Raw genomic sequence first — 576,716 nt, 5'->3', positions numbered from 1 at the left:
AGGATAACCTATATGCGAAACTGCATGAGCAGCATGTGATAGACAGAGCTATGTGTGCCCACAAACAATGGACTGTATCTAAGGTCTGCGGTCCTGCCACATCCAGTTGTGAATGGTGGTGAACAATTAAACAACTCACTGGAGGAGGAGGTGCCACATATATCCACATCCGCAATGATGGAAGAGGCCAGCACATCAGTGCAAAAGATAAGGCTGAAGCATTTGCAGCAGGCTTCAGCCAAACTGCTGAGTGGGTGATCCATCATGGCCTCCTCCAGTGGTCCCCAGCATCACAGATACCAGTCTTCAGCCAAGTCATTTCATTCCATGTGATCTCAAGAACGGTTGGAGATGCAGCAAAGGCTGTGGGCCATGACAACATTCCAGCACAAGTACTGAAGACTTGTGCTCCCTAACTTGCCCACATCCTGAGCCAAGCTGTTCCAGTACAGTTACAACACTGGCATACGCTCAACAATATAGAAAGCTGCCCAAGTATGTTCTGTATATAAAAAGCAGGATGAATCCAATGTAGCCAATTTATGCCCCATCAGTCTACTCTCAATCACTAGTAAGGAAATGGAAGGTGACATTAACAGTGCTACCAAGCAGCACCTGCTCAGCAATAACCTGCTCAGTGATGCTCAGTATGTGTTCCGCCAGGGCCATCCAGCTCGTGACATCATCTCAGCCCCGGTTTAAACATGGACAAAAGAGCTGATTTCCAGCGATGAGGTGAGAGTGACAGCCCTTGACATCAAGGCTACATTTCACTGAATGTGGCATCAAGGAGCCCTGGCAAAACTGGAATTATCAGTTATCAGGGGGCAAACTCTCTATTAGTTTGAATTGTACCTGACACATAGGAAAATGGTTGTGGTAGTTCGAGGTGAGTCACCTCAGGGTAATATCCTAGGCCCAACCATCTTCAGCTGTTTCATCAATGACCTTCCCTTCATCATAAGGTCAGAAATGGGGATGTTCACTGAAGATTGCACAATGTTCAGCACCATTCGCAACTCCACAGATACTGAAGCAGCATATATCCAAATGGAACAAGATCTAGACAGTATCCATGTTTGGGCTGACAAGTGACAAACAACATTCACACCACACAAATGCCAAGCTATGACAATCACCAATAAGAGACAATCTAACCACCATCCCTTGATATTCAATGGTATTACCATCATTGAATCCCCCATTATCAACATCCTGGCCACAAAAATACAGCGGGTGGAAGGGTAGGCCAGAGGCTAAGAATATTCTGGTGGCTAATTCACCTCCTGACTTCCCAAAGCTTGTCCATTATCTACACGGAACAAGTCAGGAGTGTGGAATATTTTCCACTTGCATGGATGGGTGCAGCTTATACAATACGGAAAAAGATTGACATTATCCAGGATTAAGCAGTTTACTTGATAGGTACCACATCCACAAGCATCTACTCCTTCCACCACCAATCTACAAAATACACTGCAGAAATTCATCAAAGATCCTCAGCCAGTACCTTCCAAAATCATGATCACTTCCATTGAGAAGGACAAGGGCAGCAGATACATGGGAACCCCATCACCTTCAGGTGCCCCTCCAAGCCATTCACCATCCTGACATGGAAATATATCGGTGTTCCTTTCCTGTCGCTTGGTCAAAATCCTTACATGGATTGGCTCAGCATGTGGTCACGCATCATCTTGACATTGAGAGAGTGTATTGTCTTCTGGTTTTAGTATATTTTCAAGTTAGCATGTAGCACAAATAAAATAACGTTTGCGAACTTAATTGTACCCGAAACAACGAGGAAGCATTAATCATCATAAAATCGTGTCTTTGCTTATTTTCCATTCAAAGCTTCAATAACCTCTCTTATTTTCCATAGAAAGCTTCAAAAACCTCTCTTACCCAACAGTTCGTGCTGAATTGAGCAATGTTGCAAGTGTTACCTCTTCTAGCCTGGAAGAAACCAAGTGCATAAAAGTTCACAGACACAGTTACCTTCAGAGTGACTGACAATGCCATCATCAGCTTTCCCTGAATTAGCACTTGTAGCTGTGACATGGGGTAAATTTCATTGTGGGTATCCGTCATGATGCAGACACATCTGACATACCAATGCTTGATGACGTTTCAGTAGAATTGCTCCCTGAACTGCCCAGGCTGAGGTACATGGCCCTCTGTTTACACCAGTTCTCCCCATTTCTCTTCTAACAGTTTATCTTCCTCTGTGTTGCCCATGCTGACTCTCACTGCCATGTTCATCAAAATGCAATCCACCGATTAGCAACAATAGTATGCAAAAAGCATATATTTACCCCTGATACCTTCCATAAATAAACACAGCATTTATTGCACCTGTAAAATGGATGCTTATACAACAACTTTGCAAAATTTCCCAAATATAGAGTAATGTTTGTGTATATTTGCATATTAGGAATTACGTGCATGCCCACTTGTTTTATATTTTTACATATCCGTTAAGTTAAACATTCCATTTTGTGGAATAGAATAGGGCTTGGTTCAAAGAAGTATTTTGTTGGTTCAGGTTTTTAATTAATATGTTTCCTACTGATTATCGTTGCAGAATTTAACTTCTGCTTCTTGAAAATGAAGCTTGAGCCAAATATGTGAAAATGTCACACAAGGATTTGCATATATCCACATAACAGCAACAGTAGGAAGGCTGAACATTGTTGGATATAATGTACACCAAACACAGTACTATTATAATCTAATTAGCACACCTCTCTCACTGTCTCTCCAACTCAGATGCACTCAGCTTTAAATATGCTGCTATCCAATTTAGCTGTCAACCACAGCTCTCCCCTCCAATTTTCACACTCTCACCAGCAAAATGGAACCATTTTCCAGGCTGGCAATTCAGATTTGAGGGAGTACTGTTCGGTCATAAATGTCACCCTTTAGTTGGGACATTAAACCAAGATCTTGTCTGACTTCTCAAGAGGTTATAAAACACCTTCCAGGACTATTTCAAAGTAAGTAGTTACTCTCAGTGTCCTATCAATATTTACTCCTCAATCAACATCGCAAAAAAAAGATTACCCAAAACCAGTTACTTGATTATTGTTTGTGTGATATTTCTGTGTGCAAGTTGGCTCCCACATTTCCTGCATTATATCGGTAACTTTTTTTTCACAAGTACACAATTGGCTGTGAAAACATTTGACTCATCTGGGGTCATGTTAGCTGTTCAAGTTCTTTTGCTGCCATTTTAAAATTAAGTGCTACTGGAATTCCTGCGATAACACTCATAGGAAGCTGACAACACAGTTCTATACCACCTATTGCATAAAATATTATTTTACTTGTAAGGTGCAACTGTAGCATTAAATAATATAGCATAGAAGTAGGCCATTCGACTCATCACACTTATGATACGTCCTTGAAAATTCATTCCAAATTTCCAAGTGCACTGTAAATGTTTCACCATTGGGTATATATCCATTTAAAAGTTACAACTAAGTCCCTCTTCTCCCACTGTTTCTGGGAGTACATTCCATATCATAATAAATAAGCCACATAAAGGTTAACTCCTCAGCTCTCCTCTGGTTCTTTTGCTAACTACATTAAATCAGTGTCGTCTGTTGATGAACCTTTAACCACTGGAAACAGTTTCCCCTTTCTTAATTTCCAAAAAGCTTCACAATTATGAACGGTTCTATTAAACCTTCACTTAATCGTTTCTTCACTAAGGACCATCAGATTCTCTAGATTCCCCACATAACTGAGATGAAGTCTTCCATCCCTTTAACATTATAAAATCTTACAAAACAAAGAGATGGTTAGGCCATGCGGATTTTAATTGTTATTTGGTCAGGGCACTTTGAAAATTGGAATATGCTTATCAGTTTTAATTTCTGCACGGAATGTATTTTTAAAAACACCTGTAATAAAGTCTGTAGTTTGTATTACATCGGCCTTACATCTGTTGTTAGGTGAGCAAGGAGCTCTGATAAGGTGTTGCTCATGGAATGTCAGAGGGGATATTGTTTTGTCCACCTATCCAGAATTTATGGTATTAAACCTTCTTCCTTTTAATTTTATTTTGTACAAGCAATCTGTGATGTTCTAATCCTCTGTTAGCAAGTTTTGAGAAGATCTATCAACAAACACATTGAGTTAGACCCCATCTACCACCCCCTGAGAAAAGGAACCGGAAATGACATCGCCACAGGAAATAATGTCACCACAGGAAATGGCATCGCCAGCCCAAAGAAACCCAAACATATAAATAGAAAGCAGGAATTATCAGCAGTGCTTCGCACGGAGGCCCACTGAAGATGTTACCTAGTATGGTGACGAATCATCTGGAAATGAACCTTCCAGCTCAGCGAGCAAATCTACATCTAATCCTCTGTTCTGGTTTCTCCTAAACCATTTGTATGTGAGTGGATTGGTCACAGGCTAAGAGTGTGCAGGAAATACTGAGCACTAGCAGGAGGAAACTATACTGCCAGTAACTTTCACAAATATGAGTGGGGCAACTAATGAAGAGTAGCTGGTGAATCCACAAGAAGTAGGCATCTTCAATGGGAGGATATACAGCACAGAACAAAAATAATGCATGGACCCAAATGATGGGAGAGAATTGAATCATGTAACCAGATCCAGAAAATTAACAACATAAATTAGGCAGCGCCTCCCAAGCCCTACCCAGTTTGAAGATTCAAGAGGAGGAGTACATCCCACAATTTATATCCGCCTTTGTATCCAATGCTAAAATTCAAGGATAACAATAAAGGTATGATGGAGATAGACCACACACCATAGAGCAACAAAGCAATCTCATCACAGACGAAGTGTAAGAAATAGGAAGTGTTAAATCAGCACAAAATTTCTGAATATATTAAAAGTGAAATGATGGATATATAGATAGATAATTACAGTTCTTGATTCCGGAGAGGTTTTTGGCCTTGTAGCGCTTGCAGATATTATAGACGTTTTCTTCTGATTAGACTCCATGGCTGCAAAACATAGCAATAAGGAAAAAATTAAAAGGAATTCCTTCTGCTCTCAACGTTTTTTTTTGTTGTCACAAGTGCTTGTAACGAATATGAATGTTCCATAAATGTCACAAGTTGTTCAAAATAAAAACAAAATTGGCAGCTGAACGTTAATGTCTTTGGTTCAATTCTCTCAAACACACATTTATTCACTCAGCTGAATGCATGCACTCACTGTCTACATTACACAATGTAAATTAAATGTACTTGTTCAGAATAATATTTAGACAGCATAAAACAATGCAACATATAAGCTAGTTTGACACAACCTTTAAAATATATATACAAGTTTTCCACTGACAGTGACACATGTACAATGTTGCAATGCTGGAGGTTTGAAGTTTGATCCCAACACTGTGGCAAATTAGGTGGTTCTCTCCAAGTAGAGACTACAAATGGACTCAGCAGGTTCAAATGAATCAAAGAATCAGAGAAAAGGAAGAAGCCATTCAGTTCCTGCAATCTATGCCAGTCACACCTCAGTTTATCCTCCATATTCATGCAACTTAATTCTCTTCAAACACATCCAATTTCTTTTTCATAATCTTCATGGAATCTTCTTCTACCACCCTTTCAGGCAGTGCTCTCCCCATCTGAACAGCATTTTTTCAAAAAAAATCTCCTATGTTCCTTCTAAATCTTCTGCCTATTGTTTTAAAACTAACACATCTGTATAACGAGAGATTTAAACACATGGATGCCCTAAGGAACATGAAGCATGACGTCTTTGCTCCACTGACATTAGATTTTAACAAATATGAAGGGAAATTACACTTGAATTAGTAAAGCAAATTATTTACATGGAATTAAATCTGCACTTCACATCGAGCTGATAAAATCCTTTGTTTTCAACTCCTTCTTTCTAAGAAGTCCCATTCTGACAAAAATAGCAATAAAGCTATTTGATTGCTCAAACTCTCTTGCTTAATGCTCTCCTGCACTGCCATCACCTACCATTTGAGACCCCACAATATACTTCCTTACTTGAGACTTGCCATCCTGACAATTACACATAACACAAAGTGACCACATACTAAGCAGTTGTATAATCCACAGAGAGAAAATGCTGGAAAATCTCAGCAGGTCTGGCAGCATCTGTAAGGACAGAAAAGAGCTGACATTTCAAGTCTAACTGACCCTTTGTCAAAGCTCAGGTTTGATTCTGATATGGATCCAGAACAGTGAGCTTCACACTATCCCATTGACGGAAGTTGAGCTAACTAACCTACAGTTACCAGTTTTCTGTCTCTCTCTTTTTCTTGAATGAGCGAGTTACAACGGCAGTTTCTCAATCCCACACAAGTAACACCACACGCTGGTCAGCACAACCATCTTTTCTGTCATTTGGTGGATCAGGAACAACACTTGAGATTGTTGGGAAGAATGGGTTGCTTCACATCTCTCTGACTGTCATAAACCAGCCAATACACAACTCCAGTCTCCTCCTCAATCCTCATCCCCCACACCAAATCAGCTTTCATACCTCTTTTATACCTCATTAGCTGATAATGGGTTGGTGGAAGCTCAGCCTTTCAATAGTGGTGCAATCTATTGTATTCAAATTAATCAGTTGTGGCCGTGTGACATTCTGAGATAGGTAACAAAGGTTAAACTACATCTGGCTCTGCCTGTCTGGAACTGATATGGACCTCATGTATAAGTGAAACACTGACACTTCACTAAAGCTTAGTCCAAATGTCAAAGGGAATCAGGGTCAAATGACGTGGGACATGGCACTATATCAGCCACAGCTCTAACCAGACAGTGGTGGGATCCCTCCCATGGTCAATCTAAGGGGACTGGTATTTGCATTACTGTTCCCTGATCCCTGTGCTGGGTATTGAGGCATTGTTCACATGTTCAGCTGCCTATTGGGTTATTGTTGCTCCAGACTTGGCAGTCATTTGAAAGTAGCTGACTGTGTTGTTGTCTGTAAACACTTCAAAGTCTGCATGGATCAATTTTCTGAGCTTTCAGAGAATAGCTCAGTTCAAAGTTAGCCATTTGAGTTTCATTCTCGAACAATTCTACACGTTTCTCTGGCTCAATCACCTTGTTCCCATAAAGGTGAAGGTTGGGATCAATAACTCCACAGAACCCTGGATGTCAAGGTACGTGCACGATTTGATAAAGAAAAAATGGGATGGGGTTATGGCAGATCCCAGGGGGTCAGAATAATGGATGACCCACAGGAGGATAGAACGTTTAAGAGTTTCCTTTAAAAAAATGGAGTGAAGAGGGGACATGAAAAACACTGGCAGGTAATATTAAGCAAAATCCAAAGGTGTTTTATGTGTATATTAGAAGTGAGGGAATAACCAGGGAAAAGAATACAGTCCATTTTGGATCAAAGTGGCGATGTGAGTGTGTAGAGCCAGAAGACATCGCTGAGGTTTTAAATCAGTAATTTGCATATGTGTTCACAATATAGGATGTACAGGACATTGTAGGTATAGAAATCAGGAAGGGGGGGACTGTTATATACTTGAACAAGTTAGCCATGAAAGGGAGGAGGTATTAATGGTATTAGTAGGCTTGAAAGCCGATTAATCCTCAGGCCAAGATGAATTGTGTCCCTGTCTCCTCTGGGAGACAAGGAAGGAGATTGCAGGGGCTCTGATATTAATTTTCAAATCCTCTCTGGTCACAGGAGGGCAGATAATGTAGCACCATTATTCAAGAGTGTAGAAACCAGAGGACTACATGCCAGTTAGTAGTCAGAAAACTATTGGGAAAAATTCTGAGGGACAGAATTAATCCCCACTTGGAGAGGCAAGGGGAAGGTGACTAGCTGTTTAGGTGAAGCTAGTGCAGTTGATATAGACAACATGAATTTCAGTAAGGCTTTTGACACGATTGTGTATGGCTCACTGTTTAAGAAGCTGAAAGCACATGGGATCAAGGGCAATTTCACCAATCGGTTCCATGGCAGAAAACAGGAGGAGACAATCAAAAGGTGATTTTTGTGACTGGAGGCTTTTGTTTAGTGGCATATCGCAAGGTTCGGTGCTGGGTCCCTTATTGTTTTGAGGGGAATTAAGGAAATTTATTTTCACTCAGAGGGTGATATGTATCTGGAACTCACTGCCTAAAAGGTGGTAAACCTGGGAACCCCTAAGACAAGTAGTATTCAGATGTGCACTTGAAATAACAGAGCATTTATGGCTACCAGCCAAGTGCTGTAAATGGAATTAGGACAGACTGATGCTTGATTATCTGCACGGACACATTAGGCCAAAGAGCCTTTTTCCATGTGAAGGTTCGCTTCTGGGCAATGGCCTCAAAAAGTGTCCTTGACACCAACACAGCTTGGTGATCTACCATGACAAGCACATTCAAAGCCTGGGCACTGTTCTTTCCCTGTTCGCTATATTAAATGCTCAGAACATGATTTGGTTTTCCCATGACATCGCCCTATCTATCGCTGTATTAAATACACTCAATTACTTCCCTTGCAATGAATTCCACAGATTCCTCACCCTCTGAAGAAATCCCTCTGCATCTCAGTTCTAAAGACTTATCCCTTCACTCTCAGGAGGTGTGCCCTTGGGTCCTAATCAGAGAATCATTGAGATGTACAGCATCAAAACAGAACCTTCGGTCCAATTTGTCCATGCTTAACAGATATCACAAAATAATCTTGTTCCATTTGCCAGCACCTGGCCCATATCCCTCCAACCCTTCCTATTCATATACCCATCATATGCCTTTAAATGCTGTAATTGCACCAGCCTCCACCACCTCCTCTGGCAGCTTATTCCATACACGTACCACCCTCTGTGTGAAAAGTTGCTCTTTAGGTTCCTTTTATATCTTTCCTGTCTTATCCCCAACCTATGCTCTCTAATTCTGGACACCCCCCACTCCAGGGAAAAGACCTTGTCTATTTACCCTATCCATACCCTTCATGATTTTGCAAACCCCTATAAGGTCACCCCTCATAGCTGTCTCTTGTACTAATGGAAACATCTTCTCCACGTCCAGTCCTCTCAGTATTCTGCAAGTTTCAATGAGATCCCCATTGCTTATTCTAAATTCCATCACACACAGACCCAAAGTCCTCAACTGCTCCTCATATAACATGCCCTTCAGCCCAGGATCACTCTTGTAAACCTACTTTGGACCTCATCTGACACCAGCATAAACTTCCTTAGATACAGGGCCCAAATCTATGGTCTGACCACAGCCCTATATAGCCTCAGAAGTACATTCTCTGCTCTTGTATTTTAGCTCTCTTGAAATGAATGCTAACATTGCATTTGCCTTTCTTACTGTCAACTAAACCAGCATGTCAACTTTAAGAAAATCCTAAACTACAACACTAAGCTCCTTTTCAGATTTCCAAAGACTTTTCCCTTTTAGAAAATGTTCTTTTCTTCAATTCTCCCCATAAAAATGCATAACCTTATAGTTTCCAACATTGTATTCCATCTGCCACTTCTTTGCCTATTCTTCTGGCTTGTCCAGCTCCTGTAGCCTCTCTGCTTCCCCAACACTACCTGTCCCTCCACCTATCTTTATGTCACCTGCAAACTTTGCAAAAATGCCCTCAATCCTTCATCCAGATTGTTAATGTATAATCTGAATAGCTGCGATCCCAATACAGAGTCCTGTGGAACTCCACCACTCACCAGCTGCCATCCTGAAAAAGACCCCTATATTCCCATTCTCTGCCATTTGCCAGATAGCCAATCCTCAATCCATGCCAGTATCATGCCCCTAACACCATGGTCTCGGAAGTCATTTAACAGCCTCCCATGGGGCACCTTGTCAAAAGCCTGCTTGAAATCCAAATAGATCACATCCACTGGATCACTTTTGTGTAACTTGCTCATTACATCCTCAAAAAATTCTATCAGATTTGTCAGGAATGACCTCCCCTTGATAAACTCAGCCCTGCTTTACCATGAACTTCCACATCTCATCCTTCATAACTGATTCTAAAATTTGACCAATGACCAAGGTCAGGCTAACCAGTCTATAATATCCTGTTTTCTCCTTGCTCCATTCTTAATCAGGGGGTGTTACATTTTCCAGTTCTGTGGGATCCTCCCTAACTCCAGTGATTCCGGAAAGATCACCACTATTGCCTCCATTAATCTCCTCAGCTATTTCCTTCAGAACTCTGGGATGTAGTCCATCAGGTCCAGGTGATTTATCCACCTTGAATCTTTTCAATTTCTGCAGCATTTATTCCTTAGTGATGTACCACAGCACTCACCTCTGCCTCCGACCTGCTTGAAGTTCTGGGATGTTGCTGGTGTCTTCTACTTTGAAGACCGAAGCAAAGTACCTGTTTCATTCCCCCACCATTTCTTCCTTCCCCATTGCTACTTCTCCAGCCTTATTTTCCAGTAGCCCAATGTCCAGTCTTGCCTCTCTTTTAGATATCTTTAAAAAAAACTCTTGCAATCTTCATTTACATTACAAGCTAGCTTACCTTAGTATTTCATCATCTCCCGCCTTATTGCATTTTTAGTTATCCTCTGCTGTTTTTTAAAAGCTTCTCAAACTTCTGGCTTCTCACTAATCTTCACCACATCGTATGTATTTCTTCCTTTTGCTTTTATATTGTCTTTGACTTCCCTCATCCTCCCCTTAGTATGTTTTATGTTCCTTGGGATGAATTTCTGCTGTGGATTCCAAATTAACCCCAGAAGATCCTGCCATTGTTGCACCACCATCTTCCCTGTTTGGCTCCCCTGCCAAATAACTCTGGCCAGCTCCTCCCTCATGTCTTTGCAGTTACCTTTTCTCAATTTAAACACCGTTATATCTGATTCCAGCCTCTTCCACTTAAACTACAAAGTAAATTCGAACATATCATGGTCACTACCCCCCTCTGGATTCGTTCATTTTAATCTCCCTAATCAAGTCTGCTTCTTCAGAACAGCAAATCCAGAACTGCCTGTTCACTAGTGGGCTCTACCACAAAAAACACTCATGTAGGCATTTCATAAATTCCTTTCTTGGGATCCGCTAACAACCTGATTTTCCCAGTCCATCTGCATTGTGAAGTTGACCGCAATTTTTCTAATGGTGCCTTTCTTACAGCCTTTTCTATCCCCTAACTTATTTTCTGTCCCATATCCCGACTATTGCTAGGAGGCCTGTATATAACTCTGCCCTCTGTTTAACCTAGCTCTAGGATTGGTCAGAATTTATAAGAGTGGAGAAGGAATATGATGGAATGCTGAGGATAATGAGGATGCCAAGGAAGCCAGGACAGGTCTGAGAGGAGGAAGACTTGGTTAAAGGTATCCTGATAGCTGCTAGATTGGAGAGTAAATGACTCTGTCGTGAAATATATGGACAATCAGAAATATAAGCACATTTTGCCCGAAAGGTGTTCCAGTTTGAAAGGAATACTTGCCTGATACCTTTAAAATGTTAAGATACTTTGTTTGCCATTCATTGCAAGTTAACTTGCTCCCTTTGCATCAATAAAATTCTGTTCGGTTTCCTGGCCAGAGCATTGCTATGAAATTATGCAGGATTTGCGCTTATATTGCTCAAATGTCAATTTGCAAGAGGCAGTCATCTATTACAGGGGGTAAGCTATCTGACTGATTCTGGAAACACAAGTGTCTAGCTTAGATTCCACTTTTCCTCCCACAAGGCAAGAGATAATGACAACTTCAATGCTCTTTACATACGAAAGTGTGCAGTGATCACCGTCCATCTTGGCAATCAGCAAGGAAAACCTATACCATCAGAAGTTTTAACAGATTGAAAAAGATATCACCAGTAATCATACAAAGATCTATATCCAAGATGGCAGAGGAGTAGAAGCTGCTTCCCTCCAGTCGGCTTTCTTTCTTTTTATCTTTTAATCTTTTTCTATTTTTCATTTTGCTTTGTTTTCTTTTCTTTTAAGACTGTAGAGTGGCAGGTGAAGGAGGAGGACCCAGATAGCAGCTGCAGCAACACCAGGACAAACTGAACATGGCTCTATGCTAGCCCAGGGCCTCCCGACAAGTGAGAACCAGGTCCTGGACTGAACCCCCAGGCCCGAGCACACAGACTAGGCCAAGATTCCAGGTCTGCGGTTAGGCCTGGGCGCCTGGAGGAGAAGTGGGGGGTCTTAGCACAGCATGCCAGTCTCCTGGTGAGACAGTCTTGTCCCAGTGTAACGTCTTGTCTTCGTGTGGAGGTCCTCTTTGTCTTCTGCTTCCAGGTGTCCCAGTGGCTTGGTATGCGGCCTCATCCAGGAGTGACAGTCTCAGCCCTGCATGGCACTCTTCTTCAGTGGAGGTTCCCCGGCTGGGTCTTCAGAGTGTTCTATTGTTCCATAATCAGCTCTTCCTGAGCCCAGGGCCATTTATTGAACTATGATGAACGTTGTCCTAATTTTACTTCTTTATTATTATGCATGATTTCTAGCATCGGTGTGGTGCTGTGGGTGGGCAGGAGGCAGCTTATAAAACTTTTCACTGTATTTTTCAAGTAAAACTACATGTGGCAATAAATTTCTATTCTATTCCATATTTGTATGAAGTGGTAGGTTGTACAGAAGATTGATCATCATGCACCTTAAGTGACTTGAATGTTAGTTAGTCTTTCTTTTCCTGCAACTACACCTCGGCAATGACCTTGGCTGACACAGCCAAACTTGAGGAAGCCTGCTGAACACTTTGATGCCTTGCCTCAAAAGACTTTGGTGACCATACTCTGGCATTCTAGGGCCGAAAGGACTCTGGCCTATTGAGGATTCCTGTACGAGTGCAAGTGGAGTCTCTTTGGTCTGACCTGATTGTAACATTTGGGTCCCTGGCAGAGGAAGATGATGTGAAAGGACAACTCTGGAGTGTCCTGAGTCAGCAATCTTGGATAGAGGTTCAGCACTCCTCTTTGATGCTGGTGCAGAATTATAAGTCCCTTATTCCTTGAGGGAATAAGGAACCTGGAAAGAGGTTCCTTGGGCCCCTCTTGTCTAGCCAATGAATGAAAATACCCATGGCTTCAGTGCTGGTCTCCATGAAGAGCTGGCAGATGCGGATTGTTTTGGCAGACCTAGCTCTCAGACAGACCCTGGGCAAACGCTTCAGCCCTATATTCAAATCTGTGCATGATTTCTGCAGATGTTCCACTGCTCATCTATGCATCTCTGTCATTTTAAGATGGCCTAGTCCAGACACTTATCGTCTGTAATGGACTCAACAGGGACCTGTACTTCAGATGTCCTTGTCTAGCTGTGAGCCTGTGTCATGTCCCCAGGTCTAGCACAGATAGTGGTACATACCCTGGAAGGTTACAGCTGATCTTAATCCTCTTGCAGCACTTGAAGTCACGTTCTCTTGAGCCCCCCCATGGATTTTGACCGATGTAGTCACCTCTATCTAGGCTGCCTTTGTTAGTTGGGATAGTCGTCTGCTGCCCTCCCTGGAGAAAATAACTTCCCTTCTTTCCTGGACAGAGTTCATGAGAACATCTTGGGAGGCACTGCTTTTTGCTTAGCGTCTGACATCTCCAGAAGTGATTTGGTTATTGAGAAGAAGTTGAGTGCTGCTTCTGGGTTGCAAACTGAAGTCCCAGATGCCTTTATACATGGCCCAAAATTTGGATCACAGAAGGTCCCAACAGGAGGTCAGAACAGGGCGAAAGTGAGGACTGCAGATGCTGGAGATCAGAGTCTAGATTAGAGTGGTGCTGGAAAAGCACAGCAGGTCAGGCAACATCTGAGGAGCAGGAAAATTTATGTTTCGGGCAAAAGCCCTTCATCAGGAATCATCAGGAGGTCAGAACATCCTACCCAACCATAAACTTAGCATATTTTACATGCATGCATTGAACTAAGAAGAATGCAATACTAAAAGTAGTTCTTGCCTTTAGGCTAGCATCCACACAAGATGGTCTAAACTGGTCTAAAATAAAGATTCTCCCTTTGTCGACTTAAAATAAAACTTCCTCATCTCTAGCAAGGTCACAATATAACTTTGGCAGTCTGGTCTGGAATTATAAGAGGTTGAATGCTAGAATCTGTTCTAAAGGATATGTTAAGTGGGCACTTCGATAGCAATAATTTCACTAGGTAAAGTCAGCATTGGAAACGGACTCTTCAGTCTAACCAGTCCATGCTGACTGTAATCCCAAACTAAACTCCACCCACCTGCCTGCTCCTGGCTCATATCCCTCCAAATCTTTCCTGTTCATGTACCTATCCAAATATCTTTTAAACATTGTAATTGTACCCACATCCACCACTTCCTCAGGAAGTTCATTCCACAAACCACCATGTGTGTAAAAAAATTTGCCCCAATGTGTTTTTTAAATCTCTCTCCTTTCATCTTTACAATGTGCCCCTCAGTATTGAAATCCCCCATCCTAGGTCCCCCATCCTAGGGAAAAGCCAAGTCCCATTAACCCTATTATATCCCTCATTATCTTATAAAGTTCTATCAAGTCACCTCTCAGCCTGTTCCCAGCCTATCCAGCCTTCCTTTGTAACACAAACCTTCCATACCCAGCAACATCCTGGTAAATCTCTTCTGAACCCTCTCCAGCTTAATAACATTCTTCCTACAACTGGGTGCTTTGTGACTGGGAAATCATGTTTGACAAACATGTTAGAAGTTTTTTGATGATATTTCTAACAGATGTGATAAAGAGGAGATGGTGGACATAATTTTGGATTTGGATTGAATTTTCAGAAGGCTTTTAAATAAAATTTATTAGCAAAATTAAAGCATGTTGGGATAGAAGGCACGGATTAAAGATTGGTTTACAAGCAGAATGAATAAATTGGTCATTTTCTCGTTGGCAGGCTGGGATGAGTGGAGTACGACAAGGATCAGAACTTGTGACCCAGCTGTTCATAATATATTCAGTGATTCGAATGTGTGGATCCAATATAACATTGCCACGTTTGCGAATGACACCAAGCTACATTGAAATGTGTGCCATGTAGAAGATACTAACAGAACTGAACAAACCCACTGAGTGGGAAATAACATAGCAGGTACAATGTAATGTGGAAAATGTGAGGTTAGCTATTTTATAGGAAGGTCAGATGTACAATGCATTTTTTAAAAGGTAAGAGATAAGACCATCTCAGTGTACAAAAGGACCTGGGCATCCTCTTCAATAAGTCACTGAAAGATAACATGCAGGTGCAGTAAGCAATTAGGGTAGCTAAAGAAATACCAGCCTTTATCACAAGAGGATTTGAGTACAGAAGTAATGACGTTTTCCTTCAATTATCCAGAACCTCGGTTAGACCACACCTGGAATACACTTAATAGTTTTGGTCTCCTTCCATTAGGAGGGACATTACTGCCATAGAGGAAATGCAATGGAGCTTCACCTGACCTATCCCTGGGATGGTGGGACTGGCCTATGAGGAAGGAAAACTGGGCCTGGGCTCTCCAGAGTTTTGGAGAAAGAGAGACAATCACACTGTAATCTACACAATTCTTAAAGGGAGAGACATAACAGAGGCAGACAAGATGTTTTAGCTTGGTAAAAACAATGACTGCAGATGCTGGAAACCAGATTCTGGATTACAGTGGTGCTGGAAAAGCACAGCAGTTCAGGCAGCATCTGAGGAGCAGGGAAATTGACGTTTCGGGCAAAAGCCCTTCATCAGGAATACAGCCTGTATTCCTGATGAAGGGCTTTTGCCTGAAACGTTGATTTTACTGCTCCTCGGATGCTGCCTGAACTGCTGTGCTTTTCCAGCACCACTAATCCAGAAGATGTTTTAGCTGGTTGGAAAATCTAGAAAAGGGAACACAATTTCAAAATAAGCGTGAAGCCACTTAAGACCAAGAGGAGGAAATTGTCTCTTTACTCAGAGGGCTCTGAGTCTTTGAAATTCTCTCCCGGAGGGCAGTGGGAGCTTAATCTTCGAATATGCTTGAAGTGTAGATTGATTAGATTAGATTAGATTACTTACAGTGTGGAAACAGGCCCTTCGGCCCAACAAGTCCACACAACCCCGCCGAAGCGCAACCCACCCATACCCCTACATTTTACCCCTTACCTAACACTATAGGCAATTTAATATGGCCAATTCACCTGACCTGCAGATCTTTGGACTGTGGGAGGAAACCGGAGCACCCGGAGGAAACCCACGCAGACACGGGGAGAACGTACAAACTCCACACAGTCAGTCAGTCACCTGAGGCGGGAATTGAACCCGGGTCTCTGGCGCTGTGAGGCAGCAGTGCTAACCACTGTGCCACCATGCCGCCCAACCAAAAATGGAATGGGGCTAAGGGGATAGTGTGAGAACAAGGCACTGAAATGGACGGTCAGCCATGACTGTATTGAACAATAGAGCAGGCTGGATAGCTTGGGTGATATTCTCCTGGCCCTCTGTTTCCAGGTTAAGTGGATTCTTAAAAGCAGCAATTGGCCTGTCGGTGAGAAGGCCACTTGAAGTCTTCTCAGCGTGTTCTAGATTGAAGAAAGGGGTAAGACAGTGGGTCCTAGCTGTTCAGGGAGAGATGGGCACCGCAGGGAGTGGTGTGTATTATTTCCCCCTCCAACTCTATCTTGATTTAATCCCTGCCCTGCCCTTCACTGTTTGATCGTACAGCATTGCCCTTTGACGAGAAGGGCACTGCTTGTCACTGGCCACTCAGGTGTTTCCTTTCTTTCTGGTGGTGGAATGTAAATAAAGATTTACACACTTGTTGTTCTTCACTGTGTTGGACCCCTACACACACATGACATGGGTGCTGGGGAAAAATAAGCAAAAAAAACACAGGAGTACCAGAGGTTCTTTTAACCCTGAGAGCTGGCTCTGAGGGAGCCGAGTCAGTGTCTAGGTCTCTCCCTGTGTAAATAAAGTGTGACGGTGACAGGACACAGGTATCTGTGAAGTTAAATATAAAGAAATGACAGTGGGTCCTCCTTCCCACCTGGTGACACAACTCTCCCCCTTCCATCCACCAAAGCCTTCAAACCTGCTTCCAAGTGGTTGGAGATGCAGATCAAATTCCACCCTCCATTTTTTAAAAAGGTGTGGAACTTGTAAATGTTGATGTTCAGAAAGACTTGGGTGCGCTCACAGAAGGAAGACAAAATGTTAGTACACAGATACAGCAAGCAATTGGAAAGGTAAAACAGCCTTCTTTACAAGGAAATTTGAATGCAGGAATAAAATCTTGGTGGAAAAGTACAGGGTACTGGTAAGAACACATATGGAATACTATGTGCACACTTAATCTCCGTATTTAAGGAAGGAAATACATGCACAGCAGGGGGTACAACGTAGGTCCACTAGACTGCTCCCTGGGATGACAGGCTGAGTAAGCCGAGTCTCTCTGAAATTTGGAAGATTCAGAGGTGATCTCATTGAAGCTGTGTATTGTGAATGCTTCAATGCATTTAAGGCTGAAACAGGCAAATAATTGGGACTCTCACATAATCAAAAGATATTAAAATGAGCAGAAAAGTCGAGTTGAAGCCTGAGATTGGTCATGATGGTGATACTCTACATGCTAAATTGATCAGTTCTGCTCCTATTCCCTGAGTTTTTGTAAGTGCCTTTGAATGAGAGATCAGGAGGGAGCCCACCCCCCCCAAAAAAAAACCCTGCACAGGCTTGTTGTGTTTCCTACAATGAGCCCCTGCCAGCCACCAGTTGGGGAGAATGCGACCCTTAAATGGGGATTGATTAGGGCCGGTTTCGGACCCCGATCGGGGGCACTGCCATAAGCCTTTCCTGTTGCAGACCTAACCAGGGTGGAAACAGGAAGGTGGCGCAGTCTACACCCGCCCCCTGCCACCCCTGATTAATGTCCTCCCACTAGCAAACCCACCACAGGGTTCACACACTGCCACATTAACAATGTGTTCCTGATCAAGATACAGGAGGAGCCATATCTTCCTTGTATCGCAGCACACCAAGAGTCAGCACCAAATAAGGAGCAACGACATTCAAAGGAAAAGCAAAATGACATTTGGGCTCTCAAGGCACCAAGAAAATACTTGTTGTTTTGAGTATCACTGATAAAATGATACATTTTGCCAAGACTTTTTGTACTGCACGCTTCGGGACATATGGCAAGAATATTAATTCAAGGGGAGAACTAATATTTACATTGCATGAGGAGATGGCGCTGACTGGTTGGCAGATGAACTCTTCACTGCCATACAGAATGCATTCATTAACAGTGAATGAAAGTCCACAGCCAGGCTTTATGTAAATTTTAAACCAAACAGGTTGAATTTGAATGCTCAGGGAATTGCCCTGAGAAATTAATGAGCAAGTGTCTTTCACTATTTTGTTGCAGCGAAAGTGTGTGTACATGTCTGTCTGCAAAGGGGTCGTGTGTAGAAATATAGGGAGTTTCCAGGAGGCCACTCTGGAGGTCCAACAATGATTAAATACAGAAGCTAATTTGCTCAGATATTTTGGCCTGGATTAAGTTTACAGTTTTTTTCAGAGAATTAAAGGTTGTGATGAAATTTAGATAATTATTCAGGAGAAGTCAGACGATTAAATACATAGACTAACTTCTGGGTAATGATCCTGGGTAATGATCCCGGGTAACAATCCAACAGACCTATTACCACCCAGAATTTTCTTCCTGTCTAAACCTTTCCAGACCTGACACCACCTTTTTGTGTATACAAGACCTTCATTACTTAACTTAAAACATAGAGCAAAGACTCTGATTCCTTCACTGAAAAGAAACATTGAAAAGCAGAGTATGTCTAGAATTAATTTATTCAGTTATATCTTCAAAAAATGTGAAGTAATAAAAAAACCGATACAATGCTTCCATTTGGTGAAAGTTTATAAATTACTGGTTAACTGAAGTGCCTTTTTCAAATTATTTAATATCACCTTGGAAAGTAATTTTCAAATGTATTAGTGTCGTGCAAAATGTTCTAAGAGTGATAAATGAAGTATTCAGCGCTGCTTCCCGTTCCATATAAAAGTGTGGCAAAAATGTATTTGAAGTTATTTGCACCCAAATTTCACAAAACCAGCTGATCTGTTTTATCCAAAATGTATGCATGATTTTATTCTTCTGCTCTCGTAACTGCATGATGACCCAAATGCTGTGAGGGGCAAATTTGGACATCCTATTTTCTAATATAGGCTAAGCTAGTAAATCCGTGGAATCTTGAACCAGAAAACTGCCACACTCAAAAGCTGTACACTGGGAAAGATGGAGGAATTGACCACCAGCACAGCAAATGAAAAACCTGAAAATTTAAACCATACTTACTGAAAGAAAACTATTTGCTCCAACCATATTATGGGTGGCACGGCGGCACAGTGGTTAGCACTGTTACCTCACAGCGCCAGAGACCTGGGTTCAATTCCCACCTCAGGCGACTGACTGTGTGGAGTTTGCACATTCTCCCCGTGTCTGCATGGGTTTCCTCCCACAGTCCAAAAATGTGCAGATTAGGTGAATTGGCCATGCTAAATTGCCCGTAACGTTAGGTGAAGGGGTAAAACGTAGGGGGGTGGGTTGCGGGTCGGTGTGGACTTGTTGGGCCGAAGGGCCTGTTTCCACACTGTAAATAATCTAAACTAATCATTTCTATTTGTGAAATGCAAAGTACTAGCATAACCATATCAGCCATGGATTTTAGAAAGTAAAATAAGTTGTGTTATTACTCTTTGTAATTATACTTACTTCATTAGTCTATTTGACATGACATTAAAATGAAAATCTTCACATATATCACATTTAACAATAGGGATCATTGTTTTCAGAAGATTAAAAGATGGAGATAATAGTGAAAAAGGAATTGGCCTCTCAAAAATTTGAAAAGCCTATGAGGTTCACTTTAGTGAACTGATGCGGGTTGGACACTAAGTTACTGGTTTTAACTGAATGAAAAATATTTATATCAGAAAACAGAAGGAAGCAACTGAACTTGGAAAAGGATTGTGTTATTGTTTACTGACATGGAAAATTGTAATTTGTCCTCAGCAGATTTATATCACTCATGCACATGAGAAAGAAAGATAGGTTGGCACGGGCAGGACTAGGAGGAGATAATAATGTTTTAATAAGGAAACCTGATGTGATCATAATCACCAGTTATCAGAAATATGATTGAAGTTCATTTTAAGACAAGACTATTAATCTGAACCAATATGTCTCTTCTACAGAACTAATTGTGGACAGCTTCATCCCCTTCCCTGTTAATGCCAGTATCTTCTACTGAAAGAAGGATGTTTTACCCACATAAGTGATATAGAAGAAAAATGCTTATAATATGTACTCACATTTCTTTGCAGTAATTACAGAACAGTCTGCATTTTCATCAGTACAAATATGATCAGAAGTCTGTATCCTGTTAACTTCTCCAACTGCACTTGTATGGTCAGTTGCCCCACTCTTTAAAATGACAGGAACAACAATTATCAACAAATCTTTCTTGCATGTGTGGAGGCAGAGAACAAAACATGGATTGGTCGGGCTCAGAATAAAATTAAAATCACATCTATTATTTTAAGCAATTTTTCATGAAAACCTCATGGGGAAATAAATCATATCTTACAACATAAGGCCATAAGACATCAGAGCAGAAGTAAGCCATTTAGCCCATTGAGTCTGGTCCCACCATTCATCAAAGTCATGGCTGATTTGATAATCTTCAACTCTACCTCCTCTACCTCCCACAATCCTCGATTCTCTAACTGATTAAAAAAACTATCTATCTCAGCCTTTAACATAATTAACAATCCTGCCTCTATTGCCCTCTGCAGTGAAGAATTCCAGTGAAGAATTATCTTCTGAGAGAAAAAAAATCCTTCTTACCCTCATTCTCATTAGATGACTCCCTACACTGAGATTATGTATTCCAGATACAACACATATAGCACCTCATATACTTTTAGTACTCTAAACAACTATATCCTCCATTTTTTTAAAATAAAAACCTACATTCCAATTGCCTTCCTTAGTACCTTTGGAACTTGCAGTTCTCACTCATAGTCTGCTTTCTTTAATTGTGGGTGGGGAATTGGTGGCCGTGGGTGGTGGTTAAAATTGTGTCTGCTAAATTAATGGAATTTTCCTGACAAAGGGATTTTGCCCGAAATGTCGATTTCGAAGGTCCTTGGATGCTGCCTGAACTGCTGTGCTCTTCCAGCAACACTAATCCAGATAATGGAATTTTAGGCAATCTTTTCCAAAAAAATTGTTAAATCTTTTAAGTTTTAACCTTTAACCTTTCCTGAAAAATTGAAAACCTGTTTGATTTTCAAATTCAAATTTTTGATCTTCATAATATCACTCAACATATATGATGGGCCGTTATTAAAGAGATCAGTTTCCAAGTCTAATTGAGTCATACAGCTCAGAAACAGACCCTTCAGTCCAATTTTATGTTTGAGAAACTTGACAAGAGCTTTTGAAGGAATGGCCAATTGGAGAGATAATGTGTATGTAGTTTATTGAGTTATTTGTGGAAGTTCAGCAGACATTCAATAACGCGAGACACAAAGAAGTGTTAGACAATTGAAGGCCATGGTACAAGAGGGAATGTAACAACATGAGCAAAAACATTGAAAGAAAAACAGCAGATAAATTCCAATATTTTAGGGCTTATGAAAAGTTACATGCTTAACGAACTCAACATTGACTTGCACAAATCCATTCCATACATAATCTTCGAGCACAATGTGTGATATGACCCACTTCAATATAGAAATAAGACAACATATGACATTAATAACAGAGAACTAATGTTGCAAGCCTTTGTGCTTAAAGGACTATTCCCATTAGTGAATAAAAGGCTCGACCAAGGGAGGAAGTGAAAGGGCAGGTGGACCAGCCATGGGTAGGCAGCACAGGTCATCGGCAAGTAAGTCACCTCCTGATTCCTCAAATCTGTCTAGCATCCACAAACCACAAGTAAGAGGTGTGATGAAATATTCTTCACCTGCTTGGATATATCCGCTCTAAAAATTCTTTAGAAGCTTAACATGATCCAAGGCAAAACAGCCTACGTGATCAGTATCCAATCTACTCACCTTAAACAGTGAGTCCTTACACCACTGATGCTCAGTGTGTGCCATTAACATGAGACACTGCAACAACTCATTAAATTTCTTATGACTGCACTGCCCACGCCCATGATATCTACCAGCTAGAAGGACAAGGCCAGCAAATATATGTGACACCACCACTTGCAAGTTACATCCAAGCCACATACCGTCTTGATTTGAAACAATATGAATGTGCCTTCACTGTTACTGGGTGAAACTCCTTAGACCCCCTCCATTATCCACTAACAATGCATTGCAGTGGATCAAGACAATGACCAACCACCACGTTCTCAAAGGCAGTTATGGATGGCCAATCAATGCTGGCCCAAGTTATTGACACCCACATTGATGGAATGAATAAGAAAAATTGGAGCTGTCAAACTGACTGAAGCCAGCATTGATAAAGGAATAGTCTCTTCAGAATGTTGGCAAGGGCAACACAGGAAACATGCTTAGCGGCTGTATTACACTGGAGGTTGCAGAAATGGTGGAGGACAATCCTTAGACTGTTGTAGCCAGGGGGAGGGTAGATGACAACAATGGTTCAGGGGTGGAAAAGAAATTGATAACACAGGTGCAGTAGATGAAACAGACAACATGGAACTTGTCAAACTTGCTAAGGGGAATCCCATGCTAAAGAGAAAGGACTATGTATTGAAAGCACTGCTATGGAACCTGATTGCAGTAAAGGAGCAAAAGGGAGAATGAAGTGAAGTCATTCCAGAAAGTGGGAGGGAAGAAGTGTAGTAAAGATATCGATGGGAGTCATTGGGCCTGGGTTTTGCTTAATGTCCTATTTAGAGTCATAGAGTCATAGAGATGTACAGCATGAAAACAGACCCTTTGGTCCAACCCGTCCATGCCAACCAGATATCCCAACCCAATCTAGTCCCACCTGCCAGCACCTGGTCCATATTCCTCCAAACCCTTCCTATTCATTTACCAATCCAAATGCCTCTTAAATGTTGCAATTGTACCAGCCTCCACCACTTCCTCTGGCAGTTCATTTCATACCCGTACCACCCTCTGTGTGAAAAGGTTGCCTCTTAAGTCTCTTTTATATCTTTCCCCTCTCACCCTAAACCTATGCCCTCTAGTTCTGGACTCCCCGAACCCAGGGAAAAGACTTTGTCTATTTATCTTATCCATGCCACTCATAATTATGTAAACCTCCAAAAGGTCTCCCCTCAGCCTCCGACACTCCAGGGAAAACAGCCCCAGCCTGTTCAGCCAATCTCTGTATCTCAGATCCTCCAACCCTGGCAACATCCTTGTCAATCTTTTCTGAACCCTTTCAAGTTTCACAACTTCTTTCCAATAGGGAGGAGACCAGAATTGCATGCAATATTCCAACAGTGGCCTAACCAATGTCCTGTATAGCCGCAACATGACGTCCCAACTCCTGTACTCAATACTATGACCAATAAAGGAAAGCATACCAAACACCTTCTTCACTATCCTATCTACCTGCAACTCCACTTTCAAGGAGCTATGAACCTGCACTCCAAGGTCTCTTTGTTCATCAATACTCCCTAGGGCCTAACCATTAAGTGTATAAGTCCTTCTAAGATTTGCTTTTCCAAAATGCAGCACCTCACATTTATCTGAATTAAACTCCATCTGCCACTTCTCAGCCCATTGGCCCATCTGGTCCAGATCCTGTTGTCACTGTCCACTACACCTCCAATTTTGGTGTCATCTGCAAACTTACTAACTGTACCTCTTATGCTCACATCCAAATCATTTATGTAAATGACAAAAAGTACAGGGCCCAGCACCGATCCTTGTGGCACTCTACTGGTCACAGGCTTCCAGTCTGAAAAACAACCCTCCACCACCACCCTCTGTCTTCTACCTTTGAGCAAGTTCTGTACCCAAATGGCTAGTTCTCCCATGAGATCTAACCTTGCTAATCAGTCTCCCATGGGGAATCTTGTTGAATGCCTTACTGAAGTCCCTATAGATCACATTTACTGCTCTGCCCTCATGAATCTTCTTTGTTACTTCTTCAAAACACTCAATCAAGTTTGTGAGACATAATTTCCCACGCACAACGCCATGTTCAATATCCCGAATCAGTCCTTGCCTTTCCAAATACATGTATATTCTGTCCCTCAGGATTCCCTCCAACACCTTGCCCACCACCGAGGTCAGGCTCACCGGTCTATAGTTCCCTGGCTTGTCCTTACCACCCTTCTTAAACAGTGACACCACATTTGCCAACCTCCAATCTTCTGGCACCTCACCTGTGACTATCAATGATACAAATATCTCAGCAAGAGGCCCAGCAATCACTTCTCTAGCTTCCCACAGAGTTCTTAGGAACACCTGATCAGGTCCTGGGGATTTATCCACCTTTAACCATTTCAAAACATCCAGCACTTCCTCCTCTGTAATCTGGACATTTTGCAAAATGTCACCATCTATTTTCCTACAGTCTATATCTTCCATATCCTTTTCCACAGTAAATACTGATGCAAAATATTCATTTAGTATCTCCCCCATTTTCTGTGGCTCCACACAAAGGCTGCCTTGCTGATCTTTGAGGGGCCCTATTCTCTCCCTAATTACCCTTTGTCCTTAATATATTTGTAAAAACCCTTTGGATCCTTCTTAATTCTACTTGCCAAAGCTATCTCATGTCCCCTTTTTGCCATCCTGATTTCCCTCTTAAGTATACTCCTACTGCCTTTATACTCTTCTAAGGATTCACTCGATCTATACTGTCTATACCTGACATATGCTTCCTTCTTTTTCTTAACCAAACCCTCAATTTCTTTAGTCATCCAGCATTCCCTGTACCTACCAGCCTTCCCTTTCACCCTGACAGGAATATACTTTCTCTGGATTTTTGTTTTCTCATTTCTGAAGGATTCCCATTTTCCAGCCATCCCTTTACCTGCGAACATCTGTCTCCAATCAGCTTTTGAAAGTTCTTGCCTAATACCGTCAAAATAGGCCTTTCTCCAAATAAGAACTTCAACTTTTAGACCTGGTCTATCCTTTTCCATCACTATTTTAAAACTAATAGAATTATGGTCACTGGCCCCAAAGTTCTCCCCCACTGACACCTTAATCACCTGCCCTGTCTTATTTCCCAAGAGTGGGTCAAGTTTTGCACCTTCTCTACATCCACATACTGAATCAGAAAATTGTCTTGTACACACTTAAGAAATTCCTCTCCATCTAAACCCTTAACACGATGGCAGTCCCAGTTGATGTTTGGAAAGTTAAAATCCCCTACCATAACTACCCTATTATTCTTACAGAGAGCTGAGATCTCCTTACAAGTTTGTTTCTCAATTTCCCTCTATTAGATGGTCTATAATACAATCCCAATAAGGTGATCATCCCTTTTTATTTCTCAGTTCCACCCAAATAACTTCCTTGGATGTATTTCTGGTAATATCCTCCCTCAGCACAGCTGTAATGCTATCCCTTATCAAAAATGCCACTCCCCCTCCTCTTTTACCTCCCTTTCTATCCTTCCTGTAGCATTTGTATCCTGGAATATTAAGCTGCCAGTCCTGCCCATCCTTGAGCCATGTTTCTGTAATTGCTATGTTATCCCAGTCGCATGTTCCTAACTATGTGCTGAGTTCATCTGCCTTCCCTGTTAGGCCCCTTGCATTGAAATAAATGCAGTTTAATTTATTAGTCCTACTTCTCAGAAATAGAGGCCGAGAAGTTTAAGAAGAGAGAGAAAGCATCAAAGAAGGTTCATGTGAAAATGAGAGAAAGAGAGATATTAGAAACAAAAGGATGTCAGCTATAGACTCTGCTCCTGTTATGTTTTAAAATCCCTCCTTGACAAGCCCATCAATGTTACCATTTCACTTAAGGTGTCATCATTTCTTCACCACCTCCCTAGATAATAGTCTGACATGATCTTCCATACCACCAGCTATGATAGTCAAAGGACCTCCTTCCACCATTTCTGCAATCTCCAGTGTTATGCTACTGCTAAAGATATTGTTTAAAAATTATTCTATAACCTCGCCTGGCAGCATATTACAGGCACCTACACACTCTGGATAGAAAAAACTTGCCTCGCACATCTCCTTTAAACTAGGAACCCCTCATCTAAAAACTGAGGTCCCATAGTATTTGACATTTCCATCCTGGGCAAAAGATTCTGACTATCCATCCTATCCATGCCTCTCATAATTTTGTACACTTTTAACAGGTTACCCCTCAGCTTCCAGTAAAAATAATCCAAGTTTGTCCAACCTCTCCTTTTCGCCAATACTCTCCACTCCAGGTAATATATCCTGGTAAACCTCCTTTGCACCCTCTCCAAAGTCTCCACATCCTTCCTATAATGGGGGGACCAAAACTGCACATAATACTCCAAAGGTTGCCTCATTAAAGTTTTATACATGATTGCCAACTTCCATTGCAAAGTCCTGACCAATGAAGTTAAGCATGCCATACACCTTCTTTACCACTTTATCCACTTGTATTGCCGCTTTCAGGGAGCTATGGACTTACACCCTCTGTACATCAATGTTCCGAATCATCCTGCCATTTACTGTATACTCTCCTCTTATATTTGACCACCCAAAATGCATCACCTCCAAGCTGGCCGGATTAAACTCCATCTGTCGTTGCTCTGTTCAGCTTTCCAACTGATCCATATCATGATGTATTTGACCACCTTCCTCACTATCCACAACTCCACCAATCTTCATGCCATCTGCAAACTTACTAATCACACAGAACACCTATATTTTCATCCAACTCATCTATATATATTACAAACAATGGAGATCACTCACACTGATCCTTGTGGAACACCACTGGACATAGATCTCCATTTAGAAAAATACCTGCCCGCAAGTACCTTCTGTGCTCTATGACCAAGCCTATTTTGTATCCAACACCAACTCACTGTGGATTGCATGTGACTTCTGGACTAACCTACCATGAGGGACTTTGTCAAATGCTTTAGTAAAGTCTATGTAAACAAAATCCACTGCCCTATCCTCATCAATCATCTTCATCACTTCCTCAAAAAACTCAATCAAACTTGTGAGATAAGACCTCCCCCACACAAAGCCATGTTGACTATTCCCAAATAAATCTATTCTTCTCCAAACGAGAGTAAATCTTGTTCCTAAGAATCTCCAATCATTTCCCTGCCACTGATGTAAGTCTCACCCGCCTATAATTTCCTGGATTAGCCCTGTTGCCCTTCTTAAACAAAAGAATAAGTTTGGATATTCTACGGTCTTCTGGGATCTCATCAGTGTCTAAAGAGGATACAAAGATCTCTGTCAAGATCCCAGAAATGTCCTCCCTTGCTTCCCTTATATCCTGGGATAGTTCCCATCAGGCCCTGAGGACCTATCTCCCTTAATGTTTTTCAAGACACCCAACACCTCCTCCTTCTTAATATCGACATGCCCCAGATTATCAACATACCCTTCCCTAATCTCACTAACAGCCTTGTCGTTCCCCTTGGTGATTACTGATGTAAAGTAATGAAGGGCCCCACCCACTTCCACTAGCTCCAGGGATAAATTCCATCCTTTGTCTTTGAGTGGATCTAACCTAATATACGTATAAAATGTCAAATGATTCTCATTAATCCTGCTTGCCATAGACATTTCATGGCCTTCAACTTTCTTGTTTTGGTTCTTTCTGCTTCATTTATATTCCTTAAGGACCTTGTTTCATATCGGTTCCATAAAGTTCCTTCTTCTCTTTGACTAAACTTTCAATGTTTCTTGTCATCCAGGGTTCCTGAATTTTGCCATCTTTCTTTTACCTTCTCACAGGAGCATGTGTTGGTCCTGAATTCTGATTAACTGGCCTTTAAAAGATTCTCACATGTCAGATGTGGATTTACCCTCAAACTGCCCTATCTAATTTCTCCAGTTTTAGCCTTCCTCCAATTTAAAACATCCCTCCAAAATGTCCTCTCTTAATGCAGTTGTGACATTCTCCTTGATGAGTAATGTAACAACCCTCCCCTTTTACATCCCTCTCGATCACGGCTGCGACATCCAAACCCTGGAACATTGAGCTGACGGTCCAGCCCTTCTCTCAACCAAGTTTCTGTGAAGGCTACAACATCATAGCCCCATGTACTAATCCAGGCTCCAAGCTCGGCTGTCTTGCCTGTTATACTGCTTGCAAAATACATTTCAGATCACCAGTCCCACCATTATCAATTCAGACCACCAATCCCACCATTATCAATCACCTTGACCTGCCTATTCTTCCTATAGACTGACGAATTAACCTCCATCATCTCCTCAATCACTCCACATGCTAATCTATTGCCTCACTTTTGAAACCTTCCTGAGGGAGACAAGCAAACTTCCCTGCAAGGATATCAGAACCATTAAGTTGAAAAGAAAGGTCAGGCTGGAATATGACAGGAAGCAAGGAATGCCTGTTGTATTAAATTGCATTTATTTCAACTCAAGAGGGCAGACAGGTAAGACTGATGAACTCAGGGCATAGATAGGTACATGGGACTGGGATACTATAGCCATTCCAGAAAAGTAGCTAAGGGAGGGACAGGGCTGGCAGCTTAATGTGCCAGGGTACAGGTGCTTTAGGTTGGACAGAGGTGGTGGAAGGAGGGGAGGGGAGTTGCATTTATGTTTAAAGCAAGTATCACAGCAGTAGTCAGAGGTGAAATAACTGAAGGATCATCCAGTGAGGCTTTGGTGGAGCTAAGAAATAGGAAGGAGATGGTGACATTATTTGGTTATACTATAGACCCCCAAATAGTCAATGGGAATTAGAGAAACAAATGTGCCGGGAGATTGGAGAGACTTGCAGGAGCAATAGAGTTGCCATAGTAGGGGATTTTAATTTTAGCTGGGAGCCCCAGAGCATTAAGGGCTGAGATGGGGTGGAATTTGTTAAGCGCGTTCAGGAAGGTTTCCTCAAGCAGTATACAGAGGGTCTGATCAAGAAGGGGCAAAACATGACATCTCTTGGGAAATAGGGCAGGACAGGTGACAGAGGTGACAGTGGGGAGCACTTTGGGACCAGTGACCATTGTTTTATTAATTTTGGAGAGGGACTAAAGTGGCCCCCAGGTTCAAGTTCCAAATTGGGGCAAGGCAAACTTTGAGGGAATGAGATGGAGTTTGCAGGGTTTGATTGGAGTAGTTTGTTTCCAGCCCTCTGGAAAGGGGGATGCCTTTAAAAGTGAAATAGCTAGAGTTAAAGGTCTATATATTCCTGTGAGGGTGAAGGGCAAGGTTAGCAGGAATAGGGAACCCTGAATGACAAGAGACTTTGAGGCTTTGAGGTGTTAGATGTATTAGAATGTATGAAGGTGAATAAATCTCCTGGTCCTGACCAGGTATATCCAAGAGGCTAGAGAGGAAATTGCGTGGGCCCTGGCTGATATTTTTGCATCATCGTTCGCCACAGGTTAGATCCCGGAAGACTGGAGTGTAGCAAATTTTATGCTATTATTGAAGAACGGCTGCAAAGAAAATCCTGGAAACTATAGACCAGTAAGCCTAACATCTGTGATGGGTAAGTTACTTAAGGAGATTCTAAGGGGTAAGATATACAGACATTTGGAAATAAAGTGTTTGACTAGGAATCGTCAGCATGGCATGGTGAGTGGGAGATCATGCCTCAGAAATTTGTTAGAGTTCTTTGATGAAGTGACCAGGAAGTTTGATGAAGGCAGGGAGGTAGATGTAGTCTATATGGATATCAGTAAGGCCTTTGATAAGGTTCCACATGGTGGGCTGCTCCGGAAGGTTAGATTGCATGGAATCCAGGGTGAGTGAGCAAAATGGATACACAGTTGGCGTGATGGTAGGAAGCAGAGGGTAATAGTGGAAGGATGCTTGTCGGACTGGAGGTCTGTGACTAGTGGTGTGCCTCAGGGGTCGGTGCTGGGCCCATTGCTGTTTGTTATCTACATCAATGATTTGGATAAGAACGTGCAAGACATGTTAGCAAGTTTGCTGATTACACTAAAATAGGCAGTACCGTGGACAGTGAGGACAGTTATCAGAAATTGCACCAGGATCTTGATCAGCTCAGGAAGTGGGCCGAGAAATGACAAATGGACTTTAATATAGATAAGTATGAGGTCTTGTATTTTGGAAAGTCAAATCAATGTAGGAGTTTCATGGTGAATGGTAGGGCCTTAAGGAGTGTAGTGGAACAGAGGGATCTTGGAGTTCAGGTTCACAGTTCTCTGAAAGTGGAGTCCCAGGTCGACAGGGCAGTGAAGAAGGCTTTTGGCCTACTGGCCTTCATCAGTCAGGAGACTGAGTTTAGAAGTTGGGAAGTTATGTTGCAGTTATACAGGACATTGGTAAGCTGCACTTGGAGTACTGTGTTCAGTTTTGGTCACCTTGTTATCGGAAGGATGCTATGAAACTGGAAACAGTGCAGAAGAAATTTACAAGGTTGTTATGAGGACTCAATGGTCTGAGTTATAGGGAGAGCTTGGACAAGCTAGGACCTTTATTTTTAAGAGCTCAGGAGCCTGAGGGGGGTACCTTATGGAGATGTATGAGATCTTGAGAGGTATGAATAGGGTGAATGCACTCAGTCTGTTTCCCAGGGTTGGGGAATCGAGGATGAGGGGGCATCAGTTTAAGTTTAGAGGGGAAAGAATAAAAGGGAACCTGAGGGGCAACATCTTTACACAGAGGGTGGTATGCATATGGAATGAGCTGCCAGTGGAAGTTTAAGGCGGGTACATTAACAGCATTTAAAAGGCATTTGGACAAATACATGGGTAGGAAAAATTTAGAAGGATATGGGGCAAGTGCAGGGAAATGGATTTAGCGTGGATGGACATTTTGGTTGGCATGGACCAGTTTGGGCCATAGGGCCTGTCTCCCTGCTGTAGGATGCTATGATTCTATGATAATCGTGACTCTCCAGTTTAGTTGCAACCTGTCCTTCTTATACAGATCCCTCCAGACCTGGAAGAAATCCCAACAATTCAGATATCCCTCCTTCTTAGCCAGCATTTTAGCCAGACATTCAATGGCAGACCAAGGAAGACTGCTGAAACATTAGGTCAAAAGTAGGCAGTTGTTGTTGGGACGATGAGGTGGCTTCAATCCAGGACCCTGTTGATCAAGCTCCAATCCTGAAGTTGGGTTGGTTGCCACTAGGTTATATCCATGACTGAGGTAAGTGGGTTGATGGATTGGGTGCATATGGTCTAATCTACATGAAGGAATGGGATGGGTGGAAGACACAATTTTAAGGTGGAGACAAGATTGGAGAAATCACTTCCCCCCACCGCCCGTCCACAAGCAATGTAGTAAGACCTTTTACCCAAAGCCGTTCTGAGCTGCTCAGCTTCCCCAGGCTGAAACCAGAGGTGTCAGGGGTTTAGAAATATGAGCTGAAAATGTGTTGCTGGAAAAGCACAGCAGGTCAGGCAGCATCCAAGGAGCAGGAGAATCGACGTTTCGGGCATGAGCCCTTCTTCAGGCATTCTCCTGCTCCTTGGATGCTGCCTGACCTGCTGCGCTTTTCCAGCAACACATTTTCAGCTCTGATCTCCAGCATCTGCAGTCCTCACTTTCTCCCAGTTTAGAAATATGAGACAGGTTAACTGAGAGGTTATTGGCCTCTTTAGATGGTTAACTTGACTCTTGAGTTGGCCACTCATCCTCTTTCTTACTTGTATTAAATCCAGAGGTGGAGGGGTTTAGACAAAGATTCTGACCATGTTTGAGATTTTACAAATTTTAAGAACACATCAAACTATTTGGTTTTCAGGCGCTGTTTAAAAATTCATTCACGGGATATGGGTGTCAATGGCGGGATTGGCATTTAGTGACCATCTTTGTTGCCCTTGAGGGGATATTGGTAAGTTTGCTTCTGGAACCACTGCAGTCTATTTGCTATAGACATACATTTCCCTGGTTAGGAATCAGTGGTTAGGTTAGTGAAAAAGAGAGACCATCCATTTAAAACTGTCACTGAGAACATAAGGAGGTGACATAAAAGAAACCTCTTTAAGCAACTGTTCAATAGTACGTAATTTAAACATTACTAAAATAAAATAATGGGGCAAAGTTTTTTATCTTGCACTCATCAGGACTACCATGCAAAATACAGATCTGAAAAAAAGTAGACAACGATTTGTACAGACTGTGAAAAGGTGCTGCTTGATATTGGGCCATTGTTGGCATAGAGATACAGCAGGGACAGTTCACTGTCATTCTTAGCTCACGATATGAAAGTGAGGACTGCAGATGCTGGAGGTCAGAGTCAATATTTGAGTGGTGCTGGAAAAGCACAGCAGGTCAGGCAGCATCCGAGGAGCAGGAGAATCGACGTTTCATGCAAAAGCCTTTCATGAGGAAGTTTCCTGATGAAGGGTTTTTGCCCAGAACGTCGATTCTCCTGTTCCTCAGATGCTGCCTGACCTGCTGTGCTTTTCCAGCACCACTCTAATCTAGACTCTTAGTTCACAGACCAGGCAAGTAAACTCTGACTGGGAATGCAGCAGACCTTTTTCATTTAAGAAAAAAACAGATCACTATGTATGTACATATAGGCTGTATAATTTTTTTCTGTTTTGTTTCCAGTGTCTTGTCCTGACAAATGCAAGACAAAATGCTTTAACCTCTTGCCTCGTTTTAGAAATCCCTTTATATAGAAATTTGGTGCATGGAATGCAATGCCATGTGCTAATTTAGCAACCATTACATTAACTGTGAGAGAACTTCACAAATATTTGATTCAGATTCAGATAATGAAAAGAGGATCGAACACTGGGATTAATCTTGGATTGTTCTATCAATGAGCCTGCACAGATGGCATGTGAGGACAAGGAACTTCACAAAGAAAAGTAACAAATCTGTGAAGGAAAAGTGTCTACGTGATGGAAGAAATATCTTTGTGAGCAGAGGGAATCTGTTCGTCTTTAGATTGTCATGCCGACATTTCATTATATTTATGGGAAAAAGCAAGTAGCAATATTTATCAAGTCTATTTGCTATTTATCTACTACTCACCTTTAGATCAACTTCATCTGATTCTTGCCCTATGTTTATAACTTCAGATAACTGAGTAACAGAATCATCCTGGGTGACTTCACTGTTCTGTAAAACAAAAATGCAAGAGATTAGTAGAATTTTATTTAAAATGTCTGAGAAATGGGATAATAATGTACCATTAATGTAAGTAATAAATCAACTAAATTCCAGATCAAAATATGCACAGAGCATTATTTTGTGGCACAGAATGCAATGGGAGAGTTTGACATATGTTAAATTCTTATCTTGAATATGTAAACAAGCCATTTGATCCACAAAACAATCTGCTCAGAGAAGCTACAATCATTCTCCAATCTTTGATTCAGCTTGAAGTTGAAAGGGACTCAAACCTAGTTTATTGAGTTTTTCAAATCATAACTACGTACGCCCAGAGTTTGGATGAAGGTGCTAGCTAGGTTTTCAACTTGGACTCCTCTCGTCATTTAAAAAGGTTTCCTGCACATGGGAACTGTAGAGAGCATGACTTCAGGGTTGATGGTCTTTATGGGTGTTGCTAACTCAAAAGCAGGTTCACGGGATTGTTCCTTGCAAGAGTTTGAATGGTGGTCCAAACTTGGATATCTATAGCGAGATCTTGATTAGAAAATTATTCCTCTTCAAGACTGAAGGTCAGTTTCTTCTGAAACTAGAGACACAACCTGCGTGGAAAAACTGATCGAGTGAATCTGCAGGACCCTCAGTGCAACTCAGGTCTCAGAGGAGAGGAAAGAAAGGAAAAGATCCACCAGCAGAAGTACAAAGTTAAGTGTACCTTAATACACATCACCACTCACACAAGATAAGGCTCTTATGCAACTGAAAATTTGCAAACTTTATACAAGACAATTGTTTGAGCTTAGCTGGAGTTCTGTGTGCAGTTCTGGGTGGCACATTATAGAAAGGATGTGAAGGTATTCAAGACAGTGTAGAAGAGATTTACAGGGATCACAAACTTCAGTGATGTGGATAGATTCGAGAACTTGGACAGAAGAAGGCTAAGAGGATACCTGATAGAAATCATCAAAATCATGAGAGACCTGGATACGCTACATGGAGAGAAACTGTTCCGACTTGAAAAAAAAATTAAGAACAACACAGCACAAGTTTAAAGTTATTTGCAAATTTGGCAAACATGATACAAGAAAATGCTTTTTCACGCAAGTAATTTGGATCTAGAATATACCTTCTATAAATGTGGCAGAGTCAACTGAGGCACTTAAGAGGGCATAGAATGGTAACTCAAATCGAATAATGTGCAAGGGTATGAGGAAGGCAGAGCAAGTGGCACAGAGTGATAGTGCTCATCAAAGACTCATTACAGACAAATGGTCTCCTTTAGCACCATGACAATTCTAAGACTTTGGAAACTCTCATTATAATAGACAGCAAAAATATTTGACACAGAGCACAAAATAATGAGCTTGCTTGTCTTGGCTATACGGCATGCAATAGTATTCCAGAATATTCCACACAGCAGAAATGCTGCTGGTTATGCCTATTGTACACTCAACAAGGTGACTGATTCAAGTTTCCTAATTAATATTACGAACCAAAAATAAGTCTGGTCGCTAAAATCCAATAATTGATTCTGCAGGACCTCTGGGCTGTGACTGATTTCCAAGGAACAGCTATTGATAGTAGATTATATTTTAACAGTCACAGTTAGAAAAGTGATTGTCACGTGAATTCCACCAATAATGCCTTGCACTCACAGTAAAACTGCCAAACAAAAGAAAGATATGGACTTTCTCGGCGCACCTGGTTCATTCAATTTAAAATCAGGTGACTTTTTTCCTCTGGAAAACATGTTATTTAATTTTTGCATCTGAGTGCAGCTGTTGCTGTCTGCAGAGGTATATCTAATTCCATCTTGAAAACATATGTTTTGGTCTCAACTGCTTTCAGTAGCAGAGAGTTTCTACAGGCTGACCACTGCCCAGGTGAAAACATTTTTCTTCATCTCAGTTCTAAATGGCCTGCCCAGATCCTTAACCTTGACCCTAGTTCTGGACTCTCTGGTCATCGGGAACATCCTTCTGACATTAAACCTGTCCAGTCCTGTTAAAATTTAACAGGTTTCTAAGAGATAGCTCCTCATTATTCTATACTACAGTGAGTACAGACCTAACTGATCCCATCTACCTTCATACATCAGTCCAGTAAAACCTTCATTGCACTCCTTCAGCAATCAGAACTGCCCGAGATAAGGAGTCCAAAACTGTACACAATGTCCTGTGCATAGTATCAGTAAGGCCTGTAGAACCGCAGCCAAGGCATCTCTGTTCCTGATCTCAAATCCTCTCCCAAAGAAGGCCGACATACCATTTTGCATTCTTCAGTGCCTGCTGCACCTGTATGCTTACTTTCAGTGACTGGAGTATAAGGAAAGCTAGGGCTTATTACACCTTCTCCTTTCCCAATCCATCGCCCTTTAGATAATGATCTGCCTCCCTGTTTTTGTTCCCAAAGTGGATAACAAAATATTTACCTACATTATACTTCATTCAATTTGTCCAAATCACACTGGATCATCTCTGCACTCTCCTCACAGTTCACTCTTCTACCCAGCTTTGTGTTGTCTACAACCTTGGAGATATCATTACATGTAGTGCCCTCGTCTAAATCATTAATATATATTGTGAATAGCTAGGGTCCAAGAACTAGTCACTGGCTGCCAGTTCAGAGAATGACCCATTTATTCCTACTCTTTGTTTACTGCCTGCCAACTAGTTCTCTATCCACATCAGGACTTTAGCACCAACTACATGCACTTTAACTTTACATGTTAATCTTTATATGGGAATATATGGAAAGCCTTCTGAAAGTTCAAGTAAACCACATAACTTAAAAATTTGCATTCCATCTATTCTGTTTAAAGTCTATCTACAACATCCAGTGGCAGGACAAAGTTCCTATTAGCAACATTCTTGTGATGTGCTCTACGTCTGGTATCTACAGCCAGGGCCAGGAACAGAAGTCACAGGTCCCCTGCTGTGTCTCGCCTAGGAATCCAGCCCCAACCCCCAGAGTGCTGACTTTATTTGGGCCCTGTCCCAAACCCTCTCCAGAGTTTAAAAAGTGGTGCTAGAAAAGCGTAGCAGGTCAGGCAGCATCCAAGGAACAGGAGAATCGATGTTTCGGGCATCAGCCCTTCTTCAGGAATGAGGAAAGTGTGTCCAGCAGGCTAAGATAAAAGGTAGGGAGGAGGGACTTGGGGGAGGGGCGTTGGGAACGCGATAGGTGGAGGGAGGTCAAGGTGAGGGTGATAGGCCGGAGTGGGGTGGGGGCGGAGAGGTCAGGAAGAAGATTGCAGGTTAGGAAGGCAGTGCTGAGTTCGAGAGATTTGACTGAGACAAGGTGGGGGGAGGGGAAATGAGGAAACTGGAGAAATCTGAGTTCATTGAAGCTTAGCTTCACTAATTCAGCTATGTGGCTCACATGTTGGTTTCCTGCATACCAAATGTGTTATTCTATAGTTAGGGAGCACAGGGCTCACACAACAACTCAAATTTACATACAAAGCCAATCTCAGAGCCTGTAATTTAGATCCCAACATACATGGAAATAAAAAGTTTTGGCAAGTTCCAAATAGAGAATAGTCTGTTAGCAAGCAAACTTAACATTTGAGGACAAGAGAGTCCTCCATGCTGAAATACTGACTCATTACTTTATCAACTAGCAGCTGAACTTCACCAAGGCCCACCTCACTAAATTGTAGCTTTTACCATTCACAATCATCCAGAATGTTGTTGCAAGTGTCCTCACTTATAGATTAGATTACTTACTTACAGTGTGGAAACAGGGCCTGTGGCCCAACAAGTCCACACCGGCCCACCAAAGCACACCCCGCCGCAGACCCATTCCCCTACATTAACCCCTTCACCTAACACTACGGGCAATTTAGCATGGCTAATTCACCTAACCTGCACATTTTTTGGACTGTGGGAGGAAAATGGAGCACCCGGAGGAAACCCACACAGACACTGGGAGAATGTGCAAACCCCACACAGTCAGTTGCCTGAGGCGGGAATTGAACCCAGGTCTCTGGCGCTGTGAGGCAGCAGTGCTAACCACTGTGCCACCGTGCCACCCACTATACTAAAGGGTGTATCTCTACTATTCTTACAGGGTTCTTGTAATGCAATGCAAGTGTCTGTCGCTCTAAGCTAGAAGATCCAGGTACAAGGCACACCTGCCTGAGACATATGGCATAATGGACCTGAACAGATTGATTAAAAATCTCTATCACCTTTATCCTTATCCTGGTAAAGCTCCACTGGCTCCTTGTTCCTCTGAGAAGAGAATTTAGCTTTTTGTGGTTTCATTTTCAAACCTTTCCATCACCTCATCCCTCTCCATGTCAACAACCATCCTCAAACTTATTTTGACACATATTCTCACTCATTCTCCATCACTGGATTGCTTCATGCTCCCATTCCTTCTATTCCACCAAAAGGTGCCACTTTTTTAATCATCTTACTCGTTTTATTTTTCAAAAATACACTTAATTCGTAATATTTACCAAAGTATGTCACACAATATTTCATATCACTTCATACAATTCAATTTCGGTCAATACAGTATGTGGCATTCTCTGGTGCCTCACTAAAATTACAAAAACAGCTTACATTTACAGTATTAATTTCATGTCAAACTTTACAGTTTCTAAACTCTTCAGTTTAGTACAGATGGGAACCTTAAAAAGTCATCTTTCTGCCAAGGCAACAGCTTATTCATGTTATACTCAGCTGTGACTCTAATCAACACTCTACAGCCTTCTTTCTTGACTTAATAAAAGTTGGTAAAGTCTGCTTCTTCAACCGCACTATGATCCCTAAACATTTACATTCTTTCCCCATTCTCTGCTTGTTCAACGTCCATTGACTATGGGCAATACGATTATAGGCTCCGTGTTTTGCAAGTATGTTCAAACTGTGAGCAAAACATTGTTGTCCGTTGGTTCTGTAGCTAGTGAGGAGTCTGAGTCAGTGGATGAACCTACAGGCTGTGCTGCTTTGATAACCGAAGGAACATTTGCAGTTTCACAACCTCCGACTTGCCTCTAGGCACAATGAACCTTGTGAGGTTGGTGTTAATGGTCCTGAAAGCATTCCAAACCAAATTTTGGTGCTTGCCAGTCAGCTGCACTGAGCTCCCAAGAGAGGTGGTCTGTAATGCAGAGATTTGCAAGGCTCTTCATTAGGGTGTACTTAATCATTTGTATTCAATTCCTTGACTTCATTTGCCCTGATAAAGTTCTCCATCAAAGATATTCTTGGATATTCTGTAATCGCCCACACAGAAAATATGGCTTGCCCACCTTAAGTTGAATTTTCTGCTGCTGTGGAGCCCTGCACAGTAAAGGAATTCACTGGCAAGACAGAGCAAACATCAAATTGTCATGATGGCTTCAGATATCTATTGCAAGTGCTCCAAAGCTTTGATATGGTCCCTCTCACAGACCTGTGGAAAACAATAAAACGTTATGAGGGTCTCTCGACCCGAGACATTAACTCTGATTTCTCTCCATAGATGCTGTCAGACCTGCTGAGCTTTTTCTGATTTTGCTTCTGATTTACAGCAGTTCTTTCAGTTTTTATTTAGTAAAATGCAAAGCTCATTCCAAGGCCTGGTGGAGTTGGTTTTAGTCTTCAGCTTAATCACATCAGAACAGGAAGGTGGAGTCATCTGAAGGCAGAACTTGATCTGGACACAAGCACTAACATCTTCTGCCAATAATGAAATTCCTGGAAGGCATGCTACTAAGGTATGAGAATGTTTGTACAATGTTGCTACCAACAATTAAATCTAGTACTTCATCGGATATGCCCAGTGCTGGCTGAAACATAATCTAGGTCTTGGCCACGCTGATTTGGGGATGAAAGTGTTTTGCAACAAATTGACTATTTGGTTACCAAAGTCTGAGTGTGGACAACTAGGGCACAGTCATTTACATCCTGAAGCTCACAGATTATTGCTTTTATGACCTTGTTAAAGCCACAGCTTGGTGAGAGCAAAGAGTTTCCCTGAACAGAACCTCATGACAATGCCTACTGAAGAAGGGTCCCAGCCCATAATGTCGACTTTCCACCACCATAAAAGACTATGAGATGTGTCAGCAGTATAGATAAGGAAGGCTGGTTGTTATTTGAACATCCAGTTACTGCTGCCACATAGTAAAATCATAGAATCCCTACAGTGCAAAAAGGGGCTGTTCAGCCCATCAAGCCTGCACCGACCCTCCGAATAGCATCCCACTCAGACTAAACACCCCACTTTATCCCCAATACCTCAGATTTCCCATGGCTAATCCACTTAACCTGCACACCCCTGAATACTATGCGGCAATTTCAGCACAACCAATTCACCTACTCTGCACATCAATGATGTGGGAGGAAACCAGAGCACCCAACAGAAACCCTCGCAGACTGGGGAGAACGTGCAAACTCCACACAGTCACCCGAGACTGGAATCGCACCCAGGTCCCTACCCGTGTGGAGCAGCAGTGCCATCCTCTGAGCCATCATGTCACCTTACTTAGTGAAGCTTATTTCCACCACTCTTCCTTTTCTCCCTGTTTCTTAGGCAGTCCCTTGAAACCAAGGGTGATTTTCCTCCACGTTGGAAAGGTAGCTTCTGAGGTTACAAAACAATCTAAATCTGGATCAACACCATCTGCCAGAGGTGGATCAGGTGGTGTTTCAAGAGACAGGTGGATGGGAGATGCTCGAGAATGATGGTACTTCTGCAGGGATACTTCATCTTCAATTTTGGTTGTTGAGAGCAAGAGCTACCTATGAACTTTTGAGGAGGTTGCATTTTCTCCTGGATATCCATGAACGATTTTCTCTGCCCTCATGACAACTGCTTGCTGTAACAAAGCTCAGAGTAGACAACTTATTTTGGAAGTCTTCAGCTCATGAAGCTTCCGACTGGAGTGCAGTTTCTCTATCAGACAACTCAACAGCGTCCAACTCACACTGCTCCTAGGCCAGCACCAAGATTGCCCCAACCTCTGTCATTGAGCTCTAGTATGCAGACAACATTTACTTGTGTGCACACTCAGAGTCTCCAAATCACTGTCAACGCATTCACAGAGGCATTTGAGAAAATGGTCCTAAGGTTACACATCCAGTAGACAATGATCCTCTACTAGCCTGTTCCTACTGCACAATGTGCACAATACTGTCCCTCAACTATCAAGATCAACAATGAGTTATTGTACAACATGGATCAATTTTCATACTTTGGAAGACTCCTATCAGAGAGGACAATATCAAGTTATGAGATTTAACATTGCCTCTAGTCCACCAGCACAGCCATTGGAGAGTAAGGAACAAATAGGTTGATGGCATAGGCCTCAAACACAGCACTGAACTCAGGTCCTAGAGTCATAGAGATGTACAGCATGGAAACAGACCCTTCGGTCCAATCCGTCCATGCCGACCAGATATTCCAACCTAATCTAGTCCCACTAGCCAGGACCTGGCCCATGTCCCTCCAAACCCTTCCTATTCCTATATCCATTCAAATGCCTTTTAAATGTTGCAATTGTACCAGCCTCCACCACTTCCTCTGGCAGCTTATTCCATACATGTACCACCCTCTGTGTGAAAAGGTTGCCCCTTAGGTCTCTTTTATATCTTTCCCCTCTCACCCTAAACCTATGCCCTCTAGTTCTGGACTCTCCGACCCCAGGTAAAAGACTTTGCCTATTTACCCTATCCATGCCCCTCATAATTTTGTAAACCTCTATAAGCTCACCCCTCAGCCTCCGACGCTCCAGGGAAAACAGCCCCAGCCTGTTCAGCCTCTCCCTACAGCTGAAATCCTCCAACCTTAGCAAGATCCTTGTAAATCTTTTCTGAACACTCCCTAGGACCTCCAGGGCAGTAGCACTACTTGACTTTCTATATGTGTCAGACATCAGAACATTGTACATTGCACAACTTAAACCATGAGGGTGAAAGTGAGGACTGCAGATGCTGGAGATTAGAGTCAAGATTAGAGTGGTGCTGGAAAAACACAGGTCAGGAGCATCCAAGGAGCAGGAAAATCAACGTTTCGGGCAGGAGACCTTCATCAGGAATGAGCTCATTCCTGATGAAGGGCTCCTGCCCGAAATGTTGATTTTCCTGGTCCTCGGATGCTCCTGACCTGCTGTGCTTTTCCAGCACCACTCTAAACCTGAATTTGAATCACGAGGCAAGTATCACCTGTGATGCTTCCACAAAATCCTGCAAATCCACTGGCAGGATAAGGGCTCTATCATTATCCTCGCTCAAGTTTCTGAGGCACAACCATTTGCAGCTGCATCATAAATTGACTTCTCTCCATCGTGAGACAAGATGTTTGTTCATAAGGCACAATGTTCAGCACCATTTGTGACTCCTCAGAGCCCAAAGCAGCAAATCTCCAGATGTAGCAACTCCTTGAGAACATCCAAGCTTGGGCGGATCATTGCAAGAAACAGCTATGCCACACAAGTGTCAGGAAATGACCACCTCTAATGAGAGAAGATGTAACCATCACCCTTGACGTTCAAGAACATTACCATTCCTGAATCTCCCACTGCAATATCCTGTGAGTTACTCTTAGCCAGAAACTGAAATGGACCAGCCACAGATGTGCTGATTAGTTGGACTGGCCATACTAAATTGCTCATAATGTCCAGGAACGTGCAGGCTAGGTAGATTAGCCATGGGAAATGCTGGGTTACAGGAACAGGGTTGAGAGACTGGTCTGGGTGGGATGTTCCTCAGTGATTCGGTGAGGACTCGATCAGCTGAATGGCATGCTTCCACACTGTATGCATTCTATGATTCTATATAAATATTGCAGCTGCAAGTACATGTCAGAGGCTAGTAAATTCTGTGGCTAGCAACTCACTTTCTAGCTTTAAAATGCTAAAACTACCTCCTTAACAGCACTGCGAGTGATCCTATACCTCAAGGTCAGCAACAGTTCATTAGCACACAATAATCTTCTTCAGGATAAAATGGCAGATTATGCTCACATCTCTGAAGAAAAGTATTGAGTTAAAAATCGCACAACACCAGGCTACAGTCCAACAGGTTTATTTGGAAGCACGAGCTTTCAGAGCGCCGTTCCTTCACCAGGTGGTTGTCCATGTATTAAGGCAGTAGTATCTACCAATCAGCTCCCCTGGACTGGCCACAACATCCAAATGCCTGAAATAGGTCAGACCAATACAGTCATAAGAAGACCTGAAACTAGATTCTTCAATAAACTACAGGATTTCAAGAATGCACAATAGTGTGTAGAATTAAGCATACATTAGAAGTGTTGGCAGTGGGTAAAAGATATAAATAAAGCTTCATTTTACTTTGAGACTACTGCTCATGACCAAAGAGGCGCTCAGTCACATTAGCACAATCTAATCAAGGTGTGATCCTTTACTTAGCAAATCCCGCATTAGCTTTCACACCATGTGCTGACAGCATCAAGCTGCTGATTTGACCTTTTAATTCCACAAATGAAAAGAATTCTCATTTAAAAAACACAGACAACTTTCTGAGGTGTATCGACATGAAATCAAATGTGCATATAAAATCGCAGAAGACAAATTCTATTAGCAAAATCCGAAATGCTGAATTAGAAAGGAGCCCACTGAAAATTTGTTCCAAGGTTTCTAAAGCAGCTGTCGAATTCTGATTAGATTTTAGAAAATAAAACTACCTGCAAAGTTGTTTCTTTTCTAAAAGACCAAATACCCCACTCTCTCCAAAAAAAGTAGCAATTATTTTCAAAATTTATCAACAGCTCTATGTTCCATAAATTCTGAAAAAAGCAGGATTAATGCAATTCAAAACTTGCAACAAATACAGGACATATTTACTCATGGCCTTAAAGAGAGTATACAGAAATATTTTTGGCATTTGTTTGCAGGTTTTGGGCATCATTGGCTAGGCAAGCATTTGTTTCCCATTCTTAACTGCCCTTGAGTTGGCAGCAGTGAGCCACATTGTTAAACCATCACAGTCCACGTGATGTAGGTAGGTACACCATCAGCATCTGACCCAATGACAGTAAAGGAATAACAATGTATTTCCACGTCAGGACTGTGAGTGATTTATATAGAACCATGCAGCAAGTGATGTTCCCACGTGTCTGCCAATCTTGTCAACAATGCCAGAGATTTGGAAAGTGCTGTCAAGGATCCTTGATGAGCTGTTGCAGTGCATCTTTCAGACTATACAAAATGCCCTCACTATTTGTTGATAGTGGAGTAATTGAGTATTAAATGTGGTGGATGGTGTTCCAATCAAACAGGTTGCTTTGTCTTTGATGGTGTTAAACTGCTTGAGTGGTGTTGGAGCTGGCATGTGGAAAATGTTCCATGAAGTCCTGACTTGTGCACTGAAGCAGGTGAACAGGCTACAGGGAGCCAGGAGGTGAGATATTCACTTCAGTCTTTGACCTTTCCTTGAAGCCACCATAGTTATATTTGGCTGGCCCACTAAAGTTTCTGACCAATGAGAACCACCAGGATGTTGATTAAACAATAACAATACTATCAAATGTCATGGGCAGATTCTCAGGTTGTCTCTGTTAGAGATGGTCCTTGTCTGACACCCATGTGATATAAATATCTTTTGACACATCCATTAAAATGCTGAAAGTTTTTGGACTCTTACTGGATGTGCGTACAGACTGCTTCGGTATCTGAAGAGCTGCAAATTGTACTAAGCAACATCTGACCTTATGGTAGAGGGATAGTCATGGATGAAACACTATCAAAAGAAACTCCTACTTTTATGCCAGGGGAATGGGATGAATGGCCTCCAACAACTGCAACAATCTTCCTTTGTGACAGGTATGACTCAACCAGTGAGAGAGGGTTTTCACCCTGATTTCCATTGGCTGGAACCCAACTCAGGCTTCTCGATGCCACATTCAATCAAAGGGTATCTTTATGTCAATGCCAACACTCCCACCTCAACACTGGAATTCAGACCTTTTTACATGTTTGGACAAAGGATGTAATGAGACCTGGATCTGACTGGCTCTGGCAGAGTCCAAACTGAGCACTCAGCAGGAAGCCTCCGCGTGAGTGCCACAAATGCCCACTAGTTTGCTGATGATTCAACTAATAGAGATAATTGATTGGATTAGATTAGCCCTATTCTTTTGCGGACAGTAAAATCTGTCGTATCTGAAGAAGAGTTACACTAGACTTGAAAAGTTAATTTTGATTCTCTCTCTATAGATGCTGCCATATCTGCTGAGTTCTCCAACATTTTCCATGTTTGTTTCAATTTTATACATTGTCGGACAGTTACCTATTCTAGCTATACTGAATTAAGCTTGGCTAAACCAGTTCTGAGGCACAAGTCTCCAATGCTATTGCTGGAACGTTGTCAGAATCCATAGCCTTGGCTGTACCCAGTGCCTTCAATTGTGTTTTGATGTCACAAGGGGAGAGTTGAATTGACTGAATACTGCCAACTAGGGCAAGGAGGAGGACAAGATAAATCATCCATCAGATGACTGCAAATGTTTCAGCCTTGTTTTACATATGCTGGACTCACCCGCTTTGAGGATGAAGAAGGGTTTGCAGCCTCCTCCGCGTTTCAGTTATTTAATGATGCACTGTCATTCCTTCATGACAGGATGTGGCAGGTCATTGCAATGATCTGTTGTTTATGGGATCGTTTAACTCTGTTATATACTGCCAAGATCAGAGTGGTGCTGGAAAAGCACAGCAGGTCAGGCAGCATCCGAGGAACAGGGAAATTGACGTTTCGGGCAGGTGCCTGATGAAGGATTCCTGATGAAGGGCTGTTGCCTGAAATGTCAATTTTCCTGCTCTTTGGATGCTGCCTGACCTGCTGTGCTTTTCCAGCACCACTCTAATCTAGACTCTGATCTCCAGCATCTGCAGTCCTCACTTTCGCCTCTATTATATGCTGTGTCTACTGTCCCGCATGCCTGTCATCCATCTTCGTAGCTTTAGACATGTGTAGCATGTTCTCCTCCATTCCAGATAGATGGTTAAGATGGAGTAAAGGATATACCAGAGGTTACAGGTTTCGGCTGAATGCAGTTTTGCTGCTACTTATAGCTCACAGCATTTCATGGGCACCTTGGGTTGAGATTATCTATTTATTTGGAGTTTATCCCATTCAACATGATGGCAGTCCCACATAAATAAATGGACAGTATTCTCAGTATGAAGTTAGGCTATTGTCTCTCTAACAATTGTCTGGTAGTCTCCTCAATTGGACTGTCATGGATAGCTGCATTAAAGCAGGCAGGTTTGAGAGGATGAAGTCATGCAGATTGTTCTTGTTTTGGTTCTGTCATCACCTACTGCAGGGCCAATCTGGACTCAGTGAGCTCAGTCAGATGTAGTCCTATCAATTCACAAATGGAAATGAACATTGAAATCCTCCAGAGTGCATTCAGTTTTCACTATTGACTGGTGCATAATATGCATTTGTTGTTTCTGTTCTGATGTCAATGCCAGATGATCAGTCTGGTTATATTCTTCCCTAACATTTCCTCTGCAGTTTTGATACAACCATGGGTTTTACTAGTCCACCTCAGAGGACCATTAAAAGTCAATTATATTGCCGAGATACAAGTTTTCCAGACCAGGTATGGACAGCAGATTTTCTTCCCTTAAGATTACTGAATCTGATGAGATTTTAACATCATCCAGTGGTTTGATATTCATTATTAATGAGAGAAAAGATCTTTTTGGCGTTTTGTTTATTAATTGCACTGATATTTTGCCTGCTGCCATAGAGGGATTTGAACTCATGTCCACATAGGATTAGTCCAGACATCTGGATGATCAGTTGAGTAACATTACCAAGTGTACAACCATTCCAGATAGTCAAAGACAGTATGTAGCAAAAAATAGAAGAAAACAAATTGGAAAAAATACTAAACCAACACAGTGGCGCATTTGTTGTGTGTAAAGTAAAAATATATAATGACTGAGACTGACAGAGATTGACCTGTTGCAAGGGATTTTACTGAAGCTTACAGTGGTCCTAATGTCATCTTAAATGGTTCAGTGTCAAATTTTGTTTGTAAATACTCCTGTAATGTGCCCTGTAGGGTTTTATTATATTGAAGGTGCTACAGTATAAAGATCCTGAAATGTTAAACTACAACTGTTATTTTTGTATTCCCATTTTCTAGTTTCCATACATATCAATTGCCAAGTTGTTTATTTTGCTTACTGTATTTTACAAAAATGACCAGATGCACATGACCAAATCTTAATTGGGAACAGGGAGCTTGGATAACCTACAGGTGCAGAAGGCAGAAGGCGTGAAGGCCCTGTTGATATTAACAAAGTGATGGCTCATGAAGTTTAGTGAGGGATCTTACAGAAATGAGGCTGAAAGAAGGGAGTAGCCAGTTCAAAACAAATTGCCCATGACTTCTGTCTGAGGCCCACAGGGATATGGTGGCCCCAAGAAATCCGAAACGACAAATTCAAAACTCAACTTCTAGGCATTTTCTGAACTAGGATCTCACTTTTGTAACGCTTTGCCTGGTGGAGAAGGTAAAATTGTGTCCCCAACCTCATTCACTTCAAGGTGTCAGGCAGAAATTGCAGATGGCACTCTGATGACATCACAGGCCTAAAGCTGCATATTTAAAGTAGCACCTTGCTTCCCTCATGTGTTGTCTGATGGCTACCAAAAGTTTGACCTAACCACAGTATTAAACACAAATGCTTCAGCTTGATCGAATGCTTTTCACAGGTCACATGATTTACTGCAGACTGATACTTTTGAGTTTGATCTAAAGACTGTAGATCAGCAGTGAGTAATGTAGCATTCTGGATACCTATATTTACACAAATGTACTTCACCTAAGGAAGAGGATATGCTTCAAAAGATTGTGATTTCAAATAAACCTGTTGTACTATAATCTGGTATCGTATGATTTCTGACTTTTCACAAGTATGAGCATACAGTTCCTAAGTCATTCATCTCTTGTAAATCATTGTTATATTGGAATAATATACCAATAATTGTTGTATTTTATGGCACAGACTCCAAATCAGATAGGCCTGTATGTTTAAAACTTTTATATTACATCATGATATATGACATTGCAATATAAAGGTACCTATCTTGACTTCAGTCACTCTGAGAGAGTAATGTGTGTATTATACAGTAACTTCAGCAAATAAAGCCAGTGTCTTTGTGTAAGTCTGTGATATTGTAGCCTTATAATTATTTAATTACGGAAATATATTTCAGACAGCTGACTTCAGAGCTATCTGTCAATGTGCTATTTGATCTGACATATAGACAACCACAAAGTAGCAATCATGGTGGTAGCATGTAGGTGCTAGAACAGTGACAATAAGTATATACTAAAAGCTGATGGCAGCATGTGGGTACAAAAATCTTGTCACAACTAGTTAGTGGCCTTGTGTCGTTCCAGCTCAATGATTTTATTGTCTAGCTCTGTGTTTTTTTATCTTGTAGTGCTGTAAATTGTGGACAATCTTCTTCTCTGGTTGTCTGAACTTTCTGAATTAGCTCTCTTTCCTTCCTTGTGTATTTCAATAATGGGCTTGAGTATTTCTATTCTGGATTAGTGGTGCTGGAAGAGCACAGCAGTTCAGACAGCATCCAAGGAGCTTCGAAATCGACGTTTCGGGCAAAAGCCCTTCATCAGGAATAAAGGGCTTTTGCCCGAAACATCGATTTCGAAGCTTCTTGGGTGCTGCCTGAACTGCCGTGCTCTTCCAGCACCACTAATCCAGAATCTGGTTTCCAGCATCTGCAGTCATTGTTTTTACCTTGAGTATTTCTATGTTTGGCTTCATACAACTTACTTGATTTTGCAGATTATCTCTCACAACAAAATAATTTACCCAGTCTGTAGGCTCAGGAATTCTGGGAATCATTTTCTTGATTCTGATTGGAGGCTGCTTTTTAACACGTATACTTCAGTGATGCCTCCTTCAACCCAATCTGCATTGAGGTAAGTTCTAACTGTTCAGCCCCCTGGACAGAAGAACAACCTGCTTCAGTTGTCTGTTTGTCCGTCTGAGGTGGGTTGTTCATATTTGTTGAATCTCAGTTCTACCATATGCTGTCAGCATCACAGCACTGTCTTTAGACATCTATTTTGCTTGAAATTTTCAGAAAATAACTTCTGGCATTGTCTGAGCAGGATGATATTACACTGTTCTACAATAACAAGTGTCAGCCTTATATTTTCAGAATTATTTCTCACTCTTTCTTCCCAAACTGAATAATTATGAATTTCTTTTCTCTGAGAACTTTTACATCCAGACACTTCACACAAGTGTATGGTTCCTGTTTATTACATCCTCAAACACACTGTCATCTCCCAAAAAATTGATGTTTTGGATTCTTTCTTTTCTTATTTGTCATGTAGTTCTGGCAACTCAGTGATCTTTAACTCTCCTTGTTATGCAAATCCTGTCCCAGTAATTCGGCTTTTCACGGGCTCTGCAGATTGATCCTTATGCAGGACATTTCATTCGGTCTGTGAACTAATGTGGTCAGCCATAGCCATTACATATCTTTCTCCATGCCTGGTGTGCATTATTTTGTTGCTATGCATTGCACCGACCCAGTTATCTTTTGCCGACTTAACCAAGACTAATCATTTGGGTCACTAGCATTTTCATCTACCTGTTCATGTGCTCGGCCAGTTACTACTGGCAAATACTTTGAGAGTGTCTTTTTCCAAGTTCAACATTTTCCACATATCTGGGTGAGCAAAATGTGAAATAAGTTCATCTATCAGACTTGCATTTCTTCAAATTTACACTTCTTCACTTGGTTTCTCAACCTCATTAAGGAATTGTTAACAGCCTCATTGGTTTCTGCCTGATTGTCCCTGAAACGCACAATTGTGTAACCAATAGCTTGACTTTGACTAGAATTTCTGAATTTCTCAATAATTTCATTTTGGTTCCACTGTCATTCTTACTCCTACCCCAGCCATAAAACAAAACTGAACATTTTTTTTCTCCTGCCTCCAAAAGGATGTAGGGGAAGAGAGAAAGAGAGTGAGAAAGAAAGGGACAGGGAGAAAGAGAGAGGGAGAAAGATGTGTGAGTCCAAGTACATCAGAGCCAACTACTCAGCCTGGCCAAGTTTAACTGCACAGCTAGTACTCAGAGCCCATCTAGTAGCCAGTAGTAGTTTAGATAAGGATTACAACAAAGATTTAATGCTGCAGTTAGGACAGTAATCAACGTAAGAATTGAGGTTTTATTGCAAAGGAGCAGGATTTTAGGTAATTTGGCCTTTAAGCCTCTTCGGTGTCTTAAGCATATTTTGTGAATAAAATTGCACTGAATTGCAGGTCGCCTCTGATCCTTTTGTCTATCTCACTAATACATGAGTAAAATGAGTTTATGCAGAAATTAGTCAAAGTATCCAAAACATGGACAACATAGAGATAGAAGTTTTGTTAGTTCATTCCACAGTCTGTGGTGCAGTAGTGAGAAATGTAGCACCCTGGATTCCTATTAATACAGAGGATGCACATAGCTCCTCAATCATATGGGAACAGTATAAGACCTGCCTATCTGCTCAAAGATCAGATTAACTTTGTGATACAATGGAAAGGAAGCAGGATCAGAAGGTCTAAGGGACTCCTGACATTTTAACTAATCCTTCCTAGTTAGTGCTGCTGTGTTACATGTTTTTCAGCAGTAAATTGTCACAGCTCCTTTCAACGTGTCAGATAAAATAATGATGCTGATGGAATGTTGAGTTGCACCAGTTATTCCTCTAATTTACTTCCCGTGTGCACAGGCCTCAAGGTCCATGTGTGGCTGCAACCTCTGGAAACAAGCCAATGCTGTGATCAATGTACTGACGGCAAACTCAATGTGCAGAACCTGGGTGCAGCTTTGCACACAGCAGTTTAGAGACAATGCCGAGTGCTATCTAACCTGATGATGTCACACAGACACTGGGAAGAGGGAATTGAGTTCTGCACCAGTACACAAAAGAAGCAGAATAATTCCGTACAGCACTTGAACATCCTTTGTAATTGTGCCTAGCGTGTGAACGTAGCGTCACTTATTGCTGTCATGCAATAAACTACTTTGTTGGAAAAGCCAGTTGCCTCTTATGTTTTGTCTTGCCAGTGTTATATCCCCGACCATTGCTAATTAGGTAGTTGATAGATGGAACTTTGGTGGCAGCAAATGACCCAGACCTGAATTCCACATGCTGGCGACGGTGTTATCTGATAATATAAACAAACTGTTTCTCAACCTTCATCTCAGTCATGCTTAAAAGACAAATGCCATGACCACAACAGTTACTCAGCCAAATGCTGAAAACAGAATCACCTCCCCCACCCCCCACCCACCCCCCAATCCATGGCAACCAGTAAACAACTCCAAAGGACATGTCAGGTTTAAAAGATGGCTGATATACTTAAAGCAGTTAAATAAATAACAATTGTAAAAATAGTATAATAGAGGACCTGCAGCAACTAATTTTGTCAGAAACAATTTATCGCTCTGACTATTTTAAAACAGATGATATCCAAGTACTGAGAAAAAATACAGGATGAAAATCTGTCATGGTTCTAAAATTCAACCTCATCTGAGATTAGAAAGATATGAAAAAAAATGCTTAATAGGTTTGGATTGCAGCATCTTCCTCCGCATTTCAACATTTGCAGGAAAAAAAAGTACTTTTCTTGCACACTTCCAGCCACTATAGAGAAGTGTAGAAATGTCCTTTACAATAGCACAGATTTATTCGTGTAGATTATGCTTTTAGAGAAAAGAACTTCAAAAAGATGTGAAAGATTACCCATTTGTAACAGCAGTTCATACTTTTCCTTTCTAACCTACAAGCACCATCCCCAATAATTCTCAACACACATTTCAGTCTCCAATGCATCCACCCCTCAAGATATCACTCTAAGAGCACATTTCAATAGGCCCCATCAACAGATTTACAGGTAGGGATAGGCTACCAGGCAAATTTTAGCCCCTAGTGTCACCTAGCCACTCCTAGAGAAAACTTAATGACATTAGCAAAGTGAAGAACAACTTATCTACCCCTGACTTTACCCCTGCCCCTGACCCTGCTCCTGCACCTGACCTTACTCCTGCCCCTGCTCCATTTGAGGTCCTCAAGAACCAGTCACCATTTTGAGACTGGCGGGGAGAGTTTAGGGATGGAGGAAATGCTTTGTTGGTAGGTTTGCTCAGGCCCCAGTCAGCAGTGGAAGAAAGACATCTCAATCACATGCCCTTTTTTTGAATTGGGCATCACTCCCAAACCCCCAACCCCCAGTCTGTCCCCCCTTTGCTGCTTCCTACCTCCACAACCCCACTGGCCTTTCTAACACATGTTCCAACCCCACTTTCCCTCTCATGACATACCTTCCTATCTCCACCACAAGCCCCCTGTGCCCTGAGCAAGTGCAGTGCAAACAGAAGCCACTGACTCTACGGCACTGCTGAGACCAGAGAGCTAATGGTCAATCTGACTGGCTGTTAGGTCTCTGGCCAGGATGTCATACTAACTGAGGGGAAAACCCCTACCTCTACTCCACAACGTGTTAAATGACTGTGGGACAGCTAGTATCATCAAAATCATATTCCCTACCAATTTTATCGATTCAGAGTTTCCAAGAGAAATCATCCCACCATCTTCAAACCTGTCATTCACCGAGATGTGAGGCTGGGTAGAAACTAAATTCAGTCAACCAGGATACAAATTTGATTGAAGGGTGAGTATTGTGATGAAGGCACCACATTTTATTGCAGTTCTTAAACCTGTCCATTTTAAGACAACTTTCTGCACTTTTTTTTAAATCACTTTTTGATTAAGATAGGCAGATGAACAAAGACTGTCTCTCTCTCTCATCAATCAAAATGGTAGGATGGACTGATCTCTGTGAGGAACTGCAACCACAGAGGGAGACTAGCTGCAGGTTCGAGTGTTTTAGAAATTGTAAAGGGTTGATTCACACGATGAGTGAATCTGTGGATTCATAGACCCATAGAAACCCTACAGTGCAGAAAGAGGTCAGTCAGCCCATCGGGTATGCACAGACCCTCTGAAAAGCAAACCACACAGATCTAGCCCCCGATCCTATTCCCGTAATCCCACATTTACCATTGTCAATCGACCCAGTTTGTACATCTTTGCACTGTGGGAGGAAACTGGAGCACCCAGAGGAAACCCACGCAGACACAGAGAGAACATGCAAACTCCACACAGACAGACACCTAAAGATGGATTCAAACCAGGGTTCCTGATGCTGGTGAGGCAACAGGGCAAACCACTGAGCCACCATACTGCCCATTAATAGGAATTATGTGGAGGTGCCAGTGTTGAACTGGGGTGGACAAAGTCAAAAATCACACAACAGTGGGTTATAATCAACTAGGAAACAGTGAAGACTGCAGATCTGGAGATCAGAGCAGACAGCGTGTTGCTGGAAAAGCACAGAAGGTCAGGCAGCATCCGAGGAGCAGGAAAATCAATGTTTTGGACCGGAGCCCTTCATCGGGAATGATCCTGCTGAAGGGCTTATGCTCGAAACTTCGATTCTCATGCTCCTTGGATGCTGCCTGACCTGCTGTGCTTTTCCAGCACCACACTCTCAACACCAGGTTATACTCCAACAGGTTTATTTGCGGTTTCCATAACTCAACATTATTCGATAAAGTTTGAGTGAATTCAGGAGTAACGGAAGTCAGCTTATGCAGCTGGTTGGAAAGATTTATTGTATGTGATAGAGAGAAGATAAGATCAGGGTGGTTTAGTCACTTACTTACCCATTGGATATTGACATGGAAAATGGGTAAACTGCTGCTTTTGATATGCTAATGGCTGTGCAAAGAAGCAAAGTTACTGCTGTGATGATAAAAAAGGATAGTCTGTGTCAGGAAGCACCAAATATCAATTTTATCTACATAACACCAGTCACTCCCCCTGAAAATGACCCAAAGAATGTACAATTTAACACTTGAGCAGTACATTTAATGCAATAGCGTACCCAAGAACATAGGAATATTTTAACCAAAAATATGACACTGAAACACATAATAAGTTGACCAAAAGGCCAGAAGTGGGAAACAGACTGGTTGAATCATGGACTAGACAGAAGCGTGGAACCAGTAGCTAGACAACAGAGTTTAAACAATAAATAAGAGAGGGTCTAGGATAGATCCTTGAGATGCAAGATGTAATGGCACAAGATCAGGAAGTCAATCCATTGTAAGTGATTTTTTTGGTTATAATAAAATAGATAAGAGTAGAACCAGGTGGCAGTAGTCTCAGCTGGCTTGATGACAATGGAGAGGATTTGGAAGAAGGATAGTGTGTTCAACTATAGCAAAGACTGCAGACAGATCATAAAGGGGAAAGGAGAAGGATTCAACTTTGACACAGTGACATCGGTGGTTTGAGAAAAACAAGGCATTCCATCAGTGCTGGTCCTGTCCTAATTGGTTGTATCACATTTACATTTTAAGCCTCTGTATCAGTTTATAACATGATAATGCTCAACCTTTCGCTCAATGATTCCCAAAACTGAAGATGGGGAGTAGACATTGCGAAACAAAATGCTTTTTGTTTTAATTTGTTATTTCATGGGATGTAGAGATTGCTGGGAAGGCTAGCATTTGTTGTCACATGTAGGCCAGGTCAGATGATGGTGGCAAATTTCTTACCACAAAGGAATGTAATGAACCACATTTTCTAATGATGATAACGTTAATTCTATATTTACTACTGCAAACTTTAAATTATAGATTTTTTTTATTAATTGAGTGAACTTGCACTGTGGTGGGATTTGAACTGTGATATCTGAGCATTAGCCTGGGTCTCTGGATTTATAGTCCATTGACATCATGATTACACCACAATCTCTCTCCTGAACTCTTTTAAAAGTAAACAGAATAAAAGTTTAGAGTTGCCGAATGCCGCAATTTTGAAACTGTCATCCTGGTTCACAAATCACTTCAGTCTTATCCTTCCCTAGATCTGTAACCTCCTCCAGGGCTACAGTGCTCCTCAAATTCTGGCCTCTTGATTCAGATGTTTTCTCCCCAGTTTTGGCAACATTGCATTCAGCTTCCAGGACCTAAAACTCAAGAATTACCAATTTATACCTTTCTGCCTCTCTCTCTCTTTGCCTCTCTCAATCTCTCTCTCCCTCCCCGTCTCTCTCTCTCTGTCACATCCTGACATCTTGCATAGCTCTGCATCAAATCTTGTTTGACAATCAGTCCCAAAAAGTGCCTTGGGAATTGTAGTACATTAGGGTCATTAGAGAAATTCATGGTATTATAACTTATTCAGGTGGGATCAATACACAATCTTTCCTCAGATCGATTGAATTTTACAACACCGAAATAATCCATTGAATTCCTCACACCAACTGCAAACTTTCAAAGCATTATCCCTTCACTTCCCATCTATTTTAAGTATTTATATATCTGAAGCATAACAGCAGGATGTTCATTCCCACAGTGTTGCTTCTACATAAGAAATTAGTGAGTGGTAAATAGTGAGGAAGACAGGCTTAGGTTACAGGGAGATATAGATGGGCTGGTCGGATGGACTGACCAATAGCAAATTGAATTCAATCCAGATAAGTGTGTGGTGATGCACTTTGGCAGGACAAATAAGGCAAGGGAGTACAGGATAAGCAATAGGACTCTGGGATGAATAGAGATTCAGTAGGACCTTGATGCCTGTCCACTAATCCCTTAAGGTAGTGGGACAGGTAGTAAAATTGGTTAAGAAGGCATATGGATTACTTGCCTTTATTAGCCAAGGCATCGAGGTAAAGAGCAAGGAGGTGATGCTGGGACTATACGAGAAGTTGGTTAGGCCACAACTAGAGTATAGTGTGCAGTTCCGAATCATGCACTTTAGGAGGAATATGATTTCACTGGAGATGATTCAGAGGAGATTTAACAGGATGGTGCCTGTGATGGACAGTCTTCCTTCTGATCAGAGATTGGATTGACTTGGGCTGTTTTCCTTGGAGAAGGGGAAACTGAGAGGGAATGTGTTTGTGATGTATAAAATTGTGAGGGGCATAGACAGTGTAGACAGAAACGAGCATAGCCCCAGTGCTATGATGCATGCTGTGTATTAAAACCTTAGAAGTAGACAACAGCACAAGCCACTAGCTGTGCAGCCTACATGCCATGTTTAAGCAGCTGTGCGTGCCCATCATATGGAAAAGGCAATATCGTGAGGTTAGACGAATTATCAAGCTGTGTATCAGGATAACATTGCAGGAGCTGACCAGGCCTGCAATGTCCACTCTTGAAGCGAAAGGGCCATAAGCAGTACTATTTATCGGGTCAGATACCTTGACTGTAGGTATAACAATTATGGAAAATGCTTCTGCTGGAAAATGTCAGGAGTACTTTAGGAAGTTTTTTGACATATATGCCCAAGAGTATTACTGCAACCTCACAGATTTAGCAGAGTAGGTCTAACAGGCATGGAGGTACAATCTTCCCCCTCAGCGTCCACTGCCTCCAGCTCTCCTTGTCACTGCCTGCCATATAAAAGCTCTGGTTAGGCCCCATTTAGAATACTGTGTCCAAGTTTGGGCCCCACAGCTCATGAAGGACATTCTGGCATTGGAGCATGTCCACACGGATGATCCCTGGAATGGTAGGCCTTACACACGATGAATGACTGAGGATCCTGAGATTGTATTCATTCGAGTTTAGAAGGTTGAGGAGAGATCTAATAGAAACTTACAAGATAATGCATGGCTTAGAAAGGGTGGACACTGGGAATTTGATTCCGTCAGGCGGGGATACCAGGACCCATGGGCACAGTCTTAGAGGGGTCCATTTAGAATGGAAATAAGGAGACATTTCTTCAGCCAGAGAGTGGTGGGCCTGGGGAATACATTGCCACGGAGTGCAGTGGAGACTGGGACGTTAAGTGTCTTCAAGGTAGAGAATGATAAATTCTTTATCTCTCAAGGAATTAAGGAATACGGGGAGAGTGCGGTAAGTGACATTGAAATGCCCATCAACCATGATTGAATGGTAGAGTGGACTCAATGGGCCAAATGGCTTTACTTCCACTCCTATGTCTTATGGTCTTATAACATCATTTTTAATTTTCTTCTTGCTGGTACTGCTTCCAGATCAAGGGGCATCAAATAACATGAAGCAGTATTTCCTATTAGTCAAGAAAAATATAATTGAGCCCTGTACAACTGATATAAACTGTTAAAAGATAGTCTAAATATCCTTAAAAATGATTACAGATTCTTCAACCTTTTCAAGGAATAATTAGTTCTGCATCACAGAATGAAGCTGTTAATTATTTCTCACTGGGAGAGTAGACTTTTTTTTCCTTCTGTAAATATAATGGATCCCTTCAAAGTTACTGCTACTGCAATTCTTGCTTCTTGCCATCCAACTCATACTGTCCCATTGTTCAATTGTTAAGAGGAGATGTGCTCCAAATATTAATTATTAGATGATTATAAAGAGTCACATAAATAAATCTTGTACACAACGAACACAGCGGCATGGTGGTTCAGTGGTTAGCACTGCTACCACACAGTGCCAGGAACTTGGGTTTGATTCCAGCCTCAGGCCACTGTCTATGTGAAGTTTGCACGTTCTCTCTGTGTCTGTGTGGGTTTCCTCTGGGTGCTCTGGTTTCCTCCCATAGTCACAAAAGATGTGCAGGCCAGATGAATTGGCCATGCTAAATTGCCCATAATGTTAGTTGCATTAGTCAGAGGGAAATGGGTCTGGGTGGGTTACTCTTCAGAGGGTTGGTGTGCACTGGTTGGGCCTGTTTCCACACTGTAGGGTAATCTAAATACTTTGCTTAAAAAAAGGCACAGGTATAACAGAAAACATATTGCACCCACCAGGAGCAGGGAGTGTGGATAGAGTCAGTCTGGAGAATTTTCACAGAGGTCACTCAGTTTGTGAGTGGGATACAGGCACTATCCCTTTTAATTCAAAGTTGGAATTTGATGCGCCTGTGAGAGCTGAAAACCCACTAAAAGACATCTTTACTGTAAGTTTGCTCGCTGAGCTGGCAAGTTCACTTGTATGAAACTGTGTTCCAGCTCAGAGAGCAAACTTACATAGAGAACCTCAACCTGAGCTACAAATCACCTCAAAACTCACTAGGCATCTTTACACTTGGGAAGAGTTCCCGAAAGAGTATTTTCTCGGAACGTACCTCAGCCTCTAAAGCAATAAGAATTTATAGAGACATAGAAAATAAGAATAGCACAAGGCCATTCAGCGCTGTGAGCCTATTCCATCATTCAATATGATCACGGCTGATTATCTAACTCAGTACCCTGTACCTGCTTTCCCCCTATACTCATCGATCCTTCTAGCCTTAAGAACAGTATCTAGTGCCTTCTCAAAAACATTCAGTGTTTTAGCCTCAGCCACTCTCTGTAGAGAGTTGCATTGGTAATCCTGACAAGTACAAATGTAGCAGGAAGACACTTAAGTGCCAGCATCATGTGTGTGTGTGGGAATAACTTTGGAAGCAGACACCATTGGGACAATCTGTGTCTTAGCTTTCACTTAAACAAGTTTAACTATTGTTTTGCCAAAGTATTTAAAGATTACACACCGCAGAGTTTATTTTTTATTTCTCCTCAGACAGCGTGTGCTTTTTTTTTAGAAAAGGGTAGATGATTATAAACACACATGCATAACCAAATCTTTGTCAATAATATTTGTTTGATCAAGTTTGTTTTTGGTAATAAACCAGTTATCTGTTGACTGAAGAAACCTGGCTAACTTGTTTTTAATAATGAACCGGACACAGTCTGAAATGTGTATAATTGGCCATATTACTAAGTTGATTAAAATTGAAATTTGTTGTGACCAGTGGAGGAGTGGGACTAATGAAGGAAGCAGTACATCTCTCTAACCTCAGTTGTAACACAATAAAATTTGGCTCCGAAATTCTTAACGTTGACAGAAGTAACTTATGGACATTAGATTACAAAAAAGTTCATAGATACAATGCTTTGTGTTGCAAAACATAACTGTGTACCCATTTAGTTAATTGGTATATATGCAGATTGTTTTGACAGAGAAATCCAAGAGAAAATGCACACAACAAATGCAATTTGATTCATTTGCAGTGGTTCCACAAGGTTTCCTTGGTTAAGTAATGCCAACAAATCATTACTAACACAATACAACTGCAGCTGTTAGGGGTGGAGACAGCAAGCAAGAAAAGCAGCAGTTTTTGCAAATGTCCAACTTCAACATGATTACCAAATTCAGGCAGTAAAAAAATGGAATCAAAGATTCACAGCTAAAACTGTAACAGATTAACAGCGTGCCATTAAAGACACGATGATTCTGATAGAGTCTAGTTACATTTACAGAAGAGAAAAGATAGGGCAGCCAAAGCCAAAGATCCTTAGACAAAGAGAGAAATAAGATGAAGCAGAAAATGGGGCAAATGACATATATTAGGTCTTAATACAAGTCAGAACCAGATGGAACACTGAATGCACAGACTTTAACTGAAAAATGAACTAAGAGGAGCAAAAACAAATCTGAGTAGATACTAGAAACTAACATAAAAGGGAATCTAATAAACCTTTAAATGCATATGAATAGCATGCAAATTGTAAGAAAAAGAGTGGGATGATTAGGGACCAAAAAACATATTTACACATGCAAGGGAGAAGACATGATAGAGATAATAAATAAATATTTAAGACCATAAGAAATAGGAATGGGAGGAAGGCCATTCAGCCCATTGAGTCCACTCCACCATTCAAACATGGCTGATGGGCATTTCAACGCCACTTACCCACACTCTCCCTGTTTTACATCTTTCATCTGTCTTCATTAAAGGAAGAAATGCTGCCAAAATCATAGTGAACGAGTAATTAGTTGAGTACTGGATGGGCCAAAAATTGATAAAAAGGAAACGTTGGGAAACTGTATATTACCAAGATGGGACTATACAAATTGGAGAATCTAAGGGAGCACGTTTGGAAATTGTCACAGGCACTGGCCATAATCTTCCAACTGTCTTTAGATACAGGTGGTCTTGGCTGAAGGCTGGAGAACTGCAAACGTTGCACTTTTGTTCAAAAAGAGGGCAAAGATAAAGCCTAGGCCACTCAGTTTAACATCAGTGGTGGGAGCGCTTTTAGAAATGAGAATCTGGGAGAAAATGGATAGGTATTTGAACAGGCGCAGATTAACTATGGATACCAAAAAGAATGTTAAAATTTCTTAATTAACTTGATTGGATTTTTTGATGAGGTAACAGGGAAAGTTGATGAGATAATGTGGATGATAATGTACATGGACTTGCAAAACATATTAGAAGAAGTGCCAAACAATAGGCTTCATGTCAACAATGTTGAAGCCTGTGGGATAACAGGAACACCGTCAATATGGACTTGAAGTTGGTTCAGTGACGGGACAAAGAATAGTGATGAACATTTGCTTTTCAGAATGAGGAGGTATACTGCTCAGTCTCCCAGCTGTCAGTACTCAGACCATGAGGATAGTGATAAACTTCAAGATGATAGAAACAGTCCAGGGTATTGGACAGACAAGCAGCTGATAGTACTTAATGTTGAGAAATGTAAAGTGATACATTTTGGAAGGAAGAATCCAGATAGAGAAAATATTTACAAGAATGTTTCAAGGATGAGAGACTTCAGTTACCCGGACAGATTGGTAAGGTGAGGCTGGTTCCTTTACATGACAGAAGCCTAATAAGCAACTTGTTAGAGCTGTTTGAAATTATAAGCAATCAAAATGAATTAGACAGAGAGAAACTATTGTATGGGAGGAAGGGTCAAAACCATGAATTTAAGAGTGTTTGGCAAAAGGAAACTTTTTTTTTGATGAAGTCAGTGGTTCAGATCTGGAATACCTAACAGCCTTTGAAGGTGGTGCAGGCATTTCACTGAATGCTTTCAAAAGGAAATTGGACAAGCACTCAAACAGAGAACATTTTGAGTGTTATGGGAAAGGGGTTGATATATAATACACACTAATTTACAGATGGAGAGTTAGCACAGTCACAATGGAACAAATGGCCTCACTGTTGCTAAAGCTCATCACATCTTTCTAAAGGGTGATGCCCAGAATGAAAGATCATTCCAATTGAGGCCAAACAGGTATACTATAAAGTTTCAGCATAATTTGAGGGTGGCACGGTGGCAGCAGTGGTACAATTCCTGCCTTGGGTGACTGTCTGTGTGGAGTTTACACATTCTCCCCATGTCTGTGTGGATTTCCTCCCACAATCCAAATGATGTGCAGGTCAGGTGGATTGGCCATGGGAAATTGCCCATAGTGTTGGGTGCATTAGTCAGAGAGAAATGGGTCTGGATGAGTTACTCTTCGGAGGGTTGGTGTGCACTTGTTGGGCCATAGGGCCTATTTCCATACTGTAGGGAATCTATTTTTTCTTACTTTTACGTTTTACCTATGAAGTCCAGGCCCCTAAATGCTTTAACCATGTTCTCATTCTAGCTTGTGCCGTCTACAATTGTGATTATTCCTTTGTTTGCACATCTTCTCTTGAGTTCACATCTTTTACTTCATATTGCCTTTCTTCATCCTTCAATCAAAATAAATCACTTCATGCTTCCTGCATCAAATTTCATTTGCCACCTATCCTATGTCTATACTTTCTTCAAATCTAATCACAGTGCATAATAGTCCAAGTTTTACATTACCTGCAAATTTTGAAATTGTGCCCTGCCAATCCAAGTCCAGATCATTATTCTAGGTAAAGAAAAGCAGTGTCCCTAATATTTCCTCCTGGGAAACCCTATTATATACCTCCCTCCAGTTCAGAGCGCAACTAATCACTAATACTTTTTACCCTGTTAATTAGTGAACTTTGTATCCCAATTTTGTGTCTGTCTTTTATTCCACCAGATGTAACTTTGCCAGAAAGCTCATTACCTGACACCTAATCTCATGCCCTTTGGAAGTCTACTTGCACCAAATCAATCATCTATGTTACATCATTAAAAACTAAATTAAATTAGTTGCCTTTAGCTACTCCATGCTGGTTGTCTTTCAACATTCCACATTTGTCCACATCACTGTTAATTATTCCCTAACTCATCATTTTCAATAACTTTCCCATTGCTACTGGGCACTGAACTAATCTTTGCATACACCCATGGAACATGAGTAATCCTTCAGTTCTCTGAAATGTACCCTGTACCTAAGGAACTTTGGAAAATTATGGCAATTGCATCAAATTACTTACCTGAGTGTCTTGAGATCAGGGACAAGATGGGAATGAGGAGAGGGGAAATTGTGGTGAAGAGGGAGTGAGGTTTGTGAAGGGGGGGAGTCAGTGGACAGAGGGAGTCAGTGGAGAGAGAGGGAAGTTTGTGAAGAGAGGGGAAGATGGAGAAGGGCTTTGCCGAAAGGGGGACAGAATGAGATTAGTAAAGGGAAGGGGAAATGCTTACTATAGGAATAACGACTTTTTTTTTTGACTGCATCTGATTTAGTCCTAGTGATGATCAACAGGTACATTTCAGAAGCTGATAAATAAGGGCTTTACAATTTACTCCAGCAACCCTAAACAAGAACTGGGTGAGGGGTGAGGTTGAGTAGATGAGACCTCAGCCAGTGCCAAAATTGAGCCCACCCTGTTGGCGTCTCTCTGCATCACAAACCAGCTGTCCAGCCAAGCAAGCTTCTTGACCCTGCCCGTTTCTGAAATAGTGACGATAACACAGTCAGACTCATACAAGACCTCCCCACAGTAAAGCTGGGCTTCTCAAACGGTGGGTCACAACAGACAAGAGAGCCTGTGTGGAAAGGTACATGTTAGTTTTCAGCACCTTTTCATCCACTGCCCCACACGGGAAATGGGAAGAAGATGGAAGGAGGTGTAAGGCAGGAGGAGGGAGAAGATGGGAGTCAGGGGAGGAGTCAGGGAGGACTATGCTAGTGAAGCGGGAAGGAGGTTTGTGAAGTGGGAGGGTTGGTGGGAGGTAGGGAAGGGTTTAGTGAAGAGAGGTGGAAACATGGAGGGAGATTGGTGAAGGAAAGGGGAAACTCTTAAACAGTGGTATTATTAACAATCTCTTTTAGAGCACTGGCTTACCAAGAATAAACTACATTCCATTTATTTTTCATAATGGTGTTCTATCATCTTTTTGAACTCAGATCTTATGATTTTTTAGTGAAAATCCATTCTGCCAAATAAACTGTAGCTGAAGCAAAATTTACATGACTAAACCCAACTCTGAATTGAGTTTACTGATCCCCATCTTCTTGCTAGTGGAACTTTGAACAATTAAAGGATATGTTTTGTAATGAGATTCAATCAGATATGCTACAACACATTTCCAAAGCAAGTGGCATTTGACCCTCGACCTCTGACTCAGGAGTAGACACACAACCACTATGCCACAAAAAGCTTAAGTAGCCACAGTCAGATGTCAATGGGGCCATTTATATATTCAATTCTTCCAGAAATTCCTTGGGAGAGATTCACAACACATTTATTCAACGCCGAAAGAAAGACCACTTAATCCTGGGAGGCTAATATTCAGGGTGGAATGAAGTTTCAAAACTTCATAGCTTTTGCAACACCGTTTCCTGAAAGAAATGATTTTGGTTAATGGACCTCAGTTTGTGAATGAGGAATTCAGAAAGTTCACTTCACAGACAGGTATCAACTAGGTGACAAGTTTAGATTAGATTCTCTACAGTGTGGAAACAGGCCCTTTGGCCCAACAAGTCCACACTGCCCCTCCGAAGAAAAACCCACCCAAACCTATTCCCCTACCCTATATTTACCCCTGAATAACGCACCTAACACTGTGGGCAATTTAGCATGGCCAATTCACCTGACCTGCACATCTTTGGATTGTGGGAGGAAACCAAAGCACCCGGAGGAAACCTGCACAGACACAGGGAGAGTGTGCAAACTCCACACAGACAGGAGGGAATCAAACCCAGGTCCCTGGCGCTGTGAGGCAGCAGTGCTAACCACTGAGCCACCGTGCTGCTCCAGTTCTCTACCTCAGTCAAGTGGAGAAGCCAGAAAGGTGGTTAAAACCACAAAGCTGGTCACGTCCGATAACACAGGATGACATTAGCATTCCCGAGCTACAGATCAGTACTCATAAACAATAGATATGTTCAGGGGAAAAAAGACTAAAAACAGAAACAGTGATATTAAGGTGCAATCTAAGACCGAACATAACATCTCAGGACCACGGGAGTCAAAGAGATGGAAAAGCACCACAGAAGAAAACAAGTGGCCTAATTCAAGACACAGGGCAAAAACATTGTCAACTTTATCACCAGGTTTGAAAATAGGAACATAGGAAAAGGAGTAGGCCATTCAGCCCCTCGAGCCTGTTCCGTCACTTAATAAGATCTGGCTGGACGAACTCCACATCCTTTAATACATTTGCTGAACAAAAAAAATCTCACATTTAAAATTAACAACTGTTAATTAGCAAAGAACAGGCAATCGGGGGCAACAATCCTTATGGAACAGCTTCACCAAATGTTATATATCGTCAGTACACCTGTGTACTGACATTTAGGAACATTTAGGAGAAACAGGAAGACGCTGATCTTATTCAAGCCACAAGTGAGACCAAGTACCAAAGGACATAAATAATGAAAGAATATCAAATACCCTACAGACCATCAGAGCACTTCCTAACATGGTAGAGAAGAATAAATCTACTGTGGAAAATAAGCAAACCAAATTGGGACATCCAATCTGAATTCGAAATCATCTCAAAATCACAGGTTTGGACTTTGGGACAGGGAAGAAATGGTGATAATTATCCGAGTGACAATAGTATCAAAGCCCCATCTTTTCGTTTTAGACCGTGGATTAAAAATAGAGAAATGGAGCCTCCCTTTAAAAATAAATGCAAGGAATGTCCATGTAAGATAACGTAACTTCTTTGGGAACAGTGAGTCAACGTGTGTCCAGACAAACTGGCACCACCTGTTACTTGTTCAGAAGCAGACTTTTGATTGACTTTTCAACTGGCAAACTTCACAAATATACGAGACTATGAACAGACTCCTCCAAAAGCTCACAGAGGAAACATCTGAGTGTCCTACTCTTATACAAAAGAGCTGAAAAGAGAGAGATACCGAAAGGAAGAATTTCAAAACAAAGCAAAAGGAATGATCCTGGTTCGAATCAATCAGCCTGTGAATTAAAACAATAATTAAAATATGAATCAAGAGGATTGTAAAAACAACTCATTCTACCTCCATGGTCTAGACTTGTGATAAAGAACTGTGTTTGCCGTGACTATTCATTCATTTAAGGTGCGTCTGGACAGATACAAGAGTAGGTGGAGAGCTGAGGAATACAGATGTTTAGGAATTGGGCAACAGCTTTAGACAGTGAATTTGGGTTGGCTCAGGTTTGGAGGGCTGAAGGGTCTGTTCCTGGGCTGTAAATTTTCTTTGTTCTTTGTGTATGTTTTCCAGCATAATATTTGTAATAAACTGTATGTCCTTTGTGATAGCTTAGTTTAACAGTGGTCATTTAATAATCAATAATCTATCTTTTGTCATTTTCATTAAAGAATATATATTTATAACCAATAGTAACTTCTGTGCATGATAAATCATGGTGTGTCTTTTGTTTCTAAATTGCATCCAGACAGGTAAGTTGATGTTTGTGGTTTAAGTCGAGTCATACATATTTGTTATGGCTTGTGGAATGGTAGAGTTCAACTATTAGCACCAAATGAGCCATGACAAAAGGAGGCTCTTTGCCATGATAATTTGAACAAGGACAACATAGGATTGGTGGTTCAGCAAAGATTAATCAATCAATCGGTCACGAATCAAAACAAGCTTCTTCTCATTCTGTAAAATAAGATGGTAACTATTAACATCGTCCTGAAGAATTATTCATAATAGATTTACATGATCTGACAAAAACTAATTGATAGAAGTGCCAAAAAAATTAGGTGGATTTGTCACGTCAAAGCTAAGAAGGCACAGACAATTAAAATATTGGTGTGGTATCTGGAATTAGTGGAAATACAGAGTGTAAGTCACTTAAGTTAGCAATGATTCAATTATAGTTGAGGCAGCTTGAGATAGAAAAGGAATTCACAAAGCAAGAGGTAGAGATGAAAAGGCTTGAATTTGAGGAAAAATTGAGAAATATAATAGTTAAGGGCTGGAACTAGAGATTTAGTTGAGAAAAGGATAAAGAAAGGGAAAAAATAGGAGAAAGTCAGAGAATGCTAGCTCAAAATGATACAGCTAAAAAAAAAGACATTTCAGACACAGAGAAAGGAATTAGCAGTGATACAGGAACAGGGGAAGTAGTCAGGTGTCCTCAGTGAAAGAATAGAAATAGCAGAGGCAAGAAAGATGCAATTCTGAATCATAATCCATGAGCCTTGTTGGAAGATGGGATGTGTACAGTGGCAGGGTGAGTGATGGTCCTATGAATGTGAGGTAGCAGACAGAAGATGGTGGCACCTCTTCTTGCTGAGCCCAGAAGATCATTTACCTTCTTCCTGCACAGCTGGATGTCCTGTTTCACCTGATCTGATCTGTAAATTGGATCCAGGCTGGGGTGGTCTGGTGGCATGGCCTCCTGTGGTAGTCTGCAGGAAAAAGGACTGCCCCCTTTTCTCCACTGCTATGCTGCTCAGGAGCACTAAGTCCTTACCCGCAAAGCGAGGAGCGAACTTTCATTCCCTCTGGACCATGTCCATATTGATAACAGTTGAGCATTACAGTTTGAGGGCCAGTTCCCGGCTTGCAGCTTTGGAAGTGGGGATGCAGTTGGGCTTTAAATGTTGTGGGAATGGCATGAACACCGGAAGGTCCTGGCAGTAGCGAACAACTCTGCCTCTCCCCCTGTGATTCCCTGAAAAAGATACCCAAGAGTCCAACTGCATAAATAATCAAGATGTGGAGGTACTGGCATTGGACTGGGTGGGCAAAGTTAAAAATCACACAATACCAGGTTATCATCCAACAGGTTTATTTGGAAGCACTAGCTTTCAGAGCGCTGCTCCTTCATCAGGTAGCTGCGGAGCAGGATCATAAGACACAGAATTTATAGCAAACGATTACAGTGTCATGCAACTGAAACAATATATTGAACAAAGCTAGATTTCTGTTAAGTCTTTCATCTTTTAGAATGGGTTGCAGGTTTCACTTCATTAATATGTTAATGAACATATTTCTCACGTTTTCCTCAAATTCAAGCCTTTCATCTCTATCTCTTGCTTTTAAAATTCCTTTTGTATCTCAAGCTGTTAATGAACAAAGATGTCTACATTTCTTATGCCTCATGAAAAAGATGATGTTCTCCCTCACAGTAACATCCGCAACAGAGCCTACTACCTCCAAGCACGATGGGAATATTGAAGATGATGGTTCTTGCCTATTCTCCTATTGAACTCAGAGCTTAGCCTGATTCTATTATCTGACATAAATCACTGATGGTGTAACCGTGGACCTTGTCTTTTTTAACTCTTCCTTCAAAGCAATCCTCTCCTGATTTCAGCCATCCAAAAACTACCAAGTGTCCACCAGAGGACCCAAGAAAGAGCAAAGACAGCAACTGCACAGCACTAGTGACAGCACAGTATAGCCCCATTGCTTGATCCCACACTGGAGCTGCCTGCTCAGTCACTGGCACTGTATTTACCTTGGAGGCCAGTTTGGAGATCATCACAACTGGACATGAATGGGTTGCAACAGGTCACAGTAAAGATGGTTGTTTTGCCAACTTAATGTACAGCAGGATGTAGAAAACATTTGCAAGGATGTTGTCGGGACTGGAGGGTTTAAGCTATAGAGAAAGACCGAAAAGGCTGGGGTTTTTTTCCCCTGGAGCATTGGAGACTATGGGGTGACTCAAAGAAGTCATGAGGCGTATGGATAGGGTGTATAGCCAAGGTCTTTTTTCCCAGAGTTAGAGAGATCAAAACTAGACAGCATAGGTTTTAAGGTGAGGGGGAAAAGACTTAAAAAGGACCTGAGGTGTAACCTTTTCATGCAGGGGGTGGTGCACGTAGGGAATGAGCTGCCAGAGGAAGTGGTGGAAGCAGGTACAACACAACATTTAAAAGGCATCTGGATGGGTATATGAATAGGAAAGGTTGAGAGCGGTGTGGACCAAATGCTGGTAAATGGGACTCGGTGAGATTGGGATGTATGGTCAGCACAGATGAGTTGCACCAAAGGCTCTGTTGCCGTGCTGTATGACTTTATGAGTCTATATTATTGCTGCAAAGGATTCACATGAGAATGCCTATGTGGAGAATGCTGTCATGATTTGGAGATGCCGGTGTTGGACTGGGGTGGACAAAGTTAAAATTCACACAACACCAGGTTATAGTCCAACAGGTTTATTTGGAAGCACTAGCTTTCGGAGTGCTGCTCCTTCGTCAGGTGGTTGTCAACAATCACCTGATGAAGGAGCAGCACTCCGAAAGCCTGAGCTTCCAAATAAACCTATTGAACAATAACCTGGTGTTGTGTGATTTTTAACTTTGGAGAATGCTGAACAGTCATGCACAACAAGGTGACAAGTTCATTAGCTGATCTGCCAGACAAGCTGCCATTCTTCTCAATGCTCCAATTTTGCAGAGATTATGGAGTGCTTGCCAATTCACCAATCTCTGCTCCATCTCTCTCTGTCCTCCTGCAGCTCAGGGCGTTCGCTTCTCCGCAAGCTAGTGAGCCCTGCCGACACATGCAAATGCTCGTCAGAAAACTGACCCAAGAAAATCAGTCATTTATTGTGATTTTCCCTATGGCCAATGGTAGGGTCACTGTCCAATTAAAGAGACAGGCAGACTCGTGAAGCTGAATGGTCAATCAGAGGCATCGCAGTTTGAAAGGAGCAGCAGCTGCAAAGAAGGTAAATAAGGGAGAATGCTTAAACCGCAGACACCCTCTTTCCAACATCTTAAGATTGAAACTAAAAATTGATCTTTGTCATCACTGTGAGATGGGGAAACTCAGCAGAGGACAACGTATGGCTTTTGCAGAACCAGTGATGCTCTGGAAGCTGACTGGAACGTTAATGCTGTTCTCCCTCCCTACTCAAAATTCACCCTCCAGAGGCACTATCATTGCTGCCTCTTCATCTGCTGCACACGTCAGCTACTGCCTTCTGCCATCCCTGTTAGAAAAATACAGCAGCTCGTCAAGATAACTCCAAAAATACCCCACAGTAATATTAGACTACATTGGAAAAGTTTCAGAAATTCAACTCATTTGTAATCAGCGCTCATCCAGCTACAACATGCTTGGTTTTGCTTAGCTGAGTTAATAACCCAGGTATTGTCAGGTTTGACTAAATTTGGGATCTTTGCATCATATCAGCTATTGAGCCATGTGTTGTCATGTAGGTGCTGAATCAAAGTATTCCAAAGCACACAGGGAACTCCCCTGCCCCCATATCCTTGTGGGATCCCTAAAGGGGATCTGGTGATGTTACTGATGGTGCAATTATATAGAATTGTGGGGGGGTCTGTTGCATCACTTACCTTTCTGGCTTCTTTCCCCCCCAGTACAGATTATCCCTCCCAGCTATATCTCCTTCACCAGGAACCATTAATGCTGCACCCAAGGATGTATGAGCTCTCTGCACCAGCTCCTGAGCCATCCTCAAGCATAGCTCAGTGGAACATCACAGCTTCAGTGGAAATGCTGTGTGACGACTATACCATTTCATAAAAACTGTCCCTAATCCGTACTTTAATATTAAACATGCAAGTCTGAATTTAAGTGTTTAAATCACAACGATCATCAATTAATCCCACAATTGCAGATTCTCAAGCAGCAGATTCTTACTGGCACAGCAGCACTTGTTCTCACCCTTTCCCCAAAATAACCTCTCTAAATTCTTATTCTATGCCCTCCTGTTAATGCAGCTCAACTTGAAAACACTGTGCAAAGGACTGTGAATTACTCTCCATAGAGAAGCACAGAACCTCATTACACTAACTCTCTGTGACAGCTTGAATTGTACAGTATTGAATGTACTGGAGTTGAGTTTTGGAATCACGTCCAAACCCGAGTCTAAATTAACTTGGAATTTATTTCATTGCGTGTGTGTGCAATAACTGCTATTTTTGGCTCTTGTGAGAAAGGAACAGCACTGCCACCAAGCTGAACTTAAGAGTCAGTATGCACAAAGTTCAGAAGAGATGTTTTATGTTGTAAACCGCGTAGTAAGTTTAATATTGAAAGGATTAATCAAAATAATATACATCATTTAAATAAAGTGTTGTGGCTGATGTTGCAAATTACATGGATTTTATGACATGGTGTACACAGGTAGATGTATATAACTTTCTGGCACATAGCACATATCTTTAATAACTTGTTGGAAGCACTGTGGCTAGACTGTTATGTGGCGGAAATCAGGAAGGGGGTAATAATTACTCCCTGTGATTTGAGGGCATTCCTGATTCCCTGGCATTCAGGCAATAGATGGCAGGTGTAAGGGGGAAGGGGGGGGGGGGGTGGGGTGAAGTGATGATTATGCACCATCATTTCAAATAACCAGTGGCCTTAGCCTCATTCCCTATATTTGGCAGACATTTAGTTAATTACTGCAGAAGTTAAGTCTGAAACCCATTGCACATATTGCTAGTGCCTTTATGCTTATCAGCAAAAATGGAATATCCAAGGTGCCTTGCTGCGCATCTTTAAGAATAAAGTGTTAACAATCAAATTGCCTTGATTCGTGGAACAATAGGCTTTCCAAAATAAAAGGAAAGTAGCACTGTTCTACAAACGTATGCTGTGATCAAAGTACCTGATTATTATTTACACAGGAGTTTAAATTATTCATACAAATGAAGACGTGTAATGGACAAGAGCTGCTGTGGCCAGTGGTAGTGTCCCTACTTCTAAGCCAGACAGTTTGGATTAAAGTCTCACCTGCACTGGATGTATTACATTATAAGTCTCACGTGTATTAACAGGTTAATTAAAATAACTGCATGGTCTATATGTTTAGAAAATGATTCAAGATTTAAACATCACCTCTTTGCCTCGCATTTTAATTTTTTTCAACTCCTTCCTGTACTTTCAATAAACCTTTTCCTTATTAATTGAAAGCCCTTCCAAATAGTCATAAGCCTCCTTTTATTGTTTTATCTTAACTTTTATTTCCATTTTCATCCAGGACACATTATCATTATTTGCAACTTTTCCCTTCATGCCTAGTTTGCCTAAGGAATGAAGCAAATGAACATGGGATCATAGTGATCTCCCCTTCGGCCCAGCAAGTCCACACAGGTCAAAAACAACCACCTAAATATTCTAATCTCACTCTCCATTTCTTGGCCCATAGCCTTGTATGCCTTGGCATCACAAGGGCAGATAAAAAACGTCATAAAAGTTACCAGAGTTTCTACGTCTACTATCCTTAGAGACAATGAGTTTCACATTCCCACAATCCTCTGGGTGAAAAAGATTTTCCTCACTTTCCTCTAAAACTTCTTCTTCCTTTAGCTATCTCTTCCTTGAATGTGTTCTGTTGCTCTGTCTCTGATGTAATTTGCAACCACCTTGTACAAACTATCTGTACTGGGTTCCTTCTGAAGTCATTGAAATTTGTTTTTACAAGTAGATTATTTTTGCCTTAAATATTTTAGGTCTTCTTCGATGATAACACTCAGGAACACTAAAATCAGAGTAGTGAAAGGCTTTTCAGCCCATTAAGCTACTGAGACAGCAGCACTATGGTCTGGGACTATGGTGACTGAAGTTTACTAATATATCCCTTAACTCAAATTTCCAGGTCGAGCTGTCTTCCTGCACTTATAATCAACCTCAATTAAATATGAAACATTCATCTTGGATCCATTCTTTTCGTCCAAACTGAAAGGGATATTAAAACATTATCATCACTGATGTGGGCACCTTCATTATAAGGTCATTAATGAATCTTGGTTTACTGCACATCCGAGGATAGTCTGTTCTGTGATTGGTTCCAGATTGCGCTGTCCTAAAAACTATCCTAAAAATATTCCATGAACTCATTATCCAATTGATCTTTATCAATCTGATTTGCCCAATATACCTGTAGACCAAAACCACCCATGATTATTGCCATGTATTTCTCACAAGACCCCAGTGCTTTGTCCCACAACATAGTTACTGTTGGTGGAGGGGGCTATAAATCATACCACAAGCAACATTTTACTTTTATGATTTCTCAACTCCACTAAAACTGATTCTAATTCTTGATCTCCAGAACTAAGGGAATGTCTCTCCATTGTACAAATGTCATTCTCAGTAATAGAGCTAACTTTCCATATTTTCTGAGTTTCCTTTCCTTTCTATATGTCATGAACATGGCCACAAGACCATAAGATACAGGTGCAGAATTAGGCTATTCGGCCCATCAAGTTTTCTCTGCCTTTCGATCATGGCCAATTAATGTTTCTCAACCCCATTCTCCTGCCTTCTCCCCTAACCTTTAATCCCCTTTGATTTTTGTCATATTGCAACAATGTCTCTGTCAAGGCTACCATATCTTACCATTTGTGCTGTCAATGATTGCTGCTTGTATTCAAATAGTGTTAGTTCTGCCTTTTTTAAACTGTGTTTGTAATTTCTGGCCTTGTTTGTTGAATTCTTAGGTTTGTATACTCCTTCGCTTCCTGCCCATGCTCAGATCATTACTTGCCTTATTATTATCTTGCTCTTTTGCCTTGACTCTTCAATTTAGTTTATCACATCTTCCCAAACTTTATCTCTCACTCCCATTACTTAGTTCAATATCCTCTCTACTACCCAGTTATTCAACTCATCAATATGGTTCACGTGATGACTGTCCCAACCCAGCCCCTCATTTGTCCCAGTACTGGTGTCAGTGCCCAAAACCTACTTCTCCCACATCATATCTTTCAGCAACACATTTACCTTTTGTTTAAACACATTTTTACTGAAATAAAGGAGTTTTTTGGATATTACAAAAAATACAAAACAACACAATTCAAAACAATACAAAGAAACCCACTAACTACATAAATAAATAATGATTAGATTAGATTCCCTACAGTGCGGAAACAGGCCCTTCGGCCCAACAAGTCCACACCGACCCGCCGAAGAGTAACCCACCCAGACCCATTTCCCTCTGACTAATGCACCTAACACTACGGGCAATTTGGCATGGCCAATTCACCTGACCTGCACATCTTTGGACTGTGGGAGGAAATTGGAGCACCTGGAGGAAACCCACGCAGACACGGGGAGAATGTGCAAATGCCACACACAGTCGCCAGAGGTTGGAATCGAACCTGGATCCCTGGTGCTGTGAGGCAGCAGTGCTAACCACTGAGCCACCGTGTCACCCCAAAAATGTAACAGCCCTCCCTGGCAGGGAATTGAACCCCAGTCTCCCACATGACAAGCAGGGATACTAACCACTAAACTACCAAGGCACTCACTTGGTAGAATACTAACTAATAACTAACAACTAACTATTAAATCATGACAGTAACAATATTAATGCAGCTCAATGAAACAAAGAAACAAGCATCGAGAGCATAAATTTACACATATTCATGTGTTCGTAGTTCTTCCTCTCCGGATGCCAGACTCGTGAAACAGAATTGTCATGACTATATAAAGGCCCTGATTAGTATGGCAGACAAATCTGTACCCAAGTAGTCCAAAAAGGGCTGCCATGTCTTATAAATATTCACAGTTTAATGGTGCACCATACCTGGGAGAAAGTCCAAAGGGATCTGTTCCATGACTAGCTTATGCCAGTCCGCAGCAAAAACAAAGGTAAATGAGATTTTCAGGTTCTGTAGCTCTTTTACTCTTTTTTTACTCACAGTAACATAGATGGAACGGGTTCTAGCTCTGTGCTGCCAATGTTGTGGCACGGAGCCCAGCAACACGATCCTCTGAGGTCGTCGCCATCTTGGATCCCCCACATTTAACTCTTTAATGTCATTTATCTTTGGACAATTTACTTGTGAGTGGGTTATAACCCAGATATTACTATCTTTGAAATTCTGCTTTTTAACTTGGCTGTTCATGCAGCCTCAGCAGAACCTCTTTCCTAATTGTGGCTATGTTGTTAGCACTTATATAAGCCACAACTATCGAATCATCCCTCTCCCAGTGGAAGTTCCTCTCCAATCCAGAACAAATGTCCTGAACCTTGGCTTCAGGCAGGTAACACTGCCTTCTGAATTCTCACTGTTGGCTACAGGGAACTGTATTTAACTCTTTGACTGTACTGTCCCCTACCATCAGTATATTTCTGATGACTTCCTCCATTTGAATGGCTTCCTGTGCCATGCAGTACCAATTCCATCCATACAGGCTGTAAGGACCTCAAACCTGTTCAACAATTGCCAAATCCAAGGGAAGCACTTCTAACGTCCACAAAACTGCCTCACTTCCAATTACATTCCCTGGCCCTTGCCCATGTACATGAATGCACTATCTCTTGAAGAGATAACAGCTCAGTAAAGCTTGTGGAGTAATAGAACAACCATGCTGAATGCTTCGACTTCCACATTTAAATGCAAATGTCTACATTCAGTGCAGTTAATCAAAATGTTCAACACTGCTAGGATCCCCATTATTCCTCCCACAATTTCTCAATTATTATTTTTCTTATCGAGATTCAAGCATTGAAAATCATTTTGAGAAAAATCAAGCTACTAAATTCACCAAAAACTTTAAAATATACTATCCATCTCATTTATTCAGTTTTATAAACATGCTGCTAGTTACATTATTGGAAGACGTAACAAGAGACTGATTACAAAAAAGTCTCAATTTAAATTACCTGAAAATACTTCAGCAATAGTGTAAAAACAATGTGATTACTATTGAATATTCAAGCAAGATAAATAGGTGCAAATGTATGTAGTATTGTCAGGCTGGTCCTAGCTCACCAGCATGAAGCCATTTTAAGTCCAGAATCTTTCCTCCACCATATCTGCTCCCAGGAGGACCAGTTCCACCACAGAACACACCAGATGGCCTCCTTCTTTAGAGACCGCAATTTCCCTTCCCACATGGTTAAAGATGCCCTCCAATGCATCTCGTTCACATCCCGCACCTCCGCCCTCAGACTCCACCCCTCCAACCGTAACAAGGACAGATCGCCCCTGGTGCTCACCTTCCACCCTACCAACCTTCGCATAAACCAAATCATTCGCCGACATTTCCGCCACCTCCAAAAGGACCCCACCATTAGGGATTTATTTCCCTCTCCACCCTTTCTGCCTTCCGCAAAGACTGTTCCCTCCGTGACTACCTGGTCAGGTCCACGCCCCCCTATAACCCACCCTCCCATCCAGGCACCTTCCCCTGCCACCGCAGGAATTGCAAAACCTGCACCCACACCTCCTCCCTCACCTCCAGCCAAGGCCCTAAAGGAGCCTTCCACATCCATCAAAATTTTACCTACACAACCACTAATGTCATTTATTGTATCCATTGCTCCCGATGCGGTCTCCTCTACATTGGGGAGACTGGACGCCTCCTAGCAGAGCGCTTTAGGGAACATCTCTGGGACACCCGCACCAATCAACCACACCGCCCCGTGGCCCAACATTTCAACTCCCCCTCCCACTCCCACTCTGCCGAGGACATGGAGGTCCTGGGCTCCTTCACCGCCGCTCCCTCACCACCAGACGCCTGGAGGAAGAACGCCTCATCTTCCGCCTTGGAACACTTCAACCCCAGGGCATCAATGTGGACTTCAACAGTTTCCTCATTTCCCCTTCCCCCACCTCACCCCAGCACTGTCCCCATGACTTGTCCTACCTGCCTATCTCCTTTTCCACCTATCCACTCCATCCTCCCCCCCCCGACCTATCACCTTCATCCCCTCCCCCACTCACCCATTGTACTCTATGCTACTTTCTCCCCACCCCCACCCTCCTCTCATTTCTCTCTCCACCCTTCAGGCTCTCTGCCTGTATTCCTGATGAAGGGCTTTTGCCCGAAACGTCAATTTTATTGCTCCTCGGATGCTGCCTGACCTGCTGTGTTTTTCCAGCACCACCTCTAATCTAGAATCTGGTTTCCAGCATCTGCAGTCATTGTTTTTACCTAATCTTTTTAAATTGCCTGACCCTCTTGAAATTCATATCAATGATGTCAGGCTAGTCAGGGATCACAGCAGGGGATTGATAGGGCTTTGGATGATGTTGTCAAACAGAGAGACCTAGGGGTTGAGGTACATAGTTCTTTGAAAGTTGCGTCAGAGGTAGACAGGATGGTTAAGAAGATGTTCAGCATGTTCGCCTTCATTGCTCAGATCATTCAGTGTCTGAGTTGGGATGTCATGTTTAAGGTTGTACATGACATTGGTGTGGCCATTTCTTTGAGTCCTTATAGCCCTGCTATAAGAAGGATACTATTAAATTAGAGAGGGTTCAGAAAAGATTGACCAGCATGTTGCCAGAACTGGAGGGTCCGAGTTATAAGGATAGGCTGGGATTGGTTTTCACTAAAGCATAGGAGGTTGATATAGATGTTTATAGATGTTTATAAAATCATTAGGGGCATAGATAAGGTGAATAGCAAAGATTGTTTCCCCGAGGGTGGGGAGTTCAAAACTGGGGGGCATATTTTTAAGGTGAGAGGAGAAAGATTTAAAAGTAGCAGCCGGGAAACATGGAAACATTGGAACACTGTTAAATTTAACAACTGGACCTTATTTGGATTTTTCTATTCAGTTTCCCATCTGGCAGCTGAACAGGTTTCGTGACTATGAGACTGTCAAAGGGAAAGCCTGATGCTTAACGCCACAACTGGGGGTCAGAGAGAAGGATGGGATTTGGCACCTGTCTTGAAGGGTCTGCACATTACATGGAATGAAGCAGGTCATTGCAGGTTAGCTGAGAAGGATAGTGAAAGCACTCCTTGCTTGGCTCAAGGGCACTGCTACAAAGGCGCTCTACAGTATAGCAACAGACACTTCAGACCAACTCATCCATGCCGATCAGGAGGAACCCTTTCGCACACAGCGTGGTTACATGTGGAATGAGCTGTCAGAGGAACTAGCAGCTACAGTTAGAACATTTAAAAGACATTTAGATAGGGACATGAATAGGAAAGATTTAGAGGGATATGGACCAAACACAGGCAAGTGGGACTAGTTTAGTTTGGGAAACCTGATTGACATGGATGAGCTGGACCAAAGGGTCTGTTTCCATCCCGCAGGACTCTATGAATAACCTCTGCCATTTTTAGACCATCATACTTGGACTTAGAAAGAACTTTTAACATTACTGAATCATCTCATGATGTTATGAGCAATTAAATACTTTTAGAGCCTTTGCAATTTAGAAAAAAATAACAAAAATAGACTAGTAGAGGAATTGCCTGTACTTCTTATCATTATTCTTGCTTTGGTCTAACTTTAAGATTCTTGTAAAAGAATATTTAGAAGCAATTATTCACAACACAGATTAGCGTATCAAGCAAAGGACTTAGCTTGTGGGATGCCTTGAAAATTATATATAAACGATAATCATCATTTTCTAAAGTCACTTACTGTAAGCTTCAATTTAACTTGATTCAGGTGATACCATTCCAGCACCTTTTCAAACAGTTTGGGTTGTTCATAAGGATCATTCCTATCGGAGAAAGTAGATGATTAAAATAAACAAACAAATAGATTTCATAATTAAATTAAACTTCTTATTAAGAAAAACATTACTTTTACAGCAGGAAAGTTAACCATTTCATATTGCCCCAACACAATTTATTGTCGGCAAAAGTGAGGACTGCAGATGCTGGAGATCAGAGTCTAGACTAGAATGGTGCTGGAAAAGCACAGCAGGTCAGGCAGCATCCAAGGAGCAGGAGAATCAACGGTTCAGGCAAAAGCCCTTCATCAGGAATGAAGGCAGGGAGCCCCCAGGGTGGAGAGATAAATGGGAGGGTGTGGGGCTGAGGAGAAGGTAGCAAAGAGTACAACAGGTGGATGGAGGTGGGAATGGAGGTGATAGGTCAGAGAGGAGGATGGACCGGATAGATGGGAAGGGAGATTGGCAGGTAGGACAGGTCATGGGGACGGTGCTGAGCTGGAAGGTAGGAACTGAGGTAAGGTGGGGGAAGGGGAAATGAGAAAACTGGTGAAGTATGTAATTTATTGTTTGTATGTCAAGGAAATGAACATAAATATGTGAAATAAGATTTATGGGATCATTAATTCTTCAATAGATATCTTATTCTCAAAACTCAAACCTCTTATTGCAATGGCTTTAACTCCCTCTTTTCTCTTTTGCCTTAAAATTTTTAGATGCATTGCAGAAATTATAACTCTAATAAATGGATGGATGTTAAATTCTAAAATATGAGAAATTTGACTCTGACTGATTGCAAATCTAATTTGTATTCTGATTTAAGTGAGGCAAATAAATAATCTGCTCTTAAAAGGCAAGTCAGCAATTATATCATGTCAATGTATCTCTGATTTTATCACCCATTTAGCTTTACCAGCTGTAGATAGGCGTTCTCAAAAGTTTGGAAATCCAGCCGTTAAAAGGAACCAAGAGTTGCCACTTCCTCCAGTTAATTTGGAGGCTGAGGGATGACCTTATAGAGGTTTATAATATCATGAGGGCCTTAGATAAGGTGAATAGTCAAGCTCTTTTCCCCAGGGTAGGGGAGTCCAAAACTGGAGGGCATAGACTTAAGTTGAGAGGGAAAAGATTTAAAAGGAAGCCCAGGGGCAATGTTTTCACACACCTTTTCATCACAACCCATGGTTGCCAGAGAAAATGGTGGAGGCGGGTACAATGACTACATTTTTGAACAAAATCACATTTGGACAGTTACATGGATAGAAAAGGTTTAGAGGGATATGGGGCAAACACAGGCAAATGGCACTAGTTCAGAAAGCCTGGTCGGCATTGGTCCGAAGTGTCTGTTGCTATACTGTAGAGCGCCTTTGTAGCAGTGCTCTTGAGCCAAGCAAGGAGGAGTGCTTTCACTATCCTTCTCAGCTAACCTGCAATGATCTGCTTCATTCCATGTAATCTGCAGACGCTTCAAGACAGGTGCCAAATCCCATCCTTGCTAGAGTTACTTCTCTCCCTTCTCTCTGACGTTCAGTTGTGGCCTTAAGCATCAGGCTTTCCCTTAGATGATCTCATAGTCACGAAACCTGTTCAGCTGCCAGATGGGAAACTGAATCGAAAAATCCAAATCAGGTCCAGTTGTCAGATTTAACAGGTCCTTCAGCGTTCCAACGTTTCCATGTTTGCCAGTTGCTAACGGTCACCACTGCCAACCTCTCCATATTTGGCCAAGCCTTAACCTAATTGATTGAGTTTGAGATCCTTAGGGGCTGGAGTCAACTGTGCTTCTATTATTAAACCTGAATATTTCCACAGGATAGCTGGGCCAAGGCATGAACAGATAATCCGGAAAGAGAACTTCAGGAAACAGCAGCTCCAAAAGATCTGATATGCTGGGTCGATCAGCAGATAAGCCTTTGGAGATGATTGGGATGGGAGGAGGTCTCAGCAAGACTCATTCCCCACACTGAATCAGATGATCACATTGGGAAGATTTTGCAGATGTTTAAAAATGGCAGATGGACAGATGACACCCGTTCAACTCAAGAATAGCATTGTGTGCCCCTCTTTTACACTTCTTGTTGACATACTTCAGGAATTAAATTGTTTTAAAGGTCCCAAGGTCACTTTGGACCCTATCAGCCATGGGGTGGGGGGGGGGGGGGGGCGGCGAGGGGGGGTGGTGGTGGGTGGGGGGTGTCCTCGGGTGAGGAAAGAGGAGGACACGTCAGAGTTATCTGGAAGGCAGCAATATCAGAACGCAAAGGAACGCAGAGGCAAAGGAACTAAAAGAATGAAATGGGATCCATGCAAGAAACACACTGTGAGGAATTCTGGTCAAGGGAATTGTGGACATTGCTGGGTCTATAGTGGACATCTCTTCCCCGAAATTGAAAACAGTGCAGTAAAGGGAAGGGAAGGGAAGAGTCAGACTGGACCAGTAAGAGGAGGATGAAAATTGACAAAACAAACTGACTAAACTTTAAATTCCAAACAAGAATAGGAAGAAGCACTGACATCCATCTGCTGAGTTACTCCTGTATTTTCTTGTTGTCAGAGCAACAATCTTTCTTTCCAAGCATATTCCCAATGGAACAAGTTGCCAAAGGAAATAGTTGCAGCCCCATCACTTGGAATCTTCCAGATCCATCTTTAAATCATGCCCACTTTTTCATTTTTCATTAATATAACTACCATATCAGCAGGTCATGTGTGCTTTAGCCGGCATCAAACGTATTCATAAATGTTGATCGAACATCAACCCACCACCTAATATTTCTGTCAGGCGCCACCAAAATTCTATCCAACCCTCCTCCCCCATTGTGCCTATAACAGGCTTCTGTCCTATGATAGGGACAAACGGCCTCTCTTTTCCTGTGCATTTTTCTGACAATTTACACCTAAACTAATAAAACAGCATGAACGTTTTTAAAAGTTTCACTCAGTTCCTTGTCCCTCAGGCAAGATATCCCGGATACAGCCAAACAAATGTTGCAACAAAATGATACAGGTCTAGAAATCTGAAACACAATGATGTTATGAATAAACAGCATCTGTGAATAGAAACAGAGACAATGGAAAGATGCTCCCTTCCTTGGTGTTGTGTGTATAATGGAGAGGAAGCTGGGGTAATTCAGAGAATGAAACCATTTCTCAACATCAAGAAAGCGTTTCCATTCAAGCCATAAATGACAACCACAGAATCTCGCCACTAAGCAGCAGCTACCTTGGTCCCATAAATTTGCACCTCATTTAAACCCAACTCATTGAAACACAAGATTCTTTGGGGAATTGACAAGGTAGATACAAAAAAAGATGTTTTCCCCTGTGGGAGAGTCTAGGACCACAGGGCATAATCTCAGAGTAAGGAGTCGTCCATTGAAAACAGAGATGAGGAGGATTATTTCTTCTCAAGAGGATAGTCAATCTGTGGAGTTATTTGCAACATGGGGTCATTGAGGTTGGGTCATTAAGTATATTCAAAATGACAGATTCCTAATCATTAACAAAATCAAAGGTCATGGGAGGAAAGCAGGATAATGGAGTTGAAGATGATCTTGTCAGTCATGATGTCACCGAATGGCTGGGCAGACTCAATGGGCCAGCATTCTTATGGTCGTTAGATTTACAATTTATTGTCATGTGCACTTTTACAAGAAAAATTCAAACAAAAGGATTAAACATCGCTCTACCATGGCGCCCTTATTAATGACAGAGGTCATAAGTAAATTCATAACTGACAACAAAATTTAAATTTAAAACAAAAGTTCATCCAAGTGCATTTAAAGGCTCCTGGTCTTGGAGGAAACAAAGCAAGAAATGAAATAGGTGAAAATGAGGACTGCAGATGCTGGAGATCAGAGTCTAGATCAGAGTGGTGCTGGAAATGTATAGCAGGTCAGGCAGTATCCGATGAGCAAGAAAATCGACATTTCAGGCAAAAGCCCCTCATCAGGAATAAGGCTGAGAGCCTCGGGGGTGGAGAGATAAATGGGAGGGGGTGGGGTTGGGGAGAGGGCAGCTAAGAGTGCAATAGATGGATGGAGGTGGGGATAAAGGTGAAAGGTCAGAGAGGAGGATGGAGCGGATAGGTGGGAAGGAAGATTGACAGGTGGGACAGGTCATGAGAATGGTGCTGAATTGGAAGGATGGAACTGGGGTGAGGTGGGGGGAGGGGAAACAAGGAAACTGGTGAAGTCGACATTGATGCCCTGGGGTTGAAGTGTTTTGAGGCGGAAGATGAGGTGTTCTTCCTCCAGGTGTCAGGTGGTGAGGGAGTGGCTGTGGAGGAGGCCCAAGACCTGCATGTCCTCAGCAGAGTGGCAGGGGGAGTTGAAATGTTGGGCCACAGGGTGGTGTGGTTGATTGGTGCGGGTGTCCCAGAGATGTTCCCTTAAGCACTCTACGAGAAGGGGTCCAGTCTCCCCAGTGAAGAGGAGACCGCATTGGGAGCAACGGATACAATAAATGATATTGGTGGATGTGCAGATGAAACTTTGATGGATGTGGAAGGCTCCTTTGGGGCCTTGGATGGAGGTGAGGGCGGAGGTGTGGGCGCAGGTTTTGCAATTCCTGCGGTGGCAGGGGAAGGTGCCAGGATGGGAGGGTGGGTTGTTGGGGGGGCATGGACCTGACCAGGTAGACATGGAGGGAACTGTCTTTGCGGAAATCGGATGGGGTGGGGAGGGAAATATATCCCTGGTGGTGGGGTCCATTTGTCAGTGGTCGAAATGGTGGAGGAAGATGTGATTTATATGGAGGTTGGTGGGGTGGAAGGTGAGGATGGGGGAGGGTTCTGTCCTTGTTGCGATTGGCGAGGTGGGGTTTGAGGGCAGAGGTGCAGGATGTGGATGCGATGCATTGGAGGGCATCTTCAACCATGTGGGAGGGGAAATTACGATCTTTAAAGAAGGAGGCCATCTGGTGTGTTCTATGGTGGAACTGGTCCTCCTGGGAGCAGATACAGCTGAGGCGGAGGAATTGGGAATATGGAATTGCATTTTTGCAGGAGGTAGGGTGGGAGGAGATGTATATCCAGGTAGCTGTGGGAGTTAGTTGGTTTGTAAAAAAAGTCAGTGTTGAGTCAGTCCTCATGGATGGAAATGGATGGTCCGGGGAGGGAGGTGTCAGAGGTGGTCCAGGTGAATTTAAGGTCGGGGTGGAATGTGTTGGTTAAATTATGAACTGCTCACAGGAGCACGTTGTGGCGCCGATGCGGTCATCAATGTAGTGGAGGAAGAGGTGGGGAGTGTGCCAGTGTAACTACGGAAGATGGACTGTTCTACGTAGCCAACAAAGACACAGACAGCCAGAATTAAACTACCAATCCATGACAAGAACACTATGTCGAGATGAAAACAAAATGCCATTTCCAATGATTCTCTCTTTTACTAAGAAGCTAGGGGACACAGAGAAATCAGCATGGGGCTCTCAAGGCTGGAGCTGATCAAACAGTTGTCCAGGAAAACTGATTGTTCACAACAACATCCCTGCATGCTCCTGGAGAAGGAGAGAAAAATCACCTTCACTTTAGGAGCACACCTAATTGTACTGTTGGGAAGACCACTGAACTACATAGATTCGGTGCAGGGAGGAATCGGTAAGAAATCAAGAGCATTGGATGGCTCTATGTTATTAGAACAAACTCATGAAGATGTTCTAGGAATTCGTAGGCAGCTGACAGTAAATGAAGCACTGGGCAGTTGAGAAAATTGAAAGGTTACTTGTTCAGTGTTGGGGATATTATGGGATTTGTAATCCACAGACAAATACGAGTGCTATGTCTTTCTGAGGTTAAATCCGTTAAGATTTTCACCATCAATTATACTAAGCCGATTTAAAATGAAATAGATTTGTTAGTCACTATGACTTTTCTGGTGAGGGATAATCTATTTTTGAGTGACATGCAAACAGTGAACAAGACTAGGTTAATATTATCAGCAAGGTAAAAAGTTAAAAGCTTTTGCCCGAAACGTCGATTTCGCTGCTCGTTGGATGCTGCCTGAACTGCTGTGCTCTTCCAGCACCACTAATCTAATATTATCAGCAGAAAAGTTGAAGCTAGAATTAAAAGCAATGGCAAAAATAAGCAGATACTGTTGTGCAGACATAATAGCAGAGCATCAGGGATAGGTTAAAGATAGGTCAAGGTGAAACACAGTTTGAACAGACTAGAGTTCAGGTGAAAGAGGCAAATATTTGAACTTGAACTTGAAAAGGGACAAGAAATGAGCAAGTATGAACATAAAGGTGACAGGTATCGAGAAAGTCTGGTAGATTGAATAAGGAAGGAAATCCCTTTTGGAAATTAGATTTATCCTAAGGTTTTCCTTTTCTTCCTAAACTTACCAAAGTGAGATATTTCCTCTCTAATTTTAGAAAATTGCTGAAAATTTGAAAAAGCCAAGGAACTTACTAACTCTTTCATTAAAGAGTGTCCTGACTGGTAAAACAATGGGGATGTTTATTCGAGTCATTTGGAAGGACAAACCTCAGCTTACAAAACAGTTAAAACCATAGCATTAAATGTCTGAGTTTATCTCTTAAGTTTATCAATTTAGATTTAGGACAGTAAAGGCAGATTCCAGTCAGACATTGTGGAATTCACTAGATACACAAAATAGTCTCGGATGAGGGGTTTGATTATTTGAAGTTAGAAAAAACTTGAAAATGTGAGGGAAATGACTGTGGTAATATCGGATATCGAGAAATAAAGTGATTTTCGGAACTCAGTCATGTGTTCACTGCACAAGATAGTGCATAAAAAGTGAAATGATGAAAGCATTGGGAACATTTAAGGTATCTTCAGAAAACTGTCCCAGTAATGAATGTGGATGTTAGACCAGTGGCACTGGTGCACGTGACTGGAATTTCCTGGGAGAGGGAAGTTGCATCAGAAAGTGAAGCATGGAAGAATGATTTTAAATGCGAATAAGCAGCGATTCCAATGGCTTAAAGGGTTTATAATTAAATTGGAAGTCCGTTATCCAAAAGCCTAAAAAGATTACCATAATTGGAAATACTGGTTCATCTCAAAGCTTAGTTAATAAAGTATCTGGATCCTTCTTCAGAGAGTTCACTGAATCAATATGCGGTAATATATGATGTTAATGGGATGTGAGGGCCTTTCTCATTACAGTGCGTTCTGGCCTAATGCGTTTCTCTGCAACCTCACACTATAGAAAATGGTGCTATGGGGAACTACTACAGAAAATCACACTATAGAAGATCGCTAGTGAAAATTGCTACACTTGTTCAGTAGAAAGTTCGCATTATCCAAACAGGATCTGCAATTCATCAATCACATTATAGCCAATTTGAGTTGACAAAACATGCATTATACCAGAACAACACGTATCATACAATAAATTTAAGCTGTGCTCTGATAAAGCAGTCTTGCGTATATGGAATTTTCCCTGAACACTTATTGAAATTTCTAAATATAGATATGACTTTACATTAGGAAATTATGGAGCAGGCAGGATAGTTTCACCACTAACTGAAATGGATTGCCACAATTCCAAAGTCGTTTCTGTGAGTGGAACGGTTTGTTTATTTCCAATACAGTTCAGCAAAGGATTGGTTCAAGCAACTGATGTGTCCACATCAGTAATGGACAGCACAGAGGTCCTGAAGGGACCTGCAGGATTGTCAAATAAGGCCTTTCAATGGAAGGAACTGAGACCACAACGTGAACTTGAAGAGTAAACAACATTTATTTCTGAAGCAGGAATATTTGTAGAGATACAGGATACAGCAATAGTAATACAAGCAAGGTGGCAATTTCCAGTGTGGCTTATGTCCTGCATAAGACTCAAAAGAATGTTGGAAAGAAAAATCAAAGTCCAGATGTGGAAGTGATAGAAATCACTCAGAAAGAATTAAACATGGCATGTTTGGAATGGGATTACGAGAAAGTGAAAAATCTCAAAGTGTGCACAGATCAAATCTGGCAGGAATAGTATGTATTTGTAGTGAAACGCAAGAAATATCCCAATAACTTTCTCAAAAAAGCCAAAAGAGATGTTGATGAGAAAAAGGTGAGCACTTAAAAAGCCATTTGGCCTTACGGTCTCAAAATGAGAAGCTTATTCTAGCTGAGTACAGGAAATGAACTTAAAAATAAAATGACACCTACAACTGATGAAAAGAGTTACATTTGGGCTGTGAACTTAACTGAATCACTCTTTGCAAAGTTAAAACAAGGACATAAGAAAAATGTTGGGACATAAACTTATATTAATGCTGTGATGTTTAAATCCTACTTGTTACATGTATTTGCTTTTGTCTGAGGTAAGCTGTTCTTGGTTTCTAAATATGAAATATCTAAATTTGTAATGCAAGGGTCACCTGTATAATTCATAGTAAGCTATTTGTTAGAAGTTTATGATAAGGACTTGCTACATTTTCAATGCCAATTGAAAGAAATCTTCACTACAGTGGCATATGATACATGTCTATGACATGAAAAGAAAATACCCAAAGAACCTTTGAACAAGTCAATGTTGTTAGTCACTTGTTTCCAGGTGCAATTATTCACTAAAATTCAGGGAAAACACAGTATTAAGCATTATATCCCTTTGGTGAGCAGTTTTCACCAGGTTAGCTCCTCTTGGACATAGCACAGGAATTGGTTTGCTTATTATGCAAAATTTATTTTAAAGTTGACAGCTGTGGTCTCCCTCAAAATTTACCAGCTTCAAATTAGTGCCAAACAGGATAGATACAACACAAGATGTGGTTATTCAGCCTATCCTACCTGTGACAGCTCTTTAAAACAAAATCATCGAAATAATCTCACTCCCTTTGGCCTTTTTTAAATTTTTTTCTTCCAGTTGGAGGATACCAGCAAAGTTCCTAACAACTATGATCAATTTATGGCCAATTACAGATATTAAAAATGAAAATTCTTGACCTCAAGAAGATACCACGCCGAGAGATCAGTTTGCAACAGCTGCCTGTGAGAAACAAGGCAGCATCAATTTGATTCGAACCATAACAAATATTGAAGTCAACACAATAACTGATTAAAAAAACATGCGGCATACCCAGAAACAAATAAATCTGTTTCATTTTAGATCTAGTATTCACCCCTTGAATAATTTGTACAACAAAAATAAACTGGTTAACAACTAGAAAGCAGTAGAGTAAAACTATAAGGAAAATAAGTAACAGAAGAGCTGACTAATATAAAAGTACTTACTACACAAACTTAGTCCAAGTTGACTTATCCACAGAAGAATTAAAATATTGCATGTCCAAATAATGTAACAACCAGCCTTTAAAAGAGACTTAAGTGCTTAAGTACAAAACAGAGTCAATCCCTCAGGATTAACTGTTCAGCCCTCATCTTTTCAACAAAAAAAAAGTATTTAAAAGGATAGCCTTTATTTTAAATTATCTGCTGCTTAACCTTTCTGTGAAAGGTGACGAAATGGATTGCTTGCTTGCCCCAACTCAGAAAGCAGTGAGTGGGAACAAAGGGGAGATATTCAAACAGAGGATGATGGGTGCTGATGTCAACAAGGACCAGCACTTAGATCACTCTTGTTCACTGTATATCCAACAACCTGGAACTGGAGTCCAAAACACCATGTCTAAAATTGCAGAGGACACAAAATTGGAAGGAGTGGGGCTAGTTAATAATAGTAAAGGGAGCTGAAACAAATTATAGGAGGGCATGAATAAACATACAGAGAAGTCAACTAATTGGCAAATACACTACAGATAATTGTGAGGTTGTACATTTAGTAGTAAGAACACTTGTTACTCAGGAATATCAGAGTCTAGATGTGAAAAAGAAACAAAGGGATCTCAGAATACAAACACACCAATCACAAATAGAAATTTGGAGATTGAAAATGCTATGAGTTGTCCTGAACTGAACCTATGCTCCTATGTCCAAGGCTTTGAGTGCATGCATACAACAGCAGAGCTCAAAAGTTAACAGAAGGAAGTGAACAGCACTGGAGTCTCTGTGACAACAAAGCAGCTGATAAGGCACATTTTGCATCCCACCAGTCATCATGAAAAGATCATAACATCAAGATCATCTTGTTAAGGCAGCCATATCTGTATAGTATTTTCGACAGGCCTCGCAATTTACTGTCTTGAAGGCCTTGGTCAAGTTAACAAATACTTTTGAAAAGCTATACAGAATCATTTACACAGTTAATGTTAAGGATTTAGATAGAGAGGAATTTATTAAGTGTGTACATACTGATTCAGTACCTACAAGAGAAGGTGCAAAACTTGACCTACTCTTGGGAAATAAGGCAGGGCAGGTGACTGAGGTGTCAGTAGGGGAGCATTTTGGGGCCAGCGACCATAATTCTATTAGATTTAAAATAGCGATGGAAAAGGATAGACCAGATCTAAAAGTTAAAGTCCTAAATTGGAGAAAGGCCAATTTTGAAGATATTAGGCAAGAGCTTTCAAAAGCTGATTGGGGGCAGATGTTCGCAGGTAAAGGGACGGCTGGAAAATGGGAAGCCTTCAGAAATGAGATAACGAGAATCCAGAGAAAGTATATTCCTTTCAGGGTGAAAGGGATGGCTGGTAGGTATAGGGAATGCTGGATGACTAAAGAAACTGAGGGTTTGGTGAAGAAAAAGAAGGAAGCATAGGTCAGGTACAGACAGGATAGATCAAGTGAATCCTTAGAAGAGTATAAAGGAAATAGGAGTATACTTGAGGGGGAAATCAGGAGGGCAAAAAGGGGACATGAGATAGCTTTGGCAAATAGAATTAATGAGAATTCAAACGGTCTTTACAAATATATTAAGGACAAAAGGGTAACTAGGGAGAGAATAGGGCTCCTCAAAGATCAGCAAGGTGATCTTTGTATAGAGCCGCAGAAAATGGGGGGAGATACTAAACAAGTATTTTGCATCAGTATTCACTGTGGAAAAGGATATGGAAGATATAGACTATAGGGAAATAGATGGTGACATCTTGCAAAATGTCCAGATTACAGAGGAGGAAGTGCTGGATGTCTTGAATGCGTAAAGGTAGATAAATCCCCTGGACTCGATCAGGTGTAACCTAGAACTCTGTGGGAAGCTAGGGAAGTGATTGCTGGGCCTCTTGCTGAGATATTTGTATCATCGATAGTCACAGGTGAGGTGCTGGAAGACTGGAGATTGGCTAACGTGGTGCCACTGTTCAAGAAGGGTGGTAAGGACAAGCCAGTGAGCCTGACATCGGTGGTGGGCAGGTTGTTGGAGGGAATCCTGAGGGAGGGGAAAGACAAGGACTGATTAGGGATAGTCAACATGGCTTTGTGCGTGGAAAATCATGTCTCACAAATTTGACGGAGTTTTTTGAAGAAGGAACAAAGAAGATTGATGAGGGCAGAGTGGTAGATATGATCCATATAGACTTCAGTAAGGCGTTCGACAAGGTTCCCCATGGGAGACTGATTAGCAAGGTTAGATCTCATGGAATACAGGGAGAACTAGCCATTTGGATACAGAACTGGCTCAAAGGTAGAAGACAGAGGGTGGTGGTGAAGGGTTGTTTTTCAGACTGGAGGCCTGTGACCAGTGGAGTGCCACAAGGATCGGTGCTGGGTCCTCTACTTTTTGTCATTTACATAAATGATTTGAATGCGAGCATAAGAGGTACAGTTAGTAAGTTTGCAGATGACACCAAAATTGGAGGTGTAGTGGACAGCGAAGAGGGTTACCTCAGATTACAACAGGATCTGGACCAGATGGGCCAATGGGCTGAGAAGTGGCAGATGGAGGTTAATTCAGATAAATGCAATTTATTTTGGGAAAGCAATTCAGAGCAGGACTTATACACTTAATGGTAAGGTCCTGGGAGTGTTGCTGAACAAAGAGACCTTGGAGTGCAGGTTCATAGCTCCTTGAAAGTGGAGTCGCAGGTAGATAGGATAGTGAAGAGGCATTTGGTATGCTTTCTTTTATTGGTCAGAGTATTGAGTACAGGAGTTGGGAGGTCTTGTTGTGGCTGTACAGGACATTGGTTAGGCCACTGTTGGAATATTGCATGCATATCGGAAAGGTGTTGTGAAACTTGAAAGGGTTCAGAAAAGTTTCATAAGGATGTTGCCAGGATTGGAGGATTTGAGCTACAGGGAGAGGCTGAACAAGTTAGGACAGTTTTCCCTGGAGCATCAGTGGCTGAGGGGTGACCTTATAGAGGTTTACAAAATTATGAGAGGTAGGATAAATAGACAAAGTTTTTTCCCTGGGGTGGGGGAGTCCAGAACTAGAGGGCATAGGTTTAGGGTGAGAGGGGAAAGATATAAAAGAGACCTAAGGGGCAACTTTTTCACACAGAGGGTGCTACGTGTATGAAATGAGCTGCCAGAGGAAGTAGTGGAGACTGGTACAATTGCAACATTTAAAAGGCATTTGGATGGGTATATGAATAGGAAGGGTTTGGAGGGACATTGGCCAGGTGCTGGCAGGTGGGACTAGACTGAGTTGGGATATCTGGTCAGCATGGACGGGTTGGACCGAAGGGTCTGTTTCCATGCTGTACATCTCTCTGACTCTAATTGATGTACACTAGCCAGTTTCCAAGCAAAGAAGTAGCTTGCGAATATTGAAAGCTAATTGAAACATTTGTGTCTTTACAAATTCAATTTGAAGACAGTCTGTGGACAGGAACAAAATACACAATTGGCAGGAAGTTATGTTTATTATTTAATTTAGGGGTAAGCTAGGGACAGCTTTCAGTACGATGTTTCTAAAACCAGCAAAAACAAACATCATAGCAATTCACTTCATCTAGGGTGGTACTTGCAAATTAAACTTCTTGATTTTTTACACCGGTTCGAGTAACTTGGACAAAATTGCACAAAGTGTGTAACCCAGCAGAAACCCAATCAGTGATGTTAATTTCTTAAAAGGGCATGAGTCCCAAGACAATGACAAATAATTAAGTACAATGTTCTTGAGCAGAATGTGTAACACAAGGAACAAAGGAATGCAATGCCAGAACAAAACTATATGGAATATCATGGTCTAGGTCACAAATTTCAAGAGAGTTTGAGAATGAACCATATCATCCATAACTTTAACTTTTGCCTAGGTATTGGTTATTATGGCAGCCACTGTATAAAAACAGAGTGCAGTCACGTGTGTAAATAACCAGGAACGTGAATTTCAGATGCAAACCTGAATCCTATTAATTTTATTTCTGGGATTTTGCTCATGAGAAATCATTTCTCTCTATGTATACATAAAACACATATCTATTGGGTCAGAAAATGTTAATTTCTCTTTTTATTTTCCAGCTTAGAACTGAAATTCTGAGATTACCTACCAGAAAAAAAGTGTTCATTTCAAATCCAAACTTGAAAGAGAGATTTCCCAATATATTGGCTTCCCTTTCTATTAAAAATAGGGCAGAGCCTGTATTTCACAATATGCTATGTTAATTTTAGTATACCACCAAGAACATAATGTTTCAATTTTTGAAATAATTATACTTTCTCACTGCGATCATGGATGGCATACTGGCTCAGTGATTAGCACTGCTACCTTACAGCATCAGGTTTGATTCTACCCAGGTGACTGTGTGGAGTTTGCACATTTTCACCCTGTCTGTGTGGATTTCTTCCAGATGCTCCCGTTTCTTGCCGCAGTCCAAGGATGTGCAGGTGGTTTGGCCACGCTAAATTGCCCAGGAATGTATAGGATAGGTAGATTAGCCATGAGAAATGCAGGGTTACAGGAATAGGGTATTGGGGATTGGTCTGGGTGGGATGTTCTTCAAAGGTCAGGGTGGACTCGATGGGCCAAATGGCCTACATCCACACTGCAAAGATTCTCTGATTCTATGACTGAATAAATCACTACTGAACCATCGGCTCTCAGTTTATAGCAGTACAGCTCAATTGCCAGGATGTAATTGAGATGGTCTCAGATTACTCAATATAGAATGAGACATTTGGGAGAAATTGTGTCATAGATGGCATCTGAAATAGATAACTGCTGATGGAAAAAAAACAAATTCCACAGTCAATAACATCGAGTTGAAGTTTCAATTTTACCAGCAAAAATCCAATATTAATGCTTCAGGGAATAACAAATTTTATTATCTTGGTAGACTGCACTATAAAGAAGCTGTTTGGTAAGTGAAAATATTCAACTTTGAATTTTATTGCCAGGCCACAATTTAATTACTATAAAATAAATTAATGACAGTTCACAAACATAAAATGATTTGCCTGGTAATAAACATCTATTGGTCTGTAACAACAAACATTTATTAGCATGGATTCCTCCACTTAATAAGAATACTGTGACATGTATTTCATCTTGTAAATATCTACAAGTTTATTTTACAGATCTGGCACCTGATTACACAGAGAACAGCAGCCACGTTTTGGCTCAAAACATCAAATAAGCAAATTACAGTGTTCATAGGTTACAAATACGCAACTGACATTTTTATTGTCTTACTGTTGAACAACATCCCAAGGCACAAACACAAGAGACACAGACAATGAATGAGTAAAGGAATCATTAAGGGAGGTGTGATCAACATTTTATTCAAAGATGACAGTAAACATTGGAAACCACAGGCAAGTCCAATATTGTGGAGAGAACAAGCATATTTATCTTTCAGGTGTGATCCTTCTTCAGAACCAGAAATAAAAGGTAAGCAGAAAATGAGTAGATGGAAATAAAACAAAGACAAGTGTATCATGTTCTACCTACAGAGTATGAACTGCAGCAGTTCAAGAAGGCATCTCACTACCACCTTGTCAAGGGCAACTAAAAATAGGCAATAAATACTGATCCAAATAGTGATGCTCACATCCCATAAAAGCATTGAAAACTCAGTAAATTAAGACATTAAGGAAACAAAGGAGTCAGTTTTCTTGTGAGCTGGGTTGATAGTGTCTGCATACCTGATATCAAGGGTGAGAGATCCAGATAACTTTGATGACAAGCCTTTTTTGCATCTCTAATCAATCTCTAGAAGAGTGTAAGTAGCTCTAGAAGTTTAGAAGACTGAGAGGGGATCTGATTGAAACGTATAGGATTATGAAAGGATTGGACACTCTGGCAGGAGGAAACATATTTCCGCTGATGGGGGAGTGCCGAACCAGAGGACACAACTTAAAAATACGGGGTAGACCATTTAGGACAGAGATGAGGAGAAACTACTTCACCCAGAGAGTGGTGGCTGTGTGGAATGCTCTGCCCCAGAGGGCAGTGGAGGCCCAGTCTCTGGATTCATTTAAGAAAGAATTGGATAGAGCTCTTAAAGATAGTGGAGTCAAGGGTTATGGAGATAAGGCTGGAACAGGATACTGATTGGGAATGATCAGCCATGATCATATTGAATGGCGGTGCAGGCTCAAAGGGCTGAATGGCCTACTCCTGCATCTATTGTCTATTGTCTATTGTCTAATTGGCAACTGCTTTGCAGAGCTACTTTTTTCACTGGGTCTTCCTGTTTTAAAACAGTCTTGTATCTCTTAAACAAAACTAATTTAACTTGAAATAAAAATTGGGATGATTCGGGATTAACTGCAATGGTAAGAAATGGTCCTGGGTTCAAAGATGTAAGGCTGAAAGATCTTTCGAAGCCAAGAAAGAGCAGAAAACAGGTCTTCTTCCCTACAATGGAACTGAGAATGGCAATTTCAGAAGCATTCCAAAGACATGTGTATTGCGCTAACATTTCTATGACTTTGCCCAAACAACAAGTCCAAGAACTATATAAAAACATAAGGTATCATGGAAACTTAGCAGGTCTGACAGCATCAGTGGAGACAAAAATCATTTTTGGATTGAAACATCAACTCTGTTTCTCTCTCCATAGATGCTGTCAGATCTGCTGAGATTTTCTAGTACTTTGTTTTTATTTCAGATATCCAACATCTAAAATACTTTTTTTTTATTTAAGGTGAGAATGATGTCATTCTGTTTCCATTTCTCAGGATGAGACCTTGTCACAACACTGCTAATGAGCTCCACAAATATCCTTCCCAAGCTTCATTTCACATCCACTTACAATAACACATTGTACCTACACATTTACATATTTTAACTTTATCTGATGCTAGAGTCATTTCACTATAGAATATCATCTCTCTGGGCTGATTTTTCTTTCACTACGGATTCCAGAAAGAGGAATCTCGATTGATTTCAATTCTGAACCCTGCCTCTATTAGGATATTAATTAAAGTTGAGGTTTGCTCTGGGATGAACCCTTTACTCAATGGAAGAACTTGTTCCTTGTTGAATTAAAGTTACTGGAGTTGGGAACGAAGGAGGTGTACAACTCTTTTAGACATCCCACAAAATCCATACGATGGATTCTCTAAGAGAGGAATCTGTGGGAAGCATTCAATGGTCTTGCATGCTATCACAAGACAGATGGAGCCCTAACACACAAAGAGCAAGCCTGTCCCTTATTTCCTCAGTGTAGACCTGGCCATGAAGGAGAGAAGAATCTTTCTGAAGAATGACAGAAAGATGTCACCTCTCGTTCAGTTTCATCATTCTCTTTTTTTTTTGCTTCCCCCCCCCTTTTACTCCCTGATCTTCCACTAAGAGCTGGTTCTTCTAGAAGCTCAATATCCTTATACCTGGATGTAGGTTTGCTCAGAGCTGGGAGGTTCATTTCCAGATGTTTCGTCACCATACCAGGTAACATCTTCAGTGAGCCTCAGGTGAAGTCTTTATACCTCTCTGGAGGACCATGTATTGAAAACAGACCACATGAATAACCAAAACACTTCCAGGAAAGTATCACCAGACTACTGCAGGCAGCAAAGGTGCATCTTCAGAAACTCAATGATTCCCTTCTTTAGAGATGGCATTAGTTCTATTGCTTCTGTGCTTTTAACTGTTGCTTCCATATGGGAGTTGAATGGAGTTGCATTTAAGGAATAGGCCATGATTCATCAATGCATTGGAGTCAGAATGAAGACCTGAGGGAACCTGAGCTGGCAGAGGATGCAGACGCACAGATGGAGGGCATTCTTGTTGTTATAACAAAGCAGCTGGATATTGAAGAAGTAGATGGATCTCACTGACCAGTCAATGCATGTCTTGATGGACACATGGGTGCAATGGATGGCTCGCTGCATCTGGGGGAAAATCCAGCGATGGTACTTAAATTCAATGTGCTCTGCCCCTTAAAACATCAGCTGCCATGAGATGACTTTATGTCCAGCTCCAGCAAAGACAGGAAGTACCGTTTGTGCTGCCACTTGCTATGAAGGACTGCAGTAGCTTTTTGGAAGGAACCAGAAGTAAGGAAATAGAAAGTCACAATAACATGGACAGTAACTGGCAGGCTATTGCAGGCTATTGCAGGCTATTGCAGGCTATTGCAGGCTATTGCATTCAGTGTTACTAAGTGCAAGATTTTCATTGACAAACACACAGATGTTCAGTGTTATCTGCCTGGAGAGACTCTTGTAGCACTATGTCAAAACCATCTCTAGGTAATTCTTTGGTATTAGATCCTGCAGTGAAGGCATGATCTCTATTACTCTTCTACCCCTCCTTCCTCTCCCATGCCCTCCTACTGCTTGGAATTCTGCTTTTCCTGGGATTGGGGGGATACAAAATTTCAACCCAATATACACAAAATGTCAGGATTGGTCTTGTGATGTCTTCTTGAGAACAATGTCAAAACTGTAACATTTGAATGCCTGTATAATTAGTTAATTGAATGTCAACAAGAGATTGAGTATTTTAAAAAAACTGAACATTCATCCACATCGACTCTAAAAAGGCATAGATCAAAGTATTCCCTAAATGATGAGAAATTAGAGACAAAAGGATTTAGCAGCCAGGCTTCATCATTCAGAAATCATGAGTGATGTCGACAAATACTAATAATAATGAAAGCGAGACGTGGAATGGTGGCCTTTATCTCAAAATGTTGAATACAAAGGGTTGGGGTGGAGGGATATGAATTATGCTACAGTTACATAAATTACCAGCTAGACCACAGCATGATTCCTGTTGGGGGCAATGTACCTTACAAATTATAAATTGGTCTTGGAAGGGGTGCAATGGAGATTCATCAGTATGGTGCCATATTATTGCAAAGATTATACTTATAGATTTCCTTCAGTGTAGAAGCTCAAAGTGTAATCTAATTGAAAGTTAAGATAAGAATGACTGCTCATGACACCATGACAGCTTTTGACAGAGTGTAACACCAAGCAAAACTGGCAAAACTGAAATCAGTAGAAATCATGGGAAAATCGGTTAGAGTCATGCCCAGCATCAAGGAAGGTTGTTGTGGTCATTTACAGGCCAATCATTTCAACCCTTGGGCATTGCTGCATGGATTCCTCAGACTATTGTTCCCAAACTGTCTTCAACTGCTTTAATCACCTTCCCTCTGTCACAAAAATACCATAACAAGATGCGCGCTGATGATTGCAAATGTTCAGTACCATGCATGACCTCTCAGGTCCTGAAGCAGTAGGTATCCATATGTGGAGGAACGTATACAACATTCAGACTTGGCCTGTAAAGTGGAAAATTACATTTGTGTCACATAAAAGCTATGCAACGACCATTCGCAACAAGAGAGAATTTGAACATCTCCACCTGACATTCAATGGCAACTGTGTCACTGAATTCCTCATCATTAATATCCTTAGGGTTACCAGAAACCAGATGTTACCAGAAACTTAACTGGACCAACCATATAAATAGTGTAGTTACAACAGCAGGTCAGTGGTTTGGAATTCTCAGTTAGTGAGTCATATTCTAACCTGCCAAAGCCTGCCCTCCATCTACTCCGCACGTTACATGTGTGATAGAATACTCTCCACTTTCCAGGTTGAGTTCAACCTGCTTTGGAAATAAACCAGTCTGACAGGTACAAACATTCTTGAAACATAGTCTCACACCTAAAATACATCATCTGACCATAAGAAACCTTTATTCCAGGAGGTCCAGGAAGGGGAGAGAGGTGTCAGATGAATTTAATGTTGGGCTGGAATGTGTTGGTGAAGTCGAAGAACTGTTCAACCTCCTCACAGGAGCACGAGGTGGTGCTGATGCAGTCATCAATGTAGTGGAGGAAGAGGTGGGGAGTGGTGCCGGTGTAACTGCGGAAGACAGACTGTTCTTTGTAGCCGACAGAGACAAGCATAGCCTGGGGCCCATCTCCATCTCCATGAATGATGACCAGCTCAACACTGACATTTTCTACAAACACACCGACTCCCACAGCTACCTGGATTGCACCTCCTCCCACCCTGCCTCCTGCAAAAATGCTATTCCCAATTCCTCCACCTCTGCCGTATCTGCTCCCGGGAGGATCAGTTCCACCACAGAACACACCAGATGGCCTCTTTCTTTAAAGACTGAAATTTCCCCTCACACGTTGTTGAAGATGCCCTCCAAACATCTCATCCACATCCCGCACCTCCGCCCTCAAACCCCACCCCTCCAACCGCAACAAGGACGGAACTCCCCCAGTCCTCACCTTCCACCCCACCAACCTCTGTTTACATCGCATCATCCTCCACCATTTCCACCACCTCCAAACGGATCCCACCAGCAGGGATATATTTCCCTCCCCACCCCTATCCACTCTCTGCAAAGACCGTTCCTTCCATGACAACCCACACCTCCTCCTTCACCTCCATCCAAGGCCCCAAAGGAGCCTTCCATATCCATCAAAGTTTCACCTACACTCCCACACACGTCATTTATTGTATCTGTTGCTCCCAATGCAGTCTCCTCTACGCTGGGGAGACTGGATGCCTCCAAGCAGAGTGCTTTAGGGAACATCTCTGGGACACCGCACCAATCAACCCCACTGCCCCACGGCCCAACATTTCAACTCTGCCAAGGACATACAGGTCCTGGGCCTCCTCCATCGCCACTCCCTCACCACCTGACGCCTGGAGGAAGAATGTCTCTTCTTCGGCCTCGGGACCCTCCAACCCCAGGGGATCAATGTGGATTTCACAGTATCCTCATTTCCCCTCTCCCCACCTTACCCCAGTTCCAACCTTCCAGCTCATGACCTGTCCTACCCATCCATCTTCCTTCCCACCTATCCGGTCCACCCTCCTCTCTGACCTATCACCTTTACCCCCACCTCCATCCACCTATTGTACTCTCAGCTACCTTCCCCCCAGCCCCACCCCCTCCCATTTATCTCTCCATCCCTGAGGCTCTCAGCCTCATTCTTGATGAAGGGCTTTTGCCCGAAATGTCGATTTTCCTGCTCCCCGGATGCTGCCTGACCTGCTGTGCTTTTCCAGCACCACTCTCGTAGCCCTTGCAGGTAATGAGCTGTGCCTTGGAGATTTTTTTTTAGAACAGTTTTCAAATGTGCCTTGGCAGTAATTGTGAGTTAGTCATGCCATCCACACTGCTGCTAGTGTTGACAGGGAATAATTTTCAAAATGCAAAGCTGTTTTGACACTCAAAATTCCAAATTAAAAATATTTATTTCAGAAAGTAATTTTGGAATGCAGTATTTGAACAAAAACATATCCTGCCATTCACTCATTACTAACTCCCCAACAACATCTAGCCAAGATTTGTGAGAGTTTCCAAATCTCCCATTGGCATCAAAGCACTATTTTCAATTTGCATTTCCAGCAATTTGTGGCTTAAATTTGGAAAGGAGTTATAACCTCAAAAATGGTGTTTATAAAATAATGAGAGGTTTGCATAGACTTAATGTTAGTTGTCTTTTCCCTCAGCTAGGGGATTTCAAGACAGGGGGACACATTTTTAGGGTGAGAGGAGAGAGATTTTAAAAAGACACGAGGGGCAAATATTTTACACAGAAGACAGTTTATGTGTGGAATGAAATTCCGAAGGAAGTGATGCATGCTGGCACAGTTGCAATGTTTAAAAGACATTTGCATAAATACATGAACAGGAAAGCTTTGACGAGATATGGACAGGAACAGGCAGGTGGGACGAGTTTAGTTTGGGATTACATTCGGCATGGACCGGTTGGACCGAAGGATGTGTTTTTGTGCCGTATTACTCTATGACTGTGATTCTATGAATCAGCAGAGACGGGGGGGGGGGGGGGGGGGGGGGGGGGGGTGGAGGGTTTAGAGTCTTAAAAACAGAATCCTGACCAAACCCAACTCCAACCCATTGACTAACAGGTAAAGCAAACAGACAACAAACATGCTGACAAGCCTACTCCAAAGAGACAAATTGGCATTTCAAATAGTGTGATAAACATCAGAAAACAAAGGTGAGATGAAAAGTAAAGAGCTAGATTTGTTCTGAATATCTGGGATCTGATCAGCAGTAGGGACACCTGGAGTTTCTGTTTGCAGGGGCAGAATCAACTTGAGTCAATGATTGCAACATTCGGTTAATGTTCAGGAGGAATAAACTGCATGAGTCCGTGGTGAGTTGGGGAATGAGTTTGTCAGTGAAGAACATAATCTCTACTTATAAATTCTCACTTAGGTACTTCGGCATTTTAAATTCATCCCTAGAAAATACAACAAGAACAGAAACTGCTGGTGAGACTGAGCGGGTCTGGCAGCATCTGTGGGAAGAAAAGCAGAGTTAATGCTTTGATTATCATGACCCTTCATCAGGTTCTGATGAATTTTGCCAGCAATTTCTGTTTTTGTTTCAGATCCCCACCTTTGTTTTATCCAAAAAAAATGGAAGCTTGATGCTGAGGCAAATCAGAGCAGGACTCATACACTTAATGGTAAGGTCCTAGGGAGTGTTGCTGAACAAAGAGATCTTGGAGTACAGGTTCATAGCTCCTGGAAAGTGGAGTCGCAGGTAGATAGGATAGTGAAGAAGGCATTTGGTATGCTTTCCTTTATTGGTCAGAGTATTGAGTACAACAGTTGGGAGGTCATGTTGTGGCTATACAGGACATTGGTTAGGGCACTTTTGGAATGTTGCGTGCAATTCTGGTCTCCCTCCTATCAGAAAGATGTTGTGAAACTTGAAAGGGTTCAGAAAAGATTTACAAAGATGTTAGCAGGGTCTGAGGATTTGAGCTATAGGGAGAGGCTGAACAGGTTGGGGCTGTTTTCCCTGGAGCGTCAGAGGCTGAGGGGTGACTTTATAGAAGCTTATAAAATCATGACAGGCATAGATATGGTAAATAGACAGGGTCTTTACCCTGGGTTGGGGGAGTCCAGAACTAGAGGGCACAGGTTTAAGGTGAGAGATGAAAGATTTAAAGAGGGACATAAGGGATAACTTTTTCACACAAACAGTGGTGCGAATATGAAATTAGAGGAAGTGATAGAGGCCGGTACAATTACAAAATTTAAAGGCATCTGGATGGGTATATGAATAGGGATGGTTTAGAGGGATACGGGCCAAGTGCTGGCAAAATGGGACTAGATCTGGTCGGCATGGATGAGTTGGACCAAAGGATCTGTACATCTCTCTGATTCTAATGCCAGGCATTCAAATAACACTGGTAGGTTTGCCACCCTAAATCATACTTAGATTTCTTGAAACAATTCCAGAGCAGAGATATTCGTTTGCAATGGCAGTGTGTCAGAGTTCTTAATTTCCACATCAGAGGTATGGTTTTCATTGCTGAAGTTAGATAGCTCATGAGCAGATAATCACTGAAACATGTCACTAGACCGGTTTCCGAACAGGAGACCAGATTCGAGGATGGGTCAGCAAATGGGGAAGAGACACCACTCAAAGTAGTCACTGAAGGCCACTACTGAGTTTGTTACCAGTTCGGGTCAGGGGTCAAAATTGAATTTTATTTCCATGGATCAGGTTCAATTTGACTTCAGAACCAGGGCATGGAGGACTTGCATGGCATAGCAGGGAGCAGTCACCTTAATGCAGGCAATGGTGAATGGGCCTCACAGTCCTGGTAACAGAAAGTATGCAGAGTTCTCAGCATCAGCAGAAATCTAACTGGTACATACTGCACAGAGAGGACTCAATACAGACCAAACTAAAAGAAGAAAATGCTGCCCCTCCATTAGCATGAGAGAGAAAAAGTACAGGATACCATTTAAAATGCCGGCACACATTTTACAGCAACAATTTCTAACTTTCCAATCCTTTTGCTTAGTGTTTAATCACTCTGAAGGCTCCGTTTAGAAGATTTTCTACATTCAAGATGTTATAGAAATGAAAGTTGTTACTGTTAGAATTAATCAGCTCTGAACCTAAGATATCAATCTCTTTTTATTCTCTTTGGGAAAGTTTCTGGGCCTAACTCAGAACACAATTCATAAGAGAAAGCATTAAGATAAAAATGTTCCAATAAGTGTTTTATATCTTAATTAGACAATCACTGTCAATAATGATTTTTCTGTAACTTCCGAAATCCACAACTTGTTATTGCTCTGCCATTGCAAACTAAAATACAGGAGTTTCAAAGTCAGGCTTAACACAGAAGCACTTTCAAAGCTTAACTAAATCGTAAACATTGAATATCAGGTATAGTTCAGTAAACTGAAACACTTCTACAGTTCTGCCACACAAAGTCCATGTAAGATTAACAGATGACTCCAAGCGGTTCAAAAAATTTGTGTAAGCAATACAGTGTTAACAAAATATCTAAACTCTCTCAACATATTCATTTCTTTTTTTCTTCTTTCGTGGTTTGTGGGTTTCACAGGTCAGGTCAGCATTTATTGCCCATTCTTAATTGCCCGTGAGAATGTGATGCTGCATTGAACCATTGCAGCCCTTGGGGTGCAGGTACATACATCTTGCTTTAGAAAGGAAATCCCAGGATTCTGACCCAGCACAAGTAAGAAACGACAATATAGCTCCAGGTCAGAAAGGTGAATGGCTTGGAAGGGAACTTAGCGGTGGTGATATTTCCAGATATTTACTACCTTACTCCTTCCAGAGATGAGATGTTTGGAAGGTGTTGTATCAGGAGTCTTGATGATTTGTTGCAGAGCATCTTGTAGACAGTATATTCTTCAGCCACAATGCATCATTGGTAGAGGGAGTGAAAATTGAATGTGGCAAAATCAAGCGTCGATCAAGTCGGCTGCTGTGTCTTAGCTGGTATTTTGGGTGTTTTTAGAACCGCAGTCATTCAGTTAAGTGGAGAGTACTTCATCTTAATCCTGACTTGTGCCTTGCAGATAATGGACAGGCTTTGGGGAGTCAAGTAGTGAATTTTAAATTCACAGCCTCTCCCTTGATCTTGTAGCCACAGTAGTTATCTCACACATCCGGTTTCTGGTCAATAGTAACTCCCAGAGATTGACAGATGAGCATTCAGCAAAGCTACTGAATATCATGAGGTGATGGTTAAATTCTGTCTTGTTGGAGATTGTCATTGTCTGGTATTTGTGGGGCTCAAGTATTATTTACACTGATTTGACCATGCATGAACGTTGCTGCATTTGGACCAGGACTGGATCAGGATCTGAGGAGTTGTGAATTGTACTGATCATTTCCCAATCATCAGGGAACATCCCCATCTCTGACCTCATGATGGAGAGAGGACGACTGATGAAACAACTGAAAACAGTTGATACAGCCTGAGGAACACCTGTGGTCAAGTTCGTGCCTGAGATGACTGACCAACAACCATGACCCTCTCCCTTTGACAGGTATGATTCCAACCAAGAAAGAGTACCCCCTAATTCCCAATTACTCCAATATTCCTAGTGCTCCCGAAGCCAAACATAGGTAAATATTACCTTGCTCTCAAAGACAGTCACCCTCCTTCCTCTGGTTGTGTTCAGACTGTTTGATAATGTTTAGACCAAGGCTGTAATGAGGTGGGGAGTTGAATTGGTCTTGCAGAACCCAAACCCAGCAGCAGCGATCAGGGAAGGGCCAGTGTTGTAGAAGCATTAGCCTTCAATAGTACTGCACAATGTTGTCAGAGTCCATAGCCTTTGTAGTTTCAGTGCCTTCTGCTGCTTCCTGATATCAGATAGCTGAAGAGCACTGCCTTTTGCACTGATGTACTGGGCTCTGCCATCATTGAAGATGGTCATGTTTGTAGAGCCTCCTTCATCAGTGAGTTGTTTAACTGTCCACCACCATTCATTATTGGATGTGGCAGAACTGCAGATATCAGATCCGATATGAGAGTTTTGGGATTGCTTAGCTTTACCAAACAATTTTGTACTGTAACTTCACCAGGTTAATGCCTTATTTTTAGGCATATTTACTCTGCTGCTTTGGCATGCGATCCTGCACTCTCCATTGAACATCTGACTTGGAGATAATGGTAGGATGGGAGGACATGCTAGGCCATGAAGTTACAGATTACGGTTGAGTACAATTCTGCTGCTCTAACCTCCGGGACCTCATGGTCGCCCAATCTCGAATTGTTGAGTCGGTTCTTAATCTATCCCATTTAGCACAGAGATGGTGCCATACAACATAACGATGGGTATCTTCAACGTGAAGGTGGGACTTTACTTTGACAAGGACTAGGGTGTGGTAATTACTCCTAATTATACCATCGTGAAGAAGTGCATTTGTAGATTGGTGAAGATGAACAGTCAAGCGTGCTTTTCTCCCTTGTTACTTCTGTCATTACGTGTGACATGCCCAGTCAGCAGATAATCTCTTTTAGAACTCCTCCAGCTCACTCAGTAGTCGTGCTACCAAGTCACTTTTGGTGATGTACTGCTTATTGAAATATCACTTGTACTAAAGAGTTTAAAGCACTTGTAAGTCTACATATTTCTGAAGGTATTCCATTTCTTTCTGCAACTATTGGAACTCGGGAATTAGCAGATATACTCAACAGGTTAGGCAGACAAGTTAACATTTCAGGTCTGTACCCCTCACTTAAGTGCAAGGTGTCACTGATGAACAGCAATTAGAAAATAATTAAACGAGGTGAAGGGACATTTTACAAAAACACGCACAATCTATGAAGTGTTCATGGAAAACAGGAACTGACTAAATGAGTGACAAGGTATTCTTTTACAACCAGAAATGGTTGTATGCACCACTAAATCACCTGTGCTTCTGAATCAACTACCAATTTGCAGGCAAAGTCTTTTCTGGGAAAAAGACAGAATTTCTTTTTATATTTTCTCTGTTGACCACTGGAGCAGGTGGGACTTGAACCCAAGGTTCCTGTCTCAAAAGCAGGAATACAACCACTGCACCATAAGAGCTCTAAAAGATGGGAGAGTTGATATTTTCTCGCCAACCGGTCTAGAGATGTTATGACACACCCCTGCAGTGGGTGGGACTTGAACTCAAGCCAAGAGTATGGTGCTGGAACAGCACAACAAGTCAGGCAGCATCCAAGGAGCAGGTGAATCGACATTTTGGGCAAAACACAAACCTCCAGGCTCAGAGGAAGAGACACTACCAAGAAGAGCTCCAAAAGGCAGGAGTTTTGATGAACGGTTCACAACTGAAGTATTAATTTTTTTCTACTCTGTGCTGAACATCACTGTGTACTTAAAGGTTCCGAGCATTTTTATGTGGGTTACTCTGACCTCAAGCAAAATGTACCACAGAAATTGGTGCAACCGTATGGAATCTCCAAGGTAACATACTGCAGAGACTGCTTGACTGTCAGATTTTTCACAATTTCCAGTTTTGTTCCAGATTTCCAGCATCTGCAGTGTATTGACTTGAAATTCCCACTCGGTAACTCCAGTTTCCGTGGCACATTCTCTTTCGAGGCCAGTGTAAGCCACATGGAAACGTCGGGAATCTTTAAGCACAGTAACAATCAGCACTAATCAATACTTTGCAATTTTCTGTGCTGCTTTAAAAGCATTGTGCTCCAAACTGGCCCTTCCCACCCCAGAGTCCATTATTCACCACCCAGCGTTTGCACTAATTACGTTCATTTGGAGCTTTCAAGCAGACTATATTAAACGGTTTTCTTTGGGTGCAAGATCATCATCAGGTACATTTTCAAAGGTTTTGTTTTTATGAAGAATTCACAGCTCATTAACCAGCCAATATGAACAAGAATTCCTCGGGTTAATCCAAACGTCAGATGAAAGACAATTATAAAGCCACCCATGGAGGGGTAACATGAGATAAAGAAAGAATGAAGCATAGACTGATTTAATCAAGCACAGAAGGAACATGTGAAAGCTCATGAGGTTAATGGCAGGTGGATAATATTAAAGGAAAGTTCTCATCCCTGGGTTTAGATTAAAAAAAACTATGGATTTGGTAGAAGGATTAAAAGGAGAGATGAAGAAACAAATTTTTATCTTGAAGGTGGAAACAGCCTGGAAAACACTAACTGAAACACTGATGGTGACAGAAACTCTTACCATTAACTCTCATTAAAAAAATATTCCAGTGTCTGAAGAGCCAGCATCATTACTGGAAATTGGATTAGGATGGGTTAATCTTGTCAACTAGCATGGACTCAATTGGCTGAAAGGCCCCTCCTCTATGTCATAGACTTTCTTCATCCACTTTGAAATTATGGAAAGAAGAATAACACAAGCTTTTCGCAAACGTCAGTCAACCTGCCCAAACCACATCGATACTCAATCTGTGTGATATATGGTTTTTATGTATCCCTGATATGCCCCAAACTATATCGATACTCAATCTGTGTGATATATGGTTTTTATGTATCCGATATGCCCCAAACTACATCGATACTCAATCTGTGTGATATATGGTTTTTATGTATCCCTGATATGCCCCAAACTACATCGATACTCAATCTGTGTGATATATGGTTTTTATGATGTGCCTCCAAACTATAACGATACTCAATCTGTGTGATATATGGTTTTTATGTATCCGATATGCCCCAAACTATATTGATACTCAATCTGTGTGATATATGGTTTTTACGTATCCCTGATATGCCCCAAACTACATCGATACTCAATCTGTGTGATATATGGTTTTTATGTATCCGATATGCCCCAAACTATATTGATACTCAATCTGTGTGATATATGGTTTTTATGTATCCCTGATATGCCCCAAACTACATCGATACTCAATCTGTGTGATATATGCTTTTTATGTATCCGATATGCCCCAAACTATATTGATACTCAATCTGTGTGATATATGGTTTTTATGTATCCGATATGCCCCAAACTACATCGATACTCAATCTGTGTGATATATGGTTTTTATGTATCCTTGATATGCTATCACTTACTTTAAATTCTGAGTAATCTGAACATATCCATTCTACAAAGTCAACCCTGATTGTTACTAATTTGCAAATCAATCAACAAATTGGTAAGATTAGAATCACTACAAACCTGCGTACAAAATTTCATCAACGTTAATGATTTGTAAAACTGCATTTAAGGCATTCATACATGAAGATGGCAATAAAGGCTTTGTTTTTGTACGAGTTAACTCCTGATCCTCAAAACAGTTAATACTCACTTGTGCACTTCATAAAGTAGCTCCAATAAGATGCTGTAGAAGTCAAATTTGTGATCAAGGACATTTACTTCTCTATGGAGAGAAAATAGAAGCAGCATTAAAATTATTCAAAAAGCAGGGTTTCCAAGGAGAGAATCAATGTCATCAAGAATTAATGGGTACCCAGTGCTTCAAACTAGTCAACTTGTAATACAGAGGCTGAGAAGAACATTTCTGATACAATACTTTGTCAGGAGATCCAAGTTGTCAACCCCAGAACTGGAAGTGAGTGAGCAATACTCCCACGTTTGGATCAGCAACCAGGAGGAAGCAGTATCAAGCTAACTGGCCAATTAACTGATACTTTGAAATGCCTTGCTTCTTTTTGCCACTTCATTTTCAACTATTATTTCACCTCAATTAATATCAATGTTGTTATAGTTCAATGCTGAGGTTACGAAACCACATCAGGGCTTAATTGGACACAGTATAAATAGGTGTGATGTCACTACAGGTAGATCTTTCAGGCATACGTTCAATATTGAGGGCACTGGTCTGACTTGGATGGCCACAGACATCATTTCTATTCTAATAGGGACTGCAAGATTTCAACTAGGAGAAAGTGAGGACTGCAGAGGCTGGAGAACAGAGTCTAGATTAGAGTGGTGCTGAAAAAGCACAGCAGGTCAGGCAGCATCCGAGGAGCAGGAAAATCAACGTTTCAGGCAAAAGCCCTTCATCAGGAATAGCTTTTGCCTGAAACATTATTTTCCTGCTCCTCGGATGCTGCCTGACCTGCTGTGCTTTTCTAGCACCACTCCAATCTATGCTTTGTTTCCTGTCAGGCTGTGATCCTTTGAGAATGTTTTGCCTGCAGACATGAAGAGGTTTAGTACCTATTAGCAGAGGAAGCTATTGAAACTCCTTTGTTCTCAACATCTCCAAATAAAATCTTGATTAATTCCTGGAGATGAATATTTTCCACATGTAGCTGCTCATGCACCATGGTGAACAGCCATATACCGCTGTTGGACAGACCAGGTTAAGTGAAGCAGTGCTAACCGTATTGGATCTGTTGCATCCAATTGGATTAGCAGTTTCCATGAGATACATTTGTGTCTTGAAATTGGCTTCAGATTACTAAAGCCATTGCCTGTAGGCCAATGCGCACTCAAGAATAATACCAATGTATTTTGGTATTGAGTCATGGGAGAATGGTTGGCCACTGAACTGGACATGAAGTTCTTCCTTGGCCTCCTTTTTGCCCAAATGGAAAACTGAAATAAGAGATTTAGTAGTGTTTGGTTGGAGGATGGACCCTTCAGCAAGTGTTTCCTCAATTCACTAATGTTCTTTCACCTGGAAGCACAGGGCCAATATGCCAACATATGCGAAGAGCTATAACATTGTGAGAGGAAATCACTGGAATTAGGTTGAAGAGAGCTAACATGAGAGCTGAATCCTGTGGGAGTCCAATGTGTGCTAAAGGTGGGTGGTTGATTTGATCGCCAACATTCTACTCCCCCAATAGGCAGTTTGTCTTACAGAGGGCAACTGCTCCAAGTTGTCCTGACACAAATCTCACATTTGTTTTGAGAAAGGCATGGAGCCAGCTCTCCTGATTATGCTTTTGACATCGTGTGGTACACAGATATACAGCTATAGTTCTTGCAAATTCTCAGCTGTCTGAAAACTACACAATTGAAGTAATTCATGATCGGCTGTTATAGCTTTTCTATCTTCTACCACAAAGGCAGATACAAGCACTTGTTTAAAGCCTTTGCCACTTCCTAGTTGCCCATTAGTTATAGAGATTCATTCACTAAGGGATTTATGTTTATTTTAGATGTTTTTGCATATTGTACAAAGTTCTAATTGTCACTTTACTTATTGCTTCTGCTTTTCTAAATTCATGCTTTGCAACTTCTAAAATATTCCCTACCTTCTGGCCAATGACTTGCCATTAATTTAAAACGTCTCGCTCGTCTTTTCTTTCAATTTCATACCAGCCTTTACTTCCCTAGTTCAGCACGGATAGTGTATACAGAACAATCTCGATTATCCAAACGAGATGGGCAGGGAGTATTTTGTTTGGATAACTGATTGTTTGGATAACTGATCTGTTTGTTAACAAAGGAAGCTATATGGGACCTTGAGACCTTGTTCGGACAATCGAAAATCAGATAATCGATGTTCAGATAACCGAGGTTGATCTGTACATCTCACAGGCTTTCTTGATCAATAAACTATCTTGGTCAAAAGTTATGAATTATGTCCTTAAAGGTCTTCCAATCTTTATCATATTACCTTTTACCATACTCCCTCAATCAGTCCTGTCTTTGTACCTCTCTAGTTTTTAAAAATATACTTTTATTGAAAAAAGATTTTTTAATATTACAATAAATACAAAACAATACAATTAAAAACAGTACAAAAAAAACAAGAAAAAGTTAAAAAATCCAACCCTCTCTCATGTACAAATGTATAAATATATATACAAAAATATATAATAACAAACCCAACTAACCATTTAACTGAATAAATAATAACCAACAACAAACTAATAAATAGTAATAACTCAACTCAGTCAAACAAGACACTCATATGTTCACAGTTCCACCTTCCTGGATATTAGACTTGTATAACACAATCGTTACAGCTATATAAAAGCCCTTATTAGTGTGGCAGATAAATCTGTGCCCAGGTATTCCAAAGCCTCTGTAATTTACCTTATTCAACTTTAAGACAGTACGTTTAAGCATGAATTTCCCATGCTCAAGATGAACGTGGAATTCTGTCATACTGTGCTTACTCTTCTCTGAAGGATTCTTCACTATGAGCTCATTAACTAAGAGCACCTGATTACCTGCTACCGTGTGTAGGATAACGTTTTGTCCTGCTTGGTTCCAAAGCATATTGTTGCTGGTCGAGAGAACAAGATGTCTGTATCGCCCGTGAAGTCCTTCGAATCTCAGATGAGCTAGGAGGTGCAAGTGTGAACTTCTAAAGCGTTATTAGTTATAACGCAATTCCAGCCCCATTAATTCAAATGGTGCTGCTATTACAGGTGGCATGGTGGCTCAGTGGTTAGCATTGCTGCCTCACAGCACCAGGGACCCAGGTTTGATTCCAGCCTCAGGTGACTGTCTGTGTGGAGTTTGCACATTCTCACTGTGTCTGTGTGGGTTTTCTCCAGTTTCATGCCACAGTCCAAATTTGTGCAGGTTGAATGGATTGGCCATGTTAAATTGCCCATAGAGTTCAGGGATGTGTAGGCTAGGTGCATTGGTTAAGGGAAATGGAGAATAACAGGGTAGGGGAATGGGTCTGGGTGGGATACTCTTCCGAGGGTCAGTGTGGCCTTGTTGGGCCAAGTGGCCTGTTTCCACACTACAGGGATTCTATGATTTCTATTACGGGATTGCACAAGAATGGAACTACCGTGTTACAGCAGAACCAACTGTAGCTTTGTTCTGCATCAATGCTTGGCATCCTCACAGGAGTAAGTAACAATTTCTTAACGAGTTGCAATGTCCCAGTCTCAATTACTAGGGTCCACTGCCTTTCGTCATTTGTATAAATGATTTGGTTGTGAACATAGGTGGTATGGCTAGTAAATTTGCAGATGACACAAAATTGGAGGTGTAGCAGATAGTGAAGAAGGTTACCTCAGATTACAATGGGATCTTGATCAGATGGGCCAATGGACTGAGGAGTGGCAGATGAAGTTCAATTTAGATAAATGCAAGGTGCTGCATTTTGGAAAGGCAAATCAGGGCAGATTGACACGCTTAATGGTGAGGTACTGGGGAGTGTTGCTGAACAAAGAGACCTCAGAGTGCAGGTTCATAGCTCTTTGAAAGTGGAGTTGCAGGTAGACAGGATAGTGGTAGAGGCATTTTGTGGGTTTGCCTTTATTGGTCAGCGCATTGAGTTTGGCAGTTGGGAAGTCGTGTTGCAGCTGTACAGGACATTGGTGAGGCTATTTTTGGAATATCACATGCAATTCTGGTCTCACTGCTACAGGAAGGATATTGTGAAACTTGAAAGGGTTCAGAAAAGATTTATAAGGACGTTGCCAAGGTTAGACGGTTTGAACTATAGGGAGACTGAATAGGGACTGTTTTACCTGGAGCATTGGAAGCTGAGGGGTGACCTTATAGAGGTTTATAAATCATGAGGAGCATGAATAAACAAAGTCTATTCCCTGGGGTGGGGGAGTCCAAAACTAGAGGACATTGGATTAAGGTGAGAGGGGAAAGATATAAAAGGGACCTAAGGGACAACCTTTTCATGCAGAAGGTGATACATGTTTGGAATGAGCTGCCAGAGGATGTGGTGGAGGCTGGTACAAATACAACATTTAAAAGGCATCTGGATGGGTTATGAATAGGAAGGGTTTGGAGGGATATGGGCCAAATTCTGGCAGGTGGGACTAGATTGGGTTGGGATATCTGTTTGGCATCTGTTGGACAAAAGGATCTGTTTCCATGCTGGACAGCTCTATGACTCTATATTGATAGGAAGGGGTAGGTGTTGGCTGGCCCTCTGAAAGAGGATGCCCATCACCAATTTGATGCATGACGCCCTGCATTCTTGAAGACCTCACAAAAATCTCCTGTAGGTCACTGGAATGAACCAGGGACTCTGACGTTTAACAGGATGATCTACTACTATCAGGCTCAGCTCATCCACTATCACAGCACAGAAACCTGTGACAGGTGATGTTGCCCCTCAGGCACCTGAATATGGTTCATTCTATGGGCCTACCTGCAGGAGGTTGCTCTCAGTCCCATCTGCATCGTTTCCCTTTTTCCTCATCCCTGGGTTTTTGTTGTTCTGCTGAAGCTTTCCCCACTTTATTGCTCCTCCCCACCAGAGATTACTCTTTCTGAGTGTACAATGCCAATATCAGATGGGAACTCTGAATAGACAGATCCTCTTACACAGACTCCCCCTCCAGCCATCCCACACCACCTTCCTTTCCACTTATTTGGAGCACACAACTGCTAAAGTCCCACTCCTGGTAGTACCATCAGTAGGCACACTGCTCAATCCACTAAATTAAATCAGTCATCACCTCCCACGTACTGCCAAGGTTCTGATGGTTGTTGAATCCCATGAAATTTAAACTTTTTCTAAGACGTTATAGTCAGTGTCAATTAAAGGGACTGCCTCAATTCCCAGTTTGAAGAACTGAGCTGCACTGTCCTCCCACCATGCTGTGCCTCCCCTTTAAAGTCAGAAGTAAACTCATCAGGCTTCCTTTTAAACGTTTTCCATCACAATATGGTATATCTACTTCATGCTCTACCATTGGGCGCCCCTCCCCCCACCCCACCCCACAGTGTAGAAAGCTTCCAGCCCATGTATTCAATTTCCACAACGATAGTTTAAGGATTTGAATTCAGTTAAAAAAAGACTGTTGACAATTACCAGAGCTTTGAAGTGATAATTAAACTGGCAGTAACTTACATCAGCCAAAAAGGAAAAGCCATTTTCATTAATATTAATTTCAGAGCTGTCAGATGCAGCATGTTAAACGCTCTAGGCAATAGTGAGGACTGCAGATGCTGGAAACCAGAGTTTAGATCAGAGTGGTGCTGGAAAAGCGCAGCAGGTCAGGCAGCATCCGAGGAGCAGGAAAATTGACGTTTCGGGCAAAAGCCCTTCCTCAGGACTGAAGACAGAGAGCCTCCTCCAGGGTGGAGAGATAAATGGGGGTGGGGGTGGGCACAAAGAGTACAATAGGTTGGTGGGGATGGAGGTGATAGGTGGGGATGAAGGTCCTTCACCTCCATCCCCACCCCCTTTCACCTATTGTACTCTTTGCTACCTTCTCCCCGCCCCCCACCCCTCCTATTTATCTCTCTATCCTGGGGGCTCCCTGACTTCATTCCTGATGAAGGGCTTTTGCCCGAAACGTTGATTCTCCTGTTCCTTGGATGCTGCCTGACCTGCTGTGCTTTTGCAGCACCACTCTAATCTAGACTCTTAAATGCTCTGTTCAGTTAGGAAGTGTGTGAGCACAACTGACCAAAGTAAAAAGGTTTGGTGGAAGGAGGTGAGGATCCCAAAGTTTCTCAGGACCTTTTTTTGGGGAGAACTGGGAAAATTTCACAGGGCACCAGTGAAATGTTTTAGCAGGAGTTTTATATTGGTAAAGAAACCTCCTACAGTTACCCACTGAGCACAGCGATTTCAATGTAAGTGTGGATGAGAATTAATGCTAGGTGTCTTTCCCTAGGATGGGGGATTTCAAGACTAGGGGACATATTATTAAGGTGAGCGGAGAGAGATTTTAAAAAGGCATGAGGAGCAATTTTCTTATACAGACAGTGGTTCGTATGTGGAATGAGGTTGCAGGGGAAATGGGAATGCAGATGCAGATACAATGTTTAAAAGCAGCTTAGATAAGTACATGATTAGGAAAGGATACCATCATTTAAGATGTATCTAGACAGATACATGAACGGGCAGGAAGCAAAGGGATACAAATCCTTAGAAAATAGCCAACAGGTTTAGACAGAGGATCTGGATCGGCGCAGGCTTGGAGGGCCAAAGGGCCTGTTCTTGTGCTGTAATTTTCTTTGCTCTTTGATATGGGCTAGGAGCAGGCAGATGGGACTAGTTTAGTTTGAGATTATGTTCTACATGGACTGGTTGGACTCGAGGGTCTGTTTCTGTACTGTATGACTCTGTGAGTCTATGGCAAGTGGCCAGAATTTCAGGATCATGCTGTGGACTAAAACCTCACGCTGAGGTGTTCAGCTGGGATAACCCATTCTGGGTGTCACACCTCAACTCAGTCCACAAACAGAACCCTCAGTTTCTGCGTATTACTTTTTAAATTCTCCAGCCCATTCCAAATCTGGCCTCTCTGATTTCCCACGCAGCTTTAATAAAAGTCAACAGAAGCTCAAGAAACAAAACCCCATCTTTTGATGAGACATTTAATAATCTTTGAGACCTGAATAATTCCAAATCAAAGCCATTTTTTTCAGACAGCAAATCTTGATAATATATCTTGCTGTTGGCCTTTACAGCTCATCTAGACTCATCGTTTAATCTTTACTTGTTTTATTACCACTCAATTTTGTCTTTCATTATCATCCTTATTGACATATAATTGTTCTTACGTTTCAAACCACCAGATGCTGTACCTTTATTTGTGTTCTTTAACTACTTCTGCTCTTGCTCAAAAAATGAATTCTAATTCTGAAACTTGAGGGTTTCTCTTCACGGATGCTGTCTTGACTATTTCAAGCATTTTTTTTCTGATCAAACTTTGACTGCTTTTTGAAATGGCCTGGTAAGATGTGCAGTTGTGCTAACCATCGGCTTCTCAGCACAATTAAAAACGGATAACAAAGTCAACCATGCATAAATTAACTTTATTTTAGAATTTTGCTGTGACAGCTTTTAGACAAACTGTACGGTGAATGACAGTGCTTTTCTGTTCTCATTTTTGAAGCAAGGTCGCCCTCACATGGCTAAATGCAAAACTGTACTAAATACATGACCAAAGGCATGAACTAACTACTTTTGAAGTACAAAGTTAAAGACCACACAACACCAGGTTATAGTCCAACAGGTTTAATTGGAAGCTCACTAGGTTTCGGAGCATCGCTCCTTCATCAGGTGGGAGTGGAGGGCTCAATCCTAACACAAAATTTATAGCAAAAAATTTACAGTGTGATGCAACTGAAATTACACATTGAAAAATTGATTGTCTGTTAAATCTTATCTGCTTTAATACCATGATAGTTTCACTTCTTTCACGTGTAAATCACAAAACCTTTTTTAAAAAGAAGTTGCATTCTCGGGTTAGCTGTTAACAATGGTGATAGCTAGACAATATGTTGAAGGTGTGAGCCCCCTGTGTTCTCTGTCTATACCGTGATGTTTAGATTGATTCTAATCTAAAATGTGAGAATCAATCTAAACATCTTGGTATAGACAGAGAACACAGGGGGCCAACACCTTCAACATATTGTCTAGCTATCACCATTGTTAACAGCTAACCCGAGAATGCAACTTCTTTTTAAAAAAGGTTTTGTGATTTACACGTGAAAAAAGTGAAACTATCATGGTATTAAAACAGATGAAAGATTTAACACCAGATGGCCTCCTTCTTTAGAGATCGCAATTTCCCTTCCCACGTGGGTAAAGATGCCCTCCAACGCATCTCGTCTACATCCCACACCTCCGCCCTCAGACCCCACCCCTCCAACCGTAACAGGGACAGAACGCCCCTGGTGCTCACCTTCCACCCTACCAATCTTCGCATAAACCAAATCATCCGCCTACATTTCCGCCACCTCCAAAAGACCCCACCACCAGGGATATATTTCCTTCCCCACCCCTTTCCGCCTTCTGCGAAGACCGTGCCCTACGTGACTACCTGGTCAGGTCCACGCCCCCCTACAACCCACCCTCCAATCCTGGCACTTTCCCCTGCCACCGCAGGAACTGTAAAACCTGTGCCCACACCTCCTCCCTCACCTCTATCCAAGGCCCTAAAGGAGCCTTCCACATCCATCAAAGTTTTACTTGCACATCCACTAATATCATTTATTGTATCCGTTGCTCCCGATGCGGTCTCCTCTACATTGGGGAGACTGGGCGCCTCCTAGCAGAGCGCTTTAGGGAACATCTCCGGGACACCCGCACCAATCAACCACACCGCCCCGTGGCCCAACATTTCAACTCCCCCTCCCACTCTGCCGAGGACATGGAGGTCCTGGGCCTCCTTCACCGCCGCTCCCTCACCACCAGACGCCTGGAGGAAGAACGCCTCATCTTCCGCCTCGGAACACTTCAACCCCAGGACATCAATGTGGACTTCAACAGTTTCCTCATTTCCCCTTCCCCCACCTCACCCAAGTTCCAAACTTCCAGCTCAGCACTGTCCCCATGACTTGTCCAGACTTGTCCTACCTGCCTATCTCCTTTTCCACCTATCCACTCCATCTTCTCCTCCTTGACCTATCACCTTCATCCCCTCCCCCACTCACCCATTGTACTCTATGCTACTTTCTCCCCACCCCCACCCTCCTCTCGCTTATCTCTCCACGCTTCAGGCTCACTGCCTTTATTCCTGATGAAGGGCTTTTGCCCAAAACGTCGATTTTGAAGCTACTTGGATGCTGCCTGAACTGCTGTGCTCTTCCAGCACCACTAATCCAGAATCTGGTTTCCAGCATCTGCAGTCATTGTTTTTACCTATCTGAAAGATTTAACAGACAATCAATTTTTCAATGTATAATTTCAGTTACATCACACTGTAAATTTTGCTATAAATTCTGCGTGTTAGGATTGAGTCCTCCACTACCACCTGATGAAGGATAAAGCTAGTGTGCTTCCAATTAAACCTGTTGGACTATAACCTGGTGTTGTGTGATTTTTAACTTTGTACACCCCAGTCCAACACTGGCATCTCCAAATCATGACTACTTTTGAAGTAAATGCATTGAAAATAATGCTTTCACAATATAAATTAGGCCACTCAGTCCTGTCAGTTAATCGGCCAATCAGAAATATCATGGCTAAACTTATTACGCTACATTTCCACGTACCCCTGATAAGCTTTCATCCTGCACATCCAGAATCTATCACTGCCTTAAAAATACTCAAAGGCCTGTATTCCACTTGCTTTTGATGAAAAATGTTCTAGAGACACATGCCATCTGAGAGACACATTTTCTCCTTATTTCCTGCTTAAATGGGTGACTGCTTATTTTCAAGGAACACAACCTAGTTAGAGACTCTCCTACAAAACGAAACATTTCTAGATCCACCTTGTCAAGACCTAACAAGATTTTATACGTTTCATCAAGTCACTGCTTCCTCTTCCAAATTCCAGTGCATACAAGCCTAATTTGGCCAATCTCAGAGAACCCAACCATTCCAGGAATTCGTCCTCTAAACCTTCGCTGAAGTGCTTCCAATGTGATTAAATCCTCCTTAAATACGGAGATCACACTGCTCCAGGTTTAGTCTTGCCAACATGCAACTGAAGCATAAACTTTCCTACAATAACTCTGTATTAGCTTTCTTAATTACTTGCTGTCCCTGCATTTCAACATCTTGTAATTTATACACTAGAATACCCAGAACTATCTGCATCTCAGAGCTCTGCAATCATTCATTTTTAATCTTCCTTCCAGGAGCAGAGATAGCCGGACCTGACAGAAACACCTCTATTTGGGGCTGAGTATGAAACAAAAAGATTCCAAGAGTGACATCACAGGAATCTGTAATTTATTGACTGGTGAAACACTGCTATTAGGGAGTATATATAAACAAAGAACAAGAGTCGACCACTCGGCCCTTCCAGCCTGTTCCACCTTCAATTAGGTTAGGACTGATCTGATTTTAACCTCAGATCTACATTGCTACATCCAATAACTGAACATGCTGTTCAAAAGAGCTACAACATACTGCAGCACTCCTGATCTACGAAGGGAAGAAGAACACTTCCACAGAGTATTCGACAAGAACAGATATCCCCCAACGTCATCTGCAGATGCCTAACAGACAAACAACGTGACGAGGATATGCCATGACCTAACTCACTAGCAACACTACCTTATATAAAAAATGTCTTGGAACTGACAGCCAGATGCGTCCACTCACTGGGATCCATGACAGCCCATAAACTGACAGTCACGCTCAGACAACAACTCACCAGAACAAAAGGAACCTTATACCCATCATGTGAAAGACTAACGTAATTTACAGGATTCCATCCAAAGACTACATGGAGCACTATACAGGACAAACAAGCAGACAACTAGCAATCCACATCCACAAAAACCAACTAGCCATGACCAGCTGTCCCTAGTAGCCACACACACAGGTAACAAGGACCACAGATTCGACTGGGACAACACTACGATCATAGGACAAGCTCAACAGAGAATTTCTAGATACATGGCACTCAGCCACGGATTCTATCAACAAACACATAGACTGAGACCCAATATACCGGCCACTACACCGAACAATCAGAAACAGCAGAAACTGAATCAAATAAACTCCAGAAGACTCAATACAGCAGCGCTTCACAGGAGGCTCCAAAGCACTGAAGATGTCACCTAGACAGAGGACAAAACAACTGCAAATCAACTTCCCAGCTCGGCGAACATACCCACAAAACCACGACAAGCTTTCATCCCCTCAGTAATCATTTCTCCCACCTTCTTTCTACTACTGCCTTCAAACATTTAAGGATTCTGTATCCTCTACCTTTTGAGGAAGGTATTCCAAAGACTCTCAACACTCAAAGAAAAATCTTTTCCTCATCTCAGTTTAAAATTGAGGGGGGGGGGGGTCACCCATTTCAATCACCCCAAGATCGTTCCAAAAGAGCACATCCACCCAATCAAGTCCCCTCAAGGGTCTGTATGCTTCATTAAGTCACCTCTGCCTCTTTTAAACTTCACAGGATACAGGCCAGGCCTGTCCAGTCTTTCCTTGCAAGGCAATCCACTCATTCCAGAGCGAGTCTACATAGTTTAAAACGAGAAAAATGTATCATTTATAAAGGAGGGGTAGATACTAAGGTTTTCATTAAGGAACATTAACAAAAGAAAGTAAAATGAAATGAAAATCAAATGAAAACCAGGCAGGTAGTGCAGGAGTCCTCTGGGTCTACAGTATTAGGCTCACTAATCAGTATTCCAGTAGAAAGGCAATGGCTCCTTAGGGGTCTGCAGTCAGCAACCAGTTCATCGCACCATGGGTGTCTTAACTCTATAAGATGGGAAGGGGGTGGGTGAAGGAGCAAGGGCAATAGTGATAGGGGATTCCATAGTCAGGAGATCACGTTGTGATTTCTGTGGTAAACTTGTGACTGCAGGACGATGTGTTGCTTCCCTGGTGCCAGCATATCACAGACTGGCGACAGATATATCCTTCCAGTGGAGAGACAACAGCTCGAGTCAGAAAGAGGAATGATGCCGTGAGAGCAGGTATCAGGGAATTAGGAAGGAAATTTAAAAGCACAATTTCAAGAGCAGTAATCTCAGGATTACTCCCTGTACAACATGAGCATAAACACAAAAGGATTAATTGATTGAACACATGGCTGGAAAACTGACGTAGGAGGGAAGGCATCAGATTTCAAAGGTACTGTATTTGGACTGTTTCTGGGGCAGGAGCTGTACAAGCTGTGTGGCTTACACTTTATAGAAGTGGGACTGATATCCTCACAAGGAGATTTGCTAGTACTGTTAAATGGGTTTAAACTTCCTTTGTGTGGGAGGGAGGGGGGTGGGGAATAGGAACCTGAGGACTAACCCAAACTCAAAGAAAGTAAAATTGCTAACAGCGAGTCAAAAAGCTGCTAGGGAGACTGGAAGATCTGAGAAACAAAACTCAGCATCAAACCTGCTTTGAAAACAGTTAAGGGCACATAGCACTCACATGATCAAAGGTACATGACCTCGAGGCACAGAGGTACCTGGCAACATACCTGGCTTTTCCAGCACCACCCTCTTGACTCTAATTTACAGCATCTGCAGTACTCACATTCACCTATAATCCAACAGAGATATTTAGCCTCTGATCTTCAGTCAAGCATCCTCCAAGGCAGCCTTCAAGATGCACAGCAACCTAGAATCACTGAGCAGAAATTGAAAGCCAAGTTCCTGACCCATTAAAACAGCTTCAACCATGATCTTGGGTTCATGTCACACTACATGTAACACCACCACACTGTTCTGTGTAAAATCTTCCTTACTGTTCTGTTTTGACACCATCACCATGTGACGATGCTGCTCCTTTAACAAGGTTATGCTGTCCTTGGTTTATTTTGCAGAGAAATCATAAAAGCAGTGATTCCGAAAAGTCTAGGTTTGAAGGGGTTTAGGGCCAGTTTGATTGTAGCTAACAGATACCTCCTCAGCAAAAAGGCTTTCAAGTTATAAAAAAATTGTGCAATGAAAGAGGAGTGGCCAGTTCTCCCAGCTCAGCTTTTCTCTGGTTTCATTTAGTTTTTAGCAGTCTGGCTGTTCACTAAAAGCATTCAGTCGTTATGAAGACCCAAGGAAGCAGATCCATGCTGATCCTCCAGCTCTCTGGCATCTCTGCTGTAAGAGCCTGTGACTGGTTTTACCTTTTGTGCCAAGGGGTATTTACGGGGATTGTTGCAAACATTTGGAACAGCATCATTAAATCGGGATAATCTGTTGGGTTTTCAGATAGGTTAGGTCATTCTATATTCTGCTCTCTTTTGTTTGTGTTTCATTCTTGTAAATAAATTCTGTTTTGCTTAAAACGAAGTGGTTTGACCAACTGCATCACTCTGGAATAACCAGACTACACCTGCTCAAAACAACTTGCAAAAATTAAGGTCTGGGCTACTTGCTTGAAATGTCTTGAGGGGGTCTAGCCTGGTCCATAACAACTTTGATAACTTGTTATTATCCTTCTACCTTAATTAGTCTGTACAGTTTTGGATTACTTGTTACTTTAGTTAGACCCTCATCATGTGACTCTTATACTTCTCATGTTATTCCAGCCATGTGGTTTGTCTCTGGCACCATCCTATTTTTGATGTTTTGTAATTATTAATCAGATCATAGGTCATCCTTTCATTTGTTATTCAGCTGTTGATACTTTACTCAACACTTTTGGTCACCTGCAAAGCCTTGTCATTCAGTCTGTCAACACTTCACTCACAACATCTTTTAACACCCTTAATTACCTCGAATTATCTTACCATTAGCCTTCTGCCTATAAATTCTGTACCTGTGTGCTTCCCTTCACATCACCTGATGAAGGAGCAGTGCTTTCAAATAAACCTGTTGGATTCTATCCTGGTGTCCTGTGACTTCTGACTTTGTCTCCTCAGTCCAACACCTCCACATCACCTCCAACAAGACAGAATCTAACCATCATTCGTTGACAGTCAATAATGTTAGCATTACTGAATTCCCCATGATCAACATCCTGGGGGTTACTATTGACCAAAAACTGATCTGAACTAGCCTTATAAATTGTGTGAATACAAGAGTAGATCAAACGCGAGGAATTCTACAAGTGACTCACCTCCTGCCTCCCTGGTGTCTGTCTATTACCTATAAGGCACAAGTTCTGAGCATGATGGAATATTCTTCAATTGCCCAGATAAGAGCAGTTCGTACAAAATGCAAGCAGTTTAACACCATCCAAGATAAAGCCATCTGCTTGACTGGCACTGCATCCACCATCTTCAGTCCCAACCACAGTTGCAAAAGGGGCCACTAGTGGACTCCCAAAGAAAACAACCTTTTGGCCAAATTCAAGGGAAGAGAAAGGATGGTAAACAGGGTCTTGTGTTCACACTAATCGGTCCCGATAGCAGCAGCCAAATCCACCACCCGCAACTAGGCCTGAAAATGAATAGTGCTGGATCAATGGGTTCATACCTAGCCGTCGTTGGTAACGCACAGACTGAGGGGCCAACGCTGCGATGAGTAGGAGAATCAGTGCAGTGAGCATGGAAACCTAGGATGCAGGCCCAGGTGGAGCCACCAGGGTACAGATCTTGATAGAAGCAGCAAATATTCAAATGAAAACTTTGAAGACCGAAGGGGAGAAGGGTTCGATGCGAATGGCTGTTGAACGTGGGTCAGTCAGGCCTAAGAGATAGGTGAGTGCCATTCCAAAGGATGGGCGATGGCCTCCATTGTCCTGAGCCGATCAACCAAACTGGTCAAAGAGCAGAACATATGATTTTAGTGTGGACCCAATTCCTGAGTTTAGGGGGCCATACATAAATGGGATTGCAGGAAGATGGAACAGAACCAGATGTGATTCGCAGAAAGGATCACCAAGTTCACCAGCTGTCTCCTGTCAGACCAGAAGCAATGTTGTTGTGAAATCAGTTAAAGAACTAGTGGGGACAGAGTTCTGCAAGGGATAGTTTCCACAACTAATTTAACTCTTGCCACTTTCAGTATTCCTCCAAGTTCAACATGGACAAATACCTCTTCATTGGCCAGGGAGTATGGAATACGGTGATCGGTGAGAAGTTTCCGTGCCAAATTTAACCTGAAGCAATGAGACTTCATGGACTCTGTAATGTGAATCAAGGACTCCCAAGGTAAGCCCCTTCCAACTGGTTACCCCATGCCACCACCACTGTGGATCTGTCCGCCAGTGAGATATGACATATCCACGGATAGAGACAGTGGTGCCTGGGACATTGTCTATAAAGTACCACTCTGTGAGTTTGACTATGTCAGGCTGTTCCTTGACTAGTTCTCGAGTCACAAAGTCATAGTACAACATGGAAACATAGTCTGTGAGATAGCTCTCACAAGTTTAGCACTAGTCCCCAGATGTTTGAACAATAGACTTTGCAGGGTCAACAAAGTTGTTTTAGCTGCTTGAATCCTGCTATAGCAGGTTGTGAAATTTGAATTCAACAAAACAATTGTGGCTTAAAGAATCTACTGACGACCATGAGACCATTGTCAATTGCCAGAAAAACCATCTGGCTCACTATGTCCTTCGGGGAAGTAAATCTGCTATCCTTACCTGGTCTGGCCTAAAGACTCCAGATTCTCAGCAATGTCATTGACTCTCATTGCCCTCTGAAGTTGCCTCACAAACTGCTGCTGTTTCTGCTGTTGTCTTTACCAGTGCCTAGGTTGATGCCAGATGGACTGTCCAGTTTCATTCTTTGTTAAGATTAGACAGTGATTGTTACAAATGAGTAGTTTGCTCGGCCATTTCAGAGGGTAGTTGAGAATCCATAACTTTCTGTAGCAGGATTCAAACCCAGGTCCCCAGAACATTTAGCGGAGTTTCTGGATTAATATTCCAGTGAAAATCCATTAAACCATCACTTCTCCATTCCATCAGGTGCGAGATGGGATCATTGTAACAGTGAACCTGTTTTCCTCTGAAGACATGTCCTGCAGTATGTAGGTCATGTCCTGATAGTATCTCGCACATTGAAGAACATTAGCAATAGAGGCAAGAGAAGGTAGGATTGTAAATTAATCCTAAGACGACACCATTTGGACAATTTTTGGACACACTGCTATCTGAGGGCATTGGTCTATTTCAGACAATGAACATGCCCTAATCACAAGCATGTCCCGACTGTGAATGGCAGGAGTCAGGAAAGTTTAGGGACTTTACAGTTTGTCAGTACTCTATCCCTAAATCCACATCTTTGGCAGAGATCAGACAGCATCTGGTGAAGGAACAAGTCATGCCCTTAGAATTAGTATAAGGTAGAGGATCATGAAATGGCATATACAGAGAGTAAGGAGATACCAGCCAGCATTTCAATCTTAAGATTGCTAAATGTGGGCAGACTGTTCCATTTGTAGCGTGGTAATAATGGAGGTGCCACTCACCCATCCTCTTTAAAACCTTTCCAAAAATTACCCAAATACAGCAGCTAATGTCATAGGATGTGTCCTCTGTTCACCCAGTTTATCTGTGTTCATCTGTCTTTCCTTTGAAAACTAGTGTTGATCCGTCACTTCTACGGCCATGGTAAGAGGTCACAGGTGAAAAGGTAAATGGAGTGTACAAATCTTCATGGACAGCAGCAATGTGCTGAGAATTGACACTGACCAGACGATCTCAGTAAATGCTTCCAATAGAAATTAAAGAGCTCCTCAAGGATTGCCTGTGCTGGAAAATTCGGAATGACATCATGTGGGTGGTCACGGTCAGTGAGTTAATCTTCAGAGGACATGATTTGGAGATGCCGGTGTTGGACTGGGGTGTACAAAGTTAAAAATCACACAACACCAGGTTATAGTCCAACAGGTTGATTTGGAAGCACTAGTTTTTGGAGTGCTGCTCCTTCATCAAGTGGTTGTGGAGTACACAGTTGTAAGACACAGAATTTATAGCAAAAGTTTAGTGTGATGTAACTGAAATTATACAGTGAAGAATACCTTGATGGTTTGTCAAGTCTCTCATCTGTTCGAATACGATAATAGTTTCACTCCTTTCATATGTAAATCACAAAACATTTTTTAAGAGTTACATTCTCAGGTTAGCTGTAACAATGTGTGTCAGCTAGATAATATGTTGAAGGTGTTAGCCCTCTGTGTTCTCTGTCTGTGCCATAATGTTTAGACTGATTCTAATCTAAAAAATGAATTAACAGTGTCTTACATGAATTCATGCAGTTTTTGAGCAAAGTACAATATAACTCTGCAAGTACAAATGTGTATGTGTACATGTGGGTTTGTGTGTGTGGGGAGCGGGGACGGGGAGATTGTGAATGCCTGTGAGAGAAGGAGAGTGTGCCTGTGGGTGTAGGAGTGTTGTGTGTGTATAGTGCAATGGTAGTCACCTGTAATGTGACATGAACCCAAGGTCCCAGTTGAGGCCCTCCCCATGGGTACCAAACTTAGCTATCAGCCTCTGCTCGACCACTTTTCGCTGCTGCCTGTCCCAAAATCCACCTTGGAGGATGGTCACCCAAAAATCCGAGGTTGAATGTCCTGGACGACTGAAGTGTTCCCCAACTGCGAGGGAACCCTCCTGTCTGTTGATTGTTGTGCGGTGCCCATTCATCCGTTGTCGTAGCCTCTACTCTGTCTCATCAATGTACCATGCCTCAGGGCATCCTTTCCTGCAGCGTATGAGATAGACAACATTGACTGAGTCACAAGTACCTGCCACGTACATGGTGGGAGGTGTCCCCACATGTAATGGGGCGGCACGGTGGCACAGTGGTTAGCGCTGCTGCCTCACAGCACCAGAGACCTGGGTTCAATTCCAGACTCAGGCAACTGATTGTGTGGAGTTTGTACATTCTCCCTGTGTCTGTGTGGGTTTCCTCCAGGTGCTCCGGTTTCCTCCCACAGTCCAAAGATGTGCAGGTTAGGTGAACTGGCCATGCTAAATTGCCCATAGTGTTAGGTGAAGGGGTAAATGTAGGGGAATGGGCGGGTGGCGGATCGGTGTGGACTTGTTGGGCCGAACAGCCTGCTTCCACACTGTAAGTAACCTAATCTCATATAATCTAATCTAATAATGGTATCCATGTCCACACTCTGACACGTCTTGCAGCCTACCGTGACAGGAGTGTATGGAGTTGTTCTGAGAGCCGGGCAGCTTGCTACGAACAATGATCTGTTTGAGGTTTGGCGGTTGTTTAAAGGCAAGCAGTGGAGGTGTGGGGAAGGTCTTGGTGAGGTGCTCATCCTCATTGATAATGTGGTGCAGGTCACAAAGAAACTGGTGTAGTTTTTCAGCTTCTGGGAAGTACTGAACAACGAAGGGTACCCTGTCAGTTGCAGCACGTGTCTGTCTCCTGAGGAGGTCATTACGGTTCCTTGCTGTGGCACGCCGGAACTGGCAGTCGATGAGTTGAGCAGCATACCCCATTCTTATGAGGGCATCTCTGAGCACTTGCAGGTGCCCGTCACGTTCCTCCTCATCTGAACAGAGCCAGAGTATTGAGTGTTGAGTACAGGCACTCCTACAAACACACACACACGTTTGTGGGGTAAATTTGTACTTGCAGAGTTACATTGTACTTTGCTCAAAAACTGCATGAACCCATGAAAGATTCTGTTAGTTCATTTTTTAGATTAGAATCAGTCTAAACATTATGGCACAGACAGCAGCACACAAGGGTGCTAACATCTTCAATACATTATCTGGGCTGACACCAATTGTCAAAATTAACCTGAGAATGTAACTTTTACAAAAAGTATTATGATTTACTTATGAAAGAAGTGAAGCTAACATGATCATTCTAACAAATGAGAGACTTAACAAACAATCAAGGTATTTTACAATGTATAATTTCAGTTACATCACACTGTAAACTTTTGCTATAAATTCTGTGTCTTACAGATGTGTACTCCACAACCACCTGGTGAAGGAGCGGCGCTCTGAAAGCTAGTGCTTCCAATTAAACCTGTTGGACTATAACCTGGTGTTGTGTGAGTTTTAACTTCAGAGGACACATTATACTTACTGCACCAACAGCTTCCCACTCTGCTCATTCTATGCCATGACCATTGTCTCATTATTAGGCCAAGACTCATCAGCAATCCCAAGTACTCAGAAAACTTGCTTAACAAAAAACTTCACTCTCTCACCTTCCCACAATGGAAAATTCACACTACTTTCTGCCTCCATATATATTGACTATGGCAGACACAATTTAATATGATTTATTGCTGTTGTTGCATGTACCAAGATACAGTGGGAAGTGTTGTTTTGTGTGCTCTACTGGCTGATTGTAACACACAAAGTGCATCAGGGTAACTGAACAGCATGCAGAATACAATGTTACAACTGCAGAGGAAAGTGCAGAGAAAGAGAGAGGGAGATCAGAATTAACATTTGAGATGTCCATTCAACACAAGGAAGAAGCTGCTCTTGAATCTGTTCATACGTATATTGCAAACGTTTATATCTTCTGCCCAACGGAAGAGGATGGAAGAAAGTATACCCGTGGTGGGAGGGGTCTTTAATGATGTGGTTGCTTTCTGGAGGAAGCAAGTAGTACAGATGGAGTAATGAATGGAAGGCTGGTTGGCATGGCGTACTAGGCTTTGTTCAAGACTCTGTAGTTTCTTGCAGTCTTGGGAACAGCAGTTGCCATACCAAGCCGTGATGCCTCCAATTCAGATGCTTTCAATGGTACATCTATAGAAAATTGGTCAGTGTTTTTGTGGACATGCCAAATTTCTGTAGCCTCCTGAGGAAGTTGAGATGTTGATGTACTTTCTTAAGTACAACCATGTGGGTGGACCAGGCCAAATTGTTGGTGATTATCACCCCCAGGAACTTGATGCTCTGGACAATCCCCAGCACAGCACTGTTAATGCAGTCAGGGGCATGCCCTCTCCTTCGTTCCCTGAAGTCAATGACCAGCCCCTTCGTTTTGCTGACATTGATGTAGAGATTGTTGTCATTACACCATGCTGCTGACCACTCTACCTCTTTTCTGTTTTTTGTTTTTGACATCATTGTTTGAGATCCAACCTGCAGTTGTGGTATTGTCAGCAAACTTGTAAATGGAATTGGGGTGGAATTTGGCCACACAGTCACGTGTGTAGTCAGGAGCTGATTCCACAGCCTCGCAGGGTACAGGTGTTAAGGACTTTAGTGGAGGTGGTGATGTAGTCTGTTCTTACATATTGTGGTGTATGGGTAAGGAAGTCAAGGATTCAGTTGCAGAGAGGGGAGCCAAAACTTTAGTCTTGGAGTTTAGAGAAGAGTTTCTTTGGAATTATGATGCTCAAGGTGGAGCTATATTCAATAAGTGGGAGCCTCACATAGGTATGCTGGTTATCCAAATGTTCCAGAGATGAGAGTAGGGCCAGGGAGATGGTGTATGCTGCGGACCTGTGGTCTCTAAACTGCAAGACTAAAGTATTGGCTTCCTCCTCTGTAACCGAATCCTCAACTTCCTTACCCATAGACATCAATCTGTAAGAACAGACTATATCACCACCTCCACTAAAGTCTTTAACACCTGTGCCCCGCAAGGCTGTGGAATCAGGCGAAGTAGGCGAATTGCAAAGGTTCAGGCAATCTGGTAGGCTGGAGGTGATGCAGGCCAGAAATAGTCCTTCGAAGCACTTCATAATTACAGAGGTCAGCACCACCAGGTGGTAGAAATTGAGGCACACTGCATGATTTTTGTTTTGTGGTCTTCTTGAAGCAGGTGGAATCTTCAGATCGTAGTAAGGAGAGGTTAAAGATGTCCACAAATACTCTAACCAGCTGGTCCACACAGGAGCTGAGTGCATGGCCAGGGACTCTATCTGGGCCAGTCACTTTCCATTCATTCATTCTCAGGGAGGCCGATCTAACGTCAGCAGGTGGCGACCATGGGTACAGGTACATCCAGACTGTTAGCATAGATTATATTGTTTCACTGACTTTTTGTTCAAAGCAAGCATTGTTGCCTGTGTTTGACTTCACTTTGCAGCCCATCATGACGTGTAAACCTTGTCACAAGCATCGGGGGTCCGTGTGGTTAGTCTGGCCTCAAACTTAGCTTGGTAGTGCCTAATGGCATCTCTGATGGCCTCACAGGGATTTCCTGTACAGGATAGGACTGACCAAGTGGAACACCTCAGACCTGGATTTCAGTAGGAAGTGGATCTCACAGTTCATCCATGATTTCCGGTAGGGGAGCATTCGGATTAACTTCTTGGGTATGCAATCTTCTACACACTAACTAATGAAGACTGTAATGGGAGTGGCATACTCATTTAGGTTGGCCGCTGAGTTCTTGTGTATGGATGGACCAATCCACCAACTCTTAAAACAAAAACCCAAAGCCCTTCACAATTGCTTCAGACCAACACTGCACTAATTTCTGTCCTGGGTCCTCACACTTCAATTTCTGTTTGGAAGCTGGGAGGTGGAGCACAGTGTTGTGATCCGATTCTCCAAAATGCAAATGGAGGACAGAATAGTAGACGTCTTTGATGGTTGTGTTGCAATGGTCAAGGATGTTTGAACCTCTGGTGGGACTGGACAATATTCCAAAACAAATATCCTTCCCTCTCTCTTGCAAACAATGTTTCTTTACAAGAGAATGGTGCAGAGCTGATAAAGCAGATGGTTGGGACATCTTCATCCTTTGATCCAGGGTAGATTGTTCCAATATCATGGGATCATAGCACATAGCATTAATCAACAGTGTACAGGAGAGCTCTATGTTTTGGTCTTCTTCCTCTTCAATGCATACTCTTAATTCCAACACAAAAACACAACAATGATTCTACAGAGGTGATATCTTGAGAAGGGTTGTTATAGATCAGGCCAGACCCCGTCAGACTGTTTTAAGAAGGTAGTCTAGAATCTAAATTTTTCTTATTTTAAAGGCAGATATGAAGTGGGTGTTCGAGGTGTGATGCAACTGTCAAACCACTCAGCTTTAAGTAAATCAGAAGTTATTTAAACATCACGCCTGAAATATGAACAAAAGAAAGCAGAATTTAGAATAACTTAAGTAGTAAACTTAACTGACCCAATACAGCAATTTAACTAGTTAACTGACCCAATAGAGTACCATCCCATAAACATACCTCTTGGCAGAAAGGTAAATTCAATCAGATTTTTATAAGCAAAATCCAGACAGTTATTTCAGAAGAAAGTCAGAGGAATTCTTTACTGAAGCTTGCAACAGCCCTGGACTCTCACATATTCTGACTACTATAACTAAAACAAATGAGAAAAAAAAACTGCACAGGGCGAGCTGGCCACTCTGCTTCCATTATTAAACTAGGTTAAAAATCACAACGCCAGGTTATAATCCAACAGGTTTATTTGGAAGTACAAGCCTTCAAATCGTCGCTCCTTTGTCAGGTATCTAGCTAGTGCACTGAAAGCTAATGCTCTCAAACAAACCTGCTGGCCTATAACCTGGCATTGTGAGATTTTTAACCTTGTCTACACCAGTCCAACACTGGCACCTCCACATCATTGTTAAACTAGACTCATCAGCCCCTCTGCTTTTACAATCTCTCATCAAAAAAAAAAGAACAAAATAACTTTTTTAAAGTGACAGTATCATCACCAGATAACACAACCCTTATTAGCTAAAGGTATAAAAATAAAGGATTTGACTAATTCTCACAGTCCATTGGGTTCCTTATTGACAGAATTCAACTGCTGATAGCTCATTTCAATAAAACTACTCTTTAGATGAAAATCCAGTTGGATCAAAATCTTTGTAAAATGGCCACAGTCAGTTTTTCAGGACTTACAAGGCAAATACTGAAATCTGAAAAGTTTATCAGACTCCCAATTATTTCAACCAAGAGAGAAACTTGCAGTTATATAGCAACCTTTGCAAATTGTGTTTTTATCCTCTGACTCGTTGGTTTCTATTTCAAAACCCTAAAACCAGAAAAAATTGCTAGGCAACCATCAGCACAGGGGACCTTATGGTCGCTTCTATATCCGGGTTCTCCAACATTTAAGGACCATAACTCACCACTGAGCTTCCTAAATGCATTGATTGACTGTTTTTATTATCAAAGTCACTTGACATTCTGTAATTAGGAGATGGATTACAGGTCATATTTAACTGTTGACCTAATTTCCAAGAAGCCACAAATTCTCTTCTCTATTGGTGAAAACTTTAATGCAGAATGCGTCTAAAGAGTTCAGTACAGTATTTTATAGTTTTATGCATAGCCCTATATACAAATATATAGTCCCAATGCACCTCAACCCTTGTAACTTTAAATGCTATTTCCAAATGTATTTCATAAAAACACAAAAATTTGAGACTTACCTTTATTCATCCTCATTCACTCATTATATAGTATTTAGACAAATTTTCTTTAATTTCCAAACAATTCCAACATCATTACATTCCTGATAATACCATCAACAATGTTAGTGCCCTCCCCAGCAATATGAACACACCGTTAGAAGACTGAAACCGCAAACTCCATCAAAACAGTTTGGTATTTTCATTCTTAAACTTTTCGACAATAGCCATGGGGCTATGGCCAGGGTACACTTGGGATTGTGACGTGTATGAATTTTGAACAGTTCAATATTTCTCAGTTTTTCAAAAATGATATGTATAGCTATAGAATCCTAACAATGTTTATACCTGCTGAATCTTCTCTTCATTAGTTCCCGCAGTTTGTGATCATTGAAAAAGTGGTCTACTTTGGTAACAAGGGTGCGAAATTCTAGCCATTTCATCATCTAAGAGATGAAGATGGTTATCAAATATCATCATACTACTCTGCTTACACTACATTCTGCTCACAATATATCTTGCCAAATATTATGCTGCATTTTCAATGGTCTATTTGGTATGGATCTTCAACTTAATAAATATAAATAGTGATGCTTATTAAAATAATTTTTAAAAATACATTCACAAGATGTGGGCATCTCTGGCTACACTAACACTTATTGCCGATCCTTAATTGTCCACAGGGCAGCTAAGAGTAAATCACTTTGCTATAGGTCTAGAGTCACGTAAGCCAGACCAGGTAAGGATGGAAGAATTTCTTTCCAAAAGGACATTAATGAACCAAATAGATTCTTATGACAATCAACAATGGTTTCATGATTGCCATTCTTTTATTTGAACTCAAATTTCACCCTCTGTCATGGTTGGATTTGGACCAGTGTCTCCAGAACGTTGACCCGGAGCTCTGACTTTCTAGTGTACTGACATTACCACTGCACCACCCTGTTAATACGACACAATATTGTTTCACATTATATGATACATGATCATTCCTGGTGGCATTGCTCATAGAAGTGTTTTGGACTAGACCAGACTACCTTAAAATATTTTAAGAAGGTACGAGACCCTAACTTTGTCTTATTTTAAAGGCAAGTGAAACGTTCTAGATATAATTCGATTTGTCAAACTACACGGTGTTCATCCAAACACAAGTTATTTAAACATTGTAGTTAACATGCAACAAAATAAATAAGTTAGAATAACTTAACTATTTGAAAACTTAACTGAATAATAGATACAGTAAATATTACTAATTAATTGTTCCAATCTAGTAACATCCCATCAACACACCCCTTGACAAAAAGGCAAATTCAGACAAAATAGATTTGTTGAACAGATAAGCCAGCAGCAGAGAGAAACCCCATCTTTAACTTCTTCCAAACTCCAGCAGGTCCTGCCCTGTTGAGACTCGAACAGCAACAGCTTAAAGCAGGGTAGCACGGTGGCTCCGTGGTTAGCACTGCTGCCTCACAGCACTAGGGACCTGCGTTCAATTCCTGCCTTGGGCGACTGTCTGTGTGGCGTTTCCTCCAACAATCCGAAGATGTCCAGGTCAGGTGAACTGGCCATTCTAAATTGCCCATAGTGATAGGTGCATTAGTCAGGGGTAAATGTGGGGTAGGGGAATGGGTCTGGGTGGGTTATTCTTTGGAGGGTTGGCATGGACTTGTTGGGCCAAATGGCCGGTTTCCATACTGTAGGAAATCAAATCTAAACATTAAAACCACAAAGCAACTAAAACTCCTGGTGTGTGACAGCTGGCCCCACCCACCCTGGCTGCTTCTATCGTTCCAACTTTCTAAAAAAAAACGCAAACCTCACCAGCAATTTACTAGTTTTTTTGAAGCAGACAGTTCCACGCCTCTATTTCAAAACCTCGCTTTAAAAAAAAAGGCCAAGTAACCTGTTAAAGCCAAAGTATTATCGTAGAAGTTTGTGACTTGGACTGTGTCTTGTCAGTTGTTACAGAAACATTTCAGTTTAAATGTTACTGCTATTCCTCCATCATTCTGCCAAAGCAAATGTCTGTTCATTCATAATGAATACATTAGAAGGGGATGATCTAAGTTCAAAAAACAAGGATGTGGAATCAATTTGGTTAGAGATGAGAAATGATAAAGACAAGGAGCGGTTTTTTTGGGACATGTGTGCAGGGCTCCTCAAAGTAAGCAATGATTTCATGTTAAATTTGGTTGAGATCATTATTTTTGTGGCTTTTACTTTTTTATCTGTGGCCAAACCAGCATTTATGATCAATGACAAAGATTTAGGACTGTTGGTCATTGCAGGTTTGGTTACTGGTAACGCATTTGAAAGAGTCCTCCATGGACAGCCCAAGGAAAAAGGATCAAACTAAGTTGCTTCCTAATATCCTCTTCATGCCTTTTAGCCATTCACAGTAAACTGGCAGACAGCTATTGCCCAGTCATGCTGGTAATGTTGTACATGCAGCAAACTAGCAAGACCACGGTACCTGCTTTGTTCCTCTGAAGTCATCCAGGCAGTAAAGCATTGTTTCAGTGTAATAACGATCTGCTCAATCACATCTTGCATGGCAATATGGCTTTTACTGTGCATATGCTGCATATTTGAACACCAGAGTTGTCAGCTAGGTGGTCCAGTTTGGTCGGTCTGGAAACTCAAATCCAGTTGGCACAGAGTACTCCTGGATGTGGGTATTATGACTGCTGCCACAGTATTGAGTTTTGATGTGCATAGTCCACTGCTTGTGGACACACATCAGTTGGACAATGTATGCAAGCAATCACTTTCCATTTGATACAGGGCAGAGTTGACAATGTGTGTGTAAGCAGTGGTACCTTGTATCATAGGACAACGTGAAGGTACATGCACCCTCTACCTGCTCATCTCTGGCAAGAAGAAATGAATTGTAGTATTTTTCTCATTGGTTAGAGCATATCTATGACCTCTTTATCACAACAGCAGACAGCAGAATGAGAGATCCTGCAAACATCTCCACTCCAAAGCGAAAGAAAGCAGAACCATTGAAGTTCATTGCTGTGGTTGCCTTAATGGCCAGTGGGAAGGCAGACATTGCCCTGTTCTGGGTGAGTTAAATGGAAGATTTCAATTAGAATCTCCTTACTGAAGTACAGCGATCTCACTCATTGTTCATTGCAGAGTTCCAGAATGAACTGCTTCTTCATTGACCTGGTTATGGCCCCATTCTGAAAGCCTTTCATTTCTTTCCTCCTTCCTCTTCCATTTGCTTGACCTGCACTGCTCATTCATTAAGTCATGCTGCGTTTCCAGGCGACTGAATACTAGTGAACCTCAGGTCGAGAAGAAAGTAGTGTGTGCAGCAAAACATCGTTCAACATAAGCAAGAACAGAAAACTTTGACCTGAGGAATCATTATCATGGAAATTCAGTTGTCCACGACCACATTGGAGCACCGAGCTTCCAAATAGCAGTACTCACAACAAATCAATGACTAATATTGTTGTCTGCTTGCTCTGCTTGTTGCGAACAGACATGGGCTCCAACAGCTCTAGCAATACAGCCTTTGGCACAATTCACTGCAGAAAAACACTCATTTTGATCCCCAAAAGACACCTGTTGCACCCAAATCATAAACATGCCTAAGCACAATCTCATGACCCCAATCCACCAGCACAGTGTATGGAAATGTCAATCCTCATTTTGTTCACTTGAAGCTACCAGAAATAAGGAGATTGCTAGTGACTGGAGAAGCACGAACAAGCCATTGTTCACTCTTGCAATTTATTTCTGCATAACTCTGGACTGCTATTTATCCAAAGAACTTCACACTGCCCATTATTACAAAATACCATATTAACTTTACCGGAGTATAACTTCTAAAACTGGCTTTTACTTAAATAAGTTGGAAAATCAATTCTGCAGCAGCTGCTAGAAGCTGGAGAAGTTTGTTCCAATAATTTAATTATCGAATGACACTGAGGCATGCGGGCAAACTGAAGACAGTCTTCATGTCCAGACTCTGCAGTACACAATTCATCTGACAGAGTCACAGTTCAGATCGAAACAGATTCAAATCCAAAGCCAGGCTTGTGGAGATGTCAAGGCCTTCAATACACGGAAGAGGTTGTTGTGATGATGGAGAGACAAATTAAACCTGTGGTTCACTTCAGCAAGTTGAGCAAATCTTTTGTCTCTCCCTTTCTTCATGAGGCCTCTTCCTGAAAAACATTTCTCCAGAGACAGTCTACTCAACAACTCAACCTCCCCTGCTCATTCCCTTCCTCGCTGCCACCACCCGCTGCAGAAGGTTCCATTATGTTTCCTTGCCTAAGACTCACCATCCCAGCGATTCCACATAGTGCAGTGACTACTTACTAAGCGGTTGCATTATCAATAAGTTAGATTGCATCACACGGCTACAATGTTCAGGTCATATTAATGGCACATTCTCTTCTTACATCATTGATCCGAACAAATGGAAAGAGCTGGGATCAAGCCCAGCATTTGTACTGGTAATTTCTATGGGAACCAGGTTCTGTGCCAGATTAGCCACACTGGATCTGGGTCAGTCACTTCTCGAAGAGTCACAGGATTAGCAGCACTTGTCAGTTCAGCTGCCGTTACCCAGCAGACCATCTCTTTGCTGTCATCCAAGGCAGGAGGAAGCCTCCCACAACGGTGTACCCCCTGGATTCACAACACACAGGACATTCCAGGACTCGACTTCACATGAATCACCACAATGCTATATTTCAGGTTTGGCAATACCACTGTGTAAACTGCTTACCACCATCAGGCACATATCCTCAAGCAACTCCCCTCTCTGAACCATTTTTTGAGGCTGCCTTCCAGCTATTGTTCAACATACATAAAAACTAGGAGCAGGCCGCCTGGCCCTTCGAGCCTGTTCTGCGCCTCAATAAGATCTTGGCTAATCTTTTCATGGGCTCAGATCCATTTACCCGCGTTTTCACCATATCCCTTAATTCCTTTATTTTTCCAAGAAGCTTTAAAAGTGATTACTGAAGTAGCATCAAGTACTTCCCTGGGCAAGGAATTCCATGGATTAACGACTCTCTGGGTGAAGAAGTTCCTTCTCAGTTCAGGTCTAAACCTGCTTCCTCTAATCTTGAGGCCACGCCCTCTTGTCCTAGTCTTACCCACCAGTGAAACATCCTATCTATTTCTATTGTATCGATTCCCTTCCCATCACGATTCTCTCTCCCCCCCCCCCCCCCCACCCCCGCCACCATTCTTCTGAAGTCCAATGAATACAATCCCGATCTACTCAACATCTCCCCATACGATAAGGTGTGGCCACCTGTTTTCAACCATTTGATGACTGTGGGATTCAAGATTCCAGACATCCTGTATTCTACTCCAACACAACATTCTAATTTCAGATGTATATCCTTGTCCTATCTGGAAGATCAGTGCTGTCAGTCTTGCAATTTTTCAATATTTCTCTTCTCAGTGCTTCTATATCAGTCCTCTTGAATGCCACCTTGAACACCTGGCTTAGCACTGTATGACGCTTGGCTATCCCAGTCATTGATGGAGCCATCTCCATCAGAAGGTGCATTGAGCTGAACAAGATGGTCCAAAGGAAAGACTAGGTCTCTTTGAAAGGAGAGAATATGGAGAATACCCTGTGGTCTCTGATCTCAGACCAATTGCGTATTTCCTAGACTGAGGGAGTGACTGCCCTCTTGCAACAAAGTGTCCAGGTAACTTGAAACCAAATTTCCAACAGCATAGTCAATGACTCACTCAGCCTTCACCTCAATCTGCTGCAGTCCCACAGATAAATCCTTCAATGGCTGATAATCAGCAGGTATAAACTGAAAGATCAGCAGCAACATGCAGAAGCTTTTATTTTATTGTCACAAGTAATTTACCGAATTAGACATGGACAAGGAATACAGGAGTAAGGCTAACTTTAACAGATTAGTGGATAGAATGACCTCTCTATTGTACTCTGTTGTTCTATAAAGGCAATTGCCTGACAACAAAAACATTTGACACCCTTTGAACTGGAACAGGAAGGCAATAATTTTTTACCTGTGATCTTAGGAGAGCTCTTATTTTTCTGTCTGTTGCATTCAATTTTCCACTCATGCTGAAAGAAACAAATAAACCTTAAATACTACTTACGTGCATTACATTACATTTTATTCAGTACAGTAGATTTTTTACCCCTGTGTAGTGACATTTGTAAAGGAACAATTAATAAATGCTGAATTATGAGTGTTTTCTCATTTCTAGAACTAACATGGCACAATGTTAATCAATGATTTTTATTGTTGAAATGCAATATGCTATGTCAAACTTTTCCAGAGTATGTTTATAGATTTATATAATACTCATATAATTAGAGTCATAGAGATGTACAGCACGGAAACAGACCCTTCGGTCCAACCCATCCATGCCGACCAGATATCCCAACCCAATCTAGTCCCACCTGCCAGCACCCGGCCCATATCCCTCTTAACCCTTCCTATTCATATACCCATCCAAATGCCTCTTAAATGTTGCAATTGTACCAGCCTCCACCACTTCCTCTGGCAGCTCATTCCATCCCAGATGCACTCCAATGTCCAGCGATACATGTGTTCAACAGCAAAGGCAGTAACTGCTAAACTCTGTCAGTTAGCAATGTGGGGTTCTCTCTCTCTCTCTCCCCCCCCCCCCCCCCCCCCGCACTGACCTCACCATGTGCTTCCTTTGTCTGTTCTTCTCCCTTTTAAAACTACTGCTGTTTTGACTTTTTTTTTCTCCAAAGTTCCAAAACGATGCAACAGCATATAAAACAGTAATTGCTGCTCCTGGGAAATCACCTCCAGTACCTAATTTACCACAAGAAGGAGCAGCCTGTTACGGCCAGAAAGTTTTCCCATCCTCCATCTTGGATTACCCAGAACCCTCCCTATGATAAATCTTGGAAGAGAGGAATGTCGGCTCTGTACGTAGAATGGACAGAATTGGTAAAGAGCTGCTACTCCGATCACAGGGTGGTTCCCTCTCACATTGAGATGATCTACAGTAAACGCGGAGAGATCGAGCCTGTGATTGGAAGGGTAGCAAGAAGTTGGTGAAGTATGAGCGAGGTACACAGCATGCCAGCCGCCAAAGGCTGGAACCTAAAAGGCCAGTGGCATTGGGACCCCAAGATCAGGGCACCTTTGAAGGGCAAGGAGAGTAGAGGAGGGGAAGGAAGCTCCGAGAGTGCAGGTATCTCTTAAGTGGAGTGGAGTGACGAGGAGTAACTGCAATGGATGAGGGAGAAGGCGGTTGCAAAGGGAGGTAGGAGAGGGCAGGGTGTGTGCAAGCAGTGAGGTGAAGGTGTGGAAGGAGGTTGTACATGCAGTTGGGAGGTGAAGCAGCTGCAAGAGGGATGAGAGGGAGGCAGCTCCAACTGTGGGGGCGGGGGTGGGGGTGGGGGGTCGTGATGGTGTGGAGTATGAAGGAGGTTGAAGGTGTCAGAGAATCCTCCAAGAGACCAAACAGACATGGGAGCAGAAGGCCGCAAAAAGGGGCATGACAGTGGAAAAGAGAGTGAAGGGGGCAACAAAAATAAGTTGAGAGAGCTTTCATAGGAGTGAGAACAGTTTTAAGCTTATTAACAAAGGAATATAGAGCCAACTAGCAACCAGGAACAGCTGAAATCACCAAATTATGAAATCCTTACAAATGAACACAGAATCCCTTGATTAAGGCTGTATATGTGCAGGAAATATTATGTGGGGAAAATGTAGCAGCCACTACTGTAACAATTGCAGTCTATTGTTAAAATTAAATCTGTTATTGAGATAGAATATGCAGGAAAAATAGCGTGATCGAATCATTCAGAATGGAAATAGACCCTTTAGTCCAAACTAGTTCCACGCTGACCATGTTCCCAAACCAAATTAGACCCATGCCTACATTTGGCATATCCCTCTAAAACTTTACTATTCACTAACTTATCCAAATGTCTTTTAAATGTTGTAACTGTACCTGTATCTACCACTTTCTCTGGCAGTTCATCCCACATATGAACCACTCTCTGTGCAAAAGGCTGCTTTCCAAGTCCTTCTAAATCTTTCTCCCCTCACCTTAAAATATGCTCCTTTGCTTTGAACTCCCTCACCCTAGAAAAAAAGACCCTTGTTATTCACCTTATCCATGCCCCTCATGATTTTATAAATCTCTGTAAGGTCAGCCCTCAACTTCCTACACTCTAGTGAAAAAGTCCCAGCCTTTCCAATCTATTTTTATGACTCAAAAACCTCTATTTCCAACAACATTCTGGTAAATATTTTCTGAAGCCTCAAACTTTAAAAAAATCCTTCCTATAGCAGAGTGATCAAAACTGTATACAGCACTCCAAAAGTGGCCTCACCAACATCCTGAACAACCTCAACATGTCATCCCAACTTCTATACTCAAAGGTCTAAACAATGAAGAAGTGTGCTAAACGCCTTCTTAACCATGTGTCTACACGTGATACAAATTTCAAAGAATTATGTACATGAACTCTAATGACTGCCTTGTTAAAACCTCCCAGCTTTGTATGTATACAATGAAAATATGTTGGCAGTAACCTCGAGAACGTGGTGGACTTTTGTGTGTACAGGTGTGAGTCATTTTGAAGAAAACATTTGTTGATAATTATGTCTGTTGCCCTGCGTCCAAGTCAATATTACGATGTCAAAGAAATGAATGTTTTTGTTGTGTTGTGGCTTTAAGTTTAAAGTAGGATTGATAATCATTGAGGATACATCAGCATAAATACAGAAGGTACTACTACGACTTTACTGAGAAATGAATTTGTGAAAATGCAGCCCAGAAAATCTTTACGTACTTTTTGTACTTTACAAACTTACAGTTTAAGTTTATAGTTTAAATATATCTGGGAGTTTTATACAGTTTGTGTTCAACAGAATGTTACAATTATAAACTTTATTGCATTTTGAGACGATAGCTTTAAATTCAGGATGTATTATGAGAGCCATATGATCTGTTCAGCATTATGTTTGAAATGTTTGATTGTTAGAAATCAAAGAGGACTTATATTGTTTTATTGGAAGTGCAGGACGTTTACACTTGGAGACAATGGCAGCAGCCTCAGACTTTGCAATGAGTCTCAAGTCTCCCAAAGTTCCAAAACTATGTACCGATATTGGGTTGTAAACGTTGTGCTGTAAATTATTTATTTGCTTATAAGGTGAAAGGGGATCAAAGATAGCTAATTAGTATCTCTACCTAAATGCAAGGTTAATGTGCTTCACACTGCCATGCAGAAGCCAGCAGAGGAAACCTTTTTGAGATCAGACTACAGGCTTCCCTAAATGAATATCACAAACAGGTTTCAGAAGTTCTGCGCAGCCGTAGAGAAGAGGTTTAACTTCCCAGATGCAAGAGGGAGACGGTCTCTAGCTCAAGAGATGCATCCTGTATCCTACAATGGATTCCAGATTTCCTGAGGTATGGTCAGGGCAGGAAGAGTCCTCATGACAAGCTTTATTGTCAGTGGATTTAAGAAAATCTCTGAAAACAGAGATGCTAGAGTCGGTCACTTCAAGTTACTCCTTAGCAAAGCAGGAATACAGGAATCCATTGGTCTAGAGCAACTATAGCTAAAAATACAGTAATTCCATGGAGAGTGCAAGTATACAAAGTATACAAAATGAATGTCTCTTTCTGCTGCTAAAATATACATTGCATTTTTTAATCATTCATAGGGCGTGGATATCACTGGCAAGTCCAGTATTTAATGCCCATCCCTAATTGTCCAGAGGGCAGTTACGAGTCAGTAAACCTGCTGAGGGGTTTGGATTCACATATAGGGCTGACCATGTAAGAATAGTCATTTCTTCCCTAAAGTGCATCCATGAACCAGATTTTTTTTTCAATATTGGACAATGGTTGAGGTTATTGTAACAGAGTTTTATTGAACTCAGTTCTACCATCTGCCTTGGCAGTATTTAAACCTGGGTCCCCAGAACATTAGTCTCTGGTCTCTGGATGAATACCACTCAGCTATCACCTCCTCCTGCTGTTGAAGACCAAAAGTGCTGAGTCAATGGTGGCCTTTTGCCACAGACGTTTTTAGCCAATAAATTTAAAACTATTTCAAAACATAGCAACATTTAAAAAAAGCATCAACATACCAGTCAGCTCTTTGATCCTGCTCCATTATACAATGACAGCCTAGATGACATTATTGTAAATTTAACCCCACTTTCCTGCCTAATCTCCCTCAATTATCCTCAACTCTGTTGTTAAGTAAAAATCTGTTCAACATAACCTTGAGTATATTTAATGATCCAGTCTCAACTGTGCTCTGGAGTAGAGCATTCCAAATATTAATGACTTTGAGAGAAGAAATTCTTCCATAACTCCATCTTAACTGGAATAAACCCGACTTTGAAATTATTTTGCCTGGTTCTAAATGTTACATCATTTCCCCCATCCCATCACCACCACCACCCACAACCCCCAACCACCCCAAGAGAATGTATTTTCAACACCTATACTATCAAGCCCCCTCAAAATCTTATATGTTTCAATAAGATCTCTATCCATTCTTCTAAATGCCAAAGAGCATTGACCCAGCTCACAACCTTTGCTCATAACACAATGCCCTGCATCACAGGGATCAGGCGAGTGAACATTTTTTCTAAACTGCTTCCAATTCAACTATGTCCCTTATAAATAAGGTGACCAATACTGAATACAGCACTCCACATGTGGTTTCACCAATTCCCTCTATGGTTGTAGCTACTTTTATACTATAAGACCAAAGGAAACAGGAGCAGAAGCCAGCCATTTAGCCCAACACATCTACCCCACCATTCAATGAGATTATGGCTGATGTGATATTCCTGAACTTCACTTTCCTGCCTTTCCCTCATCATTCTCAATTCTCTGACAGGTTAAAAAAATCTGTCTATCCCAGCCTTGAATATACTTAAAGACTCAGTTCCCTTCGAGGAATTTCACAGATTCAAAACCCTCACAAAAGAAATTATGATTTATGTGCAAAACACTCAGATCCCCAAGTGCATTCTGTAGTCTCTCTCCATTTAAACAATATTCCAGTCTCCTATTTTCCTGCCAAAGTGTTTCAATGTTATCACTCACTATGGAGGTAAAAAGGGACCAGAACTGGCATTTGTTTTTCAATTTTCCTTTCTCTGATGTTTGTTGTGACATATGTCATTTAATTTTATTGAATTAGAATTAACTTGATGCAGAGAACAAAAGATGTTATGAGAGCTAATTGTCATTTAACTTTAGCTACATATGACAACTACTGAAGTATTCACCTTTAAAAAGGAATATCACCACTTTCAAGATAAACCACAAAGGGAGAAATAATTTAATAATGTATTTGTTTGACTCCATGCCTTTAGAATATTTAAGGTATACATTAATTAGTTTTTTTTTAATTTGAGGAAATTACCAAACCTAATGTGAAAAAGGAACACTTTGGCAATTGAGAACAAAGCTTCAGTCTGAGTGTCTATCACTGCAGCTTTCCAATGCAAACCCTAAATATGAACAGGACTCCAAAGAAAAATGATGTTTTCAGAAAAGATGTGTTTTTTTTACAATTTTTTGTTTTTACAGAGCAAGATAGAAGAGTCTGAATAGTAACACTCACTTCGACATACAACTTAAACTTGGAAACTAGGGACACCTGAGGTATTTGTATCAACTTTTACGTCAGAATGGTTATGGCAAGTACAGAAAGCTGGATAAGTCAAATATATCAGAATTTACTGTATCTCCTGCAATGTTGCATCTCTTCTTTCCACAGTCTCTCACCTGGGACGGTGTGAGATTTTGGAATCCAGCCTGCAGAGTGCGATTTCAGTTTGATTACATCTGTTCTGTTTCCAGCTTCATTGCCATCCCAGGATCTGTTGAGGAAGAGATGTCCTGATCTGGGAGTCCATCACTTTGGCAGCGTGCAGAAGGGCAAGCTGGCAGTGGGAGTTGCCAGGGTTCTTGGGAGATCCCATACAACTTCCTGGACCTTCTCTATACATATACTGCACCAATGCGTGAAGTTCTGGCATAAAGTAGGAGATAGTTAGGAGCTCAGCTCTGACTCAGCCAGTCTCAAATTTTCATTTGAGTTCAAATGCTTAGCTCACACCCCAAGCTCATTGCTTGCAGTCTGACCAGACCTTTAACAACCGTATTCATCCTCCTCGGTTCTGCACTTGATAAACTTTTAAGGTCACAGCTTAACTTGGTAGCCCTCTCATCTAAGAGCCAGAAGACATGGGTCCATGTCCCACTCCACAGTCACTAACCTAACACTTCAGCCCTTTATGTGGTACTGAGCTAGTGCTGAACTGTTGGTAAAACACTAAACAGAGATCCCACCCCGGATCTTTACAGAGACTTATGTAAAGCTGACCTATTTATTTTTGTATCTTCTGAAATGCACACCTTAGCCATACAGTATGTGACTTTATTCCAAATGTCTACCTTTTCATGAGTGGTGGGGGAGGGGTTAGGAAGAATACAATGGTAATAGAAGAAAGTATAGTGAGGGGGATTGCTACTGTTCCCTACAGCAAACAGCAGCGATCTAAAGAGCTGTATAACTCAGGAAGTACAGAGCGTTTTAGCTAAATAGTGCAGGCTAGGGATCAAATTTGGGTAAATGTCATAAATCAAAAAGGTAGAGACAAGGCAAGAGAGAAAGGGATTAGCATAGGAAATTATAAACAGAATGTGACAATGAATAGAAAACATAAATTTAAATGTAAATCAATAGATAAGGCTAGAGGCTAAACAGAGAATAAAAGAACAAAACTAAAGGCTAAATGTCTGAATGCACATAGCATTCAAAACATAGCAGAGAACTGGGAGTGCAAATAACCATAATAAAACTCTGATCTAATACCCAATACAAAGTCCGGGCTACAGGGTGGCATGAACTGGGACCTGAATACTGCGCAGTACAGAACATTTAGGAACAGGAAGCAAGCAAAATGTCAAGGTGGGGTTCTGTTAATGAATGATGTACTAGCAAAACAGAGAGAGATGACCGAAGATCGGGAAACCCCAATGTGGAAACAGTTTGGGTCGAGCTCAGAAACGACAAAGTAGTCACTTGCAGGAGTGGCATACTGCCCTGTTCCAGTCACAAAGCTATAGGATGGAGTATAAAGGAAGAAATAATGGGAATGTGTTACAAAGAGAGAGTGAGAGGATTTTACTCAATGTATAGAGTAGAGAAATCAGCTGGGCAAAGGTAGATTAGAAGAGGAATTCTTGGAATGATATAGGATAATCATTTAGAATAGCACATTCTGGAGTCAACGAAAGAGCAGTCTATACTAGATCTAGTATTACGCAACAAGAATAAGTTAGTTAATTACCTTAAAAGTGAAAGTACCCTTAGGTAGCAGCAACCATAAAAGGTTTGAATTTTACATTCTGATTGAAGGAGAACAGAGACGGGCCAAGACTAATGCTTTAATATTTAAAATAAAGGGCAATTGTGGGGCTAACTGAACAAGTGATACGGAAATATTGTTTGATTGACAAGTGCCAATGGCATTAAAAATCATTCTATAGATGGCCCCTTACAGGATTGGCAGAGAATTTTGCAGAGATCAGAATTTCTACCTGATTTACTTCTCACCCACCTTGGGAGAATTTCTCTCCCAGCATTCCCTTCTCTGATCTAGGTTTAGCAAACTATTTTTTTGAACCAGCCGAGTAAAAGCAATGTAGAATAATTTAGTACCAAGGCAGAGAAATCGAGCTTCTGTATTCTGAAGGAAGTAAACAATTTTTAATAAACATTCATATCAACTTCAGGAGCTGGAGTCAGAATGTCATATCGGCTGAAACAATTGTCTTTCTGCAAAAATACTGGCCATCACAAGGCAATGATGTCTACTAGATTCATACTGCACAGACAGGAATACATGCATGCAATAAGGTTGCCCAATTAGGAAAACACTACAAATAGAAATTTCGTGGCATCAAGATAGCAAAATCTAGCTTCTAATTGGGAAATAAGCGAGACTACCGAAGAAGATCACAGGTGTTAAACTTTCAATATTACCGAGGGAAAACATTGCAACTTCTGTCACTGATCCACGTTTCCAACAATGTGTTTACCTGACAGGAATTTCGTGGATCTAGAGTGTCAGAAACTGTAGAAGTCCCAGACTTGAAACCAAACTGGTTATCCATAAGCAGTCAGTTCAATTGTGCAATATTATAGCTATCATGCACACAATGGTGAGTTGGACAGGATTGTGACATACATCTTAAAAAGACCCCACACCAGGGGGACAGGAGCTTATATTTTAAATTTATAGTGTGCCAGGCCAACGTTTTGTTCCAATGTCAGCTTCAATGGCCCAAAGAATAAAAAATAGCTCAATGTTCTGGTGTTCCGTGAAGGTGAATAAAAACATAAGGAACAGAAATAGGTCTCTGGAGCCTGCGTAACCTTCAATAAGATCATCACTGAAACAATTCTGGCCTCAACTCCATTTTTCTACCAGCTCCCATTGAATGACCTTCAGAGGAAATTCCTCCTCATCCCCTTCTTAAACAAGAGCCCCTTATTTTTAACCTGTACTCTCCAAGTTCTCAACTCCCTATGACAGGCAATATTATCCCTGCATCTAATTTGTCAATTACTTCAGAATCAAGTCTACCCTCATGGAATAACTTGAGGATAGAGCCAGGTTTTCATCACAAGCAAATGCAATTAAAAATATTATAACGTCACCAAGTTTACATAACATAGATCTAAAAGGAGTAAGGAAATGAACTTTTTGAACCACATGGCTGTGCCATAGTTGTTCTGCTTTAACACGACAGCTGTGTTCCCCTGCAACCTCATGCTATAGAAATTCGCATTGTGGAAAGCTGCTTTAGAAAATCACACTGTAAAAGATTGCTAATAGAAAGCTGCTATAACCATTCAATAGGAAGCTTGTGTTATCCAAACAGTGTTCACAATTTGTCAATTACATTATAGCCAATGTGCACTGACGAAACTCGCATTACAGCAGAGTGACATGTAGATCAAAAGCCTTCATCCTTTGAGGATAATCATGTTTGTCTATAGCAAGTACTGAATAGCCCACAAATAGGTCATAGTTTTCTAGCCTTCTGCTTATGCAATAATCCAAGTTACCCTAGACATCTCCTACTGACTTTTGCACCCAACATACACTCTTGGGAAATAAACCCATGAACTTCCTTTGACCTGGTTCCATCACTGACCCATGGACTATCCCATGGGCAATGGTGTCCCATGTTGGGTATCCTAACTTTGGCACCCAGTACTTAGCAAAGTCTTTTTGCCGGAATATATTTCCCGTTATCTGTCCTGCTAAAACCACCACTGACAGTATGTTACAGCTATTCTCAATGTGTCATACCTTGGTTTCTTCCCACTGTTCCTGCAAGGATCTTCTTCAAACACCTCAACACCTTTAGAATTCTCATTGTTTACCACAGACTGAAAGCTAGTCCACCAGTTTCAACTCAAAATTCACTCCCTCTTTGTCCCCTCAGTCCTGGAAATTTCTCAACCTCAATTTCAATTCCACTTCTGCCTCACCTCCTCTGAATTCTGTGCAATCCTATATTAATAAAACCTCACTTTTCATGTGCATTTAACTAGCCAGATTTATGGACTGTCTCCACCTTATCACTTCCCATTTCTGTTCATGTAACTTAAAATCAAAGAAACAATGCTATATGCAACTATTTCCTTGTGAATGCATCACCATCCATATTACTGTAAACCCCTTCCCAAGCACAGTTGATAGTACTCTTGCCTCTGAGCCAGATGGTTGTGGTTCAATTCCTGCTCCAGGACTGGAACACAAAAGCCAAGACTTACACTCTAGCATTTAGGGAGTGTTGCACTATCAGACGCACTGTCTCTTGAATGAGATATTAAAATCAAACCCAGGCTGCACTCTCAGATATACATAAGTGATGTAAAGGTCCTTACAATAGTTATCTAATTATCATATTGATGATTATGGACTTTGCTATGTTCAAATTGATTGCAATGTTCTCCACATTTAAGAGGTACTTCATTGGCTGTAAAGCATTTTGGGACATCAAAGTCATTAAAAGTGCTCTATAAATACAATTGGTTTGACTTTTCCCTCCCAGTTAATCTCTCCCTCAAATTTCATACAAGCATATTTTGAAACTTCAACTGCAAATGTTGACATACAATTCATTGCAATACATCTGCCATTATTAACCTGCTCCACCAAGCTCCCACCTTCATCCTTGATTCCAACAATACCTTCACCATGCCCATACCTAGTATTCTCAGTGTCAATTTAAGAATTTAATCTTTACAGTATTGATATAAAACAGTCATAGCCATCAGATCCAGTTAGAGTATACCAACCCAAGTTCTCCTGGACTCCACTCTCCTTCTGAAAATTACTCACTGCTCTAGGGTAATCTGGAGTACAAAGATAAACACTGACTTCTTAGCTCCAGTCGTGAACATCTGCTTAAACTCCTCTCTCATGCTCTCATCTCTAATAGCTTAGGGACGTTTTATTCATTGAGAAAAAGAGATGACTGATGCAGCTGCTGCCACATTTCTCAAGCCCTTTTCCTTTCCCCACATTTAAGAGGTACTTCATTGGCTGTAAAGCATTTTGGGACATCAAGGTCATGAAAAGTGCTCTGTAAATACAATTGATTTGATCTTTCCCTCCCAGGTAGTATCTCCCTCAAACTTCTTATAACCATACTTTGAAACTTCAACTGCAAACGCTTTGCATACAATTCATTGCAATATACCTGCCATTATTAACCTGCTCCACCAAGCCCTTTTCCTTTCCCAATCAAACCAACACTACTCAAAGCCCTGAACCTCTGATTCTCTCTGGTTTATCTCCCTAAACCTGCACAACTTCCAAATGTAACTCAACCCCTTCCAAATAAACGAATGAACACCTAATTTTTCACTCCCCAGCATGATGTAGATTTTGGTTTACTCTGTTGAAGCCTGTCCTCTTTCAACCCTTTCCAAAAAGTCACTCTTGACCAGGTCTTGGCAAGTTACCTGTTGATCTCAAAACTTTTCTCCTGTCCAATAAGTTATATCACTTATCCACATTCATCCCATCAAAATAAATCATTTCAAAGTTCTCTGCATTAACCTTAATCTACCCCTTTCACCAATCAGTTTATGCCCTTTTGAAGTTCTGCATTATTGATCTTACAGTTCAGAATACTTGTAACTTTCATCTTATCTGCAAATTTGGAACTTAACCAAGGTAGAGGTCACACATAAGCCATGGAGAAGTCCACAAAAAACTTCCTCTGGACTGAAAAACATACTGACCAACATTCATTGTTTCCTATCATTTAGCTGATTTCAGATCTGTATTGCTGTGGGAAAATTAATACTTGTCCTCTATAATCTCCACTCACTTCTCTTATGTTCCCTCGTAAGAATTATGAAGTGTTTTAGACATACACTCACAATGCCAAGACATCTAAGGCTATGGGCCAAGTGGTGGAAAATAGGATTAGAATAGTTAGGTTTTGGACCAGCACAGACGTTTTGTTTTGTTTTGTAAATCTCTGGGACTTAAATTAGGATATTGACATATCCCACATTGTCTCCTCAACTCTATGTACAAAACAACTATCCATGACCATCTTCTCATCAGTTTTAAGTCCATCTAATGTCTTTCACCACAGTCTGGGCAGCTTTGTGTTCTTTGGCAAAGGCAAATGCAAAATATTAATTCAACAGCACAACTAATTCAATCAGCTTTACCACCTCCATGGCTAAATCCACCTTTTGGTCCCTAATTAACCCCACTCATCTTTTTGCAATTGTTTTACTATTTATATGCCTTTGGAAGACTTTTGGATTCCATTTCATAATAGCTTCAAGTCTCTTTTCATACTTCCATTTTGTTCCTTTATGTGCATTATCATTTACTCTCAGCCTAGTTTTTGGCTGTATTTGCCACAGTTTTGTTTCATCTTCATTTCTAACCCTTTTGACAGGTTTAGAACTGTTTCCCTGCTTTTCTCCTTCATGAGACTACACCTTGACTGAACCTGAATGTTCTCTTCTCTAAAGGTATCTCATTGTTCAGATAGCATTTTGCCCACCAACCCTTGATTCCAATTCATCTGAGCCAGATCCACTCTCAATCCAGTGAAGTAGGATTTCCCCAATTAGTTACTCTTGCTCTGAATAGCTCCTTGATCTTTTCCATAACCAATCTAAGTCTTGCAACACAATGATCAGTGTCTCCAAATATCCCTCTACTAACACTTAATCTTCTTGGTCCATCTAACTCCTACAAACCAGGTCAGGCAATGACTCCTTGCTCATTAAGCTGGAAGCACACTACTGTAGTAAGTTTTCCTGAATATACAGAAGAGGGACTCACTGCTCTCCATATATTACTTTGTATTTGGATAAAACCCTTATTATAACTAAACTAGAATGTTGCACCTCCTATTTCCTTGCAAATTTATTCATCTACATCCTTCGAACTTGGTAGCCAGTGGACTACACTGGGAAATTTCTCAGTCCTTAGCTCCAGCCAAATAGACTTTGTCCCTTAGCTCTTTGGCACATTCACTCTTTCAATATCACCCTTAAACCAACAGCGTCACCCCATCCATTTTTTGCCTTTTCTCCACACATTTAAGAACATGCATAGTCACCCTAATTTAGACTTTATTACCTTCTTCTGTACACTAATAACTTACTAATTTGGAACGATTCCACCTGAAACATTGCCTCGTATTGTAGGAAATGCCTTTCCATCTCTGGGACCATGAATCTCCTATAACAACTACATTTCTATTCTTACCGTTTCCTACTGTACAGTCCATTGGTGCCGTGGTCTGGCTTGTACTCCCGAGCAGGGTTTGAGAGTGACAGCCACCTCGAAGACCTGGAAGCTTCCTGGTTTATTCTCAATGGCCACTCACCTTGAACCCTGATTTCTTATTTGCCTGAGGGGTGACGGGTAATGGTTTCCTCCTAAAATGTACTGTCCAGAAAAGCGCCTCCCTGACGCTGCACTGAAACCTGCTCCTCATCCTGAGCGTGAGTTCAAGCAAATGAAGAGAAAACACTCAGGTGAAAGTGGACCTGCAACTAAACCAACAAATCTCGGTGATTTTTTTTTTCCCCCTTTCTTCCTTCACGCTTCTGTATCCATGATGTGGAGGTGTCGGTGCTGGGCGGGGGTGGACAAAGTTAAAAATCACACAACATCAGATTCTAGTCCAACCTAAACCGATAGCCTGGGGTTGGGTGATTTCTAACTTCTGTATCAGTCCCACACTTGGGTTTCGTCCTGGTGCATCACAAAGCTTCCTTTTCTGTCCTGCGAAGTTGCTCAATTCTTCTATTCCAGTCCAGCCCATGGATCTGAGAGATTAGCTTGCTCTCTCTCTCTCTCTCTCTTTCACAGACCTGACCCAATTAACATGCCCAGGAGTTGCCACACTTAGAAACAGAAAGAATAAGTTCAGGCGCAACTAAAGCACGTTTTGGAAAAGAAGTACGCCGAGGTTACAAGTTTAGAGTTTGAGACGGGGACTGTGGTTACCTGTTAGTTTGCAGTGTATTCGGTTGGAGAGTGAGTCTGGTAGAGATGATGCAGTGATTAGGAGTGTCTCTCTGAGGGATTGAGGGAGAGACTGTGCTGTCCTCTCCAGGGCAGAGCGCGCCACCGCCAGCATCTCCCACGCAGACCATTGTGCGCTCACAGCATCGCATAGCAACCGACAGGGTAGCTACAAATGTACCCTTCCCCCTCTGACCCTCCAACCTTACCCCCCTTCATCATCACCCCTTCCCCCTCTGACCCTCCAACCTTACCCCCCTTCATCATCACCCCTTCCCCCTCTGACCCTCCAACCTTACCCCCCTTCATCATCACCCCTTCCCCCTCTGACCCTCCAACCTTACCCCCCTTCATCATCACCCCTTCCCCCTCTGACCCTCCAACCTTACCCCCCTTCATCATCACCCCTTCCCCCTCTGACCCTCCAACCTTACCCCCCTTCATCATCACCCCAACCCCTCTGACCCTGCAACCATACATCCCCCCTTCATCCTCACCCCAACCCCTCTGACCCTCCAACATTACCCCCCTTCATCCTCACCCCTTCCCCCTCTGACCCTCCAACCTTACCCCCCTTCATCATCACCCCTTCCCCCTCTGACCCTCCAACCTTACCCCCTTCATCATCACCCCAACCCCTCTGACCCTGCAACCATACTCCCCCCTCAACCTCACCCCTTCCCCCTCTGACCCTGCAACCATAAGCCCCCCTCAACCTCACCCCTTCCCCCTCTGACTCTGCAAACTTACCCCACTTTCCTCTTCACCCCCCTCTGACCTTCCAACCATACCCCCCTTGCATCTTCACCCCCCCGACCCTTCAACCTTACCCCTACCCTTCATCCTCACCCACCTCCGACTCTCCAATCCTACCCCCTTCATCCTCACCCACCTCTGACCCTCCAACCTTACCCCACTTTCCTCTTCACCCCCCTCTGACCCTCCAACCTTACCCCTTTCCTCCTCACCCCTAACCCATCTGACCCTCCAACCTTACCCCACCTTTCATCATCACCCCCTCTGATCCTGCATCCTTACCCCTGCTTCATCCTCACCCCTCTCTGACCCTCCAACCTTACCCCTTCATCCTCACCCCCCTCTGACCCTTCAACCTCACCCTCTTCATCCTCATCCCCCAACCCTCCAACCTTACCCCCCTATCCTTACCCCTTCCCCCCGACCCTGCAAACATACTCCCCTTCATCCTCACCCCTTCCCCTTCTGACCCTGCAAACATACCCCACTTCATCCTCACCCCCTCCCCCCGACTCTGCAACCTTACCTCCTTCATCCTCACCCCCCCGACCCTGCAACCAAACCCCCCTTCATCTTCACCTCTTCCCCCTGACCCTGCAACCATACCCCCCTTCATCCTCACTCCCTTCTGACCCTCCACCTTACCCCTTCATCCTCACCCACCGTCCGACCCTCCAACCTTACCCCCTTCATCCTCACCCCTAACCCCCTGACCCTGCAACCTTACCCCTTCATCCTCACCCCTAACCCTCCGACCCACCAACCTTACCCCTACCCTTCATCCTCACCCCCCTCTGACCCTCCAACCTTACCCCTTCATCCTCACCCCCCTCTGTCCCTCCAACTTTACCCCCTTCATCCTCACCCCCTCTGTCCCTCCAAACTTACCCCCTTCGTCCTCACGCCCCATCCCTCCAACCTTACCCCCTTCATCCTCACCCCCCCATCCCTCTAACCTTACCCCCTTCATCCTCACCCCCCTGTCCCTCCAACCTTACCCTTCCCCTTCATCCTCACCCCCCACTCTGTCCCTCCAACCTTACCCCCCCTTCATCCCCACACCCCCTGACCTTCCAACCTTACCCCTACCCTTCAACCACATCCCCCTTTGTTCCTCCAACCTTACCCCCCTTCATCCTCACCCCTTGTCCCCTGACCCTCCAGTTATAACCCCTTCATCCTCACCCCTACCCCCTCTGAACCTCCAGCCTCACCCCATCCCCTCTGAACCTCCAGCCTCACCCCCTTCATCCTCACCCCTACACCCTCTGAACCTCCAGCCTCACCGCCCTTCATCCTCACCCCTACCCCCTCTGACCCTTCAGCCTTACCCCCTTCATCCTTACTCTACCCGCTTTGACACTCCAACCTTACCCCTTCATCCTCACCCCCCTCTGTCCCTCCAACTTTACCCCCTTCATCCTCACCCCCCTCTGTCCCTCCAAACTTACCCCCTTTGTCCTCACGCCCCATCCCTCCAACCTTATCCCCTTCATCCTCACCCCCCCATCCCTCTAACCTTACCCCCTTCATCCTCACCCCCCTGTCCCTCCAACCTTACCCCTCCCCTTCATCCTCACCCCCCCACTCTGTCCCTCCAACCTTACCCCCCCTTCATCCCCACACCCCCTGACCTTTCAACCTTACCCCTACCCTTCAACCACATCCCCCTTTGTTCCTCCAACCTTACCCCCCTTCATCCTCACCCCTTGCCCCCTGACCCTCCAGTTATAACCCCTTCATCCTCACCCCTACCCCCTCTGAACCTCCAGCCTCACCGCCTTCATCCTCACCCCTACACCCTCTGAACCTCCAGCCTCACTGCCCTTCATCCTCACCCCTACCCCCTCTGACACTTCAGCCTTACCCCCTTCATCCTTACTCTACCCGCTTTGACACTCCAACCTTACCCCTTCATCCTCACCCCTTCCCACTCTGTCCCTCCAGCCTTACCCACCTTCATCCTCACCCTTCCTCCTCTGTCCCTCCAACCTTACCCCCACCCTGTCCACATTTTTATCCTCAAGCCCTCCTCCTTCATCCTCACCCTTCCCCCTCTCTTCTTCCAGCACCTTCTTCATCAACCTCTCTCCTCTTCTATCCTCACCCTATCCCCCTCTCTCCATCCAACATTACCCCTACCCCTCTCCTTTATTCTCAACCCCTCTCCTCCTTCATCCTCCTGTTCGATGAATTACTGCAGTGTATTTTGTAAATAGTACATGTTGCTGCTACTGAGTGTTAGTGGTTGAGGGAGTGGATACCTGTGGATGTGATGCCATTCAAGCAGGCTGCTTTGTCTCAATGGTGTCAAGCTGCTTTAGTGTTGTTGGAGCTGCTCCATCCAGGTAAGTGAGAGTATTCCACCACACTCCCGACTTGTGCCTTGTAGATGGTGGAGTCACACTTAGCAAAAGGAAGATAGGTGGCATTTGTTAGAGGTCATGTCAGCCATAAGACATTGCTGCGAGAGTTGCTCAGGGTAGTGACCTTGCCTCAGCTATCTTCAACTGCTTCATAAATGACTGTCCCTTAATCACAAAGTCAGAGGGGGCGATGTTCACTGATTGCTTAATTTTCAGCACTGTTCTTAGGTACTGATGTGGTTGATGTCTAAAGTCAAAAAGTACTGGACAACGTTGAGCTGCTAAAAGCAAATGTCATGATCCCAGTATAATATTCCCTCGAAGCTGTGTGTGCCCATACAGCCCCATAACTGTTCCAAGGACCAATTAGCGTGCTGATAGGTTGGCTTCCACATGCAGAGATTACTCCCACAAATAAGTCTCAGATGTCCATGAAAGAGAAATATAGCCCAGCTAATGGTAATACTGAACAAGTCAGATTGCATGATGAAATCTGGCTTGATAGATCATATATTTAATGTTTTTGGTGGGTTAATGTGGTGTTTAGTCATTCGGACATATTCATATGAGATTGCAGATGTTCTTTGCCAAGGGTACCTAAATTTATGACACAAAAGATTAAATAAACAAATCATAACATGTAGAAGTCAATGCTTACACAGAGGTTTGTGATCCTGATTACCTGTAACACAGGGCCGATGGATCATGAGGCTCAGATTCTTCGAGTTATGTCCCTTCCATTAGAAACAGAAACAAAGGTTTAACCTGATTCTCAACACTAATCTATTACAAAGGCTCAGTCTGAAAGAAATATCAGTCCTTTCTTAGTTTTTAAAACATCTTTATTTAACCACTGCTTTCACATTCGCTCTTCTTGAACTGTAGTACCAAATTTTCCTGATGCCTTCCTGATTCCACTGAGATGAACCTTTCACAATTCAGATGGCCTAAGCTTCTGCAGTTCCAGCAACTTGAAGAATTGTATCCAAACCCTCCTAGCTTGGATGCTGTACTGACTAGAAACAACTTCTGCTAAGGTGCATGATTCCCATGAAGTCAAGGGGAAAACACCAAGATCTCCCACTAAGAGAAAAACATTTTCTCTTCTGAACTAAGCTCCAAGTTCTTTTCAATTAAAACTTTGAATCTTTTATTCTGACATCAAATTAATATTTTAATGTTTTTACTCTGCAGTCATAAACACAACAATATAATAATTTTATCCATTAACACTACAGGGGTTCTCCCAAGCACTCTACTGCAATCACATGCTTTCTGAGAACTGATGGATTAAGTCACTGTTCCAAACTGACTTTCTGATCTTTGAAAAGAAAACCTTCATCTGCCTTTTTTTTAAAATCCAAATCCCAAACTATAAAAATTAGTACATAAGAACAGGATTAGGCTATTCAACCCAGTGACCCCAACCTGCCATTCAACACAATCATGGCTGATCAAACACTTCAATTATCTTATCCATCCCAGCCCCATAATCCTGTATCGATGATGGGCAAGTTGTTGGAGGGAATCCTGAGGGACAGGATGTACATGTATTTGGAAAGGCAAGGACTGATTAGGGATAGTCAACATGGCTTTGTGCATGGGAAATCATGTCTCACAAATGGGTGGCACGGTGGAACAGTGGTTAGCACTGCTGCCTCACAGCGCCAGAGACCCCGGTTCAATTCCCACCTCAGGTGACTGACTGTGTGGAGTTTGCACATTCTCCCAGTGTTTGTGTGCGTTTCCTCCGGGTGCTCCAGTTTCCTCCCCCAGTCCAAAAATGTGCAGGTTAGGTGAATTGGCCATGTTAAATTGCCCGTAGTGTTAGGTGTATGGGAATGGGTCTGGGTGGGTGCACTCCAGTGGGTCGGTGTGGATTTGTTGTGTCGAAGAGCCTGTTTCCACACTAAGTAATCTAATCAAACTTGGTTAATTTTGTATTTGAAGAAGTAACAGAGGATTGATGAGGGCAGAGCAGTAGATGTGATCTATATGGACTTCAGTAAGGCGTTCGACAAAGTTCCCCTTAGGAGACTGGTTAGCAAGGTTAGATCTCATGGAATACAGGGAGCACTCACCATTAGGGTACAGAACTGGCTCAAAGGTAGAAGACAGAGGGTGGTGGTGGAGGGTTGTTTTTCAGACTGGAGGCCTGTGACCAGTGGAGTGTCACAAGGATCGGTGCTGGGTCCACTACTTTTCATCATATATATAAATGATTTGGATGTGAGCATACGAGGTATAATTAGTAAGTTTGCAGATGACACCAAAATTGGAGATGTAGTGGACAGCGAAGAAGGTTACCTCAGATTACAATGGGATCTTGATCAGATGGGCTAATTGACTGAGAAGTGCCAGATGGAGTTTAATTTAGATAAATGTGAGGTGCTGTATTTTGGGAAAGCAAATCTTAGCAGGACTTATACATTTAATGGTAAGGTCCTAAGGAGTGTTGCTGAACAAAGAGAATTTGGAGTGCAGCTTCATAGCTCCTTGAAAGTGGAGTTGCAGGTAGATAGGATAATGAAGAAGGCATTTGGTATGCTTTTCTTTATTGGTCAGAGTATTGAGTATAGGAATTGGGAGGTCATTTTGCAGCTGTACAGGACTTTGTTTAGGCCACTTTTGGAATATTGTGTGCAATTCTGGTCTCCATCCTAATGGAGAGATGTTGTGAAACTTGAAAGAGTTCAGAAAAGATTGACAAGGATTTTGCCAGGGTTAGAGGACCTGAGCTATAGGGAGAGGTTGAATACGCTAGGGTTGTTTTCCTTGGAGCATCAGAGGCTGAGGGGTGACCTTATACAGGTTTATAAAATCATGAGGGGCATGGATAGGGTAAATAGACAAAGTATTTTTCCTGGGGTCGGAGAGTCCAGAGCTAGAGAGTGAGAGGGGAGAGGGGAAAGATATAAAAGAGACCTAAGGGGCAACTTTTTCACGCAGAGAGTGGTACGGGTATGGAATGATCTGCCAGAGGAAGTTGCAGAGGCTACAATTGCAACATTTAAAAGGCATCTGGATGGGTATATGAATCAGAAGGGTTTAGAGGGATATGGGCCGGGTGCTGGCAGGTGGGACTAGATTGGGTTGGGATATCTGGTTGGCATGGACGAGTTGGACCGAAGGGTCTGTTTCCGTGCTGTACATCTGTATGACTCTATGACTGTATGACATGTAATCCATCACGATTTATCGAAAACATACTGAAAGATTGAACTTCGACAGACCCCTGTCGCAGCGAATTCCAAGGTTTCAGAAACCTCTGTGTGAAAATGTTTCTCCTCATTTTGGATCTATGTGGAACCCCTATTCGTAAATTGATCTCCTTCATTCTAAACTCCCCATCCAGTGAAAACATCTTAACCTGCATCCACCCTATCCATCCTCTTAAGTATTTTGTAAATTTAAAAGATAACCTTTCATTCTTTCAAACAAGAGAATACAAACCCAGTTTGCCCATCTCTCTCCAAGTTTTACATTCACACCAACAGCAAATCACACAGAGGATATCAGACCTACTCTGTTGAAGTGTAACCAGTCCAGATTGTACAGGTCCTACATGCTGCAAGGTTGATCCCAATTCCATGGAAATCTGATTCCACTGATCCTATGTCAGTTATCCATCTATGTATTCAACTGGGGCAAACTTCCAGTTCTGATGTTCACCAGCACATGGCACAGGGAGTAATCCAGCGATTACTGCTCTTGAGGTCCTACTTTTTAAATTTTATTTCCCTAACTCCCAAAAATCTGCCTTTAGTATCTCATTCCTCTTCCCACCTGTATCATTGGTACCAATGTGGGACACAACTTTTGGCTCATCCACTTTCCCCTGAAGAATGTCCTGCTGCTTCTCTCTGATATCCTTGACACTAGCAGCAGGGAGGTAACACACCATCCTGGAGTCACATTTCATGCCACAGAAACACCTGTCTGACTCCCTGGCTATGGAATCACTTATAACTATTGCTCTTCCATTCCTCTTCCTCCTTCCCTGTACAACTGAGTAAACCAAATGTCATGGGCTTGACTCTCACTGCATTCCCCTGATGAGCCATCAACTTCACCAGTTTCTGAAACCATTAGCAAGCAAAGTTAAACATTACAAGTGTGCTTTCAATTAAACCTGTTGGACTATAACCTGGTGTTGTGTGATTTTTAACTTTGTACACCCCAGTCCAACAACCGGCATCTCCAAATCATGTTTAACAAGCAAGATAGATTCAGGCGATTCTTCCACTACATACCTTGTTTTCTTCGGCTGCCAGATAGTCACCCATTCCCTCTCTGCTTGTACATTTCTGATCTGAAGTGTGACCTCCTCTCTGTGAGTGCTACAATGTAGTTCTCAGTCTTGTGGATGGAAAAGTCACTCTAGGAAAGGGAGTATAGATTATGAATGTATTTCCAGCAAAAGAAACATATAAACTGACTGCAAAAGCTGGTCACACTTCCTACAGATGTATTTGTCTGGGACATATGATATGTCCATGACTTCATAAATATTGCAGGATGTACACCCCATGTGACCCATCCAACCAGCCATCCCACAACTCTAAAAAAAATTGTTATCCTTAGTGTAAGTTTTGACTTACCATCGAAACATAACAAGCTACTTTTCAGAAAAAAAAGAGAGAAAAATGTCTACCTAAACTCAAACTAAATTTCCAACTTCCACTTTAAAGATTAGAAATACTGACCAATGCTACTCACCAATCACTCCACGCTTGTGATATCATGTCACCAATGGTCTCAGTGCAGGTCAGCCTTTAAATCTACAACAGCATTATCTCCCACTGACCTCTCACTCTGAGACTTTATTTCTTGCAGTGTCGTAATTAAAGCCCCCTTTGCACTGAATGCCCATTTGACCCAAATTCACAGTTATTCCATTTGTTACTGTCACCCTTGCTCCCTCCCTCTAACTGTTATGGCTTACTCTGACTGAATGGATTGAACAAAATCCTTTCATATTGAGAGCCCTGATGGGTCACATATTTTTCTTCATTTACTGCTACAGTTCTGGATGTAGGATTGCTACTAGGTAACATCTGCAGTGGATCTCTGGGTGAAGCACTACTGATGATTTCAGCTTTCTATTTCTGCTTTGGGTAGGTGATGTCATTTCCGGTTCTTTTTCTCTGGGGATGCTGGGTGGGGTCTAACTCGATCTGTTTGTTGATGGAGTTCCGGTTGGAATGTCATGCATCTAGGAATTCTCGTGCGTGTCTCTGTTTGGCTTGTCCTAAGAGTTAGACCCCATCTACCACCCCCTGAGAAAAAGAACAGGAAATGACATCACCATCCCAAAGAAACCCACTGCAGATGTTACCTAGTAGGGTGACGAATCGTCTGGAAATGAATCTTCCAGCTCAGTGAGCAACCCTACATCCAGGTCTATTCTCTGCTTGTTGTTTGTATGTTAACATTCAATGGCATTACCATTGCTGAATCCTCACACTATCAGCATCATGGGGGTTACCATTTACCGGAAACTAAAGTAGACCAGCCATTAACATATAAGAGCCTCAAGAATAGGGCAAATGCTAAAATTTGGCAGTGACCACCTCCCATTTTCATTCATCAAAGTCTGTCCACTGACAAGACATACGTCAAGAGTATGATGGAATACATTCCACTTGCCTGGATGACCACAGCTCTACAAATATGCCAAAAACCCAACACCAACTGAAACAAAGCAGCACCATCTTTGATTAGCATCCAATCACCATTTTCACCATGCACTCTCTTTACCATAACATATAATTGCAGCAATGTGTACCACCTATAAGCTACTCTGCAGCAACTCTCACCTAGGGTTAGGCCTATACCCCAATGTTTCAAAATGGCAGCTCACCACTGTGTTTTCAAAGGTATTTAGGCTTGGGCAATACATGCTATCTCAGCCAGTGGCCCTAAAAACAAACACAGATGTAGATGAAATAAGTTTTATTTTAGGTTAATGTTTTGAAGGGGAAAGTATTGGTGAAGGCCAGTAAGAACAGGGATAGCATTAAAAAAAAATTAATGCTGTAAATGATGTCTGTGGATGAACAGGTTGGATTTTGCGATGCTGGGAATAAAACAATTGAGAAAACTGAATTTGGAAAAGATGACAGATTGGATGAGAATTTCTGCTAATTTGGGCATGTAGAGAGATGATATTATTCAAATGGAATTCCAACCTCTTAGTGATGGACAGAATGAGGAGTTTGCAAAAAAAAAAATTCGATGCTTTCAATCTCAATTTGCTTTTGGAATCAGTGACAAATGTAGGAATGCATTACAATTTGCAGGAAGAATGTGAACCAAATTGAAATGCTTATTTACTAACTAGTTATTCCTGGATACTCCCTGTGGGTGAAGTTCTTCTTCTTTCTTTGCATTTGAACTTTTAAGCAATAATCTATTTTGTTATCCAAATCCATCTTAAACTCATGACTTTCCCATGTGCTAATTGGTGACAAATCTTCTGTTTCACTTCATTGCTGTTGAGCTTGCCAAGTTTCTGTCAAGTCTAGCAATCCTGCCAGATTGATTGGACAGTCCACAAAGTAACTAAAAGCAGACAGAAACTTGTGAATGTGGTTTGTAAGCACAGCAGGAACGACTTATTCATGCTCTAGGGGGAGCCATGGTATCTAAAATTTACATCTTTTGACTCACTTCACTGTCCTAGTTTCCTAAAATTTGGGTCAGCATATTCGAATATTTCTGGAGGAATTATTCAAGTGTATGCAACTTACACCATCCAGTAAAATTTTCTGATACAGATTTATGTTTGAATAATAATTTAAATTATAACCATGAACAAATGCATATTTAAATTACTACAAATCTGAAGAATAAAATTGATGTATTGCATTACTTTAATGTTGCATTAGCAATGCAATAGAAACATCAACATGACATAAATAACACTTGCAATATATTTTTCTCAAGTGTTGATTTTTACCTGGTCTTTCTACTTAAACTTAAACAATGTTACTTAGGTCATTAGTAATGATGAAACAAAGGAAAATTATGTCTAAGCTGTGAGAAATGTTTCCGCACTAACTGGGGGAAATAGGAATATTTTAGCTTCCATCTGCGCAGTTGAGAATATTTTATTTTCTCTGTAATGGAAAGGCACTGGGAATTTTGGTAAATTAAATGCAGTCTATGTTTTGAGTTTAAATTGTTCAGATGAAATGCTTCTCTGTCAATTTTAAACGTTCTGTGTAAAATTAATTTAGACACACCAAGCCAGTTCTTCTTAGACTTTGGCTCAAAGTACAAACCACACCTAATTTGCTGATGTACTGTCTAAAAGAATATATGATGTGGGAAAGAGCAAAATACCACAGTACAGTACTGCAATAAAGGGTTCCTTCCAGCCTTTGAGACAGAGGCACATTTCTGGAGCATGTAGGGCGAGGAAGGAAATTTTACCCTGTGTCACAGGCTAGACTTGTAACTTTGACTTGTGGAAGAAAAAGAGAATTTTTACCTTGCATCTTTTACTTTGAAAAACCTTTAATTCACACAAAAAAGTAAGTGTTCTATTCGCTGTTATGAATATGGGTCACTTGTTAAATGCACTATATGGATGCAGATTTTTTTCATTCTTTCATGGGATGTGTGCATCACTGGTAAGGAAAGTACTTTGTAGAATAAATTACAATCCTGTGGATTTGGAATCTCATGTTAGGACAGACCAAGTAAAAATGATGTATACCCACTGTAAAGGGCATAAGTGAACCAGCTGGGTATTTCCAACAATATTATTGTCACCTTTACAGAGCATAGCTTGAACTGTAGATTTGTTTTTAATTAACTTGAATTTAAACTCTGCCAGACACCATAGTAGACATTTAACCAAGTCCCAAAGACATTAGCCTGGACCTTCCACTGTTTCATTATAACTCTCCTGAAATTGCCATTTCCAACTCAACCGAATCCAAAATGAGCTTGTACTTTACTTCAACAGTTGCCTTCCAAGGACTATCGTCTTTCCTATCAGTAAAAATTGTACTCAAAATAATTCTCTGAAATGAATATTATCAGATGTTTTAAACTCTAGGATGCTATATAAATGCAAGTAAATTTATCATTCTCAGATTGTCTGTTTCAAATAATAAAGGTGAAAAGGCCATGGATTTTTTTTTCATGATTTCAACATGAATGTCATGGCTTAAAACTATTGCCAGCCTGTCAGTCCAATTTAACAATGTCTCCATACAAGTGACAGCTCCAGTGGACCATAAAACATAATCTGATTGGAATACATGCTCAATGAGCTGCATATATGCACACAAGGGACTTCCTACTCAGACATTTTTCTTACCTTCAAAGATTTCCTACAAGTACAAGTAAAGGTCATTTGAGATAATGTTGCTGGATCAGTATTTTGAAGACCAAAGGCATTTGTTAGCTGCACTTCTGAAAAGGTAGTCTGGAATGTCATTTTATGACTAGCTGACTGGAAACATGTGTACAAAGGAAGATAGAGTCACTATGTCCTCTCCTAGGCATAAACTGATTAAACTCATTAAATAGGGCAAATAAAAAAATAATGTTAAGATTATTTTGATACACATAGTTACTAGATAAAATACCTCTAAATTATCATTGTTAATTTATAATTACGTGTGATTATTATCTGTAGCCTGTGAATATTTTTTAAATGTTCTATATATTAATTCTGCAAATAATTATAAGCTTTTATTTTAAAAAGGGTTACATTTCTTTTATAATTATAAAGGATATGAGAAGAATATAGAATAATAACTTGCAGAGGAGAATTGGATATGTATTTGAAAAGAAAAAAAATGCAGGAATAAAAATGCAGAACAAATAGATGGCACTTTAATAGCTGGCATGGCCACAATGGGCTCCTCCTGTTCTATATAATTGCATGTCCCAACTTTGTTCTTCCAGTTACCTTATTAGAGTTTAGAGACAAGATAGAGCAAGTGTTATGGAATGACTGCTGAGCTCTTGCTTTGGATTTCTCATTCCAGTATTGTCAGTTTCAGAGTTCCATATCATTATTCCTCCAATTATATGTTGGGAAGGTTCTGCCATTTGGTTTCAGACCATACTGTGAACGTACCAGTTACCAACTCCATTTTTGTGGTCATAGCTAAGATTTAATGAGTCTGTTTGCAATGTCGGTTTCATGTTTTATCCCACGATGAGGTTTTAACCTAATATCTGTTACTATCACTTACACCATCTATTTCCTTTCCCATAACTTTGCTCAATTTCACATCTGCCTCAGCTCTTCCACTGTTGAAATTCTCATCTGTACCTTTACTTCATCTAAACTTAACCAGCTCAATGGTTGGTCTCCCACATTCTACGCCCCAATAATGGGAGGTTATGTAAAGTTTTGCAGCCCCTGTCATAACTTGTAATAACTCTTGTTCCCCTATCACCCTGTCTCAGGCTTCCAGAGACAATTCATTTTTAAACTTGCATTCTTGTTTTTCAAATCCTGCCAAACATCTTACTCCTCCCTGTCACTGTCATCTTCTCCAGTCCCACAACCTTCCAAACTATCTGTGCTTGTATTTGTGGTATCTTATGCATTCTCAACTATAATTGTGCCACCATTGGAAACAGTATCTTCAATTGACTAGGCTTCAAGGTCTGGAATTTGTTCCATACATTTCTACCTGCTTACTTTCTTTAATCTGGAGGTGCCAGTGTTTGACTGGGGTGGGCAAAGTAAAAAAATCACACAACACCAGGTTATAATCCAACAGGTTTATTTGGAAGCATTAAGTTTTTAGTCATCTAACTTAATAGCCCAAATGTTCTGGTCAATGGATGTAAGTTTGCTTTCTGAGCTGGAAGGTTAATTTCCAGACGTTTTGTCACCATACTAGGTAACATCTTCAGTGAGACTCAGGATGAAGCACTGGTGGTATAGCCCGCTTTCTATTTATGTGTTTGGGTTTGTGATGTCATTTCCCATGGTGACGTCATTTCCTATCATAATGTCATTTCCTGTTCTTTTTCTCAGGGAGTGGTAAATGGGATCCAAGTCAATGTGTTTGTTGATAGAGTTCCCGTTGGAATGTCATGCTTTTAGGAATTCTCGTGTGTACCTCTGTTTGGCTTGTCCTAGGATGGATGTGTTGTCCCAGTTGAAGTGGTGTCCTTCCTCATCCATATGTAAGGATACTAGTGAGAGAGGGTCATGTCTTTTTGTGGCTAATCGATGTTCATGTATCCTAGAGGCTAGTTCTCTGCATGACCCACTCTCACTAGTAACCTTACATACAGATGAGGAAAGACACCACTTCGACTGGGACAACACATCCATCCTAAGACAAGCCAAACAGAGAAACACATGAGAATTCCTGGAAGCATGGCATTCCAACCAGAACATTGACTTGGATCCCATTTATCACCCACTGAGAAAAAGAACAGGAAATGACACCACCATAGGAAATGACATCACCATAGCAAATGACATCACCAACCCAAGGAAACCCACACATAAATAGAAAATGGGTGACACCACCAGTGCTTCATCTGGAGGCTCACTGAAGATGTTCCCTAGTATGGTGATTAAATGTCTAAAAACAAACCTTCTAGCTCGGTAAGCAAACCTACATCCAGAACCTCAAACTGAGCTACAAATCCTTTCAAAACTAGTTCTGGTCAATGGCACTGTGGTGCACATGTTTCTGCCTTCTAAGGTTTTTCCAGCCAATGCTACTGCTTATTTTATCTAGAGTCTTACTGTCCCTGCTGACAGAGAAATGAACAGTGTAACATCTCCTGTCTAACGTTACTGAGAAGAGTTGGATTAAGAAAATCCCTTTTTATACCCAATATAGGAAGTATTCAAGGTCCTGTTTTTACTTATTGAATACAGGTTAGTGAACGAATGAGTGAATGGTTGAGTGTATGAATGAATTGGTCTCTCCCATCTTCTCATGCTCTCTATCCTGCTCTCCTTCGTTCTTATGCTCTCTCACACTCTTCCCCCATCTCTCCCACTCTCTCATGCATGAATTAGGTGGATGAGGTGAGTAGGTGGCTGAAGTGGGTTAATGAGTCATAGGATCAGGGATAGTTAGGTAGTCAGAAGGGTATTGGGAAGGTTTTATTGTTGAGACTCAGTTGCCAAGTTATCCAAATATTAAACATAATATTTCCTGGTTAACCATTAAAGTAAGTCATATCTTTCCAGCCCAGGTCCCCATCCTAAGCTCAGGGTCGAAGGTGTTTATACAGGGTTCCAGGTAGCAAGGAATTCCCCAACAGAAGTTTAGATTCACAAATATGTCCATGCATTATGACTGCTGCAGAGTTCAACGTATGTCCGGTCTCAATGATTTGGCGACCAAAGGATTTAGGCCAATATGTAACTCTATGTTCTGTTACCTCCATACATGTAGCTCAGTATCATGCTTTGTCCCTAATATTCCAATGAAGCAGTCTGGGACAGTTCAGTGTGTTAAATGGGCAATATAAATATAAGTTGATTCTATTGTATTTTAAAATTGTGGAAAGTTTGTGTTTAGGCCTTCTTATTTTTCATGGAATCCTTCCCAAACATTAAAAAATGGCAAGTGCTAGTTCATCTGTTTAAACAATTGGAGATTAAGAATACTGCTTGGGACCCAGGCTGTTGGCTTCGGCTCATATTAGTGGCATAATTTATGTGCAGGAATAGTTTATTTTAATCAGAACATAATATGTTTATCCAATCATATGAATATTTCTTCATGTTCTTTATACTCCAGAAATGAGGGAGTTGTCTTATGAAGAGAGATTGTGAGCCGTTTAGACCTCTACCTTCTGGAGTTTAGAAAAATGAGATAAGCTCCAATTGAGATGAACAAGATGCTAAAAGGGATTGACAAAATAGGCATAGAGGGGATGTTCTCTCAAGTGGGGGAATCTAGAATGAGAGGTTACCGTTTGAGAACAAGGGTAATAGATTCTTTCAAAAGGCTGTGAATCTGTGGAATTCACGAGCGAGCATGTGGTGGATATTGGGACATTCAATACACTTAAGGAGGAGATAGACAGATTTTTAAATTAGTAATTGGTTGAAGGGTGATGGAGAGCAGGCAGGAAAATGAAATTGAGGCCAAGCTGAGACCAGCATGATCATATCAAATGGCAGAGGAAGCTCAAGGGGCTGAATTGCCGACACATCCAGTTCTTATGTTCTTATACTTTTTTTAATTGAGTAACTTTGGTTATTTTTGTCTTCAATCAGGAGTTGATGGAATCCACTCAATACTGTCATTGTCAAAAATAGATATGGCTTTGTAACATAATTAACCACTTGGATTCACCTTTTTTTTATAATACGTCATGCTGCAAATCCTTGAATTTTTGAAAGCATTGTGTTTTTGGATTTGTAGCTTTTGGAATTTAATTCCTCTAACTGTATTACCACATCATGCCTCAGTGTGGTGCTGATGAACTATTAGAATTCTCCACTGATTTTATTTAAAAGCTACAAACACTGGAATAGTGAATTAAAATGTCAAATGCTGCAAATATTCTGCAGTTTATTAAAATGTAAGGTAAGATTAATGTGGGGAGCACCTGATGGCTTTTGATAAATGAATTCCTTTTCAAGATTTATGGTTCATCTGTAGATAGATATTGAAGTCAACATGTTCAGAAATGTTGTAACATACCTTTCGAGCAGGTGGGAGTTGAACTCTGGCCTCCTGGCCCAGAGTTGGGGACACTGTCACAGGCCCTGTCGCAAATTCTGTTCCATTCTACCAACAAACAGGAATGACTGACCTTGCCCTCATACCAGGTACTGAAGTAGTATTGATGTTCCTACTTGGTTTCAAACCAGGGACCTTTCGCGTGTTAGGTTAACATGATAACCATGACAGAAACACCATGATTCAGTTGTATATTTCTATATTTTGTTTTGCTATATAATTATATAATTCCAGCAATGTAAATAAGTAATGTTTATTTAATTTCCTCATTCATACATTAATTTCCTTTTGGACTGAGATAAATTTTGAAATTATTTCATAATTATGCAATTCAAATAATTTTGACTGCAACAAACTTCTTTTTTTCTCTCACGCTAAGGTCCAATCCCACAGGCATCAAGTGCTCATTCCAGTGACCATCATGTGTGCTCGTTGCTGGATGGTAGACCATCAGATTCTTGTCCAAACCCATCTTTGTCTAATTTGCATACTTCACAACTATAGCTATCAATGATGATAAGTAACCTAGTTGAGTTTTCACTGTTTAGCCAAAGGCTGGCAAAGTAAATTAGAGAACTCCAATCACATTCTTTGTTGAGATTAAATAAGGGATTTTACAATCAGAGACCGAGGATATTATAATAAGGTACTTGTAAATGTCAGAAGAACTGAACACATATCAGAAATGTTAGAGATCCTAGAGTCTGTTGAGAGGACAGAACAGCATTAAAACAGCATTAATGAGAAAATAATGCTGGGGAAATTAATAGAGTTAAAGGCTGACAAATCACCAGGGCCTGATCATCTACATTCCAGAGCATTTAATGAAGTGGGCCTGGAAATATTGGACGCATTGGTATGCATTTTCCACAATTCTTTAGACACTGCAGTGGTTCCAAAAATTGGACTGTGGTAAATGAAACCCCACTATTTAAATGGGAGGGAGAAAAAGAAACAGAATTACAGACCATAAATTGAAATTGCTAGAAAAGCTCAGCAGGTCTGGCAGCCTCTGTGTAGGGAAAACAGAGTTAACATTTTGGATCGAGTGACCATTCCTCAGAACTGCCTCAGTTATACACTTCAGTGTGGAAAACCAGGAAGAATATTATTTCAATGATCATTTCTTGGGAAATGTAGGTGTACAAAGTGATGTTGATATCTTTGTACCTTAGTCAGTGAAAGTAGATTGGCTGAAGAAGGGGCAAGAGTGTGGTGCTGGAAAAGCACAGTAGGTCAGGCTGCATCTGAGGAGCAGGGAAATCGACATTTCGGGCAGAAGCCCTTCATCAGGAACCTTAAAGAAGGGTTACACCTGAAACATTGACTTCTCCACATCCTGACGCTACCTGGCTTGCTGTGTTCTTCCAGCCTCCTGCTTGTCTGGCTGCTACAGCAAGCAATCTAGAAGGTAAATGGTGTGTTGGTCTTCATTGTAAGATACATATTCCTCTCTTTCTCCTCCCTCTCTCTCTCTTTCTCTCTCTCTCTTTCTCTCCCTCACACATGCATGCGTGCACGCGTCCGCACACATATACACACACACACACTTATAAATCTATGCGGTGAATTTGCATTTGCAGAGTTGTGTTTGGAGATACATTCTACTTTGTTCAAAAGGCACACAATCTGTAGACAGTCCTACTTTGGAAATAAAGCTGTCTGACTCCAGGTTAAGACACAGTCAGACTCAAAACAGGGTCTCACACTTAAAATGCATTGTCCGACCTGAGATGTCACCTTTTATGCTGATAAAATGTTCAGTTATCTAAGGGCAGTGACTTAAAAGAAATTCTGGGATTTATATATTAATGAATCCAAATCTGTGTCTCCCTTCTAACTGATTAAAGATTTAACAACCATCTAGGTTTATTCATTACATTTGCATCAGTTGGGTGACCCTTTGATCTCTTCCTTTTTAATTCTGTATCTGATGTATTCTCTCTCACTAGCTACCTGATGAGGGAGCAATGCTCCCAAAGCTCGTGGTTTCTGTTAGACTATAACCTGGCATCATGTGATTTTTGACTTCATAGTAAGAAGATTTGAGTTTAGAAGTAGGGATATCTTACTGCAGTTATACAGAGTGGTTAAGGTTCAATTTGGTGGGATGTTACATAAACACTCTACAAGTTAAGTAATCCAAATGAATATATTTATTAGCTGTATTATTTATATTAAGTGAATATTAATCAGTAACTATATTAAGCAGTAAATTGATATATAAAGCAGTAAGTGTATATTTATCTCATGCCCTTCTGCCCATCATTGACGCTGTTTCTCGATGGCCGGTTTGGAGAACTTGAAGATTCTGGCACTGTTATTGAATCTTGTCTGAGGTGATGTCCAACAGAAATGACACATACATTAAAATAACAACAAGTCTAAGGTTCAGTGCTAGGTCCACTGCTTTTCATCATTTATACAAATGATTTGGATGTGAACATAGGAGGAATGAGTAGTAAGTTTGCAGATGACACTAAAATTGGAGGTGTAGTGGAGAGCAATGAAGGGTACCTTGGGTGGGCCAATAGACCACGGAGTGGCTGATGGATCTTAATTTAGATAAATGTGAGGCGCTTACATTTTGGAAAGGCAAATCTGGGCGGAAATTATATACATGTAATGGCGAAGTCATAACTAGGGAGTTATGCTGGATAAAGAGACCTTGGAGTAGAGGTTCATAGTTCCTTGTGTGATGGTGCTGTTCCTTTAACAAGGTTATGCTGTCCTTGGGTTTTTTTCAGAGGTCGGAAAAGCAGCAATTTCAAAAAGTCTGGCTTTGGAAGAGTTTTAGAGCCAGTTTGATTAAAGCGAACAGGCACTGCCTCAGGCAAAAGGCTTTCAAGTTTAAAAAAACACTTGTACAATGAAAGGGGAGTGGCCAGTTCTCCCAGCTCAGCTTTTCTCTGGTTTTGTTTGGTTTGGTTTTGGCAGTCTGGCTGTTCACTGAAAGCAGTCAGGCAGTTTGAGGCTGCTGATCCAGGGAACAGAACCATGGAAGAGGGTGTTCCATGCTGCCATCTCTCTCTCTCCTGTAAAACCCTGTATTTGATTTTACCTTTAGTGCCAAGGGGTGTTTATGGGGATTGTTGCAAACATTGGGAACAGCATCGTTAAGTTGGAATCAGCTGTCCAGTTTTCAGATAGCTTAAGTTATTCTGTATTCTGTTCTCTTTTGTTTGTGTTTCATTTGGTAATATTGCAAATAAATTCTGATTTGTTTAAAACTAAGTGTATCCCTCCTGGAATATCTTAAAACAACGAGCAAAGTTATGGTCTGGGCTACTTTCTTGAAATGTTTTGAGGGGGTCTGGCCTGGTCCATAAACACTTGCAAGTGGAGTCACAGGTCGATAGGATAGCGAAGAAGGTGTTTGGTATGCTTGCCTTTATTGGTCAGTGCATTGAGTATAGGAATTTAGAGGTCATGTTGCAGCTGTACAGGACATTGGGTAAATCACCATTGAAATACTGCATGCAATTCTGGTCTCCCTGCTATAGGAAAAATGTTGTGAAACATGAAAGGGTTCAGAAAATATTTACAAGGGTGTTGCCAGGATTGGAGGGTTTGAGCTTTAGAGAAAGGTTGGGGCTATTTTCCCTGGACCGTCGGAGGCTGACAGGTGACCTTATCGAGGTTCATAAAATCATGGCAGGCATGGATAGGGTAAATACACATGGTCTTTTCCATGGGGTGGTCGAGTCTTCAATGAGAGGGCATAAGTTTAAGATGAGAATAGAAAAAAGGATCTAAGGGGAATCCTTAAAAGAGATCTAAGGGGCAACTTTTTCACAGAGGGCGGTGCATGTATGGAATGAACTGCTGGGGAAGTGGTGGAGGCTGGTAAATTACAATATTTCAAAGGCATTTGGATGGGTATATGAATAGGAAGGGTTTAAAGGAATATGGGTTAAGTGCTGGCAAATGGACTAGATTTACTTAGGATGTCTGGTCAGTCTGGTTGGACTGAAGGGTCTATTCCATGCCAGATATCTCAATTACCCTATAACTGTCTTCTTACAGTCACAAATCCCAGCCTGAGGTGAAGTATAACGAATGGGGCAAAGTTCCTGACATTAGTACTCTTCTGAATTTAAGATTACATGCTGTTTATTATGGTATTTTCAGTACTTTCCCAGACATTCCATCATACAGAAAAATATATCCAGGTGGCTCTGTATGATGGCCCAACAGGTCAGCTCTCATAGACAATTTGATGTCACCTGATTACCTCTCAGGCAAAACAGGCTGTTTTCGCATTAGCCCTGTTTTCCATGTATTTCTCTACTTTATTTCAATTGCTTGTGCTCATGTCCAATTAACTGTTAATGATTAATCCTTAATGGTCAGTTTTGAAGATATCATCTTAATCCTTCCACTACAAGGGTATTGGTGAGACCACACTTGGGTCTCCCTACATAAGGGAAGATAGACTTGCTGCAGAAGTAGTGTAGTGGAGGTTCACTAGCCTGGTACCAGGGGTGGCAGGATTGTTCTGTGGGGAGAGATTGGTTCAACTAAGTATTCACTAAAAGCATGGAAGAATGAGAGGGGGATCTGATGGAAATGTATAAAATTCTCAAAGCTTTGGAAATACTAGATGCAGGCAGGATATTTTCCCTGGTTAGAAGTCTCAAATCAGGGTGCACAGTCTCAGGGTATGGGGTAAACCGTTTAAAACTAAGATGAGGAGAAAATATCCACCCAACTGTTCATTAACTCGTGGAATTTTCTACTACAGAAGGCCAAGGAAACCAAAATACTGACCGTATTTAAGAAAGGGACAGATTTTGTTTTTAGATTTTAAAGGTAACAACGGGTATGATGAGCAAGTGGGAAAATGGTAGAGAATCAGCCATGATCATATGGAATGGCAAATACAGGTTCAAAAGGTGGCATGGTGACTCAGTGGTTAGCACTGCTGCCTCACAGCATCAGGGACCTGGGTTCAATTCCAGCCTCGGGAGACTGTCTGTGTGGAGTTTGCACATTCTCCCTGTGTCTGTGTGGGTTTCCTCCACATGCTCTGGTTTCCTCCCACAATCCAAAGATGTGCAGGTTGGATGAATTGGCCATTCTAAACTGCCCATAGTGTTCAGAGATGTGTAGGTTAGAGGCGTTTGTCAGGTGAAATGTAGAGTAATAGGGTGGGTCTCAGTGGGCTACTCTTCAGAGGGTCGGTGTGGAGTTGCTGGGCTGAATGGCTTGATTCCACACTGTAGAGATTCAAATTGAAGAGCTAAATGGCCTACTTCTAGTTTCTGCAGTTCTGCAGTTATATTTTAAATCAAACAAACTTGTGATAAGGACCACTCCTTCATCTCTTTGACAGTTTATATCTTGGCCACCTAGCAACCCTTTCCTATCTACCTTTGTTGTTATGTGAGATGCCAATGAATCATGGTCATTAAAATCAGCCAAGGCCTCCTATCACTGTTTCCCAAAGGACTGGCCAATTAAGCCATGGTCCTGCCCAGGAAGAAAAATCTCAATAGGACACTAGTAGATGTGAGGCAGTTGACCTCCACACCATATCAGGAAGTGGAAAGTAGACCAGATTTGAATTGAATTGAATTTATTGTCACCTGTACCGAGACATAGTGAAAATCTTTGTCTTGCGAGCAATACAGGCAGATCACAGAATTAAGTAGCATAGATAAGTAGATAATAGGTAAACAGCAGCAACACAAAAACACAGGTACAGGCGAATGCTAAGAGTTTGTGAGTCTATTCAGTATTCTAATGACAGTAGGGTAGAAACTGTTACGAAACCAGCTGGTATGTGTGTGTGTGTTCAGGCTTCTGTACCTTCTCCCGGATGGTAGAGGTTGTAGAAAAACATTGCCAGGGTGGGCTGGATCCTTGAGAATGCTGGCGGCCTTTCCTTCATAGTGGGCCTGGTAGATGGATTCTACAGATGGGAGGTTGGCCTTTGTGATTGTCCGGGCCGAGTTGACCCCTCTCTGTAACCATCTCCGATCTCGAATGGTATATACCAGGTAGTGATACATCCAGACAGAATGCTTTCGATGGCGCACCTATAAAAGTTGGCAAGGGTATTCACTGTCATGCTAAATATCCTCAATTGCCTGAGGAAGAAGAGACGTTGTTGGGCCTTTGTAACCAGTGCGTCCATATGAAGAGTCCAAGAAAGCTTGTTGTGGATGACCACTCCCAGGAGCTTGACACTCTCCACTCGTTCCACCTCTGTGCTGTTAATGTGTAGGAGGCCATGAGGAAAATCCCACAAAATGACCCCTGTTTTCCATGTGAATGTATGGTTATCTGCTGAACACTAGACTAGAGTTAACTAGAATGCCTCCTAAAGGTGAATAGCCTTGCCAACATCAACTTCCAGGACTCATACATGAAAAAGAGGACCCCCACAAATTCATACTCCAGAGCAGGGAGCAGTTTGAGTAGATAGGGGAAAGAAAGGAAATTGCTGGGCCCAGTAGCAAAAATTGCGTGAAGTTAAAAGTGGTTTGGATTACAATCAGTTGTGTTGGGTACAATTAGGGTATAAAAAATTATAAGTTAAAAGAACACCAAATCGAGGTTTCCTGTGAAATGGCAGTCAGTTTCAATTGGAGCATTATGGGCATGAGTGCTTAGACATTGGGAGCAACATCTCCATGGAAGGAAGAAAGTAAATTCCTGGTAAGGTTTTCCATGCTGCAACGAGGTGGATTAATGAGATGATGGTTCAATGTAACTCTGCAGAGTGGCACTATCATCACTGACCCATACCATCAACCTCCTGGAGATTGCCATTGATCCGAAAGTTAACTGGGCCAATCATGTGAATACTGTGACTACAAAGGCAAGTCAGAAGCTGCGAGCTTTGTGACGAGTACCTCTTTTTTTTTAACTAAACCCCGTTCTCCTCCTTGCCATCCAGACATGGAACTGTATTGTGTTCCTTCACAGTGTGTCAAAAATATTGGAAATCCCTCCTTAACTCCACTCCTGTTCCTCACCACAGGAAGCAGCTCAACATTGTAGATCACTGATATTTTGTGAAGTACAATAGAGATGGGCAAAATAATGCTAGCCTTTCCAACAATGCTCATATACTATGAACAATAAAGCTGCTGATGTCCATGACAATATGTATAGAACACTTCTGCTGTAACAACATTCAAATGTAATTAGCAAATCAGTTTTGAATAACACACCTGGTAAAAGTGATGGAGATTGTTCCACAATATAAAAAGAAATCAATAGCATTCTAATCTGAGAAGGTTTCAAAGGATTGGAGCTTGTTTTTCCAGATCATCTGTTTGTTACATCTACTGGGATAATAAACAGTTTTCACATTTCATGAACCATAATATTCTGAAATATTTCTGATAACTTGTGTCTTCGTTAACTTAATTACATGTGGGAGGCAAGTTTGGCTCAGAATCAGGTGGACATTTAAAATTAGAATATTTGACTTTTCTAAGTAGGAAAACTCCAAATCCAGATTTTTGGCAAAATGACAGCTAATTTCATTTGGAACATTACAAACACAGGTACTTGAGCACCGAAAGCAATATTTCCAGAGAAGTTAAGAAAACTAGAAAGAAATGTAAATCCCTAATTGAGGAAATTCTGGGAACATTTGAGATATTAAGAGATACTTAACAACTCAATGCAAGCAAGCCAGAAAAATAAAACAAGCTGATAAAAGATCAAAGAGTTCTTTGATAAAAAGATCAAAGAGACAGACACAGTTCTGATGTCGTTGGTAGGGAAACTATTGGTAAAATTTCTGAGGGACAGAATAAATATCCATTTGAAAAGGCAAGGATTAATCAAGTACAGTCAACATGGCTTAGTAAAAGTGCGATTGCGTCTAACAAATTTACTTGAATTTTTCAAGGAAATAACTAGATATGGAGTTAGGAAGAAGGATCAATGGACTCAATATATTAACTCTGTTTTCCTTCTACAGATGCTGCCAGATCTGCAGAGTTTCTCCAGTATTTTCTGATTTTGGTTAATTAAGATTCAGGAAAAGTAGGATTATTTATGAAAATAGAATAGAGGAACACATAGTAAAGGCTTTGGATTCAAAGACTCATGATTTTATATATGATGACTGGAGATGGAGAGTCCCAAAAGGACTTTATAAAAACACACCAGGAGAAACAATCAGTGGACCATTGGAATAAAATAAATTGTGACAAAAATATTATATATTTTGCAGGGTATTTTTAATTTATGTTCTGTGAAACGGAGAAGAGCAAGGGAGGGTGAAACAAGTCACACAGAATTAAGTCACTGCTAGTTATTCTCTGAAAATGAAGACAGTTTATTGTTACAGATAAGAAATTCCAGATGGTGCCTCAAAGCAATTCAAGAAATTATTGTCGTAATTTGAATGCCTGGTTCATATTGCTGCAAATTTTAGATTGGTAGGATTTAAAACAAATTGAACAATTATTTTACTCAGTGTTTTTCTGCTTATTTGCTCTCTGCTGGCAGTCACTAACTTAAAGTCATAGAGATGTACAGCACGGAAACAGATCCTTCAGTCCAACCCATCCATGCCGACCAGATATCCCAACCCAATCTAGTCCCACCTGCCAGCACCCGGCCCATATCCCTCCAAACCCTTCCTATTCATATACCCACCCAAATGCCTTTTAAATGCTGCAATTGTACCAGCCTCCACTACTTCCTCTGGCAGCTCATTCCATATACGCACCACCCTCTGCGTGAAAAGGTTGCCCCTTTGGTCTCTTTTATATCTTTCCCCTCTCACCCTATACCTATGTCCTCTAGTTCTGGACTCCCCCACTCCAGGGAAAAGACCTTGTTTGTTTATCCTATCCAATGCCCCTCATGACTTTATAAACCTCTATAAGGTCATCCCTCAGCCTCCAACGCTCCAGGGAAAATAGCCCCAGCCAATTAAACCTCTTCCTATGGCACAACTCCTCCAACCTTGCAACATCCTTGTAAAGTGTGTGGTGCTTGAAAAGCACAGCAGGTCAGCCAGCATCCGAGGAACAGGAAAATCGATGTTTTGGGCAAAAGCCCTTCATCAGGGATGAAGGGATTTTGCCCAAAACACGATTTTCCTGCTCCTCAGATGCTGCCTGACCTGCTGTGCTTTTCTAGCAACATACTCTTGTCTCTAATCTCTAGTATCTGCAGTCCTCACTTTTGCCTAACATCCTTGTAAATCTCTTCTGAACCCTTTCAGGTTTCACGACATCTTTCCGATAGGAAGGAGATCAGAATTGCAAGCAGTATTCTAAAAGTGGCCTAACCAATGTCCTGTACAATCGCAACATGACCTCCCAACTCCTGTACTCAATACTCTGACCAATAAAGGAAAGCATACCAAACGCCTTCTTCACTATCCTATCTACCTGCGACTCTACTTTCAAGGAGCTATGAACCTGCAATTAATTGACTTTTTTAAATCATTTGAGTTCTGTGATTTGCATGTTTAACTAATAATTTAAGAAGTAAATCTTCATTTCAACACATTGTTAATTTTGTACTTGGTGGTGTGACATTTGGAGGTGTGATGTCTTTGAGAGTGTAATGAGATGAACGAGAGCTGGACACAGACTTTAATTGTGTAGACAGGTTAGCTTAGCCAAAATGAAGAACCTATCTCTTAAGTTGAATAATAAATCACAAAATTATTAAAACATTGTGAATTAAAGAACTTTCTATGGACTTTTGAAATTATAATATTCTTCTTTATAAAGATTGACTAAATAAAATTCAATGCGTTGTGCAATTATGAAAGGTCACTGCTAAAAGAGGATTATGATGATAACCACTTTGATGGCTTTTCGGGCTAAAAGAGATCATAATCACGGGGGTCTCTAAATAAAGAACAATTACAGGCCATTCTGATGTAACACGACAGCTGTGTTCCTCTTCAAACTCACACTATAGAAAATTGCACTAGGGAAGGTCGCTATGGAAAACCACACTGTGGAAGATCACTAATACAAAATTGCTATATCTGTTCAGTAGAAAATTTAACTTATCCACACAAGATCCACAATTCGTCAATCGTGTTCTAGCCAACTCGCGCTAACGAAACGTGTTATAGCAGAATGACGTGTAATTCTACATTTATTGGGAATATTCTGAAATTTACCACCGAAGTAAAATTTTTGTTCCAAATCCTGTGTAATAAGACAGAAGCATCTGATTACAAACAGTCCACTTAGGCTCATGAGAAATAGATATCTGCTATTTGCCTTTCTCAATAAAAAGTGCACAGTATTAAGTCTTAATTACTTTGGAGTCATGGATGTGTCTTTCACTGGGTATAAATAGCACAGTCTGGGCAGTGTTAGGAAGATTGGAACAAACAAATATATGCAGAGAAGCAGGTGGAGTGAGCCAATGATCAATAGACATGACAGTTCACACAAAAGGCTTTCAATAATTTCTGTCTTTCAGACTTATTTGTCTTTGTTTTAACTTTAATTCTATCTCATGTTCTCTCTCCTCTGAACTACTTGACAGGACCCCCGCCAATCTAGTTTAAATCGGTGCCAATACCACAGCAAACCTCCCACCAAGGGTATTGGGTCCTTTCTTAATCAGAAACCTATCCAATTTATACAGGTCCCCAGCTACCCCAGTAACATTCCCAATGTCTTGGAAATGTAAAGCCTTCCCTCTGTACCATCACTTCAGCCACAAGTTAATTAGTTGTAGGTTTTTATTCCCACTTTCCATGGTCTGTTAGGTTAACTCTGGGTATCCTTCCCAACCCTCTCTGCCTTCCGCAAGGATCATTCCCTTTGATAATTCTTGATTTGTGTCACTCTTCCCACCAACACCCCCGAACCCCCGGTACCTTCCCCTGCAACCCGTAAAAGATGCAAAACCTGCTGTCAGATCCCCCCCTCCCACCTCCATCCAGGACCCCATACAGCCCTTCCAGGTGAGACAGAGGTTCACCTGCCTCCAAACTAGTTTACTGTATCTGGTGCTCCCAATGTGGTCTTCTCTACCTCGGGGAGGCCAAACATAACCTAAGGGAATGTTTCACCGAGCATCCTGACCTCCCAGTCACCGCCCATTTTAATTCCCCCTCCCACTCCCTTTCCAACATGACCTCGGCCTCCTCCATTGTCACAGCGAATCAGACCACAAATTGGAGGAACAACACCTCATCTTCTGCCTGGGCAGCCTACAGCCCGGAGGACTCAACATTGATATCTCTATTTTTAAATAACCTCGCTTCCCATCTACCGACTCCCTTTCCAGCCCCTCCCCCTCCCTTCCAGTCCTCTGACCAACCCTTCCTTCCAGCTACCAAACGGATTCATTCCTCCCATCGACCAACCAGGTCGTACCCTCTACCTGTCTTCACCTATCCCTACCTCACTGCTCCACTCCCTCCCCATCCAAAACGCTGCCCCACCCCCCTCCCTCACCCCTTTACCTGCAGCTCCCTCTTACACCCATCCCCAATCCACCCAAAACAGTGACTTCTCCTGATTGCTAGGTAGAAGTGGGTACTGCAGATGCTAGAGATTTGAGTCAAGATTAGAGTAATGCTGGAAAAGCACAGCAGGTCAGGCAGCATCCGAGGAGCAGGAAAATTGATGTTTCAGGCAAAAGGCTTTCTCCTGATTGCTGCCTGGCTTTGTGTTCTCCCAGTCACCTGCTTGTCTACCTATCAATCCCCAGGCAGTTCTAACAATGTTCTTCATTAAAGTACGCTTCAAAAATACTGGAAGAAAATGTACCCTTGCATTGTTTACAATCAACGACGCATGGTTCATGTGAACTTGTCTAAGGATGACACAAAACAGGTAATCAACCTGCCCACCCCACCACCAGGGATATATTTCCCTCCCCACCCCTATCAGCGTTCCGGAGAGACCACTCCCTCCGCGACTCCCTCGTCAGGTCCACACCCCCCACCAACCCAACCTCCACTCCCGGCACCTTCCCCTGCAACCGCAAGAAATGCAAAACTTGCACCCATACCTCCTCCCTCACCTCCCTCCAAGGCCCCAATGGATCCTTCCATATCCATTGCAAATTCACCTGCACCTCCAAACACATCATTTACTGTATCCGCTGCACCCGATGTGGTCTCCTCTACATTGGGGAGACAGGCCACCTACTTGCGGAACGTTTCAGGGAACACCTCTGAGACACCCGCACTAACCAACCCAACCACCCCGTGGCTGAACACTTTAACTCCCCCTCCCACTCTGCCAATGACATGCAGGTCCTTGGCCTCCTCCATTGCCAGACCCTGGCCACATGACGCCTGGAGGAAGAGCGCCTCATCTTCTGCCTAGGAACCCTCCAACCACACGGGATGAATGTAGATTTCTCCAGCTTCCTCATTTCCCCTCCCCCCCCACCTTCTCTCAGTCCCAACCACCAGATTCAGCACCGCCCTCTTGACCTGCAATCTTCTTCCCAACCTCTCCCCCCCACACCTCCTCTCCAGCCTATCACCCTCACCCTGACCTCCTTCCACCTATCATATTCCCAGCGCCCCTCCCCCAAAGTCCCCCCTTCCACCTTTTATCTCAGCCCACTTGGCACACCAGCCTCATTCCCAAAGAAGGGCTTATGCCCGAAACATCGATTCTCCTGCTCCTCAGATGCTGCCTGGCCTGCTGTGCTTTTCCAGCACCACACTTTTCAACTTCCAACTCCTATACTCAATACTCTAACCAATAAAAGAAAGCATACTAAATGCCTTCTTCATTACCCAACTATCTGTGACTTTACTTTCAAGGAGCTATGAACCTGTACTCCAAGGTCTCTTTGTTCAGCAACACTCCCTAGGACCTTACCATTAAGTGCATAAGTCCTTCTAAGATTTGTTTTCCCAAAATGTAGTACCTCGCATTTATCTAAATTAAACCCCATCTGCCACTTCTCAGCCCATTGGCCCATCTGGTCAAGATCCTGTTGTAATGAGGTAACCCTCTTCACTGTCCACTACACCTCCAATTTTGGTGTCATCTGCAAACTTGCTAACTGTACCTCTTATGCTCGCATCCAAATCATTTATGTAAGTGACAAAAAGTAGAGGGCCCAGCACTGATCCTTGTGGCACTCCACTGGTCACAGGCCTCCAGTCTGAAAAACAACCCTCCACCACTACCCTCTATCTTCTACCTTTGAGCCAGTTCTGTATCCAAATGGCTAGTTCTCCCTGTATTCCATGAGATCTAACCTTGCTAATCAGTCTCCCATGGGGAACCTTGTTGAATGCCTTACTGAAGTCCATATAGATCACATCTACCACTCTGCCCTCATCAATCCTCTTTGTTACTTCTTCAAAAAACTCAATTAAGTTTGTGAGACATGATTTCCCACACACAAAGCCATGTTGACTATCCCAAATCAGTCTTTGCCTTTCCAAATACATGTACATCGTGTCCCTCAGGATTCCCTCCAACAACTTGCCCACCACCGAGGTCAGGCTCACTGGTCTATAGTTCCCTGGCTTGTCCTTACCACCCTTCGTAAACAGTGACACCACGTTTGCCAACCTCCAGTCTTCCGGTACCTCACCTGTGACACTCGATGATACAAATATCTCAGCAAGAGGCCCAGCAATCACTTCTCTAGCTTCCCACAGAGTTCTCCGGTACACCTGATCAGGTCCTGGTGATTTATCCACCTTTACGTGTTTCAAGACATCCAGCACTTCCTCCTCGGTAATCTGGACATTTTGCAAGATGTCACCATCTATTTCACTACAGTCTATATCTTCCATATCCTTTTCCACAGTAAATACTGATGCAAAATATTCATTTAGTATCTCCCCCATTTTCTGTGGCTCCACACAAAGGCCGCCTTGCTGATCTTTGAGGGACCCTATTCCCTCCCTAGTTACCCTTATGACCTTCATGAATTTGTAAAAACTCTTTGGATTCTCCTTAATTCTATTTGCCAAAGCTATCTCATGTCCCCTTTTTGCTCTCCTGATTTTCCTCTTAAGTATACTCCTACTTCCTTTATACTCTTCTAAGGATTCACTCGATCAATCCTGTCTATACCTTACATATGCTTCCTTCTTTTTCTTAACCAAACCCTCAATTTCTTTAGTCATCCAGCATTCCCTATACCTACCAGCCTTCCCTTTCACCCTGACAGGAATATACTTTCTCTGGATTCTCGTTATCTCTTTCTGAAGGCTTCCCATTTTCCAGCCATCCCTTTACCTGCAAACATCTGCCTCCAATCAGCTTTCGAAAGTTCTTACCTAATACAGTCAAAATTGGCATTTCTCCAATTTAGAACTTCAACTTTTAGATCTGGTCTATCCTTTTCCATCACTATTTTAAATCTAATAGAATTATGGTCGCTGGCCCCAAAGTGCTCCCCCACTGACACCTCAGTCACCTTCTGGGATCTCTCTGTTCTCACTGTGCCTTTAAGCCTTGTTGCTGCCACTCCTGTGTCCCACACAGGTTTGCTACCAATGTATGTGCCGTTCAGACAGCTCTGCTCTTGCTGTTCTTTTTAACCTTGTTTCCATGCTCCCAAGCCCCACACATCCCTGTCACTAATCTCTTGCTGTTTTTTTTTATCCTCATTGCCATTACTCCTGTATGTCACACATGTTTGCTGCCAGATTGTCTGGCATATACTCCAAAATAACAATATACTCCAAATGCAGCCCAGCTGAAGTTGTATACAGTGCAACATGACTTGGCAACTTTTATACTCAATGCACTGACCAATGAGGATGAGTATGCCATAAGCGTTCTTTAACTCATTATTCATTTGTGTTGCCACCATGGATTTGGACCCCAGAATCCCACAGTATATCAATGCTCCTAAGCTCCTGCCATTAACTGTATACTTTCCTCAGACATTTGACCTCCCAAATGTAACACCTCCCACTTTAAATTCCATTTGCCATTTCTCCACCATCTTTCCTACTGGTCTAAATCCTGCTATATCCTTTGTTCACCTTCCTCAATAATCACAACTTCACCGATGTTCAGAAAGAGGTCCCAACACTGACCCTTGTGGAACATCACTGGTCACAGACCTCCAGTGAGGAAAACATTGCTCCTCAACTACTCTCCGTCTTCTATGACCAAGCAAATTGTGTATTCAATTTGCCAATTTACCTTGAGCCCATGTGACTTACTCTCTGGACCAGCTTACCGTGAGTGACCTTGTCAAATGCTTTGGTAAATTCTATGTAGACAGCATTCCCCCCCCCCCCCCCCCCCCCCCCACATTGTCATAGGTCAACTTCATCACTTCCTCAAAAAACTCAACCAAATTTGTGAGACACCTCTACCACATAGACCTGGCTGAATTTCCTTAATAAGTCCATTCTTTTGTAAATATGAATAAATCCTGTCTGTAAGAATCTTCTCCAAATATTTTCCTGCCACTGACTTTAAGCTCAGTGATGTTTCCTGGATTATTCTTGCCTTTCTTAAACAAAGGAACAGCATTAACTGTGTTCAGTCTTTCGTGACCTCACCTGTAGGTAAAGAAGATACAAAGATCTCTGTCAAAACCTCCTTCATTTCCTGGAATAGATCCCTTCAGACCCTGGGAACTTATCTTCCTTAATGCTTTTCAAGACACACAACACTTCCTTCTTCTTAATGTTAATATGCCCCAGAATATCAACATATACTTCCCGAGCCCTACCATCATCCATGTCCTTCTCCTTTGTGAATACCATTGCAAAGAACTCATGAAGGAGCTCATCAACTTCCTCAGGTTCCACGTATAAATTCCTTGCTTTGTTTTTGAATGGACCTATCCTTTCTCTAGCTACCCTCTTGCTCCTAATATGCGTAAAATGCCTTGGAATTCTCCGTAATCTTACTTGCTAAGGACATTCCATGGCCCCGTCTAACCTCCCCTAATTTCTTATTTAAATTCTGTTCTGCTTTCTTTATATTCCATAAGGTTTTTGTTTGATTTCAGTTTTCCTGAATCTTATATATGCTTCCTTTCTCTTTTTGACTAAACTTTCAATATCTCTTGTCATCCAAAGTTCATGAATATTGCCATTCTTATCTTTTACCTTCACAGGAACACGTTGTTCCTGAATTCTGATCACCTGGCCTTTCAAAGATACCCATTGGTCAAGTGGGGATTTACACTCAATCACCCACTCTAATTTCTCCAGGTCCTGCCTAATACTGTTGCAATTAGCCTTTCCCCAATTTAACACTTCTACCTGAAAACCAGTCTTATTCTTATCCACAACTATCTTAAAACTTACTAAATTATGATCAGTGTTCCCAAAATGCATCCCCACTGAAAGTTCAATCATCTGGCCAGGCTCATTCCCCAATACAAAGTCTAGTATGGCCCCCCCTTCCCTGGATGGACAATCCACTTGCTGGACAATCTACCATTGTTTTAAGAAACCCTCCTGGATGCGCCTAAAAGAATTATGCCCCATCTAAGCTCCTGGCCCCACTCAAACTGGGCAAGTTAAAATTACCCACTATGACAACCCTGCTGATTTTACATTCTTTCCTGATCTACTTACATATCTGTTCCTCTATCTCCCACGGGCTATTGGAAGACCATTAGAATAATCCCACCATAGTGATTGCACCTTCCATATTCTGAAATTCAACCGATATGACCTCGTTGGATGAGGTCTACAAGATGACCTCTGTCAATACAGTTGTGACATTCTCCTTAAACAGTAATGCAACTCCCCCACCCTTTTCACCCATCCCTCTCTATCACACCTAAAACCTCTAAACCCCGGGACTTTGAGCTGCTGGTCCAGCCCTTCTCCCAGCCAAGTTTCTGTGATGGCTACAATGTCGTAGTCCCATGAACTAATCCAGACTCTAATCCCATCTGCTTTACTTGGTTTGCTCTGTACATTAAAATGAATAGAGTTTAGACAGTCAGACCCATTGAATTCATTAACCTGGCCCTGCCTGTTCTTCTTGTTAGACTTAGTTGCCTTAAAGCCAACCTTCTCCTCAATCACTTCACATGCTGACCTACTGCTCTGTTTCTCAATCCCTGCCATACTAGTTTAAAGCCTCCTGAGTGGCCCTAGTAAACCTCCTTGAGAGGATATCGCTGCCCCTCCAGTTTAGGTGGAACCCGTCCTTCTTGTACAAATCCCACCTGCCCTGGAGGAGATCCCAAAGATCCAGATATCTGAAGCCTTCCTTCTAGGCCACACATTCATCTGTATTACCTTCCTATTTCTGGCCTCACTAGCACGTGGCCCAGGGAATAATCCTGCTTTTCAACTTCTTACCTAACTCCCTAAATTCCCTTGGAAGGACCTCATCTCTCTTCCTATGTCATTGGTACCAATATGGACCATGACCTCCCTTTCAGAATGTGCCGTGCCATTCAGAGACATCCTTAAGCCTGGCACCAGGTAGGCAATACACCATGCTGGGGTCTCACTCATAGCAACAAAAATGCCTACCTGTGCCTTGAATCTAGGGACCCCTATCTCTCCTGGTTGCCCACACTTCAACCACCCTGCTGTGTAATAGAGACTGTCATGGTGCCACTGATCAGGCTGCTGATGGTTTCCCCTGAGAGACCATGCCCCCCAACAGTATCCAACACGGTGTATCTGTTTGAGAGGGGAATGACCACAGGGGATTCCTGCACTACCTGCCACGCTTTCTCGTCTTCCTGGTGGTCACTCAACTCTTCTCTGTCTGTGTAGCCCTTACTGTGGTGTGACCAGCTCACTAAACATGCTATCTATGACATCCTCAGTGTCATGGATGTTCCATATTGAATCCATCCACGGCTCCAGCCATTCCATATGGTCAATCAGGAACTGCGGCTGAACACACTTCCTGCATACATGGTTACTGGTAGTGTCCCTGATTTCCCACAGATTGCAGGAGGAGCATTCCCTGGAACTGGGTCCTACTGCCATTGTGAACTTTATCAACTACAAACAATAAATGAGGAACCAGTAACAAACCTTGCCCCCTCCTTCCCTCTCTCTCCCTATGTATCTAACAAACTACAAATCATAAGAATAAGTACTTTACAATGTATCTCCCTGCAAACACTAAACACTCAGTGTCTAGACCTGGTACCTGAGCAGACAATCCTCCGTCACTTTTTAACTTGTGACATCACCCCAGAGATCTGCCCCTGGAATCCGCTCTGCTCCCAAAGATCACTACCCAGCCTCAGGCTCACTCCACTCGGCTCCCATAGCCATTACCCAGCCTCAGGCTCACTCTGCTCTGCTCCCACAGCCATTACCCACCCTCAGGCTCACTCTGCTCTGCTCCCACAGCCATTACCCACCCTCAGGCTCACTCTGCTCTGCTCCCACAGCCATTACCCACCCTCAGGCTCACTCTGCTCTGCTCCCACAGCCATTACCCACCCTCAGGCTCACTATGCTCTGCTCTTACTGCCACTGCATCTCCAACTGATCCAGGCTGCATCTTCTTTTACTTATTATGTTTAATTACAGTGAAATTCAAATTATTTTATTAAATATTTGCCAATTATGTCATTGCTATTTCCTCCTAGATACCCACTGACCCATTCAAAGAGGAGGGTCCAAAGCAATCACCCCAGATCTCCTGATGCTAGGATTGGTTCTGACAAGGGAATTCCTTAATCCAATTATGACAATGTTCTTGACCAATGTGCTCTAATTATAACATTTCAAGTTTGATACCATCCCTTTAATGCTCCTTTATGTTTCTGGATGATAAACTGAAAAGGTTATGTTTTCATTCCTAAACCCTTCATTAATTCTTGGCATTTTTTTAGATTCCCTATGTGTGTGGAAACAGGCCCTTCGGCCCAACGAGTTCACACAGACCCTCCGAAGAGCAACCCATCCCCCTACATTTACCCCTGACTAATGCACCTAACACTACAGGCATTTTAGCATGGCCAATTCACCTGACCTGAACATCTTTGTCACTGTCTACCTGCCTATCTTCCTTTCTAGCTATCCACTCCACCCTCCCCTCTGACCTATCACCTTCATCCCCACCACCATTCACCCATTATACTCTTTGCTACCTTTCCCCACCCTTCTCCCTGACCTATCACCTCTATTCCCACCCCCCATTCATCTATTGTACTCTATGCTATTTTCTCCCCACCCCTGCCCTCCTCCCATTTATCTCTCCACTCTGCAAGCACTCAGCCTCTATTCCTGATGATGGGCTTTTGCCCGAAACATCGATTTTCCTGCTCCTCGGATGCTGCCTGACCAGCTGTGCTTTTCCAGCACCACTCTAATGCAGAATCTGGTTTCCAGCATCTGCAGCCCTTGTTTTTACCTAGGAGCAAGCAGGAGCAGATAATGGGTCAGGCTTGTGGATCTTGGGAAGGAGATAGAATCGGGTGGTGCAGGGTTTCCGGGCTAGGAGGTTGGAAGCTGTGGGTGGGAGATCTCCTGAGGTGATGAGGTTCTGTATGGTCTGGGAGATGATAGGTGGGGTCATGGTTTAGGGGGCAGTAGGAGGAGGTGTCTTCGAGTTAACATCTGGCTTTAGTGGTGTAGAGGTCAGTGCGCCAGACTACCACTGCGCCCCCTTTGTCTGCTGGTTTGATGGTGAGGTTGGGATTGGAGCAGAGGGAGTGAAGGGCTGTGCTTTGTGAGGGTGAGAAGTTGGAGTGGGGGAGGGGGGTAGACAGGTTGAGGCGGTCAATGTCTCAGCAGCAGTTGGAAATAAAGAGGTCGAGAGTGGGTGATAGGCCAGCACGGGGTGTCCAGGTGGATGCAGTGTATTGGAGGCGGGTGAATGGGTCCTCGGAAGGTGGGCGGGAGTCCTGATTGTGAAAGTAAGCTCGGAGGTGGAGGCGGCGGAAGAAGTGTTCGACATCACTGCGTGTATTAAATTCATTGATGCGTGGATAGAGAGGGATGAAGGTGAGGCCTTTGCTGAGGACTGATCGTTCGTCCTCAGTGAGGGGGAAGTCAGGGGGGACGATGAAAACTCAACAGGGTTGGGAGCTAGGACCTGGTGTGGGTGTGGAACTGGGACTGGGGGAAGAGCCTGTAGTGAACATGGTAGTGGGTGGGACCAGGAGTGACGTGATTTGCAGAAAGGATGCTCACCATGGGGTTCTGGGTAGGCAGAGGTGGTGATAGTGGGATCCACTGTTTCTTCCTCTCCCAACATCCCCACCAGCACCCTTCCACTGACGCTCTTATTCGTTTGGCTGAACTGATCCTCACCCTCAACAATTTCTCCTTCAAATCCTCCCACTTCCTCCAGACGAAAGGGGTAGCCATGGGCACCCACGTGGACCCCAGCTATGCCTGTCTCTTTGTCGGCTATGTAGAACAGTCCATCTTCCACAGTTACACCGGCATCACTCCCCACCTTTTTCTTCACTACTTTGATGACTGCATCGGCGCTACCTCGTGCTCCCGCGAGGAGGTTGAGCAATTCATCAACTTCACCAACACATTCCACCCCAACCTTAAATTCACATGGACCATCTCTGAGACCTCCCTCCCCTTTCTGGACCTCTCCATCTCCATCCACGGTGACTGACTCAACACTGACATTTTCTACAAACCCACTGACTCCCACAGCTACCTGGCTGATACCTCCTCCCACCCTACCTCCTGCAAAAGTGCCATCCCATATTCCCAATTCCTCCACCTTTGCCGTATCTGCTGCCAGGAGGACCAGTTCCCCCACAGAACACACCAGATGACCTCCTTCTTTAAAGATGGTAATTTCCCCTCCCAAGTGGTTGAAGATGCCCTCCAGCGCATCTCATGGTCCTCACCTTCCACCCCACCAACCTCCGTATACATCACATCAAACTCCACCATTTCCACCACCTCCAAACGGACCCCACCACCAGGGATATATTTCCCTCCCCACCCCTATCCGCTTTCCTAAAGACCGTTCCCTCCGTGACTACCTGATCAGGTCCACACCTCCCCAACAACCCACCCTCCCATCCTGGCACCTTCCCCTGCCAGCGCAGGAATTGCAAAACCTGTGCCCACACCTCCTCCCTCATCTCCGACCAAGGCCCTAAAGGAGCCTTCCACATCCATCAAAGTTTTACCTGCACATCCACTAATATCATTTATTGTATCCGTTGCTCCTGATGTGGTCTCCTCTACATTGGGGAGACTGGACCCCTTCTCGCAGAGCACTTCAGGGAACATCTCCGGGGAGACCCTCACCAACCAACCCCACCACCCCGTGGTCAAACACTTCAACATCCCCTCCCACTCTACCAAAGACATGCAGGTCCTGGGCCTCCTCCACCGCCACCCCCTCACCACCCAATGCCTCATCTTGCACCTCGGGACCCTCCAACCCCAGAGCATCAATGTGGATTCCTCATTTCCCCTCCCCTTACCTTACCCCAGTTCCAACCTTCCAGCTCAGCACCATCCCCATGACCTGTCCCACCTGTCAATCTCCCTTCCCACCTATCCACTCCACCCTCCCCTTCACCCTCCTCTCTGACCTATCACCTTTACCCCCACCTCCATCCACTTATTGCACCCTCAGCTACCTTCCCCCCAGCCCCACCCCCTCCCATTTATTTCTCCACCCCTGAGTCTCCCAGCCTCATTCCTGATGAAGGGCTTTCGCATGAAACATCAATTTTCCGTTCCTGCTGTGCTTTTCCAGCACCCCACTTTTGAGCTCCACAAGTATCTCAATCCTCAGTGATGGGAAGCTCCCAGCACTTCAGTGCAAAAGATCAAGTTCCAAGTGGATGAGACAATTTGGCTTGGCTTGGCTTCCTCCTGTGGTCCCCAGCATCATAGATGTTTGTCTTCAGGCAATTCGATTCACTCTACACTGGAGGCAGTGGATATTGTAAAAGCAATGGGCCCAGACAACATTCTGGCAATATACTGTCTGGTGCTGCAGAACATAGCACTCCCCTAGCTATGCTGTTCCAGTACAGTTACAACACTGGCATCTACTCGATGATATGGAAAATTGCCCAGGTACGTTAGGTACATAAGAAGCAGAACAAATCCAAACCGTCCAATTACCGCTCCATGAGTTTACTTTCTACCATCAATAAAGTGATGGAGGTTGTCATCCACAGTGCTATCAAGCAGCATCTGCTCAGCAATAACCTGCTCAGTGATGCCCAGTTTGGGTTCTGTCAGGGTCACTCAGGTCCTGACCTTGTTACAGCCCTGATCCAAACATGGACAGAACAAGGCGAGGTGAGAATTACTGCAGTTGACATCAAGGCAGCATTTGACTGATTGTGGCATCAGGGAGTGTCCTGGGCCCTACCATCTTCAGCTGGTTCATCAATGACCTTCTGACCATTCTGAAGTTCAGAAGAAGGAATTTTCACTGATGTCCACATATTGTCAGTACCAATCACAAGTTGGAGAAAGTGAGGACTGCAGATGCTGGAGATCAGAGTCGAGAGTGTGGTGCTGGAAAAGCACAGCAGGCCAGGCAGTATTCGATGAAAGGCATGATTCCTGATGAAGGGCTTATGTCCGAAACGTCGATTCTCCTGCTCCTCGGATGCTGCCTGACCTGCTGTGCTTTTCCAGCACCACACTCTTGAGCCCCATTCACAAGTTCTCAGAGATTGAAGCAATCTAGGTTCAAGTGCAACAAGACTTGTACCGTTTCCAGATTTGGGCTGACAAGTAATAAATAATATTTTAATGACCAAATGCTAGGCAATGACCATCTCTAACAAGATATAATCAAACAAGGGCCCTTTGATAATCAATGACATTCCCTGAATAATAAGACAAGACCGAAAGATATATGAGCAGAATTATGTCATTTGGCCCATCAAGTCTTCTTTGTCATTCAATCATGGCTAATATGTTTCTCAAACCAATTGTCTTGCCTTCTCCTTGTAACCCTTGATCCACTTTCCTGGAGAACCTAGCTATCTCTGCCTTAAACACACTCAATGTCTTGGCCTCCACAGCTTTCTGAGGCAATGAGTTCCACAGATTCACCACCCTCTGGCTGAAGAAATGCCTCCACATCTCAGTTCTAAAGGGTTGTCCCTTCAATTGTACAGCTGTGACCTCAGGTCCTTGACCCTCCAACTAGTGGAAACATCTTCTCCATGCCTACTCTATCCAGGCCTCTCAGTATCGTGTAAGTTTCAATGAATTCCCACTATCAACAACCTGAGGGTTGTCATTGACCAGAACCTCAAGAAGACCCATCATATAAATATAATAGTCAGAGGCTAAGAAGCAGTCAGTGAGGAAGTCATGTCCTAACACCCCAAACCTGTCCACCATCCACAAGGCACATGTCAGGAGTGTGATGTAATACTCCCACTTGCTTGGATGGGGGCAGCTCTAACAACACTCAAGAAGCTTGGCACCATCCAGGACAAAGTTGCCCACTTGATTGGCACCACATCCACAAACATACTCTCGCACTACAACCAATGTTTTACAGCAGCAGTGTGTACCATCTACGAGATGCACTGCAGAAATTCACCACAGCGCCTAAGACAATACCTTCCAAACCCACAACCACTTCCATCTAGAACGACAAGGGCGGCAGACAAATGGCAACACTACCATCTTCAGGTTTCCACCAAGCCACTGGTAACTATCTTGTACTATCATGCAGTAATTGGATCCATGTTTCATACATGATAATAGTGACTACACTTCAGATGTCCTTCATTAACTGTAAAGAATTTCGGAGTATATTAAAATCATGAAAAGCATTTTAGGAATGCTATTATTATTCTGCCAAACTCTGGGTGTCCATCCAATGTTCCCAACACACTGGCCATGCCCTCAAATCTTTCCAGTATTATGAAGTGTCAGGAACCATTCCCAACAGAGATAAACTCCACTGTCCAGAGAGTACTCCACAGACTATTGCTAAATATCAGAGGGTAGATATGTTGCTGTTGTTCATTGTTGTGACCCTGGTTGAATTGAGTGACTGAGTCATAAACTTGTTATACAGCTAACAGGCTAGTAATGGTTCTGTCGAGTTACCTTCTCAGCAGACATGGCAGGATAGCATTGTCAGCCTGGGAAATGTGTCACCTCATCACTAGAGATACTTCATCACTTGGTCCTCGTTGTTGACCCCAGCTTGATGTAAATACTGATTCACTTTTCGGTAGGAATAGAAAAATAGTAACACATAGTACTGTACTATATAGCACAGAAATAGGTCAATACATCTAATAGGTTTAAGCTAGTGTTCATGTTTGTTGCAAATGCAGAACTTTACAAGGCACTTGTGCTCAAATTGCTCAGTTAATTTTCGGTAAAACAATATATTTTTGTTAGCGGGATGATGATCTTACTAAACCTCTGCTTAGATGGAAACCCAAACTAAAACCTTTTGAATGTCATCTTTGCACCTTGACCTTGATACAAAAAAAGGGACAGCTGCTTTTTGGAGACAGAGATGGAGAGAGAGAGACAGACAGAGAGAGAGAGAGAGAGAGAGAGAGAATCAGAGACAGAGAGACAGAGAGAGATACACATAGAGTCATAGAGATGTACAGCATGGAAACAGACCCTTCTGTCCAACCCGTCCATGCCGACCAGATATCGCAACCCAATCTAGTCCCACCTGCCAGCACCCGGCCCATATCCTTCCAAACCCTTCCTATTCATATACCCATCCAAATGCCTTTTAAATGTTGCAATTGTACCAGCCTCCACCACATCCTCTGGCAGCTAATTCCATACACGTACCACCCTCTGCATGAAAAAGTTGCCCCTTAGATCCCCTTTATATCTTTCCCCTCTCACCCTAAACCTATGCCCTTTAGTTCTGGACTCCCCCACTCCAGGGAAAAGGCTTTGTCTATTAATCCTATCCATGCCCCTCATAATTTTGTAAACCTCTATAAGGTCACCCCTCAACCTCTGATGCTCCAGGGAAAACAGCCCCAGCCTGTTCAGCCTCTCCTTATAGCTCAATTCCTCCAACCCTGGCAACATCCTTGTAAATCTTTTCTGAACCCTTTCAAGTTTCACAACATCTTTTCGATAGGAAGGAGATCAGAATTGATCGCAATATTCCAACAGTGCCCTAACCAATGTCCTGTACAGCTGCAACATGACCTCCCAAATCCTGTACTCAATACTCTGACCAATAAAGGAAAGCATACCAAACGCCTTCTTCACTATCCTACCTACCTGCGACTCCACTTTCAAGGAGCTATGAACCTGCACTCCAAGGTCTCTTTGTTCAGCAACACTCCCTAGGACCTTACCATTAAGTGTATAAGTCCTGCTAAGATTTGCTTTCCCAAAATGCAGCACCTCGCATTTATCTGAATTAAACTCCATCTGCAACTTCTCAGCCCATTGGCCCATCTGGTCAAGATCCTGTTGTAATCTGAGGTAACCCTCTTTGCTCTCCACTACACCTCCAATTTTGGTGTCATCTGCAAACTCACTAACTGTACCTCTTATGCTCGCATCCAAATCATTTCATGTTGCAGCCAGACAGAGAGAGACTGAATGTAACTGCTGTCAAGAGTAGAAAGATTTTGTTTATATTAGCAACCAAGCAGGTGAGAGTTGGATCTCTAAAGACAACTGAGAAAAAGCTCAGTCGGGACATTTTGAGTTTTAAGAAACTTGACGTCATTGAGATGGGCCTTGCCAGTAGATGTTGCTTTATTCAAATGAAGTGGGACAATTGTCAACAGACATTGGAAGGTTCAACCCCCATAGCAGGAATAAGTGAGCCTGTTGGAAAACTGAGTGTTTTGGGACTGCACCTCATAGTGTTATATTTTTGTCAGAAGTGCAAAGTCCAGTGAAATTAATTCTCTAATATATCTTGACTGGTTCATGTAAAATCAGTTTTTCATCAGTTCGATGTATTAGTTGCCTATAAAATTGCCTGAAATATTTGACTTACTTCGGTGTTAGTTTGCTTATTACGGTATGATAATGCAAAAGCTTGTGCTTCAGCTTATTTCTGTTGATTGATGAGAAAGTAAATTTTTTTGCTAATATTATATGTCCTGATGGGTACAGTAATAAAACTCCACTTGAGCTACCTTCCACCCTGCTTCTTGTCACCCAGTGAACATATCCTTCCAATCCTTTTCACTGTGATGAATAACGCCTCAACTCGAAACCACTGCTGTCGGAACCTGAATCCCAGCCCAAAGCAGTGATATGATTCCAAGCTTAGATAACCTAAAGAGCTCAAAAGTGCCATTAAAGTTCTCCTGATGAAGGAGTGGCGCTCTGAAAGCTAGTGTGTTTCCAATTAAACCTGTTGGACTATAACCTGGTGTTGTGTGATTTTTAACTTTGTACACCCCAGTCCAACACCAGAATCTCCACATCATTAAAATCCCAGATATTCTTAAAAATAAAGAATGTCATTCATTGAATTGATGTAAATGTATGGCAGAAATGCTCCCATTCAGGGCGGCACGGTGGCACAGTGGTTAGCACTGCTGCCTCACAGCACCAGAGACTCGGGTTCAATTCCCGCCTCAGGCAACTGACTGTGTGGAGTTTGCACATTCTCCCCGTGTCTGCGTGGGTTTCCTCCGGGTGCTCCAAAGATGTGCAGGTCAGGTGAATTGCCCGTAGTGTTAGGTAAGGGGTAGATGTAGGGGTATGGGTGGGTTGCGCTTCGGCGGGGCGGTGTGGACTTGTTGGGCCGAAGAGCCTGTTTCCACACTGGAAGTAATCTAATCTAAAAAAAGAATAGATCCTTTGACTCACTGAATAACACCAATAGAAATTTGTTAACATTTATTACCATTATTAGTTCATGTCCTGTGACATTGTACACTGTGAATCAACAACTGATTCAGTTGGAATGTACTACCAATTATTTTAAGAATATGAAGGAAAACAAAACAAGTTGTGAATGGGGGAGGAAGAGGTGGGTTTGGAGGAGATATATAACAAGGAGCCACAATGGGAAGTGAAGGTTGATTCATGACAATGGAGTAAGATCCACAAATGAGAACATCACAAACACTGGAATGAGTTTGAATGTGAGAAAACAACATCTATAAGTGTACAGAGTTGAAGGTATGTCCTAGAACTAAAGTTTGCTGACATACAACATTGAGTGGGTATATAAACTCTGAAGGGGGCACAAAGAAGTGACAAAGAGATATATGACATGGAAACTGTCTTGAGGAAGGAGTTTGGCTCAGAAAATCAGGGAGTTGAACCAGCAGGGATGAAAATTAGGAGTAAGGGGGGGAAGACACGGGTGGGAGTGGTTTATTGGCACTTAACTGTAGCCATACTATTAAACAGAACCTTAAGTAGGAAACAATGGGAACCTGTGACGAAGGAAATGTAATAATTGCCAGGCACTGTTGTGTGTGCTCCTATCTGTACCTTCTCAGTGTGTGGGTTCTTTCGAGTCTTACCTGGCATAATATCTATGAGGCTAGCCACCTTCTTCTCCAAAGAGAAGAGTGCTGTCGGTTATTACAGCTCTGCACCTATTTACAAATTATAGGAAAACAAAGACTGTTGAGAAGATCTAACTTTTGTAAGTTAGGTCTTGTCTATCCCCTACAAGATCCTTCCTTTCTGTCCCAACAAGTTTGTGTAGTATCAATGTAGTCAGTACTATATATATTGCACTCAATCAAGCATTAATTCTCCCAGATCCTCTCAGAGCAATATTCAACAGGAAGTTTAATCTTTGGTAGGGTGAACCAATCAAATTGACAAAGAAACCTAAGAAAAACATTGTACAATGCCTTTGTGCCAGCTTCCTCGAGCATTTAGTTGTGGAACAAACTTGGCATAAAGTTATTTTAGCTGGAGAGCATTGTGTAGTGAAGCAGAATTAAATAATAATTCCATAGCAAAAGATCCACTGGGAAAATCATCAAAACATCATCATACTCTATTTTCAGTTTGAAAGCTCCAGTCTCAAATGAGAATCTTAAACAAAGTCAATTACACTGACATGAGGGTAGAAATGGTGAAAATTGATTGCGTGAATAGACTAAACTTTTGATGGTAAATAAACACTGGAAATTATATAAAATATACCGATTCAAAATGTTGAACAAACGAAAGTTTTCAATAAAAGAAAATATGTCATCCTTGGCTTAATAAGGAAGTTACGGATGATAGTAATTTACAAGGAGAAGTTTACACTGTTTCAAAAAATAGTCAAAAGCCTGAAGATTGAGATGTCTTAGAAACCCAGCAAAAAGTGACTAATAAATAGATACAAAGGGTAAAATTAGAATGAGAGTAAACTAGCCAAAAAATTGTCAGAGCTCTTACAAGCATAAAAAAAGCCAGCAAATAAGGTAAGCTTAATAATGTAGGACAGGCCTCTGACATCATGACAAGTAATTCTGAGGTGACAGCTGTATTACAGCAGCCTCGTTGCCTGCAGCTTGGCTTCACTTTATACACTTTTCTGTTCCCACTGGGCTTCTTCTCCCAACCTCCCACATTGTTTTGCAAAGCCTCTTTACCAACATTGCTTTAAACCTCCCACCAGCAGTATCATCCCCTTTAAACTCACCACCATTGCTGCCTTCAAGCTCATTCTGGGCCCTTCTGTTATTGGCCAGCCAGCGTGATATTGCAGTCAAATGTAGGGAGTGTGCAGGATGCCTATTTCCTCTTCCTCCTTCTGCACTCACATCAAATTCTTCCTGAGATAACATGTATCAGCAGAGAAAATGTATGAAATATTAGTGCTAAGAGCTGGCAAATTATCCAGCTCCGATAGTCTACAATGTGAATGCTCTGGAGCAAGAGAATACAGTTTTAGGACAATCAGTTAGGACTGAAATGAACTTTCTGCACAATGAGTGTTATCAATCTTTGAAATTTTCTACCTTCATTGAATTCTCCTTCATAGATATTTTACAAGACTGAAATCAATTTTTTAACCTCTATTTCTTGTGTTATGAGGTTCTGATCAGAGGACACAGTTTAAAAACAAGGGGTAGGCCATGTAGAACAGAGTTGAGGAGAAACTTCCTCACCCAGAGAGTGGTGGATATATGGAATGCTCTGCCCCAGAGGGCAGTGGAGGCCAAGTCTCTGGATACTTTCAAGAAAGAGATGGATAGAGCTTTTAAAGATAGTGGAATCAAGGGTTATGGGGATATGGCAAGAAGAGGATACTGATTGTGGATGATCAGCCATGATCGTAATGAATGGTGGTGCTGGCCCAAAGGGCCGAATGGCCTACTCCTGCACCTATTGTCTGTTGTCTATTGTCTGATTGTGAAATAGGACAGCAATTTTGGATCATTGGGCTGTGGTGCAGAGTCACAAAAAGTACCAGCTATTCCAAGGGGCAGGATTGGAAAGAAGCTGGAATGAGTAAATGTTAGGCTAGGTAAATGCAGTTATTCAGTGGTTCATGTTCCTAGATGAAGGTAACAATGTGACTATTAGAAATACAATGCAGCATATTTGTGATGGCATTGTTAGTGCAGTACATCTCTGGGCATTTGCTGGTGCATCTCACAATGGTATTATTGTTATCTCACTTTATTGAGAGATACTAACACTTGATTGAATTAGATGCTGATGAAGTCAAAATAGCCTTGATAAGTTTACTTACAGAGTCAGTGGTTGAGTCTCTAATATCAGCTGCCCCCATCCCTTCAGCATATTCAAAGTTAAACAGCTGAGGAACATTCTCTACAGCGCTGCTGAATTCCTTCATTAATCTTAGTTGTTTTTTTTCTTGTCAGAGAGTAAAATGCTCTTCTGCTGACATTACTGAACAGTGTTTGGGGCTTTTGATCATTCAAATTAAATACAACTACAAAGAAATCTCCTCTGGCTTCTCTCCTGTCTTATGGATTCAAGGGGATGGAATCTTTCCAAATATTATCACATGCCTAGGAATCTATGATCTACTTTAAAAAGCCATGTTCTTGCTTTACAAAGAAAGCCTTCCAATTTTTCTGTATCAAAGTTGGGTAATGCCAAATCGGCTGTGATATAATTAGTCTGGTAATCTAAGAAGACTCAAGTGCTTTACGTCCAGCTTAGTTCATTCTAAACTGATAACTACAGCTGCGTGCCAGTGTACTGCTTTAGAACACTGTAGCTGCTGATTTAAGACATCAAATATTAAACTTGCAACAATATTATAAAGGCAGCAACAAACATATTCACCCCAGATAACTATCTAAAGTACTTTAAACATTCCTTGGCCCTTTTGAGGACTTCACATTCTGACAAATCTTTAGATATTAAATTATTGATTTTGGTCTATTTTGTTGCCACTGGTGATACAGCCAGTATCCCTGTCACTTGTTTATAATCGCTCTTTCAGTTGTCCTCAGTTGGATTTGAGAACTTGTGCTCCTACTACTTTTTGATTTCTTGCATCTTTAAAATGTAAATTCTCTCCCTCTTGCATGTCACCCATTTTCACTCCCACCCATGTTGATCACAAGTTCAAATTAAGCCCAAAATTCATAAAGGGGATCATGCAGGAGGCAGCAGAGGAAAGACAGAAAGACAGTAAAATACCTTTGATGCTTCACAATGACGTGATTAAAGTTAATCACCTGATGGCAAAGTAATTAAAGCACTTTATTGTTATGAGATCGATCTACTTGGGGAATTTGAAGCAAATTAATTCTAAAGCAATTTTTGCAAATTCTGTTCATTGTCATTAAAGAGAGAGTTACTGCAATCCTGGCTGCAGGTACTTGGGATTAACACCAGCACATTACTACATATAATTGCCTTCGAATGTCAACATTATCTCATTATGTGAAAGTATCTGATTAATATATTTTATGGCGTTGCTTTGCTTGTATGTTCAGCCTTCAACAGTATTCTCTTTGAAAATGTCAAATCCTAACAATGTCTGGAAGCAGGAAGAGCAGTAAATTTTGGGAACAAGGCCAAATTCGTGTACCTCCCAGGCAGAGCTATAGTTTCCAGTGGGCCGAGTTCATAGGGCTCTGAGAAATGGCAGCCTATGTTAAGTGTGTGGTGGCTGAAGTGGGTGTCTATCTGGCTGCAGTGCTTACCTATCTTATGACTGAAATCCTCTGGCTGGTGACGAGAGGATCCACATCATGCCCAGACATCTGCAGCTGTGAGGAATGAGGAATGACGAGGAACCTAACAGGCTGCTAGGGAAGGTGCTGAAAATGTGTTGCTGGAAAAGCACAGCAGGTCAGGCAGCATCCAAGGAACAGGAGAATCGACGTTTCGGGCATCAGCCCTTCTTCAGGGCTCATGCCCGAAAAGTCGATTCTTCCTGTTCCTTGGATGCTGCCTGACCTGCTGTGCTTTTCCAGCAACACATTTTCAGCTCTGATCTCCAGCATCTGCAGTCCTCACTTTCTCCTGCTAGGGAAGGTGGCCAGCACTTAAAATGGAGAACTGTCTAATATCAGACGGTGCTGCTGCCCAAGAAAACTAACGTGACTAAATGAAATGAAGAAGAAATTCATAATGTCATTTCTGTTTTGACAGAGAAGTCTTTTCATAAGCCTGATCGTTTTTCTAGGAACGAGCACTTACAAAATAAGCAGTGAACCCAGATATACCAAATTGGAAATTTTGTTTCTCAAGGGGCACTGGGTTACCATCAGGAATGAGATGGCCCCTCATATTATGAGATGCCTCATGGATGAGTTTATAAGTTCATAAGGTCATAAGATATTGGAGCAGAATTAGACATACAGCCCATTGAGTCTGCTCCACCATGGCTGACATGCTCCTTAACCCCATTTTCCTGCCTCCTCTCCCTATCTCTTCAACACCTTACCAATTAAAAATCTAACTCCTCCTTAAATTTACTCACTGTCCCAGCATCCACCACACTTTGGGGTTTAGTTTATTTCTTATCTTGCACAGGTTTTGTCTTCATGTAGTGCTGTTTTGCTTTTAACTTCTCTGATCGATCTTCATAAGTAAAGTTTCTCATCTCTGGACCCATTCTCATGAACATCTGCTGCATGTTCTCCGATGCATTCATATCCTTCCTTAAGTTCGGTGGCTCGAATTGTTTCCAATTCTCCATCTGTGGTCTATGCAGCAGCGTATCCAGCATTACATACCTGTTCTAGTACTCTATGTCCCTACAAATGAAACATAGAATAGTATTCTTAATGAACATCTCTCTCCACTTTTTCTACTACCTTCAATGACCTATGCACATGAACACCTAAGTCTCTCTGCTCCTGAACACCCTTTAGGATAGTACCCTTTATTTTATACTGTTTGTCCATGTATTAAAGTGTACAACCTCAAATTCTCTGTATTGAACTAATCTTTCACCTATCTACCCACCCCATCAACTTGTCGATGTTCTTTTGAAGTTCTACATTGTCTTCCTCAGAGTTTATAGTTCTTCCAAGATTTTGTTGTCTGTAAACTTTGATATTTTCTCCTGTACACTAAGGAATAAATAATTAGTATAAGTAAGGAAAATGCTAATACCAATCCATGTGAAACTCTGTTAGCAACCTTCGTCCAACCTAAAAGAAACACCACTAACACCCAATTAGATTAACCATACTCTGTCCATTCATATATAGGGAGAGTCCACTACTGCTACTGGCAGGGCATTCTATGAACTTCACTATTTTCTCCCTTACTTTGACCTACTAACTTCTGGTGTCTATTTTAGTGTTATTTGCCTCTACCACCATCTTATGCACATTTCTAATGTTCTTTCCTGGTTCCACCTTCTTTCTGAGTTAGTTTAATCCATTCCCAACAGCTCGGGTAAACAAATCCGCAACAAACTCAGTCCTGGCTCTATTCAGATGCAACCTTTGTGGTTTGCACAGGTGACAGATCTAACGTCCCAGGAATCTAAAGCTCCCCCTAATGCATCAACCTTCCAGCTACATAATCATCCTTTTTTTTTCTATTTCTGTAATCACTTGCAAGTGGCACTGGAAGTGATCTAGAGATTCCTACTTTAGAGATCTTGCTTGCTAACTTTCTGCCTAACCCCATATGTTCTGATTGCAGGAGCACATCCCCTTTCCTCCCTGTATCATAATCAATGGTGTTTGTCTCCCCAGTAGAATGACTTGCAGTTTTTCTGTGATATCCTTTACCCCAGCACCAGTGAGACATCATACCATCCTGGACTCATGTTAATTGTCAAAAAAAAGCCTCTTCATTCCCTGAACGTAACAATCAGTACTGTTCTTCAACTTTACTTCCTTCCGTTCTGTACAGCTGGCTCACTCTTGGAGCCACAGATTACCCTCAACAATGTCCAGAACGGAAAATCAGTTTGTGAGCAAGATCTTTGGACAGTTGTGCATTGTCTGCCTGATTCTCTTGGACTGTCTGATGGTCATCGATTCCCCATTTGTCCACCTGCACTTGTGGAGGTATTTACTCGAGCTGATGGGAATGGATTAAACCAACTCAGAAGGAATGTGGAACCAGGAGAGAATATTAGAAAGTAATACAAATGCGCATAAAATGGCGGGAGAGGAAAATAACACTAAAATAGACACCAGAAGTTAGTAGATAGAGTGGGAGTAAGGGAGAAAATAGTGAAGTTTAATTAGGATTACACAGCATTTATGTGAATGGACAGAGTATGGTTAATCTAATTGGGTGTTAGTAGTGGGTACCCATCTCCTTAAATGTGCTAGCCACGTATTTCTCTTCCTCATGGATCTACCTCAGTGACTCTGCCTGCTGTTTGAGCTCCAGAGTTCAAGCTTGTGCAGCTGATAATGTTTCATGTACCTGGGCTTGTCTACACCACCAGGGATCTCCATGACTCCCATATATCAAAGACAGACTTTCTGCTTGACTAAGCTGGACTGCCATATATTATGCTCAAGCATGTAGTTTATCTTGTTACTAGTAACCATAAATGAGAGATCAGCATAAAGTAGAAAGATTTCACCCTGACTCACAAATCAGGTCCCTTTTCTGTGCCAATAATTTCTGACTTAACCTGGGTTTTCAAAATGGCTGGAGTTGAAACACAGATCCTAATGGCAACAACATATGTTACAGCAACAGGCCTGGCTCTGAGATTCTTTTTTCAAACTCTGCCCCATGACCCAAGATTGGTGCTCCCTCACAAGCTTTACAGTTCTAGACCTCACAATAGCCTCTGTTTTTATTACCAATCCAGGTCAGGGGTTTCCTCACGCATTTATTTATTTGAGCCCCTGAATGTAGGTCTTTTATGTTCAATTCCTTTGGTAATAAAATACAGTATTTATTAGCCTTCTAATGACTTGACGTACCAGCATACTAAGTTTTGATACCTCATGCACTAGATTACCTCAATCCCTTGTGCCTCAGAATTCTGCAGTCATTCTCTGTTTCAATAATATTCTGTTTTTTTCAATTCTTCCTACCAAAGTAAACAACTTCACACCTTTCCATATTAAAGACTATCCGCCGAATCCAAGATGGCCTTGGTCTGAATGGTCTGCTGTGCTGGGCTCTGTGCCATACCCCCCTGGCAAGGTGGACACCCCGAGGAGTAAAACAAATTGCTAATATAAACGTACTGAACATCTGGAGCTGCTAAAATTGTGGTGGTGATAGCTTTAAGACCAGAATGAAAACAAATAAAGGAAAGGGGCCTAAAGGCATACAACAGGCAGGGCACTCCTCTACTGCACTGGGGGTGCCTGCAGCCAGTGCTCAAATTCCCAGGGTGGCCCCTTTGGATTTAATGGGGCAGCAGCAGTTACTCTCGGAGTTTGTCAAACTGAGAGAAGAGATTGAAGTCGCAGTTGAACCAATATCCACCATGCTGAAAAAGCATGAGCAGGAGATTCAATTGTTGGACCGAAGAGCAGAGGCAGTGGAGGAGAGTACTGTGGCATTGGAGACCATGGTGGAGGTCTCAGGAGGAAGGACCCAACACTGGAAGACCAAGGTTCGGGTCCTTCAGGAGCAACTGGACGACCGAGAAAATAATAATAGAGGAAAATACTTTCGGCTCGTGAGTCTCCGCGAGGAAGGCGAGGACAATGTTGGATTCCTGGAGATGTGGCTCCCAAAGTTCCTGGGGCTGAAGTTGGGGGTTGGGCCTAGTGAGCATGGAATGCACCCCTGCTCGGTCCTAGTGCAACTCCAGCATTATAAAGAAAAACAGTTTGTGATTGAAACAGCAAGAAGACTAGGAAGAGATTCATATACTTTAATGTACAAAGGCTCAAGAATAATGTTTTTTCAGGACTTCTCAGGAGCCATAATTAAGAAGAGAAAGGTATTTGATGAAGTTAGGAGAAAATGAAGGGATTTGAACATTCAATATTCACTGAGGTACCCTGCAGTGTTGCATTTCACTCATGGAGAGACCGTATATAATTTTGATTCTGCAGAAAAGGCCAAGGACCTTGTGAATTCTCTGAATTAACACTCAGACCGGGGTGGAAGGAGGGGGCATCATTACAGACAATGGTATGGGTTCTTTTTTAAAAAAAATATTGCCCTTCTCTTTTCCTTTCTCCCTTTTTTTGTGGTTATTGGCTTTATAGGTACTACCTTGCGGTAAAACTGGAATTATTTCATACATTGGTCGGTTGGGTATTATCTTGGACTTTTTTTTAACTGCTGTCCTTTGTTTTTGGATTGGGGGTGGCTATTCCTGTGGTTACAATGTGTTGGGGGGTGGGTGCATAGTCATCCATTGTTAACTCTCAGAATGTAAATAACAGGTTTTCTGCATTTGTGAATTGCCTGGGGCTAGGGCACAGCCTCAGCTTGAGGGAGTTGGGATGGTAGCAAGGATTGGGGGGAGTGTCCCCCATGGGCAAGGAGGGAGATCACTAGAGAATTGGGAGTTATTTGGGTGTTTACTTAAGTTAAATGTCGTGATTTGTTTTTTATTTTAGTAGTTTTTATTGAAGTAGTTTTAAGACTTTATAGAGTTAATGTCTTTGTTGCTCGCTGCCCTTCAGATAAGCTTCCTCCTCTTGGGAAACCATGGGCAACGCTGGATTACCGTAGCTAGTGATTTGTTCAGGTAGTGCACCTGGAATGTAAAAGGCAGCCATTCCTCCATTTAAAAAAGAAGGTGCTGTCAAGACTTAGGAAGGAAAGGGTTGACATGGCCCTGCTGAAGGAGAGGCACTTAAACTGATAAGGAACATGAAGCTTTGGCAGGGCATTATGATAGGGTACTCTTTCTCCTCCTTTAGTTCCAAGAGGAGTGGAGTGGAACCTTCCATTCCAGGTAACTGAGCAAATTAAGGGTGAGGATGGTTCATCATTCTTAAAGCTCTAATACATGTGGAAGAATATGGTGTCCTGAATGTGTATTGTCCCCCGCCGCACCCTCTTAAATTTCTAATTGATGTAATAGCTAAGTTAATGAATCTTGGGGTGCACCGTACAATCATAGGAAGAGATTTTAACCGCCTAATAGATCCCTTGGTAGACAGGATGCCAAGGGGCCCGGCAGGTACAACCGTGCAATCTAGACAGTTTGAGGACTTGTCTGAGGAGTTGGGATTTGTGGATGTGTGGAAGCATCTCCACCCTAATGGAAGAGGCTTTACTTTCTATTCCAACCCACACAAGTGCCACATGCGAATTGACTATTTTTTTTATGCCATTGGATTGTTTGGACAGAACATTGACTTGCAAAATTGGGAATATATCTGTCTCTGACCATGCGCCAGTGTTTTTAGATGTTAAAATCAAGGGTGTATGGCACTGGCACATGGACCCATTTCTGTTAAGGGATAGCAAATTTGTTCAGTACATTACAAGAACGTTCAGTGCCTTTTGGGATATCAGCTCTGGTATGGCCAGTAATCCGGTAATACTTGGGAGGCTCCTAAGGCATACTTACAAAGCCTGATCACTTTGTATTCAATGACTAGAAGGAAGTAGAGGGAGGAGCAGCACCAGATGCTGGAGCCCCGGCTGAAAGTAGCTGAGGAAGTATATTATAATAGGCCTTCATTGGTCAAGCTGCAGCGGGTCACGGCTTTCTGGGCTGCTCTCAACTCATCGCTCACGCAGGTGGCAAAAAAAAGGTCATCTTTGCTAAACAGAGATTGTTTGAATTTGGAGATAAACCAGGTAGATATCTGGTTAGAAAGAAAAATGCTTCCCAATCTATTATGTCTATTAGAGAGAAGGCTGGCATAATTACCTATGAGTTGAAGAAGATCAATGTTAGATTTCGGGAATACTTTGCAGAGTTATACTGGTCAGAGGGAGGCGAATACAGTGCAATGAGGATCCAGTCCTTTTTTGAGAACCTGGACCTCCCCAGTATAAGCGCAGAGCAGGTCTCCCAGTTAAATGTGCCTATGATAATACAAGAGGTGCAGGAAGCAATAAAGCATCTCCAGACTGGCAAACCACCGGGACCAGATGAATTCCTGAGTGAGTTTTATAAGGAATTCATAAGTGTGTTGGTGGAGCTACTTTTGGGGATGTGTAGCTATTCATATACACAGGATTATCTTTTGCCCTCTCTTAGGGAGTCTAACATCTCCCTCATTTTAAAGAAGGGGAAAGACCCCGAAGAATGTGCTTCACACAGACCAATTTCATTGTTGAATGCAGACTTTAAAATTCTGTTAAAGGTGCTGGCCCTGAGGTTGGAAAAGGTATTGCCGTATATTATGAAAGAAGATCAGACGGATTTTATCGAGGGCCGTAGCTCCTCCAACAATATAAGGAGGGTACTGAACATAGTGCAGGTAGGTAAAAACAGGGACTGCAGATGCTGGAAACCAGAGTCTAGATTAGAATGGTGCTGGAAAAGCACAGTAGGTCAGGCAGCATATGAGGAGCAGGGAAATCGACGTTTCGGGCAAAAGCCCTTCATCAGGAATAGTGCAGGTATGCCAGCAAAGATTGATTCCAGGTTTGGTGGTCTCCCGAGACGCGGCAAAGGCGTTTTGACCGCATAGAATGGCCGTACCTGTTTGGGGTCCTTGAGTGCTTTGGTCTGGGGGAAGTCTTTGGTAGGTAAGTGAGTTTTGGTGTTGTATAATGATCCTAAGGTGGCAGTCATCAGACATGGCACTAAGTCGGATATCTTTAGTATTGGGAGAGGTAGTCGCCAGGGGTGTCCTCTTTCATGTTGTTATTTACCTTGGCAATTGAGCTGAGGCTATCAGGAGGGGTCCTGAAGTAATGGTTCCAAGGGTGGGAATGGGGGAGCATAAGATCACCCTGTACACGGATGACTTCCTGTTGTTCTTGGCCGATTCAGAGGAGTCCGTTCCTCGATTGATTCAAAGAATATATTTTGCGGTTTTTGGGGATACAGGATCAACTTTACAAACTTGGGAAGCCATGCCGGTGGGGGAGATTAGTGGAGGTACCTGATCTGAAGGATGGAATACAGTTCCTGTTTAGATGGTCATGAAAAGGTTTTTTTAATATTTGGGAATTTTTATTTACCCCTGCCTTCCACCAGCTGTATAATGCTAACTATGTACAACTACTGGAGAGGATAAAACAGGATTTGCAGCAGTGGGATGGATTACTGTTATCATGGTTAGGCTGAGTAGCCCTGATTAAAACGAATGTTCTTCTTTGCCTGTCGCACCCCATGTGAATGCTCCCGTTGTTGCTACCCAGACAAGTGTTACAGAGGCTCAATGGTTGGCTTGGGTCCTTTATTTGGTGTTGCAGACGCCCTTTAATTAAATTTACTAAATTGCAACTACAGGGTGAGGGAGGGGTGGACCTTCCAGACTTGAAGAGATATCAAATAAACGCCCTGTTAGCATATGTAGGTGACTGGGTACGGTGGGGGGTGGGGAATTGGAGTCGATTTGGTTTGGCATTGAAGCCTCACAGCCAAGATTCCCCTAGTTAATTTATTATTCATGGATTAGATGAATTCTGTGATTGAGCAGTGTAAGAGCCCACCATTTTAAATAGGGTGAAAGCTTGGAGGATAATGAGGTAAGACAAGGACAATTGACTTAAGACCTCGCCATTTATCTTGTTGGTGGGAGCCCCAGGACTTAAACCTGGGGCAATGGACTATGGCTTTAAGCTATAGGAGAATAAGGGAATCTCTTGTTTGGGAGATTTATTCGAGGGGGATGTCTTGATGTCATTTAGCCAACGAAGTCAGAAATATGGATTGTCTAATAGGTACCTTTTCTGGTACTTTCAGATAAGGGATTATATACAGAGGAAGACCATGCTCCTGACTCAGCCTTACAAGTCAGACGTAGAGAAAAAGAGTGCTCTGGTGCACGGGCGCTCTTTCAGTTAGTACTTTGTATCATTTACAGGAGGGACATGCCTTAGGAGATGTGGAGAGACTCTGTAGGACTTGGAATCTGAACTAGGAAAGTACATTTCACTGGAAACATGGGAAGATACATGGGAAAATGTAAAGAAAATCTCAATGTGCAACAAAGCGCAAGCCATGCAAGTGAATATTTTACACAGGGCTCATATAGCGCCAGAGAAGCTAGCTAAGTTCAAGAGAGGAGCATCTCCAGGGTGTCCCAAATGTAAAATTAGTATAGGCACTCTCACACACTGCTTTTGGTCATGTTGTAAGATTCGGAGATATGCAGTGCCATAGTAAGGGAGCTGAAGGAAATCCTAGGAATTGAATTCAAAGTGGACCCGGTATTATTTCTTCTGGGGTTGCCAAATTTGCCCCCTCGGGGGGAACACTGGAAGAGACTGTGTAACATTCTCATGCACGGGTGTGCAGAAGAGCATGTTAATGAATTGGACATTGGAAAAACCCCCAGGTCTTATGGGGTGGTGCAGGCTGGTATTGGAACACTCCCAAGACTACCTCACAAATATGGTGCAGCACAAAATGGAGCAGTTTTACAAGATGTGGTGGCCCTTTTTAAAACTATATCGATGCAGACTTATCAACAATATTAACTAGGGCTGTGGTGTAGCTGTGGGAATCAGTCTGGGCACCTGTGGGGCCCTGGGAGGGGGAAGCTAGGGGAGAAGAACACGGGTCCAATGACTGGTACTCCCATGGATGGGAGCCTCAGTGGAGGTGTGATGAGTGAAATAGAATAAAGTTGTGAGATATAATTTAATTTAAGTTAATTTAAATTCAGTTTAATTTCAGTCTTATTTAATTTGTTTATAGTTTAGTTTAAGTTAAGTAGATGCGTTTGTTCTGGTAGAATAGTAGGTAGTTCATTATTAATAGTATCGTGACATGACTTTGTCGTACTGCCTCTATCTTTCTGTATTTTGATATTATTTATTTTTGCAAATAGATGTTTTGTAAAAGATTTTAAAAGGTTTCTAATAAAAATATTTATTAAAAAAAGACTATCTGCCAGATTTTTGCATGTCTGCTACTTCATTGGCCATCTGTTTTAAAACACTAGATGAATTATTTCTCTACTTTGAGGTCTAGGAATCCTTTATTAAGCATAAACCATCTATCAGGCCTTAGGAATAGCATTTATTTGCTTTATGATTTGTTTTGTATATCAGAAACTGTTAAGGGCAGTGGTAGTGAATTGTTGACTTGCAAATAGTTAAAAACAACAAGTTTCATATATTGTTTACTGTTCAGGTCGAACAGGATTACTGCACCCTCCACCTCACGTGTGTAACACCAGTTTACCAGATTTGGTTTGGAAACTTAAGCCAATATATGTTTTAATGAATCCTTGACAAGATTCTTTTAAGAACAAGACATTTTTTAAGAGTTGTCACATGCCTGTCACAAATGTTGCCCGTTAGACTGATGCATGGACTTCAAATGTTAATTATAGCTGTACATGAGTTCATGTTTAATATATCAAACTAATAATGTATTAAATATGTATAAACTTGGAAATAAATCGCAAAATATGGCTTGAGAGATAAACCAAGCAGAAAATGTGTTCAAGTAACACAACCCTTACACTGTAATAGATTCTATGGACAAAAAAGTTGAATGCAAACTTTCTCTCAATTATATCATAATAAATATATCTAAAAAGTGTTTGTCTCATGTTTTGTTCTTTAACTAAGACTAAATATAATTAAAGTAGAATTTATCCAAGGCACTTGTGCCCTGAATTCAACACAACAGAGAAATCACTTACATCGAAATGTGTCATGTCACTCTCAGCATTCAGAGCTGTTCTCATTCTTTCACCAGTGGCATCACGTTTATTGTCCATTCTTTAATCACCTTGAGAAAGTAATGGTGAGTAGTATCTTAAATCACAGTGTTGTTTCCGTACGCCCACTGCACTGTTGGAACTTTGACCTGTGACAATGAAGGAATGATGATTTATTTCTAAAACAGGGTGGGTGTGCTTTGGAAATGAGTTTGCAAGTGGAGGTGTTCCCATGAACTTGATCGTTTTGTCCTTCCAGAATGTAGAGGTCGCAGGTTTAGGAACTGCCATTGAAGGAGCCCTGAGAAGCTGCTACAATGCATTTTGTGGATGTGTACACCGCAGCACAGTGCACCAATGGTGGAAGGAGTGACAGCATAATGTGATACAGGGTACATTTGTCCTGAATGGTGTCAGGGTGCTCCATTACCTGAGGGGTTGAAATGCAAGTAAATCCTGTGAGATTCAGAGCAAATATGACCATTTCTAATTTTACGATTGGAAGGAATAATTGATAAAGCAACTGAAGATGTATTGGCCTTGGACACTTCACTGAGGAACTCCAGCAGTGGTTTTTTTCAGATCACATGTTTATGTATTTCTACAAAACAAATTCCAAGGTGGCCAGATGCCAAATTGAGGTAAATTTTAAAATCCATCATTCCATGTCTATTTAAAATGCAATAAAATAGAAACAGTAGTGCAATATAACTTATTGGTCATTAGATTAAGCTCTTTAGAAGTTGAAGTCAAGGTAATTGGTCTCCAACAATTACAAACATCTTTCCTTAGGTTAGTTGTCATTTCAGCTGGTGATAAGAATTAAGCTGATTCTCACTGACTTCAGTTTTACTCGGGCTCCTTGATGCCACATTCAGGTAAATGCTACCCTGAAGTCATTTTCCTCTCACCTCTAGATTTCAACTACAATTTATTAAGGCTGAGAATGAGTGCTCCTCGCAGAACCCAAACTGAACATCAGTGAGTCGGTTATTGAAGAGTAGGTGCCACTTGATAACACTGTCAAATCCCATTCCAGCACTTTTTCTTTCACAGAGAGTCACTTTCACATACCGTTCTTTTTTGTAATTGAACATAGCAACCATTCTGTGCACAACAATGTCCAACAAAGCACCATGTGCAGAATATTCCTTGCTTCCAAAATTACTTGGGCACTGGAGAATCTGTTGTGAAAATAAGATGAGATTCGCAGAATTAAACTCTTGTTGTTGAAAGCAAAATGTCTGATTCTACAGACATTAGTAAGCAGTGCAAAGCCTATTTGCATCTATTTGCATGTATTAGCATATCACTATTATCCAGTCTCATCTCATTGATATGCAGTTTCACATTCTCCCACATACCACATCCCAGAGATTAATCTTTATGAATCCATTGCAATATTCATTTCCCTGGCTCAATGCTTTACTGTTCTGATTATTTGTAACAGAAAATGGATTATAAAAATATGGGAAGATTCTACTGGTTACCACTCTCATTGAGAATTGCAAAACAGTGAATAGATGATATCGGGAGTTAGAAAATTTCCAAGATACAGATCTGGCAAGTACCATTTACCTTTGCAAGCACCAGATTCCAAATTGTTCTGAGAAGTTATACAGCATGCACTCTGTTATGATCCCAATTAATGGAGCAAGTCAAATTGGTGACAGATCCCTGGATTGCTAGAACATATTTTTATTTCTTTTGGTGGTCACATGCTATTAAAGTGAAAATCACGCAACACCAGGTTATAGGCTAACAGGTTTATTTGGAAGTACTAGCTTTCAGAGCGCTACTCCTTCATCAGATGGTTGTGGAGTATAAGATCGTAACACATGATCCACAACCACCTAGCTTCAAAAGCTGGTGCTTCCAATTAAACCTGTTGGACTATAACCTGGTGTTGTGTGATTTTTAACTTTGTACATCCCAGTCCAACACCGGCATCTCCAAGTCATGGCTATTAAAGTAATTAGGTGTGGATTTTTGTCCCCTCCCCAGTCTCCCTCAATTGCCTGAGAGATCAATTCTATTCACTAGCTAGCATTTCTTTGGTTTCATTTCTACGATAATTTATAATAAAGTGGTGTCCAGATTTCTAACTCTCATTGAAGCTGTATACTAACTCATAGGTAAATGTGTTTAGCATTTACACAGCATCAGGTTTGCACAGCCAAATTACATTGTTAATCCAGACACTAGAATTTATAATGAGCTGAAAAATGTGTTGCTGGAGAAGCGCAGCAGGTCAGGCAGCATCCAAGGAGCAGGAGAATCGATGTTTCGGGCATAAGCCCTTCTTCAGAAATGAGGAAGGTGTGCCAAGAAGGCTAAGATAAAAGGTAGGGAGGAGGGACTTGGGGGAGGGGCATTGGGAATCTGATAGGTGGAAGGAGGTTAAGGTGAGGGTGATAGGCTGGAGAGGGGGTGGGGGCGGAGAGATCGGGAAGAAGATTGCAGGTTAGGAAGGCGGTGCTGAGTGCGGGGGTTGGGACTGAGATAAGGTGGGGGGAGGGGAAATGAGGAAGCTGGAGAAATCTGCATTCATCCCTTGTGGTTGGAGGGTTCCTAGGCGGAAGATGAGGCGCTCTTTCTCCAGTCGTCGTGTTGCCATGGTCTGGCAATGGAGGAAGCCAAGGACCTGCATGTCCTTGGCGGAGTAGGAGGGGGAGTTAAAGTGTTCAGCCACGGGGCGGTTGGGTTGGTTGGTGTGGGTGTCCCAGAGGTCTTCTCTGAAACGTTCCACAAGTAGGCGGCCTGTCTCCCCAATATAGAGGAGGCCACTTCGGGTGCAACGGATGCAGTAAATGATGTGTGTGGAGGTGCAGGTGAATTTGTGATGGATATGGAAGGATCCCTTGCGGCCTTGGAGGGAAGTGAGAGGGGGAGGTGTGGGCGCAAGTTTTGCATTTCTTGCAGTTGCAGGGGAAGGTGCCGGGAGTGGAGGTTGGGTTGGTGGGGGATGTGGACTTGATGAGGGAGTCACGGAGGGAGTGGTCTTTCCGGAACGCTGATAGCGGAGGGGAGGGAAATATATCCTTGGTGGTGGGGTCTGTTTGGAGGTGGTGGAAATGACGAAGGATGATACGATGTATCTGGAGGTTGGTGGGGTGGTAGGTGAGGACCAGTGGGGTTCTGTCCTGGTGGCGAATGGAGGGGCGGAGTTCAAGGGCGGAGGAGCGGGAAGTGGAGGAGATGCGGTGGAGAGCATTGTCAACCACGTCTGAGGGGAAATTGCGGTCTTTGAAGAAGGAGGCCATCTTGGTTGTTCAGTATTTGAATTAGTCCTCCTGGGAGCAGATGCGGCGGAGGCAAAGGAATTGGGAATATGGGATGGCGTTTTTATGGGGGGCAGGGTGGGAGGAGGTGTAATCTAGGTAGCTGTGGGAGTTGGTCGGTTTATAGTAAATGTCTGTGTCGAGTCGGTCGCCCGAGATAGAGGTCTACAAAAGGGATGGAGGAGTCTGAGATGGTCCAGGTAAATTTGAGGTCGGGGTGGAAGGTGTTAGTAAACTGGATGAACTGTTCAACCTCCTCGTGGGAGCATGAGGTAGAGCTGATACAGTGATCGATCCGCCCCCACCCCCTCTCCGGCCTATCACCCTCACCTTAACCTTTATGCCCGAAACGTTGATACTCCTGCTCCTTGGATGCTGCCTGACCTACTGCGCTTTTCCGGCAACACGTTTTTCAGCTCTGATCTCCAGTGTCTGCAGTCCTCACTTTCTCCTACTAGAATTTATAATTCCAAAGTTATAAAAAGAAGGCAGAGGTTTTGTAACTGGATAGCGGAAAGAGATGTCAGATCTAAAGAAAATATTAGAGTTCAATTCCTTTTTCTCTGACAAAATCTCAAATTGGTCCATTGCAGTCTCACCACTCCCAACTCTTTGCAATCCCTCACCATTCTAAATGTCCACCTGATCAATAACAATGTCATGAAGGATAGGCTAGAATGTACAATAACACTTGAAGAAAAACTTTTTTTTTCCTTTTTAGTCAGGTGATTGAATTATGGTTAATTCTGGTTGGGAGGGTATTCAGGTCAGGTTGGGCAGCAGTTGAGTGGTCAACAGTAGTTGTGTTGTGTTGGAGGGTAGCTGAGTGATGGGCAATACAGTAGCTGGCTTTGATTGGAGGACAGTTGAGTGGTCAGGAATAGGTGGTTTGTGCTAAAGAGTAGCTGAGTGATCAAAGGAGTTGGGTCAGGTTGGGAGTTGGTACGGTTGTAGGGGTTTAGTCAGGTCAGGCCAGGGGGCTTAGTTGAGGACTTGGTGAGGGTAGTCAGATTGAGTTGGTGTTTGTTAGGAAACATTCACGGAGGGTCCTGGGAATCAGGGGAATTGTCCCTCAAAGGTTTGAACTTCCTGGGTAATTCCCATGTAGGTCTGTGCATCAGAACGTCTACAGGATCTCAGTGCAGGTTTTCCATTGTATGTCTAGTCTATGATGATCTGTAGACCAGAGGACTTGGCCTCATGCAACCACCTCACAGATTCAAATTTGTCTACATTTGTTTTCAGCTAAATTGGGAGTGTATGTGATAATATTGGCACAATTAGGAGATAGTATTGATCAGAGACCTGATCATCACTAATTAGGTAGGATGTAGCTATATTAATTGACAAGTTATCTAGTTACGAGTGAATAGGGAACATGCTTCTAACTGTGAATGCAGGCAAGGTTTATTCACAAAGAAAACACATGCAACATGCCTCAATGACTACCACATAGTAGCTCTGACCTCCAGTCATGAAGTGCTTTGAGAGGTTAGTCATGGCCTACATTAACTCCAGCATGCCAGTCTGCCTCAATCTCCAGCAACTCGCCTACTTTCAAAACAGGTCCACAGTGGACACTATTTCCTGAGCCCTACACTCATCCTTGGAACATCTGGATAACAAGGACACCTACATCAGGCTCCAATTTATCGAAGATATCTCCACCTTCAACACCATAATCCCCTCCAGACCAATCTCAAAACTCAGAGACCTAGGTCTCTGCAACTGGATCCTCAGCTTCCTGACCCACAGACAGACCACCATCAGTGAAGATAGACAACAGCACCTCCTCATTGATAATCCTCAACACTGACACCCCACAAGCATGCACTCTCAGCCCCCTACTGTACTCCTGTACAACCACAATTGTATCGCCAAATTCCTTATGAACGCCATCTACAAGTTTGCTGATATACCACTGATGTGGCCGGATATCAGATAATGATGAGTCAGAATACAGGAAGGAGATAGAGAGCTTGGTGTTATGGTGCAATAACAATCTCTCTCTCAATGTCAGAAAAAGAAAAAAAACTGATCATTGACTTCGGGAAGAAAGGAGGAGGACACGGCTCTATCTACATCAACGGAGCTGAGGTAGAGAGGGTTGAGAGTGTCAAGTTCCTAAGGGTGACAATAACCAACAATCTGTCCTGGACCTCCAAATAGATGCGATGGTCAAGATGGCACAACAACCCCTCTTTGTCCTCAGGAGGCGTAGGAAATTTTACATCTCCATAAGGACCCTCAACAACTTTTACAGATGCACCATTAAAAGCATTCTGTCCAGGTGCGTAATAGCTTGGCATGGTAACTGCTCTGCCCAGACCATCATGGATGCCAACCTCCCATCCACACACTCCATTTACACTTCTTGTTGTCACGGAGAGGCTGCCAACATCATCAAAGGCCCCTCCCACCCCGGTAATACTCTCTTCCAACCCCTTCCTTCAGGCAGAATATACCGAAGTTTGAACACATGCACCAAAAGGTTCAAGAGCAGCTTCTCCTTGACATTATTAGACTGCTCAATGGACTCTCTCATTTCAAATCTAATGTTGACCTTGCTTTTGTGCACCTCCTGTGCTGTTGTAACCTTGTAAGCCTCACTCTGTCTACGCAACCTGTATGATCTGTATGTCTTCGCTTGTTATGATCTGCCTGTACTGCTCACAAAAAAAAGTTTTCACTGTACTTAGGTACATGTGACAACAATAAATCAAATCAAATCTTCACTTTACAAGCATTAGGAAAGTAGGTTTCAGAACTTCTGTTGCTACATTCCTTCATAAACCCGTACCACATGAAGTTCCAACTTCTTCCTCCAAATTATCCCATTTCATCCTTTCTTCTTGCTATTTGCTCCTTAATCTTTCCCTTTCTCGCTTTCCCTACCTGTTTCTAGTTAACTCCTTTGAATTTAACAATGTTTGATCTGAATAATGTACTTATTCATGTACAATGCAACACTGAATCAAATACTTATTGTACAATTATTCTACATCAGTATAGTAGGTAGCAAAATATGCATCAAAAGGAGACACAAGAAAATGATTCAGTACTGTATGGAAAGATAACAAAATAATTTGAATTAATTCTGCTTTTGCAGACCATGGGGTCTGGAGGCTCTGAGGCTGAAACACAGTAAACAAAGTAAATCGATGATAAAACCCCACACTGACAGCAAACAATAACATGAGTTTCATTCGTTCTGCAGTAAATGTAAACAAAGGCAAGATGAAAAACAGGCTCCTATTTGGCATGTGCCCTTTTGTGATGGGTGAAATGGGGCATAAATTTCCCACGAAAGACAAACACTTGCTTGATGACATCAAGAAAGTTGGACTGTCTGTAATACGTCTAGGAAATAAAGGAAAGTTCAAAATAAGATCTGGAAAATAAGTGAAAGAAAATGTTTTTATGAAATAATAAACTGATATATTGACTCCCTCGGTTATAAAATGAATGAAATAGATATTAAAGCTGAAAATTAGATCACAAAAAGGTTTTTATGAAGTAATTTACTGTTGCATTTCCTCTATGCAACAGCTTATTTTATTCTTCACAGGATGGGGAGCAGGACATAGATTACCTATTCCTGCTTACCCTGGAGAAGATGGCATGAGATTTCTTCTTGAACTGCTGCAGTTGGCAGGACACCCACAGTGCTGTCAGAAAGGGAGCTCCAAGATTTTCATCCAGTGACAGTGAAGGAAAAGTAATATAATTTCAAATCAGGGTATGCATGGCTTGGAGGGAAACTTGCAGTCAATGATGTTTCGATGCATCTGCTGCCCTTGTTCTTCTCGGTGACAGAGGTCACAGGTTTAGAAGATGCTTTTAAATGAGCATTGGTGAGTTGTTATGGTATGCTCTTGTAGATGGTACATACTGTTTTTGGTTGGTTGCTGGAGTGTGCTCTTGTAGATGGGACATGCTGTTATCATTGTACATTGGTGGTGGTGCTGGTTTGCTTGGCATTGGATACAACTTTTACAGATGCACGATTAAAAGCCTACTGTTCAGGTGCGTAATAGCTTGGCATGGCAACTGCTCTGCCCAGGAAACTACAGAAAGTTGTGTGCACAGCCCAGACCATCACGGATGCCAACCTCCCATCCACACACTCCATTTACACTTCTTGTTGCTGCGGAGAGGCTGCCAACATCATCAAAGGCCCCTCCCACCCCGGTAATACTCTCTTCCAACCCGTTCCCCATTGTTCTACATTTCTCCTGACTAATGCGCTTAGCCTACATGTCCTTGGTCACTATGGACAATTTAGCATGGCCAATTCACCTGACCTGTACATCTTTGGACTGTGGGAGGGAACTGCAGCACCTGGAAAAAAGCCCATGCAGACACAGGGAGAATGTGAAAACTCCACACAGACAATTGCCCAAGGCTGGAATCGAACCCAGGTCCGTAGCGCTGTGAGGCAGCAGTGCTAACTGCTGAGCCAGCGTGTCACCCCACAGCTTTTTGAGTATTGATGGAGCTTTACCCATAGCTTGGAGGGAAATGGAGTATATTCCATCACAACTCTGACTTGTGCCTTGGAGATGATAGACTTGCATTAGGGAGATAGGAGGTGAGTTTCAGAACTCCTCGTCTCTAACCTGCTTCTGTGGCTACATTATTTATATGGCTAGTCTGGTTCTGTTTCTGGTCAATGGTCATCCTCAGTATGTTAATAATGAGGGATCCAATGGAGTTAATGCCATTGAACATTAGATATGGTTAGGTTCCCTCTTGTTAAAAATGGTCATTGCTTGTTACTTGTATGGCATGACTCTCATTTGCCACTTAGCAGTCAAAGCCTGGATGTTGTGTAGATCTTGCTGCAGTTGGACTTCAGTATCTTAGGTGCAGATCACCAAAAAGCCTTTTTCTATACTGTAGACCTCTGTGACTACATGAGTCATGAATGGTGCTGAACATTGTGTAATAATCAGCGAAATATTCCCTCTTCTGAATTTATAATGGAGGCAAGGTCATTGATGAATCAGCAGAAGATGGTTAAGTCTCAGACATTGCAGTTGGGAATTTCTGCAGAAGTGTTCTGGAGCTGAGACAACTGACTTCAAACAAACACACCACCCCCCTTTTTGCTCAGTGTGACTTCAACAAACGGAGAGTTGATTCCTTGAATTCCATTGACTCAAGTTTCACATGGACTCCTTTGTAGAACATAAAGGTTTATAAAATCACAAGGGATATAAATAAGGTGAATGGCAGGTGTCTTTTCCCTCGGGTGGGGGATTTCAAGACTAGGGAGCATATTTTTGAGGTGAGAGGAGAAAGATTTAAAAAAGATTAGATTACCTACAGTGTGGAAACAGGCCCTTCGGCCCAACAAGTCCACACTGGCCCTCCAAAGAGCAACCCACCCAGACCCATTCCCCAACATTTACCCCTTCACCTAACACTATGGGCAATTTCCCATGGCCAATTCACCTAACCTGCACATCTTTGGACTGTGGGAGAAAACTGGAGCACCCGGAGGAAACCCACATGGAAAACGTGCAAACTCCACACAGACAATTGCCTAAGGCAGGAATTGAACCCAGGTCTCTGGCGCTGTGAGGCAGCAGTGCGAAAACCTGAGCCACCATGCCGCCCACTAAGATAAGGGGGCATTTTTTTTTACACTGAGAGTTGTTCATGTGTGGAATAAACCTTCAGAAGAATTGATGGCTGTGGACAAGTTACAAAGTTTAAAAGACTTGTATGTACATGAATAATAAATGCTTGGAAGGATGTGGGCCAAGTGCAGACGGGTGGGACTAGTTTCATTTGAGATTATAGTCTGCATGGATTATTTGGACTGAATGGTCTATTTCTATGCTGTATGACTGTATGGTCTATGATACTTCACTTGGTCAAATGCAGCCTTGACATTAAAGGTAGTCACTGTCAGCTCACTTCAGAAGTTCTGCTCTTTTGACCATGTTTGGACCAAAGCTGTTTTTGGATGAGGAGCTGAGTGGTCCTGGTGGAATGGTAAGTGAGCAGATTATTGCTGAGAAAGTAATACTTAATAGAATTGTCAATGACCCTTTCTAACACTTTGCTGATAATTCACAATACACCAACTGGGTGGTAATTATTTGGGTTGGATTTATCCCGCTTCTTGTGACCAGATAATACCTGGGCAATTTTTCACATTGCTGGGCTGATGTCGATGTTATAGCTGTAATGGAACAGCCTTGCTTAACGTTTTCAGAGCACCAGTTTTCAGTGTTTTGTCAGGATGTTAACTTGGCCCAGAGCTTCAGCAGGATCCAGTGCCTTCAGCCATTTCTTGGTATCCACATAGAGTGAAATGAATTGGCTGAAGATTGGTGTCTATGTTGCTGGGAACTTCAGGAGGAGACAGAGGAGGATTACTCATGGAGTAATTTTGGCTGAAGATAGATACAAATGTTTTAGCCTTGTCTTTTGCACTGAGCTGGAGTCGAGAGTGTGGTGCTAGAAAAGCACAGCAGGTCAGGCGACATCCGAGGAGCAGGAGAATCGACGTTTCAGGCAAAAGCCCTTTATCAGGGCTGATGTGCTGGGCCCACCCAATATTTAGGTTGAGGAAAGTTATGAAACCTCCTCCTGTTAGTTGTTTAATTGTCTGCCACTCATTCAACAATTCCCAATTATTTCAATCAACAATTTTAATCTCATAAAAAAGTGAGATGTAAGTACTTAAAGTCACAGAAAATTATGCGAAAAACATTTACCGAACATCTTCCTTTTCACGTGTAATTTATCTAAATTGCTTTACTTGACTCTTGTTTAATCAGATTTACAATTCCTACCAAATAATTTTTAATAACCACTTTCAAATCATCAGGATCAAGGTCTACATCTACACATATTTTCTCAATCTTTGTTAATATTCTGAAAATTTCATGATCAGTTTCAAAGACAACATCTGTCATATCACTTTCTGCAGGTTCAGTCCATTGTCTACAGTTTCAGTGTTTGTTTGTCACTTTATTGTAGACCATATGACATGGTCTTCTTTTCTGAGACAAAATAAAGTGACTTTGTGGTGGTCCTACTCAATGATTGGGCTGGTGGTCTAGCTCCATGTTAGCTTTCATCCTCCTCATAAACAGCAAACCCTCTGTGGTCGCTTGGTTTATAAATTGGCTTCTTATGTACCCACGTCTGTATGTTGTGGTTTCAAACCCTAAGCAAGGACACCAGCATATCATTCACGCAGATATTTCAGTGCTGTTCTGAGAGAGTGCTGAGTTGTCAGAGTTACAAATTTTTTTTCAGATGCAACATTGCACCATTGCTCTAACTGTTCTCCAGTGTTTGGAATATGTTCAATGACACTTTTTCAAAAGGTGTAGTTCTTAGAGTCATAGAGTTGTATCACAAGGAAACAGACCCTTCAGTCCAACTTGTCCATGCCAACCATATATCCTGAATTAAACTAGTCCCATTTGCCACCACTTGGCCCAAATCCCTCTAAACCCTTACTATTCATATACCCATCCAGGTGCCTTTTAAATGTTGCAATTGCACCAGCCTCCACCACTTCCTCTGGCAGCTCATTCCAAAAACACACCACCCACTGTGTGAAAAGGTTGTCCCTTAGATCCTTTTATATCTTTCTCCTCTCACCTTAAACCTATGACCTCTCGATTTGGATTCCCCTATCTTGGGAAAAAGACCTTGGCTATTCACCCTATCTATGCCTGTCATGATTTTGTAAACATCTGTAAGCTCACCCCTCAGCCTCCGACACTCCAGGGAGAATAGCCTTAGCCTATTTCAGGTATTCTCATCAAGATTTGATTTGGTTCCCAACTAAAGAAAATTATTGCCAAGTGTAAATTATATGCTGCATTTTGTTATATAAAGCAGTGGCTCTATTTCATTGGCTGAAAAATACTTGTTTGAAATTTTGAAGTTGTGAAAGGCACTAGATAGATGTAGGTTGTTTCTTTCTTCAGCTGCTTACATAACCAATCTGTAAATGTGAATAGTCTCTGCTTCAGATCATTAAGTCGTGGAGCGACCTCGAGTCTTTGATCTCACACAATCACAAAATTGTTTGAAACATCCTCCCAACCACACTATCTAATTCCATCAACATATTCTTTTATTCCTTGCTTCCTAATATATTTACCTAGCTTGGTCTTAAAATGTTCTGGGCTATTTGTCTCAACTACCCTTACCTCTCTGAACGAATTCTCCTGAATTCCCTGCTGGACTTATTGATGACAGTTGTAAATTTATATCTTTCACTTTTGGACACAAACCACACAATCCCCACCCCATTCCTCAGCCCCCAAGTGTCCCTTGCGTCTGCTTTATAATACGTTTCATTGTCTGAATATCGTGAGAAAGTTTGATGAATATGTAGATAAGCTTCTGAGGTAGACTATGATGTAAGGATGACCTCAGAGGTCATGTGCTCGTCTACTTATTGTAAGCCTGATAAGGGAAATTATGTCTGTTGCTGGTTCATTCCGTTTATATTGTTAATTTTTTAAAAAAACTCCTTGAAACTCAGCTTAAGAATATTTGAAGAATATAATAACCCACAGAAATCATCACAAAAGGTAAAGACGTCGATCAAGGCACTCCTCAAACTTCTCTTTCCTGCAGCCTGTTCAGCCTTTCCTGGTAGGTATATCCTCTCAGTATGGTTATCAGCTAACTCTTTCCTTGCACTGCATTTGTATTTTCTCATGGCAGGTAGCATTCTTGTAAAGCCAACAATAATAGCCTCTCTCTTCCTCCAATGATCTTTGTCAAGTCAAAAATTGCAAACAGCATTCCAATTGTGAACTCACTAACATTTTCTATGGATTAGTGTTACATCTCAAATTTAATATTCCACACCACTTTCCTTAAAACCTGGCATTCATTTAAAATTTCTGATGTCTTATAAACTTGAAATGGTTTTAGTTTCTGAACTTCCCATTCCTTTGCCTTGCACATCACCCAAACATCTCAAATTCATCATCTGCAATTTCATGTTTTCTGACATTGAATTCAATCTGCCATTTTCCTGTCTATTTGGCTGACAACTGTGTGTACTTGCAGTCTCTGGTACTCCTTAAAATTATATAGAATGCTTCCGAGTTTAGTATCATCAAAAACTTTTGGGAAGAATTTCATATCCTATAATGAAATTATTGATAGGATTTGCAGGACCAGTTTTTGAGAAATCATTAGCTTCTGTTTCTGTTTGCTTCCTTCTAATCAACTTTTGATTCAATTTTCTACACTCCACCCCTCCCCCCCCCAATTTTTTAACCCTTAAACTTATCCAATCATTTCTCTGTGGTACTTTATCAAAGTTCTGTACATCCACAGAATTGTTTTCCATATTTCTGAAATCTACCATGTTTCCCAAGTGTGATTTCACTCTTTAAAATCATGCTAAATTTTTAATTATTTTCTCTCTTAAATGAAAATTAGCAATTCATGTTCCCATGCAGATGTTAATCTAGCGGACTCACATCCACACTAATTAGATTTGACTAATTTTGAAGTTAAATGCTACTCTCCAGTCCTCATGTACAATCAGGTTACTTACAGTGTGGAAACATGCCCTTCAGCCCAACACGACCCTCCGAAGAGCAGCCCACCCAGACCCATTCCCCTACACCTAACACTAAGGGCAATTTAGCGTGGCCAATTCACCTGACCTGCAGGTCTTTGTAGCTGTAGGAGGAAACCCACACAGACACGGGGAGAATGTGCAAACTCCCACAGACAGTTGTCTGAGGTGGGAATTGAACCTGGGTCCCTGGCACTGTGAGGCAGCAGTGCTAACTAAAAATTAACAGCTGAGCCATTATGCTGCCCATGGAACATAATGTAGAAAATGCCATTTTCAGGAAAGCCATCATTTAACTCTGCCTTTCTCTCCAAAGAGGCTGTGAGTATGATCCAGTGAGTATTTTGCTTTTACACTTAGAAACAAAACTGGGAATATAAATTTTCAGCCAATGCTCTTCTAATCTCTTACAGGATGCTGGGAAGTATCCTGTTAAATTCAAACATCTTGCCCACATGTTTCTTAACTAACTTCTCTAATTCTTTCTTTTCCATTTGTTGCAACTGATCTTGTAAACAATTCAAGATTGATCATGTTTCTCAATACTCTTTTTTTTAACTGAAGCGAGATGAATCGAAGTAGCTGGTAAATCTTTCTAGGAGAAAGTGAGAGTTGGAGATCAGAGTCCAGAGTGTGTTGCTGCAAAAACACAGCAGGTCAGGCAGCATCTGAGGAGCAGAAGAAATGTCGATTCTTCTGCTCCTTGGGTGCTGCCTGACCTGCTGTGCTTTTGCAGCAGCACACTCAAATTTTTCTGCCAATTTGCATCTATTCTCTACTCACTATTCCTCTCCACCTGGGACCTAACATCTCAATTAATAATTCTCTTTTAGCTAATCCCAGTTTTGGAAAACTGGACTGTTCTTTCTGAAAGCTTTTGGGAGCCTCCCCTTATTCTTTATCTCTGATTTTGTTTTTCCATTTGGCTCAGTGGTTAGCACTGCTGTCTCACAGCACCAGGGACCCAGGTTCGATTCCAGCCTCGGGCGACTCTTTGTGTGGAGTTTGCACATTCTCCCCGTGTCTGTGTGGGTTTCCTCCGGGTGCTCCAGTTTCCTCCCACAATCCAAAAAGAAATGTGCAGGTCAGGTGAATTGGCCATGCTAGATTGTCCATAGTGTTAGGTGTATTAGTCAGAGGGAAATGGGTCTGGATGGATTACTCTTTGGAGGGTTGGTGTGGACTGGTTGAGCTGAAGGGCCTGTTTCCGCACTGTAGGAAATCTGAATCTAAACAAAATTCTTCACCCCTCACCTGAATTTTTGTCTGGCTTAGGCCTGCCCCATTGTTGTCACAAAATTTAAATTGTAATGGTGGAGAGTCAACGTGGAAAAAAAGGGGGCAGACTTTATATTTGTCTTCTAAGTAAGAATGGTGTGGCATTTTCATCTTGACTCTCCAAATAACGGTGCAATGTTTTCAAACAGATTTAATTACGTGAATTAATTTGATTTTAAAAAATCACAATCACTTGTCTTCAGGATGACATGATAGAGTGAAGAAGTGTTGTTTAGGATATTTCCTAACGATGTAGATTTGAAATAATTATTTGAAAGTAAACAGAAGGGACGATTGGCAGTCGCTGAATATGTGTGGAGTTGAAAAGGGCGGGGGAAAGTGTTTGTCAATAATTGGAGGGGGCAGTCAGAGAAGCAGGGCTGCCCTCCGGCACTAAGACCTGGAGGAAGCTGTTGTGTGTGTATGTGTGTGTGGAGCTGCAGCGATTTCCTCCTGCACACTGCGGCTCAGCCCACAGGCTGTTCGTGCTGCCGGGGTTGCGGAGTGTTGGGAAGACTGTCCCAAACACACACACACACAAAGAGGATGAGCAGTTCGAACGGTTGTATTTGCACTCCAGCAGCCGTGCCTCTCTCTGCCTGATAGCTCCACACCCCTTAAACAGCGACGCTGCAGTGCATCAGCCCTCTCCCCATCCTCAGCACTCCCTCCCTCCCTCTCTCTCCCACACACACAACAGGATCGCCTTACTCCTGTTTCCGCTTCAGTCACAGTCAGCCCGGAGCTGGACCACACCGACTTGCTGTCGTTCTCGCTCGCTGCTCCAATTGGCAAGTGGACCACAACGGGCAGAGAGAGAGAGAGAGAGAAATCACAGTATTCTGCCGCCTCGGTGCATCTTCTCCTCCGTCTTCTGCACTCCTCAATTAACCCAGACCTATCATCATCATCATCATCATCATCATTGAAGAGGCCGAACCCAGGCGACAGAGTCTCTCTGATCCTCCACTTCCCTCTTCCTTTCTGGGTGGGCATCAGCTGAAGCAATGTAGGATATGGTGGGTGACCCCCTCCTCTCCCACCAACCCCATCCCCCTCCTTCCCTTATCCTGTGTAGAAGATAGTCTCTGGTGAATAAGACAGCCTACTGCCATTGTTCAGTTGCTTTTTTTTTGAAAGGATAATAATTGCCCACATATTTGAAGTTCAGTGCCAACGATAAGGTCATCAAACTGACTGTGTACATGATCTTTGGGAAAGTGGTGCTTTCACTGCATTGCAGCTGACAGTTAGAGAGGGAACAGGATTATTTAGGAGAACAGCAGTTTTCTTTGACGTTGTTTCTAATTTTAATTTGTTGTTGCACTATTAACAATGTCGCACGATCGGAGTATCGAGCTGGAGCACTTTGAGGAAAGGAGCAAGGGCCACCGATCTTCCCGGCGTGGAAGTGGCACTGGAGGAGGAGCAGGAGCAGGAGGAGGAGGTGGTGGTGGAGGAGGCTCAGGCTCCCGGGGAAATGGTATACCGAGCCCAGCTCACAGCGCTCACTGCAGTTTCTACCGGACCCGTACTCTGCAGGCGCTGAGTCAGGAGAAAAAAGCCAAAAAAGTCCGCTTTTACCGGAATGGAGACCGTTACTTTAAAGGGCTCGTGTATGCTGTCTCCCCGGACCGGTTCAGGTCGTTGGACGCTTTGCTTGCGGAACTGACTAAGTCTCTATCAGACAATGTCAACCTGTCCCAAGGAGTCAGGACTATCTATAGCATTGATGGAAACAAGAAGATCACCAGCTTGGATGAATTGCTGGAAGGTAAGTGGGATAAAGACAAAAATATGTTTCAATACGTGTATGATCAACTTAAATTGCCTCAAAGTCAGGTATGTGGTTTTGATCACCATTGCAGTTTTAGAGGAAACCGCACTGTATGATGGGAGAACCAGCTTTCCATTCAAACACAGAAAACCTGTCATTGCTTTAAGGGATAGGCTACCTTCATTTACAATTATTACAATAATGCCGAAACAAGTGAATTGCAAATACAAGGAAGCAAAGATTGTTTTTTTTCTTCACAATATTTAAAAATTCAATGAAGTAACAAATACTCATTTGTATTTCTGCCAGTTTAGCACCATGGTTGTTTTTGTTGCCATGGCTAAACTAAAGGATATTTTTCCTATGGGGACATTTTGGTGCTTGATTTTGGAATGATTTTATTTGGAAACTTCTGTGACAATCCATCGTGATGCTTTTAAACAGAATTTTAAATAGTAATTTCAGTATTTCTTTTTTTAGCTTTTATTTTAGCTTAACACAGACCTGTAGGGTTTTCATCTTGAATACAATTGTGCTGTAACTATAATGACAGTGTTCAAATTCCTGTTTACAAAGTTAGTGCATTATCTTTTTTACTACTTTGTGGTCCTCATATTAAATGAAAGAAGAGGAGCAACTCAAAGGTCAAGGAAGTGTAGGAGGAACATCCTGTCTTCAAGGTACCCACTTTTTGAATCAAGTAAAAAATTATCTCCAAATTGTGTTGGAACTAATTTTGTTAGCAAGATGGAGATCCTTGAGTTGGGTTTCCATCTTGCTAAGGCATTCAATAGCGCAGTTATGAGCACCATTCTGAATGAAACTAGTTGTAGTTAAAAGGGATTTATGACCAAAGAGTGTTATGTAATGAAATTATGTATATCTCCAAGTTATTATTGCTCTTGTTAATGGTGAGTGGTGTTTAATGTCAGTCCAATTTTGATAACCTTGCCACAGCTCAGAATGCAGACTTAAACCTGAAATATGGTTTCCCAAGATCATGTTCCTCCAAATTGACTTTGAGATGGGCATCAGCAATAACAACAATTTCCATATTAAGCAAAGCTATTATTATTATTTTAAAAAAACTTCATGTTTGAAGTTGCTCTTATTTGCAACTTATGGTGGAGTCACTTTGTATGGTAGTTATAATTTAGAGGTAGCTCAGTAGGAAAAGAAGACTTGATTTAGGAGTTGATATAATTGATTTTTTAAATTTCAAAACATACATTTTTGATAAGACTCATTTACTTTCACAAAAAGGATGACCTTCCTAAAAAGTGTGATGTAAAACTATTGCAAAAGGCAATTCTGACAGAAGAAACGTGCTGCATATAAGAAATTTAATGTAAGATTGTAGACGATTGGGTTGCTCATGAAAGGGTAAGTTGTTTTCTAACAATAGGTTACTTATGCCACATAGAAGGTGATATAATGGTCACTGATTATGTGTACTGTCCATACCAGAAAATGTTCTGATAAAAATATTGATAACTTGCACCGTAGACATATCCATTTGCAAATAGGAGGCCCAATTTGTGTGTGTTGGCCCTTTTCCAAATTTGGGCTATGCTGAATGCAGTTAGTGCCGATTATGTGTTAACGCAATAATCAGCAGTCCTTAAAAGATAGTGACAACATTAATCTGTTAGTATTCAAAATTTGGTTAAATTGCAAACTTAAAAAGAATAACTCCAGTTAGGACCAGGAAAGATATTATCATTGCCTGCTTCAGTGTCTCTGTCTCTGACTTGGTAATGATTAGAATATTGAAAACTAGGATCAGTGCTGGGTCACTGTTTTTTGTTATCGATATTCATGTCCAAATCATTTATGTGAGAGGTATGGTTGGTAAGTTTGCAGATGACACCAAAATTGGTGATGTAGTGGACAGCGAAGGTGGTAATCTCAAGAGAGCAATTGGACCTTGGTCAGATGGAGTTTAATTTGGATAAACGTGAGGTGTTGTATTTTGGTAAGGCAAATCAGGGCAGGACTTATGCACTTAATGTTAAGGTCCTGGCGAGTATTGCTAAACAAAGAGACCTTGGGGCACTGGGTCACAATTTCTTGCAAGTGGAGTCACAGGTAGACAAAGTAGTGCAGAAGGTGTTTTGGTACGTTTGCCTTTCTTGGTCAGTGCATTGAGTTGGGAGGTATAGGACAGTAGTTAGGCCACTTTTGGAATGCCAACTTTCCTGTTATAGGAAAGATGTTGTGAAACTTTTGAAAGGGTTCAGAAAAGATTTATAAGATGTTGCCAAGGTTGGAGGGTTTGAGCTATAGGGAGAGGTTGAACAGGCGGGGCCTGTTTTCCCTGGAGTGTTGACCTTCTAGAGGTTAATAAAATCATGAAGGGCATGGGTAGGGTAAATAGCCAAGTGCTTTTTCTCAGGGTTGGGGAGTCCAAAGCTAGAGGGCATAGGTTTGGGGTGAGAGGGGAAAGATTTATAAGGGACCTAAGGGGTAACTTCTTCATACAGAGAGTGGTGAGTAATGTGGAATAAGCTGCCAGAGGAGGTGATGAAAACTGGTACAATTACAACGTTTAAAAGGCATCTGGATGGGTATACGAATAGGAACGATATAGAAGGATATGGGCCAAGTGCTGGCAAATAGAACTCGACTAGTTTAGGATGTCTGGTCTGCATTGATGAGTTGGACTGAAAGGTCTGTTTCCATGCTGTACATCACTGTGACTAATTGCTAACTATCAGCAAAAATGTGATAATCCAGTAATAGTTATAGCATTTCTGCTTTTAGAGTCATAGACTCCTACAGCACGGAGACAGGCCCTTCTGCCCAAACTGATCCATGCTGACCAAAATGTCCATCCACACTAACCCCATTTCGCTGCACTTGCCCCATATCCTTCTGAACCTTTCCTATCCATGTATTTGTCCAAATGCCTTTTAAATGTTGTTAATGTATCCAGCTCAACCACTTCCACTGGCAGCTCATTCCATATGTTACCGCCCTCTGTGTAAAAAAAAAGGTTGCCCCTCAGGTTCCCTTTCATTCTTTCCCCAATAACCTTAAACTGATTCCCTCTTGTCCTTGAATCCCCAACCCTGGGAAACAGGCTGAGTACATTCACCCTATCCATGCCTCCCATGATCTTCTATACTCCACTCCCTCAATCTCCTACGCTCTAAACAAAAAGGTCCTAGCTTGTCCACCCTCTCCCTATAACTCAGACCGTTGAGTCCTGGCAACATCCTTGTAAGTTTCTTCTGTACTCTTTCCAGTTTAATAACATCCTTCCTATAGCAAGGTGAGCAAAACTGAACACAGTACTCCAAGCGCGGCCTCACCAAAGTCTTGTATAACTGCAACATAACTTCCCAACTTCTATACTCAATGCCCTGACTGATGAAGGCCAGTGTGTCAAAAGCCTCCTTCACTGCCCTGTCTGCCTGGGACTGCACTTTCAGAGAGCCATGCAACCGGATTCCAAGGTCCTTCTGTTCCACTAAACTTGTTGAGGCTCTGCCATTCACCATGAAACTCCTACTTTGATCTGACTTTCCAAAATGCAAGATCTCACACTTATCTATATTAAAATCCATTTGCCATTTCTTGGTCCACTTCCCCAACTGATGAAGATCCTGCTGCAATTTCTGATAACCTTCCTCACTGTCCACGACACTGCCTATTTTAGTGTCATCTGCGAATGTATTTATCATGCTTTGTACATTCTCATCTAAATCATTGATATAGATAACAAACAGCAATGGGCCCAACACCGACCCTGAGGTACACCACTAGTCACAGGCCTCCAGTTCAACAAGCATCCTTCCACTATTACTCTCTGCTTCCTACCATCAAGTTAATTGTGTATCCAATTTGCCAGCTCTCCCTGGACTCCATGCGATCTAACCCTCCAGAGCAACCCGCCATATGGAACCTTATCAAAGATTACTGAAATCCTTGAAGACGATGTCTACTGCCCTGCCCTCATCAAACATCCTGATCACTTCATCAAAGAGCTCTTATCAAATTAGTGAGGCATGATCTCTCACGCACAAAGCTATGCTGACTACTTCTAATCAAACCCTGTCTTTCCAAATGCACGTATATCTTATCCTTCAGAATCTTCTCAAGTAACTTACCAACCATAGACATGAAGCTTGTTGGTCTATAGTTATCAGGTTTTTCTTTGCAGTCCTCCTTGAATAAGGGCATAACATTTGCTACCCTCCAGTATTCCAGGGCCTTATCCATGGCTAATGCTGATGCAAAAATATCAGCCAGGGCCTTGTAATTTCTTCTGTAGCTTCTTGCAGGGTTCTTGGATATATCTGGTCAGAACCGGGAGATTTTATCCACCTTCATATATTCTAATGTGTCCAACACCACCTTTACTGTTATGTGGACTGTCCCCAAGATATCAGCACTAACTTCGCCAAGTTCCCAAGTCTTCATGTTGTTTCTCTGCGGTAAAAACCAAGGAGAAATATTCATTGAGGATCTTGCCCAACTCCTGCAGCTCCACACATACATGTTCACTTTGGTCCTATTCTCTCTCTAGTTATTCTTTATAATACCCTTAACCTCAAGTATTCATTACTAAACGTGCCAATTAAAGATAAGATAATTTGTTCTATTAATCTAAATAGAACAAACATTTTTCCCTGAAGTACAGTGTTTCAATCTTATGTAAATTTAAAATCTGAGACAAACAGTTTCTGAGCATTGCTGGGACTTTTATTAATCTCACCAATGGACCTAGGAAATCAAGTCTCAGTAGTTGAGGTATGTTCGAAGAACAATTTTTATAGCTGTTTGTGTTTTAAAAAAAGATGCCTCAGATGAATCTGTCGGATGGGTTATTTGTTTGGCAATCCTTGTAACACACTATATCTTAGCTCTTTGTGGATACTATTTGACCAGGCTTGCTTTTGAGCAATACTGTTTTAATGACACCTGCTAAAAAATGTAGAAACAGCAGAGAGCGTTGATAAAGGTTCTAGCACAAAGAAAGTTGGAGACATTATAAAGAGCGACTCCTATTTAACTGCCTCCAATAGAGTGAGTATTACAGACATTTAGTTAGATGCATTATAGTTGTAAAGGATGAACGTGAACAGCAGAGAAGGACAATGGTGATCTTAAGCCATTTTCTACAGACGTGGTATTGAGGTCTATTAACAATATTTCAACTGAATCTTGTTGAAGGACAATCACTGAAAAGCAAAGCTGCACAGGATTGTGCCATCTTTTGCAACTGGAGCTAGTATCAGCAATGTTCTAAAAAGGTCATTGGACCTGAAACATTAGCTCTACTTTCTCTCCACACATGCTGCCAAACCTGAATTTTTGTCAGCAATTTCTGATTTTGATTATGGTATTATTACACATTGCTTTATCTTCCTTCCAGGCAAAGTGAGGAACCTGGCCAGATTAATTTGCTTCATGTTCCACTGCTACATTAAGCCAATCATAGATGCCAGGGTGATGAATACATTAAAGTCAGTAGGCAGCTGCAGTAGGAGATGCGAAAAACACTTTTGAACAAAAATGGTCACTTGAATGCACACATCATCATTTAAGCAATATTACCTAATCAACCTATCAAAGAAAAAATGTTGAATATCTAAATAGCTTCTGCTTCTAAAACACATGTATGTAAAATGGACTGGTTAGAATATCCACAAGCCCTTAACTTTAGAATGCATTCCTTATTCCAAAGGAAATTAGTTCCATGGAAATATAGATTATTCACCCAAAAATGGTTTATAAATTGTACATAACCCATACCCACAACACAAACATGCAAGTACATATATATTTGAGAGGGAGGAATATAATCGAGTCATAAGCTGAAACAGCAGTTAATTATATTGGGAGACTTGTAGCAGGATATGTACCACAGAAGCTGCAGAGTTGTGGTTGAATGCTGAATACTGAACACTATAGTTTTCAAAAAAGGCAAATAAGTGAAGACTGAGCAGCAAAAAGCTATTGTGCCTGAGCAGGATGACAAAAAGGTGGAAGGTGAGAATGAGAACTAGCAGAAACTAAGCCAGAACTTCAGGCTCTGCTAAGCAGTCCCTTTTTCAGGGGCTTCATGTATTTTTGTGTGATTTTGTACAGAATGATTTCTCTGTGATATGACCTTGATCAGATGGGCCAACGGGCTGAGGAATAGCAGATGGAGTTTAATTTAGATAAATGTGAGGTCCTGCATTTTGGAAAAGCAAATCTTAGCAGGACTTATACACTTAATGGTAAGGTCCTGGGGAGCGTTGCTGAACAAAGAGACCTTGGAACGCAGGTTCATAGTTCCTTGAAAGTGGAGTTTCAGGTAAATAAATTAGTGAAGAAGGCGTTTGGTATACATACCTTTATTGGTCAGTGCAATAAGTAGAGCAATTGGGAGGTCATGTTGCAGCTGTACAGGACATTAGTTAGGCACCTTTTGGAATACTGCATTCATTTCTGGTCTCCCTGCTATAATAAGGATGTTGTGAAACTTGAGAGAGTTCAGAAAAGGATTAGATTCCCTACAGTGTGGAAACAGGCCCTTCGGCCCAACAAGTCAACACCGACCCTCTGAAGAGTAACCCACCTCCCCTGACTAATGCGCCCAACAACTATAGACAATTTAGCATAACTAATTCACCAGCACATCTTTGGACTGTGGGAGGAAACCAGAGTACCTGGAGGAAACCCACGCAGAGAATGTGCGAACTCCACACAGACAGTTGCCCGAGGCTGGAATCAAACCTGGGACCCTGGCGCTGTGAGGCAGCAGTGCTAACCACTGAGCCACCGTGCCGCCCTTAAGTATTGCCAGAGTTTGAGGATTTGAGCTTTTGGGAGAGGATGAATAGACTGGGGCAATTTTCCTTGGAGTGTTGGAGGCTGAGAGGTGACCTTATAGAGGTTTATAAAATCATGAGGAGCATAGATAAGGTGAACACCCAAGGTCTTTTCCCCAGGAAAGCAGAGTCCAAAACTAGATTTGGACTAGTTTATGGTGAGAGGGTAAAGATTTAAAAGGGACCTAAGGTATACATTTTTATGCAGTTGGTGGTATGGTATAGAATGAGCTGCCAGAGAATATGGTGGAGGCTAGTACAATTACAATATTTAAAGGCATCTGGATGGGTATATGAATAGGAAGGGTTTCGAGGGAAAATTGGCCAAGTGCTGCAAATGGGACTAGGTTAATTCAGGATATCTGGTCGGCATGGACAAGTTGGACCAAAAGGTCTGTTTCTGTGCTGTACATCTCTATGTGAGATAAATGATTATTAATTTTAGATTTATGGTCATGTCACTTTGTGGGTATTAGTATAGGGTATGTACCATGTTACCTATTTTATGTCATTGATATATTAGTGACATGGTACTTGTACTGCCTATGTGGAACTTTGATATTAGTCTTCTGGCTAGCCCATACAGCCCTGACCCACTTGGTTTTGCATGCTTCACCTTCCTTAGTTCAGAGGCAGCTACACTCACGAGATTGGCATTGATTTCAAAGTTGCTGCCCTTTGTGCTTCTAGGTATGTATCCTCCTTGGGAACAGTATCCTTACTGAACTGAGGCCAATATTGTGTTTAAGCACAAAGCATTAAAGTTGCTGGTTGCATGACTACAAATCTGTCTGCAAGTTGGACATGTTATTATGAATATGAACCTCAATGTCATTGGCAGAATCTTTAATTAGCTTCCCTGTCAAACATCTTTCACTTCACAGTTATCTCCTTGAGGACTGATTTAAGAAGTGAGTTAACAGGACATACTAGTGCTGTGCCTCTGCTGAACAGGAAACAACACTACTTCATCCATCAATTCTGCCCTTTTTGTTTAAGGGTTAACTTGTTATGCATTTCTTTATCTAAGACGTAAAGTCTGCTGACTCTGCACCTCAATTGAAGCCCACTTGAAGTGATCATGCTGAAACCTATGGTGAGGCATATTGCTGAGAAAGTTCAGCTTTATGTTGGAGGTATTACACTCTCTGTTAAAAGAAAAGGGCACTTGATTTAAGTCAGTGAGCATTGTTAGAGTCATTACATGATACACTGTAGGCCCTGCTCTCCATCTGCTGAAAAGCATTTAGCAAAGTTTGTGGTAATATAATTGTTCATGTTTTTCTCTCGATGCTTGCATGTTGCGCTTGGTACATACAGCCTCCCAATCGACAACTTCCTTGATAGCATCTTCAAATGGTTATTCGGTCCAGCTAATATCTGGGTTTGAGTATTGAGGCCAGTCAAGGGTCTCAATCGGTCAAAGACCATGTTGGCTGGCATACCCGCCAGTTTATTATGGGGAAAGCTGCAGGTGGGTGGCAAGCCGGTGGACTACCCATGCATCAATCTATTTATGTGACTAGCCCTACCTGTAAATATACCAGCTTGGAGGGCCATAAAGTTCTGAATTGCCTATTTCTTTCTGTGTTCAGTATTGCATAGGATCTCGAACATCCTGACATTTGTGTTATTTGATTTCCAAAGTTAGAATTAGCAGTGTGTTGTGGTTTTTGTTTTGGATGGCAAAGTGCAGCTTTTAGTTGTGTCAAGTGCTGTATTGTTACTTGTCTCATTTGGTGTTTCTAGTCAGTTCCTTGTGTACATGCTTGGCAGGGAGCAGTTTCTGCTGTAATTCAGGAAAACTGGTCTCCATATGTATCTGCCCTAAAAATGCCAGTTTTGTGCTCATGCTTGATTTTTTTTTCACTTTATATGCAGCTACCTTAGTTAATAGAACAATAAACACCAGTTTTGATGAAAGGCCAAAAGAGAAAATGCTGGAAAATCTCAGCAGGTCTGGCAGCATCTGTAAGGAGAGAAAAGAACTGACATTTCGAGTCTAACTGACCCTTTGTCAAAGCTCCATTCACTTTCTCTCTCCGAAATGCTGTCTGATATGTGTTATTTCTTAGGTTCTGCAGAATCGGAGGGAATTATTAAATTGGATCTGGGGCTTGCTAACAGGGTATCATCCTCTCCTAGAGTGTCCCAGGCATTTATGTCGGGACGTCTAACCTTCATGATGTACATAAACAACCTTCCTAATTATTAAAAATAAAAGTGCAAATATTTGCAGATATCTGTATGGTTATATCTCACAATTGACACAAGATCATGTCAATTTTATGTAAGATGATCATTTGGAATGCAAACTTGGCAGGACCAGTGGAAGATGTTAAAAATGCTATGCTATGTTATGTATATTACCAATAAAAGAGAACTACAAAAGATCATTTCAAGTTCAGTATTCAAATCCTCTAATGGGGATTTCACATTCTGCTTTTTGGCATTCAATGCAACTAGGCTCTCAGATTTCTGAAGAGCAATGTTTGGTATTGCAACAAAAGTATCAAAGTGATGGTTTACCAAAATCTCTTTTTCATTCAGTATTAGTGTGCAGGTAGTGTCAGGGGTCCTTGCATAGTGAGAGAAATAAATAAGCGGAATGATCCAAACACGTGCTGCATGATTCTGAACAAATCAGTATTGCAGTAGACCAGTGTCACATCCTTGATCAAAGATTTGGAATGAGAATCAGTACAGCAAATGTGAACAAAAAAGCAGGCTGACCGTGTTCTGTAAAATATGGAATAGATTGGTGGGAATTGACAGAAATAACTAAGTGCTTTTCTCTGGCAAGACAAAATGTGGCATAACCATCCACATAAACCATGAGGATGGTGTATCACCTATTTTTTCTTCTAAAGGAAAATCTCATGGAACAAGCTGCAAGAAGAAATAGTCAAAGCTCCATCACTTGAAATCTTTAGGACCTATCTCTAGGCTATTTCCATTTGTAAATTTTTTTGTTATCAAAGTCTACAATGAAGAGAGGTTGAGTAGGTTAGGTTTGTTTTCATTAGAAAAAAAGGAGATTGAGGGGGGACCTGATTGAGGTTTACAAAATCATGAAGGGTATAGACAGGGTGGATAGAGACGAGTTTTTTCCCAGGGTGAAGGATTCAATAACGAGAGGTCACGCTTTCAAGGTGCGAGGTGAACAGTTTAAGGGGGATACATGCAGCAAGTACTTCACACAGAGGGTGATGGGCATTTGGAACGTGTTGCCAGCAGAGGTGGTAGAGGCAGGCATGGTAGATTCATTTAAGATGTGTCTGGACAGATGCATGAGTAGGTGGGGAGCAGAGGGATACAGATGCTTAGGAATTGGGCGACAGATGTGGACAGTAGATTTGGATCGGCTCAGGCTTGGTGGGCCGAAGGGCCTGTTCCTGGGCTGTAAGTTTTCTTGGGTCTTCTTTATTCTAATACTGACCCATCATGCTTGGGTTAACTCATGCTAAGATTAGAGATATTGGCAGCTGATGGATATTATTCTGTGATGCTGGCGGAATCAAAGCAGAAACAGTAGCTGAGGTTCAGAAGGATTCAATGAGCTCTGTTCCCCAGACACTTCTGCCACCCACTTGGCAGTAGTTTGAGTCTGAATCAAACTGCACCGAATGTTAGTGACCTTTTGACCCTGCGATGATCTGCCACCATCGTATCTGATGCCATCACTACCACTGTGTGTTCCACTGGGACATTACCTGCCCTTTGGCCCTGACTCAGTTCATCTGCTGCTGATGCCCTCATTTAATCCTTTGTTATCTTTCAGACTCGACTGTTTCAGCATACTTCTGATTAGCCTCCTACAGGTATCTTATGCATACTTGAGAACATCTAAACTTAAGCTGCTGATGTGCTAACTCTGTGTAAGGCTGGACTTACTTCTACAATCACAGCATTTGTCAGCAGGCCTTAAAGTTATCAGGACTCTGGTGTGGACCAAGCCACTGAGCCAGATTTTGTAGTGGCAGGCTTGTGAATGGATTTACAAATGGATCATGTGGCAGGAAAGGCCCATATCACCTGGTGGCAATGTCGGAGCTGATGCCATCTTTAAAGGACAACCCTGTGTTTGAATTGGAAATCAACTTAGAAACTAATCTCCTGCAATTTCTATGCTCAACACAGAGCATTGTCAAGTCAAGGGCAAAGTTTCCTCTGCAGTCAGAGAAAATTGTATGGGCCAATGGGTTTAATTCAAGCCTGAGATGTCCCAGTCCAATTAGTGCAGCTCTGTTGCAGATTGAGGATGAAAGGTGGATAATTCCCATGCTGCTACTAATTGTCCCTTTCCTCACAGTCAGCCTCTGAGGTGTTCTTGTTCTTAGGGACTCCAAGCAGTCACGTCACCTTTAAGGGATGATTCCTCTGCAATTTACTCTGCCCCTTTCAATTTGGATCAAGTACTTCAGGGTTCTAACTTTCCTTTGTGAGCCTTCACCCCCTTAGATTGTCAATTCAGCAAAATCTTATGCAGGGAAATTGTCTTCAAGATCAGTGCAATGCCCTCTGATGCAGTCTCCTGACATAAAAAGGACTCTGTCATTGAGTCAAGAAAGTACGTGTTAGTCAGCAGCTTTCACTGGGTGGGTTACTGAGGGCGCAAGAGACGTGTGAGTTTCAATACATATGTGAGGCAGGATTAAATTCCACTGAATTGCATTTAAATTATAAGCAAATGGATAATTAAGCAAATTGGAGAGCTTTCAACCATTAGCAAATAAATTCTCTCTTTCTTTCACCTTTCTGATACTGACTTAATCATTTACAGCCTTCTGCTGCGGAGAATATGATTCAGAGCCTCCCGAGCAATTTTCTGGGTGAGCCACCATGTTATGCTGTGCAAAGTCCATCCCCCAAGTTCTGTTCACCTGTCGCCGTTGTATGTGGGTGCACCTTGGCTCTCATTTGAAATTCTCATCCTTTTCACCTCTGACCAAAGCCTTGTTTCCCCCCAATTTCTGTAAACTGCTGCAGCCCCATGATGTTCCACATCACTTGTGTTTCTCTAATTCCGTTTCCTTTAGCATTCCTGACTTTAATTGTTCTACCATTAGTTGCCATAGTGTGAGCTCTCAGAGCCATGAAGTTCTGAAATACCCTCCCAAAGCTTCTCCAGCCCTAGTCATCTCTTTCCTTGTTTAAAATGTGCCTTAAAACCCACCTTTTTGATCGAGTTTTGAGAACATCTAAACTCAAATTTGTTCTAATATCTTCTCATGTGGCTTGATGTCGAGAGTGTGGAGCTGGAAAAGCACAGCAGGTCAGGTAGCATCTGAGGAGCAGGAGAGTTGACATTTCAGGCATAAGCCCTTCATCAGGAATGAGGCTGGTGGGCCAGGAGGGCAGCTGAAAGATAAACGGGAGGGTGGGTGCTCAGCTCTCCGGCCCACCAGCCTCATTCCTGATGAAGGGCTTATGCCCGAAACTCTCCTGCTCCTCGGATGCTGCCTGACCTGCTGTGCTTTTCCAGCTCCACATTCTCGACTCTGATCACCAGCATCTGCAGTCCTCACTTTCTCCTCATGTGTCTTGATGTCAATTTGATTAAGAATGCACTGACAGCACACTATATAATGTCTTATTATGATAAAGGTGTAAGGTTAAAATTTAAGTTGTTTTTGCTGCATTAGGGATATTTCAAGAAACATTGTTTTTCTCTTTTAAAAAGAGTGTTCAGGCTGAAATTAGATTTTTCTCAAATATAACACTTAATACTTCTTTATCGTCCCCGTACCTAATCTTAAAAAAAAAAGCTCTGTATTCTTGCTTTGCCTTATTTCTTGGGTGTAATTTTCTGAAGCTGTTATTTTTAATAATTAAACTACTGCCTGGCTGTAATTTTTATTTGTTATTCACACGGATATATTTATTATTTTATAGACTTATAAAGAAAGCTACTTCTTTACGAATGATTCCTTTTGGATTATAATGTGAGGAAGAAAGCAGTAAGGCCTTTTTAAACAGTCATGTTCAGGCTGTGAGGTGGGTGATCAACAAAAATAGATCCACTTCTTTAGAAGTATACAATGCACAGAGGCTGAAAACAGAAGCAGATATTCAAATTTGATGATAATGGCAAGAAAGTAAAGTCAGAAGACAATCTGACAGTCCATCCAAAAGATGTTCATTGTTCATGGTCCATTTTGTGTGGAAGTTGTGCAAACTGCCTTTCCAACTTGTAATCCATCAGATTCATATTTCAAGCTCAGTTAAATCCAGTATGATAGAACTAGAAAATTTGGAATAAAACAAAGTGAAACTCAAAGAAGTCAAACAATTTAGATATTTGCTGAGACTTGAGTTGGGGGATATAATTTGACTTTGTTCATACAGTGAAACACTGGGCATTTCTGAGCAGGAGGTATTTACTCTTTGTTCCTAGGGTAGGAACTGGTCCTCAGCAAAAGTGAGGATTGCAGGTACTGGAGATTAAAGTCGACAGTGTGGTGCTGGAAAAACACAGCAGGTCAGGCAGCAGCTGAGGAGCGGGAGAGTCGACATTTCAGGCAAAAGCCCTTCTTCAAGAAAGTGGAGTTAGTCGCTGCAGGCTTCATAGCCTCTGACCTGCTCTTGTAGCTACTGTATTTCTATAGTGAATTGACTTTAAGGTCAATGGTAACCATTCCTGATGAAGGGCTTTTGCTCGAAACATCAGTTCTCCTGCTCCTTGGATGCTGCCTGACCTGCTGGTGCTGATCCAGCACCACACATTCCACACTAGGAACAGGCCATTGCCTGTTAATGCTCAGATGGATATCCTGTTACTTACTTCAGATGTTACCCTTGAGAAGGGGGTAGTGAACTGCCTTCTTGACCTGCGGTAGACCATGTGCTGTAGATTGACCCACAATGCCCTGAGGGAAGGAATTCCAGGATTTTGACTCAACGACAGTGAAAGAGCATAATATATTTCCAAGTCAGGGTGGTGGGCATCTTGGGGGGGGCACTTAGTCATAGAGCTGTACAGCATGACAACAGACCCTTTGGTCCAACTTGTCTGCGCTGACCATATATCCTAAATTAATCTAGTCCCATTTATCCCATATCCCTCCAAACCCTTCTTATTCATATATCCATCCAGATGCCTTTGAAATGTTGTAATTATACCAGCCTCCACCACTTCATTTCATATGCGAGAAAAAGTTGCCCCTTAGGTCTCTTTTATATCTTTGGCGTCTCACCCTAAACCTATGCCCTCTAGTGCTGGATGCCCCCAACCTGGGGAAAAGACCTTGGTTACTCACCCGATCCGTGATTTTATAAACATCTTTATGGTCACCCCTCAGCCTCCGACGCTCCAGGGAAAACAGCCCCAACCTATTCAGCCTCTCCCTAAAGCTCAAACCCTGTAACCCTGACAACACCCTTGTAAATCTTTTCTGAAAATCTTTGCCTTCACTACCCTGTTTACCTGGAGCTATGAACCTGCGCTCCAAGATCTCTTTGTTCAACAACAATCTTGGGACCTTACCATTAAGTGTATATGTCTTGCTCTGATTTGCCTTAACAAAGTGCAGCACCTCATATTTATCTAAGTTAAACTCCATCTATCACTCCTCAGCCCATTGGCCCATCTGATCAAGGTCCTATTGTACTCTGATGTAACCTTCTTGGCTATCCACTACACCTTCAATTCTGGTGTCATCTGCAAACTTACCAACTATACCTCCTATGTTCACATCTAAATAATTTATATAAATGACGAAAAGCAGTGGACACAGCACCGATCCTTGTGGTACACTGATGGTCACAGGCCTCCAGTATTACTGAAGTCTGTGTAGATCATGTGCTCTGCTCTGCCATCATTAATCCTCTTTGTTACTTTTTCAAAAAATTCAATCAAGTTTGTGAGACATGATTCACCATGCATTAGGCCTTGTTAACTATCTCTATTCAGTCCTTGCCTTTCCAGATACATGTCCCGCAGGATTCCCTCCAACAACTTGCCCACCACCAATGTCAGACTCACCAGTCTATAGTTCCCTGGCTTTTCCTTACCACCTTTCTTAAATAGTGGCACCACGCTAGCCAACCTCCAGTCTTCTGTGACTATCGATGATACAAATATCTCAGTAAGGGGCCAAGCAATCACTTCCCTAGCTTCCCACAGAGTTCTAGGGTACACCTGACTATGACCCAGGGATTTTTCCACCTTTATTCAGAATCTCTGTAATATGGGCATTTTTCAAGATGCTGTTATTTATTTCCCTACATTCTTTATCTTCCATATCTTTCTTCAAAGTAAACATTGATGCAAAAGTTGCAGGTAGTGGTGTATCTGCTGTCCTAATCTTTGAAATGGAAGTGGGTTTGGGAGATGCTGTCTAATATTGTTTGGTTCATTTCTGCAGTGAATCTTGTAAAGAGTACACACTGCTGCAACTGAGCATTGGGAGAGGAGAGAGTAGATGTTTGTGAATGTGGTGCCAGTCAAGCAAGCTGCTTTAGTATCAAGCTTCTAGAGTTGGGGGTAATTCTACCACAGTCCTGCCTTTGTGCCTTGGTGGTGGGCAGGCTTTTGGGAATCAGGAGTTTCTTTCTGCTGGCATCATAGCCTCCGACCTGCTCTTGTAGCTACTGTATTTCTATGATGAATTGGCTTCATGGTCAATGGTAACCCCCTGAAAGTTGGTCGTGAGAAATTCATTAATGATAATATCATTGAATGTCAAGGTGTGTTGGTTAGATTGTCCCTTATTGGTGATGGTCATTGCCTGGCATTTGTGTAGCACAAATGTTACTTGCCACTTGTCAGACCAAACCTGCATTTGTCCAGATTTTATTGCTTTTGAACACTGACTGCTTCAGTGTCTGAGGAGTCGCGATTGCTGCAAAACATTGTGCAGTCATCGATGAACATCCCCACTTCTGACCTTATGATGGAGGGAAGGTCATTAATGAAGCAGCTGAAGACGGTTGGGCCGAGGACACTGCCCTGAGGAGCTCCTGCAGAGATGTCCTGGAGCTAAGATGACTGACCACCAACACCCAGAACCATCTGCCTATGTGCATGGTATGACTCCACCAGGGGTGAGTTTGCTCACTGATTCCCATTGATTCAAGTTTTGCTATGGCCCCTTTATGCCAAACTTGGTCAAGTGAGGCTTTGATATTAAGGGCTGTCACTCTCATCTCACCTCTAGAATTCAGCTCTTTTCTCCATGTTTGAATCAAAATGAGATCAGGAGCTGAGTGGCCCTGAGTGTCACTGAGCAGGTTATTGCTGAGCTGGTGCTGCTTGACAGCACTGTTAATGACCCCTTTACAGATGATCGAGATTGATGAGGCGGTAATTGGTCAGGTTGGATTTGTCTTGCTTCTTGTGTACAGAACATACCTGGGCAATTTTTGATATCATCAGGTAGATGTCAGTGTTGTAGCTGCAATGGAAGAGCTTGGCCAGGAGAGTGGGAAGTTCTGGAGCATGTCTTTGGTATTGTTGCTGGAATGTTGTCAGAGCCTGCAGCCTTTGCAGTATCCCTGTGCCTCCAGCTATTTCTTGATATCACGCGGAGTGATGCAAATTGACTGAGCATCTGTGATGCTGGGCCTATTGGAGGAGACTGTGTGGATCATTCACTCGGCACTTCGAGCTGAAAATTGTTGTGAATGTTTCGACTTTATCTTCTACGCTGATGCACTGGGTTCTTCCATCGTTGAGGATGGGACTGGTTTGTGATGCATCCTTTTCCAGAGATTTGTCTGAAAGAAGCTGCTGAAAATGCACTAGATTTTGCCTTGAAGAATTTATGCAGATGGTAGTCTTCAAGCATATCAACAACAATGAAAACGTATATTTGCATCATGCCTTTAAAGTCATATGCAGTGGAAACAGTGATAATCAGAGGACACAAATTTAAGTTAATTAACAAAAGGACTAGAGGGGACATGAGAGAAAAAGCAAGTTGTTTTGAACTGGAATACATTGCATGAAATGACAGTGACATAGATTTGATAATAACTTTCAAAATGGACTTTTATAAATGAGAAGGAAGGAAACACCATTATCTCCTGCTTAGGGCCATTAGGAAAGAAAAGGAGCAGTGGACCAATTGGATAGGAATAATGTGATCAAGGATAGTCAGCATGGTTTTGTGAAGGGCAGGTTGTGCCTCACAAACCTTATTGAATTCTTTGAGAAGGTGACTAAGGAGGTGGACGAGGGTAAAGCAGTAGATGTGGTGTATATGGATTTTAGTAAGGCGTTCGATAAGTTTCCCCATGGTAGGCTACTGCAAAAAATACGGAGGTATGGCATTGAGGGTGAGTTGGAGGTTTGGATTAGGAATTGGCTGGCTGGAAGAAGACAGAGGGTAGTAGTTGATGGTAAAGGTTCATCTTGGAGTGCAGTTACTAGCGGTGTTCCGCAAGGATCTGTTTTGGGACCATTGCTGTTTGTCATTTTTATAAATGACCTGGAGGAGGGGTTAGAAGGTTGGGTGAGCAAGTTTGCGGATGATACAAAAGTCGGAGGAGTTGTTGACAGTAAGGAAGGATGTGGTAGGTTACAGCGGGATATAGATAAGCTGCAGAGCTGGGCAGAAAGATGGCAAATGGAATTGAATGTAGCTAAGTGTGAGGTGATTCACTTTGGTAAGTGTAACAAAAAGATGGGGTACTGGGCTAATGGTCGGATACTTGGTAGTGTGGATGAGCAGAGGGATCTTGGTGTCCATATACACAGATCTTTGAAAGTTGCCACCCAGGTAAATAGTGTGGTGAAGAAGGCATATGGCGTACTGGCTTTTATTGGTAGAGGAATTGAGTTCCGGAGTCCTGAGGTCATGTTGCAGTTGTATAAGACTCTGGTGCGGCCGCATCTGGAGCATTGTGCACAGCTTTGGTCGCCATACTATAGGAAGGATGTGGAGGCATTGGAACGGGTGCAGAGGAGGTTTACCAGGATGTTGCCTGGTATGGTAGGAAGATCGTATGAGGAAAGGCTGAGGCACTTGGGGTTGTTTTCATTGGAGAAAAGCAGGTTTAAGGGTGACTTGATAGAGGTGTACAAGATGATTAAGGGTTTAGATAGGGTTGACCGTGAGAACCTTTTTCCACGTATGGAGTCAGCTATTACAAGGGGCATAGCTTTAGATTAAGGGGTGGTAGGTATAGGACAGATGTTAGGGGTAGGTTCTTTACTCAGCAAGTCGTGAGTTCATGGAATGCCCTGCCAGTAGCAGTGGTGGACTCTCCCTCTTTATGGGCATTTAAGCGGGCATTCGATAGGCATATGGAGGATAGTGGGCTAGTGTAGGTTAGGTGGGCTTGGATCGGCGCAACATCGAGAGTCAAAGGGCCTGTACTGCGCTGTATTCTTCTATGTTCTATGTTCTATGTTCAGAGAGTGCATGCAAGCTGGGCTGACTGTCCACCATCTATGCTGTCTCCTTGTACAATTCAATGCCTTACCTTTTGAAGACTACATGATTGCGTGCTCCATCCGGCTTCCTCAGGTTAGATGTTCGACCCAAATATTACAACAGAGCTCAGTTTGTAAATTACATTCTTCATCATTGACTGTAAGCGTCATTTAAGACTGCCATTGAACCCTTTTTTTTGATAATGGAGTAATTATTAGGTCTTCGAACTGACAAATTTACTTGAATTAATTTCACATATGCTGTTTGGACAAGTGTGAGCTCAGATTATTTAAATTCTTCTCATTCTTAGTCTCCAAAATAAGCACTACCTTAGATTGCAAGGTCAATCAGTTCATCCTTTCACGACCCACCCTAAGCAGAGTCTTCCTCATTAAAAAGAACTACCGGAAATCTCAAAAAGAAAATTCCAAAATGCTCAACAAATCCGTTGATACCAACGGATAGAAGTGCTGGATCTCAAGACTCAAATAAATATTTCATCATTTGGCTGGATGATGAGCAGATTCTATCACTACTGAGGATAGAGGTCATTCCCAAATGTAAGACAAACACTGCAGCTGCCAATGGAGTTTGCTCTTGCACAGTACAAAAGCTGGTTCATTGTCCATTGCAGTAACTTAACTTTCTCTTTAGTTTCATGTACTTTACTCAGATACTGTTCTAAACAGTAGCTGCCTGTGAGACCATATTTATGTGTGCTGTGTAGTGTTAGTTTTCCAAGTCCATTTAAGAAAATAGATCATAAAGCATACTTTGCTAAATATAAATGGAGTCACATTGTCGATAGCCTGTTGGCTATATTTTAAAATTTAATTTAATTGCTCTAAAAACAGCCTAATATTTAGAAGAACTATATATAAATTGGGCAGCCAAATTACGCCACAGCTGGTGTCTGAGTTACATGAAACGCATTAGTTTTTGGCTGTGATCATTCTAACATGGAGTATCATAAACTGATTGTTATTCCTTTGAGTATAGTTTCTCATTTGTGGATGTTGTCTACCCACATGTTTCATGTAGGAAGGTTACCAGTGATTGTGATTCATGAGTAATCAAAGCAATTAACATTCTCTCTCCAGCTTACCTTGGCCACTGTGGTCACACAGCTGCTAAATTTCTGCCGGTGCTGCTAGTTTGAGGCCTTGAGCATCTTCTGAAAATTCAAAATTTAACACATTACATTGATGACTTTAGAAATCTGTATCAAAAGTACATTTGGCTTGCCTCAGTAATAAGAACATAAGAATTAGGAACGGGAGTCAACTGTTTGGACCGTTCCATTAAGTCGTGGCTGGTCTGTTTGTGGCCTCAGCATTACCTCCTGGTGGTCCCCACAGCTTCTGATTCACTTGTAGATCAAATGTCTATCTAACTCAGGCTTGAATATATTCATAGAGCCAGCCTGTAGGTGGCTTTCACGGGGAGAGAGTTTGAAAGATGAGCAATGTGTCAAGAGAAGATATTCCTCCTAACCTTCAACTTAAATGGATTATCTCAGAATTGGAAAGACTGCACAGACCTTTAAAAATGCTGGGCATGACCTGTATTCAGAAGTCCCACCTTCTCCGTGAACAGGGAAGTGTTTCACAAGGTATGTTTCACAGACAGGAAATGCACTCTCAGTAGAACCATTTGAACCATTTTGGCTGATTCGGAAGTCTTAAGCAGCAGTTTGGGAGCCATGAGTAAATGTAAATGCTCTTGATTATTGAGGATAACATCTGCCTATCTGATATGATCTGAAGACTTTGTAAATGCCTGTTTATTACATTTTTAAACGCATGTACAGCTGTTACAAGTGAGAGCTTAAAAAGACCTTTTGTACTACTTTGATTAACAGGCAGAAATTGGAAATAAAAATAATTACTATAATTTCTACAGAACTCTTTGTGGACATTTACAGAAGGGCTAATAGATATTAAGAATGCTTAGCTGAGTTTCAAAAGTCACAATTATGCCAGAAAGGGATTCTGGTTCATTATTTGATTGACAGTTTAAAGTGGTTGTTTCTGAATAGAAATTTGTTTTTTTTTTACAGAGATTAACCACCTGAGATCTAAAAGCTTTGAGTGGATTGAATGAATGGGAATTTCTTTCACCATGTGGTGTGTAGGAATGTGAGCTATATTAGAATGCTGTTTTTTTTTCCCATCTCCCATGGCTCTTCAGGTGTGTCCCTGGTGAATGTGAGGTTAGTGGCTATGGGAATGGCGTGGAATCTCTGATGCATCATCTTAGTGAATGAGGATGAGTGAAGCATGAGGGGTGAGAGGACTAAAGGGAATAACACATTCTAAAATTATTGGAATGAGGTTCCAGAATGAGAACCAAAGTAGGTCCTTTTAAACAGCCTTCCTTGGCACTTGTCCACCTCTGACTATCTGTTTGGAGCTACTGGGATCAGTGGGCCGAACGCTATCAGTACTCAGTCATAGACTCATAGAGATGTACAGCACAGAAACAGATACTTTGTTCCTACTCATCCATGCTGACCAGATATCCTAAATTAATCTAGTCTCATTTGCCAGCACTTGGCCCCTATCCCTCTAAACCCTTCACGACCCTCTCTCCCTCGTAGCCCTACACACGGATGAAAAAAACCACCATTTCGACTGGGACAACACATCTATCCTGGGACAGGTTAAGCAAAGACATGCCAGAGAATTCCTAGAGGCCTGGCACTCCAACCACAACGCCATAAACAAACACACAGATCTAGATGCCATCTCTCAACCCCTCAGAAAACAAACAGGAAATGACATCACAACAAACCCCAGGAACCCCATCCAGGAGAAAGATATAAATAGAAAGCAGGAGATAACAGCTTCGCTTCACTTGGAGGTCGCCACTGATGATGTTACCTAGCCAGGTAATGAAACGTCTGGATATCAAACCTACAGCTCAGCGAGCAAACCAACACCCTAAACCTCAACCTGAGCTACAAACCTTGCAAAAACCCTTCCTATTCATATACACATCCAGATGCCTTTTAAATGTTGCAATTGTACCAGCCTCCACCACTTCCTCTGGCAGCTCATTCCATACATTTACCACTCTCTGTGTGAAAAAGTTGCCTCTTAGGTCTCTTTTATATCTTTCCCCTCTCACCCTAAACCTATGCCCTCTAGTTCTGGACTCCCCCACCCCAGGGAAAAGACTTTGTCTATTTATCCTATCCATGCCCCTCATGTGTTTATAAACCTCTATAAGGTCATCCCTCAGCCTCCGACACTCCAGGGAAAACAGCCCCAGCCCAGTCAGCCTCTCCCTATAGCTCAGATGCTCCAACCTTCTATTGAGTGAAAATCGTATGTACCTTTCAGCCATGGCAAGTCTGGTGAATCATGGAGCTATCAATCTGGTAGCTAAAATCAGGCCTCTTAGTGTGAAACTCTGCTCTCAGTTCTAGTCTTCCATGAGGGGAACATTTCTTCAGCAACTACCCTAGGTCCCCCCATTATCTCTTTTCTTTCAATAAGATCACCTCTGATTCTTTTCACATCCAGTGCGTGTCGGCCCAAACTGCTCAACACTTTTTCTCCATAAGAAAAACTCTTTCATTCCAGGCATCATATGGAGGTGCCGGTGTTGGACTGGGGTGGACAAAGTTTAAAAATCACACAACAGCATAGCCCAGCATCAACTCAGGAAACCTTCTCCAGTTTTACCTCTAATGGGTGAATATCCCTCCTTTTTAAATAAGGAGGTCAAAGCTGTGCACAGTACTTTAAGCACAGTGTCTACAATGCTGTACGCAGTTATTGTAAAACACTCCCACTTTTATATTTCAATACCTTTGCTGTAAGGCCCAGCAACCCATTTGCCTTTCAAATATTTGCTGTAACTTCTTTTATAGGATGTAGCTATTACTGGCTAGGGCAGCATTTGTTACTCGTCCCTAATCACCTTTGAGGAGGTGGTGAATGTCCTTCTTCAGTCACTGTAGTTTGTTCCATGGAGGTATATCCACAACTGTAGGATGGAAGTTCCAGGTTTCGATCCAGTGACTATGAGGGAATGGTTGTATTTTTCAGTCAGTGCTTAGATATGGAATTACAAATGGTAGTGTTCTTATGCATCTGCAGCCCTTTTCCTTCCAGATGCTTGTTAACGTTTTGTGGTTTATGTAAAGGACACTCGGACCCTGTGCACCAGATAAGGCTGCAGTTTATTTCAATTTAATTGCTATTCTTCTCTGTTCTTCCTCCCAACGTGTATATTCTTTCCTTTCCAACAGAAAAATTCATTTGCACACTCACTTACCCTTTACAGTGTAATGTTTTCCATTAAGTAGAGCCTTTCACCTCATCAGAATGTTCTAAAGCAGTTCGTACCTGATGCGATACTTATAAACTGTAGTCAGTATTATTTATTTGGACCAATGTGACAGCTAGTTTGTATAGCGCAAGGTCCCACTTACAGCACAGGAGAGAAATTACTGATTTATTTACTTTGTTTGAGAATTGAATGTTGTCGAGGGTCCTGGGAGAATTTCATGCTCTTCTTTAACAGCATGGGACCTTTTGCATTCATCAAAATAACCAGAAAGTTTAACATCTCTTTAAAAAGCAGCGCACCCAACAAAGTAGCACTCTTGCTGTATTGAAGAGCTGTCCATACAACAGGCACAAGTTAAATTGTATTGAATTAGATTTATTGTCACATGTCCTCAAATGTGTACAGTGAAAAGTTTACAAATTGTCACTAACGATGCCATCTTAGGTACAAGGTACCTAGGTACAGATACTTCAGTACAAGTTCTTAGGGAAATCAATTTGGGAAAATAAAGAAGTGAAGTCCAGCATTACAGATCATAAGAGTAAATTAGAAAAGTAGAGAAATAGAAGTTCTGGTTGAACCACTAAACTTCGTGACTGGAGAGTATGTTGATTTAGTTACTTTCATGCTGTGGCAAATTATGAATATTTTAAAAATGCAATTAACAGTTGGTACTTTTAAAAATGCGTCTGAAAATAAGTGTTTGATGTCACCTTTTGTTCTCAGAAAATCAAAGACAGCACAGTGATTTAGTAGTTAACACAGCTGCCTCAGAGTGCCAGAGACCCACTCTTGGGTGACTGTGTGGAGTTTGCATACTCTCCCTGTGTCTGCGTGTGTCTCCTGCAAGTACTCTAGTTCCCTCCCACAGTCCAAAGATGTGCAGGTTGGGTGGATTGGCCAGGCTGAAATGCCCATAGTGTCCAAGGATGTGCAGGCTAAGTAGATTAGGAATGGGAAATGCAGGGGTCGGGGAGGGGGATGGGTCTTGGTGGGATGCTCTTCAAAGGGTCAGTGTGGACTCGATGGACTGAATGGCCTGCTTCCACACGGTAGGGGTTCTGTGATATTATGAAAATGTAAATAAACTTGAGGTGCAAAAGAGAAGCATGAGAGAGTGCAAATGAGTGTGAAAACATGTGAGAAATTCTGAAATAATTGGAACTGCAAGCCTTTCAGGAGAGAATCTGATCATTCTTAAGGAAGAAATCAAGAAATCTAAGCAAAGTAATTGGTGACAGGGTATTACACTCTCTTTTCTTTCAGACTTAATTGTATTTCTATAATCTCAGCTAATTTTGTCACAATTTCTAGGATTATTTCCCTCTGGGTCCACTTTGGAATACTGTCCTCTGTTACTTTCAGAAATGTTTATCTAACTGTCTCTGATTGGATGCCTGTCATGTGAAAGAGGGAGGGGTTAATTTAATTATTTTATGGACCTTCTCTTTTTGCCCATAACTGAGATTAGTTTTGAATTTGTTTCTTACTTTTTATTTCTTTCCGTGTTTGTGAAGAAACACAGAATGCACCCTAGCATACGAGAAATGAACGGAAGTTACAATGGTGAATAACAGTCTTAAAAAATAAGGCATCAATTCACGTGACTGAGAGGTCAGTAAGTTGTTGTCCAGTGAAAGTTTCTGCAGTTGGCTGTTCTGGCGGAATTTTCTTTCGTAGTTTCTCAGATGCAGTTGAATGTGTAACAGTATGTTTCATGTAGACTGGGAATTAGTTCATGTTTCGGGTGAAACACTGGATTTCATTTGGAATTTGGGTTTTGAGAGAAGTCAAGATTTGAGACAGGCTTTTAGCTGAGCTTGGTGCTGCTGCTTCCCTGTTCTAGTGTTTAAAAAAATAGTCTGAGGAAACAGCTCAAAACTGTATACTTAAGTTATTCAAAAATCAACAGTTTCAGTCAAATGTCCTCTGAGTCAATTCAGTTCACAAGATGATTTTGGTATCTCTTATTGTTCTGGGAGATAACAATTGGCACCATCTGAGGCAAAGTGAGTTTCAGTGACCCACGTTTGTTTAGAGCTGAGGTTGATCTCTCATTGCCTGAGTCCAAAAGTGTAGCGCCAGAAAAGCACAGCTGGTCAGGCAGCATCCGAGGAGCAGGAGAGTCGACATTTGGAGCATGGTCCTCCAAATTGGTTTGACTGAACTGCCTACACTATGCAAAGTGTGAAATTCCAGGAGGCTGATGAGCTAGATTTTGTTCACTGGAAATTTCTGCAAAAAACATCTGTTGGTAACAGCCATTGCAAGTCTGGAAAGAGTCCATGTTTTAAAAAAAGAGGATTTGTTTTTGGAAAATCATTCTCTTGATCTCTCCATGTTTTTGGGCATGACTTAACTGTAAAATTGAGATGTCCAACGATATTAAATCTTATCTGAAAATATGGATAGCTGGAGCAATTTTACCTCTACAGGTCGTTCCGCTATAACATGCGTTTCGTTAATGAGAATTCACAGTAACGCAATTGATGAATTGGGGACACTGTTTCTCAAGTGTGAACAGTTAAAATGTGTGTTGGTTTTAATGAGATTACATCACCAACACTTTAAGCATTGTTTCTGGAGTGTGATTTTTCTATAATGTGGGATTGCACAAGAATGCAACCATCGTGTTTATAGAAGTCCAGTTGCAGGTAGATGGGATAGTGAAGAAGGTGTTTGGTATACTTTCCTTTATTGGTCAGAGTATTGAGTACAGGAGTTGGGAGGTCATGTTGCAGCTGTACAGGACATTGGTTATGCCACTTTTGGAATATTGCATGCAATTCTGGTCTCCTACCTATCGGATGGATGTTGTGAGACTTGAAAGGGTTCAGAAAAGATTTACAAGGATGTTGCCAGGGTTGGAGGATTTGAGCTACAGGGAGAGGCTGAATAGGCTGGGGCCGTTTTCCCTGCAGCATTGGAGGCTGAGGGGTGACCTTATAGAGGTTTATAAAATCATGAGGGGCATGGATAGGGTAAATAGACAAGTTCTTTTCCCTGGGGTGGGGAGAGTCCAGAACTAGAGGGCATAGTTTTAGGGTGAGAGGGGAAAGATATACAAGAGACCTAAGGGGCAACTTTTTCACACAGAGGGTGGTGCATATTTAGAATGAGCTGCCCGAGGATGTGGTGAAGTTTGGTACAATTACAACATTTAAAAGGCATCTGGATGGTTATATGAATAGGAAGGGTTTACAGGGATATGGGCCAGGTGCTGGCAAATGGGACTAGATTAGGTTAGGATATTTGGTTGGCATGGACGAATAGAACTGGATGGGTCTGTTTCCATGCTGTACATCTCTATGACTCTGTAAAAGAACTATCTGTTTCTTTCTACCTTGCTTTGAGGTGACATTTATATTTTGTTTTCTAGTGCATCATTGAATCTATTGACAAGAGATGCCAAATGGTTAATCAGTCTATGGCTTGAAATTGAATGTGATTCATTTCACAATGTGCAGCACACTGAAGAGTTGTTGATCTAGGAATAGATTTGCTTATGCATATTGCCAAGCCTGTGACACTGAGCTTTGAAGTTCATAATCGTGACATTGAATACGTTGATGCTTTCAGGCTAAAGAAGGTTGCTTTTATCTATAACGCTTCATTTAGCTGCTGCCCAGATTAGCATTTGTCAAGTTCTTTTTATGTAAAATGAGCTAATTTACAAGTATACTAGTGGGGGAAAAATATTATGACATCCTTTTAATAAAATGAAGTGATTTAAACTAAATTTGGCACTGGTATTTGCTATGACCTGCTCCCCCAAGACTGCAAATTGATGCATCCAATAGAAGTTTATTTTGTTTAAACGTCTGGCCTAGTAAGTGTGTAAGAATGACTGACTGACTGGGCCTCCAATTCAGTTAATTCCTGTCCCTCTGATTCCAAAACTATCCATCATATATTATCTAAAATGATAGGTAGATCGCCTAGTTCACAATAATTGCTTTCAAGTTGACCCATAAGAATAGATGCAAAATTGGTTCTATCCCTCTGTGGGCTTGAATGTTAAACCTGAGCAAAGCAGAAACATGACTTTTAGCTATTGCTGCACATTCTGGGGTATATTGGGATGACTGTTGCTGAAATTTGATGATAAGACTCAGTTGGAGCAGTTTGCTACCAGCAGTGAAATCCTTTGTGCCGTTCATTTTGATATGAATAACCTTTTGCCAATCCCATACTGAATTAACATTTCTTTTTTTCCCAAATAAAACATGAAAGAACTGCAGCAGATGTAAATCAGAAACAAAAACAGAAATTGCTGGAAAAGTTCAGCAGGTCTGAGGAGGGATCACTCGAGCCGAAATATTAACTCTAATTTCTCTCCACAGATGCTGTCAGATCTGCCGAGTTTACAACAACTTGTGTTTTTGTTTATTTTTCCCAGTTGTCTCTTCCAACTTAGGAGTGTCCACAGAATCTTGAGAGAAATGATTTAAATGCATTTGGCGCTATTTCTCCAAGGTTTCTGCCAGGGTGATTGAACATGCTTGGGACAATTCTTTTCATTATGAAATGTAATGGTTCTGAAGAGTTTAATGTTCATGGCAATGGCTTCACCCATTTGACTGATGCAACACACAGTCTGTAGCTGGAAACAAGGAGGGCTCCTGTAGATTTCAGACCAGACAGATGTATCTGTAACAGCTCCCCAGTGTCCTAATAGTTATATTTGACCAGATGTCATCATACTTTTTTTTTAACCATGCAATAAACTTTCTTGTTACCTAAGAACAGTGCCTGTTACACAGACTCTTTGTGGTGATGTATTCTCTACCGTGATCACGAGATAAGACACAAAGGGCTAATGGCAGCAAGCTGCCTCAAGAACTCTTACCAGCTCATAAAATGCTTCATCCTATTTACGTGACAATTCCTATTAGGGCTGCTGTTTAATTTTTAAAGGTGAGTTTTTAGTTTTCAGGATTTACTTTTCATTCTCACTGACTCCTTTATGAGATGATTCCGGCAACATTATGTTGTGTATTCGTGTTGACACACAAGGCATTTGGACTTGCACAGAAGCAGAATTAGAAGAATTCACAAATACCCACAATAATTATTATCCATTTTTAAAAAAAGCTACTATACAACAAACACCTTAATTTTTCAGATACCACTGTCTTTCATATAAAATAAAAACATAAAGTGCTGGAGAAACTCAGCAATTCCAACATCATCTGCGTAGAGAGAAACAATTGACGTTTCGATCCTGTGATTCTTCTATGGAGATGGAGAATGGTATTTTTTTTAATGTAATAGACACAACAAACGATGTCCAAGTGGATCAGATTGTCAGGATGGTCACAGCAAAGGCAGTGACAATGGTGGTAAAGGAGTGATAGATGTGGAAATGTTAGCTGTGAAGATGAGAAGCCTCCGTTCCACTGAGAGAAAAGCCAACAAGACAAACCAGAGACCCCAGGGGCTGGCGGGAATGTAAGAACAATAAAAGGCAAATGTCATACGCTGAAGTTGTGAAAATCAATATTTTGTCTCATTGCAATAAAGTGCCTTAGGATGAACTGGTGTTCCTCTAGCTTGCTTTAGTGGAACACTTGTAGCATTGTAATGTTCTTACACGACAAGGATGGAAATGGTAACTTGAAGCAAGGTGGTTTCTTGAAATGGCAAGATATTTTGTTTGTGAACCAGATACCACAAGTATAAATTATTGATGCAAACCTTCAGTTGATTTAAATTGGTATCACAGCGTTAGAATCCCATTTTTGTTGTACTTGTGTTCCTGTGATTTTTTTTTTCCTCTGTTAAATTGAGTAGCGAGGAAATTATTCACTAATAAGTACAGCAGAGTTGTTTATCTCTATGGGACTCGACTTCTTGGATTGAAAGTGAAAGCAGGCTGTTGATGGTTTTTTTAGTTGGCTAGACTTACATTGAATCATAAAGGTCAGGTCTCCATCAGACTGGTGGGAAACAGTCAAGAAGAACGTCAAGAGGTTCTTTATCCTCTAAGGTGTTCAGAAACTGAGAGAGAGAAAACTGTCCAAACTCCAGAAAAGTGTGCAGAACCTACTCCAGCTGCAGCCAATGGGGGCCAATGTCATAGAGGATCTCCAGGAGGTAAAGAGCCAGCAAGCCTCACTGTTTTGCCTCTGAGGTCTCCAAGATAACCTTCCAGTCCAGGCTCTGCGCCGTGGAGCAGGATGAGATGTGCTCACGTTTCTTCTTCTGAAAGGTACACAGGGAGAGCTCTGTGCTCAGCAGCCTGAAAGAAGATGGCAGTTCAGTAATATCATCTCAGTCTGACCTCCTGAAGAATCGCAGATGCTTTTATGCCGGACTTCATGACATGATGCTCACAGGCGGCACTCCTCCCAGTTATTCCTATCCTTAACAAGCAGGAGAGGTTGGACCAGCCATTATCTCCAGAGGAGCTGATAAAGGTCCTCAAGTCCTTAGAAAAGAATAAAGCTCCTGGCTTACTGGCTAACTTGTATTCCATTCTGTGGGGCTCGATTGGCCAGGATCTGCTGGAGATACATGAAAGTATGCTTCTGGCAGATAGCATGTGCAAATCTACGAGGAAAGGTATCATCACCCTCATCTACAAGTGGAAAGGGGAGAGGGAGGAAATCAGAAATTGGTGACCATATTCTGTGCTGAATGCGGATTCCAAAATCCTGTCTAAGGTCATCGCCAACTGGGCCAGGTGTGTTCTGCAATTGGTGATTTGCCGTGACTGTGTTGTATTGGGCAGGACGATGTTTGAGAGCCTCGTGTTCCTCTGGAATATTATCACCTAGGGGCAGGACGGGGTGGAGGAATGGATGCCTGCCTCATCAGATTTGACCAGGAAAAGGCCTTCGATTGGATACCACCTGTATGTGGGATGTGCTTTCCAGAATGGGCTTTGGGGAAAGAATCTGCAATTGCATCTGACTGCTCTACACCAACATTGTTAGTGCAGTCTCAATTATTGGGTGGTAAATCAGAAAGCTTCCTGGTCAGGCAGGGCTCTCCACTCTCTCCTTTTTTTTTCTTAGTGTGTTATATAGAGCTTTTTGCTGAGTCCATCAGGAAGGATGTGAGCCTGAGAGGGGTGACTGTTCCAGGCAGTGGAGACCTGCAGATCAAAGCCTCTGTGTATATGGATGACATCACTGTTTTCTGCTCAGATCTGCTCTCAGTGCAAATACCCATGAGCATATGTGAACTGGCCTTGAGAGCCAAGATAAATGAAGACAAGAGTGAGGCTGTGTGCTTTGAGAACCGAGCTGACCATCCTTTATCCCCTTCACCATCAGGGCATATTAACTGAAGGTGCTGGAAATATGGATCAGAGGGGCCAGAACATGCATAAAAGCTTGCAAGGAGTGTATCGCCAAGGTGGGGCAAGGACTGGGCTTTTAGGAGCACCACTCCCTCTCCCTTCTGGGTAAAAACCTGGTTATCAGGTGTGAGGCACTCTCTCTCTGTGCTGTATGTGATACAGGTCTGGCCTGTCACACATCTCCTGTCGGAATATGCCTTTGCGAAGGAAGTCTGCTGTGATTTTTGTTGAGGTTCATCCTGAGCAGCTCTGTTATGTGGGACTCTGTGCTGCACGGTCTGTTCCCTGGTTGACTAACATCAACTGTTCCTGAAGGACCATCGACTCTGCAAAAGATGCTGTTTGGTCAGCCCAAAACCTGCAGGTCTCCCAGAACAAGGGATTACAGACTGGCACATTCCTAGGTCCAGGACTACAGGCTGAGGAACGCACTAAAGCTTGGGCTACCTGCCACTGAGGCACAGTGGGGAAAGACCACTGTCTAAGACCTTTCTGCCAAAGTTAAATCGAGGTGTGTTCAGTTACTTGACCATGTCACAAATATGGAAATATAGTCATATACAAGTAAGAAATGCCTTTGGTTTGTTTGTTGGATAGAGCCAAAGTCTAATATTTGTTTCTTATGTTACTGTACAGAATCAAACTGCTTTAGGGACTAGGTATGTATATAAAGGTGATTTATAAATAAAGCATATTTTTGAAATTAAAAAAGAATTACAGAAGTGTGGCTAAAGTTCACAGCAGTTAGCTCAGTTCTGGGAGTTTAACTGCGCTGACTTAGAATATTCTTGTTAAGAGAGAATTCAGAAAAGCAATGTTTTGTTTCCATTCTCTAAGATGGCTTTTAAATGTCCACTTGGAAAGAGAAAGAACAACCGAAGAAAGAAATGGGGATGTGATTTGAATGGTGAAATGCTGTCGTAATCCCCCCCCCGCACTGATAGCATCAAGCAACTCTTTCATCAGTCAGGACTCAGCAATTCATACTGAGCACCTGCTTCCAGTTTCAAACTTCACAAGATGTGAGCAATTATCAGCTATTTCCCTCTCTATAGACAATTCCAACCTCGCTAACAAATGACCATTGATGGTAAAGAAAATTAGACTTTTGAATCTGATTATATTAGAAATGAGGAGGACCATTGCGTTAGTAACTTCAGTTTTCAGTGCTTTGCAAAAGGTCTCAAAGGCATGAAGGAGTAAGTAATTCCTGCAAGGTGTAGATTCATTCCCAAGGCTTCTGTGAAGGGTGGTCGACCTTTAGTCGACCTGTTGTCATTATGAAGTGTTTTGGTAACAAAAAAGCAATATCCTGACTATCTGAAATTTTCATGTTAATTTACTGCTGTGTGATGAATGGCATGTCAGTCATAAACTATACCAGAGAACATGAGTGCTACTTCAGCATTGATGCAGTGTGGTAGTATGTTTAGGTGGACAGTGGAATTGGGAAGAGACAGATCTGATCAGTTCATGCTGCAAATCTCACACATTGCCTTCTCCAAACTTCAACTTATTCCTTGCATTTTGCCTTTGACACAATTCTTAATCCATTACACTCTCTCTGAATGTACCTGATGGATTCACTCTCGTTGTGTTTTCCATGCGATTCATTTCCTTCAAAGTTTGAGTTGTGTCAGCCAGAGATACTGCTGTCTCCAGGTTTCACCCTGAACCTGTCTGGGTGGAGAAACTGCTGAAGGCTCACTGCTCTTTTAACAGTTTAGTTTAGCACAGATACATTTACAAACATCAGTATTCTGCCTTGTTATTTCAAGTAGTCATCAGTTGTAATATCCAAGATCAGATCTTTGTCTTTAACAAGGTAATGTTACACAATCCAACATGTGTGCACTATTAAATCGCGTGGTTTAATTCCATATGATTATATGGCTATGTATTTTTACTGAGTTCACAAGTCACTTGAAGAACTCAGTTACTGTATCATGCTTTACAATTCTAGTATGGTTACAGCAAGCAGTTGTTTACTCAAAGCACTTATTATACATTTGGCCTTGAAATTACATGCATCATAATACCAAATTATGATCTCTTTCTTACTGTTTTTCTCTTTTCTCTTTTTTCTTTCTTTCTTTCTCCCTCTCTCCCTGCTCTCCCTCCCCCACACTCCCCCTCAACCTGCTCTCCTCCCTCCCCCTGCTATCCCTCCCCCCGCGCTCTACCCTGCTACTCCTCCCCTTGCTCTCCCTCCCCCTGTTCCCCCCCCGCTCTCTCTCCTGCTCCTCGCCCCCCCTGCTCTCTCCCCTCCCCCCGCTCCCACTCCCCCGCTCTCCCTCACCCTGCTCCCCTCCCCGTCTCCCTCCACCCTACTCTCCCTCCTGCCACTCTCCCTCCCCCGCTCTCCCCTCCCCGTCTTCCTCCCCCCACTCTCCCTCCTGCCGCTCTCCCTCCCCTCACTCCCTCCCCCCACTCTCCCTCCTGCCGCTCTCCCTCCTCCCCCGCTCTCCCTGCCTGCCCGCTCTCCCTTCCCCCCCCCCCCCACCTCTCTGATTTCATTTATTATTGTCACATGAATGTAGTTGCAGTGAACCGTTCCGTTTTACATGCAGTACAGGCCGATCATACCATACGAAGTGCATTCGGGTAATGGAACAGAGTGAAGAATGTAATGTTGTGACTGTGTAGAGAAGGCACACAAAGAGCAAGGTCAGCATTAGATTTTAGAAATTCCATTTGGAAATCTAATAATAGTGGGGAAGAAGCTGTTCTTGAATCTGTTGGTACGTGTGTTTAAGTTTTTGTGTTTTCTGCCTCTTTCCTTTTCTCTATCTCTTAGAGAATGAGTGACCCAATGAGTGAGAGAAAAGCGCTGAGCAAAAGGACCAGGAAGGGTGTGGTGAATCAGAGAGATAATGACCAAGAGGAGGGCAAGTGGGAGCGAGGGGGGTGAGAAAGGTGAGTGAGGATGGTGGCAAGCAGGAAGGTTGGCAGTTAGGGATGAGGCTGTGTCTGGGAGCTGGGGGAGGAGGGTCTGCAGGTGGGAGAGAAACAATGAGCAGAAGTGCTGGGGAGGGAGGGAAGCGGTGAGTTGGAGAGGTTGAGAGTGGAAAGGAGGAGTAAAGAGGGAGTGTTGGTGAGAAAGCTCAGCTGGTAAAAAATAAAAGGCAACCCAGAGGGATCATGGAGTGGGTGAGAGGTGACAAGCGGCCTGCAGGAAAGGTGTTTAATTTCTTCATTATTTTCCACTTTCCCATCCATTGCAATATCCCAGCATAGTGTCCACTTGACCAGAATTCTACAGCATAACATCCTAATCCTACAATACACAATGAACTCTTTACCTTTTTGCTTTCCATGAATGCTGTTCATGTTTTCCAATGCAGTGCCACCCTTATAGCTGCAGTATGGCTGCTGAAAGACTGTTGACTGTCACTTGAGGGAATGGTGGTGAATTACAGATAGTTTTGCAAAATGGTAAGGGAGCCATTCAAGAGGGAAGAGAGAAGACTGGTGTAGTTATAATCAGTAATAATGTAGTTAGGGGAATAGACACTGTTCTCTGTGGCCAGGATAGAGGGTCCTGAAGGCCCATGTTACCTACTTAGTGCCTGGGTTCAGGGTATCTCATCTGGGCTGCAGAGGAACATGACAAGGGAGGTGAAAGATACAGTTATTGAGGGCCACGTAGGTACCAGTGTTATCGGGAGAGAGGCAAGAGGTTCTGCTGAGGGAATATGAGCAGCTAGGGAGTTCAGTGCATGGAAATTTATAGAAAAGGTTAGAGTGGGGGAGGCTCATCCAAGGTAAGTAAAGTTTCTAAAACAAATAGCAGGGCAGAGAATATTGGAAATGGTCAGGAATCTATTCTCGGTCACAGGAGATGACGGGACAAATGAGAAGGGGTGGGTCACCTCAGGACTGAGGGTGTACTTCCATGCACACAGTACACAAAGCCCTATAGAGTTTTATAAAATAGATAGGGTGAATAGACAAGGCCTTTCCCTGGGGTAGGGGGATCTAAAACTAGAGAGCATAGGTTGAAGGTGAGTGAGGAAAGATTCAAAGGGACCTAAGGGCTTTCGCGCTGAAAAGGTGATGCGTGTCTGGAATGAGCTGCTGGAGGAAGTCGTGGAGACTGATAAATTACAATATTTAAAGGCATCTGGAAGGGTATATGAATAGGGAGGATTTAAAGTGATAAGTGGGACATGATTTATTTAGGATATCTAGTTGGCATGGATGGATTGGACTGAAGAGTCTGTTTCCATAGCTCTATGACTCTAAATGACCTTGTAGCGCAGATTGAAATTGGCTGGTAAGATGTTGTGGGGAACACAGGGACATGACTGCAAGGGGATTAGGGCTGGGAATTTTACATCCAAGGAGACGCACGCTATTAAATGAAAGGCAGATGGGCAAAGGGAGCAGAGGTGCGTTGTCAGTACAAAATGAAATTAAATTGATAACAGGAAGTGATATAGGTAATATATAGACAATAGATCATACAAATAGTATGATAAAATTCACCCTGTTGAGAGGGAGAAGCTGGAATCAGACATAACGGTTTAACAATTGAGTAAAGGTAACTACAAAGACATGAGGGAGAGCTGGTCAGAGTTGATTAGATGGGGAGCTTAGCAGGGAAGATCATGGAGCAGAAACAGCAAGGGTTTCTGAGGTAATTTGGGAGGCACAGCAGAAATGCAACCCAAGGAAGAAGAAACATACTAAAGGGAGGACAAGGCTGATGAGGGAAGTCACGGACAACAAAAGCAAAAACATAACTAAGGCATACAATGTGATGAAGATGAATAGGAAGTCAGAGGATTGAGAAACCTTCAAATAAAACAGCAGAGAACTAAAAACCCAAGAAGAGGGAAGAAGATGAAACATGAGAATAAGCTAGCTTGTAACATCAAAGAAAATTGCAGGAGATTTTTAGATAGCTAAAAGATAAGCGAGAGGCAAAAGTGAACATTGACGTCTGGGAAATGAGGTTGGAGAAGTAGTGATGTGGAACAAAGAAATGGCAGAGGAACTGAATAGGTACTTTGCATCAATTTTCACAATGAAAGACACCAGTAGAATACCAAAACTTCACGTGAGTCAAGAGGCAGAAGTGAGTGTAGTCGCCATCATGAAGGAGAAGGTGCTGGGGAAGCTGAAAGGTCTGAAGTTGGATGAAATCACCCAGATCAGATGGACTATAGCACAGAGTTCTGAAGGAGATAGCTGAGGAGATTGCGGAAGCATTGGTGGTGATCTTTCAGGAATCATTTGAGTGAGGGATGTTCCCAGAGGATGAAAAATGGCTAATCTAAGAAAGGAAACTGTAGGCCTATTAGCCTGGCCTTAGTTATTGGGAATAGTCCATTATTAAGGATGAGATTGCAGGCTACTTGTAAGTGGAAGGTAAAATAGGGCTGACTCAGTATGGCTTCATCAAGGGGCAGCCGTGCCTGACAATTGTTTTAGAATTGTTTTGAGGGGGTAATGAGCAAGTGAGACCAGGAGAGATGGTGGATGTGATCTATTTGGAGTTCCACAATGTCTTTGACAAGGTACCGCCCAGGAGGCTGCTCAGTTAAATAAAAACCTATTGTGATAGGGGTAAGGTCTGATTGCCTGACAAGCAGAAGGCAGAGGGTGGGGATTGTAGGGCTCTTTCTCAGAATGGCAGCTGGTGACTAGTGGAGTTCTACAAGGGTCCGTGATGGGACCAGAACTATTCATGATGTACACTAATGATCAAGACGAAGGAACTGAAGGAATTATTGCTAAGTTTGTAGATGACAATAAGGTACAGGTAGTGTTGATGAGTTGAGGAGACTGCAGAAGGACTTGGACAGCCAGGAGAGTGGACAAAGAAATGGCAGAAGGCAAGTGTGAGGCTATGCACTTTGGTAGGATGAATAGAAGCATAGACTATTTTCTAAACAACAAAAGGCTTTGACAGTCTGAAGCACAAAGGGACTTGGGTGTCCTTGTGCGGGATTCTCTTAAGGTTAACATGTAGGTTCAGTTGGCGGTTCAGAAAGCAAATGCAACATTAGCATTCATTTCAAGATTATGACAGCAGAGGTCTGCTGAGGCTGAATAAAACTCTGATCAGAAATGCATTTGGAATATTGTGAGCAGTGTTTGTCCAGCTGACTAAGGAACGATGCTCTGGCCTTGGAGGGAGTCCAGGGAAATTCAGAAGCATAATCCTGGGGTGAAGGGCTTGTTATATAAGGAGCAGTTGTAGATTCTTGAGTCTTTACTCAATGGAATTTAGAAGGATATGGGGGATCTTACTGAAACTTAGAGTATGGAGATGCCTGGATAGAATGAAGAAGATGTTTCCACTAGTAGGAGGGGCTGGGACCTGGAGGGTACAGATGCAGAGTCTTGGGAAACCCTTTAGAATTGAGATGAGGAGAAATTTCTTCGTTCAGACGATGGTTAATCTGTGGAACTCAGTGCTGCAGAAGACTGAGAACTACGTGGATAGTATGTTTATCACAGTGATTACACTGCAGGTTAAGGAGCTGAAAGTGAGGACTGCAGATGCTAGAGATTAGAGTCAAGAGTGAGGTGCTGGAAAAGCACAGCAGGTCAGGCAGCAGCTCAGGAGCAGGAGAATCAATGTCTTGGGAATGAAGCACTTTTGCCCGAAATGTCAATTCTCCTGCTCCTCAGATGCTGCCTGACCTGCTGTGCTTTTCCAGCACCACACTCTCGACTCTGCAGATTAATACCGTGTAGGTAGAGGCAGGTTGGCTAACTGCTAGACAGTATGGAAAGACCTGGCAGATAGTCCAGGAGCTCCTGGGCTTATTTCACTCACGATCCAGTTTTTCATTTTGGACACTGGTGAAGTCGATGGTTTATCGGAAGAATATAGTTAGAATCAAACTTGTGGCACTGCGACCGGCTCAGCTGCAATGGTGGAAGGGGTGGGATGGGGACTAGAGTGAAAGGAAATGTGGTCAGAGAGTGCATGGATGTTTCTTTGACTGTAGACATAGTCCAGGATTGAATGCTGCCACCCTCAATGGTGTCACTGTGGAACATTCTTTTTTGGGCAAAGTTAAAAATCATACAACACCGATTATCGTCCAACAGATTTATTTGGAAGCGTTAGCTTTCAGAGCGCCGCTCCTTCATCAGGTGGTTGTGGAGGTTAAGATCATGCTCATAGAGTTTATAGCCAATGGAGTCCAACGAGCCTGGGAGTCCTCCATTTCTGTTTGTCAGCGGCAGCAGCAACTCGAAGGGTGGGAGCTTGTACCAAGGGCTTAACTGGAGCAGTGAATCACTGATTTGAGCTTTTATATTTGAAGTCAGAGAGCAGGGGTTTCTGGGAAAGGAGGGACTTCTTATTTTTATTTCCGTCTAGCTATATAAGTCAGTGTTTTCTCAACCCGAACCCTACCTGTGTAGGGCCTCCCACCCAACCACCTCCTCTAACATTAAAGACCAGGGACATATCAGGTAAGCGTCTCTTTGTTTTTACTTTCTGATAAGGGGTCTCGCAGGGTTGGCAGTGCAGGGAGAGGAATGTTCCTCCTGCATGGTTTTGAGGTGAGGGATGCCATTAGTGTCCCATCCAAGTACATCTGCAGGGAATGCACCCAACTCCCGCTCCTCCAAGATCGTGTTAGGGAACTGAAGCGGGAGCTATATGAACTTTGGATCATTTGGCAGGCAGAGGCTGTGATAGATAAGAGTTACAGGAAGTTGGTTACTCCTCAGCACGAAGAAAGCTGGGTGACTGTTCGAAAGAGGAAAAGACAGTCAGTGGAGGAATTCCATGTGTTCGTTCCCCTGAAAAACATGTATACCATTTTAGATACTGTTGAGTGGGATGACTTACCAGGGGCAAGCAGTGGGGCCCAGGTCTCTGGCACAGAGCCTGTCCCTGTTGCACAGGAATGAAGGAGGGAAAGGAGGAGAGTGTTAGTCATTGGGCACTCCATAGTAAGAGACTCAGAAGGTTTGTTGGGAACAAACGAGACTCGCGGTTGGTGTGTTGCCTTCCAGGTGCCAGGGTCTGTGATGTCTCAGATTGTATCTTTGGGGTCCTGAAGGGAGAGGGTGACCAGCCTCAAGTCATGGTTCATGTAGGTACCAACGACATAGGAGAAAGAGGGATAGGGATGTAAGGCAGGATTTCAGGGAGCTAGGGTGAAAGCTGAGAGCTAGAACAAACAGAGTTGTTATCTCTTGTTTGTTATCCGTGCCACGTGATAGCGAGGCAAGAAATAGGGAGAGATATCAGCTGAACACGTGGCTACAGGGATGGTGCAGAAGGGAGGGTTTCAGGTTTATGGATAATTGGGGCTCATTCTGGAGAAGGTGGGACCTGTACAAACAGGACAGTCTTCACTTGAACCAGAGGGGTACTAATATCCTGGGGGGGGAAATTTGCTGGTGCTGTTCTGGTGGATTTAAACTAGCTTAGCAGGGGGATAGGAACCTGAGGTGTAGTTCCAGGGCACAGGAGGATAAGAGTAGGGAGGACAGGGACAGGATTTCAGGGTCACAGAAATGTGCTGTCAGACAGTGAAGTGGTTTGAAGTGTGTCTACTTCAACGCCAGAAGTATCCAAAATAAGGTAGGTGAGCTTGCAGCATGGATAGGTACCTGGGACTTCGATGTTGTGGCCATTTCGGAGACATGGATAGAACAGGGTGAGAAATGGATATTGCAGGTTCCAGGGTTTAGATCTTTCATTAAGAACAGACAAGGCAGTAAAAGAGGGGGAGGTGTGGCCTTGTTAGTCAAGGATAGTATAACGGTGGCTGAGAGAACTTTTAATGAGGACTCATCTACTGAGGTATTGTGGGCTTAGGTTAGAAACAGGAGAGGAGAGGTCACACTATTTGGAGTTTTTTATAGGCATCAGCAGAGTTCCAGGGAGGTGGAAGAGAGGATTAGCAAAATTATTCTGGGTAGGAGTGAAAGGAACAGTGTAGTCATTATGGGGACTTTAACTTCCCCAACAATGACTGGAAATGCTACAACTCTAGTACATCAGTTTTTGTCCAATGTGTACAGGAGGGTTTCCTGACACAGTATGTCGAAGGGACGACAAGAGGACGACAAGAGATCTTGTGCTTGGTAATGAACCAGGCCGGGTTGTTTGATTTCATTGCAGGTGAGCACTTTGGAGAGAGTGAACATAATTCAGTTACGTTTAGTTTAGCGATGGAAAGGGATAGGTACATGCCACAGGTCAAGAGTTATCAATGGAGCAAGGGCAATCATAACGCGATTAGGCAAGAATTAGGATGCATAGAATGGGGAAGCAAGATGCAGGGGATGCAGACAATGGAAATATGGAGCTGGTTTAAGGAACAGATATTGCGCGTCCTCGATAGGTATGTCCCTGTCAGGCAGGGAGGAAGTGATACGGTAAGGGAACTGTGGTTTACAATGGAAATTGCATCTCTTGTTACAAAGAAGAAGGAGGCTTATGTGTTGATGAGGCAAGATGGTTCAGATGAGGCGATGGAGAGTTACAGATCAGCTCGGAAGGATTTAAAGAGAGAGTTAAGAAGAGCAAACAGAGGACACTAGCAGTCTTTAGCAAATAGAATAGAAGAGAACCCTAAAGCTTTCTATAGGTATGTGAGGAATAAAAGGATGACTAGGGTAGGAATAGGGCCAGTCAAAGACAGAAGTGGGAAGTTGTGTGTGGACCCTGTGGAGATCAGAGAGGTGCTAAATGAACATTTCTCATCTGTTTTCACTCAGGAAAAGGAGAATATTGTAGAGGAGAAGAATGAGGTATGAGATATTAGACTAAAAAGGATTGAGGTTAGTTCTGAACAGGCACTACCAATTATAGAAGGAATGAACGTAGACAAATCCCCTGGGCCGGATGGGATTTATCCGTGGATTCTCTGGGAAGCTAGGGAGGAGATAGCAGAGTCTTTGGCTTTGATATTTGAGTCGTCATTGTCTACAGGCTTGGTACCAGAGGATTGGAGGATTGCAAATGTGCCTTTGTTCAAGAAGGGCAGTAGAGATGACCCAGGTAATTATAAACCAGTGAGCCTCACTTCTGTTGTAGGAAAGGTTTTGGAAAGGATTAAAAGAGGTAAGATTTATAATCATCTAGCAAGCAACAATTTGATTTCAGATAGTCAACATTGTTTCGTCAAGGGCAAGTCGTGTCTCACAAACCTCCATTGAGTTTTTTTGAGAAGGTGACCAAGCGTGTGGATGAGGGTAGGGCAGTTGACATGGTATACACGGACACCACTAAAGCCTTTGTTAAGGTTCCACATGGTAGGCTGTTGGAGAAAATGCAGAGGCATGGAATTAAGGGTGATTTAGCAGTTTGGATTAGAAACTGGCTTTCTGAAAGAAGGCAGCAAGTGGTGGTTGATGGAAAATATTCAGCCAGGAGTCCGGTTACTAGCGGTGTACCATAAGGATCTGTTTTGGGACCACTGCTGTTTGTCATTTTTATAAATTACTTAGACGCAGGCACAGGTGGATGGATTAGTAAATTTGGAGATGACACTAAAGTCAATGGAGTAGTGGACAGTTTGGAAGAATGTTACAGTTTGCAGGGGGACATGGATAACCTGCAGAATTGGGCTGAGAGGTGGCAAATGCAGCTAAATGTGAGGTGATGCACTTTGGGAAGAATAACAGGAAGGCAGAATACTGGGTCAATGGAAAGGTTCTTGGTAGTGTGGATGTGCAGAGGGATCTTGAAGTCCATGTACATAGATCCCTGAAAGTTGCCACCCAGGTGGATAGTGCTGTTAAGAAGGTATACGATGTGCTAGGTTTCATTCGTAGAGGGATTGACTTCCGGAGCCGCAATATCGTGCTGCAACTATACAAGACACAAGTGCGGCCACACTTGGAATATTGTGTACAGTTCTGGTCTCCATAGTTTGGGAAGGATGTGGAAGCATTGGAAAAAACGCAGAGGAGATTTACCAGGGTGTTGCCTGGTCTGGAGGGAAGGTCTTATGAGGAAAGGTTGAGAGACTTGGGTCTTTTCTCATTGGAAAGAAGGTGGCTCAGAGGGGATTTGATAGAGACATACAAGATGATCAGAGGATTAGATAGGGTGGACAGTGAAAGTCTTTTTCCTAGAATGATGATGTCAGCTTGTACGAGAGGGCATAACTACAAATTGAGGGGTGATAGCTTTAAGACAGATGTCAGAGGCAGGTTCTTTACACAGAGAGTGGTAAGGGCGTGGAATGCCGTACCCGCCAATGTAGTTAACTCAGCCACATTAGGGAGATTTAAACAATCCTTAGCTAAGCACGTGGATGATTCTGGGATAGTGTAGGGGGACGAGCTGAGAATAGTTCACAGGTCGGCGCAACATCGAGGGCCGAAGGGTGTGTTCTGTGCTATATTGTTCTATGTTCTACTGTCATGGAGATGTGTTACAGTAAACAATTTTAAATGAAAATATTCATCTTTTAGAATGGAATACAGTATACTGGTTTCTGTTCTTTGATATGTGAATCCTAGAACTTCTTTAAACTTACATTCTCAAGAAAGCACAGCTTTTAAAACAATAGGTGTGAAGTCTGTCTGTGTCCCAATGCTATGTCAGACTGACAAACCCTCTGCATAATTTTAGAGTTTTACATGGACTCATGCAATTTTTGAGCAAAATACAATGTGATTCAGCAAAACCAGTTTTATTGGGCGGTGTAACAGCAGTTATAGACAGTATAAGTAACATTAACAATAAGTGTCAGTAACTCCTTTTAAAAAGTGCAGTGACCCTCTCTGTAATCCTTGGTTTTTAAAACCGTCCTTTTCTCATTTCAGGCCATAATTAAAAATACAGAAAACAAGAAGACATGATCTTTGCTTTGTAATTGTTTTTCCAGTGTTTAATATGCTTTGTAAATATCTGAGGCGCCATACTGATCCTTGAGGCATTCTACTTGTCAAAGCCTGCCAACTTGAACAACATTCTGCTTATCCCTACTTTCTGCTTTCTATTATCAACCCATCCTTCTTCCTTACTGGTATGTTACCACAACCCGTGAGCCTTACTTTGTGTATTTTGCCTTTTGTGTGGTACCTTGTGAAAATTCTAAAGGTAGTGCATCCACTGGCTCCATTCATTCACCTTATTAGTTGCATGCTTGAAAAACTGTAATCAATTTGTCAAATGTGACACTTATTCATCATAAAATCATTTTGATTTTGTCTGTTCGTACTGTGATTCTCTAAGTACAGAGTTAAAACCTCCTTAATGATACATGCCAGCATTTTCCAATGACTGCTAATTGGTTTGTATGAGCTGAAAATGTGTTGCTGGAAAAGTGCAGCAGGTCAGGCAGCATCTAAGGAGCAGGGGAATCGATGTTTCGGGCATGAGCCCTTATTCAGGAATGAGGAAAGTGTGCCAAGCAGGCTAAGATAAAAGGTAGGGAGGAAGGGGCATTGGAAATGCGATAGGTGGAAGGAGGTTATGGTGAGGGTGATAGGCCAGAGTGGGGGTGGGGGCGGAGAGGTCAGGAAGAAGATTGCAGGTTAGGAAGGTGCTGAGTTCGAGGGTTGGGACTGAGACAAGGTGGGGAGAGGGGAAATGGAGAAACTGGAGAAGTCTGAGTTCATCCCTTGTGGTTGGAGGGTTCCTAGGTGGAAGATGAGGCGCTCTTCCTCCAGGCGTCGTGTTGCTACGGTCTGGTGATGGAGGAGTCCAAGGACCTGCATGTCCTTGGTGGAGTGGGAGGGGGAGTTGAAGTGTTGAGCCACGGGGTGGTTGGTTGGTTGGTCCGGGTGTCCCAGAGGTGTTCTCTGAAATGTTCTGCAAGTAGGCGGCCTGTCACCCCAATATAGAGGAGGCCACATCGGGTGCAGCGGATGCAGTAAATGTGTGTGGAGGTGCAGGTGAATTTGTGGCGGATATGGAAGGATCCCTTGGGGCCTTGGAGGGAAGTGAGAGGGGGAGGTGTGGGCGCAAGTTTTGCATTTCTTGCGGTTGCAGGGGAAGGTGCCGGGAGTGGAGGTTGGGTTGGTGGGGGGTGTGTACCTGACGAGGGAGTCACGGAGGGAGTGGTCTTTTTGGAACGCTGATAGGGGTTTCCTAATTTCCCCTCCCCCCACCTTGTCTCAGGTCCAACCCTCGAACTCAGCACCACCTTCCTAACCTGCAATCTTCTTCCTGACCTCTCCACCCCCACCCCCACCCCCACCCCCACTCCAGCTTATCACCCTCACCTTAACCTCCTTCCACCTATCACATTCCCAACGCCCCTCCCCAAGTCCCTCCTCCCTACCTTTTATCTTAGCCTGCTTGGCACACTTTCCTCATTCCTGAAGAAGGGCTCATGCCCAAAACATCGATTCTCCTGCTCCTTAGATGCTACCTGACCTGCTGCGCTTTTCCAGCAATACATTTTCAGCTCTGATCTCCAGCGTCTGCAGTCCTCACTTTCTCCTAATTGTTTTGTATGTCAACTTTCTCTCATATTCCTGGTTAGTGGCAAATTTCCAATCCATTACTTTAGAAAATTTTAGAAAATTGTAACCAGTGACTACTGACTCTGCAATTGCTTCTTCCAAGTCTTTACAATTTAGACAATCTGGGAGCCTGGAGATTGTGGTAATTTTCAATGCCTAAATGTAATTCAAAAAGATTCTACAAATACATTAAGATCAGGAGAGCAACTGGTGAGAGAGTGTAGGACCCCTTAAAGATCAACAAGGTCATCGTTGTGTTGAACCTCCAGAGATGAGAGGTATTAAATAAATATTTTGCATCAGTCGATAAAGGAATAGAGGCTAGAAAATTCAGGGAAGTTTAATATTGATATATTGAAAATCGTTCACAGTATAGAAGACGAAGTGCTGGAGGTCTTAGAAACATAAAGGTAAATAAATCTCCAGGACCTGATCAAGTGTATTCCAGAATGTGGGAAATTAGGGAGGAAATTGCAGGGCCCCCAGCAGAAACACTGGAGGACTGAGAGTGTAGCTAATGTAGTGCCATTGGTTAAGAAAGGCTGTAAGGAGAAGCCTGGGAATTATAGACTTCAAAGACTGACATCGGTGGTAGGTAAGTTGTTGGAGGTGATTCTGACAGATAGGATTTCCATACATTTGGAGAGGCAAGGATTGATTAGGGATAATCAGCATGGTTTTATGCGAGGAAAATCATGCCTCATAACTTTGGTTGAGTTGAGTATTTTTAAAGTGAAATAACCAAAACAATTGAGGGCAGTGCAGTTGACATTTGTTTACTTGGACGTCAATAAAGCCTTTGACAAGATTCTGGTGTCGTTGACTAAGTTAGATCACTTGGGATTCAGGGTGAGCCAGTTGAACACAAAATTAGCTTAGCTGTAGGAAACAGTGGATGATGGTGGAGGGTTGTTTTCTGGATTGGAGGCTTGTGTTCCACAGGGATCGGTACTGGGTCCACTTTTGTTGGTCATTTATACAACTGATTTTGATGAGAATATAGGAGGCATAGTGAGTCAGTTTGCAGATGACACCAAAATTGGTGGTAAAGTCGTCAGTGAAGAATGTTACCTAAGATTATAAAGAGATCTTGATCAGTTGGGTCAATGGACTGATGAGTGGCAGTTGAAGTTTAATTTGGATAAATGTGAGGTATTGCATTTTGGTAGAACAAACAAGGACAAGACTTAATAGTAGGGTCCTGGGTAGTGTTGTCAAACAGAGAGGACTAAGGACTCCGGTACATAATTCTTTGAAATTAGTATCACAGGTAGACAGGGTGGTTAAGAAAGCATTTAGCACATTTGTCTTAATTGCTCCTTTTCCCTATGGTGAGGGAGTTTGAAACGAAGGGGTGTATTTTTTAGGTGAGAGGAGAAAGATTTTGAAAAAGGACATGAGGGCAATTTTTTTTGCACAGAGTGGTTCGTGTGTGGAATGAACTTGCAGAGAAACTCGTGGATGCAGGTACAGATGCACTGTTTAAAAGTCATTTGTTCAGATTTGTTATTTGGAAAGGTTTGGAGGGTTATGGGCCAAGCGCAGGCAGGTGGGACTAGTTTAGCTTTCGAATATGGTCAGCATGGACTGGTTGGACTGAAGGTCTGTTTCTATGGATGTGGGTTTGCTCGCTGAGCTGGAAGGTTCATTTCCAGATGTTTTGTCACCCTCCTAGGTAACATCTTCAGTGGGCCTCAGACGAGCCACTGCTGAAAATTTCTGCTTTCTATTTATATGTTTGGGGTTCCATGGGTTGGTGATGTCATTTCCTGTGGTGATGTCATTTCCTGTGGCGAAGTTACTACCTGTTCTTTTTCATAGGGGGTGGTAGATGGGGTCTAACTCAATGTGTTTGTTGATAGAGTTCTATGCCATGGAATGCCATGCTTCTAGGAATTCTCATGCATGTCTTTGTTTGGCTTGTCCTAGGATGGATGTATTGTCCCAGTCGAAGTGGTGTCCTTCCTCATCTGTATGTGAGGATACTAGTGAGAGAGGGTCATGTCATTTTGTGGCCAGTTGATGTTCATGTATCATGGTGACTAGTTTTCAGTCTGTTTGTCCAATGTAGTGTTTGTTACAGTTCTTGCACGGTATTTTGTAAATGACATTAGTTTTCCTTGTTGTCTGTATCGGGTCTTTCAAATTCATTAGCTGCTGTTTTAGTGTGTTGGTGGGCTACCATGATGCCAAGGGGTCTGAGTAGTCTGGCAGTCATTTCCGAGATGTCTTTGATGTAGAGGAGAGTGGCTAGGGTTTCTGGCTGTGTTTTGTCTGCTCGTTTGGGTTTGTTGCTGAGAAATCGGTGGACTATGTTCATTGGGTACCCATTCTTTTTGAAGAGGAGCAAAACAACAACAAACTGCCATTCCTAGATATCGCAGTAGAGCGAACAGCCAATGGGGGAACATCAAACCAGCGTCTACAAGAAAACAACACGTACTGACCAAATATTGAACTATAGAGCAATCATCCCAACACCCACAAACAAAGCTGCATCAGAACGTTATTTCAACGAGCCAACACACTGCAGCACAGAGGAACTATGCAGAGCAGAGGAAAATCACCTATACAGTGTATTCAAAAAGAATGGGTACCCAATGAACACAGTCCACCGATTTTTCAGCAACAAACCCAAACAAGCAGACAAAACATATCCAGAAACACTAGCCACTCTCCCCTACATCAAAGACATCTCGGAAATGACCGCCAGACTACTCAGACCCCTTAGCATCATGGTAGCCCACAAACCCACCAGCACACTAAAACAGCAGCTAATGAACTTGAAAGACCCGATACAGACAACAAGCAAACCAATGTCATTTACAAAATACCGTGCAAAGACTGTAACAAACACTACATTGGACAAACAGGCAGAAAACTAGCCACCAGGATACATGAACATCAACTAGCCACAAAAAGACACGACCCACTCTCACTAGTATCCTCACATACGGATGAGAAAGGACACCACTTTGACTGGGAAAATACATCCACCCTAGGACAAACCAAACAGAGACACGCATGAGAATTCCTTGAAGCATGGCATTCCAACCAGAACTCTTATCAACAAACACATCAAGTTAGACCCCACCTACCACCCCCTGAGAAAAGGAACAGGAAGTGACTTCACCACAGTAAATGACATCAACAACTCAAAGAAACCCAAACATATAAATAGAAAGCAGGAATTTTCAGCAGTGCTTCGCCTGAGGTCCACTGAAGATGCTACCTAAAATGGTGACAAAATGTCTGGAAATGAACCTTCCAGCTCAGTGAGCAAACCTACATCCAGAACCTCAACCTGAGCTACAAATCTTCTCAAAACTCGCTAAGATCTTTTTCTATGCTGTATGACTCTTAGACATCTCCATTATGCTTTTGTTGCAATTATTAATTATTTTAGGTTCCTCACTCTTACTCACATCATTGTTACCTGCTATTTCTGGTGTGTAATTTGCATCTTCAATTGTGAAGATAACCAGAAAAAGTGGTTAGTGTCTCTGCCATTTTCACATTGGAGTTGGCTGGAGAACAGAAGTAGTCCAGACTCTGCATAATACCATCAGATGTCTTTTTGTTCATTGGAGGCAGATTCTTCATTAGTTCTTGACTCTGTCAGGAGATTGTCTGGCAGGCTTGCCATCCTTGATGCGCTCATCAGCATTGCTATGTATGGTTCCCAATCAGAGTCCTCGTTTGAGTATTTGATAGTGGAAATTGCATGCAACCTTGCTGTCTTGTGAGCTGGTGCATTCACTGATCCAGTCTACCTATGCCCAGCTGCTCATGAATTGTTGAGCTGTTAGCTGAGAGTGTTACAGAAAACAAATCGGGATAGTGCTGTTCTCATTCTTCCCGTGAGCCCTCAGCAGCAAATCAAAGTGGAAAGGTTGGGGTTGAGGGAAGGAGGGTGAAGTGAAAAACATCACCACCTGCATGTCCCCTGGAAATATATTGCCATCACTTCACTGTCACTGAGTCAAAGTCCTAGAACTCTCTTCCTAACAGCAGTCTGGGAGTATCTGCAACAGATGAACTGCTGTGCCTCACAATTGGAGTTTGTCATGTTCTGATTTTCTCAGAACCAGTTAGTGATGGGCAATAAGTACCGTGCACATGTTGCATGACAGAATGTTTTAAAATGTTAATGATGGCACGATGGCTCAGTGGTTAGCACTGCTGCCTCACAGCACCATGGACCCAGGTTCAATTCCACCCTCGGGCGACTGTCTGTGTGGAGTTTGCACATTCTCCCTGTGTCTGTGTGGGTTTCCTCCCGGTGCTCCGGTTTCCTCCCACAGTCACAAAGATGTGCAGGTCAGGTGGATTGGCCATGCTAAATTGCCCCGAGTGTTGGGTGCAGTAGTCAGAGGGAAATGGGGCTGGGCAGGTTACTCTTCGGAGGGTCAGTGTGGGCTTGTTGGGCCGAAGGGCCTGTTTTCACACTGTAGGGAATCTAATCTAATCTAAAAAGTCGATGTTACCACTATTAGCAGTTTGGACTGCATACCAATTTGCAGTAAGGATGCTCTAGGAGTTGAGCAGGGGCAGAGGCAGGACAAACTCAACATTTTGTTTTGATCATTGAGTGCCATGGGCTTTCTCACAGTTGGTGATGTATCACCTCCTTGATAGTTCTCAGAGGTATAAGGCTTTTTGACTCTGTTCCCTGTGACTGACTGTGACCCTGTCCTGCAAGAGACTTGAACGACTATGAATGATATTAGTGTACTATTGTTTTGAGAAGATTAGTAGCTCAAGTTGAGGTTCAGGTTGTAAGTTTGCTCACTGAGCTGCCAGGTTTGTTTTCAGATGTTTCATCCCCATGTGAGTTAACATCATCAGTCTGGAGGCTCACTGATGGTGTTACCTCTCATAATGACAAACCTACCAGCTCAGCGAGCAAACTTATAACGTGAAGGATACTACATGAAATCTGTGGGTGCGGAGAGTAATAAATTTTGTTTGTGCGTGTTGGTAAGATGGAATCTTATGTACATGACCTGACTAGGGACTGTTGATGAGTGAGTGATGGGATGTGTGACATATTGAACAGCCTGAGAAATTGTAGTTGCGTACCACTGCTCCAATGATATTGATCACACATAAGGTCATTGAACAACTTACTACATGACTGTTGTGTTCTCTTTGAGTATTTCTTGAGGGACTCTTCACCCCGTGGAGAGATGGCCTGTACCTTCCTGTTGATATCCACGGTTAAGACCCCCAACACTGCACCTACATATATCGAAGGCATGTCTTTTCCCTGATATTCCATTTATTTAATTTTTGCTTGTAGCCAACTGCAATACTGACAATCAACAGCATCATCATTCTGCTGTGTGCACCTTTCCTGTGCAAGCTCCAGCCAGGCTTTGAGATGCAGGAGAGCTGGAACATGTGCTTCTGCATTACTTTTGGGTGGCACAGTGGCTCAGTGGTTAGCACTGCTGCCTCACAGAGCCAGGGACCCAGGTTCGATCCCAGCCTTGGGCGACTCTCTGTGTGGAGTTTGCACATTCTCCCCGTGTCTGCGTGAGTTTCCTCTGGGTGCTCTGGTTTCCTCTCACAGTCCAAAGATGTGCAGGTCAGGTGAATTGGCCATGCTAAATTGCCCATAGTGTTAGGTGCATTAGTCCGAGGGAGTGTCTGCGTGGGTTTCCTCCGGGTGCTCCGGTTTCCTCCCACACTCCAAAGATGTGCAGGTCAGGTGAATTGGCCATGCTAAATTGCCCGTAGTGTTAGGTAAGGGGTAGATGTAGATGTAGGGGTATGGGTGGGTTACGCTTCGGCGGGGCAGTGTGGACTTGTTGGACCGAAGGGCCTGTTTCCACACTGTAAGTAATCTAATCTAATCTAATCTAATCTAAAATGGGTCTGGATGGGTCACTCTTCAGAGGGTCAATGTGGACTTGTTGGGCTGAAGGGCCTGTTTCCACACTTTAGGGAATCTAATCTAAAATAATCTTCGAGGCTCCCTGTTGAGCATTACTTATCTAACTATTTCTATTAATGAGTTCTGGGTTATTTATTCTACTGCTACCTCATCCCCTCTGAATAAAAGAAACGCCAGGGCCTGTGTGTTTTGCAGGCCTGTCTAGCTGTCAAGTATGAGAGAATTGATGGTAGTTATGAACACAGATTACCTGTACAGAGTGATGTTAATGTGTCCTGGGAGTTCACAGAGTACTTATGCAAAGCGACAGTGTGTCCTGAGAGCTGCAATTTCCAAACTGATTGGTCTTCATTGTTCACTTGACAGTAATAGTCGTGAGCTCAGTCTGCAGATGATACAGATTAAAGCAAATAATGTGGGAGGCATAAACAAGCATGAGATTTGGTAGACAATTAACAAGTGAAATTTAGGAAAGGAAGGGGATGGTCTATATTGATAAATGATAAAAGAAAGTGACTGTGGAAGGCTAAGTAACTGGGTTAGAGTGGCAAGGAGATACTGAAATGAACCAATATAACTGGTTACGTTGCTAAGTGTAGCAACTCGAGTAGGCCTTTGGCAAGGTAGCGACGTATCAGAATTCCAGTCGAGATGTACAAGAAGGAAAAACAAGGAGATCATGTTAAGTTTCAATGGACCCTGTTCAGAAAATATGTGAAATGAATACTTACATCATTCTGCATAAATGTCATTCAGTTGTCATTTCACTAGCTGCTTTACTCTCCAGAGATGTTGTCTGACCTTCTGAGAATTTCCAGTATTTTCTGTTTGTACTTCGCATGTTTGGCATCAGTAGCATGAGTTGTGTCAGCTTAAAAACACAAAATACTGGAAATACACAGGCAGTCAGTCAGCATATGTGGAAAGAGAAACAGGGTAGACTCAGATACGTCATGTCATGAGTACTGAGATAAATTAAGGACTGCAATCGATTTTCAGCCTGTGAAAGGGAGGATGGGACACAAAAAAACAAGAAGATATGCGATAGAATGGAAGTCAGGTGACATTAAATGACAAAATTATTTTCAGAACAGAGCCAAAGCGAGTGAAAATGGCAGAAATAAAGAAGTTTCATACTGGCTACAGGAGGCAGGAACAGCAGAATAAGGAGCAGCAGCTCTCTAAATAAAACGAAAAACTGTGGAAAAAGTAAAAAAGAATAACAATTTGGGGAGAAGAGTTATGCTCTGAAAATGTTGGACTCCATGTTGAGTCTGGAAGACCGTAAAATTGGAATATGAAGTGCGCTTCTTCCAAGTTTATGTTGAATCTCATTGTAAGAGGTGGAGGTCAACTCAAGGTGAGAAGTGAAGAATTAAAATGACCAGCAACTGAAAGCTCAGGGTCACGCTTGAGGACTGAATGGTAATATTCTGTGCAGCAATCGTGTAATCTGCATTTTGTCTCCGCAGTGTAGGCTAGACAGTATTCTAAGCAGCAGACATGATATGCTACGTTGAAAGAAGTACATGTGAATTGCTGATCACTTGGAAGGGGTATTTGTGGCTTCCGACAGTGAGAAGGAAGAATATGAAATGAGAGGTGTTCATTTATTGTGCTTACGTGGAAGAGTTGGAGGTTTTGAGGGTAACTGAGAAGTGGACTAGAAGATTGTGGAGGGAACCATTTCTGTGGAAGGTTAAAGGAGGGAACAATGTGTTTCATGGTGGCAAAAATGATGAACTATGATCGATAGAATGTCCTGGGGTATCAAGATGAAGACAAGGGAAGGAAAAGGTGGGACCAGAATTCAGGGAAGGGGATAGACATTGTGAAGAACCAGACAACTGTGGGGAGAATCCTTAGTTAAGGATGATATATCAGAAATTTTGGAATGAATGTTGGTGTCATCAGAATGGATGCAACAGAGTTGGAGAAACTGGAGGAACGGAATTAAGTCTTAGGAAGCAAGTTTTGAGAATATGTAGTCGAGGTAGCTTTGGGAATTGAAGGGCTTACAGTGAATATTCATTTACAGCCTATCCCAGAAATGGAAAAATCACGGAAGGGAAGGAACGTCTGGGAGAAAGTCCATGTGACGGTGAGAGAAAATGGAAATTGGAAGTCAGCTGAAAGTTTTGGTTTTGGTTTTGAGCAATTGCAGTAAGAGGGCCACTACAGTCATTACTATTCCATGAAAAGATTAAGGATGTCCTGAGTTGGACGGGAACAAGGAATGTTTTGTATATGCAATAAAAAGGGAGGTGGTGATACTCAGTGACCTATTCTGTTTGGAGAAGTGAATGAAATTAAAGGGGAAGTTGCTCAATGTGAGAAAAAATTCAGCCAGGCAGAGGAGGATGATGTTGGATGGAAGCTGATGGACCGAGCCTCAAAGGGCAGAGCTTTTGAACATGTCTGTCCTAGGCCCATGCTTCTGTTTCCATCCCTTGCCCTCCTCCCCAAGCTATGACAGTGGCTTCTTGTGCCCTCATCCTCCACCCCTCCAGTTTTGTGTTTAACATGCCATTCTCTGTCATTTCTGACACTTCCAGAGTGATGTCCCCATCAAACAGATCTCAAGGCATGGCTTGAGCCACAAGAAGGAAGGTCCCAGCATGTATCCAGGAAATACTGATGTCTTGTTGGAGCTGAGTCTCCACTGTATTTGCCACCTGGTCATTTCTCACTAATTTGGAGCCCCCAAAAACACTCAAACTGTCAAGGACCAAACATTTGCTCTTAATTAACATCCACCATCTTTTAAACTTTGTTTCCTTCACCACTGATGCACAGTGGCAGCAGTGTGTGTCATCTGTACAGTCCATCTTCAGCAGCTCATTCCAAACTTGCAACCTCTAACTCCTGGAATGACAAGGGCGACAGATGCAAGGGGACACCACCTGTAAGTTCTCTCGAAGCCACCCATCATCCTGAATTGGAACTGTATTGCCTTTACTTCACTGTTGGGTCAAAATCCTGAACTCCCTCCTGAACAGCATTTTAGGTGTCCCTGTACCCTATGGGCTGCAACAGTTTAAGAAGACGGCTCACTTTCTCAAGGGCAATCAGGGGAAAGTAAGAAATGCTGACTTAATCAGTGATCTCCACATCCCATGATGGAAAACAAAAAAAAATTGAAGTTCTAAAATCACACTGTGGTCATTTTTAGTTGTATTGAGCAATTTAACCTGACAATCTTCCTGATCCTGATTTTGAGAAAAGAAAACTACTGGGGTGAGTAATTAATCACTGACCTACTCAGCTAATTGAGAACTCTGGACCTCAGCACTTCAGCCTCCCTTTCTCACTCCTTGTCTCAGACCATTCCTGTCTTGTGAAAGCAGAACAACACTTCTTCCCTCATAATGCCAGATTTCTACATGACATTCTGAGTTATGTACTCTGGAGAAGCTGTATTCCGTTGAGCTGGTCTCCATGCTATTCAACAAATATATACTTAACAAGCATCACATGGTTAAACTGTTTGTTGTGATGTCGTTCATGTTATTAATTTAACCTTTTAAACAATATTTGTAAGTTATACCTTGTGACCATTCCTAAAGCTATTTTTGGCCAGACTTTGTGAAGAGGATGAACTGCTACATTCTACAGAAAGATCAATCTGCTTCACATGTTTAGAGTATTTCACTAGTTTTCTTCAAAAGAGTTCTTATGGTATCAAGTTACTGATGTAAAAATGCCATAATATTTCTTATAATGACACTTTTTTGTTTATTGAAAGCAATGGGATATAACTGTCTATTTTAATGAGTACCCAATAGATATGGTAAAGATGAAATCAGAAATACAATCCTTCGGAAAGTGAATCTATGCTTTACAAGGGTATCTTTTCTTTTCAAACAGGAGAAAGCTATGTTTGTGCATCCAATGAGCCATTTCGGAAAGTAGACTATGCGAAGAACGTTAATCCAAACTGGTCAGTCAATATCAAAGCAGGAACATCCCGCTCTCTCTCATCACTGACATCAAGAGGTGAAGGAAAAGAATCCAAGGATTTTATCAGGCCCAAACTGGTGACTGTTATCCGCAGTGGTGTAAAACCACGGAAAGCTGTGAGGATTCTTCTCAATAAAAAGACAGCGCATTCGTTCGAGCAGGTGTTAAATGACATTACAGACGCCATCAAGTTAGATTCTGGAGCAGTCAGAAGGCTATACACACTTGACGGAAAGCAGGTAGGAAATGCTCTGATCTAACTCCTTGATCATACAACATTTACAGAGAGTAAGAGTACATATTTGTACAGGTACCATGGTTAAACTTTGTAACACCATGTCTGCCATGTTGTCTGAATATCTAGCTGTTTCTGATGGTACAATTTGTTATGTTTTGTCAAGGCTGAACACAATTTCTAACATCTTTTTAATTAATTTGTATGGGGCATCAAAATGAACCTTAACCTTACATATTCATTCTGATGTTTTCATGAGAAGTTTTGGTGTGCAGATGCAGGTTTGATAGCCTTCTTGTTCGCATATATTAAAATTCTTTTAACTTGGCTATGTGAAGGTCAGATGAGGTAGCTCTCCTTGTACTATTCAGAGTCATAGAGATGTACAGCACAGAAACAGACCCTTTGGTCCAACTTGTCCATGCCGACCAGATATCCCAATCCAATCTAGTCCCATTTGCTAGTACCTGGCCCATACTCCTCCAAACCCTTCCTATTTATATACCCATCCAAATGCCTTTTAAATGTTGTAATTGTATCAGCCTCCACCACTTTCTCTGGCATCTCATTCAATACCCATACCACTCTCTGAGTGAAAACGTTGCCCCTTAGGATCCTTTTATATCTTTCCCATCTCACCCTAAAACTATGCCCTCTAGGTTTGGACTCCCTTACCCAGGAAAAGACTTTGTTTATCCTATCCATGCCCCTCATGATTTTATAAACCTCTCACTCCTCAGCCTCTGACGCTCCAGGGAAAACAGCCCCAGCCTATTCAGCATCTCCCTATAATTTAGATCCTGTATTGAGTACAGGAGTTGGGAGGTCATGTTGCGGCTGTACAGGACATTGGTTAGGCCACTGTTGGAATATTGCGTGCAATTCTGGTCTCCTTCCTATCAGAAAGATGTTGTGCAACCTGAAAGGGTTCAGAAAAGATTTACAAGGATGTTGCCAGGGTTGGAGAATCTGAGCTAGAGGGAGAGGCTGAACAGGCTGGGGCTGTTTTCCCTGGAGCGTTGGAGGCTGAGGGGTGACCTTATAGAGGTTTACAAAATTGAGGGGCATGGGGCATGGATAGGATAAATGGACAAAGTCTTTTCCCTGGGGTCAGGGAGTCCAGAACTAGAGGGCATAGGTTTAGGGTGAGAGGGGAAAGATATAAAAGAGACTAAGGGGCAACTTTTTCACACAGAGGGTGGTACGTGTATGGAATGAGCTGCCAGATGATGTGGTGGAGGCTGGTACAACTGCAACATTTAAGAGGCATTTGGATGGGTATATGAATAGGAAGTGTTTGGAGGGATTTGGGCCGGATGCTGGCAGATGGGACTAGATTGGGTTGGGATATCTGGTCGGCATGGACGGGTTGGACCGAACGGTCTGTTTCCATGCTGTACACCTCTATGACTCTATGACTCTACTCAATACTCTGACCAATAAAGGAAAGCATACCAAACACCGCCTTCACTATCCTATCGACCTGCGACTCCAATTTCAAGAAACTATGAACCTGCACTCCGAGGTCTCTTTGGTAAGCAACACTTCCTAGGACCTTACCATTAAGTGTATAAGTCCTGCTCTGATTTGCTTTTCCAAAACACAGCACTTTGCATTTATCTAAATTAAACTCCATCCGCCAATCCTCAGCCCATTGACCTGTCTCATCCGTTGTACTCTGAGGTCACGTTTTTCGCTGTCCACTACACCACCTATTTCGTGTCACCTGCAAACTTATTAACTATACCTCCTATGTTCACATCCAAATCATTTATATAAATGATAAGAAGTAGAGGACCCAGCACCGATCCTTGTGGCACTCCACTGGTCACGGGCCTCCAGTTTGAAAAACAACCCTCCACCACCAGCCTCTGACTTCGATCTTCAAGCTAGTTCTGTATCCAAATGTTTAATTCTCCCTGTGTTCCATGAGATCTAACCTTGCCAACCAGTCTGCCCTGGGGAACCTTATAGAATGCCTTACTGAAGTCCATATAGATCACAGCTACTGCTCTGCCCTCATCAATCCTCTTGGTTACTTCAAAAAAACTCAATCAAGTTTGTGAGACATGATTTCCCACATACAAAGCCATGTTGACTATCCCTAATCAGTCCTTGCCTTTCCAAATACATGTACATCCTGTCCCTCATGATTCTCTTCAACACCTTGCCCACTACGGACGTCAGGCTCACCGGTCTATAGTTCCCTGGCTTGTCTTTACCACCTTTCTTAAATAATGGTCCCACGTTAGCCAACCTCCAGTCTTCTGGCACCTCGCCTGTGACCATTGATGGTCCAAATATCTCAGCAAGAGGCCCAGTAGTCACTTCCCTAGCTTCCCACAGAGTTCTAGGGTACACCTGATCAGGTCCTGGGGATTTATCCACTTTTATGTGTTTCATGATATCCAGCACCACGTCCTCTGTAACATGGAAATTTTTCAAGGTGCCACCATCTATTTCCCCACATTCTCTATCTTCCATGCCCTTCTCCACAGTAAATACTGATGCAAATACTAGTTTAGTATCTCCCCCATCTCCTGCAGCTCCATGCAAAGGCTGCCTTGCTAATCTTTGAGGGGCCCTATTCTCTCCCTGGTTACCCTTTTGACCTTAAAGTATTTGTTTTTTACAACTCTTTGGATTCTCCTTAATCCTATTTGCCAAAGCTATCTCATGTCCCTTTTTTGCCCTCCTGATTTCCCTCTGATTCCTTTGTATAAAATCCATCAAGAGCGGGTCTAGCCTCTTCTTTTGAGATTTTGTCAAAGCTCAGTTGTAAAGTTTATGGTTTACGATTTCAATGCAATTTCCGGTTGCTGAACATTTCTACTGAGATATGTTGTACTGAAGAATTCTAACCTGTGTTTGGCATATTTTTGGGAGGCTTGGTCACGTGACATTTGATTCCATGACATTTGATCTCATGCCATCACTTACGCAATATGTAAGCACAGGACAACTTACTGTGCAGAAATTGTCTGCACGTTGACGGCGTCTCTGAGTTGTTGGTACCTGCATTTAATCCAGTAGATGTCTGCATAAACAGGAGGATTCTGAACTTTAACTGTACATTCTGTGCATCGCTGGTATCTTTTGTTTGTGGGTCAGTTTGTTACAACCTGCATTTTTTGCAACAGACACCTCTTCTGGTCACAAATGGGAGGTGCAACTAATTGAGGTGGGAGGAGAGCATTCCCACAGGTAGTTCAGTACAATTCCACAACCTGGATGAGGAAGGCTTTTTTCTCAAAATTCACCTTCGTTTAAAGGCACCTTAACAAACTGTCTTCCTCAAGGTGAAACCCCAGGTTCCAAGTATCCAGACAATGCCAATAGCACCTAAGTTGCCTGAACGAGTCCTGCCTTTGATGCTTGGACTTGATTAGTGATAGTGACTCAGTTGTGCTCCCAACTGCCAGTTGATCTTCGAATGACCTCAACTTTTAGTCCAATTGCTTTGTGCTGAGGTCAAAATACTTTGTTCACTCTACATGGTGGATCATACTTAACAAGGGAATTTAAAAAGATACCTTCTTAACAGTTGTTAGATTACACATTACACAGGAAGGGTTCAGAGAAGATTTAGTAGGATGTTGCCTAGGATGGAGGGAAGATCTTATGACACTGAGAGATTTGAGGCTGTTTTTCTTATGTAGAAGAAGGTTGAGAAGTGACTTAATTGAGACCTATCAGATATTCAGAGGGTTAAATAGGGTGGACAGTAAGAGCCTTTTTCCTCTGATGGTGGCTAGCACGAGGGGATGTAGCTTTAAATTGAGGGGTGATGGATATAGGTCAGATGTCAGAGGTAGTTTCTTTAGTCCGTAGTAGGGGTGTGGAACGCACTGCCTGCAACAGTAGTAGACTTGCCAATGTTAAGAGCATTTATTTGGTCAGTGGATAGGCATATGGACGAGAATGGAATAGTGGAGGTTAGATGGGTCTCAGATTGGTTCCACAGGTCGGTGCAACATCGAGGGCCGAAGGGCTTGAACTGCGCTGTAATGTTCTACTATATATTTTTCTAAATCTCTTAGTGGTTGCTTTATGTTTTATAAAGTGCAATCTTAAGACCACATGTATTTGCTAAATATTGGAGGACCGTTATTTAAAAAGTGTCATTGGCTATTTTGGAGGGAAGCAGTTCAGTCTAACTTGCACCTCATATAATAGAGCTCCTTTGGCTTCCTTGTGCTTCTTGAAACATAACACACAGAAAACTGGCAGCAAGGGTAAAAACTGATTCAGGATCTATTGGGTGAATCCACTGATCCATCAAAAAGAAATGAACTAGAATCTCAGTCCCCACTGCAGATCGCGGAGGCTCTTCAGTAAAAAAGAAATCAAAAGCACCATTGCTGCACCAAAGCGAGCACTCATTGAAAAGGAGTACACCCCAGGGAAAAGGTGATTGGTGCGGAAGCAGCTTGTAATTTACCCCACCTGGGAAGGACACTGCGAGGATTGAGTACCCTTCCCGGAGGGAAATGTTTTGAGTTCGGGGTATAGTCTCAGAGGATAAAAGAACAGGCTACCTTAGAAACATCTTGTTTTAAATGGGCAAAAGTGAGATAAAGCAAGATAGTGCTAAAATTTTCATAGGACGTTGCTACACAGTTAATTCCACTTGCAAACACAAAGGGGGTACGTTTTGCTCCATGGAACTGTATGATGAAAAATACCAAAAGCTGAAACTCCTACACTGGAAGATTCCCTTGCTTCACTCAAGCCAACAACTTGAAGCAGATATAGTCATCCTTGTGGTCCTGAGTATTGTAGGGGAAATTTTTTACCGTCCTGAGGCACTTGGTGCAGCCAGAGAAACTGCATTCCAAAACGTGGGAAGAAGTAATGGGAATCCTACAGAACTTGTTGGAAGGTTCAGATTCCACAAATATAATCAGCATGTTGGTTGCATCTATTTCCCAGTTTGTAGCAATTTTGAAAAAAAGTTAGCAGAATTTTATGAATTCGGAGACTGCTTAAATGATGCTATCAGAGACAGATTAGTTTTTGATTTAAGGTCCCCGTAAGAGATTACTGATGGAAAGGAGCCTAAACTTAATAAAAATACTAGGACTAGCAACCAAGGTGGTTGAATAGGTAAGCTCAAGTTTGAGAGTTCAACGAAATGGTGGTTGAGAGCACCGATGCATACAAAACTGCCATCTGAGTGGAAAACCTGGTCGCACAGCCGCAGACCTCTGGGATAGTCACATTGTATGCAGGAGCTGTGGCAAAAGAAGGGCAAATCGAACAGGTCTGCTTGAGGACAAACCATGAACAACATACAGTGAAAATACAGAAACTCAAGAAAATCTACACGAATAGTTAGAGTTTGAACTTTGCTCATGTTCTTTCAGTCTGTAGAGGAGTTGCTATGAACATAATGGCTGTTGTTGGCTATACCAACAGATTGGGTCACTCCCTTACTAAATGGCAAATCAGAAAGAATGGTGGTGGTCATCACATTAGTGTTACCTGCAAGTGTGTATCAGAATAGTTCAGTCACGTGAGATATTGTGTTATGAGATATCGTGTTCCAGGTTATCTTAACTCAATCACCAATGAGTTACCCCTAACTAAATGACTTGTCAGATTCTGAGCATGATCTATCACAAATTGTAATGAAGTATGCCATTGCTTATAATTTAGATCTGTGAAGCATGGGAACGATCTTTGTCAAATGGAAAACCGACATTAAGAATTGAGCCAAATATTGTCAGGCTCGATCAGTGCCTTAGACAATCAGACCAAATGTCGAGGCAGAATTAGGAAGGTTGGTCAAGACAGGAGTCCTTGAACACTTAAATGTGAGTGATTGGGCACATCTATTGTACCAATAATGAAGACAGATGGACCAGTACACATCTGTGGTGATTTTAAGGTCATTATTAATGATGAATTATGTTTTTAGTAGTATCAGTTGCCTTTAATCGATGATCAATTTGCTGAACCAGCAGAAGGTCGTTTTTAAGTAAACTGGAAATCTGCAGATCAATTTATCCTGAATTACAGAAATACTTGATTATGACATACACAATCACATTTGTACCTGCATTGTTCCAACGTGCATTGGATCAGATTTTAAGTGGATTGGAAGGAGTCCACTATTACCTCGATGATAATTTATTCATGGGAAGAAATGGAAAAGCACACCTCCACAATTTTTAGTTACTAAGCTGTAGAGACTTGATGGTTATGCCCTAAAGTGAGGAAAGACAAATGTAAACTTTTTAAATTTTCCATTAAATATTCAGGTCATGTCATTGAAGCTAAGGAACTATACAAGTTATATTCGAAAGTAAAAACCATAACTGAGGCACCAGTACCTAAAAATGTAAACTAACTGCAATCATTTTTGTGTCTGCTAGATTACTATGGCAGGCCTATTCCAAATTGCGCATCTATTTCTGAAGCTGTTGCACAATTTATGACAAAACAAGGTTTGGAAATGGGAGGATGAATGTGAAAAAGCTTTATTAAAGTCAGAAGTTCAAATCCCTTTGACCCAAAGTTGTCATTGCAACAAGCAAGTGATGCATCATGGAATGGAGTGGGAGCAATCATTTCACATATATTACCCAATGGTGAAGAGAAGGAAACGCCTTTTGAATCAAGATCATTTTAAGTAAGTGGAGAAATGAACTATGCACAGATAGAGAAAGAAGTTTTATTAATCATTTTTGGCATTCGAAGATTCTGTCAATGCTTGGCCAAGAATTAACCCCACTAACAGACCACAGACTGTTGATCACAATATTTGAGCCTCATAGAGGGGTACCTTCTCTATATAGCAAGCCATATTAGAATTAGGTTTTACTACCTCTTGAACTCAAGTAGAGGAATACATGAGTACAGTGAAAAATGTACAAAGTCACCATTTCCAGTGCATCTTGAGTCCAAAGGAGCCTAGGTACAAAATCTTAGGTATAAATTAGAAAAATAAAGAAATAAAGTTAAAAGATCAGCAATACCGTCCTTCTAAAGCAGAGAAAGAGAGAGAAAAAAATAAAGGACGAAGCAGATGAGTCTATACTAGGCTCTACCTCAAGGCTGTGCTGTCTCAAACCCTCGCCACTGATATCATCTGAGGATGGGAGGTAAGTAGAAAGGAAGAAAAAATGTGAATAGAGAAAGAAGAAAGGAATCGGACAGAGCACAGGAGCCCTGCTGCCATCTTGGACTTGACCCATATGCAGAGGTTGGAATGCTGATGGGCTTCCTGGTTACCTTTGCCAAATGAGTCAACTACAAACTATACTTATGTCGACATCATCTACTTCAAGCAAGTAGAGAACACTCCAGTAATGGCAGGACAAGGAAAGACATTCATTAGAAATTATCTCCTACTATCACTATTCACTGAGGTCAGGCATCCAAAAAAGCTGAGAGTGGATGACTTTCCAGCAGCAATGACTGCCTCTCCTGTGTCATTGCCAGGTAAAAGTGTTGTTGCCTCTGATTGGCCAGCAGCCCTCAGAGTGAAAGGGATCAGTTCTGATCCCATGAAGGCCCACCAATGACCACTCAACTGCCTGCTTGGCAAGGAATAAAGCACGCTTTCCATTAAGGATGTAATATGGGCTGCTTGTTGTTTTCCAGTCAGCAGTCAAGACACCCATTATCTCCATAACATTCTTCCCAATGTGTATGATTCATTCAATAATTTATTACCGGAGGAAATCTACTCATGACCAGATGTCTTTATAAGGCTACCTTTAGTGGGAAAGGTCTGGAGGTAGAGGGGGAATGGCCTGAGGATAAAACAGGAAGCTCTGACCATCATAGTGGCTCTAGATCTCTCAGCCAGTGTTAGCCCGTTGCTGAGATATTACCTGGAGACTGATGACAAGGCTATCAACTGTAAGGATGTTATCTGTAGACTGCAGGCAGAGTCAACCACACTGTTCTCTTTAATCCTGTTTTGACATGTACTAGAAATTTGTTCAAATTAATGTTCCCTTTAAATTTTTGTGATAACCTAAAGGTACTGACATGTACATAGTCCACATGGAAACCTTTGTCTTTTTGTGCAGCCACTCAGCTTGAAAGGAATGTTTGACTGCAGGGATACGCTCTGGGGTTACACTGCTGAGTTTGGACAGAGAAGGGAAGAGAATGGTGTCTGGAGATCACTGGGGCAGTTGTGGAAATTGGGGCAAGAACAGATGCAGCAGGTTGTAGAGGACCCTAGTGCTCCTGGCACATGCACAGCTGGAGAAACCATTTCCTGTTTGCTTTCATGCGTTGTTCGGATGTATTTGTCAGTGACGAGGCCAACATTTATTTATCCCCCATTGCACGTGGTGCTGAGGTCAAATAGATATTGACTGTGTGTGAAGAAAGCACTGCCTCAGTGTTGAATTGTGGATTTTTGTTTTGCTTTTGACAAAACTGAATGGTTTACTCAGCCACTTAAGAGGGCACTTCAGGGTCACCCATATCGCTGTGGTTCTTCTGTCACATATGGAGAAAATCAGGAAGGATGGCACGTTTCTCTTTCTGGTTGACATTAGTGAGCTTGATGGGTTTTATGGTAATCGGGTAACTTAGTGGTCAATATTATGATATTGACCTTTTATTGAAGTTTTAGTTAGGTTCCTAATTTTCAGTTCCCCAGTTGTCATGGTGGAATTTGAACAGCTGTCTTTGGGTTGCAAGTCCATTTTCCCTGTTGCTTTGTTACATACCTTTCAGCAGCTGCCTCCCTTCAGTTGCTGCATTTTCTTCACCATAGAACATCAGGCACATTAGATTTAATTTGTTACCGAAATCCAAGAGCATCTTCTCATTAACCTCCATGGACCAGCATTTACTGTAAAAATAATGGTCTGTGCTCTCCATTACTTATGCACAAAAAGGATAGTAATTTCAGGAAAGTGCAGATATATGCAGTCAAATGTGAGAGTCAGGAAGTTGGCTGAAGTATGTCAGTAAAGTGCATTAAAAAAGGCACTTTGCTACATGGCTCCCCAATCCAATGTGTTTAGTGGTGTGAAGTATTTGTAATTATGCTGTGGATATGAACTAGAATTCACACAAAGATTTGGTCAGTTCAGTCTAAGTGTGCTCTTCTTAATGGTGTGGCAACTCTTAAGTTAATACTAAACAATCACTCTGACAGTCAAAGCAACTTGAACAGTTATGACATCTTGTTCTTCTGATTTTAATCATTATTGAGGATTTTCAAAACTGAATTTTCCCATACTTTTCCTCTTTCTTTTCCTCTCTCTCTATCTTCCCATCTTCCTTTTCCTGATTTGATGCAGAAAATCAATATCCTGCTGAATTTTCTGATTAACTCTGCACTGCCCATTGACAGCCTTCAGTCTGATTATTTAGACACAGAATTGCTTGCCCTGATGCATCCCAGATGCTCTTGGGACCTCTAATTTACAGCAAATTTCACTGAAGACAATACAGAAATTCAGCGGGCAGTGGGAATTTTAAGTAAGGCTGATGATGCTGCCTGGCTTGTTGTGTTTTTCCAGCCTCCTGCTTTGTCTACACTGCTGTAAGTTATGACAGACTAAAATGACTGACTTGCCTCTCCAAATCTGTCATGGCCGATCCCAAAATTGGCAGCTTTGTGATGAGTTGGAATTGGGCACTCATTTTTAACCATTTAAATCATACCCCCAAGCCCCCACCAATATTCCCTTTAATTTTCCTTTGTTGTTTTTTAGATTACTTACAGTGTGGAAACAGGCCCTTCGGCCCAACAAGTCCACACCGCCCCGCCGAAGCGTCACCCACCCATACCCCTACATCTACATTTACCCCTTACCTAACACTATGGGCAATTTAGCATGGCCAATTCACGTGGCCTGCACATCTTTGGACTGTGGGAGGAAACCGGAGCACCCGGAGGAAACCCACGCAGACACGGGGAGAACGTGCAAACTCCACACAGTCAGTCGCCTGAGGCGGGAGTTGAACCCAGGTCTCTGGCGCTGTGAGGCAGCAGTGCTAACCACTGTGCCACCGTGCAGCCCAAAAGATATTGCTTGTTGCTGTGTGACTGCTATCTGCAGAGCATACAGGAAATGTTTCTTCTTTATTTGACCCTCTTCCAACCGTAATTTTTTCATCATGCAGCATTCCTCTCTGTTGGGTCTGAACACATGAGGTTAGTTTAGCAGATTTTAATTTTGAACAAAGTTCTCCCTTTGTCTGACCGATCTATGCTTACCTTTCTGTAACACTTTTTCATTCAGTCCTGGCACATTGCTCATAAAGGAAGTTATCAAATGAACTGATGAAGGCAATGGAATGAAATTGGCAACAGTTTAAATGGTCAGTTGCCAATTCTGTTTATGAGGACCTTTCTCCCTGCTGAGAGTCATTAATTGTAAACCCATAATTATACCCAGAGTATTTGTTTTTTAAATGTATACCTTTTGATGAACTTTTATGTTAAATGTAAGTTATACCAGTGCTCTGAAATGGAGCTTTATTTCTGAGTTTTCACGGTCAGCATTAAGCACTGCCAGGTGGAGAGAGATTTTCTGCTGTATGCTATAAAATGCTTTGAACCAAGTCTCAATGTAATGTTTCTGTTTTCCATCTCAACCACCCATATGACTGACTAGCTTAGATCCTTAATTTGATGTTGAATTGTACTGCACTGTGGCATTTTCTTACTCGAGTAGCAACACAGTCCAGACAGCTTCCAAATGTAGTGAATCGCACAGTACCTCAGATGGAATCATTTTCAGAGATATAAAGTCGTGACAGAAGACAACCATTTAGTCTGTCATGTCACTTTGCGAGGAGTAATTCAGTCAGGTTTTATCTTTTATAGCCAAATGCGATGCTGTGGAACTCTTTGACAATGGACCCAAGTTTCCTTGGATTGGAGTTATGAGGAACCTCCAAACTCCCAAGACTGGCCTGGAATTCCAAAAATTGAAGAGCCATGTCCAAGACAGTGTTGTGGTAATCCTGCAGAGAATGATATGGGTCTTTAAGATAAACTTTCAACCAAACAGGGAGAAATCCTGCCAAGAGAAGGTTAACCTTGTCACAGGAGAACAACATAATCCATTAAGTGTATAAGATATGAAAACCTTAAAGACACACGTGACAAGAAAACCCACAGAGCAAGCCAGGCAGAGGGCACTGAGATAGTGACAGTTCTGTGGAATAAGGAAGCTCATAGACATAAATATAGTCCAGCCCTTGGAAAAAACATTCTCTGTAAAACTGTAAGGACATATGTTGAAATAGAATACAGTGGTTCAATGACTACTCATCCAAAAATATTAATGTAGTGGAACTACTAACATTGGAAAAGATATCCAATGCATTCCAACAGAAAACTAGTAATCCAACCAACTTGAGTTTGACAAAAACTGTTTATGTCAACGGGCACTTCATTAATTTTAAGATTGACAAAATGGCCAGTACATCTTGTAGATAATACACACTGCTGCTCTTGAACACTGGTGGTGGATGCTTGTGGGTGTGGTGCCAATTGAGCAGGCTGCTGCTTTGTCCTGGATGGTATCCAGCTTCTTGAGTGTTGTTGGAGCTGCACCCATCCAGACAAGTGGGGAGGATTCCATCACTGTCCTGACTTGTGCCTTGGAGATGGTGGATAGGCTTTGAGCATCAGGAGGTGAGTTCCTTGCTGCAGTGTTCCTAGTCTCTGTCTGCTCTTGTAACCATAGCATTTGTATAGAGGGTTTAGTTGAGTTTCTGGTTAATGGAAACCCCCAAGATGGTTTGTCAGTAATAGTAATGACTATATTGAATGCCAAGGGGCAGTGATTAGATTGTATCTTATTGGAATTAGTTATTGCCTAGCCTTTTTATGGCATCAGTGTAATTTGACAATTGTCAGCCCAAGCCTGGGTATTGCACTTGAATGTGGGCTACTCCAGTGTCTGAGGAGAGTCACTGAATATTGTGAATCATAAGTGAACAATTCCACTTCTGACCTTATGGTGGTAGGGAAGATCATTGATGAAGCAGCTGAAGATGGTTGGGTCTAGGACACTACCCTGAGGAGCTCCTGCAGAAATGTCCTGGAGATGGCTGACCTCCACAAGTGTTTGGTATGACTCCAGCCAGCAGAAAGTTTGCCTTCTGATTCCCATTGATTTAGTTTGGAGTATAATTCTGCTGTTGTTGATGGCCTACAGCCCCTGATGAATGCATAGTCTTAAGTCGCTAGATCTGTTTGAAGTCCATGCAAGGTGATAGTGCCATACAACACGATAGAGGATATTCTCAGCATTAAGAGGGGGATTTTTGTCTCCACAAGATCTGTGAGATGTTCACTTTTACTGATTTATGATGTGGACAGTTATATCTGCAGTAAGTATATTTTCCTCTCATATTGGTTCCCTCACCACTTTCTGCAAACCCAGCCTAGTAGCTATGTCTTCTAGTACATGACCAGCTTGATCAGCAGTACTGGTGCTGAGCTACATTTGTGGTAGACATTGAAAGACCCACCCAGAGTACATTTGAGCCCTCGTTACTCTCAGTGCTTCCTTCAACTTTAGTTCAAGGTGGAGGGTATGTCATACCAGCAGGCGCTTGAACCTGAAGTTGTCAGATTTCTTGGGGTCTGGAGTTAATGCCAGGGCAACTTCCAACTGTATATACCACTTGCCACTGGTGGGTCTTCCCTACTGGTGGGACAGGTTGGATCTCTGGATGGTGTTGTCTGGGATATTGTCTGCAAGGTATGACTGTGTCAGGCTGTTGCTTGACTAGTCTGTGAGATAGCTCTCCCAATATTGGCACTAGCCCCTGATGTTAGTTTGGAGTACTTTGCAGAGCCAACAGGGTGGGTTTTGCCATTTCTGTTTTTTTTTGAGACTTCATAGAGTTTGATACAACTGAGTGGCATGTTGGCAATTTCAGAAATCAGTTGAAAGTCAACTGCATTGATGTGGGCCTGTGAGGATGGCTGATTACCTTCTACGAGTGAGTCAGATGGGATTTCTTCCCCCAAGAGGAGACAAAAGTTTCATGGTCATAGGTAGATTTTTAATTCAAGGTTTCTTCTTATATATTGAATTCAAAATCTGTGGCATGATTCAAACCCAAGTCCCCAGAATATATGCTAAATTTCTGGATTAAAAGTTTAGTGATAATGTCACTAGGCCAACACTCTGTCTTGGAGCCCTAGCAAAACTGGAGTCAATAGAAATCAAGGGGGAAACTGTCTGATGGTCAGTCTTATGTAGAAAAAAGGAAGATGGTTGTGGTTGTTGAAGGTCAGTCATATTGACTCCAGCATATCACTGCAGGAGTACTTCAGGGTAGTAATCTGGATCTGACCAGTTGCTTCATCAATAACCGTCTCTCCATCATAAAGTCAGAATGGTGATGATCTATGATAATTGCACAGTGTTCAGTAGGATTTGTGACTCCTCACTTACTGAAGCAGTCCATGTACATTTGCAACAAACCTGACCAACATCTGGGCTTAGATTGACAAGTGAGAAGTAATGTTTGTGCCACACAAATGCCAGGAAATGACCATCTCCTATAATCTAGCCATTAAATGTTCAATGGCACTGCCATAATTGAAACCCCCATTATTAACATCATGGGTATAACCATTGGCCAGAAACTAAACTTGACTAGCCATATAAATACTGTAGCTGTAAGAGCAAGTCAGAGGCTGTAGCAAGTACCTCACGACCTGCCTCCCCAGTGGCTCTCCATCTACAAGGCGCCATCTACAATCAGGAGGGTGATGGAATACTCTGTGCTTTCCTGGAGAGGATAACTTCAATATCACTATCCAGGGTAAAGTATTCCCACTTGACTGCCACCACATCCACCACCTTCAACATTAATTCCCTTCACTGTCAATGCACAGTGTGTATCTTCAACAAGATGCACTGCAGAAACTCACAGATTTCTGTTAACTGACAGACTCCACCATCTAGAAGGTTTTCATGATGTTTGGCCAGCGTCTTGATGACTCATGGCTCACAGCCTCTTAGAAGTGTAGTGAGCCATAGTCTGAACTTGCTGGATTCAAAGCTGTGTCATTGGCAGTGGGCCCAGACCAATGAAAGCACTATCTCACATTACAAAATACTGTAACAAATTTATTAAAACCCAGTGGTAAGCAGGAACATTTTCACTTTCATGTTTTAAGCATTGGGTGCTTGAAGAGTTTTGAAATCTTCAGGCATTTGGATTCCACACAGTTCCACATTTTACTTTGCACAAGTGAGTTTTATAAAACGAAAATATTAGATTTTAATTATCAGCCAGATGCCAGGTGGTACCGTCAGGAGACCCAGCCCATTTGGAGGATTAAGCTTCATTCATAATTATTAAAGTGAAATGAATATTGAAACCCAGTGTGATCTCAGGTCTCCAAAGGTCAACTGAACCTTCAGGTTCCGAGGTCAGTTCGTTGTAAATGCAGTATATTCTGCATGGGTTCCTGGAGAGGCTGCAGTGCTCAGTATTCTTATGGAGTATATGGCACTTCAATTTTCAGGCCACTTTTGCTGTGTGGAGTGTCCACTGCACTTGCACTTGGGATTCTTAGATAGCAAAGTGCTTGGGCCAGACAGGGAAAATGGTGTCAGCGTAAGAACTTGTATTTTTATTTTGTTACATCCTTACCTCTGATTAAATATCCAAAGAGAATCATAGGATGTAGCAGCACCGGAACTTGGTTGATCAAGTTCATGCTGAGTCATTTCTTCAATGGAGCAACCTATAGTATATTTTATTATCATATTCATCATCTTATTATTCTGCATTAGGTCAGCCATACTTGATGCATCAGAATAAATGCAAATATGGAATTGATTTAAAATTCTTATTTGCAATTTTAGTCTTCTTATAAATTGCTAGTTTTAAAAATTGCTGTCAATTTAACAAAGAAAATACTTCAGTCTCTCATCAATCATGAATCATTTGTTAATTCAGTATTATGCTCAGAATTCTGGATTAGTGGTGCTGGAAAAGCACAGCAGTTCAGGCAGCATCCAAGTAGCTTCGAAATCGACGTTTCGGGCAAAAGCCCTTTATCAGGAATAAAGGCAGTGAGCCTGAATCGTGGAGAGAGAAGCTAGAGGAGGGTGGGGGTGGGGATAAAGCAGCACAGCTCCCACCTTCCGAGGACACTTTCGCCCACCTCCAACACACTGCATCCACCTGGACACCCCGCGCTGTCCTATTACCTGCCCTTGACCTCTTCATTTACAACTGCCGCCGGGACATTTACCGCCTCAACCTGTCTACCACCCTACCCCCCTCCAACCTCTCACCCTCACAACGCGCAGCCCTCCAATCCCTCTGCTCCAATCCCAACCTCACCATCAAGCCAGCGGATAAAGAGGGCGCAGTGGTAGTCTGGCGCACTGACCTCTACACTGCTGAAGCCAAACGTCAACTCGAGGACACCTCTTCCTACTGTCCCCCCGACCATGACCCCACCCCCACGTTACCAAACCATCATCTCCCAGACCATACAGAACCTCATCACCTCAGGAGATCTCCCATCCACAGCTTCCAACCTCATAGTCCGGGAACCCCGCACTGCCCGGTTCTACCTCCTTCCCAAGATCCACAAGCCTGACCACCCTGGCCGACCCATTGTCTCGGCATGCTCCTGCCCCACTGAAATCATCTCTACCTACCTCGACACTGTCCTATCCCCCCTAGTCCAGGAACTCCCCACATACGTTCAAGACACCACCCACACCCTCCACACCCTCCACCTCCTCCAAGACTTCCGTTTCCCTGGCCCCCAATGCCTCATCTTCACCATGGATATCCAATCCCTCTACACCTCCATCCGCCATGACCAGGGCCTCCAAGCCCTCCGTTTTTTTCCTCTCCAGACGTCCCCAACAGTACCCTTCCACCGACACACTCATTCGTTTGGCCGAACTGGTCCTCACCCTTAACAATTTCTCCTTTGAATCCTCCCATTTCCTCCAGACCAAAGGGGTAGCCATGGGCACACGTATGGGCCCCAGCTATGCCTGTCTCTTTGTTGGCTACATAGAGCAGTTGATCTTCCGTAATTACACTGGCACCACTCCCCACCTCTTCCTCCGCTACATTGATGACTGCATTGGCGCCACCTCGTGCTCCCGCGAGGAGGTTGAGCAATTCATCAACTTCACCAACACATTCCACCCTGACCTTAAATTTTCCTGGACCATCTCTGACACCTCCCTCCCCTTCCTGGACCCCTCCATCTCCATTGATGACAACCGACTTGACACTGACATTTTTTTACAAACCCACCGACTCCCACTGCTACCTGGATTACACCTCTTCCCACCCTACCTCTTGCAAAAATGCCATCCCGTATTCCCAATTCCTCCGCCTCCGCCGGATCTGCTCCCAGGAGGACCATTTCCACCACAGAACACACCAGATGGCCTCCTTCTTTAGAGACCGCAATTTCCCTTCCCACGTGGTTAAAGATGCCCTCACCACCAGATGCCTGGAGGAAGAACGCCTCATCTTCTGCCTCGGAACACTTCAACCCCAGGGCATCAATGTGGACTTCAACAGCTTCCTCATTTCCCCTTCCTCCACCTCACCCTAGTTCTAAACTTCCAGCTCAGTAACTGTCCCCATGACTTGTCCGGACTTGTCCTACCTGCCTATCTCCTTTTCCACCTATCCACTCCACCCTCTCCTCCTTGACCTATCACCTTCATCCCCTCCCCCACTCACCCATTGTACTCTATGCTACTTTCTCCCCACCCCCACCCTCCTCTAGCTTATCTCTCCATGCTTCAGGCTCACTGCCTTTATTCCTGATGAAGGGCTTTTGCCTGAAATGTCAATTTCGAAGCTACTTGGATGCTGCCTGAACTGCTGTGCTCTTCCAGCACCACTAATCCAGAATCTGGTTTCTGCATCTGCAGTCATTGTTTTTACCATTATGCTCAGAATGACCCAGGTCCAAAAGTGACACATTACAATTCATTCCTTGTCAGCTGGAGGGCTTGTACAGTCTATATGTCGTTATGAATAATATCAGATTTAAATTCGGGTTTCTTTGACTCAATGAAATGACTGTGTGACGTTCTACACCACATATTGCATTTGAAGTGGCCCGTGAAGTTTTAAGTCCCTGCTACCCTCTATTTTAGAAGTTTACACGAAGTTTTTTTTTGGCTATCAGTTAGTTGGTCAGTATTATGTGGCAATGAGAATGTATATGTTCACCATCTATCTAACTCACCCATCATTCAACATGCAAGAAAATAGTTCTAGTTATACTTAATTGCTATACAGAATCCAAAACTGACATGTTGTTGTATTTAAAATTGCTATACAGAATCCAAAACTAACATGTTGTATTTAAAATTACGTTTAAAATCAAAATTATAAATTTGATGGTTCCTATCCTTCAAAGCTCCGTGTTGTCTTGTTCCTCCTTATCTTGGTCATCTCTTCTGCTCTGCAGTCTTATGCAATTTCTCTCCAACTCCAGATCTGGCCTCTTACACATCTTAGATTTTCATTTCTCTACTGGTGAATATCCCTTCAGCTGCAGTACCTCAAATTATATTGGCTAATTCTGAACCCAGCAGGCTTAAATAGGTGTCAGATGCTGCTGGTGGTGGGGTGTGGTAGGGTAGAGTGGGGTGGGGTGGGGTGGGGTGTGGGGTGGGGTGGGTTTATAAACCCTGTAAGAATGATGAACGTGGTGTATGGGGTAGCTTAATTATGCTGATACAACTTTCAACTCCCTGATCAAAAATACATTTTTTCTTACATAATGAAGGAAATATCCCTAAACTCCCCAGTAAACATCTTTGATGTTTTACTGTGTTTTAAGGTGCTATATAATTACAAGATAATGGAGGGGTAATTACCTGGATGGCTGTGCACCTTGTTACATCAGGCCAGCTATTAATGTAGGTTGGGCCTAATGCTAGTTTGGTAGTGAGGTGCAAACTTGGAATTTGGAAATTTATCCAAAATAACAAAATTATTTTCAACCCCTGAAGCTGACTCATTATGAAATGTAATGTTTTATACATTATAATGAGGCATTCTGAGCATAATACTGAATTAATAATAATTAATGATTTTATTTGCATTATTCCCCTTGACATTTACACTGCATTTTAATTCTTGAACTTCATTTTTACTTCGGAAATCTGTCTTTCCCAACTGATGATATTAAGGTCAGCAGACGGGAGCCACACTGATGATTTGATGCTGTGCTAATTTGCACTGCTTGAGGTTAAAATGATGTCTGACCTGAAATGATATAATTGAGCTGGGGGGCTTTGCATTTTGACTCGTCATGAGAACGCAAAGTGACAGTGGGTGGTTTTCAAAATTAATGTTCACTTGTAAATACTTTGCAATTCATTGGTTTAACTTTATACATCTAATTGTTACTTGTTGAGCTTGGTCAGAGAGTTAAATACACTGGCGTGCCTTGGTGGCCCCAGGAGAGTTTACAGACACTTCCTCTATTCTGCAAGAAACAATGCCATGGATTTTCAGGAAATTGAGACTTTTCGGCGAGTCTCATAAAGTCACCTCACACAGCATGTTTTTCCCTCTCTTAAGAGCTCCATGAAATCCACCCACCCCACCAAAAAAAAATTAACGCACCCAGTTTGAGCTTCTAAATCCCACTGGAGCCGATAAGATCCAGAGGCCCACAGAAATATTCCTAACTTGATGTTTCCTGATCACTTGGCTTCTGTATTCGTATTTGTGGCAGGGCTCTATTGGATTTATATGGATCAACAGTGCTGGAGTGATGTGAATATGTGAGCAGTTTAATTAGCAATGGAATTAGTAGGTGATGTTTAATGGAAGTGTTAGGTGTCTCTTTTGAAGAAATTTAGTGCCAGTATAGGAAGTAGCAGGCCTTCCTCAGAATCAACAAACACAAAGGCAGAAGTTGCTATTAACGGCTCCGTAGGGTCTGGTGGCTTTTGCCAGTATTATACTTACCTAAGGTTCAGAATCAGCATAGACACCAACATGGATGAGTTGGGGCAGGACTGGAATCACATGATTGTTGAGGAAGGGCATCAGCAGCAAGGGCACATGATAGTGCTCAATGGGCATTGAACAAGACATAACCACACTTCCTTGGGTGTCCACAAGAAATCCAGACACTTATTGCTTTGCAGGGTTCCCACTTTTTTCTGTCTGCCAGTGGGTATTGACAAGAATGCAAGTAAATGGGTTAGTCCTTTTTAAAAACTCCCAGCCAATGTTATTCTCATGCCTCTAAAGTCAAAGACCTGGATTTCCACGATCTTCTGCTGTCAGCTTGGTGGGTGATCAGCTGAAACCCCAGAAATGGAAGGGTATTGGATTATTGCAGTTTGTAGTGGTTCTCTGGGATTCACACCAAAGCTATGATGCGAGATTGGGGAAGCTACATAACATTTCTCCAAAGAGAGTTGGGCTGCAAAGGAAGCTGGAGCAATGATCAAAATGTTAAAAGTTCAAGAGATGAACAGCTGCTTGGGGATTTACATTGAGGGAAGTACACACATTGGGGCAAGTTTTTAATTTTGGTATAGTCACTGATTTGGCTACATGTGGAACACGTTTCAGAAGTGGTTTTTGCTCCTGGGTTTCCATTCAAACTAATTCTTGTAGAACCAGTCGCAAATTCTAAGCCAGTATACCTAATCAGCGATTTAAAGCATTTTAAAAAAAGTTTTAAAGCACATTCCTCGAAATCTTTAGGAATGGAAACTGGAGCTGTTTTGTCAGTACACCACTGAAAATAGATGTATCACAACACAAAAAAAACTTTTCAGTTACAGCACCAAACCAAGCCACCATCAACATTGAGTAACCCAGTTAGTAAGTTGCTGAATTACTTTAAAAACAACAACAGAATCATTTTAGGCAGTTTTTTAGTTAACGAAAGAATTACATGAATAGCCTTTTGATTATATAGCTTTTCCTACACCTAAAAGAGTAAAATTAATTCTTCTAGCTTCCTCGAAAGCCTGCAAACGAGTGGAATTTAGGGAAGCGCAAATTGACGTTTAAGTTGATCCAGCACATGGCCAGTTTTGTGTCATGCCTTCATCAATGCTGGAAGAGGATGCCTCGATTCCTGTTGTCTGTGTGTGGTTTTCATGGTTCCTGGTGCAGGTAGTGAGCTTGGACTCAGTAATACCGCCCTTGCTTATTCCGTTGTAGGTAGGGGGCATTTTTGGCCCTCAGCTATCCTCATGGTCTGGAGGGAGACATAGTTCACAGCACCTCAGAGTAACCATGCACCATGGGGGATTATGAGTCACAGGTGAGGAACAGCACAGTCCCCTGCTGCTGAAATTCCTTTATCGACAAGCTTTGGGGGAAAAAAGCTATATTTCAGTTTCAATGATTAGATGTTGTATTATACGTTGGGTGTGTTTTAACTACCTTGATTAATCAATCAGTCCTGTAAAGGTAAATTGATCATTGCATTCACCAGGTTTATTCAAGTGTTGAGATGCCAAAGAGTCTTTTTTCAATTGGCAAAAAGTACTCATCCACTCAAAACAGAAGGCATTGATGTTTGGAAACTAAAGTGCAACATCTTGAATTGTGTTAAAGGCGGACAGCCCTTTACAAGTGAGAAAAAGTGCTTCAGCACTTTTCAGTGTGGCTCAGAATAATCTTATCTCTGTTTTGGCAATTTTGATAGGGGCCATTGTTTGAGAGTTGGACTGTTTTGTTATGAAAGTTAATCTCTTTGTAAGTGTGTAGCTAAGTTTAAATAGACACGTGCCCTCCTTTCTCAGCACTGATTGTTACAGAGATATGGCCAGTTTTAAGAGCTTATTAAAAGATTAGCTATTCTTGATTAGATTAGATTCCCTACAGTGTGGAAACAGGCCCTTTGGCCCAACCAGTCTACACCGACCCTCCAAAGAGTAACCCACCCAGACCCATCTCCCTCTGACTAATGCACCTGACACTATGAGCAATTTAGCATGGTAAATTCACCTGACCTGCGCACATCTTTGGAGTGTAGGAGGAAACCAGAGCACCCAGAGGAAACCCACGCAGACACGGGGAGAATGTGCACACTCCACACAGACAGTCGCCTGAGGCTGGAATCGAACCTGGGACCCTGGTGCTGTGAGGCAGCAGTGCTAACCACCATGCCGCCCCAAATGTGAAATTGATTGTTGTTTTTGATGATTGACCGCTTGAGATTAACTTAAATTTGATTTCATAAAATCAAGTTTTCAGTATGAGTTATGTTTTGAGAGTATAGTTTATTCAATTGTTCAAGAACTTTCTTTTAATTACTGTACCAAAGACACACATCCTGTAGCCTGGCCATGTTGGATGAGTGGAAATGGAGGACAGAAGGGGACACGGAGGTGGTATGAATAATATGAGGAAGCATTGGGACATGGAGAAACTGGAGAAAATGGAGTGTTGGTGAGAGTTGAGCAATGAGTTTTTGAGGAGTTGGCATGCATCATTAGAATTAGGTTGATGTCCCAATAAACAGAGCTAGACTTCCTGGGGCATGGTTCCTGATTCCATTCCACCGTTGCCTCTTCGATACAAAAGTATGGCATGCTGGGTATTTTTATAGTAGATGGGTTTGCTGAATTCTGTCTTCCAAAGAAAAGTCCAATCCAAGTTCTTCAAAACAAGGACAGAAGCTTATGAAAAGTCAGTTTGCTCTTATTCTAATTTGTATTTAAAATTCTGCACCTTTGCAAAAGTTTTGGGGCAAAAAAAGTGCAATCTAGTGAAAACTACCCTTACTCTAGTGTGTGGTGTGATATTGATGTAATCCTAACTATCTTTGTGACGTAAGAAATGTCTAGCCTTGGAAATGAATAGTAAATTAGGTAAGATATGAAAAGCATGATCTTTTGGAAGCTAGGAATAGATTCCTCACAATCTGGCTTTTATACCTTCTTCCCATTGTGTAGATCAACCAATGTTTTGAATATTCAACAAAAGTACTGAAAGTGTGACTGTGTAGCTCTGTTCACAGCCAAGTCAGCCATGCCAGGTTTGACAAAAGGCCATTTCACATGGTCTTTTTTTTTTGCTGCTGTTCCTGTTTCAAATCCTGCTGCTGGCTTCCTGTTCTGAAAACTTGTCATCGTTTACCAGCCTGTATGTGACTAAAATGATCCTTTTTTTTGTTGTTGCACTTGAACAAGCCACTGTTTGAAGAAATCACGCACATTATAACCAGGTGCTGATATTTGACCTCAAAATGCCATGCGGACATTGTGTGCTTACCACTGAGCACTGTCTGGAGTCAGGCAATAATGGACTAATCGCATTCATCTGTATTCTTTACGGTATTTTCAGCCCACACCACCTCTTCTCAGGCGGTTTTCTGTGAGCATACAGAGACTGGCTTGGGATAATATTGCATCATTTATTTGTTGAAATATCAGCTGCTCAATACAAGCAGTTTCAAATCCTTGCTGTCTCTCCCAAATGAGGTGAGTCTTTTATAGCCAGCCACTGATTTACATCAAGGACTTGGTAAAACACCCAAGCTGCACAGAGACAGTGAAGAGCAGATCATACAGCTCGCACTTGTCATAAATATTAAATGAACGCCATCTAGTTTCGATTTGTTACTTCTGTTTTAAAATAAATATTATTCATAGTGGAGTTTGGGCTGCAGGAAATCCTCAAAGGATGCTGATGTCATTGGGGATTTTGTTCAGCATCACTAAGTTTTCTGCTGATTTCTTCCTTGATGTGGAGCTCCGCCCATGCTCCATACTTAATGGTTTGCTGCAGAATGCAGTCACACCCTTTAGAAACGGAACCAGTTGTCATTACCAATCACCACAGTTTTCTTTGTGTATTTTGCGTTAAATGTTTTTAATTTGAACTATCTGCCTTCTATTTATTTTTTAAATATGCTAAATATTTTTGGACCTTTCAATTGTCAGAAAAAATATTATCTTCCTGAGGTAAATCAGGTCTCTAGGTGAATGCTACTGTCTTGCATTCAGGCCACAGAAGTTGGTGCCCTCTGGTTCTATCAATTCCTCTGCTTAGTTACAAGCTCTGCCTCTAATTCTCTGTATCTGTCTTTTTAGCTTTTGATTATCAAAATAACTACTTTGGTAAAAATTTGTATGTTAGGTATATTATGAGAAAGTCATTTTTGGGGTTAACCACATGCGTCTACATTAAACGAATAAAAAAAGAATGATTTTAACTTAAATCGTTTCCTGTAATATCAGCTCAAAATACAGATATTTTCTGGCACTGCTCTCTGTTATCTCCTTGTTGAATTCTGCCCAATACACATTTCCTAAAATTTTAATCGGACTTGTCATCTTGACATTCTTTTGGTTAGGTGGCAGTAATATTTTGGTGAGTACATCCTTTTTGCTGCCTTTTCATCCATCCTCTCCTGCCTTTTTTTACCCCATGGTATCTAAATGGAATGCTGCAGCTGCTCTGTCACGGGGGGTTTGAATGTCAGATTAAAATTCGGTCTGTCCAGGCTCAATTCCAACAAAAGAATTACTGAAAATTATTATTCCCAGCTGCAGTCATTGCAAGACCAATTTCCATTAGTCTTTGGGCTCAAGAACTCCTCCCTTCCACTAGTGTTAGCTGAGTCTGGGAATGTCTGTGTTTGTAAATTTCTCATTCTGATTTGCTAAGCATAAGTTTGGAAAGCCAACATGTAGTCTGTCATTTACTATACTTTGGATGCAGGGTATTGAGCAGATGGATCAATGGAAGGGCCAAATCATCTGAAGAAATGGGGTACGTCAGCTTCCTTCACAGTTAGCTGTCCTGAGAAAAACACTTTCTCTAATTTTAGGCTGGAAAACCACCACAGATGGCAAAGAATGCTGACGTCAGGAGCTGTGGTAAAATAAGTACAATCTATGGCGTACATGTTTGGAATATGATTGTCTGTTGTTCTGATCCACATTTTCAACCATAATAACAAATAAACTAGTTCTGTCAGTATGAATAATTATCTAATATAGAGAACTTTACTCAAAAAAAGCAATTTAATACCTGCAGGTTTATGGGTAACAAATGTGTTGCAATATTTTATTCTGCAAAAGCGCCATGTTTAAAAAGAAAAGTGTCTGTCACCCATGTCACAACTCACATCAAGCCTTGTTCACCCAGACAGATAAAACCTTGATTTTAAAATTCCCCATGATTTCAAATCTTTCCAAAACCCACCTCAATTTTCTCCACCTCTGTCAGCCTTCCAGATATCTCACACCTCCAGTTCTGGCCATGTCAGCATATCTAATTTAACTCATTCCACTATTGGTGGTACTGCTTCTAGTTGTCAAAACTGAGCTCTGGAATTCCCTCTGTAAATCTTTCTTCCTCTCTCCCACTCTTTCCTCCTTTTACATTCCCTTTAAAAGTTATCTCTTTGGCCAATCTCCCCTTCATCTGCCATAATATCTCTTTGGGTCATTTCGTGTCAAATTTTGTTTGAAAGCACTTCAAAGAATCATTATCAATCATTTTAGTCCGTAAAAAGAGTTAATAAAATCCAAGTTATGATAGTTAAATAGGTTCAAGTTCTCATCATTGTGATGTATCAATCTATGTCCACTGATTATACTGTAAGCTGTACAGCTGCACAGAAATCTGCAAGTTCCCACACACACAGCAAGCAAATTGTCTCCCTTAAGTTATTGTGGTGTGTGGCCACACGGAAAGATTTAAAAGGCCCATGGACCCAAAAACCGCACGCTTCTAAAAAACGCGTTAGTGTTCCCAAGAAAGTTGGATGAGTGTTGTGATCCCTAACCTGTCTCTCGTGTAGTTGTTAGAATGTAACAGTGGTGTGTTTCATATATTTCTCCACCATTGCCTCAAAGCAACTGAACTTGGTTGAGTACATCTGGGATGAATTATTAACAGTAGAAAGGTATTTTCCTGATCGATATAACCATATCCAAAAAAACACAATGTCCTAAATAAACTTGCACTTAGCTCAACTAGTTTTTATCTGCTCTAAACAAATTTACATCAAGAGCACAACACCCAGCAACCCATAATTACATGGTCTACCACCGTTATGGTCTGGCCTGTTATTGATTATAATTCAGGTTATTACCCTATTATTAGTCTGCATGTAAACTCTTTTAATTACATTTTATTACTGACAGATTGTGGACAGTCTTGACAGCTGTAAAGAAAATTCACACATGGTAGTTACTCTGTGTTGTTAAAGCTCTGTTTATTGCATGATATTCTTTGATTAATATTTGGATCTCTGGTATTAATGTAGGATCACTTATTCTCCAGGCTGAAACTAAAGTTGAATGATTAGTTAACATTAATGAGGTTCAAATCATATTTGACTTTTTGCTTACACGATGGAATCAAATCTGGGAGATACAAATTTTTATGTTCTCGAGATGTTTACAAATGTCAAAATATGGCATTAGTTAAGAGCTAGTTTAGATATACTGGGATTTTTTTTTAAAAGAACTATTAACACAGGTCTACCTGACTTTGGTCTGTTGAAATAATTAAACCTGGCACCAAAACCTGGAAGACAGTTTGCAGCGAGCAGGTGCATAAAGGTGCATAATGTAGGATCACTTACTCTCTCTACGGATTAAATTTTCCACTTGTGTCAGTCATGTCTTCTGTTTTTCCTTTCCTTTTCAACTCCCAAAATAAGTTGCACCAACAAATATTTAATTTAAACAAAAAAAAGGATCATTTTAAATTAGGCTAAGGACATGTCATTTATCCTCAGTATAGATTCCTTTGCATGCAGCAACATACCTTAATACCTATATATTGATAGAGGTTTCTGTCAATGTTTTTTAACTGCTTGTATTGCTACTATTTCAAGTAATGATGTTATAAAATGTTGACTCTTGTGTTTGTTAAGTAACAGTAACAGTTAAGTTGTTGTAAAATAGTACATTTAATTGATGCTGATGAAAATACTTCTGCACCTAGACTGTTTGTTCAAACTTCAGTTGAATAAATTATCCCAGTGCGTCGTCATATTGGCTGATATTAGGTTATGTGAAATTCTTTGGTAAGATTAAATGAGATTTGTTCTCCCAAAGGCTGGAAATTCCAGATCTGTAAATGATTACAAATGTCTTTCACTCTACAGCTTGAATCACTTTGCAGATTTTTCTTTGATCACTTTGTTTGGCTTTACTTTCATACTAATTTGCATGAGCCCTATTAGGTATATATCCAGAAGTGAATCAGCATCTTTAATGTTGCGTGGTCTTATAACAAATGTGGCACAGATCAGGTTTGACTAAGCTAACTGAGTTTTAATGAAATTACAGAGAAGGTTGCTGAAAAGAAATGCAGTGGATATTGTCTACATTAATTTTAAGAAAGCAGTTGACAAAGTAAGATATAAAGGGTAGTCTAATAAAATTGAGTCTCATGGAATATACATGAGGTGAGTGTTAACTTGGGGAAAAACAAACAGAACAGCAAATTCTGGTAAACATTCATCAGTTCTGAATTTGAAACATTCATTCTGTTTACTCTCCACAGATACTGCCTGACCTACTGATTTTCTCCATCAGTTTCTGTTTTTATTTTAGTTTTCCAGCAGCCATAGTTCTTTGTTTTATGATACTTGTGGTAATTTATTTTGGAGTAGGAAATGGTAAACAGTGGTGTTCTCCAAAGTTTAGTGCTAGGAGGGCTGGCAACCAGTGGTATCATAACTTGTAACCTCGAAGCAGTTCAGCAAGGAAAAATTGGAACCTCTTTAAAATATTTGAACCGGTAATTGTTTTCAAAAATATTTGAATACAACTCTTGAGAGTTTCTATCCATTGTAGGGGGATTAATTATCATTTTGAGATCTAAAGAAATACGGTCCATGTGACTTGGCAATTCTTAACTAAGAAGCACTACCGCAACAGGAAGTAAGATGGAAGCCATGTGTTCAGGCACAAAAACAGGGCAGCAAGACAGGAGGTAGAAGGTGGTAATTATACAGATGCAGGCAAAAATGAGAAGCTGAAGAGTAGTTGAGAAGGTTCCAAATCAGAACTTTGTTTCTGCTGTGCCTGCAGAGATTCTGCTAGCTCTTGGAAGGAAAGGAATTGGAATTTGGTTTTAAGATCTGTGTACCCGAAAAGGGCACCTATAAATGGTGATGCCCACTGACTAAGTCAGAGAGATAGTCATTGAAGTATCAGCTGTTCCAGCTTTGCCAACTATGGTTTGCCTATTAACTTACACTTAATACAAGTTCATTCTGATTTGTGTAGAAGTAAAAGCTGCAAAAAAAATGAAATCTTGTTAGTAAATATTTCACTTGTGGTGGGGGTAGTTGTTTAGTAAATTTGTTGGTTTGTGGTTTATGATCGCTACAAGAATCTGAACCATTAAAACATGATACAGATACACTAATAGAAATGATAGTCTAATTGTGGAGAGAATTTAATGCAAAAAACTGAGATGATATATTTTGGCAAGAGGGAGATGGAGAGACAATATATACTTAAATACATAATTTTAAAGAGTGTGTAGGGAGAAAGGAAGCTGGGGTCTGAAGACTTATTGGACCAGGTTTTCATGGAGTGAGGCCACCCCACTCTGGAATTCTGACCCTAATCCTAATGCCCTCCATTTTCACCAATACAGAATAAGAGTGCAGACTGCATTGAATCATTATTCACACATTGGTCTCCTGACCTGGCTGACCCTTTCCATTAGAGGCATTCTCTAAGAAGGTGGCACTGCTTCAACACCTGCTTTAAAATCCACCCCCAAAATACTCTCACTCCAACTTTGCATTGTCAAAAAAAAACCTCTCTCCAAACCTCCTGATTTACCTGGATCCAGAACTGATCATGGAGTGAGCTTGCTTCCAGTCTTGTGTTTGCCCTGATGCAGCAATGCTTATGTTATCTCCCATCTCATAAGAAACTTGGTGTGGCTATCATGGTATAGAAGCATCCAACAGAGATTTATTACAAACATTGCATTACAGAGGGTACAGTGTTTGAGCTAACATTACCTATTCATTTACAATAGAGGAGCATGTTTTTATTTGTGTTCTGGTTCAATTAATGCAAAAATGGAGTATGAGACTCCTGCTTTAATAGTGATGATATCATGACCTTTTCTCTTTAAGGCATACTGACCGTGAGACTCAATGCAAAATGTTGGGAACCTCCTCCAGTCCCAGCAGTGCCCATTATGGACTGTTGAAGCTACTGACTAATCTGATTCACCGTTGGCTCCAGTGAGTAGAACCTCCTCCCAGTGAGGGATGGAAGTCCCACTATGAGCTTGTATACTGCTCCTGCAGCGTTTAACGGAGGTGGGATTATCTTCTAACTGTGCACTTGGCTGGCCTCTGACTTTTCTCCTGTGGGGTGCGGAGGGCAGATCTATCTGTGCATCATGTCAAATACCACCCAATATTCTGAAAACATGCTGAGTAGTGGGTTGTGATTATTAGTTTTGTTTGCAGATCCATTAATGTGAGCTAAAACATGTTGTAATTTGTATTTTAAATTCCAGCACCACCATACATATGCTAGTCAGTGGCAATCGACCCATTCAATTACTGTAATAATATAACCCGTGCTGTTTTCATAAGTTCAGCATCTGCTGGATACGTTTTTAACTATTTAGACCTAAGAATAAATATTGCTTTAAGAATGAAGTCTGCAATTTGAGCGACCAATCTGACCTTGTTTTGAGCATGAGCCTAATTTTTAACATCTCTGTTTTCACACACAGTTTTTCAATATTCATTCTGGGGATGTAGACACCACTGCAATTAATTTCAAATCCAGTGACTTTACACAGATTTAAACTTATTTCTATCAGTTAGCAGCAGTATTATGTTGCATATATTTTCACTATGAATGGTAGGGACTGGAGAGGCACAGCTTATAGCATTGATGCTTTCATAGCCATAACAAGCTAAAAGTTACCTGATGTTTAGCAATAGCAGCATAATTTGGTCTGGAAAAGGAAAGCAACCCCACATATTTTCTTTTCGTTAATCTCTAGTCCTATCTAATATGTTTTGTTTCCTGTTCTTTCAGATGACACTTGCTTCCTTATCAAATGCATTCCTGTTCTGTAAAATACAGGGATGGAATTATAATGGATGCAGCTTTTCACAGGATCCCTTTTAACACTGAGACTTATTCTATTGCCCTCTTTAATGGAATGCATGTTCTGTTAAGGAGATGTTCGCTGTCATATCACATTGCCAAGTAAACATGAGTATTTATTGGCTTTATCCTACTGATGTCACTTTGGTCTGTTGGATAAACCTTTGCATTTTAAATGAGGGTGAATGTCATTTTTAATATTACAGCTTGAAACTGTCATATATATCAACGCATGTGGCATTTGGACACATTACTCACATTGAGTTTGAAATTGGCTTGACACAACTTATGCTGTTACAGCAACAATGGAGCAGTGTACTGTCTTGAAACAATTACAACCCGTTTGGCAGGATATGACTGCACATTTCAAATTGTAACATTCCCATGGGAAAGTGAAACAAGCCCATTACTGTTCCTCCTTGTTAAATTGTCCTTTCTCCATATGATTTTAGTTCTGTAAGCTTCAGGATTCAGACGTTTAGGGAAAAGAAAATGCTTTAGCAATCAGCACACATTATGCACCAGATAAACAGTACAAGCCTACTTATGTGACACATTTACAGTGCTGTTCATGAAGGACAAAAGATAGGGCTGCAGAAGGAGGCCAGTGCTTCTGGCCTCTTCTTGTGCTTTGACAATGTGTATGCAAATGTATTAGCGGATGGCTCTTTTGGCATTCAAGCTTTCATTTGCATTCAGTGCACAGTAAGTCCCCATCAACCTTTTCCATCCCACTGAGTCCTCAACTTGATTTCCTACATAATAGTTGACCCCTTTTTTCCCTTTTGCAAAGTACAGATATTTGTTATTTTTCTCTAACCTTCACCACTCAGAAGTGATTTTCAGAAGTGTGCTGTGAATGATGATTATCTCCATTTGCTTAGTATTACCTACAGGAGTAGTTATTTTAAAATCCTGTTCAAAGGTAAGGCCGCTGCCACTGTGACATGAGAACCCAAACCTATATAAATACATTGAATGATATCAGCCTTTTATTGAAACATGTTCTGAGGGCCAATGAGTGGGTTGAGATAGGTTGGCTTTGGTGTGTGTTTGTGTGTTGGTTGTAAAAACATCAGTAGTGGTTTTGCAGGGGTGCCAATAACCCAGCCAAAAGAAATGTGCCACCTTCCTTCCCATTTCTGTGCAAGTTAATTTTTAGAAAAGTGATCTTCTACATCTCACCTGCCACCCTTCTGCACTTCTTTATCAACAAGAGTCCAATGAGTGCACAGACCAACAACCCAGAGAGAGAAACAAATTCTCCTAATCTTATCCTAAAAGAAGATTCTTAAAGCTTGGACCCTATTCTAGTCTCTTCTACAAGAAGAAACATCCTCCTGACATCCACCTTGTCAAGTCCCCTTTAGATCTTACATGTTCCAATAGGAACACCTCTCATTCTTCTAAACTCCAATGGATACAAACCAACCTGTTCAACCTTCCTTCATCAGATGAGCACACATCCTTTAAAAAGGTTTGCAAGCACATTCACCAACAAGTAGACGCACAACTATGATAATAAAACAACGAACTGTGGATGCTGGAAAAATAAAACAAAAACAGGAATTGCTGGAAAAACTCAGCAGGTTTGGCAGCAGAGAGAAAACAGAGTTAACTTTTTGGGTCCAATGAGCTTTCCTCAGTTCTGAAGAAATGTTAACCTGCTTTCTGTCTACAGATGCTGCCAGACCTGCTGAGTTTCTCCAGTAATGTGTTTTTGGTACACACCTGTACCTGGAAGTTCATTTTTCTTGAAACCGTTTCATTGGGAATCCCATATTCAGCAGACAACATCCAAAGCAACAGATGTTTCTTACTTCTAAGGAGGAATCCATGATATTTTTAATGCAATACCAGAGTAATAACTTTTCAAGCATTTGTTTATCTAATCAGAGTGTATGCACATTATATCTGGGATCTTTTTATGATGAGTGATATAAATAAAATTCAAGCAATCCAAGGACATGCCATATGACTCAGTGCATGAAATACACTAGTACTTTTGATCAACAAATTAAAATGGGAATCACTAAAAACTATAATCACTAGAAGGGAAGAATAATAGACTGATTATTTGAGATTTTTTAAAAAATGGCATGGACAAATAAGAATTGACAGAAACAAGTACCTGCTACTGCACTGTAGTTATGAAACATGAGGTGACCATGCATACAGAGTACAAAGGCCATTTGTTTCCAAGTCCATACATCAACAGTCTTTCATCCCAAGGATGATCCCACAATTGCAGAAGCTTCAGAAGAAGGAATATTCACAGCTGCAGCACTTAAAATGTTCTGGACTTATCTGTAAATTATTTTGATTTGTAAATCTTTCATCATTCAGACTACCATTAGCAGTCTATGCTTGGGTTACTTAGTGCTAACTGTTACAAATATTGGAGTAATGTGGATTTATTCTGTGATGCTGACACAAGCAAAACCTTAGAAGCAACATCTGTGATGACAAAAGCTATTTAAGTATGAGCCTGGTTGAACAAACTGCATGAAAGAAGGGAATGAATTTTATCATGTCCTCAGGGTATCCAATACATTTCTTCACGTGTTACCGTATCCTCAAGGTATCCAATACATTTCTTCATGTGTTACCGTACCCTCAGGGTATCCATTTCTTCACGTGTTACCGTACCCTCAGGGTATCCATTTCTTCACGTGTTACCGTACCCTCAGGGTATCCATTTCTTCACGTGTTACCGTACCCTCAGGGTATCCATTTCTTCACGTGTTACCGTACCCTCAGGGTATCCAATACATTTCTTCACATGTTACCGTACCCTCAGGGTATCCATTTCTTCACGTGTTACCGTACCCTCAGGGTATCCAATACATTTCTTCACGTGTTACCGTACCCTCAGGGTATCCATTTCTTCACGTGTTACCGTATCCTCAGGGTATCCAATACATTTCTTCACGTGTTACCGTACCCTCAGGGTATCCATTTCTTCACGTGTTACCGTATCCTCAGGGTATCCAATACATTTCTTCACATGTTACCGTATCCTCAGGGTATCCATTTCTTCACGTGTTACCGTACCCTCAGGGTATCCAATACATTTCTTCACATGTTACCGTATCCTCAGGGTATCCATTTCTTCACGTGTTACCGTATCCTCAGGGTATCCAATACATTTCTTCACATGTTACCGTACCCTCAGGGTATCCAATACATTTCTTCACATGTTACCGTACCCTCAGGGTATCCAATACATTTCTTCACATGTTACCGTATCCTCAGGGTATCCAATACATTTCTTCACGTGTTACCGTACCCTCAGGGTATCCAATACATTTCTTCACGTGTTACCGTATCCTCAGGGTATCCAAAACATTTCTTCACATTGGCAGTTTCAGCAAGCAATGTGCACACAACAAAATCCCATAAACAGTAATATAACTAAACAAGCTGTTAATCTAGTTTTAGTGTTGGTTGGATGACTGGTTACTCAATCCAGAAAATGTACAACATTCTGAATAAAATATTGGATATTTTAGCATCCTCTTGAACAGCCACATAGAGCTTTGGAAATGGTGTCTCTAACGATGCAGTAATCCATCCTAAAGTGACAACCTAGGTTATGAAGGGTATGAGTGGTGAGAAGGGAATACACATTTCAGAAACATAAAGTATGGAGCAAAGTTTCAATTGGATAAATATTGCTTCTGCCATTTGCAGAACAATATGGTAATGCAATATTTGAATGCATCAATTTTCTATGAGACTGGTGATAGTATTGTATGCTGTTATCTTCATCCAGTGCATCAGGTGAAGATGAGCAACATTTCTCTACAGGATAGTAATGTCACCAAAGGTAAGTTGGCAGGGTGTCTGTGGAACTGATTGGGCAGCATTGCACACATCTTGAATTTCAAGATTGGGATACAGACAGACATCTTTAATGCATTATCTGAGCTGAGATGTATCTTTTTAAAAATAAAACCTTGAGTTATCTAGAGAATGTGACTTAAAAGAAGTTCTGGGATTTAAATATTAATTAACTGAAACCTGCAACCCATTCTAAAGGACGGAAGACTGAACAGCAATCTAGGTTTGTTCAATATATCATTTCAGTTGCATAACACTGTAATCTTTTGCTATAAATTCTGTATCTTATAATCCTCTTCCAAAACTACCTGATGAAGGAGCAGCACTCTGAAAGCTAGTGCTTCCAAATAAACCTGTTGGACTATAACCTGTTGGTTGTGTGATTTTTAACTTTGGCTGATGATTGGCATCTGTGATGCAGAGGGCTAGAAAAGGAGACTGAAATAGATCATCTCCGGTAGTGGAGAGTGCGGGATGGCGATGTGGTAATAAGCAGAAAGTTTCACTGCACATGTTTGACTTGATGCCTTGAGACTTCATGAGGTTTGGAGTCAGTGCTGAGGGCTTCCAATGTAACACCCTTCTGATGGTATTACCACTGTGTTGCCACTTCTGCTGGGACATAGCCAGGCATGGGTGATGATGCTTTTTTTTTTGGGACATTGTTTGAAAGGCGTGATTATGTCCGGTTTTTCCTTGACTAGTCTGTCAGGCAGCTCTCTTAATTTTGGCAGTAGCTCCCCAGATGGTGGCATGTAGAACTTGGAAAGGTTGACAGGGCTGAATTTACCATTAACGTTTCCACTGCTCAAATCAATGCAAGGTTGTCCACCTGGTATATTTAGTGGTTTGTTACAGCTACATGGTTTGCTATGCCATTTCAGAGGTTAAGAGTAAATCACATTGCTGTGGGTCACATGTTTGTTAGACCAAGAAGGGACAGCAGATTTCCTTCCCTAAATTACAGAATCACAGAATTGTTACAGCATGGAAAGAGGCCATTCAACCCATCATGTCTGTACCGGCTCTTCAGACGAGCATTATTACCATGTTCCCATTTCCTGCTTTTGCCCCATATCCTTGCACTATACATCAATGCGAATAATCATCCATCTCCCTCTTGAATACCTCAGTTGAAGCTGTCTCACCATATCTCCAGGCAGTATATTCCAAACAGAGTTGTGTGAAAAAGCTTTTCCTCACATCACCCTTACTTTTGTGATCACTTTAAATCTATGCCCTCTCATTCTTGTTCCTTTTTATGAGCAGAAATTGCTTCTCCCTATCTTTTCTATCCAATTTGCTCATGATTTTGAAAACCAATATCATATCTCATCTCAGCCTAAGTCTCTCCAAGGAGAATAGTCCCAACTTCTTCAGTCTATCCTCATAACGGAAGTTTCTCATTCTTGGAACCATTCTTGTTAATTGCTTCTGTAATGTCTCCAATGCATTACACCTTTTTGATAAATGTGCTGGCCATACTGTACACAACACTTAATCTGAGCTTTAAAAAGTGTCTTGTACAAGTACAACATCACTTTACTGACTTTGTACTCACAAGGTCAGGAACGAGTAAATTGGAAATCTGCTCAATGTGTTGCACTCCGCACTACAGTCGATTATTCAGTTCCTATATGATTCTGCGTTATAAGAAAATCGCGTAACAGCAGCACCACTTAAACTAATGGGACAGGGATCACGTTATAACCAATACAGGTTTGGAAAGTTCTTGTTCTACAAATAATGGTCTACATTTTTTAAATGTGTTATAGCCAGTTCACATTGAGGAAATGGATGTTAAGGTAGAATCAATGGTACTTTACTATGATCATATCCAACCCCTTAACTTGCCCTGCTTCCAGGGAAGCAGAATTAAAAAGATCATTACTCGCTCTTCATTCCCTTTTGACCTTAGTTTCTTGATTAAATTAGCCAAGACTAGTAGCCATGCTAGCAACAGACTGGGTGTTCACTAATCTTCACCAGTGATGCAGTTGGCTAGGCTGAACACATTATAATAAAGCCCTCCTCATTCCCCGTGAGTTCAACAGTAGACTTGCTCGATTTCTCAACTTTAATTGAAATACTTTCTTAGGAGCATAAGAACAGAGGAATTCGAAAAGTCCACTCAATCCAATCAGCCCACTCACTTTGTCAGTAATTCCTATTTCGAAACTTGATCTGACATTTTCCACTTCCTTGCTACTGCAATCTACTACCTCTGGGGTACCTTCTCCCTTAGCTTTCCAATAATCCAAACTAAATCCCATTTCTTTCTGATTACTTCAGTTGAATTATTATTAATAATATAGTCCATAAGTTATTAATCTGGTTATCCTGTGATCCCATGTCTCCCCTGCCCAGTGTAGAACAGTGCTCCCAGGGTCAGCTTGTTAGATACTAGGAAACAAAAATGCCATTCCTGAATTTCTAATTAAGCCTGGAAGCACAGCATCAGAGTTATTTCAATTGAAAATGTAAAGACATTTATTTTTTCCTGTTCAATCCGTTTACATTTTATTATTATTTTGTGTGGTTTTTCTCATCCATTTAATAATTTTACTCATGGTCTGAAAGCCTATACTATATCCTGCTATCTTGATCTGCAGTTTGTTGCTGATGGATGAGCTTGCTTCATCACGTTATTACATAAATGAACCTATTTTCTGTGTTAATAGACTCGTCATCCTGTTCATGTTCAGTAAGAAACTCAATGGGATAATTGCACTCTTCAGCTTTCCTTTCTCAGGGTTGTAATTTTTATGTACAGGGACCATACTAGTATTCCCTAGTATGTATCTAGTCAAAACGCAGCTAATGAAACGGGGCTATAGTAATACTAGAAAATCACAATTGAAATTAAAGAAAACTCAATAAGGTTTGTTGTCAAGATAGAATAAATATTACAGAAAAGAGCATGAGCAAGTGAGAAAAAATGGTTGAGGAAGAATCTATTTTAACAATTACCTCGTAACCTACTTGAGAGGAATAGTTTGTAAGTAAAATTCATATTCATCACCTATATCGTGTATTCAAAAAGAATGGGTATCCAATGAATACAGTCCTCCGATTTCTCAGCAACACACCCAACCAAGCAGACAAAACAAGTCCAGAAACCCTAGCCACTCTCCCCTACATCAAAGACATCTCAGAAATGACTGCTAGACTATTCAAACCCACCAACACACTAAAACTAAAATGAACTTGAAAGACCATATACAGACAAGAAGCAAAATTAATGTCATTTACAAAATACCGTGCAAGAACTGTAACAGACACTACATTGGACAAACAGGCAGAAAACTAGCCATCAGGATACATGAACACCAACTAGCTACAATACGACATGACCGTCTCTCTCACTAGTATCCTTACATACAGATAAGGAAGGATACCACTTTGACTGGGATAACACGTTCATCCTGGGACAAGCCAAACTGAGGCAAGCACAAGAATTCCTAGAAGCGTGGCATTCCAACCGGAACTCTATCAACAAACACATCGAGTTAGACTCCATCTACCCCCCCTCCCCCACCGAGAAAAAGAACAGGAAATGACATCACGAACCCAAAGAAACCCAAACATATAAATAGAAAGCAGGAATCATGAACAGTGCTTTGCCTGGAGGCCACTGAAGATGTTACCTAGCAAGGTAATGAAACGTCTGGAAATGAACCTTCCAGCTCAGTGAGCAACCCTATGTTCATATTAAGATTTGGTCAATGTTGACTTTATAATGCCAGAGAATCTGCTTAATATTTGTCTTTAATGCAGTAATAATGTGCACAACTCCTTATATGCATTATAAGTCCTTCAGGGCTTTTATATTATGTAAGGCTGTGGTATTGTGAAGTGTTCCATGATTGTAGTGTGGTTTAATTTTAAAGTTTCCAACTTATTACAGTTCAGTGAGCACACATTCCACTCAGTTGTGATAATAGAAACAGCAGCAGTACTTGCAGTTATACAGCATCTTATGATATTTAAACATCTCAAAAGTCGTCACACAAGTTAATTTTCAAAACATTTTAATGACTTACGTGGGTTATGGTGCAGTATTATGTGCACGAGAAAGTCTTATTTCGCAAAAGTGGAAATTGGAAGTTCTTCGAAATTAGTGTCTTCATAACTGTTTCCAATGGAGATGATATATAGCACTTTATACTTGGAATAAAATTACTTGTATCTGCTTTAAAAAAAATTGTAACTGACTTCACATAAAATTGCTTGTTACAAGTTGAAAGTGTGGAGCATGAAAGGTTTAGTTGCTAACCCTCTGCTTTAAAATCTGTATTCAAATGCTCCCAGAAAGGAAGAGGTTTGTAGTCTTGAGGTCAGTCAGAGGGTTTTGCTGGCAGTAATTGTTTGAAATGTTTCTCCATGTTTGGGGAGTCACAGGGTTTCATTCTGAGTGGAGATTGATTGGTGTCCTTTTTCTTTTTGGGCAGTTTTTAAAGACTGCTCAGTTATGATTTGATGGTTTTGCACCAAGTGTGGCATCTGGGAAATGAAGACTGCTGTCAAAAATGGATTTAAATTGATCAGATTTGAATGCTGTTTATCTCTAGGACAATGCCAATAAGGTGGTGATGTGGATGCAGCTGAAAGCCATCAGATTTAGGATACCTGCAGAATAGATGAAATTGCAGTGGTAGTGTTCCCACCTCTAAGCCGGAAGGCCTGTGTTCAAGTCCCACCTGCTCCAGACATATGTCATTAGGTTATCTGAGCAGGCTGATTAAAATCTACAGGATAAAAAAATGCACAGATAGGTACAAATCACCAGTTGCTATAAATTTATGACTGCTCAATGTTCAGTATTTGACACTAGAACAATTGGAATATAATTTGATGTAATTTATAGGTGACTGCTCAGTACTTGATCTTCTACTGGCTTAATGCTGGGTCTATTGTTCAATTGTTAATAGATGCACTATCCAAACTGGGTAATGATTTCTAAGGTATCTAAACATATTCTCCCTTTATCCTTTGCGCTTACCATGTATTCCCATATAGAGTCATAAAGATGTACGGCACAGAAACAGACCCTTCAGCCCAACTCATCCATGCTGACCAGATATCCTGAATTAATCTAGTCCCATTTGCTAGTATTTGGCCCATATCCCTCTAAACCTTCCTATTCATGTACTCATCCAGATGCCTTTTAAATGTTGTAGTGGAACCAGCCTCCACCACTTCCTCTGGCAGTTCATTCCATATTCTGCTTTTATTTCAAACTTCCTGCATTCTAAATGTCGTTTTATTCACCCAGAACTAAGTCTATCGTTTGTGATATTGTGCTATTGTGTCATGTCTGTGTTTAATATTTGTTGAGTTGTTTGACAGAATATATGCACTAACTATCTGCCGTGCACTCGTAATGATGCTTCTGGCATTCAGTTGGAGAAACAAAATACTAAATCAGGGTCTGGCCAATGCTCCTAGTGTCTGTGTGTCAGACAGACCAAGTAATCTATATTTTATATCTTCTCACCTTCCCATGGGGCTAATTTTTCACAGACCTGGATGTACAGATGAAGCAACTGCTGCTTCATCCTGTCAGACAAAATGAAGCAGTCACAAAACTCAGCAATCAGTTTCATCTGTCCAGACTTTAAACATCAAGTGCTGCCAGTCTTTTATGTACTTTAAATGACCATATGTTTTCCATTGTGACTTTCACAACTGTTTCTAGTAAATGAAAATATAGTAAAACGTTAAATCATCCCTGTATGATATCTCCACAAGAAGCTATTATCAACCTGTAAATAGATTTACTGTCATCTGTTCATAGTATGAGGAAAATTAATAGGCCATCCAGCTCATCGAATTTACCCGCTACTTTGGTAGCAAAACTAGCATCATCTCTCATTTTTCTGCCATAGCTTCTCATGACTTAATGCATAGTTACCTTGCTATCTTCCGAATGTCGTTCTCATTCTTTATCTGTAGTCTTCAAAGGTAGCATATTCTACATGTTAGTCTGGCCTGGGTTCCTTTATTGGATTAAAGATTATTCCCAAATGGTCTTGTTCAATCCTTTTATTATTTCAAACATCTGAATCCACCATCATCAAGCCCTTGGGGCTTGAAAATGTGCTTTTCAGTGTAAATAAAAATCTGCCTACAACCATCCTTGAGTGCTTAGTCCCAATAAATGACCCATTCGCCTTTGTAAGGGGCTAAATAATCCCCCCAGTATATCAGCAATTATTCAGGGCAGCCACTTGATATACCCAGCTCATATACGCTCTGTGAAACGGAGACACAGTGGCCTGGATAGTAACAAATGAGGGTAATGTATGTAGTAATGTTGTTACGTGGAGGTTCAGGCGAGAGAATCTGAATTGTGCTGTAAGAAAAGGTTACAGTGAATCCCTTGGCTGTGACACCTTCCCCAGCAAAAGTCAGCTTGGGTGACAAGCTTGACTTTGAGTTAGGTGTGGGCACTGTGGAGCAGGTAGCTGTGACACCCGATCCCACAGAGGTGAGGGATTTTTGTATTGGAAGGTGAAGAGTGGGAGATTGATTGATTATGAGAGAATACTTTTGGGGAAAGGGGGCAAGTCTTCTGCATCTCTTGACCCACAACAACATCGCAAGGGCACGTATCTACAACATCGCAAGGGCACGTATCTACAACATTGGCTCAAGGGCAGTTAGGGATGTGCAGTAAGTACTGGCCTTGCCAGTGATTTTTGTATCCCAAAATTAAATGGAAAAAAAGTTTAGGAATGCAGGTGGGTGTACTTAATGAACAGAAACATTCCTCAGTTTTCTTTTACCTGGTATCATGAGATTTTACAGAAATCCCAGGGTCACACTTGTCCAATGGGATACCATTGTATCCCCCTGTTTTGAATCCATGTCATCTGTCGGATGGGTACATTCCCAGCAATGATTGTGGGGGTGTAAGGTATGTTGCTGATAGGTGTCACTGTTTGAGTGTTGTTGCCTCAAAATTCCAGATCCAGGTGAACCTGAAAACAGTATTGGATCCCACTCTCATCTGCTCAGATGCTTGCCAATCCAGGATCATCCTGAATATAAATAAACCGCCCATCCTTAAACCCCACTCCTTTCTTCCCTGTGCTCTCACCTCCAATAACGAATGTGACGAGCTCGTGGATATCTTTGTCACTCAGATCAAAGCTGTCTGATTGCTGCTTCCACCACTTTCCTCCAGACCAAACCTCTTTTTAGTCCCCCTCCATGTCCTAGCCCTGAACTGACAGCTTTTTCTGGTTCCTCTCCTATCACCTTCATGGTCTCCTGAGTTCATCTTGCCCATGAGACCCACTTCCTGTGACTTGGATTTCATTGCCATGAAACTGCAAGTGACCAGATTTTTCTGCTGGTCCCCAGGTTTACTGACACTCTAAACTGATCTCTCCTTTCAGATACTGTTCCTCTTTCCTTTAAATCTGCTGCTATCACCCACAGGTTAACAAACCTTTAATCTTTACACCTTTGCAAGCCATCATCTTGCCTCCAACTTCCCTTTCCTCTCCAAAGTTCTTGAATGTGTTGTCAACTCTCAAGTCTTTTTGCTAACTTGCCTGGAATCCACAGTTAGATCCTTCCATTCAAGTTTCTGCCTTTGACACAGTACCAAAATGACTCTTATCGAAGTCATAAAGTACACCCGTCTTGCTGTGACAATCCTAATGGTTGTTTCTTAACATTTCTACAGCTTTTCATATAGTTTTCTACACCATCCTCCTCCAGTAGCTCTACACTGTTGTCCAGGTAAAAGTGAGGACTGCAGATGCTGGAAATCAAGAGTCTAGATTAGAGTGGTGCTGGAAGAGCACAGCAGGTCAGGCAGCATCCGAGGAGCAGGAAAATCGACGTTTTGGGCAGAAGCCCTTCTTCATTCCTGATGAAGAGCTTTTTGCCCAAAACATCGATTTTCCTGCTCCTCGGATGCTGCCTGACCTGCTGTGCTTTTCCAGCACCACTCTAATCTGTACTGATGTCCAGCTGGGAAGGGTGGCACGGTGGCTCAGTGGTTAGCACTGCTGCCTCGCAACGCCATGGACCTGGGTTCAATTCTAGCTTTGGGCGACTGTGCAAACACCACAAAGACATTCTCCCTGTGTCTGCATGGGGTTGCTCCGGTTTCTTCCCACAATCCAAAGATGTGCAAGTTAGGTGAATTAGCCAAGCTAAATTGCTCATAATGTTCAGGGATGTGTAGGTTAAGTGCATTAGTCAGGAGTAAATGTAGAGTAATAGGGTAGGGGAATGGGTCTGGGTAGATCACTGTTCAGAGGGTCAGTGTAGAAATGTTGGGCCGAAGGGCCTGTTTCCACACGGTAGTCATTTTATGATTCAATGACTGCATTCACTTGGTTCCATTCTTATTTTTCTAATCTTAGTCAGAGAATCATTTGTAATGGTTTCTCTTCCTGCCCCACTACTGTTACCTCTGATGTATGCTGAGGATTTCAGCTTAGTCCCCACCTGCTGCCAATCTATATGCCATCCTTTGACAAATTCATCTAAAGGTACACCATTAGTTTACAACTATACATCAACAGCACCCAGCTCGAACTCCCTACCTCCTTTGAGGGCTCCACTGTTGCTAAATTATCAAACGACTTATCTAATATTCAGTGCTGGATGAGGAGAAATTTCCTTCAGTTAAATATTGATGCGATTGAAGCCATTGTTTTCAGTCCTCATTCCAAACTTCATTCCCTAAACACTGACTCCATCAGTGTTCCTGACAACAGTCTGAAATTAAGCCAATCTGTTTGCAACCTAGATGTCATATTGGATCCTGAGATAAGATTTCAACATCATTAATGCAGCCTCTGAAACTGTTTTGGCCACCTCGTAACTTTGTTCCATTTTCCCCATGTTCCAGCTCAACAGCTGCTGAAGCTCTCATTTGTGTCGTTGTTGCTTTTAAGCTTGATTATTTCAATGCATTGCTGTTTGGGGTCTCTCATTCTGCTTCCTGACGTTATCTAAAACTCTGGCACCGTGCCCCGTTCCCCTCACACACTGCTAACCTATGTTGACTCCCCGTCAAGTGACACCTTAATTTCACGGTACTCAGAATTATTTTTGTGTCTTCATTTGGCTGCTCCAATTCTACAATCTTTTCAAGTCCACAAACCTCCAGTACATTTGTATGACTTTAATTTTCACCTTTTACAGATTCTCAGTTTTTAAAAAAATTCATTTGCAGGATGTGGATGTTGCTGGCCAGGCTAGTATTTATTCCTCATCCCAATTGCCCAGATAGCAATTGAGAGTCAACCACATTACTGTAGGTCTGAAGTCACAGATAGGCCGCACTGGGTAAGGTCTGAAGTCATATATAGGCCACACCAGGTAAGGGTGGCAGATTTCCTTTCCTAAAGGATGTTTATGAAACAGGTGGCTTTGTTCCAACAATTGGCAATGGTTTCATAATCATCATTAGACTCTTAATCCCAACTTTTCATTGAATTCAAATTAAAAATTTAGCCATGACTGGTGTGAACCTGGATCCCCAGGACATTGCCTGGGTCTCTGGATTAATAGTCTAGTGATAATACCACTGGACTATCACCTTCACCATTGACAGCTGTGTCTTGCGATACAGGGACCCCAAGCTCTGGAATTCTCTCCCTCTGCCTCTGTACTTCTAGTTGCTTTACTTCTGCTAGACACTACATAAAACCCAACACTTTGACCAAACTTTTTGTGAGGTGATGTAATAACTCCTGTATAGTTTGGTACACTATCTTATTTTCCAGAGCTCCTAGAGAGCATCTTGGGGCATTATATTGTGTTAAAGGAATGGTATAAACACCATATTGAAAATACTTGCAGATTTAATAAAGAATAAATGTTACATATTTTCAATACCTACTCCTGAGGTTACAGATACCTCATGGCAGATATATACATGAAATTGAAACCAGCTGGAAATCTCGTTTCTCGTGCCTACAGTATGTGTATGACTTCATTGTTTTTATATTTATACTGTTTTCAAATTTTATTCTCCAGTTGGTAATATTCCTGGCAGTTCTGAAGAAGGGCCACTGGAATTGAAATGTTAACTCTGCTTTCTCTCCTCAGATGCTGTCAGAGCTGCTGAGTTTCTCTGTTCTTGTTTCTTATGGTCTTCTGTTGGATAGAAAACATCAGTGTTCTAAACTGAGCATAAAATGGAGCATGGTCCTGAAGAATAATGTTCAGTGTCCAGTTTAAAGTGATCGTGTGAATCCAAAAGTACAAGTATGCCAACAGGCCTTTGAGAAACATTAGAGTGAGAGAGGAGGGTGAGAGAGGCAGTTGATTAAGTAGGATGGCAGCACGCCTAAACCCCATTACCTCCTGCCTCCTCTGATTAAATTTAGATTGGGGGAGTTCGTGGTAAGTGCAACAGTGAAAGCTGTGCAGCCAGCTTGCAGTGTGCAGGCAGTATTGAGCTTGGGGTCCTTCATTCAAAGACAGTGTTGGATTTCATTCATGAGATCCAACACTGGTGGTTTGCCTGTGTATCCTGAGAACTGCCATCCTTCCCTTTCTGCCACCTTCTCTTATCTGCTTCGCTGCAGCCTCTCCCCAGTACAACCCTCCCACTTCTCAATTCTGGATCAGCTGTGCTCATTGTTCTGGTGGTGCTACCGTTTAAAAGGGTTGCAAGCCTCTGATTGGCCAGCACCCCTCAGGAGGTGCGGACCTCTGTCCTCCAGTTCTTAATCCCAGGAATTGCCCACCAATGGCTTTTTAATTAACCCTGTGGCACTTAGCCAGAGGAGGCAACACACATCGCTGGCTGTCTGTCTATAAGCCTACTCTAGACCCCTGAAGTTTCCACAAAATCCAGACCATAATTAACTTTCTGCATCATTGCTTCACATTCTCACCTCCAAACTAGCCAAGAAAGACCATAGAATTCCACTCTACAGGTGCATTTTACTGAGCATCTCATCATGGTCCTCTCAGCCGGGAGGCAATCAATTGAAGTATCTCATTGTGGACAGCTAGGACCAAGGGGCAAGTGAAAGAGCAACAACAAGATGATGCCTACATCAATATTGCAACTGTGTTTCTGAAATGGCTGCAATGTTTGGACTAAAATATTTTTAGAATAATCACTTTTTACAAGCTTTGGCTGTGTCATCACTACTTTTATTTGTCCAAAGAAGTGAACAGAAGAAAATATACCCATAAAGGTATCTTGGCAGAGCGCAGGCAATGGGTTCATTTGACTGCTTTACTGTTATCTTTCAGACCTTGTTTTTACTAAATTTGTCCACACTGCAGTCTTCTCCAGACTGTGTTGATATTAAATAGTCCAGCCTGATTGTTGTGCTGTTTTCATTAAACTGCAAGAGCACATTATCATTCAAGAAGAAAAACTGAGCTGAGTTTGCAATGTTTTGTTCTCCCTTTTGCTTTGCTAATGAGAGCCTTGTGTCATTTATTTTGAAAGGGCAATTATCTAAAGCAATCGCCTGATCAGCCAAAGGGCTCCATTTCTTTGTTTCATTTTGTGGAGGGAGCTAGTGTTAAGATTTTAATTAAAACTATAAAATGCAGCAACATTCAGTTTGTAAAATAATAAGCCATCACCAACATTGTAAAGCATTATATTTTTAAAGCTTGGAAGCTCTCAGTACAGAGGGAGGACATTAAGCTCTTGTTCACACTAAAGGAATGTGAAGTGAATCCTATCTCCTCATATCTCTTAATCTTCCTGTTCCTTAAGTATTTACCTATTCTTTGTCACAACTGCAAAGCATTGCACACTCCAACTGCTCACTTTGTAAATAATCTCTTGTAATTCCTAAACTTTCAACCTCATTGCAGTAAGAATTCAATATCATTTATCCCTTGCCAGTGGTGTCCCAGAGGAAATAGCCTTTCCCAATTCCCTATAGAAACCATTCTATTCCCAAGAAACATAAACCTCCTTTAATCTTTTCTTTGCCTCAGTGCAAAGTTTCTCCTTATCGCTAGTTTCCAGTCCCTCCACTGAATCTATTTTATGCATTCCCTATAATTCTAGTTCTCTATTACAAGAATCTCCAACCTGTATGTAAGACCCCATCCATGCTTGATGCAATTTCATCTTAATCTCTTGAATCTTCTGTCCTATGCTCCTCTATGAAAATTAGGAAATTCCCAGATAGTGGCACCTGTTTTCCACAGGATTGATATTAATGAAAACTCCAGTGGGTACATACATGACAGGAAACTCACCCTTCCATAGCACTGCAGATGTTGAAAATACTCAGCAGGTTTGGCAGCAACTGTGGAGATAAAACAGAGTTAAAGTTTCAGGTCCAGTGACCCTCCTTCAGAATGTGATGTGGAGGTGTGGGTGGGCAATGTCAGAAGTCACATGACACCAGGTTATTGTCCATCAGGTTTATTTGAAATCGCAAGCTCCTTTGTCACCTGGTGTCATGTGATTTCTGACCACCTTCAAATCAGTGAAGAAGGATCACCGGACCCAAAACATTAATTCTGCTTTCTCACCACAGGTGCTACTAGACTTGCTCAGATTTCCACACATTTCTGTTTTTGTTTCACCATTCCAGGGCATTCACATAACAACAGTGAGTGACTCAGCAAGGGTAACTTCAGTTCAGTACCAACTCTCTGGAACAGATTTTGTACAACTGCTGTGCATAGCTGATGGTGTGTGTTCACTATTTGTGTCGGTGAGTGGCAGTGATGTGAGTTGTTATGGAGTTTGCAGGAAGAATCTTGTAGAGTTGATAGTTGATTGAGGAGGTCTCTGGCTAATCAGGAACTGGAAGCTCTTTTGCTCTCCGATGCCACCAAGGAAGATGATGACTGTTCCTCCCTCTGGTCCAGTATCAAACAGTGAACCATATCCTATGTAAATAAGGTCAGACAGCACAGAAACGGACACTTCAGTTCAACTCGTCCATGGTGACAAAGTTTCCCAAAACTAAATTAGTCCATTTGCATACACTTCGCCCATAATCTTCTAAACATTTCTATTCATGTACAGATGTCAGGAGGGATCTTAATGGAGTGAGGTTTACGAGTTAGGTAGTGTATAGTGTGTCTGGGATAGGAGGCCATCCTCCCATGCTGAGTAAGTCCATCATGGAATTCATTGTTTTTGAAGGAGGGGCCACCATTGCAAATGGGGAAACAACAAGAAGTTCTGACAAATTTATTTGGCATGCACACTGCATGATGATCACCCTGCCCACAGTTGGTCTCATATTAGTGGCAATAGAATGATGGCCCAAAGTGGTAAGCAGTTGGCCAATTATTAGTTGCATCAATTATCCCATTGGATCTTATTGTGGTAGTGGCAGAAAGGTGACTAGTTGCTCACCATTTAATTAAATGTCCTCCCAATCTCCAAACACACCACCAGGGAGGGTAGAAGATTCTGCTTGATAGATCGATTGCTTCAGTGAAACATTGGGAAGGGAAGGAGTAAAAATGTCTTCCTGCAAATAAATAAGAATGTCGGTGAAACCATCTTTCATGTGTTATATGCAAACCTGATCTCCTTACCCAAGGAAAGATGTAATTGTCATAAAGGGAGTATGCTAAATGTTTGTTAAATTAATTCTTGGAATGAATGGATTGTCCCATAAGGAAAGATTAAATTGATTACACCTTTATTCTCTGCAGTTTAGAAAAATGAGGTGTAATCTCATTCAAACATCCAGAATTATTGCAGATATTGACAGGATAGATGCAGGAAGGCTGTTTCCCTAGCTGGATTCTAAAGCCAGGGAGCACAATCTCAGAGTAGGGGCAAGCCATTTCAGACTCTGAATTGGGATTTGTTTCACTTTGAGGGTGGTGAGTCATTGGAACTATCTGTCCCAGAGGACTGCTGATATTCAGTTGTTTCAGGGATAAAGGGTGGGTAGATGGGAAGGGTGTAAATATAGCAACTGTCATTGCAGGAAAAGTACCAGGGAAATGGATGGGGTGAAAGGCCAATAATTCCCCTGGACCTCATCAGTTGCAAACTATAATTTTAAAAGAAAAAGCAGCAGAGATAATGGATGCACTGGTGATGATTGTCTGCAAAAGCTAATATTCTGGAAGTCCCAGAGGATTGGAATACTTCCAGTGTAACAACATGCTTATTCAAAAAAAGGGAGGAAGACACAAGGTCGTTAACTATATGCCAGTTAGCTCACATCTGTCTTGATAAAATGTTAGAGTTTATGAAAAGGGAGATAACAGCAGAGCATTTAGTTTTATATAATGTGATCAATCTGAGTCAGTATAGGTTCATGAGAGGAAAATCATGCCTGACCGATTTATTAACATTCCTTGTGGAAGTAAGTGATAGATAAAGGGGAAAAGATGGATGTATTGTGTTTGAATTTCCAAAAGGCATTCAATACATACGAAGTAGCCTTATGTGCTTAATCTTAAGATGAGCCCATGACCTTGAGGTAGTATATTGGCCAGGATAGAGGATTGACCGACTGATAGAATTCAGAGAGTTGGGATAAAAGGGGTATTTTCAGGATGGCAACATGTAATTAATTAAGTGCCGCTGGTATCAATGCTGGGGCCACAATTATTTACAATATACAGCACATTAATGACTTGGATAAGTAAGTGAATGTACTATAGCCAAGATGCAATGACACAAAAATAGGTGGGAAGGCAGGTAGTAAGGATGAAGCAAGGAGTCTACAGATGGAGATAGACAGGTGAAGTGAGTGGGCAGGAATTCAGCAGAATGCAACATGGAAAAATATGAAATTTTGCACTTTGGCAAGAGGAACTGAAAAGTTGAATGGAGAAAGATAGCAGCACAGAAGAATTTTAGGGTCATCCTGAATGAATTATAAAAAATACAGCATCCTAATTCATTGGCTAATCAGTAGGAAATTTGGTCTTTATTTCAAAGGGAATGGAGTATAGCAATAGGGGAGGTATTACTAAAATTATGCAAGGCACTAATCAGACCACAGTTGGAATACTGTGATCAGTTCTGATCCTATTGTTTAAGGAAAGAACTACTGTCATTGCAGGCTGTGCATTGAAGATTTGCTAGATTGATCCCGTATGGAGGGAGTCTGTTATGAGGAGAGATAGTGTAGATTGGGCCTGTACTCATTGGAGTTTAGAACAATGAGAGGAGACCTTATTGAAATGTATAAAATTCTTTGGGGGCTTGGCAGGGTAGATGTGGAGAAGTTATTTTCCCTTTAATAGGGATCAGAGGGAATAATCTGAGAGTAAGGGGGTCACCCATTTAAGATAGAGATGAGGAGGAATTTTTTCTCGAAGGGTCATAAGTCTGTGGAATTCTTTATCACAGAGCTGTGTCAAGCCTAGGACTTTTATTCAAGGCAGAGATAGACTAATTTTTAATCATAGAACATTATAGCGCAGTACAGGCTCTTTGGCCCTCAATGTTGTGCCAACCTGTGAAACCGGTCTGAAACCCATCTGACCTATACTATTCCATTCTCATCTATGTATTTATCCAATGACCACTTATATGCTCTTAACATTGACAAGTCTACTACTGTTGCAGGCAGTGCATTCCACATCCCTACTACTCTCTGAGTAAAGATACTCCCTCTGACTTCTGTCTGATATCTACCACCGCTCAATTTAAAGTTATGTCCTTTTGTACTAGCCATCACCATCCGAGGAAAAAGGTTCTCGCTGTCCACCCTATCTAACCTTCTGATTATCTTATGTATCAATTAGGTCACCTCTCAACCACCTTCTCTCTAATGAAAACAGCCTCGTGTCCCTCAGCTTTTCATCATAAGACATTCCCTCCATACCAGACAATATCCAGTAAATCTCCTCTGAACCCTTTCCAAAGCTTCCATATCCTTCCTATAATGCAGTGACCAGAACTGTATGCAACACTCCAAGTGCGGCCACACCAGAGTTTTGTACAGCTGCAGCATGACCTCATGGCTCCGAAACTCGATCCCTCTACCAATGAAAGCTAACACAACATATGCCTTCTTAACAACCCTATAAACCTGGGTGGCAACTTTCAGGGATCAATGTACATGGACACTGAGATCTCTCTGCTCATCTACACTACCAAGAATCTTATCATTAGCCCAGTACTCTGCATTCCTGTTACTCCTTCCAAAGTGAATCACCTCACACTTTTCTGCATTAAACTCCATTTGCCACCTCTCAGCCCAGCTCTGCAGCTTATCTATGTCCCCCTGCAACCTGCAACCTGCAACATCCTTTGGCACTATCCACGATTCCACCAACCTTAGTGTCATCTGCAAATTTACTAACCCATCCTTCTACGCCCTCATCCAGGTCATTTATAAAATAACAAACAGCAGTGGCCACAAAACATATTATTGCGGTACACCACTAGTCCTCTTGTCCTCTTTCAGCTAGCCAATTTCTGATCCAAACTGCCAAATCACCCTCAATCCCATGCCTCTGTATTTTGTGCAATAGCCTAACTGTGGGGAATCCTAACACACGGCTTACTGAAATCCATATACACCACATCAACTGCTTTATCCTCATCCACCTGTTTGGTCACCTTCTCAAAGAACTCAATTTGGGTTTGTGAGGCATGAACTACTCTTTACAAAACCGTGTTGACTATCCCTAATCAATTATTCCTTTCTAAATGATTATAAATCCTGTCTCTTATAACCCTTTCCAACACTTTACCCACAACTGAAGTAAGGCTCACTTGTCTATAATTACCAGGATTGTCTCTACTCCCCTTCTTGAACAAGGGGACAACATTTTCTAGTCTTCTGGAACTATTGCTGTAAACAATGACGACATAAAAATCAAAGCCAAAGGCTCTGCAATCTCCTCTCTAACTTCCCAGAGAATTCTAGGATAAATCCCATTGGGCCCAGGGACTTACCTATTTTCACATTTTCCAGAATTTCTAACACCATCTCCTTGTGAACCTCAATCCTGTCTCATGTAGTCGCCTGTATCTTGGCATTGTGCAGGACAACATTGTCTTTTTCTGATGTGAATACCGACAAATAATATTCATTTAGCACTTCTCTTATCTCTTTAGTGGGCGGCATGGTGGCACAGTGGTTAGCACTGCTGCCTCACAGTGCCAGAGACCTGGGTTCAATTCCCACCTCAGGCAACTGTCTGTGTGGAGTTTGCACATTCTCCCTGTGTCTGCGTGGGTTTCCTCCGGGTGCTCCGGTTTCCTCCCACACTCCAAAAATGTGCAGGTTAGGTGAATTGGCCATGCTAAATAGTGTTAGGTGAAGGGGTAAATGTAGGGGAATGGGTCTGGATGGGTTTCTCTTTGGAGGGTCAGTGTGGACTTGTTGCACCGAAGGGCCTGTTTCCACACTGTAAGTAATCTAATCTTTGGACTCCATGCACAACTTCCCACTACTGTCCTTGATTGGCTGTAATCTATAGGAGAAATTGAGGACTACAGATGCTGGAGATCAGAGTCGAGAGTGTGGTGCTGGAAAAGCACAGCAGGTCAGGCAGCATCCGAGAAGCAGGAGAATTGATGTTTTGGGCATAATCCCTTCATCAGGAATGAGGCTTGTGGGCTGGTGGGAGCTGAGAGATTAATGGGAGGGGTGTGGGGTTGGAGGGATGTTCTCTAAAATGAACAGCAAGCTGGCGTCCTGTTTCCTGATTTGTTTCAGAGAACATCTTTGGGACACCCGCACCAACCAACCCCACCACCCTGTGGCTGGACATTTCAACTTCCCCTCCCAGGCCACCAAGGACATGCAGATCCTGGACCTCCTCCATTACCAAACCTTAACCACCTGACACCTGGAGGAAGAATGCCTCATCTTCCACCTTGAGACCCTACAACCACATGGGATCAGAGTGGATTTCACCAGTTTCCACATTTTCCCTCCCTCTACATTATTCCAGTCTCAAGCCTCCAACTCGGCACTGCCCTCTTGGCCTGTCCATCACCTTTCCCATTTATCTACTTCATCCTCCTCGCTGACCTGTCACCTTCTCCCCCACCTTCATCTCCCTATCGCATTCTCAGCTACTTTCCCTCCGTACCCCCCACCTCACCCCGCTCCCATTTATCTCAGCCCCTTGGCTCACATGCCTCATTCCTGATAAAGGGCTTTAGCCCAAAATGTTGATTCTCCTGCTGCACGGATGCTGCCTGATCTGTGCTTTTCTAGCCCCACGCTCTCGACTCTAATCTTACTCTAGTCATTCTTTTATTACTGACATACCGATAGAAAGCTTTAGGGTTTTCCTTGATCCTATCTACCAACGATTTCTCATGTCCCCTCCTGGCTCCTCTTAGCTCTCTCTTTAGCTCCTTCTTGGCTAACTTGTAACTCTCAAGCGCCCTAACTGAGCCTTCACATCTCATTCTAAGATAAGCTGCAATTCAACTTCTTTAGTAAACCACAGCTCCTGCGCTCAACCACTTCTTTCCCTGCCTGACCAGCACATACTTATCAAAGACCCGCAGTATCTGTTCCTTGAATAGGCTCCATGTTTCAATTGTGCCCATCCCCTACCATTTCCTTCCCCATCCTATGCATCCTAAATCTTGCCTAATCACATCATAATTGCCTTTCCCCCAGCAATAACTCCTGCAGTATATACCTATCCCTTTCCATTGCTAAAATAAATGTAACTGAATTGTGGTCACTATCACCAAAGTGCTCATCTACCTCCAAATCTAACACCTGGCCGGGTTCATTACCCAGTACCAAATCCAATGTGGCTTCACCCATTGCTGGCCTGTGTCAGGAAACCCTCCTGCACACATTGGACAAAAACTGGCCCATCTAAAGTACTCGAACTATAGTATTCCCAGTCAATATTTGGAAAATTTAAGTCCCCCATAACAGCTACCCTGTTATACTCACTCCTATCCAGAATTATCTTTGCTATCCTTTCCTCTACATCTCTGGAGCTATTTGGAGGCCCATAGAAAACTCGCAACAGGGTGACCTCTCTTTTCCTGTTTCTAACCTCAGCCCATACTACCTCAGTAGACAAGTCCTCCAAATGTCCTTTTTGCCACGGTAATACTGTCCTTGACTAACAATGCCACACCTCATCCTTTTTTATTACCACCTTCCCTATTTTTACTGAAACGTCTGAACCCCAAAACCTGCAACAACCATTCCTGTCCCTGCTGTATCCTGTCCCCAAAATGGCCACAACATCAAAGTCCCAGGTCCCAACCCATGCCTTACAAACTAGCCTTACAAAACCTAACATTAAATTTTGAACCAATTTTTATCATTGACCTTGATTTTGTCTACATAGATTATTTTTCTAATTTCTGACATGCGATTAAACAGCTGGAGAAAGGTAGCTGGAGGTAGTGGATCCATATAGCAATCAAAGTAAGAGTGTATGGGGTTAAAATCCACTGGTCTACCAGAACAAAGTGGGGTTTGCAACACAGAAGTGCTCATCTGATGGTTTCCAGTGCAGGCAGCAAGTTGACTTTTGTGGTGCCTGCGAATTAACATAATTGCATGTAGCCAGTGCTGACTGGGCTTTTGAGTGGTTCTGTGATGAATTGGGCAGCTCAAAATCATGAAAATATACCATCATTTAAAATACCCAGATCTAAAGTCAGCCTTTAACAGGGGATGTATTGTGGAGCAGGTACTGGAAGTCATTCTAAAAGTGATTCTGGCTCTGGCCATTCGAGCATCCTCTACCATTCAGTGAGGTCATGGCTGATCTGGTTGCGTGAATTCTCATCTACCCCTTAAAAACCCTTTACCCACTCACTTATCCAGAATCTATCTACCTCTCAGAATTATTTGAAGACTGCTCACTTGCCTTGTGAAGAAATGAGAACAAAGACTCATGATTGACTGTAAGAAAAAGCTTCTCCCCGTCTCTATCTCAAATGGATGACTCCTTATTATGAAACTGTGATCCCTGTTGTAGAATCTCCCACAAGATCTGATGCATAATTGCTTAATGAAAAGCTGTCACTTGAAGCAGTTAATAGCATTTTCAGTGCGTCATGGTTTTGAGGTCAACTCTATGAATGTGTAATATATTGGAACCATAGCTTTGAATCAGACAGAAATGTATTGGGGAGGAGAAAGTGAGGACTGCAGATGCTGGAGATCAGAGGCAAGTGTGTGGTGCTAGAAAAGCACAGAAGGTCAGGCATCATCCGAGGAGCAGGAGAATCGACGTTTCAGGCATAAGCCCTTCATCAGGAGTATATGTATTGGGCCCTCAGTAAATCAGGTGTGCACTCTTCACAAAACCAGTGTGAAGCATTAGTTGAAGTTTGACTAGGGTTGTGTTTGAGGTGAAGCCGAGTGCATGCCTGGAGTCTAGAGCTGGCATGGACTGGAGGCTAGGTGCCAGTGTGGACTAGGTTGGAAGGATTGTTGTTTTGAACTTGTTATTTCTCTATTTTCTAATTTATTCCTACAATCCGCAATGCTGGACTTTTCATTTCTTTATTTTGTAATTTTTTTTCCTCAAAATCTTGGATTGAAGAATCTGTACCTGGGTACCTTTGTACCTGAGATGATGCAGTAAGTGGTGACTGTAAACTTGTCACTGTACTCATTTAAGTACGTGTGGCAATATAACTAATTCTAATTCTAGTACCTTCAAGATTCTTATTGGCACCACATCAAGTCCTTTCACATCAACCATGTGTCTTGCAGTGTAGAAAAATCTTTAGTCTTCAAGGTGTGATTTGACCAGAGCTCTGTTTATCTTTCACATATTTATTTGTTTACATTGTGCATTTCAGTACTCTTAATTTTACTGATTTCTGCTTTCCATGGAGTAAGCATTTTATTTTCTTGGGAGTGATCAATCCATGGTACTTGTATGCCACTTATCACCTGATGTCTGGATGTTATTTACAGCCTCCTGTGTATGAATCTGTACTGTTTCAGTATCTATGCTAAACATTGTACGTTCAGAGAACATCTCCACTTCTGACCATTTGATGGATGGAAGGTCATTGATGAAGCAGCTGAAAATGTTTGGGTGTAAGAAATGACTGTGAAGAACACCTGCAGAGATATTTTGGAGTATTGAACTCCAACAGCCATTTTCCTTTGCGCTAGGTACAACTCCAACCAACTGAAAGATTTCTCCCCTGATTCCCATTAACTGTATTTTGCTAGGGCTTCTTGCTGCCACACTTGGTCAAATGTAGCCTGATGTCAAAGGTTGTCACTCTCACCTAACCTCTGCAGTTCAATTATTTTCTCCATATTTGAACCTGAGGTGTTAAAGGGTCCTCAGATGCTGCCTGACCTGCTGTGCTTTTCCAGCACCACACTCTTGACTCTGATCTCCAGCTTCTGCAGTTCTCACTTTCTACTAACTCATTGTTCTGCTGACATGTAAGAAATTGGATGTCCTGGGAGGTGTGTTTTTCTGTCTTGCAGATAGGATGGAACAATCTAATCATAATCTGTAAATGCTGCATATTAAGGAATAGCGTAATCACACACTGTTTTAAAGAATAGCGTAATCACACACTGTTTTAAGGAATAACCTAATATCACATAATTTCTGGAAATAATCTAATCACCTTACATTGTCGTTGGGTGGCATGTGACTCTGGGGAATGGCAGGTGGTTGTGTTTTGCGCACATAACTGACTGTGATTTATAACCCTGTATAAAGGGAAGACGGTTCCCTTGTTCAGGGATCCTCATTTGACACGCTTCCCAAGCATCACAACGAGTGTTATGTGATCCACCAAAAGCTGGTACTTGCTGAAATAAACCGTGGCTGTTCCCAGAAGTTGGCGTATCTCAAGAAGGGAACCTGACAGACCAAGGCTGGAATGAAGTCAGGAGCCAAGTGGCCCTCATGGTTCCCAAACCAAATCAATGAGCAGGTTTTTCCTTTGCAAATGCTGCTTGAAAACAATGTTGACATTTCCTTCCATAACTTTGATAATCAAAGTTAGGCTGACAGGATGGTAATTGTCCTGGGTGCATTTGTTCTGTTTTGCGGCTGGGATATAGTTGGGTAATTTTCCACTTTGTTGGGTAACTGCTAGTGTTGTATCTGCACTTGAACAGCTTGGCTTAGAGCACGACTTGTCCTGGGGATATTGTCCATAGTCTTTGCAAAATCCAATCTCTCAGCTGTATCTTGCGATCACCTGGAGTGGATTGGGTTGGTTTAAAGCTGGTATCTGTGATGCTGGGGACTTTTGGAAGAGGCTGAGATGGATTATCCACTTGGTATTTCTGCAAATTGCTGCAAATGTTTCAGCTTTGTCTTTGCACTGACTTGTTGAGCGTTGTACTTTGAGGTCAGGTAAAGTCATCATAGTTTTAGTAGACCCCAAGGCTGCTGTCTTCTTAGAGAGTGGTGACTAGGGGTGGTTTAACCTGATGGTCACCATGCTTCATATGAGGGGAGAGGTTGAGAAGGACAGTCCTTCATGTTAACCTAAGCCAATGTAAAAATTGAACCCACACTGTTGGTGTTATTGCATCATAAACGAGCAATCCAGCCCCTAGCTTCCACTTTCAGATACCACCACTTCCAGCATCTGATATCCTGGTTTGAGTAGTTTGATGCCACCAATCCTTTCTCTGAGCTGAGTCTATAGCCTGACTATTTATTAGTGGCAGAAGATAGATCACTGGTGCATCTAAATGGAATAGACACTGTCTGACATAAACAAGGTAATTTATTCCATATTTCTATGGTAGGTAAAATTTACTTTAACTTCCTAGGTATAATTACAGATGACAGTTGGGAACAGTAAATGATGTAAATGACACATCAGCTCCATTTTCATACATGTGCAAAATCATTGTTGACCTCAAAGACTATGTAACATCACCAGGTTGGGTGAATCTTAATGTAATATAAACATTAAACCCTTACATTAAACAACATTGGGTTCTCCAGTAATTGAGGATGGGGTTTTTTTGTAGAATCTCCAGCTTCTGTTCGTTGTTTATTTGTTCACTCGCACTCACATTTGGATGTGGGTCAACTTCAGAAATTAGATGTAAAAAAGCAAATTACTGCGGATGCTGGATTCTGAAACCAAAAGAGAAAATGCTGAAAAATCTCAGCAGGTCTGGCAGCATCTGTAAGGAGAGAAAAGAGCTGACGTTTTGAGTCTAACTGATGGGTCAGCTCTTTTCTCTCCTTACAGATACTGCCAGACCTGCTGAGATTTTCCAGCATTTTCTCTTTTGGTTTCAGAAATTAGATGTGAGTCTTCAGCTGTGGGACCACTGAGCCATGCCTAGTGCATGCTGCTTCTGCTGCTTGGCATGCAAGTCTTCACCAGTTGGAGCCTTATATTTAAGTACTTCTGAACTGAAAATAAAATCTTGTGTGCTATAAAGCAAATGACAGGTTCACGGTTGTCCATTTTGTAATCTCATCAAAGGTTCCTTTCACTCCTGTATTCATGAAAAGAAAATAACAAATTTTGTTGCAGTGGACTAAGTCAATGATCACGTTCTTGTGTCAAAATGTGTCAGTGAATCATGTTTCAACATAATGTATTTTAAACTAATGAAAAAATGCTTTGCAAATAATTTTACAAAAACGATGTTCCTTTAAAACATGGAACAAAAGAAACTACAAATCTCAAAAAACGACCCCACGTGGATTGATCACGAACGCACTGACTTGGTTGACCCCCTTATCCAGGCCATCTTCACTGTCAGAGAGAATGATCACAAATGGCAGATCAAATGAATTACCAGGACTGAAATTGGTTGCTCTGTTTTATTGTGCACCAAATATAATAATTCAAATATCTGCAATGGTTCTGAACATTATAATGGAGGGTTTGATTATTTTTCTCTTGAACCTTAATGAAGCACTTTGTGGTTGTGTTTCTAAATTAAAGACAAGTTTCTGCTCATTGGCTGAATATGGTAAACTGAGCTGTATTTTGCTTTCCAGAGTGATCATTGTATTGCAGAGCTGAAAGCAACCTACAATGGCGTTCTGAATCAGGAACAGCGATTTTGAATAGCAGTGTAACATAAAGAGCAATTGAGACGTTATGTGCAGTTTTGATGGAGTTGCATTTTGTTTTGCAAGATGTGTTCAGGCCCAGCCTGACAGTTATTTTTCACAGCATGGAAGGGGCAAGAATTCTTCTATTAACTGGTTTCTGACTGATAATGGTGCAACACTGTTCCATTGAAACACAGTTCAGAGGTAATCACTGCAGTCACCACCCTTTGCTTCCTGTGCAGCCTCTACTCAATGGTTCTCAGCTGTTGTAACAAATTAGCTGCACAGTAGACTTGTAAGCTGTTCCATTTGAGTTATTGGCAACATGTAGAGTTCTTCAGGAGATGTTTTTTGACTTCAGTGCTGTGCTAATTTTGTTTTTTTTGGCAATTGGTGAAAAACGGGGACAGAACACCAAAAGGACTGGGCAGGAGAGCTTGGCAGAGGAACAGCTACTATCCATCAGTGACATGATGTAGATGAGTTAGAAAAAAAAGTCTTTTATATGAATACATTTCTGGTTGTAGTATAGAAGGTGAGAGGGGAAACATTTTTTTTCATGTTGCACAGCAAACACCAACAACTGTGTAATAAAATGGAAGACACTACTATCCTACCTGTTAACCAGATTAATGCCTTTGATATTAAAATCTTTTGTTACTCAGTTGGTACGAACATGTTCTTTGTTGTGGATTTTTAATCTTACACTAACAAATTAGTGTCATTCACAAAATTAATACTCTGGAATTGTTGAAGGCACCCTGGCTTCTTGAACATTTCGGTCAATTTTCTTAATTATGTTGCAAGTAAGTGATGTTTTTCAATGAGGATTGGATAAAACCTTCCTAACAATTTTTAGAAGTATTTGTCTTTAATGAAGGTAATGCACCTTTAAAAATGAAATATTTGAAACCTTCTGGGACAGCAAAGTGGGAAAAGACAAAAACAACTGGCTTAGACTTTGCTGAAATAATGTTAGCAGAACTGACAGTGCAGCAGATCACTTGTCTTCCTGTCGCACTGGAGCCAGGTTCACTGGGTTTGTACTTGGGCCTTGACCTCTACAGGCACCTCTGCCTAGGCTGTATTCATCAGTTGGGATGTCATTTTCTTGCTATCCAGAGGGAAAAGAATGTTCACTCTCTCCTGAATAGCCTTCAGGTGAACCTATCAGGGACATCACTAAAACTGGTGCTGCGTTTTGCCTGTTTTTGGACATCTCCAGGGATGGGTGGAGGTGATGAGCAGAAGTTTGGTGATGCTTCTGGTTTGCAGAGACTAAAAATTGCTGTCTGGGTATCTTTTTAAATATGGCGTCTGGTGGATTCTGGGAAGACACTTGGGCCTTTGACCTCCTTGTGCATATGAAATGAACTAAGAAGGACGCACTCATGCGAGAAAACCCAACTTATCTCTGAGCAATAGTCTTTCTCACTGCCACTACACCCATCTCTGTACCTGGTCTCAAAAAGAAAATTGCAACTCGAGAGTGGGCTCTTCAAAATTTAAATTAAAAGCGGCCATTGAAGACAGCCACACCAATGGAAACCCTCTACAAGGCAGCCGGTGACTGCTGGTACATGCCAACAGACAGGCTGGGCCCTGCTGGTAGACCTGGCCCCTTACTATGCTGGTAGGAGACTCTGTCTTCAGGCAGTGACACTGTTTTTTGCAAGCCGCTGAAAACGGGAGGCTGACTGAAAACAGTTGGCCTCTGTTAACAGGCTTCTGTAGCCAGTTGACTAGTTGCTGTTTGTGTGTGGATGGTCCTGGTTTACCTTCATTCCCAACATACTTCCTGTGTCCAACATAGTGTCTGAGGTGCAGGATGGAGTTGGAGTACTGGCACACTACACGTCCCATGCTGATCACACTCCAGCCTTTGAATTGAATTTATTGTCACGTGTAGTGTACCGAGACGCAGTGAAAAGCTTACTCTCCACTTGTTCCACCTCTGTGCTGTTAATATGTAGGGGGGCATGAGTAACCTGATGGCTCTGATGGGGGAATAAACCTCCAATTAACAATGAGCTTTAATCACATCAGGAATGACAGTAATGTTTTTCGGACATTTTGGTACAGCCAATATAACTGAAATGGAGGAGTAACTGCCAGGGTGCATATTTTTTGTATGCAATACTCCTCAGATTACTGTAGATGTACATTTTATTCTACTCTACAACATGTGAACTGCAACTTCCTGTACAGGCAAGTGTTAGGAATGACACGGCAGCTCCTAAAAGCATGAGAAGTGTTGATGATTTTAATGAAGATTTTTTTTAAAAACCCTACCAGAAAATAACTGCACACTTGAGGATAATTCACAAGAAATTCCAAAGTGAAGGGAAAGCAACATCTAAACATTACGAAACAAAAAGGCATGGACACAATATGTCTTTCTCAACAATGCTCCGAAATCTCATTCCTGGGGTGTAAGAAGAGGAGGGAGTTAATCTGCAAACGTGGATAAATTTGACAGAGTAAAAACGAGTGTTTCATATTTGCCAGAAGGAAAAACTTGGAAACAATAGAAACGTCAGAGAAAAGCAATTGAGACGGAGGACAATAAATTCTTTATCAAGTATCTGGTGATAACTAGATATTGTTTGATCGTTAAGTAATGAATATTCACAAGATAGAATGGTGCTATGGGGAAAGGTAACAATGCTTTCATCTGAGCAAGCCTACTGTGTGACCAGTCAAGGGAGAATATGTGAGAGATGGTTTCCCCCTTCAGAAGATATGTTGTCTTCATTTCAAAATTAGCCATCATTGAAAACTGAATTTTTAAAATTCATTCCTTAATTATGTGTGCATCGCTGGCAAGGCATATTTCTAATTGCTGTACGTTCCTTTCTGTCTGGTATCGATGCTTAAAATGAGGACTTCAGAGTGAAAGAATCTACCTCTGATCTCATGTTTCAAAATATCATTTAATTCTGAAGATTAAATGTGATTGTGAAGTCATTCGAGGTATTTTAACTTCTCTTACTCTCGTAACACTGTCAAGCGCATTATCATTTAACTTCTGTAATTGAATACTGCACCTTTGCTGAAAAATACAATCCCTGTTACTAACATTGTTGTCCCAGTAAAATATCAGTATGAGTAATTAATTTGTCACCGCCAAAAGCTTTGTATCATCCAAATGGAAATTTGGAAAGGCAAGATCATCTGTAATAATGTATTAATGCAAATACAGTACTTGGGTGGGGTGCGATTGACTTAACACTCCAAAATGTTTTGACACATGTTTTTGCATCAAAATTTAGCTCGAAAAATTGGTTTTTTTTCACTCGTGCCTAAAGATTTTCTTTTCATGAGCTATTTCAGTGTAGCGTAATGCTTTCTCCTTCGTTTTATTTCACAAAGCCTTTCTGCATTGCCCTTTGGTGACCTTGCAGCATTTGACGAGATCCTGTTGCCATGGCAACATTCAGATTTTTTTCCCCACCGTGAAGTGGGAATAACACATGATCTGGAACCTGACCCAGTTCCTCAGCACAGCTGACAGTGCAGGGCCTCTGTAGGTGCTAGGCTGAAGCCACTCAGCTGTGCCGCTGATTGACTGCATTGAAATGCCATAAACATTTTAACAAGCCCTTCAAGAATAAACCTTCACTAACGAAGCTGCAATGACTGCAGGTGCATGAAAGGCGTAACGAGGCATTTGAAGTGAAAATTTTAAGTCGCTCAGAGATGCTAATTAATATTAATAGCATATCAATGTGCTGCTCCTAGAACATACTTTTCAGTACAACAGGAAGGAAACGTGCTGGTAGCCCTGCTTTAAGCGATCAATTTGAAAATAGCTGCATTATTAATATTCATCTGTTCATCCAAACATGCTTGGTATGTTTAACAACTGAATTCACTGTGTTCACATTCTTGTCATCCCCACCACCCATAGCATGAAAAATTAGTTTTTGTTTTAGCAAACTCCATTCTGTATGTCTCAATTCATTATGTGATGTAATTTTTCTCTTGAATACTTGTATTTTATGACTAGAATCTTCAGGGTATTTCTGGAATTCTCTTTTTTTTGACGTTTTTAATGTTCATGTCTTTTTTTATAACAGATCGTCACAATTCATTGCCCACCTCCTCTTACTCTATACATAGATTTAATTTTGAAGTCAAAGTTTACTATAATTATTCTGAGATACTGCAGCAATTTATGGGCCATTACATTCACAGATTAAAATTGAAGTGGATACTTAAGCCATGAGCTTTAATGGCTCACTCCTAAATAACACAAATTCGTGATGATGTCAGTTTGCTGACATGTACAGCTCTTCCTGCTGAATATTTAATACAGTTTTTATTTGTTCCTGGGTTGGGAGTATTGCAAGCTTGGCTGGGTTTTATTACCCCATCCATAAAGACACTGAAGAGTGTGACAGTGCTCCCACCTTCTTGAACCACTGCAGTTCATTTTGTGTAGGTCCATCAACAGTGCTATTAGGAAGGGAGCAGAAGGATTGTGACCCAGTGCCAGTGATGGAGTAGCAACACATTTCCAAGTTGTGATGGTGTGCAGCTTGATGCTGAGAGTGGAGAAGTATTGAAACCTGATTGGCAAGGCAGCATAGCCCACATTTTTTCAAATGCTTGCTGAATACAGGGAAATCTAATCCTTATGATTATTTTTTCATATTCCATTATTAAACTCTGTAATTGAAATCATGAAATAATCTTGTTATTTGTGACGTGGAATATTGCAAATCACAGAAATACAAGTTTTTGATGAGGTTTATATTTCAACATATGCAAAACTCCATTAAAATGAGCACTTATTTAATTCTTGCAGTTTAGTGCATAAATCCTTTTTTTTACGTTGAGACAATGATTGTGACCTTAAATGGGTTTTCATTAAGAGTAGACATCTAACCATGAGAAGATTAGAGCGTGGCTGTAAAATGTGATGCTCATTATTATAAGAATGGAACTTTGATTCTCTGAAGGAAATGGCCCGAGAGTATTTTGTTCGGATAATTGAATGCTGGATAACATAGTTAGTCAAGCATCTAGACCTCGCAATCTTGTTAAGATCATTAGAAATTTTGTTAGTCAAATGCCGGATTATAGAGGTTCCTCTGTACATGGCAATGGAACAATTGTAAACTTTTATCATGTTTAGTTCCATTAGAATTGTCAACTTTTGGTCTTTTTAAAAAAAATACGCTTTTTAGTTGTGTGCATTCTCAATGGGAATTAATTTTAATTCTTTCCTCATGCCAAGATCTAAAGACAGTGGATCTTTTCTAACATGTGTATGTCAGATCCTGATCATGGCATCAAGACTTGGCTGGATTTTTACTGAGTTGGGAAGTAGGAAGCTCAAAACGATTCTCACCTTTATAGTTCAGTAAGGATAAGGAGCGAGATTCTCACCATTATAGCTCAGCGAGGATAAGGAGCGAGTTTCTCACCATTATAGCTCAGTGAGAATAAGGAGTGAGATTCTCATCATTATAGCTCAGTGAGAATAAGGAGTGAGATTCTCACCATTATAGCTCAGCGAGGATAAGGAGCGAGATTCTCACCATTATAGCTCAGTGAGGAGAAGGAGCGAGATTCTCACCATAATAATTCAGTGAGATGAAGGAGCGAGATTCTCACCATTATAGCTCAGTGAGAATAAGGAGCGAGATTCTCTCCATTATAGCTGAGTGAGAATAAGGAGTGAGATTCTCACCATTATAGCTCAGCGAGGACAGGAAGCGAGTTTCTCACCATTATAGCTCAGTGAGGATAAGGAGTGAGATTCTCACTGTTATAGCTCAGTGAGATGGAGCGAGATTCTCACCATTATAGCTCAGTGAGGAGAAGGAGCGAGATTCTCACCATTATAGCTGAGTGAGAATAAGGAGCGAGATTCTCACCATTATAGCTCAGTGAGGAGAAGGAGCGAGATTCTCATCATTATAGCTCAGTGAGAATAAGGAGCGAGATTTTCACCATTATAACTGAGTGAGAATAAGGAGCGAGATTCTCACTGTTATAGCTCAGTGAGAATAAAGAGCAACATTCTCACTGTTATAGCTCAGTGAGGACTGGGAGTGAGATTCTCACTCTTATAGCTCAGTGAGGACTGGGAGCGAGATTCTCACCATTATAGCTCAGTGAGGACTGGGAGTGAGATTCTCATCATTATAGCTCAGTGAGAATAAGGAGCGAGATTCTCACCATTATAGCTGAGTGAGAATAAGGAGCGAGATTCTCACCATTATAGCTCAGTGAGGAGAAGGAGCGAGATTCTCACCATTATAGCTGAGTGAGAATAAGGAGCGAGATTCTCACCATTATAGCTCAGTGAGGAGAAGGAGCGAGATTCTCATCATTATAGCTCAGTGAGAATAAGGAGCGAGATTTTCACCATTATAACTGAGTGAGAATAAGGAGCGAGATTCTCACCATTATCACTCAGTGAGAATAAAGAGCAACATTCTCACTGTTATAGCTCAGTGAGGACTGGGAGTGAGATTCTCACTCTTATCGCTCAGTGAGGACTGGGAGCGAGATTCTCACCATTATAGCTTAGTGAGGACTGGGAGTGAGATTCTCACCATTATAGCTCAGTGAGGAGAAGGAGCAAGACAACACATTTATTTGTGGCATCCTGCCTAAAATGTTTGGAGAATCAGCTGTCAAGTTGTAGGTAAGGATGTCAGTGGTTAACTAACACCAAACCCACTCACTGAAAGGTAATGTGTAATTAAACTAATCATAAATACCTTTTTAGATAAATCGTGTGCCAAGTTGTTGTTGTTCAGGTGTTCTTTCAAGCAGCTATTATTATTTTAATTATTTCCTATTTTTTTGCAAGAGATGAAGTCCAGCCTGTCCTTTATTGGAGCTTTGTAGAAACGAGAGCAAACTGCATACCAGCTTACTGAGGTCTGCAGGGCGGTGGCTCAGTGGTTCACACTGCTGCCTCAAAGCACTAGGGTTCGGTTCCAGCCTCTGGCGACTGTCTGTGTGGAGTTTTCACATTCTCCCTGTGTTTGTGTGGATTTCATCCGGGTGCTCCAGTTTCCTCCCACTATCCAAAGATGTGCAGGTCAGGTGAATTGGCCATGCTAATTTGTCCATAGTGTTAGATGCATTAGTCAGGTATAGACCTAGGGTAAAGGAATGGGTCTGGGTGGGTTACTCTTTGGAGGGTCAATGTGGACTTTTTGGGCTACAGGGCCTGTTTCCATACTGTAGGGAATCTAATCTAATAATTTTGTTTGTGTTTAATGAGGTCATGTGACTTTCCAGGATGTATTTGGACAGAGATTAGGGAGCTTATTCCTCATGTGCAGGAATGGTTTGTGTTTTAGGAAGATGGAAGGGAATGCTTGTGATTAAAGTTGGATGTCTAAATGAAGGAGCCAAAAATTCTGAAAATCTTTGCAAGGGATCAAAAGTCATCTTGAATCCCAACTGGCAGAGAACCAAGGCAAAACAGGAAATAGTGAACAAAATGGAACTTCAAAGAGCAGAAATTAGTTTGCAGGCAATTGTTAACTCATTACCAGCTCCTCTATACACAAACCTGTATTACATCTTGGATGTACAGGCAAGCTCAGGTCACAACTCATTGTTACAGCCACTGGATGTAGTAATCCTGATGAAGGGCTTTTGCTCAAAACGTCGATTTTCCTGCTCCTCGGATGCTGCCTGACATGCTGTGCTTTTCCAGCACCACTCTAATCTAGACTCTGGTTTCCAGCATCTGCAGCCCTTGTTTTTACCTGTAATCATACTATTCTACCTGCAGATGCCCTTACAGCAAGTGGTACAACTTGATAGCTGCACCATCGATGAGTAAGATCCTGAGAAGCCAGATGGGTGTGCCAATGCCTGCAGAACTGGTTGGGAACATCTCGTAAGGCCTGGCCAATCAGGTTGTGTTGGTTAGATTACCTGACACCACTGCTTATATACAGCAATGTATTATTCTCAAGCTGTGCCTGAGAAATCAAGCCGAATTAATTGGGGTGTCTGGTCTGTTGTCTCTTTCTATTGTGGTAGGAGAAGCTTCAACTTGCATTGTTGAATTTTCAAAGTGGGGATGTTGTTATCTTTCTGCAGCTGTGTGTGGCCACCTAAAGGTAGGCACTGACCATCTGTCATGAAACCTGACCTGCTTAGCATCCCTTTGTAATTCCTCACACACAAGAGTTTGACCAGATTATTAACATATATGTTTCCTCTGGATACTTCTAATTGAATGCAGTGGATATTTGTGGAGCCCCCTCCTCCAGTGAGTTGTTTAATTGTCCACCACCATTCATGACTGGATGTGGCAGGACTGCAGAGTTTGGATCTGATCCTTTGATTGTAGAACTCCTTGGCTCTGCCTTATCACTTTCTGCTTATGTTGTTTGGTAGACAAGCTAACCCTGTGTAGCATTTAGCACACTGGCACTTCATTTTTAGTAATGCCTGGTGCTGCTCCTACTATGTCATCCTGTACTCTTCTTCGAACTGAGGTTGATCCCATTGCTTAATGGCCATGGGATCCAAATTAAAAACTATTTCATATGAACAAAATACAGCCTCTCTTAGATTTGTGCCTCCTGGCTGAAGAGCTCCATTACTGTTTTTAATGGCTATTTTAACCTTTCTACTAATTATTCAATGATACTTATTACTACACTTATCAACTTGAATCTATAAGTTAGAAGACATTGCTGGATGTACATTTTCTGGATTTCAGAAAGTGTGGGGCTAGAAAAGAACAGCCGGTCAGACAGCATCCAAGGATAAGGAGAGTCGACATTTTGAGCATAAGCCCTTCATTGGGAATGTAGGGGGGTGGGGATGGCGGTGGAGGGGGGGGGTCCCCAAGGGGGCTTAGAGATAAATGGGAGGGAGGTAGGATTGGGGGGAAATGGAATGTGAGAGGTGGATGAAGATTGTGGGGTGACACTGATAGATCGGAGTGGAGGATGGAGCGGATAGGTGGGTTGGAAGATGGACAGGTAGCACAGGTCACAAGCATGGTGCCGAATGGAAGGTTGGACCTGGGATAAGGTGGTTGGAGGGGAGATGGGGAAACTGGTGAAATCAACATTGATTCCATGTGGTTGGAGGGTCAGAAGGTGGAAGATGAGGTGTTCTTCCTCCAGGTGTCGGGTGGCTTGGATTTGGTGGTGGAGGAGGCCCAGTATTTGCATGTCCTTGGCAGAGTGGGAGGGGGAGTTGAAGTGGTTGGCCACAGGGCATTGGGGCTGTTTCGTGTATGTGTCCCAGAGATGTTCGCTGAAACGTTCCACCAGTTGGTGTCCTGTCTCCCCAAAGTAGAGGAGACCACAACAAAGCAACAAACAGTAGATGAGGTGTTTGATTTGGAAGGATCCTTTGGGGCCTTGGACGGAGGTGAGGGGGGAGGTGTGGGCATAGGTTTTACATCTCTTGCAGTGGCAAGGAAAGGTACCAATAGTGGAGGGTGGCTTGGTGGTGGGCATCGATCTAATGAGGGAGTCGCTGAGGGAATGGTCTCTGTGGAAAGGAGTGGGGAGGGAAATATATCTCTGGTGGTGGGGTGTGTCTTTAGGTGGCAGAAATGATGGAGGATGATGCATTGTACCCAGAGGTTGATGGGATGGAAATTGAGGACCGGGGGGGGTTCTGTCCTTGTTATGGTTGGAGGGGTGAGATACGGGGCAGAGATGCAGGAGGTGAGGAGAGACGCTGGAGGGCATTGTTGACCATGTGGGAGGGGAAATTGCGGTCCTTGAAATAGGAGGCGATTTAGGATGTTCGAGAGTGGAATTGGTCCTCCTGGGAGCAGATGTGGCGGAGGCAGAGGTATGATGTCTGTTGCTCTCAGTGTGGTCTCCCCTACATTGGGGACACAGGATGCCAACGTGAGGAATGTTTCAGAGAACACCTCTGGGACTTTTGCATGAAACAACCCCACTGCCCTATGGCCAACCACTTCAACTCCCCCTCCCACTCCGCTGTCTTACTTATCCATCTTCCTTCCCATCTATCCACTCCACCCTCCTCCCTGACCTATCACCACCAGCCTCCAACTTCATCTACCTATCGCATTCCTAGCTACCTTCCCTTCAGCCTATCAACCCCTCCCATTTATCTCTCCGCCCCCTTGGGGCTCCCCTACACATTCCTGATGAAGGGCTTATGCTCAAAACGTCGATTCTCCTGCTCCTCTGATACTGCCTGACCGGCTGTGCTTTTCCAGCCCCACACTTTTTGACTCTGATCTCCAGCATCTTCAGTCCTCACCTTTCTCCTAGTACATCCTCTGGACCAAGACTGCATATTTCAGTAATTTGAAACGACACCAATGGTAGAAATTAATAGAGTCATGGAACACAACAGAACTTTCAGCCCAACTCGTCTATGCCAACCAGTTTTCCTAAACTGAACTAGTCCCATTTCCCTGTGTTTGGCCCATATTCCTCTGTACCCTTTCTATCCATGTGCCTGTCCAAATGTCTTTTAAATGTTTTAATTGTATCAGCGTCTACCACTTCCTCTGGCAGCTCGTTCCATGTAGGCACCATTCTCCACGTGACAAAGAGGTCATTTTTAAATCTTTCCTCTCTCACCTTAAACCTATGCCCTTGAGTTTTGGCTTCCCCTACCTTGGGGAAAAGACCTTGGCTATTTACCTCTATCTATGCCCCCCACAATTTTCTAAACTTCAGCAAGGTCATCCCTCAGCCTCCTACGCTCCAAGGAAAAAACTCCAAGCCTATCCAGCCTTTCCTTGTACATGATTCCAACCCTCCAGTCTTGGTAATGTCCTTGTGATTCTCTTTTGCACCCTTTTCAGTTTAATAATAGCCTTCCTATAGCTGGGTGGCCGGAATTGTATACAGTGCTCCAAATGTGGCCTCACCAAAGTATTGTACAGCTGTAACTTGATGGCCACTTTCAAAAACTATGTACTTGTACCCCTCGGGGTCTCTGTGCAACAACAACACCTCTGCCCTCACTACAGGGATCAGTATTAACCTGGTGCTTTTTGCAGCATCTACAACACAGGCATGTGGAATACTGACTGGGATCTCTGTGAGCTGTTTCCTGATACAGGTCACCACGTGCTGAAATATTATCGTAAACGCAGTAAGACTGACAGGCCTCCGTACCATCCATGAAAGCTGTGCACACAGCTTGCAGGAACTAGTGACTGGAATACTTGACCTCTAAGGCAAATTTTTTGATGGGTACACATTTAATGACGATTGGTGGTTTCTTATCTGCCTACCTGCCTCTGCCCCAATTAAGGCCGTGTTAAGAAAGTTCATGGATGGCTCCCCTTCTCCAACCCAGTGGAAAGTGGCAATTCCGGGCTTTATCCGACCAACACAGGTATTCACCCAGCAGTAGACAGAGGATGGTTTCTCACTCAGAAACAGATGGACTGCTGGCCTCTGAGTGACCAGCAGGAGCATGGGATTTCCATCCTCCCGAGGGTCCTTGATCTCTCTTGTGTCCTACCACTGCCTAGTTAAGTGTCTGATTGGCAATTGGTTTGGTTGGACTTCATAAAGGGAGACGCTGTGGGATTTTGCTGGCTGTTCAGCTGCTGGGCAAGACCCCCAATGTCTCCAGTAAATACCACCCATGAGGCCAATTGGTAGAAAATTAGGAATCGTTCTGGTTTTCCCTGAACCAGCAATCGTGTTCTTTGTGGAACCGTATTGTGAGGTAATACCTTCCAAGTGTGGACCATAACTAGTGCAATAGCAATGTGCTCTTGTATAGCACTCTGATGCAGTCGAATATCCGAAGGCATTTCACAAAGATGTGACTTTATTTAGAAAGACATGTAACACCAAAAATGTAATAATGGAAGGGGTAGCAAAGAAAAATCATGAGTTTTAGGAATAATGTTATAAGAGGTGCAGGAGGTGGAGAGGCAGAGTGTTTCGGAATTATGGAGGTTGGGTGCTTCAGCTGCCAATATTAGAGGGAGGACAGAGGATCATAAGGTTCCGCTAGAGCAATTGCAGGTTCGGGAGGGATTGTAGAGCCTGTAATTACAGGTGACTGAGATCAAGAAGGAATTTACAGTTGAGACAGAGAATATTAAGTTTGCATCTGGAACTGGTGTAAATGGATGTCAATTAGGACAAGGATAATTGTAAGAAGTAAAAACAATGCTGGAAACCAGATTCTGGATTAGTGGTGCTGGAAGAGCACAGCAGTTCAGGCAGCATCCAAGGAGCTTCGAAATCGACGTTTCGGGCAAAAGCCCTTCATCAGGAATAAAGGCAGTGAGCCTGAAGCGTGGAGAGATAAGCTAGAGGAGGGTGGGGTGGGGAGAAAGTAGCATAGAGTACAATGGGTGAGTGGGGGAGGGGATGAAGGTGATAGGTCAAGGAGGAGAGGGTGGAGTGGATAGGTAGAAAAGAAGATAGGCAGGTAGGACAAGTCCGGACAAGTCATGGGGACAGTTACTGAGCTGGAAGTTTAGAACTAGGGTGAGGTGGGGGAAGGGGAAATGAGGAAACTGTTGAAGTCCACATTGATGCCCTGGGGTTGAAATGTTCCGAGACGGAAGATGAGGCATTCTTCCTCCAGGCGTCTGGTGGTGAGGGAGCGGTGGTGAAGGAGGCCCAGGACCTCCATGTCCTCGGCAGAGTGGGAGGGGGAGTTGAAATGTTGGGCCACGGGGCGGTGTGGTTGATTGGTGCGGGTGTCCCGGAGATGTTCCCTAAAGTGCTCTGCTAGGAGGCGCCCAGTCTCCCCAGTGTAGAGGAGACCGCATCGGGAGCAACGGATACAATAAATGATATTAGTGGATGTGCAAGTGGATGCTAAGACAATGGGTCGGCCAGGGTGGTCAGGCTTGTGGATCTTGGGAAGGAGGTAGAACCGGGCAGTGCGGGGTTCCCGGACTATGAGGTTGGAAGCTGTGGGTGGGAGATCTCCCGAGGTGATGAGGTTCGGTATGGTCTGGGAGATGATGGTTTGGTGATGGGGGGTGGGGTCATGGTCGAGGGGGCGGTAGAAAGAGGTGTCCTCGAGTTGACGTTTGGCTTCAGCGGTGTAGAGGTCATTGCGCTAGACCCACACTGCAGTGGTAGTCTGGCGCGCTGGCCTATTACCTGCCCTTGACCTCTTCATTTCCAACTGCCGCCGGGACATTAACTGCCTCAACCTGTCTACCTCCCTCCCCCACTCCAACCTCTCACCCTCACAATGCGCAGCCCTCCAATCCCTCTGCTCCAATCCCAACCTCACCATCAAGCCAGCGGATAAAGGGGGCGCAGTGGTAGTCTGGTAGGAACTCCCAGACTCCCTGGCCGACCCATTGTCTCAGCATGCTCCTGCCCCACTGAACTCATCTCTACCTACCTCGACACTGTCCTATCCCCCCTAGTCCAGGAACTCCCCACATACGTTCGAGACACCATCCACGCCCTCCCCCTCCTCCAAGACTTCCGTTTCCCCGGCCCCCAACGCCTCATCTTCACCATGGATATCCAATCCCTCTACACCTCCATCCGCCATGACCAGGGCCTCCAAGCCCTCCGTTTATTCCTCTCCAGATGTCCCCAACATTACCCTTCCACCGACACTCTCATTCGTTTGGCCGAACTGGTCCTCTCCCTTAACAATTTCTCCTTTGAATCCTCCCACTTTCTCCAGACCAAAGGGGTAGGCATTGGCACACATATGGGCCCCAGCTATGCCTGTCTCTTTGTTGGCTACGTAGAGCAATTGATCTTCCATAATTACACCGGCACCACTCCCCACCTCTTCCTCCGCTACATTGATGACTGCATTGGCGCCACCTCGTGCTCCCACGAGGAGGTTGAGCAATTCATCAACTTCACCAACACATTCCACCCTGACCTTTAATTTTCCTGGACCATCTCTGACACCTCCCTCCCCTTCCTGGACCTCTCCATCTCCATTGACGATGACCGACTTGACACTGACATTTTTTACAAACCCACCGACTCCTACAGCTACCTGGATTACACCTCTTCCCACACTACCTCTCGCAAAAATGCCATCCCGTATTCCCAATTCCTCCGCCTCCGCCGGATCTGCTCCCAGGAGGACCAGTTCCACCACAGAACACACCAGATGGCCTCCTTCTTTAGAGACCGCAATTTCCCTTCCCACGTGGTTAAAGATGCCCTCCAACGCATCTCGTCTACATCCCGCACCTCCGCCCTCAGACCACCCCTCCAACCGTAACAAGGACAGAACGCCCCTGGTGCTCACCTTCCAGCCTACCAACCTTTGCATAAACCAAATCATCCGCCGACATTTCTGCCATCTCCAAACAGACCCCACCACCAGGGATATATTTCCCTCCCCACCCCTTTCCGCCTTCCGCAAAGACCATTCCCTCCGCGACTACCTGGTCAGGTCCACGCCCCAAACAACCCACCCTCCAATCCTGGCACTTTCCCCTGCCACCGCAGGAACTGTAAAACCTGCGCCCACACCTCCTCCCTCACCTCTATCCAAGGCCCTAAAGGAGCCTTCCACATCCATCAAAGTTTTACCTGCACATCCACCAATATCATTTATTGTATCCGTTGCTCCCGATGCGGTCTCCTCTACACTGGGGAGACTGGGCGCCTCCTAGCAGAGCGCTTTAGGGAACATCTCCGGGACACCCGCACCAATTAATCACACCGCCCCGTGGCGCAACATTTCAACTCCCCCTCCCACTCTGCCGAGGACATGGAGGTCCTGGGCCTCCTTCACCGCTGCTCCCTCACCACCAGACGCCTGGAGGAAGAATGCCTCATCTTCCGTCTTGGAACACTTCAACCCCAGGGCATCAATGTGGACTTCAACAGTTTCCTCATTTCCCCTTCCCCCACCTCACCCTAGTTCTAAACTTCCAGCTCAGTAACTGTCCCCATGACTTGTCCGGACTTGTCCTACCTGCCTATCTTCTTTTCTACCTATCCACTCCACCCTCTCCTCCATGACCTATCACCTTCATCCCCTCCCCCACTCACCCATTGTACTCTATGCTACTTTCTCCCCACCCCACCCTCCTCTAGCTTATCTCTCCACGCTTCAGGCTCACTGCCTTTATTCCTGATGAAGGGCTTTTGCCCGAAACGTCGATTTCGAAGCTACTTGGATGCTGCCTGAACTGCTGTGCTCTTCTAGCACCACTAATCCAATAATTGTAAGAAGTATTGAATTTGGGTTTTCATGCAGGAATCAGAGTTTTAGATGTGTTAAAGTTTATGGAGAGTAGAAACAGGGCTTTGAAATCACTGCGACTGAAGATGATGTGTTTTAGTTGAAGTCTGCTGAGTTTGGAGTGAAGCTGGGTGATATAATAACAGTGGTGTAGCTGGCCTCTGACAGAGAGATCATGGGATTGCATGGTCATGTTGGGATTGTATAAGATGCTGAAACTGATTAGCTTGCACAAGGAAGAATTCAATTCAGAGATAGTTAAAATTGAGAGATGCGCTAAATCAGTCAACAAAACGAGAGTGTTTAAATCACAGTTCAGTCTGTTAACATATGGTGCACAGCAATTATCCTGTTAATGAAATCGGACAATATCTGGCAAATATCCACTCTTTAATGGAAGATTGCATCATGAAGCTCGACTTGAGCACCAGCCTATTGTATGACATTCTCTTCAAAGTACTTTTTGAGTACGTTTTTAAAAAAAATTCATTCATCGGGTGTGGGCGTCACTGGCTAAGCCAGCATTTATTGCCCAGAGGGCAGTTAAGAGTCAATCGCATTGCTGTGGGTCTGGAGTCACATGTAGGTCAGACCAGGTAAGGACAGCAGTTTCCTTCCCTGAAGGACATGAGTGAACCAGATGGGTTTTTCCTGACACCTGATCGTGGTCTCACGGTCATCACTGGACACAGGATTTCAGATTTTTGAGTTCAGCTTCCACCATCTGGAATGGCAAGCTTTGAACCCAGATCCCCCATAACATTACAGGGGTCTCTGGTTTAATAGTTGAGCAATAATGCATGTAGACCAGCGCCTTCCCATTGGGAACATTCTGTGATAGAATTGATCTGATTAAGAGGACAGTCCTTTAGAAGGCTTCACTGCTTTGTGGCGCCATATTATATTAAACTTTTCAAATCCTTAACATTTTTGGAGGTATGTACAAATAACAGATATCAAACAAACGTAGGCTGGCGTGCAAAGCAAATGATAAATCATGGGTGGCTCAGTGGTTAGCACTACTGCCTCAGCGCTAGGGACCCGGGTTCAATTCTAGCCTCGGGTGACTGTCTGCTTGGAGTTTTCACAATCTCCCTGTGTCTGCGTGGGTTTGCTCTGGTTTCCTCCTGTAATCCAAAGTTATATAGGTTAGGTGAACTGGCTATGTTAAATTGTTTATAGTGTTCAGGGATGTGCAGGCCAGGTGCATTGGTGGTGGTGGGGGGGGGGTAAATGTAGGATAATAGGGGAATGGGTCTGGGTGGGCTGCTCTTCGGAGGGTTGATATGGTCTTGTTGGGCTGGGTGTTTCTGCACTGTAGGGATTCTATGAATAAGAAGAATCTGTGGATGGTCAGGGTTAATGCATTGAATGTTAGAGTTTCTCTAACATTCCTCTTAGACACTCCACTTTGTTGTAGGAACCACCGTTGTCAGGAAATCTGCCACCTACACTGACTTAATGTGGAAGTTTGAGGTGTACCTACTGTGCACCTGATGGTAACACAATGTAAAAATTACTGCTATTTCTATCGAGCGATGCCAAGATAATGTCAGTTGACTAACAGTTATACTTCGAGGCCACAAAAGAAGAGACAGCTTGTAAATTGTTTTTACTTTTGGCTATTCCTCATTGGATGTTAGTGTTAAATTCACTACAGAACTGCTAGTCACACACCTGACCTGATACTGAAAGATACTCAGCAGTGGTTAATACTGAATAGGTTAATGCTCAGAAGTTTATTTAAAGAAGCAGGACTATAAAATCCAAAACAGGCCTAATGTGTGTGATCAGTCAGGACCACGTCTTTAAACTGTTTGTAGTCCCAGTATTCTTGACTATGATATTGTTTGAACTTGGACTCTGTAGACCCCTCATCACTGGGTGTGAAAGTCCAGCCATATGTAGAAGTTCCTTATTACACTGCTGTACACTGAGTGGCATTTTTTCACAGCTTTCAGCAGTGTTCTCTTAGGTTTAACAGGCTTTTACCAACAGATAAATGTGAAAAATAAGATAGTTGTTATTTTATGTAATAAGGAAGCTCTTCAGGCCTCCATATTAACAACGCCTGAAAGGAAGAAGGGGCAGATTAAAATGTGAAATTTGCAGCATGCACTGCCAAACATACCACTGTAACATGATATCTGTTGGGAAGTGTGAATGGCCAATTTTCTATAGACAAGTTTCTTATTAACATAGCTAAATCAGGTTCCAACATTACACTTGGGATCATGATTGAAACTTACTGCTGCACAGGTTTTCAGTGGTTAGCAAACTGAGCAGTGAATATGAAGTAGGAGCTGCTGATTCCCCATGATGGATGCTTCTTTCAGTCCTCCTGGGTAGGCCAGGAGCTTAGAGCAGGGGCTCTCCCTACTGGCCCTCAATAAGCCTTGTTTGTCAATCTCTCCCACCGTGGTCTCAATCTCCATTTCCCCATTGCCCCATCTTTTGATTGTTTCACCTCCCTCCTGATTGACGGGGACTGGTCCTATGAGTCTCTAATTACAGCTCCATAGCCCTTGTGTTCCCTCCAGGTTGCTGTGCTTTTCATCAGTTGCCCGATAATAAGCAGAGCTGCAAGCTGCTAGAGTTGTTAGAGGTTGTGCCATTAATGTCTTGACCTTTGTATCTTTGGCCTTTACTGGTTATTTGACCATTTTTGATGCCACTCGCAAGCTGACGTTTTTCCAAATATATATGTTTCCTTTTACAATCCTTCTTCCCTAAGTATTAAAGAATTGCAATAGACATGATGTAGATCTTATTAACTGGGACTGTCTTTGTTGTCATAACTAATTACTGTCTCACTGCCCCATTTCTGTCAACGTAGAGGTGAAAGCCTCAGCTGCCAAATAAATCTCTAAGGCTTATTATCAATTTGTAACAACTCTCGACTTTGTGCTCAGTCTCCAACTATAGACTCAGAAATTATAGCACAGGAGGAAGCTATTATGGCAGTGCCTGTGTGAGATTTTCTGCTGGGACAATTAACTGTAATCCTGTCTACCTTCTTTTGTGCCCTTCACCTGTAATAAACATTAAATTTGTTGTGAATGCTCTATGTAAAACTCATTTTTGATAACTTCTACCTTTTTGTTCTCTGAATTGATCTCAGTATGTGCCCCTTTCACTGAGTCACAAACTAGAATCACTGAATCCCGGCAATGTAGAAATAGGTCCTTTGGCCCAACAAATCCACACTCACCCGCCGATGAGTAACCCTCCCAGATCCATTCCCCCTACCATGCTATTCTTCATTTACCCCTGACTAATGTACCAAGCCTACACATCCCTGAACACTATGGGCAATTTAGCCTGGCCAATTCACCTAACCTACACATCTTTGGACTGTGGGAGGAAACCGGAGCGCCCGGAGGAAACCCATGCAGACACTGGGAAAATGTGCAAACTCCATACAGATAGTTGCCTGGGTTTGGAATGTAGATAAGATTCCCTACAGTGTGGAAACGGGCCCTTCAGCCCAACCAGTCCACACCAACCCTCCGAAGAGTACCCCACCCAGACCCATTTCCCTCTGACTAAACCGGAGCACTTGGAAGAAACCCATACAGACACAGGGAGAATGTACAAACTCAACAGATAGTCACCTGAGGCTGGAATCAAACTCTAGTCCCTGGTGCTGTGAGGCAGCAGTGCTAACCACTGAGCCACAGTGCCGACCTTAACTAGTTGAAATCTTCTCAAGAACTTTGATAAATTTGATAATCACATTCCCATGCTCTGGTTCAATAAAAAAAACCCCACAAATTTCACACATTACCTTATTAATGTTAAAAAGGCCTTAACTGTTCCATAGGCAAGTAAGTCTCCCAGATGTCCCTGATCCTGAGTAAAATACCCACAATAATGGGTAATGAATGGCAGTTGCTGGACAGGGCACCACTGCCATGACATCTAACTTTATTTATATCTTTCCCTGCTTAGTATCCTGCCCTGTGGAATTATAAATTTAGGTCAGGATCTCTCAGTAGCCTCTGTAGAGGTTTTCATCCATGGATGAGTTTAAGAGGAAAATAAAATTATAATGTGCTTTCACTGTCTGGATCACTCCAGAGGGACCATGTAATATTCACCAATCAAAGTCTCTGGATAGTCGTTCTTTGTACATACTGCAGACTATTACACAGAGAAGTGAGTTCATCTTGAGTAGGTACATGCTAATGGAAGGCCCATGCTTTCATTCATCACAGAATCCTAACAGTATGGAAGAAGGCCGTTCGGCCCTTGGAATCCATACTACTTCTCCGAAGAGCCACATGCACATCTCTGCACCTCCCAAGGACGATCCGCCGAGCCCAGGACACTATGGGCAACTTAGCACAGCTGACCCACCTAATCCACACATCCATGGGCTGTGGGAGGAAATCACAGCAGCCGAAGGAATCTCACGCAGACAAGGGGAGAATGTGCAAACTCCGCACAGCCAATCACCTGAGTCCAGAATCAAGCCTGGGTCCCTTGCACTGTGAGGCAGCAGTGCTAACCACTAGCCATAGTGCTGCCAACATTGGTCAGGTCAGAGGGCGAGCCATCAGAAGCAGAGGTTGATGAGAGAAGGGTTTTGCATGCATGATGCCATGTCAGTAGGGGCCTTCCCTACTTTTGCCTGATTACAACACGTCATGTGCATGGCAAGAAATGAAACTTGAGCCTTCAAATGAACATCCTTCATATTTGTTACCATCATGAGAGGTGGATGTTCACTTTTTCAAACCGAACCAGTATGAACTTATTTTGTCTTTAAAGATGTAAGTGCCATCAACCTGTCCTACAAAATAAGCGAATAGTGACAGCCATTAAAACAGCACACGTATTTCGTGCATTTATGTAGTGCCTGTTCAAAATTACAATTATAATGGCCATCTCTGGAACTCCATTGCGACCCATTCCGAACTCATAATAACAAAAACCTGTGAAAGAGCATACCCGTGCACAGTATGCGAAATAGGATATCTCCTGATGTCACCACGATGTCTCCTGCCCCTATTTTGCATGATCTGTAATCTTGTCAAAGAGGAGAAGAAGGAAAAGAGCAGCAAAATTAGCAATTTGAACACTGGTTGTGGTTAACTGGCTGCACCATGTAACAAACAAAAAATTACTACTTTGCAACTTGCTCGCTGAAACATATTATCATTTGGTTTTCTTTTTTTCCTTTTTGTTTTACCAACTGTGGAGATTATCTGATGTGAGTTTGCTTATGTTATCTCCCATAACATCAAAGACTGTGCATGGACATCATGGTTATTGATTAACCCAGTAGATATCATGACTAGCTATTATGCATGAACATTACAATCTTCACACACCAACGTGTCTGGGCTAATGTTAAGCTAGTAGTTTTAAGCAGGAGTGTCATGCTTCAAGAGGTCTTTGAGATGGCATACACAATCTTTGTAACCTTAGTTCGCATGCTATGATGGAATGATGATATCATGAGTATGTCTGTTAAAGGTATACTGACCTTGAGGCATAACACATTATCCAGCTTAATGAATTCTCTTCAGACTTGTAACATTAACTCGGTATAAAGGTGAGATTCCTCCCACAGTGCCTCAATATGAGGGCGAGACTTAATGTCTCCATAAGGATGGACTTCTGACAATACTGTCGTGAACAGATATATTTGCAACAGGCAGCTAGGTAAGGATGAGATTAAATGAGCTTTTAGTGGTAAAGTCACTGGACTGATAATCCAGAATCCCAGGCTAATTTTCTAAGAACGTTAGTTTGAATCCCACCATGGGGAAGATGGTGAATTTTATATTAAATAAGAATCTGAAATAGCATAGATTTTTGAACAGTAAAGGAATTGGGCTAAGCAGGCGAGCAAGTAGAGTTGAGTCCATGAAAAGATCAGCCATGGTCTGATTGGAAGGCAGAGTGTCCTCAATGGCCCAGATGGCCTATTCCTGATCCGACTACTTATGTTCTTATGAAAGCTAGTCGAATGGTGACCATGACTGTTGATTATCTGGTTCCATATGTTCTTTAGGGAAGGATATCCTCCATTCTTGCCTGGTCTAGCCTATATGTAATTTCAGACCTACAGTATTGTGTGGTTCATTCTTAACTCCCCTTTGTGGGCAATTAGGGATAGACAGTAAATAAAGCACACAGTTTCCCTTTCATTGGTTCTCTCACCACCTGCTGCAGGTCCAGTCCAGTAGCTGTGTCCTTTAGGACATGACCAGCTTTGTAAATAGTGCTGCTGCTGAGCCACTCATGATGATGAACATTGAAGCCCTTCACTCAGAGTATATTCTGCATCCTTGCCACCCTCAGTGCTTCCCCCATGAGGTGTTAAACATGGAGGTGCACTGATTCATCATCCAATTGGGTCCACTGTGTAGAAATCAGTAGGAAGTTTCCTTGCCTATCTTTGACATGATGTCATGAACATTCTGGGGTCCATGGTCAATATTGAGAATTCCCAAGTCGACCTCCTTCTGACGATATACATTGTTCTGCCACCTATGCTGGGTTTGTCCTGAACAGGCCATACCTGAGGATGGTGATAGCAGTGTCTGGGAATGTTTGGATGGTATGATTCTGCGAGTGTGACTGTTAGGAAATGGCACAACTCTCTGGATTTTGGCACTAACCCCAGGTGTTAGTAGGGAGGACTTTACAGGATCAATAGGGAGCTGAATTTGTTGTTTCTGATTCCTGGATCAGTGGTCTGTTCAGTTTTGTTACTTTCAAACAACAAGATGGCTTGCTGGGCCATTTCAGAGGACAGTTAAGAGCCAACCATATTTTTGTGTATTTGGAATTACAGGTAGGCCAGACCAGGGAAGGATAGTTGATTTCATTCTCAGAAGGACATGAGTGAACCAGATGGGCATTTACAACAATTGACAAAGATTTAATGGTCATCATTAGATTTTAAAATTCAGTTCTTTTGGTCAAATTCAAACTTAGGTCCCCAGAACATTGAGTCTCTGATTAAATGCCATGAAGTGTGGGAGAGATGCAAGGATACATAGGGAGCATTCATTGCATATCTTTGGCATCAACCCCAGGTGTTAGTAAGGACAACTTTGCAACATCAACGGGTCTGAATTTACTGTTGTTTTTGATTCCTGGATTGATGTGAGTGGTCTGTTCAGTTTTGTTGGAAATCTATCTTGCCAAAACCACTTGATGGAAGATTCTTAACTTGAAATATTGGCCTGTATTTCCATGAAGTCTGAAAAACAATTTCAAAAATGGTAGGAAGACTCCGTGAGAGAGTCGCAGAGTCTTAGAGGTGTACAGCATGGAAACAGATTTTCAGTCCAACTCATCCATGCTGACCAGATATCCTAACCTAATCTAGTCCCATTTGCCTGCATTTGGCCCATATCCCTCTAAACTCTTCCTATTCATATACCCATCCAGATGCCTTTTAAATGTTGTAATTGTACCATCCTCCACCACTTCCTCTGGCAGCTCATTCCATACATGCACCACCCTCTGCGTGATAAGGTTGCTCCTTAGGTCATTTTAAATTCTTCTCCTCTCACCTTGAACCTGTGCCCTCCAGTTTGGACTCTGCTTCCCAAATGGAAAAGACCTTGGCTATTCACCCTTTCTATGTCCCTCATGATTTTATAATCTTCCATAAGGCCATACCTCAGCCTGTAATGCTGTAGGGAAAATAGCTCCGGCCTATTCGGCTTCTGCCTATCACTCAAACCCTCCAACCCTGGCAACATCCTTGTAAATCTTTTCTGAACCCTTTCAAGTTTCATAACATCCTTCTATTATAGGAAGACCAGAATTGCATGTAGTTTTCCAAAAGTGGCCTAATGTCCTGTACAGCTGCAACATGACTTTCCAACTCCTGTACTCAATACACTGAGGATAAAGGCTAGCATCCCAAACGCCTCCTTCACTATCCTATCTACCTGCGATTCTATTTTCAAGGAGCTATGAACCTGCACTCCAAGGTCTCTTTGTTCATCAACACTCCCTGGGACCTTACTATTAAGTGTATAGGTCCTGCCTTGATTTGCCTTTCCAAAATGCAGCGCCTGAAATTTATCTAAACTAAATTCCATCTGCACTTCCTTGCCCCACTGGTCCATCTGACCAAGGTCCCATTGTACTCTGAGGTAACCTTTTTTGGCTGTCCACTACTCCACCACCTTTGGTGTCATCTGCAAACTTACTAACTCATATCTCATATGTTCACATCTAAATCATTTTCATAAATGATCCTTGTGGCACACCACTGGTCACAGGCCTCCTGTCTGAAAACCAACTCTCCACCACCACCCTCTGTTTCCTAGCTTCGAGCCAGTTCTGTATCCAAATGGCTAGTTCTCCCTGTGTTCCATGAGATCTAACCGTACCAACCAGTCTTCCTGAAGTCCATATAGATCACGTCCACTGCTCTGCCCTCATCAATCCTCTTGGTTACTTTCTCAAAAAACTCAGTCAAGTTTGTGAGACATGATTTCCCACGCAAAAAGTCATGTTGACTATCCCTAATTAGTCCTTGCCTTTCCAAATACGTGTAAGTCCTGTCCTTCAGCAGCCCCTCCAATAATTTGCCCACCACTGATGTCAGGCTCACTGGTCTATAGTACCCTGGCTTTTCCTTACCACCTTTCTTAAATAGTGGCACCACATTAGCCAACTACTGGCACCTTACCTATGGCTATCGATGATACAAATATCTCAAACCAGGAGCCCAGCAATCACTTCCCTAACTTCCCACAAAGTTCTGGGGTACATTTGATCAGTTTCCAAGGATTTATCCTTTGTGTTTAAGACATCTAGCACCTCCTCCTCTGTAATATGGACATTTTTCAAGATGTTGCTATTTATTTCCCTGAGATCCAGACTGCATATATATTAGCAGGATTTGGAGGCAATTTATCAGGATCTAATTGAACTTGAAAGTGACTATGAAACTCACAGAGCTACAGTGTTTATTGTAGGTTTGGTTGCGATTATACAAAAGTATGTAAAAAGGCCTTGCTTTCTCCCTGATCTGTTTTATTAGGCATTTTGCTCCATTAGTAATTTGAATAGGATATTGATGTCATGACGAGAACAAAGAGCAAAGAAAATTACAGCACAGGAACAGGCCCTTTGGCCCTCCAAGCCTGCACCGATCCAGATCCTCTATCTAAACCTGTCGGCTATTTTCCAAGAATCTGTATCCCTCTGCTCCATGTCCATTCATGTATCTGTCTAGATACATTTTAAATGACGCTGTCATGCCTGCCTCGACCACCTCCACTGGCAACACATTCCAGGCACCCACCACCCTCTACGTAAAGACCTTTCCAAACATTTCTCCTTTAAACTTCTTCCCTCTCACCTTGAACTCATGACCTCTAGTAATTGAGTCCCCCATTCTGGGGGAAAAAGCTTCTTGCTATCCACTGTCTATAAATCTCATGATTTCTGTAGACCTCAATCGGTCCCCCCTCAACCTCCATCATTCTAATGAAAATAATCCTAAATTACTCAACCTCAGGCAACATCCTGGTGAACCTCCTCTGCATCCTCTCCAAAGCATTGACATCCTTCTGGTAATGTGGAGACCAGAACTGTATACAGTATTCGAAATAGGACGTCTCCATCATGTGGCTGAACCAAAGTCATAGTCAACTGTCACATGACCTGCCAACTCTTGAACGCAATACCCCATCCGATGAAGGAAAGCATGCTGTATGCCATCTTGACCACTCTATTGACCTGTGTTGCCACCTTCAGGGAATAATGGACCTGAACACCCAGATCTCTCTGTACATCAATTTTCTCAAGGACTTTTCCATTTATCGTGTATTTCGCTCTAGGATTGGATCTTCCAAAATGCATCACCTCACATTTGCCTGGATCAAACTCCATCTGCCATTTCTCTGCCCAATTCTCCAAACTATCTATATTCTGCTGCATTCTCTGACAGTCCCCTTCACTATCTGCTACTCCACCAATCTTAGTGTCATCTGCAGACTTGCTATTCAGACCACCTATATCTTTCTTCAGATCATTTATGAATATCACAAACAACAATGGTCCCAACATGGATCCCTGTTGAACACCACTAGTCTGAGTTCTGCCTTTTGAGAAACTCTGTTCTATTAACTCTCTCTGTCTCCTGTCTCCTGTCTCCTATTGCCCAGCCAGTTCTCTATCCATCTAGCTAGTACACCCTGGAGCCCATGCAACTTCACTTTCTTCATCAGCCTACCATGAGGAATGTTGTCAAACACCTTACTGAAGCCCATGTATGTGACATCTACAGCTCTTCCTTCATCAATCAGCTTTGTCACTTCCTCAAAGAATTCTATTAAGTTGGTAAGATATGGTCTTCCCTGCACAAAACCATGCTGCCTATCACTGATTAGCCCATTTTCTTCCAAATGTAAATATATCCTAGCCCTCAGCATCTTCTCCAGCAGCTTCCCTCCCACTGTTGTCATGCTCACTGGTCTACAGTTACCTGGATTATCTCTGCTAACTTTCTTAAACAAGGGGGCAACATTAGCAATTCTCCAGTCCTCCAAGACCTCACCTGTGTTAAGGGATGCTGCAAAGATACTTGTTAAGATCCCAGCTATTTCCTGTCTTCCTTCCCTCAGTAACCTTGGATAGATCCCATCAAGACCTGGGGACCTGTCCACCTTAATGCCTTTTAGAATACCCAACACTTCCTCCCTCCCTATGCCGACTTGACCTAGGCTAGTCAAACCTCTATCCCGAACCTCGGTGAATAGTGATACAAAGTAGTCATTAAGAATCTCACCCATGTTCTCTGATTCCACGCATAACTCTCCTCCTTTGTCCTTGAGTGGGCCAACTCTTTCTCTAGTTACCCTCTTGCTCCTTCTATTCTGCAGTATCTTCTATAAAGAAGAGTAAGTTAAATGGTAAAAGCAACAACTCAAGCGTCACTAAAAGTGGTCAAATTTCCAACAGCACAATCTCCCCAAGTGATTATCATAGGATAGTGGTGAATTAGGCATCATTTAAAATCTAAATGTGACAGAAATGTGCTTTAAACAAAGTGCTTATAAGATGATCAGTTGGTAAAATATGACAGCGCTGGCCTTGAGATGGATTTGCCAAGATGAAATTTTCAGCCTTCTGGTGGATGGAATTCCTGCATTGATAACTTAATAAAAATAATTAAGATGAGTTCTTGCTGGGAACTGAACAGTTGGAATCTACAGTGTGAAATTTGGATTTGCAGCACCATTGGTGAAGGTGCTGCAGAAGCTAAAAGCCCTACAGAACATCTCCAGCAGATTTATCTTTTATCTCACACTATTCAGCTGGAACATGAACTGTCCTTTCCCTTGGTCTGACTATTGCACCCTGAAGTCTGCATGTCTCAGCAAGTGCAGATCCAAATCTATACCAGCCTCGCTGGTATATGCAGTGCCTCGATCAGAGCTGGTGATGAAGTGTCCCATCAAACGATAATGCATGTTCATCATTAATTTTGTAGTTTCTTCTCCCCTTTATTGCTGTGTTGGACAGGTACTCAGCTAGTGTCTCTGAAAGTAAGAAATCAAGATGGGGTGAAGAAGGGGTAGTGGGTTGCAACGTAGGCGCTCCACGGGTGGACGATGTACAGGTTGCTGTGCACATTAGGTAGCAGGATGAAAGAGAGAGAATGGGTCTTAAGAAGGAGCAAAAAACAGCAGCATTCTGTCATCCTGAATTTGCTCAGCAGTGAGCCCCATGTTGCTAAGGCCTGTTTTCTCTCTGGCTCGGGTGAGATGTCCATGTCTATTACCAGCTCTGCTGAATTTGGGTGACATACCTGCCACAGCCAAATAGTTGGAAGTAAGCAGAAACAGCAATAGTTGATTGTGAGGCTGACATTATTGGTTTGTACACTGAAGAGTAGTTGGATTATTGGGATGTAAGTCCTGAGAACCAGGAAGTATTTCTGATGAATGTGTGGTGGGCTGTCATGTATTGAGCAGCACAAGAGACAAGTGGATAGGAGATATCATGTGAAGATGTATTCACTGACTATGCTCACCTGGGTGAGGTGAGACTGCTCCAAGCTCCTTGGGACCAAAGCATGAATTAATCTCTGAGGTCACCAGCTGAATAGGCTGCACAACTTCTGCTCCCTTTCAGGCACATTGTACTTGCACTTAAACCTATGAACCTTCTCCTTTCCTTATGCCCCCATTTTGTTTTTCTTTTGCAGCTTCTGCATTGAGCCAATTTCAATGGGCAACCAGTAGTCATTCTGTTTCGAGTCGATCATCTCCATTAAAAAGAGCAGGCTAGATGTTTCTTGTGAGATATGTTGAATTTTCAACTGCTATTACCAACAAAAGTAATTTCTAGACTACTCTTCATAAACAATAGAATCTTTGCTTTTCAATGGACTAAAATCTTCTGATAGCCAAAAACAAAAATAAATATTTGAAAATGCAGCTATTTTTAAAACGGTGACAATCATTCCTCTGTATCTGCGAGGGTTCCATTCTGGAAAACCCCTGCAATTGATGACATCCGCGATACAGACCTCACCAAAGATATGATTTGGAGATGCCGGTGTTGGACTGGGGTGTACAAAGTTAAAAATCACACAACACCAGGTTATACTCCAACAGGTTTAATTGGAAGCATATTAGTGTGCTTCCAATTAAACCTGTTGGACTATAACCTGGTGTTGTGTGATTTTTAACTCACTAAAGATAGGTTACAAATATCACGGATAAGTGGGTTTATGCCTACGCATGTTAATTTTTGGTTGGGTTTTTTTGCCATGGAGAGGCAAATTCATGATTTGTGATTCCGTGTGTATGAGGATTTACTATTTATTAACATTTCTGACTGACAGCTTAAATTTACTGATAAGATCCATAGCTCAGCACTATATTTAACCACTTTGAGCTGGCAGTAAACCTTTTGCACAGACAGTAGGAGAACTTAATACTTCAGCATTCACAGTAGATGAAAAACAAGGGAGTTAGATCTTATTTGATGTCCTATAATTCAAAAAATGTAGACGGACCATAAACATTGTGGCAAGGAAGTTTGCCTCTTTTTTTTTGTACTGTTCAAAAGTAAAGAAGGGAATATTTTTTAAAACGGAGGTACTAGGAAATAAATAAGACTGATCCTGTGGGACAGGGTAAGTACAGAAAGAGCTGTTTTGGAAAGAAATTTCTAATGTGAAGCAAATCCAAGAGAGAGCAGGCCAATAAAAGAACATCATGTTCCACACAGAGACTAGATTCTCATTTCCCAGTGAAAATTGGAATTAGATTGGGAAATCGGAAATTTTGGGTCAAATATTCAGTATCAACATGGAAACATAATGTGGCCCCTGAGAATGTGGTGATGAGCTGTCTGTTTGAACCACTGCAGTTCATGTGGTGCAGGTACACCTGCAACCCTATCAGGAGAGGGTTATTCCATGATTTGATTCAGCAACAGTGAAGGAACATCAGTAGATTTCCAGGTCAGGGTGATGTCCCCAGCATCTGCTAGTCATTGTTCTTCTAAACAGTCGAGGTCACAGGTTTAGAAAGTCTTGTTGAAGGAGCCTTGGAGAGTTTCTGCCATGTGTTTTGTATATAGTTCACATCACTATTGCTGCCTATCAATAGTGAAGTGAATTAATGGTTAGGTTTGTGATGAGATGCCAGTGAAGTGTGTTAGTAGTGGGGAATTCAGTGCTGGTAATGACATTGATTGTCAAGAACAGTAAACTCATTTTTGTTGGAGAAAGTCAATGCCTGGCACTTATGTAGCACAAATGTTGCTTGCCACTTATCAGTTCAAATTTAAGTCTTTCCGTGTGTGGCTGTGGACTTCAGAATTTAAGGAAAATTGTGCAAATGTTCCCATTTCTGACATTATTTTGGAAGGAAAGCCATTAATGAAGCAGCTGAGAATCTTCTGCCTTGATGTCCTGGGACTGAAATGGTTGCCTTTCAACAACCACAATCCTCTTCCTAACTGCAAGGTCAGACTGCTATCACTGGCAATTTTTCTCCCTGGTTCCCACTGGCTTCAGTTTTGCTAGGGCTCCTTGAAGCCATACTCAAACAACTACCTTGATGTCAAGAACAGTAACTCTCATCAAACTTCTGGATTTTAGCTTTTCCTGTCCATGCATCAGTCAAGGCTGAACTGAGGTCAGGAACCAGGTCACCCTGGCAAAACACTAACTTAGGGTCTATGACCAAGTTTTTATTGCTGTGCAAGTAGCACTATCAATGACACCTTCCACCATTTTACTGACTTCCTTGAGAGGCAAATGGAGCACTAATTGGCTGGGAGTTCAATAATGATTTTCATGAACTGCAAAAGGTTTAGATGGCATGGCAACATGATATAGCACATGCATAAAAAAAAATGATCATGCTGTCTGCTTTTGCTCTCTTGTACAGCTGGAAGTAAGTAAATATTTTCTTTCATTTAAACAGAGCTGTGTTTTAAGCTGTAAAGATTTACGAGTGCAGCGTTTCAGTTCTGTATCATTGTCCTGACAGAATATGTTTAGAAGCCTTACATGGAATTAAACAAGGAAACATGTTTTGCTACCACAGAAGGATGGTCTGCACTCAGTAACTTGGAAGAAATTTGTCTTCCTATATTTATTACATTTTCTGTTTAATAGCTGGTGTGTCATATCAGGTTATGTAAGGTTATTATCAAAAATAGAATCATAGAATCCCTACCGTGTGGAAGGCCCTTGGGTCCAACAAGTCCACACCGACCCTCCGAAGAGTAACCTACCCAGACCCATTCCCCTACCCTATTACTCTATATTTACCCCTGACTAATGCACTGAACCTATACATCCCTGAACACTACGGGCCATTTAGCATGGCCAATTCACCTAATCTGCACATCTTTTGGATTGGGGGAGGAAACCGGAGCACCTGGAGGAAACCCATGCAGACACGGGGAGAATGTGGAAACTCCACGCAGATCGTTGCCTGAGGCAGGAATCGAACTGGGGTCCCTGGTGCTCTGAGACAAGAGTATTAACCACTGAGTCATCGTGTTGCCCAAATAGTTTCATGACTGTCGATAACTCAAACGTGGATAAGTCACAGCATTATTAATTCGCATTTGTTTTCCATTTCATCCTAGATTTCCATGTGGATAATATTGGGAGAAATGACACTGTAAGCATCAACAGGGAACTTCCATTGTTTACAATTTTGCTGGAAATAATCTTTTCTAAAACAAATTTAAAAGTTTGTTAGAAGGTGCATGGAAAACCAATCTTTCAGCTGTGTTTACAATAATTCTAATGCAGTGACCACCGCAAAACCTCCCCAAACCCATGTTACATCAGAATTGTTGGATTAGAAACAAATAGTACAGTACTCCCAAATGCCTGTGACAAAGTGAACACGTCCATAATGAGCATTCCTCCAATAATGTGCGTTCTGACAGCTTTATCGTTTCAAATGAAACATTGGGAAATTCAGGAATTCATAAGAAATTAAATCCAGATTTATTTCAAATTCCTTAAGTCTGGTTTGCAATTTAAGGCCAATCATGTGTGCAGTGTAGTTTGACAAATAGCTCCATCTGCAGCCAAGGCAGAACAAGAGACATGAGGGAGAGACAAGAATCTGGATATTCTTTCCTTTGTTGAGTTATTAATGGAGACACATACTTAATTTTAGCTTGAACTATGTGGAAATATGGAGCAACATTCTTTGAATTATTGATTCCCTAATAACTGTTGATTATATAAAGCTAAGTATCTAAAATTAGGAATAACTAAGATTGTGGATGATAATGAGGAATTCACCTTAGGAATACAGTGAAAATGGATTCATCCACATTATTTTGCATATCTGGTATATGAGAGGTAATTCCACAACAAACAGGTTAATTGTCATGGACTAAAATTCACAGTTGATTCACACATTTCCAAGATCCAGTGCTTTCCAATGAGAGTGCCGGATTATTGACTAACACGTTCAACATCCTATAATGAGTCCCTCGTCACAGACATGACCTCCATTGGGAAAGATAGAAAATGAGAGTTGCTATCACAGTTTCCACTGTCTAATTCCAGTCAAGCATTAGGGTGTGTGGGTGTGTGTGTGTAATTTAAAAGTGGAGCTTGATCAGAAAGAAATAACTCAATGTGTAGCTACAGTGAGCAATGATTGGGAGTGGGAGGAAGTTCATTTCCTTATGGAACAGACAGGAAGTTGGCCAAGGAGTTACAATATCCCCAGCTGAACAACCTTGAGGTCCAGGCTTTATTTAGTCCTCATCAGAGATGCAAGAACCAAACTGGTGCTCCACTCCAGCATGGAGTTGAAGGAAGGAACACAGAGAGTTGGAAGTTGACTTTTGGAGATGGCCATGAACAGCCATCCGCAGGGTGCAGTATTTCTGGGAACTTGAAGGGGTCTTGCACTCTTGGCCCTCTCACAAAAATACCCCTCCAACCACACAAAAAAACTTTACAGACCTTTTGTCGAAATTACGAGATACTGGTTAGTTTGGCCATTACCTGGTATGGCGAAAGTGAGGACTGCAGATGCTGGAGACCAGAGTTGAAAAGTGTGGTGCTGGAAAAACACAGCAGGCCAGGCAGCATCTGAGGAGCAGGAGAATTGACGTTTCGGGCATAAGCCCTTCTTCAGGAATGAGAGTTGCTATCACAGTTTCCACCGCCATCCTCTGTCTTCTACCTTTGAGCCAGTTCTGTATCCAAATGGCTAGTTCTCCCTGTATTCCGTGAGATCTAACCTTGCTAATCAGTCTCCCATGGGGAACCTTGTCGAGCGTCTTACTGCAGTCCATATAGATCACATCTACTGCTCTGCCCTCATCAAGTTTGTGAGACATGATTTCCCACACACAAAGCTATGCTGACGATCCCTTATCAGTCTTTGCCTTTCCAAATACATTTTCATCCTGTCCCTCAGGATTCCCTCCAACAACTTGCCACCACTGACTTCAGGCTCAGTGGTTTATAGTTCCCTGGCTTGTCCTTACCATCCTTCTTACAAATATCTCAGCAAGAGGCCCAGCAATCACTTCTCTAGCTTCTCACAGAGTTCTAGGGTACACCTGATCAGGTCCTGGGGATTTATCCACCTTTATGCATTTCAAGGCATCCAGCACCACCTCTTCTGTAATATGGACATTTTTCAAGATGTCACCAGTTATTTTCCTACATTCTATATCTTCCATGTCATTGTCCACAGTAAACACTAATGCAAAGTGCTCGTTTATTATCTCCCCCATCTCCTGTGGTTCCACACATAAGCTGCCTTGCTGATCTTTGAGGGGCCCTACTCTCTTCTTAATTGCCCTTTAGTCCTTAATTACCCTATTTGCTAAAGCTACCTCATGTCCCTTTTTTCCCTCCTGATTTCCCTCTTAAATATGCTCCTACTGACTTTATACTCTTTCAAGGATACTCTCCATCTCTCCTGCCTACAGTGGAAGGGATGGGGAGGGACGGGGAAGGGAGTCGGGGGATGGGGAGGGAGGTATTTTGAAACTGAAGAACTCAGCGTTGAGTCCTCCGGGCTGTAGGCAGCCCAGGTGAAAGACGAGGCATTGTTCCTCCAATTTGCAATGTGGCTTGTTGTGGAAATGGAGCAGGCCAAGGATGGTCATGTTGGAAAGGGAGTGGTTGGGGGGAATAGAAATGGGTGGTGTCTAGGAGGTTTGTCAGCACCTGTGATGCTTGGTGAACCATTCCCTAAGTTTACGTATGGTCTCTCCGATGTAGAGAAGATCGCATCGGGAGCACCTGATGCAGTAAACAAGGTTGGAGGAGAGGCAGGTGAACCTCTGTCTCACCTGTTTGGGGCCCTGGATGGAGCTGAGGGGCGTGGTGTACCAACAGGTTTTGCAGCTTTTCTGGTTGCAGGGGACCTATCGTCTCAGCATGCTCCTGCCCCCACAAGTTCATCTTGTCCTACCTCAACTCCATCCTCTCCCACTTCTGTTCAGGCACTTCCCACCTACATCCGCGATACCAACTACACCCTCCATCTCTTCAGCAATTTCCAGTTCCCCAGCCCCCAGAGCTTTATCTTCACTATGGATGTGCAGTCTTTATACACGTCCATACCCCACAAGGATGGCCTCCATGCCCTTCCGCTACTTCCTCTCCAACAGACCCATCATGTCCCCCTCCACCAATTCCGTCCTCCACTCATCAAACTGGTTTTCACCCTCAACAACCTTTCCTTTAACTCCTTCCATTTCTTCTAAATCAAGGGGTTGGCCATGGGCACACGTTCAGGCCCCAGCTACTCCTGCCTCTTTGTTGGCTATATAGAACAGTCCCCCTTCAGTACCTCCACAGGCACTGTGTCCTACCTCTTCCACCATTACATTGACTGCATTGGTGCAGCGACCTGCACCCAGACTGAACTGGAGCAGTTCATCGACTTTGTGCACAAATTCCACCCTGCCCTCAAATTCACTTGGTCCATCTTGAACACCTCCCTCCCCTCTCTTGACCTCACCATTCCATCTCTGGTGACAGTCTCCAGGCAAATGTCTACTACAAACCTACAGACTCCCATAACTACCTGGACTACACCTCCTTCCACCCACCATCCTGCAAGAACGCAATTCCATTCTCCCAATTCCTCTGCCTCCGCCACATCTGCCTGAACAGAAGTGGGAGAGGATGGAGTTGAGGTAGGACAAGATGAACTTGTGGGGGCAGGAGCATGCTGAGACGATAGGTCCCCTGCAACCAGAAATTCCACTCGCGAGTATCCCAGATGTCCAACTATTTTGAACAATGTGCTTTTCCTCCCTCCATCATCCAGACAGCCCTCCGCTACACCACCTCCATTCTCCGCTCCACTACTCTAAACCACCTCGCTTCCAACGCAATAAAGACAGAGTCCCCCTTGCCTTCACCTACCACCCCACTAGTCTCCACATCCAATGCATCATCCTTAAACACTTCCGCCAATTCCAACTAGACCCCACCACCAAGAACATCTTCCTCTCTCCACCCGTCTCTGCCTTCCGCAAGGACAGTTCCCTTCAACAGTCCTTGGTTTGCGCCACCCTCCCCACCAACCCCCGAACTCCCAGGTAGGTACCTTCCCCTGCAACCGGAAAAGATGTAAAACCTGCTGGTACACCACCCCCCTCACCTCCATCCAGGGCTCCAAACTGTCCTTCCAGATGAGACAGAGGTTAACCTGCCTCCCTTCCAACCTAGTTTAGTGCAGCAGGTGCTCCCAATGTGGTCATCTCTCCATCGAGGAGACCGAATGTAAACTTATGGATCGCCTCACCGAGCATCGCAGCCAGGCCCACAGGGGTCGACCTCCCAGTCACCACCCATTTCAATTCCCCCAACCACTCCCTTTCCCACATGACCATCCTTGGCTTGCTCCATTGCCACAATGTACACCTCATCTTCCATCTGGGCGGCTGACAGCCGGAAGACTGAACATTGAGTTCTCCATTTTCAAATCACTTCCCTTCCCATCCCCCGACTCTCTACCGAGTCCCTCCCCCTCCCTTCCACTCCTCCCTGCCACCATTCAGTTTGTACTCTCTACCTGTCATCACCTATCCCCACTTCACCACTCTGCCCCCTGCCACCCAGACCTGAAGAAGGGTTGCACCCGAAATGTCGACTTCTCCACCTCCTGATGCTGCCTGGCTTGCTGTGTTCTTCCAGCCTCCTGTCTATCTACTTTGATTTCCAGCGTTGCAGGTTTTTTTTTGTCTCTGGAAACTGCAAAAAGGCAGAAATTGCAACTCCATTGGGTCACCAAGACATCCCGTCAGTGTACCCATACCCTGACATACTGATATTCAGCTGTTTTCAGTTTATAACCTGAGAAAGAGTTGACTTGTTTAAAATTGCCAACCATGTTTAATGAATTTAAATAAAAGTCAAACCAAAGTCTGACCTAACTTACAACCTTTGGGAATAGAACATTATGTAATGGTCAAACAGAAGGTCTTTGTTGCTAAGTGCAGCTTCTTTAGAATTGGAATAGCAGTGGAATAAACACTCTCAGACAACAAGATCTAGGATTGTATGTATTACCAGTTAAGAGTAACAACAGATTACAGGATTTCTGTCATGTTGCTAACATCCTCTTCACTCCTTGGTGTAAAGATTGGGGAACTGAAACTTATACAGGGCTGAACAATGTGGGTTATGGGGGGATTTGTAGCAGAATCAGATAAGAAGTCTGACGGCCCATTTTAATGACCGGAGCAGCTCACTCTACCTTTTATGTATTTACTGAGCATTGAGGTGAGTTTCTTACTATGCAGCTGTAAGTTGCCATTTAATGGGGGTTATAGCTTATTAAATGCCTTAAACAATGCAGCTCATCTCATTAAGAGTCCACTTCCTATTTTCTGAACACTGAACAAGCGAGAGAATTCTCTGTATGGAAATCAGAGTGGCTACCTGGTGTTTTCACCTCTGCACGAGCTTCAAGGAGCCTTTTGTGAGGAGAGGTTTAATTGGGTCGAGCTATATTTGTTGGAGTTCCGAAGAATGAGGGCGGGTCTCAGAAACCTATAAAATCTGACCAGGACTAGACTGGGTCGATGCAGGAAGGATACTCCTGATAGTAGGGGAGTCCAGAACTCGGGGTCACAGTGTAAGCGTACCAGGTAAACCATTTCGGGCTGAGATGAGAGATTTCTTCACCCAGAGACTGGTGAATCTGTGGAATTCACTACCACGGAAAGCTGTCAAAGGATGTATAATTTCAGGAAAGAGTTGGAAAAAAGCATTTGGACTAAGGAGATCAAAGGCTATAAGGGAAAATTCAAATCAGGCTTTTTGAGTTGGATGATCTGCCGTGATCATAATGAATAGCAGAGAAGGTTCAAAGGCCAAATGGCTAACTCCTACTCCTATTTCCGCTGTTTGTGTTGCCCACGAAATGATCCCCAGGCACCGCTAAATGCACCTCTAGTCCAGGTCTATTGGCATTCGACAATTAGCAACCCCTCACAGCCATCCTGGCACCTCCATTTGCAGGCCATTTATGTAGCACAGGCTATCATTGCAGGGTGAACCAGAAACTGGCTAACGTAGGTCAGGAGATTTTCAGGCACCAGCCTAAAGTCTGGGCAGTTCTTGTCCATGGCTGTCTGATTAGGCTGCTGAAAGTGGTGGGCTGCAGTTAGTCCGTCAGATCCTCCCACTGAAACTCGGGGGAAAAGAGGATGGAGGGTGACAAGGGGATCAATGCCATGGGAAGGAAGCCTGGAAACCTGTTCTTCAGGATTGGGCCTGCAGGCTTAGGGGTGAATGTGGAGAATTCCAGTTGTGAAGGGGAACAATAATATTTGTAAAAGGGTGTGCAGTAAAGCAATGATGGGTAGAGGGTCATGCATCATATGGTGTTTGTCCACAGTCAGTGACTCCAGGGGGGAGCAGTCTATGATAAAGCTGGTGAGGTCACCTCATTTGCCAGGTGCTGGGAGAGAAAGGTGGGCAGCTGCAGGTTCATATAGACAAGTTGGGCGGGGATCTGGGGTGTGAAGCCTTTGGGCAACTCTGGAAGAAAGAAAATCCATGCTGGGCCTCATTGGCACAGAGAGACAGAGGCTGGAGGCCGAAGAGTGTTCACTGTCACCTTCCATTGTGCTAGAAATTGAAAGTACACAATGGGAAATAAAATGGCTCAGACCAGGAGCCGCAAGACTCAGTGATGTGAGGTCTTGAAAGTGAAACAATATTAAACACAGGCCTGTGGGGTCTCTAATTCCTGGTGATCCCAAAGCACTGGTTTCCCATTTGCTGCACTCTTCTCTGCCTCAGACATGCCTCTGGGGCACTGAAGGCCATTGAATCCCACATACCTGTCTGCCACTGTCGTTCTTCCCTGTGCACGTGGACTAAGCCCCTGACCTGCTGACACCACAGGGTCCTCTCCTCATGTGGCTGAGCAGGAACTTGGTGTCTGACAGTCCACTGAGTGCAAATGACCTGGAGCATTCCTCCCTCGGCTCGCCACAGAGCTTTCACAATGAGGTGTCCACCAGCACGTTCTGCCAAGCTTTTCCAGGTCTGCTACAAAGGTGTCCGAATTTGAGGTTGTTGGGGTGGGGGGGGTGGGGGGCAGTGCCGGAAGTGGCCTTTCCTCTGACACCTTCGTACTCTTGTCCTCAGAAGTTGAGCAGATGGTTACTGGCGGAGAAGGCCCTTTCTCAGTGGCAGTTACCGCAGTTACCTTCCAAATAAAAGAGCGTGACTGCTTGGAAGTGGGCTGCAATGAAAGGCACTAAGAGTGGGGTTACTGTGAGAGTTGCAATGGAATGAAGAATGCTGACCAGCCTCCACCACATCTTCGGGCAGCGAGAGGTTTATAAAATCGTGAGGGGCGTGGATAGAATAAATAGACAAGGTCTTCTTCCTGGGGTGGGGGACTCCACAATTAGAGAGCATAGGTTTAAAGTAAGAGGGGAAAGATTTAAAAATGATCTAAGGGGCAACTTTTCACTCAGAAGGAGGTGCGTGTATGGAATGAGCTGCCCGAAGATGGTACAATTACAACATTTAAAGGCATCTCGATGGTTATATGAATAGGAAGGGTTTAGAGAGATATAGGCCAAATGCTGGTAAATGGGACCAGGTTAGGTTAGAATATCTGGTTGGCATGAATGAGTTGGACTGAAGGGTCTATTTCCTGTACATCTGTACACTTCTCCGACTGTAAAAGCAATGAATCGCTAACAGGAACCCTGGAATATTTTTATTATTCTCTCTCAATTGTTTGAAATAGAATGTGGACTGCAAAGAAATACGTTGTGCTTCCCCAAATTAATTTGAGCTTCCTATCAGATGCAAAACCCAAGGGCTTAAGGGTTCCAATGGGAAGATGGAACTTGCAGCAGTGTAGATCAAAGTTACATGTCTGGACCATGTGGAAGTCCCAGTGCAGCTAATTCCCTGGGAATTGCCCCAGAAATGGAAGCTTCCAATAGATTATTACCTGGCATTTAAGACCTCCTGATTAACAGCATCCTCTCAACCAACTTCCAACTTCATTCTGGAATGCCCATTGACAGCAAACACCTTGAATCTCCCCAGTCCTAACCAGACCCAAACACCTTGTTTCCCTTAAGGCCGCACCACCCCATTGACCAAGCCGTTAGATCTTGCCCTTTTTACTTGCCACTTCAGCCTCTCGCCTGCCTGACAATCAGTACTTCAATTACTTGATAGCCAAGCTCCCATCGACCTGCTGGCCAAGACCCTCACTGACCTCCTGCCAATAGCTGTGAAAATAGCTTCAGGACCTTTATATCCTGAAAGATGGCAGGGATAGACATGAAAAAGTGATGAGGTTTCTAACACTGATCCACTTTGCTACTGGCTGGGGACTTGCTAGCCTGAATCCAGAGTGCGGTGCTGGAAAAGCACAGCAGGTCAGGCAGCATCCGAGGAGCAGGAGAAGCAATGTTTCAGGTAAGAGCCCTTCATCAGGAATGGCCTGGCCTGGACTGAACGACTTCAGCTGAGAAGGTTTCTGGTGCCCACAGAGAATTCCTCTAAAGATAATTGTTTATTTTTTGACCCATGGGAACAGAAATAGGGTTTCTGATCAGAAGATCTTGGCCATCACACCATTTCTCAGTTTTGGAACAGAGCAGACAATTGCGTTGAATAAATTTTTCTCTTGTTTTGTGTTCACAGACTCACATACTTAAGTGACATATTGCATACCAGACAATGATCTGTATCCCATATGCCAGCCAATAAAATCTCTGAAAAAGGTAACACAACAGCTGCATATATTGTTGCCAGGACAACACTAGTCCTGACGAGATTGGAAATGATTGGATAATTCACTGCTGATCACAATTGGAGACCATATGATTGTAAGTGACTTGAACATGATTTACACACAGACAGACTTTTGTTGGTTTGGCCCTACTTGGGAGCTCGTTTAAAAACGACATTCAGTATTTCCTGATGAGGAATGGACCAGCTTTTAACTGGATTAAAGACCATGGACTTTCAGACATGGCCATTTGGTTGAAGCACATGCGGTGTGATTGCCATGTAAGCTATTGGTACATGCTGGAGATGTGATATCACAGAGGTCAGTACACTGACCAGTCCACCCCCTCTGGACTGCTCATTGCTGCCTAGCTTTCATACATATTAAAAAAACAAGGCAGAGATGCTGTGAGCATTCATCCAAGTAGACACAAAGTGAGTGAGTGCTAAGAAAGAAAGTTAACAGCCCTAAGATTGACACTATTTCAATGAACAAGATGGGTACTTGCCCCAGTGGGCAAAGCCACTTGGCAGCAGTAATACTATGTAGTCATGCAGGGAGTGGGAATATTACTGTGGCGAACTCTGCTACATCAATGTCACATTTACAGTATGTGCCAGTAGCTTACATAGAAAATATTTTATGTGAGTTTCAACCTGAAAGTGCAGTAAAAGTGGGGATCCTGGTCAATCAGGAGGCTGGTTCCTCAGTCAGCTGTTAGTGAACTTGAAAGTAAAGGGCTAAACTGTATTACAAGTTTGTCTGAGATGTGCCATAGTGATTTGGTAAGGCTGGTGTTTTGCCGTTGGCAATTTCAGAGAATAGGGAGTACAGATGGTAGCTGCCATTCTGGTGTGTCCTGAGGTATTCGGGAACGCTGACCAACATGGAAGCCTGGAGAAGACATAGTGAACTGAAGCTGCCAGGCTATTGCTCTGACCTTCAAGTTGGGAGTTGATGCTGTCTGCTTTCTCACCAGCAGAGGCCAGTTGTGGGAGAAGAGCTGCCTGCTTTTTGCATGAGGTGAGATTAGATGAAAATGAAATGTAAATCTGTACAAATGGAGGTCTTGCCACTCTCTTTGGCAAGGTTCTGTTGCAGCCACAGAAACCTTAGGGGGAAAATCCAACTTTTTTTTTTCTCCATTTTCTTTCAACCTGCTAGCCACATTTCCCATTTCTTGCATTTGTCCACATTGTTCAGACACTGGGAAAATTCTTCCCTTTGACATTTCCGACCACAGTGCTTGTAAAAACAAGTCCACAAAGTAGGGTAGCTTCATGTGTCAAGAGAGTGAATCAGGAATTTGAGCAAACAGATTAGTTGGCATGAAGAATTTTGCATTTATTCAAATTAATAGGATAGAATGCTGTGGGTTCAGTGATTGCCGTGCTCAAATTTCCAATGTCTACTCATATTGTCTAAAACACTGCCTTAAAAGTGCATCTTTAATCTTATTACTGATTTTTAATTTTGTTTGGTGTACTTGATTTGAAGGAGTCGGGTACCTCCCTATAATTGAGTTGTTTCTTGTCTTTTTCATTTTGTTGTTGTTAATCTCTCACTATCACATTTAGCAGCAGATCAAGGAGGTTTGGAGAAAGATGCAGTTGGCTTTCTAGAGATTCATCCCGAGCAGCTTCATGACACAGGGCTCTGTGTCATATGGGCTATTTTCTGGGACACACACTGAAACAAACATTGACTGCACCTGGAGGACCCACAGCTCGGTAAACTATGCTCTTTTGGTCTGCCCGAAATTGGTTGGTCTTCCAGAGCAAGGACATTGACCTCAACTTAGTATTACAGACTGGCATGTTCCAAGGTCCAGGACTACGTGCTGAAGCATGCAATAAAGGTTGAGGCAGCTGCTGCCAAAGCACAGTGGGGAAAGACCACTGTCTAAAGTCTTTCAGTTGAAGTTAAATGAGGTTCCCAGACCACACCCCCCATAGAAATATATGTAAATATAGTCGTGAAGAAGTAAGAAATGCCTTTGACTCTAGCCAACAAACAAACCAAACTCTCAATATTTGTTTCTTCACGTGCTGCTGCACAGATCCAAACTACTTTGGTGACTACGTAAATGAAGTATAAAATAGATTGATATTTATAATTTTATGATTAAAGTATATTTTTGAAATAAAGAAAAACAAAAAATAAAAAATAGCAATGTAAATGGCTTGTGGCAAAATTTCCTGTGAGAAACCCCATGAGTTTAAGCATTTGCCATGTGTTGTGTGATTTGTAGTCTCTGAACTGCAATTTAGCAAGTTCTGCAGGCAGTTAAAAGAAACATGATTTGGGGACCATCTGGACAATATAAGGAATAGCAATTTACTTACCCTTCATATTGGGAGTTCTACCAGGGTGTATACAAGTTAGTTATCACCACATGACTTTTGTGTCAGATTTTCACTTTGTTAAAGGATCTGATTTCCTTGTTTATGCCAACACTGGGTTGTTTCTCTTTGCTGACTGCAGGTATCAGGAAATTATCGACATGCTGGGCTCAGTGTCCCATTATAATGGAAAGAATATTACAAAGGCCATACGGTACTTTCTCAGTAATGGTGTCTGGTGGGTGAGGCTCCTCACTACAGCATGAACACTGAAGTCGCTCTTCTTTGCACGCAGTAGTCTCCATTACAGGATATTCTCTGTACTTTGCCTCTGTTAGATAATCAAAGAATTGACACAGTTAGAAGCTTCTCTGGCTCATATTTTCTGATGAGATTTCCCAGCCTCTTTTATTTGGAACAAGACTGGCCTTTTTTCTGGTACCATGGTTCCCACCACTTGCAGTACTTATTTAATTCAGAGGTGCCAAGTTTCATCAATCATATATTGCACTAAAGCTGCTGTCTCTGCAGAGGAATGGAAAACAAAACAGAGAGCCCCTGCAATCAGTAGCACTTCAGAGTTGTACAAGTGCAGAGATTTGCCCTTAATTTACATTGATATTGCACTTTTAATGTGCTTTGCAGAGGCAAAAATGGGGGGGGGGATAAACATTAGTAGGAGAAATGAGCAAAACTAAGGTCAAAAGGATAGGTTTTGAAAATGCTTTTAAAGACTGGGAGAGAAATAAGTAAGTGGACAGTTGAAGGAACTGAGTTTTAAAAAGTAGGGCTGAGTTTGTCAGTATCTCCAATTACAAGTACACATGTTGACACAGAAATACCGAGACACTGAAGAGCCATAAAAAACTGTAATGTAAGCAATCAAAACAGTTTCCTTTCTGATTAGAAATGATTTATTTATGTCAGATTAGAATGGAAATAAGTTTTGGAAGGAAATTCTCTTCCTTCTTTTTGAATTGCTTGATGGCCTTGCCCCTCCCAATCTCTGTAATCTTCTCCAGCTCCAGAATCCCATGAGGTAGCTGTGCTCCACTAATTCTGGTCTTCTGTGTATCTCTCTGACTTTAATTGCTGTATCATTGGTGACGCTGGCTTTACTTGTCTTGGTCCTAAGTTCTGAACACCCTCTTTTCATCTCCCTAATTCAATACTTCAAGTTCTTAAGTTAAGATTGTTCTTAAAACCTACTGTGTTTGATCGAGCTTTGATACTTCTCTGCTTTCTTTTATCTTGTGGGTTTGCCTCGCTGAATCATTTTGTGGATTTCAAGTATTATTAATATGTCATTTGAGATTGGCATCACACATAAAAGGCATAATATTCAGTGTCAGGCAGAGGCACGATTACAGCTGGAATATGGAGGAATTTGTAAGAAAAACAACTCCTGTCAAATTGTGAAAACTGTTGATTGGTTATAAATGACTTGTGTGAAAGTGAGGACTGCAGGTGCTGAAGATTAGAGTCGAGAGTGCGGTGCTGGATAAGTACAACAGGTCAGGGGAGAAGGAGAATCAGCGTTTCTGGCAAAAGCCCTTCATCAGGAATGAGGCCATCATCTCTGCCTGACCTGCTGTGCTTTTCCAGTGCCACATTCTCGACTCTAAATGACTTATACTTTGCTGTTGTAGTTGATGATGTAACCTCAGTTCTTCAGTTGAATCCTAGTCTTGTCAGTTATTAGCAGGCATTTGTTGCAGCCTGTGATTCGATTTATATTATCTTGAGAAAACGATTAAGTAGGGACCGTTGCAAAGGGCCGTTGTGTTACAAAGCAAAATAATAGTTTGATTCAATGACATTCGGACTATTCAAAAATTAAGATATGGTGTCACCAAATGATGCATCATGCAACAACTTTGCTCTCGAGTAAAGCAGGTCATTGATATCTGCTGAAACAAAAAGGCAGGGTCCATTTGAAAGCAGTTGAGCAATGGTGAGATAAAGCTGTGTCTTGTTTACTTTTAATCCTGGGCCACTAATTAGTCATCCGAAAATCACAGTACCAATGATTTATAGAACTGGAAGTCTGCAGTGTGGTGAATATAATGCTTCTTTATAAAATATTTTCCCATCTGAGCCACCATTGCATTCAGGCTCTCATTACAAGTTATTTGATTTTCCAGTTTGATAAATTGAAATTTGAAATGGAGTAGAAAGAAATGAATGTTTGCTTTCATGAGAAAAGACAGCACGGACAATTTGAAGAGTGTTGTCAACGTTCTAAGTTTTAGACTTTTGTTCATCTGAAGATTGTTTATTATATACCATGAGTGTCCCCAGTAAGCAGTTTGATGGGTTTCAAGTAATTCTTATGATCATGAGAAAGTTGGTGTTTTTTTAACTTTCATGAGATGAGGTTGTCACTTTCAAGGCTGGCATTTATTTCCTGTCCTGGGTTGCCCTTGACTCGAGTGCCATGCTGAGGGCAGTTGAAAGTCAAGTCTGGATTCACATGTCGTCCAGACCAGGAAATGATGGCATTCTTCCTTTGCTGGAGGATGTGAGTGAACCAAATGGGTTCTTACACCAACTGATGATGGTTTTCACAGTTACCATTACAGGGCCACTTTTATATTCCAAATTTTGTTACAGAATCATACAGCACAGAAACAGAAACAGACAGTCCAACTCATCCCTGCTGATCAGACATTCCAATTTGACCAAGTCCCATTTGCCAGTATTTGGCCCATATCTTTCTAAACCCTTCCTATTCATATACCCATCTTTTAAATGTTGTATAGAATCAGTTATTGAATTTTAATTCTACCAGCTGCAATGGTGAGGTTTGATCCTGTGTTGTCTCAGTATTAGCCCTAACCTTGAGATTACTTGTCCAGTGACATTGTCACCCTTTCTGCCTAATTGAAATTGAAAGTAATGTTGGACGTTAGAGGGGTTCATTGCAACAACATATATTTCATCTGTTCTCCTGGATGCACTGCAACCTTTAGGCATTCAGGGCATCCTTTGACACATTAATACCTCTCTGGAGCAAGCTCTGAGGACAGGGAAGGATGGGCACATTTAGAGTCAAAATGTTGCTCCGTATGAAGGGCAGGTATCGTTGGTATTTACAGTCTGGCACGAAGGGCTGAGCCTGCTAAATCCTTCACATTGGGAGAGGAGCAAGATGTGTTTAGGCCAGGAATTACTATAATGTGAATGACATTCTTGGGAAAAGAAGAACATGCAAGCAGAGAGGTTGGTCAGAGCACTTTGAAAGTGTGAAGTCAGATACTAAATAGGCTGACCAGTGGTAACCCAGCTTTCAGCAGTATGGGCTCCAATAGATTATAGCAGGGCAACTGGAGTAATGGTGTGCTGGAGCATCTGAATTCAGAACCCAGCAGGATAGAGGGACAGTATTCTGAATGCACTGCAATCGGAAGCAGAGGCTCTGAAGAAAGAGTGTGTTAGAATGGGATATTGACCAGACATAGAAATTTCTTCTGCCTTTTGTTTTACCTTTCTCAAAATGGTTTATTCCTGATGTGCTGGAGGCTCAGACCTTTAGGATGCTCTAGAGTGACATTTGTTGGTGAAAAACTGCAATTGCATGCAGATGTCGCCAATGTAGTTTTGTTGTTGACATTTAAACACACAGCTGAGATTCCCAAACTATTTATTGTCTACTCAGTTTCAAAGCTACCAGCTTGAATACCCCTGGCAGCATATAGGTCTGATATTTGAAACATGTTACGGCCCAGGCATCATTTAAATGGTCGTATTATAACACACACATGCAACAGCTACAATTTTAATAGTACTGAATTGAATTGACAGGTCATAACTTAAGACACAAGTTGATTCTTTTTCCAGAGAGGTAAATCCTCTTTCACTAAAGGTTAGTTGTAGCAATTGGTAAAACTTTGACAGCCTTGTTTGACAATCTGGAGAACTCTGCTCACATTTGGATCCAAACTCTGTCAACTGTTTTTAATTAAGTCTCATTCTTGAGTACACTGTCAGTATGAGTACAATACAGATCTCTTCCATTAGTTTCACCGACAGCTTGGATGATGTGCCTGATTGTTTAAGCCTAATAAACTATATTTAAGGCACAACTCAAATTCTGATCACTACTTTCTATTTGACATTCTCTTTCAGATTCTGGAAAGGCGAATAATGAGGGAAAGTTTTCTTTCTAGAAGCAAATATTGACCATACTTATTCAGCATTTGGGTTCTTTAAGGACTGGACCTGCAAACTGCAACACTTCTTTTTTAAAATGAATGTTTTTTTCTACCTCTGGATGCATTCTTTTTAATGCATCCCAATGTACTTAATATCAGCCGCATATAAAGGTCAAATTGTTTGTGTAGTTGCTTTTGAATATATTGCTTCCTGTATTATTAATATTTTAGGTTAAAACTTTTTGAAACCTAAAGACAGCATTTCTCAGTCAAGTTACAGGTTTCAAATTTAACTCGAGGTGGGTGGGGGGGAGGGGGGGGTCAGTGCATACTTAATTTTGCAAAGCAACTAAGTCAGCTAGTGAAGACACTGAAAACAAATAAAAATCTTCTCAAACTGACTGTTTCCAAAATATTTCTGCCAAAAAAATTCAGATATTACAGTCGACATCAGAAGCTTGAAGTATCAGAGTGCAGCACAACAGAGGAGGAAAAAGTCCTGGACAGCAGCAAAGATTTTCAAAAATATAATCTGAATAATCCAACGAATATTCCAGCACTTTTATGCTTTGCCAATACACTTTCCTGCAGAGTGAATGTAGGGAGTTAGTCAGGAGGTTAAAGGGTAGTAATCTCTGGGTTATTCCCGGTGCTGCGTGCTAGTCTGAGTAGGAATAGGAGGATAGGGCAGATCAATGTGTGGCTGAGGAGGTGGTGCAATGGGGAGGGGTTCAGATTTTTGGATCATTGGGATCTCTTCTGGGGCAGAAGTGACCTGTACCAGAGGGATGGGTTGCACCTTAACTGGAGGGGAATCGATATCCTGTTTGCTAGAGCTACTCAGAAGGATTTAAGCTAGTCTGGCAGGGTGGTGGGACCCTAAACAGTAGTGAAGCGAGAGAAGGTACACAAGTCAAAGACAGCAAGTTAAATAGACAAGGCAGGCAAGATCATAAAGAATGAGGAAAGACTGATGAAATAAATTGCATTTATCTCATTGCAGGAGGCCTGACAGTTAAGGCAGATGAACTCAGGGCATGAACGGGAACGCTGGATTGGGATATCATTGCAATTACAGAAACATGGAAGAGGGAGACAGGACTGGCAGCTGAATGTTCCAGAAACAAATGGTACAGGAAAGATAAAAGGGGAGGCAAGAGAGGAGGGAAAGGTAATTTTAAAATGACATGCAGTAAGCTCTTTAGTTTTGAAACAGAATAGTGTTTGTTTACTGTTTTCAAAGCTTGGGCATGTACTTAACAGATTTGCAGATAAGAAAGACTGAAAAATGAAAGTCAAATCGAGATAGCACAATTTGCTTGAAATCGAAGAGATCAGAATTAGTTCACATACAGTAGGGAGTCCAGTAAGTCCTTGTCCAGATGAGGTTCCTTCATGTGGTGGTACACAGAATTCTCAGTTTACAGGAGCACTGATACAGTTGAATTGCTTGTGAATGTTTAGTAGTTGTAAGCTGCAAATTGGTAAACTGTGCAGATAAAAGACAGGTTTCTTTATAGAAATTATTATTTTTGGAAGGTATTGAGGTCAGAAACAAGTCTTTAGTTAAGCCTGGGACTGCTTACTGTTCCTGTGTTACAAGCAGACTCTGAAACAAAAGTCAAGTCAAAGACGATTTGAATAAACCAGCAGTTTCAATCATGTGATTGGGATTTCGGGTTGAACCACTTAGCCAATTAGGTCATTTTCGATGTTCCTTGTAAGAAACAGTTGTGTTTCACAGTAGATAACTGTGGAATTATTTGCACCAACTCAAACAATAATGGGTTTCAGTGGTATCCTTTGCTCAGGACTGGCTAAGCTAAACACTTCATCTAGATTAGAGTGGTGCTGGAAAAGCACAGCAGTTCAGGCAGCATCCAAGGAACAGGAAAATCGACGTTTCTGGCAAAAGCCCGTCATCAGGAATACCTGATGAAGGGCTTTTGCCAGAAACGTCGATTTTCCTGCTCCTTGGATGCTGCCTGAACTGCTGTGCTTTTCCAGCACCACTCTAAGCTAGACTCTGGTTTCCAGCATCTGCAGCCCTTGTTTTTACCTAAACACTTCATCTGCTAATCCCTTGTGTTGGCTAAGCTGGGAGGTTCATACATTGCAAAAGTTGAATGCATATCTATCACAAATCTATTTCATGCCAAGATTTTGAAGAAGCAAGGCATCTTAGATAGCAGTTTCCTATTTCTGCAATTAGCTGAACTTGTATAGTTTCAAAAAGCTGCTGACTGATTTCCACATTAATAAAGTGGACACTGCTTGTCCCATTAAATTATTTTTACTGCAAAACCCTGCCACATATTTCATGGATTACTACAATTGCAAAATGCATGATTTTTGACATCTCTTTAATAATGTTCCTTGTGGAAGGAGGGACTTATTTGTATGAGCGATAATGATAATGCTGGAATTATTTGTCATCAGTGGAAGACTTTTGTATCTAGCTGCTTGATAATAAAAAAACATGAGACATACCTAAAAGGATGTTAAGTTGAAGCTTTTTGTCTTGCACTCATCAGAACTGAAAGACAAGAAAACCAAACTTTAGAAAGAAAGTGACAATTGAGATAGCACAAAAAAGAGGGTGCTAACAGGTTGTACTGTGGTTGGCATGGAGATACCACCAGAACTGTCGACTGTCCTAGTTAAGGATTAAGTGTATGGTGGCACGGTGGCTCAGTGCCAGGGGTCTGACACCAATTCTAGCCTTGGGGTGACTGTGTGGAGTTTGCACATTCTCCTGTGTCTGTGTGGTTTTCTTCTGGGTGCTCTGGTTTCCTCCCACAATCTTAAGATATGCAGGTTAGGTGAATTTGCCATGCTCAATTGCACATAGATATGTAGGTCCAGTACATTAATCATGAGTAAATGTAGGCGAATGGGTCTGGGTGAGTTACTCTTTGGAGGGACGGTGTGGACTTGTCAGACTGAAGGGCCTGTTTCTGTGCTGTAATATTTTTTGTTCTTTAGAAAATAAGTGTCAAGTTTAGATAAAGGATCTGGATCAGCATAGGCTTGGAGGGCCGAAGGGCCTGTTCCTGTGCTGTAATGTGCTTTGTTCTTTGTATTAAATTAACTCGTACCAGGCAGGTGAACCCTAATCAGCCAACACGTTGCTGTAGGGATGTAGTCAGCATTAGTTGTCTCCATAGCTCTTAATTAGTGAAAAAAGGTGCATGGACATATTCCTTTTGTTTGCAAAGAACAGGCCTGTCATATGAGTAAATAAAGCTTCTAGCATGTGCAAATTCATCACTGGTATCGGTTTCCAGTTTAATTTTTAGTGCAGTTAGAGTTATTTAGTAAATGTCCAAAACAAAATTTCACCGAATGTTCGATACCATGTCCTATGTTTTTCCAGCACAGATTGCTTTAGCACAGTCAGTGTGTAGCCCATTGTGGAAAATGGAAGAGATGTGTTTCTTGATACAATTGTGAACAAGTGAGACATACAGCCTGTGTACTTGTTATCACACCAGCACTGAAATTCATATACCACATTACTCATTCATTGGTAGGCAGAATATGTTTTTGTTTTCATAGCAGTTAGAGGAGAATATCAGTTGTGTGCTTTCAAGTCTATTAGATGAAATTATACTGTTATAATAGAAAATACTTTAACATTGGCACTTTATCCATTGAAAAGAAGAAGGATTATTGTCATGTTATACTAGAACCATTTTGCTTTATGTAGTATGTTGCAGTTCACTTACAGAGTTGGATTTCTTTAACAAAATGGGCAGCATGGTGGCTCAGTGGTTAGCACCGCTGCCTCGCAGCACTAGGGACCTGGGTTCAATTCCAGCCTTGTCTGTGTGGAGCTTACACATTCTCCCTGTGTCTGCGTGGGTTTCCTCTAGGTACTCTGGTTTCCTCCCACAGTCCAAAGATGTGTAGGTTAGGTGAATTGGTCATGCTAAATTGCCCATAGTGTTCAGGGGTGTGCAGGTTAGGTGCATTAGTCAGGGGGAATATAGAGTAATAGGGTAGGGGAATGGGTCTGGGTGGGATGCTCTTTGGAGGGTCAGTGTGCACTTGTTGGGTCTCATGGCCTGTTTCCATACTGTAGGGATTCCATGAAAATGGACTTTTGTATTCAGCGTGATGTAATCTAGTGTTATGTCTGGTAGTGGTAGAAGCTCCGATTTTTCTTTCCATCCTATTGGCTGCCCAGGAATCTTTCCCTCTTCTCCTGCCAGTTTTTGGTGTAGTGTTGACAAATATGTGGGATCATACTCAAGCTGTTTGGTTCCATTCTGAATGTACCTTCCTTGGGTATCAATTCCTGGGGTGGTATTCACTCTCTGAGCTTTTGGCTCAGAGACAGGAATGCTTCTCAGTGCATTGCAGGAACCCACTATATGTAGAGTAAGTATTCACAGCAAGAGAGGAACAATATTTGATCAGTTTGATATCTTGCAATTTAAATCCAGCTCTGTAGAAAGAACTTAATCTGCTAACATTCTTTAGTATATATCATAGAAAATTAGTAACAGAGTACAATATAAATGAAATGAAAAAGGAAAGGCAAATAATTTATAATGTAATCATGTTGCAGAAAATTTATAAAGTATAATTATCAGTAGAGAAAGAGTGCTAGAGAAACTAATAGGGCTAAAGACTGATAGGTCTCCTGGACCTAACAGGATGGATCCTCGGATATTAAAGGGAGTAACTACAGAGACAGTGGATGCACTGGTTATAATCTATTAGGAATCCGTGGCTTCTGAAAAAGTCCCAGAGGATTGGAAAATTATCAATGTAACACCTTGATTTTAAAAAGAGGAAACAAAGTTTAGGCAGTTATAAGCTAGTTTGTTTAATCTCTGTTATTGGGACAATGTTGGAGTATTCTATAAAGGATCTGCATAATATGATCAAGCAGGGTCAGTATGGTTTCAGGAAAGGGTAATAACGCCTGACAAATTTACTCGAATTCCCTGAAGAGATAACAGACAGGTTTGATAAGGGGGAAATCAGTCAATGCAATATATTTGGATTTTCAGAAGGCATTTGATAATGTACAACATATTAGGCCACTTAAGACAAATGCCCTTGGTGATGGAGATTGGATATTAGCATGAGGAGAGAATTGACTAACTCATTTTAAAAAAAAAACAGAGTTGAGGGAAGGAGCTTTTTCAAGCTGGCAACCTGTAATTAGTGGTGGATCCTCGCAGGGATTGGTCCTTCCTGGAAATGCTGATCAGCATTGAGGAGTGCTGATTTAGCTGGGTATGTGGCGTTCACCAGGAAATTTCCCTGCCAATGTTTGACCTGATGCCATGAGAGTTCATAGAGCGTACAGTCAATGTTGTCCCTCCTGACTATACATCAGTGTACTGCCACCTCTGCTGCATGGTAATTGTGTTGCTTGGGACCTTGAGTGTTAATTCTATTCATGATTCTGTGAGAATGACTATATCAAGCTCGAACAGTTTGTGAGATAGTACTCCCAATATATAACACTTATCCCAGATTTTAGTAAGGAGGACTTTGCAGGGACAACAGGGTCATGTTTGCTGTGTTTTTATCCAGTACCTTCGTTAATGCCAGAAATCTGCCTCTTGGCTTTCCTTTTTTTTCCCCCTCTTCTTTCGATACAACTGAATGGTTTGTGAGACCATTTCAGTCAACCACTTTGTTATTAGTCTGGAGTCGCATGTAAGCCAGATCAGGTAAGGCCAACATTAGTGAAGCAGTTAGGTGTTTTCTGACAATTAATACTGGTTTCATGGTTATCTTTAGACTTTTAATGGAAGATGTTTAATTGAGTTCAGATTCCACCGTCTGCCATGGTGGAACTTGAACTTGGGTCCCAGAACATTACCTGGATTACTAGTCCAATGATATTCATTATGTTCCTGTATTGCCTTACAATAAATTCTACTATGGAAAAGAATTAGACTGTGCAAAGGTGGAAAATAGTGTTTGTAGAAACTAAAGATCATTGGATTCAAATATTGTTTGAACTTTCACATCCAGAATTTTCCACAATAAGCTGCCGTTCATTGCTGTATTGTCATTTCTCTAATAAAACAAAGAACTGAGGATGGTGAAAACTGAAATTGTGGGCAAAATTCAGGCCTGATGGCGATTATGAAGAGAAAGTAGAGTTAACTTTGAGTTCGGTTGCCTCTTCATCATGCGTTCTGTACAGTGGTCACTATTTTCTAACATTTATTAATATTTTTTCAAATGCATGCTGACAAACACTGAATCTGAACTTGCTGAAAGAAATAGCAGTGCATGGCAACTAAACTTGAGTATTGGTGTTCAATCAGTCATCACCTCAGAGTGAGGAAGAGATAATTACAAAGCCACAAGTTACTGGTAGATTGTGTTATTGTATCAACAACTTTGCAAATGGGACATTTCACCTTACACACCCTCTGATTTTTATGCAGTTGCTATATTTAAACAGGATAGGCCACAAAACTTAACCACAATGTAATAACTAATAAATGACCATTAAACCCACTGGCCTAGAAAGTGTAGGGTCTCATTCTTTTTAGTTGTAAAAATCCTAAATTTAACTTTCTATCTCCTGCCCCTCAACCCAAAACTTAATCCTTGTTTTTGCCTTCTAAAGTCTTCCTCAAACCTCAAGTCCCATTGGCTAAATAGATTTGCTGTCACTTCCAACATTCAACTAAATCACAGATAGTCTGTTGCTCTCTCATTGCCATTATCAGGTGACCTTTCCAGCAAAATATAGGGCAAAATGTTTTTGAGTTGAATTGAAGCCTGTAGGAAATATCAACCTTTACTGATGCCCTGTTGCAGCAAATTCAGCTCATGAACATCAGTAATACCTCAACCTTTCTTTGTTGCTGTATATTCTTTGCGAAGGGTGAGGAGAGTTTGCCACAATAGAATTTCTTTTCCCCCCCTCTCGTTCCCTCTAAATTACATTCGCAGCACCAGTCTGTCAGGAGCCTGCAGCAACTAATCTCATTTCAATATCATTAACACAGCTGCAATCTATTCTCGACTTGAGAATGGTAGAGGCAGACTCTGATTGGTTAATAAAACCTCTGCCTATCATTGAGCTGGAGGCCAATAAAAATGTTACACCAGCTGGAAACAATTTGCACAAAACAGGAAACCTGCTTTCTTGCAGTTGCAAGTGATAAAAGTGACTAATATAACAATTCTGGCTGTAATCATCGCTATAAACGAACTTTGCAGGACTGAATTTTGTAATAATCGGTTCCAGACTGGAGATGAGATGAGTTTTCTAATGGCCTCTGTGGCAGGGAACAATTAGGAACCTCTTCTCAGGTTAATTGAAGCACTAATCCCGAGAGATATTGAGTGGGGGAGTGGGAGTCTAGCCTTAGTAACCAGGGATTTTACACTAATACTGACACAAAAAAATGCCTTAAGCCTTCTGGTGATTTATGAATTCTATCTGAATCCTTTAATTTAGTTATAATTTTATTTAACTAATACAGGAACTTGCATCTTGTAGCACCTTTAACCTAAGAAACCATCCCTCTGCAATTCATAGAAGAAATTTGGACACAAGGTAGACAAAAGATCAGGAGGGATTTTGAAAAACCTTGATCAGAAAGAATTTTAATAATCATTAATGACCTTCCCACCATCATTAGATCAGAAGTGGAGATGTTTACTGATGACTGTGCAGTGCTTGGTATCATTCATAACTGAAGCAGTCCGTGTCCAAATGCCACAAGATCTGAACAATATCCAGACATAGGCAGGTAAGTAACATTGGCACCACATTAAGTGCCTGACAATAACTATTTCCAACATGGGAGAATCTAATCATTGCCTCTTGATATTCATTCGTATTTACCATCACTGAATCTTCCACTATCAATGTCTTGGGGTTATCATTGACCAGAAACTGAACTGAACTAACACCAGATGGGTTAGTGATCACAGATACCTGATATGTGCAGTCGACTGCTTGTAACAATTTTCTGATGGTTTATTGAGTTTTTTAAATTACTCATTCACAGGATGAGGGCATTACTGGGCAAGCCAATATTTATTACCCATCGCCACTTGCCCAGAGAGCAGTTAAGAGTCAACCGCATTGCTATGGGTCTGGAATCACATGTCATCCAGACCAAGTAGGGATGACAATTTCCTCTCTAAAGGACATTTGTGAACCAGATGGGTTTTTCCAACAGTCAGGCAATGATTTCATGTTCATCATTAGACTCCTCTAATTCTAGATTTTTATTGAATTCAAGTTCCACAATCTGCTGTGGCAGAATTTGAATCCCAGAACTTTGGATTCACCACTGTGATATTATCATTAGGCCATTGCCTTCCCTCTAAATTTATTAAGAGAATTCATTAAGAAACAGCAGTTTAGATATAAACCATCAGTTAATTAGGCAAAGAAAATATAACACCATGACTGATGAAATGCATTCCTAATACCAAAATTGTCCTGCAGAATGGAGGAAACAAAGCAATAGTTTTGAGGTGGCATTTGTTCTTCTCTCAGGCTGATGTTCAGTCCATTTCCCTGGATCACCTCACTCACACCTCTCTCCCTACCTAACCCTGTTGATGTTCTGTATTTTGGCGACTGTCTATCTATACTGTCTAAATCCTCTCAGCCAATGACCACAGACAGGTATTCAAGTTGCCTGAAGACTAATGTCCTCTTGCCCACTTCCACTTGAATGTTAGATTTCATTTCTTCTGAGAACAAAACCTTCTTATTTTTGAAAACAGTATGTTCATAATAGGTTGAGGTAGTGCCCAATAAATCTTTTGTTTGAACTGTAGAAGGCTTGTTAACATTGTAACAGTTAAATGAGGTTGTATGGTGCACTGGATATGGAATATTAAATGAACAGAGGTTTAAAGGAACCCCCTTAAATAGTAGCTACTAGTTACAAAGTTCATCTTTATGGTTTCAACTATAGTTTTTATGCTTCTGTTGCTGTTTTGATCCCAAAAGGACAACCATGCCCCATATGCCCTTCCAGTGAACATACATCTGGTTGTCCATATTTCAGTTAATTAGGCAACTAAATTAACCTTTCTTAAAGAAGCACAGCTGAGCATGTGTTCAGCAACAGGAAGAACTCCTTCCACCATTGCTATTCCAAATAAAGGATTACCAACTAGTGGGCGGTACGGTGGGACAGTGGTTAGCACTGCTGCCTCACAGCACCAGAGACCCGGGTTCAATACCCGCCTCAGGCGACTGACTGTGTGGAGTTTGCACATTCTCCCAGTGTCTGCGTGGGTTTCCTCCAGGTGTTCCGGTTTTCTCCCACAGACCAAAAATGTGCAGGTTAGGAGAATTGGCCATGCTAAATTGCCTGTAGTATTAGGTGAAGGGATAAATGTTGGGGAATGGGTCTGGGTGGGTTGCGCTTCGGCGGGTTGGTGTGGGCTTGTTGGGCTGAAGGGCCTGTTTCCACACTGTAAGTAATCTAATCTAATCTAATCTACGATTAATTCCACTGACCTGATGTAAATTTGTCAGAGGGTTCAGTGGTTTGCTGAATTGTTGAGGGAGTGGTGCTGTGAAGTCCTTTGTTTCACCAGAAACTTTGCAGTGATAACTTTGCAGTGTACTCCCACTTGTGATGTTACTAATGCCTTTGCACTGCAGCGTGAAAGGCCATTGGAGCAGAGGGAGTATGGAAAATGCCTAATAATTGGCAGAAGGATTGCAGGGTGACAAGGACTCAAAGGCAGAACCTTCCACGAGCATCTTCCTTCAACCCAAGTAATCAATGGTGTGAATGCTGACTGTGTTTTATGGAAATCTAGCATCTCTTTGGGCAGAACTACAACTTCAGAGTAAGGTGGGGACAATTTTGCCAGTAGCTGGGCGTATTATCTTTAACCCTGAATTTCTGTATGTAGGGACCCTGAAGCAGGTGACATCTGCACAGCTCCCAATTCACCATCCAAGGGAGGTAACTAATGCTCTTCATGCTCGGAGAGAGGTGTTCACTACCCCAAACCTTCCAAGCAGCTCCAAGAACAAGCAACTAGCCACTGTGCTAATAAATCTCCCTGATCTGACTAAGTTGCACATTTTTTTCTAAGGTCATTGGATTCAGCCTTGTATAGAAATGTGCAATGTCCCTCAGAGAAACCTTTTGCAATAGAGTGGGATCAGGTGAAGATAGGACACCCCTCCTTTTTATTGATATCACAGTCCCATGTTCCTCACCAGGCCAGAGTTCATCTGCCTTCCCTGTTCGACCTCTTGCATTGAAATAAGTGCAGTTAAATTTATAAGTCCTACCTTCTTCTCTGCTTTGTGCCTGCCTGCCCTGACTGTTTGACTCATTTTTTTTTCTCAACTGTACTAGTCTCAGATTGAAAACTTTCCTCACTATCTCCCTGGCTCCCACCCCCTCCACCCACCTTATTAGTTTAAATTCTCCCGAGCAGCTCTAGCAAATCTCCCTGCCAGTATATTAGTCCCCTTCCAATTTAAGTGTAATCTGTCCTTCTTGTACAGGTCACTTCTACCCCAGAAGAGATTCCAATGATCCAAAAATGTGGATCCTTCTCCCGTGCAGCAACTCCTCAGCCATGCATTCCTCTGCTCTGTCCTGCTATTCCTGCCCTCACTAGCGCGTAGCACTGGGAGTAATCCAGATATTACTACTCTCGAGGACCTCCTTTTTAAATTCCTGCCTAACACTCTGTAATCTCCCTTCAGAATCTCATCCTTTTCCCTTCCAATGTCGTTGGTTCCAATGTGGACAATGACCTCCTGCTGGGCCCTCTCCCCCATGAGAACTTTCTGCACCCTCTCTGAGACATCCTTGACCCTGCCACCAGGGAGGCAACACACCATTCTGCTTTTTCGTTGATAGCAGAAACGTCTGCCTGTGCCTCTGACTAGAGAGTCCCCTAACAAAATCGATCGCTTGGAACCTAGTGTACCCCTCATTACATTAGAGCCTGTCTCGATACCAGAAACTTGGCTATTCGTGCTACATTCTCCTGAGAATCTATCACCCTTTACATTTTCCAAAACCTCATACTTGTTTGAAATGGGGATAGCCACAGAAGACTCCTGACTACCTGCCTACCTCTCTTACCTTTCCTGGAGTTAACACATCTATGTGACTGTATCTGCAACTTTTCTCCCTTCCTATACCTACCATCCATCACATCCCTTTGCTCTTGTAAATTCCTCATTGCCTCTAACTGTTGCTCCATTTGGTCTGATAGGATTCGCAACCAACAGCATTTATTGCAGATATAATCCTCAGTAAAACGTAAACTCTCTCTAAACTCCCACATTTGACAAGAGCAGCATATCACTCTATTAAGGGCCATTTTTACTTCTTCCAATCCACAGACCCAGAAAATAGCACCGTCTTATTCCTCCACAAAACACTGCTTCAAGCTAACTTGATATTTATGGCTTATATTTTTAAGTTTAATCAAGAAACATATCTCAATAAGACATATAATCAAGAAAGAACCCACTCTGCTCACTATTGCAGACTTACAGCAAGGCCACACTTAAAACTATTCACTTACCTGTTTGTGTGCTGTGACGTCTCCCAAACAGGTTCCTCCAAGATCAGTTGTGAATTTTACTGTTAATTTTCCTAGCTTAAAAATGTGTTGCTGGAAAAGCGCAGTAGGTCAGGCAGCATCAAAGGAACAGGAGAATCGATGTTTCGGGCATAAGCCCTTCTTCAGGAATCGTCTTTTCCTAGACGCACTCCAATGTCCACCGATACATGAATCCAAACAGCAAAGGCAGTAATTGCGCAGGTTCACTGCTCTGTCAGGAAGCAGTGTGGGTTTCTTTCTTTCTCTGTCTCCTGCACTGACCTGACCATGTGCTGACTTTGTCTGTTCCTCTCCCTTTTAAAAATGCCATTGTTTTGACTTTTTTTCTCCAAGTTCCAAAACAATGCAACAGCATATAAAACAGCAATTGCTGCTCCTGAAATTCGAGGAAATCACCTCCAACATGTGAAATAGCTCAGAAAAGGAGCAGCCTGTGATAGCCAGAAATGTTTCCCGTCCTCCATCTTGGATTACCTCGAATCCTTGTTGAATAACTCTGTGGAGCAGTGCTGTGGGCGTGAGGTTGAGGTGAGCTATGAATGTTGGGTATGAATCATGTTTGATCAGGATTGTTGGTCAGTGAATGAAGGAGGGATAATGGTGAATGGAGCCGTGAGAAATGCTGATGGTTCCTTTGTGAAAGCTCATTAGCTTTCATCTTGTGTTGCATCTAAGTTATTGGAACCAGACTACTAACAAATATTCTGATGACTATATGCTCCTGTTGTCTCAGTATTTGCCTAGAGTGCCCCTTGGCTCCCTTTTTTTATAGACTCATCGAGTCCCTACTATGTGGAAGCAGACCATTTGGCCCATCGAGTCCACACCAACCCTCTGAAAAGCATTCCACCCTATCCCTGTAACCTTGCATTTCCCATGGCTAATCCACCTAGCCAGCTCACCCCTGGACATTATGGATAATTTAATATGGTCAGTCCACCAAACCAGCACATCTGTAGACACTTTATTGAGGACATCACTCTTCCTATGCATCTCCTGGACCGAGGGCTCCAGTTTTATGTCACAGAACCCTGGAACTTGCTGTCTGACCTTTTACACCATTCACACTTATTACTACTCAAAGACTCTTATTCAGCCCCTCTAACACCTGCCAGAGCAAACATGTGCCTGCCCTTGAGATGCAGACAGGCTTTAAGTGATGCTCATCTCTCATGAACTTGGTACTGGATTAGTGGTGCTGGAAGAGCACAGCAGTTCAGGCAGCATCCAACGAGCAGCGAAATCGACGTTTCGGGCAAAAGCCCTTCATCAGGAATAAAGGGCTTTTGCCCGAAACGTCAATTTCGCTGCTCGTTGGATGCTGCCTGAACTGCTGTGCTCTTCCAGCACCACTAATCCAGTATTTGGTTTTCAGCATCTGCAGTCATTGTTTTTATCTCATGAACTTGGGACTTGTCCTGATTATCACAGCCATTCAGTATTGTGTGCTGGATTGCATGTGATTGGATGCTGCCTGCAATATCACAAGTTGATTGTGGTTAATCGTGCATCATGATTCCCTTATATATTTTGGGCCTTATCAAATTCTACCCCATGAAGCTTCCAGTTGTATGGTGTACTGAACATCAAAATATACTGCAAAATGTAAGTGCATGGCCTGACCCAGTGTGACAGAACGGACTATAACCCGTTAAATTGTAATTACTTGAGACAGGAAAGACCTACCTGAGCAATAATTTCTGCCTCACTGCTACGAGCTTCGACTTATCTAGAAATGTTACCAGTATCTTCACTTCACAAAGTTTTGTTTATCCATCAACTCAGCCCTCATAACCTCCACCCCACCTTGATTTCAAGATCTTTATTTCCTGGTCAACTGTCCATAATCTGTCTTCACCTCAGACCCAGATAACTTCCAAATGCCCTTCTGAATTTGAACTATTATGCATCGCATTCCCTTTGTCCCACCATTAATCCCAAAACCAAAATTAGTCCCAAAATTGTGAAGTCTGAAATCTTCTCTCTCTTGCCTTTTTTAAGTCAGTCTTCTGTGACCACACTTTTGGTAACTCCTTCTGACCTTCATTGTTTTTCCTGCTGGGTCACCTGCCTCTTTAAGTGATATTGTGGAATGATTTACTATATTAAGTCTGTCATATAGATGTCAGTTCTTGTCATGCACCAACTTGCTGAGTAGAAGTGTACACATTTGTAATGGAAAGTAAGTCAAAGGGTTTCAGGAACCATGGGTGATTTGGTGATGGGGAAAATAAACTTTTCAGCACAACTGGATTTAATATAAAAAAGAAAAATACATAACAGGGGTTCAGGTAAAAGGGGCTTTCACCACCATGGCTCCATTTACTGCTCCCAGGTTTGACTTGGCTGTTTGGATGCTGGATCAAGTGTTTATTTTAAAGCTGAGACAAATCATTTTTTGTTAAGCAAAGGTATTAAGGGATATGGGCCAAAGGTTAGTTAGACCACAGATCAGCCATGATCTCATTGAATAGTGGAACAGGCTTGAGTGGCTGAGGGACTACTCTGTTCTCATGGTTTGTGATAAATTGAGATGAGTAGAGCCTGTTGTCTTTGGAACTGTATTTGGCATCTTGCCTGAGACTGACAAGCTCACAACTGAAACGGTCAATAAGAGTGTTCCTGAATTTCAATCTTTATTACTCAATTAAGATGTATAAAGACATATTATTAAAATAGAGTATTAGAATGCTCTTTTATTATTTGATTTAAGTAATTTGTTCAACAAGTGATTACTATAGCTATTTTCTCTTTCAGATCATTTGCCTGCAGGACTTTTTTGGGGACGATGATGTCTTTGTTGCTTGTGGTCCAGAAAAGTATCGCTATGCCCAGGATGACTTTTTACTGGACAGCAGTGGTAAGATTCTGTGGATCATTCTGTGTATGATTCAAATTCAATCTCCCTCTTCTATGAATGAGGTTAAAGAAATAAGGAAATTTCCATTTGGCTCCAAGTCGTGATTTTGATTGTTCTTATTTGAAGTTAACTAGCCTTTTTGAATTGTTCCATTCGAAATTGAGCTTGCCTTCTATCAAGCTGGCTGTTAATAACTGAAAATTGCCTTTAATAGGTCAGCTGACAAAGTCTTACTGTTACAACACCTTTAAATGAATCTTTTTACAACTGTCAAGCTTACTTTGTTTGTTTGAATGAGACATGTGGAGCACAAATCTTGCATCTGAAATTGTTAAAGTTGGTGCTGTGATTAATACCCAGACGCTGATCCTTGTGCTGCAAGCAGGGTTACTATATCACTGCTGGTTGTTTGAAGGAAGGCAGCCAGGGTTCCTTGCTTTGACCTTTATCCATTGCCCCAGCTTGTTGAGGATGTTATCGTCTTGCTTGGATGAATGGACAGCACCTACTTGTGTGAGGTACAACTAACAACACCCTTGTAAAACTTTACTGAAGCAAGGAGTTGATTCCTTTAACTGATGCAGAGTGGGGAGGAGAAACTTGATCAGAAAAAGAAGCCACTTCCAGCTATTTCCATGGATATGTGAAGGGATTGCACATCCATAATAAAGAGAAACCAACTGCAACCTGAAAACTGGAAATTCTGAAACCAACTAAAGCATCAGACGAATTGTAGATGTAAATGGGCAGGGACTGGATTGGGGGGAGAAAAGACTGAGTCAAGGTAGGGAGAGATGAGCTCTGTGGGGCAGGAGCAGGCAGAAACATTGGGTCTGCAAAGGGAATCCTGTTGGTGGATTTTTGGAAGGAGTTAGAAGTGAGCCCTCTCAGTTTGGAGGTAGTGGTGGGGAGATCACCAGATGAAGTGAGGTCAGTGACCCATAGTTGATACAATGGCCTGATGTTCAATGGTGGGCTCATGGCCCGGGGAGATAGGAGGAGGTTATCTGAGAGCTGCTGCTCAGCATCTGCAATGTAGAGTCCAGTAAAGCAGCACCACCTTTTATAGGCAGGCTGAATGACAAAGTCAAGGTGGGATCTAAGCATTGGAGTGCAGTCAGTTCGAGGAAGACAGTTTGGTTTGGGTGGGGGGTGGGCAGAGAAAAATGGCAGCATGACTCTATTTGTTGTCTACAATTTAAATTTGAGAATTGAGCAGATCATGTTAGCTGAGTTATGCAGCTTATTCAAAAAGTTGAGATCAAATATTCTATATCATTCTGCCTAAGTTGGTTGAAAAGCTGTGTGATGGCAAATTATAAAGAGCAAAAGGGTAGACAGGTGGAACGGTGACACAGTGGTTAGCACTGCTGCCTCACAGCACCAGGGACCTGAGTTCAATTCCCACCTTTGGGTGACTGTCTGTGTGGAGTTTGCACATTCTCCCCGTGTCTGTGCGGGTTTCCTCCGGGTGCTTCGGTTTCCTCCACAATCCAAAGATGTGCAGGTCAGGTGAATTGGCCGTGCTAAATTGCCCGTAGTGTTAGGTGAATCAGTCAGGGGCAAACATGGGGGGGGGGGACGGGTGGGTTTCTCTTCGGAGGGTTGGTGTGGACTTGTTGGGCCGAAGGGCCTGTTTCAACACTAATCTAAATCTAAAGAACCTGAAGTCTAATTCACATTGATATTAGACCGAGTAATACATTTTAATAAGATTTAATACTTTTTTTTAACCTGTCACACATCAAATTTTCTGCTTGGCTTTATTAAATCCTATAGATGTCATTGATCAATTGTATTGAGGCGTCAGCGTAGAGCAGGCTTGCTTTTGAGTCAGAAGCTTGTGGATACAGGTCTCATCCCAACTCTTCATATAATCAGAAAACAAGCTTAGCACACCACCCAGGAATGAGGGAAGTGTTCCATTGGCAGAGACGCTGTCTTATAGCTCAGACAATAAGCAGTGCCCAATCTTTTCTCTCTGATGGACATTTGATAATTCTGTTGTACCGTTTTGAAGAGGAGTAGTTTACATTCTCCCCAATTTCCTGGTCAGTCATTACCACTCAAGCGACACCACTGAAACAGAGGACCTTGTGAATATCACTATGGTGCTTTTAGGACCTTGCTTTGCAGAAATTGATTATAACATTGCCTACATTAAAACTGAGATGGCACATCAAAAGTACTGCACTGGCTGTAAAAGTACGTTCGGAAGTCCTGAAGTTCTGAAAGACACCACATAAAATGGAAGTTTTTTTTAAGATGTGCAGTTATGCACAGTGTAACAGCATAGAACATAGAACGTAGAAAAATACAGCGCAGTACAGGCCCTTTGGCCCTCGATGTTGCGCCGATCCAAGCCCACCTAACCTACACTAGTCCACGATCCTCCATATGCCTATCCAATGCCCGTTTAAATGCCCATAAAGAGGGAGAGTCCACCACTGCTACTGGCAGGGTATTCCATGAACTCACGACTCGCTGAGTAAAGAATCTTCCCCTAACATCTGTCCTATACTTACCACCCCTTAATTTAAAGCTATGCCCCCTCGTAATAGCTGACTCCATACGTGGAAAAAGGTTCTCATGGTCAACCCTATCTAAACCCCTAATCATCTTGTACACCTCTATCAAGTCACCCTAAACCTTCTTTTCTCCAATGAAAACAGCCCCAAGTGCCTCAGCCTTTCCTCATACGATCTTCCTACCATACCAGGCAACATCCTGGTAAACCTCCTCTGCACCCGTTCCAGTGCCTCCACATCCTTCCTCTAGTATGGCGACCAAAACTGCACACAATACTCCAGATGCGGCCACACCAGAGTCTTATATGGCTGCAACATGACCTCAGGACTCAGGAACTCAATTCCTTTACCAATAAAAGCCAGTACACCATATGCCTTCTTCACAGCACTATTTACCTGGGTGGCAACTTTTAGAGATCTGTGTACATGGACACCAAGATCCCTCTGCTCATCCACACTACCAAGTATCTGACCATTAGCCCAGTACCCCATATTCTTGTTACTCTTACCAAAGTGAATCACTTCACACTTACCTACATTGAACTCCAAAAGCATAAAGCACTATTTATAATAAAACAAGTCAATTTTTCTCTCATATTAAAACTATGCAATTTTCTTGTTTAGAAATTGAGTTTTCCTGAGGTTGGTGAGGTACTTGTTCCATTTTCAAGCAAGATTCTACTGCAAGTCAAATATGATTCAAAAAATTCCAGTCTATTTGAATCGTTACACCATGTTCTGTTCTCATCGTCCTGGGCTCACATTTTGGATTTTCATCGTGACACTTTCTGGGCTGTGGGAATATGCAAGAGTCCAACGTTTTAAGTTGAATACAGAGCATTAATATTTCACTCTAGGTTTTGTGCATACGTCTTAGCCAGCATAATTAACTGGAAACGTGAATCAGGATGGTTATTAAAGGGAAAGCTGGACCCCTGAAAATGGATTGTAGATCATTAAGGGATCAGAACTTTTTTTTTCTCTCAGGTAGCCATTTTACATTAAGTAAATCTCGTGTTTCTTAACCAAGTTGTTAATGCAGATAAGCAGGTAAATTAAACCGCAATGGGACGAGTGAGATAAAAATGACCCCTCTAGTTCTTCTTGAAGGTGTGGTAAATGATCTTTTTAAATACAACAAGAGTATAGCCTCTTGTCAAATAATTGACACCTCCAGTAGCGTGGCACTCAGAGCGGCATGTTCCAGTTGTTGAAGTGTGGGATAAATTCGCAACCTTTACAATCAGAAGTGAGAGTGCTGCCATCACTCTAATACTATTACTGTTTAGATGCAGTTTATACCTTCACAGTTGTTATGGACCAGGCCAGACCCCTCAAAACATTTCAAGAAGGTAGCCCAAACTAACTTTGTTATTTGATTTTAAGCAAGTGTTCAGTGGCTATTCCAGGAGAATTTATTTACAAGATTACCAAATGAAACACAAAGAACAGAAAACAGAATACCGAATAACCTATCCTATCTGAAAACCCAACAGACTACCCCAACTTCCAAAATACTCGCAGCAATCCCCATAAACACCCCTTGGCACAAAAGGAAGAATCAAACAAGATCTAACAGGAGAGAAGTCCAAGAGAGAGAGGGTCTAACAGCCTTTCTTCTCTCTCTCTCTCTCTCTCTCTCTCTCTCTCACACACACACACTCACACTCACACACACACACACACACACACACACACACACACACACATACACACACACACACCTGCATTAAAACCAAACCAGAGTAAAGCTTTGAGGACTGGCCACTTCCGTTTCATTATACAAGTGGTTTTATTGTTAGTACTTGAAAGCCTTCTTCCCGAGGCAGTATCTGTTAGCTGTAAACAAATTTACCCTAAAGTCCATCCAAACTCAGACTTTTCGGGACCTGTGTCATTTATAACCTCTCTGGAAAAAATACCAAGGACAATCTAACCTTGTTAAAGGAGCAGCTTCATCACACAGTGTTTCGAACCACTCTGAAGCTTGTGTTACAGCAAATGTACACTCACAATGTCCACAAAAAACAACTGAAATGAACAAGTAGGTAACCTGCATGATGGTGGTCTAACTTGACCAGAAGAAGAAGAAAGCTCCCTTCCCTCCCTTCAATCATACCAGGGGATCGATTACCCTATACTGATAAGGCCTCAACTCATGGAACGTGACAGATGCACTATTCACAACTTTGAAGGAGCTTTGGCCACAGTTCTCGGAATATAATTTAAATATTCATGTGCACCATTTAACTGGAGTGGAAATAAGTAGGTCTGACCACTAGAACAAATGGGGGTGAGAGTTGAGAAATGTTTTTTTCATTCACTCAGGAGCTGTGGGTGTTGCTAGCTTGGCTAGCATTTATTGCCCAATCTAGACACCCTTAAGCAGTTGGTAGTGGGCTGCCTTCTTGAACCACTATTGTCCAATTGGCGTAGGTCAATCCACAATGCTGTTAGGGTGGGAGTTGCAGGATTTGACCTAGCAACATTGACCAAACAGTGATTTATTTCAAAGTCAGGATGGTGTGTGGGTTGAAGTGAAACCTGTAGGTTGTAGCTTTCCCATAATTTTGCTGTCCTGTCCTTCTGGGTGGAAGAGGCAGTGGATTTGGAAGATGCTATCTGAAGAATCTTGGTAAATTGTTACAATGCATCTTGTAGATGGTACACTGTAGCTACTGAGTATAAAAGGCCAAGGGAGTGAATGTTCGTGGGTGTAGTCCCAATCAAGTGGGCTGCTTTGTCCTAGATGATGTCAAGCTTCTTGAGTGCTATTAGAGCTACATTTGTCCAGGCAAGTGTAGTGTATTTTATCACACTCTTGTGCTTAGTGCATGGTGGATAGGAAACAGGAGGTGAGTTAATCGCTACAGTATACCTAGTCTCTTAGCTGCTCTGGTATCCAAATATTTACATGACTAGTCCACTTTAAATTCTGGTCAATGCTAATCCACAGGAGTTGACAGCAGGGTATTTGGTGACGCCATTAAATGTCCAGGGGCGATAGTTAGATCATCTCGGTGACAATAGATGTGAAACATTAGGAAAGAATGTGCCAGTTTGTAGAAGGACAGGGTGGCTAGACATCATTTTGATGAAAGGAGGAACTACAATGAACAGAAAAATGCCTTGTGGATTATATGGCTAATTATGAATTTGGGGTTTTCATGAATCATTTGGCAGTGTTACAGCAGGAGATTGAAGGATCCTGGTTGGAAATTCTACCTCAGTATTTTCATGAAAAATGGGAAAATACTGGCAAGAGAGAGTGCTTTGCTATCTGTGAACATTACCATTATCTATTTGTAATAAGTTCTGTGGAAGTTAATGTTCATTTCTGTTTCCTTCAGAGTTCCTGAGAGTATGATGAGCCTGTTGAGGACAATGGCAATGTGAATTTATCCAGCATCTTAAGAATATCCCACTGTGCTTGACTGAAGAGTCACCAAACAATTGGTGCTCAGTGAATGAAAAGGTCAAATGTCTAGTTAAAGATGTTTTTTAAAAAAAATACATATTAAAGGAGGAGGAGTGTGTAACTTTGCAGTGGTAGTTCAAGAACGTAGGGTCTGGACAATTGAAGACAATGCTGGGGCAAGGAAAAAGGAGGCAGTGTAAGTAGGCAGAGTTGGACAAACACCGAATTCTCAGAGGGTTCTCCAGCTAGATGAAGTTAGGAAGTAAATGGGATACATAGATGATGCAGACAAAAAAAAAATCAAAGGTAGTTCCAAGAGCAAACAAAATATGTGGGAAAACGACAGGAATGGATTAAAATATAAAGGCCTGGATTTTCTCCTCAGTGGCAGAGCAGGAGCAATAAGAGTTGGGGGTTTTGTGACAAAGCACGATTCCAATGACACCCTTTCCCATCACAGACTGAAATCATGGCCCATTTGATGGGTCATAGGTTCATGATATACTATTATAAATAGACTTGTCTTTGTTAGCTTGTCTTTCTCTCCTCCTGTTCCCCACCTAAACCCTCAACCCTGTACTCCCTATTAACACTTGGGAGGGCGTGGGAGGATTCTAGGTGAGAGAGCAATGTTTGGAGGGTGAGTAAGGAGAACATTAGGAGGATGGGTAAAGAGGAGGCTGGGAGAGGGAACGGTGTTGGGGGTGTGGGTAAAGAGGATGCTGGGAGAGGCAGCAGTGTTGGGGGTGTGGGTAAAGAGGATGCTGGGAGAGGGAGCAATGTTGTGGGGGTGTGGGTAAAGAGGATGCTGGGAGAGGGAGCAATATTGGGAGGGTGAGTAAGGAGGATGTTAGGAGGATGGGTAAAGAGGATGCTGGGAAAGGGAATAATATTGGGAGTCTGGATAAGGAGGTTGCTGGGGTCATGAGTAGTGTTGAGTTGTCTTGGCATTGAAGCTTTTGGATATTTCCACCTGATTTACTTCAAACTGTGCTCCTGAGGTAAGCTTTACACCTGTTAAGAGCTTTGTGTCACCAATGTATAAAGTGTAGGGCAAACAGCTTGGTGTACATGTTTACAGATATACTAAATACATTCCTGTTGTATGTTGGCTCCTAGGTATTAGAAATAATCACTCTTTGGGTTTGGAAAGGTTAGACCTCTTTGACTCAGCAGTTTGTGGTGCTGTCAGTTACTGAGCTACATCGGGCCAATGTTGTGTTACATGTAACTTGACCCTTCAGTACAGGTTTTAGCCTCCTGGAGCATTTTAAAGCACAATTCATTCCTGACGAATCGGTTCCCAACTCTTAACAGACATTACAACAAAACGTTATGAGGCCCATCAGCATGGTCTCCCAAAGAACCAATTTTGGCATATCCAAAGTTCCAGGTTCAGGAATAAATCAGCTCCCACTGCGATACACAATAGTAGTAAACATCTCAGCTTCACTACTCTTGGGATTAGAAGATCGAGGTAGATGTCAGTTTGTGCGTGATTGAATTTACACCAAGTCAACTTAATAGTCTTGATGTTGTTGAAATGAAATCTTTGTGTCACTAAAAGGTAGAAACTCTGCTATGTTTTTGTAGGGTTCCTGCATGGAATGGAGGTACAGTTTGATCTGGTAGCAAGGCAACAACTGTACTTCCTTAGACTTCAAGGAGTTTGTCACTAGGAACATTTGACTTACTGGTTTAAACAAAGTGCTCCTCTGCTTGGCTGTTTCCAAAGAACCCGTTTAGATTTATTGATGATGTTATTAATTAATGACAAGAGGGGCCAAACAGCAAGCTGCAACTAGGGAGGTGGGGTTGAAAGGAGTGGGTGGGTGGAGACTGAACCCTGGAGGGGGAGAGGGGGGTGGGGGGTGAGGGGTGAGGGGTGGGGAGTGGGGAGTGGGGAGAGAGAGACCTGCCAACAGGCTTGGCATTCAATGGAGGCCACTTCAATGCCAGCAAAATCCCAACCAAGCCCCTCTCTTTATCATCCTCATTGGAAACTTTTGAATATTTGTTGCTCCTGGGCATGGGGCTGCTAATGTTGTTTGTCTACCATTTACTGGAGATGAAAGCACAATGGCCCACTAACCTGAGGCTCCGGTGTGCAAGTTTACCCCCTGTTCCACCTTCAGCATTTCTCCACATGACCTGGAAAGTTTCGACTTTACGTATTAGAAGTATATGTTGCCCAGACTACTGCAAGTTGTCTTTAGGGAACAAATCCGGGACACCCGCACCAATCAACCCCACCACCTCATGGCCCAACATTTCAACTCCCCCTCCCACTCTGCTGAGGACATGCAGGTCCTGGGCCTCCTCCACCTCCACTCCCTCACCACCCGACACCTGGAAGAAGAACGCTTCATCTTCCGCTTCGGAACACTTCAACCCCAGGGCATCAATGTGGACTTCACCAGTTTCCACATTTCCCCTCCCCCCCCCCCCACCTTACCCTAGTTCCAAACTTCCAGCTCAGCACCATCCTCATGACCTGTTCTACCTGTCAATCTTCCTTCCCATCTATCCGGTCCACCCTCCTCTCTGACCTATCACCTTCATCCCAACCTCCATCCACCTGTTGTACTCTTGGCTACCTTCTCTCCAGCCCCACCTCCTCCCATTTATCTCTCCACCCTGGAGGCTCCCTGCCTTCATTCCTGATGAAGAGCTTTTGCCCGAAACGTCGATTTTCCTGCTCCTCGGATGCTGCCTGACCTGCTGTGCTTTTCCTGCACCAGTCCAATCTTGACTCTATCTCCAGCATCTGCAGTCCTCACTATTGCCTACTGCAAGTTGTATGGAATGCAGATCTTCTGAATTCCAAGAATTTTAGTTTTGGTTTGCTGCTTGATGCATGACACCCATCTGTTAGTTACCCTGTGGCACAAACAACAGAAGAATACCGAGACTCTATTGTAAATAAGACTGGGTCATTTAACTTTTCAGGGATGTCATTACCATAAGGGCCCAGGTGATATGCAGTATCTTGAAAAGTTGTAAGTAAAGAAAACAACTAAACACTATCAGTTTATTCCACTGAGGTCTTATGTAATTTCATCTCTTACGCTACAGCTAATGCTGCCAATTCTGCTGCAGATTGTAAACTGTACGTCGGTGTTAAGGACACAATGGTAGAACACTAACATGGAACTGCACCATAATATAGTTAATGCACATTTTGCAATCAATAATGGCATGAAATCCAGGAATAAAGTATGACATGTGAAAGATATAGTAATGTATCTCTTTTCTGTTCCAGAGTGTCGGGTGATGAAATCATCGTACTCGCGTTCTGGTAGCGCCTCACGACATTCTGGATCAAGAAGTCCCGGGCTATCTCGTCGAAGCAGATCTCCTGCATCAGGTACTTTTTTTAAAAGAATGGCCACACAAGTAAAACCATCAAGTGAAGTGATAAACTGATCTTAGAACCTGCTGAGGAAATTGCGTGCGAGAATGCATTGTCAGAAAGATATTTGGCCTGTGGACCCACAAAAGTCGCTTCCAATCTGTTTTTAAATTACTTTGTGCAGTGTGGCCATTGCATTTATTGCCCTTGAGAAGAGTGGTTGTGAGTTAACACCTTAAACTGCTGCAGTCCTGAGCTGCAGGTACACTCACAGTATTAGCTTCTTTTGAAGCTGTTCTCGTGTGACTATTTCTGACCTTTATCCCTTACCCTTATCCATGTCAGACTTTCACTTGATGTTTACATCACAAAACGCTTTTGAATGTTGCTTTAAAAGTAGCCATTGTAAATAAGTGTTCTGCATCCTGTCTGGCAGAAAAATTCCAGATTCAAGGGGTGAATAATGCTTATTATGACTTTGTTGGACACTTACCCCGGAAAGTTTAGCACTTACGGCACTTTAGGGTCTTATTTGTCTCACGTTTCTCAAATAACGCATGGTTTATTTTGCCAACAGGAAACACTTTGGGCGTGATTCTTTAAATTTTTATATCTGGAGGTCATTTTAACTTTATGCAATATAACAAAGCTGATTTCAGATTAGCTACCACTTATGTACGCGGCTACACTAATCTTGGGTTGGCAAAGGAAGGTTAACCAAACTCTGAAATGGGAGGCCAATTTGATGTTTCAATTTTATACCATTTCCCCAAGTGAAACTTCTCCTGCTTTATTTATAAGACAGCTGCAACTATAAACTGTAATAATGCGTGAACAAAAAAGACACCTGGGTGTTTGAACTTACACATGTAATAGAACAAATATATGTTCAATGTGAAGGTTAGAGTTTTTGAATAGAACCACACAACCTGATTTTCACATAGTTGGTTTGTAGTCATTATTTTTTAAAAACGTGTTTCAGAGATCTGTTTTTCCAGATTCAGAAAATTGTGTCTCCCACACTGTATAATACTGTACCCTGTATGCAGTTGTATATTTGTGATCTCTAATGTCTTCATCTCCTTATATTAATCTTTGTTACAAAGCTAAATGTTGTTTGTAATTGTCTTTGTCTTTAACCCTTCTTCTGTTTTGGATTTGAATCACTTCTATTTATGATCGTGTGGTAACATCTCTCTCCTTAATGTTTTTTCCTTCTGTTTGTGTGTTAACTGAATGAGTGCAGTTAAAAGAGGAGGTTACTACACAGCTTTCTCTCCAGTCAAATCCCCAGGTGAGCCCCTCTTTTCATACAATCCCATATTATACTTTGTTACCATCCTCAAGGCAGGTTTCTTTCTACAATGGTATATTCACAAAGAGCTTGAGTTTTCCCCATCTCAGCAGTTGATGAGGAACTGGAAGGATGAGGACTGTACTGGACCTGGTGGCTTGATCATATGAACTTATCTATACCTAGTGTAATTACGAATGACAGAAATAACAACAAAGTAGTTTTGGTGTGTCAACCTCATTTGCTACTTGAAACTTTCTGGGGATGGAATTACTTTTGGGCTTTAGGATAAGAAGAACGGTAGCTTAAACCCCACGGAAGTCAACAAAGATGAAAATAAGCTGCTCTGTGAAAGCATGGGCCATGTAATGTTGATTTGTGAGAGAGTTGGATTTGCACAGAAGCAGAATTAGAAGAATTCACCAATATCCCCAATAATCATTGCAGCTCTATTAAATGGAAAACTGTAAGCAAAGTATTGATTTTGAGAGAGATAAAACACAGAACTGGAGATCTGAAACTAAAACAAACTGCTGGTGAAACTCAGCACATCTGCCAACATCTGTTGGTGGGGGTGGGGGTGGGGGGGGGGGGGGGGGCGTTGGAGGAGAGGAAAGCAAAGTTAATTTACCAAGATCAGTGACTCTTCATTGGAACTGGGCTACATGTGCTAACTCTGGACATTAGTTCCAATTGATTTTGTGGACACTATTGTAGTCAGTTGATGTAAAATAATGGACATACGGTGGCAGCAAATGCATTAAAAAAAAACACACCTTTTCTATACACAGAAAGCCATGACAATGTGTGTGCTTCCAGTTTGATGACATTACACTACAACATATTTGTCTCTAACACAGCTACTGAGCTTAAGTAATTCACAGTATGTAAGATGCTTTGTGAGGTGCTAACACACAAATCTTTATGAAGTAAAAGTGTTCAATGTTAAATTATACAATTGGCTTAAAAATAAAGCACTGTGGATGTTGGAAACCAGAAACAAAAATAGAAATTGCAGGAAAAGTTCAGCAGGCCCAGCACCATCTGTAGAGAGAAAGGAGAGTTGACTTGAAGCTTTATCTCTGCAGATGCTGCCAGACTTGCTGAGTTGTTCAGCAACTTCTGTTTGGATACAATTAACTCTGTTCATTACAAGAGCATCCACTACACCCCCACCACCCATTATAATAGGTTGTAAACCCTTGTAACTTTAACCTAAAAGCCCCACATTAATTTGCAAGGAATACATTACCTCAGTTTTCTCATCACCAGTGGGGTGAGTTTTCCTTTGTTGAAAAGTTTTAAACTGTTTTCACTCCATTGTATTCTCACTCCCTCCTTTCAGACCCCTTGCATCAGCCACACTCCGTCTTCCCCTTTTGTGGACTCTCTATCATCAAATTCTCTTTTTATCGCACTTCACTATCTTTTGCAAATCCTCTCCCCACTTTGCACACCCCAGATCCTCTCTACAGTTCTTCTTGATCCTCATCCCTCAATGCCCCACAAAGCTCCTTTCTCTTCACTCTTTATCATCACTCCCTCTTGTTACCTAGGCCCTCATCTGTGCTTCCCTGAGGAGAAAGTGAGGTCTGCAGATGCTGGAGATCAGAGTAGAGAGTGTGGTGCTGGAAAAGCGCAGCAGATCAGGCAGCATCCGAGGAGCAGGAGAATCGACATTTCGGGCAAAAGCCCTTCATCAGGAATGAGGCTGGTAGCCTCTGGGGTGGAGAGATAAATGAGAGGGGTGTGGAAGGTAGCTGAGAGTGCAATAGGTGGATGGAGGTGAGGGGAAAGGTGATAGGTCAGAGAGGAGGATAGAGCGGATAGGTGGGAAAGAAGATTGACAGGTGGGACAGGTCATGAGGATGGTGCTGAGCTGGAAGGTTGGAACTGGGGTAAGTTGGGGGGAGGAAATGGGGAAACTGGCGAAATCCACATTGATGCCCTGGAGTCGTAGGGACCCGAGGTGGAAGATGAGGCATTCTTCCTCCAGGCATTGGGTGGTGAGGGAGTGGCGATGGAGGCGGCCCAGGACCTGCATGTCCTCAGCCGAGTGGTGGTGGGGGTGGGGGAGAGGAATTGAGGTGTTCAGGCATGGGGCGGTGGGGTTGGTTGGTGCAAGTGCCCCGGAGATGTTCTCTGAAGCGATCTGTGAGATGGCATCCTGTCTCCTCAAAGTAGAGGAGACCGCATTGAGAGCAACGGATACGGTAAATGACGTGTCGAAGTGTGGGTAAAACTTTGATGGATGTGGAAGGCTACTTTGGAGCCTTGGATGGAGGTGAAAGGGGAGAACTCATTCCTTGACTTCATTCCAAAGCCTCACTCTTCAGTTCCTTCATCTGGTTCCCATCATTTACAACCATGCTTCCCAATGTCACTCCTGAGGCCCTTGGCCTCACTGACAGGGCCCTGACCTCCTTCCCAAGCTTCATTCCTGCACAAGCTTCGTTGTCCAGCCTCACTGCCCAGCCTCAGCCTTTGATGTCTTCCTGGGACCCCCTCCTCATTCAGTCATTCCATTTGCTGTTCAGGGTGACTTTTTTTCACTGATTGGTTGACCCTGTGAGTGAATTCCCCTGACTGTTTTTGGATTTCAGGGGTGTGTTCACCTGCTGTAACTGTGTAATTTGAGCCCTGTCTATGGTTTTAACCAGATCCCAGCCCACAAGGTAGTTATGGAGGTAGAGAGAGTGGGGCTTCAGGCAGTGAATGCCTTTGAATGAGGGACCATAGCTGTGCTCCAGAAGCAATCCCAGATGGTACGCTTACTTAATAAAGCAGTACCTGTTTAAGACTAAGACGAGGAGAAATTCCTCTTCCCAGAGGGTTGAGAGTCTTTGGAACTCCTTTTCGCAAAGAGCTATGGGGGCAGAGTCCTTCTACTTATTTAAGTTTGAGATAGATACTTCATCAGTAGGGGAATCAAGGGTTATGGGGAAGGGTAGGAAAGTGGATGTGAGGGTGGGGTAAAACTGAGGTACTAGGGAAAAGTTCCAAGCAGAAAGGAAAGTGTTCCTGGCAATCGTGTGGCTGCACTGTTGCCACCCTTTTTAAACACAGAAGGTACCACCTGACTGGTCGATGGGAGGAATGAATCCAGTTGGTAGCTGGAAGGAAGGGTCAGTCAGAAGAATCGAAGGGAGGGGGAGGGGATGGAAAAGGAGGTTATTTGAAATTGGAGAACTCAATGTTGAGTTCTCTGGGTGTAGGCTGGCCAAGCGGAAGACGAGGTGTTGTTCCTCCAATTTGCAGTCTGGTTCACTGTAGCAATGGAGGAGGCCAAGGATGGTCAAGTGGGAAAGGGAATTAAAATGGGTGGTGACTGGGAGGTCAGTTCGACCCCTACAAGCCCAGTTGAGGTGCTTGGCGAAATGTGCCCTAAGTTTTACGTTTGGTCTCACTGATGTAGAGAAGACCTTCTCTATGCTCCAAGTGTGAGTTGTGATCACATGCAGCAAAGCTTAGGAAATGGGAATGCAGCCTGTGGTTTACATCAATTAATGGGACATAGCTGCAGTTTCCTAAGACACACAGCCAGTGTGTGGAGTAACTATATAAATTCCATCTTTGATTGTCAATAATATTTTCTGATTGTTTCAGTTCAGGAGGGAGTGAGGGTGATGGAAAACTGTAGGAAGAAAGCTTATTTTATTGTTAATGTATATTGCCAACAACATTCAAGAAGCGTACTTAACCCAAACTGCCAAACTCTAAATGAAAATAAATAATCAAGCAATGGCATTCGAACATAAGAAGATAAGAAACTAGAACAAGAGAAAGCAACTCAGCTTATTGAGCCTGCTCTGCCCTCAGTAAAATCTGACTGTAGGTTTGGTTTTGGATGTCAAGTGTTGGGACTATCAAGTCAGGTTGACAGGGGGCCATGGAGGATTCGGGAGTAATGGGAATTGCTCAATTGTATCTATTTCCAGGAGTTAGATACAGTTTTAAGCTGTCTAACATTTCCTGGGTAACAATTCAGCTAAGTAAATTGGAATTGTTCTGATTAATAATCAGAAGATCTTATTGGGTCAATTTTACAGAAGTGCATGTGGCAAATGGATAGCTTTCCACAGCTGGGTTGTATGTAAACGTTCCCTGTTGAGAAGAACGGACTGTGCACCAGGAGCTGCATGGGTTAGGTGTGACTACACAAACATGACAGACACCAACCAACCAGAAGCGTTTGTCAACTTTGCATTCTATCTTGGATTCCGATCCATTAATTTGCAGTTCATGCACAACCGCAGGTAAAGGTTTCATGGAAGTCTGATGCTGATTCCAAGTGAGCTGACAATCAAATTGCCCCATTTCATCACTTGTACTCTCAGCTCCTCATTTGCTGACTAGTTCACTTTGTGCTGTTTTTCCACTATGCTAAATGTATTTCCAGTACTTCAACGGAAAAGGGGAATAAAACTGGAGGATAAAGTATGTATACACCAGCTGAAAAGCAGCATACTGAGATAAATGATGAGCTGGGAACCTCTTTTCTTATCATTTGATGTTTGTCTTAAAACTGGATGAGTTTCAGCAGCTGGGCATTGGATAATATTAAGTTAACTATATCACTTATATTCTCATTCCTATGGGAGGAATCCACCTCTCAACTGTAGACATTATTGTATTCTTGGATGTGTCACGATGTGTGAATGTTTTAATCGATTTATCACGTAGCAAGGTGCTGATCCACTCACTGTATTGATTATCAAAGGGTCAGTGTCACAGCCAGGAGGCTCATTACCAGAAAATCCAACTTGTTGCCTTTTTCAGAGCCATTAGGCCAATTTAAGTTTATTTATGACTGTGGCTCTGTCTCTGTCATATGTTGTTCATCTTTTGTTATAGCTCATTTATTTAGCGAATTCAGGGACTGCCACTATTACAGAACCATTAGAATGTAACATCGTAAAACAAGGGAGTCACTGGGATGGACAAAGGGTTGTTGTAAATTTATAGTAAACTGAAGAAATTATGTTTTCAGGGATTTTCTTGACTGTCATTGCTTGCTGAAACAATTAAATATCATCTCAATCATCGTAGAATCCCTACATTGTGGAAGATGTCCAGTCGGTCCATTGAGTCCACACCGACCCTCCGAGCAGCATCTCCCCCAGACCCCTACCCTATCCCAGTGATCCTGCATTTCCCATGGTTAATCTACCTAGCCTGCTCATCCCTGGACACCTATGGCAAATTTAGCATGGCCAATCTACCTAACCTGCACATCTTAGGACTGTGGGAAGAAACCGGACACCCGGAGGAAACCCACGCAGACAGCCCACCAAGGTTGGAATTGAACCCAGGCCCCTGGCGCTGTGAGACCACTGGTCTACCGTGCTGCTGCCTTCTGATTGAATTAGTATTCAACTGATCCAGTGACTTAGAATCATAAGGATGAATTTTACAGGGGCTAGGGGGGCACAGAAGTTGAATATGAGCTGACTGACTGAAAGATGGCTACTCTGCCTCAATAATGCACTGCTAGTGGCGCGAGTAAGGGTGAGATTTACTGTGCTCCCCATTAGTTGGCAGCTCCAGCCACCTCAGCAGCGCCAGAATGCAGCGCTGTGTGTTGCTGAGGCTTGCAGTAGGTCCATGAAGTGTCACTAGTGTCCAGAACCAGGAAGGGCCCAGGCCCACAGGTATCTTGCACCCTTGGAAAGGAAGACAGGGTGGGAAGCTCAAAATGGAGTGCATCTTTGAGGCCTGTGCACCCCTGATGCACCCAGGGTATAGTATAATGATGTATGCAAATTATAATGTAAATTATTAGAGTGTGGAAACAGGCCCTTCAGCCCAACAAGTCCACTCCGACCTTCCAAAGAGCAAACCACCCAGATCCATTCCCCTATATTTACCGCTGACTAATGCACCTAACACTACAGGAAATTTAGCATGGCCAATTCACCTAACCTACACAACTTTGGAATGTGGGAGAAAACTGGAGCACCCGGAGGGGAGGAAACTGGAGCACCCGGAGGGAAGGACACTGGGAGAACGTGCAAACTCCACGTAGACAGTTTTCCGAGGCGGGAATTGAATCCGGGTCCCTGGCGCTGTGAGGCAGCAGTGCAAACCACTGAGCCACCGTGCTGATGTGACTCTGATAGCACTCCGAGAAGGCAGGAGCCTAGAATGAGAATGTAAAGAGAAAAATCTTAGAGCTGCACTTAATAATGTAGTCTATAGACATAAGTAAGAGTGATTCAGTGCAAAAGAAGCAGCAGCCCCCTACCTAAAAAATGCAGATACGTATATGTGTATATCCACAGACTAGAGATATTAAGAATTAATATTTATTGCCAACCCCTAATTTCCCAACTAAAAGTCAACTATATTGCTGTGAGTTTGAAGTCACATGTCAGCCAAACCAGGTAAGGATTATAGATTTCCTTTCCTGAGTCATAGAATCCCTTTGAAAGAGGCCATTTGTCCCATCAACCTACCCAGACCTATTCCCTGCACAACAATCCCACTTTTTTTTAGTAATTATGGTTAACCTTCACATTCCTAAACACTGCAGGGCAATTTAGCATGGCCAATCCACTTAATCTGCACATTTTGAGATTGTGGGAGGAAACCCACGCAGACATAGGGAGCATGTGCAAACTCCACACAGACAATTGCCCAAAGTTGAAATTGAACCCGAGTCCCTGGTGCTGTGAGGCAGCAGAGCTAACCACTGCGCCACCATGCCGCCCAAAGGATGTTCGTGAACCAGATGGGTTGTTATAGCACTGAACAGTGGCTACATGATTGCCATTAGACTAGCGTTTAATTCTGGATTTTTATTGAATTCAAATGTCATCATCTGTGATTCAAACCCATGTCCCCAGAATACTGCAGAAACAGAAATCACTGGAGAAGCTCAGCAGGTCTGTGAAGAGAAGCAGAGTCAACATTTCGGATCCAGTGATTCCAGAACTAGAAAATACAGAACAGTTCAGCTCAAAAATTGAGATACTATTTTCTGTGGTGGGGGAAATGAAGAACAAGAGAATGCCATCCTAAAGTTAGAGGTAGGCCACTCACGACCAAATTTAGGAAGTACTTTGTCACAGAAAGGGTAGTGGACATTTGGAATAGTCTCTGTGAGTTCTATGTCAATTATAGCTATGAAATTTGAGTTCATAAGATTTTTGTCAGATAAGGAATTCAACAACCATCAAGCAAAGGCTGTAAAATGGAGGTGAGGTGCAGGTCAGCCTTGTTCTAATTGAATGGTGGAGCAGGCCCAAGGGGCTCAATTTCCTACTCCAGTACCTAATTTACCTATACTGTATTGTGTCTGTGAAGCTGCTTGATTGACTGCTCTGTGCTCAGAGACCTCTTTAGATTGTGATAAATGTAAAATCCAATCTTTGACTCAATCAAACCAGCAGGATGTCACATTATTGTAATGAGACAGATGAGGAAATGCCAAGTGAAATCGACACACTTTCCGCAAAGGAGGAGGGAAAATCTGATGAGTATTCATTATTGTTCTCAAAGGAACTGAAGACTTGCTAGGTGGGAAAAGATCAGGGTCCATTTAGTTTGCCTTCTGTCATCCTCGTTGCTGCATGATGCAATAATAATTGAGTTATTGACAAGATAGCACTCAATCTCCATCAATTAGTCTACAGCAGACACAAACATCAACTGAGGAAAGGCACACCAGTGATGGAAAGCTTTGGAAACATTAAATGGGGCTTGATTTTAACTTTGTGAATGGATTTTGAGTAAGTTTAAAATTTCACGCTGTAGTTCCAAAGTCGCCTGTTTCTCCCAAGCACTTGACACTTACTACTCACTACACCTCGTGACTAGTTTGAGATATTAATGACATGTTAGAAAGCAACATTGTTTGATGCAGAGGTGAAGGTTTCATTCTTGGCAATGTTGTGCGACAAAGGCAGAGGAAGGCAAAATAGGAAGAAAGTGAATATAGTGTGTGAAAAGAGCAATGTGTTCAACATTAATAAATCTGAAAAAAAAAGCCCTTTAAAATCCTATTTTCTCTTTTGTACAGCCATATTCATTGTTATTAATCAATGGCTTCATAGAATAATTTACTTCAGCTGGGAAAGGCACTGATATTACAGGAGTCTTCATGGTATTGAGATCAATTTGACAACTTTAAGCCTGCAGAATGTAACAAAGTCTATAGCTTTCAAGGTCATTGTGGGGAGATGGGACTGAGTAGAAATCAGGCTTTCATTCTGTGTGGTAATAAATTAATTGATAAAAACCATTAAAACAGAAAATTCTGTATTTTGATTTGACTGAATCAACTGTGGTTACTGTGAAGTCTTTTTTTCTATGTTTATTATCTGTTGTCTGTTTGGCTTTAGTAACCACATCATTTAACTTATTAAAAATGTAATCATAATCTTTGCAGTGCAAATTACTAGATTGCATGCTTGATTTCAACTTTTAGACTTTTGAACCTACACTGTTGACCAACTTAGTAAATGAAACCGACAATAATTCTATAATTCATATTACTGATGAAAAATACCATTTTATGAGGCAAATTTGTTTAAAGGAATGCATGGGCAGAGACCTATCATCTCAGTTAGTCCAATATTCTAGTTATTCAATATGTTCAATCTACAGGTTTTTCATGTCACTGGGATGGTGCTCTTGAAATTGAGCTATGCCCAGGGTTGTCACGAAAAATTTGTGAAGTTGTGCAAAATTCTTCTATTTACCTGTTTTTTGAGGCCAGGTTGAACATGGACCAGATTTCTGTGTTTAACAAGAATGTCTACTTATTGCAAATAAGTAGGTAAAAGATCATGAACTGTCAACATACAGCTGTACTCGTTAAAATGCTAACTAAACTCTGCTGCACACACACAACCACACATACACGCACACAAATAAACTTCTAACAAGGCTAGAAATGGTGTTCCCAATGATGAGAGGGTCCAGGACCAGGGATCACAGTCCAAGGATAGATGAGAAACAAAAACAGAAATGGTTGACAAAACCCAGCAGGTGTGGCAGCATCTGTGGGAGGAAAGCAGAATTATGTTTTGAGTCTGATGACTTTTCTTCAAAATAGGGGTAGCTCTCTCTCCCTACACTCTCCCATCCTCCAAGTGCAAGATTCCAACTGAGGAGGATACATTAAAAAAAAATACGCTGTGATTATGACGAAGCAGGCAAGCAGGGAGATTAAGAATATTTTAGTCTGTCATTCATCTTCCTTTCACCGAACACAGTCCCTCTAAATTCATAGTCTTTCCTCTGCACTATTCAACAAATTTCCATTAACTTTACAACAAAGACAAAACAAGTTATGGAAATAGAAAGGTATATATTGCCTCAACATAGCCAATAAATAAAACTTGCCAGTCCTTATATTAATGAAGTAACTTTAAATTAAATATTCTAGAAAGTCAGTGGTCTTCCACAGTAGGCTTGGAGCAAATTGGAAGTCATTTTATGCTGAATCCTTTTTATCCCCACACCTGTTGAAGTTAGTGCAAAAGGAATTTGCGACTGGCATAAATTGGGCTGCCAATTTGCAATTAACCAAATTTGTGCTACAGGCAAAGACCAATTCCTTTTCAATGTTATTTTAAAATAAACAAACAAAAGACACTGCTTACTACTTCAAAATAAATCTTGCTAATCACATTGTTTTACATGTTGAAAATCAGCAGGGTAGATATAAATGTTCCATGTGAGGAAAAGGTTATTTTGCATTATGTAACAATATGAAATTTCTGGGGGTTTTTTTTGAAAAAGATTGTCTATCAATCTGTGCTTTTTAAATTTTCACGTCATTTAAATATTTATTTTCTTGTGCACAGTGAATGGAACTCCAAGCAGTCAGCTGTCAACACCCAAATCCACAAAGTCATCGAGCTCCTCCCCAACCAGCCCTGGCAGCTTGAGAGCTCACAAGGTAAATAAAAAAATCCGTTCATATACTCATAAAAGATTGACTCTTGCTGAAAACCTCTGCACTGACCACAAACAGCAACAATTGGGAGAACTCTTGAATAAGGTGTGATTTCAAAGAGCTATTAAACATATAGGGTGCAGCTTTGAACATGTGAATGTGCAGGTACTGTATTTCACTGTATCTTGGGAGCCTGGGTTTCCTAATTTTCACGTTTCTTTTGTCCTACAAATTCTTTTGATGGGACAAGTCGTAACAATGTTCCAGTCCTCAAAAGATCTCCTCTTCATCACTAGCTTTGAAAAGGTGACTGGGCCTGCAAGCCATGAGTGACTTGTTCTCTAACTACCCACTTCTTTTATATCTTTGACTGTTGACTTGTCTGAGACTAGACACTTTGGGAGACTGTGACCATGGACCGGCATCCTGTCACCACAATGCTGCTATCCTATTTGCACACCCTTTCAAAACCAGCTGAGGATGCTCCAAGGATTGTATCTTCAATCAGCTGTAGTATAATCACTTCTGTCCAGTCATTATCCTCCCTTGTCCCTCTCCCTAATGATTATGGCCTCTTCTTCACTGTCAGCTGCTAATCCATTCTAGTTTTGGATAAATAAATATTGGTGAGAGTGTGATCATGAAAGCATTTTAAAAATTTAAACCGAGAGAAAGAAATTAGAATTGCAATTTAAACAAGTGCTGCACGGTGATGGGAACCTGAATTGTAGTTCCAGTATACAGGAGGTTGCTGGTAGGTCAGGGACAGGTTTACAAGGCTGCAAGAGGGCACCGGCAATCAGGGTGTTGGTTTGAAATGTGTGTACTTCAGTGCCAGGAGCATCCGGAATAAGATGGGTGAACTTGCAGCATGGGTTGGCACCTTGGATTTCGATGTTGTGGCCATTTCAGAGACATGGCTGGAAGAGGAACAGGAATGGTTGTTGCAGATTCCGGGATTTAGATATTTCAGCAAGAACAGAGAAGATGGTAAAAGAGGGGGATGGTGGGGTGGCATTGTTAATCAAGGGAAGTATTACAGCAGCTGAGATAACATTAGGAAAGGAGAGGTCACCCTGTTGGGAGTTTTCTGTCAGCCCCCGAATTGTTCCAGTGATGTAGAGGAAGGGATAGCAAAGATGATTCTCGAAAGGATAGTTGTTATGGGGTCTTTAACTTCCCCAACATTGACTGGAATACTATAGTTCAAATAATTTAGATGGATCAGTTTTTGTTCAATCTGTGCAGGAGGGTTTTCTGGCACAGTATATAGACAGGCCCACAAGGGGCAATACCATATAGGATTTGGTACTGGGGAATGAACCCGGCCAGGTGTTAGATTTGGAGGTAGGTGAGCACTTTGGCTATAGTGATCACAATTCAGTTATGTTTATTTTCGCCATGGAAAGGGATAGGTATATACCGCAGGGAAAGAGGTATAACTGGGGGAAAGGCAATTATGATGCAATTAGGCAAGATTTAGGATGCATAGAATGGGAAAGGAAACTGCAGGGGACGGACAATTGAAATGTGGAGCTTATTCAAGCTACTGTGTATCCTTGATAAGTATATACCTATCAGGCAGGGAGATAATTGTCAAGAGAGGGAGCCGTGGTTTACTAACAAAGTTGAAGCTCTTGTCAAGAGGAAAAAGAAGGCTTACGTGAGGATGAAGTGTGAAGGCTCAGTTAGGGGGCTTGAGGGTTACAAGGTAGCCAGGAAAGACCTAAAGAGAGAGCTAAGAAGAGCCAGAAGGGCACATGAAAAGTCGTTGGCAGATCGAATCAAGGAAAACCCTAAGACCTTCTGTGGGTATATCAGGAATAAAAAAATGACTAGAGTAAGATTAGGGTCAATCAAAGATAATAGTGGAAAGTTGTGTGTGGAATCTGAGACATAGGGCAAGGGTTTAATGAATACTTTTCATCAGTATTCGCATTGGAAAAGGGCAATTGTAGTGAAAATACAGAGATATAGGCTACTAGATTAGATGGGATTACGGTTGACAATGAGGAGGTTTTAGCAAGTTTGTAAGATCTGAAAATAGATAAGAAATCTGGGCCAGATGGGATTTATCCTTGGATTCTCTGGGAAGCCAGGAAGGAGATTGAAGAGCCTTTGGCTTTGATCTTTATATCATTGTTATCAACAGTAGTAGTGCTGGAAGACTAGCAAATGTTGTCCCCTTGTTCAAGAACGGGAGTAGAGACAACCATGGTAATTATAGACCTGTAAGCCTTCCTTCAGTTGTGGGTAAGGTGTTGGAAAATGTTATAAGAGATAGATTAGATTACATTTCATTACATTACATTACAGTATGGAAACAGGCCCTTCAGCCCAACAAGTCCACACCGACCCGCCGAAGCGCAACCCACCCATACCCCTACATCTCCCCCTTACCTAACACTACAGGCAATTTAGCATGGCCAGTTCACCTGACCTGCACATCTTTGGACTGTGGGAGGAAACCGGAGCACCGGAGGAAACCCATGCAGACACTAGGGGAACGTGCAAACTCCACACAGACAGTTGCCTGAGGTGGGAATTGAACCTCTGGCGCTGTGAAGCAGTAGTGCTAACCACTGTGTCACCGTGCCACCCATAGGATTTATAATCATCTGGAAAGGAATAATTTGATTAGAGATAATCAACACGGTTTTGTGAATGGTAGGTCATGCCTAACTAACCTTATTGAGTTCTTCGAGAAGGTGTCAAAACAGGTGGGTGAAGGTAAAGCAGTTGATGTGGTGTATGTGGACTTCAATAAGGCATTTGATAAGGTTCCACATGGTAGGCTATTGCACAAAATACGGAGTTTCAGGATTAATGGTGATTTAACAAATTGGATCAGGAATTGGCTAGCTGAAAGAAGAGAGAAGGTGGTGGTTGATGGGAAATGTTCATCCTGGAGCTCAGTTACCAGTGGTGTGCTGCAAGGATGTGTTTTGGGGCCACTGCATTTTTGTCATTTTTATAAATGATCTTGATGTGGGCATAGAAGGATGGGTTAGTAAATTTGTGGATGATACTAAGGTAGGCAGAGTTGTGGATAGTGCAGAAAGATGTTGTGGGTTACTGAGGGATATAGATAAAGCTGCAAAGCTGAGCGGAGAAGTGACGAATGGAGTTTAATGAGGAAATGTGTGAGGTAGTTCATTTCGGAAGAAATAATATGAATGCAGAGTACTAGGCTAATGGTAAGTTTCTTGGCAGTGTGGACAAACAGAGAGATCTTGGGGTCCAGGTGCATAAATCCCTGAAAGTTGCCACCCAGGTTGATCGGGTTGTTAAGAAGGCATATGGTGTGTTGACAGATATTGGTAGGGGGACTGAGTTTCAGAGCCACGAGGTCATGCTTCAGCTATACAAGACACTGGTAAGGCTGCACGCGGAGTATTGCGTACAGTTCTTGTCACCGCATTATAGGATGAATGTGGAAGCGTTGGAAAGAGTTCAGAGGAGATTTACTAGGATGTTGCCTGGTATGGAAGGAAGATCTTATGTCGAAAAGCTGAGGGACATGAGGCTGTTTTTGTTAGAGAGAAGAAGGTCGAGAGGTGACTTAATTGAGACATAAGGTAATCAGATGGTTAGATAGGGTGGACAGTGAGAGTCTTTTTCCTCAGATGGTGAAGACTAACACAAGGGGCCATAGCTTTAAATTGAGGGGTGATAGATTTAGGACAGATATCAGGGGATAGTTTCTTTACTCAAAGAGTAGTAGAGGTGTGGAATGGCCTGCCTGCAACAGTAGTAGCCTCGCTGATGTTAAGGGCATTTAAATGGGCATTGGACATACATGTGGATAATAACGGAATGGTGTGGGCTAGATGGGCATCAGATTCATTTCACAGGTCAGCATAACATCGAGGGCTAGAGGGCTTGTACTGCGCTGTATTGTTCTATGTTCTAATGTAACTTTGATCAGAGTTCTGATTATTGTAAGTCAAAAGAAATGAACTTAATTTCAGTTTGAGATTTTGTGAAGACTACAGCAAATAATACGATGTAAATAGGGTCAGAGCAGGGATATCAACTTCATAAAGTGTGTGAGAGAGCAAGGACAGGAGCCTCAAAAAGAGAAGATTGGACTTGGGTGAGGAGGGCAGCAGCAGTGGGAGATGAAAACTGTCGACAGAGAATCCCTTCACCCTGCTTTTACTAGTCACAGCTGATGTTCCCTGATCTTGGGAAAATGTGTATGTGATTGCTGGGTATTTCTTCCATTTATCTTTTGATTGGCCAAATCAAAATCAAAAGATGATATCATAGCCGAAGAGTAAAGTTAAGGAGTTCACTTTTAAAATCTTTTAACACCAAATTAATTAATTGAATAAAAGAAAGATGGTTAGGCAGGTGATGTGTTGCAGCTGTAACATGTGGGAGCTGGTGGATAGCAGTATAATCCATGCTGACCACATCTCCTGCCATCGAAGGAACTTCAGACCAAAATTGCTGAGTTGGAGTCTGAGCTATGGACACTGACACTTCAGGGAGACGTGGAGAGACCTGGACACGGGTTTAGAAGACAATCAAACCCCTTAAATAAATTAGTCAAATTTGGTCCGTAGTCAGGAATAGGAGATTATGACTATAAATGAGCTAGGTATGGCGATCCAGAAATTAGCTTTGGAGGAACCTCAGAAAGTGCACTTGTTTGAGAGGTTTGAGGCTTTTGCTCTGAGTGGGTGAGGGCACAAATTGTAGGACAGGTGAGTAAATTGACCAAGCACCAAGCTCCAGAGCTGCTTTCAAGTGAATGGAGAAAACAGAAATGTAGTAATAATAAGGGTTATCATTGTTGGAAGAATATATACTGTTTTCTCCAGCAAAAGCAGAAAATCCTGAAGGCTGTGTTACTTACTTGTGCTGAGTTTCGGGTTATCTCTTTTTGCGCTGGAGAGGAACTTGCTGCAGGAGCAGAAGATCTCGTTGTGGTCAAGGAAAGTGCCAACAACATGGGTTGGACCAGGAAAGAAATTCTGCTGAGGGACTGCAAGGAGCTAAGACAGAATGCCAATGGTAATTAGATCTAGATTATTATCAGCACCAAATGCAAATTGGCAAAGAGCAAATAAGATTTGAGAGCTAAATGCATGGCTCAAAGATTGGTGAGGGAGCAGAATCACCAGTACTATGGAAAGGATAGTGGCTGAGGTAGTAATCACAACATGGTAGAATTTCAAATTCAGTGGGAGAGCAATTTGGGTCACAAAGCCGTGTCCTTAAGTTAGAAAGGGTAATTAGCGAGGTGTGAAGAAAGAGTTGAATAAACTGGGTTGGGAAAATGAACCAAAGGGCGAGCTAGTGATTAATTAGTGGTGAATGTTTCAGCTGATATTTCATAAAGCTCAACAACGAATTATTCCAGTCAAAAAGAATGACTCGATAATCAGGTCAAACCACCCGTAATTAACAAAATTGATAAAGCAGTGTAATGCATCGAAGACAAAGGCATGCGATGGACAAAATTCACTATGAAAGTAAATTAGCAGGAAATATGAAGACAAACAGCAAGAGCTTCTAAGGGGTAAAAAGAAAGAGAGAAGCTAAAGAAAGTGTGGAAGCCCTGGAGGATGCAACTGGAGAATTAACATTGAGGAACAGGGAAATGGCAGATAATTTAAAAAAAATACTTTGCATTAGTCCCCACAGTGAAGACAAAAATAATGTATCCAAATTTGCTGGTGATGTAAAAATAGGTACAGAGCATGTTGTAATGAAGATCAAGGAACCTTCAAGGGGATACAGATAGAGTGAACGGGAAAACGTTTGGGAGATTAAGTTTAATGTAGGAAAGTGTGAGACCACGTACTTTGGAAGGAAGAATAAAAGGTCAGACTATCATTTAAATGGAGAGAAATTCCAAAAATGTTCAGTGTGGTGAGATCTGGGTATTCTTGACCATCAATCACCAAAAGTATGCAGTTATACCAAATAATTCTGAAGGTCAATGGAATATTGGCCTTTATTGTTGGAGTGTAAAAGTGGGCAAATCTTATTACAAGTGTACATGTTGTTGGTGAGGCCTCATCTAGAGTACTGCATATAGATCTTAAGATCCTTAAGTATATCCTTAAGAAAGGATATACTGGCAGTTTTTTTTTCTAAATTCACCAGCTGAACTTGTGAGGAAAGGCTTGATTGTTCAAGAACAGCCGAACAGGTTTTTATTCATGAGAGTTCAGAAGAATCAGGGGTGATCTATTGAAACATGCAAGGTTCTATTGGGTTTTGACAGATAGATGTTGAGAAGTTGTTTGCACTGGTGGGGGACTCAGGGAACATACTTATAGAATAAGGAGACACTCAGTAAAAACTGACACACATTGGAATAACTTTTGTGATGGTCAGATTTTCAACCCATGAAAATTGTGGAGACTAGATCACTGAATTTAAAGAGGAGGTAGATAGATTTTTGGAGTAGTTATGAGGTGAAGGCTACAATAACCTGGCAACAAGGAGGAGCTGAGGCCTGCAGCTAATCAACTATACACTTATTAAACAGTGGGGCAGACTTGAGGAGCCAAATGACCATACTCGTTCCCCATTTCTTCCATTCTTACACTCCAGAGGTACTTGAACATTGCATACACTGAAGTATTTGACTCCACAATCTCAGTATATTCTTTAAATTTCAACAGACCATAAGACACAGGAGCAGAAGTAGACCATTCAGCCCCATTGAGTCTGCCTCACTGTTCAATGCGATCATGACTGATTTGATAATTTACAACTCCACTTTCCTTGGTGACACTTAGAGTCACAGAGATGTACAGCACAGAAACAGACACTTTGGTCCGATTATCCATGCCGATCAAATAGCCTAACCTAATCAAGTCTCATTTGCCAGCACTTGGTCCACATCCCTCTAAACCCTTCCTGTTCATATACCCATCCAAATGCCTTTTAAATGTTGTAATTGTACCAGCCTCCACCACTTCCTCTAGCAGCTCATTCCATACACTAACCACCCTCTGTGTGAAAATGTTGCCCCTTAGGTCTCTTGTATACCTTTCCCCTCTCACCCTAAACTTATGCCCTCTAGTTCTGGACTCTCCCACCCGAGGGAAAAGACTTTGTCTATTTATCCTATCCATGCCCCTCATAATTTTGTAAACCTCTATAAGGTCACCCCTCAGCTTCTGACGCTCCAGGGAAAACAGCCCCAGCCTGTTCAGCCTCTCCCTATTGCTCAAATCCTCCAACCCTGGCAACATCCTTGTAAATCTTTTCTGAACCCTTTCAAGTTTCACAACATCTTTCCGATAGGTAGGAGACCAGAATTGGATGCAATGTTCCAAAAGTGGTCTAACTGATGTGCTGTACAGCTGCCACATGACCTCCCAACTCCTGTACTCAATAGTCTGACCAATAAAGGAAAGCATACCAAACATCATCTTCACAATCCTATCTATCTGCAACTCCACTTTCAAGGAGCTATGCACCTGCACTCCATGGTCTCTTTTTTTCATCAACACTCCCTAGGACCTTCCCATTAAATAAGTCCTGCTCTGATTTGCTTTTCCAAAATGCAGCACCTCACATTTATCTAAATTAAATTCCATCTGCCACTCCTCAACCCATTGGCCCATCTCATTAAGATCCCGTTGTACTCAGAGGTAACCTTCTTCACTGTCCACTACACCTCCAATTTTGGTGTCATCTGCAAGCTTACTAACTGTACCTCCTTTGTTCACATCCAAATCACTTATGTAAATGACAAAAAGCAGTGGACTCAGCACTGATCAGTCTGGCATCCCGCTGGTCACAAGCCTCCAATCTGAAAAGCAATCCTACACCACGTTTGAGCCAGTTCTAGAACATAGAACATAGAACAATACAGCACAGAACAGGCCCTTCGGCCCACGATGTTGTGCCGAACATTTGTCCTAGCTTAAGCACCTATCCATGTACCTATACAATTGCCGCTTAAAGGTCACCAATGATCCTGACACTGCCACTCCCACAGGCAGCGCATTCCATGCCCCCACCATTCTCTGGGTAAAGATGTATCCAAATGGCTAGTTCTCCCTGTATTCCATGAGATCCAAACTTGCTAACGTGAGGAGCCTTACCGAATGCCTTACTGAAGTCCATATAGATTACATCTACCGCTCTGCCCTCATCCTCTTTGTTGCTTCTTCAAAAAACTCAATCAAGTTTGTGAGACATGATTTCCCAGCATGCTGACTATCCCTTGTCAGACTTATTTCTCTTACTGATTAAAAATCTGTCTATCTCAGTCTTGAATATACAATAAGTTAGCATCCACAATCTTCTGCAGTAAAGAATCTCACAGATTCACTGCCCTCAGAGAAGAAGTCCCTCCTCATTTTTATTTTAAATTATTATCCCTTTTCTGAGATTATGCCCTCTGAACCAAGACTCTCCTTAAAAGGAAAACAACCTTTTTGCATCTAAATGTCAAATTCCCGTAGACTCTTGAATGTGTTAGTCTCTAGATCCAAATGGTTCTGTAGCACATTTTCCTGTAGTGATAGCAGATGTATTTATTTCCTCTTCTCTTTCGCCCCTCCATTATTCAGTAATTTTGGAATGCTATTAGTGTCTTCTAACGTGAAGACTGATGCAAAATATTTATTAAATTCCAGTGCCATTTCCTGGTTCCCTATTATTATTTCCCCAGCCTCATCCTCTAAGGGGCCTAGTTTCACTTTTCGTGTAAGTGAGGTCTGCTGATGCTGGAGATCAGCGTCGAGAGTGTGGGGCTGGAAAAGCACAGCAGGTCAGGCAGCATCCGAGGAGCAGGGAAATCTGCGTTTCGGGCATAAGCCCTTCATCAGGAATGAGGCTTGTGGGCCGGGGGACTGAGAGATAAATGGGAGGGGACTGTTCAGCCCTCCGGCCCACCAGCCTCATTCCTGATGAAGGGCGTATGCCCGAAACGTCGATTTTCCTGCTCCTCAGATGCTGCTTGACCTGTTGTGCTTTTCCAGCACCACTCTCTCGAGTCTAGTTTCACTTTTGCCTGTCTTTTTCTTTGTATATTTTTAAAACTTGTATACACAGTTTGTGTACCAAATCATTGACAAAGTTGCACTTCTGCAAACATAAAACGTTAATCTCTAAACAAGTTCTGGTTTCTATATAGATTACATTACTTTTCCATCACAAATGTCAATCCATTTTAATTCTGAAAATAAATTATTAGGCTGAAATTGTTCTGTGGAAAATGCACAAATTAGAATTATTAATAACAAGTGGATAGGGTGTAAGATTCAGGAGTTCTCACCCTGTGATTGGTGGAATGGTGAGAGGAAGGAGTTTTGCTAAAATACCGTGGAGTCTATTTTACGCTTTGTTACTGGCTGGGTCAAACAAACGTGGGAAAATATGGTGGGGAGGATCACAAATAGAGAACAGAACTCATTTGATGTTATCCACTGTTACAGTGAACGGGTGGAAAATCATTTAACTGTGAGAACATCTTCCCTCCAAGTTTCCCTTCCTTCCCTCCTTTGTGGCAATGCTTAATGATTAGTCAGTAAAGACCAAAGACTTTTAGTTATTGCATTGCAAGATGAATGAAAATGTAGGTCAGATAAATTGTTCTTCACATGATTGAAACTGGCAAAACTAGTAGGCTGATTATTCAATAAAAAACAAAGATTTATTGGTAATTATATGTTACAAATTGTATATGGACAAAAGGATACAGAAGTATATCCAAAATAATTAGCAGTCTTCTTGAAAAAAACATAACAGTGCAGTTTTTTTCAGTCCTTATTTTCCCATTCTTCATTGTGTCTTTCATTGTGCAGCTAACAGGGTGAACTGGCAACCTTTTTCAAACTTGAGAGATGCTTAAGAGTAGCATGATGATGTTCCATCAGTTTTATTGCCCTTCCCTGGACTTGTCGTCTCCTTGACAGCACAATAAAGATTTGGAACTTATCATGCAGGGACCTACAAGTGAAAACCTCCATACTGTTAATGAATATACTTCTTGGGCTCTGTGCCCCCTCTAATGTGCTACAATTGAGATTGCTCCCCATTGATAACTCAGTACCTGTTTAAAGCTTGCTGTCATTGATTGTTCTCTAGAGAGCTCATGGTGTCAACTAGAAATATTATGCCTTGCAGGATATCAGTTATGTGACCCAATAGATTAGATATTTTTATGAACTAAATGCTAATCAATATGGAAATTTTGGCATGTAATGTTAAGAAAGAATGTCAGTAATATATATTTATTTTATAGCTTCACCCCTTCTCAGAAAATAGAGAAATGAATCCACAATTTTCCTCTTCTGAGCTCAGAAGCCTGTGAATTTATGGCTTATCATAACTATATTGGGCAGTAAACCATGAACTGGCAAGCTTTCTTATTAGAATATGTACAAAATGTTTTGGTTTTTTATCGTTCTCTTGAAAGTGAAGCCTTCAGGTCTCCCTCCTTGCTGATCAGGGATGGCTACCTGGAGAACCCTTGTGCATGAGTGTAGCATTTACTCAATGCTGCCGCTTCCAGAGGAGTTTAGTTCCAAAAGCAGCAGTATTACATCATTAACATGTAAACAAAATCTGTGCTGCCACTTGCATCAGCACTGGGGATGTTAGCTGCAAATAGCAAATGATCCAGTGTTTATATAGTTCATGTTGAAACCAACAGGGAAATTGTCAAATTCAACTGCTCTTCAACATGTATTACACAGTAGTACAACTACTTATTATCGTGTGTGGTGTTCCTTTCAAGAGTAACATTCATTTCACTGAAAACAATTGGATGTGAAATGCAAGTCTAGAAACTGACAGCTCAAAAAACTGGAAACATGTTATTATCATTCAGAGCATTCATTAGTATTGACATTCAACAAGCTGATCCTTTGGTTCATTTTTAAGGCGTGGCAGCATGGTATCTTATTTGATTCCAGTGTTTACTGTGTCTTTCGGTAACTGTTTTGTTAAAACAGCACTTGATTAAAAAAAAGAAACTGAAAGAACTGCAGATACTGGAAATCAAAACAAAACAGAAATTGCTGGAAAATCTCATCAGGCCTGGCATCATCTGTGTAGAGAAACCAGAGTTTAATGTTTTGAGTGCAATGACCCTTCTTCAGGATTTCAGTAAAAAGATTAAAGATAATGTTGGTAAATTTCAGATCAGTCTTGCAGCAGGTGAATTATAGTATGTGATAACTTTATAATACAAAGACCCAGAAGACATTATTGACTGTGATGGATTAACTGATTAGGAACAATATTGGCATTGTCTGAAATATTGAGATTGTTTCAACACTGATCTTGAATTTTCTTCCTCAAGCATTTTTTACATTGTAATGAACTCTAACCAACCTACTTACTGGCCTGGAAGGAATTTCACTCTTTTGCTCCATAATTGGTAGCAAGGTCTGGAGGACTCTCCATACATTCTGCTCAGAAACAGATAGTGGAGGTCAGTGCCAGAAGTCCAGTCCCAAGGACCTGGACAGAAGTGAGCAAGGTCATTGAATAGGTTTTCAAATGCCTTACCAAAGCAATTGCAACAGTATTGTCAAACGTCAATTTATCACACTCATGTACCAATAATCTCTATCAGTCAGGTCTCATACCTGTCACTGATGTGCTTGACCCTTACATACCTTTCACTGCCATGAGCCTGGAACCTACGTTCCCAACTTGCATATTCTGCCAGCTATCCAACAACCGAATCATGCAAACATATGGCAGGACACATACTGGTGTATTTGCCTTTATCTTGGTACAGACATTATTGGAGGGGTAAAGTACAACTGTGTATTTTGAATCAATCAATAAAATGGTATTGGATCTTATTAGAGTACCCATTGCTGAAGTAATGGTCAGTGGAAGTACTGAAACCATCAAAGACAATGTTATCCTCACGTTTACTTCTCCTTGGATCCCATTTTCCCATCACCACATAGGAACTTCTGATTTGCAAGCTGCAGATGGCCTAAGCAAGTTTGAACACCTGAGATGTGTGACCTGACCAGGCAGTGCAGGGATATCCAAGAAGATAGAGGTGATGAAGACCAGTCCTGTTCTTTGTAAGATTTACTGTTTCATATTGCCTTCAGGAATTCAATACCCAATAAAGCTCAAAGCAACAGCTGCAACTCCAGCAACAGTACACTAACTGCCTGGTGGTTAGTTCTTTAATTATGAACATATAGCATATGTTTAAAATAATATCACCACATAATTAATGTGCAGCAGACTAGTGCTAATGTCTCTGTTTTGCACTGGTGAGTAGCTCAGGGAGGGAAATGTGTTGTTTCAGCATCCCAGTGATCTGCTCAGTTGCATTGCATTTGGCAACATGGCTTTCATTCTGTGTATGTTACATGTGTGCATGGTTTGACCACTGAAATCATCAACCATATGTTTAGCAGATGAATCTTGGAGACACCGGCCACCAGTTAGTAATGGTGCTCAGGCAAGTGCAGATGGACCAGAAGGAGAACTAAGGCATCATGACCACTGCCAGGATGTTAGGCATTGACCTGTCCACTACTCTCTGTATGGGCACTCACCATCTACACAGTGAGGGAATGTATTTCAATTCAGTACAGGGTAGAATTGACATACAGTGCCTGCAAAGTAATGCATATGCAGTCAGTGGCACTGTGCACTGTGGGGGCGTGTGCAAACCTAGCAACAAAACCACATGGTTTGCCTACTGTTTCTCTCTGGCAAGGAAGAATGAAATTTAGCTAGCTCTTAATGAAAATAAAGGCTCAATGATCTCTCTCATACAAGAATTAACGGAAAGATATTGCAAGTATCTCCATCTCCAGCTAACCTAGGAACTACCTGCATAAAAGTTCATGACCACAGTCACCCTCATAACCATGGACAATGATGTGCTTGATGTGTTCTGGGGTTGCAGATGTAAATGCAGCACATTACAAATCTCAGTGAAGATGCCCCAACTGCAACAAAAATATTGTGCGCGCAGTCCCTCAGTGATGTTCAAGTGGAGAGTTGCTCCCTGAACATCCTGCATAAATATATCCTTCTGCTGAGAGTATTGCTCCCATCTCTCCCCCACCCCTTAAAAGCAATGCTTGGCAATGTATCCATGTTGATGAGCCATTGTATTGTGTACAACTTTTAAAATCAGAGATCTCCTTAAATATGTCACACCATTTCCTGTCGACTTTAATCTTTCAAAAACTATAGAAAGCACATGTTATAAAATGACTGTAACAGCCAGAAGAAATGAATCAGCAGCCAACTTCTAGGTAGTTGATGACCCCTTGAGTTAACACATTGGAATATCTTTTGCTGCTGCTTAGCAGTTGTTCATTTGTTAAAGAGGAGCCATTGGCTAATGCATTGAGCTCTAAAAGGACATCCCTGGTGTCAAATAAACAGAAGAAGAAGACTGACATCACAACTGGTCTGCTCTGCACACTTCAAGCAGCCATTCAGTGCCTCTAAAACATGGCTTTCAAACTGACATGCCTCAAATTTTGCCCATAATCCCCATTGCCACTTGGTACAGTGTACAATAGGCGATAATGCCCGACTGATAGTGCTCCCAATCTAAATTTCATGCCATTGGTGCTTGCAGACTTCTAAATATATGTATTTTCAGACTAATATTTTGTTTCACCACACTGAAATTCCAATCTTTGTGCCAATGCATTTTTGTACTGAGACTGTGTAAATTTTATTGCATCAGTAATTGCCTTGGATTATAATTTGAGCAAAGTATTGAACTTAAGATATCAGGTGAAAGTCTAATTTTAAAATTCCTTCGTTATCTTTCTATTGCTGCAGCTACTGTAGAACCTACTCTGTCACTTTAATATCTCCTGAGATACTATGAGGACTGAATTCTGATTAACTGCTTTCATATTGCAGAACCACTTCAGGATGCAGTTCTGTAATAATAGCAATATAGAACCTAAGTTAACTTTACAATGGGGCACTGTTGCTTGAATCTTGTTTAATCAGTCGTGACTGTAACCTTTTGCCCATTTTGCTAAGCTGCACTGATGCAACATCGGTCCTGCCCGAAACATCGAGTCTCCTGATCCTCTGATGCTGCCTGACCTGTTGTTTTTCCAGCGCCACACTTTATCAACTCTGACTCTATCTTCTGGATGTGGTACCAACCAAGTGAACTGTTTTGTCCTGGATGGTGTCAAGCTTCTTGAGTGTTGTTGGAGCTGCATTCATCCAGGCAAGTGGGGAGGATTCCTGCCTTGCGCCTTGTAGATGGTGGCAGGTGTTGGGAGTCAGGGAATGAATTACTTACTGCAGGATTCTTAAGCTGTGACCTGTTCTTGTAGCCGCAGTATTTGTATGGCAGGTCCAGCCTGTTTCTGGTTCATGGTAATCTGCATAATGTTGATGGTGGGGGAATTCACTGATGGTGAAACCATTGAATATCAAGGACAGATTGTATCTTATTGCCAATTAACAATGTCTCGCATTTGTGGGATGGAAGTGTTACTTTCCACTTTTTAAATTAAGCCTGGGGATTGTTAGGCATTTAAACATGGACTGCTTTAGTATCTGAGAAGTTGCAAATGGTTTTGAACTTTGTGCAATCATCAGCAAACATCCCCACTTCTGACATTATGATGGGTGGATGGTCATTTATGGAGCAACAGAAATAGTTTGGGCCTAGGGTACTATCCCAAAGCAATGCCTTGGAGCAGAGATGACTGACTTGCAACAGCCATAACCATATTCTTATGTACCAGGTATGAGTCCAACCAACAGAGTTTCTCTCTGATTTCTATTGATTGCAGTTTAGTGAGGGATCCTCGACATCACACTCGGTCAAATGTGGCCGTGATGTCTCATCTCACCTGTGGTATTCAAGTCTTTTGTCAATGTTTGAACCAGGTCAATGAGGTCAGGAGCTGAGTGGCCCTGGCAGAACCCAAACTGAGCATCCGTGAGCAGGGGAATGCTGAGCAGGTGCTGCTAAATAGCATTGTTGTTGACACCTTCCATCACTTTACTGATGATCAAGAGTAGACTGATGGGGTGATAATTGGCCGCGTTGGAGCTGTCTAGCTTTTTGTGTACAAGAAATGCCTGGACAGTTTTTCACATTGTTGGGTAGCTGCCAGTGTTGTAGCTATACAGGAATAGCTTGGCTCAAGGTGTGGCAAGTTGTGGAACACAAGTCTTCAGTACTATTGCCGGGATGTTGTGAGGGCCCACAACCTTTGCAGTATGCAGTGCCTTCAACTGTTTCTTGATACCACGTGGAGTGAATTGAATTGGTTGATGCTGGGGAACCACTGGAGGAGGACAAGATGGATCAACAATTCATCTCCACAAGGTCTACGTGGTGATTGCCCTTACAGATAATGCACATGCAGCAGACAGATTAGTGAAGGTGAGGTAGCGTATGTTTATCCCTCCTGTTGGTTCCCTCACCACCTGCTGCCAACCCAGTCTGGCAGCTGTGTCCTTCTGGGCTTGACCAGCTCGATCAGTAGTGCTGCTGCTGAGCCATTGTATCTGGCTGGTATTGATATCCCCATCTAAAATACACCCAGTGCTTCCTCCATGTGTTGCTCAATGTAGAGGAGAACTTAGTCATCAGTCAAGGGAGGGCGGTACATTGTAATGAAGAGGACACTGCCTTGTCCGTCTTTGACCTGTTGATTTGAGACATCATGGTGTCTAGAGTCAGTGTTGAGTACTTTCAGGGCAACTCTCACCCAATCGTATTCCCCTCTGCTGGGTCTAACATGTCCATGTACAGAACATAGTGGGCGGCACGGTGGCACAGTGGTTAGCACTGCTGCCTCACAGCGCCAGAGACCCGGGTTCAATTCCCGCCTCAGGCGACTGACTGTGTAGAGTTTACACATTCTCCCCGTGTCTGCATGGGTTTCCTCTGGGTGGTCCAAAGATGTGCAGTCCAAAGATGTGCAGGTCAGGTGAATTGGCCATGCTAAATTGCCCGTAGTGTTAGGTAAGGGTGGGTTGCGCTTCGGCGGGTCGGTGTGAACTTGTTGGGCCGAAGGGCCTGTTTCCACACTGTAAGTAATCTAATCTAATCTAATAGTGAGTGATGGGTGATGTGGTGATTGTAAGGTATTACTCTGTGAGGAGAAAATGAGGACTGCTGACGCTGGAGTGATGAACGGCTTATACCCGAAATATCAATTTTCCTGCTCTTTGGATGCTGCCTGACCTGCTGTGCTTTTCCAGCATCACACTCTCTATTCAGTATTACTTCGTGAGTATGACCATGTCAGGCTGCTGCTTGACTTGTTCATAGAACAGTTCTCCCAAATTTGGGACTAATCCCCTATGTGAGTAAGGAGGACTTTGGCAAAAACAGCCAAGTTAAATCTGCAATGTCCTTTCTGGTTGATAGCTGGTCTGTCGGTTTCACTTTTTTTTTACTGCCTCATTTCAGAAGGCAGATCAAAGTCAACCACATTGCTGTATGTCTGGAGTTATGTGTTGGCCAGACCAATTAAGGATGGCAGTTTTCCTAAAGGACGTAAGTGAAGTGACAATGGTTTCTTGGTCATCATTTGACCGGTAATTCCAATTTTTTTTTTTAAATAGCCATGGCCATTTACATTCACACTATATTCCATGGCAGGATTCCAACTTGGGTCCCCAGAACATTAATAGTCTAGCAATAAGGAGAACGTGAGGACTGCAGATGCTGGAGATCAGAGCTGAAAAATGTGGTGCTGGAAAAGCGCAGCAGGTCAGACAGCATCCAAGGAACAGGAGAGTCGACGTTTCGGACATAAGCCCTTACTGAAGAAGGGCTTATGCCCGAAACATCAATTCTCCTGCTCTTTGGATGCTGCCTGACCTGCTGCGCTTTTCCAGCAACACACTTTTCAGCCATAGTCTAGCAATAATACAAATAAGCTATCACCTTCCCAATAAGCATCTGTAAAAAGTATTTGGAAGGTTTTAGCAGGTTATTGTGTCAATAGATCATCAACTGAAATGTTAACTCTGTTTCTCTCTCTGCAACTGCAACCTGACATGCTGACTATTTCCATCACACTCTGGTCTTGGAGTCATAACGATATATAGCACATAAATAGACGGTTTAACTCCTCCAAGCTGGCCAGATAGCCTAAATAAATCTCGTCCCGCTTGCCAGCACCTGGTCCATATCCCTCTAACCCCTTCCTATTCATATACCCATCCAAATGCCTTCTAAATGTTGTAATTGTACCAGTCTCCACCACTTCCTGTGGCAGCTCATTCCATACACGTACCACCCTCTGTGTGAAAAAGTTACCCCAGGTCCCTTTTAAATCTTTCTCCTCTCACCTTAAACCTATACCCGCTCATTTTGGACTCGCTCACCCCCAGGGAAAGGATCTTGCCTATTTAACCTCTCCATGTCCCTACTGATTTTATAAACCTCTATGAGGTCACCCCTCAGCCTCCAACGCTCCAGTGAAAATAGCATTTTCAGCCTCTCCTTATAGCTAAAAACCCTCCAAACCTGGCAGCATCCTTCTAAATCTTTCCCGAATCCTTTAAAGTTTATAACATCCTTCCTATAATAGCGAGAACAGAATTGCACACAGCAATCCAAAAGTAGCCTAACCAACGTCCTCTGAGCCGCAACATGACCTCCCAACTCCTATGTATTATTTCAGATATTCGGCATCTGTAGTACTTTGCATTCATCTTATTATTGTTGCAACCATGAACTGCTTCATAGCAGTTTGGTGAAATAGTTGCTGTTTAAAATTCCACAGATTTAAAATGTTTATTCCCTGATTTCCATACAGCGGCAGAGTATGTGATGAACATTGTAGCTGCATCACTGAGGAGTCATTGTACAACTGAGATTAATTATCACATCTCATTTATGGCAGTACAAAAAACTAACAACCTCAATTAAATGTGAGAGAGAAAGAATCTGCTTTAGTACTGAATCAATCTTAACACGTCTAATGAAACACCTACATTACGTTTGAGAGTAAAAAATCATTAGCTGTCTAGATTTGAGTTGAGTGAACAATTAACAACTACCTTTACCCTCTGTCCTTTAGAAGCAATTTACTTTTTAACCAGTAATGTGCGTGAGTAAGAAAGGCTCACATTTTAAAGCAGAGTAGTTGATTTTCGCAGTGTTCACTAAGTTTCTAAATTTGGCTTTGTTCTTATAAGTGCCGGCTTTAGTGACATCAGTTTCTCTTTTCAAAGCTTTTCATTTTTCACTTGCTTACACTACAACAGCATTTACACTTCAAAACTATTTCATTGGCTGTAAAGTAATTTTGAGTTGTATAGTGCTTTTCATGGCCACTGGACAAGTGGGAAAAAAAGTTGTATGAATTCAGAGGAGATCAGTGTAAGATGCCTACATTTTTATGGTTAATGTAGGCTATTTGTTTTGTAAAGATTTGTGAACATGCAGTGCAGATCAGTATATCAATATATCTTGTAGGATATCTCACTACACTTAGAAATACAGGTTATATTTTCATTTATTGTCAATATTCTCAGATGCATAAGTAAAACAAAGGACTGTGGGTGCTGGAAACCTGAAACAAAAACAGAAGTTGCTTGAGAAACTCAGGTCTAGCGGCATCTAGGGAGAGAAGGCAGAGTTAACGTTTCAGATTACGGGTCTGTTCTGAAGAAGCGTCACTAGACTGGAAATATTAGCTTTGTTTTTTTTCTCACGTCATTCTCTGATGCAACCCACTTGATGGATTTTACACAAGTTCCAACCTCTTAGTTTAAGTATTGGGGGGGGGGGGGGGGAGGGGGGAGGACCTTAGACAGTGACCATTCTCTGTTGAGCCTTTGCACCAACTATCTCAACATGAAGTACACCTTGGATTGTGACAGTCTACAACACTCAGTCATTAAAAGCATTCGTACTGGAAGACTAGCAGGTTTTGGGAAGTCTAAAGAGTATCTTTCATTATTTGATGTCCTCCAGCAGCATTTGATGTTTGTTTTGATGTCAGTCATTGGGAAAAGCCCAGAAAGCATGGAGTCTGGATGATAGAATTACTTCAATAAAAACTGCTGCATTTCTTTCCTTTCTTTGAAGAAGTAAGTCATGGTCTCTTTTCTCCTACAGCTGCCTTGAGGGTATTGAGTGTTGGTGGTAACACTCTGGGTATGCCCAAAGTATCTGATGAGGAGATCCTTCTCAGCCAAGCTACAATTTTGGGGCGGGTTCATAATTCTGGGGCTGAGGCATTTTGCGAAGTGGCCTTTAACACTCTACCCACCATCTCCCTTTTTCTGCAAGGCTTCAAGGACACTGCTTGTGACCACTCTGATGAAATATGTTTTTCTCCACCAGGTTTTCCATGAGAACAGGTGCAGCAAAACTCAGAGGAGTGTGGTCAGGCCCATCCTTTGCAACACCTTAGCAAAGCAGTGCAGTGACATTTGGGGTGATACTTAATTTAGATGATGAGGACTTTACCCACTGGCTGGAGAGTTAAAGAAAACACTCCATTGCCTATATTGGGAAGGTTTGCCATATACTATGCCTGTGAGGTAGTTCCTGGGATCACAGACCCAGGAAATTTCAGCAGAACCATAGGGGAAGTGGTATTTGCCACTGTATCAACCTGTGGCTGAGGATCATCAATGAACCAAGGCAATAGTTGAGTTGTTTTTTATATTTGGGCATTTTATATTTGGGTGTTGTTGACTGGACCAACATTTATTGCCAATCCCTAGTTGTTCCTTGAAAAACCTCCTTGAACCATTACAGCCCATGTGCTGTAGTTAGATCCACAATGCTCCTAAGGTGATGATTTAAGTGTTGAATTTGGCCAGTAGGGCACATCTCTTGCCTTCTCTCGACACAGTTGCTAAATGACTTGAATGGTTAAAAATTCACAGAACACCAGGTTATAGTCCAACAGGTTTAATTGGAAGCACTAGCTTTCGGAGTGCTGCTCCTTCACCCTATTGTGCAACCACTTGATAAAGGAGCAGCACTTCGAAAGCTAGTGCTTCCAATTAAACCTGTTGGACTATAACCTGGTGTTGTGTGGTTTTTAACTTTGTCCACCCCAGTCCAACACCGGCATCTCCAAATCATGAGTTGAATGGATGTGCATCAGCATCTCTTTTCTCATCTCCATGGGGAAAATTATTCTATTTCCTTTATCCAAGGTACTATCTTGGGTATAACTTTATTTCCATACACCCAATGCTGTCTTTACAGAAACAGGTGTGTCCTTGATCCTTTTACACCAATCTTTCATCACTACTACCTGCAACACATGGAGAGTCACATTTGTTGAATGGTCGGCTTGATTTAAGCAAGACATTTGTTTTTCAGATTCAGTGTCTTTGCTGGAGGGATTGATTCCAGAATATGTCAACTTGTTTTTTTTCTTGAGTCTAGCAAACTCAATGCGCTATTTTAACATCCTTAATTTTTTTTTCATAGTGAGTGCTGCTCGTGATAGCATATTGGGCATATCCATCTGTTTCCCTTGTTTGTATGTCACAGTGAGATGATATATCTGCAAACAAAGTAAAATTCCTTGCAGACACTGGGGAGGTGGAAGCAGCTTACGGAAAACGCTTTGAAGCGATTTGTGGTTGGACTCTATTGTCATGTTGTCTTTTCTAACTTACTGATTCAATAGTTGGCTCTCTTACAGTTCTGAAAAGGCACACATTTTCAGATGTATCACTCTGACACCATGTTATAGAGTCCTAGAGGATATAGCATGGAAACAGACCCTTCGGCCCAACTCATCCATGCCAACCAGGTTTCCTAAACTGAACTATTCCCATTTGCCTGTGTTTGGCCCATAACCCTCTAAACCTCATAGTCCCACAACCCCACACCGCCCGTTTCTACCTCTTGCCTAAAATCCACAAACCTGAATGCCCCGGCCGACCCATTGTGTCAGCCTGCTCCTGCCCCACCGAACTCATCTCTGCATACCTCGACACGGTCCTGTCCCCCTTATTCCAAGAACTCCCCACCTATGCTCGGGACACCACCCACACCCTCCACCTCCTCCATGATTTTCGCTTCCCCGGCCCCCAACACCTTATCTTCACGATGGACATCCAGTCCCTATACACCTCCATCCCCCGTCACGAAGGCCTCAAAGCCCTCCGCTTTTTCCTTTCCTGCCGAACCAACCAGTACCCTTCCACTGACACCCTCCTTCGACTGACTGAACTGGTCCTCACTCTTAACAACTTCTCTTTCCAATCCTCCCACTTCCTCCAAACCAAAGGAGTTGCCATGGGCACCCGCATGGGCCCCAGCTATGCCTGCCTCTTCGTCGGATATGTAGAACAGTCCATCTTCCGCAGCTACACTGGCACCACCCCCCATCTTTTTCCTCTGCTACATCGATGACTGTATCGGCGCTACCTCGTGCTCCCACGAGGAGGGTGAACATTCCATCCACTTTACTAACACCTTCCACCCCAACCTCAAATTTACCTGGACCATCTCAGACTCCTCCCTCCCCTTCCGAGACCCCTCCATTTCTATCTCTGGTGACTGACTCAACACGGACATTTACTATAAACCGACCGACTCCCAGAGCTACCTAGATTACACCTCCTCCCACCCTGCCCCCTGTAAAAACGCCATCCCATATTCCCAATTCCTTCGCCTCCACCACATCTGCTCCCAGGAGGACCAATTCCAATACCGAACAACCCAGATGGCCTCCTTCTTCAAAGACCGCAATTTCCCCTCAGACATGGTTGACGATGCTCTCCACCGCATCTCCTCCACTTCCTGCTCCTCCGCCCTTGAACCCCGGCCCCTCCAATCACCACCAGGACAGAACCCCACTGGTCCTCACCTACCATCCCATCAACCTCCAGATACATCGTATCATCCTTCGTTATTTCCACCACCTCCATACAGACCCCACCACCAAGGATATATTTCCCTCCCCTCCCCTATCAGAGTTCCGGAAAGACCACTCCCTCCGCGACTCCCTCGTCAGGTCCACACCCCCCACCAACCCAACCTCCACTCCCGGCACCTTCCCCTGCAACCGCAAGAAATGCAAACCTTGCGCCCACACCCCCCTCACCTCCCTCCAAGGCCCCAATGGATCCTTCCATATCCATCACAAATTCACCTGCACCTCCACACACATCATTTACTGCATCCACTGCACCCGATGTGGTCTCCTCTACATTGGGGAGACAGGCCGCCTACTTGTGGAACGTTTCAGAGAACACCTCTGGGACACCCGCACCAACCAACCCAAACGCCCCGTGGCTGAACACTTTAACTCCCCCTCCCACTCCGCCAAGGACATGCAGGTCCTTGGCCTCCTCCATCGCCAGACCGTGGCAACACGATGCCTGGAGGAAGAGCACCTCATCTTCCACTTAGGAACCCTCCAACCACAAGGGATGAATGCAGATTTCTCCAGCTTCCTCATTTCTCGTCCCCCCCCCACCTTTTCTCAGTCCCAACCCTCTGACTCAGCACCGCCTTCTTGACCTGCAATCTTCTTCCCGACCTCTCTGCCTCCAATCCCTCTCCGGTCTATCACCCTCACCTTAACCTCCTTCCACCTATCGCATTCCCAACGCCCCTCCCCCAAGTCTCTCCTCCCTACCTTTTATCTTAGCCTTCTTGGCACACCCTCCTCATTCCTAAAGAAGGGCTCATGCCCGAAACGTTGATTCTCCTGCTCCTTTGATGCTGCCTGACCTGCTGCGCTTTTCCAGCAACATATTTTTCAGCTTTGATCGTAATATGTCAATTCTGATACTTGAGTGGATGCTGAGTAACCCAGCAACTGTCGATCTAGCAAGCTATATACCTGGACTTTCGAGCCTTGGTATCCAATGCCTAATAGTCTAAACATTTATCTCTTGTTAGATTGCTCAATGATCACTGGCAGGAAGATGACAATCTCATTTGCTGAGCTTAGCTACTACTTGGCAATCCTTCAGGGACTCTGATGAGGAAGAGAAAGTGGAAGGATTGAGATTTAATGAGCTATCTAGGAGCCTGACATTCTGAATGTATCCTGTGGGTGCTGAATAGGTTTTATTTCAATACCATAGTCTCAACACTGCTGATTTTTCATGGTATTTGAAAAATTACTTATGCAGAAATGGTAGAACTTTAAATACAGATGTGTGATAGCTGTGGGTGCTTAAAGCTGCAGAATTGATCTTTTCGAACAACAAGCACTGCAGTTTCACCACAAGGCAGTTACTATATTCAGTTCATATCCATCTACATAGGAAGTCATCGTGAGCTGTGCTTCATGTGACCAGTACTCTCTCTCTTGCTGATCTGCATTGAATCCTGGCTATGCAATCAGGCCATGAACATCTAAATCTGTGCATCCTTCTGTAACTGTACAGCCCTCTGGCAAATCTGTCCTCCTCCAATTTTGGCCTTTTGAGCAGTCCCCATTTTAATTGCTCTGTCGTTGGTTGCCATGCTTTCCAAGTTCACACAATAAAAACGGAAAGAACTGTGGATGCTGTAAATCAGAAACCCGAAAGGTTGACTCTGATGTCTGTCCACAGATGCTGCCAGACCTGGTAAGCTCTCTTCCAACAATTTCTATGTTTGTTTCAACTTCACTTGCTTGAAGCTCTGGAATACTCTTGAAACTTCTCAATTTCTCAGTCTCTCTTTATTCCATTAAGATGCTCCTCAAATCCTCTCACTTAAACTAATCTATTGATCAATCATGGCCTAATTTCTGTGTAGCTTGGTGTCTCTTTTTTTTTAGTAAATTGTCCTGATTAATGCCTTGGGATATTATTAAATGGTACTATATTAATGCAAGTTGTTGTATTAATGCAATCACAGAGACTTGGTTGAAGGAAGGGCATGATGATAGGCAACTAAATGTTCCAGGATATAGATGCTTCAGACAGGACAGGGAGGGAAGTAAAAGAGGGGGTGGTGTTGCATTGCTGGTCAAGGACGATATCACGGCTGTGCTAAAAGAAGACACTATGGAGGTCGTGGGTAGTGAGGCATTATGAGTGGAGCTGAGAAATAAGAAGGGTGCAGTTACATTGTTGGGGCTGTATTACAGGCTTCCCAACAGTGAGCGTGAGGTAAAAGAACAAATAGGTAAACAGATTATGGAAAGATGTAGGAGCAATGGTGTGCTGATGAGAGATTTTAATTTTCCCAACATTGACTGGGATATACTTAGTGTCAGAGGACTGGATGGGGTAGAATCTGTAAGAAGCGTCCAGGAGAGTTTTCTAGAGCAGTATGTCAACAGTCCGACGAGGGAAGGGGCCATATTGGACGTAGTACTGGGGAACAAGCCAGGACAGGTGGTAGAAGTTGCGGTGGGGGATTCTTTGGGAACAGTGACCACAATTCTGTAAGTTTTAGAATACTCGTAGATAAAGATGAGAGTGGTCCTAAGGGAAGAGTATACTAAACCGGGCCAATGCCAATTATATCAAAATTAGGCAGGAGCTTGGAAATGTGGATTGGACACAGCTATTTGAAGGGAAGTCCACATTTGAGATGTGGGAGGCTTTCATAGATAAGTTAAAGATTGTGCAGGATAGGCATGTCCCATTGAAGGCAAAGGATAGGAAGGGCAAGATTCATGAACCGTGGATGACAGGAGAAATTGTACGACTAGCCAAGAGGAAAAGGGGAGTGTACATAAGGTCTAGGAAGCTAAGAACAGAACAGGCCCTGGAGGAATATCGGAAGAATAGGGCAAGTCTTAAAGGAGGAATCAAACAGGCTAAAAGGGTTCATGAAATAGCTTTAGCAAGCAGAATTAAGGAGCATCCCAAAGCATTTTATTCTTATATAAGAAGCAAGCGGGGCACTAGAGAAAGGATTGGTCCACTAAAGGATAACTAAGGAAGGCTGTGTGCCGAACCTGAGGGAATGGGTGAGATTCTGAATGATTACTTTGCATCAGTGTTCACTGAGGAGAGGGACATGATGAATGTTGAGATTAGAGATAGAAGTTTGATTAGTCTGGATCATGTTGACATAAGTGGGGAAGATGTGTTGGGTAGGCTAGAGGTTATTAAGGTGGACAAATCCCCAAGACCGGATGGGATCTATCCCAGGTTGCTGAGGGAGGCGAGAGAGGAAATAGCTGGGGTCCTGACAGACATCTTTGTGGCATCCTTAAATACAGGTGAGGTGCTGGAGGACTGGAAAGTTGCTCATGTTGTCCCCCTGTACAAGAAGGATAGTAGGGATATTCCGGGTAACTACAGACCAGTAAGCCTGATGTCGGTGGTGGGGAAGTTGCTGGAGAAGGTACTGAGAGATAGGATCTATTTATATTTAGAAAAGAATGGGCTTATCAGTGATAGGCAACATTTTTATTGTGCAGGAGAGATCGTGCCTTCCCAACTTAATAGAATTCTCCGAGGAGGTGACCAAGTTGATAGATGAAGGAAGGGCTGTTGATGTCATATACATGGACTTTAGTAAGGCATTTGATAAGGTTCCCCATTGTAGACTAGTGAAGAAAGTGAAGTCACATGGTGTGCAGGGTGTTCTCGCTAGGGTGGATAAAAACTTGGTTCAGCAACAGGAGACGGAGAATAGTAGTTGAAGGGAGTTTCTTGAAATGGAGAAAGGTGACCAGTGATGTTCCACAGGGATCAGTGCTGGGGCCACTGTTGTTTGTAATATACATAAATGATCTGGAAGAGGGCACTGTTGGTATGATCAGCAAGTTTGCAGATCACACGAAGATTGGTGGAGTAGCAGAAAGCATAAGGGACTGTCAAAGAATACAGGAGAATATAGATAGACTGGAGAGTTAGGCGGAAAAGTCGTAGATGGATTTCAATCCAGGCAAATGTGAGGTGATGCATTTAGGCAAGACTAATTCTAGAGGGAATTATACAATAAACGGAAGAGCCTTGGGAAAGGTTGATGGGCAGAGAGATCTGGGAGTGCAGGTCCGTTGTACCCTGAAGGTTGCTGCACAGGTGGATAGAGTGGTCAAGAAGGCATATAGTATGCTTGCCTTCATTGGATGGGGTATTGAGTATAAGAGCTGGCAAGTCATGTTAAAATTGTACAGGACGTTGGTTCGGCCACATTTAGAACACTGTGTACAGTTCTGGTCGCCACATTACCAAAAGGATGTGGACAGTTTGGAGAGGGTGCAGAGAAGGTTTACGAGGATGTTGCCTGGCATGGAAGGTGATAGCTATGAAGAGAGGTTGAGTAGGTTAGGTTTATTTTCATTAGAAAAAAGGAGATTGAGGGGGGACCTGATTGAGGTTTACAAAATCATGAAGGGTATAGACAGGGTGGATAGAGACAAGCTTTTTCCCAGGGTGAAGGATTCAATAACGAGAGGTCACACTTTCAAGGTGAGAGGTGGAAAGTTTAAGGGGGATACACGCGGCAAATACTTTACACAGAGGGTGGTGGGTGTCTGAAACGCGTTGCCAGCAGAGGTGGTAGAGGGAGGCATGGTAGCTTCAGTTAAGATCCACCTGGACAGATGCATGAGTAGGTGGGAAGCAGAGGGATACAGATGCTTAGGAATTGACTGACAGATTTAGACAGTACATTTGGATTGGCTAAGGCTTGGAGGGCCGAAGGTCCTGTTCCTGGGCTGTAAATTTTCTTTGTCCTTTGTTATTGATCACTCTTGGGACTTTTGCTGGGTGTTTTCAGCAGGGCACGGTCAGAGTTGTTACAGCCTTGTGCAGTCCAACATTGTGAAGAAAAATTTGAGATAATATGCGACATCCCTCCCTTCAATATCTAATTAACACTTCAAATCACTGCACTAACTAATTTAGTTTGATTGCTGAGAAGGTAACACTGAATTTCACATTGCACAACATGTGTGAGTTTATAAAATCAGTCCCAGCTCAGAAAGAATTAAATTTATGGCAACAAAAAAATCCAACCAAGTGTATTCTGGCGTTCGAGCCAGCAATCTCAAAGCACATTTATATTATTGACTTCAAATTTCTGCAATTCTGTTGCCAGAATAAAGCAACTCAATTATCAGTACAAATGTGAAATGTCAAAGCACAGATGCTAGATTCCTGAATAATTGTCACTTTTCTTTTTACAAAAGCACCTTTAGGATTGCCCAGGTGTCCTGTTCTTCAGAAAGAGAATTTAAACAGGATCTGTGAGACAGTACTTAGGATGTGTAGATCTGTGTATTCTGCAGTGACTAAAAAAATGATACTGAGCTTTCATTTTCTGATTATCCCTCATTATCCAAAAGTGAATAAATTTAAAATTCAGCAGCAATAAATAACTTCCATCAATTTATACTGTTCCAGTAGCTGCATATTTAATATTTTTTGTTTCCTTGTGTTGAAATGTTTTGGATACCTGCATTGTTTTTAAACAGGTAAATAAGAGTGGTGATATACTTTTAACAAGGCAGTTATTTTGTATTTAAGATGCTAAGAATGGAGAAACAAAAGTTTGTGGTGGAAAGGTTTGAGATACTGGTGTTGATTCCTGTGAAAAACTATGATCTCATGTGTAGCTTTAATGAGAGTTCAAAAACAATCTTTGTGAACACGGTCAAAGCAGCAGAAATCAGCTCTTTCCTGGATGCTTGTTTCTTGGTAAAGTCCCAACTCATTGTTGTGATTTCTATTGGAGTAGAGAAGAAACAAGAGATATTACAGAGCATTTTAAAATGAAGGAATTTGACAGAACATATAGGACAGGAGGAGTTTCTTTTTGTTTTGAGTTAGTGACGAGGGAGTCATCAATTTAAAATCCTCACTATGGAAAGAAGTGAGGAGACATTGCTTTACACAAAGGATTAGTGAGACATGGAATGTCAAGCTAGAGGGATGAGACTGTTACTTGCTTTTATGAAAAATCAGAAAAAGATTTGAAGTGGAGGAGCGCCACTAGGGGAGAGCAAACGAGGGATTATCGTCCTAGCTGCTACAGACATGATGGGCTAAATGTTTTCATTTTGTGTTGTAATTTCTATGATTAGAGTTCTTCAAGTTGCATGTAATCATGTTAATTTTAATGCAGGAATGCTGTCAAAGGATCAGCAGTTTAAAGAAGGTGACCTATTTTTACAGCATTTATGGTCCTTCCATTCTAGAGATGTAGTGTCAAATATTGTTAAAGCTTCAAGCTCAGCCAGTTTTGTGATTTAAAAAAAAACACTAGCAAGTGCCAAGTCTCGGCATCATTTATATGGCTTGGGTTCTGAACAGAGTCATAGAGATGTACAGCACGGAAACAGACCCTTCGGTCCAACCCGTCCATGCTGACCAGATATCCCAATCCAATCTAATCCCACCTGCCAGTACCCGGCCCATATCCCTCCAAACCCTTCCTATTCATATACCCATCCAATTGCCTCTTAAATGTTGCAATTGTACCAGCCTCCACCACTTCCTCTGGCAGCTCATTCCATACCCATACCACCCTCTGTGTGAAAAAGTGGTGTTTCTGGGTTTTAAAGAGTTCTGCAGTCTATTTCCGTGAAAGGATTTTACCTGGAAATGTGATTAATTTCTAAACTCTGGGTGAACTGTAAATTTTAAAATACTGTTAATAAAAGTCTCCAAAAGCATCAGGATGTGAATTTTCAAGTTGTTTAATTTACCTATAACAGTGTCTTCTCATTTGTCAATGTCGGGAAGTGGAGTGGAATGCCTCTTACTTAGTCATAGTGACAGTGCTTTTTTAGGAAGAATGTTATCTGCCAAGAAAGTGTTGAAGGTTGTCTGCTTTACATTAGAGAAGTGCTGAACCTGAAATTTCTGAAGGGAAGTGCGACTTACTGTAAACCCAGAACTAATTTATAAAAAGGAGTCAAAAACATACTGCCTCTCAAAATGGTTCTCAATTTCTCCACAGAAAAGGAAGACCTGCAATTTGGAGGGTGTCCACACCATCTCTGTTAACAGCATTTGATTTCTCCATACTCCTTTTGACATGGTCCTGTATTTGATAGCCCGCCATCAGTGAATTTGAAAGCAAGGGTCTCATAAAATAAAGTGGGTGTCCTTCCCATTCGCCCTTTCTGTCTCCAAATTACAGTGGATAGGTCAGGCACTTGGAAGCCTAACTGGGCTGACTGAGGGTCTTGAGTGACCAATTAATAGCCAATTAAAAGCTTCATTGCACTTGTGCTGATGTTCTAAGGTAACGAGGCAAGATCGTGTCCTTCCTCCTGCCTTGCAACGATAGTGTCAGAACTCTAAGGGGCCTCCTCAGAAAACTAAGTGAGAAGGGAAGAGAATTTTTTTTTTGGAGCTCCCGCTGACCTTTTCTCTCATCCTCACTCATCTCACCAATCTCCCCCAACTTGTCTAACCCAGTTTCCCCATCCATTCGTCCACTCACTTGGATCTTCCTGCCAGGCCTATCCAAAAAAGTGGGCTTACCTTAGAGTCATGTCAAGAGTGTGGTGCTGGAAAAGCATAGCAGGTCAGGCAGCATCCGAGGAGCAGGAGAATTGACATTTTGGGCATAAGCCCTTCATCAGGACTGACTTTCTATTTGGAGTCAGGGTCCATCACTGTTCCCCATGCACTCATGAACATTTATTCCTTAAACAAACCACTTCTTTAAAAAAAGCAGGTTATTTGGTTACACTGCTCTTTGTGAGCTTGGTGTGTGTCTATTATCCACACAGTGTTTTCCTACATTACCACACTGACTGCACTTCCAAAGACAATGTAAAGTGAAGATCATTTTTCCTTCTTTTACAAGTGACGGTACACTGTACTATGACATAAATAAGATGTGGCATGACGACTTCCCAACAGACCATTTTCACGAAGGCAATCCATTGCAGGGGAGTTTAGATTTATTAGTTTCTCTCCTACACTGGCAGCAGTGATCACAACAACCCTTCCATCTCTGGTTTGCTGAGATTGCAATGTGGATTTGCTGCCATTTTAATGGTTTTTTTTAGAGATACGAGGTGGGTTAAGCGAAATAACTCTTCCACTGCTCATTCCAGACCCATGTCTTTCCCAGTGCTCCCAACTACATTAACCTGTCTTTCCAGTGACCATGACACTCATAATCTCATTATGTGTCATTATTTCAGACTCACTGCTCCTAATTTCTGAACCCCAGAATCATCCTTCCAAAATTACATTTGTTCACCCAGGTCCCACTGTTGCTATTGAAGGTTTTTAACTATCTATCACCTTCCTACTTGAAGATTTCCTCTGCAGAGTTGGTGTTTAAAAAAAATGGAGAGATAAAAACTAACTGCATTGTTAACAAAATGTAAGTGTATTTAAGGCCACTGATTTTAAATTTCAATATAAATGCACCCATGATCATTGAGGTTGTACCTGAAAATATGATTAGTTCTCCTATAATGGTCTAGAGAAGCATTAGTTTCTTAAAACACTTTGTATTTCAGAGCATAAATAAATCTCCTTTGACTAACCATGCATAGCATATGGATAGATACATTTTGGTTCAACAAAATACAGTGGAATGAAAGCACCTTTTTTTTTGAGTTTGAATTTTGAATGGACAGCCTATTCAAAATTTTCAAATACATGTGTCCTGCAAACAAGATGGACCGTGTTACAATCAGAGGGATTGCTTGTTGGTTCAACAAAATCCCACGGTCTCAGTACCTATTTGCAATTTTTAATGTCTTTAAATTCAGTTTAAATCACCTTTATCATTTTAAAATAAAAACAGAAATGTCAACATTTTGAACATAAGATAAATTGTTAGGATTTATTAGGCCACCTCTGATGATGATGATGATGTATTATGGTTGGTCATACAAAAAAAATTATGAATGAGGGGCAAGGAAACTGTCAAGTAACAGTGAGATATACAAACCAAGGACAAAAATCATTCAAGTCATGTAAGATAATCAGCAAAACTGAAGGAAGAATTGATGTCTATTTTCAGCCTGTAAGCTAGGATGAAGCTGATCTCATGTCCACGAGATAAATACTAATGTCAATACTAATGACTTTGTCTTTACCATAAATATCCTTATTTACATCCTTATTTTAGTGCTCAAAAAAACTCACTGTTTTGATCAACAAGTGAAGAAATGTTTCATGGAACTGTGGTCTCTGTGCTCCTATATGCTTTGGGCAGCAGATACCTCAAAGCACAGGAAGACAGTATCACCAAAATTCCTTTGCAGAATCCTCCAACTTTACTGGCAAGGAAGATAGTGCTACAGTAGCATCCTCTCCCCGACAGGTCGTACCTTATTCCTGATGAAGGGCTTTTGCCTAAAGCATTGATTTTCCTGCTCCTTGGATGCTGCCTTGGATGTTGCCTGACCTGCTGTGCTTTTCTAGCACCACTCTAATCTTGCTACAAAATCAAGGCACTAACCAATCAATGCCATTGTGCTGGCTGGAAAATGTGGTTTGTATTCTAGATGCCCAAAGCAAATCTTAATCAGAATAAAATCACAGCAGGGGCGTTCCCCAGAGGAGAGCAGAAATGCTTAATGGAGGTCTTCAAAGCACTCCTTGCTTTATAGGGGCTAACTGAAATCATAAGATAATGTCTGCCCATCAGGATATAACAGCTGCTCCTGGGAGGAACCAGGTGAATCCCCAGTTGTTTGCCATGTTAACAAAAAGTAGCTAAAGTCGTAATGTGAACTTTCTGTTAGGTTGGATGTCCCACAAGACGAGAAACCTAGTTACTGTTCACAAGATTAAACTATCTTCTGTGGGCATCCTTCCTCCATAGTATCAGTAGCTTAGAGTAATACCAATGAGAAAGATTGGTGACAGTGAATCTGTCCAAGATGTCCCCCATCAAAGCCAAACATTGGAACTGCTCGAAGAGTTCTAATACGATTGCCAACTCAGGTGAGGCCCCTGGCTTGTGACCAACCAAGCCTTGTATGGGAGGGTGCATGCACATTGAGAGACTTCTTGAGATTCATGCAGAAGCAAAAGTGGAGATATTGGAGGGAATCTCAGAAACCTTCAGCGAGCTCATCCATCCAGCCCTTGAAGTAGCACTTGTCCTGCAGGTTGTGGAGTTTGCAGATTTGTGTATTGGAAATATCAACCATCTGAGAATTCATTGAAGCCGCCAATAATATCCACTTGCGCCATTGGCAAAGATACCAAAACCAAACACCACGTTAGAATGCACCAGTCACGGTGGATTCTCATTGCTCTCAAGGCTCATGTGACAATTCACAACCAGAGGAAAACTGTAGGAATGAAGTATAACCTTATTCTACCATTATTCATTAGTGATCACGGATTGGTGCGGAAATAACCTTTTCATCAGTTTTATTTTCAACATGTCAGGATATCCCAAAGCTTATCACCATCCTTTTAGCTTTTAATTTCAGACATTCACTAACTGATTTTACATCTCACTGTCTGCTATGGCGGGATTTGAGGCCATGGGACGTTTTTGTCAAGTGATTATACCATTATGCTACTGCCTCACCCTCCATCACTGCTACAGTGTGTAGAAGCTATAAGCTGCCCTGCAACAACTCTCCAAAGCTCCTGCAATAGCATCTTCCAAGCCCAACCCTTTACCACCCAGAAGGACAAGGCCACCTGATACATGGGGGCACCATCTACTGGATGTGCCCCTCCAAGAACACCTTTTCAGAGGCAATTAGGAATAGGGAATAAATGCGAGCCTAGCCAAACAATACTCACATCCCATGAATGAATAAAGAAGGGACTTTTAGAAGGACAGGCACTGGTGTAACTCAGGTACCAGTAACAGCTCGGAATAAAATTACATCTCCAATAGAGCAGTACAAAATAAGATATTGAAATTGGTGAAAATGTCAGTATCCAAATAATTCATTCACCAGTTTCACTTCCCATCTTTTGAAGGCTCTGATTTATTCTGAGATACTTGACACTGGACTGCCCTATGCTTTCTAACCTAAATGACCGTGCTTCATGTGTGGGTCTAGACAACCTTTTCAAAGATTTATGTTTTCCATCTTGTTCTCTGTAGCTTTTTCAGCCATTTTACTGAAATTAATTAGGAAGTTTCAGTGAAGTTGTTTAAAGGAGTAAATGTATACTTTTAACTCAATGACTTGCAACTTCATACAGGCTATCAATCCATCAAAGTGTAACCCCTCTTGAACTCTTTCCTTTGACAGTAGCTGTCTTAGAACTTGCCATAACAGTCTCCAGTACTTGGCTGGCAAACCAGCCCCTTGAAACGCCTCCTTTTATTTCGAATCAATCTGTTCATAGTGCTGCAACAAGTGGCACTTAAACATTGGTGTACTGACTCTCATTATTGCACCAACTGTGCACTGTGAAAACCCTCCTTTTTAATTCTTAAGCGATAATTCCACTGCGCTTATTGTACCAAAGTGATCAATTCTATTATTAATTGTATTTCTAATTACTGATGTCACTTCTCCACTTATCTTCAGCAAGAATACCTACAGACTACTTGTAGAGTCATGCAGCATGAAAACAGAGCCATTGGTCCAACTCATCTGTGCCAAGCACACATCCCAATCTGACCTTGTCCGATTTGCCAGCATGTGGGCCATAACTCTAATTCCTTCCTAGTTAGGAAGAAACAAAAGAGAAGTGATCATAAAAATATTGAGCTAAATAGGGACGTAATTGAGCTTAACCGTCTCAGTCATACCGCCCGGACACAGCTCCCAATTATTGCCCTGACTATACAATAGATATTCATGGGCTCTTGCGGCATAATAGTAGTGCCCCTCCCTCTCAGCCAGGAGGCCCAGGATCAAATCCCACTTGCTCCAGAGGAGTCTAATAACTTAACTGAGCAGATTGATTAGAAAATATCGACAGTAGATATTCTGGCGCTTCCCTAGTGCAATGTTAATGTCTCTGGCTCTGGGCCAGGAGACCTGGGTTCAAGCCCCACTTGCTTCTGAGGTGCATTGTACCATCTCTGAACAGCTTGTAAAGAAAATGCAATCGATATTCTTGCATGATTGTCAGGACTCATGATTCTTTGTATGTTTGTCTGCATGTGTTAACTGAAAGAGCAGCTATGGAGTAGTTCCAAAGCTAGTGCTGAATTGGGAAGTGCAGTTTTTTTTTTAAATTTATGCAGTCTATATTGGTTCAAACATGAAATTTTAAGCATACATAACAGATTATAGCAGTGAAGGTTTAAGGAAATTACAGACAAAACAACCTACTGATTGACACCCTTCCACCACCTGAAATGTTCAATCTCTTTTGTACAAAGGCTAATATATGGGTCAGCTAAAAGATGTACTGCAGCAAAACATCAAACCTCCAACACCTGCACCTCCCAAATCCATGATTCCAGAAAATCAAAGGTAGGGATGCTTGAGACTTCTATCGTCTTTAAGCTTCCATCAAGTCTCACACTATGCTAACTTGGAATTACATGGCTGTCCCTTCACTGTCACAGGATCTGAATCTTCCCTAACAGTGCTGTGGGTCTGCCCTTATTCAAAAAGGCAGTTCACAGCTCGGTAAAAACAAAGACTACAGATTGCTGGAAACCAGAGTCTAGATCAGAGTGGTGCTGGAAAAGCACAGCAGTTCAGGCAGCATCTGAGGAGGAGGAAAATCTATGTTTCGGGCAAAAGCCCTTCATCAGGAATAGAGGCAGGGAGCCTACAGCAGCTGGCACCATGGGTAACTGTGGCTGACCTAGTTAACAATGCTCACAACCCATGAAAGAACACAGACAAGAAAGGTGTTTTGATTCCTGGGGCAGGGATTGGGATTTAAAAGAAGCACAGTCCCTGCACTCCTGTCTGAAACACTGGGGAGGACCCTACCCATCAACCAGACAGCTGTCCCAAGACAAGTTATCAATGGAAGTAACATTAATTGCTTTAAGGCAAGACTTCCAATCCTATTTCAGACTGACATCTACCTTTTGAAGCCTTCCTGCACAGCTTTGGTCTCCTTCCTGCTTCAGGTAGTTAGCTATTTTATATAAAATCCCACTTTAAAACCAGCATGTACTCAAATGACTGGACGTTTACTAGTTCTGGCATTCAGGATTTGAACTAGAACCTCAGCGTTTCACAATTGATGATGAACTGGAGAGTAGTGTTTCTTAATTTGCTCACAGCGCAAAGTTAGATAGAATTGAAAGTAGTAGATAGAAACAGCTGGGGTCAAAGGGACACTGATAGGTGGGCAGAACATTGGTAGATGAAGTTTAATGCAGAAACAGTGTGAAGTCATTTACTTCGAAGCCAAAAAAGATAGATCACCACATTTTAAAATGGTAAAAAGCTAGGAACTGTGGTATAAGTTCTTAACGGTCCAACGACAGAAACCATTAAAAGCTAGAGGATAGTTACAAAAAATAATATTAAAAAAATGTTGGCCTTTATTTCAAGAGGACTAGAATACAAATAAGTGAAAGTGATCTTACAGCTATATAAATCTCTGGCTAGACTCTAGTTAGAGTACTGCTTTCCATTCTGGAAACTGTAACTCAAGATTAATTTGGCTTTGAGGGAGTGTAAAGGTTCACCAGGAGGACACTATGGATAAAAGGATCAAATCATGAGGACGGGTTACATAGAATTGGCTCATATTCCCTCGCATATAAAAGATGAAAAAGTAATTTATATGATATATTTAAGGTGACTAAAGGATTTGCTAAGATGGATAACCCTCTTGTGAGAGAATTCTGAACAATGGGACATAACCTGAAAATTAGAGTGAGTTCCTGTGTTTCTTTATGTGAAATATTCATGCAATCATTCAAACAATAACTAATGATGGATAAGAGCTCAGCAGGAATAGCAGCAATAACTGAGTTTTCTCAAGTGAGTCAAGCAATTTGAATTTATAAAAGGCACATGAAAACTCAAGGGAATGTAATGCAAAAGAAACAAATTGAAGAGCGAACAGAGTGCAAACCTCCATCAGAATTTGCTAACTCAGCATTACTACAACTTTGCAACTCTTCCTTAAGGAACTGTACCAACAAAGTTGCTGAAGATATTTTTATAAAGTGTCCATCCTTACAGAATAGACTCAAGGCTCCAATCCACATCCTACACTCTGCTCTGAAAACTCTGCTCACGTTGTGACAGCTGTGGCAAATGTTGCTACAGTAGCAGCATCCACAACGTTGTAAAGCAAGTTAAAACAGCTGTGACACTGCCAGTTCTCCATTGGAACAATTATTTATTGCCGTTTGACTGTTCTCCTGATAGCTGTACACAATCTTATTTTATAGATAGCTGCTCTCTTGAATGCCTCAATTACACATTTCTACATCATGCTGTCAGGCAATGCATTCCAAATCTTAACATGTTTCTGCACAAAAATGTTTTTCTTCATTTCAGGTCAATACCCTTTCATCAGAGCTCACACATAGTCATTGACTTGAAAGGTTAGCACTATTCCTCTGTCCTAACCTGCTGAGTATTTCCAGCAGTTCTGGTTTCCTTTTGGGCTATAAAGTTCCATGGGGAGGTTTTGACTTTGGCAAAGGTGCTATATGAGCAGCCATTTATTATGGGTCTGTCCAATTCTCATTTCCATTGACGTCAATAGATATAAATATCAGGAGAAATAGAATGGATGGCTGACCTAATAGCATCCATTATAAACACCTTGCACTATTGTCCAAGGTCAAAATATCCCCCATGGTTCAAATCACAGCATTGGTTAAATCAGAGACTGCAGAAATTTGGTTAAAAAATTCGGGACATTAGTGTTTCTGCTCCTTTTTAACCTTCTGGCATCGAATTCAATTTCAAGATTTCAGACAATAAATCACATTCCTATGAATAAGTTGACATGGGAATCTTGCTGGATAGCTACCCACTGTGCTAACATGCTGAGGGAATTCACTTTGTCTTGACTGAGAGTTTAGCATGTTACAGCTTCACAGACATGTAAGATCCTTAACATCCTGGAATATATGACTATAAAAATGCAGACTCCTGCCCATGATTATTGCTTCTACTATTTGAAGCACACTTATATTTTTCTGATAATGCTCAAAAAGTATGAATTTGAAAATAAGCCCTATAGAACAAATGTTAAATTACAGACTATGTGGTCATACCAGTTATTGTGCAGGTGCACCAGTCACAAAACTGCCATTAGGTTAGATTATTAAAATTCACAATTAAATACTGATCTTTTCTGTATACTTAGTTCCGACAGTCAATGGCAAATGCTTTCAACTTTATGTGAAGTGTTTTTATTACACAACTGTATTTTGATAAAATGTTCCCATCTTCTTGCTATTTTTCTAACGAAAATGCTGCAGCCATACCCGAATGGCTCTGTGTTTGAATTGACTTTAACTGTGATAGTAATCCAAGAAATATAAGAAATCATGAAAGGTACCACCAGATGACCTTTTCCTGCCCAAAATATATTGTCATGTTACTGTGCAATCCTTGGCCTTACTTCCTATGGCCAAGGGCTCTCTAAAGTGAAAATTTTGAGATCTCTGAAACTATATAATGCTTTACATTGTATTATTTACAGATTATTCACCAGATAGGTTTGTCCACCAATGTGAATGGAGTATCTCAACAAGCCAATGGCATCAGTCCAGAAGGTAAGTGGTTATGCTTTGGAGCATTGACTGTTACTTGCTTCTAAAGATGCAGTGAAGCTGTAAGGCTTTGGAATCAGGAGCCTTAGAGTCTTGAACCTTAGTCCCTGACCCAATTCTGTGTGGCTGAACTTGTCCTATATCCCTAATGCAATTGGTTAACAAAGTTCCATCAATCTCAGATCTAGCATCAACGCTGCTTGAGGAGCATAGTTTCAAATACAGATTCAACGTCCAAAAACTGCAAAAGCAAAAAAGTTTTGAGTGTGCATTCTTCCAGGACTATGGTTGTGGCAGATCTCAGCGTTTCTCAGATTTTGGATTACCTGCCAGATCAGAAAATGCTCCAGAAATTCAGCAGGTTTGGAGCATCAGTGGTGAGAGAAACAGAGTAAAACTACTTCAAGTCTGATATGACTCTTCAGACCAGTTGGTAAAGATTTACTGTTATTATGTTAGTATATAAAAAAACTATTCCTTGAAGGTGCAGAACTTGGTAACACATGCAGTTTGTAATATAATTATACAAATGTTTATCCCTCTGAATAACCTAAAACACACGCACAAATAAACACTGAGCTTCCAGGAGCTGATTTAAGAAGTTTAGGCAGGGAGCATTTGAATCTCTGTTGTATCAACAACAGCCAGATTAGTTTTTCCTCGCAGGAAACACAATCCAAAAACTAAGTTCAAGCTCTGACCACTCCCTGACAGACTGACCACCTCCTCCATGCAGTCTCATTAGCCATTCACAATCTGTTTGAGAATACCATTGTACCAGATTTTTAGAATGAATATCTGACATTATTAATAGCTGACTTCTGCTATTTGTTTAAACATAATGCTCTTCCCTGGTGACGAAGCGTCTGCAGAATGTTTTGATCAGGAAACAACCTGCAATTAATTTGAGGCCTGGCCTCCCGAGTAAACATAAGCCTGATTGTTCTGTTGTCCTATCCGCACAAGCTGTTACCCATTGTCCAAGCATCATTCTTAGCTCTCCATTCACAGCTCCAATCCAAAATTGATAAAAGAATAAAATAAAAATAATGAAAAATCAGCAAGGGTTCTAACACACCAAAACGTAGACAGGTGTCTCTAGGATGGATCCAATGCAGCTTTCTCAGGAAGCACAGCATAGAAGATTCTTCCAGACTTTCTCAAAGAGGACACCAGGGTTGAGCCTGGACCAGTGCTCCAGATACTATACTGGATTCACAACAGGAGGTGGAGGTGCCCGTCTTGGACTGGGGTGGTCAAGGTCAGAAGGCACATATCACCGGGTTATAGTTCAACAGGTTTATTCAAAATCACAGGCTTTCAGAGCACTGCTCCTTCGTCATGTGAAGTGAAGAAAGCACACAGGCACAGAATTTAAAGACAGATCAAAAATCATAAAAATGGTGTGAGTGGAGTGTCACTAGGCTGAATAATAAGTCTCTGCAGGTGATCAAAAGTGTCAGACAATGTGAGTAAAGTGTCAACAGCTAAATAGCAACTGAAGGGAATGACCTATAATCTGATTAATTGAGGCAGAGAGTTAATTACAAAAAATTAAAAATAAGGTGGTGCTGGAGACAAACCAAAGAGCTGGAATAACATGGGTGATATGAGTCACAAGCTGAGGGCTGAATCAAACTAACAAGTAATCCAAAACTGTTACAAGCTAATTGAGGTAGAGGGACCATAACAAGTTATCAAATTGATGGTGTCAAAACATTTAGCGCAACGTGAACCCGAGACCATGGTTGAGGCCATATTCACGGGTATGGAACTTGACTGTCAGTTTCTGCTTGGCGTTTCTGCATTGTTGTGTATTTCAAAGGCTGCCTTGGAGGCTGAATGTCCTTCACTGCTGTAATATTCCCCGACTGGGAGGGAATAATCCTGTCTGTCCATTCATCTGTTGTAGCGTCTGCATGGTCTTGCCAATACACCATGCCTCTCGGCATCCTTGCCTGTACGTATGAGGTAGACAACATTGGTTGAGTCACATGAGCATCTGCCATATGTGTGGTGAGTGATGCTCCCATATGTGGTAATGGTATCCATGTCATTGATCTAACATGTCTTGCAGAGGTTGCCATGGCAGGGTTGTGTGGTGTTGTATTTGATGTTCTCCTGAAGGCTGGGTAGTTTACTGTGAATGATGGTCTGTTTAAGGTTTGGCGGTTGTTTGAAGGCGAGAAATAGGAGTGTAGGGATGATCTTGGCGAGATGTTCATTATCAATGCTGACATATTAAAGGCTGCAAAGAACATGGCTTGATTACTCCGCTCCAGGGAAGTACTGGGTGATGCAGGATACTCTATTGGTCATGTCCTGTGCCTGTCTTCTGCAGAGGTCATTGTGGTTGTTCGCTGTGGCACATCGGAACTGGTGATCGATGAGTTGAGAATTGTATCATGTTCTTATGAGGGTGTCTGTCATGCTCCTCCTCATCTGAGCAGATCCTGTTTATGAGCAGGACTTGTCCATAGGGGATGGCTTCTTTAACGTGTTTATGGTTGGAAGCTGGAGAAGTGCAGCATCCTGAGATTATCCATGGGCTTGTGATAGAATGAGGTACTGAGGTGTCTGTCTTTGATGGAGATATGTGTGTGTCCAAGAATGAGTTTGATTCTGAAGAGTAGTCCATGGTAAGTCTGATGGTGGGATGAAACTTGTTAATATCCTTGTGTAGGCATTTCAGTGATTCCTCACCATGAGTCCAGAGGAAAAACTGTAGATGTATCTGGTGTATAGCATTTGTATCAGGTCCTGCGCATCAAAGAGGTTTTGCTCGAACTCGTGCATGAAAATGTTGGCATATTGGGGTGCAAATTTGGTCACTATGGCTGCTCTGTGTGTCTGGATGAAGAACCGATTGTAAAGGGTGAAGCTGCTGTGGTCGAGGATGAAGTGGATGAGTTGTAGGTTGATGCCTGGAGATTGTGTGTTGGTATTGAGTACTGAGGCTGCAGCAGCAATACCATTGTTGTAGCGGGTGCTGGTATAGTGTTGAAACATTCATTGTGTTGAGGAAGGTTCAATTAGTCTATTTGTACAGTTTTGGATTACTTGTTACTTTTATTAGACCCTTGGCATGTGACTCACACCTATCATAGAATCCCTACAGAGTGGAAATAGGCCATTTTGCCCAACAAGTCCACACCAACCCTTGAAAGAGTATCCCACCCAGATACATTCCCCAACTCTATTACTCTACATTTCCCATGACTAATGCACCTAACGTATACACTCCTGAACACTGTGGGCAATTTAGCATGACCAATTCACCTAAAGTGCACCGGAGCACCCGGAGGAAACCCATGCAGTCATGGAAAGAATGTGAAAACTCTACACAAACCAGTCGCCCGGGACTGGAATTGACCTGGGTCCCTGGCGCTGTGAGGTAACAGTGCTAACCACTGAGCCACCGTGCCGACAGAGAGATGTCTCTCGTGTTATTCCAGCTGGTTAGTTTGTTAGCGATTTTTGAAAACATTTGTAGCTCAGATTGAGGTTCTGTTTGTAAGTTTGCTCGCTCAGTTGGAAAGTTTGTTGTTAGACGTTTCGTCACCATACTAGGCAACATCGTACTATGTAACATATCAAATATGTTTGTCTCTAGCACCACCTTATTTTTAATTTTTTGTAATTAGCTCTCTTCCTCAACTAATCGGATTATAGGTCATCCCTTCACTTGGTATTCAGCTGTTGACACTCCACTCATACCATTTATATGGTCTTTTGATCACTCTGCCTATAAATTCTCTGCCTGTGTGCTGCTCTTCACTTCGCGTCATGAAGGAGCAAGGCTCCAAAAGCTTGTGACTTTGAATAAACCTGGTGAACTGTAACCTGGTGTTTGTGACTTCTGACCTTGTCCACAATAGGATGGTTTTCAGGAACAAGAGAGTTGAACTGTGAACCAAACTGGCCACCAAGCTGAAGAAACCAAGCAATCATCAAGGCAGAAACTGCAACCAGACAGTGGTAAACCTAGGCAAGAGTCTGCAATAAACAAGCCGTTACCACGAGACATGAGATTTTCAAGAAATGTATTGTTTAAAAAAGGTTTCATTGACTTTTTTAAAAACGAAAGCAAACCAGTTATCTCCATAATCCTGTAACCTCATTTTGTTAACCTGTTAATATCTCTTTGTAATTTTATGCTACCATTTACATTGCTCAAAATGCTGCCTATTGTTGTTTCATTGGCAAACTTGAATGTACAGCTTTGTACCTCATTACTGAGTTATTGTTAATTACCATAAGGAGCTAATGCCCCACCATTGTCATGCAGACCTGCACTAGACATATTCTGTGTATCAGTGTACCTTCCCATTATCTCTGCTCATTGTCTCCTGTCATCGGCCTATTTTGTTTTGGTGATTTGGCAATTTTCCACCACTTAAGAATTATTTTCTTAAGATATCTAATGTTATCACTGATGTAAACAAAGTAATTGTTCAACATGCACACTATTTTTTTACTTTCAATAATGTTATTTGTAAGGGGCCCACATTGCACTCTTTCCTGAGAATTATAGAAATTTATTTTGATGATTCTGATATAACTTGCATATTTCTTATCGTACTCCTTTTTCATAGCTCTTATAATTTGGTTGTTCACCTTTCATTGTTCTTTTAATTCCTCCATTGCCTGGTGTGTGCTAATTTTTGACTTTTTGTAGTAATTTTTTTATTCCTTTAGTCTAACATGCGTTTTGTTGGCAATTAGAACTTTTGCCCCGATGGATACAAGTAATTTCCAGATTACATGAAATTCTACCTGATCATTATCTTTTCACAGGTTTGCACAGTTTCCTATGAACAGTCCGTGTCTCATCACATTAATGTCCAAATTGAATATAGCTATTCTCCTATTTGGTTCTAGAATATATTGTTGGAGAAAATTATCCTGAAGCCATACAAGAAAGAGCCAGTCTGCTTATCCCAATCTATATTACATCTTAAATTGCACACTGAAGCCATCCTGTCTTTACTACATGCTAATCCAGTCTCTACAACTGCACCACTTCATAGGTACAGCTAAGGTCAGAAGGGTTGGGCTGTACACAAATCTCCAGTACAGTCTTAAATTTTAAAAATATTCTGCTCCTAATGTCTTCACTGCCCGCTTAGATCTCTCATTATACTTCTTTTATCATTGAAATGGTGTCATTCTTAATTATTGAGGCTGCCACTTACTCTTTTTCGTTTTTACTATCATTCTGTATTTTGCCTTGGAGAATTAGTGTAAATTTTATTGCGCATTTGCTCTTTTCTGTACTTAACCAGGGAACACTCATGTTGATGATGGGTGTCAAATGTGGAAAACATATCCCAATCTCCATATTGATGTTTCCATATTTCAATTAGTGAAAAGGCGCAGATGTTAAATAATTAAATTCTTATGAACCCGCCAAAGGACTGAAATATTGCTTCTTTTTCTGTTGAACAGCTCCATTTTATTTTCCAGAGGCGCACATTTTTCGAGTAAATGTGAATAATAAACATGAAACAAAATTTTGACAAAGTTCAGTCCCTCTATGATGTAAAAAAATTCTCATGGACTCCTGCTTACCAACAGCCCTTATATATCATTCCCATTTTTAAGATTTATTAACTTTTTCTTTTACAATCATGCGAATGTTAAGAATGCAATAACATTATGAAATACTTCCTCAAGATATCTATTCAATTTCTTCAATTTTGAATAAGCTACTGATGTTTTAGTGGTCTCTCCGGAAGTTTCCAAAATGAAAATCTGAAACCAAACCTGCCTTTTTGAAATGGAAGTCATTTTTTACCTCTTTCTGTTGTGTCTCATTTGTGCAGTTAAATGTTATTGATATTCTTCAGCAGATAAACATTTATCAAAATCATCGTCCCCGTATCCAATTTTTACAGAGCAGTTATAGCTAGTGTGGCAAAGTGCCCATGTGTATAGAAGCATACACATTATTACCTTCCAGTGGGTTATATTTCTCTCTGGAAGTTTATTATTTGACCCACTAGTTCTTCTTTAAGGATGTCACATCTTCATTATTTGCTAACGTTTTCTGAGAACTCAGTTCTTTAGAGACTTGGTGAAATATTGCAAGCATACACAAATCCATAAGGCCAGTTTTAGGAATTTGCCTGGTTTATGGAAATGGTCATTGTTTGACATGGCTCTTTGATAGTTCAGGAATGCTGTGCATTTTCTTTGAAGGAGCAAATGCAGTTAAATTGTTATTTCAAAAAGTCTTGCAGACCTACAGCACATAGGCTGATTTTACAACATCCTGCATCCACTTTGACACCCTTGTGCTCCATGACTACAATTTGGAAACTCACGTATGCTGAAGTTTTATGATGCACAGTCTTGACAGGGAAAGTTGCTTGCTGGAAACACTTTCTTTTAATGTGTTAGCTTTGCTCGTCTTCAACATTGAATACTAGAAGGACAAAGCAATTTCCAGTCAATGCTTTTCTTGAAATATCTCAATAGGATTTACTTCATTAAGACCTCCTGAGACTTTCAACTGCTTTGAGGCAAAGATCTGTTGGCATCAAGTTGCCTGATTGTGATAAGCCCATGTGTAATTTTAAGTCCTTCCATTGAGGGAAATGGAGACTGAAACAAGAGCACACAAGTGTAACGTTGCCATGTGTAAAGTATTGTACAAGGTTGGGAAAATGTTTTCTTCTAATAGGTTAGTGAACAAGTGGAGCTGATTTTATTTTTGGAAAAGGCAAGATGTTGTGAAACTTGAAAGGGTTCAGAAAAGATTTCCAAGGATGTTGCCAGGGTTGGAGGATTTGAGCTACAGTGAGAGGCTGAACAGGCTGGGGCTGTTTTCCCTGGAGCGTCGGAGGCTACAAAATTTCGAGGGGCATGGTTAGGGTAAATAGGCAAAGTCTTTTCCCTGGGGCCTGGGAGTCCAGAACTAGACAGCATGGGTTTAGGGTTAGAGGGGAAAGACATAAAAGAGACCTAAGGGGCAACTTTTTCACACAGAGGGTGGTACGTGTATGGAATGAGCTGCCAGAGGAAGTGGTGGAGGCTGGTACAATTGTGACATTTAAGAGACATTTGGATGGGTATATGAATAGGAAGGGTTTGGAGGGATATGAGCCAGATGCTGGCAGGTGGGACTAGATTGGGTTGGGATATCTGGTCGACATTGGACGAGTTGGACTGAAGGGTCTGTTTCCATGCTGTCCATCTCTCTGACTCAAATTGGTTTCAGCATTAGCAGTAATCTTTCAAAACTTTCTTGATTTTGAAATTGTGCAGTTAGACTGGAAATTTGCTAACATTATACCATTATTTAGGAATGGTCAGAGTACAAAACCAAGTGGCTACAGACCTCTCAATTTGATGTCTGTTTTGGGGAGGTATTAAAATCATTTAAGGACAAAACTGGAGTAAACTATGTGCTGATCAGACAAAGCCAGCACTGCATTTATAAAGGTAAGTCTTGAAAGCCAAATCGAGGTGAATGTTTTGAGGAGATCATGTGTGAGGGAGACAAAGGATTTAAGGTGGAAGTTGGCTCCATGGCTATTCCATTACGTTCCATGCAAGAAGTCGTTGCCAAAAATGTTTGAGAGTGCGTGGAATTGGAGGTAGTCTTTTGAGTTGAACTGGAAATTTCATATGTGAAGATTTCAAAGATAAACCAGAGTATGTTGTTAACTGTGAGATATCAGACACTGTAGATAAATAGATTTGAGAGACTGAGCGCACAAGTCTATTCAAGTTGGTAGACAGCGACAAATCACACCCAAAAGCCAACTGGAATGTGTGTCTTTGTTTCATCATTGTAATGTAGATGATTTGAAACAATGTTTCAATTGTATAAAGCTATAGAGCCTTGGTGATGTCCCATCTGAAGTAGTCTTGGCACCACATACCTCAGGAAAGACCTATTAGCTGTCAAGGAAGTGTAACACAGATTCCTTATAATGGTACTGGCACTTACAGGTTTGAGGTTTGAAGGCTTAAACATGGCTGAAGTATTGAAGATTGAAGGGTGATCTAGTCATTTTTGTTTTAAATGTATGACAATTCAGTATGATAGGTACAATAAAGTATTTCATCTATTGGGGAAATCAAAAACAAGAGGACATACTTTAAAATTAGAGCCGGGCTGTCAGGGGTGAAATCACAAAGCTGTCTGTGGTTGATATATTTTTATTTAGAATGGTTGTCAGGGGGATGGAGCTGAAGTGGGTAAATGCAAGTTGAGGGACAGGTCAGCCATGAACAAACTGAGTGTTGGACTGAGCTCAGTGATTAGTCTACTCCTGCTCCTGTTTCAGTTGGTCAAAAGAAGCTTGGTCAATAGTTGTTGAGGAGCACTTTAAATCTCAGAGGAGTTAAGAGAAGGAAATTAGTGTTCACTAACATCAGAAGAGTAACATGTGGCTTAGGGAAGAAATATATGACAGTGCAATTAATCATAGACCGTGCATGAACTAGCCCTGATTGGCCAAATTACTTTTTCTTTGCTCAGGATAGATTTCGAATCCATTCTCAATTTTACATGAATCAGGACAGGGAGATCCAACTGAACATCATCATTATCTCCTGAGGTAATGTGTTGTGTGCTGAGAGAATACTTATAAAGGAGGTAATATGACTACGTAGGACAGTAAACAACTAAAAAAACTAAAATGGTATTGTGACAAGACATCAGTTTTCTGCTAGCATGAAACAATCATTATTCATTTCTGATGCTTAAAATATCAATCTACCTTTTCCACCAGCCTTTTCATCAATACTTTGGATAAAGGAATGTACCCAATCAGAAAATATTGACATAGCATCTACATTCGTTGACAGTTCAAATGGATCAGTATATCGTTTAAAATTGGAAGGTGTAATTTGGAGCAAATCTCAGTCACCGATAAATACAATTTAGCATTATGGTCCAGAGTCATACATTCAAAACTGACCCAGAGCTTGTCATATTGATGGAAGTGGGCATGAGTTACCAAATGCAGCTTCCTCCAAGAAGTGATCTGAATAACTGTGTACAAAACTTTTCCCCTTCTTTCAACATTTTTTCTAGGAGTTTCTTTCACACCTTCCATTTCAACTGGCATGCTGCACTTCCAACTGGTCATTCTCTGACCCCATCTGTCAGGGTGGACTCTGCCAGGGTAGCCTCTGTGCCACTCTGTCAGGGTGGACTCTGCCAGGGTAGCCTCTGTGCCACTCTGTCAGGGTGACGTGCGTGTCCACTCTGCCAGAGTTATCAACTCTGATGAGGAGCAGAGGTGGGAAGATGATAACAAAAGTACAACATAAGTGCAGTAACATTAGGAGATGTAAAAGACAGTGGAAATAGGTTTGAATGTATATAATGAGAAATGAAAGCCAGCAACTCACCAACCTGCCAAGACTCCTTTGACAACACATTGCAAACTCACAACCTCTGGAAGATCAGAAACCAAGAGATGCCAGGGAGCGCTACCACCTGCAACTAACCTTCAAGCCAGACACTAGCCTGACTTGGAACTACATCACTGTTACCTCACTTCCTCTGAGTGAAACTCCTGGTACTCCCTTGCTGTAGACCAGGGCATGATTCTCTCCAACATCCAGGCTACACTACAGCCAAGGAAACTGGACATCCCTTCAAGGTTTACTCTTATAGGGACAAGATTAGTAAAGGGTTAAAACATATTGTGAAAAAAACATTTTTATAGTTCACAAGGCCATAAGATATAGCAACAAAAAGTAAGCTATTTAGCCCATTGAGTCCACTCCAACACTTAACAAGATCATAGCTCATCTGATAATCCTCAGCCCATAACCCTTGATTCCCTTATTGATTAAAATCTATCTCATTCTTGAATATAACCTGTACTTAATGACACAGCCACCACAGCCCTCTGTGATAATGAATTCCACAGATTTATAATGTTTTGAGAATTTAAATGCCTCCTTATCTGTATCTTAAATGAGCAGTCCCTTATTCTGAGAATATGCCCGATAATCCTAGTCTCTCCCACAAGGGGAAACAACTTTTTTGTATCTACCCTATCAAGTCTGCTAAGAATCTTATGTTTCAATTAAGTCACCTCTCATTCTTCTGAGCTTAAATGTGTAAATACCTAACCCACTCAACCTCTCCTAATCCAGTCCAGCCATACATGCTATCAACTTACCAAGGCTTTGGATATAAGTTTGCTCGCTGAGGTGGAATGTTCATTTTAAGATGTTGCATCACCATACTAGGTAACATCATCAATGAGCCTTCAGTGAAGCACTCGTGTTCGTGACCCGCTTTCTCTTTGTGTTTAGGTTTCCTTAGGGTTGGTGACATCATTTCCTCTGGTGATGTCATTTCCTGTTCTTTTTCTCAGCGGGTGGTAAGTGGGGCCCAAGTCAATGTGTATCCTTACACACAGATAAGAAAGGACACCAGTTCGACTGGGACAACACATCCATCCTAGGACAAGCCAAACTAAGACAGGTGCGAGAATTCCTAGAGGCATGGCATTCCAACCGGAACTCTATCAACAAACACAGTGCTTCACTGGAGGCTCACTGATGATATTACCTAGTATGGTGACAAAACGGACCTTCCAGCTCAGAGAGCAAACTCACATCCAGAACATCAACCTGAGCTACAAATCTTCTCAAAACTCGCTGGATCAGACTAAACCCCTTCAAATACATCCAGGATATAGCCTAGACCCTAAATCTTTCTTATTTAAAGGCAATTGTAAGGTGCCAATGTAATTTGATTGGTTACGCAAGTTGGATTTAAGCAAAACACACTTTATTCTTACTCTACAGCTAAAAAGCAGAAGAATTAGCCAACCTTAACTTTATTGGAAAACTTAACAGAATAATAGATTATTTAAAAACTAAACAGCAACTGTTCCAATATAATACCATCCCATAAACACACCCTTAACAAAAACAAATTCAATAAAATAGATTATCTCACAAGCAATTCAAGCAACAGAGAAAACTCCAGCCTTTAGCTGTAACACAGAGAGAGAGAGAGAGACCTTCCAGACCCAGCTTCAAAGCCCTAGCACTGCTGAAAGCTAAACTAAAACCCTGGATTCTGTGGGAGCCTTGCCCCATCCATTCACGCTGCTTCCATTGTTCCAATTAAAAACAGCATTGCGATTTGTTTACTTTATTGGTTTCGAACAGACAGCTTTGCACCTCTATCATTAAAAAAAAGACCAAGACAAAATATACCTCTTAAAGCCTTGGTATCTTCACCCTAGTGCTATGTATATTCTTATACTCTGTTCCATTTGAAATAAAGGCAAACATTCCATTTGTTTTCCCTATCACCAGTTGAATTTTGATGTTTGATTGATTTATGCCCAAGGATTCCCAAATCTTCTGTGTGATAATATTCCTACATTTCCACTCCCCCCAACAATCCCTCTAACACCCTCCCTCTCCCACATTCCTATCCCCATTCCTCCACTCTGTCCACCTTCTGTACACAACTCTCTCTCAACCACTTCCCCCTCCTCATCTCTCTCCTCCACCTCCTTCCTCTATTCTTCCTGCCAAAGTGCATAACCTCACAATTTCCTACTTTATATTCCTTCTGCCAAGCTTTTGCCCACTTAGTTAACTTGCCTATGTCGTCCTCAAACATGTCTGTAGTACATTCATTTTCAATCTTCCAAATCATTAATATATATTGTAAATAATTGTAATCCCTGCACTGGCATTCAACTAGTTACAGCTCACCATCCTGAAAATATTTTAAAGGAAACTTTATCGTCCAATAAGTGGCAAAGAATCTTGCGGTTCATGCCACACTTCCAATACTCTACTGAACCCCCTACCCCACCAGAAGTCAGCTCCTCATGACTCTAAGGCTAAAAGCCTCTTCAGGCCTACTAGAAACATGATCACCCTCCAGGACCCCTGAGTCTCATGACTAAGCTGTCCTGCATGCCTCTGGTCTCCAGACTCCAATTCCCACTCCTTCTCCTGTCTCAGGAATATAACTAGCCAGCTCCCACATTCAGGACTACAACCTTCCCTGAATAACCCAGGCTTGGGACTATCCCTTCACGTCCACCCTATCCCTATGGATCCTGTCTCCCGTGCACTCCAGATTTGAGATATTTCCTCTCCTCTTCCAGCTATGGGACTTTCCCCTCTTCTTCAGACTTGAACCACTTCCTTCCTTGCCCCAGGCTCAAGATCTTCCCTTCCTACCTGTTTCTCCCCGCCCACCACAGGAGCAGGAGGTGAACTAAGGGAGTTGAGGAGGGAGGTGGAGGAGAGAAGAAGGAAGAAGATGAGAACAGGGAAGTGGTTGAGAGCGTTGTGTAGAGAAGGTGGACAGGGTGGAGGAAAGGGGATAGGAATGTGGGAGAGGGTGGAGAGGGAGGGGGTAAAAGAGGGGTGGGGTGGGAGGGAATATAAATCGAAGGGAGGAGGACTATAATAACACACATTAAGAATACCAGATAACATGATATTGACCTCTGTAGTGATTCATCTGAGTTAAACAATTGCATACTACATGGCATTGCAGCTAGGACCAAGATGCATATCTAAAACTTTGTGATCTCTAGCTTAAAATTTTTGCCTTGATCGTGTCTGGGCTAATGATGCCTTGCTAAGTTCCCTGGTGCTTTTGTTTAAGTTTCATTCTTTGTGAGTTGCTTTCCAATGATTCCAGTTGAATGCTGCTGACTGCTTTAACAGCATAAGGCTTGCAATTGATGTGGTTCAGAAGCCATGTGATTTACTTTCAGGGTTGTGTTTCAATCGATCACTGTTAGCTCTCAGTCGATGACTGAATGAACATTTTGGAATGCAGATCATCGCAAATGGGTGCAAGGAAATGCAGTTGAGTAAAGAATTATGTCAAAATGTTCTGGTAGAGTTATCAAACAAAAACAAGTTATTTCTGTAGAAAGGCTCACAAAAAGAATCACTGACTTTTCTCCCTCTCAGTTAATGTGGAGATACTGGTACAGTTAGACCTGAAAATGATGACCCAAGTTTTCTTTGATCCACCCACAGGTATAAATGGAAATAGATCCTTGTCAGCTTCAACTATTCTTGATAAATATAAAGTTGGGAAGGTGATTGGAGATGGGAATTTTGCCGTTGTTAAAGAATGTGTGGAACGGTAAGTCAACCTAATAATACCTCTGAAACATTTACTTATATTTAAGGGAACACAGCGAATGTGATTTATTTAATAGACTGTTTTGCATTTTACACATGACTGAAGATTTTTTCTGCAGAATTGTAGTGAAATGCTTTTTCCTACAGCATGTCGTAAGCTGAATGTATAAAGTTGCCACGGGGTCAGCTGTGGCTCAGTCATAGCATACTCATCTCCAAGTGAGAACATTCTAGCAAAGCTACTTGGGCATGTAGCAGGCTGTTCCTATACAGCTACTGGCGTCTATCTACGATGTGGAAAATTGCCAGATATGACCTGTTCATCAAAAAGCAGGACAAATCCAAATGGGTCAATTATTGATCAATCTATCTGTTCTCGATGATCACTAAAGTGGTATAAGTGGACTTTGCCAGTGCTATCGGCTGCACTTGTAAAGGCGTAACTTGCTCAGTGATGCTAAGTTTGGGTTTCCACCAGGGTCACTTAGCTCCTGACTTTGTTACAGTCTTGATCAAAACATGAACAATAGAGCTAAACTCTAGAGTTGAGTTGAGATTGATTGCCCTTGACATCAAAGGCGATGTTAGACTGAATGTGGCATCAGAAAGTAGCAAAACTGGAGTTGGTGGGAACCAGGGGAAAATTCTCTGCTGGATGGAGTCATACTTTGCATAAAGGAAGAAGAATGTGGTTGTTGGAGATCAGTCAACTTGGCTCCAGGACATCTCTGCAGGAGTTCCTCAGGGTAGTGTCCTCAGCCCAACCATTTCAGTTGCTTCATCAATGACTTTTTCTCCATCATAAGGTCAGAGGTGAGACTGTTTGCTGATGATTGAACAATGCTCAATACCATTTGCAATTCCTGAGGTGCTGATCTGTACCACACACGTGTCAGGCAATGTCTCTAGACAAGAGAGAATCTTATCTTCATTTCTTGCCATTCAAATGCATTATCATCATTGAATGCCTTGCAATCAACATCCTGGCTGTTATCAATGACCAGAAACTGAACTAGACCAGTGGTACAAATACAGCTCCAACAACATTCAAGAAGCTTAACACCATCCAAGGCAAAGCTGCCCACTTCATTAGCATCCCATTCACCACCTTCAAATTGACTTATTTTCCATTGACACAATGTGGCAGCAAGCATGACATGTAAGAAATGCATTGCTCCTTCAGCAACACCTTGCAAACCTGTGACCTCTACCATCTAGGAGAAGACAGGCAACAGATGCAAGGGAACAGCACTATTTGCAAATTCCTCTCCCCAGCCACACACCATCCTGACTTGGAATTATTTCACTGTTCGTTCCCTGCACCTGCATCAAAATAAAGAACTCTGTGGCTAACAGCACTGTGAATGTCTCTATGCCCCAAGTACAGGTGTGGTTAGGGGTGTCCTTATAGAGGTTTGAGGGGCACGGATAGGGTAAATAGACTAGGTCTTTTCCCTGGGGTGGGGGAGTCCAGAACTAGAGGGCATGGGTTTAAGGTTAGAGGGGAAAGATTTAGAAGGGATCTAAGGGGCAATTTGTTCACGTAGAGGGTGGTACGTGTATAGAATGAACTGCCAGAGGAGGTGGTGGAGGCTGGTACAATTGCAACATTGAAAAGGCATCTGGTTGGGTATATGAATAGGAAGGGATATGGGTCAAGTGCTGGCAAATGGGATTAGATTAATTCAGGTTATCTGATCAGCATGGGCAAGTTGGACCAAAGGGTCTGTTTCTGTGCTGTACATCTCTATGACTGTACCACCTTCTCCAGCACAATGCACGTTTTGCCAATAAATGTTGGTTTAGCCAAAGACACCTACATCTGATATAGGAATCAAAAATCTTGTATTATTTCAAAACCCATTCCAGAGATGTATGTAAAAGTGTAGATGAACAGTCCATTGCAATACGTAGGAGTACTGCGATGTCAGACATGTTGTGTTTCAGAAGAAACACAAAAGCAAGACATGGCTGCCACTATTTCCTGCAGAGGAAGGATTCTCCCCAGTGTCCTGGGTAAGGTTTATTCCCTGTATTTGTAAAACAGATTATGTGGTCATTATGCAGAATATTGCTTCACTCCAATTTGACTGCCGTTTTCCCTACATGACGGCAGTCATTCCATTGCCAAAGTACCTAGTTGACTATAAAGCAGTTGAGAACATACTGTGATGTCAAAGAAAATAAACTGTCACATGATAGATAAGTTTCTGAGTTAAAAACCGATTTTATGTGTGATGCTCCCAGTGCCTTTATATTATTTAAATGGTTAACTCACCTCATGGAAGCATCCTACCTCCAGCTCTATTAATCTTGGAAAGCGGCTGAATGGAGTCAGGTTCACGGCTTTCTTCAAATTTTCCCATCTCACCTAACTGCAGCCTAATAATTTGGATTGTTTAAATTAATTAAGTGAGCTCAAAAATCCTCGCCTCATCTGTTGTTTTCATTCAAGTCCAATCAGGCCTGTGACTTAGATCAGTACTGTGATGTACTGTTACACATTTTTTATTTTATGGCAGACCCTGCAGCCTTCCATAGATGTGTACCCATATATCAGAAAAAGAGGCTGCAGTGTCAAAATTCCCAGGTCAGTTACTAGCACAGCTCAAGTATAGGTTTTGCACCAGGCAGACTTTATTCATTAGGCAAAAGTGAGGACTGCAGATGCTGGAGTTCAGAGTCTAGATTAGTGTGGTGCTGGAAAAGCACAGCAGGTCAGGCAGCATCCAAGGAGCAGGAAAATCGACGTTTCGGGCAAAAGCCCTTCATCAAGAATGAAGGCAGGGAGCCTCCAGGGTGGAGAGATAAATGGGAGGGGGGTGGGGCTGAGGAGAATGTAGCAAAGAATACAGTAGGTGGGTGGGGGGCTGGGATGAAGGTGATAGGTCAGAGAGAAGGGTGGAGCGGATAGGTGGGAAGGAAGATTGACAGGTGGGAGAGGTCATGAGGACAGTGCTGAGCTGGAAGGTTGGAACTGGGGTAAAGTTGGGGGAGGGGAAATTAGGAAACTGGTGAAATCCACATTGATACCCTGGGGTTGAAATGTTCTGAGGTGGAAGATGAGGCGTTCTTCCTCCAAGCATCGGGTGGTGAGGGAGTGACAATGGAGTGACCTGTATGTCCTCGGCAGTGTGAGGGCGAGTTGAAATGTTGGGCCAGGGTCTTTAAAGAAGGAGGCCATCTGGTCCTTCTGGGAGTAGATACGGTGGAGGCGGAGGAATTGGGAATATGGGATGGCATTTTTGCAGGAGATAGGTTGGGAAGAGGTGTAATCCAGGTAGCTGTGGGAGTCGGTGGGTTTGTAAAAAATGTCAGTGTCAAGTCGGTCGTCATTGATGGAGATGGCGAGGTCCAGGAAGGGGAGGGAGGTGTCAGAGATAGTCCAGGTAAATTTAAGGTCAGGGTGGAATGTGTTGGTGAAGTTCATGAATTGCTCAACCTCCTCGTGGGAACACGAGGTGGCGCTGATACCGTCATCAATGTAGCGGAGGAAGAGGTGGGGAGTGGTGCCAGAGAACAGATATCCTGACTTCCTGGATTATGTATGTGGGGATCCTTGGATTGGTTCTTGCTCTGGATTTCTGAAGACTTTGGTCTGTAATTTGAAACTCAGCACTTCTGGTGGCATCTGATTAGATTAGATTCCCTACAGTGTGGAAACAGGCCCAACCAGTCCACACCGACCCTCTGAAGAGCAACCCACGCAGACCCATTTCCCTCTGACTAGTGCACCTAACACTATGGACAATTAGCGTGGCCAATTCACCTGACCTGCACATCTTCGGACTGTGGGAGGAAACCGGAGCACCCGGAGGAAACCCACGCAGACACGGGGAGAATGTGCAAACTCCACACAGTCAGTCACCCGAGGCTGGGATTGAACCTGGGACTCTGGTGCTGTGAGGCAGCTGTGCTAACCACTGAGCCACCGTGCCGCCCACCGGTGGAGATGTTTTGAGTCCAGTGACCGTTCTGGAATTTAGCCTGACGTACCTCCTTTTACAGGGCTCGTTCAGAATGCTGTTTCATCTTGAAGTTACAACTAAACTTAGAAGGAATTACACCCCCCATCTTCCTGCTGTCCCACCCACACTCTGGGTAGATGCCCATCATGTCATCATGCCAGTTTCTATCTGGTATCATTACCCCTGATTATTCCTTCAGTGGTGCTTCTCAACTGTTGCAAAAGCAGTTCATGATAAACAAACCCTACCATTCCACTAGTCACACCATTAGTATATATGTGTTCACTCAGTTACCAAATTAACCAGTGCTTCTTTTTGTACCACTATAGAAAATAGAAATGTCCCCAGGCTTCTTCAATAAACTCAAAATAATCTGTTTATTATGAACAAAGTGTTTATTCTTAAAGCAAGTACTAAATATGATTAACATCTAAACCATGATCTGGATCTCCTTAACCCCCACACACCAACTGTCACAGCACTAAAAGAAAGGTTTCTCTCAAGAGTTTCTTTGAAAATCCAAGGGGCAAAGCAATCCTAATGGATCAAAGATCTGGAATCAAAGAATGGAATATGATAACTTCTGACATCATTGGATTTCCCTTTGATGAAACTGAATTACTGACAAACTACAGTCATGTGAGGTTCCTCAGCTGCTGCCTTTGCAACCATCTCATTCCTCAAGGCCTACAGGAACACTTTAAACCCTTCAAATTTGGACCCACCCTTGATGGTCCATACTTGCAACACCTCCACAAATTGTACTCGCTGAATTACTGATAGTCGTACAGTGTCATACATGTCCAGTTCCAACCAATTTCATTCAAGTTCCTGAATGTTGGTCACAGTCCATCATTTCAGATATTATCGAGGAGACACAAATGCCGGTTTTTGGAAACTCCGATCAGGGTTTCAGGGGCTTTTAATGAGAACAGGTTTTCAGGAGTCTTGCAGCTTCAGGAGTCTTCTTTAATCTGACTCTTGGGTCTGTATAACAGAATTCTAAATCCATAGAGAACTGCAAGGCAGTCATTAGCAAAGGGAGCCTAACCCCCTCAAAGCCAGTAACTCAGGAAATAAACCTCATTTTCTTGTTTCCTTGAAACCTTTGCTTTGCTGTTTCCCCACAATCACTTGATTTCCAGTTCAAAACAGGAAAAGCACAGTTAGCATTTATTCATTTCCAAGAAATCACACGTAAAATCAATTTGAATTTGGAGAATGTGCAAACTGTTAAAAAGGTCCAGCTTTTTCCAGCTAGTCTTTAGGTATAAATATGTATTCCCAACAGCTAGAACAACCTGGCACATACACAAGGATTCATGACGTTGAACTTTTACAAGCTCAATAATCTTTTGCCCATGATAGAATTAAAAAACAAGTTATCAAATGAAGATGTTAAAATGAAATATATAACAGCATTGATGTATTACTGACTCTGATGGTCTCCATGTCCACGACAATGACACTGACAGACACACGTGCTCAATGTTAGAGTTTGTAACATATATTATTGATGAGAAAAACACACAACTGACTGAGAAAAAGATTGCCTATGGAAGTAAGGGTCACTGGCAGTTTGGTATTTTATTTAACGAATAGACAATTAAAAAGTGAAATTGCTGTTGTAAATTTTGCTGTTTGCTAAAGAGAGATTTGAGTTGTTCTCTTCATTGTCCTGTGAATCCAGCCTTATTTATCGATTTACTAAAGAAAAGCATTGCAGAGGACTAGATGTGCTCTGACATGTTTTCTTTGACTTCATGTACAAACGTATGAAAATGATGGGTTACAAAAAAAGCAGTTGTTCCATTAAACCTGTCTCCCCCACATTCGTGATGCCTTAAGCATCATGACTCACCGCACTTCCACCCACCAGCCCCACGTGACCTCAATCAGAAAATTAAATGGAAATCTTTTGTATGTATGCATCCAATCCACAGCGCATAAGCAGTCATGACCATTCCTCCTTATAATGAAGGTGAGAGCAGTTTTGCATGGAACAGTTGTTAGATTTCCTAATGTTATCATCAAGACATCTTATTCATTCCTATTGCTTATAAATCTGGTTTAAAGCTTTTTCAGTGCTGTGCTATAATTTGCTGTCAGTCAAGAACATATTTAGAATAGAAGGGGCTATGCATGCTTTTACTCCCCATTTTGTTATTTTGAGGTGCTTCACGTAAAAATCCACTGGGTTGTTAATGCTCATCTAGAGAAGGACTTGCAACCTTAGATGTCTGACAAGATTATTTGATTTGAAACTGAGATTAGATGGTGAGTGCAGGAGTTCCTGAAATCTTCCAATATTCCTCTTATTAGGAGGCAATATGTTACGAGTGCACAGGAAGGTTATATCTACCATTGGAGTCCTGTCAGTGAGCCCAGTGGAAGGTGCACACATGGGAAGAACAGCACTAAGCTTCCGCACTTTACAAATGTAGCCTCAAACTGTATTGTCAAAAAATCACTCCTTGTATGCCATATTTTAAGCTGAACTAGCACATATTACCTGTCAATTGATGATTAGGATTTCAGCTTCTGATCACACAGTGACCCAACTGTCTGAAGCTCACATTGATTTAAATGCAGCAACTGTAAGTTGGGAGTTCTTGCACATTCAAAGCTTCTCATCCCTTGTGCCTCTCATACCAAGTCCATACATAGGACAGAATTGTCAATAGGAGAAGGATGATCTCAGGGGACAGGAGGGGGTAAAAAGACCTGAAAATATCTCCATTTCAGAAACCTGAGAGAACCACCAACAAATCCCAGGTTTTTCCAAAATTCGTTACAAAGTGAGCAAAGGTCCCTTGAGGAACTGTCATGTTAGTAATTTAAATATTCAAGCAAGCAGTTAACTGTGTTTATCACTCTGGTTTTAGGTAGCGTAGGAATAGGTGTAGGCCATTAAACCCTTGATGAGACAACGAGGTCTGCAGATGCTGGAGATCAGAGTTGAGAGTGTGTTGCTGGAAAAGCACAGCAGGTCAGGCAGCATCTGAGGAGCAGGAAAATCCACGTTTCAGGCAAAAGCCCTTCAGAAGGAAGGGTTACGGCCCAAAATGTCGATTTTCCTGCTCCTGGGATGCTGCCTGATCTGTTGTGCTTTTCCAGCAATGCACTGTCAACATTAAACCCTTGAGCCTGTTCCGGCATTCAATGAGATCATGGCTGATCTATGGCTAATTCCACGTACCTGGTCTTTGGCCCAAATCCCTAATACCTTTGCTTAACAAAAATGTGTCTATCCCAAATAGAGTATAGGTTCCTGATCTACGTGGAACTTGCAAGGATCAGCAAGGTGAGAGTACAGCAGTGAGGCCTTGTTCAGTGCAATTGACAGGCTGGGAAGCCTTTAAACAGCAAAACTGAAGAGCAACTATCCTGCCTTTGTGAAAGTCCTGTAGTAACAGCACTTGTGCAGACGATCTGGTTTCACTATTTTGTGAATGAGTTCCAACTTTTTGCATATAATTTCACTTGTCTTTGATTCCTCCTCCATTTTAATCTTTCACTGCACATTGGAGCAACATGAGCAGCCAGTGTTGATCATGAGCAACAAGAGCAGCAACGACTCCAAAAACCAAAAGAAACAGATTAATTGCAGCTCCTTCCTCCCCCGCAGTATGCCTCTCCACAGACAGAGGGGATGAACACAGAACTCCAGCACAAGGGTGCTGACATTCCCAGCACAGGGTCTGCACGCATGGTCTTTGCAGCAGTGTGCTTCAGGACATTCCAGGGAAGGTCTTTGCTGACATCTACAGCCTTTTGAACAAGACCTCTTTCCCAGATAACTGGAGGACTGTCAAGGTCACCACAGCCCAGGATTTGGTTAGCCTTGGTTCCTTCCAGGGATCTGCTGGTGACATCTGCTGCCACAGTAAAGCGCCGAGGTATCTTTTGGCATTTGTTACAAGGCAAACATTTGAATCCACTTTGACACTGAAGTCAGAGAAAATCAGAAGATTTTTTTATTCATTCACATGATGTGAATGTCGCTGGTTAAGCCAGTATTTGTTGCCCATTCTGAATTGCCTTTGCCAATGTGGAACCACTGCAGTGCTTGATGTTTGGGATGGAGCTCCGGGATTTTGATCTTGTGACAGTGAAGGAACAGTGGGGAGTTCAGAACTGGAGGGCATAGGTTTAGGGTGAGAGGGGAAAGATATAAAAGAGACCTAAGGGGCAACCTTTTCATGCAGAGGGTGGTACGTGCATGGAATGAGCTGCCAGAGGAAGTGGTGGAGGCTGGCACAATTACAACATTTAAAAGACATCTGGATGGGTATATGAATAGGAAGGATTGAGAGGGATTATGGGCTGGGTGCTGGCAAATGGGACTAGGGACGTATTTAGGATACCTGGTGGGCATGAATGAGTTGTACCAAAGGGTCTGTTTCCATGCTGTACATCTCTGTGACTCTAAGTGATCCCGCAACCAACACATCAGATCGAAACTCTGCAGTCCTATGCATCTAACTCTGAATGATGGTGAGCAATTAATCAACTAAAAACAAATGGGAACACTCCACAAACATCCCCCACCTCAATAATGAGTCAGCCCAACACATCAATGTAAAAACAAAGTGGAACCGTTAGACCCATCTTGGCCTCCTCCTGAGATCTACATCTTCATAGATGCCAGTCTTCAGCCAATTTGCGAACTGAAAAAGACAGAAGACATGATATCCTCCAAAGGCTATGGGCCCTGATTACATTGCATCAATAGTAAGGAAGACTGATGCATCAGCACGAGCCAGACTTAGTCACGCTGTTCCAATACAGTACTGACATCTACCAGATAATGTGGAAAATTGCACAGTAATATCCTATCTACAAAAATCAGGACAAATCCAACTTAGTCAATTACTGCCCCATCGGTCCACTGTTGATCATCAGTGAAGTGATGGAAGAGGTTATTGACTGAGTGGCACCTGCTTAGCAATAAACTGTTCGCAAATGATCAGTGTTTCTCTGGACAAATAAACAGAGCATTGGAGCAGACTGAATTTTTCACAGAATTGCTCTAAGTAGAAACCACCTGTAAAATAATACAACACCCCAGAGATAAGCTAACAAGGATCATTAACTGTTAGTTTCCAATGGACCAGATCAGAACTGCAAAAACTAACATGAAAATGTTTGATACTGTTTGTATCTCAGGTCAAAATAATGTGAATATATGCTTGAGGAAGAGGAGGTGAGAGAGAAAAAAGAATCATTTGAAACTATTTTTGGGGAGTGAACATGATATTGATACCACAAAAGTTATTTCTTTATCTGTTTTTTGCTTAGATCCAGTGGCAAGGAGTATGCACTGAAAATAATTGACAAGGCCAAATGCAGTGGGAAGGTAAGAACATTTCCTGTTCAGCATTATTTTTCTTCAGTGTTTGACTAACCTCTGGGATATGGCTTGAAGTCTACAGCAGAGCAGTGGGGGACATTCGAAAAGGAGCTGGGGGGAGTACAGATCCAACAGGTGTTCTTTTGAGGGAAATATAGGAGCAAAACGTTCAGAGAACCCTGAACGACGAGGACTGCATGAAGAAGAATAAAAAAGCTTCCAGCACGTGCAAAGGGAGCAGCAATTCAGCATCAGCCCTAGAGGAATACAGGAAGTGAAGGAAGGAACATAAGTACACAATCAGAAGAGCAGAAAGGGACATGAACTTGCAAGCAGGATTAAGGAGAATCCTAAGATATTTTGTAAGTACATTAAAGGGAGCAGGTTAAACAGGGAAGGAATACGGCCCATTTGGGACCAAGAGGGCAATGTCTGTGTGAAGCCGCAGGATATTGGAAAGGTGCTAAATGAATACTTCTCTTCAGTCTTCACTCTGGAAAAGGAGAACGTCAGTACAGAATTCAGGAAAAGAGGTTGTGAGGCACTTGTGCAATTTGGCGTAGGAAATGGGGAGATATTGGATACTCTGTCAGACTTAAAAATAAACAAATCCCTTGCCCCAGATGAACCGCATCCCAGGCTGCTCTGGGAGGCAAGGCAGGAAGTTGTGGAGGGCTCTGCAACAAATTTTTAATTCCTTTCTGGCCACAGGGGAAGTGCCAACGGAACGGAGGATGGCTTTTCAGGAAGGGTAGTAGAGATGGCCAGGAAATTACAGGCTGATGAATCTCACATCAGTGGTAGAGAAACTATTGGAGAAAGTTCTGAAGGAGCGCATTAATACCCAATTGGAAAGGCATGGATTAACTAGGGATAGTCAGCATGCCTTTGTCACAGGGAAGTCACACCTAACAATTTGTTAGAATTATTTGAAAATGTGCTCAAGTGTGTGTTTCACTTTGGTCCCAATGACAGAAACATTTCAGCAGTCAGATTGCCCTCAGTCTGATTACAGAGCTACCCACTTAGTTCAACACTATACAAGTTAACATCCTGCCTTTGTTGACCACACAATATGGTGCCAGTCTATTTTTCTCTTTGTCTTTGTAATTTCGACCTCACTAGCTCTTTGAGGGGTGGCACAGTGCATCGGTGGTTTGCATCGAAGTTTGCATATTTTTCCTGTCTGCTTGGGTTTCCTCCTACAGTCCAAAGATGTGTAGATAAGGTAGTTTGCTCCATAGTGCCCAGGGATGTGGAGGCCTGGTGGGTTAGCCATAGTAAATGCAGGATTACGGGGATCGCACTGGGGATGGCTGTGTCTGGATGAGATGTTCCTCAGGTGCAGACTCGATGGGCTGAATGGCCTCTTTCCACATTGTGGGGATTTTATGATTCCGTGATTCGAACTTAGTGTCAACATAGAGGGATAACCTGATGAAATGAGTGTGGTTTTTGTTCCTGATCTATTGCCTTATCTTTGAATCAACCGCATGTTTCAACATCTTTGCTGTTTAATGCTTCAAATTAAAAATAATTTAAAATTCAAAATAAAAAGGGGCATAATCCTATTAAGTCTGAAGCGCACGCTGCACTTTAAGGAAGCACATGTTTCAGTTATGACTATTGAAGATCTGTGGTGAAGAAAGAAAATAACTTTCAAGAACTTGAAATCAAGTGCCAGGCATTGAAAGCACTCGATGAAGGAAATGCATGCAAAAAAAATTCAAGCTGGATTCATTGTCAAACACAATAGAGTGAGCGGTCAGATAAAAAAAATGCTGAAAAGATTAAAGAGAATTATTAGAAAATGGAATACTAACACCAAAAAGATGATTTGGAGATGCCGGTGTTGGACTGGGGTGTACAAAATTAAAAATCACACAACACCAGGTTGTAGTCCAACAGGTTTAATTGGAGGCACACTAGCTTCAGAGCACTCTGAAAGCTAGTGCTTCCAATTAAACTATAACCTGTGTTGTGTGATTTTTAACCAAAAAGATGCAACTTGCAAAATATCTGAGATTGAAGAAGGCACTCTTCATTTGGTACAATGATACAATTACAGTCAACCCAAGCAAAGGGCTAACAAAAGAAGACCTTTTTTGGAGCAAGTTTAAAGCGTTGCAAATAAAATTGATGTTGACAATTTTACTCCTAGCAATGGCTGTTTTTTTAAAATGGTGACATAATCGCATCCACAAACAGCTCTGAGGGAAAGGTTCATTTGTCGACATTTCAGAATGATTTGTGTAAGTATGGTCAAGAAATTGTTCAAGAATATAACCCAATGGAGATTTTTAATGTGGACAAAATTGCCCAATTCTATGAATGCACACCAGATAAAACTTACTGTGCCAAGGAACAGCCTGCAGTTGATTGTAAGCAACCAATAGATCTTGTTGCCGCAAACCTGTCCAAAACTGAAAAGGCATGGTTTATTATCCATCTGCAGGTTCAAAAAGCCAACTGGCATAAACAACAGCAACTATTTCCCAGTCATTTCTGAAGCAAACCAGACGGCTGAGATGAAATGTACAATTTTTAATTCACGGGTTCAGAGATTTGAACAGCGCTTGCAGTTCCAGAAAAGCAAGATCCTGATACTCATGGATAATTGCTCAGCCCTCCGTAACATCCAAAATTAAAAGCCATAGAAAAGCATACCTACCCAATACTTTAACAGCTCAGCCAGTGGAACTAAGATATACAGAATCTTGTGTTGCAACAACAGACAACAATGCCATCGTGGAAGCTGTTACAAAGGCAGCAGGTTCTGCTAAGACAGCTGAGGAATTTGAGCAGACAGAAGCTGAACATCCAGTTCTCTTTATGATTTTCTCACGTTTCTTTTTGGGACATCTGAGTTCCTTATTTGTTTTTAGTGTGTCCCCACTTATGAATGCTCAGCCGTGTGATTGTGTTTATCCATGGGTGCCAAGTTCACCATTTTTCATCTGTGAACTAATATCGTGAACCTGAACAACTGAAAGTTCAAAGCTTAATTGAATAAGTTAGAGCAACTCAGGATAACTCTGAAATGAAGGACCATTTATATATTCTAAAGCGATCAGATAATTATTTTAATTATCAGTTGTCAATCGATTTGAAACAAAAGCAGTTTCACCATGATGTAAATTGAATGTGGAGCCTTGCTGCTTTGTCCTAATTGGCGTATAGTTGCTATTGATTAGAACTAAGGCCACTTTGTTGTTATAAATAATATTTCTGCTGTGCTTTTCTTTATTATTAGGAACACTTAATTGAGAATGAGGTGGCAGTGCTGAGGAGGGTTAAACATCCCAACATCATCATGTTAATTGAAGAAGTAGACACACCAACAGAGCTGTACCTAGTAATGGAGTTAGTCAAGGTAAGAGGACTTAAAGGAGTTGGAAATGGGTCTGTTGTGGGTAAAATAAATTTCCATTCACTCATTAAAGACTCTTGATTGCTACCCAAAGCCAGATGTCCTTGTCCCAACATGCAGATTTTGAGCACTGCAAAACTTACCCTCTCCCTAAAACAGAAACAATAGTCTGTAATGGAATTTGAAATACTGTGCACAGTTTTGGGCACCCTATCTAAAGAAGGATGTGCTGGCATTGGAGGAAGTCCAGAGGAGGTTTACCAGAAAGATCCCGGGGATGAAGGGCTTGTCATGTGACTAACAGTTGAGGTGTCTGGAGTTTTGAGGAACGAGGGGGATCTGATTGAAGCTTACAGAATATTGATGGGCGTGGATACAGTGGACTGGAGATGATGTTTCCACTACTAGGAGATACTAGGACCCAAACCTCAGTGAAGGGATGAGCCTTTAGAACTGAGATGAGAAGGAACTTCTTCAGCCACAGAGTGGTGAATCTGTGGAGCTCATTGCTGCAGAGTCTGTGGAAGCCAAGGCATTGTGTGGGTTTAAGATGGAGATAGGTTCTTGATTAGTAAGGTGATCAAGGGTTATGGGGAGAAGGGAGGAGATGGGTTGAGGAACGTATCAGGCAGGATCAAATGGTGGAGCAGTCTCAATGGCATGAATGGCCTAATTCAGCTCCTATTTCTTATGGCCTTCTGGTCAATCCTGGACAGATATGCCCAATTAGTGTTCAAGCTGGTGCTGAAGTGAAAATCTGGTAAGAAATTGGTTTGTGCTTAATTTCAGACACAGGATTGGTGACACATTTGGCACATGCACCAGCTGCCTAGGCCCAAAGCTCATCCCAGGTGAGGCCTTGTATCTCACTTTCGCAAAGCAACAGGTATTAACCACTCCAGGCCCATTTGGGTGAGTTATAACACCAGCAGTTCAGGAGGTGCAGAGAATAGGTTGGATGCAATGAAAGGGTATAAGCACTGACTTGCAGCAGTCTGCAGTTTTGTTGTGGGACAAGCAACTGTTCCTACTCCCGACTCCACTTCAAGGAAGTTGGAAATCAAAAGGAAATGACCATAACGGCAGTATGCAGCACTTCCTCTGACACTGGTTGGGCTGCAGAAGTACCTGAAAAAGTGAGGAGTAAACACCCAGCACATGATCCATTCGGTGTACTGATGTCAGAGTGTGTTTATGATGCAAACGTTAGGTCTCTCGTAATCAGATTTCTGATTTCTAAATGTAGAATCAACTGAATCCAGTTAAATGAACTGGATTCAGCCAGCATTATTCAGTCTGATTAAATCTTTCTTCTGTGCAGTAGGAGGCAACTGGAACTTCTGGATCAGTGAGCAGGATTGGCCAGGCAATGTAATTCATACAGGTTCAAGTCCTGCATGACATAAGAATGTTTTCAAATGCCCTTTTCTCATTGCAGTCATACAAGACTTATTTCATTCATTAATAATTGAAATTAGATACTGAATAAGTTATTCACGAGGCTGGTGCTCATTTTCATTACTATGCAAACTGAGAATAATATCTTAAATTCTCTTGTGATGGCAATTGAGGTGAGCAGTAAAAGTCTAAGCATATAATTAAAAATATAAGTATTAGATCTTGAGGGCAGCACACTTAAAATTTCAACATATGAACAACTATCATATTTATAACACTTTTTTTTAATAGTTATCCTTAATGAGATATACAGAATTGCTGTCAGTTAGCAGTGATGATGTTCCCTCAGGTCCTGTCGGGTCGTTGTTCTATTGTTACTGACGCTCTTTGATTGATGGATATAATTATATTTTCACTTTAAATGTTTAGCTTTGAAGTACACACTGCTGTGCATCTTTAAAAAGCAATCTTTTCACAATTTCATGTGGAGGTTTTATGGTTCCAAACTTAAAATCACAAAGCAAAATACAATACCTAATTATTGGAAATTAATCTTTCCCTGCCACTCCTTGTTAAGAAGGAAAATGGATACATGCTCCAGGGCAAAGGACATGGGAAGGCAAAAGAAAATCAGAAAAAATACCTTGGGGCCAATAAATACACAAAATTCCTCTTCAACCCCTTCAAGCAATTAATCCCAGTTCATGTAACTGATTACATTTAACAGTGCATATTAATCCAGTTCCATATTATATGATACAATCTCTATCCCAGTGTAGAGCCACAGCTCCAAATCTGAAAATCATAATTTTTGTGAAAATGATGGACTGGTGCCCATGTCTTAATTTCCATACTGTATTTTAATACAGCACAACTCGGTCAAAAATAGAGTTTCACAGTTATAGAGCCACTGAGTTGAAGATAGATTTTAACAGTCAGTCATAATACCCATCTATAAAATGTCTGAGAATCCATAAGGCTTGTGTGAAGGAAGGGGTGTTACACAAAAGCAAGACTTTCCACTGTTTTCACCAGGGGTGTGTTGTAGACTGGTTGCCCAGATTCAATGACCAAAAAATAGATAACAGTGTTTTCAGGCTTGCAGAGTTGAGTAATCACCGATGCATCGTTTTTTCCACTGTTATAACCTAAATTATAAAAATGGGGATTGGTTTTACCGTCCCTGATTACTTGAGATTTTAAGATAGATGTAAAGGATGCATGTGAGGCAATTTTGTGCTTCCATCAGTGATGGATTGTCAGTGTCTAGCTTTCCCCTTGCAAGTCACCTGGGACAATGTATACTTGAGAATCTCTTTGCTAGCTCTGACTCATCAGGAGGTAGTGACTGAGCTGTGCTGTCTGGTGGAATCAAACTCACAATATTGACAAGCGAAAATGACCACGAAATCTTAAGACTTCAGCTTATTTGAAATTATACCAAGAGTATATGATCAAGATGCATTTGTGTATAAAATCATGGATAGGATAAATAGACAAAGTCTTTTCCCTGGGGTGGGGGAGTCCAGAACTAGAGGGCATAGGTTTAGGGTGAATGGGGAAAGATATAAAAGAGACCTAAGGGCAACATTTTCACGCAGAAGGTGATGCATTTATGGAATGAGCAACCAGGGGAAGTGGTGGAAGCTCTTACAATTGCAACATTTGAAAGGCATCAGCATGGGTATATGAATATGAAGGTTTAGAGGGATATGGGCCAGATGCTGGCAAATGGGACTAGATTAGGTTGGGATATCTGGTCAGCGTGGATTAGTTGGATCAAAGGGTCTGTTTCTGTGCTTTGTACATCTCTATGATTCTATGAAGGCATTGAGAATGAGAAGGGAAGTGGAAAGGATAGGTTGGGTGAAATTGTACTATGGCTGCTATGTGTAAAATCAAGAGCAGGTTACAGTCACCAATTCAGCAGGGCTATATCCCATGCCAAAATGATATTGAAAGATTGGGTGGAATCATATAAGGGTGTGAACTATATGGACTATTGTGAGATTTATAACAGAAACAGAAAAGAAGTCCAAGAAGGCCCACATTGATGCTGGGAACACTTTGACATGCAGAATAGTGAGTTTCTTACTTGACAGAGGCGAGTTGCCAATGGAAGAGGATTAGTGCTTGTTAAACATCTTGTTAATGACCCAAGTTGTCTCATTAATATTTAGCTTCACATCTTATGAAGCAAGCTAGACATCAAGAAAACTAGACATGGAAATCAAAGCAGGTACCCACTGAATTCAGCTCATTGCTCACTCCAAACAACCTTCATGTTGCATAGAATTCAATAGCCTCTCAAGGCAGGATCTACAGGCGTAGTTGGGATTTCAGTTATCAATACTATTACTGAAGCCCAGATCTAATATTCAAATTTAGATTCATTTTCTGACTAAGATACATCTGAATCGGAACTGGGATTTGAATGAGACCTGCAACATTTGGTAATCTAAGTTCAAATGAAGCTCATTCCTTCAAGGACATCACTCCGTGGGGCTGTTCAAAGCATTTGGAAATCAAAATTATTCTTCCAGTTTGCACTCATGAGTAGTTTTTAATTTGATATTCACAAATAACTTAACCAATCAAGCTTTTATACATGAGGCTGAAAATCAGCAAGGTCCACGTTCCTGTGTGCTAGCTGACGTTTCCTGTAATGACATTATCTAGGGTCACTGGAATCAAGGGACTGTTACAGAGTGAGACTCAATGTGATCACGTTGAAAGGCTGGTGACATCCCATCAGTCACTTGTTAAATGTTGACAAGCAACATTATCAAAATGCACAACATTCATGATCAAGTGTTAGCTAAATAACACTGTCTCACCATCTCTCAACTTTTGGTTGGGACAGTCCCAGTATTTTCACCAAATGATTTGGTGTTCTGACATTTGCTCCAAATTGCTGAACTATCTGGGTTTGCAGTTGCACTGAGTGCCCTCCTCTTTAAGCCAGCTCTTGTGTGCAGTTCGAACTCTGTTCAGTTTGTGTTCAGTTTGTGCTGCACCCTGAGAATTTGGGCCAATCCATTCTGCATCTGCACCCTCTGGGGAAACATCCTGGACACTGAATTTAAAAACAAGACCCCATTCAACGATTCCAGACATTCAACCCACCAGGATGTGGAAACTCTCGACAGGTCTCCCTCCTTTCAGTTGGAGTCCATCTCAGCTTGACAGTTGTTGAGGCAGCAGCCAATCTGTCTGCGAGTTAGAGAGTGACAGGAAGCCTCAGCCAATCAGGAATCCGCTCATGGCAAGGAAGGTGGTATGAGCAATAATTGATGTGGCAGCAACCAATCATTTTGATTGATCAGGACAATTGTCACCACTAACAAATGTCTGTTAGATGTTGGTATAGCCCGAATTTGCAAGGGAATTTGTACATGAATATCCCTGCTGCGGTCCCCCTTCCCACCTCCCCCCCCCCAACATGGTAATCATAGCTTGGTTGGTATAGCGGCTGGTGGATTTGAATTGCTGTCAGGAAGATTGAGGAGGCTGAAGGAGATTCAGCCTCACGATCATGCATCTGGTTTTTGGTATTGATCAGTGATGACGGTGCTGTTCTGTTAGTGGTGCTGCATAAATATAGGTGCTGTTAAGCGATATTCAATTCCATTTACTTCAATATCAGGTATGTCTTATGATTGACAGCAATAGCAATTCCGCCTTGTTTTTAGTGTCCTGTTACTCTACAGTTGTTTGCTCTCACAGGGGAACATCAAGGGAAACTGCCCATCCCAGGGAACTGTGGGGCAATCTATTTTGAAATCAACTCACTTTGGGAAGAGTAGTCAAACCTACTAAATCCTTCCATGAAGATAAAATCATAGCTCAACTGGGGTACACATAATTCCAGCTTTCCAGAACAAATGGGCCGATGGGCTGAGAAGTGGCAGATGGAGTTTAATTTAGATAAATATAAGGTGCTGCATTTTGGGAAAGCAAATCGTAGCAGGACTTATACACTTAATGGTAAGGCCCTAGGGACTGTTGCTGAACAAAGAGACCTTGGAGTGCTAGTTCATAGCTCCTTGAAAGTGGAGTCGCAGGTAGATAGGATAGTGAAGAAGGCATTTGGTATGCCTTCCTTTATTGGTCAGAGTATTGAGTACAGGAGTTGGGAGGTCATGTTGTGGCTCTACAGAGCATTAGTTAGGCTACTGTTGGAATATTGCACGCAATTCTGGTGTCTTTCCTTTCGGAAAGATGTTATGAAACTTGAAAGGGTTCAGAAAACTTGAAAGGGTTTATAGCTTTAAATTAAGGGGTGGTAGGTATAGGACAGATGTTAGGGGTAGATTCTTTACTCAGCGAGTCGTGAGTTCATGGAATGCCCTGCCAGTATCAGTGGTGGACTCTCCCTCTTTATGGGCATTTAAACGGGCATTGGATAGGCATATGGAGGATAGTGGGCGAGTGTAGGTTAGGTGGGCTTGGATCGGCGCAACATCGAGGGCCAAAGGGCCTGTACTGCGCTGTATTTTTCTATGTTCTATTTTCTATTTTCTAAAAGATTTACAAGGATGTTGCCAGGGTTGGAGGATTTGAGCTTTCGGGAGAGGCTGAACAGGCTGGGGCTGTTTTCCCTGGAGCGTCGGAGGCTGAGGGGTGACCTTATAGAGGTTTACAAAATTATGGATAGATAAATAGACAAAGTCTTTTTCCTGGGGTTGGGGGAGTCCAGAATTAGAGGGCATAGGTTTAGGCTGAGAGGGGAAAGATATAAAAGGCACCTAAGGGGCAACTTTTTCATGCAGAGGGTGGTACGTGTACGGAATGAGCTGCCAGGGGATGGATGGGTATATGAATAGGAAGGGTTTGGAGGGATATGGGCCGGGTGCTGGCAGGTGAGACTAGATTGGGTTGGGATACTGGTCGGCATGGACGGGTTGGACTGAGGGTCTGTTTCCGTGCTGTACATCTCTATGACTCAGGCCTCTGCTACAAAGATGGCCTTTAAAGCTGATTATTCCTGAGGAAAGTAATGCACCTTCCTTCTGGGCTTACTGATCACTTCCCCAATATCTTCCTGATCTGACAGGATCATAAAGTATTCTTGACTATGCTATTCCCATCTCTGGGTCTCACACACGTTCACTTTGATTTAGTAGAGGCTGCACCCCTGACAAAAACATGTACAAATTACCTTGCAAATTCAGGACACAACAAATTTAATTCCAATTCTAAAATTTTCCTGTGGATTTGTGCTGAAGGTGCAATGTCAGTGTACAACAACCAAAGGGTATTTTGCACTGTTCCCTACTATTGTACATGGCTTATTTCTTGTCTGTTGTTAATGTCTTTCCTGACAGGGTGGAGATCTGTTTGATGCCATTACATCATCAACTAAGTACACAGAACGGGATGCTAGTGCCATGGTGTACAACCTGGTTTCTGCACTCAAATATCTGCACAGCCTGAACATTGTACACAGGGACATCAAGCCGGAAAACTTGTTGGTATGTTTTTAGCTTGGGAGTGAATATACCACCAATTATTTTAGTCCTGTAGAGTCGCGTCCCTAATGACCAGCACAGTATTAATACTCATTTAGGGGAAAGCGAGGACTGCAGATGCTGGAGATCAGAGCTGAAAATGTGTTGCTGGAAAAGCCCAGCAGGTCAGACACCATCCAAAGAGCAGGAGAATCGACGTTTCGGGCATGAGTTTAATACTCGTTTCACCTGTATCAGACACAGTGAATGAATGATTGAATTTTAGCCATATCACAAATATATGAATGGGAAACACCCAAATCAAATCTCCTTTACAAAGCTATCAATTTGACATTGTCACCGTTGAAGTTAACAAAGATTCCAAATGATTTGAGCACTTATTACAAAAGTGTCTTGTGGCCAGAGAATGCTTAGTTGGCTGAACATCTGGTTCAGTGTGATGAGTGCAGAGTGATGTCAACGGAGTGGGTTCAGTTCCTGCACTGGCTGAGATTACTATAAAATCCTGCCTTCTCAACCTCATCCTTTACTTGAGCTATGGTGACCTTCAGGTTACGCTCTCACCACCACTTATCTCTCTCTCTAATGAGAGAGCAGCCTGATGGGACCCTGGGCTTACAGCACTTTACCTTTTACTTCTGTCTTCCCCACCACCATCCATCCACGTGTTGGTGCTATGAAGTCTGTGTCAGCTTACAGCCTGGACCTCATTTATATGGACCTAATAAGTTTGTTGCGCCAAACCTTTCCACCCTACATGGATGCAGAAGACAGCTTGGGCCTGGGAAGGAAGAAGTCAAGAGAGTGGTGTTGGAAAAGCACATCATTTCAGGCAGCATCTGAGGAGCAGGAGAATCGACATTCCTGATGTAGGGCTCCGGCCCGAAATGTCGATTCTCCTGCTTCTCGGATGCTGCCTGACTTGCTGTGCTTTTCCAGCACCACACTCTCAACTCTGATCTCCAGCATCTGCAGACCTCGCTGTCTCCTGGGCAGGAAGAAGGTGGCCCTGAGGAGTGTTTGGTGGGTGGGAGAACAGCTGTGAATGGGAAACCAGTTGAAGCGTTCTCTTTAAAGACCATTGATGAGGCCGCTCCGAGCTTGTGAAAATGGACAGTGCATCTGTCAAGCTCATTAGACTTTAAATTGTAGTTTGACCATGTTTTATGACCCTGATTTGCATATTACAGGTTGCTTCCTGCCTGGAATAAGCAGGTTTCCCTACTGTCTCATCCAGAAATTCCTACCACAATTATGTTGTACTAAGTGACTTACCAACATTATCAGGTTACTAGTGTCCTGTTATGACAGGCAGCTGCAAGTAATATTGTTCCCAATTTATTCACGTACATGAGGCCAGTTTGTATTGGTTACAGTGATTCAATCATTGAATGTCTTCCTTATGTTAGAGCACCTGGGATGTCTTGAGGACATGGGACTTGTTCTGAAAATACAGGTCCTTTTTTGTTTGTGTATTACTGCGCGTTTGTCAATATTAAAATTAATCAAATCTGGTCACCGTACTATAGGAAAGATGTTGTTAAACTTGAAAGGGTTCTGAAAAGATTTCAAGGATGTTGCCAGGGTTGGAGGGCTTGAGCTATAGGGAGAGGCTGAACAGGCTGGGGCTGTTTTCTCTGGAGTATCGGAAGCTGAAGGGTGACCTTATAGAGGTTTATAAAATCATGAAGGGCATGGATAAAGTGAATAGCCATGGTCTTTTTCCCAGGGTAGAGGAGTCTAAAACTAGAGGGCATAGGCTTAAAGTGACAGGGGAAAGATGTAAAAAGGACCTAAGGGGTAACTTTTTTCACGAAGAGGGTGGTGCATGTATGGAATGAGCTGCCAGAGGAAATGGTGGGGGCAGGTACAATTACAACATTTAAAAGGCATCTGCTTGAGTACATGATAGGAAGGGGCTAGAGGGATATGGGCCAAACTCTGGTGAATGGGACTCGATCAGTTCAGGATATCTGGTCGGTATGGATGAGGTCCATGTAGTATAACTCTATGACTCTATCAGCCACTTCTCAAACCATCCACCTAAAGAGTCTGGAACTGTTTAAATCAACCGCAGTTTTGCTCAGCAGGGATAGTGTCAGAAATCACAGACCTCAGTGCTGCCCCTGGCACCACCCTGCCCATACCCAAGCAGTTGGATCTGCCCCCTGACCTGAGTGAAAAATAAAATAATACTATTACAAATGTTTGGCTCCATATCATTCACAAATATCACCAACAGCAGAGCTACCAGAGAAGTAACAGAGCTTTTGGACTCTGCTGAGGTCAGGAATGAAACCAATAAGGCTGTTTCCCAAGCCCATTCCTGAGATGGGTTCAAAACCAGCAGGACTGGCTGTCCAATGAAGCAGGCAGCCGATCAGATTTATTAAGAACCTTTTTAAAGAAATGCATTTTCTAGGAAGGTTGAGGGCCAATGCACATTTCTGCATGGGTAGAGGTACAGGTGTAAGAGGGTCTGTATTGTGGTTCACCTCCAGCCCCTACCCCCTCACCATGATTGCTGGCTGCTTTTTGCATTTTTAGTGCATTTAAATAAAGTGCTTTGTCAGTTAGCGTTGGCTGCAGCTTGACACTCCTTTGAAGCCAGGAGGTCTCCAATTGACTCACTAAAAGTTATTTGTCACCTTTAAATAGACAGCTCTGCAATCTCTAACCATCAACAACAAATTGTTACTGCACTAAAACTGAGGTGACTCCATCCTGCCAATGTTGTCATTATCACACAGAGGATCTTTGATTTTAATTCTGGATTTCTTCCTAATATCTCCCATTTTCTATTCACCATCAGGTTTTCTGTTTCCTCACTTTTCTGTAACCAGTCCTAAGTATCTTGAGTTTTTGGAGTTCATGTATGTGTTTTGTTATTCTGGACCTGAATCTATCATTTCAGTTTACAGTTCTTCCCTTATGTTGTCTTGACCACCCCTAGCTGAGGACCCTTCTCCTCAACCAGCATGTCCCTTTCAATCCCCCCTACTGCCCTCCTAGTTCCAGCCACACGCAATGCTCCACCCCTGATCTTTTTGCACCCTAACTGCTGCCCCAGACGATACTCCCTCTTAGTAATATTGTATTCCATTTTGATCACCTCTTCTAGCTGTCTAGCTTCCTCCAAAGACTATAAACATACACTGTAAAGTCCCTTTGTCCCTCTACCTTTTCAGAATCTGACGATTTATTGTGAACTCTTTGCCTTGTCTAAGCTCCTCAAATGCATTGCTTTACATTGAATTGAATTCCATTTGCCAATTTTCTGCTTGCTTGATCAATCCATTGGTAGTAGTCTGTATAGATTACATCTTTCTTTCTCACCAGCAACGCACAACCGATTCTTGTATCATGCAAAATTATTTATGACTCCTGCATTTAGGTCTAAATCCTGGACATTGCCTGTACTGAACCCTGTGGAATCCCACCAAAAACAGGCTTCCCATCTCAAGAAATCATCTCTTAACCAATATTCTTTGTATCTTGTAGTGTCTGAGTTTTCAATCCAATTTGCCACTACCATGGGCTATTAATTTGCAGCCCAGAATACCTTCTGGGACTTTATCAAAAACCTTGCTGAAATCCATGTAAGTTACATCAAAGATATTGTCTTCATTGACCCTTCTTGTTACCTTTTCAAGAAAATGTAATCAGTTAGTCAGACATCACCTTCCATTAACAAATCCATCCTGACTGTCCTTGATTATTTCATGTGTCTATATTTATACGGTCTCTCAGAACTGTTTCCAATAATTTTCCCACCACTGAGATTAAGCTGACTGGCTTGTAATTGCCCATTATATACTGTTCTTTTTATATTTGTCATGAGACATTGGCACCTGTAGCTAGGCTATATTTAGTGCACAACTTTAATTTCCCTGAGAAAGTGGTGGTGAGCTGCTTTCTTGAGTTGCTGAAGACCTTGGGGTGTAGATGCACCCACAATGCTGTAAGGAAGGGAGTCCCAGGATTCTGAGCCAGCGACAGTGAAGAAACAATGATATAGATAGAAGTCAGGATGGTGTATGGCTTGGAGGAGAACTTGTGGGCATTGGTATTACCATGTATCTGCTGCCCTTGTCGTTCTCGGGGGTAGAAGGAGTCATGGGTTTGGAAGGTGCTGTCAAAGGAGCCTTGGGTCATTGCTGAAGTGCTTCTTGTAGATGAAACACACTGCTGCCACTGTGCATTGGTAAAGTGAATGAATGTGGAAGCTAGTGGGTGGGGTGCCAGTCAAGTGTTGTTTGTTCTGGATGGCATTGAACTTCTTGAATGTTGATGGAGATTCATTCATCCAGGCAACTGCTGAGTATTCCATTCGAACCCTGAGTGTACCTTGTGGAAATACACTGGGGAGCCATGAAGTGGGTGACTAAAGAATTCCTCCTCTGATCCGCTGTTGTAGCTACAGTATGAAGTGGCTAGTCCAGTTCAGTTTTGAGTCAGTGGCAATCTCCAAGCGGTTAGTCTGGAGGATTCAGAAATGGTAATGCTATTGAATGTCAAGAGGCAGTGGTTAGATTCTCTCTTGTTCACTCTTCTCCCTTTGCAGAAAATGTGAGTAGCTCTTCTGTCTTCTAGCACCTTGCATGCAGCCAGTGAGATTAAAAAATAATGGTCAGAGCCACTGCCATTTCTTCTGTCGCCGCCTGAAACACATTCCGTCTGAGGCAGGTGACTGTAAAATTATCAAGGATGCTACACAGCGTAATACTTATTGCCTTTTTTATGTTAGATTTTTCATACTCTCTTCCTTGATTACATTGTTTTGTTCCTCTGCTTTGTGAAAACAGAAACAATCAACTATGCCTGGCTCTTACACCTCCATGCAAAAACGTCACCTTTTGATCTCTGACCGTACTTATTCTTTACGTACCCACTTGCTCTTTATGTATTTTATTGCCAATATATTTTCATAGCCCCTCTTTGCTCTCTTAATTTTATTTTAACTTTCTATACTCACCTGAGCAACCTGACATTTTGAACATTTGGACATCTGATATAAACTGTCCTTTTATGGCTTTACCCTTGTCTTCAACCACACCCAGGAGAGGTGCTACATTCACAGTCTGGGGTAAAGAAGAAACTAGTTTAATACTGGCAGCTTGCAGGCATTCAGAAACCTAGTGGTAATCTGTGCTTAGACCATCAGGCAATTGCTAGCAGACTGAATTTGAGGTACATGTGCTCTATTGAATCTTTGTTTCAATTTCAGAAAGAGCATTGCCTGAATCCCAGGAATGGATTTGTTTTCTCTGATAGAATTATAGATTATGATCCCAAAGCACCAGCAAAGGTCTCAGAAACTCATTAAATTTTTACCTTTTTCAATCACTATAAACCAATGTCCCTGCTGACAGCGGCTATCATTGATTTTCTGCCCAGTCGCTGTACCGTTATATGGATGACGCAGCTGCAGAGATCTAAGATCATTCTAGAAAATAATTGCAGGATTCTTTTGGCAGCAGCTAAACTTTAAGATGTCTTGACATTAGCAAAGTCCCAGCTGTATTCTGTGAGAGTCCTGCGAGCATAACTATCCTAGTTCCTTTCATTTTAACAAAGTCAGCAGCTGTGCCCATTATTTCTCCCACAGCATTGAACACTGAATATATTCATGTTAGTTGCGGTTTCAGTCAGTTGCTGCAAGCTGCACTGATTCCATTGTTTAAGCAGAGTGCACACATAGTGTAAGTGTACAGTACGAGCAAGTATATTTTAAATTCTCTTTCAGAATAATCTTTTAAGATTGAAGGAAATGTTTCCAAACCTTGATCAGATCGTAATTAGAAAACTTCGAAATTGCAGGGTATAATTTCTGCAAGTCTGGTTGGGCAGCGACAGTGGAAGGTAGGCCTGACAGAACCTCAGCAGTGGCAGTTTCCACCCATCTGTGGGATTTCTGCTGACTTTGCCCAAACTACCGGATACAGGTCAACTCAAGAGTGCTTGCAGAGTTGTGCCATCTGCTGAAGGCCATCTATATTTAGTGTCCGTGCAAGAAACTGCTGCTTCTCATTCAACCTCCCAGAGCAGTCGTGTCGTCAGGGCAGATCAACATAGGTTTCCAGAGAGGGACTGCACGTGACAAATTTGTTTGCATCCTTTGAGGTGACATTGAAGTTTGTGAAGAACAGAGTTCCATAGACGTCCTTTACCTAGACTGGAACAGGAGTTTTGCTGCAAAGTATCAAAGCCTGGTGCAAAGGGGAGATAGGTAGACAGGCAGGAGGCTGGAAGAACACAGCAAACCAGGCAGCATCAGGAGGTGGAGAAGTCGACATTTCGGGTGTAACCCTTCTTCAGGTCTGGGGGTGGGTGTAGGGGGAGCTGCAGATAAAGGGAGTGGCAGGGGCAGGTTGGCGAAGGGATCGGTGAAGACAGGCAGAGGGTACGACCTGGTTGGTCAATGGGAGGAATGAATCCGGTTGGTGGCAGAGAAGGAAGGGTCGGTCAGAGCAATGGGAGGGGGAGGGGAGGGGCTGGGAAGGGAGTCGGGGGATGGGAAGCGAGGTTATTGGGCAACTCAATGTTGAGTACTCCAGGGTGTAGGCAGCCCAGGCGGAAGATAAGGTGGTGTTCCTCCAAGTTGCGGTTTGACTCCTTGTGGCAATGGAGGAGGCCAATGATGGTCATGTCAGAAAGGGAGTGAGAAGGGAAAGGAAGTAGTCTTCTCTACCTCACGGAGTCCAAACTTAAACTAAGGGAATGTTTTGCTCAGCATCCACCTGACCTCCCAGTCACCGCCCATTTTAATTCCCCTTCCCACTCCCTTTCCAACATGACCTCTGCCTCCTCCATTGCCACAACGAATCAAAAAACAAATTGGAGGAACAACACCTCCTGGGTAGCCTACAGCCCGGAGGACTTAACATTGAGTTCTCCAGTTTCAAATAACCTCCCTCCCCAGCCCCTCCCTCCTCCCATTGCTCTGACCGACCCTTCTAGCCACCGACCGGATTCATTCCTCCCATTGACCAACCAGGTCGTAACCTCTACTTGTCTTCACCTATCCCCACTTTGTCACCCTGCCCCCCCCCACACCCTTTATCTCCAGCTCCTCCCACACCCAAACCTAAAGCATTGACTTCTCTACCTCCTGATGCTGCCGAGCTTGCTGTGTTCTTCCAGCCTCCTGCTTTGGATTCTGACCTTGGAATCCAGCATCTGCAGTTTTTTTGGTTCGAGCAAAAGGGAGATAAGCATGTATTGAGGTCAGCTTTGAAGAGCATTAGAAACTGTGTCAGACAAGGTAAAGGATGGTTATTCAGAGACATCTATGAGTTGGTGTCAGGAACAGGTTATTCCAAAGAGCAGTGCTTTCAGTTTATTCATTTTGCTGTTAGACTTTTTATCAGTGATACAGGAGTGCAAAGGGAAATAAAGCTGTTTAAGTTTCCCTGTGACACTATGTTGTACAGTGGTGCAGACAGGACAGCGGGAGATGAAGTTTGTAACAATGAAGAAGGTGTTGTCTTTTGCGAAGGAACCTAAGTAGGTTGGGGCTAGGAAGCTAAAGTGAGACCTGGTAAAATGGTTTTTATTATAGACAACTGAAAAGTGATGTCATTAGCGAAGGGACCAGGCTATTTGGCTTTAGAATGTAGCACAGGTAAAAATAATGGGGCTAGTCACCATTTAAGATTTTTATTCGTAACTTGAAAATAATATTAGCGTATAATTTATCTATTTGCTATCAGGTTAAATCGGAACCAATCGGAGCTATCTCACAAACCTCCCAGCTGTTTGGTATCCCTCAGCCAGATTTTCATTATGGAGGTGGGAACCAGGAATTGGGGGTTTTCCAACATTGCTATCCCAATTCTATCCCAGCAGTGCCTGCTGGCAGGATTTTGTGCTGCTGGAAATGGCCAGAGATAGAAATAGGGGTGGGTCCGCCACATCCACTCTCTACCTGCCATTTGTTCTCCCATCCAACGCCACATGGTCCCAAATCAGGACTGAAAAATCCTTTCTCCAGTTGCAGGTGATTTACTTGAATACTAGCCATTACAGAATATTGTTTCTTGAAATCTTAAAGGGGGGAGATCATCTGTACATTCCAGAAAAATGTACACTCATAATGCATTATTGATTTGATATGAAAAGCACAGCAGAGTGCTTGGGTTTCCGTGTCTGGGACTGTAATCACCATGTTTCTCACTGCAGAGGGAGGAAGTCCCATAGTTGAGATGATAGATTTCATTATAGCTGTGTAAGAAAGCCCTGCAAATGTAAGACCTTGTTCAAGAAGGAAGGAAGGCAGAAAGCAGGAAAATATACTCCAGTTCCCCACCAACGGCCATTGGGAAAATGCTGGACTTACTGACAAAGTAGTGGCAGGTAATTAAGAAAATCACAATGCAATCATTAATGTAGTTTTAGAAGAATAAAATTGTGTATTGAGAAAGATGTAGCAAGCCAAATGGTTAAAGAGGAACCTCTGGCTATAACATTTTTCATTTTTTTAAAAACATTTACTTGGGTGCCACGTAAAATGTAACTACCAAACCGTGATGCTGGGGGTCAATTTTAGCATTGATAGAGGATTGGCTAACTAACAGGAAACAGAGGCCGCAAGAGGCAGGAGAAATCTCAGCTTTGCAAACCTAAACTGGAAAAACAGGCACCGGACTTCACATTTCCAGTCCAAAAGTGTGGGATGAATTGGGGGTTGAATAGAGCTCAAGACTTTGCCAGTTCCTGAAGCTGGCTGGGAAGAGAGTCTACCTCCGAGCTCTAGGACTGTGGTCAATTTTTTAAAATAAAGATTAAAACATAAAACCTCCTTCCCCCTTACTTATTCTTCCCTACACTCCCCTTCACCTCCACGCACTCCCGATGTCCCAGTCCCGCCCCCTAAGCCCATCTACCAGTTCCCAAGGCCCCTCAAATCCCCTGTGCCACTGTATGCACATTGACCTATACCCACAGCCCTTCATTATCCCTGTACTACTCTGTGTACTACTGTTTATCCATTCACAATGGGCTTCCATAGAATCTCTGCCTCCCCACACCCATTGCCCATTCCCCATCGCCCCTCATAGCCGATATCACCCTGTGCCCATTTCCCATTTGGCATAGCCCTTTAGAGTCCCTGTGCCACCCTTTGCTCATCGACCCATCCCCCCATGGCCTGGGGGCATGGTAGATGGTATCAGCATGTCAAGGACAGACAAGTGGGCATGCGAGCAGTACCCTGTGTTAAACATGGCCTGCTATGAGAAGGTGGGGTTGTGCTTGCACACAGACTAGAGGTATTCTGTAAAAGAGGTCAGCTAGTCTGCATTTAATTTCTGCAATGTAGAGTAGACCACATTGGGTGCAGTGAATACAATAAATAAGATTGGAGGAGGCCTAAACAGTCTTTCCAGGTGAAGCAGCATTTGTTTTGTATTCGCTGCACCCAATGTAGCCTACTCTACACTGGAGGAACCAAACACAGACTGGGTGATCATTTTGCAGAACCTCTCCGATCCATACGTGCACAAACCTTCCCATAGCCAGTCATTTTAGCACAGGGTCCTGTTTGTATGCCCACTTGTCTGTCCTCAGCATACTGCAATGCTCCAGCGATGCACAGTGCAAACTGGAGGAGCACATCACATCTTCAAATGAGGCAGTTCGCAACCTTCTGGGCTCAATGCTGAATTCAGTACCTTCAAATTGTGAACCCATTCCTTTCCTTTCTTTTAGCTTTGCTTGTTACATTCTCTGTCACCATGTCCTCTTCCCCCCCTTTGCCCCACCCCAGTGGGACTGTCTGTCCTTTCCAGTCTGACAGTTAGACACGACATTGTTCTGCTATTCTCACATTCTGATCATGTAATCTGAACTGTCAACATCTTCTCTCCCCCAGCACTCCAACACTGCTTCACCAACTATCGCATAAATGTTTCTCCTCAGCACGTCACTTTATCCCTGATGAAGAGATTTCTAGATTTGTAATATTAGGTTGCTTTCTCTTCACGAATGTGGCCCTGATCCACTGTGATCTCCAGCATCTTCAGTAATTTGCTCCATCCAATCGAATGACCTGTACTCATTTTCCATGCTCCCTCATACTCCTGTTTCAACTCAGTGTCTTCTGCCATCACCTACCATTTTAACACATTGAGAATTCACAAGTACCCATGTACACAAGTGAAAAAATTAACATTCAGCATTGCAGAGTGCATGCTCAGGGAAAGCATTCATAGAAGAATGCATTTGTACTCTTCTTGGCAAATCTTGATGCTGGTTCACATCCTTGACACTTAACATGTTGACATGTCAACACACTTCTTGACACTTTTGGACAGGACTTGACAAGTTTCAAAGTCCCAAAGGGTTTGTGTGCCTTTCACATACAATTCTCTGTACGGTTAACAGTCGCAAAGGGCGCCTGATAGATCCCCTCCCCAGTCAAACTCTAACCCCCAATTCCAAAGGTGTTCAGGGACTGTGGAGTGGCACAGTGGTTCAGTGGGGGACGGCACGGTGGCTCAGTGGTTAGCACTGCTGCCTCACAGAGCCAAGGACCCAGGTTCAATTCCAGCCTCAGGTGATTGTCTGTCTGTGTGGGGGGTGGGGGGGTTGCTGGGAAGGTAAACTTCCCATGTAAGTACATACCTTGTGGAATCAGTGGCATCCATTATGGAGTAATGGGAGCAGCCAACTTGCGCTGTGGGAAGGTGAGTGAATTGATACTTTTGGGCAGTGACCCTCCACTACACATGTAGTGTCTCCCACCCATCCTCCTCTAACCAAACAAAAAAAAGACTCTGGTGTGTTGATAAAGTAAAGTTTCATTTTCTTTTTTATTGAGTGCTCGTAAGTAGTGGTGATTGGGTAAAAAAAGTTTATTTCATTTATCTATTATTTGGTATTGTAGTTGGACTAAATTAAGCTTAAGAGTGAAAATGGCAAAAGATCCCAGACCCACGTTATGCTCCTCTTGCTCAATGTGGGAGCTCAGGGATGCAGCTGATGTCTCTGTGCAGGAAGTGTGTCCAGTTGCAACTCTTGTTAGACCACATGACAGATCTGGAGCTGTGGATGGACTGACTTTGGAGCAATGCTGAGGAGGTCATGGATAGCACATTTAGCGAATTGGTCACACCGCAGATTAGGATTGCTAAGGGAGAAAGGGTACGGGTGACCAAAAGGCAGAGAGAGAGAGCAGCAAGGTAGTGCAGGTGACCCCTGTGGTCATCTCCCTCCAAAACAGGTATACCGTTTTGGGTACTGTTGGAGGAAGATGGCTCACCAGGGGAAGGCAGCAGGAGCCAGGCTCATGGCACCATGGCTGGCTCTGCTGTACAGAAGGGAAGGGCTATTGTAATAGGAGTTTCAATTGTAAGGGGAGTAGCTAGGTGGTTTTGTGGTCAAAAACAAGACTCCCAAATGGTATGTTGCCTCCCAGGAATGTCTCAGATCGGCTGCAGAACATGCTGAAGGGGGAGGATGAACAGCAGTTATCATGGTGTATATAGGCACCAATGATGTACGTAAAAAATGGAGAATTTTACAAGCAGAATTTAGGGAGTTAGGAGCCAAGTTTACAATGTAGGACCTCAGACATAGTAATCTCAGGATTGGTACCAGTGCCACGTGCTAGTCAGAGTGGAAATGAAAGATTAGGCAGGATGAATGCCTGGCTTAAGAGATGGTGCAGGAGGCAGGGTTTCAGATTTTTGGGACATTGGGACTGGTTCTGAGGGAGGTGAGGCAATTGCAAATTGGACAGCCTACACTTGGGCCGGACTGGAACCGATGTCCTTGGGGGTACTTTTGCTAATGCTGCTGGGGAGGGTTTCAACTAATGTGGCAGGGGAAAGGGAAACAACATGAGGAGGTTAGTGGACAGTAAGGAGGTAGTAATCAAGCCTGTAAGGAACTAGATAATGAAGTCAGTGTGAGTAAGGAGAAGAGGAGGCAGGGAGCAGATGATGAATGCAAAAGGACTAGTGATCTGAGTTGCATTTATTTTAATGCAAGTGGTGTAGTAGGTAAGGCAGATGAACTTGGGGCTTGGGATATGTTTGTATATTTGTACTTTTTAAAAATTTGTATTTGTATATTTGTACCTGGAGTATGTTGTTATTGATATTACTGAGACTTGGTTAAGGGAAGAACAAGATTGGCAAATAAATATTCCAGGATATAGATGCTTCAGGTGGGTTAGAGAGGGAGGTAAAAGGAGTCTCGGAGTTGCATTACTGGTCGGGGAGGATATCACAGCTGTTGTGAAGGAGGGCACTGTGAAGGACTCGAGCGGTGAGGCAATATGGGCAGAGCTCAGGAATAGGAAGGGTGCAGTAACAATGTTGGGGCTGTACTACAGGCCTCCCAACATGAGTGAGATAGGGGGACACATATGTCGACTGATTATGGGAAGATGTAGGAGCAACAGTGTGGTGGTGATGGGAGATTTTAAATTTTCCCAACAATGACTGGGATTCACTTAATGTTTGAGGTCTTGATGGAGCAGAATTTGTAAGGAGCATCCAGGAGGGTTTTATAGAGCAGTATGTAAACAGTCCAACTCGGGAAGGGGTCATACTGAACCTGGTGTTGGGGAATGAGCCCGGCCAGGTGGTTGAAGCTTCAGTAGGGGATTACTTTGGGAATAGTGATCATAATATAGTAAATGTTAGAATACTCATGAACAAAGATGAGAGTGATCCTAAAGGAAGAGTACTACATTGGGGGAAGGCCAACCAATGCAAAATTTGGCAGGAGCTGGGGAATGTGGATTGGGAGCAGCTGTGGAGGGTAAATCCACATTTGATATGTGAGAGGCTTTTAAAGAGAGGTTGATTAGAGTGCAGGACAGACATGTTTCTGTGAAAATGAGGGGTAGAAATAGCAAGATTAGGGAACCATGGTTGACAGGTAAAATTGTGAGACTTGCTATGAGGAAAAAGGAAGCATCCAGGCGACTGAAAGCAGCTGAAGCTTTGGGAGAACATCGGGAAAGTAGGGCCAATCTGAAATGAGGAATTAAAAGGGCTAAAAGGTGCCATGAAATATCTGTGGCGAATAGGGTTAAGGAAAATCACAAAGCCTTTTATTCGTATACAAGGAACAAAAGGGTCACCAGAGAAAGGGTTGGCCCACTCAAGGACAAGGGAGGGAAGTTATGCGTGGAGTCAGAGAAAATGGGTGAGATTCTCAATGAGTACTTTGTGTCAGTAAACGCTGAGGAGAGGGACATGGTGGGTGTTGAGATTCAGCATAGATACTGTAAGTTAAGATGGCATAAGGATGGAGGAAGTGTTGGTTATTTTAAAAGGCATTAAGATGGACAAGTCCCCAGGTCCAGATGGGATCTATCCCAGGTTCGTGAGGGAAGCAAGACAGGAAATAGCTGGGACTTTAACAGATATCTTTGCCGCATTCTTGAATACAGGTGAGGTACCAGAGGACTGGAGAATTGCTAATGTTTAAGAAGGTTAGCAAGGATAATGCAGGTAATCATAGACCGGTGAGCCTGACATCGGTGGGAGGGAAGCTGCTGGGGAAGATGCTGAGGGCTAGGATATATTTGCATTTGGAAGAAAATGGGCTAATCAATGATAGGCAGCATGGTTTTGTGCAGGGAAGATCATATCTTACCAACTTAATAGAATTCTTTGAGGAAGTGACAAAGCTGATTGATGAAGGAAGAGCTGTAGCTGTCATATACCTGGACTTCAGTAAGATGTTTGATAAGGTTCCCCATGGTAGGCTGATGGAGAAACTGAAGTTGCATGGGGTCCAGGGTGTACTAGCTAGATGGATAGAAATCTAGCTGGCAAACAGGAGACAGAGTAATAGTGGAAGAGAGTTTCTCAAAATGGAGACCTGTGACCAGTGATGTTCCACAGGGATCTGTGTTGGGACCACTGTTGTTTGTGATATTTATAAATGATCTGGAGGAAGGTATAGGTGGTCAGATTAGCAAGTCTGCAGATGACACTAAGATTGGTGGAGTAGCAGGTAGTGAAGGGGACTGACAGAAAATGCAGCAGAATATAGATAGGTTAGAGAGTTGGGCAGAGAAATTGCAGATGGAGTTTGATCCAGGCAAATGCAAGGTGAGGATTGGAAAATCCAATACTAGAGCAAACTATACAGTAAATGGAAAAGCCCTGTGGAAAATTGATGTACAGAGAGATCTGGGTGTTCAGGTCCATTATTCCCTGAAGGTGGCAACACAGGTCAGTAGAGTGGTCAAGATGGCATACGGCATGATTTCCTTCAGTGAACAGGGTATTGAGTACAAGAGTTGGCAGGTTATGTTACAGTTGTGTAAAACTTTGGTTCAACCATATTTGGAATACTGTGTACAGTTCTGGTGATCATATTACTAAAAGGATGTAGATGTTTTGGAGAGGATGCAGAAGAGGTTCACCAGGATGTTGCCTGGTATGGAGGGCACCAGCTATGAAGAGAGGTTGAGTAATTTATGATTATTTTCATTAGAAAGACAGCAGTTGAAGGGGGACCTGATTGAAGTCTACAAAATCATGAGATTTATAGACAGTGGATAGCAAGAAGCTTTTTCCCAGAGTGGAGGACTCAATTACTGGGGGTCATGAGTTCAAGGTGAGATATTTAAAGGAGATATTCATTGGAAGCTCTTTACACACAGGGTGGTGGGTGCCTGGAATGTGTTGCCAGTGGAGGTGGTCAAGGCAGTCACGATAGTGTCATTTAAGATGTATCTAGACAGATACATGAATGGGCAGGGAACACAGGGATACAGAACCTTGGAAAATAGGCGATGGCTTTAGATAGAGGATCTGGATCGGCTCAGACTTGGAGGGCTGAAGGGTCTGTTCCTGTGCTGTAATTTTGTTTGTTCTCTTCCTTCTTTGCTCTCTTGATTATAAGGAAAGGAGTTCCAGGACTTTGACACAATGGTAGGGAAGGGATGTAGATATAGTTCCAAGACAGGATGGTGTGTGTGGCTCAGAGGGGAACTTGTCAGTGGTGGTGTTGGCACGTATCTGCTACTCTTGATGTTCTTGATAGTAGAGGTCCTGTGTTTAGAAGGTGCTGTCAAATGACCCTTTGTGAGTTACTGCAGTTCATCTTGTAGATAGAACATACTATTGCTATTGTGCATCGGTGGGGAAGGCAGAGAATGTGAACGATGGTTCCAAACATGTGGATTGCCTTGTCTTGGATGGTAGAGAAAGTGAGGACTGCAGATGCTGGAGATCAGAGCTGAAAATGTGTTGCTGAAAAAGCGCAGCAGGTCAGGCAGCATCCAAGGAGCAGGAGAATCGACGTTTTGGGCATGAGCCCTTCTTCAGGAATCCTTGTCTTGGATGGTGTCAATCTTCTTCACTGTTATTAGAGCTGCTCCCATCCAGCCATTTCTAATGTTCTTATACCTACCAAGATCTGGTGAACAACAATGTTAACAAGGAAGAACAGGGTAAAACTCAGATAAGGGAATATTGTTTCACCCAGCAGGTAAAACTGCTTCATATAAAAGGGGATTTGTGTTTGGAATACATTGCTTTGGAAGAAATTAAGAGAGGTTACATCAGTAATCTTCAAAGGGAATTCAACAGGAATTTGGTGTGAAAATCATGGAAGAAATGTTGGTACCTGGTTGCATCCTGAAACTGGATTGAAATGCTTTGCCCTGATCCTTCATATTTTTATACTTTATTTCCCTCAGGCCAGTGTTTTTTTTTAATTAAAATTGCTTCACCTTGTCAAAAAATTTAGACAACAATCTTCCCCAGATGGCCAGATCTCTCTATTCTGGTTACTTTATTTGTAACGCATGACAAACTGTTGACTTTCTTATCAAACTTGACTGATTTTTATTTGTTGGTTTGGAAGAGGCGCACAAGTCAATATTTTTATCAGAATACAGCTGTATTAGAATACTTGCTGCCCAGTGATGCTACGAGATGTTTATCTATCTAACACTTGCACTTTGCTGCTCTGAATTGAGAGATAGGAAAAGCTGTCAAAAGGTGACTGTGGAGGTAGGAAGATGGTGTAATTTTATTGGCAGTACCATCAGCCAACATGGGACCAACCTATTTGAAGCCATTGACGTACCCAAAACAGGGGGTAGTGTTTTATTTGTTGTCATGCAGGATATTCAGTAAGAGTCGCCCTCAGAACAAATTAAACCAACACCAAAGAGCTATTTGGATTGATGAGCAACCTGCCCACCTCTGTTATCCAATGCAGGCAGCATCATACCATTGTGTCCTTTCTGTTTCTTTAAGAAAATGCAAACCATTACCCAAAGATGAGTCTTTTGTAAGTTAATTAATTACCAGTTCTCCAGACAATCAAAAGCCTTTCATTGAAGTTTTAAAAAACATTAACAATTAAGTTAACATCTTAATTTATTTTATTCATTGTTAAGTATGCCAGATGAGTTGAGTGCATGAACAGCTGGGGTGCTATCAGATGAAATAAATATCTTGCTTGGTCAGGAACATTGCTAATCCTTTTGTGATTATCACGATTATAGCTCATTTTGAGGTTGTAGTAGGAGACCAGCCCTATCAGCATCTTTTGTTAAATGGTTGTATCTGCTTGTCATGTTTTCTCAACACCCTGAAAGCTTAAAATACCTGAAGGGCCCGATGTGAAATCAATGATATTCACCAGACGAGCCTTGTTTCTAAATAAAATCACTCTGTGCAAAGCTTTAGTCACTAATTATACAAATATAAAATAAAGAAATGCTGAGAGACTTGACCTTAAGTAACCATTCGACTGCTGCACATCTGGGTACAGGTGGTGACCATCCTTTGATATTAGCACAGCAGTTACTCAGGGTCATGAGTTTCTGTCATGGTTCATGATGAACTGAAAAGGCCACTTATAGACCTGTGTGTCTTTAGGCTTATGAAGCAAGAGATCCCACAAGACAGTGAGATGCAGAATTTGCTTCCTTTTCTTTCCTTCTGTGTCTCTGCTTTGCCTTATCTTTAACACATTATGACTCAAAGCATGAGGTAGCTTGAAGAACAAAGTGTCACCATTCTGAATAATTGGTAGCAAACTTTACCCAGTCAATAATGTCCAAGCTGCCGCACTTCAAGGAGAGCTTCAGACAGTTATTTTCTTTCTTTGTAAAGCAGAATGAAAAGTAAGCCTAATAGCAATCATGTAATCACAAAAAAACCCATCTGGTTCTCAGATCGCCTTTAGGGAAGAAAATCAGCCATCTTTACCTGGCCTGGCCTACATGTGACTCCAGAACCACAGCTAGTGTGACTCTTGTCTGCATTCTGGACAGTAAGGGATGGACGATAGTCACTGGCCTCTCCCACGAAGCCCACGTCCCGTGAATGGATTTAAAAACAAGTTGGCCATTTGAGAGCTGAGAATTTGGGGGAAGATGGTTTTTGGTTATCAGGACCTAGTGGTCAATCTGACAAAAGTTGATTTTGGAGTAGGTTTTCTTGAATTCTTATGGAGCTGGCTAAGCATACATTAACATTTGTTCGGCATTCCTCTTACTGAATCAAGAAGATTTAATGATGACATTGATGATGGAATTTCAATCTCATAGAACCCCTACAGTGTGGAAACAGGCCATTTGGCCCAACAGGTCCACACTGATCCTCCGAAGAGTAACCCACCCAGACCCATTCCCCTACCCTATTACTCTGCATTTACCCCTGATTAATACAACTAGCCTACATATCCCTGAACACTATGGGCAACTTCCCATGGCCAATTCGCCTAACCTGGACATCTTTGGATTGTGGGAGGAAACTGGAGCACCCGGAGGAAACCCACACAGAGACGAGGAGAATGTGCAAACTCCACACAGACAGTTGTCTGAGGCAGGAATCGAACCTGGGTCCCTGTCGCTGTGAGGCAGCAGTGCTAACCATTGAGCCACCATGCTGCACAGCAGCCATATTCAGCAATAAATAATTCAGTGGAAATGTAGACTGACTTCCTGATTTCTAATATTTTTAACAGAACTTGGATGCAATTGACAACGCCAGCATCTGTTGTCCCTCCTTAATAACCCTTGAGAAGTAGGTGATGAGTTGAACTGCTGCAATCCAATAGCTGTAGGTACACCACAGTTTTGATCGAAAAGGAGTTGCAAGATTTTAATCCAACAGCATTGAAAGAACAGCTGGAGTCTCCATCTAAGTCAGGATGCTGTGAGTTGGAGGAGAACTTGCAGGTAGCGATATTAGAGAGGAAAATATGCCCTTTATACCATCCCACTCCTCCCAGTAAACTCTCCCACTCACATCCTTGGGACACTGAGTACCTACACGCATTGATTGGAATGATCAGCATGCGAACATATTAACTTCCACTTTCAGAAGTCACTGCCTCAGAGATCCATATACAAATAAAAAGAATTACAGGGAGAATTGGTCACCAGAAATAATGATGCAAAAGTGGGAAGTGATTCTCTAAGACTGGATGTGTAAAAGTAGAATAAGGTGACAAAATCCCATATCGTTGGACAAAAGAGGAGAGGTTCTGGAGATAATTAATGCCTTGAGTGTAGACCGTTTGTCAGGTCTATACAGAAGGTCTGTGTCTAACATGGTAATTCTTCCCAGTTTACCATACCATGTGCAAACTCTCACTCCTATACATCTTTGACAGTTTTTTTATGTATAAGACAGGAATGCATGAAATATAAGAAATATAAACTTTCAATGTTTCTGTTCTTTTAGTTAGTTGTACTATTGACCAAACACAGTGGTAAGATGTCACCTCCTGAGATGGTTAGGCAATTTTGACAAGTAACTGGCTGTACATGCTCTATTTTAAAATGTTTTATTTCAAACAAAAAATCTATTTGATACTTTCGGCTTATATGAACATATTTGATGTCATTTAAGTTGAGGAGGATATGAAATTGAAATTCAATTTTTAACAAAGGTATTATGTTCTTCTAAGTTATAAGTTTGTAAGTTTGTATTATAGGCAACTAGAATGCTTACCTGTAGGAGCTGATCTTGTCCTCAACAGGAAGGTTGCTTTTTGTGAGAAAACTGAAATATAACAACTTTCTGTTTTTGTTCTTTCTGTCATCATTTAGTATGAAATATGGCAGCTGTGATTCACATGTTAGGTTCCAAAAGAATGCAAGAGCTGCATTGGAATTAAGTGACATTACACTCTACGTTGGACTTCTATGTAGCCAAAAGACATAGATATAATCTTGAAGAATGAAAAATTATTTTGGGAAAAATGATTAATTAGACTTTATTATAGCTATTGAAAATAAAGCAAATACAGGGAGTAATTTCAAATGTGCCTACTTGCATGCTTTGTTAGTCAGCAGGTTTTTTTTCTCTCCGATAGGTTTGTGAATATGCAGATGGAACTAAGTCCTTGAAACTGGGTGACTTTGGTCTGGCAACAGTGGTGGACGGGCCCCTGTATACAGTGTGTGGTACACCAACATACGTCGCTCCAGAGATCATTGCAGAGAGTGGGTAAGCCGTGACCAGACACCCTTGAATATTGGGCACATTTTGGCTGAAATGGGGTAGCTGTCAGCATGTCCGCATTAGTTAGACATGTTGGTGCACATTTAAGCTTTGAATTTTTTTTTTGCCTTTGTTTTGCCACAAGTGTGAGTTAATAATGGTGCAGTGAAGCAGGGACCTCGATGAATAATGTTGTTTCTCTTTAATCAATGTGATCAAAAGGATAAGACATACATAGAAGATGATCTGAGCTAGAGAGTACATTCGAATGACTGAATTCAGTGTCAAGAAAGATTCTGGGTAATCCAAGATAGAGAGTGAGAAGAAATTGTGCCTGTAACCGCTACTCCTTTATTGAGGTATTTTAGGTGTTGGAGGTGATTTCCTCGAATTCCAGGAACAGCAATTACTGTCTTATATGCTGTTGCATTGTTTGGAACTTTGGGGAAAAAGGATCAAAACAATGGCACTTTTAAAAAGAGGATGATAGACAAAAGGCAGCATCACATGGTCAGCAAGGGAGAGAGAGAAAGAAATCTATACTGCTCACTGACACAGCAGTGAATCTGCATAGACACAGTTCATGTATCTCTGGACATTGGAGTGCATTCATGAAAAATTAATAAACAGTAAAATATACCTTGGAGGAACCTGTGTGGGAGAGCTCACAGCACAGGAACAGATAAGTGCATAGTTTTTAGTGTATAACCTTGCTGTAAGTCTACAGTAGTGAGTAGATTGAGTTCATTCTTAATTATATTTTATTGAGATCTTTCTCTTGATTAAATTATAAAAATATAAACTGTAAGTACTAAGTTAGCCTGGAGTCAGAGAGTGTGGTGCTGGAAAGGTACAGCCAGCCTGGCAGCACCCAAGGAGCAAGAGAATTGACATTTCAAGCATCAGCCCTTCCCCCTTATTCCTGATGAATAGCTCATGCTCGAAACATTGACTCTCCTGCTTCTCAGATTCTGCCTGACTGGCTGTGCCCTGCCAGCACCGCGCACTCTGACTCTCCAGCATCTGCAGTACTCACTTTCTCGTAAGTTACCCTGGAGCACTGCTTTTTTTAGAGTAATAAGACGGTGCTATATTCTGGTTTTGAAGATTGTGAAGGAGCAAAGATGGCCTTAAGTAGAGTGATATGCTCTTCCTGTTGGATGTGGGAGTTTACGGAGGGATTATGTCTGCAGGAAGGGTCGTTGGTTACAAACACTACACAGTCATATGGATCAGTTGGAACGGCAGTGAGAGGTAATGAGGAATTTACAAGAGCTATGGGCTGTGATGGATGGAAGTTATAGGAAGGGAGAAAAGCTGCAGATACAGTCAGGTAGATAGGTTAACTCCAGGAAAGATAAGGCAGGTAGTGCAGGACTCTCCTGTGGCTATTCCCATTGCAAACAAGTATGCTGTTTTGGAAAATGTAGTGGATGATGGACTCTCAGAGGAATGTAGCATGAACAGCCAAGTTTCTGGTATCGGGACCTCTCTAAAGTTATGAGGGGTATGTTGGGTTCCAAGTGATTGATTGATTGTGTTTGGGGAGTGTCTAGTCAGAGGTACAGACAGATGTTTCTGTGGCCAGCAGCGAAAAAGCAGAATGATGTATTGCTTCCCTGGTGCCAGGATCAAGGATGTCTCAGAGAGGGTGCAGAATGTTCTCACAGGGGAAAGGGGCCAGCAGGTGGTGACTGTACACATTCGAACTAACAACATAGGAAGGGAAAAGGTTGAGATTCTGAAGGAAAAATATAGGAAGTTAGGCAGGAGTTTTAAAAAGGAGGTCCTCAAGGGTAGTAATATCTGGATTACTCCCTGTGTTACAAGCTAGTGAGGGTAGGAATAGGAGGATAGAGCAGATGAATGCATGGCCGAGGAGCTCGTGCAGCGGAGAAGGGTTCACGTTTTTGGATCATTGGAATCTCTTCTGGGGTAGAAGTGATCTGTACAAGAAGGACGGATTGCACCTGAATTGGAAGGGACTAATATACTGGCAGGGGGATTTGCTAGAGCTGCTCGGGAGGATTTAAACTAATAAGTTGAGGGGAGTGGGGGTGGGGTCCAGGGAAATAGTGAGGGAAGAGATCAATCTGAGACGGGTACAGTTGAGAACAGAAGTGAGTCAAACAGTCAGGATAGGCAGCAACAAAGCAAAGAACAAAGTAGGTGATAAATTACATTTATTTCAATGCAAGAGGCTGAACAGGGAAGGCAGATGAACTCAGGGCATAGTTAGGAACATGGAACTGGAATATCATAGTAATTATGGAAACATGGCTCAGGGATGGGCAGGACTGGCAGCTTAATGTTCCAGGATACAAATGCTACAGGAAGGATAGAAAGGGAGGCAAGAGAGGAGAGGGAGTGGAATTTTTGATAAGGGATAGCATTACAGCTGTGCTGAGGGAGGATATTCCTGAAAATACATCCAGGGAAGTTGTTTAGGTAGAACTGAGAAATGAGAAAGGGATTATCATCTTATTGGGATTGTTTTATAGGCCCCCTAATAGTCAGCAGGAAATTGGGAAACAAATTTGTAAGAATTCAGTTATCTGCAAGAATAATAGGGTGGTTGTGGTAGGGGATTTTAACTATTCAATCATCATCTGGGACTGCCATAGTGTTAAGGGTTTAGATGGAGAGGAATTTTGTAAGTGTGTGCAAGAAATTTTTCTGATTCAATATGTGGATGTACCTACTAGAGAAGGTGCAAAACTTGACTTATTCTTGGGAAATAAGGCAGGGCAGGTGACTGATGTGTCAGTGGGGGAGCACTTTGGGGCCAGCGACCATAATTCTATTAGTTAGAAAATAGTGATGGAAAAGGATAGACCAGATCTAAAAGTTGAAGTTCTAAATTGGAGGAAGGCTAATTTGATGGTATTCGGCAAGAACTTTCAAAAGCTGATTGGGGGCACATGTTCGCAGGTAAAGAGACGGCTGGAAAATGGGAAGCCTTCAGAAATGAGATAACGAGAATCCAGGGAAAGTATGTTCTTGTTAAGGTGAAAGGGAAGGCTGGTAGGTACAGGGAATGCTGGATGACTAGAGAAATTGAGAACTTGGTCAAGAAAAGAAGGAAGCATCTGTAAGGTATAGACAGCAGAGATAGAGAGAATCCTTAGAAGAGTACAAAGGCAGTAGGAGTATTCTTAAGAGGGAAATCAGAAAGGCAAAAAGGGACATGAAATAACTTTGGCAAATAGGGCTAACGAGAATCCAAAGGGTTTTTACAAATACATTAAGGACAAAAGGTTAACTAGGGAGAGAGTAGGGCCCCCTCAAATATCAACAAGGCAGCCTTTGTGTGGAGCCGCAGGAGATGGGGGAGATATATAAACTAGTATTTTGCATCAGTGTTTACTGTGGAGAAGGACATGGAAGATATAGAATGTAGGGAAATAGACAGTGACATCTTGAAAAATGTCCGTATTACAGAGGAAGAGATTCTGGATGTCTTGAAATACATGAGTGGATAAATCCCCAGGACCTGATCAGGTGTACTCTAAAACTCTGTGGGAAGCTAGGGAAGTGATTACTGGGCCTCTTGCTGAGATATTTGTATCATGAATAGTCACAGGTGAGGTGCCAGAAAACTGGAGGTTGGCAAACGTGGTGCCACTGTTTAAGAAGGGTGGTAAGGACAAGCCAGGGAACTATAGACCAGTGAGCCTGACGTCGGTGGTGGGCAAGTTGTTGGAGGGAATCCTGAGGGACAGGATATACATGTATTTGGAAAGTTAGGGACTGATTTAGGGATAGTCAACATGGCTTTGTGCGTGGGAAATCATGTCTCACAAACTTGATTTGAGTTTTTTGGAGAAGTAACAAAGAGGATTGATGAGGGTAGAGCAGTAGCCGTGATCTTGTGGACTTTAGTAAGGCGTTTTTCAAGGTTCCCCACAGGAGACTGGTTAGCAAGGTTAGGTCTCATGGAATACAGGGAGAACTAGCCATTTGGATACAGATCTGGCTCAAAGGTAGAAGACAGAGGGTGGTGGTGGAGGGTTCCTTTTCAGACTGGAGGCCTGTGACCAATGGAGTGCCACAAGGATCGGTGCTAGTTCCACTACTTTTCATCATTTATATAAATTATTTGGATGTGAACATTTGGAGATATAGTCAGTAAGTTTGCAGATAACACCAAAATTGGAGGTGTAGTGGAGGCTGATGAAGATTATGTCAGAGTCCAACAGGATCTTGATCAGATGGTCCAGTGGGCTGAGGAGTGGCAGATGAAGTTTAATTTAGATAAATGTGAGGTGCTGCAGTTTGAAAAAGCAAATCAGAGCAGGACTTACGCAGTTAATGATAGGGTCCCAGGCAGTGTTGCTGATCAAAGAGACATGGGAGTACAGGTTCATTGTTCCTTGAATATAGGTAGGTAGGATATTGAAGAAGGTGTTTGGTATGCTTTCCTTTATTGGTCAGAGCATTGAAAATAGGAGTTGGGAGGTCATGTTGTGGCTGTACAGGAGATAGGTTAGGCCACTGTTGGAATATTGTGGTCTCCTTCTTATCGGAAGGATGTTGTGAAACTTGAAAGGGTTCAGAAAAGATTTACAAGGATGTTGCCAGGGTTGTTGGATTTGAGCTATAGGGAGATGTTGAATAGGCTGGGGCTGTTTTCCCTGGAGCGTCGGAGGCTGAGGGGTGACCTTATAGAGGTCTATAAAATCGTGAGAGGCATGGATAGGATAAATTGACAAGGTCTTTTCCCTGGGGTTGGGGGGGGGGGGTCCAGAACGAGAGGGCATAGGTTTAAGGTGAGAGGGGAAAGATATAAAAGGGACCTAAGGGGCAAATTTTTCACACAGAGGGTGGTGCATGTATGGAATGAGTTGCCAGTGAAAGTGGTGGAGGCTGGTACAGTTACAGCATTTTAAAGGCAACTGGTTGGGTATATGAATAGGAAGGGTTTCGAGGGATATGGGCCAAGTGCTGGCAAATGGGACTAGGTTAGGTCAGGATATCTGTTCGGCATCAATGAGTTGGACTGAAGGGTCTGTTTCTGAGTTGTACATCTCTATGACTCTAATTCATGTACAGTGAGAGAAACAAGGGAGAGGGGGAAGAGCAAATGAAAAAACTGAAGCAGAAAGTAAGTTTTTTTCGCATTTACATTTTTAAAATTTCTTTAAAAAATTTCGCAGCTAAAAGGAGTGATGATCCACTCCTACAATTCTTGAATTTCTGAATAATAAAGGTGAGTTGGTAATCATTCTCATAATGCTGATCTTTTCTGGATTTAACTTTTCTTGCTGAGATTAGTTGACAACTAATCCCATTCCCGTATTCCCCCCTGCCATATCACCTTCCTCAAAAGATATAAAATTATAGAATTATTTACAAAGGAAGTCCAGCAGTATAGTAGGCTTAAAGAAAACTAAATGCATTTCTGTGGAGACAAGGGATAAAATGGAATTGATGGAAGAAGGGTATCTGAACCTTAACCTGGAGACAGGGAATGGTTGTATTGGAACGAGTTGCTTTTTTTCTGTTATTTTAACATTCCTATATTATTAATTATTTTTACAGATATGGATTAAAAGTTGACATTTGGGCAGCAGGAGTCATTACATACATCCTCCTGTGTGGCTTCCCCCCATTCCGCAGGTAATCTGCTTCAAACTTCTCAAAGTCAGGAATTGTCTTCTTTCCTAGTACAAACAAACCCGTTTATCCTGAGAGTGTGCAGCTCGTGCAAAGAACACATGCTCTTGCATTTGGTGACAGAACATTAACTAACTAGAAGTAAACTGTTACTCTAACAGCTGCCAAAGTTCCAAGTTCATTGCAGGTTCTAAGAACAAAAACTGGAGATACAAAAGCACACGTGGAGGTTGTGAAAATTCAGTATTCCCACGTTACCAGCTCCTGCTGAGTTTAAATACCGTTGTTAACGGGGCAGCAATTAATGAAACAGAGATGCTCAAGAACATTTTTATTCTTTCCTGGGCAGCTGGCCTCCCACCCCGCGCCTGTCCGCCCCACAACCCCGTCCAACACTTCCCCCCCCACCTGCCCCCAACCCGATCTGATACCCCACCACACCTCACCAGGCAGCTGGACTGGACATCAGCAGTAAAATTACTGCTGCCTTTGGGGTGTGAGTCTCCAAATAGCACGCACGTACACACACAAACGCACACACACCCTTTTGTTTCGACTTTTTGACAAGTTCCACCTCTGCCCTGTACAGGACAATGTTGGGGAGATTAACTGGGGAAGGGGGGTTTAGGGTACACCCCTCTGTAGAACTCCGGGGAGAGAGAGATGGTGGCAGGTCAGTCGTAGAGTCATAGGGATGTACAGCATGGAAACCGACCCTTCGGTCCAACCTGTCCATGCCGACCAGATATCCCAAACCAATCTAGTCCCACCTGCCAGCACACGGCCCATATCCCTCCAAACCCTTCCTATTCATATATCCATCCAAATGCCTTTTAAATGTTGTAATTGTACCAGCCTCCACCACATCCTCTGGCAGCTCATTCCATACACGTACCATCCTCTGTGTGAAAACATTGCCCCTTAGGTCTCTTTTATATCTTTCCCCTCTCACCCTAAACCTATGCCCTCTAATTCTGGACTCCCCCACTCCAGGGAAAAGACTTTGCCTATTTACCCTATCCATGCCCCTCATAATTTTGTAAACCTCTATACATTTAGAGACGGTGCCTGCACTGTCCAGGACTGTTCTCAGAAGCATTTCAATGAGCTGAGTTTGCTTTTAATCATTGTACCTGTGAACAAATGTCATGATCAGGATTGAAATAGTTCTTTAACATAATGTTACCTTGAGATCCCCTTCGGATAATCCGATATTCGGATAATTGATATTTGGATAATCAAGGTTCCTCTGTATAGGAATTTGGGACCAGGAGGGATGGGCCATACAATTGGGATGTGTCTTCATCTGATCAGATTAAAGAATTCTTCCTGAGGCATTTAGGTCTAAACAGCTAGTGTAAACTGAAATATTTAATTCAACGTTAAATCATGTACAAAGAGCAGAGAGAAACGACAAAGATAAAATTAAAAGGTAGTTTTTATTAAATCTCTAAGAGTAATTAAAATCTGAAAAAAACTGTAACTCTGAACAATTAAAAGTTAATTTTCAATGTCAGAGACATTGTTTGTAAGTAAACTTTATCATGCTGCAGCTGGTTCCTTAGCAAGGTACCAGACTTAGTGCAACTTGTAGAGGAACAGAGAACATTGTACATCTTCCTGTTTCCCACATTTAACTCCATACATTCAGACACCAAAATTACTGCTTTATTAATGGTGTGCACTAATCAATTCACCATTGTTTGTGCCACAGAACGCATGCTAAAGTGCAGTGCACATTAGGATTGAACTGTTGCATTCATTTTCCCTGAAAACTCTATTCAGAAGACACATTAACAATTTCCGTATAGCTGACAGAACTGGTTAGTTTGCAGGTTAAAAGCCCTGACGACAGTCTATTTGCTGAAAGTGAGGACTGCAGATGTTGGAGATTAGAGTTGAGAGTGTGGTGCTGGAAAAGTACAGCAGGCGAGGCAGAATCTGAGGAGCAGGAGAACCGACATTTCGGGCAAAAATCAGCATTCCGATTGCTGATGAAGGGCTTTTTCCCAAAACGTTGATTCTTCTGCTCTTTGGACGCTGCCTGACCTGCTGTGCTTTTCCAGCACCACACTCTCAACAGTGTATTTGACACATTTCATCCATCTGTCCATGGACACAAGAAGCCATCTCCTATAGCTAAAATTATTTTTCTGTATTTACTGAGAGTTTCAAGAATCCAGAAACAGGTACATTAACTGGATTACTTCCAAGTCATTTCCACATTCTACTGTAATAACCCTATTTTTGTGTTTCTCTAGTGAGAATAATGTCCAGGAAGACTTGTTTGACCAGATTCTTGTTGGACGACTGGAATTTCCCTCTCCTTACTGGGATAGTATCACCAGCTCTGCAAAAGTATGTACAGAGTTCTGAGTTATTTAGAGCCAGGAATGATAGAGTTACAGCAAAATTTTAAAGGGGGATTACCTTCATAAACAACTGTTTGGCAAACATTTCACAGAAGGAAAAGAAATGATAAAACTTGTGATTGAAATATACTGGTCCTCTTCATCTTGAATGCCTCAGATGGAGTTATAGTATAACCAGTGGGTTCATGTCCAAGTATTGTTGGCTTTTGACTGCACTTTTTTCCCTCTGGGTTACTCATGCCTGTTGACACCGTAATAGGAGTAATGCAATCAGAGCAAGGAGCACCATTCTGTCATGCACCACTTATTACTGTGCTGAAAAATGAAGCAAATTCATCATGTCCCAGTCTCACTTATTACAAAGTTACCTCTTTGCAGTCATGTTTACACAAAACAAAAATCTGACTTAATGACTTCAGTTCTGGATGTGGGTTTGCTCGCTGAGCTGGAAGGTTCATTTCCAGACATTTCAACACCATACTAGGTAACATCTTCAGTGGGCCTCCAGGCACAGCACTGTTCATGATTCCTACTTTCTATTTATATGTTGGGGTTTCTTTGGGTTGGTAATGTCATTTCCTGTGGTGATATCATTTCCTGTTCTTTTTCTCAGGGGGTGGTAGATGGAGTCTAATTCGATGTGTTTGTTGATTGAGTTCCAGTTGGAATGCCATGCTTCTAAGAATTAGACTCCATCGAGTTAGACTCCATCTACCACCCCCGAGAAAAACACAGGAAATGACATCACCACAGGAAATGACATCACCAACCCAAAGAAACCCCAACATATAAATAGAAAGCAGGAATCATCAGCAGTGCTTCGCCTGGAGGCACACTGAAGATGTTACCTAATAGGATGACGAAACGTCTGAAAATGAACCTTCCAGCTCAACGAGCAAACCTACATCCAGAACCTCAAGCTGAGCTACAAATCTTCTTAAAACTCGTTCATGACTTCAGTCCTATTTTCCTTTAGCCTCGCAAAGCTTTCCAACCTTTAATTCCATTAGTGCAGTTATTTATTATGATATGTTTTGTTCTGTACTATTAATGATTTATACTATTTTAGCAGTTGAGAAGCAGACTACGCCAATATAGGGTGAATGGCAAAGAATTAAAGACAAAAATGAGGGAAATGTGTTTTTGTGCGGCGCAAGGTTATGATCAGGGAAGGACAGTATGAGATTGTGTTGGAGGAGGATTCATTTTCTGATTTTCAAGAGGGAATTGGACAAAAACATGAGGAGAAAGGCATTGCAAAGCTTTCACAAGAATTTCCATTCACCATGTTTAACAGAACTCCCAACAGAAAAGGAGATATAGAATCATAAAAAGATTACAGCACAGAAGGCGTTTGGTATGAAGTATTCCTGCTAGCCCTCTTCAGGAGTAACATGCCCAAAGCCACTCCCTTGCATAGCTATGGGGGAAGAGTAAGGGAGTGGCTTTGGGCATGTTACTCCTGGAGAGGGCTAGCAGGAATACTTCATACCAAATTCCTTCTGTGCTGTAATCTTTTTATGATTCTATATCTCATTTTATGTTGGGAGTTCTGTTACACGTGGTGAATGGAAATTCTTGTGAAAGCTTTGTGAAATGATACATTACAAACTCCCCGTATCCAGACCAACAGTAGGAGTTGTGAATGATAAATTAGAGAGAGGGAAAGTGGGTGGAGTAATTAAAAAGAAAGCATGGAATGTATATGATCAGAGGGGAAAGGAAAGAGATTGCTGAGTGAAACAAGGGTACAAATTGGACAATCTTAAAGTGTGATATAAAAGAAAGGAGATTGAACACAGTAGAAAAAGGGTTTAGTCAGTTTGGGATTATGAGTGTTAATGGGGAAAAATGTTTATTGGCATGTTAAAGAAGGTTTGGCAAGATGGTAGGGGAGGGGGAGTGTATTAACGGAGGAGATGAAGAGTAGGAGTGTAAATAGAGGGTTTGGGAATATGTAAATGGGGGAAGTTGGCAGTGTTAGTGGGGGAGAGATTATAGTTGCTAATGGGGGAGGTTGGCACTGTCAGTGGGATTACAGGTGAGGTACCAAAGGACTGGATGTCTACAAATATTGTACCATTGCTTTAAAAAGGTGGAAGAGCTAAGACAAACAATTATCAGCCAGTCAATTTTATTTTGATGGTGGGAAAATTATTACAATCAGTTCTGAGAGACAGAATAAGCTATCATTCAGAAAAGCATAGATTAAACTATATGGCCTTTCAGCTCTTCAAGTCTGATCTGCCATTCAGTAGGGTCATGGCTGATCCAAAATTCCTAATGCCCATTTTCCTGCCTTTTCCCACCAGTGATCAAGAATCAATCTACCTCAGCCTTATATATATACACAAGGATTCTGTCCCCTCAGCTCTTTGTGACAAGGAGTTCCAAAGATACTCAACCCTCCAGGAGGAGAAATTATTCCTTATCTCAGTCGTAAATTAGCACCTCTTTATTCTGAAACATTAATCAGGGAAAATCTGTATGATTTTGTTCAGGGAAGGTTGTGTCTTGTTAACATGTTTGAATCTTTTGAGCCAATAACAAAACTGATTGCTGAGGGTGGTGCAGTGGAAGTTGTCCCCTTGGATCTTAGTGCAGTAGAGCATTTTGCAAGGTCCCACATGGCAGACTGGGCCAGAAAGATTAAACCATGCAATACAGAGAAATATGGTGAGTTGACCGTAAGGTGCAGAACTAGGCCATCCAGCTGATCAAATCTGCTCCGTCATTCAATGTGATCATGACTGATCTGCTAATCTGTTCCCATTTCCTGCCTTTTCCCCATAATCCTTGATTCACCTACTGATTAAAAATCTGTCTATCTCAGCCTTTAATGTACGTAATGACTCAGATACCCGGACGATCACTATCAGCAATCCATGATTTCTGTTGTTACTTTCTTTTATGTCCTAGGATGCATCCCGTCAGGGCCAGAGGCTTGTCAGATTTTAACCCCTTTTTCTGTAGCAACTATTTTCTAGTGATAGATATTGTATCTATTGCCCCTCCTTTTGCCCTTGATCATTGAATAATTTTGGAATGCTATGGTGTTCTCTACTGTGGTGACTGTGACAACTCCTCTGCCATTTCCTCATTCTCCATTATTATTTCCCCAGCTTCATGCTGTAAGGGGCCTGTGTTCACTTTAGTTTCTCTCTTCCTTTTTATATATTTAACGAAACCCTTGCTGTCCATCTTGATATTACTTGCAAGTTTACTCTGAGTTTATTTTTTTTATTATTTTTTGGTCACTTGGTGCTTTAAGACTTGCCCAATCCTCTGTCGCACTGTATATGTTTCATTCATTTCAATGCTATCCTTAGCTTTCCTGGTTAACTGAGTGTTGGCTTATCCCCTAAGTAGAATTCTCTTCCTCACTGGAATATATCTTTGTTGTGAGCCATGACTATTTTCCTAAATGTCCGCCATTGTTCCTCAACCTTCTTTGGTAAGAGGGGCTTAACCCATTCCACTCCAGGCAGCTCTGCCTCATTCCTTTGTAATCACCCTTATTTAAGCTGAGCGCAGTTATTTCTTTATCTCTTACTTGCACCTAAACGATTCTCTATCTTCAGATCCAAGATCATTTCTTGCTATTGTACTTATTCTATCCCATACCAACAATGTTATCCTACCACCCTTCCTTCTTGCCTGTCCTTTTGAGTCACATGTCCCTGAATAGTTAATTCCCAGTTTTGATCTTACAACCAGGTCTCTGAAATGACTATAAGATCATATATTAACAGCATAAACATAGGTTAACATATGTATTTTGTTACAAATACTATGCACATTCAAGAGCCATTAATTTTGTCTTATTGACCATAATTTCCCTTTTTGACCTTTTTTAAAATTCACTCCTGGGACTTGGGCATCACGGGCTGGACAGCATTTGTTGCCATCCCTAGTTGCACTAGAGAAGGTGATTTTTTTCTATGTTTGTATGCTCTGGGTATCATTTTCCAAACAGATACCCTGTAATGCTGCCATATCCTCTTATTTTGTAGTGAATCTGTAATTGGCTTAGTGACAGGAAACAAAGGCTAATGGTTGATGGATGATTTTGTCAATGGAAAACAGCTTCTTGAGGTTCCACAGGTCTCAGTGTTAGGTGCCTTGCTATGTGTGGAATAAATGAATAATTTGGACTTAAACGTGGGGAGTAAGATTGGAATGTTTGCAGATGACGCAAAAGTTGTCTGGGTGGTTGATCGTGAAGAGGCTAGCTGTCAACTCCACAATGATATATATGTTGGATGTGTTGGTTGTAATTTTCAAAAATCCTTGGATTCTGGCAAAGTACCAGAGATTGGAAAACTGCCAATGTGACACCCCTACTGAAAAAGGGAGGGAGGAGAAAAGTGGGTAACTATAGGGCAATTAGCCTCCTGTCTGTTGTTGCAAAAATGCTGGATCATTTGTTAAGACATAATAACAGATATTTGGAAATTCATAATCTAATTGAGCAGAGTCACTACAGATTCATGAAAGAGCAATCATGTCTGACTAATTTATTACAGTTTTTCGAGCAAGTCTCGATCAGAGTGGATAGAAGGGAACCAACAAATATGTTGTATTTGAACATCCAGAATGCATTGGACAAGGCACCTCACAAAAGATCAACTCATAAGAGCCCATAATGTTGGAAGTAGTATATTGACTTGGATAGAAAATAGGCTGGTGGGCAGGAATCAGCAAGTGTGAATAAGGGGTTCTTTCTTAACCTGTAACCTGTGGGGTTCCACGGGGGATCAGTGTTAAAACCACAACTGTTTACAATATATATTAATGACAACTGTTCACAATATATATCAAGCAACAAGGATGTTGCCAGGGTTGGAGGATTTGAGCTACAGGGAGAGGCTGAACAGACTGGGGCTGTTTTCCCTGGAGCGTCAGAGGCTGAGGGGTGACCTTATAGGGGTTTACAAAATTATGAGGGGCATGGATAGGGTAAACAGCCAAAGTCTTGTCCCTGGGGTCGGGGAGTCCAGAACTAGAGGGCATAGGTTTAGGATGAGAGGGGAAAGATATAAAAGAGACCTAAGGGGCAACTTTTTCACGCAGAGGGTGGTACGTATATGGAATGAGTTGCCAGAGGAAGTGGTAGAGGCTGGTACAATTGCAACGTTTAAGAGGCATTTGGATGGTTATATGAATAGGAAGGGTTTGGAGGGATATGGGCCGGGTGCTGGCAGGTGGGACTAGATTGGGTTGGGATATCTGGTCGGCATGGACGGGTTGGACTGAAGGGTCTGTTTCCATGCTGTACATCTCTATGACTCTAAGTAAATGCACTATAGCTAAATTTGCAGATGACATGAAATAGATGAAAAGGCAAGTTGTGAGAGGATTACAGATAGCTTGCAGATTGATCTTGATAGGTTAGGTAATGGGCTGAAAGTTGGCAAAGGGACTAATCTAGGAACATGTGAAGTTGTTCTTTTCGGAAGAGAGAATGCAAGTACGGAATATTATTTAAATGGAGAAAATCTGTAGAAAGCTGCAAAACAAAGGCACTTCGGGTATTTTTGTGCATGAAACACAGAAAGCCAGCACACAGGTGCAGAAGGTAATCAGGAAGGCTAATGGAATGATGGCCCTCATTTCAAGGCGGTCAGAGTATAAACAGTAGGGAAGTCTTAATGCAGTTGTACAGTGATATGGAGGTGCTGGTGTTGGACTGGGGTGGACAAAGTCAGAACTCACACAGTACCAGGTTATAATCCAACAGGTTTATTTGAAATCACAATCTTTCAGAGCTCTACTCCTTTGTCAGCTGAAGTGGAGGGAAGTGCACAGGCACAGAATATACAAGCAGAGAGATAATGGCAAGATAATTCCAAGTATTTAGGAATGCCAGCTGATGAGTATAAATGGAGTGTCGTCAGGCTGGATAACAAGTGAAGGGCTGACCTACGAACTGATTAATTAAAGCAGAGAGATCATTATAAAATCATCAAAAATAAGGTGGTGCTAGAGACAAACCAAATGGCTGGAATAGCATGAAGGGTGTCTGTGAGTGACATGATGAGTGTCTAACAAAAGGTACAAATAATCCAAACTTCAACAAACTAATTAAGATAGAGAGATAATAACAAGTTATCAAGGTGATGGTATCACAACAGAATAGTAAGGAAGATTTTACAAACACAAGTTTTGTTTTTGTTTTTTGTTTACTTTTGAACTTCAAGCCAGTGGAAATGTCAGTGGTTTTTATCAACTCAAAACCTATATAAAATGTACCTCAAATTGTTTTTAAAAAGTTTTCAAATATTGTTTCAACCTCAAAAATAGAACACTACATACATTATTTACAAAAGCAAAGAAATGAAGTGTTTTCTAATATTAACACAACTGAGCTGAAGTTTCTGCACCCAAAAGAAAATCCCCTTTAACAATGAAGGAGGAATAAATGTTCCTCTAAGTGAATACTGTTTCCTTCAATCACCTGTTTGACTCCCAGTGAAGATTGCACACATGTACAGCAAAGAATGAAGATCATACCAAAATAACTTGAGTCTTTTGGTACTTCACTTTTCATCTTAATTTTTGTTAACCTGGTGAATTTATTTTCATTTATTTAAAATTTAAGCAAAACTGAACTACATGTAAACCCATCATACTGTTCTGTGTTTGTAAAATCTTCCTTACTGTTCTGTTTTGACACCATCTCCTTGATAACTTGTTATTATCTCTAATTAGTTTGGACAGTTTTGGATTATTTATTACTTTGGTTAGACCTTTGTCATATGACTCTGATATCTATCATGTCATCCAGCCATTTGGTTTGTCTCTAGCACCATCTTATTTTTGAACTTTTGTAATTATTTCACTGCCTTAATTAATTGGTTTGTAGGTCATCCCTTCACTTGTTATTCAACCTGTTGACACTCCACTGACATTATTTGTACTCGTCTGTTGACACTCTTAATTACCTGGAGTTATCTTGCCATTATCTCTCCACCTATAATTCTGTGCCCTTCCCTCCACTTCACCTGACAAAGGAGCAGCATTCCCAAAGCTTGTGATTTCAAATATATCTGTTGGACTACAACCTGGTTGTCATGCAATTGAACAAGGTACTGGTGAAACCACATCCGGAATATTGTGAGCAGTTTTAGTCCCTTAACTTAAGGAAAGAGAAGGTTGGCTAGGATGATCCCTGGTATGGAAGACTGTCTTATGAGCAAAGGCTAAACAGGTGATCTCATTTGAAATATACAGAACTGTTAAGGGACTTGACAGAGTAAATGCTGAGAGGATGTTACCTTTCATAGGAAACCTAGGACCAGAGGGCACAGTGTCCGAATCAAGGAATTAAGACTGAGATGAGGAGGAATTTTTTTTTTCTCTGAGGGTTGTGAATCACAGAGAGCTGTGGGGGCAGAGATCCTGCATACATTTAAGACAGAGATGGTTAGATTCTTGATAAAGGAGAGAATCGGTGGTTATAGGGAAAACCCAAGAGAGTAGACATAAGAATGAGGACTGAGTAAACAGTAGTCATCCTATTGAATGGGAGAGAAAGCTGGAGGGGCCAAATGATCTATTCCTATTTCTTATAGTCTTAGGGTCACCCGGAGGATGGTGGGTGTGTGACATTCACTGCCCACATTGATGGTGGAGGCAGAAATCCTGAACTCTTTAATAAAAGGAACCTGGATCTGCAACTGAACGTGTAGCATCCTGCTATAGCCAGGTGCTGGGAAATGAGATTAGAATGGGCAGCTAGTATTTCCTTTTCTTTCTCACTGGTGCAGTTTCTATAGGATTAACGGTGCTCATTGAGGATGTTGGCAGCACCATTCCCTCTAATGTTCTATCCAGTTGCGCAGGCTACTGTAGTCCACATGTGGCAGTGACTTCTGGGGCAACCAGACAGTCAATGTTGCTATGGGCAAGCTGATGCCAATTGCCAGGTATGGAATGTTGGAACAGCTGCGCACGCGTGGAGCTTAGAGGGAACGTTGGTAGGCCGTGTTTTTGAGAGATGGGGCTGGGAGTGTTAACGGAGTAGTTGGGATTCACAGTGTCAATAAAAAGGTTGCAGTATTAATGGGAGAGATTGGTTTGTTAATTGGGAGGATCAGTTTTGTTAATTAATTAATGGTGTGAATGGGAGATTATGAAGTTTGGATGAAGGGCAACTGGCAATATTGATGGAGAGTGACAGATTGGAGATTGACAGTAATGGCATGCTCTCAGGAGACTGATGGGTGTCGTTTCATGTCAGAGAACAGTAAAGACTTGAAAAATGACTGGAAGCTCTGACGGATTTATTATCTCTGATGTGAGCTGCAATTTTAGTATTACTGCACATCACAGAACTGCTTTTGAGGTTTTAGGATATTCTGAAATAGGTGGTCAGTATTTGTAAGGTTTAAATGTGTGTATGTGTGTTCTTCTGACTGTGTGGCAGAAATACAAAACACAAGGTAGCCACATCTCGTTCAGAACGGGAGTAGGGAAGAGACGCAATGACATCTTCTGATTGATGAAAAAATAATCAGTACTCTGGCAAAATGATTCAGAAACTACAAATGGTTGTTTGGGCATAAATTTGGTGCAATATTTCCATTTCCAAAATCTGGTTCTCCTATGTCACTAACATGCCTGCCCCCACTGCTGGAATATCTCAGTTTATCATAGAACATAGACCAGTACAGCACAGTCCAGGCCCTTCGGCCCACGATGTTGTGCTGAGCATTTATCTTAATCTAAGACCAATCTAACCTACACACCCCTCAATTTACTGCCGTCCATGTGCTTGTCCAGCGGGTGCTTAAATGTCCCTAATGTCTCTGACTCCAGTACCATCACTGACAGTGCATTCCACACACCCACCGCTCTTTGTGTAAAGGACCTGTCTCTGACATCGCCCCTATACCTTCCTCCAATCACCTTAAAATTATGACTCTTTGTGACAGCCATTTCAGCCTTGAGGTAAATTCTCTGGCTATCTCCTCGTTCTATACCTCTCATTACCTTGTACACCTCTATCAAGTCACCTCTCTTCCTTCTCTCCAGTGTGAAAAGCTCGAGCTCATTCAACCTCTCCTCATAAGCCAAGCCCTCCGGTCCAGGCAGCATCCTGGTTAATCTCCTCTGCTCCCTTTCCAAAGTATCTACAGCCTTCCTATAATGAGGCAACCAGAACTGGACACAATATTCCAAGTATGGTCTAACCAGGATTTTACAGAGCTGCAGCATAACTCCGCAGCTCCTAAACTCAGTCCCCCTGTTAATGACAGCCAAAACACCATATCCCTTCTTAACAACCTGATCAACTTGAGTGACAGCTTTGAGGGATCTATGTACGTGGGCCCCAAGATCTCGCTGTTCCTCCACACTACCAAGACTCCTATCTTTAACCCTGTATTCAGCATTCAAATTTGATCTTCCAAAATGAATCACTTTGCATTTATCCAGGTTGAACTCCATCAGCCACTTCTCAGCCCAGCTCTGCATCCTGTCAATGTCTTGTTGTAGCCTGCAACAGCCCTCGACACTATCTATGAAACCACTGACCTTTGTATCATTGGCAAACTTACTAACCCACCCGTCTACTTCTTTGTCCAAGTCATTTATAAAAACGACAAAGAGCAGAGCCCAAGAACAAATCCATTTGAGACAACACTGGCAGAATACTTTCCATCTACTGCCACTTGCTGTCATCTTTTGGCCAGTCAGTTCTGTATCCAAACAGCCAAACCTCCCAGTAACCCATACCTCCTGACTTTCTGAGTGAGCCTACCATGGGGAAACTTATCAAGTGCCTGACTGTAATCCACTGCTCATCCTTCAGCAACTTGTCTCGTCACATCCTCAAAGAAGTCAGTAAGACTTGTAAAGCATGACCTTCCCCTCACAAAGCCATGCTGGCCATCTTTAATCAAACTATGTTTTTCTAAATAGTCAGAAATCCTCTCTCTCAGAATCCTTTCCAGTGCACTGCTTACCATAGACATAAGACTGACTGGTCTGTAATTCCCAGGGATTTCCCTAATCCCTTTCTTGAACACAGGAACAACACTCGCCTCCCTCCAATCTTCCTGTACTATTCCTGCGGAGAGTGAGGATGCAAAGATTATCACCAGAGATACAGCACTCTCATTCCTCACTTCCCATAGTAACCTTGGATATATTGGGTCCAGCCCTGAGGACTTATCTGTCTTGATGCTTCCCAGAATTTCCAGCACATCCACTTTCTTAATATCAATCTGTCGAAGCGTATTAACCTGATCCACGGTGTTCTCACTATCAACAAGGTCCCTCTCTCTAGTGAATACTGAAGGAAAAAAACTCATTTAGGGCCTTCCCTACCTCTTCAGACTCCAGGCACAAGTTCCCTCCACTATCGGCCCTACCCTCTCTCTGATCATTCTCTTATTCCTCACGTAAGTTTAGAACATGTTTGGGTTTTCCTGCCTGCCCCTTCCTCGCTCTCCTCAGTCCACTTTTGAGTTCTTTCCTAGCTACCCTATAATCCTCTAATGCGGTGCCAGATCCTTCCTTCCTTAACCTTAAGGAAGTAAGCTTCCTTCTTCCTCTTGTCATCCAAGGCTCCTTCATTTTACCATTTCTTGCCTGTCTCAGTGAGACAAAGTTATCCAAGATGAGCAACAAATACTCTTTAAACAGCCTCCACATTTCAGTTGTGCATTTTCCATAGAGCAATTGTTCCCACTTTATACTCCACAGCTCCTGTCTAATAGCAGTATAATTTTCCCAACCCAATTAAATACCACCCCATACTGTCTGTTCCTGTCCCTCTCCATGGCTATAGTGAAGGTGAAGCAGTTGTGGTCATTGTCATCGAAATGCTCTCCCACCAAGAGATCTGATACCTGGCCTGGCTCATTGCCTAGCACCAAATACGGCTTCCCCCAGTCAGCCTATCTACTTTGAGTCAGGAATCCTTCCTGGATGCACCTGACAAAACTGGCTCTGTCCAGAACATCTGCACTAAGGAGGTTCCAGTTAATACCGAGGAAGTTGAAATCACCCATAACAACAACTCTGTTACATCTGCACCTTTCCAAGATCTGCTGTCCAATTTGTTCCTCTATCTCTCTTGGATTGGCCGGAGTGGAGATTTGGGAAGCACATGAGAAAACACCCAATAAAGTGACTGCTCCTTTCCTGTTACTGACTTCCACCCACACTGACTCAGTAGACAAATCCTCCTCAATAACCTCCTTTTCTGCAGCTATGATACACTCTCTAATTAACAATGCTACTCCCCCTCCTCTTTTACCCCACCGCTGTTCTTGTTAAATGATCTAAATCCTGGAAGACCCAGCAACCATTCTTGCCCCTGTGAAATCCATATCTCCATTATGGCCGGAATGCTGTAGTTCCAAGTACTGATCCATGCTCTAAGTTTATCACTCCTATTTCTGACACTCCTTGCACTGAAACAGATGTACATTAACCTACCCCTTTGCCCTATCAACTGTGTATCCTTTCTGACAGACTCTGCATTCTATTTCTGCCCATTCAACAACTATCCTCTCCTCTGATCTGTAGCTCTGGTTCCCATCCTCCTGCCAAACTAGTTTAAACCCTCCCAAAGTGCTCTAGCAATGTGCGAGTCAACTTGTGAACAGCTGATAGCTGAGCTAGGGGGTGTTCCTTGGCCTATCACAAGCCTTGACTCTGGGGCCCCAGGTTTCCAGAAGCTGCCAGGTGTCAAAGGTCAAATGGCCACCAGTCTAGGCCTACTCCTCAGGTTCCACCAGTGACAAGGTAAGTGTTTCTTATTTTCTTGTCATAGGGTCGGAGGTCACATTCTCTATTCCTCCAGTTATCCTGAGAGATTGTTGCAGGGCAAACCTAAGAAAACAGTAAGCCATTTGCTCTGGTTTCTCAGACGGGTAACTAGCCACCTATCTCACCTTATCAGGCGGTGAAGAGTTGGGGCCCTTCAGTGGCTAATAATTGACCACTTATAGTTGTTAGTTAGTCCCTGAAGAACCATCTCACTCAGAACTTCCTTCTCACCACCACATCAACCAAGTGTCTCATCAGGGAAAACCCACCCAATTATTTTCCCTTCTTGTCACCACCCTCAACCCTTTCAGGGAAGGGGTTATTCTGCCCTTTGAATCTGCGTTCTTGACACTTAATATCTCTGGCTTCAGTGTGTAATTTCTTTGCAGGAACTGATTAGCCGAATGTTGCAGGTGAACATTGAAGCTCGGTTCACAGCTGAGAAGGTTCTGACTCATCCATGGGTGGCTGTGAGTATCACAATTATATGGAGAGAGAGAAAGAAAGATGTGTGTCTGAAAAGGCTACACTGAATTAGAAATGTGGGCGGTGGGAGTGGTTACTACAAGGGTGTCATTGAATTGTTAAACTCAAAATCAAATTGTAACTGATTCATTTTAAATAAGATTTGAAATGTGTGATTTGTGGAAGGAGGGAATATTAGATACATGGCTTGATCAAGAGGATGGTAAAAGATGTAATATTCAGGGTATATAGGGGTTAGAAAAATCAACTCCACAGAAATGAAACAGAATTTTGCAGCATTTGACATCCCTTGTTTGTATTAGGGAAAGTTGTTTCCATGACCAGACCCAAAAAGTTGGAAGTTTAAGAAATAGAAAGCTTTGAAATGATCTGCTTTAATTAAGTGTCTCTAATGTGAAAAACTGTAGCTGAGACTTAAGAGTACTCTATCTAACTGTCAAATTAATATAAGGAAACAATAGTATTCCCTGTGAAAAGATCAGGAGAGTATGTGAGGACAGAAAAGCAAGTTTAATGTGTGACTCCTATCAACTTCATCCAAAAACTGGGAAAACACAGCTGGAAACGAGTCAGATTTGGTAATAATAAACAGGAACTGCTTCTTGAGTCAATGCTTCATTGTAATCACGAGAGACAATCCTGAGCTTGATCCATGTTCACAAGTCAGCCTGAAAGGAACAGGAGGTGAGATTTACAGCACTCCTGGTGCAAGTCTTAAAATACAGGAGTCAAAAAATACCCAAAAAAGCAGGTCAAGTTTACAATTTTTATGTCAGTTATTAAGGAGATTATAAGCTGAATAGTCAGGAGGAGACACATACAGCCAGTGACAGCTAAGAACATTTTTCTTGGCATACTCTTTTCTGCTCTGTTTGCAGCCTAGTTTTTGTTTGTTCTCTGTCCTTCGAGCTGACAGGGTTAGCGCTGGGCAAATCGGATGGTGATGAGGAAGTTCCTTCCTGAGCTGCCCCTACCAACAAGGACTGAAGCCAGTATTGATCACTTTGAATATCCTCTTGCTTGCCCAAAGTGATCCTTTTCTCTCTCAAGTCTTTTTAACTATTTACTCCGATAATTTGCTTGCATATGGGTCACGTAATCACCCTCATCAGGAATTCCTGGGCTAGAGATTTGCCCTTGACACAGACAGTAGGCATACCCAGTACATTTTTTCAGATAGCAAGCTGACTTTGTAAACTTTCTTAAGAAGATTGCTACAGTAAAAAAAAGTTTTTAAGGTTTTATGAGGTTGCTAGATTCCAATTTCCTACAGCTCTCCCCTGCTTGAGAACCAATTTTTTGCAGGACTGTTGTTAACGTCTAGTTATTTTAAAGTAACAAATTATGCACAGATTTAAAAGATCCTCCAGCTTTCCCATCATCTGTGTCCATCGTGTAGATAATTCTTATAAAGTAATATTTATCATTAACCTTCAACTGTCCCAGTCAAATCCACATTAATTTTACTCTCATTGACTATTACTATCCTGTGTCTTGAACTCATTTTCTCTGCAGGGTTGATGATTTTAAAATGTTTTCTCACTCATCTAGCCCCATTAATAATCACAAGTCACGTTGCCTATTGAGTAGCTGAGCGTACCTGAGACCTGTCCTTTAGTACAGCCTCACGTGCGCTTCCACATTAGTTACTTCACGTGTAACAAGTCACATTTTCACAATCACACTGGTATCACAATCTCATGAAACATGTTCTTGAATTTCATGAAGATCTTACCAAACTTTCAGAAGGTGTGTCTGCCCAAAGCTTTATGCTTATCTTATGCCTGGTCCAAAACTTTCAGATAGTGACTGGGTTACCAAGTGTGAATTCTTTTTAAAGAAATGTCCACGTGGAAAGATGAACATGTTCAACAGAAAAATAATAAGTTACTAGTTTTATTTAGTCTCTTCTCAAGGACACACACTAAACAGAGATTGATTTAATCAAATTACCCAAGTCAATTCTTTCCATTTCCTTTCCTCTCTCTGTCCTGATGTTGAATTGGGACAACCTTTAGTTATGTTCTGTTTCACTCAAGAGCTCAACTGTCAAGTACAATATTTTCACAGAAATCATACAAGTTAGAAGTACTTCTGTTCTTTAGATAGCATTTTATTTTCTCAAAAGTAAACTGCTAAATTGTGCCAGAATTTTCTTTATTTCAAAATAATCCCAAATTCAAATAATAATATTGTTAGGCTGGTAAGTTTGTTGCTGTTCAATTTATTCTTTTCCAAAACATTTTTTAATAAACTGATATGCTTTGTAATGTAATTTTTTTAATCTCCCTCAAATTTCACACAAACTTTCCCTATGAGTGCTTTAAGAAGCAATTTATATTTTAAAAAATCATTTTCTGTTCCTTTTTTTAAATGCCTAGACTGGATCTTCTACATCAGACTGAAGTGCTTGGATGTAACTTCCATTTTGCCAGCACTTTGTCTCAGGAGATAAAGATGGCCTGAATGGTTAAGCCGGGTTGCTGCAAGGGGAAGACTTTAGTCAAAATTTAATGGCAGTAGACATAACCTTGAGCTGTAAAATCTGATAAATCGCTTGTAGTTGTTTGGCCTTGAAAACTGCCATCACCATTATTAAAAAAAATTTGTAACTCTCTGCAAAAGCTCGCTGGGTTAATTTGTCCAAAAATATCTGTAAATTTGGAAACTTAAAATGTCGTAATTGCCAATATATGTTAATGTAGCAAAATGATAGTTAGGCTGTGAATTTAAAAAGTGGTTATCAGCAGACAGGGTTAACTTTGCTTGTTTTCAGGGGATAGGGTAGAATCATCTGTCGTGCTTTGATAGGAAACTAGTTGGGAAGTAGAGAGGAAGTAGTGGTTAGAAGAAATATGTTATTGTTTGGGGAAAGTTAACCAGGGGTCTCCGAACTGCAATTGTACTGTTCAAAGTCAAAATTATTCTTTGTTTTTAATATGATTATTTTCTAAGTCCTATTATGATAATGTGGGATTTAGATCATAATTATACGGATCTTTGAATAGTACAGTTCTTGTTCAGCATGCTGCATTTTGTATTATCCTCACTGATGACAATGCTGCTGTTTAGAAGCTGCATATTGAGTGTAATGTTTTGCTCAAATATATAGACTGCTGCTACTCTGTCCGTCACCAGTTATATTAGCAGATGCTCTGGGCGATTTTATCTGTTTCCTGCTTCCTTCCCACAGGATGATACAGCACAAGAGCGAGACATGCAGGTAGCTGTAACTGGAAAATTGAGAAAGCACTTTAACCCTGTGACAAAGCAGAGCAACAGCCCTGCTGGTGTCAGTGTTATAATGGTGAGTTGGACAATACAAATATAAATCTCTTATCAATTAAGGAAAACCTCCAAGTTAAAACTTCACGTGTTTCAGCAGTGTGACTAACATTTTCTTCACGTCCATCCTCCTAAACAGTGTCTTGATCAAAGGCTGTAGGTGCATGCTGTACCTCAGATTGTTGAGGTACAAATTGATGCCTGTGATTTCCCACATTAAATCCATTAGGGGAACGAATAATGTGTCCTTAGTGCAAAAGCTGCCTCTTGATTAACAATCGTTGAGACTTGACATCAAGGATAAACTCTAGAAACTGCACTCAGAAAGAGAAAATGTCCAGCCAGAGGAAGAAATGAAAAGGCAAATAACATTTGTTGGTGGAATGAAAATTCTGTATTTTTGTCTCTTAATTGTATTTACTTCCCTTCTTTGTTTGTTTTCTCTATTTTCATTTGTCTCCATCTTTTTCTTATTCCCCCTTTCTAATCTTCCTCATGTTTTTTTTCCATTTTCCATCTCTGGCTCTTTTCTCACCTTTTCTTTCTTCCTTCTGCATGCCCAGTTTCTCATCTCCCTCCTTTTGACCCCTCCCCTTCAAGGGACTTGTAGAAGGATTTATACTTGAGTTTAGGAGAGGTAGGTCAGAAGGAGGCTTATGTGGGGCATAACCACCAAGACAGAACAGGTCAAATGACTTGTCTCTGCAATGTAAATTCTCAAGAATTCAGTCCTCTTCCTCTTCTTTAACTCTCCTTTCTTCCCTTCCATTTCTCTCCATCATCCTCCATCCTGCATTTCTCTTTTCCCCTTCCAGCTTCTTGCCTTGAAGTATGTGGATTGTAAAGTTGGATAAGGAGGAAAAAGGTGACATTTCAATCCCTTCAGTGTTCTGGTTGCAACTTGGACAGTTTACGATAATATTATTTCTGAAATATTTCAGGAACAGAAGGAAATGTTCAGAGCTCTAATGGATGTAGTTGAGTAAAGGTGGGCCAGGTGTGTTGAGTAAGCTGTATTCCAGATAAAATTGGTGAATGTATCAGGTTGAAGTTAAAAGAAAACTATCCATTAGGTATGTCCACTTCCATTTTCTGTGTTTTAGTGGCAGCATAAGAAACAACATTTTAAAATTAATAGTATCTAAATCGGTTCGATTCTGGATTCAGCCTAACGACTGATATTTTACCCCAAGGATGTCACGACAGTACATAGTTACCTCCTAAATGAGTTTTTAAGAAGTGTACATTTTGGCTTTGTTCTGTCAGCAATAAGATTCACCCACTTGCAACGTGAGATTGAATTGAGGCCGGTTCTGCACATACTTTTTGGATCGGCTCCCTGTTGATTCCCCACCATAAAGTCACTGTTGGAAACTGCTCAGTTACTGCAAGCAGCGAAGTGTTCATGCGGGGACAGTTTCAGTCAGAAAATACATCCCACCAACGGCAGTTGTGATTTCTGACAATTTAGTGACAGACTAGAACTGGCAACGATAACAACCAAAGGACACTATGGTCTGACATCTGCCATTCTCTTTTTTTGGGAATGAGATGGAATTATCTCCCATACCAAATTGTGTTGTTGATTTAAAAAATAAAATTGCATAATTCCCTTTGTCATAATGTTGCGATTACTCGTGTGTCAGGAAATGAAATAAGGCCATAAAACTAGCTCCTCTCAGGCCGAATGTGCCTCGGACCAATGGAAAATTAACTAATAGCTCTACATGCACAAACAAATTCAGGAAAACATATTGGCCAGAGTTCTTACTCCTGACATTATCCAATGACTCTGCCAAAAAGTATATAAGTAGCAGTCACCTCATCTACAACTGAAATATGTATCACATGCATGTGTCCTCAAACCCCACAAACATTTAAAATTGCTGCATACATATAATTCTGGCCTTTTTAATTGCTGTGATTTTAATCCTCCACCATTGTTGGATATGCCTCAGCTACCAAGGCCACAAATTCTGACATTTGGTCCTGATATGCTCCTCCTCTCTCACTTCCATCGTTTAAGATCCTCCTTTAAACCTATCATTTGTGGTAAAGCTTTTGATCAGCGGGCGTTAATATTTCCCTATGTGTCACAGTGTCATACTTTGTTTTGCGTTGTTTCTGTGAAGCATCTTTACAAGATACTGTACAAATGTAAGATGTTTTGGTTGTTGTACATTGGAATTCTCTCCCTATGAAGATGGGGCCCAATATCTGATATTCAGAAGAGGCAAAAAGCATAAATTGTTCAAAAGCACAGGAGGTTTCGCTGGGATATGAGGAAAACATTTTTCACCTGGAGGGTGATGGGAATCTAGACTCTCTGCCTGTAAGACTGTTGGAAGCAGAAACCCTCATAACATTTAAGGAATATTTAGATGTGCACTAGGCATGCAAGGCAATGGGCCAAGTGATGGAAAATGGGATTTAAAACAGTTAATTGCTTGTTTTCGACCAGCACCCACTTGATGGGCCAAACGGCCTTTCTCTGTGGAAAACGACGCAACTGATAACTTTAAATCAGCAATAGCTCATGTATCTGGAGTCAAACCACCACCAACTACATTACATGCCACCTTCCTGAAATGAGCCTAGGCATCAATTTAATGTTGGAGCAAGTATCCAGTGCCCATTCTGGAAAAGCTCCTAATACTAGTTATTTCACAAGCTCTGACTCTTTTCGCTTTTTACAAGTCATGTAATCAATTGTCCCAAAGGGACTCCTGTAGATTGTCCTGGAAACTGACAGGTAACGTGGAGCCAGAGGAGTTAGGAGTGCTTTCTTGCTCCTGCATCAATACTGCAGGCCACTGCTGTCCAGTGTTACCTCTAACATTGTTTCCTTCTCCAAGGTCCATGCACTGCAGTCACTTCCAAAACCAGAAGTCAGTGCTGAGAATGCTGACCAGCAGCTGAGAGGGAATCTTGCTCTCGATGCCATGCTGTCACTCTTAGACATACAAGTACACATATGAATTTGGAGCAGTAATACGCCATTTTTCCCCTTGAGCATGTTTGGTCAGTTCACAAAATCATGGACAATCACTGTGGCTCTACTTTCCTGCTTTCCCCCCCCCACTTGCCCAACCACAACCTTTCATTCCCCTGTTAAAGAAAACATTAAGAAATATTGGATGACCCTGCCTCTGCTATGCTCAGGGCAAGAGAATTCCACAGACTAATAACCCTCACAGATAAAAACAATTTTCTTCATCTCTGTCTATAATGGGATACCCCTTATTTTAAACTGTCCCCTAATTCTAGTCACCCCTCCTCCCACCACCCCCAACCCCCCAAAAGGGAGCCATCATCTTCACATCCACTCCATCCCCAGTTGCCTCAGAGTTGATCTTTTTCATCTTTATAAACTTCAGTAGATCGGGCCCAGCCTGTCCAGTCCTTCCATGTGAAATAAACTTGGCCCAATTGTGTTGACAATTTAGACGTTGTCCCAGCTCGCTAAAATCATGAACAATTTAGGACAATCCACTGACCTTTCAATTAGTCCTCTGGCACCAGGCTTATGACTCCATTAGTATCTTCCTTATGTCTCTCGGGATTCTGGTTTATATTTCATCTGGTCTTACCCACTTTCTGCAATACTAATTTAATATTTCTTCATATCTGGTCATAAGCCCTTTCCTTTCCTCTTGTTCTTTATGTATTGATAAAATGTATTTGGGTTTCCTTAATTTCACTTGCTAATTTTTATTTTCAAGCTCTGTCTTTGTTCACGAATTTCCTCTTTGACTTCACCCTGCACTTGTATTAGGCTGTCCATTAGGATTAAGCTGACTATACCAGGCACAGGCTTTTCATTTTTGCCTTTTCCTGTTCTATATCTTCTTTGACATTCAGGGGTTGCTAAGGCTTGGGAATCCTGCCCTTTTTATTTGAAGGAAAACTTTTGTTCTGAACCTTCACTCTCTGTTCCTTGACTATCTCCGACTATGTTTAACAATGACTTATCTTTAAGTTGTTATTTCTAGATCATTTTTTTGCCACATCACATCTGATCTTAGTAAAAGTGATCTTTCCTTTCTCCTGAATTTGAAGAGCCTGGTAATAAGTGAGTGTGGATCCATAATATGAAACATACACAGTTTGAACACTATCAGCACCTGCCGTTCAATAGGGATGGCTATGTTAGGAAGTTAGAATGAGGAGGTGCTGCATTGACTGATTCTCTTCTCGAGTTAGATTTGAGGCATCATAGTTGGCAGAGGGTGAAAGAAGATTTTCATTTACCCAATGAACCTGGAACTACTTGATACTGAGAGTGTAGGCTGGAATTGTGCAAGTTTCAGGAGCCCAGGATCAGGGCCAGACAGGGTTCCTGATTCCACACTGGCCTGCAGAGAAAATGGGCTGCCTTCATGTGATAGAGGGGCTCGATCACAGAGATGCTGTTCTGGAACCGTGGCCAGCCTACTGGCAGAGGCAGGATTGGAGCTGCGATGATGTCTCTACATGGGCACCCTCCGAGGCATTTGTGAAATTTAAAAATGATGAACACCAAAGTTGGCAGATCCTGAATTGAGCAGGTGGAAACTCCACTGGTGGAATAATTCAGACTGTGTGTGAGACCTTCCATGTTCAAAACCTCCTCCTTAGCAATTGGGCTTCTGGTTTTAATGCCCAAACCCCCCAGCTCACCATAGGGAATCAAAGAATCCCAACAGTGTGGGAGCAGGCCATTCAGCCCATTGAGTTGACACTGACCTCTGAAGAACATCCCACCCAGACCCATCCCCCTACCTGTCCCTGTAACCCTGATTTCCTATGCCCAGTCCACCTAACTGGCACATCTTTGCACTTTAGGAGGAATTCACAGCACCTGACACGGCACCCCCACGCAGACTCCAGGAGAACGTGCAGATTTCACACAGTTTCCCGAGGCTAGAGTTGAGGGTAGGTCCCTGGTGCTGAGACAGCAGTACTAACCACTGGGCCCCGCGTGGCTGGAGCTTCCATTGAGAGTGAAGGGCTCCCTTAAGGCAGCAAGTCAAGGCAGAATCCTTCTCTATCATAATTGGCCATTCATCCGTGTGGAATGGTGACTGACTCTGAATTCACACCATCCCTGAAGACATTCACAACAGCCTGGACTGCATTGGGAAGCTGTCTTGGAATTTATTTCCACCTTTCTTCTCCTCCCCCTCCCCCATCCCCACCCACCCCCCCAAAAAAAAGCCCAGCACATGTGGCAGAGAAAAATGCAGCTGTGGGTGTCCCCAGTGTGAGAGTGCCTCATCCAATAATTATTAATGCTTGTATAGTTTTTCCCTCGCACGCAGCAAGTGGACCTACAACACTTACACAATGGGAGGCTAAGAGGTGGCCTCAGGTTGAAAAAAATGTCAGAGATGGTTGGAAACAAAGGATGTTTGTCAGGATTTTGACTGCAAAGTTGGAGGGAATTAGGAAGAGAATTCCAAAGCCCAGAGGTGAGTGAAGCTCAGAAAAATCTGGAAAAAAACGTTGTTGGAGGAACTGAGGGTAATTTATAGTCTTACCGAGCCCACAACACTCAGCTTTCATTTGATTAACTCAACAATTCATTGAAAAAATAAATGAGGGGGGCAAAACTGTTCCTTTTAATATTTCCGATTACATACTGTAGACAAACTTGTTGAAGTAGAACTTCCACAAGCTTTCTCTCTGTCACCTCTATGTCACCATTTCCATATGTCATCATCAAAGACTCAGTGTGCTACCACACAGCAGCTGTTTTTCCATTGAACATTTCCAGAATTAGAGGCGGACATCAGGAAAGATGCTGCAGATTCTAGGAATAATGGATAATATTTCCCAAGTTAGTGTGAGCGTCTGCATCCAGTCAGTAAGCAAGAGACAAAAATCAATGCTTCTCATTCTGATTTACTGATAGAATGGCAGATCATATATTTTAAATAGTAGTTTTGAAATTGCTATTTTACAAGATTGCCATGTATCACTGTTTTTAAAAAGACAGGCGTCAGCCCTTTTTTTTGATTATCTAGATGCAGCAAGAAGTGCAGTGCAATGATTAATATCCTTTATGGACACTAGAAGATCATAAGGTAGGTCTGAGATGGGAATTGATGGCACTGGAAGGGATAATGCTGTTTTCTTCTGTTAGGTGCTACATCAGTATGGAATCAAAATGTTGAAGATATAGACAAATGATGGAAAAAAATATATTGTTTGTTCACTTTTTTGGAATCCACTGCAGTACCATTGTACTGATTGCTTTTAGGCCAGATCTAATTAAAACAAAAAGCAGCACATGTCGTCTGGTAGCTCCAGTGATAGGACGTTGGATCCTAACCAAGGGACTCTCCAAGTTCAGGTCTTACATTTGAACCTGTTATTAGCCAAGTTTCATGAGAGTTCTGCAGACAGATGATTGTTAATTGAAAATTGCACCTCTCTTCAGAGAGTTACATGGACACATTGAAGACAGAAATGGAAGATCCCCCAGTGTTTAGGAACAAATGGACAACACCATTGGTGTTTTCTTTGACTGGTCTCTGAATTGAAAACAGGTGTATCCGTCATATTCCTTATTTTTTTTCTCTTGACCAATTTGCAGTTCCCTCTGGCAACTGGTTTCGAGTAGTTTGCTTCATGTATTCACCTTCCTTTGTGGTCAAGTGATACCAAATAACTCAACTGAGCTTGCGGATATAGTATTGTAGTTTGTGATTGTGTTAAAAATATTATTTGGGTTTAGCCTGTCCATACCCATTAGATTTTTAAACACTTCAATAAGACTACTCAGTACAAGCATTCCCAATTACTAGAGCCTTTTGTTTTGCATAGCTGAGGTGCCTATTTAAGATCTTACTTTATTTGGTGTGGATCTGGAATCATTGGGCCAAACCAGATAAGGATATTAGTGAACCAGATGGGCTTTTACAATTGACAGTGACTTCATGCTTATAATTGTAAAGACTAATTTCAATTCCTGACCTTTAACTGAATTTAAATTCTAACCAGTTACTATAATGGCATTTGAACCCATGACCTAGAGCATAAGCCTGGGAATTAACATCACATCAATACCTTCTCTGTTTAAGCTATTTGTTATATGCTGCATCCTCTCCTATTCTCAGATACCCCACTATAATGAGGAGAAGGAGGCAGTTCTGCACTAGATCCAGACCAGTCCTTTATACAAATTCACTGCTGCCTAGAATTTTTACTTTCAAGTTCTTGACAGCCTGAGATCTATTTACTATCATCTCATGTTGTGCTTTGTAATAGCTTTTAAATTACAACCATTAGTGATGTGACTTCCAGTCCCTTCTTATGATTTGGATTTAATCATATGTCCCAGTAGTTTAAGGTGTAAAGGTCCACCATATCACCCAACTCCCCTCACCCTACCGTTTCTGATTTCAATCCACCCATATTGAGGTTCCTACCCTCTGTTTGGATGCCTGTAGTCTCGTGAAGGATAAAGGAACTAGGATAGGAGGAGAATATAGAAAATGAATAAGTGAAGTTATTCATTTATTTTTGACCTTATGTTTGTGCTGCAGGATGCAGATGCTCAGCTCCCAGTTACCCTTGAGTGCCTTATCCAAACATACAATCTTCATGTATAAGCCTTTGAGTGTCAGTAAGCTATTGAATCACAAAATGCACTCTAACACTGCTCAATCAACACACTTCCAGCAGGGGTTACTGGGTAGTTGTCAGGAGCAACAACCTTGGATGAATTTCCTCTCTTTACAAATAAAGCCAGTTCAAGGAGTGCTGTGTCAAAGAGTAACTAACTTAGATTTGATATCAAGATTTAAGACCTTCTGGTCTGTACACCTGTGTTAAGTGGTTTTTAGTCAGTAGCTGTGTAAATATTATGAATTCTTGATGTCCAATGACGTTACTGAATGTTATGTAAGATATGTGGATTCTGCATGACATTGGTAGAACTCTTTATGGGCTGCTTTTCATATTTCCTTTTTCTGCCTCTGAACTCAGCTATCATTAATGCATGTCTCAGTTCTCCCAGTTTATTCGAAAACTATGGATTACTTATTCTTGAAGTAGTTTTGGAACATTTACAATTTCACCTCCAGCTCCCTTCTGGTGAAGTGGATGCGTTCCACGGCTTGGTCTTTCCTCCACTATCTCAATCAAGATCAGGTCTGATACTGGTAGAAACAGTGAGGCTTGTTGCTACGTCCCCAACAAAGTCTTCCACTGCCACCCAAGGGGTAGGTTTTCCCTCCCTAGTGTCCACATCCAGACATTAGGAGGACAGCACGGTGGCCAGACTCTATTATTTCACTCAACCACCTCTTCCACTTTCAATCCTTTAAGGCATAAAATGAGAACAGGACACTGGTCTGGACTAAAAGTGGTTATGTCCATGAAAGCTGTAAGAGTGAGAGTGGTCTGATAGAGTCTACCTCTCCTCGAGTTTCCCATTTGCTCAAGACCATCGCCAACTGAAACTTAGTGTGACTAGAGTCATAGTCTTGGAGATGTTCAGCATGGAAACAGACCCTTCGGTCCAACCCGTCCGTGCTGACCAGATATCCCAACCGAATCTAGTCCCACCTGCCAGCACCCGGCCCATATCCCTCCAAACCCTTCCTATTCGTATACCCATCCAAATGCCTCTTAAATGTTGCAATTGTACCAGCCTCCACCACATCCTCTGGCAGCTCATTCCATACACGTACCACCCTCTGTGTGAAAAAGTTGCACCTTAGGTCTCTTTTATATCTTTCCCCTCTCACCCTAAACCAAGCCTTCTAGTTCTGGACTCCCTGACCCCAGGGAAAAGAGTTTGTTTATGCTATCCATGTCCCTCATAATTTTATAAGCTTCTATAATGGATAAATAATGCGGAGGATGTTTAAAAAGAAATCCTGTCCCTGTTTCTTCAGCTGGCAATGCCAAGCCAGTGTTGCACCAAGATTTGAAGGTAGACCTCCTGTGATATCTGGGGTTGGCAGTGGAGGAAGGTGGTGGTGGTGAGGGGAAGGAGGTTGGCACAAAAGTGAAATAATAAGTGGGCATGGGTGGTTCTCCTGATTTTAACAGGAAGCTTGGAGAGTTGGGATTTCTACCAAAGTTAAGGCAGGAGAACTCATGGAAATACCAAACATTCCAGTTTTTCCATTTTTGGATAAAGCCATGATGAACAACATATTGAACAATGCAGTGAGTTGACCCAGTGGATTCACACACAGAAGTAGCAGTGCACTTCTTGAAGAGTTTTCCCATTCAGCCTCTGGCTGGAGTCTCAGACTGGCAAGCAACTCATTGTATGAGGTAAGGGGCAGTTTAGACAGAGAAGAGGGCAAGCAAATTGGTTTGAATAAGTCTGAGTGGGAGTTAAAAAAAAACAAGCAGATTTGGAATTGATTGGAGTTCTAACCAGCATTTTCTTCTGGCCTTGATGTCTGTTTTGTTTTTGTATGTTCCTTTTTTTTGACAGTTTGAAGTATAAGAGGGAGAGGGTGAGGAGCTCCAATCCTCATACTGAGACAATGGACTAACCTGGAACGACACCATGGTGTAGAACGCAGTTCCCTAGCAGGGTGATCATTCACTAACTCCCAGCCGGTTCAAATTTGCATGGCCTGTTGCCTTGTGCCTCACAGCTCTTTTTAAAGCTTTCTCAGCTCACACAAGGCAGAACTTTTCATGGTGTGGATTCAGGCTGATGCTGCTATTTAAGGGAAAGCACACATTTTTCTTATCTGTTGCTTGTACTGGATTAAGTTCACCTCAGACTCACTCAAGAATCAAAATTTCTGGACTGCTGAATACTTGACAGGAACATCTGAAAAAATCTACTACATAATAGACCTCATGCTCTTGATTTGAAAGCCAAAAGCATATTTCATAACTGTGTGTGGACAAGAATTGGTTTTAAGATAAGCACCGGTATTAAAATTCTTCAGAAATAACAGAAGAAACCAAGAACTTCCAAAAAAGGAAGACAACCTGACATTATTTCGTGGGCAGAGTGGTCTTTGAGTGCCATCTGGTGTTAGCAAAGCTGAATTGCTACAGATGCTATGTCAAAAGCTTTGCTAAAGATTCTTTGCTTTCCACTAAACCTATGACCCTTATTTCATAAATGTTTAATTTAGCCCTGATTGTTAGAGTGCTTTTGCATTATGTATTATGTTCATGTGATGCTTGGTTCTCTAAGATATGATTATGTGATCAGTGATTTTTTTTTAATTGCAGGTTTATCTATTAGCTAGTAAATATAATTGCACTCCATTTTCATTAAAGCACAGTTCTTGAGAGCCAAGTATTTTGCATGTTGCAACAAGATATGAGCTGTAATAATTGTCCTTTAGTACAGCACAGAAGAGAGTCAGATACTTCAGGAAGGGCTGCTTCACCCAGAATCACTTTAAATGTTTTAAACGGCTGCCTGTTTCCATTGACAAATCTTCTAAAATAAAATCTGTGTGAATAATTGGCATGATGTAATTACAAAACAAAACATGACCAAAATTGGGTACCTTTCCCACTCCAGTTTTGCTACCAACAGTAGAAATACGTCGAGGTTTATGTATTCATTGAAATGTCTGAGTTGGAATCCATAATCGACAAGTTGTACGATGAATTGATTTGAAAAAGTAATTTGCAGCCACATTTGTGGTGTGTTTTCTTGAAGATATACAAATATAAATGTGTCTGAACTGTGATGAATCTATTGCCATTGCTTCTTCCTACACCTGCATTGCTCCATTGTTTAAATGCCTGTGGCACGTACTAACTGCATCAGCACTGCTCTCAGAACACTGTTTCTCCCCTTTTATAAATAACTGCAAATGTAGGGAAAAAGGAAAAACTGTTTGGAATTACTGATATTTGCCCTGCATGTTTTCCCCATACAACTAATTTAACATTTAGATTTGTCAATGTTTTGACTAAGTGAGTGAATCCTGTTTTATAGTCTTAATTTTGACATGGAACAGCATTGTGAAGGAGATGTGTTTCATTTAGAAATCCAACTAATCCTGAATCTCTGTACAGTATGAGAACAAGTGAAGTGTGACAATCATGCTATTTGGCATCATTTTAATCTTTGAACTCTTTTGTGTTGAAGAAGTATTGTATATGACATGGATGATCCACTCAATTCATGCTAAAATAATGGGGCAAAGTTTTAAAAGGAACACCTTATTCGAGCAATGTCTGACAATCCTTTTTGATTATTTACAGGGTCACAATGAAAGCACACGTTCCATCAAAATGCATCATTTGAATGTGTGATAACTCTGTCATGAAAATGATGTATGGTTCTACAAGTTGCTATCCACAAATTAAAAGAAAAATTGTTGAATATTTTTCTTGGAAATTGTACCACTTTGGCAATCATGCAAAATAATAATACAAGTGAATTGAGAAACTGTGATTCATCATAAAGCTATAATGTTATGTACTGTTAAATTCTTGTACTAAAAGGTACAAGGTAGGATGATTTCTAGTTGGACTTCCAACTGTTGGCCATGCACTAGGAATTAATTTTGTTGTTACCTGGAGCATTACTAACTCCATATTGAGAGATCCACAGAAAGGCTGTGTGAAAAAAAAATGCCTTTGTTCTGTATGTTTAAATATCTTAGCATTTTAGATTGGACTGTTAGGCCTGAGGGAAACAGTAGCATTCAAATAACTCTGGCACTCCATCACTTGCTCCATCCCTCACTCCACCTTCTCTTAGTCACTGGCTACAAATACAGTGAGCAGATCACCAAAGCTGCCACACAGACACTCTGAAAGAGTTTTGACTGAGAACCACCTGAAGCTGTTACTCTCTGTTTAATAGAAATCTACAATAGTCATTAGGAGGTATATCCCTTCTGTTGTCACGTGATCATACTGTGATAAAATTATGTGTCAATTAAACAAATCAATTGAGTTTTCTCTTCTGGGCCGGAGCTCTCTAAAAACTCTGCTTTGTAGAAATGCGAATTTTGCACTGCCGCAGGTTACATGTTCCACTGAATGCAGAAACTTGTCCATCTTACCACTGTTCCAACTTTTCAGGAGAGGGTGAAATTAGAAAAGAAAATTTAAATTGTGAAAAGTTTTCTTGGGAACTATACTGGTTGAGTTACTTGTGCCTTAACACCACATATTTGGAAATAATACGAGCATTATTGAGTTAAACTTCAATGCCACCACCAACAGACCTCAGAAATACTCCCCGTACGGTCTTCCCTATCCAACACAGCTTTCAGTGCCATCCAGAAGATGAATTGGCAGATGGCTTCCTGTAGTTCTGCTGTTAAGAGGTTCAGACCTCAATGTTAAGCCTGGTTTCTAACCATAGAGCCAATCCAGAAATAAACTAAGTTCACAAATTTAAGTACCGTTATTACCTGGCAGCAGGATAGAATACTTTTCCATCGAATGAGAGAAAATGTGGAGCAGTTAATGTGCAGGAGGAGGTACTGTATGTTATAGTCTTGATATGAATTGAAATGTGTTTGATCGCTCAGTTGTTGAGTTGGCTTTGATCCCACATGTGGATGATGTACCATTCCAGGGAGAAGTCATTTATGAATCCTCACATTGACCAAGGTCTCCTGTATAATGATACAATGAGAATATGACCAGTTCTTTTTCAGGTTATATATGGTTGGACAGGTAGTACCACTTCTGGTAACAAGTCTAAGAATCTACATAAATTGCTGACTGCAGATTCCAGAGAAACTACAATCTTTGGATACCCTTGCATTTCAGTAGAGATTTACAAGGAAGCTAGCATCCTTTGTTATGTTTTGTACCCTGAGTTCCATTACATTGGTACCGATCACTGCTATGTCTCCATGCGTGGCAGTCTATCCAACATTACAAAAGAAATCTGCCTTTTATCCATACCTCTCTTTTACTGCTGGCAGGATTTTCATTACTGTAATTTATAACAGTAAAGTCTGACCTCCCAACGCCCCTGCCCCTTCCATAACCACCATCTTGTATCCATTGGAAATATCATAACTACTTCAGAATGACTGCATACAAAATATTGTGTGTTCATCACCTATGACCCAGCAAACTGAATTCAAACTCTCATAAACAACCATTCCATACCATCACTCCAATCCATTCCTACAGCTTTTCCCAGATGTAATTTCTTACATGAAGGCAAAACTCCTCTATTCAGAACTTGCTGCTCCTCCATTGTTGGCCTGTTCCTGACCGATTGGTACAGAGTGGTGAGTAATCACTTTCATGTTTTTATTTCTTTCCATGCTGGCAAGCAAAGCAACTTGTGCATTAAACACGTCATGGAAAACTGTTACACTTTACCTAATATATACCAAATATGTTTAACATTTGAATGACAATATCTTAAAGTAATGCACCTAGGCAGTGAGAATACCTCAGTGTGGGGTTTGTTCAGAAACAGCCAGAATGCTGTAATTTGTGGATTAGAGTGGTGCTGGAAAAGCACAGCAGGTCAGGCAGCATCCGAGAAGCAGGAAAATCGACGTTTCGAGCAAAAGCCCTTCATGAGGAATAGAGGCAGGGAACCTCCAGGTGGAGATATAAATGGGGATGGGGGGGGGGGGGGGGGGGGGTGGGGCCAGGGGGCAAGGTAGCAAAGAGTACATTAGGTGGATGAACGTGGTCAGGTCCACTCTGGTTTCCAGCATCTGCAGTCCTCACTTTTGCCCAGAATGCTGTAATTGTTACACAACACTGTGACACTCATCAGACAACTTATTATTCTCTCGCCAAAGACACATCCAGCTGGTTTCATGGAACAAAGCAAAACTATATTGAATTAAGCACGTTTCCCTTAAGTCACACTATCTGTAATCTGGAGAGGAGATTTCAGGAATTTAGTCTCACGACGGCGACTGTCTTTCTCTCTCTCTGCTGTCCTCTTGTAGTTCCACCGGAATCCATGTTAAGTACATCAAGCTCATTCTATGTTTTGTACGCTCGCTCATTCTCTCTTTCCTGTTTTTTTTATTTTCCAGTACACAGCTCTTGATAAAGAACGTCAGATATTCAGTGGTAAGCCCCACCGAGATATTGAAGGAGTTGGTCCGGAGCAAACGGTTCGGACGTCCCCTGGCGCGGATGCTTCAATGTCTGGCCTCATGTCTATTTCCCCCAAACCATCTTGAACGAGTCTTGTCCCTCACGTACGCCCTTGCCCAGTCTGTGTATGTCCTGCAGATCTGGGACAACCACACCTCAAGGAATTTTTAAAAAATATCCAGCTTTCTAGAAACTATGGCTTTTAAGAAACAAAACAGTATCAATTTAAAAACATCTAAACATGTACAAGAGAAGCCACAGCTGAGTCAATTTTAAACGGATGTGCTTGGAAACTTGGTTTTTATGTGAATTTGTGCTCTCCTGTAGCTGGAAGTGTGTTTGGGTGAGGCAGGGTGTCAGCAGCTCAGAGTGAGATTGAATGCTGTCCAATACAGAGGGTTGGTAATGGATTGAGGACTGGACTTAATAGTACTCCCCAACCCCAGGTTTGAGTTGACTTGCATCATGAGATTTAAAGACCATGCTCATCAGCAAATAGTTCTAATCTAGACGGCGCTGTCTACCCAATATGAGATGTAGAAACAAAATGCATTGCTCGAAATTGTGATCAAATCAAACGTTGAATTAAAATTAAATCAAAAGTTGGTGTTTCTGTACTCTGATTCCGAAAAACCTTCCCATCGATTGCTCAGAAAGAGGAAGGTGTTTTGTTTTTGAGTTCTGGGGATGCCACCAGACATTTTGTCGATATTATGTCGTCAGATCAGGAGCACTGCCGCCAAAATCAGGGCCATCGGTTTAACCAGAGACTAACGAGCACAGGGATGCCTGAAGTTGGTCACTTGATTTGTGCGGCACCTTGAGAATTAATTTTCTTAATAAACGAGTCTGGTGAAAACAGGTCAACACAGAATCGCTGGTGCTCGGTTGGGAAATACAGTAATTGGTTTCGTTAATTTTAGACAAGCCAGCTCTCTAATTGAGCGAAAGGTCCTAAGTGTCTTTCAAGTGGAAATGATTTCTCTAATTGATGAATAGAAAATGGTGGTAAACTCTCATCGTTGCTAACTGCCAGATCGATGAAAGAAGTTTGACTTATTCTTCAGGACGGACAAAGCAGCGGAGAAAATTAGCATTTGCATTATCGGGACCCAATGCTGAGGCCAACATGTATCCCTGCGGAGGCAGGAATATCCCAACCTGATGCACTTTAACTGTCCTAATAGCCCCAGGAGTGGCACTTGTGATTTCTGAATCATTCCTTGACCCCGCTTGCTTCCCAGAGACTTATTTGCAAAAAGGGTGGGGAGATCATTGTAACCATTTTCCTGAGGGTCTCTGCAAGTTTTCCATGAAAGTGTAGGTGGATGCAGTAAACCAGCGTGCAAGGAACTGTGTTCGAGATCCCAGAAACAATGTCTGCAGATAAAATTCCAACCAACAGGGACACTCAAAAGTCTCCAGGTCTCTTTGCTGAATCAGCTCAAACTGGGTGGGCGGGCTGGGGAATGATGCAATTCATTTCAACCTCATGAGACTCCTGTTCCAGATAATCGTTCACTCATCTAATCTCATCTGAACGTGTTTGTGTGTGTAAGGGTCTGAATGACGAGTGGTTTGTATTTGAGTATCATCTCCAAACGAAGTGTCCGAGTCCCACCTGAGAAATGATCACTTGTTCCCTCGGAGTGAGATAACCTGGATTTGTGAATTTATATTCCACGGTGGTTACCTCGCGTCTTGGATAGGAGGACAGAATGAGGTCAAGGGAGAAAATAATCTTTTTTGGGGGGTACAGTGTTTGGTTTGGCTGGGATTGCAATCTGCAGCCCTCGGGGACAAAATGGTTCGGTTAAACACATTAGCAATTTTCTCAAGAGTATCTCCTATTTGCGATAAGTTCAATGTAAACTCCGTCTATAAGGGAAAATTTGTCTAATGCCAAAGTGACAGCAATGGTGTAGAAGTCCCAATGAAATCTTCAATGATAAATGATAACAATCCTGCACTAAACCGAGATTAAAATAGAATTGTAAAGACCTCATTAGCTAGTTCCCATCAGGTATTCAGCTGTGATATGGGCTATGTAGTGGAAAGGGCTACAACAGTTGATTCAAGGAAGTGAAAATTGAGAGAGCCAAGCTCAGTTTCAAGATGCCATTGATTTGGGAGAACATTTAGCTGCTTCCTTCCCCAAGTTGTGATAAATAGCGTTTGTGGAAATTAAGTAAAAGTTTAATAAAGATCCCTAATTGGCTGATTCAGATACATACCTGGAGGGTTGGGGAAGATTTCTCAGGTTTGCATTTTACTTCCCACCTTCACCTCCAAACCAATTGACTATTTCTGAGTTTGCTTTGAACTGCCTCCTAATACTGCAGCAGTAGGTTATAATAGTCCTCCTGGTCTTCTGCTGCTAAAAAAAACAACCTTTGGAATCCAGAGTTAGTTTCTGTCCATGGTAAGGGCCACCATTATCAAGTCCACAAACATCTTTTCATCCCTCTAACTGGCGTGTGGGCATAGAACAGGCACTTTGACTTCTAATGGTATTCCATTGACCTATGTCAGGTGAGGATGGGATTAATTGTGATGGTCCCTTTATTGAAAAGACTGCAGATTTGTTCTAATTTGTCTCATACAGAAAAAAACAAGTCATTTGCTGGGAAATGCTGACAAGTGGAGAACATTGTGAAGAATTTTGTGCTATCTAATGAAGTTGAGCTATGTTGAGTACTGTGTTTCCCCATAGCAAGAACAAAGTAGCTACGATTCTGAAGCATGGTTCATACAATTGGCATTACCTCCTCTTGGCTTAGTCATTCTGTTCAAGCCACTGACCACAACAAAGGCCATTGGCCCTGACAATATTTTAGCTGTAGGATTAAAAATTCGTACTTCAGAACTAACCGTGCCTCTAGCCAAGCTATTCCAGAACTGCTAGAACACGGATATCTACTTTACAATGTGAAAAATCATCCAGGTGCATTGTGTTGTCAAAAAGCTGGACCAGCTACATCAACAAAGTGACAGAACATGTTTTTGACAGTCCAGTTAAGCAGCACTTTCACAGCATTCACCTGCTCACTGACATTCAATTTACATTCCAGAAAGTCCACATTAGTCAAAAGGTGAGGTGAATGTCACTAACCCTGACATTGAGGCAGCATTTAATAAAGCATGGTATCCAGGAGCCCTAGTAAAACTGGAATTGATAGGAATCAGGGGAAGACACTCCACTACATATGATTGTACCTAGTGCAAAAGGAGATGGTTGTGGTTGTCAGGTTGACTCCAAAATATAGCTGCAGGAGTTCCATAGGACAGTGTGGTAGGCCTAATCACTTTGTGTTGCTTCATCAATGACTTTCCTACATTATAAACTCAGAGGTAGGGATAATTACTGGTGATTCCACACTTTTAACCAGAAACTTAACTAGACTGTGACTGCAAAAGTAAGTGCGAGGTTAGAAATTTTGTGAGGAGTAATTCACCCGACTCCCAAAAGCCTGTCCAACATCTACAAGGCACAAATCAGTGGTGTGATGGAATACTCTTATTTGTCTGGATGAGTGTAATTCCAATTTAAAAACTCAAGACACTTCACAAAATACAGGACAAATCAGCCCACTTAATTGATACCACTACCGTAACCATTTACATTCGCCACAACTAACATATGGTGATAGCAGTGTGTACCAACTCCATGACACACTGGAGCAACTCATTAACCTTCTTTGACAACCTGTTTCAAACCTCAACCACTGCCATCTAGAAAAACCATGGTAGCAGATGGATTCACCTCCAAGAAATACTACCTTGACTCAAAATTATTTTGCTGCTCCTTCACTGTCATTGGTTCAAAGTCATTGGAACACACCCCCTGTGACAGCATTGCGTGTGTATCTATACCACATGGTCTCAGGGTCAAGAAGGAAGCTAACCCATCAGTTTCTCGAGGGCAGTTGGAAACTAGAATCCCTGTCAGCATTGCTGACCTGCCAAGAGCAAATTGAGTTTACAGGACTGTGCAGGGAACATTGATGAGTATACTGGTTGTCATGGTTACTTACATCCATTATGCTGTACTATTCTTTAAAACTTCTTGGCATCATTAAATTGAATGGTTCTAGTCACTATAATAGTTCTATCAGATATAAGGCCAAATTCCAAGCTAAAAATCTTTGCCCACAACCTGTGCAGACTAAACGAGAGCAGTTAAAACAAGGGCATCAACTTTCCAACATCCCTTGTGACCCCACTGTCTTTTGACTTGATCCCAATATTGAGACAGCAAGTTGGCCGCCGCAGGAAGACAGGTGTAAATATGCAAATCAATAATGATGGTTTCATAAATGGGTTGTTAAATCACACTGAGGTTAAAATTGCAATGTACTTTTCAATTTTTCTGTTATGTGCCTGGCAATCAAATAAGGGAAATATTGACAGCAAAATTGCAGGTGGTAAATTACATTTCCATAGGATTCATTGCAGAAGGTTAAGTTGTTTAAATGCACTCCTTGCACAATGTCTTGGTGTACTTGAACAGATTGGTACATGTTTAACTGTGCAGCAGTTAATTAACTCACATATAAATTAAGTGACTGATTCATTCCCAGATGTAATGCAGTTATGCACGTAGCTTAGAGTATTAGACCCATGGCTTGACAGATTCATGCATATTGGCCTTTGCCCAATTAAAAATCATTATTGAGTTAACATTTAAAACTGTTTTTTTCCCTGGAATTGAAGGGAAGTACTAAATATAATTAACATTTTATCTATAATTACTATTCATGATAGTAAATCAAAGTGTGTACATTTGCATTTTGAAACAAAAAACTCTAGCAATGTGAAAGTATATGCTTTTGGCACTCAAGGAATTCCAGAGATACCTCAACCCTTTCTGGAAGCAGCTTAATCACTACGAACATCTTCCTAATAAAGGCCTTTCAGACCAAGTTTATTTTGTTCAAGTCATTGAAGAATGTGACCAGTATATGTTGGGAACCAGGTTCAGTTTCAACAAATGTGAATAAAAAGACTGGAGTTTTATTTATTGGGGATAATTTATAAACATATTTATATTTGCAAAGCCTGAAAGGGAAATGCACTAATTTTCTAAATGAATTTGTTCTTTTTTTTGGCTATTCTTCAGCACTTACCACATTACAAATTTTAAAATAAGCAGTTATAACATAGTCCTTGCCTTACAGTTTTGGGTAAACTATTCTGCATGCTACAAATGCATTTGTAATTCTGCTACATAACTCATTCACTACTGATGATACTCTTTGGCACTTGGTGCGCTGATGTTACTGATGCCAGTCATATGACAATAGTATGGTTACAGCTTTCTGAATGCAGTGCAGTTAATGAATCAAGGAGGTACTAACATACTCAGCTAGTGAATACTAAATTCTCAATCAAAAATTATTCTATTAAATTTTAGCTAATTGTGATACTTTGTCATCAGAAGTGTAGATTTGTCAGAACTGGTTCCTTAAACATTGGCTGGAATAAGCTTTTACACCTATCCACTTTTTAATCTTTCAATCATGTCTTCTGTTCTTCAGATCTGCTGCTGGTTTCATTTTTGTATTACAAATTCATAGAATAAAAGTTTCTCCTCCATTAACTACAGTTGTCTCTTTCTTTCATTGAACTTTCTTTCATTCACAGACATCTGATATGATTTGATGGTTGAAAGATATTCCCAGTGCACTCAATTTGCTGGACAGAAGGTTACATTCTGTGTATAGATACTTGGGAGGCAGTCCTTAAGCGTATACCGACAATGAATAAACACAATGATCAGAAATTCCACAGTGGAAGAATCCCAATTATTTTCCATCCCTTTTTTTCTAGCTTCCCTAGTACCACCAACTGCACAAGGGATTATCGTAAATGAAAGTGAGTGGAATTGGAGGTAACCTTGTGACATGTGTTGGTAATTGGATGAGAAATAGGAAACAAAGAGCACAGATAAAAGAAAATGTTCTCTGATTGGTTTCTCAGAGGTGACAAGTGTTGCAGTTCAGGAATCTGTAATGGGACCACTCACCATATACATTGACAGCTTAGCTGAAGGAATTCAGGGTTTTATATTCAAGCATGCAGGTGACACTAAGTTAGGAAACAGTTAACAGTGTACATGCATACAACAAATTACAAATGGAGCTAGAACTAGTGTGATAAAACTATGACTGAAATATGAGATTATTCTTTACTGAACAAAAAATGTTTTCCAGATGAGGAAAACCTAGGAGCTGTGGAGAAGCAAAACAATTTGTCTGCACTTGTGCACGTTGCAGGTACAAAAAGCAGTACAGATGAATGAAATACCAGCCTTTCATATATTTCTAGTTCAACTTCCTTGAGATAGCGAGCCTATAGTTGTTCAGAGTTGAACAGCAGGGTTTTCCTACTAGAAATAGGGAACAAAAGCTGGGACTGATTTTGTGCCTAGAACCCAACCCAATGGCCATTCAATTCTGGCCCCAAGTTTTCTTGGGGATGCCCAGTCTCAGAAGAGACAGAGGTCTGGAAGTTACATAGGGAAATTCTTGTATTAAAAATAATGAGGCGACTGAGCTGTTCCTGTTTGAAAGGAGAACTTGATGTGGAGACTTTGATAGGGGACAATAAAATAATAAAGGGGTTAGTTGATGTGAATATGGTGAGTCTAGAACAATGAGCATAGCTATAAGTTAGCTACTAAACACTAAATAATTTAGGAGGAATGTCTTTATACAGAGAATGGTCAGAACATGGAACTTGCTATTGCGTCAGTTGAAGCAGATAGAATTGATGCAGTATGAGGGAAGAGGTACAATAAGTCGAAAGGTTATTAGGTAGGAGAAGGGTAGTGCTATATTTGTTTTCATCTATGAAATGATTAGTCATAAAGGAAGCATCACTGCAGAGCATCAACAGAAGTGTCATTATTCTGAGAAAACAAGAAGGTTTGTTGCATGTTAGCAATACAAGTAACTATATTTGACAAGACATAATAATCAGGATTAAAGGGGTTGGTACAGATACGGCTGCTGCTACTGAGGGCTGTAGAACTCCTTGTTTCCACTCACAGGTGTGACATCAGTAGAATGGATGGAATTAATGTAACATCAATATTAACCCCTTCAGAATCATTAACATATACAACATCTCAGCCCCAAGTCTTTTTCTCCCAATTATGTATATGACTATATTACAGTTACCACTACCCCATCTCCATGTCACTGACTTCACAACAGTCATCTGAACATTGTCAGAGCTTTCACAGAACACACTTGCTTGGTACTAAGAAGGAGGCTGGGGTCTTGCCAGAGGACTGTTCATCTGGTTCTGAACTGTGGCCAAATTCTCTAGTTGAGGATTTTTTTTTTAGCTGTCACATACACTTCACAGAGGGCATCATTCCTTTTCCTTTTCCACTACCTTAACCTCCTGAATTTCCTTTGCAGAGGAACTCTTTGCTAACCCAGGTAGTTACTCAACAACTTCATAGGGGTCCTTTAATCTTGTGACCGCTCATGTTGGGTGACAGTTGTCTTGTTGAAATAAGTACCTTTCTTGTAGAATCATTAATTTCTGGATTGGGAAATCTCTTCCTAATTAGAAGAGGTAATCTCTTCTCTTTGCAGTGTTCTGGATGCTTAGAGCAACCTTCTTGACCACATTCAGAATCAGTGGATGATGGTTGAGCTGCCATGAAATCCAGGTTATCTCCTTTCATTTGTTGGTGAGGCTGGATGTTTTCAGTCACCTTTTGTGATTGTCTAACTAGTGAAATAAACTTATCCAGATTTTCAATCATATTACTAAAGGCTGCTACTTGTCCAGCACTAATTTTGTATTGACATTGCTTGTCTGAACATAATCAGTAAACAATTTCTAAATGGTCTTAAATGGGTTCTTGTTTTCAATATTCACTTCTTCCCATGCGTTTTGCTGAGTTTTAGCTTCTGATCTACTTTCAATATTGACAGGAGATTTTTCTAGACTTGACAATCCTGTATAATTGCTTATTTCACAATGAAATATGAGATCTTCACTCTCTTTTGAAATCTCTGGGGATCATACCACTGACTGAGCACTGCCTGTGCATCTGGGAATGCCTAAGTGTCCTTGGTATATACTTTCCACTATGTCTTCATGAAGGGAAGCTGGAATAATTAATCTTGTCATGCATTAGGAAATCAACCATAATTGTAAAACGTTATAGGTGCTCAACGTGTATGCGCTCAGTCAACTTCTGGATGTTATGGTCATGTTATTCTTCACTGCAGTACTGGCAAACAGCCCCACAGCCTCAGTCACTCCACATCAAATTTGATTGAGCTTCTTCTGACTTGCCGGCTTTTGTTTCTTCTTGGCTATAAGAAACTTCCTTTTTACATCCTCGCAGATAATTTCAATAGACTGTTTCTTCATTTCAAGCTATGCCATGTGTTGGGGAAGGCCATTAAACCTTCTGTTGGTTTCCCTTTTTACCAGTTGGTCGACAATGGTTCATTTCTGGACCAGTTGCTCTCTGGGAGTTAGTGAAACTCCTACGTTAAAGTTGGACATCCGCGCAGGATCAAGAGTGAAGTTGGCTGGTTGCATAAAATGCTACATATTTTCAATTTTTTAATGTATATTTAGATTGTATCATGAATTATAGTATTTCTAAACTTCTGTCAGTTATTCCACCTCTGTGTTTGCTGTCACTGCTGTTTCGTCATTCCTGATAGCATAGTGACCTCAGCACTTGTATTAAGCTGGAAAGTGTACATTTTTCTATTTCTTCTCAAAATTCTGATTGTGTATTACTTATTCTGAAAAGCTGTTTTGAGTCTGTATTATTGCCACATTTTAAATAAGAGCTTGTTATGTACACTTATATTCACCAGTGCTGTTATAAGTTGTATGCATGTAGAGCTTGTTACAATTGCACCAGAGCAATGTTCCAGTAGTTCTTGTACTTTCCTCCTTTAGTCAGAAAAATCTGGCTAATAGTAGTGCTGTATTGCCTTTGTGTTTAGTGCCATCAGAAAGCCAGGAAGGTCATCTGCAGTCCTCAGTAAAGTCAAGAGAGACAACCTTTGTATATGTGTGTGAGAGAGTGTGTGTGTGGGAGGAGGGGGAGGGGGGGGGCACGTGCTGGCACAGGAAGATAAAGACAGCTTCCAATACCAATTCGGGGGACTTAGTCAGCCGCTTGGAGCGGTCAGAGGCAGGGTGCCCTCCACAGAAGTGGTGAGGAGCTCAATGTCAGGCAGCACACCATCGATATGATTCTATCTTATTGTGGGCTGCTAGGTTAGTGGTGTTGGGGATGGTGGCGTTAGCAGTAAGTTTAGAAGATATAGTGGTGAGAGTGGTAGAGCCTTGATGGGTGCAATAACAGAGATGGAGTCCATGTGAGGTGATGGTAGCCCCTTGCACTAGGAGAGTGCAGAAGGACATTGACCTTCTTCCTACACTGTTAGGCATTCTGCAGAAGAATCAGGCAGGACTCAAAACAATAACTCCGCTTCCCTGTCCAGAGTTCCTCCAGCATTCTCTGTGTTTGTTTCAGATTTCCAGCATCTGCTTTTATTCTTGTATCGACATTTAGGGAGCTAGATATAGGAGACAGCAAATATATTTTACAAACCTGAAGGCAAGAACTTCTGTTGGTCCACTACTGTGTTGTTGTATCAACAGAGCAGATGAATGAAATTGTAAAATCTGGACATCCTCAAAGTTCATGTAACATTCAATCTAACTGTTGAAACCTGTAACTTGTTGCTAAAATGCAAAGAGCTTTTCATTTTAAATATAAGAGACTCTTCTCTGAGGCCAGAAAGTGAATTACCTCTACCACTAGAAAGCAAGCTACATAATTTCTTACTAATGAGGATACTGGTGGCAATCTTCATCAACGCACTGCACCAAGTAAGTTCATAAATTCTTGCAAAAGGAGAATTAGTAACTTCAAAGCAGATAGCAAGTAGCATTGCGAGGCTTTTCTGTGTGAGCAGTCCTGATTTTGAGATCAATAGTAAATGACACCCAAGACCCCATGAGTAAATGGAAAAGTGAGATGTTAAAAAATTAATTCTTCCTCAGGTCAGACGTTACTTCCAATAGCAGGCATGCACAGTGAGACATGGTTATAGAAGCAGAAATGAATCTGGTCGGCATGGACGGGTTAGACCGAAGGGTCAATTTCCATGCTGTACATCTCTATGACTCTATAACTATTAGACCAAAATTATATATCAGATGCCACAAAACCAGTAATTCAGTTAAAAGCACCAGGCAGATTAAAAGCCTAAATAGAACTGGTCTAACTGGTTTTGGGAGAGTTTATTGTGACCATGGGATATTTTGTATAAAATCGGCAATTAAGGCAAGAATAGTTTCTTTAAACAATGTTGGAATCATTCAGCAAAGCCATAATTAAAACAGGAATCATTTATTAAAGCTGTGAACAACAAAATTCATATAGTGAAGTAGTGAAAAGGCAGAATCCACCATTTTATCCCATTTCACATGAAAGTAGCCGCAAAAATGGAAAAAAAAATTCAGAGAATGGCCAGTATTGGACATCTTTGAGAAAACAATTTCTGAGATCTAGAGTAGGTTTCCAAATTAAATACTTAATCTGAGGCTGAACAAGTAAATACATTTCAAGGCACAAATAAGATTAGAGCTGATGTTCCTTGCCAAAGAACAAAAGAAATAACAGATACTAAAAATTTTTACCAATTACTTCAATGCCAGAACTAAAAACATCCTTGAAAGAGCAACATTTAAATAATTGAATTTGACAATCCAAAGATGGCTTAGTTAATGATCTCTATGTTGGAGAAATGCAACAATGGTAACTTCAAGCCAGAATTTATCAGGAACAGGGTCATTCTCAAAATTACTGATGAGTCTTTGTTAAAGTCCAAAAAAGACCTGTCACTAGCAAAAGCCAGTTAAAATGATGAGTGAAGCATTAGTTGGAAATCAGCACAGATCAATTCTAACTTTTGCACTGGAGATTAGCATGGTGCATTCAATTCTCAAGGTACAAACCAAAAATGACATACGATAGACCAATATAGCAAGTAGAATAGGTAGCTGTCATTAAAAGTGCTTGTCAGTGCTGTGGAACAAAAAAAAAACTCAGGCACAAATAGTGCCAGATTATTAAAAGTGAACATTTTATCTATCCCAAGCGACTTCCAGAAAATGTGGAGAAATGGGGTAGTTTCAGAAATGCCAAGAATCAAATAGCTACCCACACAGTTCACCCTCCCACCCAACGTGATAGCACCTGCAAACTTCAAGACTTACATTTTGTTCCTTCATCAAAATCATAAATATATATTGTGAATACCTGGGGTCCTAACACCAATCCCTATGGCACCCTACCAGTCACTGCCTGCATTTGAAAAGGACGCATTCATTCCAACTCTTTGTTTTCCAACTGCCAACCAGTTTTCTATCCATCTCAACACACTTACCCAATTCTATAATCTTTATAGATGGCACAGATTTAGATTGAGAGGGGAAAGATATAAAGGAGACCTAAGGGGCAACTTTTTCACGCAGAGGGTGGTGCGTGTGTGGAATGGGCTGCCAAAGGAAATGGTGGAGGCTGGTACAATTGCAACTTTTAAAAAGCATCTGGATGGGTTTATGAATAGGAAGGGTTTGGAGGGATATGGGCTGGGTGCTGGCAGGTGGGACTAGATTGGTTTGGGATATCCGGTCAGCATGGACGAGTTGGATCAAAGGGTCTGTTTCCTTGCTGTACATCTTTATGACTCTAATAATCTCTTGGGGACTTTGTCAAATGTTTTCTGAAAGTCCAAATATACCCCATCAACTGGCTCCCCTTTGTCAACTCTACAAGTTACATCTTCATAGATTCCAATAGATTTGTCAAGCATGATTCCCCTTCATAAATCCATGTTGACTCTGTCTGATCCTGCCACTGCTTTCTAAATGGTCTGCTATAAAGTCCTTGATAATGGACTAGAGAATTTTCCCCACTACTGATGTTAGGTTTACTGGTCTATAATTTTCTGGTTTCTCTCTTCTTCCCTTTCTGAATATTGGAATGACATTAGCTCTGCTCCAATCTGCAGGGACTCTTCCAGAGTCTGTAGAACCCTGGATGATGACCACCAATCCATTCACTATTCCCTTAAGTACTCTGGGATGGAGATTTTCAGGCCCAGGGGATGTAATGCCTTCAATCCCCTAAATTTTCCCAGTACCATTTCTCTACTAATATTGATCACCCTCAGTTCTTCCCTCTCACTACATAGTATATACGCCAACATTTCTGGTATCTGATTTGCATCCTCTTTGTGAACAACCAACTTATATATTCAGTTGTTCAGCTATTTTGTTGCCCCCTATTATACATTCCCCGGTTTCTGTCTTTAGGGGACCTACATTTGTTTTCACTAACCTCCTTTTCTTCACGTACCTATAGAAACTCTTAGTGTCAACCCTGCAAGCTTATGTTCGTACTGTATTTTCCCCTTCTTAATCAATCTCTTGGTCCTCCTTTACTGAATTTTAAATTGCTGTGGACAGTCACCTGCCCCCAGTCCTGAAGAAGGGTTACACCTGAAATGACTTCTCCACCTCCCGATTCTGCCTGGTTTGCTGTGTTCTTCCAACTTCCTGCTGGTCTACCTTGGATTTCAGCATCTGCAGCTTTTTTTTGTTTCTAAGTGGATCTTAAACTGCTCCCAACCCTCAGACCTATTTTTTTTTTCCCTGGCTTATCTGAATGCTTCTTCCTTGGATCAGACACTATCTCTAATTCCCTTTGTAATCCATGGATTGGCCCTTTTACTCATTTTGTTTTTGTGCCGGACAGAAATAAACAGTTGTTGCAGTTCCCCCATGTATTCCTTGAATGTTTGCCATTGCCTATCCACTGTCATCCCTTTAAGTAACTCTCCCTAATCTATGAAGGCCAACTCATGCCTCATATCTTCATAGTTTCCTTTATTAAGATTCAGCACCGTAGTCTCCGAATCAACTACCTCACTCTCCACCTTAATAAAAAATTCTATCATGTCACTTATCCCCATAGAGGTCTTGGACAGCTGGATTAGCAATGATTCCCTTATCATTACACAGTACCCAGTCTAAGATTTTTCTCTAATTGGTTCCTCCACATGTTAGTCAAGGAAACCATCCCGCATACGCTCCAAGAATTCCTCCTCTATGACACTGTGGCTAATTTAATTTACACAATCTACATGCAGATTAAAATCACCCATCATCACCGATATTCTATCATCATATGCATCTCTAATTTCCTGTTTAATGCCATTCCTAACATTAGCACTGCAGTTTGGGGGTCTATATATGACACCCCCTAATATTTTTTGCCCCTTAGTATTTTTCAACTCAACCCATACAGACTCCATTGTCAGAACTAATCTCCTCTCTCACAATAGTGTTAATCTCCTCTTTAACCAGCAATGCCACTCCACCACCTTTTCCTTTGGACATTCAGTTCCCATCCCTGGTCACCCTGCAGCTATGTCTCCATAATCCCAATTATATCATACCCATTTACATCTATCTGTGTGATTTGTCCATCCACTTTATGCTTCATGCATTTAAAAACAAAGCTTTTAAATTTGTTCCACTGGTAAATTTCCCTACTTTTTTATAATTCCTTAGTGCATAAATATATTCACTGGTTCTGAACCTCACCTTTATGGTCTAGTAACCATCTGCCACATTGTTAACCTGCACTCTTATTTCCTCCTTTAATTTGGGTTTCCCTTATAGCTGAACCCTAGCCCTCCCCTTAGTTTAAAGCCCTGTCTACAGCCCTAGCTATGCGATTCTCTAGGACTCTGGTCCCAGTATGATTCAGATGAAAACTGTCCAATCAGAACAGGTCCCTTCTTCTCGGTACTGGTGCCAATATCCCATGAATTCAAACCCATTTCTCCCACACCAGTCTTTGAGCCACGCATTTACCTGCTTAATCTTTTTGACCCTGTGCCAATTAGCTCATGGCTCAGATAGTAACCCCCCAGAGATTATTACCTTTTTGTTCTGTTTTTCAACTTAGCTCCTAGCTGTTCATACTCCCTTAGCAGAACCTCTGCCCTCGTTTCATTAATGTCATTGGTACCGACACGGACCACGACCACTGAATCTTTCCCCTCCCACTCCAAGTTCCTTTGCAGCACAGATGAGATATCCTGAACCCGAGTACCAAGTAGGCAACACAACCTTCGGGACTCTTGATCGTGGTCACAGAGAAGACTGTCTATGTCCCTAACTATACTATCCCCAATTACAATGACATTTCTCATCTCTCCCCCCACTTGAATGGCTCCCTAATCCATGGTTCTGTGGTCAGTTGGCTCGCCATCCCTGGAGTCCCCATTCCCATCCACACAGAGAGCAAAACTCTTGAACCTTGGGCAAGGACAGGAGCTGAGGCTCCTGCAACTCTATCTCATGAATCATTCTATCTGCCTCACTCACAGCCACACCTTCCTGTCCCTGACCACTGGCTGAATTTGAGTTAGTTTAAGGGATGCATCCAGGAAACACAGATCCAGGTAACTCTCCCCCTCCCTGATGTGTTGTAATGTTTGAAGCTCAGATTGCAGTTCAACAACTCCGGTCCAGAGTTCCTTTAGCAGCCAACATTTACTATAGATATGGTCACTGGGAATCACAATGGGATTCACGAGTTCTCACATCATGCAGAAATAACACATCACCTGACCCTCCATTCTTATTTTATTTAATTAGTTTTGAATCTGTTTTCTTACTTTTTTAAAAAACTGTTTTTATATCTCTGCATATTTTCCCAATCTGAACACAAGCTGTAACCAATAATTTACCAAAGATTCCATTTAATACAGATTCAATTTTTGCAGACTCCTTATTAGGAGAATTTGAGGAGTGCAGATCAGAGTCAAAAAGTGTGGTGCTGGAAAAGCATAGCTGGTCAGGCAGCATCCGAGGAGCAGAAGAATCAATGTTTTGAGCATAAGCCTTTCATCAGGAATTAAGAGCTTATGCTTGAAACATCATATCTCCTGCTCACCGGATGCTGCCTGACCAGCTGTGCTTTTCCAGTGCCACATTTTTTAACTTACATTCTTTATTAGCCAATCAAATCACAGCCCTCCTTCTTACATCACCTTTCAGTTTCCCCCTCAGTTGAAACACTTAGAACCCTTCCCAGACTGCTCTCCATTTGATCTCACTCAGCTCCATTGATGACGTTATTAAGAACCTAACTTTCCCTGAGGCCCTAAATACAAAATCTTTCAAGAGTTGATGGATTTAATTAAGGTATATTATAGCCCAAGCTTCCTCCAATTCTGAGATGCTATCAGTTTTCCTCAGCAATTCAAGAACCAGGGGAATTCGTATCAGGATTTTTGATTAGGATAAGACAACTGGCAGAGGTATGTGCCTATGGTTTAACTCTTCATGAGATGCTGAGAGACTATTTGGTATGTAAGATTGATGATGTAAAATTGTAAAATCGCCTACGAACTGAAGCCCAGTTGGACCAAATAGGCTCTACAACTGGTTTTATCATTGGAAAATGCAGCAAGTAAAGCATGTAAGTCACAGGGTAGTCTGATGAAAGTGGATACCTTGCCAATCGGAGTGAGCTTGGGGAACACCACCTGAATGAAGCCAATTGCATAGCCTCACTCAGCACTTATCCTGAACAAAGGCATTCCAAGTCAGCCCCCAGCAACAAAGCTAAGCCGCAGCCAAACAGTTAAAATTTTCTTCATGATCCGGGCTGACAAGCCATTGTAGTTGCTGCCAGTATGCAGACTTGAGACAGCAAGAGAGTCTCATTAGACCCAAGTTGAGTAACAGAACTCTTTGACTGATAACCAGAAGAGTGTACACCCTGGAAAGTCCACCTAACATTTGGTTAGGATCAGTTCAATTGTTCAGCAACATCCAAATCAGAACCACTCAAAATAAACGATCTGGCTAAATGGTTGTCCAATTCTAATGGAGGTCGATACTAGTGTTGCCATTTCAGTGATCACAGAACAAGTATTTAAGAAAATTTGCTCTGGATTCCAACCCTTAAGTTTGCATAAGACCTCAACTAAACTGAGAACCTATACCTAGGAACCATTACAGATTAAGGGCACAATTTTGGTTCTGGTCTCTTATGAGAAGTAGCTGATTCAGTTACGTCTGATTGTAGTAAAAGGCTCAGGCTCAAGCTTAAGCTTGATGGGGTGAAATTGGTTGAGAAAGATTTGCCTAGATTGACTCAACATTTTTTGATTAGAAAACTGCCCGAGTTAAATCCTATTTAAATACCCAAAGATTTTCAGGAAGGTCTAGAGACTAACAAAGGAGCCAAGGGCACCTTGCATGTTGACTAGGAAGTAATTCTAAGATTCTGCAAGACCTGCCCAGTGCCATTTGCCTTACGGGTAAAAGTAGAGGCAGAAATCAGAAGGCTGGAAAGCGAAAGAATCATCAAACCAGTCTAGCTTGGGGAATGGGCAGCACCAGTCATACAGATAGTGAAATTTGAAGGGTCAGTTCACTTTTCTGGAGATTTTAAACAAATGGTAAACCACTTTTCCCAGATGGATAAATACCTGATCCCTTGCATTGAGGATTTATATGCAAAGCTGACAGGGGAGCTGTCCTTCACGAAGCTGGACATGATCCATGCGTACTTGCAATTGTGGTTAGATGAGGATTCCCAGATGTTACAATTAATATCCATAAGGGTTTGCATCAATATATGAGACTGCCATTTGGGGTATTGTCAGCCTATGCAATGTTTTCAGTGAATAATAGTGAACATTTTACAGGGTCTATCCCAGATCATCATTTATCCAGATGATGTACTAATAAAATGAAAGCTGATGAGGAACACTTAGAGAACTTGGACATGATTCTTACTCATTTCTACCAGGTGGGCATACACCTGAGAAGGGAAAATTGTGGTCCATCCACCTCAAGTGACCTTTTTGGACTACAGAGTTGATAAGAATGGGTTAAGATCTGTTGGAAGATAAAGTGAAAGCTCAAGTAAGGGCAGGACAGGGTTTTAAATATCTCTTTCACAAGATGTTCAGGAAAGTTAGGAAAAAATGAAGAGAAGTTGTTGGTATTGATTAGAGAGAGAAATGCAGTGCTTGAGAAAGATGTCCTAAAAGGGTCAACAACAGATCTGATTTGGTTAGACATAGAGATAAAGAACAAAACTTGTGCAATTGTACTGCTCTTGGCCACTAATAATAAGGATATAGTGTAACAAGTTTGCATGGATATTACAGAAGGGCGCAAAAAAGTTTGTATTTATAATCAGGACCTTACCAATATCCCAGTCGGTATGCAGATAATTGATGAAAAGGGCAGAAAGGAAGTACTGTGAGACCTGGTTCTTGGGAATGAGGTGAGCCAAGTAGCCGGTGGTAGGACATTTAAGAGATAATAGTTGTTGTATCATAGTATTGAAGGTGACAATGGAAAAGGATAATCAGCATTCCAGAGTAAGAAAAATTAATTGTTGGTAAGCTGACTACAATAGATCTGGGTTGAATACATTGGTCAAAGTTCAGCAGGAGAAGTCTTTGCTGAAGAATGGGCTACCATTAAAAAAAACATGGCTTAGTTGCAGTCAAATTAAATTCCCTTGAAAGGGAAAGGTACAAATCCAGAGCTTCCTGGATGACAAAAGAGGTAGAAATTATGATAAAGAAGAAAAAATGTTTATTACAGATGTCAGATAAAACGCTAATTAAGAACTGGACTGAATATAAAAGACAGAAGGTGAAGAAACAAATAAAATTAGCAAAGAGGGAGTCTCAAACAGATCCTTGTGGCACACCACTGTTAACCGGACTCCAGGCTGAATATTTACTGGCAGTCAACTTTAAAGGGGATCCCCAAATTTTTTTTAGACACAAAAGTAATGATCAGGGTGGAAAAAGAGGAATGCAGTCACTTAAGGACCAAAAGGGAAAGCTATACATAGGGCAGAGAACAGAGGTGAGGTATTCAAAACATCCTTAGAAAGACGGATGCTAAGTAAATCAATCTTACATAGGTCATAATGAACAAGGATGGGAAATTCGGTCACTGGAAATTAAAAAAAATTGCTAGGTGGAGATATTTTGGATAGGCTATCGACACTGCCTAAATTTGACAAAACAGCAGGACCAAATGAGATGCATCCAAGCACACAGAGAAATGGGAGTAGAGGTGCTGATAATAATTTTAAAGTCATCTTTAGACTCAGGAGCATGCCAGAGGAGTGGAGAATTGTAAATATTATGTCTTTGTTCAAAGAATGGTGTAAGGATAAACTAAGAAATGGCAGATTAGTAATTTGAATTTTGTTGATTGGGAAACATCACTTTCAACCTAACAATCTGTAACAGATTGAAATCCAAATCCCAGGTGTGAAGGATCATTGAACCATCTAAAGGATTTATTCAAAAAAAAGGAATAATTTTAATTCAATTTAGTTTAGTGCTATCCTTGGCATTTGAACTCCAAATTCAGAAGTGCACAGCCCAGGGCACCAATATCATGCTCAATCACATTCTCAAAGCAAAATCTGTCCAAATACTTGTTCAAATACAGACTTCTACGTAATAGGTCCCCTGCACTGATGATTTTAGAAAGACTGCCACTCATAATCGGTAAAAAGTTAATGTAATCATGGAGATCAGAGAAACAATGTTTGAGATCCTTAACATTAAACACATGGAAAAATATAACATTTTAAACATTTAAAAAAACATTGAATCTTCCTCGGCTAAACTAAAAACAGTTGGTTAAAGTCTCTTTGAAGCATATGTTACAGTACTAACTAAATAGGCTAAATGGAGGATTTCTAAATGCCTTCAGTATAAGAATGTTGCTACATGTGCAATAAGATATTTCATTAAAGATCAATAACATTTCCTTTATTTGCGATTCGTAACTACTTACAGTAAAAATTTCCAGTGATGTTATTTTGAAGGAATTAAATGTTTGAGACATGAATGCTGGTTATTAACTTTCTGTAAATTGCACCTTTTCTCTCCACATACTGTATGCACTGTATTCCTTCAGTTTACGGCTGCTACTCTGTTGGTTCTTTCAGTTTCACAGAAATAAGTTCCTGAATTATCGCAGACTAAAAGATGATTCAGTCAGTCTGAATGGTCTTGGTAATTTAACAAGAAATTAATAAGTTATAAGGTTGGGAGTTCAATGCTCTATTGGCTACACCTGATAGTTTCTCCTTTCTGCACATTTATTTTGTACTAAATCTAATGACAATCATACTTAATCTTTAGATAATGTGAACTAAAAGTAACATAGAACAGCTGAAAAAAATCAGAATATCTATGGGGAGTGGTAAGGGAATATGAGGTTGAAAAACTACACAGTCAATAAGTTACACAAATTCTTGTGCAAACCTTCAACCTGAAATTTCAAAGCAGATTTTCTAGAAAACAAATGATTTCCCACCAACAAACAGAAAGAAGAAGCTCGTGAAGGGACAGTTTAATTTGGAATATTTTTACACATATTCCATTAGTTGAACATAGGACACTAACTGATTGGTGTATCTGCCATAGAATTCTGCAAGAGACTAGGACATGAAAGCACAGCCTCAGAATGAAGGAACAGCCCTTTAGGACTGGGATGAGGAGAAATTTCTTCAACCAGAGGGTGATGAATTTGTTGAACTCATTGCCACAGAAGGCTTTGATTGAGAGCATTAAGGTAGGTTCTTGATTAGTAAGGGGATCAAGGGTTCCAGGGAAAAGGGAGGAGAATGGCTTGAGAAACATATCAGCCAGGATCAAACAGTGAGCAGACTCAATGGACTGACTGGCCTTACACTGCTCCTATATCTCATGGTCTTGGATTCACAATTATTGTATTTTTTAAACAATATACAGCACAAAATACACAGTTATAATGAGAGATTTTGTGTATTTATTGTAAGCTTGAAACAAGCTATGATTTGGAAAAAAAAGAAAACCAGTGCTGAAATACCATGTTAAGCAAGTAATCAAAGTTCTTTTTAACTAGGATGTAAGTAAGAAAGGGAAGGAACATGACTAAAGTCGGTGGAGTAGTGGACAGTTTGGAAGAATGTTACAGGTTGCAGGGGACTTGGATAAACTGCAGAATTGGGCTGAGAGGTGGCAAATGCAGCTAAATGTGAGGTGATTAGGAAGAATAACAGGAAAGCAGAGTTCTGGGTCAATGAAAAGATTCTTGGTAGTGTGGATGTGCAGAGGGATCTTGGAGTCCATGCACATAGATCCCTGAAAGATCCCTTCAGTCCAACCCGTCCATGCCAACCAGATATCCCAACCCAATCTAGCCCCACCTGCCAGCACCCGGCCCATATCCCTCCAAACCCTTCCTATTCATATACCCATCCAAATGCCTCTTAAATGTTGCAATTGTACCAGCCTCCACCACTTCCTCTGGCAGCTCATTCCATACACGTACCACTCTCTGCGTGAAAAAAGTTGCCCCTTAGGTCTCTTTTATATCTTTCCCCTCTCACCCTAAGCCTATGCCCTCTAGTTTTGGACTCCCAGGCTCCAGGAAAAAGACTTTGCCTATTTATCCTATCCATGCCCCTCATGATTTTATAAACCTCTATAACATTACTCCTCAGCCTCCAACCCCCCAGGGAAAACAGCCCCAGCCTATTCAGCTTCTCCCTATAGTTCAAACCCTCCAACCCTGGCTCATCTTCAGCACATAAGAATCCACAGATGCTCTCAAACAATTTTCATATAGACTGCAAATGCCCCCTCTCAGCCATGCATTATCTGATCAGATTGTCTGTGGATATGTTCATCATTAAAAACTAGGACAAGCCTTGATTCCTGTGTTTAAAGGTAATGTCTATTCTTTCATTGTGTTCTTCCAGAGGGAAATAATTTGATGTACATTTGATCCATGATGTTGTACAAACGTCAACTTTTACAGCAATATAGAAAATAAATCTATTTGTTAAAATTCATATGTTAGATGTCTTTCTGTTAGTAATATGGTACTTGCATAATTTTAATGTGAAATATTGTTATCTTCACCAGATTATTTTTTAAAATCGTACAACTGAAGCAGGGATGTACAATTTTCAAAGAAAAGAAGGGTGAATGCTTACAGGGCTATTATCTCAATGAAAAAAACAATTTTAAAGAAAAGTTAAAAATGAACATATTGTATGATGTAAATTTCATTGAACTTATTCTACCACTTGCATGTGACGCATTTGGAGCAAAAGGTACAACTATATCTTCAAAAAGAAAGTTATTCCAAATGTTTATGCGGATGATATTATCCCTGTAAAAGTTTTTTCATATTTTCATAGCTTTGTTTGGTAATGATATTTAAGATATTCATAAGAATCCTTCAATCATATGTTTCTTTTATGGCATGAAATTACTTAATCAAGACTGTTGAAAGTAATGTGCAAGTTGCTCTGAACAAATGTTATCAGTGGCAATACAGTATTAGAGAAGAACATTCTTCCAATCCTAATCTTACTTATATGATTTGTTAAGACATTGAACAGAGTAAAGCATTCCCCCAAAAGGCAGAAAAAAGTGGCATCAGCATATAGTGCCTTCACATGCTTCCCAGTAGTAATACATCTAAGCCTCTGATTATGCCTTTTAGCTGATGGGATAGGGCTAAAGAAGAATAGATAAATTAGTAGATTAAACTAATGGATCTAAAGTAGTGCAACTGAAGATTTTTTAAAAAAATCTTTATTCCAAGACTAAAAGATGACTCTGCTCTTAAGATCTTTGGAATTGTAGGAATAGGAAAAGGCTAAGGCCCAAAAAACAGCTGTCCTTTTCAATGTGGAAAGTGGTTTTGATTCCAAAACAAATTAAATATGATTAGGTATTTTTCTTAAAAACAAGTTTATTATTTTTGTAAATCTTAAATATTCTAGGTTTCTATTTGCAATTGATAGGTTTGGCTGCTCTAACACCATCTTGGAACATAGACTCCAAGGAGTAGGCTGATTTCAGCTATTAACGTTTTTATTGTCAATATTAGTCTGGATAAAACTAGACAATTACTCAAAAAAAATCATAAGTGTAAATCTATACCCTCCACTGTATACCTATATAATTCTATTTTATAATTTGAAACTTCTTTTGAGTATATTTGAGGCTAAATATAATGATCATCCATTTCACTTCTCAAGTTAGGTTGCAAATTTCAAAATTCTGAAACTACAATATAGGCAAATTGAGCAGCCTTTAGCTTATTCCCAAACAAATTAAACATGAAACTAGGTCAGAAATTTATTTTCCAAATATTGCAACTGTGTAACATTTCAGTAGCCAAAACAAACACATGGCCATATTCTTCTATTCTCACCAACTTTCAGATTACCACTGAAGCAAGTATCACATTTACTCTCAATATACATGAATTGCATCCATTAATCAGTCTTTTACTTCATTTAATCAGGAACAATCACTTGCTTTTATAGTTAGGATTGTTTTAATCAGTTGAACTTCTCACAATTTGATTATAATAATGATCAATAGTTTGAAACTTTAGGGTTAATTGTTACTGTGAACTTGGGTTTAAAGCAAAACCATACATCTGAAAAGATGTTGTTGACATGAAGTGTGAAGTTCATGGTTCAAAGCATGTCAAATGGCAGTAAAACCATCACAAGAAACCTAATTAATAGCTTTTGAGTGACAATTGCACATCAGTGGAACTATTTTCCATTTCAACATTAGATATAATTACGTTTTCCAAACAATCCTCTTACTGTACTCCATCTTTACTTTCTAAACAAAAGGTTTCAGTTGTGAAATCCATGCTAATTATTTTTGTCAAAACAAAATCCAAGAAAAATCATTGCTTGTCTGAAACAGTTAAATCAATAGAATTTAACTTTTTCAGCAAAGCATTTTGTTCTATAATTAATTTCTAACAAATGCTAGTGTTATTTCTCCACTTGAGACCTTGCAGCCGTTAAGTTACAGTTATTCAGTTGCATGGCCTCAGGTAATTTGGAGTTCTATTGCAGAAAAGAAAAACATGATCCACAAATCATACAAAGTCACGGTTTACAAGTGGTGCTTAGAGATTTGCTCAATATAATGTTATCTAAATAAACAGCAGCCGATCTCAAGGTTGGATTGTTTTAATACTGTCAGTCAAAAGAAAAGACTCCAGTTTCAAGATACAAGTGAACTTTATTTTTGATTTCATTACACAAACTAGAATAACCTCATTCCAAATCATCACCAAAAATCATTTGAGTGAGGTTTTGAAATACAGTAACTTGGTCCCTCTGGCAGGTTACTTATGCACCATTAGGCACCAGCAAGATCCATATTGAGCAAACCTTAGCTCAGCAAGGTGGAATGTTTTCAGCAATCTAATTTCTGAAAATATGAGGCTTACCACAACATCCCAATATTCGATTTCACACACACACACACAAGTAGGACAGAAACCCAAACAGAATTTCACAGTTACAAAGAGTTATCAGGAGTCAATGTCAAATAACAATGTTAGGATTATTAATGTGTTTAACAAAGGCTATAGAAATGAAATCAAAGGACATAATTCTTTGAAAATGCACGCACACTCTTTGGAACAGACAAAACCTGGTACACTGGATTGATTTACCGTTCACCTGTTCCCTTTGCCAGCCCAGCAGCATGCCAATGACAAGAATATAGTTTCTGATAGACTGTTATAAAGTTAAAAAAAATCCTAGGTCATAATTTAAATATTGCTTTTTGTTCCCAGTAATATCAGTGCTAAGCTACCATAACATTAATGAAAAAATACAGCAAAGAACCATGCCTTAGAAAGGATTTGTACACCCCCACGTGCAAATCTTCTCCCCAAAAAGAAACTTCTCAAAATTTGATCTCTACATATGTAATAATTAAATCACAGGTGTAAATATATTGCTTAGTTCTAACATAATTATGAATATCTGATTAAAATTTCTGCTTTACATTCTGTTAAATCAGTCATTTCTTCTTAGAGATGAGCGTAAAGAAATAGTCATCGTATTTCTTATGAATGAGACACTTATAAAGAATCGTGTAAAGATTTGTTCCTCCTAAAAATAGACGTTTGTATTTCTGCATCAGACTTATATGTTCTGGTGTTCTACGAATGATATGTCAAATTCCTCATATTCTACAAAAATAGCAGTAAGCATTTCAAAATACTCTGCTTTCCTGGAGACTTTTTTGTTACATTCAAATTTGTTGCTTCTTCATATGAATGAAGGCATATATATATATACACAGTGGCAGGATTGAATGATTATGATGATTAAAAACTCTCAATTCACCAACAATGGCTGTTTGATCTTCTGGATCATGATTTTTAAAAATTCCAGCACATAGCAATGCATCTCTGTGTATTGAAGGCATCTTTAGTACCTGGTTTGATACTCATGATGCCATCGATTAAAATCGATGTAAAACAGTACTATACTTCCAGATGCCATTCCAGTAATGATGACTCTAAATTAAAAGAGGTACAGTTAGTTTCACAGAATATAAGTTACATCAATCAATATTATACTAAAAAATGTCCAAATGGAACAAAGAAAAGGCTTAAATTCAATACATCCAAGTTTTTGATAGACATTTTAAATCAAATAACGAATCAGGGTTAGAGAGTCGGTAGGAAAGTTAGATTTGAGCACTATCAGATCAGTCATGATTTCACTGAATGGCGAAGCAGACTCAACGGGCTGAATGACCTGCTTCTGCGCACACATCTTATGTCAAAATATGATAATTTAGTTACATGTCTTTAATATTCAGTGGAACCATTGCTATTTACAGAAAGTTAATTTACTTCAAAAGCTTTACATCAGATCAATTAAAATGAGAGCTTGGTGTTAGCAGGTGCTGCGCTAGATGGAGAGGGGGATACTGTGGTGTGGGTTTTTAAACCCAAAAGAACATTTTCAATAATAGGCAAAATCACTGAATAACTATATCTAGGTTTTTATGCCTTTCTGCTTTTAGATGTGATAATGATCACTCCTGGAAACAACTGATAACTCTCTGTTACTGTTTCCTTGATATACACAGACACTAGCTAACTCACTGACTTTTCCTCACTGAACGCAAGAAAATGTCGAGCATTCTGCTAAAATGGCTCAAGACTTATTTTTAGTTTTGATGGCCTGGAGACTGTAAAAAAAATAAACTGCTCCTCCATTGGTACAGATATTTTTCTCTGAAGTGGACCTGCTTATTGTCCTTGGCCTCTCTACCTATAGATTATTTGCTCAAGCCTTTGGCTTAAATCATAGGATTTTAGCATTGACTCAATGATAAAACAAATTGTTTCTGACTTTTAAAAATGTCACCTTTCTATAACTGAAAACTATCAATACATTTTCCTTGACGTTCAAGTTTCCAACCAACATATTATAAACTTTCATCACGAGAGTCTCTGGTGGACAAGTGTGAGAGCATATAGGGCTTGTACATATTTGTGGGGGTAGATGTGTACACAGGGGATATACAGTTATGATTTCAAATTTCAAACCATTACATATATGTCAGGCTGATGCTATATTCTAAAGAAATAAAGAAACTCTTAGTAACCTCCAGTGAAGTGCATAAACATGGAAATCAGAAAATTATTGTCCTGTTTGCCCCATTGCTCCAAAAGCTGTCTTGTAATAGTATTTTGCTTAAAGTCGTAACATTGAAATCTATGAAAGGGCTTGAAGTTGCAGTATCTTACATGACAGATAACAACTAAGTTGTCCAAAGAAAATTAGAGCTAGTTCACTGCAGGCTAAGTAATTTTGAAAAATAATATGATGAGACTTAATCACTGCTAACTTATCTTCCTCGCATTCAAGACTGAATCCTTATAAATGTAGAAAGTAATCCTGTAATATTTTAATTATGCTAGTTAGAGACTATTAAAAAAACTAAATTTTTTAACTTGTGTTTCTTTTATCTCTCCCTCTCAATCTCATTGTCTTTTCCTTTCTATTTTGCTTTCTGTACACAATTTGACATTAACTATTGCAAAGTCCACTTCAGACTTGGTGTTTCTGAGTAAAGACTCTTCAGTCTCATTGGTTAAGGCACACCACTGCTTGCCCTGCTCACACACATCCCTGAAGAGGATATCCCAATATTTTGATTCCCTTACCATCACAAATGTCAGTGCATAAATTGATAAAAATCTTATACGAAAGATTAAGCAATGGTTAGAACAACTTTTTCATTGCTGACCTACAAAATACAGGCCAATGCAGATAAAATCCAACTTGTATCAGTGAAGCAAAACAGAAGTAGTGGGTGAACCATGCAATACATGTCTCAAATGATTTTCCTTTCCATAGAAGTCAACAGGACTGGAGACTTAATGGGATGTATAATGGGCTATTGTTCACCAAATATTTTGTACTGGCCAAAGGTGAATTTCACCCTCAGTATATTTCTAAAATTAAGAATTTTGATTCTGTTTTGCAGAATACCTAATTTGATTTGTGATTTGGAGATGCCGGTGTTGGACTGGGGTGCACAAAGTTAAAAACCACACAACACCAGGTTATAGTCCAACAGGTTTAATTGGAAGCACACTAACTTTCGGAGCAACGCTCCTTAATCAGGTGATAGTGGAGGGCTCAATCCTAACACAGAATTTATAGCAAAAATTTACAGTGTGATGTAACTGAAATTACACATTGAAAAATTGATTGTCTGTTAAGCCTTTCATCTGTTAGAACCTGGTGTTGTGTGATTTTTAATTTGATTTGCATTGTGATCATAGTACAACTTTGATGATATTAGAAATTTCTCAAGTTCTTGAACAATTCTTTTATCCTAATAAAAGATAGTTTGTCCTTTTCAGTCTGTTATGTACTTGTCTCTTAATAGTTCCAATTATTTGTCATGTTCTAGTAACCTTTCATAAAGCAAACTATTAAAAAAAAGACTGCTAAAAATTAAAATAATCCAGCTGTAGGCTAGTAAACCAGCAATGCATAAAGCTATAGAACAACGGAATGCAATTTTGCATTGATAATATCTAATTTTATTACTGAAATAATTGAGACCATTAAGATGTCCCAAGTTCAATTTCACATGTTCAGAAAGATAACTGAACAAGTGCTGCAATTTTGTCTGTTTGCCTTTCACTTCCGAGAACAGTGGTTGAAGTATATCCCCATAACCTTTTATCCTCTTACTAATCAAGAACCTATCTATCTCTGTCTTAAAGACATTCAATGTCTTGGCCTCCACAGTTTCCTGCGGCAACAAGTTCCACAAATTCATCACCTGCTGGCTGAAGAAATTTCTCCTTCTCTCATTTCTAAACGGTCATCCCTCAACTCTGAGGTTGTGCTCTCATGTCCTAGTTCCTCCTTTTAGTGATACCTGCTGTTTATCCACTCTCTCCAGCCCTCTCAGTATTTTGAAAGTTGCAATAGGACACTCCTTAACCTTCTAAACTCTACTGAGTGCAGGTTCAAGAGTTTTCAAACACTCCTCATACATCAAACCCTTCCTTTGCAAGATCCTTCTTGTGAACCTCCCCCAGGCCGCCAACATATCCTTTTTTAGGTATGGAGCCTAAAATTGATCACAACATTACAAACATGGTCTGACCAGAGTCTTATACAGCACGGTGGCACAGTGGATAGCTCTGCTGCCTCACAGCGCCAGAGACCCGGGTTCAATTCCTGCCTCAAGCCACTCTCTGTGGAATTTGCACATTCTCCCCGTGTCTGCGTAGGTTTCCTCCGGGTGCTCCGGATTCCTCCCACAATCCAAAAATGTGCAGGTTAGGTGAATTGGCCATGCTAAATTGCCCGTAGTGTTAGGTGAAGGGGTAAATGTAGGGTAATAGGTCTGGGTGGGTTGCGCATCGGCGGGTTGGTGTGGACTTGTTGGGACGAAGGGCCTGTTTCCACACTGTAAGTAATCTAAGTAATCTAGAAGATAAAGACTCAGCAGTACATCCCTGCTGTTGCAATTCTAGCTCTCTTGCAATGAAGTGGTAACATTGTATTTGCCTTCCTAACTGCCAACTGAACCTGCATGTAAAAGAATCCTGAACCAGGTGTCCCAAGTCTCTTTGTGCTTCAGATTTCTGAAGTCTTTCCCCCTTTAGAAAACGGCCTATGCCTCTATTCTCCCTATCAAAGTGCCTAACCTCACACTTTCCCACATTGTATTCCATCTGCCACTTCTTTGCTCCTATCTGTCCAAGTCCTGCTGCAGACTCCCTGCTTCCCTAACACACAGTGTCCCTCCATCCATCTTTGGATCATCTACAAATTTAGCAACAATGCCCTCAGTTCCTTCATCCAGATTGTTAATGTTTAACATGAATAGTTGTGGTCCCAAAACGGACCTCTGTGGATCTCCACTAGGTACTGGCTGCTATCCTTAAAAAGACCTTTTCCCCCAACATTCTTTCTTGTGCCAGTCAGCCAATCCTCTATCCATGCCAGTATCCTGCTATTCTTATTATTTGCTTGACAAGTTTCAACCTATTGTTACTTTACAGGCCACAGTTTGGCAATTTTTAAAAATTGCATATAGAAGAAAGAAGAACTTTGAAGGGGAAGAAAGTAGTTTGTCCAGTATTTTTGAAATACATCTTACCTTTGATCATGAGACATGGCCATGGCCCTAATACCAGCATCACATCCAGGATAAGTCATCAGTTGTTTGAGGTCCCATACCTGCCACACAGCCACAATTCCACTATCTCCACCAGCAATGAGGTATTGCCCGTCACGACTCAGCAGCATAGCCTGGAGAAGAACCACACGTATTACAACATAGCTCTCAGCTCATATCCACTTAGTCATCTGCTGACTTTGGCTGCAACTCAACAGCTGGTATTTTTTAAACAAGGTTGTATATTAACAGTATCACCCAGGGTTTTCTCCAAGGACATAACATTCTCACTTCTAACAAAAAAACTGACAGTTTTATTTTTTGTCATATGTCAGTTTGTCATAACTGTAAATCATCAAATACACTATCATCTTCTTATATGTTGTATTTATTTTAAGAAAATGTGTCATTTTGGTTTTGACTGGCCAATATATCAAAACACATTACAAATCGTTGAGATCAAAACATTCTTCAGTCGATTGCTGGGTTTCTTGAAAAATGATGTTGCCGCTGGTGTCATTTGCAACCATTTCATGTTATAGCAGTAAAACTGCAAATCCCAATGCTTAGTTTGCTATTAGAATGAATTAATTTCCATAACTATATCTATTAGCCAATATAGAAAATGGAAGGACTGTTCTGTTAAATACCAGATGCATAAACACAGAAAATTTGATAATCACTTGAAAAGACTAATCATAACTTTTCAAGATATGGGAACCCCTCTGTGTTTTCTGAAAAATATATTAGTACAGAATTTCTGAGCATTTGAGGATTTTACCTCACATTTTCTCAAAAGGGGCATGGTGAATTTAGAATTTTGGAACTACTGCATCATGACAGAAATCCTTTTTGCCTCTACATTTTTAGAACATGAAGTAGAGTCTGGAGAAGTAAGGTGTTATTATAGCAACACTCAACAAATTTATTGTCATAAATGGTGATCCTTGCTGTTCTTATACCATCATGAACTACTGTAAATTTGCAATAACCTAAAAAAGCTTTTTGCAAGAAATTACATCACAAAATATAGCATTTGATTTTCTGTTAAACAAAGTACAACAACCAAAATCATTAGTCTACATAACACATGAACAGGCAAGGAATGGACAGATATGGATCATGTACAGGCAGATGGGATCAGTTTAGAATGGCATCATTGTTACTACAGACATGGTGGACCAAAGTGCCCATTTCTATGCAATGTTACTGTTCTATATTCTATGACAGCAACATTTAGAGAGCAGCGCTGAACAGCAGTTTGCAATGGAAATTGCAATTTTAAACAGCACAAAATGTTTATAATAGAACTAAAACATAATGAAAACACATACTTTGCCCCTTTGAGACTTTTCTAGCCCAAAGTGAAAAGAATGAAAGTTACTTTTGCCAGAGCACTGCTAGTATATTGCGTTAAATTAGATTTTACATTTGATGAGTCAAGTTATATTCTCGGCCCAATGCACAAATTACTGTAGCTTAGTAATCTTGAGTGACTACAAGATGAATTTTATAGAAATTGAAAAATTTCACAAGTAAAGTAACGCATGCTTTTCTTAGGTGGATTGAAAATGTTATATGGGCACAGAAGAGGGAGTTCTGTTGTTCCTTTTTATTTTAAACTTGCACATATGATATGATCCTCTGGGAAAATTGAAATGAAATAAACAAATTTACTGAATGAACCCCTCCATTAAGAAATTATCTACAAATTTCTGCTTACAGTAGTTTTAATTTAACACAAATGAGAACTAATGCAAATGACATCTGAATTGACAGGCAAATAATACTTCAAAATAAAGTAAATTCACTTTAAATAATCAATAAAACAAAATTACATCTTACACAATCACAAACATCTGCATCACTCAATTTTGCCAGGACAGACCCAGTTTTACATTAAATGCCCCAGTGCCTGACAATTTCCTAAAAACAGCTCAGATGTCCTGGTTTTCACCTTTTCTCCTTTTATCAAACGTAAATTGTTTTGGGCAAAAAGTTCTGTTAAATATCATGCTTCTTCCTGGAAACACCAATCATTTCATTGTACACAGTATTGCTCCCCTCACTGCCCTCTTGATGTTTCAAAGGGATTGTCACTAGGTTTTTGGCATCAATAGTTCCATGTCTCACACACTATCCTTACTTTGGGGACTAATCACTATTTCTTCAGTGGAACTCCCTCCCAACAGCATTGTGGACGCATCTAAACCAGAATGCTCACAGCAGTTCAAATCAATGGCACACCATTATTTTCTTATGGGAAGCTGGGGGTGGACAAGAAATGCAAACTTTGCAAGTGTTACCCACATCCCATGGACAAAGAAAAAAAGTGTAGCAATTTGAGAACATTTTGTCTTGTATAGCAAGAAGTAACAAACCAGATAAAAGTCTAGACAGCTCAACAGCCTCAAATGAGCAAAAACCTCACAGCACTTTACCCCCACAAGGATTGTGTGCTTCTACACCGCAGGAATACAGGTAAGCAGGACTCCTGGACACTGCAGAAATTCCTGTAAGCAAGACTCCTAAAGACTGCAGAAATTTCTCTGTCTACAGGAAAACATTTTGTCTGGATGGATATCACACTCTGATGCTGCTCTTAATCAGTTCTCTTTTTACTAGTTCAGAAACAAATCACAGTCTAGAAAGGCAATATTTGTGTTAGTATAAAATAAATCCTATAAATGTTAGAAAACAGATACCACATGTTAAATATAGCATCATAATTGCATCATTTCCCTGGCTGCTTTACTTTTGATAATTCATGGCAAGAGATTTAAAGTTATACAGTATCGGATTGTTTTGCTAAAGGCCAATTAGGAGCAAAGAGTCCTGTGAAATAAGAATCAAACAAAATAAGGATCTTAAAGAAAAAAATTCTTGGAATAAAATAAACAAATAAACAATTTGATCAATGATATTTTAAATTTAAACCACCAATGTTATGTGTGCAGTTGATGCCATTAAGAATAAAGTGGAGTGTTGTTATTTTAGGTCAGAACTTCAGATTAAAACAGGTGTGAGTTGTAGGTTGAACAGCACATTTTTCCCAGGCAGAAAGGAAGTTTAGTTGTAATTTTTCTTTGCCATGTGAGATGAAAGTAAATTTGAATTCTGTCTTATGCTTGAAAATTGGAAAGTATTGCAGTTGTCAGCATGCTGGCATGTATTCCCTTGCATGACATCTGAACGGCACCTCAAAAGATATTTTGTACATAGTCCACTACCCAAAGGAGTTCTGCATTGCCCTAGAAGTTCTTTCTTTATTTCAAATACCACCAAAGATGTAATTTTCACAGTCTGTGCACAATTACTGTTTATCTCAAACACTCTTTAATCACAATTTTTTGGGCCTCAGTGTGATAAAGCACAGCAGCTCCAGCTTTTGAATCAAAATCCCAAAAGAGGCCTTTCCAAGGGCACATCTGCACATTACTTCTCAATTATGTAAAATAAAATTTCCACAGCTTACAGTGAACTCAAAGGCAGCCAAAGATCCAAAAGAAATTTAATGCAGTAAGTTATATATTTACTAAACGTCAATACATTTTGAGCAGGACAAATTTTTCCCCTCTCAAGATTCAGTACTTGGTCAGAACGCTTGCTGAGAGCAGATGAAATTCATTCAACCAAGGCAAGGGAGTTTGAGCAACAGCTAGCCTTGGGAATCAAATTGAGAACCTAGCTGACAGTCAAGCGCTCAATTACTTAAGCTCCAGGGTCATAGTTAAAAAATGCGATGCACAACAGACACTTTGTTTCTTTTTGAAATTACAATTTCCGATTGTGCACAGCAGTTGCAGGGTAGCCTTCTGATTAAACCACTAGGGCTGCTGTATGCTCAGTTCATCCATAGGCTAAATTTCGAGCTCAGTGGTAGCACTCTTGCATCTGAGTCAGAAAGAAGGATGGGGATTTAAGCTCCAGTCAAAAATGTAAACAAGTTATCTAGGTTCAGACGACTCTGTAGAACTGATGAAATCTTCTGTAGTCAAAGATGCTTCTTTTTGAATAAGATGTTCAAATAAATGTAACAGATCACATGATACAATTCAAACAAAAGGAGGAAATTCTCTCAGATTAAAAAAATTCCTCCCTCATCCAAAAGCAGACTAACCAGCCATATGTGGAATGTTTCTGTGGTAAACCTTGGAGAAAGTGAGGACAGCAGATGCTGGAGATCAGAGTAGAGAGTGTGTTGCTGGGAAAGCACAGCTGGTCAGGCAGCATCTGAGGAGCAGGAGAGTCGACATTTTGGGCATAAGCCCTTCATCAGAAAGGGCACATGCCTGAAACATCGACTCTCTTGCTCTTCGGATGCTGTCTGACCGGCAGTGCTTTCCCAGTAACACACTGTGGTAAAACTTGCCTACATAAGAACAATAGTTACTATATGAAAACATGCTCAGAAGCTCTTTGGACTTCATGCAGCATGAAAAATGATATTTCCCTTCAAATTCTTCTTCTGCAGCAAATCTAAGCAAGTCCACCTTGTTCCTTAGGAATGTATTGATAGCTAGTCAATCTCTGCCACTAGAAGCTGTGTATACCCTTAAACCGGATTGATTGCAACATTAACATATAATTGCAGTTCTGAAAGCACTCAAGGAGGAATTAATCTTTAATAAAAGCAACTGAGAAAAATCTTGTCGGGGCAGCATTCAGGTCAAACATATCACTTTGACTATGCTGATATATGCTGGTAGAAGTTCAATATAAAAATATTGTAAATCTTTTTCCTATTATTTCTGGATTTAGATTTGAATTAGTGTAAAAGGTTCAATGGTCATTGTACTGAGGCAGAATCGCAGAGCTGAGAGTTCTAATCCCAACATACAGTTGAAAAAATTTAGCAATGTATAGCTACTGGATTTTTAAAATTTAATCATGGGATGGGGGCATTGTTGGCTGCCCACAGGGGAACTTGCAGGCGGTGTTATCTGCTGCCGTTGTCCTTCTAGATGGAAGTGATCATGGGTTTGGAAAGTACTGTCTAAGAACTTTTGGTGAATTTCTGTAGTGCATCTTGTAGATAGATAGTACATCCTGCTGGTACTTAGTGGTGGAGGGACTGGATGCATGTGAACGTGGTACCAATCAAGCGGGCTGCTTTGTTCTGGGATATCAAGATGTTCAGTGTTGTTGGAGCTGCACTCATCCAGGCAAGTAGGGAGTATTCCATCACATCCCTGACTTGAGCCTTGTAGATTATGGACAGGCTTGGGAGGGGCGGGGGTCAGGAGGTCAGCTACTTGCCACAATATTCCTAGCCTCTGACCTGCTCTAGTAGCCATTATGTGGTGACTCCAGTTAAGTTTCTGATCAATGGTAACCTCAAGGATGTTGGTAGTGGGTGATGGTAACACCACTACATATAAAGGGGCAATGGATAGATTGTCTATTATTGGAGATGGTCATTGTCTGGTATTTGTGTAGTGCAACATTACTTGCCACTTATTAGCCCAAGTCTGGATATTGTCCATCTTGTTTTATTTGAAATTGGTCTGCTACAGTATCTGAGTTGTGGTGAATGGTGCTGAGCATTGTGCAATCAATGGCCAACATACTCACTTCTGACCTTATAGAGTCATACAGCAATAGAAACAGACCTTTCAGTCCAACCAGTCCATGCTGAACACAATCCCAAACTAAACTAGCCCACCTGCCTGTTCCTGGCCCAAATCCTGTCAAACCGTTTCTATTCACGTATTTATCCAAATGTCTTTTAAATGCTGTATTGTACTGACATCCACCACTTCCTCAGGAAGTTCACTCCACACGCAAACCATCCTCAATATGAAAAAAATTGTTCCATATGTCTTTTTTAAATCTCTCCTCTCTCATCTGAAAAATGTACCCCCTCATCTTGAAATCTCCCATCTTAGGGAAAAGACAACTACCATTAACTCTATCTATACCCCTCACTATTCTATAGACTTCTATAAGGTCACCTTTCAACCTCCTACACTCCAGTGATAACAGTCTCAGCCTATACAGCTTTTCTTTATAACTCACACCTTCCACACCCAGCAACATCCTAGTAAATCTCTTCTGAACCCTCTCCAGCTTAATAATATCCTTCCTGTAACTGGGCAACCATATGATGGAGGGAAGGTCATCGATAAAGCAGCTGAAGATAGCTGGGGCTAGGACATTACCAGAGGAACTCCTGCAGAGATGTCCTTGAGCTGAGATGGTTGACCTCCAATAACCACAACCATCTTCCTACCTGCCAAGTATGACTCCAGCCAGTGGAGAGTTTGCCCCTGATACCCATTGATTCCAGTTTTGCTTGGCCTCCTCCGTCATTCTCACCTAAAATAGCTGTGTTTCAGACATCCTGGATTCCTTTATTGTTACTCCTGGATTTGTCTTATTCAATTCACGAGGTAGACATATCAGAGACTCATGGTGGAGAGGGATGAAGGGGACTGTGGTGAAACATGGTTAGGAAACCAAATGTCACCTCAATAGTCAACTTACCCATCAATATTCTTCCAAGTTAAACAATGCTTGGAGAAAACACTGAAGCAAGTAAGGGTAAAGAATGTAGGGGATTTAATTGTTTCCAAGCAAAAGACATTACTTACCTTCACAGAATCTTCTGTCTCCATCTTGCTCAGCAGCTTTCCATTCACACTGAAGACACAAAACTGGCCCTTTTCATAGTAAATAATGCAGTGGCCTTCAGTGGACAACTGGATTAATCGAGGATGCAAGTAGTTTTCAGGGTTCTCAAGAGCCTTCAGAAGGTCTCCATTCATTGTATGGATTAGGCATGGACCCTCTGTCAACCATTAAGAAAAGAAATACATTTCAGTGATATTTTTGAAAAACAACAATGAACCCTTTTCAATAAATCCATCAGTCAGGTGGGCTAAAATTCTTCATTTTCTATTTTCCTTTATCCTCAAAGTTCAACTGGAATGATATTGCAGTTTGTTATTTTCTATTCAATCATTGTCATTTCAGAAATATGTATACATTGTAATTTAATTACCATTTCAGCTTATTGTACAGTTACCTAGCAAATATTATTGCATCCACCAATATGCAGGAAAGTTGCATTTTCAGACATATGTCACTTTATAGTTAAAGGAACTGTTAGCATATGCTGTATATCACTGATTGGATGTAGTTTGGGTGATTCAATGTTCAACCTTTTTAGACATAAAAACAGCTTTGAAAACATCACTACAATGCTGGCTGCTATGGAAACAATTAATTAGAGTTGTGTTTGGGTCAGGCATCTGGTAATTCTTTTATTGCAAAATTTTTTAAAGCCTTTGGGAAAAGGTAATAAAATTTTTCTGGAGCAAATCAGCAGTAGGTAGAGTTCATTAAAAAAGGTTTCTGTTCTCACAGGAAATCACAAGCAGTACAGGGATTTAGTATATGCAGAAGTGTGAGCTGGCCCATTCAGACCAAGTAACTATTCTTTTTTTTGTGCAATGACATAAAACAGAACCAAAATTATTTAAGTCTTTTTTGTTAACTGACATCCCAGTTTTACCTACTTTGACATTCTGCTGGCTTATTATTCAAGTGCTTTGATCTTCTCCTCTTATAAAATCATTTTAATTTTCGTCTGTAGCATACACAATACTATGGGCATGAGGGAAGCCAAGTGATCAAATGTCATAACTCTACCAGTTATATTATTTACTGATTCTCTCAGCAATCCAGAGAGGACTTGTCCTTCACATTTTGCTTCCTATTTGGCTAGGCTATGTAGAATTGCATGGAATCAACAGGAAACAGTTTAAATGGTTTATTCCAGTGCTTTTAATCCACTCCAATGATCTTATCCATCCTGTGCCACCACCATCCTATCTAGTACTCCACTTTCCCCTTCTCCCTCATACATCCAACATGACTCATCTGAAATGGATTAATACTCAGTGTCCCATATTCTCAACTTCTTCTAAATACTTTATTTGATTGGTTAGTGACTTTCCTATGTATTTGGCCAATGCTCTGGATTCAAATAGTGAAATATGCAGATAAGGCAACATTTGGAAATGCAGTTAACAGCGAGGAGAATTGTAACAAACTGTAAGAGCACTACAAAGAAAAATAAATTATCGAAGAATAGTGTAGAGCAAAGTATTTGACAAATACGTTAGGTAGGGCCACTAAGAAATGCAAAATAATGAACTTAAAAAGTTGATGACAATGAAACAACAGGTATATTAAATATTTACATTGTTTCAGTTTACACTGAAGAGAATATAAAATTAGAAAATATTAATAAGAAGGTTTTTTGAAAGGATGAAACTCTGGTCTATATGGATGCTAAGTGGTGTCTGTGAGGATCAGTGCTGGAAACCAGAAAAAGAAATTCAAGTTCAAAATTTTTGGATAACACCAAATTGAGGAGCACAGTCAGGAAGACCTAACAAAATACAAGCCATAAATAATATTGCAAAGTTTGTGTAATTAGCAAATGAATTTCAATTTAAATACGAGTGAGGTGCAACATTTTCCTGGAAAGAGCAAAGAGGACACTGACTGTTTTGACGTTGAAGTTCTAAGTCACACAAGTAGCAAGGAGATCTGGGATATCAATACATAATGTACTAAAAATAATGACATGGGTTAATAAGGCAGGGAATTTGTGTTGCAGACGTTTCGTCCCCTGTCTGGGTGACATCCTCCGTGCTTGGGACCCTCCTGTGAAGCGCTTCTGTGATCTTTTCTCCGGCATTTATAGTGGTTTGAATCTGCCACTTCCAGTTATCAGTTCCAGCTGTCTGCTGCAGTGGCCGGTATATTGGGTCCAGGTCAACGTGCTTGTTGATCAACAAACATATTGACCTGGACCCAATATACCGGCCACTGCAGTGGACAGCTGGAACTGACAACCGGAAGCGGCAGATTCAAGCCACTATAAATGCCGGAGAAAAGATCACAGAAGCGCTTCACAGGAGGCTCCCAAGCACTGAGAAAGTCACCTAGACAGGGGACGAAATGTCTGCAACACAAATTCCCAGCTCAGCGAGCACAACCACAACAAGCACCCGAGCTACAAATCTTCGCACAAACGTTAATAAGGCAATAAAACAAAATACCAAGCAGTATCTACGATATGTTTGCAAAGGATAGAATTGAAAAACAATTAAGTTATGTTAAAATTGTATCAAACCTTGGTATTATGCATGATTTTGGTCTACATATTACAAAAATGACAGAGACAGTGGAGAAGGTACATAAAAGTCAGCAGGATGCCACTAGAATTAAATGTTAGAAAGCTTAAAGATGCTGGAGCTCTGTTTTCTGGAAAACAAAAGGCTGAGGGATGACCTTACAGAAAATTGTCATGGAGTTTCCAGGAAAACCTCTTGTAGGATACTGGAACTAGGGGCCATCATGTAAGATAATCACTAATAAAGTCAAAACAGAATTTAGGAGAAGCTTTTCAACTGAAGTTTCATTAGAATGTGGAATCCTGCTTGATTGATACCTGTCTGCAACCTTAAGCATTCACTTTCGCTACCACAGATGCAAGTTGCAAGGCACTAGGGCAACACAACAAAACTAGAGTGGAAGTGGACAGTGTTTGCAAACAATTGGAAGCAAGATTAGCTTGATGGTCTCAATTTGTGCTTCAAGATTCTATAACTCAGCTACTTTCTCTAAGTTACCTGAGTGAACTTTTTCATAATTTTGAAGATAGCTATCAGGTTTGCATTCTAAGATTTTTTTTCCAGAGAAGACAGGCTTATTTATTCTTTGTAGTTATACATTGCTTCAATTTTAATAACACCCTTGTAAATCTCTCTGTACTTTCTGCAGTGCTCCAGTTTTGTAATAGAGGGACCAAAATGGCAGAGTTACTCAAGCGTGGTCAAACCAAGTTTTCATATCAAATTAGTCTTTTTATTCTATCCTCTAGCAATAAAGTCCAAAGTTTTTGTTTCCACTCTTCATGAAGTAAATTATCAAATTGTGTCAGGGATGCTTGGTACTTTTTCACAATTGTATGAACCAGATTAGAATTTGCCACTTGAAAAAAGAACCTAAAAGGTAATAACCGCAGCAGATAGCAGATGCATACATGTTACAGTGGGTTTATGAAAGTAATCAACAAATTTACTGAAATGTATTTGGTTATCTTGCAAGTTAGTTACTGTAGCTTTAATGTGCTATTTTCCTACATACATACAGTGATTGTGCGTGTCATTATAATGACAGTACGTTGAAAGTTCTGAATCTTTAAAAGAACAAAAGCACTGGAAACAAAAGCAAAAATGCAAA

General features: G+C 41.8%; 2 protein-coding genes across 7 annotated transcripts in view; one reads left to right on the top strand and one right to left on the bottom strand.

Moving 5' to 3' along the window:
- The first annotated feature begins 218,827 nt into the window (after window positions 1-218,827).
- Window positions 218,828-539,278, top strand: dclk2a (doublecortin-like kinase 2a). Of its 4 annotated transcripts, XM_072565652.1 has the most exons (18): window positions 218,832-220,275; window positions 273,259-273,590; window positions 390,124-390,226; window positions 399,435-399,539; window positions 400,771-400,818; window positions 410,631-410,725; window positions 448,082-448,154; window positions 461,157-461,265; window positions 470,534-470,591; window positions 473,839-473,958; window positions 480,681-480,827; window positions 500,136-500,269; window positions 505,805-505,882; window positions 508,141-508,237; window positions 520,422-520,502; window positions 523,712-523,825; window positions 529,809-529,868; window positions 533,243-535,116. In XM_072565652.1, exons 1-17 carry the CDS (start codon window positions 219,837-219,839, stop codon window positions 529,836-529,838), a joined length of 2,163 nt encoding a protein of 720 aa, XP_072421753.1. In that variant the 5' UTR covers window positions 218,832-219,836; the 3' UTR covers window positions 529,839-529,868; window positions 533,243-535,116. The 4 variants fall into 4 exon arrangements, with proteins under 4 accessions (XP_072420521.1, XP_072421012.1, XP_072421753.1 ...); XM_072564420.1 differs by lacking the exons at window positions 529,809-529,868; window positions 533,243-535,116 and adding an exon at window positions 537,765-539,278 and having other exon boundaries at window positions 218,828-220,275; XM_072566458.1 differs by lacking the exon at window positions 529,809-529,868 and having other exon boundaries at window positions 218,835-220,275.
- A 21,716-nt stretch (window positions 539,279-560,994) lies between these two features.
- The window catches only part of lrba (LPS-responsive vesicle trafficking, beach and anchor containing), an 894,965-nt gene continuing 879,243 nt past the window's right edge, over window positions 560,995-576,716 (bottom strand). For all 3 annotated transcript variants that reach the window (XM_072561970.1, XM_072562677.1, XM_072563520.1), the window contains 3 exons: window positions 573,050-573,246; window positions 566,439-566,590; window positions 560,995-562,310 (listed from right to left, as the gene is read on the bottom strand). In XM_072561970.1, coding sequence (XP_072418071.1) covers window positions 562,220-562,310; window positions 566,439-566,590; window positions 573,050-573,246 — 440 coding nt within the window. In that variant the 3' untranslated portion in view covers window positions 560,995-562,219. The remainder of the gene's footprint in view (window positions 562,311-566,438; window positions 566,591-573,049; window positions 573,247-576,716) is intronic.

Source organism: Chiloscyllium punctatum, chromosome 1, assembly GCF_047496795.1.
Source record: "Chiloscyllium punctatum isolate Juve2018m chromosome 1, sChiPun1.3, whole genome shotgun sequence".
NCBI lineage: Eukaryota > Metazoa > Chordata > Chondrichthyes > Orectolobiformes > Hemiscylliidae > Chiloscyllium > Chiloscyllium punctatum.
The sequence above is the reverse complement of the archived record's forward strand: the minus strand, read 5'-3'. Positions and strand labels throughout refer to the sequence as shown.

Excerpts from the sequence above, each read along its gene's own strand:
- dclk2a (XM_072564420.1), top strand. The coding sequence starts at position 219,837 with ATGTCGCACGATCGGAGTATCGAGCTGGAGCACTTTGAGGAAAGGAGC. Across the intron at positions 470,592-473,838 it reads AGGCCAAATGCAGTGGGAAG|GAACACTTAATTGAGAATGA; the intron begins GTAAGAACATTT and ends CTTTATTATTAG. Across the intron at positions 473,959-480,680 it reads TAGTAATGGAGTTAGTCAAG|GGTGGAGATCTGTTTGATGC; the intron begins GTAAGAGGACTT and ends CTTTCCTGACAG.